The following is a 463,836-nucleotide window of genomic DNA, read 5'->3' as shown; positions in this document are numbered from 1 at the left end:
GAGATATAACCTCCACATAAACCAAAGCTCTTTGGGGTGACTGTCAAAATTTTTAAGAGGAAGTCCAGAGATTAAAAAGTTTGAGAATGGCTGCAACATACAAAGAAATTTCAAGAAGCAGAAGGTGCTTATAAAGAGGAAGGAGGAACAGGATAGGAGGAGGCCATTTGAAGGAAGGTGGTCATTGACCTGAAGTGGAAAGGTTCTTAAGTAGTAAGTGACAGAAGCAGATTTCAAACCCAGGTCCTCTTTTCTGCAAATTCAATTTTTTCTCATTATTTCTTTTACCCCTCATTTTCAGGGTTATAGCTTTAGAAACTCGGAAAACTGAGGCAAACAGATAATATAACTTGCTTAAGATTGCACAGTGTAAGATGTGTAACCCTACTTCTGACACCAATTAATGTCAACTAGACTGAATCACCTCTAACTTGTGGATTGCCAGAGGGAAACACAGCAAACTAGAAACAGGAAACAGGCATAGGACTGAGCATGGCCCTTCCTGTTTACCGGTTTTCAGTAACTTTCAATAGTGGGACCATACATCTATAGTTGAAAGGAACCTCGGAGATCAAATTACTCCTTAGGTCAACTATCCAGCTGTCAGTTTTTTTTTCATTTTATTTATTAATTTTTAGTTTTCAAACATTCATTTCCATCACATTTTGAGTTTCAAATTTTCTCCCCATCTCTCCCCTCCCCCACCACAAAGCACTGTACATTCTGATTACCCCTTCTCCCAATCTACCCTCCCTTCTGTCACACCTCACCCTTCCCTTATCCCCATCTTCTCTCTTTTTTTGTAGGGAAAGATAGATTTCAATACCCCATTACCTGTATTTCTTATTTTCCAGTTACGTGCAAAAACAGTTCTCAATATTTGTTCCTAAAACTTTGCATTCCAACTCCCCTTCCTCTCTCCGTGCCTCCCCACTCATTCCCACTGAGAAGGCAAGCAATTCAATATAGGGTATATATGTGTAGTTTTACTAAAGACTTCCATAATAATCATGTTGTGAGAGACTAACTATATTTCCCTTCATCTTATCCTGGCCCCCTTTATTCTATTCTCTCTTTTGATCTTATCTTCTAATTACTTATAATTACCCCCCTCCTCTCATTTGCCCTCCCTTCTATCATCTTCCCCACACTCCACTTATCCCCTTCTCCCCTACTTTCCCGTCGTGTCAGATAGATTTTCACACCCAATTGATTGTGCATGTTATTCCCTCCTTAAGCCAAATGTGATGAGTAAGCTTCACTTTTTCACTCTCACCTTCTCCTTTTCCCCTCCATTGAAAAAGCTTTTTCTTGCCTTTTTTTATGAGAGATTATTTGCCCCATCCCATTTCTCCCTTTCTCCTCCCATTATATCTCTCTCTCACCCCTTAATTTTATTTTTTTAGGTATCATCCTTTCCTATGAAACTCATTCTATGCCCTCTGTCAATGTGTGTGTGTGTGTGTGTGTGTGTGTGTGTGTGTGTAATCCCACCAACTACCCAGATACTGAAAAAAGTTTCAAGAGTTACAAATATTGTTTTTCCATGTAGGAATGTAAACTGTTCAACTTTAGCAAGTACCTTATGATTTCTCTTTTCTGTTTACCTTTTCATCCTTCTCTTGAGTTTTATGTTTGAAAGTCAAATTTTCTATTCAGTTCTGGTCTTTTCATCAAGAATGCTTGAGAGTCCTTCTATTTCAATAAATGACCAGTTTTTCCCTTGAAGTATTATACTCAGTTTTGCTGGGCAGGTGATTCTTGGTTTTAACCTTAGTTCCTTTGACTTCTGGAATATCCTATTCCACATCCTAGGATCCCTTAATGTAAAAGCTGCCAGATTCTGTGTTATCCTGATTGTGCTTCCATAATACTTTAATTGTTTCTTTCTGGCTGCTTGAAATATTTTCTCCTTGACCTGGAACTCTGGAATTTGGCTACTACATTCCCAGGAGTTTTTCTTTTTAGATCTCTTTCAGGAGGTGATCAGTGAATTCTTTCAATATTTATTTTAACCTCTGGTTCTAGCATATCAGGGCAGTTTTCCTTGATAATTTCATGAAAGATGATGTCTAGGCTCTTTTTTTGATCATGGCTTCCAGGTAGCCACACAATTTTTAAATTGTCTCTCCTGGATGTATTTTCCAGGTCAGTTGTTTTTTGAATGGGATTTTTCAAATTGTCTTCTATTTTTTCATTCTTTTGGTTTTGTTTTGTAATTTATTGGTTTCTCATAAAGTCATTACCTTCCATCTGCTCCATTCTAATTTTTAAAGAACTATTTTCTTCAGTGAACTTTTGAACCTCTTTTTCCACTTGACTAATTATTCTTTTTAAAACATTCTTCTTATTGGTTTTTTGGTCCTCTTTTGCCAGTTGGGTTAGTCTACTTTTAAAGGTGTTAATTTCTTCACCATTTTTTGGATCTCCTTTAGGAAGCTGTTGAATCACTTTTCATGATTTTCTTGCATCACTCATTTCTCTTCCCAATTTTTCCTCCACCTGTATTACTTGATTTTCAAGATCCTTTTTGAGCCCTTCCATGGCCTGAGATCGTTGCATATTTATTTTGAGGTTTTTAGATGCAGAAAACTTGACTTTTAGGTCTTCCTCTAATGGTATGCATTGTTCTTCCTCATCTGAAAGGATGAAAGAAAATACCTGCTTACGAAAAAGGTAACCTTCTATTGTCTTATTCTTTTTTCCTTTTTTATGCATTCTCCCAGTCAGTTACTTGACTTTTGAGTTCTTTGTCAAGAGGAGGGTATACTCTGGAGACCTGTAAGTTCTCAGTTCCTTCAAGATAGCACAATCAAGGGAGAGGAGTTTACTCTTTACTTCTTGACTCTTCTTTTATTTAATGAGGCAGAGAATCAGACAAGGAGTGAAGGTTAACTAGGATGGAGATGGAGGAATGGATCTTGAGAAGCTCATAATCTGAAGTTTATTTGCCCCATTTTAGTGGTAGTGTCTTTCAGCTGCCAGAGAACCTCACCAGTCATCCCCGCATCCTTGTGGGACCAGATACTGGGATCACCTCCTTCTGGAGTTTCTGGCAACAGGGACAGAGAGAAGAAAGGTAAAGTTTCCAAGACCAGTGGCAGTTGCCAATTGTTTGGGCACTCTACTGAGTACAAAAGGTATTCTTCACAGCAGCCCTGTTAGGGGAGAGGAAGGATGAGGATCACCATCTTATAGAGGAGGCAGTTGAGGCCCAGAGAGGTGAAGTGATTTGCCCATGGAAGCATAGCTTCTGAGAGACAGAACCAGGACCAGAACCTGCATTTCCTGATCCTAAAACCGGCACTTTAATTGCTGTGTGACACTTCCTCTCTGCCTCTTTCCACTATACCATTTTCCCAGGAGCCCCTGAGAGAAAAAACATAGTTAGGTTATCCCCATCAACCAGGATAGCAGCAATCACTAACTATGTAATTGTCGTCTTCAGGACATTGGATCAGGACTACATGGAGATAAACACTCTTGAATCTAATTATGCCCAAAGGATTTATATTAGCTGTGCCATTGAGCTTCTATCTCCTCCTGTACCTCTTTCAGAATTGGTACTCCTGACCCTGCTCATTCCCAGCCCCCACCCATACACACCACCACCTCCTTCTCTAGCTCCTATACCCCTAAGAACAATGACCTTAGGCTAGAGTCAAAGGAGCTGAACTCAAATCCTACTTCTGCTATGTAATATCTGTGTGACTTTGGGCAAGTCACTGAACTTCTATGTGCCTCAGTTTCCTTGCTTGTAGAATGAAGGAATGGGATTAGATGGTCTTTAAAGTGCCTTGTCTGTGACTAGAATGCCTCTAAGACCTTTCCAGCTCTGAGGGAGAGAGAGAGAGAGAGAGAGAGAGAGAGAGAGAGAGAGAGAGACAGACAGACAGACAGACAGAGACAGAGACAGAGAAGAGACAGAGAGAGAAGAGAAAAAGATAAAGAGACAGGGACAGAGAGTAGGGAGGGAAGGAGAGATAGAGACAGAAAGAAGAGAGAAAGAGAGACAGAAAAAGAGTAAGAGATATAGACGGAGAGGAGGGAGAGAGGGAAGATAGAGAGACAGAGGCAGAAAGAGACAGAGACAGAGAAGAGAGAGGGAGAGACAGAGAGAGCAAAGAGAGAGAGATAGAGAAAGAGAGTAGGGAGACAAACAGAGACAGAAAGACATAGAGATATAGAGGAGGGATGGAGAGAGACCAAAAGAGACAAAGATAGAGAAGATGGAGGGAGAGAGACAGAGAGAGAAAGAAGAGAGACAGAAACAGAGAGGAGAGAGGGAGGGAGAGACATAGACAGAAAGAGACAGAGAGAGGAGAGAGAGAGAAAGATAGAGACAGAAAAGGAGACAGAGACAGAGAGGAGGGAGAAAGAGAGACAGACAGAGAGAAAGAGACAGAGAGAGAGGAGGGAGAGAGACAGAGAGAGAGAAAGAGAGAAAACAGAGAGATAGACAGAGAAAAAGAGAGCAGGGAGAGAAGCAGAGACAGAGAGAAAGACACAGAGACAGAGAGGAGGAGTTGAGGGAGACAAAAAGAGAGAAAAATAGAGAAGAGGGAGGGAGACAGACAAAGAGAGAAGAGAGACAGAGGCAGAGAGGAGGGAGGGAGAGAGACAGAGACAGACAGAGAGAGAAGAGCCAGAAAGAGACAGAGAGGAGACAGAGAGAAAAAGAGAAACAGGCAGATAGAGCCAGAGAGAGACAGAGAAAAACAGACAGAGAGAGGAGGGAGGGAGGGAGAGAGAGAGACAGAGACAGAGACAGAGAAGAGAGAGACAGAGAGAGAAGATAAATAGAGAGGGAGAGAGAGAGAGAGAGAGAGAGAGAGAGAGAGAGAGAGAGAGAGAGAGAGAGAGAGAGAGAGAGAGAGGAGGGAGAGAGGGAGAGAGAGTATAAAACTGGATTTCAACATTGCAAACCTTCTCAGACTCCCTCTCCCTCTGTCAAACCTGTATTATTTCACTGTACCCAACCCTCTAGACCTCAGACAGTCTTTCTTAGGGCGCTCTTGTGCCTGCCTTGGTAGCTGCAGCCTGTTTCCTTTCCTAGGTATCAAGACTGCCATGCTGACATCCCAACATAGACCACCTGTGTCAATAGGAGATGAAGGAAATGACACAGAAGGAGGTTCTCTGGGATGTTTACACAGCCTACTCCTGCCAGCCTGGCCAGTCCAAAGTAAGCAGGGTTTTTACATCAATGTCCAATCACAGGGATTGCTCTTATATTGCAAGACATGAACAATGGAAGAAATAGTGTCACTGGGACCAGAAAAACTACTTCTGAGACTCTGGGAAACCCATTTCATGTCCCTGAGCCTCTGTTTTCCAGTCTCTAAAATGAAAGGTGGAACTAGATGGCTTGTACAATCTCTTCCCACTCTAGATATCTGAGCAACACTCTTACCCAATCCCTACCTTCTCAAGCTCCACCTCTATTAGACAGGCTTTCATAGCCTGGCATGAAACTGACCCCAAAGTTACAGCCATCCATGTGTCCATGAACAAAGGAGCACTGGCCACTAACCCAAGGGGTCTTCACCATTTTTGTGTGTCCTGAACCCCCAAGAGACTGACCTCTCCTCAGAATCATATTTTTAAGTAAATCAAATGAAATACATTGGATATAAAGGAAGTTAATCACATTGAAATATAGTCATTAAAACTTTTTTAAAAGCCAAGTTCACAGAGCCCAGATTCAGAACTCCTGTCCTGGAGAGCTGGGTAAAGGAAAAACAGGAGGAAATTCTTCCAATCTTCCCCTCTAAGGAAGTTTGGTCAGGAGACACAGTTCAAGTCCTGACTTCAACACTGATTTGGTGGGTAAAGTTGGGCAAGTCACCTCCACTTTCCTTTGGAATCCTGACTTTCCTTCTTGATAAAATGGGGCATGGTCATTCATGCCTTATCAGCCCCCCAGGAAAGCTCTTTGAAAATGGTGATCTAATCAGGTGTGGTCAGGAGAACCAGTATACAACTGGAGGATTGGGTTCAAGTAAATATGAAAGCATAATAGCAGATTAAAGACTTGTCTCAGAATTGTTTCCACATGAATTCCATTGAAAAAGGTGCACTGATACTTTGTTCACAATAACCCTATGAGGGAGGTAGTGTGTGTCTCTATTTATGAATGAGGAAAGGAACTCAAAAAGATTAACGTAACATTCAGTCCCAAGGTTGGAAAGTAACATAGTCAGGACTCAAATGTGACCTTTCTGTATGAATTTAGCACCCTTTCCACTGTCTCAGACCACAAAGTGAAACCTCTCTATAATACACAGTGGAAATACAGGGCATCCCAAAAACCTTCAGGTAGGTTTACATTTTTTATTGTTGGTGTTCATTGTTTCAGTCATGTCTGTGTCTTCATGAATGTGTCAACAAATTTAGGGCTTTTCTTGGCAAAGACACTAAAGGGGTTTGCCATTTCCTTTTCCTGCTGATTTCATAGATAAGGAAACAGAAGTAAAACAGGTGAAGTGACTTCCTGGTAAGTATCTGAGGCTAGATTTGAACACTTGAGAATCAGTCTTCCTAATTCCAAGTCTAAAGCCCTATCCAATGTGCCAGCTAGTTCTCCCAACCTTATGAAAGCTTAAACTTTCATTTATTAGAGCTGAAGTTGTAACAAGTTTAAGTTGTGATAAATTTAAGTTGGAATAAACTTGAAACTACAAGAATACTTTTGCAATACACTGTATATAAAAAGAGTAAAAACTCAGTCCTTACCCGTAGAGAGTTTCACATAAAGTCCATGGTTGGCACCAAGTGCTTCTGTAGCATGTTTGGAGATGTGGGGGCCACACTAGGGAAACAGACTTCAGCTGAAAGATTGTCTAGAAGAGCAACGTCTAATTCAAATGGGATCTCTCCTGGAAGCAAACCATTCTTTACAAATTACTATGTTCAGGATACCCTGAGGCAGTGATTGGCAGCTGAGGTGATCTGGGTACTACATGAGGAAGAGAGGTGCTAGTATGTCTGTGGAGATGTGAGGATGGCCCGGAATGTGGCCCAAACCCTGAAGGATCTCTTTGCCACCAGACTGAAGATGAAGGAAGAGCAGACTGAGAACTATTTCTTCCAACTCAAGAGAGAGTTCATGCCAAGAATGCTGGGGCAAATGATGCCATTTCCAGGAATCTGGGTAAAAAGAGTTCTGAATAAGGGCTTAGATTAGCTGTTACTAGATTACTTTATGACCTGCAAAGAAGCACTTTTACTTTCTCAGCTATAAAATTGGAAGAGAAATTTCTCTCCTCCTTTATTTCAGAGAAAAAGTAAAATGTTTTGAGGGTTCCCTCAAAGAGAACTGCTACAGAAACACAAGGGATCATAGACTCCAAACTGGAAGGAACCTTAGAGACCATTTCATTTACCTCATCCTTGTCCTGGGAGAGGCCCAAAGTCATAGAACTAGTAAAGAGCAGAGGCTGGATCTGAACCAAGGTCTTCTGACTCCCACCTAGCTCCCTTGCCATGATAAACCTTGCACTTTCTCCTTCTGCGGGTCCTTGTTCTGTGAACTTAAATTTGTTGTGTCAAAAGGCCCTCATCACTGGTGCTTATGATCTTCTTTCTGTCCCTACCAACACTGCCCACTACCCCCATTCATGCAGCTGACCTATGGAATTCATTTACTCTTGGTCTCTTGCTCTTTAAGAGTCAGATGCGATACCGTGAGGACATCTTTGAGTCTGTCTTTCCCTACGAGGTGAAAACTGACCCAGCAGCATCAAAACATGAGGAGTCCAAGATCAGTGAGGCAGGACTCAGCTAGAGCTGCTTCAGAAGGATGCAGCCTCTTCAGTATCTGAGGTCACAGAGCAAAGCAGAAGCTGTGACATCCTCTACTCCTTTCCCACACCCCTGACTTCTGCCCCCCTGACCTCTGTCTGCTGCCAGAGGAACAAAGTGAGTTTGGCTCCATCTCCATCGCCTCTTCCTGCCCCACTTTCCACCTGTGGTTGCTGCTAACCTGCCAGTGAAGGTGGGCAATGGAGGTGGGCAAAAGGACTGTGCTGTGAACTCACAACACTGCCCCCCAACCAGGTCCAATGCTCACCCCTCCCCCAATCCCAGATAATGGAGAGTTGACTGTGTTCATCCCACAAGGACCCAACTCTACCTTTGGGCAAAGACTGGGCAGGCACATTTGGATCCTTTTAGATTAAATGGTCACACAGGTCAGAAGATAAAAAATGGAGGCAAACTTTTTCTGTAATCATGGCTAGGGCCAACACATGGTTATTCTGTTTACAATGGGTGTGTCATATTGTAATTCTCAGACTTGCCAATAGCCATGCTGTTGCAAGGGATTGAGGGCAGGCTGATTATTATGTGCAATTACTTATATTGTCTTTTTTTAAAACACTCTGACCCCATCTGGGAGAAACTCTGTTCTCAAGTGACCCTAGGGCTTATCCAGAATTTTCCCTAGAGATGATTTTTGCAACGAGTTTTGGATACACAGACAAGTCCCATCTCTGACTCATGTGGGCTGTGTGATACTGGACAGGTAACTTAATCTCTCATTGCTCTGGGCAAGTCTCTCAGACAGAGCTGTAGAGAAGGTGTTGGCCTACTTTGGTGCATGGTGTTGACTCATCAAAAGCTCTCTCTATCAATGAAATCCTAGATCCCTGTCCATTAGACATATACAGGGAAACAAGGGAGATAGAGGGTACTTGGAAGTTGTAAGACCTGGGTTCAAATCCTGTCTCTGACAATTCATCGCTGTGTGACCTCAACTCACTCAACTTCGAGCCCCAGATAAATGTGCCCTGTGTGGATATTCAGACCCCTGAGACTGACAAACACATCTGGAGGCACTGAGTAGACTGAGGGATGCTGTTGGGTGGAGTCACAACCAGCACCAGATTCACTTGGGACAGAGATCTCATACTTGAAGCTTGTGTTCCTTGGCATTATGGGATCATGTATTTAGAGTGGGGAGGTGGCTTAAAGGTTATTGAGTGCAACTGCCTCATTTTAGAGAGGAAAATATTGAGACACAAGGCCCAAGATTATAGGGGCACAATGAGCCAATATATTCCTGACAATGAAGGGTCAGTATGTTCCTGACAGTGAAGAAGCAACTGCTACAAATGGGAGCAGAAGGGAGATGAAAGACCATGAATCTGGTAATGGGAAGATGAGCAGGGGGAAGGGAGAAGGGTGGAAAAGAGGTAGAGTAAGCTTTCCTTTGGGATATGGTTGGGATATGGGCCTCATCACTCAATGGACAGTCTCCTATTATTTTGTAAAAGTGTGGTTTCTCTTCTGTTATGATGCCAACACTAAAGATGGAGGCTGGAATGAAATCGACTGAGCTCTCAGCTTGCTTTCTTCAGGAGTCAGCTTGGCTTCCATTGGATTCTACCTTTACCAATAAATCACTTCACACTTAGGAAAAGAGGTCAGCATGGTGGTTTGTATAATTACTTGTTTGAAATGAATGGAAGTTAATGAAAGTTTGAAAAGCAGTTTGTGCATATTAATCTATCAGTGAGGCAGGCACTGTCCATCCATCTAACCATTGACAAGCATTTATTAAGCACTCAGTGAATACTAGGCAATGCTCTCCCCTGTCTACTTGAATGGGAACAACCCTCAATCAATCAACAGGCATTATTAAGCACCTAATACATACTTGGCATTGGCCTAGGCATTGATGAAAAAAAGAGAAATAAAGCTGTGCCTGTCCTCATAGAACTTCCATTCTACTTGAATGGCAGCAACACTCATTCTCAATAAACAAGCATTTATCAAACATCTACTGCATACCAAGTTCATGGCTAAGCCTTTGGGAAAAAATAAACATATGTCCCTGACCCACTTTCCTCTACATCAAAGGGTAGACTTTTTCTACAACTCCTTGCTGAGCATCCAGTGGGAAAGATACCAGAGCAGGGACCACATCCTTGGGATGCATGGATGTGAGCCTGGGAAGGTGAAGCATGGTGGGGAAAACAGGGGCAGATTAGGCCTGGGACACATGGGTGGAAGATGCTTCATTAGATCTGGACATGAATCAGACGGATGTTTCCAGCCACCTCCAGATCATTGATAGATGGCAGATTCTTCACTTGGTGGTTGTAACTGATCAGGTGCTGCCCATTAACAATCACCTTGAAGCAGTGTTCTTCACAGTGTTCTCCACACCTGGAAGACAAGGAGACAAGCTATTCAAGCCACGCTGAGCAGGGGTCAGAAAAAGGGAGATTGAAAAGGTGTGGTTTCACTTTTCTGATCTTCAGTCTCCTCATCTGTCAGTGGCATAATACTTTTGGAAAAGAGGAGTTGGGAAATGAACCTGTGATTTCACTGATGAAGGGAACCCCCTGTGAAAACTTGTACAAGTACAGTTCTGCTATAAACAGGCAGGGCAACTTGGCAGGGGCACCAATGTGAGACTGAATGATTTCCCCAAGGCTTCCCAGCAGTACTCAAATCCAGCTCTTCCTAGCTCTGAGGCTGGCTCAATATACATTGTGGACACACCTCCTCTCCAGATGATAATACCTAACATGTAAAGTGGGTGAAGTACCTACATACATTCTCCCCCTCCCCCTTCTCATGCGTTACCATGAAGGTCTGGCCTCTAAAGAAGGGCATGGTGCTAAGCAGACAATGCTCCTCGGGTCCCCATGAGCCAGTGATCTGACTGTTTCAGACTACAGATTCTCTTGAAATCTTGGGTTCAAGTGGAAGGCAATGTCATTCCCACTTCTCAGGTTAATTACACACCTGAAGAACAGAGACAGTAAGACATTGTCCTTCTACAAATGTAGACCAGCAACTTCTCTGCAACTTTCTGTCTTAGAGAGAGGGCTGGGAAACTGAGTGATGGAATGAATCCCTCAGGGTCACACAGCTAGTATGAAGCAGAAGAAAGGAATTGAACCCCTGTCTTCCCAATTTCATGGCTAGTGTTCTGTCTACTATGTCATGCTGACCCAGGTTTAGTTGGTATTTAATATTTTTTGAATTCATTTTGCTGAATATTTTAGAATGACTGGAGAATGTCTTCCTTTTGCTATGCCACTGGAAAACCAACCCTGAAGTTCCCTTTTGCCTAGGATTCATGAAGGGGGTGGGACCTTTATAACCCTGTGAACTCAGGACACTGACTCTCTCTGCCTGTGAGTTACCAGTCAGCAGAAGGCAGGACAGAGCCAAACACAGTCATGGATCTGCCTAGGCAGAGTCCCCCACAAATTGAGGCAAGGAAAGGTAAGGTCTGCAAGAAAACAAAAGATATCAAGTGTTAAACCATGTGAAGGAAATGCCTGCTGCCTGGAGAAGGAAGTGTGAAAATGTGCAACCCAGGCTATCAGCAGAGGTTGAGAAAGAGGTTAGAGTCTTTCAGCAAACGGTAACAAAAAGACAATGACCTGAACAAAAGAAGACCAGAAGGAAATGGCCACATGAGGGGCTCCAGGGAAGGTCTGCAGGGCCAGGAAAGTGGAAGCAGGACATTGTTGCTTCCCCGCTCCTCTCAACACCCACCCCAACCCGCGCCATGTGAATCCTCTGTATCATTTCCAAGTCTGAAGCTGTCCTTGACTTTCTGAGTTTTTACACTCCCAGGTCATCAGGGATTCCACTCTATACACATGCGTGTGTGTACACACACACGCACAGACACACACAAACACACACTTCCTTCCACCTAGAAATGACTTACATATTTCTGTTCTGAGAGTGAATCACATGGAAAAGCAGATGCCTGTTGAAGACAACAGAAAATGTGATATGAGTCAGCGAATTTAGATTCAGATCCCACCATTGACAATAGGTTAAGTGACCGTGGGCAAATTGCTTCTCTTCCCTAAGCATCAGGGTTTTCATCTGTAAAATGACTTGTCTAAGATGACACAGATAAATTTCTATAATATATAAATGCTTATATACATAAAATTTTATATATTATTTACAAATAATTTTAATATATTTAATTTCACCTATTTTTTCTCCCTCTCTTAGAATATATGCTTCCTGAATTCAGGGAATATCTTGATTTTGTACTTGTAAAAACGTTGGCACATAATAAATGTTTAATAAATACTTTCCCTTTTTATTTTCTTTTAGTCTTGCGTTACTTCTTAATATAAAATGTAAACACACATCTATGGTATATTTAATTGATATCTTTGTTTTTATATCACATTCATTTACCAACCTATCTTACTATCTCCTATTGAAAAATCAATTCCTTACAGTAAAAAGTAAAAAGGAAGAATAAAAATCCTACTAGTTTGTATTTTTAAAAATCTAACACCATACACAGTGTTGCACAACCAGAGTCTCCCACCTCTGCAAAGAAACAGAGTAGAGGAAAGAGAAAGTACCTCCTCACAGCTCTTCATTGAGGCCAAGTTCGGTCATTGTCATTTCCCAGCTTTCAGAATGGATTGTTTGGTTGTTAATCTTTCTATTTATACTGTTGTAGTCCTTCTATATATATGTTGCTTTCCTGGCTCTGTTTACCTCTTTCTGCGTCCTTTCATATAAGCCTTCTCATGCTTCTCTGCATTCATCATTCACATCATAAAATTCCATTATATTCAATCCCAACAATATCGCACTACAAACTTACACCACAATAATATTTGATTTTTTCATTTATTCACACATTTTTGTAAAAATTGGCAATAGACTTCTCTTACTAATTCGCTCTGCTTTGGGCTCAATTTAAAATGAGATTGTGTGCCTTTCATGTATAGCAGGTAACAGTGGGGAAACCAGGGGAAGGAAATTTAGCCTTAGACTCTGGATAAGGCACTTGACCTTTGTCTCGGTTTCCTCATCTGTTAAAAAATGGGGATAATAAGAGCGGCACCTACCTCCCAAGTTTTTAGTGAGGATCAAATGAGATCATTTTAAAGTGTGTAGCATAGTCCTGGCACATAGTACGCACTTAATAATTACTTCTTTCCTTTTCTCCTCTGAGAGAGATAGGTGATAGTGGGGATAGAGCACTGGTCCTAGAGTCAGAGAGACCTGAGTTCAAATTTGGTCTCAGATACTTACTACATGTACGATCCTGAGAAAGCCCCATAACTTCTGTCTTCCTTAATTTGCTCAAATGTCAAATGGGGAAAACAATAGCACCTCTAACCCAGGGTTATTATGAAAAGCAAAAGAGATACTATTTGTGGAGTGCTTAATGCAGAAAACATCCTAGTGGTAGGAGAAGAGGAAGAGGGGAAAAGAGGGAGCTCATGGTGAATGACTTCAATTTTTTTTTGTAAAATATGAGGCAGGTTTCTCATCTAAGAGGATTAGTGGAGGGAGAGTCAGGGCATGTTTGTGGAGGGATGAAAATGCTCAGAAGAACTTCTGGGAAGAATGGGAGAGTGAGTTGATAATAAGGGTAGAGTAGGATTGCCTAACAACAGTGAGGGCCCAGTTAAGATTGTGTAACATAAATTGACAGTGGATGCAGTCAAAAAGGGTGTGTGATTTTTCTCCACTTTCATTCAGCTACACATGTATAGGAGTGATCCAAGGCTGAAGCTTGATAGTTAATAATCAGTGAAATGATAAGGGGACTAGTGATTCAAGAGAGGAGGACAGTGTAGAGTTGAAATGGTTCACTAGGGGGTCAAGATAGAGAAAAGCAGAGAGTGAGGGCTCATGTTCTAGCACCACAGTAGGCACTTAATGTTTGCTCCCTTCCCCCTTTAGGAAGAGGAGATAGGAATATTTGAGGGTATCAGAGAGGTGGCAGATAATAGGAGTTAGAAGAGTGAATAGAAGGGAGTTGACAGTCAATCTGCTGGAAAAGATGGGAGAAGATGTGACCAAGGGCATATGATGTGGGAGTTGAACTTGGCAAGGGGAAGAGCCTTTTCATTATCACGAATGGAATGAAGAAAAGGAAGGTGACAGAAGGGTTTTGAGATGAAGAAAAGGAAAGAAGACAACATTCACATAGCAGATGAACTCAATTTCCTGGTGGAGGATGAGTTCAGGTCCTCAGCTAAGAGGAAGAAGACAGAGGAGGATGTGTGAAGCATGAGGAGAGAAGGGCTTCTATGGCAATAGGATGGCAAATCTACTGGAGAGGAGTAAAAGGACTGCATTGCTGCAAGGAGAATCCAGTTGAGGTTAGATAATATAAATGTGTAATAGGTATAGTGAGCACAGTTTCTAGACGTTGTCTCCCTTTTCCCCTATTTCATCATTTCTTCCAGCTTTGTTCAGCAGAACATGAGTAGGTGGAGAAGAAGGGGATGAGAAAATGATCTATAACTGAGGGAAAGGACAGGAGGATTAGGAATTCAAAAGTAGAGGACTGCCTAACTACTATTTGGAAGAGAGAAGAGACATCAGAGGAGGAGTCTGAGACAGCACCAAGACATGGGAGGATCTGAGGAACTGGAGGGCAAAGAAGAGGTTTAAGCATGAAGCACAGGAAGAGATGAAAACATAGGAGATTATGGTCAGGGAGTGGGAAGTCCGAGCTACTGAGCAGCAAAATGGAAGTCTTGTGAGTGCTGGTGACCTCTAAGGCATGACTGGCCAGGGTGTATTGGAGGTTGTGGTCTTTGAGGAGATTGAGGAAATGGAGAGAGAAGTTAAGAGAACTAAATGGAATATTACTGATATACCAATGTGAACTAAATGGAGAAGAGAGTTCTGAGGAACCATCACTTCCTTATTCTTAAAAGTTTTACCTCTTAAATACAGTCTAAGATTACATCCAGTTTCCTGGATTCCATATCACATTGTTGAGCTGACAAGTTAAACTTTTAGTCTACTAAGAGCCCCAGATCTTTTTCAGCAAACTGGTACCTAATCATGCCTTTCCCATCTTGTACTTCCAAAACTGATTTTTTTTTGGTGGAGAAGGATCTAGGTCCTTTGACTTGTAGGCCCAAGATCTTTCCTCACTACATTAGTCTATTATTTCTCCAAGGGAAATGTTTTGAAAGGTTGCTTTACTTACTTTGAAATCTGTTCTCTGGACCCGAAAATTAATTTCCAAAGGTGCCCCCTTCTGGAAAGGCATGAGCATCTTCCTTTCCTCATTGCGCCAGAAACCATTCTGCTTTGTGTTGCATACTATGTAGCCACCATCTTGAAACCGAGGGTTGAAATGAAAGGGAATGTCATTTCCACTGGTTCCACACCGAAAATCCACGTGGAACCTAGGCCAGGAGTCAAGAAAATAAGATCAACTGGTGGATGCTGAGGATACTCCTTAGCCTTAGACTCTTTCCTTTCCCTGTCACTCTTTGTTTTTGTTTTTTGTTTTGCTTTGTGACACTTTCTTCCTTTATATTTTCTTTGCTTTAAATGCCTACACTTGAAAGTGTTAGTCTTGTTCTCTCTAAGATATCCTAAACCATATTGAAACGTAAAGAGAGACAGAGACAGAGAGAGACACAGAGAAAAAGTGTCCTTCTCCTCAGTGATTTCTCCCCTCCATGACGGCTGTGGTGGCTGGGCTGGAATCAAGTGTGGTACTTTGGGATACTGCCATTCCCAAGGCTCTTGGATATAGAGTCTTGGGTTGTTTCTATCAGGGTCTGAGCGAAGATGGTGGTCAAGGTGGTAGTGGTAGTTTGACTCCCTATCTCTCCCTCATTTCTTAAATAAAAATTGGTGATCCAAAGAGGCAGTTAGGTGACCCAGTGGATGGAATGTTGAACATGGAATCAGGATCTGAGTTTAAATTTGGTGTCAGACACTTACTAGCTATGTGACTTGGCCAAGTAACTTAACCCTGTTTGCCTCAGGCTAACCTCTACTCTAATCTGCAGATGGGGGGGGGGGAGTAGGGAGGGAGAAATATGAGGAAGAGAAAATCAAAAGTGATTTAAAAAGATAATATTTTAAGGAAAGCCAGCTAGAAGACAATCACAAACAGTACTCATTCTCAGTGGAAGGAAGAACTGTCCCATTAACAGTGATCTGGAGTCCCTCCTGGAGTCCTCCTTGAATTGATTCAACAAAGGGCACAGTCTGTAGAGAGGAAGAGAGACACAGCTAAGTTCTAGAACACCAAGACAAAAAGCAATTCCAAATCCATCCCCCTCAGTCAGCAGCAAGGTAGACCGGGAGCAATGCCAAAAAGACAGAGGGGCTGTCCTGCATTTTATCATTTTCTACCAGCCTGACGCAATGTAATATGAAGGAGGAGGAGATTGTCTTCTAGATTCTTGGGTCTGCAGTTTTCTGCTTTGAATGATTAAGTACCTACCCCATACCAGGCATTGTGCTAAACACCGAGGATAAAAAAAGGCAAAACACAGCCCCTGCCTCAGGGGAGTTTACAATCTAATGTGGGAGACAACATATAAATATATACAGAGGAAACTATATACTGGATAAATAGGAAATAATTAAGAGAGCAGAGGCTCTAGAGTTAAGAGGAATTGGAGGGGCTTCCTGTAGAAGGTAGGATTTTAGCTGGAATGGAAGAATGCCAAGGACTTGAAGGAAGGATATTACAATTTCTCCTGGCAGTTAGATAACGTTACCCTTAAGGGGAGGGGGAGAATTTTTGCTACAAGTTCCCGTCCTTATTCTACCATTTTTACTTAGACACCTTAGTGCACATCATAACTCTTCAGATGTTCTATGTCTGTGTTTCTTTCCATCTATGCCACCTATCTATGACTAATGTCCTAAGTCTTAGCAGATAGATTCTGGGGAGTTGCATGAGTGAAGGGACTTGCTCTGAGTCACACAGTCAATGTGTGTCAGTGTTGGAACTTGAACCCAGATCTTTCAGATCCCAAGTCCAGCACCCTTATCAGTGTATACAGGCAGCATAATGAAATGGATGGAAGGATGGACATGGAGTCAGAGGATCAAGGTTCTCTCCTATGGCAGCTCTGTCCTTTATTGCCTGTGTGACTTTTGCAAGTTTCTTGAACTCTCTATATGTCAAGGCTATGATCCAAAGGCTAAAAAGATCCCTGTTGTTCCACCAAGAACTCTGGTGACAAGCAGCCACACTTTCAGTGATGGGGTCAGAATGTTCTAGGGCAAGCAAATATGGGAGTCAGTACCCATATCCTACCTGACTCACTGACTGTCCCTTCCTCCAAAGTGCAAATAAAACAAGGCATTCTCTCTTGGTTGTTGATTCTAATATTCCTAGATTCATGTCCTCAGAGCTGACTCCTCACAGGGTCATGGAAGTAGCCCTCCCTGGTCCCCCTCCACCATGGTGCCCACTCCATGTACACTCACAGGGTTCAGGTAGAGGATCTGGCCACCCCTGAAGTTCATGCTGCCGTTGATGCTGCTGCTGCTGCTGCTGGAGATTTTCAATCAGAGCAGCCTTAGCTGGGCAGAGGGAAGCTTCAACTGAGGGACAGAAACTGATCAAGACATAATGTGGCAGTGATCCAAAGGGAAGGAAGTGGGGGACCTGTCTGTGGGTGGGGCCAGGAGGTGGGGATAGGACCATGGGCCAGTGAGGGTGACAACACATTGCGTGGAAGCATGGGGTACCATGTGGACTTCGATGAATTTCAAAGTAAAAGTTTTGATCACAAATTTAGTGTGGGAAGAAACCCTAGAGATCAGTGAGTCTAACTCACTCATTTTACAGATAAGTAATTAACCATAAAAATTTGCTTGGGTTCACATAGCGAGCATAAGTCAGAGTAAGGACTTGAACCCAGCTCCTCCTGGCTCCAAATCCATATGGGGCTGTGTGGCTCAGGAGTAGCCATGGTGTTGGGCTTGAAATAAAGGAGATGTGGATTCAAGTCCCACCTTTTCAGATGTAGGCCTTCATTGGTAGAAAGTGTGCCCTAATTGAGGGCAAGAGGAGCAAAGAGGGAAGAGAGAAATATCTATAGCATGACTTCACCAATCATAGGTACAGTACTCATTCTATATCCCAGTGATTGTCAAAAGTATAGTCTAGGACACCAGGATCCCAGACATTTTCACTGGTTCTATAAGGTAAAAAATAACTATTTTCATAATAACATTAAGTTCTTAATTTCTAATATAGTAGATATTGAGAGATATACCTCCTACATAAACCAAATATCTTTGGGGTGGCCCTCAATAATCTTTAAGAGGGCATCCTGACATTAAAAAGTTTGAGAAGTGACTGCAACAGACAAAGAAATTTCAAGAAGCAGAAGTTGCTTATAATGGGGGTTGGGGAATCAGGACAGGAGGAGGCCCCAAATCTGGGCTTTGGAGGAAGAGGCCATTGATCTGAAGCAGAAAGGTCCTTAGGTAGTAAGTGATAGAAGCAGATTTAAAACTCAGGTCCTCTTAACATCAAATCCAGCACTCTAGCCACTGCGTCACATTGTCTTTATCTCCACACACAGAGCATTCACTTTCTGTTTGAGCACTTTTTACAAAATCTAACTGGTTGATCTGATTCTTCTATTTCTGAGTAGATTGTTAACCCCCTGAGGACAGGACCTGCATGTTATACATCCTTATATCTACACATGGTACCTAGAGAAGGCCGGAAACACAGGAAATGTCTCAGCAAAGCAGAGCTATAACAGTGGATTTTGGTGCCAGGGGCAAGAAGCACCCAAATGAGCCCTCAGAGCAACTTTTGAAGACCAGTCCTATAGTGGGGATTAGGGATGTTGTGGGGGACCTTGGAATGAAAGTTCCTATGGATAGGGGAGTTAGAAGACAACATTATAATGGGGAGACTCCTTGAGGTTGCCTCTAGAGAAACTATTGTCAGGAGAGGATGACTGGAGGTACTGGGGTGGAGCAATCTGACACCTTTCTATTCTAACTAGTTTTGGGAGCTATTATTGTTGTTCAGTTGTTTTGGTTGTGTCCAACTCGTCCTGACCTCATAGGGGTTTTTGTAGCAAAGGTCCTGAAGTGAACACTGACCATGTGGTAGGGCATAAATACCTCACAATCATTGCAGAAAGGCAGATATAGTCAATGCATCTTTCTCAGATCATAATGCAATAAAAATTATATGTATAAAAGGTCATGGAAACGTAAACTAAAATTTAATAGGAAACTAAATAATCTAATCTGAAGAGTGAGCAGGTTAAGCAACAAATCATAGAAACTATCAACAACTTCATTCAAGAGAATGACAATAATGAGACAACCTATGAAATCATATGGGATACTGCAAAAGCAGTTCTTAAGGGAAGTTTTATGTCTTTGAATACCTACATGAATAAAACAGAGAAAGAGGAGATCAATGAACTGGGCATGAAGCTGAAAAGGCTAGAAAAAGAACAAGTTGAAAATTCTCAAGTAAATACCAAATTAGAAATACTGAAAATGAAAGGACAGATTAACAAAATTGAAATTAAGAAAACTCCTGAGCTAATAAATAAAACTAAGAGTTTTATGAAACAAACAATCAAAGTGATAAGTCTTTGGTTAGTTTGATTAAAAAAAAAAAAGAAAGAAGAAAACCAAATTACCAATATAAAAAAATGAAAACAGTGAACTAACCTCCAAAAAGAAGGAAATTAAAATAATAATTACAAATTACTTTACCCAACTCTACGCCCATAAATTTGACAATCTAAATGAGATGGATGATTATTTTAAAAAACAAAAATTGCTCAGATTAACAGAAGAGGAATTTGAATACTTAAATAATCCCATCTCAGATAAAGAAATTGAACAAACCATCAATGAATTCCCTAGGAAAAAATCTCCAGGGCCAGATGGATTTACAAGTGAATTCTATCAAACATTTAAAGAACAATTAATTCTAAAACTATATAAACAATTGGGAAAATTGGGGAAGAAGGAGTCTTACCAAATTCTTTTTATGATACAAATATGGTTCTGATACTTGAAACAAGAAGGGCCAAAACAGAGCAAGAAAATTATAGACTAAGTTTTCTAATGAGGATAGATGCAAAAATTTTAAATAAAATATTCACAAGAAGAATACAGCAACTTATCACAAGAATAATACATTATGATCAGGTAGGATTTATACCAGGAATGCAGGGGTGGTTCAATGCTAGGAAAACTATTAGCATTATCGATCACATCAACAACAAAATTAGCAGAAACCACAAGATTATCTCAATAGATGCAGAAAAAGTTTTTGACAAAATACAATGCCCATTTCTATTGAAAACACTAGAGAGCATAGGAATAAATGGAACTTTCTATAAAATAATAAGCATTATCTACCTAAAACCATCAGTAAGCATTATATGCAATGCATAAGCTAGATGTGTTTCCAAAAAGATCAGCGGTGAAACAAGAATGTCCATTATCACCACTGTTATTCAATATGGTACTAGAAATGTTAGCTGTAACAATAAGAGAAAAAAAAGAAATTGAAGGAATTAAAATGTACAAAGAAGAAACTAAGTTATCATTTTACAGATGATATGATACTACATTTAGAAAATCCTAGAGAATCAAGTAAAAAACTAATTGAAATAGTCAACAACTTTGTCTAAGTTGCAGATTATAAAATAAAACCACATAAATCACAGGCATTCCTATATATTATTAACAAAGGCCAACAGCAAGAGGTAGAAAGAGAAATATCATTTAAAGCTAAGGTAGACACCATAAAATAGCTGGGAGTCTACCTGCCAAAACAAATCCAGGGACTATATGAACATAGTTACAAAACATTTTTCACACAAATGAAGTCAGATCTAAGTAAATAGAAAAACATCAGTTGTTTGTGGGTAGACCAAGTCAATATAATAAAAATGGCAATTTTACCTAAATTAATTTACTTGTTTAGTGCCATACCAATCAAACTATCAGATAATTATTTTCTAGAGCTGGAAAAAAATGATAACAAAATTCATCTGGAAGAACAAAAGGTCCAGAATATCAAGGGAACTAATGAAAAGAAATGCTAGGGAAGATGGCCTAGCTGTACCAGATCTCAAATTGTATTATAAAGCAGCAATTATCAAAAACTACTTTGTACTGACTAAGGAACAGAAGGGTAGGCCAGTGGAATATGCTAGGAACTCAAGACACAGTAGTCAATGAATTATAGCAATCTACTGTTTGATAAACCCAACGACCCCAGTTTCTATGATAAGAACTCACCGTTCGATAAAAATTGCTGGGAAAACTGGATAACAGTGTCATAGAAACTAGGCATAGACCAATGCCTGACACCGTACACAAGAACAAATTCCAAACAGGTACACGATTTAGGTATAAAAATTGATACTATAAACAAATTAGTGGAGCAAGGAATGGTGTCTATCAGATTTATGGAGAAGGGCAGAATTTTTGACTAAAGAAGAGATAGAAAGTATTATGAAGTGCAAAATGGATAATTTTGATTACATTAAACTGAAAAGTTTTTGCACAACCAAACCCAGTGCAACCAAGATTAGCAGAGAAGCAGAAAACTGGGAAAGAATTTTTGCAACTAGCGTCTGTAATAAAGGCCTCAGTTCTAAAATATATAGAGAACTGAGTCAAATGTACAAGAATACAGATCATTCTCCAATGGAAAAATGTTCAAAGAATATGAACAGGCAGTTTTCAGAAGAAGAAATTAAAGCTATCTATAGTCATATGAAAAAATGCTCTAAATCACTATTGATTAGAGAGATGCAAATCAAAACAACTCTGAGGTACCACATCACACCTATAAGATTGGCTAACATGACAAAACAGGAAGATGATAAATGTTGGAGAAGATGTGGGAGAGTTAGAACACTAATTCATTGTTGGTGAAGCTGTGAGCTGATCCAACTGTTCTGGAGAGCAATTTGGAACTATGCCCAAAGGGTTACAAAAATTTGTATACCCTTTGACCCAGCAATATCGTTTCTAGCACTGCATCTCCAAGAGATCATAGAAATGGGAAAGGGTCCCACATGTACAAATATATTTATAGCAGCACTCTTTGTAGTGGCAAAAAACTGGAAATCAAAGGGATGCCCATCAATTGGGAATGGCTGAACAAGTTGTGGTACATGAATGTAATGGGATACTATTGTACTATAAGAAATGATGAATAGGAAGACTTCAGAGAGGCCTGGAAAAACTTATGTGAATTGATGCTGAGCGAAAGGAGTAGAACCAGGAGAACTTTGTGCATAACAACAACCACAGTGTGAAAGGAATTTTTCTTATAGACTTATAGTCCTTCATAGTAATGGACCTAAAAAATTCCCAAAGGACTTTTGAGGCAAAACGCCTTCCACATGCAGAGAAAGAACTATGGAAATGGACTGCAGAATGAAGCAGACCATTTTCTTTTGTATTATGGTGTTTTGTTTTATTTTATGGTTTCTCGCATTCCCTTTAATTCTTCTATTCAATATGACTAAGGTGAAAATGTATTTAATAGGAACGTATGTGTAGAACATATATAAGATTGCATGCTGTCTTGGGGAGGAAGAGGGAAAAATCTCAGTTATATGGAAATGATTGTAGAACACTGAAAACAAAATAATTTTGAAAAAATTAAATGAATATCCAGCAATAAAGATGAAGTTGTAAGATCATTAAAAAAAAAAAGATCCTGACGTTATTAGTCATTTACTTTTCTAGCTGATTTTACAGATAAGGAAACTGAGGCAAACATAGTGAAGGGTCACATGGTTAGTAAGTGTCTGAGGCTAAATTTGAACTCATGAACATCAGTCTTCCAGATTCCAAGCCTAGTGCTGTATTCACTGTGCCGCCTAGTTGTTCCACACTTATTAAACATTAAACTTTCATTTATTAAAGCTTAAGATGTAATAAGCTTGGACCTGCACCAAGACTTTGGAATGCCCTGTATATAAAGAGAGTAAACACTCGGGCTTTACTCCTAGGGAGCTTACCATCAAGTCCATGGCTGGCACCATGTCCTTCTGTAGCACCTGTTTGGGGATGTGAGAGCCACAATAGGGAAACACACTCCAGCTTAAAGGGTGTCTATAAGAGCAAGGTCAAATTCAAGTGGGACCTCTCCTAGCAGCAAGCCATTCTCTCTAAATCACTATTATTCCTTCCCAAGTCTATATTCAGAGTATCCTGATGCAGTGATTGACAGATGAGGTGATCTGGGTACTACATGAGGACAAGAGGCACTTGTAGGTTTGTGGAGATTTTCACCTTAGTCATGTTGAGTAGAAGAATTAAAATGAATGGGAGAATGTGTGTATATAATGCCTGTAGTACCTACCTGAGTGGGTGGTGGTACGTCTCAAAGAAGACAATGTTTATGAAGCATGACACCAATCTGAAAGTGCCATATGAATGACACCGTCTGTCCATCAGAGACTAACACAAGAGGGGAGGCTGCAGGGGACAGAGTCCCATTCAAGGATTAGAAAGGCTGCCCAGGGAAGATTCTCTGTCCCAGGGACAGACCCACTCTGATCCCAATCTGACCAAAGCCAGAAACAGGAAATAAAATAATCCAAAAAGTTTCAGGGAATCTAAAACTTACAATGACAGTTGAGGCAGCGGTCAGGGAGACAGTTTCAGGAGGCTGAAGAAAAATGAAAAAAGGAACAGCGTCATTGCTGGAGCACCAACAAGGTCTGAACCCTGAAGCCTGGCTGGTAAGAAAGAAAAGACCTTGTGGGCTTCAAGGTACCACTCTGTCCCTCTCAAGCGTTCTTAACCTCAAGTGCATGATTGGGTGTGTGTGTTTTTTTTAAAGGTATTCTTTTTTTAATATATTCATTTTTTTATTTTTAATGCTCTAAAATCACTACCATAAAACTTAGATTTTTTTCCCCCTGCCTACTCCCCACCACCTCCCTCTCTCCCCAAGACAGCATACAATTCTATATAGGATCTACACATACGTTGCTATTGAATATATTTTCGTTATAGTCAAGCTGTGTAGAAGAACTAAAATAAATGGGAGAAATCATTTAACAAACCAAAACGTAATACACACTCACTCACACACACACACAACAATGATCTGCGTCGTTCTGGGATTGAATTCCATAGTTCTTTCTCTGAATGTGGAAGGTATTTTGCCTTAGAAGACCACTGGGGATTTTTTTTTTTTAATGTCCTTGCATTGCTATAAAGATCCAAGTCTACCAGAAAAAACTCTCACACACTGTGGTCATTGCTGTGCACAAAGTTTTCCTGGCTCTGCTCCTTTTGCTCAGCATCAGATCATATAAGTCTTTCCAGGCCTCTTTGAAGTCTTCTTGTTCATCATTTCTTATGATGCAATAGTATTCCATTACATTCATATACCATAATTTATTCAGCCATTCCCCAATTGATGGGCATCCCCTTAATTTCCAGTTTTGGGCCACTACAAAGAGTCTGCTATAAATATTTTTGTACATGTGGGACCCTTTCCCTTTTCTATGATCTCTTGGGGATACAGTCCTAGAAGTGATATTGCTGGGTCAAAGGGTATGCACATTTTTGTAGCCCTTTGGGCATAGTTCCAAACCACTCTCCAGAATGGTTGCATGAGCTCACAGCTCCATCAACAACGAATTCGTGTTCCAACTCTCCCACATCTTCTCCAACATTTATCATTTTCCAGTTCTGTCATATTTGTCAATCTAACTGGTGTGATGTGGTACCTCAGAGTTGTTTTGATTTGCATCTTTCTAATCAAAAATGATTTAGAGCATTTTTTCATATGATTATAGATATCTTTAATTTCTTCCTCTGAAAATTGCCTGTTCATATCCTTTGACCATTTATCGATTGGGAAATGACTTGTATTGCTGTACATTTGAGTCAGTTCTCTATATATTCTAGAAATGAGGCCTTTATCACTGAGATTAGCTAAAAGAACTTTTCCCCCAATATACCACATCCATCCTAATTTTGGTTGTGCAAAAACTTTTCAGTTTAATGTAATCAAAATTATCCATCTTGCACTTCATAATGCTTTCTATCTTTTCTTTAGTCAAAAATTCTTCCCTTCTGCATAAATCTGATAAATCCACTGTTCCTTGCTCCTGTAGTTTGTCCATGATACCAATCTTTATACCTAGATCGTGTACCATTTGGACATTATTTTTGTGTAGGGTGTCAGGTATGGGTCTATGCCTAGTTTCCACCACACTGTTTTCCAGTTTTCCCAGCAATTTTTATTGAACAGTGAATTCTTATCCCAGAAATTGGGGTCCTTGGGTTTATCAAAGAGGAGATTGCTATATTCATTGCCTACTGTGTATTGAGTACCTAGCCTATTCCACTTGTCTACGCTTCTGTCTCTTAGCTAGTTTCAAGTGGTTTTGATCATTGCTGCTTTATAACACAATTTGAGATCTGGGAGCGCTAGGCCACCTTCCCAAGCATTTCTTTTCATTCATCCCTTTGATATGCTGGAATCGTTTGTTCTTCCAGATGAATTTTGATATTATTTTTTCCAACCCTAGAAAATAATGATCTGATAGTTTAACTGGCATGGCACTAAATAAGTAAATGAATTTAGGGAGAATTGTCATTTTTATTGTATTGGTTAGGCCTACCCATGAGCAACTCATGTTTTTCCACTTACTTAGATCTGACTTTATTTGTTCAAAAAGTGTCTTGTAATGGTGTTCATATAGTCCCTGAGTTTGTTTTGACACATAAACTCCCAAATATTTTCTAGTGTCTACCCTAGTATTAAATGGGATTTCTCTTTCTATCTCTTGCTGTTGGACTTAGTTATTGACGTATAGGAATGCAGAAGATTTGTGCGGATTTATTTTGTAACCTACAACTTTGCCAAAGTTGTTTATTATTTCAAGTAGTTTTTTACTTGAATCTCTGGTATTCTCTAAGTATATCATCATATCATCTGCAAAGACTGATAACTTACTTCCTCCTTTGCCTGTTCTTATTCCTTCAATTTCTTTATCTTGTATAATTGCTACAGCTAACATTTCTAGTACCATATTGAATAATAGCGGTGATAATGGACATTGTTGTTTCACCCCTGATCTTATTGGAAATGCATCTAGCTTATCTCCATTGCATATAATGCTTGCTGAAGGTTTTAGGTAGATACTGCTTATTATTTTATGGAAAGTTCCCTTTATTCCTATGTTCTCCAGTGTTTTTAATAGGAATGGTGTTGTATTTTGTCGAAAGCTTTTTCTGGGGCAGAGCCAAGATGGCGGAGTAGAAAGACGCACATACACATAGCTCCAAACCCACAACCCATAGAATATCTGTAAATAGCAACTCATTGCGAATGCTGCAGGACCAGAGGCCACAGAACATTGGAGCGAAGGAGATTTCTGTTCCAGAGGGACCTGCAAACCTCTCGCAAAACGTCCTTTGTGCTGCGGACTGGGAGCCAAGTACAGCCCTGCTGCAGCCGTGGCACCAAGAGGAGCAGATCCGAGCAGGCTTCAGGGACAGAATCTCCAGAAGCCGCGTGGGTCCCTCCACCCACAGGTGACAAGGGTCGGTGAGAGGGTCTCTTTGGTGGGTCGAGAGGGGAGTGGGGTGCCCCCATAACTCAGGCCCCTTTGGGAGGCAGAAGCAGAGGTGGGAGCAGACAGGGGCTCCCAAAGCAGGCAGGAGCCTGGATCCATTGTTGAAGGTCTCTGCATAAACCCCCTGAGGGAACGGAGCCTGTGAGGTGGCCCTGCTCTGACCTGAGCACCTGAACTTAATCTCACACTGAATAGCAGCCCTGCCCCCTCCAAAAGCCCTGAGGCTGGAAGCAGCATTTGAATCTCAGACCCCAAGCACTGGCTGGGAGGATCAGGAGACGAGGTGGGTGTGAGAAGATTCAGAGGTCAAGTCACTGGCTGGGAAAATGCCCAGAAAAGGGAAAAGAAATAAGACTATAGAAGGTTACTTTCTTGGTGAACAGGCATTTCCTCCCTTCCTTTCTGATGAGGAAGAACAATGCTTACCATCAGGCAAAGACACAGAAATCAAGGCTTCTATATCCCAGCCCACTCAATGGGCTCAGGCCATGGAAGAGCTCAAAAAGGATTTTGAAAATCAAGCTAGAGAGGTGGAGGAAAAGCTGGCAGGAGAAATGAGAGACATGCAGTCAAAGCATGAACAGCAGGTCAGCACCCTGCTAAAGGAGACTCAAAAAAATGCTGAAGAAAATAACACCTTGAAAAATAGACTAACTCAATTGGCAAAAGAGGTTCAAAAAGCCAATGAGGAGAAGAATGCTTTCAAAAGCAGAATTAGCCAAATGGAAAAGGAGATTCAAAAGCTCACTGAAGAAAATAGTTCTTTCAAAATTAGAATGGAACAGATGCAGGCTAATGACTTTATGAGAAACCAAAAAATCACAAAACAAAACCAAAAGAATGAAAAAATGGAAGATCATGTGAAATATCTCATTGGAAAAACAACTGACCTGGAGAATAGATCCAGGAGAGATAATTTAAAAATTATGGGCCTACCTGAAAGCCATGATCAAAAAAAGAGCCTAGACATCATCTTTCATGAAATTATCAAGGAAAACTGCCCTGAGATTCTAGAACCAGAGGGCAAAATAAGTATTCAAGGAATCCACAGATCACTACCTAAAAGAGATCCAAAAAGAGAAACTCCTAGGAACATTGTGGCCAAGTTCCAGAGTTCCCAGGTCAAGGAGAAAATATTGCAAGCAGCTAGAAAGAAACAATTCAAGTATTGTGGAAATACAATCAGGATAACACAAGATCTAGCAGCTTCTACATTAAGGGATCGAAGGGCATGGAATAGGATATTCCAGAAGTCAAAGGAACTAGGACTAAAACTAAGAATCACCTACCCAGCAAAACTGAGTATAATACCTCAGGGGAAAAATTGGTCTTTCAATGAAATAGAGGACTTTCAAGCATTCTTGATGAAAAGACCAGAGCTGAATAGAAAATTTGACTTTCAAACACAAGAATGAAGAGAAGCATGAAAAAGTAAATAGCAAAGAGAAGTCATAAGGGACCTTACTAAAGTTGAACTGTTTACATTCCTACATGGAAAGGCAATATTAGTAACTCTTGAAACTATTCAGTATCTGGGTACCGGGTGGGATTAACATACACACACATGCACATGCACATGCACACACATAGAGACAGAGTGCACAGAGTGAATTGAAGAGGATGGGATCATATCTCAAAAAAAATGAAATCAAGCAGTGAGAGAGAAATATATTGGGAGAAGAAAGGGAGAAATGGAATGGGGCAAATTATCTCTCATAAAAGAGGCAAGCAAAAGACTTATTAGTGGAGGGATAAAGAGGGGAGGTGAGAGAACAACATTAAGTTTACTCTCATCACATTCCACTAAAGGAAGGAACAAAATGCACACTTATTTTGGTATGAAAACCTATCTTACAATACAGGAAAGTGGGGGATAAGGGGATAAACAGGGTGGGGGGATGATGGATGGGGGGATATGGGGAGGAGGGAGCAATTTGAGGTCGACACTCATGGGGAGGGACAGGATCAAAAGAGAATAGAAGTAATGGGGGACAGGACAGGATGGAGGGAAATATAGTTAGTCTTATACAACACAACTATTAGGGAAGTCATTTGCAAAACTACACAGGTTTGGCCTATACTGAATTGCTTGCCTTCCAAAGGGAAGGGGTGGAGAGGGAGGGAGGTAAAGAAGTTGGAACTCAAAGTGTTAGGATCAACTGTCGAGTATTGTTCTCGCCACTAGGAAATAAGAAATACAGGTAAAGGGGTATAGAAAGTTATCTGGCCCTACAAGACAAAAGAGAAGATGGAGACAAGGGCAGAGAGGGATGATAGAAGAGAGAGCAGATTGGTCATAGGGGCAATTAGAATGCTTGGTGTTTGGGGGGGGAGGGGACAAAAGGGGAGAAAATTTGGAACCCAAAATTTTGTTAAAATGAATGTTAAAAGTTAAATAAATAAATTAATTAAAAAAAGAAGAAGAGAGAAAAAAAGAAAAAAAAGCTTTTTCTGTATCTATTGAGATAATCATGTGGTTTTTGTTAGTTTTGTTGTTGATATGATCGATAATGTTAATAGTTTTCCTAATATTGAACCAGTCCTGCATTCCTGCTATGAATCTTACTTGATCACAATGTATTATTCTCGTGATAAGATGCTGTATTCGTTTTGCTAATATCTCACTTAAAATTTTTTGCGTCTATATTCATTAGAGAAATTGGTCTATAATTTTCTTTCTCTGTTTTGTCTCTTCCTGGTTTAGTTATCAAAACCATATTTGTATCATAAAAAGAATTTGGGAGGACACCTTCTTCTCCAATTTTCCCAAATAGTCTATATAGTATTGGAATTAACTGTTCTTTAAATGTTTGATAGAATTCACTTGTAAATCCATCTGGCCCTGGAGATTTTTTCCTAGGGAGTTCATTGATGGCTTGTTCAATTTCTTTTTCTGAGATGGGGTTGTTTAAGTATTCAACTTCTTCTGTTAATCTGGGCAATTTGTATTTTTTAAAATTCTCATTCATCTCATTTCGATTTTCGAATTTGTGGGCATAAAGTTGGGCAAAATAATTTCTAATTATTGCTTTAATTTCCTCCTCACTGGAGGTGAGTTCACCCCTTTCAATTTTGATAATAGTAATTTGATTTTCTTTTTTCTTTTTTTTAGTCAAATTGACCAAAGGCTTATCAATTTTATTAGCTTTTTCATAAAATGAACTATTGATTTTATTTATTAATTCAATAGTTTTCTTAATTTCAATTTTATTAATCGCTCCTTTGATTTTCAGTATTTCTAGTTTAGTATTTACTTGGGGATTTTCAATTTCAATTCTTTCTAACTTTTTTTAGCTGCATGCCCAGATCATTGATCTCCTCTTTCTCTATTTTATTTATGTTTGCATTCAAAGATATAAACCCCACCCCCCAAGAACTGATTTTGCAGTATCCCATAATATTTGGTAGGTTGTTTCATTATTGTCATTCTCTTGAATTAAGTTGTTGATTGTTTCTATGATTTCTTCTTTAACCCACTCCTTTTTTAAGATTAGATTATTTAGTTTCCAGTTGATTTTTGGTTTATATTTCCATGGCCTTTTATTATGTATAATTTTTATTGCATTATGATCTGAGAAGGATGCATTGATTATCTCTGCCTTTCTGTACTGGATTTTGAGGTTTTTATGTCCTAGTACATGGCCAAATATTGCATATGTTCCATGTACTGCTGAGGAAAAGGCATATTTTTTCTCCAGAGACCTATCATGTCTACCTTATCCAGAGTTTTATTCACCTCCTTAACCTCTTTCTTGTTTATTTTGAATTTAGATTTATCAAGTTCGGAGTGGGGGAGGTTGAGGTCTCCCACTAGTGTAATTTTGATGTCAATTTCTTCCTTCAACTCCCCCAACTTTTCCTCTAAGAATTTGGATGCTATACCACTTGGAATATATGTGTTTGGCAATGATATTGCTTCATTGCTTATGGTGCCTTTTAGCAGAATATAGTTTCTTTCCTTATCTCTTTTGATTAGATCTATTTCTGCTTTTGCTACTCCTGCTTTTTTTACCTCAGCTGCAGCATAATATATTCTGCTCCAACCTTTGACCTTTATCCTGTGTGTATCCACCCATTTCAAATGTGTTTCTTGTAAACAACATATTGTTGGATAATGGCGTTTAGTCCATTCTGCTATTCATCTCTGCTTTATGGGAGAGTTCATTCCATTCACAATCTCAGTTATGATTACAGTCTGTGTATTTCCCTCCATCCTCTTTCCCACCGTTTATGCTTTTAACTCTTCCATCTCCCTTCCCCTCCTCAATAGTTTTCCCTTTTCACCACCGCCTCCTGCAGCCTTCCCTTCCTTCTTTTAGCTCTTCTCCCTTTTACTCCCCTTTACCCTTACTGCTTCTTCCCTCCCTTTTAGCTTTTCCTCCCCTTTCTTCCCTCTTCCCCTCCTACTGCCTATAGAGCTAGTTAGGATTATCTACTTAAGTTTATTGTTCCCTCCTTGAACCAAATCAGATGAGAGTACCTCTCAAACAATGCTCATCTCTCTCCCCTCTTTCCCTCTACTATAATTTGTACTTCTTCCTGTGATGTAATTTACCATTTTCTGCCTCCTCCTTTTCACACCTCCTGTTATAATCCCTTCACGTGCTTATATCCTATTTTTAACATGACATTATTTACTTTACACACTTTCCCTCTATGTATATCCCTTTCATATTTCATAAAAGATGTACAATTCTCAAGATTAACAGGTATCATCTTCCCTTATAGGGAGGTAAACAGTTTGCCCAAATTGAGTAATAAGTTTTGTTTTCCTACCCCACCCCGTTTACCTTTTTATGCCTCTCTTGAGACCTGCATTTGAAGATCGAATTTTCTATTAAGTTCTGGCGTTTTTGTCAGGAAAGTGTGGAAATCCCTTACTTCATTGAATGACCATCTCCTTGTCTGAAATGTTATGCTGAACTTTGCTGAGTAGTTGATCCTTGGTTGTAGTACCATCTCCTTTGCCTTACAGAATATCAGATTGCAATTCCTTCAATCTTTTAATGTAGAAGCTGCAAGGTCCTGTGTGATCCTGACTGTAGCTCCTCGATATTTGAATGGCTTCTTTCTGGCTGCCTGTAGTATTTTCTCCTTCTCTTGATAGTTCTGGAATTTGGCAACAAAATTTCTTCAGGTTTTGAGTTTGGGATCCCTTTCGGGAGGGGAACAGTGAATTCTTTCAGTGACTATTTTACCCTCTGGATCTAGCACTTCCAGGCAGTTTTCCTTGATGATTTCCTGGAAGATATTGTCCAGACTCTTTTTTTCATCGTGGCTTTCTGGCAGGCCAATAATTCTTAAATTTTCTCTCCTGGATCTATTTTCCAGGTCAGTTGTTTTTCCAAGTAGATATTTTACATTTTCTTCTATCTTTTCATTCTTTAGATTTTATTTGACTGATTCTTGCTGTCTCATAGAGTCATTACTTTCTACTTGCCCAATTCTAATTTCTATCAAATTGTTTTTTTCAATTAACTTTTGCATCTCCTTTTCCATCTGTCCAATTTTTCCTTTAAAGGAGTTATTTTCTCCAGTTAATTTTTGTACTTCCTTTTCCATTTATTGAATTTTACTTTTTATAGAGATATTCTTTTCCTGGAATTCTTTTTTCATACTTTTAAAATCATTGGCCAGTTTCTCTTCTATTTCCTTCTTCAGCTATTCCAGGAGAGCTGCTTGTGCATGCAAGCAGTTCATGGTCCCTTTTAAAGTTTCAGATGGAAGTACAGTCTCACTATTGACCTCTTTGGTATTTGTGTTTTGGTCCTTGTCCCCATAGATTCTATGGATTTTTGGTGTTTGTTTTGCTTTTTCTTGTTCATGATGGAGATTGTGTGGTGTGGCTTCTGGTTCTTTCAGTTAAAAGCTGCAGAACGATGTTGAGCTAACTTGTGTGAAAAAGCTAAGAGCAAGTGTCTTTTTATCTTTTTGTTTTGTGTTTCCCTGATCTGTCCTGAGGTTAGCTTGTTAAGTGCGGGAGAGGGGTGGTCTGGTCACGGGAGACCTCCTCAGCTGAACTGAGGCAAAGGCAAAGGCAAGCTCACAGGATGGTGATCCCAGCTGCCCTATTGTCTTCCCATTTCCCCTGGAATGCTGAGGCGTGCCTAGATGCCATTGCGAGTTTCCACCCATCCTGGGGCTCCTCTCCTGGCGCTGAGGCTTGCCTTGGTCCTAGTATGAGTTTCTACCACCCTGAGGCTCCTGTCCTGCCGGTTTCCCTCCACAGTAAGCGGAATCCCCCTTAGTTATTTTCCTAGCCTCTGGTATTATGAGACTATTTGCCCCCTCTGCTGTTCCCGCTGATCCAGGATTTTTCTGGGAAAATATTTTATGGTTCTTTCAAGGTCATCGAGGGGTAAGAAGAGAGCATTTGCTGATCACTCCACCATCCTGGCTCCTGGAAGTTCAAGTAGGTGACTTACAGACATTTAATCTGTGGGTGATAAGTCTCAGGAGCTGCTGCGGCTGACATCTGGGGCTCAGTGATTGTCACTCATTCGGCTCTGCTGGTGTCTCACCCTAGGCTGCTGCTCTGCCCTTGGGTGTGTTTTTTAAAAAATATTTTGATAATCGCCTTTCACTATATTTGGTTTACTTAGAGATTGTGTTCATTTATTTTATGCATTCAAAAATATTCCTTTCAGAAGAAGTTCAAAGGCTTCCCCTGCCTGCCTCTGAAAATTTGATCTAGCTTATGGTTCTTGACCTAAGGATCTATGGACTCTAAGGATTCCTCAGAAAATTGCATCTTTATTTCAATATATTTGGTTTTCTTCATAGTCCTTATCATATGTTATGCATTTTAAAAAACTATTATTTTGGGGCGGAGCCAAGATGGTGGAGTGAAAGCAACGACTCACCTAAGCTCCTGGACAAACTCCTCTGGATATCTCTGAAAGGAGAATCTGACCAGACTTTGGAGGTGTAGAATCCAGTGGGTGAAAGACTTTGACAGATTCGGAGCCCAGGTTGGACTGGAAGGTCCACGGGAAGGATCTGTTCTGCGGGGGTAAGCCCCCAGCGCACAGCGCAGCGCAGTCAGCACAGCAGGGCTGAAGGGACCTGAGAAGCCCGAGAGTGGCAGGCGAAACAGGAGACAAGCCAAACTGAGCCGGTGAGAGCCGCTGAGCGCCAGATATCAGCGCAGCAGCCCTTGAAACCTTCAGCCTGAAGACTAAACTTCGGTAAGTCACCTACTTGAACTTCCGGGAGCCAGGATGGCGGAGTGATCAGTAAATGCTCTTTCCTCCCCCCTGATGACTGTGAAAGAACCATAAAATCCTTCCCCAGATAAATCCTGGATCAGCGGGAACAGCAGAAGGGGGCAAATAGTGTCATAACACCAGAGGCTAGAAAAATAGCAAATGGGGAATTCTTCCTACTGTGGCGGAGGCGATCTGGAAGGACAGACGACCCAGGGCAGACAAAATTTTCACTGAGATCCAGGCAAGCCTCAGCGCCAGGAGATGAGCCCCAGGAGGGGCGGGAACATGCATTAGCTTCTAGGCGTGCCCCAGCCCTCCAGGGGAAAAGGGAAGACAATAGGGAAGCTGGGATCACCATCCCCTGACCTTGCCTTTGCCTCAGGTCAGCTGAGGAGATCTCCTGAGAACAGACCACCCCTCCCACACACCTAACAAGCTAACCCCAGGGTTGATCTGGGAAACAAAAAACAAAAGCCTGCTTTTAGCCTAGACACACATCAGCTCAACTTAAAGATGTGTACCTTCTGACTGAAAGAACCAGAAGCTACAACACTCAGCCAACATCATGAATCACAAAAAGCAGACGAAAAGTGAAAAAACCATAGAATCTTTCTATGGGGATAAGGACCAAAACACAAACACCAAAGAGGTCAGAGCTGAGACTATGCTTCCATCTGAAACCTCAGAAGGGACTATAAATTTCTCGCAAGCTCAACTAGATTACCTGGAACAGCTGAAGAAGGAAATAAAAGAAAAACTGGCCAATGATTTTAAAATTATAAAAAAAGAATTCACTGATGAGAACATCACTCTGAAAAGGAAAATTGAACAAATGGAAAAGGAAGTTCAAAAATTAACTGGAGAGAATAATTCCCTAAAAGGAAGAGTTAATCAAACGGAAAAGGAAACCCAAAACCTAATTGGGAAAATTGATCAGATGGAAAAGGAAACACAAAACATAACTGGGAAAATTGGTCGAATGGAAAAAGAAGTACAAAAATTAAATGGAGAAAATAGCTCCTTAAAGGGAAAAATTGGTCAGATGGAAAAGGAGATGTAAAAGCTAACTGAAGAAAACAATATGATGAAGATTAGAATTGGGCAAGTAGAAAGTAATGACTCAATGAGGCAAAAAGAATCAGTCAAATAAAATCTAAAGAATGAAAAGATAGAAGAAAATGTAAAATATTTAATTGGAAAAACAACTGACCTGGAAAATAGATCCAGGAGAGAAAATTTAAGAATTATTGGCCTGCCAGAAACCCATGATGAAGAAAAGAGTCTGGACAATATCTTCCAGGAAATCATCAAGGAAAACTGCCTGGAAGTGCTAGATCCAGAGGGTAAAATAGTCACTGAAAGAATTCACTGTTCCCCTCCCGAAAGGGATCCCAAACTCAAAACCCAAGAAATTTCGTTGCCAAATTCCAGAGCTATCAAGTGAAGGAGAAAATACTACAAGCAGCCAGAAAGAAACAATTCAAATATCAAGGACACACAGTCAGGATCACACAGGACCTTGCAGCTTCTACATTAAAAGATCGAAAGAATTGGAACCCAATATTCCGTAAGGCAAAGGAGTTGGGACTTCAACCAAGGATCAACTACCCAGCAAAGTTCAGCATAACATTTCAGGCAAGGAGAAAGTCATTCAACGAAATAAGGGATTTCCAGAGCTTCCTGACCAAAACACCAGAACTCAATAGACAATTTGATCTTCAAATGCAGGTCTCCAGAGAATCATAAAAAGGTAAACAGAGGGGAAAAAACAAAAACAAAAACTTGCTACTCAATTAGGGCAAACTGTTTACCTCCCTATAAGGGAAGATGATACCTGTTAATCTTGAGAACTGTGCAGCTATTATGATAAAAGGGATATATGCAGGGGGAACGGGCATAAAGTAAATGATGTCATGTCAAAAATATGATTTAAGTATGAGAAGGGATTGTAATAGGAGGTGTGAAAAGGGGGAAGCAGAAAATGGCAAATTATATCACAGGAAGAAGTACAAAACTATAGTAGAGGGAAGGAGGGGAGGCAGATGAGCATTGTTTGAGAGGTACTCTCATCTGATTTGTTCAAAGGAGGGAACAATAATCTTAAGTAGATAATCCTAACTAGCTCTATAGGTAGTAGGAGGGGAAGGGGGAAGAAAGGGGAGGGTGGCTAAAAGGGAGGAAAGAAGCAATAAGAGTAAAGGGGAGTAAAAGGGAGGGGGGCTAAAATAAGGAGGGGAAGGCTGCAGGAGGAGGGGGAGAAAAGTGAATACTATTGAGGAGGGGAAGGGAGATGGGAGAGCTCAAAGCACAAATGGTGGGAAAGAGGTTGGAGGGAAATACACAGATTGTAATCATAACTGTGAATGTGAATGGAATGAACTCTCCCATAAAACGGAGACGGATAGCAGAATGGATTAGAAGCCATAATCCAACAATATGCTGCTTACAAGAAACACATTTGAAACGGGGGGATACACATAGGATAAAGGTCAAAGGATGGAGCAGAATATATTGTGCTTCAGCTCATGTAAGAAAGGCAGGAGTAGCAATCCTAATCTCAGACAAAGCGAAAGCAGAAATAGATCTAATCAAAAGGGATAAGGATGGAAACTATATCCTGCTAAAAGGCACTATAGACAATGAAGCAATATCATTACTAAACATGTGTGCTCCAAGTGGTATAGCATCCAATTTCTTAGAGGAGAGGTTGGGGGAGTTGAAGGAAGAAATTGATAGCAAAACTATACTAGTGGGGGACCTCAACCTCCCCCTCTCTGAACTCGATAAATCCAACCTCAAAATAAACAAGAAAGAGGTTAAGGAGGTAAATAAAACTCTGGGTAAGGTAGATATGATAGATCTTTGGAGAAAATTAAATGGGAATAGAAAGGAATATACCTTTTTCTCAGCGGTACATGGAACATTTACAAAAATTGACCATGTACTAGGACATAAAAATCTCACAGTCCAGTGCAGAAAGGTAGAGATAATCAATGCATCCTTTTCAGATCATAATGAATTAAAAATTACATGTAATAAAAGGCCATGGAAAGAGAAACCAAAAATCAATTGGAAACTAAATAATCTAATTCTAAAAAAGGGTTGGGTTAAAGAAGAAATCATAGAAACAATCAACAATTTCATTCAAGAGAATGACAATAGTGAGACAACATACCAAAACTTATGGGATACTGCAAAAGCAGTTATTAGGGGAAGTTTTATATCTTTGAATGCTTACATAAATAAAATAGAGAAAGAGGAGATCAATGACTTAGGCTTGCAGTTGAAAAAGCTAGAAAAAGAACAAATTGAAAATCCCCAAGTAAATACCAAATTAGAAATACTGAAAACCAAAGGAGAGATTAATAAAATTGAAATTAAGAAAACTATTGAATTAATAAATAAAACCAATAGTTGGTTTTATGAAAAAACTAATAAAATTGATAAACCTTTGGTCAATCTGATTAAAAAAAAGAAAGAAGAAAATCAAATTACTAATATTAAAAATGAAAGGGGTGAACTCACCTCCAATGAGGAGGAAATTAAAACAATAATTAGAAACTACTTTGCCCAACTTTATGCCCACAAATTCGATAATCTAAACGAGATGGATGAATATTTTAAAAAATACAAATTGCCCAGATTAACAGAAGAGGAAGTTGAATACTTAAACAACCCCATCTCAGAAAAAGAAATTGAACAAGCCATCAATGAACTCCCTAGGAAAAAATCTCCAGGGCCAGATGGATTCACAAGTGAATTCTATCAAACATTTAAAGAACAGTTAATTCCAATACTACATACACTATTTTTGAAAATTGGGGAAGAAGGAGTCCTCCCAAATTCTTTCTATGATACAAATATGGTTTTGATACCCAAACCAAGAAGAGACAAAACAGAGAAAGAAAATTACAGACCAATTTCCCTAATGAATATAGATGCAAAAATTTTAAATAAGATTTTAGCAAAACGAATACAGCATCTTATCATGAGAGTAATACATTATGATCAGGTAGAATTCATACCAGGATTACAGGGCTGGTTCAATATTAGGAAAACTATTAGCATTATCGATCACATCAACAACCAAGCTAACAAAAACCACATGATTATCTCAAGAGATGCAGAAAAAGCTTTTGACAAAATACAACACCCATTCCTACTAAAAACACTGGAGAACGTAGGAATAAAGGGAACTTTCCATAAAATAATGAGCAGTATCTATCTAAAACCTTCAGCAAGCATTATATGCAATGGAGATAAGCTAGATGCATTCCCAATAAGATCAGGGGTGAAACAAGGTTGTCCATTATCACCACTATTATTCAATATGGTACTAGAAATGTTAGCTGTAGCAATTAGACAAGATAAAGATATTCAAGGAATAAGAATAGCCAAAGAAGAAACTAAGTTATCACTCTTTTCAGATGATATGATGATTTACCTAGAGAATCCCAGAGATTCAAGTAAAAAATTACTTGAATTAATAAACAACTTTGGCAAAGTTGCAGGTTACAAAATAAACCCACACAAATCTTCTGCGTTCCTATATATTAGCAACAAAGTCCAACAGCAAGAGATAGAAAGAGAAATCCCATTTAAAGCTAGGGTAGACAGTATAAAATACTTAGGAGTCTACCTGCCAAAACAAACCCAGGGATTATATGAACACAATTACAAGATACTTTTTGCACAAATAAAGTCAGATTTAAGTAAGTGGAAAAACATTAGTTGCTCATGGGTAGGCCGTGCTAATATAATAAAAATGACAATTCTACCTAAATTAATATGCTTATTTAGTGCCATACCAATTAAACTATCAGACAATTACTTTCTAGAGCTGGATAAAATAATATCAAAATTCATTTGGAAAAACAAAAGGTCCAGAATATCAAAGGGACTAATGAAAAGAAATGCTTGGGAAGGTGGCCTAGTGCTACCAGACCTCAAACTGTACTATAAAGCAGCAATTATCAAAACCACTTGGTATTGGCTAAGAAGCAGAGAGGTAGACAAGTGGAATAGACTTGGCACTCAAGATGCAGTAGGCAAGGAATATAGCAACCTTCTGTTTGATAAACCCAAGGACCCCAGCTTCTGGGATAAGAACTCATTGTTTGACAAAAATTGCTGGGAAAACTGGATAACAGTGTGGCGGAAATTAGGCATAGACCCATACCTGACACCATACACAAGAATAAAGTCCAAATGGGTACATGATTTAGGTATAAAGATTGATACCATGAATAAACTGGAGAAGCAAGGAATTTTATTTATTTATTTATCAGATCTATGGAGAAGGGAAGAATTCTTTACTAAGGGAGAGATAGAAAGCATTATGAAATGCAAAATGGATAACTTTGATTACATTAAACTGACAAGTTTTTGCACAACCAAACCCAATGCAACCAAAATTCGGAGGGATGTAGTAAATTGAGAAAGAATTTTTACAGCTAAGCTCGGGGATAAAGGCCTCATTTCTAGAATATATAGAGAACTGACTCAAATGTATAATCATACAAGTCATTCCCCAATTGATAAATGGTCAAAGGATATGAACAGGCAATTTTCAGAGGAAGAAATTAAAGATATTTATAATCATATGGAAAAATGCTCTAAATCAGTATTGATTAGAGAGATGCAAATCAAAACAACTCTGAGGTACCTCATCACACCTATAAGATTGGCAAACATGACAGAACAAGAAAATGATAAATGCTGGAGAGGATGTGGGAGATTTGGAACACTAATTCATTGTTGGTGGAGCTGCGAGCGCATCCAACCATTCTGGAGAGCAATTTGGAACTATGCCCAAAGGGCTACAAAAATGTGCATACCCTTTGACCCAGCAATATCGCTACTAGGACTATATCCCCAAGAGATCATAAAAATGGGAAAGGGTCCCACATGTACAAAAATATTTATAGCAGCACTCTATGTAGTTGCTCAAAACTGGAAGTCAAGGGGATGTCCATCAATTGGGGAATGGCTGAATAAATTATGGTATATGAATGTAATGGAGTACTATTGTGCCATAAGAAATGATGAACAAGAAGACTTCAGAGAGGCCTGGAAGGACTTATATGACCTGATGCTGAGTGAAAGGAGCAGAACCAGGAGAACTTTGAGCACAGCAACGACCACAGTGTGCTAGAGTTTTTTCTGGTAGACTTGGAATTTTGTAATAACGCAAGAACTTCTTATAAAAAAAAAAAATCCTAAAGGTGGTTCTCAAGGCAAAATGCCTTCCACACTCAGAGAAAGAAATATGGAAGTCACTCACAAAATGTAGCAGATCATGTTTGTGTATGTGTATGTGTTTGTGTATCATGTTCTGATTTGTTATACGATTTCTTTCATTTATTTTAGTCTGACTACATAGCATGACTATAGTGAAAATATACTCAATAGGAAAGTATATGTAGAATCTATACAGAATTGTATGCAGTCGTGGGGAGGGAGGGGGGTAGTGGGGGGTAGGTGTGGGGGGTATAAAATCTCAATTGTATGGCAGTGATTGTTAAACATTAAAAAATAATTAAAAAAAACTATTATATTGATAAGGGATCCATAGGTTTCACCAGATTGCTCAAAGGGTCTAGGACACACACAAAAATATAACCACACCCTTGTCTAGGAAGGGTTGCAATATGGGCCTGCTCATCTCCTATTTGCCCAAAACTCACTTTTCTCAAGACTCTGTTTGTGGATTCCCACAATGTCAAAACCTATGCAGGATTTGGAGAGGCCTCTCCTCCCAGAGGATAATCTGGGATGCTACTCTAAGCAGTTAGAAGCCACAGTTCTGATTTTTGGTGCAGGTGTCTCTTCTCCCCTCCCATCTGGGAGAGTGGTAGGCAGAAGGGACCAAAGAGACCCATTCTCAAATTGTTTCTCATTCAAAGCAGTCTCTGTCTTCATTAAGAAGTAGAGAAGGGACTTTCTCTTAACGATGCCTCAAAGAAAGTGAAATGCTGCCTGACCCTGTCAGAGGGAGGTGGCCCTGGGGCACCTCTTCTGTTGGCAGCTGAACCTTGTCCTTCTAAAGTCCCAGGTGGGAGAAGGCTTCTGCCTTTGCCCATTTTGGCTTCCTAGTGTATTAAACAAACAGTTACTGAATAAAGTGATTGTGTTAACAGCCCTGAGAGACACTGACTGTTCTAACTGACCTTGCAGATATTAGCTGATATAATTGACCTGTTCAACTGTTCTGACTGTTGTGGATGATCAAACTGTCCAGATTGTCTGACTGTTCTGTTTGATTCCCTGTTTTAAGTGCTCTGAATGTCTCCTGATTGTGACTTACCTGAATAATTCCTTCTTCCCTATGACTCTATTGTCTAATTATTCCACATGTCTGCAGAGCTGGGCTGCCTATTTTCACTGTGCAAACAGCTTTTCCCACTGTTCTTATCACACTTTTCTAACTGACCTGACTCCTGTGCTACCTGATGTGCTCTATGTCCTAGATTATGTCCTAGACCAGGGGTGGGCATCCTGCACCTCGAGGCCACATGTGACCATCTAGGTCCTTGGGTGAGATCTTTTGACTGAGTCCAACTTTTACAGAACAAACCTTTTTATGAAGGGAATTTGTTCTGTGAAGTTGGGATTCAGTCAAAGGGTCCCACTTGAGGACCTAGAGGGTCACATGTGGCCTCAAGGCCCCCACCCTTGTTCCTAGACATAATGATTGATTCATTATTCTAAGTGAGGGGACAGTCATACTCCCTGTTCTAATTGACCTCAGTCCTGTCCACACTGAGCTGACTGACATTGAACCTAAGCACTCTTCCAGTGGGGTCAGCAGATGGTTCTGATGGCTGGCAGACAGCTGACCCAGACTAAACAGGGTGTAGCCTGAGTCTGCTCCTTCACTCATTCACTCACTTTGGGTTTGTCCCTCTTGGGCCTATGGAGAGGTTCTGCTGCCATTCTATGATGCAGGACGTAGCAAGGAGGCTGAATAGGAGCAGATCTGCTATTCTGTTAAAAAGAAAAAACAGTAGACTTTGGGTTAGTTAGCAGGGTTAGCAGGAGAACAGGAGAAAGGCAAGGCAGGGAGAAAGGTGGTGGTGGGGCAGGGAGCAAGGGAGAGCTGACTGAAGCTAAGAGAGGAGGGGCATCCCTGGAAAAATGAAGCTTGTACAAGCTCCTAGAGGAAGCAGGCAAAGAGGTGAGCAGGCAGGTTTGAGGGAGTAACAGCGCAGTTAGTTCAAATATAACCTCCCTTCCTGGAATAGGGGCTTCTCTGTGGTTGGGATGCCAAGCCTAGACTATGAGCTACTTCAGAAGACTCTTGTAATGGTACCTAAAAATTCCTTGTCTCCCTTTGTCCAGTTCCAAGACAGCTAATGACCCTCACACCTGAAATCATCTTTCTGGTCTATTTTTTTAATCCATTCATTCTCCATCCTGGTTGATGAAGAAAAAGGGCACCTTCCTGGGGTCCCCAATTATTACTGAGAATCTTTTCCTGTTGCTTGTGAAGAGAGATGATTGGATGAAACATTATGTACTCTCTGACCCCAACTGTTAAAAATCTGGTATGAGTGAAGGAGAGTAAAGCTATGTCCTTGTTTGAGGGTTTCAAGATGCTATTAGAAGACACCCTATTTTCCAGAGCTAAGGTCCAGCTCTGAAATGGGCATAACAACAGTCCTTTGCATCTCCTCTGAATGAGCTCACTCTCTAGCAAAATCACCAGGTGTTCTCTGAGACTGGGACAAGCACCAGACAAGCTTGAATAAATTCTGCTCATGAAGCCCTGCTACGAATCAAATTTTTTTCATTATTGCTTCTACCCCTCATTGTCAGGGCACAGCTTTGGAAACTTCGGAAACTGAAGCAGAGATAATATAACTTGCTTAAGACTGCACAGTGTAAGATGTGTAACCCTACTTCTAACATCAATTAATATCAACTGGACTGAACCACCTCTAACTTGTGGATTGCCAGAGCTGAACAGAGCAAGCTAGAGACAAGAGACAGGCATAGGATTGACCATGGCCCTCCCTTCCCACCAGCTGTCAGTAACTTGCTGTAATGGGACCATACATATACAGTTGAAAGGGACCTCAGAGGCCAAATTACTCCTCAGGTCAACTGTTCAACTGTCACATTTTACTGCTAAGGAAGCTCAGACCCATCCAGATTAAGTGACCCAAAATCATACAAGCAATAAATGACAGAGCCAAGATTTGAACTCACTTCAAAACTCTCAGGTCAGTGCTACAAGATCAGCACTCTTTATTATATAATTTCTCCCTTAAGGACCTCTTATCACCACTAGAATAAGAAACAAATTCCTCAAGCTGGCACTAAAGCCCTCCCCAGCCTTCCAATCTTTTTTCATATCAGTGTCCTTCCAAACTGGACTACTTGCTGCTCCTTAAACTTAGCATTGAATTTCCCACCTCCAGCTTTTTGCCTCCCTTCTCACTTTTGGCTCTTAAAATCCTAAGCTTCCCTCATGTTTGAATTCAGAAGTAACTTCCTATGGAAAACCTTCCCTGATTATCTTCAGTCATTAGTTCTCTCTCTCTCTCTCTCTCTCTCTCTCTCTCTCTCTCTCTCTCTCTCTCTCTCTCTCTCTCTCTCTCCTTTTTCCTCTCCTCCCTCCCTACTTTTTTTTCGTTTTTCTAGCATTTTTATAGGACAGGCTATAACCCCTGTCTGTTATAGAACTATGCCACTAACTCAAAGTTCTTCACTCTTCTCTTACTTTAATGAGACAGAGAACGAGACAAGTAGGGAAGACTAGTCAGGATGAGGCTGAGAAAATGGACCTTGATAAACCACATAATTTCAAGTTTATTCAACCCACTTTAGTGTCAGTGGCTTCCAGCTGTCAGAAAACCACAACCAACCCTGTATCCTAGATGGGCCAGGTTCCAGGATTGTCCCCTTCCGGAGTTTTGGGAAACAGTCACTGGTGGACAGACAGAAGAAAGGTAAAGGTCTGCAGAGCCTTTCCCTGGTGGCAGCTCGCATTTGTTTTGGCACTCTATGGAGTATAAAGGGCTTTCCTTACAGCAACCCTGTAGGGGAAGAGGAAGGGTGATGATCACCATGTTACAGAGGAGGCACTTGAGGCCCAGAGAATTGTGCTGATTTGCCTGTGGAAGCACAGCTTCTAAGAGTCAGAAGCAGGACCAGAACCCACATTCCCTGACCCAAAACCAGCACTCTAATGGCTGTGCCACACTTCCTTTCTGGTTCTTTTCAATATATCTTTTTCCCAGGAGTCCCAGAGAAAAGAAGCAGAATTAGATTATCCCTATCAACCAAAGTAACAACAATAGTTGACTATACTTCTGCCTGCTGTGTTCAGGGCATTAGATCAGCACTACATGGAGATAAACACTCTCAAATCTAATTACTCCCAGGGGATTTACATTGCCATGCCATTCTGCTCCCATCTCTTCCTGTCCCCTTTCCAGAATTGGTAATCCTGGTCCTGCTCAATCCCAGTCTCCCCTACCCCCACATCTTCACATACCACACTCCTAATAACAATGACTTTGGGCTAGAGTCAAAGGAGCTGGATTCAAATTCTACTTCTGCTATGTAATACTTGTGTAACCTTGGGCAAGTCACTGAACTTCTCTGTGCCTCAGTTTCCTCACTTGTAGCATGAAAGAATGGGATTAGATGGTCTTTATGATCCCTTATCTATGACTGGAATGCCTGTAAAACCCCCTCTAGCTCTGAGAGAGAGAGAGAGAGAGAGAGAGAGAGAGAGAGAGAGAGAGAGAGAGAGAGAGAGAGAAAGAGAGAGAGAGAGAGAGAGAGAGAGAAGAGGGTAAGAGAGACAAAGAGAAAGAGATGGAGAGAGAAAGGAGGGAGAGACAGAAAGGAGAGAGTGACAGATAGAAAGAGAGACAGAGACAGAGAGAGACAAAGACAGAGATGAGGAAGGGAGGAAGAGAGAGAGAGGAGAGAGACACAGAGAGAGATAGAGACAGAGACGAGGGGGAGACAGAGAGGAGAGAGAGAGAGAGAGAGAGAGAGAGAGAGAGAGAGAGAGAGAGAGACAGACAGACAGAGACAGAGAGACAGAGGGGGGGAGGGGGAGGGATAGAGGGAGAGAGAGAGAGACAGCATAAAATTGGATTTAAACATTGCAAATCTTCCCAGATTCCTTCGCACTCTCCCTCTGTCAAACCTATATTATTTCACTGTATCCAACGTGCTAGACCTCAGGCAGTCTTTCTTAGGGCACACCACCCTCTTGTGCCTGCCTTGGTAACTGCAGCCTGCTGCTTTTCCTAGGTATCAAGACTGGAAGGCTGATATCCCGATATGGACCACCTCTATGTAGTGGAGATGAAGGAGATGACCCAGAAGGATGTCAACACAGCCTACTCCCACGAGCCTGGCCAGCCCAAAGTAAGCTGGGTGTCCTGTCAATGTCCAATGCAAAGGTTGTCTTTATATTGCAGGGCATGAAACAATGCAAGAAATACTGTCACTGGGACCAGAGGAAATACTCCCATGACTCTGGAAAATCCATTTAATGCCCTGCGCCTCCGTTTCCCCCTCTTTAAAATGAAAGGTTGAACTAGATGGCCTCTAAGACCTCTTCCCACTCTAGATATCTGAGCAACACTCTCACCCCATCCCTACCTTCTCCAGCTCTGTCTCTATTAGATAGGCTTTCTTACCTTGGCATGAAACTGACCCCAAAGTTCCAGCCATCTATGTGTCCATGAACAAAGGTGCATTAGCCATTAGGCCAGGGGGTCTTCATCTATTGTGTATCCTGGACCCCCTAGAGGCTGAACTCTCTTCAGAATCATATTTTTAACTAGATCAGATAAAATATATTAGATAGAAAGAAGGTTCATCATATTGAAATACAGTCATTAAAATCTTTTGAAAAGCCAAGTTCACAGAGCCCAGGTTCAGAACCCCTGCCCTGGAGAGGTGGGTGAAGGAAAAACAGGAGGGAGTACTTCCAACCCTCCCCTCTAAGGAAGTGTGGTCAGGAGACACAACTCAAGTCCTGACATCAACACTGATTGGGTGGGTAAAGTTGGGCAAGTCACCTCCACTACCCTCTGGGACCCTGATTTTCTCTCTTGGTAAAATGGGCATGGTCATTCACACTTTATCAGACTCCCAAGAAAGCTCTTTGAAAATGATAATGTAACCAAGGGTGGTCAGGAGAACCAACATACATCTGGAGGACTGGTTTCAAATTAATATAAAAGCATAACAGCAGATTGAAGACTTGTCTCAGAATTGTTTCTATCTGAATTCCATTGAAAAACGTACATTGATACTTTGCTCACAATAACCCTATGGGGGAGGTAGTGTGTGTCCCCATTTGACAGATGAGGAAAGGGACTCAAAATGATTAACATGACTTATTCAGTCACAAGTCCGGGAAGTACCATAGTCAGGACTCAAATGTGACATTTCTGTATGAATTTCGTGTCCTTTTCACTGTCTCAGACCACAAACTGAATTCTACCTCTAATACACTCTGGAAATACAGGGCATCCCAACAATCTTTGGGTAAGTTTACATTTTTCCTTGTTGGTGCTCAGTTGTTTCAGTCATGTCTGTGTCTTCATGAATGTGTCAACAAATTTAAGGTTTTTCTTGGCAAAGATACTGAAGGAGTTTGTCATTTCCTTTTCCAGCTGATTTTACAGATAAGGAAACTTAAGGAAACCAGGTGAAATTTCTTGTTGGTAAGTGTCTGAAGCTGGATTTGAACTCATGAGGATCAGTCTTTCTCATTCCAGTCCTAGTGCTCTATCTGCTATGCCACCTAGTTGTCTCAAGCTTACGAAAGCTTACCCTTTCATTTATTAAAGCTTAAGTTGTAAGAAGTTTAAGTAGTGATAAATTTAAGTTATAATAAACTTGAATCTGGACCAAGAGTTTTGCAATACTTTGTATACAAGAAGAGAAAACACTCAGTTCTTACCCCTAGGGAGCTTAACATCAAGTCCATGGTTGGCACCATATCCTTCTGTAACACATGTTTGGAGATGTGGGGACCACACTAGGGAAACAGACTTCAGCTGAAAGAGTGTGCAGAGCAGCAAGGTCAAATCCAAGTGGGATCTCTCCTGGAAACAAACCATTCTCTGTAAATTACTATGTTCATGATAACCTGAGGCAGCTATTGCCAGCTGAGGTGATCTGGGTACTACATGAGGAAAAGAGACACTTGTATGTCTGTGGAGATGTGAGGATGGCCCAGAAAGTGGCCTAAACCCTGAAGGATCTCTTTGCCACCAGACTGAAGATGAAGGAAGAGTAGAAGGAGAAGTACATCTTCCAACTCAAGGTAGGGCTCATGCCAAGAATGCTGGGCAATTGATGCCATCCCCAGGAATGTGGGTAGAAAGAGATCTGAGTAAGGGCTTAGTTTAACTGTTACTAGCTCATTCTGAGACCTGCAAAGAAGCATTTTTACTTTCTCAGCTACAAAATAGGAAGGGAAATTTCTCTCTTCCCTCATTTCACAGAGGAAACAAAACATTTTGAGAATTCCCTGAAAAAGAACTGCTATAGAAATACAAGCAAAGGGAATGGATCATAGATTTCAAACTGGAAGGAACCTTGAGAGGCCATCGTATCCATCTCATCCTTGTCATTGGAGAAGCCCAAGACACAGAGCTAATACAGAACAGAAGCTGGATCTGAACCCCGGTCCTCTGACTCTCACCCAGCTCATTGGCTGTAACAAACCTTGCACTTTCTCCCTCTCACTGTCTTTGTTCTGTGAATTGAAATTTGTTGTGTCAAAAGACTCTCTCATCATTGGGGTTTGTGGTCCTCTTACTGTTCCCACCAACACTGCCCACCACCCCCATTCATGCAGTTAACCCATGGGTCTCATTTATTCCTGCTCTCTTGCTCTTTAAGAGCCAGAAGCGATATCATGGGGACATCTTTGGGTCTGTCTTTCCCTACGAGGTGAAAACTAACTCAGCAGCATCAAAACCTGAGGAGGACAAGATCACTGAGGCAAGTCTCAGCTAGAGTTGCTTCAGAAAGATACAGCCACTTCATTCTCTGAGATCACAAAGGGAAGGAGAAGCTGTGACCTTTTTGTCCCCTTTCCCACACCCCTGACTTCTGCCCCCAATGACCTCTGTCTGCTGCCAAGGAAACAAACTGAGGTTGACTCCTTCTCCTTCTCCTCTTCCTGTTCCACCTGCCACCTGTGGTTGCTGCTAACCTGCCAGGGAAAGTGGGCAATGGAAAGGACAAAGGACTGTGATTGGACCTCTTCATACTGCCCGCTGACCAGATCCACTGCTCACCCTCTCCCCAAGCCCTTTAATAATGGACAGTTGGCTGTGTTCATCCCACAAGGACCCAACTTTACCCTTGGGCAAAGACTGAGTAGGCATGTTTAGATCCTTTTAGACTAAATGACCACACATGTCAGAAGATGAAAAGGGGAGGCAAACTTTTTCTGTAATCATGGATAGGACCAACACATGGTAATTCTGCTTATCATGGGTGTGTCCTGCTTTAATTCTCAGGCTTGCCAATAGCCAGACTGTTGTATGAGACTGAGGGCAGCTATTAGTACACACAGCTATTTATATTGTCTTTATTTAAAACTCCCTGATCCCACCTGGGAGAAATTCTGCTCCCAATGTTCCTAGGAGTGTCTCTTTTTGGATCTCTTTCAGGAGGTGATTGGTGGATTCTTTCAATATTTGTTTTGCCCCCTGGTTCTAGAATCTCAGGGCAGTTATCCTTTATAATTTCATGAAAGATGATGTCTAGGCTCTTTTTTTGATCAAGGCTTTCAGGTAGTCCCATAATTTTTAAATTGTCTCTCCTGGATCTATTTTCCAGGTCAGTTGTTTTTCCAATGAGATATTTCACATTATCTTCCATTTTTCCATTCTTTTGGTTTTGTTTTGTGATTTCTTGGTTTCTCATAAAGTCATTAGCCTGCATCTGTTCCATTCTAATTTTGAAAGAACTATTTTCTTCAGTGAGCTTTTGAACCTCCTTTTCCATTTGGCTAATTCTGCTTTTGAAAGCATTCTTGTCCTCATTGGCTTTTTGAACCTCTTTTGCCAATTGAGTTAGTCTATTTTTCAAGGTGTTATTTTCTTCAGCATTTTTTTGGGTCTCCTTTAGCAGGGTGCTGACCTGCTGTTCATGCTTTGACTGCATGTCTCTCATTTCTCCTGCCAGCTTTTCCTCCACCTCTCTAACTTGATTTTCAAAATCCTTTTTGAGCTCTTCCATGGCCTGAGCCCATTGAGTGGGCTGGGATACAGAAGCCTTGACTTCTGTGTCTTTCCCTGATGGTAAGCATTGTTCTTCCTCATCAGAAAGGAAGGGAGGAAATACCTGTTCACCAAGAAAGTAACCTTCTATAGTCTTATTTCTTTTCCCTTTTCTGGGCATTTTTCCAGCCAGTGACTTGACTTCTGAATATTCTCTTCACACCCACTTCACCTCCGGATCCTCCCAGCCAGGACTTGGAGTCTGAGATTCAAATGCTGCTCCCCAGCCTCAGGGCTTTGGGCGGGGGCAGGGCTGCTAGTCAGTGTGAGATTAAGTTTAGGAGCTCAGGTGGGGGCAGGGACTCCTCATGGGCTCAGTTCCCTCAGGGGGTTTATGCAGAGACCTTAAACAATGGATCCAGGCTCCTGCCTGCTTGGGGAGCCCAGGTCTGCTGCGGCCTCCGCTGCTGCCTCCCGAGGGGGCCTGAGTTATGGGGGCACCCCACTCCCCTCTCGGCCCACCAAAGAGACCCTCTCACCGACCCCCGTCACCTGTGCGTGGAGGGACCCGTGTGGCTGCTGGAGATTCTGTCCCCGAAGCCTGCTCGGATCTGCTCCTCTCGGTGCTGTGCGGCAATGGCAGGGCTGGGCTGGGCTCTGCATCCGCAACGCGATGGACCTTTTGTGAGAGGTTTGCAGGGCTCTCTGGAACAGAAATCTCCTCTGCTCCACTGTTCTGTGGCCTCTGCTGCTCCAGAATTCGCCAGAAGTTCTTTTTTACAGATGTTCTATGGGCTGTGGGTTCAGAGCTATGTGTATGTGCGTCTTTCTACTCCACCATCTTGGCTCTGTCCCAGAAATTCTGCTCCCAAGTGACCCTTGGGCTTACCCAGATTGGTCCCTAGAGATAATTTTTAAAAATGAATTTTGGATACACAGACAAGTCCCATTTCTGACTCATGTGGACTATGTAGTGCTGCACAGGTAAATTAACCTCTCACTGCTCTGGGCATACTTAGACTGAGCTGTAGAGAAGGTGTTGGCTTGCTTTGGTGGATGGAGTTGACACATCAAAAGCTCTCTCTATAAATGAAATCCTAGGTTCATTCCTTATCCTGTCCATTAGACATATATAGACAAACAAGGGAGAGAGGGGGGACTTGGAAACTGTAAGACCTGGGTTCAAATCCCATCTCTGACAATTCCTATCTGTGTGACCTTAGGAAAAACAAGTCACTTAACTTTGAGACCCAGATAAATGTGATCTGTGTGGATATTCAGAGCCCTGAGACTGACAAACACATCTGGAGGGGCTGAGTGGACTGAGGGCTGATGTTGGGTGGAGTCACACCCAGCACCAGATTCACTTGGGACAGAGAATTCATTCTTGAAGGTCGTGTCCGTTGGCATCATAGGATCATCTATTTAGAGAGGGAAGGAGGCTTAAAGCTCATTTGGTGCAACTGCCTCATTTTAGAAAGAAGAATTTTGAGACTTAAGGGTCAAAGATCACAGGGGCACAATGAGCACTTGAAGTGAAGGCCAGTATATTCTTGACAACGAAAAAGCAACTGCTACAAATGGGAGCAGAAGTGAGATGAAAGACCATGAATCTGGGTAATGGGAATATGAGCAGGGGGGAGGGGGAAGGATGGGAAACAGGTAGAGTAAGCTATCCTTTGGGGTATGGTTGGACATGAGCTTCATTATTCAATGGACAGTGTCTCCTCTTATTTTGTAAAAGTGGGGTTTCTTTTCCATTGTGATGCCAACACTAAGGATGTAGGCTGGAATGAAATGGACTGAGCTCTCAGCTCTGCACTTTCTTCAGGAGTTGGCTTGGCTTCCATTGGATTCTACCTTTACCAATAAATGACTCTGTGCTTAGGAAAGGAGCCAAAGGTCTGTGTGGTGGTTTGTATTAACACTTGTTTGAAATGAATGGAAGTTAATGAAAGTTTGAAAAAGCCGTTTATACATACTAACCTACCAGTGAGGAAGGCACTGTCCAACCCTCTAACCACTGACAAACATTTTTTAATCACCTACTGAATACTAGGCAATGCCCTGTCTACTTGAATGGTAACAACCCTCGATCAGTCAACAAGCATTTATTAAGCACCTAATAGATACTCTGCATTGTGCTAGGCATTGGAGATACAAAGAGAAATGTCCTCATAGAACTATCATTCTACTTGAATGGAAGCAACCCTCACTCTCAATCAACAAGCATTTATCAAGCATCTACTACATACCAAGTCCCTTGCTAAGCCTTTGGGGAAAAGTAAACATATGTCCCTCATCCACTTTCCCCCACAACAAGGGGTAGACTTTTTCCAAAACTTCTTTCTGAGCATCCAGTGGGAAAGATGCCAGAGCAGGGACCACTGATCCTTGAAGTGCATGGGTATGAGCATGGGAAAGTGAAGCATGGTGGGGACAGCAGGGTCAGATTAGGCCAGAGACATGTGGGTGGAAGATGCTTTATTAGATCTGGACATGAATCAGATGGATGTCTCCTGCCACCTCAAGGTCATTAATAGATGACAGATTCTTCACTTGGTGGTTGTAACTGCACAGGTGCCACCCATTGACAATCACCTTGAAGCAGTGTTCTTCACAGGTGATCCACACCTGGAACACAAGGAGACAAGCCATTCAAACCACACTCTAGTCAGGGGTCAGAAAAAGAGAGATTGAAAGGGTGTGGTTTCTCTTTTCTGATCTTCAGTTCCCTCATCTGTCAGTGGGATAATACTTTTTGAAAAGAAGAGTTTCGGAAATGAACTTGTGGTTTCACTGACAAAGGGAACTCCCTGTGGAAAGTTGTACCAGTACAGTTCTGCTATAAACAGGCAGGATGACTTTCCAGGGGCACCAGTGTGAGGCTGAATGACTTCCCCAGGGCTTCCCAGAAAGACTGGAACCCAACTCTTCCTGGCTCTGAGGCTGGCTCAATATCCATTATGGACACACCTCCTCTCCAGATAATAATACCTAACATGTAAAGTGGGTGAAGTACCTACATACATTCTCTCATCTGAGATTCCTCAACTCCTTATGAGAGGGCTACACAGGCATTATTATCAGGTCATTTCTATAGAGAAGTCCCTGAAGGTTAGAGGTATCCCACAATTTACCTATGGTCCCAAAGCTAGTAAATGTCAGGGATGGGATCTGCACAAAGCTCTCCTTGGTTCTGATTACAGAGTTCATCCCCCTTGGCTACAATGGCTCTCTTTAGTAATGATTTCAAGAGCTGCCTCCCACAACAGTGAGTGGGGAAGCACATTCTTAACTTTAAAGCACTTTAGCACCAATTGGAGAACACTGATTATATGATCTGTGTTGCTGGAAAGGAGTCCAAGCTGATGAAATCCCTGATCACTGCAGTATTTAAGTCATGCTACAGTCATTCTAGATAAAAATTAGATCACTTCTCAGTATTTGCTCCACATACCAGGGCTAGAGGCTCCCCTGTGCCTGATCTTACCAATGAAATCATCACTTTCACAGAAGCCTGGCAAGGAATCTTCTTCATCCCTGAAAGGGTCTCTACAAGGAAGGACTTGAAATTGAAGCCCCCCTGCCTTATTGAATGGCTTTCCACTGTTCACTGTATTCTAGTGATACCACTGAAGTTCAAGGTTCATGTCCTCTCCTATCCCATGCATGTACCTTCCCCCTTCTCATGCCTTACCATGAAGGTCTGGCCTCTAATGAAGGGCATGGTGCTGAGCAGACAATGCTCCTCAGGTCCCCATGAGCCAGTGATCTGCCTGTTCTGGACTACGGCATTGTCTTGAAATCTTGGATTCAAGTGTAAAGCAATATCATTTCCACTTCTCAGGTTGATTACAAACCTGAAGAACAGAGGCAGTAAGACATTGTTCTTCTACAAATGGAGATCAGCAACTTCTCTGCAACTTTCTATCTGGGAAAGGGAGTGGTACAGTGACTCCCCCAAGGCCACCCAGCTAGTATGAAGCAGAAGTAGGAGCTGAACCCGGGTCTTTCTAATTCCATGGCCAGTGTTCTGTCTACTACATCATACTGACCAGTGCTTAGTTGGCATTTAATATTTGTTGGATTCATTTTGCTGAATACTGTAGAATGACTGAAGAATGTCTTCCCTTTGCTATGCCACTGGAAAACCAACCCTGTAGTTCCATTTTGCCTAGGATTCAGGAAGGGGGTGGGAACCCTGTGAACTCATGACAGTGATTCTCTCTGCCTGTCAGCAGAAGGCAGGACGGAGCCAAACACAGTCATGGATCTGCCCTGGTAGAATCCCCCACAAACCGAGGCACGGAAGGGTAAGGTCTGCAAGAAAAAAAAAGGCACCAAGTGTTAATCAATGAGAAGGAAATACCTGATGCCTGGAGAAGCAAGACTATAAGCAGGGGTTGAGAAAGAGGTCAGTGCCTTTCAAAAAAGGATGACAAAAAGACAAGCAAGCTGAAAAGAAGAAGATCAGAGGGAAATGGTGAAGTGGAAGACTCCAGGCAGGTCTTTAGGGCCAGGGAAGTGGAAGCAGGAGGTTATTGCTCCACTCCCTCGCATCCTCTACCCCAACCCCCACCGTGTGAATCCTCTGTAGCATTTCCAAGTCTGGACCTGTCCTTGACTTTTTGAGTTTTTATACTTCCAGATCATCAGGGATTTCACTCTATACACATGCATGTGCGCGCACACACACACACACACACACACACACACATACACACACAAAAACATACACTTCCTTCCACCTGGCAGTGACTTACATATTTCTGTTCTGAGAATGAATCACATGGAAAAGAAGGTGCCTGTTGAAGACAACAGAGAATGTGATATGAGTCAGAAAACCTGAGTTCAGACCCCACTGCTGACAATAGGTTTAGTGAACTTTGGCAAATTGCTTCTCCTCCCTAAGCATCGAGGTCTTCATCTGTAAAATGACTTGTCAAAGGTCACACAGGTAAACCCTAGAGGTGGGACACAACTCATGGACTAAGACCCCCTCTCTTCAGCTCAGTGACTTCCTTACTGTAACAGACCTATCTGGCTTATGGTTCTTTTTTTTAATTATTTATTTTTAACACAGTTTATAAAAGATAAAGCAATTCAAACTTTTGGTCCGGTGATGCTTCTTTTTAAAGCATTTACATTATGGACCACAAAAGAATTTGTTTTTAAACATTAACCAGCTGAGACACAAATAATATTTACGTTGCTAACTTCACAAGCTCTTAACCTAATTGTCTCCACATTATTACTAAGAATTAAAGGACCCTAACTTATTGTTCTTGGTCTAAAGTCCTATGCCTAATAGCTTAATTTTAGATAACCTCAGATGTTCCCCTACCCATAATCTATAATTGAATAGATCTGGAATTAAGCTTACAAATTTTTGACTATTGGAAATTGCCACTAATAGCAAGGACATTGCAGGGATTCAATATCTCCCCAACTTCAAGTCATTTCCAGGCAGGATTAGATTATCCACTTCTATTCAGTCAAGCTTAAAGTCTACCAGGTGTCAGTGGGGAAATTGAGTCAGGAGAATCCTACCTCAGCCCATGCTGAACAGCTGCTCTCCCACCCTTCCCTTGAGATCACCCATGCAGTTCATACCAGCACCTCATCAGCTTATTGGCATCATGGATTGGAGGCTCAGATCGCCTTTCTTGCTACCCATACCTGGAGTTAGACTCAGAAGAACAGTCACTTAATAGTCTCATAGCATCTCAAAATGGCAAGTTCCAATAACCAGGTTTCAAATATGATTATAGTTTCACTTTGGCTAAGGAACATCTTTTGAGGAAAGTCTCAAGTGGCTTACATTCCTTTCTATACATGTTCTAGTTCCTGATTAAATGACAATCATAAAATCAAATTTACAGTTAAAACCTTGACTTTTCCATCAATGCCAAATTTTACCCGAGGTTACCTTCTTCTAGGAAATTTAGACTGAAATTCTTTTCTCCAAACTAAAGATGTCATTGATTTATTCTTAGTAATTAATTCAGTCTATTGTTTTAATACTAATTGCTTTCACCTCACTTTGTAACATGTTCAATTTTTCTCCCCATCACTCCCCTCCCCCCACTTCTTAATACCTTGCATTCTGATTACTCCTTCCCTCAATGTACCCTCCCCTCCATCATACCCCACCTCTCTCCCATCCCCATCTTCTCTCTTTTTTTGCAGGGCAAGATACATTTCCATACCCCTATCCCTGTAGTTCTTATTTCCTGATTATATGCAATAAAAATTCTCAGCATTCTTTCTAATACTTTGAATTCGAACTTCTCTCCCTCCCCTCTTTTCCTCCCCAGCCCCACTGAGAAGGCAAGCAATTCAATACAGAGTAAATATGTGTTGTTTTGCAATAGACTTCCATAATAATAATGTTGCATAATACTAATTATATTGCGCTCTGACCTACCCTATCTCCCCTTACTTTTCCCCCCTACAATTGACCTTGTCCTTTCTTGAAAGTGTTTACTTCTAGTGACTCCCTTCTCCCATCTGCCCTCCCTTCTAACATTCCCCTCGCTCCACTTGTCTCCTCCTCTCCTACTTTCCTGTGGTGTGATATAAATTTTCATATCAAATTTAGTGAGCATGTTATTCCCTCCTTCAGCCACATGTGGGGAGAGTAGCTTTATTTGTCCCCCTCTCCCCTTCTCCCTTATCTCCTCCACTGAATAAGATTTTTTAAAACTCTTTTATGAGTTATAGCCTGCCCCATTCCATTACTCCCTTTCTCTCCCCAGAATTTTCCTCCTTCACCCCTTAATTTTTATTTTATTTTTTTTGTATGTGTGGATATCATCTCTTCTGATGTAACACACCCTGTACTCTCTATCTATCTATGTGTATGTGTGTGTATGTACAATCTCTCCAATTACCCAAATACTGAGAAAAAATTCAAGAGTTAAAAATATTTTCTTTCCATGTAGTAATGTAAACAGTTCAGCTTTAGAGAGTCTTCTATAATTTTTCTTTTCTGTTTACCTTTTCATGCTTCTCTTGATTCTTGTCTTAGGAAGTCAAATTTTTAAATATAGATCTGGTCTTTTCCTCAACATGAAATCTTGAAATTTGTCTATATCACTGAATGGCCATTTTTTCCCTTGAAGTATTATATTCAGATTTGGGGCGTAGGTGATTCTTGGTTTCAATCCCAGTTCCTTTGACTTCTGAAATATCCCACTCCAACCCCTTCAATCCCTTAATGTTGAAGCTGCCAGATCTTCTGTTATCCTGATTGTATTTCCACAGTACTCAAATTGTTTCTTTCTAGCTGCTTGCAATATTTTCTCCTTCATCTGGGAACTCTGAAATTTGGGCACAATATTCCTAGGAGTTTCTCTGTTCAGGTTTTTTTCAGGAGGTGATCGATGAATTCTTTCAATATCCATTTTGCCTCTGATTCTATAATATCAGGGCAGTTTTCCTTGATAATTTCATGGAAGATAATGTCTAGGCTCTTTTTTTGATCATGGCTTTCAGGTAGTCCAATAATTTTTAAATTATTTCTCCTGGATCTATTTTCCAGGTCAGTTGTTTTTCCAATGAGTTCACATTATCTTCTATTTTTTCAAATTTTTGATTTTGTTTATTAACTTCTTGGTTTAACTCATAGCCATTCGTTTCCCTGAACTCAGTTCTCTCTTTCAAGGAATTATTTTGTTCAGTGAGCTTTTGAACCTTCTCCTCCATTTGGGTAATTCTGCTTTTTAAAACCTCCTTCTCCTTTTTAGCTTTTTGGACCTCTTTTTCCAATTGAGTTAGCCTCTTTTTAAAGCTGTTATTTTCCTAAGCATTCTTTTGGTTCTCCTTTAGTAAGGTGCTAACTTGTTTTTGAAGGTCTTCTATTGCCTGTGCCCAGTTTAAGTTCCCTTTGGAGGCAAGGGTCTTGACTTCCTCTGACAGTATGCCTTGTTCTTCTTCATCTGAAAGGATGGGGGGGGAGACACCCGTTCCCCAAGAAAGTAACCTTCTATGGTCTTATTTTTTCCCCCTTTTTTGAGCCTTTTCCCAGCCAGTTATTTGACTTCTGAGCTTCCTCTCGACAACCTCCTGGCTTCCAGTTCCACCAAGCCAGTTCTTGGGGGCTGAGATTCAAATGAGCTGCTCCCTAGCCTCAGGGGCTTTCGACAGGGGCAAGGCTGCTATTCAGTGTGAGATGAAGCTCACTGCTCAGCTGGGGGCAGGGCCACCACACTAGGGTCAGTTCCCTCAGGGGGTTTACGAGGAGACCTTCAACAATGGATGTGGGCTACTGCCTGTTTTAGGAGCCCCATCTGCTGCTGCCTCTACTGTTGCCTCCTGAGGAGACCTGAGTTATGGGGACATCCTGTGCCTCTCTTGGCCAGCTGAAAAGACTCTCTCACTGACCTTTGGCTTCTGTGGGCTGAGGGACCTGTGCTGCCACTGGAGATTCTGTCCCTGAAGCCTGCTCGGATCTGCTCCTCTTGGTGCTGCATGGCCAAGCCAGGGCTGGGCTCTGCTCCACGTCCAGCATGCGACAGACCTTTCCTGTCAGTTTTTCAGGTCTCTCTGGAACAGAAATGTCCTCCACTCTGTTGTTCTGTGGCTTCTGCTGCTCTAGAATTTGTTGAGAGTTCCTCTTTACAGGTATTTTATGGGCTATGGGGTAAGAGCTAAGTGTATGTACTTCTTTCTACTCTGCCATTTTGGCTCCTCCCCTGACTTACAGTTCTTCTTGATCAAGTTGATATCGATAATGTTACTGTACCCTTAAACTGGAACAAAATCTAGGTTGTGCAGTGGATAAAGTGCCAGGCCTGGAGTCAGGAAGGGACATCTTCCTGAGTTCAAACCCAGCCTCAAACACTTACTAGTGGGGTGACCTGGGACAAGTCTCTTAGCCCTCTTTGCCTTGGTTTCCTCATCTGTAAAATGAGCTGGATGAGAAAATGGCAAACCACTCCAATATCCCTGCCAAGAAAATCCCTAATGGAACCATGAAGAGTCAGACACAACTAAATAACAACAGAATCTTGGCAGAAACAGTTTAACTATTATCCTTGGAGACTGCAACTACTATAGTTAACAAACTATAGCCTGTTAATGTGATTGGCGAAAGACTCTTTGAGAGAAGGGTCAAAGAGAGCTTGTCTTCTGAAATACTGAATTTAACTCATCCTTTGAAGAAGATTCTGGAAGAGAATAATTTAGAAACTTTGTCATCCTATGAGAGATGAATGGTGGGACTGTGCTTCCATAACTAGAAGTCAGCAGTTGCAATGAACAGTGAGAGACAACCTCCTGGTTTTGATCTTTCTCACTGTAATAAATTGTTGCAGTCATGAAATTTATATTTTATGTTACATTATTAATAAGTTGTATGGACAATAAAAATTATTTTTACATAAATAATAATATTCTACATAAATAATAATAGCCTTTAAGACTAGGGAGTTTAAAATTTGAGACTGAGGGAAAACATGTGGGAAAAATATTTATCCAGTTCATATAATTAACCAGAGTGGAAGTCCAAATTTAATTCACTGATGAAGAACTTCTATTCATTTAAGAGGAAATATCAAACTGTAAGACTTGGATTGCATTAGAAAGTAGAATGAAAATTGATAATGTAGTGAGTCAAATGGCAGACTAAGGGGAATGGATTCTGTGTCACACACCACACAGGGTATTGAGCCCCCACAGACTGCCCATGGGATAATCATTTCCAAAAACCTGTGGTTCTGGATATTGCTCTGATGGGTTCCCTAGTCTCCCACCTAACCCACATTTGGGGGCTAATTGATCAGTCTCCTACATCCAACTCATCCCCTTTCAAGGGCTTCCCATTCACATTCACCTGCCAAGAGAAGGAAGTTGCATTAACAAGAAATCCAATGGGAGCCACAGTGATGAGTCCTTGAGGTTGGATCTGCCTCCACCCTCATCACCACATTACCACTCATCATTTCTCCAGCCTCTAAGAAGAGCTCTGACTTGTAGGCTTATTAGTGAAAGGAGAAGTGTGATTGAGCCTCCATCATCCATGCTAATAGATAGCATTCACGACATGGATGAATCCAAATGGTGAGTAACCCAAAGATTGTCTCCATTCACATAGCAGATATTCTACACTCCTGCCATCTTCCTGATTGTCAACCTATTGCTGATGCTTACATTTTCATCTCTCTGCCATTCCAATTTCCATCTCCCTTCCAGCTCTGGAACCATAATCAAATCAGTGCTGCCACTGGAAAAGTAACTGTGTGTCTGATGCATCCTTTGATCATCCTTGGTTTAATTTCCAAACCAAATCCCTCCCTAGCCACCACCATTTATATATATAATGTATATAGATATGCATTTGTGTATGAATGTATGTACAATTTATATTTTATTCATACAAATTCCATGTAAAATAATATACAATATATAATAATATGATATAATAATATCATATAATGTATAATAATAGATAATATAAATCTGTAATATAAAATTTTCTATAATGCATAAATATTTATCTAAACACAAAATTTTATATTATTTATATTAAATGTTCATGTATTATATATAATTTCATATTTTTTTTCTCCCTTTCTTAGAATATATGCTTGTTGAGGTCAGGGAATGTCTTGTTTTTGTACATATAAAAAAGTTTACCACATAATAAGTGTTTAATAAATACTTTTCCTTTTTATTTTGTTTTTCTTGCCTTATTTCTTAATATATAATATAAGCATACACACATATGGTATATTTATTTGGTATCTTTTGCTTTTATATCACAATCATTTCCCAACCTTTCTTAATATCTCCTATTTAGAAAGCAGTCCCTTATAGCAAAAAGTAAAAAAGAAGGGAAAAAATCCAATTTGTTTATATATTTTAAAAATCTAACACTATACACAGTGTTGTACACTACTGGAAAAGACGGAAGGAGATGTGACCAAGGGCATGTGATGTGGGAGTTGACCTTGGCAAGGGGAAGACCCTTTTCATTATCAACAATGGAATGAAGAAGAGGCAGGTGATAGAAAGGGGTTTTGAGATGAAGGAAAGGGAAGAAGACAACATTCACATAGCAGATGAACTCAATTTCCTGATGGAAGATGAGTTCAGGTCCTCAGCTGAGAGGAAGAAGACAGGGGAGGATGTGTGAAGCATGAGGAGAAAAGAACTTCTATGGGCCAATCTACTGGAGAGGAGTAAAAGGACTGCATTGCTGCAAAGAGAATCCAGTTGAGCTTAGAGAATATAAATGTGTAATAGGCACAGGCAGTTTGTAGATGTCTCCCTTTTCTCCCATTTCACCATTTCTTCCAGCTTTGTTCAGCAGAACATGAGTAGGTGGAGAAAAAGGGAAGGAGACAATAATCTGTAATTGAGCAAAAGGACAAGAGGATTAGGAGTTCAAAAGTAGAGGACTGCCTAACTAGAAGGTTTGGATTTGGAAGAGAGAAGAGACATCAGAGTACGATTAATAGCCTGAGAGAGCACCAAGACATGGAGGGACTGGCGGAGCTGGAGGGCACAGAAGAAGTTTAAGAGTGAAGCACAGGGAGAGATAAAACGTAGAAGGCTGTGGTCAGGGAGTGGGATGTCAGAGCTACTGAGGAGCAAAATGGAAGTCTTGTGAGTGCTGGTGACCTCTAAGGCATGACTGGTCAGGGTGAATTGGAGTTTGTGGTCTTTGAGGCGATTGAGGAACTGGAGAGAGAAGTTAGGAGAATTTAAGAGGATGCTACTGATGTACCAATGTGAACTGTGTGGAGCAGAGAGTTCTGAGAAACCATTACTTCCTTATTCTTAAAAGTTTTACCTCTTTTAAATACAGTTGAAGATTATGTCCAATTTCCTGCCTTCCATGTCACATTGTTGAGCTTTCTAGTTAAATTTTCAGTCCACTAAAGAGCCCCAAATCTTTTTCAGGAAACTATCACCTAATCATGCCTTTCCCACTTCCAATACCGGGTTTTTTTGTTTTTTGTTTTTTGGCCCCAAGACCTTTTCTCATTACATTAGTGTATAATTTCCCTAAGGGAAACAGCTTTGAAAGGGTGCTTTACTTACTTTGAAGGCTGTACTCTGGACCCAAAAACGAATTTCAAAAGGTGCCCCCTTCTGGAAAGGCATCAGCTTCTTCCTCTCCTCTTTGCCCCAGGAACCATTCTGTTTTGTGTTGCACACTTTATAGCCCCCATCTTGGAACTGAGGGTTGAAATGGAAGGGAATTCTATTTCCGCTGGTTCCACAGGGAAAATCCACCCAGAACCTAGTCCAGGAATCAAGAAAGTAAAATCAATTAGTGGATGCTGAAGATCCTCCTTTGTCTTAGAGTCTGTCCATTCCCTGTCACTTTTTTCATACTTTCTTTCTTTCTTTGTGACACTTTCTTCCCTCCTATTTTCTTTGCTTTAAATACCTACACTTGGAAGTGTGACTCTTGTTCTCTCTAAGCTATGGTGTCCTAAACCATATCCAAACATAAAGGGAGACAGAAACAGAGAGAGACCCAGAGAAAGAGTTTTTTTCTCCTGAGTGATTTCTCCCTTAATGATGACTGTGGTGACTGGATTGGAAGCAAGTTTGGTATATGGGGCCACTGCTACTCCCAAGGCTCTTGGATATAGACCCTGGGGCTGCTTCTGTCAGGATCTGGGGGGAGGTGGTAGTGGTGGTTTGACTCTCTATCTCTCCCACATTTCTTAAATAATAATTGATGATCTAAGGAGACAGTGAGGTGGCCCAGTGGATGGAATGCTGAACATGGAATTAGGATCTGAGTTTAAATCTGGTCTCAGACACTTACTAGCTATGGGACTTGGGCAAGTCACTTAACCCTGTTTGCCTCAGGCTAACCTCTGCTCTGACCTGCAGAGAATAAGATGAATATTTCTGAATATGGCCAACAGTACAATTTGTTTGGCTTTGCTCTGTACAGTTTTTTAAACAAGAGCTTTGTTTTTCTTTTTCTTTTCCAGGGTGGGCACAGAGGGAAAAGTATGAGGAAGAGAAAATCAAGAGTGATTTTAAAAGATCATGTTTTAAGCAAGCCACCTAGAAGAGAAATACAAACAGTACTCATTCTCAGTGGAAGGAAGAACTGTCCCATTGACAATGATCTCGATTCCATCCTAGAGTCCTCCTTGAATTGATTCAACAAAGGGCACAGTCTGCAGAGAGGAAGAGAGATGCAGCTAAGTTCTAGAGCACCAAGACAAAAAACAATCCTAACTCCAGTCCCCTTAATCAGCAGCAAGGCAGACCTGGAGCAATGCCAAAAAGACAGAGGGGCTATCCTGCATTTTATCATTTTCTACCAGCCTTACCCAATGGAATATAAAGGAGGAGGAGATTCTCTTCTAGATTCTTGGGTCTGCAGTTTTCTGTGTTGAATGATTAAGTACCTACCCCATACCAGGCATTGTGCTAAACACCGAGGATGTAAAAAGCAAAAGACAGTCTCTGCCTCATGGGAGTTTACAATCTAATGTGGGAGGCAACATGTAAATATATACAGAGCAAACTATGTACTGGATAAATCAGAAATAATTAGGAGAGCAGAGGCCCTAAAATTAAGAGGTATTGGAAAGATTTTGTGTAGAAAGTAGGATTTTAGCTGGAAGGGAAGAAAACCAAGGACTTGAGGGAAGGATATTACAATTATTCCTGGCATCCAGATAGGGCACTCTTATGGGGAGGGGGAGACTTTTTGCTGCAAATCAGTTCCAGTTCTTATTCTACCATTTTTACTTAAACACCTTTTGGCACATCATAACTCTCCAGATCTTCGATTTCTGTGTTTGCAAACAAGTGATAAGACCTGTCTCAGCACCCTCACAGGACCTGAGCAGATCTATCCTAAGCTGGGCTGATATCTGCATTCTTCCCATATGTCAAGTCCACAAAGAGAGGAGTTACAAGGGAGGACGAGAGTAGAGAGATAATGTGGAGCAAAAGAAGCTTGACCTGGATTAAGGAAGATCTGGGGTTCAATAATGACTCCAACTGTTACTAGCCAGGTAACCCTGAACAAGTCACTGCTCCGGGCTTTGTTTTCCAGAAGTAAATGAGAGGGGTTTTCTAGATAACTTGAAATACTCCTTCCAACTCAGAAATGAGGATCCTGTGTTTTATTCTGGTTTTGTGGGTTTGATTTGGGGATACACTTATAGGGAAAATCCTTGAGAACTCTTTCTATCTATGCCATCCATCTTGACTTAGGTCCTAAGTCTTAGGAGATAGGCTCTGGGGAGCTACATGAGGGAAGGGACTTGCCCTGAGTCACACAGTCAGTGTGTGTCAGTGGTGGAACTTGAACCCAGATCTTTGGGATCATGAGTCCAGCACCCTAATCACTGAATACAGAAAACATAGTGCAATGGATGGAAGGATGGACATGGAGTCAGAGGGTCAGGGATCTCTCCCATGACAGCTTTGTCCTTTATTGCCTGTGTGACTTCGAGCAAGTTTCTTGAGCTCTCTGTATGTCAAGGCTATCACCTAAAGGCTCAAAATATCACTGTTGTCCCACCAAGAGCTTTCAGAGATGGGGTCAGAATCCAGACCAGGGCAAGCAAATATGGGAGTCAGTACCCATATCCTACCTGGCTCACTGACTGCCTCTTCCTCCTAAGTGCAAATAAAACAAGGCATTCTCTCTTGGTTGTTGATTGTAATATCCTTAGATCCAGGTACCCAGAGCCGACTCCTCACAGGGTCATGGAAGTAGCCCTCCCTGGCCCCCCCTCCACCATGATGTTCACTCCAGGTATACTCACAGGGTTTAGGTAGAGGAGCTGGCCACCCTTGAAGTTCATGCTGCTGTTGATGCTGCTGCTGGAGGGTTTCAATCAGAGCAGTCTGCCCTGTGTAGAGGGAAGGTTCAACTGAGGGACAGAAACTGATCAAGACACAACCTGACAGTGGTTTAAGGGGAAGGAAGTGTGGGGGACTTGTCTGTTCATGGGATCAGAAGGTGGGGAACATGAACCAGTGGAGGACACAACACATTACCTTATATTTGTGGAGGCATGAAGCACCATGTGGACATAAACCAATAAAATTAGAAGGTGTGATCACAAATTCTTGTTGGGAAAAACCCTAGAGATCAGTGAGTCCAACTAACTCATTTTAAAGATGAGGAATTAACCTTAAAGTGGTCAAAAGATTTGCTCCACACTGCTTCTCACGCCAGAAAGCTCGTTCTAAATCTGAGTAGCATTCAATGTCCATGAAGCAATTTGAGCCCACCAATCAAGAGAGTCTACAGAGAAACCCTCAAGCACTACTCTGACCATTTATTTCCCTTCCCCTGCCATGCCAGCAAAGAAATGAAATGGAATAACCATCTAGTCTTCCCTTTTGAGGCATCTAGATGTCAAAATGGATAGCACTCTGGACTGGGAGTCAGAAAAACCTGGGTTCCAATATGGTCTCACACACTTACCAGTTTGTGTGACCTTGGGCAATCCTGTATGCTCAGTTTTCTCATCTGCAAAATTAGCTGGAGAAAGAAATGACAAACCACTCCAGAATCTCTTCCAAGAAAACCCCAAATGGAATTATGAAGAGACAAACACAACTGAACTTCCCTCTACCTCCCACTGTCTCTCCTGCAGAGTTGCTGCTGAGTCATGCACCCAACCACTGAAGAGTGGAGGAGGAGAAGCAAGGTCAATGATAAATCCAATTTTCCCCATCTGGTTGTCTTAGTTATGCAGTGACCTGAGTAACTTAGTTACAGTTTGACCATTCAGTATAGAGTTTTTTCTCTGTCTGTTGCAGCCCTGAGGAAAGCTAGAGTACCAACTGGCTTTGTTTATGAAGCATCCCTCTTATCCGGATGTTCTGGTTATTCTGTGTCCTTCATCTGGGCATTATGGGAGGGAGGGAGGGAAGGAGGAAGACAGAGAGAGAGAAAGAGAGAGAGACAGAGACAGATACAGAGAGACAGAGAGAGAGAGAACTTGAAAACCAACCAGACTACTAACAAAGGAAAGTAACAAAGTAACAAAGTTACAGACTATTACTCAAATAAAGTGTTTATACAAAGGGACCCAGGGCAAGCAAGAAAATAGAGGCAAAAGACACATTGAAAAATTCTTCCAGCTCTTCTGGCAATATGGCTGAGGGTCATTGGGTAAGCTTTGCATTCCAGCAGAACTAAAGATGATTCTTGGGGCTAGCCCATTCCAGAGCAGCTCCCTTTGTTCCAATGGAGGAAAGGACTGAATAGTAACTGAAGATCAGCAGTGGCAGCCATGGAGATGCCCAGCAGAGAAAAGAGTGACAGGGAAGAGAGCAGGGAAAGGACTCCAGCTGCGCAGAGACATCATCTTCCTCAGTGATGTCACCAGAGGCATCAGTGGCTCTACAGTGTCAGAGAAATGAGTGCCCCTGGCCACACAAGTGCCTTGGGCATGTGTGTTCCTTATCTATGTGGCCTTCCATATACGGATTCCTTGTGCATGTATCTTCCCCTAATGGGGTAAGCTGTGAGAAAATGTACCCCTGGGTGTGTGGGTGTCTTCTTGCCACTACCTTGTTTTGTGGGTAAAATTATCCCCGGGAGAACAAATTGGAACCAGAATCATGTTTAGGAACCAATGATAGTGTATTGAGTTTGCCAGCCAGGGGCCCTCTCTCCCTCCACACAGGAAAGATTTATATAGATTTCAGTAAGGGGGAGGGTAAGTTGAGTACAGGGTGCTTCTTCATTGGACAGGGCTTGTTATTGAGGTGTGGGGACATGGAACCGTAAAGGAAATTGTTGGGTTTAGCTGTTTTTCTAACCCTATCCTAATAGACAGGACTGTTCTGGAAACTTGCTGCCTCAGAAGAAAGAAAGATTGCAGATGGAGGAAGGAGCTACAATACAAACACAATCAGAGGTAAGACAGAAGAACTACAGAGAAAACGAAACTGCTTCAGTTTAATCAGCTCCCCACACTATGCTACTTAAGGGTCCTTGACTTGGCTGGTAAAAGAAACACATTGATGGGGGCTTGCAGTATATTTTTTGGAGTCTATGCTGATTATAAGCACAATGTACCTTGAACCCAGGGTATCATTTGTAAAAACGTATATCTGGGGTTGGGCTGGGGAGTGAGGAGTAAAGAACAAAAGGGCAGAACAACAGAGACTATCTACAGATGCGATATTTAATAATAATTACATTCTTATAATAGCTAAGATTTCTAAAGACCTTTAGAGTGTGAGAGATGATCTCTCAGAAGTGGTCTCCTCAAAGAGTTAATTCTTTCTTGTACTGTTGAAACACACGCCCTTGAAAAACTACACCTGCAGCTAGCTGACGTTGCAGAGAAACAAGCTTTGTAATACATGCTGTACCGTGTCTGACCCCCTCTTTGTTCTGACCTTGTTTTTAAGCACATAGCAGAAAGAATAGGATATCCCCTACTCCCCCAACCTAAACTTCTTACCTTTGCAAAACTTTCCACCAAGTTTCTCTGTTTTTGTTGTTAGGGAAAATTTCCTCGAATAGATTGTACCCCCTGAAGCCCAGTCAATGGGATAAGAGGAAGGGAGTAAGAGAGGGGGAACTCAAGTTATAATAGACCTTGCTTCCTGTAATCACCTTTTACTCCCTGGCTGGTGCTATTAGTGCGATGAAGGGGAGGGGGTACCCTTTCTCATGAGAAAGCAAGAGGCTTCTTTCTGCTTTTAAGGTGTATGGGATGGCAAGATCCCCTACTCAAATTGACTACTCAGAGGCATCTCAAAGTGGTAACAGAAAGTTCCTTTATTCAGTTTTCGAGAAGCGGGGCAATCCCTTCACCAGATAGTCTGGAGCAGGGAAAGGAAAAGACAAAGGCAAAGCAGTGATATATATATAGACCTTAACGCAAAAACCCCCTCCCACCACTGACCATTATTCTCATTGGCTGAGAAATATGATCTTACATTCTAGGCGCGAAATCTAGCCAATCCCTTTGAAATCCAGTCTAGACTTCCCTCCCCCTTGTCCATTAAAAAGCCCGCAAAAATACATGTCAGCGTATGCAAATAAAGCAGTGAGAGTACATTTAAATGAGGTGCATGCAAATGAAGGCATTGAAAAGTTAGCAAATTTTATCCAATCCTTGAGCTCCTAATACACTACATAGTCTATATCCTTATATGGGAATTACTCCACTCTGCAGGCGTAGTAACCTGAGCCTCTTGGTCTCCTTTACCCGCTGGGAGAAGAATTCACAATCTGAGAAGGCTTCACTGAATCTATTCCACTCAAAGGTATCTAAGTCTTTGTTTTGATTTTGAGTAGTAGCCTCAGTCTCACACAAGAGTTTGCAAAATCCTTTGCAAATATCATCTTATTTGATCCTCATCACAACCAAGGGAAGTAGTTGCTATTATTATCCCCATGTTACAGATGAGGAAACTGAGGCAGACCAGTTAAATGGTTTGCCATGGGTTGCACAGCTAATAAGTTTCAGAGGTATCATTTGAACTCAGCTTTTGCCAACTCCAAGTTCATCACTCCATCCATCCTCTAACTTTCTAGTTTCACTCCTGATTCTGAAAACTCTGTTTCCCTTGCCCTACTGGGTGAGGTACAGAAGTGACACCTCTGCTCTGGGCCCTCACTTCTAAGAAGCCCTTGCCCAACATTGTGATAACCCTCACCCTTAACCTCAGCAAAGCTGAGCTGGCAAAAATAGGCATGAATAATATTTGTATATCTCAAGCTGATTTCACAAAAATGCTTCAGGGCACATTAAGACAAATTCAGTTCAGGGGTATACTTACAGAACTGAGGAGGAGAAGAGGTGAGGAGAGCTCACCTGGAGCACAACAGCCAAGGGAAGTAGCTTCTGATTTGAGCTCATTATTATAATCTCAGTTGTTTCTAGCTAAGTCATAAAGATTGTGAGGGTCATTATCTTGAGGAGCCCACGTCAAAGGCCCAGGTTTTAATTTACTTTCTGCAGGTAACTACTTTTTCTCAAGGTCTTTCCAGATTCCAGTCCATCCAAGAAGTTGTTATTTTATCACTCTGCCACCACTCTGGCATCAGGAGACTAATATAAAAGTCTCTGGTCTTTTCCAGCAGAGGTGTGAATTAGAGAGTTATGCCCAAAGTCAGGAAGTCCAGGGTTGAAATGCTCCCTCAAACATATACTAGCGATGTGCATTACAGCAAGTCATTTTACTTTGTGGAGCTTTTTTGTCCATCTGTAAAACGGGGTGAGGGCAATAGGACCTACCTCCCAGCACTGTTATGAGTCTCAAAGGAAAAAATAGATATAAAGCATTATACCTAAAGTACTAAACAAATACACCCCAATTCTTCCCCCACCTAACCCACCCCTATTTCATATACCAAGTCAAGAATCTCACCAGTTTCTGGCCCCCAAACACAAGTTTAATAAACCACAAGTATTCTGAGCTCAACACCGCATAAGAGACTTTTATGAAGCACCTGCTCGGCAGTGGAGAGACACAAAGTATAGGTAAAACATGGCACCTACCCTCAGGAAGTAGAATTGAAATAGCAAGCTCTGGAGTGTACAAAAAAACAAGGCCTTGTTTCACATTCTTTGAATACTCTGGTCTCACAGATCAGGTTGGGGTGGCATGAGTCTCCAGGAGAGAGGCTACAATACAACTGACTCCTGCTTATCAGAGAGTACTCCTTGGAGGAAGACATCTTCACTAGGAATAGGGAAAGCTCTGAGCAGGTAACAAGACACTGAAGAGGTCCAGGGTCTTTGAGGCACCAGGAATGGCAAAGGGGATATTGATGGGGCCATAGTAATGAAACAGAATGTCAGAGAAGTGGCTCCAGGTGAAAATAGGAGGGGGAGCTCAAATCTGAAAAGACATTGAGGCAAGGGCTCTATTCTAGACTGAAAGGAGGGGTGATCTCTGAAACCCTTGGTCTGCTTCAATACATCATAATGTCATACCAGAGGCAACAGCAAGCAGTTTGGAAGGTGAACTCAATTCGGTCATTGTTGAGAAGTAAACAACCCTGCCTCAGGAAGGTACCCATCCTACTGACTATGTATGAGAAACCCAGGGAGTAACAAAGATAGGTCCCTTCTCTACCTTTTCCCAGAGAGAACAACTTACTCCAAACCCGCCCTGACTGGGGTGGAGGGAAAACTTGATGCTTAGAGTCCCATCAGCTAGGGAGATGTGAGGATGGGAAGGAGAGAAAAAGATTCAGGCTGTAACATCTGGGTAAGAAGTCACTCATTACCAGCTGAATGTCCCCAGACACCTTCAGCTGGGACTTCTGGGTGGGAGGCCCTTCAACAGATCTGTACATGGGTCAACTGGATGTCTCCTGACACCTCCAGATGGTTGATAGAGCATAGGTTATTCATGCGGTGACTGTAGTCAAACTGGTGCTGCCCATTGACAGACACCTTGAGACAGTGAACTTCACACTTGATCTGCACCTGGAAGGCAAGAGGACAATCAACCAAGAAGCATTTATTAAGCACCCTCTATGTTCCTAGGACCGTATCAAGCACTCGGGATCCAAAGTCATAATCCAGTAATGACTCTCTCAGAACCCTGAGCACACTTAGGGGAAGCAACAAATACCTCCATATGAATGAACAACAAGATTGTAAAGGGATGGTGCCTCACATCTCCTTCACATGTATTTTGTATGGACCTAAAGAGATGTACAAAGTCTCCACTGCTAGACAGTAAACTCCCTGAAAGCAGGGCTTGTTTCATTTTTTTGACTGGGAAATTAATTTCCTAGTGTCTTGGATCATCAAACTTCTTCCCAGTTCACTGGACTCTGAAGCAACCTCTAGAGTTCAACCTTTACCTACTCCCCACCCATCAAACGCTCTCTCCCTTCCCATGCCTTACCATGAAGGACTGGCCTTGGGCAAAGGGCATAAATCTGGGCAGAGCTCGCTCCTCAGTTCCCCACTTGTAGTTAATCAGGCTGTTCCGGACCACAGCATTCTCCTTAAATCGTGGATTCAGATGGAAGGCAATGTCATTCCCACATTTCAGATTAATTGTGAACCTGAAGGAGAATGACCACAAGATACGTACACGTTATTTCCTTTGACAGAGTGCAAGTTCACATTTATCTTTGTACCCTGACCACCATGGACAGCGCCTGGTGCTTGTGTAGTGACTAATTCAGTCACCTCTTCCCTCTCTCCTCCACCACAGCTCTGTTTATTGAAATGCTCTTTTTCCTTTAAGACCCTCGTCAGATACCCCCTCTTCCAGGAAGCCTTCCGTGATACCCGTACCCAACCTCTCCTTCCTACTTCTCACTTTGCCTGCATCTCTCCTTTATGCTTACTGCTAGGTCCTGAGTAGTTCGAATAAGGAATCCTATGAAATGCTTATATTATTCAAATTCATCATACATATTTCTATCGGACTGAAATCCATGACCACAGTTTATATAATTGGAACTTCAAATTTGTACGTATGAACATATGCAACCACCATTTTTCACTTTCCTTTGTATCAGTATTGTGTGCACCCAAATCTTTCTCCCCATTAGAAGAGCCACTCCCCGAGAAAAGGTCATGTCTATCTTTGTTCCAGGCACTTTTTGCATATAGACAAATCAAAGCTTATCTAATCATTTCTGTTGGTGATTAAGCCATTTCTTCTTCCCTGACATCTAGCTGGAAAACCATTCTGTCATTTCCTTCTGTCCCCCTGCAAACAAAATTACTCTCTCCAAAGTTACAAATAATCTCTTTTAAAAATGCATAGCATTTCCCTTTTCTCCCATTACATGTTGAAACAATTATTTAACTTTTGGCATTTTTGAAGTTTTTAGTTCCAAATTCTATTCCTCCCCCATCCTGAGATGGTAAACAATTAGTTATAGGTTATACTTATGCAATCGTGTAAAAACCTAATGATCCCTTCAATGCCAAATCTATCCATCTTTACCCAACTTGATCCTTCTTGAGGTCTCTGCAGCCTTTGACACTGTCAGTTACCCTTTTCTCCTGGTTACTCTCTTCTCTCCAGGTTTTTGTAACACCACTATCCAAGAGGGAAGGTCCTCCTCCTGGAATGCCTTCTCTCCTCATCTGAACCTCCTGACTTTCTTGACTTCCCTAAAGTGCCAACTAAACTCCCACCTTGTACTGGAAACTGTTACAGATCCCCCTTAACATTAGAGACTTCTTTCTCTTGATTATTTAGAATTTATCCTATATACTGTTTATCTGTATACAGTTGTTTGCATGTTGTCTCCACTCTGAGACTGTGATCTCCTTGAAGGCAGGGACTATCTTTTGCCTTTCTCTGTATCCCCAGTGCTTAGCACAGGGCCTCACACACAGCAGGTGTTTAATAAATGCTTATCGATTGACTGTCCCATTATAAGGAAAGGCCCTTGCTGCTCAGAGAGGAGAGGAATGCCAAATAAAGGGAAGTACTTTCCCTGCGAACTCAGGAGTAAAGCTCACTTGTCAGCAGTAAGCAGGACAGTGCCAGATATAATGATGTTCCTTGATGGGTAGAGTCCTCCAAAGATGGATGTGTGAAAAGGTAAGGGCTGCAGTGAAATGAGAGACAAAGGGTTAAACAATGTGTTGAGCAATTTGTTTTTCAGGAAGGGTAAGTCTGAAAATGTGGAACTTGGACAATTGAAAGAGAGTTTGGGAAACAGTTTGGTGACTTTAAGAAAGACTAAGGATGGGGACTAAACCTGTGATTTCATTGATATAGGGAACTTCCAGGTGAGGACACTCCCTTGACCAATGCGGGTGACTATCTTTTCTGTAACTAAAGAGCCCAGAGGCATTGTGACTTGCCCAGGGTCACACAACCAGTATGTATCAGAGGAAAAACTTGAACCCAGGTCTTCCTGAGTCCAAGGTCAGCACTCTAATTCATCACAGCACACATGTTGCTTCTCATTTTAGAGAAAAGGATGACAAAGGTGACCTCCACAAAAAAGAAAAGTCAACAGAAGCTGGTTGCATGTACCACAAGAAGAATTGAGGCAGGGAATAAGATAGGGTTTGGGGACCATCCCAGGGGAACAAGAACATGGCCCCAGGGGAGGATTATTGCTCATTTCCAAGGGTGGGGCTGCCCTTGGCTTTCTGAGTTTTCTCAGCTCCCATTCCCCACAGAGGGCCTTCTCTTAGGTGACAGGGTCTAAGGCTCACACCATCTTCCCCACTGCCCTTCAGCATGAGTACAAGGTAACAACTTACATATAACTGATTGGTGAACACTGGGGGTGGGAAAATAGGTGCCTAGAAAAGAGAAGAAAGAATGGAAACACCCAGAGTCAGCAACACAGAGTCACAGGAAGACTTAGTGACACAGACAGTCACAGATCCATGCACACAGTCACACACAGACATAGTGACATAGTCACAGACGCACGCACACAGTCACACACAGACCTAGTGACGTAGTCACAAACGCATGCACACAGCCACTCACAGACATACACAGTTGCACACGCAGACATACACAGCTTCTCAGACACACCCACACATACAAACACTCTCTCTGTCTGTCTTTCTGTCTCTGTCTCTGTCTCTGTCTCTCTCTCTCTCTCTCTCTGTCTCTCTCCTTCTCCTCTTCTTCTTCCTCCTCCTCCTCCTCCTCCTCCTAAAAGCTGGAGAATATTAGTTCAGTTCTGAAACTTAAAACAGCAATTCTTCCAAACTCTATCTCTTTGCACGGTACTTCTCCATTGCCCAAGCTACATGACAGGTGCTGTGTTGTGGATAGATTTTTCTTTTTTTCCCATTTCTTTGGGCTGCTTTGTGAATACCCCTTATCCTCTCCTCACAAGTACTGTCCACCTCCTGAACATGCCCCCCCTACTTTCCCTACTTATACTGAGCCAGGAGAAAATACATCAGAACTAGGAGACTGTGTAGGGCACCCACTCCGTAGATGGAATACCTGCTTTCAAATGTCATCCCTTCTACTCATGTGGCCTTAAGTAAGTCACTTCTCTAGGCCTCAGTCTCCTCATCTGTAAAATCAGAGACTTGGACTCAGTGGTCATTCAAGCTACTTCCAGATCTATTCCTACGAGTCTAGGAATCCTAGGGATTCCCTGGGATCCTAGGACTTCTACATCCCGAGCACAAGGATTATGAGACACAGGCAGACACTCTTGCTGCTGCTTCTCCTGTACCCTTGAAAAGGAAGAAAAGGTCCTTATCCCCACCCCAACCTCTCAGGCACTTATCATTTTCCTTCCTGGTAAAGAGGAAAAATACTGGCTCTGGGATCAGGGAATGACCTCAGATCCCACCATTGACACTTACTGCTTTTATGATCTTAGCCTAGTCATTTCAACATAAGATCATATATTTGGAGCTGGAAGAAATCTTAGAGGTCAGAGAGTCCAATGCCCTTATTTCACAAAGGAAGAAACAAGCAGAGAGGGGTTAAGTGACTTACCTAAGGTCATACAGCTACTAAGAGTCTCAAGTTGGATTTCAACCCTAGATTTCCTGACTTTTGAAGTCACCTCTCCCTATGATTCGTCTCCATAGATTTAGAACTGGAAGAGACCTTAGAGATCAATAAGCCCAACCTTTCTGGACCTCACTTTCCTCTTCTGTAAAATCCTAGTACTTAGAACAGTGCCTACACATAGTTGGTGCTTCACAAAAGTTTACTGACTTAGAGGGTTAGATTCGAGAACCTTAGAGAACCCTTCCAATTCCAGAGCTATGATCTTGTGTCTAGCATTCCCAGGGCCATGGCCAAGAGGACCTCATCACAACACATGACTCAAAGAGCTCCATCTATTTCAACAGGTGAAGGGTGGAAGATGGATAGGTGGGGCCATAGAATGGTCAGCAATTTAAGTCTTACACTAGGCATTTGTGGAACAGAGTGGATTCCAGGGAAAACTGTTTGAGTCTGAAAGGAGAAACAAGAGAGAAAAAACTCATGCACCAATCATGAAAATCCACTGTAGACCACCCCCCCCCCCAAGGGTCCCAGCCTCATATGTTAATCTTGGATACTCTCTAGCTAGAAAGGACTGTTTCTATTTCCACTGGGTTTTTTACTTTGGTGGAGGGGTGCTAAGAAATCTACCATGCCATCTTCCCTGTCATCAGAGACATCTTTGGGAAAATCATGCTCAATTACCCAAATATACCAAGATTTTACCCAAATATACCAAGATTTTAAATTCCATCCCTCCCCTCATCTCGAAAAAAAAAAGTAAGAATCTTTAGCTTCTTCTTAAATCAGGAACTATGGCTGTGGAACATTGATGGTATATTTCCTTCGACTCAGATGACGTACTGTTTAGTTTACTGAACTAATTTTTTCTCTCTTTTTTCTTTGTTATATGAGATAGCACTCTTGGTAGGAGATGGAGGTAGAATAAATTTTAAAATGAAAATGATATAAAAACACATAAATTAATTTTCAGGCAAATACTAGGGCAGTTAGGTGGCACTGTGGATAGAGCCCTGAGCTTGGAATCAGAAAGATTTATCTTCTGGCCTCAGATACTTCCTAGCAGTGTGACTTTGGCCTAGTTACTTAACCATATTTGCTTCAGTTTCCTCATGTGTAAAATAAACTGGAGAAGAAAATGGTAAACCACTCCTGCATCTCTTCCAAGAACACCCCAAATGGAGTCACAGAGTTGGACACAACTAACAAATGACACAACAAAAGGACAGTACAAATACTGGAAGGAGGGTGGGGTGGAGAACTTCTGTCTTCTATGACTCCCAATGCAAATGGAGTAAGAGTTGAAGGGGGAGTCTTGACAAGCTTGGGGGTTTGGAATGGAGATAATAGTCAGCAAATCTTCTGCCTAAGAAGGAAGCTAGATGAAGAAAGAGCTCTGGATTTGGAGTTAAAAGAGACTTGGGTTCAAATCTCAGCTCTGTTATTTGCTGGCATTTAACCTTTCAAGCTCAGTTTCCTCATCTGTGAAATGGATATAAATAATGCCCGTAGTACCTGCCTCAGTGGGTTGTGGTGAGTCTCAAAGAAGACAATGTTTATGAAGCATGACACCAATCTGAAAGTGCCATATGAATGATACCATCTGTTCATCAGGTACTACAATAAGAGAGGAGACTGCAGAGGAAAGAGTCCCATTCAGGGATAAGAAAGGCTGCCCAGGGATGATTCCCTCTCAGGCAACGCCTGAATCAGCTCTCTGGGGACAGACCCACTCTGATTCTAACCTGCCCAAAAACAGAAACAGGAAATACAATAATCCAAAAAGAGTGGGGGGATCTATAACTTACTATGACAGTTGAGGGAGCAGTCGGCCAGACAGTTTGGGGAGGCTGGAAAAAAATGAAAGAAAAAACAGGGTCATTGCTGGAGCATCAACAAGATCTGAACCGTGAAGTCTGACTGGTAAGAAAGAAAAGACCTTGTGGCCTTGAAGGTACCACTCTTTCCCTCTCAAGCATTCTTAACCTCAGGTCTATGATTGGGTGTGTCTTTTAAAAAATATTTTGATAACCATCTTTCACTCTATTTGGATTGCTTAGTGATTCTGTTCATTTATTTTGTACATTCAAAAATATTCTTTTCATCTGCAACCTTGATCTAGGGACTGGCCTAGATTAGGTTTGTTAACCTAAGGGTCTATAGACTCTAAAGATTCCTCAGAAAATTGCATCTTTATTTCAATGTATTAGGTTTCCTTCATAGTCCTTATCTTATGTTATGTGTTTTAAAAAACTATTATTTTGGGAAGGGATCAACAAGTTTCACCAGACTGCTCAAGGGGTCTAGGACACACACAAAAATATTCGCAGACCCTACTCTAGAGAGGGTTGCAATATGGCCCTGCTCATTTCCCATTTGCCCAAAACCCATTTTTCCCAGAACGACCCTGTTTGTGGATTTCCCCCACAACACGACCTATGCAGGATTTGCAGATGCCTCTCCTCCCAGGAGATAATCTTGGATGCTTCTCTAAGCAGTCAGAAATCAAAGTTATGATTTTTGGTGCAGGTGTCCCTTCCCCCCTCCCACCTGGGAGAGTGGTAGTGAGGCAGAAGGGACCAAAGAGACCCATTCTCAAATTGTTCTCTTGTTCAAAGCAGTGTCTGTCTTCTTTAGGAAGTAGAGAAGGGGCTTTCTCTTAACAAGGCCTCAAAGAAAGTGAAATGCTGCCTGACCCTGTCAGAGGGAAGTGGCCCTGGGGCACCTCTTCTGGTGGCAGGTGAACCTTGTCCTTCCAAAGTCCCAGGTGGGAGCAGGCTTCTGCCTTTGCCCATTTTGGCTTTCTAGTGCATTAAACAAACAGTTGCTGAGTAAAGTAATTGTGTTCACAGCCCTGAGAGACACTGACTGTTCTAACTGACATTATAGACATTAACTGATGTACTTGACCTGTTTAGCTGTTTTGACTGTTGTTCTGGATGATCAAACTGTCCTAATTGTCTGACTGTTCTGTCTGACTCCCTGTTTTAAGTGATCTGAGTGTCTCCTGGTTGTGACTTACCTGAATAACTCCCTTTTCCCGATGACTCAATTGCCTAATTATTCCACGTGTCTGCAGAGCTGGACCGCCCGTTTTCACTGTGCAGATGGCCTTTCCCACTGTTCTCATCACACTGTTCTAATTGACCTGACTTCTGTGCTACCTAATGTGTTCTATGTGTTACACTATGTCCTAGACCAGGGGTGGGCAACCTGCACCTTGAGGCCACATGTGACCATCTAGGTCCTTGGGTGAGGTCTTTTGACTGAGTTCAGGTTTTACAGAACAAATTTTTTTTATGAAGGTGATTTGTTCTGTGAAGTTGGGATTCAGTCAAAGGGCCCCACTTAAGGACCTAGAGGGTCACATGTGGTCTCAAGGCCCAAGGTTCCCCACCCCTGCTGCTAGACAAAGTGATTGATTCTTATTCTAACTGAGGGGACAGTCTCACTCCCTGTTCTAATTGACCTCAGTCCTGCCCACACTGAGTTGACTGACATTGAATCTAAGCACTCTTCTTATGGGGTCAGCAGATAGTTCTGATGGCTGACAGACAGCTGACCCAGACTGAACAGGGTGAAGCCTAAGTGTGCTCACTCACTCATTGACTCACTTTGGGTTTGCCCCTCTTGGGCCTATGGGGAGGTTGTGCTGCCATTGTATGATGCAGGACGTAGCAAGGAGGCTGAATAGGAGCAGATCTGCTGTTCTGTTAAAAAGAAAAAACAGTAGCCTTTGGGTTAGTTAGCAGGGTTAGCAGGAGAACAGGAGAAAGGGAAGGCAGGGAGAAAGGTGGCGGTGGGGCAGGGAGCAAGGGAGAGCTGAAGGAAGCTAAGAGAGGAGGGGCATCCCTGGAAAAAAGAAGCTTGTACAAGCTCCTAGAGGAAGCAGGCAAAGAGGTGAGCAGGCAGGTTTGAGGGAGTAATAGCCCAGTTAGTTCAAGCAGAACCTTTCTCCCTTGAATGGGGGCTTCTCTTTGGCTGGGATGCCAAGCCTAACCTATGAGCTGCATCACAAGACTTTTGTAATGGTACCTAAAAATTCCCTGTCTCTATTTGCCCAAGCCTAAGACTCAGCTAATGACCCTCACACCTGAAATCATCTTTCTGGTCTATTTTTTTAATCCATTCATTCTCCATCCTGGTTGATGAAGGAAAAAGGGCACCTTCTTGGGGTCCCTGGTTATTACTGAGAATCTTTTCCTGATGCTTGTGACGAGAGATGATTGGATGAAACATTATGTACTCTCTAGCCTCTATTGTTAAAAACCTGATATGAGTGAAGGAGAGTAAGGCGATCTCCTTGCTTGAGAGTTTTAAGATACTATTAGGAGACACCTTATTTTCCAGAGCTAAGGTCCAGCAAGTAGAGTGTGCTCCTAAATTGGCATAACAATAATACTTTGCACCCCCTCTGGATGATCTCACCCTCTAGCAAAATCACATAATTATTGTAGTGCTTTGACCAGCACCAGATGTTCTCTGAGGTTGGGACAAGCACCAGACAAGCTTGGACAAATTCTGGTCATGAAGACTGCTACGAGTCAAATTTTTTTCATTATTGCTTCTACCCCTCATTGTCAGGGCACAGCTTTGGAAACTTGGGAAACTGAGGCAAACAGAGATCATATAACTTGTTAAGATTACACAGTGTAAGATGTGTAACCCTACTTTTGATACCAATTAATGTCAACTGGACTGATCCACCTCTAACTTGTGAATTGGCAGAGCTGAACAGAGCAAGCTAGAGACAGGAGACAGGCGTAGGACTGACCATGGCCCTCCCTTCCCATCAGCTGTCAGTAACTTGCTGTAATGGGACCATACATATATAGTTGAAAGAGACCTCAGAGGCCAAATTACTCCTCAGGTCAACTATCCAACTGTCACATTTTACTGCTAAGAAAACTCAGACCCATTCAGATTAAGTGACCCAAAGTCACACAAGGAATAAATGACAGAGCCAGGATTTGAACTCACCTCAAACTCTCAGGTTAGTACAAGATCAGCACTCAACACACATATAATTTCTCCCTTAAGGACCTCCTATCACCACTAGAATAAGATACAAATGCCTCAAGCTGGCACTAAAAGCCCTCCCCAGCCTTCAAACCTTTTTTCATATCAGTCTCCTTCCAAACTGAACTACTTGCTGCTCCTTAAACTCAGCATTGAATTTCCCACCTCCAGCTTTTTGCGCACCCCCCCCCCCCCGCCCCACCTCCTTTGTCTTTTAGAATCCTGAGCTTCCCTCATGTCTGAATTCAGAAGTAATTTCCTGTGGAAAGCCTTCCCTGATTGTCCCCAGTCATTAGTACTCTCTCTCACACTCTCTCTCTCTGTCTCTCTTTCTCTGTCTCACTCTCTCTCTTCCTCTCACCTTAAAGCATTTAGTATATATTTCTTTGTATCCTCCATTAGAGAATGTAAGTTTCTGGAGGTCAAGAATTACTCTGATATTTGGCCTCTTATGCCCAGTGCCTTGCACTTAGAAGTTGCTTAAGAAATGTTTTGTGAGTGAATTGAATCAGGAATAAACTAGATTAAATGAGGAAAGGATAGTCCTCACCATGACCTCCAGCTCTTTTAATAATTTCCTATGTTTGGGCAGGAAATGTTAATGAAAGAAGAAGGAAACAGAAAGAAGGGAAAAGGCAGGTGTAGGGAGAAGAGATGGATGAACAGAATAAAAACATGGACAGAGGAGTGGAGAGATAAAGGCAGGGGGATACAGAATCAAGAGAATTACTAACCAGGGCCACCAATATTAAGAGAGAGGAAAGAAGCTGGGTGGCAAATTAAGTTCAGAGCATTTAGAGCTAGGAATAACCTTAAAAGGCAGGCCTCTCAAGTCCCTCAGTTTACATCGAGAGAGGTGACAAGGACCTGAACTAAGGTCCTCAGACATTCAGTGGTGAGCAGGAGACTGTGAGGTCGGAGATATCACGTGATTTGCCTCAGATAACAGGGATAGCAGAGTTTTGAACTCAGGTCTTTTTACTCTATCACTTTGCCTTCCAATCAGATAGTAAAGGAGGAACAGAAAAAAACTTGGAGCAACAGAGACATGATGTGGAGGATAAGAATGGGGAGGAAGGAGTCCAGCAGGGGAGGAGGAAAGGAAAGGGCTTCCTTCTGGCCAGTCTCTAACCCTGAATATGTCTGCTGGTGCTCGGTGGGATCTCCTCCCCTTCTTTGGCATATGTGATAGAATGGTGGAGGAGACCTGTGCTGCCCATTCTGACCTGAAAGTTGATGTAAGACACCTTCACTATGCCCTCGATTGAGATGGTGTCCACTTGATGGAAAGGGACCCGGTGCTGGTACTCGACAAAGTAACTCCCGTTCACTGTCACCTGCCAAGAGGAAAAAGCTGCGTGAGCATGAAAGCCAGTGGAACCTTAGGAGTCACAAGCATGAGTCCTTGAGACTGGATCTTCTCCCACCTGACATCATGAGCACTCAGTCTCCAGTCACTGAGAATGGCCGACATCCAGCTCCCACCCAGTGCTCCTGGTTCTGACCTCTAATAGGATGAATCAAATCTTTCCTCAGCATGATAGAATTAAGGTATCAGTCATATCTCTCCTGAGCCTTCCTTTCTAAGGCTAAACACCCAGTTGCTTCATCTGCTTTTGGTATGGACCAAGATGCTTCACCATTCTGGTTGGCCTCCTATGGATGCTTTCCAGATCATCAGGGTCCTTTTTAAACTGTGATATCCAAGACCAAACACAGCACTCCAGATATAGTCAGAGCAGGGCAGAAACAATGAGATTATCATCTGCCTCTCACTGCAGCCCAAGGTTACATTTAACTACTTTTGTGACTATGTTACACTACTGATCCACACTGAGCATGTGGACCACTAAAACCCTCTGATCTTTTTCAACCAGACTGCTGTCACCAAACCATGGTTCCTCCATATTGTACGCCTGAAGTTGAATTTCTTAAACCCAGTCCCTCTGACTTGTGACCCACTGTGTTCCCTCAAAGGAAGGTGACTTAGGAGGGATACTGCTGTGCTTACTTTGAAGGCTGCACTGTGCACCTGAAAGCGAATTTCAAATGGTGCCCCCTTCTGGAAAGGCATCTGCATCTTCCTCTCCTCCTTCCCCCAGGAACCATTCTGCTTTGTGTTGCAGACTACTAAATTTCCATCTTCAAACCGAGGGTTGAAATGAAAGGCAATGTTTCTTCCGTCGAATCCATGCTGCAAATTCACAAAAAACCTATCCAGGGCCAAAAAAATAAGAGTAATGAGTGGATGCAGTGTGCTGCTGGTGATCAGGAAGACGATGGCTACTCCATAGCCTTAGAATCTTTCCTTTCCTGGTCACTCTTCTCTCTTTCCTTCTTCCTTTTAGTCTTTGTGACACTTTTCCCCTTGGCCTGTTATTTTAAATGCCTGCACTTAGAAATGTTAGTTTTGTTGTCTCGACTCCTCAGATGGTAAATGAGAGGGAGATTCTTAGCCCCCTCCTACTCATCAGTCAAGCCCCACTCCTCCATGCAGCCCCCTCTGTTTTCTCTAATCCACAAGGAAGTTCGATATACTAGATGGAGGAGGCTGCGAGGGGAGAGTGATGCACAATTTAGACCACATACAGTCCCTGCCCTCATGGCATGCCTCCTCCAGCAGCTGGTGGAAGTAGCAGAACTGAGATTTGAACCCAGGTTCCCTAACTCGTGATTCAGTGCTCTCTCAGACTTCCCCTGGCGCTAAAATTCTTAACCTTTTATGTATCCTGGATTCCTCTGGCCTTGTAGTGAAACCCAAGGACCTCCTTCTCAGAATCATATTTTTAAATACATTTTAAATGAATGAAGATCTATTTTTTGCCAACCAGTTTCACAGAACCCCCTCCCCCAAATACAAATTAAGAAGCCCTGATCTCATCCAATTCCCTCATTTTCCAGAGGAGAGAACTAAGGATCATTGAATAGAAATTACTTTCTTGGGGTCACCCAGGTAGCTGGTGGAACATGCTAGGATTTGAACCCAAGCCTTACAATTTCAAACCTTTTTGGAAGAAGCTATCTTTTTGCTTTGTACCCACAGTAACACCTTCAAAGTCCTTTTATTAAAGGAATTTATTCTGTGAAGTTTGGATTCAGTCAAAGGGCCACACCTGAGGACCTAGAAGGCCACATGCAGCCTTGAGACTGAAGCTTCCCCACCCCTGCTCTAATTCTACATGGACACTTCGTCAGTTTCAATAAATACTGCTTGCTTGATTTAATGATGTTTTATTTCTACTGGCAATGTTCTGGATTCTTATTCCTGCTTCAGCTTGGGTCAGTAATAGCTGAGTAGGTTAGGGGGAGCTCACAAGTTCAATTCATTAATATTTATTAAGGTGGATGCTAAGGAAGCTACAAAATTTAGATCACATATGATACCTACCCTCCTTGAATTTTACAGACTAGTAGATAAGTAATGAGGCTTAGGGGTAGCAGTGGATAGAGTAATGGGCCTGGGGTTGGGAAAACTCATCTTCCTGAGCTCAAATCTGGTCTCAAACACTTCCTATCTGTGTAACCTGGGGCAAACTGCTTAATTCTGTTTGTCTCAGTCACCTCATCTATCAAATGAGCTGGAAAAGGAAATGGCAAATGACTCCAGTACCTTTGCCAAGAAAATCCCAAATGGGGTCACAGAGAGGCACAGAAAGTTGAAAGAACTACTGAACAATGAGGCTAAAGAACCATTTTCCATTCCTATATGGTCAAGGGTCAAGGTTTACCAAAATAAAGTGCCATCCCCTGCTATTTGCCATTTCTGGGCATTCACTCCAAGATTGACCACTATGCCCAGAATGAGTGCTTGCCTTTTCATTTGTGTTCTTCAGATTTCTTGTCTTTTTACCTCAAGGTTCAGCAGAATGAGCTCCTCCCTCAGTTTAAGACCCCTTCCTCTTCCAGGATTAACTTTTCCCAAATTTCTCCTCTTCATTGCACCCGATGTTATGTTTACCCAGTTCTTTGTGCATGTAACTCCTATGCCCCTCTCCTATTATAATGTGAATTCCCTGAGGAGAGAGGCTCATTAGAAGGAAAAAAAAAACCTTGCTATCCCTAATTCCTTAGCATGGTGCCTTATGCCTAGTGGGCACTTCAGACAAATTGGTTAAATTGAGTTGAAAAACTGTTTCCTGAGTAGAGACCATACCCTCAATGCTAACTAGTCATCTTTCAGGTAAAGTCACGTCCAGAGGCTGGACCATGAGAGTGTTTGTAATGCATTCCTCTATTTAGATCAAGGCTGTAAACTCATGTCTTATAGAGGGCCAGTCAGGGTATCATTGTCATATAATTTTGTCATGGACATGGTTTTCTGACCCTTGGGCTTGTTTGGCCTCTGAAGTTTGGCCTCTGTCAGAGCAATTGCCAGGGACAATTCTGAAACTGGCCGCTGTGCCTCCAATTCTGATGGGTGCCCTGGTCTCCTCAGAGACAGTGCACGTAGGAGGAAAGCAGAAGAAACAAGTACCTAGTTCCACCAGAAGGAAGGACCGACCCGTTGACAATGACTTCATGTCCATCCTGGAGGCCACCATGGATAGGTCCAGAGAATGGAATGACCTGCAAAGAGAAGGAAGGATATAGTTGTTAATTCTAGGCCTCCAAGCAAAAAATCCAGGAAGATCCTGTCCTCCATAGTCGGGGCTTAGAGTCAAAGATGAGGCAGACCAAGGCCATGCCCTGACAAAGTGGTTCCCCAGGATTTTACTGCCTTCTATCACCACCAAATGGAGTGGGAGGGAGGGGGTCTCTCTCTGTCCCATCCTTGGGACCGTGGATTTCTCCTCTGAATTTTTTTTGTATAGCCATTTAAAAATTGTTTTTCTTCTTTATTATGAGCTTAGCAATCATTAGCAAAAGTGCATTTCAACACAGAACAAAAAACATTGAATTTGAAATCATGTATTTTCTTACTTACCATTTGATTTTCAAAAAGCCTATATTCACATAACATAGTAGGAACAAAATTGTCCAATTTCAGAGTTTCTTGCTTTCCTTCTGCCTTATCAATTTTATTTTTCACTCTTCCAATTTTATTGTTTTTTTTATGACTTTGTTAAATTACAGCAAATATGAATATTTCAATATACAAAGAAAAGCAGAAAGGGGGGATGATAGAAGAAACTCGTGTAATGGGGGTTGAGCTCAGGTGGACTATCTTAGAAAATTGATGGGGTCCACATGTGCATCAGATGCCCATCACACTCTGGATTTCTATGACTACTTTTTGTTTTTTAAAAGGGGTATTTTAAATTTCACCAGGTACTTCCAACACATCGCTGTTTCTCTGTGTCCTCTTGTGAGCTTCCTTTTACTCTCTTCTGTGCATTTTTGAATGTATAACGGCTTTAAATATTTAAATATTCTATTGCTTTTCTTTTTTTTGAATGCTATCACTACATTCCCCCAGCAATCCTCCCCCCAAAATAAAAGTCCTCAGTTGTTGTCCCATGACTTTCAACAGGCAACCCACCCCTGCCCACTCTTCCTTTCCATCACATCTTTGGTGAAAAAAATATTTACAGCTGTTTTTAGACCAGCATTCTTAAAATGTGGTTCAAGGAACCTCTAGGAGTCCCTTTCAGAGAGTATATAAGGACAAAATTATTTTTATAATAATACTAAGATATTCCAATTTTTATAATAATAATTTCTGATAATAAACATTGATTGACATAACCCACATGAACAAGAGCTCTTTCTCGGGGGGGGCAATACTTTTTAAGAGTGTAAAAGGATCCTAAGACCAAAAAGTTTGAGAATAAGCATTTCTTTGCTAGAGTGGCAGGAAATTCGACATGAGTCATGGACCTCTTCATAAGATTCTTATTAAACATAGATTTCCAACTGATAATCTGACTCTCCACATGCTCTGTACATTCTTCCTGTGTTCCCTGTTACCCTAATAACTGTACCTCATCAGCCATGTAATCATGTGACAAAAATGTTTCTAACTTCTGTGTTCTTAATAACACAGATGTCAGACTGCTTGAAAACCATGATCTCTGGGCATGCACCATTTCTAAGTCATCTTAACCCACCACAGACCATCACAAACATTCTACAGAAACAAATTTATTGCCTCTCATTGCAATATTAAGGCTCTTTTACAATTTAAACTTATCCTCTGTGCTGGTCGCAATTTTTCTCTCTGGTGGATTTTCAAATGAACTGATTGGTGACAATGTTATTTTTGTGAGAGAGTAGCTAGGGGTGGAAGAGAATGTCACCTTTGAAAGGATTTTTTCCTTAACAGGGTTAGTTTATAATAGGGGTGGGGAACCTACAGCCTTGAGGTCACATGGACCCTGACAAATTCAATGAAAGGGCCACACTTGAAGACCTAGAGGGCCACATGTGCCCTCCAGACAACAAGTCCCCACTGTAGGACTAAATATACATGTGTATACATATGTATAAATATACATATATTTGTATAAATATACATATGTATACATATATACATACATGTGTATAAATATACATATGTATACGCATGTATTGTATAAACTAATCTAGTTTGTTAAAAATGAAGCAATATATCCTACTGAACTTCAAGTACCTTTTTCCACTTAATATGGTGCTTGTCACTAGCCAGAAGAAAGGTAAATATTTCATATCATAACCAGCTCTTCTTTTTCATTAGGTTAAGTGACTAAAAATTTAAAAATGAGTTTCCATCTCTCAACAAGAGAATTTATAAAATTCTCTTACCATTTTCCACTGTATGTTTGTGTGAGTGAACAGTTTCATTTTATTTTTGTTTTAAATCAAAACAAAGAAATAAATTATGCAAAAAAGTTTTACTAAAGTCAGAAGAAATATCTATGTTCAGTTGTTTTCCAGTAGTCTGACAACCTGTGACCCCCTTTGGGGTTTTCTTGGCAAAGATGTTGGAGTGCTTTGCCATTTCCTTCTCCAGCTCACTTGACAGATGAGGAAACTGAGACAAACAGGGTGAAATGACTTGCCAGAGTCACACAGCTAGTAAATATCAGAGGCCAGATTTGAACCCAGGTCTTCCTGACTCCAGGCTTGCCACTCCTTCCTCATCCAGAGAAGATTTTTCTCAAATTCCTATATATTTGGGAAGGGAGTGCTTGCCTCACATTCTTCTACCCAGTCCCTATTCTACCACTTGGGGGCCACCTCCAGTTGTCCTAATCTATATCTTGCCACTGGACCCAGATTGCTCTGGAGAAGAAGGTGAGGCTGGTGACTTTCCAACAGCCCTTTCTCACTTAAATCCAATTCACTTGCCAGTCCTGGCAACGTCTTCTTGATGTCTTGGTCCCCTTCAAGAACAAAAGATAACAACATTCTATCCCTTACCATTCTGGCAAATCCTTGGGGCCTCAGTTTCCTTATTTTCTAAAATCGATGATAAACTCATCTCATCTACTTCTCAGGACTGTAAGCAGATGCAGCCTCTGCTAACTTGAGCTTGACCCCTATGGGGTGATAACAGGGATTCTGAAAAGACGCCCCCCCCTCCCATCCCTCCAAATATTTTCTCCACCTGTTTTCTGATGCCTGGGATTCTACTAACAGACAGGCAAGTCTTTCATTCTGCTGCTGGAGACCATGTTTAAACTATAAACACCCTTGAGAGAGGTTAGTTAGAGCTTAATTTGAACCAATACCAGCTTGTTTCTTGGGTGAAGGTAACATGGCAGTAACAAAAGTATCCTGTTTGTATCTTCTGAATTTCTTTCATGCCCATAGAGGGTGTGTCGGAGTAGGCAAAGAAATTCAAATACCTCAGAAGCCTCCAGCTCTTGAAATGGGAGGCATTTTAGAGATTACCTTGTATTATCTAGTATATTTTTTCATTTACTCATTCATACAGCGGCTCTTGGAGAGACTAGGTGGAGCCATCGTGCATAGAGCACTGGATCTGGATTCAGAAAGACCCATCTTCCTGAGTTCAAATTCAGCCTCAGACACTTACTGAGCATCCCTGACTCCATTTCAGAATTATGTTTTGACTCTAGCCTCTGTAGTCTGTCCTAATACACTTTGGGTTTTTTAATACCACATGACCCCTACCTCATTAGGGGCTGAAGCTGAAACTTCCTAGATCTGGTTAACCCATCTCCTTGAGAAAATCTGACCTTGTGGTCTTGTGTGGACTTGTTTGTTTGTGTCTGAAGCTTTCCAACTGTGACTATGACATCACAGCTAGAAGGCGAGTGGGTATCTCGGGAGGGACAGCTGGTTATTTTGTCTCTGTACAGATGCAGGACTCTGGCAGGCAACCCTAGAGGAGTTTTACATGAGAGGTAAGGAAATGGAATAATCCAAATTTTGCAGAGAAAATCCGAGTTTGGATTCAAAGGGCCATACTTGAGGACACAGAGGGCCATATGGGGCCTCAAGGCTACAGTGCTTGGACTAGAATGATGGAATACAAGACTTAGCTGTGGTTTGGGGTTGAAGGTCTGCATTTCCTTCCTCTCCCTGACTCTCTTCTCTCATTGTGTTCAGCTGCCCTGTCCACAGCTACTTGTGCCTTGGAGTGAATGGTGGTCAGCTCTCAGGCAGGAGGGATTGTAAGCGTGTAGGAATCTGGCCAGTGGCTTCAGCATTTGTGGTCTTCTGGTCAATCCCATATCCCTGTGTTGATTTCTCAGCTGCCTCACAAAACCCAGAAAGTCTGCCAGCTAACGAGCTAGACACCTATGGAGTTTCTATTATGGAAGCTACATCATGGGACCAAGAGAAGGCTAGACCTGGCTTCAGAGGACCTGAATTCCAATCCCACTTTGCCACTTGCTCCCTAGGAAAGCTTGAGGAATGCACTTAATTTCTCACAAAGAAAGGGAAGTTCTCTATTGTTCCACTGCTATTTTTCAGTTTCCATCAGCCCCAATATGAGCTGCCACAATCTTAGGGGTGGGGTGCAAGCACAGTCTACATAAAGAAAATTCAGGCATAATATCCAAATCCTTCATGGTTCAGTAAGTGCTTTTCAGCCTTTAGAACACCACTGACTGTGTAATACCAACATCCGTTCTCATTTTTTCTATGCTTATCTCCTAAATGTGAGAGGCTCTTACCAAATGGCCTGCTGGCACCCCAGCTGTACCAGGATGAGCAGAAAAGCAGTGTGTGTTTAGTATACAAAGCTAGGGCAGCATCTGGGGCCTTGGCAATTTGCCTATGTCTAGCCCTATAGGACTAGATTATCTCACATGAACTTGAGCTAGCATTTCCTGAAAGGACAAAGAGAATTTCTTTAACTGAGAATTAGTCCAGTACAAAGCAAGTCTGAAAGCAGAGTGAGACAGAGATGAGACCGACCTACCCCAGAGTGTGGGAGGACCTGAGATTCAGAGAATCACAGCGCTTGGAGCTGGAAGGGCCTTAACTTAGCATCTAGTCTAACCTCTGTACAGATGAGGAAACTGAGGTCCAGAGAAGGTTAATAACTTGGAGACTGTAAGGCAGAGAGGGAGAAAGGAGTAGAAGAGGGAAGGGGAAAGACAACTATATTTATTAAGCACAAGGAACTTTACAAATATTCCCTCAGTTGATCCTCACAGCAACCCTGGGAGGTATGTGCTATTATTATCCCTTTTATATATTATTTTTAGTATAAATATGTTTCATTATTAATATTTAATATATCTATATATTATCTTATTGTTGAGGAAACTGACGCTTAGAAAGGTTAAGGTCCAGGGTCACAAAGCTAGTAAGCACCTGAGGCAGAATTTGAACTCAGGTCTCCCTGACTTTATGCCCAGCACTCCCTTCATTGCACTACCTACCTGCCTGACTCCCCAGGTTTCCTGTCTAGCCAGTTTTTGTGTTTCCAAACCCTCTGGTGACAGATGCACATTGCCTCAAGGGTATGAATTTAGGGGTGGATCAAAAAGAGCACTAGTTTTCTAGTCAGAGAATCTGGGTCCAAATCGATGTGACCTGGAGTAAATTCTATAACCTTTCTGGTACCCAGTTTCTATATCTGTAAAATGAGAGAGTTTAGCCTAGGTCATAGATTTAGAACTAAGAGAAACCTTAGAATTTATCTAGTCAAATAGTTCTCAAAGCACGGTGTGAGGACCCTTGTGTGGGGAAAAATGGGAAGAGGATTCCTGAGATCCTTCCACAGGGTCTGTGAGATCAAAATTATTTTCATAGTAATACTAAGACATTATTACCTTATTAAAAAACTCCTCCCTTTCCTAACAAAAGCTGTGTGAGGTTGGATATTTTTCATGTACTTCAACCAAAACACTGTATCATAATAGGCTGAATGTAGAAGCAAATGCAAGAATCCAACTGTCTTCTATTAAGCCAAACATTAAGGAGACTTTCAAAAATATGTAAAAACAGTTTCACTTTTCATTTTTATTGTTTTGGAAAACACAGTTATTTTTCATTAAAAACATATTATGCTTGCAGAAATGGGTTTTTATTGCCTTTTAAAATGAATTACTAAATTAATTTGAATTAATGTTTTGAAATTTGCTCACTTTTAATTTCTAATACAGCAAATATCAAGCAGCTCTTTAGGATCCTCAATAATTTTTAGAGTGTAAAGTGTACATAGTGTAGAGTATAAAATAGTTCCAAGACCAAAAAGTTTGCAGACCACTGGCCTCATCCAACCCCATTACCATACATTCCTTAGGGTTCCACATTGTAAGGTCTGTTCCATGATTCCTCTAGATTTCTGGAATATTTCATGGGGAGATAGTCATACACATCAGAGACCAGGGGCTGGGAAGGCAGAAGGAAAGGAATCCAGAGACAGTTCTGGGATTGACAGAGAGGTAGAGATAGAGAGCTGGATCCTTCACATGCCCCCAACCATTTCCCTAGGATTTCTCACCCACCAGGGTGGAGCGTGTTTAGTCACCACTGTGTATCTCACAGTATGCCTGCTATCAAGCAGAGCTCTCTGGGCTGAATGGACCTTGAGACTGGATCATCTGAAGCTTCTGACCTTTTTACATTCTCTGTGGAGTAGGGTTCCTGCTCCCCTTCACCCCCCACCCCATCCCCAGTCATCCTTTCTAAAATAACCACTCTGCCCTGACTATTTCCTCTAATACCCCAGATGCATGTCCCCAGAACAGGCTCCTTAGAGATGCATGGAAGTAGTCTGCTCTGCTCCATCGCAGTCCACTTCCTCTATATGGTGCCTACCACAAGTAGACTCACCGGATTCAGGTAGGGAGGCTGGCTACCACCGAAAGACATGGTCTTTACTGCTGTTGCTGCTGCTGCTGCTGCTGCTGCTGCTGCTGCTGCTGCTGCTGCTGCTGCTGCTGCTCTACTGCTGCTGTTGCTTTTACTGCTGCTGTTGCTGCCGCCGCTGCTTTCATTAAATCAAAAGTTTGGAAAGGGGAGGGTTCTTTGGAGAAATAGAAACTGCTACAAAGCTCACTTGGCAGCCGTTCAAAAGGAGGGAGCAGCTAAGAAGGAAGCAATGAGGGTTGCAGGGGGAAGTGGGTGAAAACAGGTGACCGTGGAGGAGCACTATGCTGTTCATTCTACCCCCGAAGATAGCACCTACTTCTGTGTAACTGTGTACTCAAGTCCATAAATGCAAAATCATTTCCACAGGGAAAGAACTCAAACCTCAAGGGGTCATCTGAGTTATGCTTGAAGGAAGTTATTCATAGATGGAGACATGGAAGGGAGCTTCTTCTAAGTGTACTAACCAGACTTCCTCATCTGACAATAACTGGGACCCAGAAAGAATCGGTGCCAGAGTTTGGATTCAAATCCAAGCCCCCTTACTCCAAATCCAGTAGCTCTTCCCAATGGACTCGGCAGAGCTCTTAGAACATGGGGGAATCCTTATTACTCTCTTGAGTACTTGATATAAATTGTCTCCTACTCAGTTACAACTGGATGAAACCAGTTGGTTTGTAAGTTCCTGGAGGGCAGGGGCTTCATGTCAGAGGATTTTAGATGTAGAAGGGACCTCAGAAGTTGTCCAGTAACTCCTTCATTTTACAGATGAGGAAACTGAGTCCCTGGGAAATTAAAGCACTTGCCCAACACCATACCAATTCAAAAAATCATACTTTCTTCCATCACCCACCAAGGCTAGGGAGCAGTCGGTGTTAGAAGAGCACAGCTACAGCTAGCAGTTTGGGGGATGGGGCAAGCAGCACCCAAATGTGCCCTCAAATCAATTTTGAGGACAGATTCAACTATGGAAGTGGGGAGTAAAGGAAGGCTTTGGGACAACGGGCGCTGCGGGAACCATAGCACTAGGTGACTGTCTTGTGGTGGGGAGACAGAGACCCTAAGACACCAGTCTTCACGGGCAAAGACCCCAGAACTTACTGAGACTGTAAACAAGGAATCCGATATCTGGTTGGGGTGGGGATAGGTGTGGTGCAAACTTGTCATCTGGTACCTTTCCACTCTAATTGAGGGAGAGGTTAGCTAGGTGCTATTTCTATGATTTCTGTGTTGCTACAAATAGGGTCAGTCCCCTCTGAATCGCAGCACCCTGGGGCACAACTCTGGTTTCAGTGGGGGTGGGGAGGGGAAAGAGGCGTAGATGTCCACGTCAGAGAGCAATAAAGAACCATGTGAGACTTGTACCAGGCAGAAGGGGAGCCTGAGGGCAGGCAGGGAGAAGGGAGTGGTATTTGTGACAACATTGCTAATTTCTTTGGTTAGTCAACCAACAGGTTCATATAACTGAACACATGCTGCATGTTCAGGCCTCTTGCAAATGGAGAGGGAGAAGAAATACAAATTGTGCTCATTGTTCTCCAGAAATTTGCAATGCATACATGCATAAAACAATTTGGATATAAGGAAGTGTTTATATGTGTGTCTGTGTGTGGTGGGTTTATTTGTCATACATACATATATACACATATACATACATACATATATACACATACGCACACAATACATACATGCATACGTATATGTGCGTGTGTATATGTGTGTATATGTTGATAATATTTAATATAAATTTTAGACTTTAATAAGGGCCAAAATTTGAATTAAGAAGTACCTGGACCTAATAGTCTCCTTTGTTAAACTCAGAGAATACCTTTTGATGTCAAGCAAGCAAATGGGACTTCCTTACCAGACCCTTCTTCTGGCATCTTAGTGATAAGGCCTGGATTGTAACTTCAGCTTTGTCAACTCTGTTAAGATACCACAACTTCAAAGCCCTGTTTAGGACAGGGTATCTGTCATCACAGTGGTGAGACTTTCTCCTTAAGTCACAGAGACATGGTACAGAAAGAAGATTCCCACACTTGGGATCATAAAACCCAATTGACACTACTTTGTTAATTGTCTTACCAAATTTACAATGTGTTTATCTAAGAGAGCTCCTTTCTCATGGTAAAAGGTACTTAAGACAGTCAACTTCTGTACTGAGGAAGTCAGTTCTGATCCTGGCTCCATAGCGCTATGTGACCGTTTTCTTTATAGCGAATTGTTTAATTAATTAAATCATAAAATATATGCATTTAGCCTGTTGCCTTTTCTCTAACCTAGTTTTCAGGTCAACAATGTGTATGTATGCAAGTATGTATGTGTATATATATGTATATATACATATTGAACTCTCTTGTCCTTTCAGTGTGTGTGTGTTCGTCCTTCATTGCTGAAGAAGATCATGCCATCAGAGAAATGGTGATATGACTTGCACTTGACTTTGTTTTGAGGGAGGGAGGGCTGTGCCCTCCACCAGCCAAGGTCACCAGCCTTACTTCTCCTCCAGAGCCATCTGAATCCAGTGACCAGATATTCATCAGGATGACTGGAGATGACCCATGATGAGGCAATTGGGGTTAAGTGACTTGCCCAAGGTCACACAGCTAGTGAGTGTCAAGTGTCTGAGGGGAGATATGAACTCAGGTCCTCCTGACTCCTGCGCTGGTGCTCTGTCCACTGCACCACCTAGCTGCCCATTTTCAGTGTGTATACACACTGAAAGGACAAGAGAGTTGAATAAGAGAGAGATGAGTTAGAAAAGTCTAGATTTAGACCTGAAAGGACCCAGAAGCCATCAGGTCTAACCCTTTTATTTTACTACTGATGAAGAAGTGGTTCAGACAGCTTTGCTCAAGGTCCCCCAGGCAATAGAGCCAGGATCCTCTGACCCAGAGCCAGTACTTTGTCCACTGAATCTACAAGGAACTCCTGGAAGACTTCGTGGAAATGATGGGATTTGGCATTTTAAAATGTCAGTACCAGCATTTGGGAAAACAGAAAACCCCACATGGGGTCAAGAAGAGTCAGACAACTGAAAGGACTGAACAGTGATAAAAACAATCTCCAAGAGGAAACCACTAGCAACTGGGGAGCTGGAGAAAACCTTGGGCAACAGGAGGGATCAGAGCGGTCTTGAAGGATGCTGGGGAAAGCAAGGAGGAGGGAGAACCTTCCCAGCACAGAATTAGGAGTGTCATATGTGTGAATAGGAAGGGGAGGAGAGAGAAAAGGGGCTTTGGGAGAACATGCTAGCAATGAGCAAACAAAACTAGCCCCTGAATGGGGGGTCCTGTAGAAATGGGGAGAACTTGGAGATAGTCAGTACAGAACATCTTTGAGAAACTTCAACAGAGTTCATATTCTTAAAGATATTTCCCATCCAGATGAAGAAACTCCTACCAAGGCAGACTGATGCCTTTTCTGCAATTTATAATCTTAGAGAGATTCTTGAGGATATTGAAAGGTTAAGTGACCTATCCAGAGTCACAAAGTCAGGTTGTATGAGCCTTGAAGGGGCAGTTAGGTGGGACTGTGGATACAGAGCTCCAGGCTTGGAGTCAGGAAGACTTGAGTTCAAATTTGGTCTCAGACATTTATGACCCTGGGCAAATCACTTAAGCCTGTCTATGTATTTCCTCATCTGTAAAATGAACTGAAGAAGAAAATGGCACAAAATTATAAACAGCCTCCATTATTTTTGCCAAGAAAACCCCAAACGGGGTCATGAAGAATCAGACACAACTGAACAATAACAGTCTTGAACCCTGGTATTCTTGATTTACTAGCTGTGTGACCTTGGACAAGTCATTTAAACCTGTTTGCCTCAGTTTCCTCATCTGTAAAATGAGTTGGAAAAAGAAATGGCAAATCACTCCAGGATCTTTGCCAAGAAAATCCCATCATCTACAGAGAAATAAATATTTTTTTTGCTTGGGGACAGTGAAAAGACCTCTAAGTGAGGGGGTTCAGACTCTGGGAACCTCCTTGAACTCCCCTTCCCACTTCCCACTTAATCTGGCCTTTTGTACCCAAATCTGTTACCCTTAGCCTAACCTGGCCCACCCTTGATTACTTCCCACCCAAACCTCCATTGTCTGATACTTCCCAATTTCCTCCAGCTGTTTCCCACCCTTTATTACATCACTAGTTACTCTAGTCTCTTCAAGATCCTCCTTAGACCTTCCTCGCAGACTACTACACCACCCTCAGATCTTTCCCACAGTCTTTCTGTATATAAGTTCCCTCTTGCCTTCATGAAGGCGCTCAGATTCAATTCAGCTCAGACTCTGTGTAGCTGAGATTGTATTTGGCCCACTTGTTAGTACAACAGTTACAAATGCTTAGGCTCCTTAAGAGTCAACCCAATATGGCTAATCTTTAATAAACTTTGCTTTTCTTTGTCTTTAAGAAGACTTCTGTCGAGTTCATTCGAGCGGGACCCAACATGTCAGTACTTTGGGGTCCCCAGAACTCCGGACCTCAACATAAGGACAGGAGAGATTGAGAAGGAAGTGACAACTCAGCTGTTTCTTTCTCTTCCTTTCCAAACACCACTGTGCTCCTCCCAGCACTGTTATGCAATCTAGCTCCCAATAGTCAATAAGGTAAAGTAACCCTGCCTCCTCCCCATTTCAGTATTCAGACTGGTATACTGGGTCACTCCCCAGCCCTCCCTCACCCCCAAGGCCCGTTCTGCCTAGGTGGTAGTTAGCATGACCCTATTTTCAGAGAAGCAGGTCAAGAGTTATCATTTCCACGAGAGCTGCCAAGGCAACGTGGTGGGCGTATTTATAGTCACTATCCCACTGAGCTGACAGTATGGGAAAACAGGAAGTAAGTTTTATTTCCACACTTTGATGAGAGGGTGTGACCTAGTACAGTGAAGTGAAAGTCCAAAAGCTGCTTCGCATGCTCAATAAGTTATTTGAGGGAAAGCCTATCAGAGGAGAACATGAAGTCACATGGCTGGGGAAAATCCAAAGTTCAGAATTCTATAAGGGTCCTCCCTCATCCTGACCTGGTTGTAGACCTTTTGGTGGCCATGCTGGAAGCTACCAGGAACATGGGCCTTCCCTCCTCTGAACTCCATTTTTAATAAATTTTTCTTGAGACCTTTTTTGTGTGTCAAGTTCATGTCTAACAGAGTATCTGAGCAGAAGAGCCAAGGGGATTAGGTCAGGAGAGCAAAGATTTCCAAAAAAGTCATTTCCTTTGGTAGATGTAGATACAAGGTTAAAACTAGTTATAAGACTTTCTCTAAGTTTCTAACTCTAGTTTAACTCCTTTCAGATTTCTAACCCTTTATAATCGATATTGAACCTATAATACAGAATTAGATGAGACTCTCCAGTCAAAGGAAAGGCTACTATATATTATGTTTTGCATATATCCTCAGGGAAACTGGCCCCTCCCTTGCCTCTCTCCCTCCCTCATCTGTATACCAATGTGTTTCCTCTCAGTAACTATTGTTGGGGTGATTCTCTTTTTCAGTGAGAAATTTGAACTGTGGGGAGAAGGTGGTAATTTTTATTTGATATCTACTCTGTACAACGAACTGTGATACCACTCTAGGAATGCTGTTGATCAGTTCTTTCCAACATTTGTTGTGATCCCATATACCATACTGTCCATGGAGTTTTCTTGGCAAAGATACTGAAGTGGTTTGCCACATCCTTCTCCTGGGGATTAAGGCAAATAGAGTTTAAGTGACTTGTCCAAGGTTACACAGTTAGTAAATATCTGAATCTAGATTTTAACTCAGGTCTTCCTGACTCCAAGTCCAGCAAGCTATCCACTGAGCCACATAGATGTCTGTGGTGTGGGGAAGACAGGGTTTGCTACAGATGTGGAATGTTGCATATACTTTTAAAAGAGATATTGTTGTCCTTGTCCAGTCACTGGTTTACCATTTCTTTCTCCAGTGTGTTCCCATTTTACCCATGAAGAACTGAGACCAATAGCGACTTACCCAGGGTCACACAGTTAGTAAGTGTCTGAGGTCACATTTGAACTCAGAACTCCTTCCTGACTCAATGATGGGTACCTTATCCACTGCACCATCAAGCTTCTCCCTCTGGGAACACAAAGGCAAAAAATGAAAAGGTTTTCTTTGTAATCCTATGTATTTTATTTTGTACTTTTAAAATCATCCCGAAAAGGGGCTCATAGGTATCACCAGACTGAACATGGGGTCTATAACACAAACAAGGTAAAAAAAGAAACCCTGCACTTAAAAGCACCCCCTCACTATTTGCATAAAATCATAGATATGTATTATCATATCATTATCATATGAATCATAAGCACATATCTGTTTAAAACTAAAAGAAACCAATAAAATAAATGACTTTAAATTAAAGTGAAGAGATTTCTATTCTGACGGCTCAAATGTGAAGTTGGTGTCTGTCATTTCAATCTTTTAAATCTATTATATTCCTCAAACCAATTTCAATTTTTATTCCACTATGTTCTGTGCCTACTCAGTCTAAGGCACTGAGCTAAGTGTCAGGAACACCAAGGTAAATCGAACCTAATTCTTGTCCTCAAGATACTTATATTAAAGGCTCTGAACTCCTTTTTTTTTCCCCTTCTTTCTTTCTTTCTTTCTTTCTTTCCTTCCTTCCTTCTTTCTTCCTTTCCTCCCTTCCTTCTTTTCTTCTTTCTTCCTTTCTTTCTCTCTCTTACTTTCCTTCTTTCTTCCTTTCTCTCTCTCTCTCTCTCTCTCTCTCTCTCTCTCTCTCTCTCTCTCTTTCTTTCTTTCTATGTGCTGCCAAAGCAAGCACTTACTTTCTAAAAAAAAAACACACAAGAACATAGAACTAGTGGTGATCATCTGATTACATACTAAATTTGCATTGTGTATACTATTGGTAGAGGGAAATCTAGTTCCTCATCATATCTCTCATTTGCATTTCTCCATGGGTGAGGTCAGGATCTCTCTTCTTTCCTTGGGACCAAAGGATTTCTGTTTCTCCAGAAGCCATGAATCAATCACTCACAACAGATCCTCTACAGTGTTGCTTGCAGAGCATTGCTTGCAGCATCCTCTTCACTAATTAGGAATCATCTCCTTTAGCAATAGACAACCTTACTAAGGCTTGGTTAAAAACCTGATTCTGATGGGATACAGGCTCTGGGAACTCCTTTCAATTCTCCTTGAATCTTCCCACTTGATCTGGCATTCACCAGAGGCCATAAGCCTTTCGTTATCACCATGCCCAATTCTCCATTGCCCTCAATATAGCCTAGCCCTCCATTGTCTGTTATCTCTGGATTGCCTTCTGCTACTTCCCACCTTGGATCCTATCAAAACCCCATTCTCTCAGTTCCTGGTGTAAGACTTCTAATCACCCCAGTCTATTGGTCACTCCCATCAAGATCCTCCCTAGACTGCTCCTCTAGTCACCCCAGACTACTTGGCCACCCTTAGATCTCTCCCTCAGTCTTTCTGTATATAAGATCCATTTTGTCTCCATGAAGGTGTTCAGACTCATTCTGACCCACTTGCATTAGTGTCACAAATGTTCAGATTCCTTAAGAGTCTATCCAATGTGGCAGATCTTTAGAAAACTTTGTTTTTCTTTGACTGAAACAAAGCTTGAGTTGAATTCACAGCCAGGACCCACATGCTGCTATTTTGGTGTCCCAGCACCCCTAAACCTCAACATTTCCACAAGATCATCTTTAGTCTTCCTAAAGAAATCTGTGGAAATTTCATTATGCTTGTCCTTGGCACTTTTTTTTTTAGAAGTTTGGCTTATGTCAGGTACTGCATTCTCAATACAAAGTGGGGTCCTGTAAGGCAGGCATATCTCTGAATCTACTCAGACATAAGCAGCCCAAGTCAGACTACAGAGGCTGACTGTGACATTGACTACCTGGGTGATCTGGGGACAGTCATCTGGGTCCACAGAAAACCACCTTGTGGTGTTGTTCTTCTCCCACCTTTTTCTTCAGGCTCTCTCTCTGTCTCTCTGTCTCTCTCTCTTTCTCTCACAGACACCACTGTCTGGCTCCTCTCCAGCCTCTATTGGGAATCATTATCAAGGAAGAACTCCTCATGTCCTGAGGCAAGCCATCTACCTCTTCGTCTCCCTTTCCTCTCCTAAGGAGGGTAAATTTTGATTGCCAAAAGGTGCCTGTTTAGCTTGGGGTTTACTGACTGGATCTGTTTCTCAAACAATCTTAAATCCATTTCACTCTGGAATTCATAGATTGGACCACAATAAGTCCCTGCCCAAACATCACTTAATGGCTATTTTCTGGGCCCTCCTGGCTCAGAGTGAATGTCAATAATAATTGGTTCTCTTTTGACCAGTAACTCTGATGGTCTTCACCTCCCACCTTGTTTTTTTTCTTTTTTTCTAATTAAAGGGGCCATCCTTTGACTCACTTCTTAAAGATGCCTATTCACTGAATGGAAGTTACCTCACTCAAAGCGAGAACCTGAAAAGGCCTTAGCCTAAAAGGTCAGGGTCTCCCATTGCATCCTGGGCCATCTCTAGTCATTCTAATGAATATCAGGCCACTGGACGCAGATGGCTTTGGAGGAGAAAATGAGGCTGGTGACCTTACACAGACCTCCCTCTCTCAGATCAAAGTCTACTGCAAATCATATCTTAATCTTCCTGATGCCATGGTCCTCTTCTAGAACAAAGGACAAACAGAAGCTTGACCCCACCCTCCAGGTGATCACACATTGTTGGTTAAGGGAAATTACATTTCTGATCTGCAAAAAAGGTCATAAAGCATGAGTAGTTTCACAGAAAATGCTATGACTTGTAAATCAGTAATCACATGACTCCTAGATAGAGCTACCTGAGAGATCAACTATACACACAGCTTGTACACAGATAAGTAAATACAAGTTTATTTGAAGACGGAAAGAGCCCTGGCAACTAGAGTGATCAAGGTAGGATGCAAGGAAGAGGTGACATTAGATCTGAGCCCTAAAGAAAGCTAAGGATTCTAAGAAACAGAAATGAAGAGGAAATGCATTCCAGGCGAGGGAATGGCTTGCAGCTTCTGCCAGGCCTAGAGGCCTGTGGGCTACCCGAGTCTTCTTACCTCACCTCTCGAGGTCTTCGGCTGGCCAAGCCGGATGCTCGTATGAGAGAAAGGACGTTCCAGAGTTGAACAAGGGTTGAGCTTTATTTCAGGGTCTCAGTTACAAGTGCAGGGAATTCTTCCTTAGGAGGGAGAGAGAAAGATCTCCCAAGGAGGCAAAGATCTTACAATAAGAGATTGGAAGTAGAAGTGTAAGTGGGGACAGAGGGGGAGGGGAGAGAGGAGAGAGGAAATGCGGAGCCTTGTGTCCTCACACGTGGCCCCTCCGCCCAAGAGAGCTTTCAGGCTTTCCTGACCCTACTTAAGCTCTCCCGTCGCGTAGTTTACATGTCAATACCGAGCCTGTTAGGTAACAACAGGTGTGCCCCAATCCGGGACAGCCTCCAGAGCGGGGATGCTCCACCCATCACGTATCTCACGGGAAGAGGCGGAAATACACGAGATAGCTCGGTCTCCTCCTCGATTCCTGGTGATTTATGGGGGCCTCGTAAGAACTCTAAGATTTAGAAGTTCCCACCTTTACCCGCCCAAGACTGTCCACATGGAATTGAGCATCCAATCCCAGCAAGCTTCATTCATTCATTCAATAAATATTTATTAAGAGGGACCTCAACTGTCCCCTCTCAGACTCTTTAAATCCAACCAAAAAATAAACAAGAAAGAATCTAAGAAGGTAAATAGAATATTAGAAAAGTTAGACAGGACAGACCTTTGGCATGACTTAGACATAAAGGGTGACACCTTAAGCAAATCAGAAAAGCAAGATCTATGAGGCAGGGAAGAATTCATGACCAAGTAAGTGTAGAAAGCATTACAAAATGTGAAACAGATAATTTTGATTATATTAATCTAAAAAGGTTTTGTACAAACAAAACCAGTGCAACAAAAATAAGAAGGAAAGCAGAAAGATGGGAAACAAAGCTCTAAAGCTCTAAATCACTTTTGATTAGAGAAATACAAATGAAAACAACTCTGAAGTACCACCTCACACCTATCAGATTGGCTGATGTGACAGAAAATAAAATGACAAATGATGGAGAAGATGTGGGGAAATTGGGACACTAAGGTACTGTTGGTAGAGTTGTAAACTGATCCAATCATTCTGGAGAGCAATTTGGAACTTTGCCCAAAGGGCAACCAAACTGTGCATATCCTTTGATCCAGTAATGCCACTTCTAGGTCTGTATTCCCAGAGATCATAAAAAAGGGGAAAAGACATACAAGTTCAAAAATATTTATAGCAGCCCTTTTAGTGGTGGCAAAATATTGGAAACCAAGGGGATGCTTATCAATTGGGGAATGGCTGAACAAAGTGTGGCATTTGAATGTAATGGAATACTATTATGCAATAATAAATGATGAACAGGCAGATTTCAGAAAAACCTGGAGAAATCTGTACAAACTGATGCAAAGTGAAATGAACAGAACCAGGAAAACATTGTGCACAGTGCACATTGTGCACACAGCAACACTGTGTGACAATCAACTATGATTGACTCAGCTTTTCTCAGCAACACAGCGATCCAAGACAAGTACAAAAGACTGAAGGAAAAATGCTATCCATATCCAGATTAAGAACTGATAGACTCTGAATGCAGAGTGAAGCATACTTTTTTTTATACCAACTTTATTCTTTCTCATTTTTTTTTCGTTTTGATCTGTTTCTCTTTTCACAACTGTGACTGATATGGAAATATTTTTACATGATAGAACATGTATAAACTATTTCAAACTGCCTGCCATTTTCAGAAGAGGGAGAGGAGGGAGAAAAAAATTTGAAGCTCAGATTCTTGTAAAAATGAATGCCAAAGGGGCAGAGCCAAGATGGTAGAATAGAAAGACACCCATACTCTAGCTCTTCCCCCACAGCCCATAAAATACCTACATAGAAAGACCCTCAACAAATTCTAGAGCAGCAGAAGCCACAGGACAACAGAGTGGAGGAGATTTCCAACTCAGGGTGACTTGGAAGGCCAATGGGAAAGGTCTGTTGCACTGGACATGGAGCCTTGGCCATGCAGTCCTGGGAGGAGCAGGCCTCGGGAGCAGAATCCCCAGCAGCAGGGGAGGTTCGCAGATCCCTCAACCCACAGGCACCAAAGGCACCTTCAAAGGTCAGTGAAAGGGTTTTTTCACCTCCCTGACAAGGGAGCAGGGTCCTCCCCTAGCCCTAGTCCCAGGTGGTGCCTGGGGCAGCAGCAACAGTTAGCGGTTTCCATTGTTGAAGCCTCAGCTTAAAGCCCCTGGGGTAATTGAGCAGCTGGTCTGAACCTCAGCCCTGAGTGGTGGCCCTGCCCCTGCACTCCCGCTGCAACACCCCCCCCCCCACTCCCACCTAAAGCCTCTGGAGAAATTGAGCTGTTGATCTGAATCTCAGTAATGAGCCTGGCCATGGAGTAAACACCTCTCCATTGATTGCGCCACCTTGGAGGAACTGAGATCTTACAGGTCCCCCTACTCTTGCCAAAGGACCCAAAAGTCAGGTTTGGAAAAAGGGGACAAGGGGAAAAAAAAAGACTGTGGAAGGTTACTTTCTTCATGAATAGGTACTCTCTCTCATCCTTCCAGATGAGGAAGAACAATGTTTCCCATCAGGGGAAGACATAAAAGTCAAGGCTTCTGCATTCAAAACCTCCAAAATAAATATGCAGTGATCCCAGGCCAGGAAAGAACTCAAAAAGGATTTTGAAAATCAAGTAAGAGAGGTGGAGGAAAAATTGAGAAGAGAAATAAGAGCAATGCAAGAAAATCATGAAAAGTGAGTCAACAGTTTCCTAAAGGAGACCCAAAAAAATACTGAAGGAAGTAACACCTTTAAAAACAGGCTAACTCAATTGACAAAAGAGGTCCAAAAAGCCAATGAGGACAAGAATGCTTTCAAAAGCAGAATTAGCCAAGTGGAAAAGGAGGTTCAAAAGCTCACTGAAGAAAATAGCTCTTTAAAAATTAGAATGGAATAAAACATTAGAATGGAAGCTAATGACTTCATGAGAAACCAATAAATTACAAAAGAAAACCAAAAGAATGAAAAAATGGAAGATAATGTGAAATATCTCATTGGAAAAACAACTGACCTGGAAAACAGATCCAGGAGAGACAATTTAAAAATTATGGGACTACCTGAATGCCATAATCAAAAAAAGAGCCTAGAGATTATCTTCCATGAAATTATCAAGGAAAACTGCCCTGATATTCTAGAACCAGAGGGCAAAATAAATATTGAAAGAATCCACCAATCACCTCCTGAAAGATATCCAAAAAGAGAAAATCCTAGGAATGGGAGCTGTAGCCAAATTCCAGAGTTTCCAGGTCAAGGAGAAAATATTGCAAGCAGCTAGAAAGAAACAATTTGAATATTGTGGAAATACAATCAGGATAACACAAGATCTAGCAACAAAGGAACTAGGATTAAAACCAAGAATCACTTGCCCAGCAAAACTGAGTATAATACTTCAAGGGAAAAAAATGGTCATTCAATGAAACAGAGGACTTTCAAGCATTCTTGATGAAAAGACCAGAGCTGAAAAGAAAATTTGACTTTCAAGCACAAGAATCAAGGGAAGTATGAAAGGTAAACAGGAAAGAAAAATCACAAGGGACTTACTAAAGTTGAACTGTTTATGTTCCTATATGGAAAGATAATATTTGTAACTCTTGAAACTTTTTTCAGTATCTGGGGAGTTGGAGGGATTATATACACACATACACATACACACACACACACACACACACACACACAGAAAGAGAGAAAGGGAGAGAGACAGAGATCACAAGGTGAATTGAATAGGAAGGGATCATATTTAAAAAAATAAAATTAAGGAATGAGAGAGGAATATATTGGGGGGAGAAAGGGAGAAATGGAATGGGGCAAATTATCTCTTATAGAAGAGGCAAGAAAAAGCTTTTCCAATGGAGGGGGAAAGGGGGTAGGTGAGAGGGAAAAAGTGAAACTTACTCTCATCACATTTGGTTCAAGGAAGGAATAACATGCACACTCAATTTGGTATGAAAATCTATCTTACACTACAAGAAAGTAGGGGAGAAGGGGATAAGCTAGGGGAGGGTGATGATGGAAGGGAGGGCAAATGGGAGGAGGGAGCAATTAGAAGTGAACACTCTTGGGGAGGGACAAGGTCAAAAGAGAGAATAGAAGAAATGGGGGGCAGGACAGGATGGATGGAAATATAGTTAGTCTTACACAACATGACTTTTATGGAAAACTACACATATATAGCCTATATTGAATTGTTTGTTTTCTCAGTGGGGATGGGTGAAGAGAGAAGAAGGAAGAGAAGTTGGAACTCAAAGTTTTGGAAACAAATGTTGAGAATTGTTTTTGTGTATGACTGGAAAATAAAAAAAAACAACAACAGGTAACTGGGTATAGAAATTTATCTTGCCCTACAGGACAAGAGAGAAGATGGGGATAAGGGAACAGAGGGACATTAGAAGGGAGGGCACATTGGTGGAAGGGGTAATCAGAATGCATGGCATTTTGGGGGGGGAGGGGAGAGATGGGGAGAAAATTTGGAACTCAAAATTTTTTGGAAACAAATGCTGAAAACTTAAAATAAATTAATTAATAATAAAAAAATAAAATGAGTGCCAAAAATTTCTTGACATGTAACTGGGAGAAAATGAAATTTCATTTTAAAAATAAATATTTATTAATCACCTACTATGTGCAGGGCTACTGTGTGCTAAGTGCTGGGGAAACAAAATGAAGAAATGGACAAACCCTGCCCTCAAGGAGTAGCTGATGTATGAGGAAGATGAAGGTGGAGTATGGAGTTAGGAAGGAACTGCTAATAGCTCTGTCCCTTTGGTTGGAATATAGATTATGTCAAAGGGAGTAAATGACAACAACGTATGTGAAATGAAGGTGGCACTAGATTGGGGAGGGCTGTAGGGGGAGGAGCCAAGATGGCGGAGTAGAAAGATACACATATGCTAGCTCCCAACCCACAGCCCATAAAACACCAGTAAAGAAGAACTCCCAACAAATTCTGGAGCAGCAGAAGCCACAGAACAAAGGAGTGGAGGAGATTTCTGTTCCAGAGATACCTGAAAAACCAATGTGAAATGTCCGTCATGCACTGGACCTGGAGCAGGGCTCAGCCCTCCTTGGCCGCGTGGCACCGAGTGGAGCAGATCTGAGCAGGCTTCAGGGACAGAATCTCCAGTGGCCCCACAGGTCCCTCCACCCACAGGTGCAAAGGTCAGTGAGAGAGGCTTTTTGGCTCGCTGAGAGGGGAGCGGGGCGTCCCCATGACTCGGGCCCCCTTGGGAGGCAGCAGCAGACAGGGGCTCCCAAAGCAGACAGGAGCTCAGATCCATTGTTGAAGGTCTCTGCATAAACCCCCTGAGGGAACTGAGGTGTGGCGGCCTTGCCCCTACCTGAGCACCTGAACTTAATCTCACACTGAATAGCAGCCCTGCTCCATCAAAGCCCTAAGGCTGGGAAGCAGCATTTGAAACTCAGACCCCAAGCGCTGGCTGGGCAGATCTGGAGGCAAGGTGGGTGTGGAAAGGACACTCAGAAGTCAAGTCACTGGCTGGGAAAATGCCCAGAAAAGGGAAAAAAAATAAGACCATAGAAGGTTACTTTCTTAGTGAACAGATATGTTCTCCCTTCCTTTCTGATGAGGAAGAACAATGCTTACCATCAGGGAAAGATGTAGAAATCAAGGCTTCTGTATCCCAAACATCCAAAAGAAATATTCCATGGGCTCAGGCCATGGAAGAGCTCAAAAAGGATTTTGAAAATCAAGTTAGAGAGGTGGAGGAAAAACTGGGAAGAGAAATGAGAGAGATGCAAGAAAAGCATGAAAAGCAGGTCAACATCTTGCTAAAGGAGACCCAAAAAATGCTGAAGAAAATAACACCTTGAAAAATAGGCTAACTCAATTGGCAAAAGAGGTTCAAAAAGCCAGTGAGGAGAAGAATGCTTTAAAAAGCAGAATTAGCCAAATGGAAATTCAAAAGCTCACTGAAGAAAATAGTTCTTTCAAAATTAGAATGGAACAGATGGAGGCTAATGACTTCATGAGAAACCAAGAAATCACAAAACAAAACCAAAAGAATGAAAAAATGGAAGATAATGTGAAATATCTCATTGGAAAAACAACTGACCTGGAAAATAGATCCAGGAAGACTTATTAGTGGAGGGATAAAGAGGGGAGGTGAGAGAAAAACATGAAGTTTACTCTCATCACATTCCACTAAAGGAAGGAATAAAATGCACACTCATTTTGGTATGAAAACCTATCTTACAATACAGGAAAGTGGGGGAAAAGGGGATAAGCATTGGGGAGGATGATGGAAGGGAGGGCAATGGGCGGAGGGAGCAATTAGAAGTCAACACTCTTGAGGAGGGACAGGATCAAAAGAAAGAATAGAAGCAATGGGGGGCGGGATAGGATGGAAGGCAATATAGTCAGTCTTACACAACACAACTATCATGGAAGTCATTTGCAAAATTACACAGATATGGCCTATATTGAATTGCTTGCCTTCCCAAAGGGAATGGGTGGGGAGGGAGGGATGAAGAGAAGTTGGAACTCAAAGTTTTAGGAACAACTGTTGAGTACTGTTCTTGCTTCTAGGAAATAAGAAATACAGGTAATGGGGTATAGAAAGTTATCTGGCCCTACAGGAGAAAAGAGAAGATGGGGACAAGGGAAGGGGGGGATGATAGAAGAGAAGGCAGATTGGTGATAGGGGCAATTAGAATGCTCGGTGGTTTGGAGTGGGGGAAGAGGACAAATGGGGAGAAAATTAGGAACCCAAAATTTTGTGAAAATGAATGTTAAAAGTTAAATAAATAAATAAAAAGTAAAGGAAAAAAATAGATTGGGGAGGGCTGTATATGCCAAGATGAGGAGTTTACATTTTGCTGTAGAATCAACAGGAAGCTTTTGAAAGATCCATGACATTATCAGTGCTGAGCTTTAGGAGAAGGGAAACTAGAAACAACCACACCAGTTAGCAGGCTATTATCATAGGGCAGGTAGGAAGTTCTGAAAACCTGAACTAGGGTGACTTTACTTTTGGCAAACTGTGTACAAGAAAACTCAGGGATTAGTGACATTTTTGTGTAATCAAGATGATCTATCTTACCACATTTTTTGGAGGAGAAATTTGAAGCCCAAGAGCAGAGCCAGGATTCCAACCCAGATCCTCTGATTCTAGTTCCATGACTCTTTCCACCTCATGGTATTTCTATTAAGATAGGTCCTAAGGGAAGGATTGTTTCCATGAACCTGGTAACCAAGGTCAACAGAGATGACCCCATTTCCCATGGCATACAGTTCACCCTGTTTGGCATGTGTTTGCTTAGAGACAGCTAGGTGATTTAGCAAATAGAGTACTGGGCTTAGAGTCAGGAAGGCTTGAGTTCAAATCCTGCCTCATATACTTTCCTAGCTGTGTGACCATGAAGCAAGTTACTTAACTCTGCCTGCCTTAGCTTTCTCAACTATAAAATGATGATAATAATAGCACCTGCCTTGTTGTGAGGATCAAAGGAGATAATATTTCTAATGTGCTTAGCACAGTACCTGGCACATAGGAAATGTATGCTTCTTCCTTTCCCCTCCACATATGTATACCTAATTCTACAGAAATAGTCCTAGAGCAATGTCTGATGTAAAAATGCCATGTTGTTTTCAATCCCATGTGCACTTTAGAAATCTATCTTAGAAGGATGTCCCACAGTCTAGAAGAGTGGTCAGGGGTCAGCTAGTCCTATCCCAGGAAGCAAAGGTGGAACCTTTTTCTGGAACCCAGCTTGAATATGTCATTGGATCCTGGATTTAGAACTAGAAGAGACCTTAAAAGTCATTGAAACCAACCATGTCATTTTACAGATGAGCAAACTGAGACCAAGAGAGGTTAAGTGATGAAGAGGTTAAAACACTCAGGCCAAGTGATTTCTCAAACCCTATGCATTCAGTGTCAGAGGCAAGATTTGAAATCAGTAAATCCATGGTGCCATCTTGCTTCCATACTTCTCCAAGTACCCACCATCCATCCTTTCCTGAATAAAGGTATGAAAAAAAAGGCAGGTGGAACTTCTCCTATTATTAGCTGTGCAACTATAAAATTCCCTCAAGTTAAAGCCTTGGTATTCCCCAAAAAGGAGGACTCAGTGCTATTTCTTTTTTTTTTTTAAAGACTTTTATTATATCAACCTGCCAAGTTCCCGGGCTAATATGTTAAATTTGCTTTGTGAAAGTATCGCTGATCCCTGAGATTCTTGGACACATTTTACCCAAGGTAAAGTCACATTAGTTGAGTTTTTCATAACTTCCTACCTGCCCTATGATAATAGCCTGCTAACCAGTCTGGTTGCTTCTAGTTTCGTCTTTTCTAAAGCTCAGCACTGATGTCACCGATCCTTCAATAGTTTCCTGATGATGCCAGAACAAAATGTAAAGTCCTCATCTTGGCATATACAGCCCTCCCCAATCTAGTAGCACCCTTATTTCACACTCCTCCCTATTACTTACTACCCTTGACATGATCTATATTCCAAGTTAACTCCACACTCCACCTTCATCTTCCTCATTAGATCAAGTGCTCCTTGAGGGCAGAGATTGATTGCCCTTTGTTGCTTTTTGAATTCCCAGCACTTAGCACAGTACCAAGTATGTAGTAGTAGGTGCTTAAAAAATATTTATAGAATTAATGCATAAACATGCATTCGTGTAAGCCTTCCCCCAACCTGGAATGCATTCCCTCTTCATCTCTGCTTCTTAGAATCCTTGGTTCAGCATTAATGTCATCTTTTCCCCGAAGCCTCCCCTGATCACTCAAGTTGCCAGAGCTTTTTCCCTCTTCAAATGACTTTATATTTACTTATCTGTGTACATGCTGGATATAAGTGGACTGCAAACTCCTTTGAGGTCAGATCCTTTTTCATTATTGTCTTTGTATGGCTAGTGCCTTCCCCACAATAGAATCTTGATTTTGTTGTTGTAATATTCCATTACATTCATGAACCAAAGATTGCCTAGCCATTCTCCAGTCAATGGATACCTATTGTGTTTCCAGCTCTTTACTACCACAAAAAGTGCTGTGTGATCCTGAACAAGTTACTTAATCTCTCCGAATCTCAGTTTCTTCATCTGTAAAATGAGAATAGTAATGACATCTACCTCATAGCATTGTTGAGGATAACATAATGCTTTTAAGAGATATTATATTAGTAATTGTTGGTATTATTTTATTCTATAAGGGACTTTTGTTTTTCACCTCCTTGGGTGAAAGTATTGGGGTCCCTAGGTTCAGACACTTTTTTTTTCATAATTCCAAACTGATTTCTAAAATGGCTGGATCAATTTATAACTCCACCAACAGTGTATTATTGTGTATCTCTTTTTTGTAGCCCTCCAACATTGACTATTTCTGTCTTTTTTTTTTTATCTCAATTTTCTGGATGTGCTGAAACCTCAGAGTTGTTTTGATTTGCATTTTTCTTTATTTGTGTTTTGAAACAACCTTGCACATGGTGATTAATAGTTCATAAAATCTTCTGAGTTTTATATCCCTTGACCATTTATTCATTGGTGGATGGTTCTTGGTCTTATAGATCTGTGGTAATTACCTATATTTCTTGGATATCAGACACCTATCAGAGACATAAGATGCAAATATGCCAACTTTTATTCTCATTGAAAGTTTCCTTTCTTATCCTGGTTGCATTCATCTTGTTTTTGCAAAAGTTTTTCAGTTTCATGTAATCTAGATAATCTACTTTATCTTTTGTAATAACCTCTAACCCTTATTTGATGCAGAACTCACCATACATCTTTTCAAAAATGTAAGTTGATCAATGAGTTTCCATATGTCAGAATCAGCCTCATTAGAATTTTTCCCCTTGTCACTGGAATTGTTTCTCTTTGTCTTTTTAAAATTTTTTTCTTCAGTTTCCTGTTCATTGAGTTAGCCTCTCCCATAGATTTTTAGGCTATGGGATCCTAGTTTTTCTTTACCTGAACACCTTTAAATCTGTTCTCCAAAAATCTCTGTTATATTTGTAACTATTCTAAATTTTTTTCGTACTCTCTATTACAAATTCTTCATTGAAATGAACACTTCATTCCAAGGTTCCCAAAATTTCCATCTCACCAAATAGTTCTTTGTCAAAGAGAATTTTGTTCAGAAGAGAATTTTTACTTGTTGGTTTTTCTGCCTTTTTCTAAAGGTTGGAATTATAATTAAAGCAATTCAAGAAATTAAATCTCCAGAGAGACCTCCAGCAGATATCCAGATAACTGAAGTTGCCTATCTCTATCAACCAGTACCCATTTGTAAATGTCAATTATTTCTCAGCCACTGTCCTACATGGATATGAAGGTATTTTTAACAGTATTTACTAAGGGATACAGGGCAAAAAAAAATTGAAACAGTCCACTATGTCATGCTTCAGTGGCATGTTCCCTAAACTTTTTAATAATTTCTTTTTCTGTCCGGTGATCTGTAGTATACTCAGATGATGACGTTGCTTCTGTTTCTGTCTCCGTTAATTTTTACACTAAAGCTCTCTACCATGTTCCCTTTCCTCTCATCTACTTAATCATGAGTATAAAATTAATGATTAGGAACATATTTGTTTTATTTGGTTGTTGATACCTTGCTTTCTTTTTTCAGAACTTTCGGTTCCTTTTATTTGACCATTTATCTATTGGGGAATGGTTCTTATTATTATTCATTTGTATCAGTTTACTCTACTTTTCTGGGCAGCTAGGTGGAACCACAGCACACAAAGCACCAAGCCTGGAGTCAGACTTGTCTTCCCAAGTTTAAATCCAATCTGAGACACTTCTAGATGTGTGACCCTAACCAAGTCACTTAACCCTGTTTCTCTCAGTTTCCTCATCTGTTTCTTAATGACCTGGCAAAGGAAATGGAAAACCACTCCAGTATCTTTGCCAAGTAAACCCCAAATGCGGTCACAGAGAGTCAGACACAACTGAAACAAATAACATTATCTTTGCATTATCAGATCTTTATCAGAGAAATTTGTCATAGTTTTTGTTCCCACTTAACTTTTCCTCCTAAGTCTTGTTGCATTGCTGTTTGTGCAAAAACTTTTCAATTTTATGGAAAATTTTCCATTTTATCTTCTGCGATCTTCTCTAGTCCTTGTTAGGTCAAGAACTCTTCTCCTGGAACTTTGTACATAGCAACCACCACAGTGTGTGAAGAATTTTTCTGGTAGACTTAGCCCTTCATAGCAATGCAAGGACCTAAAAAATTCCCAATGGACTCTTGAGGCAAAATGCCTTCCACATCCAGAGAAAGAACTATTGAATTGGATCACAGAATGAAGCAGATCATTTTCTCTTGTGTTTTGTTTTGACGGTTTCTCCCTTTCATTTTAATTCTTCTCTGCAACATGACTAAGGTGAAAATGTATTTAATAAAAAATGTATGTGTGGAATCTATATAAGATTGCATGCTGTCTCGGGGAGGGAGTGAAGGGGGAGAGGGAGGGCTAAGGTGGAGGAGGGAGGGGGAAAAATCTAGGATATATGGAAGTGATTGTAGAAAACTGAAAACAAATAAATTAATTTTTAAAAAGGATAAAAAAAGAGCTCTTCTCCTGTACAGTAATGAGAGGCATCTTCTTCCCTTCTCTTTTAACTTATTTATGATATAACTTTTAAAATCTAGGTTATGAATTGATTTGGAACTTATTGTGGTATATGGTGTGAGATGCTGGCATGTTAATTTCTGCTAGATTGCTTTCCAGTTTTTCCATCAGTGTTTGTTGATTAGGGAGTCTTTATCTCAGTAGTGAGTATGATTGGTTTTATTGAACACGTTCTTATGTTTCTTATTCACTTTCTCATGAAGTTTAATTGCTTCAGGGTTTTGTGTACTTAACCTAGTCCACTGATCAACTTTTCTATTTTTCAACAAGTACCTAATAGATTTGGTGATAACATTTTGTAGCATAGTTTTTTCCCTTTGTGTCTCCTCTTGGCCCCAAAGTGTTCATGTGTTCAAGTGTTCATGACAGATAACTTATTTATATGCCTTCTCCCTTATTCTCTTATCCATGCTGTGAGAGTCACACTTTAGGCCATATAGTTGATATTAAACAGTCCTGGCTTCAACAAAGCAAAAACTGACACAGACTCAGGAAGGTCATGGTTCAATAGAGCACATCAATTTTATTCACTGAAGAACTCTCCAAATAATCAGAATTCCATTGGCACTGAGGGTACTCCTGCCAGTAACATATGACGAATATAACACACTTGTTAATAACACTAACCATTTTAATTAAATTAATAGCATCTGTGGAAGACAAACTCAGTTGATAGAAAATATAAAAATTTTTGCTGTACAAATTTTACATCACATTCAAAAAGAAAAAAAGTTCATTTTGTTAACCCTATGAGATTTTGTGTACACAAAGGTGTATAATCTCAGAGGATATAGCAGTATCATACCAGCCCACCTCCCTCTGCTACATCAGTTTCACATTTATGTGTCCATAAAAAGTAGCAAGAACCCAAAACAAAAATACAGGCCGACAGCGCTAAGCAGATCTTTAAATATCATCAGAAACATCAGAAATGCCAAAGAAGGACTCCACTGCCTCATGCATATTTAAGGAATGGCCATTGAGAAATCCAGTCTACTATTGCCATCCTTAATGGAAACTAGAACCTACTAGAATTCAAAACACCAAGCTGGACATTCATGCTGGCAAGTTGGAAGTACAAAAGAGAAAATGCCAGCCAGCCTCAGGAGAGATGGTGAAGGGACTGTCAGGAGACAGGACTTCCCTGGGACTGGGAGGCCTTGCCTAGAATTAGCAAGTGATTTCTAAGGCCTTAAGGTCTGTTCCTCATCTTAAGCAAAGTTTGGATTTGGGCTTTACTTAAAAAAAGTGGGTAAGGACCAGTTCCCAAACAGGGGTCAAATCAGGGGTCTTTTCAGCCCATGAAGGACTTGAGAATTTTCTCCTTGGACACTTGTCAATAATTCACATTATCCATTATCTTTCCAATCTATTTCTTAGACAAAACTAGGGGAAACAGACACATGCAAGCAATTCAGCTACTTTGCATTTCAGTCACCTCGAAAGATGAACAAAAAAGCCAACTGGAGGTCAAATATTTAAGGTGATTTCCTCACCTTTAAAAACAGAACCATCCTGTCCATTACTATGCCACCCTCCCACCCCCTCCAAAAAAAAAAACAAAAAAACAAACCACAGGCAGGGAAAGGAGAGGGTAGTTAAGCTCCTTCTTTTACCAAATAAAAAACAAATGAATTAGAAAAGGAGTTAACTCCTCTGACAAAGGAATGGAATCACTCAGTACCTAAGGGCTCTTGCCTGCCAAAGCAATACAGTTCTTACATTCATGCTGGGAGATCCATCTCACCCACTTGTGAGGTAATCCTGAGGGTGTCTGTTCTGTATCTTGAACCCAGTCACCAGACCCTGACCTTGACTTAGGCTCCTACGTTCCCCCCCTTTCCCCTCCTACACACACATTATGAAATGTGCACTTTGTCCCATTTTTTTTCTTTTAGATAGACTGAATTCATTGGCATGGGGAACTCCCAGTGTAGAAATTCCTCCTACCACACAGAATGATACCTGCTCTCAGAGAATTACCTGGGGGGTGGGGGGAAAGTGGTGGTGACTTACTCAGGGTCACATATGCAGTATGGGCTACAATATTGTTCTTAGTACCTCCCAGCACTTAGCCCATGGGTGCCTAATAAATGCTAGTTGACTATAATCCTTTAAAGAGGGACTTAAAACAAATGGTTAGGATTTGAACCCAGATCTGACTTCAGACCTTGTTCTCCAGAATATCATAGGGTCTCTAATCTGTCTTCTTTCAGTCTATTTTAAGTGCCTTTCTTTGCTCTATCTTGTCCACGGGAGGCAGCCTCTGGGGCAGAGGATACTTGAAGGGTAGAAAACCAAGGAGTGGCCTGTGAATGTAGTCAGGTTGGAGAAAGAAAATAGCACCCTAAGGGTCTGGGGGAAAACTCCTATTCCTTAAACAGGGAAAGTGGGGAGGGGCCTAGCCTGGATAATCTCAAAGGAATTGCACACACATGTACACACACATAAACACACAAGGACCCATCTATCTAAATGCAACAGAAATTTGCAGCTCTGCCTTCCACCTCTAGTGAGCACTGAACAGGGAGACCCACTTACAGGACCCATTAACTTATCAGTAATCCTTTCCCCTTCCTGTGCTTTGCCTTGACTCGATGGCTTCTGAGGTCTCTTTTTGACTCTGACATTGTAGGATGTAGATATAAAAATATGGAATAATGCAAAATGGTCAGAAAGAAACCTCCTTTTTGCCAAGGTGGGTGGAGACGGGGCAGAGGGGAGAGGACAGGATCAGCAAGACCTAAGAGTCTTGTGGTCTGTCCTCAAGAGAAATCCCCAGGCTCAGTGACCTGCAAGGTGGTGCTTACAAAGGAAGCATCTCCTCCCCCATTTCCAGAGCAGTTACCTCCTTTAGCAGATAAATGGGAGCTCTTAGAACCTTCACAGGTCCTGGAATAGTGTGAATCCCCTGCTTGGAAGGAGTGGTGATGGTTGATGGCATGCCACTAATGAAAACATTTATGAAGAATAGTTTCAAAGTGTTTGTACCTCCTTTAGAGTAGGGGTTGGGGTAGACCTTAGGACTTGACGAGGAAATTTAGATTAAAGACAGCGAGTACCTGGCCTTACAGGCAAGTGGTGAAGATGAATATGGGAGGAGGGATGGGCGTGAGGAGTTATCATCTCCCTCTCCCTAGTCCCCAAAAGTTTAACTGCTGTGGGAACTAGAATGAGGATGGGGAGCGTTTGACCTCTGCCTTACAAAGTTCCCAAGGCCCTTTCAGTAGCAATAAAAGAAGGCACTATTTGAGAAATTGGTCCTAGCTAAGCTCATTTGGGCTGGGCTGAAAGATTGGGCCAGGCCTTTTCTAGCCAAATCTTTCTTTTTTTATCTCTACTGGATCTGCCTTCCATTTTCTATTTGGGGAGTAATGGGGGCAAATTACAAGTGTTGGCTGCGTCTACACTATGAACCCAGTAATTGAGTCCAAACCCACATAAGTTCTGGGATTCAAAGCTCACCTCAAATACTACTTGAGTGACCTTGGGCAAGTCATTCACCTAAGAATGCCTCATCAGAATAGTGTGGGATTAGGTCAGGGGTTCCTGAATCCTTTAGGAGTTTGTGGGTAGATTTCAGAGGCCTCTCTTCCCCTCTCCTCTGAGATACTCTGAAACACCTCCTCTGTAGGGCAGCTTCAACTGCCTACACCAGGGGGCTTCTCACACCGAATGAAAGGACTCTCTCCCCTTAGCCATTCTCAGTGGAAAGACACCTGTGGTAATGACCAGTTTAGGACTGTGGGATTGACAGCTTTCATCTAAACTGGGCCTTTCCCAAGCAGGATACAGCTGAAATCTAAGCCACTTGAAGGTAGGGAGTTGTTTGGCTTTTTCTGTCTCCAGGGTTTTCTAACTCGATAGTGATAGTCACAAAGTAAGTGATTAATAAATGCTTGTTGAATAAGTAAAAAAGAGACCCTGCCCAGAGGTACCTGTCTCCCCATTAGAACATATACTCTCCATGAGTAGGGATTATTTCATTCTTTGTATTGTGCACGTATCCCTAGTGCCTGAAACATAGTAATGCTTAACAAATACTAGTAATTGATTAAAGAGGAGCATGGGACAACTTGGAAGGGCTAAAAGTGGTTACTGAGGCAGTATCAGTGAGCTGGGTTGGGGGACAAGAAGGGACACATGGGAATTTAGTGCTCTTGGTGTCTCTCTCTTGTCTCATCCCTCATCTCCACCATTTACCTCTGGCCTCATCTGGGCCCAGTGTCTCTGATGCTCACTCCAGTTCTCCCCCATCTCCCCTAGACCAGCTCCATTTCACTCTACGTCTTCTTAAAAGCTCCCAGGAAACCACTATGGACACCCACTGTGGAAGCAGCAGCAGCAGATGGTTCTGCAACCTGCTTCCTCACAGCTCTTGCACTTCAGGGTGGCGCTCCTGGAAAGCGTGTGGGAAAAACCCAGTTTGGGGCCACTCAGGTGGTTCCCTGACTGGGGAACTACTTCTTACATTTTAGCCAGTAGAACAAAGAATCACAGGGTTTGAGCTGGAAGGGACCTCATAGGGTTACAAAGAGTGAAACGTCCATATTTGACAGATGGGGAACCTGAGTCTGAGGGAGAGGAAACGGCCTGTCCACATTTCACATGGCTAGTATCAAAAACAGGATTCACACCACAGACCAGGATGTGGAAGGAACTCAGAGGTCATCTGATCATCTCATTTCATTGGTAAGGAAACTGAGGCTTAGAAAAAAATTATTTGCCCAAGGTCACACAGGAGACATTAGAGGCTGGATTCAAACCTAGGTTCTCTGGTATCAGATATCATATTTTCCATTGTATTATGCTGCCCCATGTGTCTCAAGGAAGGCAGTAAGTGGTAAGTTTTGGGGTCAGAGCAATAAAGGCCAAATTGGAATCCCAGAATGTCCAAGCCAGAAGGGAACCCAAGAGTCATCTAGTTCACCAAACCATAAAAAAGGGGTCCCCTCTATAACGTACCTGACAAATGATCATCCAGCAAACTGCGTGAAGACGTCCAAGGTGGAGGGAGCAGGGAAAGGGGTGGGAGGAAGAAGATATCCCCTCCCTCTCCTTCTAAGAAACCAATATTGGTTTGCTAGGTCCCACTCCTGACTACCTTCAAGAGAGAGCCCCTCCTGACCTCTATCCCAGCTTGGGGAGTCTGATGGATTTCTAGGATTCACTTTTCTAAGGAAAGGATCCTTTTATCCCAACACCACCATTCAGGCCAAGCAAACATCCATGCTGTAGACACTTGGGTCACCTTTATTATTAACTACTTAAAAAAACCAAAAACATGTTCATTCAACAGAGAAATTACATGTAAACTTTATGTCTGTCTGGATTTTATACATACACACACACATATATATATAGAATCCATATATATGCATGTATATAAGTATATACACACATGTTCACATTATGCATGTTATGTGTGTACATACATATATCTGTATGTGTGCATGTGTGTCTATACACACATACATACACACACACTATGTGCAGCTCTACATTCAGGAGACAAATGTATGTGTGTGCAAACAGCTGGTAGGTTGGCTGGGTGTGCTGGGATGATTCTAAGGTGGCTGACGTTTTACAGAGTTGAGTTCTTTTTTTGCGGGGAGAACACAGAGAATAAGGGAGGAGAACAATAAACCCACAAAACAAAAAGTGAAATAAAAATCAACAGCAGTGAAAAACATTGCACACCAGGCTAAATCTTTGGATTACTGGACTCCGGGATGCCCATACAAAACCTTTCAAACCGGGAGACAACTTTGCTACTGTTAATGCTGAAAAAGGAAAAGAAATACATGTTTTAGCCCCTTGTGGCTTTCCCCTGGAATCCCTAAGCCTTCTAAACAGGTGAGGGTTAGGGGGTGTCTCTGAGCCAGGCACTGACCAAAAGGATCCCACCAGTTACAAGGCCAGGGCACCCTTCTACCACTTTCCCTTGAAAGGTAAGAGAGGCAAACTACCATTTTGCTTTCATGGCCATTGGTCTTGAAGGACCAGAAAACATCTCAGGTTTGGGGGCAGGGTGAGAAGGAGGTAGAGTGAAGGACTGAGACTCATGAAAAAAGTAATCCTAAGGCAGGCTCCCCCTCTGAAAAGCAGGGGAAGCCCAGGAGTCAGGAAAACCTGAGTTCAAGTCCCAGCTTGGTGATTTACTGTGTGCAGCCCTGGGTGAGTCACTTAAACCTCTCTCAGCCTCAGGACCTTTAGTCATAGACCGAGGTGAGTAGTAGCCACAGATAAGATATCTGCATAGTGACTCGCAAATCTTAAAGGAGCCCTGACTGTTTGAATGGAGAGTCAGTAAAGTAGACTGAAAACAAGGGTCCATTTTGAAGTCATGAAATTAATGCTTGAGACCACCTTCATTTGTTGGAGAGGTGGGGGGGGGCAATGGACACAGAATGTCGTAGACACAGTCACTGTGAGCTGGCTTTGCTTAATCATCTGTTTTTCTGTTATAACAGAAGGCTGACTTTGCAAGGTAAAGAGGAAGTGAGGAAATAAGATTCAGATGTAAAAACAAAAGGCATCGAGACAACTTATGAGGGAAAAAAAATACTGGTTTGGTTTTTTTTAACTGAATCTCATGAGTAAGATGCCTGCCTCCCATCAGAGAATTCTGGTGGTCCTAATTCACAGGATAATCCTGAGCCTGTGCTAGAGTTACACACAATAAATTTGAGGTCAGAAGAGATCTCCAACTTCATTTCTCCTACATCTTTCATTTTTACAGATGAGGTAACCAAGGCTCAGAGAAGCAAGTGACTTCCTCAAGGTCACATAGGTAGTCAGGAATTGAAAAAGGAATAGAACACAGGACCTCGGACCAATATTCTTTGCCACTACAAAATACGCTCTCTAGTTTTACTGTATTAAAAAGGGGTTATTTTAGCTGTGGGTCCGACAGTACTGGGAAAAGCCCCTGGGGATGTGAGATGATTCCATGCTTGCAAGACAAATTTAAAGGTAGCCCTTGTGACATCAACCCATCCAACTTTGCTGTGATAGTAGGGAACAGAAGCAGCAGCTACAGGAAATTTTCTTCCATGGACATTCCAGGCTGGGGTCCTCCTGATGCTAGGACCATGGATTTAAGGCTGGAGTCTGTGAACTTGTTCTTTTAAAAATTCTGATTTCTGCATTTCAATAGCACTGATTTTCTTTGTAATCCTATGTATTTTATTTTAAGTACTTAAAAACATGACTCTGAGAAGAGGTCCACAGGCTTCACCAGAGCGTTGCCCAAGGGGTCCAAGACACAAAGGAGTTTAAGAGCCTCGGATTTAAGGAAACCTTAGAGGCCCAGATGGGTTATGTGCTTTGTGGCAATCGGTGGCAGAGATGGAATTTGAACTCTCTGATTAAATCATGCATTTTCCCCACTACATCACCTAGGTGGAAGGGCTCGACACCTTTTCTGGATTTCCTTATAGGCTCTTAATACAGCTTCAGGTTTATGGTACTGCTTGTAGGGTGACTCACTGGGATAGATGGCCTCACCCCTACTACATGGGCTCCAGCTCTCTGCCTTGATAAGATGAGAATGGGGGAAAGGACTGTCCCAAACACAGAGGTAACATCCAGGACAGAGTGTTCAAAGCTGATCAAAGAGTTCTGGCAAGGAATAAACAAAGGCAGCCATATCCAACAGTTAGTGAATTTCCCAAAAAGTCATGTGTTATACAAGCCAAAAAACCCAACAAAAACAACAACAAAAAACAGTAACAAAATGAGAAGGAATTTTTTTTATATAAAAAATACTTTCGGAGAAAGATTTCGGCGAGGCAGAGGTTACATCCCCCTGGTTAATGCAAAGAATCCGGGTTTGCATTTTAGTCAGTAGAGGCAACTGTTTGGAGTTGAGAAGTCGATTAGGAGAGAGGGAAAAAAGCCGAGGAGACATGCAAGGCAGCGCAGGTGCTACAACCTAGAAAAGGAAACAGACGGACAAAAACAGCAAATATACACAGACAGACAGACACACACACACCATTGGAGAGTTAGCTGTCGGTGAAAAACAGTGGAAGCGAGCGTTAGAGAAATGTTAGCTTGGGATCTGCCTGAGCCCCTGGGAAGGATGATTGGGGTGGTGGGGGAAGGACATGCCTGTGACCTGCCTACTGTATAGGTTCTTTTCCCCAAAGGAATGTTACCTCCTTGTGGCCAAGTTTGTTTTTGTCTCTGTATTCTTAGCACCTGGCATAGAGTAAGCATTTCATAAATGTTTGTTGAATTAAACTGAAAGCAGATAGTATTGTTTCTACACAATTGGAAGATAGCCAAAAAAAGAGAAAATCCAAATATTCTCTGAACAGAGAGTAAGGAAACTCAATCAAGCTAACCACCAGACCCTGAAACAAAACTTTTTAATGTTGACCCATAATTGAAGTAGATTTTAAAAATCATAGTCCACTTTGTGGGCAGTTTTTTCTTAACCAGATTTGGGGAGTAAACAGGCTAAATGATGCCCTTTAAGACCATGTCTGAACCCCATGATTAGCTTACAAGGCATGTTAGCCCTGATGCAGGAGGTCAAAGGATCCTGAGATCTAAGCTTTGAAAGGACTTCCAGGCACCAAGAGGAAATGGCTCCTTTAAATTCACCATGTGGGAGAGAGAGGCTTGGAAGCCCACATCTCTGACTCCAAATCCAGTGCTTTTTCCCACAACACTACTTAAAGCACTGACTTATGATTAAAAATTAAATTAAAAAAGCTAATTGGGTAATGGGTACAGTAGCAGAGCTGGCATCAGGATGTTAATTAGCTATGCAGCCCTGGGCTAGTCTCTCATCCTCTCTGAGCCCATTTTCTCATTTGTAAAGTGGGGAAATTAACAGCACTTTCCTCCCAGGACTGTGGGAAAGATCAAATGCATGTGAAGCAGTCTGGAAACCTTGAAATACTACAGGAGATTTTTGCTGCTGGCGTTACTTACTAGTTGTGGGGCTATCTAAGCCCCAGCTTCCTCATCTATACAGTGGGGAAGCCACCTGAGCTGCCTGCCTCAGGTATGCGGGATGTTGTAAACAAATGGATTTTGACAAGGAGAAACACAGGAGATATGGGAGCAATGGTCACTGGGACTTAGGCAGTGACAGATGGAGAGGAAGGACAGCTGCTCTGTTGACAGGGACCTGGCAAATGTCATGGGTTCATAGAGCCCTAAGTCTAGAGCTGGAATGGGTCATCTTGTGAGTTGACTCCCACATTTTATAGACAAGGAAACTGAGGAAGGAATGACTTGCCTAAGGTCAACGTCAGAGGCTGGATTTGATCCCACGACATCTGACTCCAAAGCCAAGGCTCATACCCTCAGTACCAAGCTATCAGAGGACAATACAACTGGGTGAAGACCAACTGGTTGGGCTTCCTCCCCCCACTGCCACCATCTGGCCCTGAATGGGGAGCCCTGCACCAGGCAAATGCTCATCCCTGTCTGCCTCCATGGCCACCTATGGATCCCTCCCCCGCCTGCCCCTGCCAGTGTTTGGCACACCTTTAACCACAAAAGCAAACTTACTCCAACACCCAGAATCCTGGAGGGATTCAACAGGTATAGGAGAATGCTAGATTGGAAGTTGGAGGCCTTGGCTTCAAATGCTGCCTCTGATGCCTACTACCTAGAATCACTGAAGCTCTCTTCATCACAATATGCTCATGTACAAAACAAGGGGAGGGCTGGACACAGTTGCTCTCTGAGGTCCCTACTGGCCCCACATCTTTGATATTCAATGGCCCTATGGACAATGGAGATGTCTAGTACATACAGAGTTGTCTGCACGTTGTTTCCCTCATTAGATAGTGAGCCCTTGAGGGCAGGGGCCCCAGGTGTTTCTCCAGAACTTGGCACTGTGCCTAGCATACCCGTAGGCACTTAATAAATACTTGTTGACTGTCTTTGAATAGCCAGTCCTATTCCCATGAAATTCTGACCTAGGTACTTGTATTTTAAAAAACCCAAAATTAAAAAAAACAATCCCACAACCCAGCCCATTTTAAACAAAACCAACAAATAACAACATATGTCTTTGTCTTTTCCCATGACAGGAGCATCACGGCAGGAGACGCAGGCCAGACTGGCTTGGTTCCTACTGTTTCTGGATGGGAAGAATTTTGTCTATGATAGTTAATCTCCCAAACAGAACATAAAGGCAGATGTTGGGAGTCAAAGAAAGAGAGGAGAAATGTTTTGGTAAATTGAGTCTTCCTTAAGGGAAATGACCTGAGGCAGTGTGGGGCAATGTATTTCTTGGAGAACCATCTGTTTAATGGTCTGCTAAAATCGGGGGTCTACAGAATGCTAAGGTCCCTTCCAATTTTAAGATTTTGGGACTCCTACACAGTATAGCGGTGAACTCCTTCGCTGGTTCATTTAGGCTTCCCAGGGTACGGTGGGAATGTGAATGTTAGGTCTGCCCCAGTTCAAGCTCAGACCCTTATCGTCTGGCTTAGGTGATGAGAAAGGATCAGAAATGCTGAATTCCCCAGTCTTATTTCCAAATTCATTATGCCACTGACATTAAAACTCAAAGCAAAGGCAGAGGTGTAACTAGGGCTTTGTAACCTGGGCTTTGTAACCTGCACTTTGTCCTAGGACACTAAAAAAAAGAGGGTGCTGATAGCGCTTATGCTTTCCTTGCACAGGTGAAACAGGAGAGCTTCGCATCTTCAGAGGGCTTCCTGTGTGGCCCTGCCCCACCTTGGTTTCTCCCTAGGAACAGCTTCATAGAGTTTCAGGGATTTTCTTCCTGTGGGACTTTGTGTGGCCCATGGTCACAGGTTTCTCTTTAAAGTTCTCCCCCACAACTGAATTTGTCTCAAAGAGCTGATTTGGAAGCCTCTTTTCTGTTGCTTGACCTGGGACGTGTTTTGGGGTGGTTGGCACCAAAGCAAAGGACCTGGCGGGTTGGCTATGGTAGCAACCTCCTTATTTTCCTACTTATTCAATGCACCGAGACTGGATGTAATTTATCATCTGGTCACATCTGCTGGAAGCCTTTCCCAATCATTCTTCATTTTAGTGCCTTTCCTTTCTTAACTAGTTCCTATTTACCCTGCATATAGCTTGTCTGAACACAGTTCTTTGTTGCATCTCTCATTAGATTATAAGTTCCCTGAGAACAAGTCTTTCATGTATCCCTAGAGTTAACATAGTACCTGGTACATAGAAGGCACTTAATAAGCGTTTATTGACTAATATCAAAAAAGTGAAAGGCATCTCAGTTCACTGATGTAGCTAGGTGGTGTAGTGGATAGAAGACCGGACTTTTGAGTCAAAAAGCCTTGAGTTCAAATCCTGCCTCCTATGCTTAGCAGCTCTGTGACCTTTGGCACGTCACTTTACCTTTATCAATCTCAGTTTACCCTTCTGTAAAAGGGGGATAATAATAGCACTGACCTACTAAGTTTGTTTGGAGGAGCAAATGAGAGAACCTATATGAGATGCTTCACAAATCTTAAAGTGCTAGAAAAATGCTAGCTATTAATCATGTAGTTGTATCCACAGTTAACCTGGGATCATAAATTTAGGGGAGGGACAGGGCACAGACAGGAAGGAGCCCACTTGGGTTACTCAACTAAACCATTTCACAAGTGCTACTGGCACCTTCTAAATTTTGGCACTCTGGGTCAGAACCCCAGGTGCTCCACTCTAGTTAAGGCTTCTGTACTTAGTGACATAAAATACATTAGGATAAAGTTGGGGATTTAGACAGAGTTTCTGGGTCAATCCTGGGACTGACTATGAAATGCTCTGGGATAATTACAGGTCAAATCCTGTTCAAAACAAAAGTATCATGATGGTAAAATTCTCTGTTATAGTCAAGATATCCAAGCCCCCTCCAGGCTGTGGCTCATATATTTCAAACAACAGTCTTTGAACTTGTATCTCCAATGTTTGGCATGTGCTTAGATTGTAAGATCCTTGAGGACAGAGACTATATTTTGGGTTTTATTTGTGTGTGTGTGTCTGGCGTACAACAGGTGTTTAATACATGCTTGTTCGTGCTGCTGTTGTTTTTTTAATACTTATTGATTGATTGAAAATGGAAGAACATGGCACCTGCACTTTTAGGATTTGTCCTTCATTTTTGGAGAAGGGATGTAACTAGGTAAGGTTTCCAAAATCCAAAAGAATCCGATTAAGCAATCACCCCAAAAGGAAATTTGTCATTGTCAATACCTTCCCTACCCCCAAAAAGCTTAATGGATGAGGTCAAAGTCAAGAGGAGAGACAAAGCCCAGTGTATTTAGATAGAGCAGGGGATTATTAGACAAAAGAATTCGGAGGTGAAAGGGAAACCAGTCCAGGTAGAGATGGTCTTCCATAGACAGAGAGGTGCAGTGCTCCCACAAAGGCAGAAAGAAAACCAGGGCCCAGAGAAAAGGACCATCTTTAAACCAGAGGGGAACTTTAAGGATGACGCAATAATGGAGATGCTTCCAACCACTGCCAAAGCTGAAGGGGAGAGGTGCTGAGGGTTAGGGGAGCCATTTTACATGTGAGGCACAAAAATCCAACCAGCACCCTTTCTGGGGTGTCTTGTGCCACACACAAGGGGGCTGTCTTTCAGTGGTCAGCTGTACCCTATAGGATGTCATGAAGTCTCGGGTCAGACTGGGCAAAGGGACCGCACCAACAAATCGTCCCAAGGGGACCTGAAAGTAGGGAACATTTTCTGTTACCTTTCCTTTGGTCTCCCTAAAGTCTTCTACTCAGAATGGAAAGATAGGAGAGAAAATTGGAAAGCAGAAATATTTCCTGCCCAGGCCTGTGATTTCATTGTCTTGGGGAATTCCCATTGTGGAAAATCCCTTTACCGATAGAAATCAGCAACTTCTCAGTAATTTAATATACCTGGAGTACTGAGAGTTTAAGTGACTTGCCCAGAGTCACAAAACCAAAATCACAACCATTTAGATACTATTTCCAGGTCTGCAGAGGACTTTACATATATTAACTCAATGTTCTCCCCAGTAAGTGTCAGATTCAGGACTTCTACCCAGGTCTTCCTGATTCTGAGGCTGGCCCTCTGTCAATTACTCTACAATGCCCTTAGTCAATGAAATGATAATTAATTTCTACATGTTGGGGAGGGAGGATATTCTAAGGATCTCCAACTTTGGGGGTCTCAGTCAATGGAAGACCAGCAGAATGTGGAAGTGGCTTAGGCCAACCTCTCACATAACTGCTTTTTTTATTTGAGGGACTAGATATTTCATCGAGACATTAAGAAAGCATCAATCCCCTAACTTGCCAGTTCAACTTAAAAAAAAACCAAGAACACTTTGTTGCATGGAGCTGAAAAGGAAAACATCAGTGAGGAACTAGAGGAGAAGGTGGGGAGAGGGAAGAAAGGGTACAAGATATATGATGGGCATGTCAGCACAGAGGGGAGATCTGATAGGACACACATTATTCCTCCAAGAGGGGGCGGAAGGTTCCCTTAAATTCTGGGTGGTAGTAGCGCCCTTTGGAGTAGCGATTCCGCCAGCGCCTGGGGCCGAGCCGTGCCGCCATATTGACGTTTGGAGAGGTGTGGAATGCCATCCAGGACAGTCAGAAGCCAGCAGGACGGAGGGTTGAGATGAGAACAAGGTGAAGGAAGACATGAGAGGAAATGGAGTGGTAGAGAAAAAGGAGATGTGGCAGGCCAGGTTTGAGGAGAAATACACCCCAGGACAGATACCAATGGAAAAGAGAAGAGAAAAATGAGAGTTAGAAGCTGGGAAAGCAGGAATCATGAATAGAAAGGTGCTGGTGTTCAACCAGAAACAGATATATTGGCATTGGGGTCCCCTTTCAGATCTCTTCTTTTGTTTTTTTTTTTTTAAATGACAATCATTTTAAGCTATTTTTATATGTTTCATTAATTATTTCCCAATTACATGTAAAAGAATTTTTACCAATCATTATTTTTTAAAAATTTGAGTTTCAGGTGTCTTTTTAATGGAACTGCATTGTTACAACCCAGAATACCAGAATATTAGAAGTGGAAGGAAGCTAAGGAGACATAGGAGATTAGATCTTGAGTTGGAAGGAACCTGGAGGCAACCTGGTGCAATCTCCTCATTTTACAGAAAAGGAAACTGAGGCCCAAGAGAACAAATCAGATGCTCAAGGTCTCAGAGCCATTTTAGTCTGCAAGACCCTTTTAACCCAACAGTATCTCAGTCAAGGGGTGTTGCCAATCTGTATTAGTGGAATTCCTTACACCAATAGAGGATGGATAATCTCTACTGTACTCTAACTGCTTCTACTTTCAAGGTGAAGAGTTAAAAATGCTTTTAAAAGTAGAGATCTTCTAGTTGTGATATTTTTAAATAAACCAGTCCCTTCTGACTCTCAATTAATCATCTGTTGAAAGATGATGAAATATTTTTTTCACTCGTTCCTTTCATTCAAGCCAGGCCTCAAGGAGATCAGACAGATTGTCTCCACCTTGATGGCACAAAGGGTTTACTTTTCATCTCTGTATCCTTGGCATCACCCAGATGTCTTCTATTGAGTAAGGTGCCTAATCTTTGTTGAATTGGAAAACAAAAGGTACTTAATAAAAAGAGTACTGAATTTGGAGTCAGAGTCAAATCTCAGTTTTGTCACTGACAAGCTGTGTGACTGTGGATAAGAAACCTTTCTAGTCCCACTGGTATCAACCTAAAAGAATTTACTCTCCTTGAGAGCAGGGTCCATTCACTTTGGTCCTTGTATCCTAAGGGATTAATGTAAGAGTCTGAAACGTAGGAATAAGGACTGGATCTGTGAGTGTACTGGTATAAGAAACTCCCAGATGAGCAAAAACTTTTCTGTAGCTTCAAGAGCTCTCTCTCCCTCTCTCTTTCTCTCTCTCCCCCCACCAGTACCAGTGATATCAAATCCAAATAAAAGTGAACCCTGCAGGATACATATTGACTTAGAAAATCACAAATTGATATTATCTATGCTGTATTTTAGTTTTTAGATATTTTGTTCAACCTTTCCCAAATGATGTCTCCGACCTACAGGTTAAGTGACTTGCCCACGGTCACACAGCCAGAAGATGTAAGGGGCAGGACTTGAGCATAGGTCTGGCTTAGCTATCCATTCTTACCATGTTGCCTTTCTCATCTATAATATGAAGGGGTTGGACTAGATGATCCCTTCCCCAACCAAGTTCCCTTCCACTTCTAAATCTAAAGTCTTACAATTAACACTTCATGAAGCCAGACTAAGCTTCGCTCCAGCTAGGTTCAAAGTTGGAGGTTTGACTCCCTCCTTTTCCAAGCTGAATGTGGATGGATCCCGTGGGAGCACTGCACAAATGCAGCTCAAGGTCTGGGTATGACCACACTTCACTGGGAGCCGCCATATTGTCCATGAGCGTTCTCATCCTAGGAATGCCAATATATCTTTGACAAATGGAAATCTGACAAGTCTACATTTGAACCAATCACACCAGATAGCTTTTTGAGATGGATGAATTTGGAAACAATATATTCTAAGCATGTGGGCTGAAATGGGGAATCATGAAATTGAGGGGGAAGTAAGTGCTTATGTTTTTGGTCAATTCATACGCGCCTAATCTAGGGAGTTTAGATATTTTGAGTGTGTGTGTGTGTGTGTGTGTGTGTGCGTATGTGTGCATGTGTGTGTACGTGTGTGTACATGTGTGTGTGCACATATATGTGACAGAATTCTTCACCTGTCAGACGGAAAGATCAGCACCTGCTCTATACCTCTCACAGGATCACCTTGAGGGGAAACTGGGAAAAATGTGACCCTGCTTTAAATGAACCCAGAGGCTCATGTGGGCCTTGACAAAGGCAGTTACTGTGCAGGCAAACTCATTTTTGAAAAATCCTATTTGTGTATAAAGATAACTTTTTGGGTAGGGGGAGTGGAGGAGGTATAAAGGATGCTTCCTCATTTCTCACTGACCTTTAAAATTCTCAAAAGCCAACATCTTTGTGGAAGGAATGGTTTCAGCCCCAGTAGCCATGCTGTGGGTCCCAACCTGACCCCCTCTGTCCCACCCCCCCTTTCCCTCCTGTAGGAGAAGATTGGAAGCTACCATGGGAGAGCACCATGCCCATTCTCCTTCCCCAAAGACCCCTGGCCACTGAAGAGATCCCCGCTTCCTCACTGGCCCTCCCTTCAGCAGGGGGTCAAGGGCAGCCTGCACAGGCTTGTTTGGGTCTTTGGAACTTGTGAGCAGAGAGTACAGGAGAAGGATGTGTGGGCATGGCAATGTGGGTAGAGGCCCTCAAGGCTTGCACACGGCTTCAGGGGATACTTACTCAGCTGATTTCCAGAAGTGACCTGGATGAGAGAGGCGCCGGTTCAGTTTGGGTAGTTTTTCCATCATTTCCATTAGGAGAGGAAAGCTGGGTCTCTCCTGCAGGTCAAAGGCCCAGCAAGCAGACAGGATCTCCTGCAGTGTGACAGGCCATTAGTTCATTCCCCAAGTGTTTGTCAGGTGCTTACTATGTGAGAACTCTTATGCTGGGCACAAGTGGGGGAAAGGGAAAGAAATTATCCCTATCCAAGCTGTCAAGGAGCTTAGGAGGAGGGATAAAGGGAGTCTCAGGCAGATAAAGAATACAGAGTAATTTAGGCAGTGAGGAAATGCTAACATCTGGAGGGATTGGGAAAGGCTTCCTGTAGGAGGGGGCATGGAGGAAGTGAAGGATTTTTAGTGGCAGTGTTGAGGAGGGACTGCATGGGGAATGGGCAAAGGTCCACAGGCTGGAGATGGACCATCATGTTTGCAGAACTATAAGTAGGCTAGTTTGGCAGGAAGGTAGAGATGGTAAAGGGGAAATATTCCTGGAGAGGGGGCCTTAATGGGCCTTTAAAGACCAAGGAGAGAAATGAAAATCCCTGTAGGTCACATATTATCTTAGAAAATTACATGTTAACATTAGCTATGAACCCCTTTCCAGAATCATGTTTTTTAAACGCATAAAATACATGATGAGAACTGCAAAGGAAACAAATTCTACTGAAATGTCATCGTCCATTAAAAAGTTCATGGACTACAGGTTCAGAACCCTGCTCAGCAGCCCCCGCCCTGCTCCTGCCCCGGCTCCTGCTTTCACCATCCCTGCAAGGTGATCATCGTAGGGACTGGCAGTCACTTACACTAACTTCCTTCCCCAAGTTGATGCTCGCCAGCACATGCTTGACGCCTTCCCCGCTTCCAATTTGCCAGATCAGGGCTTCTGCAGCTTGGGTCTGGAAAGGCCAATCTCTTGCTTGCAGTTCATACCAAACCGTCCTGGAAAGATCACCAAGACTGAATCAGATCAGTAGGGCAGAGCAGGAGAGAGGGAATGAGGCTGGATTCTGGGCTGGTCTGGATAACTGCTGGGCTCCTTCTTACTCTTGGTCTGTGATTCTAGGACCCCAGCCTTCCATGAGCCCTCTCCACCCCAACTAAGATCACCAGAGACTTTGAGGGCAGAGAAGTAACAGTCCAGAAAAGATGACAGAGGCCTAAGAATGCACTCCCAAATCTTGGCCTGTCCTATGAGAAGATGCTGGGATGAGAGAGTGGTTTAGGAATAAGGCAGTCTGTATAATCTGATTGTGGGAGGAGAGGTAGGGAGGGAAGGAGGGAGAAGAAAGGGAAGAAGGGAGAAAGAGAATGAGGAAAGAAAGAAAGAAGAAAGAAAGGAAGGGAAAAGGGAGCAAGGGAAGGAGGAAGGAGAGAAAGAAGGAGGGAGGAAGGACAGAGAAAGGAGAAAGGGTCATAGAATTAGAATCACACAATTTCAGAGTCAAAAGGGACCTCAGCAACCATCTAGTCCAACCCATCTTTCTCCTCCATCTCTCCTCACCAAAAGAACCTGACAAATGACCATTCAGGTCTCCAAGGAAAACAAATCTGAGGCAATCTCTTCCATTTCTAGACAGCTCCTCATGTTTGCAAGTCTTCCCTTAGGATCAAGCCTACTCTTGCCTCTTGGTAGTCTCTCTTGCCCCTCGTCCACCACCTCCCAAGGGGCTCCTGGCTCTGTTTCTGAATGAATTTCTTCTCTCTTGGCCAGGCTAATCATTTTGATACTTGAAGAGGGCCGTCAGGGCCCAGCTGAGTCTTCCCCTCTCCCGCCTTTTCTTTAGCTTTCTCAACTGCTCATAAAGGAGTTGGGTCAAGAGGCTATTTGAGGACCCCAAAGTGCACCACCCTTGGTACTGGACATTTAGGTTAATAGTAATGATAATCAGTATTTATATAGCACTATATAGGCTTGCAAAGGGCTCTACAATTATTTCATTTAATCCTCACAATAAGTAGTAGATACAGAGCTGGACTTAAGAGTCAGACAGACCTGGGTTCAAATCCTGCCTCTCCCACTTACCAGGCAAGGCAGGCAACAAGCATTTATTTACCATGCTTGGCCCTGTGCCAGACAGTAGGGATACAAGGAAAGGCAAAAACAAGCCATTTCCTTGAGTCTCAGTCTCCTGATCTATAAAACGGGGTTGATAATACTTGCCATTCTCCCATTCCACTACTTTGCAAAGAGATGCAAACAGTGCACAGAAATTCAGATTTTTGAAGTACTGATTGGTTAGTTTTCTCGACTTTTTTTCCTTCTTATTGCTGTTTTTCTTTTAAAATATTATTTGTCATATGTGATAGCAGTAAGGGAGGGCCAAGAGGAAAGAAATATTTCTGGTAGAAATCTAGGTGATGTAAAAACAAAAGATATCAATGAAAATGTATTTCAATAAGTAAGATCTGTCATAAGAGGTACAGGAGGCAGAGAGTGGAGTGGGGGGGGATGGTGCTAAAGTCAGGTTTAGGTTCAAGTCCTGATTTTGACAGACACTATCTATAAATCTGTCCTCAGACTCTTACTAGTTGTGTGACCCTGGCAAGTCACTTAACCCTGTTTGCCTCCATTTCTTCATCTGTAAAGTAATCTGGCGAAGGAAATGGCAAACCACTACAGTATCTTTGCCCAGAAAAACTCCAAATGATGTCACAAAAAATTGGATACAACTGGAAAACAACTGAACAATAAATAGCAACAATTATGTAGCACCTAGATGGTGCCAAGCCTGGAATCAATAAGACTCATCTATGTGAGCTGAAAGCTGTGTGACCCTGGGCAAATCATTTAACCTTGTTTGCCTCAGTTTCCTCATCTGTAAAATGAGCTGGAGAAGGAAATGACAAACCACTTCAGTATCTTTGCCTCAAAAAAACCCAAAAGGGGTCATGAAGAATCAGACATGAGTGAAAGCAACTAAACAGCACAAAGACAAAAACTCATTCAACCTCTTAGTGCCTCCAGACACTCTAAGGCTATAAGTTACAGATGAGTTGCCAACCTACATCAGTAAAGGGAATTTCCATACTGGAAGTTCTCTACACTGATGAAATCATAGGTCCAGTTCATCCCCTCTCCCCAAATATCTACAATACCTAAACCAACTCTCTCATAGGCTTGTTGTGACAGTCAAGTGAGATAGGATATGTATAAAATGCTTTGCAAAACTTCAAGTGCCATGTCAGCTACCATCATCATCCTCAGGAAAGGCTCCCAGGCTCCTGAGGTGCTTTATTGACTGACTTCTCTGCTATCAATCTTAACTCCAATTGCATATTGTTCTTTACCAAACTTTGTTTCACTCATTTTTTTAACCTGCTATCCTCTTCACAAAGAGGAAAGACTATACCCAGGACTTGAAGAGCCAAGGGGCTCTTCAGGGGTTGTATAATATGACTCAGGCAGCCCAGAGCTGGAGATGGCTGGTCTACACAGTCAGCAGATCCTCTACCTGGCCTCCCTGGCTTCCTTTGGGTCTCTGTCAAAGGTCTTACTTTCTGTAAGAAGCTGCCTTCAGTTTTTGTCTTCCGTGGATAAGATCTCATCCTGTCTCTATCTTGTAGGTGCTGGGCTGTTTGCATATCACTTCCTCCAAAAAGTGCCCACAGGGCAAGGACTGTTTATTTCTTGTCTTTCTTTTATCCACAGCACTTAACAACGTGCCTGGCAAACCATATGGGTTTAATAGATGCTTGCTGACTCACTGACTGCTAACATGGGGAGCATCTGGAGACTCGGGGGCCTTGCTTTGCCACCAACATGATGTACTCTTGGCCCAGCCTCCTTCAATCAGCCCCTCCTAGGAGAAAAGAGAAAAAGACCCCCAAAGCTCCAGCTCACCCAAAGGCATAGACATCAGCAGCTCTGGAAAAAGGCAGCTTATCTTCATCTTTCCCTGGGGTCATCTCCCGGACGATTTCAGGGGCCAGGTAGCACAGCCAATCGTGAGGCAGCTTCAGCTCATTCTCCCGTCTGAATTATAAAAAGGCAGAAAAAAAGGGGGAGAGTTTGGTATTTCCATGATTCCCCTCCATTTTCCTGAAGTAGATCAGCTGATTCCCACATTAGCTAAAAAGGCAACAAACAGGTTAGATTGTGGCTTCTGAACCCAGGGTCCATGAACTTGGTTTTTAAAAAAACTTTGATAACTATATTTCAATAGAATTGATTTTCTTTGTAATCCTATATATTTTATTTTATGCATTTAAAGGCATGATTCTGAGAAGGAGTCCACAGGCTTTGCCAGACTGTCTGACCAAAGTCTTCAGGACAAAGGCGATGCAAAAAACTCTTGGTCTAGATAAATATGTCACCACACAGTAAATTTAATCTATAAAACTGCAAATTGGTATTAGGCAAATAGATATTGTTGGTTTGTTTTAGGTATATCACAGCTATCACAGATGACAGGGTTTTTAATTTTTATAATTTTTTATTCCATTATATATTTTATTTCTTTTTCTTTCATTTTTTATATAAACATATTTATATAATATAAATATATATTATACATTTTTATATAACACATGTTATATAAATTTAAATATACATATATACACATATACATATATATTTCATAAATACTGGGATGGGAGTTGTCTACTGATTGACCAGAATTTATGTTTTCTTTTCTGTTAAATGAGGGAGCCAGACTCAGTGGAGACTCCCGGGCATCCATAGCTGCCTCACCTGCCCTCCTGCACCACACCGGAGATCCCAAACAGCCCAAAGTCTGTGATGACCACCTTGCCATTGTCGTAGAAGATGTTCTTGGATTTGAGGTCTTTGTGTACAATACCCTTGGCGTGCAGGTACCCCATGCCCTAGAAGAGAGTCCCACAAACAGGTCAGGTGGGGGTGGAGGGATGGCTTCCAGCCCTGAGTGCTGAAGGTGCCTGATTTACACATGGTTCCCTTGAGAATGGCTGTCAGAATGGGGAGAGGTGTGTGTGTGTGTGTGTGAGTGTGAGTGTGAGTGTGTGTGTGTGTGTGTGTGTGTGTGCATGAACACAGAACACACACATATTAGGGTAAGACAAAATGGTGTGGAAGGAAGAAAAAGTAACATGTGTGTGTTTAAACAACACTGGCATTAATTCCAAGTGATTCAGAAATGGGTTTGATTCAACCAAAGGCCAGTCTATACTAGCTATGTGACCCAGGGCAAGTCACTTAACCTGTTTGCCTAATTTCCTCATCCATAAAATGGAGATAATAGCAGCTGTAAGGTTGCTGTAAGGATCAAATAAAGCATGTAGCCCAGTGCCTGCCTTACACGTAGTAAACGCTATATAAATGTTTGCTATTTTTATCAATATTTGAGTATAGTAGGCATTTCATATTTGTTCACTTGAATGGAATTAAATAGTAATAATGTCTCACTGCCTATAGCAATTTAAGGTTTACAAGGTACTTTCCTTTCAATGACTCTGTGAGGTATAAGTTATGGAAGTGTTATTACCACCTCCATTTTACAGATGAGGAAACTGAGGCTTACAGTAGCTATGGGACTTACTTGCTCATAGTCATAGAGCTAGAGACTGTCTGAAGTCAAGTCAAATCAAGCATTTATTAAGTGTCTGCATGTGGGGTAGTGGAAAGGACCCACTGTTGGATATCAGGGGACCTGGGGTTGAATTCTAAGTTTGTTTCTTCCTATCTGTGTGACCAGGTTTGACCTCTAGGGGCCTCAGTTTCCTCAACTGTAAAAATGAGGGGGTTACAAAAAGGTCTCTTCCAGCTCTAGAGCTGTGATTTATTTGTTTAACACTAATGGAGTGTTCACTATCCACAAGATGCTGTGTTAGGAGCCAAGCCACAGAGACAAAGAGATAATGGGTCCTGTCCTTGAAGACCTTATATTCTAGTTCACCACAAAGTCCAGCCGGAGCAGCCTGCATAGAGTAAACTCTCCATTACTCAAGGAGACTGAGACCCATAGAAATCGAAACTGGACCTCTCTAAAACAAATGAGTAATTGCTGAGGAGGGTTAAGATAGGGCAAAATGCCAAGGGCCATGCCCTGGCATTCTCTCTACCAAGCTTTTTCTCAATGACATTAACTGTGTAGAAGGATATGAATTTTTCCATCATGTTTTCTCAGACCTGCCAAATCTCCTTTTTCCTATTTTCTTCATGCCAGCCTATTCAGTATCCATACCTGCCATGGGAGACCTGTGTCTGCAGAGTGCTTCAGTGTGCGGTTGATAAGAAAGACTGGGGCAGGCAGGATGCAAGAGAGCAATCCGTTTATTAATCTGAGGCCGAGGGCTTATATGGATTTTCTACAGGCAAGCAACCAAGGTTATTCCCATGAGAACATTTTTAGTTTACTTCTAAGAGTTCCTAATCTAGTTCCTCCAGCGAGACAATCTTGGGGTACACAGGCAGGGTCAGGATGTTCTCATCTTTGCATATGAAGAGTGGGATGTGAGCTAATTATCCTAGGAATGTTAGTATGAGTCTCAAGTAAAACCTGAACGGTACTTCATATTCTGGACTCCATCAGTACTGGCCTCCTACATCTCCCCCCTTTTTCTTTACAAGTAATTGCAATCCATGTAGGTTGAGGATAATCACAACCAAAAGGCATATGGTCATGGCTACAGGAATAAAGTGGAACAGAAGAGTTTCAATATTCTGCATGGGATTAAGCCTTTTTACAAAATTCACTATTGAATTAACAATTTCTTGCGGATCAGTTTCTTGAATATGACTATTAGCAATATCATCTGTAATAAACTCCAATTCTTCAATTTGCCATGTCATGTTATGATTATGTCAAGTCCCTCTAAGTTTTGCTCTGATCTGATCCCATGTTACATTGCAAGTCTGATTATTGCACAAGTATGGAGCTACACCTATTTTCTTATATCTATAATCACATTGCATAACTGTCCTTTTTTCTAAACTTTTTAAATGATCCCCTACAAATAACAATGACTGTTTAAACATATCTAGTTATAATTGAATTTCTTATTTAATGCTACTTATTCTATTAGTGCTTTAGATATATTTTGAGCAAGCTGATTTATATATGATGCTGTAACAGAGGTAGCAAAAGAAGCAATAAGGATAACAGCAGCTAATATGCCAAGAATCATCACAGCTACAATCTCTTTCTTCATCATCCCCTTGTTGGCTTTTGACTCCAGTTGGAAGCAGATCCAATGTCTGCTCCCCTTGAGTTTGATACCAAGTACGCTTTACCTTAACAGGGAATATAGCATGTGTGGGTTGTTGTACAATCATTACAAGTGGGTCTGATTGAGGATAGATACATCGAGATAAAGTACAATTTATAGTACATACCCCTCCTTCATATCCCATGGTGGTATGCCTACCCAATGTATTGTTTGGTTTTTGCAAAGAAGGAGTGGTAGCCTAATGAGCTGAGATTCTGATGGATAAGTGCAGTCAATCCCAGGTCAGGGGCTATTTTCTATTTGTTCTGTTATAATATAAGAGAATTAATATCTAGGGTAACATTCAAAAAATTGAGAGTATAGATGTGTCTAAGTCTAGGATACTACATATGATTGGTCAGTGAATAGTAAATGTCATTATGACCAAGTACACAGTTCAGTGCATAGCTAATGAGTTCTATAGGTACAACTGGCTATTATAGGAGGAAAGGAGATAATGGTTGTTGCTAGGGCAGGCTGTGTCCTTGAGGGAAAAACTGCCTGAGATAGTATTCTGAGGCTAGAGAGAAATGTGGTGATTTTAGAATTAGGGCCCAAGTATATGCACCCAAGCACCCCAATCATTAGTCAGTTTAGTTTATCTTGTGTATTCTGGTTTATACATGCTGTCTCTCAGTCCCTTGATGGCAGGGATTGTCTTTGCTTTTTCTGGGTTATCTCCAGCTTAGATCTGCGCATGGCACATAGTAAGCACTTTTTAGCTGATTGATTAATTATTGATTGTATGGGGTGAAGGGTGGGGAGGGGAGCTGCAAATGCAGAAGGAGAAAAAAAGAGTCACTTCTGGGAAACAAAAACCATGACCTAGTGTGAGACTAACCCTGTTGCATCATCTCAGGCTTTTTCTCCAGAGAGTCTCAGAAAAGCACTTAAAACAACGCCCTGTTTAGTCCCTCCTTTTAAAGAGAGGAACAGCTTTCCCCCCGCTCTCACTCTCAAAACCTTTCTCCCCTGACTGCCAAGTCTGGCGTCCCTTGAAAGTAAAGCAAGACATTTCCAGGAAAGCAGTGTTTCTTGTGTCCAGAATGAGCCCTGTCCAAGAGCAGCCGTTTCCAAGATCAGGAATGAGGCCAGGTTGGTTTTTCCCACCCTTCCTCATCCCCTTGACATTTCCTTTCTAGCTGCTTCCCCAAGGCAGAGACTCCTTCCATCCACTCCACGAGGCCCTTGGGGCAGGTCCTCTCTCCTCCAGGACCATAGAAGGTAACGGAGGAAAGGGCATGAAAGGGGAATTAGCCAGCAGCTGGAATGCTCTTCCTCCCTGGCTTCCTTCATCTTTTTCATGAGGGCCTTCCTGTTCCATCTGCACACACACACACACACACACACACACACACACACACGTACTCAACATAAAACTCCCAGAAGGCAAGACCTGTTTCAATGAACATGCCCAGAACACACTCAATGTTGACAAATGCTTGTTGATCGACCAACACACAGTAAGGAAAGAAGCAGGTCATGGGCGAGGCCTTCTGAGGGCTCTCATTCACCCCACAACATCATCACCCAGTTCCTTTACCTCCCATAGATTTAAGTCCTTGTTTATGGTTCTTATCCTAGGATTCAGGAACCTTATCGGTCAGGGAAGAAGGCAGAGGTCACCTGTTTCAGTGAAGATTTAAACTTTGTATAAATTTGGAAGCAGGGGTGTGCTATGGAGCCAAACTGACTCAGGTGATCATTTATACCTTGGGAATCAGCCAACACTAAAAATTAGGGCTTGATCTGTCGTTTTGTTGATTGCTTGGACTTTAGAAAGTGGTGGAGAAAACATTAAAAGTGCCTATTAAATTTTAAAATGTGTCCTGAATACAGGTTTTCACCCGCCAATCCATCTTGGAGAGATGGTTGTTAAGCATTTATGCACAGGGTCTTCAGTGGCAACAATCAGGTTTGTAGACTGAGCTCAAAGGGACTATAAGAGGTCATCTAGTTCAGTGCTTTCATTTTATAGAGAAGGAAACTAAGGCTCATGGAGGGATAGTGACTTATCCAAGGTCTCATAGGCTCACAGACTTAGAACTGACAGAAGCCTCAGAGGCCCTGATGAGGAAACTGAGGTCAGGAAGGGAAGTGACTTGCTCAGGATCACACATTAACAATTGGCAAAGCTAAAATGTGAGCCCAGGTCTTGTGATACCCAAACCAGCAGCTTTCCACTGTTCCAGGTTATTCCTTGATTTGTATATGGAAGGGCAAGGGGTGGGGGGCTGTCATGCAATAAAAAGAATGATGATTATCGACATTCACAGTTTAAGTCTGTAAAATATATGTGTATATGTATGTGTGTACATATATATACATATAAATATATATACACACATATATAATCATTATAACACATTACATTACATAACTACAAATTATATTATCATATTGTATTATTTGATATGTAACACATAATATAATGCAACAATATTATATATTATATATAATCATCTTAGGCAGCTGTCTGGTACAGTAGATAGAGAGCTGGGCCTGGATATAGGAAGACCTGAGTTCAAATCCTGCTCTGATATTTACTGGCTGTATTGTTTGCCTCAGCTTCCTCATCTGTAAAATGGGGATAATAATAACACCTACCTCCAAGGGTCATTGTAAGGATCAGATGAGATGATATTTGTAAAGTGCTTGGCATAAAGTAGGTGCTGTACAAATGTTAGCTATGATTATTTTACAAAGGAGGAAATTGAGGTGCAGATTGATGGAAGGTCTGCCCAACGTTACACAACTTGTAATATCAGAGACAGGATTTAAACCCAAACTTTCGGACTCCAAGTCCAGAGTTATCCACTCTATCATGGAAAGGGAGCAAAATGGAAATTTTAGGTATTTTCTTATTTTTTTTTATGCTTTAAAAAAAAGTTTTTTAAAGTTTTTTTTTTTTGTTTGTTTTTTTACTGGGCCATCAATGAAGTTTTTTTTCTTGACTGGGATACACCACACCCTTGCTCTGTCCTGTGACTAGAGTTAGCTTTTGTAAGATACAGACCAGTAGTGGGTCTTTATGAGTCTACAGGCACTCAGTTCAGAAACATCAAAACAGATTAGGCCTGAGCTGGCTTCTTCATCAAACAATTATGTCTGATACATTCAGAGAGAGGCAGCTTTGTCCTGCTCTGGGTAAAGACTAGCTCTGTGGCCACAGGCAAGTAGGACCTCTCAGTGCCCCCAGGAGATTCTCTGAAAATTCAAGGGACAGAAAGGTGGCGTCTATAGAGGGGATATCTGTATTGGGAGTATTTTTAACTGAAGAAATTCTAGAGCGAGTCTCTTCTCACCTTCCAAATTGTTTGTACAGACATAGAAAAGGCGGGAGGGGAAGGAAAAGAGAGAGAAGAAAAGAAAAAGAAACAGGGGGAGGCAAGAGAGGGAGAGAGGAAAGAGAGAGAAATGGAGGAGGGAGAGGAGGAAAGAGAGAGGTGGAGGAGGAGAGGAGAAAAGAGAAGGGGAAGAAGTGATAGGAAGAGGAAGAAAATGGAAAGAGATAGGGGACAGGGAAGAGGAGGGAGGAGAGAAGGGGAAAAGTGAAAGAGGAAAGGGGAGGGAAGATGGAGGGAGAGGAAGAGAGAGAAGGAAGAGGAGGGGAGAGGTGGGAGAAAGGAATGGGAAGAGGGGATATGGAAGAAGAGGGAGGTCCAAACTGCATCAGGAGACTTGGGAAATAATTCCTTCTTGGCTACTAACTCCCTATGTGAGTGTGAAAAACTCTCTATAAAAATGAGGGAATCAGGCTAGATCAAGAGTTTGGAGTCTGGAGTCTATGAACTTGTGTTTGTCAATATTTTGATAACTATATTTCCACAGAACTGGTTTTGTTTGGCCAAGTACAAATCTGGCTTCAGGCACTTTCTAGAGCTAGGTGATCCTGGAAAAGCACCTAACCTCTGCTTGGCTCAGTTTCCTCAACAGTAAAATGGGACTGATAAGAGCACCTACCCCCAAGATTGCTGTATTTAATGAGTTCATATTTGTAAAGCACTTAGCACAGTGTTTGGTTTATAACAGGCTCTTAATAAATTTTTGTTCTCTTCTGTTTCTCCCCCTATAGATTTTATTTTATTCATTGTTCTGAAAAAGGGTCCATAGGTGTCACCACAATGTGACCAATGAGGCCCAGGTCACAAACAATGATAAGGACCCCTAATTTTAATGAACACCATCATTTTTATAGATATATGTTATATATAGATATACATTTTTATAGATATAGGCAAAGAGGCTTAAGTGAATGACTTGAAAGACACATGGCAAGAAAGTCGTCCATTTCAATCAATCAGTTACATGCTGGGCACATTAGATACAAAGACAAAAATGAAACCAACATTCCCTGCCTGCCCTCAAGGAGCTTACAATCTATTTCACATCAAGGGGTGGGAGGGGGGCAAGAGCAGGAAAAGCCATCTTCCATAGGAAAGGTAGCCATCTGCTTACCTTGATGATCTCCTGGGCAATCTGCCTGGTTTTGTTGATGTCCAGGCTCGTCTTGGGATCCCTCACAAAGGAGTGAAGCGTCCGCCCTTTACAGAAACTGTAGGAGAGTGAAGGGGAGATGGGAGAGAAAGAGAAAGACCCTATGAGCTGCTATCCTCCTCTATACAATGAGAGGGCTCTCAAGTCTCTTCCAGTTCTAACATCTTCTGGGTGGTAGGCAGTCTGGTGCAAAAAGAACTGGTTTTGATGTGACAAGGCTTGGGTTCAAATACCATCTGATCCCTCCTCATTTACTAGTACTACCACCTTATTCAAGTCCCCTAACCTCCCCGTGACTCAGTTTCCTCAGGGGCAAATGAGGCACAGTGGGAAGACCATTAAGATTAAAAGTCAAAATTCCACCTTTGATGATTACTACCTGGGTGACCTTAGGTGGGGAACTGTACATTTTCAGGTCTCAGTTTTGTCATCTGTAAGAGTTGGTTGGACCAGATGGCCTTTGAGGTCTCTTCCAACTCTAGAGTGAGAGTCGTGTGGTCCTATATATGTGGTCCTACATAGCTCATATGTAGGCAGTGCTTTCAGGTCTGCAAAGCGTATGAAGCAGGAGTTATTATTATCCCTATTTTGCAAATGAGGAACCTGAGGGTAAGTGACTTGCTGAGGGTCACACAAATAGTTTCTGAGAGAGGGTTTAAAGTCAGAAAGTTTGAACTCAGATCTTCCTGATTCTAGGGGATTTGTTCTGTGAAGTCTGAATTCAGTCAAAGGGCCACATTGGAAGACCTAGAGGACCACATGGGCCTCAAGGATGAAGGTTCTCCATCCCTGTTCTAGGGTCTCTGACAGCTATCTACTTTCCCTCACCTTTAATGAAAGTTTCCTGTAAATTTAAAAAAAGTTGGTATTCTTTCACCAGCCACCAGGTGGGAAAACCTTCTTATATTTCACTGGGACAGCCTAAAAAAACCCAAGGCTCCCTTCTACCTTCACTAAGGGAAGACTGTAGATGTGGGCGATACATTTTTATTTTTAAAAGTAACCTTCTAAATAAAGAAGCTTACATTTTAAAAAAAGACTAACACACTGGGCAAGGGAGTTTTGAATTTAAAAAATATCAGTGCTTAAATTTCAGGAGTTTTGCTTGCAATATGAAACGGTAAAATAAAACACATTTGTTAACCCTGTGCTGAATACAGATCTCTGGACTAGTTGCTGGGTGAGAAACAAGGTTTTAATTAGTTGTGGTTCCTGCCTTCAAAGAGGGGACAGCATAGAAAAGGGATGAGATGACAGCACAGACATAATGTACAATATTCTATAATAAGTTTCCCAGAGTTTTAATAAATTAAAGCTTTAATAAGCACTAAAATAAGGAGGTCAGAGGGTCAAGGTTAATGTCAACCAGGGAAATTCATAAGTAAAGGAAGACTTTTAGTGGAGAACTCTGTCTCTAGCAAGAGACAGAGTTTTGCTTTTATTTTATTTTTTTAAAAACATCATTCAGAAAGATGTTGTTCTAGAAAATTTTCTGGGAATGAGATTCTTTTTGGAATCTTGCTACATGAAAGAAGGGGAAAGGAATACGCACTTATTAAATGTTCCAGGCACCGTGCTAAGGACTTTTCTAAATATTATCTCTTCTGGTCCTCCCAGGAACCCTGGGAGATGGGTGCTATTATTTCTATTTTACATTTGAGAGAACTAAGGCAGGCAGAAGTTAAGTGACTTGCCTAGAGTAACACTGTTAGTAAATGAGGTAAGATTTGAACTGAGGTCTTCCTGACTCCATGCCCAGTGCTCTATCCACCATACCACCTAGCTGCCTCTAAGACCTACAATCTCAAAATTTAGACACTGTGATACTGAGAAGAGACCTAGGGACTAAAGAAGAAATATGAGAATGTACTTTCTTCCTATCTTTGCAAAGGTAGAGGACAATGGGTATGGAACACAGAATATGCTATTTCAATTGGTTGACATGTTGGTTAATTTTACTAAACTGTTTCTTCTTTTTTTAAAAAAAATCCTTTGTTAATAAGAGATGACTGTAGATGAGGAGGGTGAGAAGGACATGTTGGAAAATGAAGAATTTCATGTACAGAAATTTTACATATTACATGTATTCATATTACAGAAGTCATAAAGATAAACAATAAACTAATAAAATTCATTTTTAAAAAGAAAGTGAGACTGCGGTTGCAGTCCCTCTGCCTACCTGGTGATGATGGCGAGGTGAGGGGGATTCATACAAGCCCCCATGAAGAGCACGACATTCTCATGACGCGTCTGCCTGTAATTCATCACCTCCTTCTTAAACAGCTTGAGGTGGTCCTGGTTGTTGCCGTCAATCTCCAGAAGGCGGATGGCCACCTCCCCGTGCCATCTGCCCCGGTAGACTTTCCCCCATCGTCCCTGCCCAATGGGCTCTCCCAGCTCCACCTGCTCGAAGGGAATGTCCCACTCCTGCAGGTAGACACTGGTCTTGCTGGCTTTTCGGGAGATCATCCCTTTCCATGGCTTCCGGGAGCTGGGGAGGTCATCGAGCTCATCCTCATCATCTTCCAACTCTGACTTACATGCTTCTTGCTCTTCTACCTAGGAGGGGGGAAAAAAAACAACAAAAAAAGAAGAAGCTATGAGCGGAGTAAGAGGCTGGGTGGTCCAGTGAGGGGAGCTGCTGGACCAGGACGTTATAGAAAACCAGGTTCAATCTCTGAGTGACCTTGTGTAAGTCCCATCCCCAATCTGGGTCTCAGCTGGGATGGCCCCAACATTCTGTGTTCCATGATCTGTCAGTGACTCATGAACGTTACTAGAGAATTACACAAGTTTTTGCTAGAGGCCACGGCAAAGAGGAAGACTGATCAGTTCAGAGTTTTTTAATTTATTCATTTTTAATTTATTTTAATTTGTTAATTTATAGTTTTATTAACTGCATCTGCCCTTTAGGCCATTAGTAAATCAAACTCTCTCCCTGTCACAAGCCATATCTTATATCCAGAAGCCAAGCTGTGGACTAATAATGATGATGATGGTGACAATAGCTAACATTTATATAATGCCTACCATGTGCTGGGCACTGTGCTAACTGCTTTACAGTTATTATCTCATTTGATCATCACCACAACTCTATGGAGTAGGTGCTACTATCTCTATTTTACCGATAAAGAGATTTGAACTTGGGTCTTTCTGACTCCATGCCTGGCACTTTATCCACTGAGCCACCTAGCTACCAATGCAGAGAACCTTGCTTTCAAATTGGTCTTAAGGAAGCAGCTAGGTGAGAAACAAAGGGATTATTGGACTTAAATGCAAGATGGCCTGCCTCAGACATTTATTAGCTGGGTGACCTTGGGCAAATCATTTTACCTCTTCCTCATCTGAAAAATGGCTCTAGGGTTGTTATGAAGATCAAATAAGACAACATACCTATAAACACTTCACAGACTTTACGCAGCTACATAAATATTAGCTATTGTAAGTATTAAGGATAAACACATAAAGGGAAGCAAAATTCATGAATTTTCTAATTGTTCTTCCAAATTAGAATCAATGAAGCTGCTTTCCTTAGGCTCTGCATATAAGCTCCATTTCTCAGCTTTCCCAAAGGGGAAGAAAACTATTACATCCATTACTCTGATAGTGGCATTAAGGCATGCATGGGGTAGGGGAGGGGAGCAATTGACCTTGGGACCCCTGCTGTGTTATCTCCAAGCTCACCTCTGTTTCGTGGTCCTCAGCTTTTGGTTGGTCGTTGACCCTAGAGAAAAAAGGAAGTTTGGATTTGTAGATCTCTGCCTGATGCCCTCCAAGCCAAAACCATAATTCCTAATGTCAGATGGCCAAGTTACTAAATGTTTCTGGGGAAAACACACTTTAAATTCACCTCCACTTTTCCCAGTTCACCTCTGAAAGATGTGGTGGTATTCAGGTCCATTTGGGGATATTTAGGGGATTGAAAAAAACCCACAGGATTAGAATGAGGAGAGCAGGGTTTTAGCTCTAGCCCTGCCACTACTAATTTTGTGTGTGACCTTGGAAAAGTCATTTCCCCAGCATGGGCTTATTTCTTCTTTCTTAAAAGGAGGGAGCTGATATGGAGAACAATTTATATAACACCAACATTGCAAAAGCAAGCAACTTCAGAAGATTTTAAAACTCTAATCAATGCAATGACCACTTATGATTCCAGATTCAAATGAAGCATACCACTCCATCTTCAGAGAGAGAAGCTGATCAACGCAAGATAGAGAATGTTTTGTTTGACTACAAATATTTGTTCCAAAGGTGGGAGTTTTTTCTTTCTATTAAATTGGGTATGGGATGTGAGGGAGAGAAAATAAATGCTTGTTCATTGAAAAGCAAAAAAAAAAAAGTGAGGTAGTTGACTTAGGCTTTCTCTCTCCCATATCACATGCACCATATACCACAAAGCCACAGAGAGAAACATCACCACCCCTCCCCAGTTGGCTGAAAGAAGATTAGGCCAATAACATTTTTGGCCACAAAAGTGGGTGACTCTCCAAATGTCCACACTGACAAGCTTGACTTTAATTCGTTGGTACCAACTCTACAAATATCCAGGTAGCAAAAGAAAGATTTAATCCATAAGTATGCTACTTTGAAGAAATTTGGGGTTTATTTTTTCTTAAGTTGGAAGAAGGAGAGGAGGAAGAGAAATGCTGAAAGAGATTAAGAAATTTCCTGTCAACTGGAAGGAGTGATATGAAGATGCTTACCGCGTCTCTTCAGCTGTATCAGGGACTTGGGGCGCTTGCGGTGGGGTGGAAATGTCTAGATAAAACAAAAACATAACAGTAAGAATGAGGAGCCATGTTTCCCATTCACTGAAGGTCAAGGGAACAGAGTGGGGCAGTGGGAGGGGGGTTGGGGTTTGTTTGAAAATATTTTCTTAAGTAAATTGGTTTCTTTCTACTAAATCATATACCCTGAAAGACTTTACAGACTTATTTTCAAGGCCCCCAAGCATTCCACTTCAATAAAAGTACATTTTTGGAGTTAACTGACCAATCAACAAACATTTATTAATCATCAAGTACCAGACTAAGAAGTAGTGGATTGAGGTAGGCCTTGAAGCCAGGAATACCCAGGTTCAAGTCCTTCTTCTGACACACACCAGCTGTGTAACCCTGGGCAGGCTGCTTAATGTCCCTAGGTCTCACTTTGCTCATCCTTAAAAGGAGAGGATTTGACTAGCAGGCCTTGAGGTAGGACCCAACCCCATTGCTCTCACTTTTGACAGTGAACCTCATCCTCATCCACCATGACCGTTGCCATAATAGCCCAACAGATCTTTCTGCCTCTATCTACTTTTTCCTTGCTCCAGTCTACCCTTCACATCCCTTCTAGATGAATTTTCTTTATGTAGAGAGTTGGTCATGCTGTTCTTTTGCTCAGGACAGAATTTTGCTTCTTCCCTCCTCACTCAGTAAGATTTAAGAAGTCACGCTATTGGGCATGATGGTTTGCCCTGTAATCTCATCTACCACAGGCTGAAGCTGGTAGATCTTCAGAGCTCAAGAGCTGAGCTATATTAGGTTATGTTGATTGGGTTTCTAGGAGTGGGAGGCCATCAGGTTGCCTAAGGAGGAGCAAATCAGCCCACTTTAAAGGTTAGAAACAGGGCAAGACAATCCTAGTCTCCCAGAGGCAGCTAGGCTGGCACCATAGTACATAGAGCACTGGGCCTGGAATTAGGAAGTAATGGGGTTGGGCCTATGAGTAGTCTAGGTATTTCCAGCTGGGACAGATGGAGAGTTCTCATCTTTAAAAAAAAAAAACAAAAACAACACATTTCTAACCCAGTCTAATTTTACCCAATTCAACAGCAGTATTTAGGTAAATTTTTGTGAACTATAATGGAGAAAGAATATCAAATTTATTCAATTCATGTTTAAAAAAAGCATATTCAACTGCTATCATATTACAGTAATTCCAAATGACACGACAAACAATTCAAAACTTACTACACACACGCGCGCACACACACACACACACACAGATACATAAAGTCTTTAAGATACAGAGAAGTATGCAGTATAGACAGAATATTATATAAGAACCAAGAAATCTGAATTTTATTCTTGGCTCTGTTACTAACTGGCTCTCTTGCTGGGTTGTATAGGATCATAGACATAATGTTGGAAGGGACCACTGATGTCTAGTTCAACTTTGCACTTTAAAGATGAGGAACGAATCTCAGAGAGAAGTGGTTTCCCTAAGATCATAAGGCAGAACCCAAGTCTCTGCTTCCAAATCCAGCACTCTTTCCTCTGTGCCAGTTGTCTACCTGAGTCTCTCCTCTATAAATAGGGAGGAAGAGGAGGGAGAGGAAGGCAGTATTGCCTGGTTAGACCAGGCTTCTTTACTAAAAAAAGGGAGATGGAGATAACTCAGAATGACTAACGAATCTCCATGAATGCAAGCTCTGACTTTGTGGGAACTTGGCCAATTCCTACCTGAAATTGAGCCTTATCTGGCCAACCAATAGAGTCACAGTTTCAGAGTTGGAATGGATCTCAAAGGTCACCCAGTCCAACTATGTCTCTCCCTACAGACCAAACAAATGGACATCCAGCCTTTGGACAGAAATAGCCAATGAGGATGTTTCCAACTAAACTCCCTTCCCAGACAGCCCAGCCCACTATTGGGTAGCTCTAATTGTCAGAAAGTTTCTTCCTAGGATTAAAGAGCTAGAGTTGGAATCATCTAATCCAATTCCCTCCTTCTTTAGATGAAGAAACAGAAGACCAGAGAGAGGAAAAGAATTCCTTATGGTCCTATAGGTAATACAGGTAGTAACAGGCAGAGTTGGGATTTGAATGCAATTTCTTAGATACCTAGTTCATTTGCACTGACCCTTGTCAATTGCACTGAGCCATGTCAGTTGCACTGTACCACACCAATTGCACTGTACCAAGTCAATTGCACTGTACCATGTCAATTGTACCATACCAAGTCAATTGCATTGTACTATGTCAACTGCACTGTATTATGTCAATTGCACTGTACCATGTCAATTGTATTATATATACCATGTCAATTGCACTGCATCATGTCAATTACACTATTGTAACTTCCATCCATTGCTCTTTGTTCTGCCCTCTGGGGACAAGAACAACAAGCCAAATTCTTCTTCCATAGGCTGGTTTTTCAATTGCTTATTCTTCCTTACCCCCAGCTGTCTCTTCTCCATGCTGAACAACCCCAACTCCTTCAGACAACCCTTGCCATCAATCTAAGGCCCTTTGTCACATTAATCACCCTCCTTCAGAGGCTCTCCAGCTTACCACTTTCCTTTCTAAAATCTGGATTGGTCAATGGGAATGATCTCAAAGTCCCTCTCTGCTTTGCCATACTGAGATCTAGGAGTCGGTAACATTCCACTTGATACCAGCAGGGGCTGAAAGAGTAAGTCTGTATATACACTGCTCCTTAGCACCACCCAGTGTCCAGCAGTCAAAGAATTTCCTGTTTAAAATTCTTTTCCCTGGATACTGTAGGATGATGAATCACAGACTAAATGGCAAGAATTTCTCTGTTACATTCCACAGTAGATATCCAATTAGCTGATGTGGTACAATGGGGAATGTATCAGACTTGGAGTCACAAGTCTGGAGTTCAAATGTCGGCTCTGCTACTTACTCCCTGGGTGACCATGAAAAAGTTCTTAACTTCTCTGAGACTCAGTGACAGCAGGGGTTGGGAATTGATGGCTCCTGAGGTTCCTTCCAGTTCTAAAGCTTTGATCCTATAATCAAAAACTGTGCTTAGCCTAATTTACTTGGTTCTACTCATATAATTATTCTGAAAGCCTTTCCTTTTTGTGATCTGGAGATATTCCTTAAAGTGGCCAGTAGGTGGCCCTGTGCAGTAAGTCTAGGCACGTCAATGGCTGTGTCTTAAAATATGGATTGAGTGGTGGATTTAAGGTGAGAGGCAGGGACTTAAGATTCCTCACCAGTAAAGTGGGGTAGCATCTGCCTGGCAACTACAGTTAGGGAAGATGAGTATAAAGGGGCTCAGAAAACCATCAGCACAGAAGGAGTAGTAGAAGAGGGGCACTGCTTACCTTACAAGCAGAGATTCCATCATGCCTCAGGAATGAGTGTTGGGGGGAGGATGTAAGTCAGTGGATATGACCACATCCTCATAAAAGTCACTTCAACTCCCTGGGACAGTTTCCTTTTCCATAAACTTGGCTTCTTCCTCAATGCCTACAAATGTACCCCTTGCCCCCACCATCCTTAAGTAGACTTCTATTTGGTTCCATCATCCTATCTCTCCTTCTTCTTTTCATAATTCAACTTCTGGAAGCAATGGTTTAGGATTGATGGAGTTCTTTCCTCATTAAACCTTCTCCTTGAAGCTCCTTGTAACCTGGTCCCCAACTCCACCATTCCACTGAAATTATGTTCACCACCTGTCTACTTGGTCTCTCCAGTGTGATACCATCCCCACTTTTCCTTGGTTTCCATGACACTGCTCTCTTCAGGTTCTCCTCTAACCTGTCACACAACTCCTCCTAAATGACCTTTGCTCACTATCATCTCTCTCGTTCCTTCCAAATCCAGAAATCCCTCAAGGCCCTATCCTGGGCCTTCTTTTCTTTCCCTATAGTCTCTAAGGTGATCCAATCAGCTTTCACAAGTTCAACAATTCCATCTAGGTAGATATGACCCAAATTTTTCGGCTCAGTCCTAGTCTCTCTCCTGAGTTCCAATCCTGCATATAGGATCATTCCACCTGGATATCCCATGGGCGACTTAAACTTAACATGTCCAAAATGGTAACTCATCTTCCCCTCTGACCCCTCCCCCCTCCTAATTTCTCTCATTTATGCTGAGGGTCCCACCACCCTTCAAAATGCCCAGGTTGGCAACCTTGAAGTCATCCCCAGCTCCTCCTTCCCCCTCCCTTCTGCCTGCTAGAAGCAGCCAGGTGGCACCATAGTGCATAGAGCACTGGGCCTGGAGTTAGGAGGACCTGAGTTCAAATGTGACTTGACACTTAGTGGCTGTGTGACCCTGGGCAAGTCACCTCACCCCTGTCTGCCTCACTTTTCCCTCATCTGTAAAATGGAAATAATAATAACAGTGCCTTCCTCTCAGAGTTGTTGTGAGCATCAAATGAGATGTTTTTGTAAAGTGCTGAACAGAGTCTAACACATAGTAGGCACTTAATAAACACTTCTTTCCTTTCTTCCTCCATCAGTTGCCAAGTGTTTGCAGTTCTGCCTCCCCCACATTTCTCATATTAATTCCCCCTCTATCTACATCACCTGATTCAAGCCTTCATTAACCCTTGCTGGATTATCATAACAATCTCCCGATGGGTTTTCTTATTTACTGTCATGGTCCATTCATCATCTATAACAGCTGTCAAAAGAATCTTCCTCAGCCAAGAGTCTGACCACATCTCTGCCTTGCTTCAGATGTATCGTTGGCTCCCACTGCATCCAAGTTCCTCAGCCTGGTATCTGCAGCCCTTCACTTTTTTGGCTCCAAACCTACTTCTTCAGTCTGTATATCCCACGAGGCTTCCTCTGCAAGTTCTGTATTCCAGTCTAACTAGACAACCAGCTGGTCTCAGAATTCTGGCTGCCATCTCTTTTGCTCAGGCTTAGAATTAACTCCTTCCTCACCCCTACCTCTCCGAATCCTCTTCTTTCAAGGCTCCTTTCTCTACTCATCCCACTAACTGATAGTAAGCTCTTCTTTTCTAAGTTATCTTCTATTTAGAATAATAATAATGGCTGGCATTGACACAGCACCTACTATGTGCCAGCCTGTATACTAAGTGTTTAACATGTATTATCTCATTCAATCCTCACAATAAACCTGAGAGATACTATCTTCATTTTACAGGTGAAGACAGACATGAAGTGACTTGCCCAGGGTTACACAGCAGGAAGTGTCTGAGGCTGGATTTGAAGTCAGCTTTTCCTGATGACAGTGGCAGCCTACCCTGTGCACCCTCCATCAGTCACAAGTCCTTATCTGTCATGAAAATTTATCAGTTCACTTACTGTATCCCCTGTCTTCCTGTAGAATTATGGGTAGGGACCATTTTCTTTTGATCTGTCTTTCTGTGGCAGAGTGCCTTAGATATGATAGATACTTAATAGATGTCTCCTAGATGGACTTTTTTGGAAAGGGTGTTCTGCCTCGTTTGAGGCCATCAAACACAAGCTTGTTGGTGATACTGCAGAAAAGAGTCCTGTCCAGGGATGAGTTGAACTAGGTGACCGACCCCCTTCCAACTGGGGAGCCCTGCCTCTAGGAGGCAGCCAACCTGGGGGTCTTGAAGAGTGGCAATACCATCAAAAGAAATAAGAAGAATTAGGACAAGGGCATGAGAGGTCAGAGGGGAAGATGAGTTTCATTGTGGATATGTTAAGTTTGAATGAGCAAGGAAGGTAGTCAGCACGCTTTGTCATGGCATCAGCCCAAAGACAATGGACTGTGGGTTCTATATTATTGTGAGAAGCAGTGTGTGGAAGAGGAGACTGAGAAAGATCTGGGTTCAAATACAGTCCCTGAAATATACTGGCCGTATGACCCTGGGCAAGTCATTTCATTTCCTAAGTGTCCCAGACAATTCTCTAAGACTATTAAGTTGAGAAGTAGATGTTGACCTGTACCGCTAAAGTTCCTTATACCAATGAAATAGGCCCAGTGAAACACAAAAAATGTTGTATTATCAGGAAGAGAAAAGAAGCAGCACTGGAAACCAGGTAGTCTAATCTTCCTGTTTTATGAGGGAGGGAGGTGATCTACTCAGAATGGAGCTAAGTCCAGTCCCTGGGTCACCTGACTCTTGGGCCAGGGCTGCATTGACTCTATCCTTCTGAGGTGGGAGGGAGGACTCTCTCATCTTCAGCTGCACTACCCCTCTTAACCCCCCTCCTTTACCTCCCATAATGGACCCACTGAGCTCAGGTACAGCCCTCACACTCTCCTCTGGTGCACTGGGAGGACAGGAAAGCAGAAGTAACTGAAGTGATGAGCGGTTAGTAGAATCCATCCCCATGACTCACCTGGGAAGATAAACTGCTGTCTATGATGGATGTAGTAGGCAGCTTGGAATAAAAGAGGAGAGCGAATCACACAAACAGCAAACACAGCCAGGAGAAAAGTATCAAGAGAGATGGTCAGCTACAGGCACATGCGTTAAATAACCCAGCCTCAGTGGTGGCTTGAGTCTCCTGGTTAATTCTTATCCTCTGCCCACTCCCCACAGGCCTCTCAGAGAAGCAGGCGAAGAGAGCAGGGGGTGGAAGGTCCAAGGTTAAAATAGAGCTGGCAGAGAAAGGGGGAGGAGTTGCTTGGAAATGGGGTCAGTCCCCAAAGCTCCCAGCACCAAAGGGTCCAGCATTATTGTCCATGTGGGAAGAGCTGTGGGTCTTCAATTGTGATCTCAAAATGTCTGCTTCCCTCCTCACCTCACCCAAATAAATGTAAGAGAGATATTGGAATAAAGGCCCACCTGATAAGCTCTGAATGTCAAACGTGACTCACTGGAAACAGGATCTGGGGCCCTGCCCATGTCCTCACAACATTACTCCCCATAATCCCTTTCTCAAAGTATGGCTCTCTTGGGTCATATGTTTCCTCATGTCTAAAAGAGGACTTATTTGTCCTTCTTCCCCCAAGTTATAGGTGAGTATAAACAGAGGCTGCACATGGGAAAAGCACCTTGGGAAAGTAAAACCTGCCTGGTAAACTGGGGCATGATCTTCAGTATCAATGATACTCTTAACCAAAAAATTGAGGCTCCTGTTTGCTGATATGTGTAAGAAACTAGTGCTGAAGGCTTATCAGGGAGTCTATGCAACTTGGGGGTGGGTGGTATAAATAAGTAAGTCTCATTTAGGACTTTGAGTTGGATCTCCCCTCACTGAGAGGACTGAAAACATCACCTGAGCTGGGCTACTTATTTATCCATTCGCACTTCAGTAAGGATGGAGAATGATTAAAGCTTATTTATGGATCAGAGCAGCACTTTGTACTGGGTCTATACAAAGAGGGGTACAGTAGACATTCAGGGAGCTGATTTCACACTAGAGTAAGGAATCAGAGATAAGAGCAAATTTGGGGTTGGGAAAACCTGTGCATCCAAGCACCCCACCCTTATGTGGGGAGCCACTAATGGTAGGCTGGGAGATGAGAAAGGTGAAAGGAGCAACATGGGGCCCCAGGAGAGAATGGAGAGGCAGCATCTGGGCCCCAGGAAGGTTGGGATACAGTGTCAGGGCCCCAGGAGGGGATGGAGAGACAGCAATGTGGTTCCAGGAGAGAAGGAGAGGCAGTATTGGAATTGTAGGAGAGGAGTGAGGGAATGTGTCAGAACCCCAGGAGAGGAGGAGTCTACACAAACCCAAACCCTCTGGACTAACTAATCCACAACAGCTTCAGCCCACCATAGGGAGTGGGGGTGTGAAAGGGTCATTAGAGAAAGGCTGCAGCTGCTCAGAAATGGATTTGAAGCAGCAGAAGAGAAAAGCAGGCATCCGTTCATGCTGAGATCATTCAATCTGACATGAGCTCACAGATTTACGTTTGCTCCCAATTTAAAGCACACAGATTTCATGCAGCATGCGCACAGCACTGAGAAATGAGTTCAGAGGGACACAGCACTCAGCTATTTCTAGACTTCTCCCTATTCTCATCCCTCTCCTTCCCTACCCACCCAATCCTCATATATCCAGCCCCCAAAACCCAGTTGGAGAGACTGAGGCTGTCATCCTTTGTGCTCCAGAGAAGGCAGCAGACTCATCCCCCTTGAAGATAAGCTGAGGCTTTATTGGCGTCGTGGTCAAGCAGTTTAGACCATGACTGGGGTCAAATTCATTCAGGGAAAAGCACACAAAGTCTCCTGTATGGGTTAGGTCACTCCCCTGCCTCACACTCCCTTCTACTGCTCCTCACTCATCAAATAAACATATGAGAGATTCTAGATCAGGCCATGAATAAAGGCTGATGAGCTCTGACTCATTCTAAACAGGTGACTGCCCCATCTCATTACTACTCACTCAATCTAACCCTAACCTCAAAATGCGGCTCTAGGAGTGCCTGACATGTATAAAGTCTTTTGAGATTGACAAAATACTTGGCAGACATGACCTTGCTGGAGTATCACAATAATCCAATGGAATGGGTGCTGTGGGTGGTGTTATCCCCATTTTACAGATAGTGAAACTGACGCTCAGAGAGGTTAAGTGAATTATCCATTATCCCACAGCTAGTAAGTGCCACAGCCAGGTCTCTTTTTTCCCCAAGGTCAATGTGCTTCCTATAAGATCACACTGTTTTCTATTATAAAAGCTGCTGTTTTTTTATCCTTTTCAGTTGTATCTGACTCTTCATGACCCCTTTGGGGTTTTCTTGGCAAAGTTCCTGGAGTGGTTTGACATTTCCTTCTCTAGCTCATCTGACAGATGGGGAAAATGAGGCAAATAGGGTTAAGTGACTTGCCCAGGGTCACACAGCTAATAAGTGTTTGTGGCTGGATTTAAACTCATCTTCTTTATTCCAGGACCAACGCTCTGTTTTACTATAAAGGTATAATCTTAAAATTAAAATGAATCACAATAAATTACATGTTAAGGATTTTTGAGGACTTTGCAATGCCCCTCACAGCAAACAGAGAAAAATTCTAGGGTGACACAAAACCAGGGCCAGTAATTCCTCTTCCAGTATATATGTTTATTGGACTGGATATTGGCCCAGGAGGGAATCCTTCTTTATTGATGTTGATCAACAATCACCCTGCAATTTCTAGTCTTGAGTTGTCTGGGGCCCTGAGAGGGGGTCAGAGGCTGGACTTGTACCCAGATCTTCCTGACTGAAATCCACCTTCAATACCACCTGCCACAACGCTCAAGAGCCCTGGGCATAAATAAGGCTGGGGTCAGTTGCTCTCCAAGCCTCCGCTAGTTTTCTTCTGCTCCATGAGCACCAACTCTGCTCCATTTTTAAGCCCGGTTGGCCAACTGGTCAATGCAGGGCACTCATCATAGGGGAAGAGCAGGGTGGTAGGATTTGGAGAGTTCAGGGAAACCTCACTCTCAATACTTTTGGAGACACAATTAAATCTTAATGGGGCAGAGTCACCCTCCTTGCATGAACCTGAGAACTGTTACTTCTCAAGAAGAAATATCTACCCAGTCTTCCATTCATTCTCCAAGTGATCTATGCCTGCTCTTGACTACTTATTCTGGGAGCCCAGAAAATGGTACAGAAATGGAATCTACCTCCCATGCATGGAGAGGGAGGTCTGCCTAGCTAAAGAAATATAGATAGAATTAAGGTCCAGCCAGTGGGGCCTACTAGAAATAGACCAGAAAATCCAATACTGCACAACCCACCTGTTAAAGAATAAAATCTTAAGTACAGACTAAGGCAGTTACCCTAAAGATCCAAGAAGACTAAACAGAGACAATTCACTGGAGACACAGGAAATCCAGATTCCACCACCCAAAGGAAATCTGCCAAGGCCCAACAGAGATCCTCAAGCACCACACCCAGAGCAGTCACCTGGGAAATTAAACCTGCTGTCCCGCTGAGCCATTGGGGAGGGGTTCGGGGGTGTCGTTGCGCTGGGGGGATTGGAAGACTGGAAAGGTGCTGGGGAAGATGGCGTAGAGGAGGTGGTGGAGGATGGGTTACTGCTGGAGTCAAGGTGGTTCACAGCTGGAGGGTGTTCCTATAAGATACAAGGGATTAGACAGCATCACCCCCACAACGCGAGAGATCCAACTGTGGCCTGCCTGGTCACCCAGTAGATCTGGAAGAGGCCCTCCTGTCCATAGTGCCACAAAGTTGCCCAGATCTCTACACTCTCACTACTTCTAGAACCTAGGAGTGACTGAAGACTGGATTGTAGGGTCTACATTTTCTGTGAGTTCAAATAAAGAGGTGGAATTATTCTAGATTTCTGAAGACAAATGGGATTTGGAAAAACAAGGAAAAGATGTCAGGTGTGTGTGTGTGTGTGTGCATGCGCGTGTGTGTGTGTGTTTGTGTAGAAGGATGGAAGGCTACATCATGAGCAAAGGTATGATGGTGGGAAAAACTGAGTGAGTAGGAGGACATAGAGGAGAAGGATTGGTTGGAACAAATGTTCATGTTGAGGAAATGGAAGAAAGGAGATAATAATAATATGAATCGTAGTGAGGGCAGCTAGGTGGCACAGTGGATAGAGCATCAAGTCTGGAGTCAAGAAGACCTAAGTTCAAATCCAGCCTCAGACACTTACTAGTTGTATGACGCTGGGCAAGTTACTTAACCCCAACTGCCTTCCCGCAAAAAACAGTAGCAGTAGTAGTAGTAGTAGTAGTAATGGCCAGAATTTGGGTAGCACTTTAAGATTTCAAATCCCTTTACATATGTGATTTCATTTGACCAATACCAGCAGTTTAGGGAACATTGGACTGTAGCAAGCCCTAAGTGACAGGCAAAGGAACTGGTGGGTCTGCAGGAAGTCATAGAAAATGACCCTGACCAGCCAGGTTCTTTGTTGCCAGTCTTTAAGTAGGGCAGTGATGGGATGAAAAATGCCCATGTACAGGATGGAGGGAGAAAGTGGAGTCAGGAAGCCACAGAAGAGGCTGCTCAGCTCTGATGTCTTAGGTATACCTGCCGTTTTCCACCCGCCATCTTTGGCCTTGCTTGGCTAACGGCCTCAGCATGCTGGGTTGGGGCAGGTTCTACATGTGGTCACTATGGCCTTTCCTGCTCCATCTGTATGCATGGACACACAAGTGCCACTGGGCAGTAATGAGGAGACACCTCCAGGCTTAATTAGCTGGAGAGCTAAGGGTATACAAAACCAGTGGTATTGGATGGCATTCTAGGATATTAAAAAAAAAAACACATCCACACCCAAGGTGCAGAGAAGAGCACCTCCAGGCAAGGGAGGTCACAGCATGCCTTCTGGTTCCTAGTATAAGGGTCATTTCTTGGACCATGCTAGAATCAAATCTATTTGAAGGACATTCTCCCTGTTAGTCAGCTTGCTAAAAACAGTGATACATAGCTCTGACTGACTGAATAACTTTGCTAATTTGGGTCAAGTGCAAAGGAGACAAGTCTGAATTAGCAGAAAAATGAACAGAATTATAAACTCATGATGTATGTTACAGGAGTTGAAAAATCATGGCCCACGGGCCAACTCTGGACCACTGTCTGTTTTTGTGAGTTAAGAAGATTTTTACAGTTTTCAAAACACTATCACTTTAAGATTTGCAAAGCAGTTCAGTGATACCTCAGGGCTGCTGGTTAATGCAGACAGAGCACTGGAGTCAGGTAGACCTGAGTTCAAATCCCACCTCAGGCTTTTCCTGGCTGTGTGTAGTTCTCAGCAAGTCACTTAATTTCTGTTTACCTCAGTTTCCTCTTCTGTAAAAGGGGGATAATAATAGTACCTACCTTCCAGGGTTGTTGTAAGGTTAAAATGAGCTAATATTTGTAAAGCTCCCTGCAAACGTTAAAGTGCTATATGAATGCTAGTTTTTATTGTCATTGTTATAATTATCATTTTAAATTATATAGCCTTATAACTATTATTTTCATCATTCTATCCTCTCTTTAAAGTAGGTGCAATTATCAGTCTTATTTTACAGATGAGGAAACTGAGGCTGAGGAGGGCTAAGTGACTTGTCCAGGGTCACAAAATAGCAACTAAGGTTGGATTTGAATTTAGGCCTTCCTAACTCCACAGCTAGGCTCTTTTCATCGTTCTACTAAACCCTCCTGTGTAGGTTGTCTCCTCTTCCCAGAATGGGAGTGCCTTTAGAGCAGGGACCAATTTAGAAATTCTTTGTTCCCTTGACACTTAGTAGCACAATGCTCCGCCCATGGCAAGATCTTAATAAATGCTTTTTCAATCATTTGTTCGTTTTGTTGAAGACAAGATGGGGGAATGTGGCTGGAAAGAGATAGCTTGAATTGAAGGCCTTTGAGGTCCCTTCCATCTCTGACACTTTGTATTTAGAGATCCTCTAATTAACTCTAAATAACTAACTCACATGTATTTATCACTTTTAGGGTTTCAAAATGCTTGAAAGATTCAAATGTACTTTTATGATAGTACGCTAAAATTAACCCCAATTCCTCATTGACCACTGGAAGCAACTGTGGCCTCTCTAAGGTTGTGCCCAAGGACAGAACATCTACAATGTTCTACCAAACTGGTAATTTTGATTGCTGTCATTCAGCTGTTTTCAGTCGTGTCCACCCTTCATGACCCCATCTGCGGTTTCCTTGGCAAAGATACTAGAGTGGTTTGCCATTTCCTTCTCCAGTTCATTTTTATAGATGAAGAAACTGAGGCAAACAGGGTGAAGTGACTTGTCCAGTCTTACAATTACTAAGTGTCTGAGGCTGAATTTGAACTCAGAAAGATGTCTTCCTGACTCCAGACCCAGCACTGTACTACCTAGCCACTTGCTGCTGCCCAGGGGCATATAAATGGTCAGTATGTCCATCATCTGCAGACTATCCTCTCTACGGGCTTTCGGTGGCCACAACACCTCTCAGGGTACAGTTACTAAGGCATGAAGGGGTTATGATCTGCCTTGGTGCAAAGCATATCCAAGCCCATAAAATTACAAATACTTGGAGTACTTAAGTCTAAGTGTACACAATAAAGGCAAATAAAGATTTGTTCATGAAGATTTTATTAGACCTGCTTTAATGCTCAAGTAAGAATCATTTGTAACTTGGGAATTTTATGAAACCATATTTTCACAAAGTTGTCTCAAAGTGGCCTGATCACCAGTATAAAGCTAAGCTGCTCTGGACCACTCCCACTGGGACCCAGAATTATAGTTTGTAAGGGAGGGGCATATGTCCATACAGGGTATCTGGGCTATAAGATGGCACTCTACCTGGGACCTTTTCATGCTCTATACAATCAAACCACTCTCTCATTTACCTTCTTCGTCAGTGCTTTTGGGAGTGTTCCAAAATGGGGCCCTGTCGGTCTCTCCACTGGGTTGTTGATGTCTGAAGGTACAGATTCTGTCCTCCGTAGTTTAGGTACTAGGGAAAAAAATCAGGGTGGGCCAGAGTCTCAATAAAGACTTAACACAGTTTGGAAAAGCGGATGAGATAAAAACCAAGAGACTCACATGGTAGGAATGATATTCTACAAACAGGAACTTCTTTTGTGCATTTGTTATGGCACTTTAATCTGTAGAAGAAAGGGAACCAAGAGTAGGTCAAGGGGCTCACCCGTTTTTGTTTTTAATTATTTTTCATTATGAACTTAAACAGCAAATAACACAAGCATTTCCTTATACACTGGAGAACAGGAAAAAAAAGGTTGTACATGACACTGAAGTCTCCATTACGTACAGCTTTTTTTTCTTTTTAAATAAAAGCTCATTTCAATATTTAACTTTCAAAGCTGTCCCAACTGTCCGTGATTCTTTCTGGGCTTCTCTGTTCTGCTTGGTGTATTGAAAAAATGCTTCAATAACCTCTTTTCCTTCTTTTGTCCCTCCTTCCCTTCCTTCCCTCTTCTTTCCTCCCTTTCTTTTTCTTTCCCTCCTTCCCTTCCTTCCTTTCTCCCTCTCTCTTCTTCTCTTCCAAATTGAAAATACAAAGAAGAAAAAAAATTCTAAAAGCTCTTTCAAAGCAACAGTCTTCATGAGACTCTCCTGAGGGTCACATGAGGATGTCTGAAATACTTAGAAGGGCTATAGGCAGTCCTGCCAATGAATCAGCTAGGACTGGAGCAAGGACTGGAGAACAGTTTCTTAGATTTTTCTCCCCCATGCATAGACCCCAAATTTCAATGTTCGCAGATGGCAAGGTTCTTGTTTTCCATTCCCTTATTCCTGTGCTTTCCTTAGAGGCCAGCCATCCCTTCCTTTCCCTTCCTCCTCTGCCCCACTCTCTTAGCATAGGTAGAGCCCACTTTGAGAACTAAATTAGAATGAACAAAACAGCTAAATTAGAGAATGAGTGTATTGCAAGGGGATCTGAGGGGGTCCTTTAAACTGGGATGGGAGGGGGCACTAAGGGGATAAATCAGAGACTAGCTGTACTGCAAGAGGAACCAGGAGGTAAATGGGCCTCGAGGGTACCCAAGGACCTGTGAAATATTTGAAAGAGAGCCTAGGTAAGGTGAGGAGGAAAAGCTGATGGAAAAAACATAAAGGGGAAGTAACTAGGAGCTACCAACAGTTAAGCACAAAGAATCTCTTAAAGTATAAAAGAAGACACAGAGAAAAAAGGATGGAGGGATCATAAATAGAGTTAAAGGGGACTTCTGAGTCCAAATCCCTCATTTTACAGAGAGAGAAACTGAGGCACGGAGAGATTAAATGACTTGTCCAGGGTCACACAGGGAATAAATAGCAGAGGCAGGATTCTAAACCAGGTATTCTTATTCCAATCCTATTAATAGACAATTTATCAGTGACACATCTTGTTCTTTATAATGACAGCTATCAACAATGGTAATTAATAATAGCTATTAATAATAATAGTTCTAATAATAAGACCTAACTTTTCTGCAACATTGTTATTATATTATATATAATATTGTTATTAAGGATGAAACCTATGATTTGATCACTAGTTTAGGGAACACCTGAGTAAGGAAATTCCTTCTACCAATGCAGGTCAGCGTCTTCTCTGCAAATGATAAGTCTTAGAGTAGCCTGGAGATCTATGTAAGTAAATGACTTGTCCAGGGTCATATATCCATATCAGCAGTATGGCTTGACCCCAGTCTTTTTGGCTTTTAGGCCAACTCTAGCTGCTATGTGGGGCAGATAGGTGGTGCCATAGTGCAGAGTGACGGGCCTGGAGTCGGGAAGATTCATCTTCATGGGTTCAAATCCAGCCTCAGGCACTTACTAGCTATGTGACCCAGGGCAAGTCACTGCACCGTGTTTGCCTCAGTTTCCTCAACTGTAAAATGACCTAAAGAAGAAAACGGCAAACCACTTTGCTAAGAAAATCACAAATGGGATCAAGCAGAGTCAGACAGGACTGAAACAACTGAATGATAACAATAATAAATCTGCTATGCCATGCTGCTTCTCATAATTACTTTTTATAATATTGATAAAATAGCTTTTCTTATTAAGAGAGAAGAGGAAGAGGAAGGAAAGGGAGAAGATCAGGAAAGAGAGGAGAATAATGGGATTAACATGGAGAAGTCTTCCCCTCTGGACCAAGAGACCCTACCCACCCAGTGGAGGATCACCTGCCCACATCACACACACCCTGGGGGCCCCTGGCTTGTCCTCACCTGCAGTGTTTACACTTCACTCCAAACATCATGCTCTTCTGGCACACATGACAAATTTGGGACAGCCAAGACTTCGTTGAGAACCTGAACAAAATGAAATAACACATAGCCCCCCACCATGTGATGAGAGTCACGGTGGGGAGCCCCTTCCTCTCTGGCTCTAGTAAGCCAAGCCAAAGCCCAGGAAGGGAGATGTAGGGTGGTCTGGGGATTGGGAAGATGGTGGAGAAAGACAATGAAAAATGACCCCAGGAGAGGAAGGTCCTCAGCTGTTTCCACAGAGGAAAAGCAAATCAGGGTGAAGCTGCAGTGGGGCCAGATTCCTGGATTATTATTTGGCCCATAGATTCAGGAGAGGGAATTAGAATCCTAGAGTCCTGCAGATGTCAGAGCTAAGGAAGGTCTCAGGAACCAGAGAATCCAATTCTCTTCTTATACTAAGGAGAAGACTGAGGGTCAGAGAGATGACATAGCTTGCTCAATAGAAAGGAGATTTCCTGACTTCCAGTTCAGTGTCCTCTCTACAACTTGCTATCGCTTTGTTTTTCCTGCCTGGTACCCAGGCTAGTAAACAAACAGACAAACAAACAAACAAAATTCTTGCTGGGTATCTTGTCTAGTCTAACCTAAACAAATGCTGGACAGGAGACTGAGGTAACAAGATTTTCCTCGTGGGGAGAGTCAATAAGTGCTTTGAGATCCTCCATGGAACTGCCCCCTCTCCCCTCTATATGTCCCACACCCTGAGGGAAGGAGAAAGCTCTCAGAACATTTTCTGCTGCAGCTGGGCTTACCTGTGGGTCACCGAGAGGCCGATGTCTCTTCGTACCATCTGTGGGGATCCATGGGGGATATCTGATGGCAAAGAATGGGGTTTGGGCAAGGTGAGGGGTGCCTTCTTCTCTCTGAGTGCATCACATGTCAGAAACCAACTTGAGACTAGGAGGGGAGGTGGAAGGAAGAAGAAAACCAACCAGCCTCTTTTTTCTTGGTGGGTCTCCAGTTAAGCTTCCAGATTTCTTTTTCTTGGTGAAATCCTATCTAACCTGCCTCCAACTTCCCCTCCCCTCCTTTTTTCTCTTTTATTGGAGCTGCCATGACCTCATGGTATCATGAGATACTGTGAATCTCAATCATCATTGAAGTTCCATAAATCTTAACATGCAAAGTCACCAAACCCAAAGGAATCACAGATTTCAAGTTGGGATTGTATGTACAACACATCCACATATTTAGGATCATAGATTTAGACCCGGAAGAGACCTCAGAAGACAACTCCCCCATTTTACAGATGAAGGAACTGAGATCCAGAGAGGTAAAGGGATCAGTTTCACACAGGTAGCAAATGACAGAGCTGGGACCTGAATCCCACGTTAAAGCTTCAAAGAAAGGTAGATTTAGAGCTAGGAGGGACCATAGAGACCCTCATTTTACAGATGAGAAAAAAGAGGATAGTGACCTGCCCAGGGTCAAACAGGTGACAAAGGTATGATATGAACCTAGGTGTTCTGAGTTCGAATCTACCTTAGGTGGGACAGGGCAGGTCACTCTAGCTAGCTGGCTCCAGACCACTTTTCCAGCCATCTACACTGGCCATCTTCTTGCCATCTGCCCCTACTACCTGCATGTTTACCCTTCATCTTTGCTTGGATGTTGTCATGAAGTCAATCTTATCATGGCTTCTGAAAAGAGCAAGGTGATTCCTGTTGGGATCCACTCCCCAATCCCATGACTTTCCAAAACGAGACAAATGCCTTTCCTTATATGTATTGTCTCCTATTAAAATGTAAACTCCCTGAGGTCAGGGAACATCTTGCTTTTGAATTTTTATCTTCTGTGTTTATGAGAGTATCTGGTTTATATAGGAAGCCCTTAATGATTTTCATTCATTCATGGTGATGAATAAATCACCATCACCCACCATCACAGATTTATAATAGGATGAGTCCTTGGTGACCAGAGGCCAACTTCCTCATTTTACAGATGGAGAAACTGAGATTCAGAGGTTAAGTGACTTGTCCAAGATCACACAGTGAGGAATTGTCTAAGGCAGGATTCAAACTCAGGTCTTCCTCACTCCAAGGCCAGCCCAATGCTACCTAGCTGTCTCTAACTCCAGATCTAAGGCCCCTTCCTCCATCCCAAGGTGCCTCCTTATGCAAATTTCCTTAGGAAATTTGAGCTTGATTAGCTCTGAGAAGGGGAGCTCTCTCACCAAGCCCCACAGACCAGCAAATGCCAGTCCTTGCTGTGGATCGGCTCTGCAAGATGAGACTGATGAAGCCCACAGATGATGCAGGCACAAACCCCCAAGGGCTGCAGTGAGAAACAGGCTCCTACAAAGGGATAGTTCATCAGGGTTCAGAGAGGCCATGAATGGCCAGATGGTGAAACAGTCAGCTAGGGTTTTCTCAGGGCTTACTACAACAGTAAGGGATTAATAAATGCTTACTGACAATCAGGGCTTGGAGATGCCAGACAAGGCCAGACAGTGAAAGAATCATCTAGGATTTGTTCATCCCACTCAAGGCTTAGCATAGTCCTTGGTACACAGTAAGTGCTTAATAAATATTTACCAACTGTATCTTCTAAAGCCTAGCTCAAAAGTTTCACTACAGAAATTCCCTGATACCCTCTCATCTCCTTTACTGAGGGGAAAAAAATGCACAGCAGAAGCTAGACCATGGGCCCTTTCTTGGGGGGAGTGGGGGAAGGTGAGGAGGGACAGTAGCAGATCTGTGATTACATGGGTATGAAGAATTCTAAATTAAGGAATCAGGCTAGATCAATACCAGCTTATAGCAGTTAGCACTCAGTCATCAAGAGTTCTAGAGACTTGCCCAGGGTCACATAGCCAAGGTGTGCCTCAGACGTAGGACTCAAACCCAAGTCTCTTCCTGACTCCAGACTCTGCCCCTTCTTAAATGCTTAAATTCCGGGAAATCATCCAAACCAAGCAGCATCCCTGAGTCCTCCTTAGCAGACAGAAAAATTATGTTCTATGCTCCTCCTTCCTTGCCTTATCTCCCAGACCCCAAACGTTAAAATCTGAGCATTCTGGAAATGGAAAAGAAGGAAGCAACAACTCAGTGCAGCAGGAAGTGGGCTAGATTTGGAGTCAGAAGGCCTGAGTGTGAATCCTGACTCTGTCCCCTTCTATCTGAGTGAACCTTGATCAAGTCACTCCCTTCTTCTGTTTGCCACATCAGTACAATGAAGAGTGTAGACCAGATAGCCTCAAAGGTCCCTTCTCCCTCTCACCTATGGTTTAGTCTACACAGGAACCAATGGAGTGAGAAGCAAGATCTTTGAAAGACCTGTGTACAATGGGACAGGCAACCCACACCTATAGCAAGTCACACAACCCCAGGGCATCTGCTTCCTCATTAGTAAAAGGCAGGGTTGACCTAGAGGCCCTCTGAGGGTCACTTCCAGGTCTAGATGAAGAGTCTTAGAATTCTCTACAATGAGGGGATTAGAGCAGATGAACCCTAAGGTCCTTCCCAGCACTAAGTCCTATAAACCTACCAATGCTCTGCCCAAGGCCCCACATGGCAGAGCCAAGACTGGAAAGTAAGTCTTCTCAATGTCAGTCCTAGATCCTCTAGGGTACAGGAAGCTAACTCAGTCCTCCCAGAGGCACAGACTGACCATCCTCTCTATAGGTAAAAGAAATGTGGAGAAGGAGGCTGGGACATGGAGATGTGCTACAGACCTGGTGACCCAAAGCAAGGAGCAACAGGACCCTTCCCAAGCCCAACCTAAAGTACAAATTAACACTGCTAATGGTCTCCATTTCCCATTGCACATCCCCCAATTAGGATGTGAGCTCCTTGAGGCCAGACTGTAGTGCCCAGCCAGTCTGAGAACCGTATCTGGTACACAGAAAGCACTCAATAAATGCTCATTCATTCTCTTGTCTCCCACCTTAATCCAGCACAATTAGACTCTAATCTCCCTGACAGAAAGGATTATTTTACCTTTTGTATCTGTATCCCTTGCCAGCCTTAGCACTAGGCCTAGAACATAGTAAGCACTTAATACATGCTTTTTCTTTCATTCATTCAGTTTCTCCATTCTCTTTCCCTGGCTCTGCCACCACCCCCTCCCTCACTAAAAGATAAGCTTCCTGAGATCAGAGACAGTCTCATTTTTACATCTGTATCCCTAGCCAAACTTAGTATTAAGCCTGATACACAGTAAGCACTTAATGCATGCTTTTTCATTTCCTCATTCTCTTGCTCCCTGTTCACACTCTCTCTCTCTCTCTCTCTCTCTCTCTTTCTCTCTCTCTCTCTTATTTTCTCCCAATCACATGGCCTGTAACAGGCTGACTAGTTCTCCCAATAGCATTACAAAGCATCCCCCATACTTCAGTCCCCCAAACAATAGGGAATTCAAAGCTGAGAGACCACTGAAAACACACAGACTCCTGGACCCCAGGGTCTAAAAGAAATGGAGCTGCTGGCCTAAGAAAAGGAAAGCAGGTTTGGTAAGTAAGAACTCTAGAACATCTGGATGTGGACCACAAGGCTGAAGTCCTTCTCTTGGCTTCCTGCACCCACAATCACTATGGCAATGGAGAGAATAGGATGGGCTGGGAGAGGGAGATTTCCAATCCCAGTCTAAGGCTGGCTTAAAGGGCTCTTAGATGCAGTTAATCATAAGACATAGAGCTGTAAGAGATGATCTAGTCTAGCCTTCTTGGATCCCAAGGGAAGGGAGTCAAACCCAGAGAGGACAGTGGCTTGCCTAGAGGCCACACAGCCACTAAAAAGGATGGCTAGGATTTGAACTCAGGTCTTTGGATTCCTAAACCAATGCTCCTTCTCAATACGCCATGTTCCTTGCCCCCCATGAGCAAGGGTTGTAAAGGGAAGAAAATAATACAGCTCTTTTCCATATTCCCTTTGAAGGACACTTGAGAAAGAGACGACTTGCAGACCATCTGACTGTAAGGTATGTGCAGGCATTTGGGGGTGAGTGTGAAGCCAAGCCTGGGTATTCTTTCCCTATAGACATCTCCTCCTCAGCTCATTCCCTGGAGGAAGGTCACATGGTCAAGCATGATAATTATAACAGGAATAGTAATGTTCTTGAGAGGGATAGGGAGCTGGCTTTGGAGTCAGGAAGACCTGGATCCTAGTTCTTATCTCTAACAACCAGTGGCTGCGTATACCTGGATAAGATGCTTGACCTCTCAGTGACCCCAGAAACTCTGGAAGATAAGGATTGCTAACCTGGAGTCCATAAACTTGTTTTTAAAAACATTTTGAAAACTATATGCCCATACAATTGGTTTCCTCTGTTATCCTACTTATTTTATTTTGTGCATTTAAAAACATTTTTCTGAGGAGTTGTAAGCTTTACCAGAATGGATCTGTGACAGAAATCTAAGAATCCCTGCTTGGAGACTCTGAGTTTTAAAGCAGGCACTGAGGTACCCTGGTAGAAGGAATCCCCTCTCTGAGAGTTTCTGAACCAGCAAAATCATAGGTCCCATCATCACCACCACCACCACCACAACCACCATCATCATCATCGTGTCTTAACCCACAACTGCCTCTAAATGAGGGATGGCTTGGAAAGGTCCAGCTGGGCATCCCTAGATGGCATTCCTCCCTCTGCAATTTCAAGGTCAATCATCAAGCCACCCATGTCTGCTTCCTGGGTACAGGATGCAATGGTTATTGAGATACATACACACTCCCAAACTTTTCTGTCTCCCCACTCAACTGATAAAACCTATAAACTTTAGGTTGTCCAGGAAAAGGCCATGGTGGCTGACGTCTTAGAAGGAAGGTTGTGGGTACCAGTAGTTTTTGATTACAAGTTATTAAGGCAAAAAGGGATGGCTGGACTACATTAATAATAATAATGCCATTTCTATGGCTGCTTTTAACATTTGCAAAGACTACATCCGAGGGCATGTTTCTGATGGTTACTTTCTGTGTGACCTTGAGCAAATCACTTCCCTATGCCTCAGTTTTCTCCTTTGCAAAATGAGAGGATTGAAATGGACAACTTCTGAGTTCCCTACTAGCTCCAGAACTAGGATCCCATGATCTACCTTTAGCTTTTTTAATCTTAAAATATCCTGCCAGCCTCCCCAAAATCCTGGGAAGGAAGTGCCACAGTATTATTATTCCTATTCTATAGATGTGGAAATGGAGGTCAAAAGGGGCTGAGTGACTTGCCCAAGGTAACATGACTAGGAAAGGGGTCTGGACTACGCGTATTTGCACTCAAAGCTGGGTCTTTTCTTACTCTGCATCCAGAACTCTTTCCATCACACCCTGCTTGAAGAAGCTGGTCTATTTCTGAATACTAACAGAGAAAATTGGGCTAAGCACATGGTACATGCTTGGTCAATGCCTCTGGATTGAACTGGCTTTTAGATGACTGAGGAAAGCATGGCTTTTGCACCTGTGAGAGGCTTCCCTTTCAGGAAAAGGAAGGAGGTCCGAGAAGCCAGCTCTGGAAGAAAGGCAAAAGTAACCTGGCAAGGAGGTGGCAGAGCAATTGAGAGTGCTGGAAGACCAGGGCTGATCTCCCCAGCAAGATGCCCTCATCTATCTGAACACAATCAGTAGCAGCCCAAATGTATCCAATGGCTCTGCAAGCTTCCAGCTGCCCCCCCCCCCAAAACCTAGCTGCTTTATGGCAAAGAAAGAAAGAATCCAAATTTCAGAGAAGACACATGTGGGTACTCAAGGGACCACAGTGAACATGGAGCACACATCACACCAGTTATGGGCTCCCTGGGGCCCCCAAGCCCTCTCTGGGACATCGCCGTAGCCAAATTCCACTTCAGGGCCCCCAGCTATTTCAAAACACATCTGGCCACATCATTGTTTCCAGGCTCCAAAGAAGGATGAAGGAAGGAGGGGCCCAGCAGGGCAGCCCCAGTGTGGGAGAGGACGATGCTGTCCTGCCCCGGAGGAAATATATGCACTCATCCTGGGGAAAGTGAACTCTCTTACCGAACCTAGAGGAGAAAAGAGAAAGAGAGAATGCGTCAGCATATTGGCTCAAGATCACAAGGGGAGGAAAGCTGCAGAACAGAGACAGCTGGTTTCTAGAAAGTTCCACCTCTAGAGACAAGGGGATGACAATGATCTCAGTTCTAGATTAGAGGTGGAACCTAGCTGGCCATGTCACTTTGGGCAAGATCTGCCCCAAGGAGAGGCTTGAAGCGGAAGGTCATCCATTATCACCTGTTCTTCTTTCAAGGTCTGGCTTAATTAAATGTCACTTGCTCTAGAAGCCCTCCTGGTCTATGCCAGCCCAGCAGGATGTCTTCCTCTTCTAAGCTACTAGATCATTGTACCCTTGTATCATTGTATCACACTCAAACACGGTGGCTGCTTATTGATGTATTTATTTGTATGCCTTTATCCTATATACACATTTCTAGGCACACGTGGTCTCCACCAGCATACACTCCATGAGGGCCTAACACGACACCCAGCACTTAATAGGCATCTGTTGATTGATTGATTTGTATCCCCAGGCCCCGGCAAATAGCAGGCACTAAAAATAAATATTTGTTGCTTTCTTGGTTAATTTGTTTCCCAGCACCTAGGACAGCACCTGGCACACAACAGATGTTTAATAGGACTTGTTGATTTACTGATTGATTGATGCATATGGACCTTGCCTTGGATCCCCAAGATCACTGATAACAGGGACGAAGGCCCTAACTTCTTTGTACCTCCCCCAAAAGCAGCTTGTATTCAACACTCAACATATATCTGTTGATTGACAAAGAGAAAGGATTTTAAAAGGTACCCACACTGTCCCAAAAGCTCGAAGCAGCACTAAGATTGTTGGGATATCCCATGAAGCTCACTTTGCACTAAGACTAATTGCATTTCTAAAGGCTTCAAAGTTCACAAGCTGTGCTAAGGCCTCTATCTGCCTCTTGGGATTTTCACAACAGCTTGATAAGGTGAGTACAACAAGCCTTATCCCCATTTTAAAGACAAGGAAACCGAAGAATTAAGTGACAGAATCTAAGTCACTGGGTCCAACATAGCTAGCCTGAGGTCCTCCCTACCAGGACATCTTGGTCTAACTCTTTCATTTTAAAGAAGAGAAATGTGGGTTCCAAGGAGCAGGAGGGACTTTGCCCATGGGCACAGGGGTAGGAAGCCCCCAAATAAATTTGAACCCAGGGCCTTTGACTCCAGGGCTGGAGCTCTTTCCACTCTCTATACCCTACTGGTCTGGTGCCCTGTAATAGTTCACAGGTTTTGATTCTCAGGATGCCTGGTGTCTATCTGATTCTTCATGACCCCATTTGAGGTTTTCTTGGCAGAGACACTAGTTTGTTATTTCCTTCTCCAGCTCATTTTACAGATGAGGAAACTGAGGCCAACAGGGTTAAGCGACTTGCCCAGGGTCAAATAGCTAGTAAGTGTCTGAGGGCTGATTTGGACTCACATCTTGAAGAGTTCACCCTGGGGTCTCACAAGTTAAATGACTTGACCAAGGTCACACAGACAGTATAGGTCAGATGAAGCTCTTGAACCTAGGACTTCTGGCAGCCATCTCTCTCTTTCTCTGCCTCTCGTCATATGCTAATCTAAGGTTTTAATTATTCTCTGGGACTTAAAACAGGGAGAATCATCACCATCCCTTCCTCAGTTCCAGGGATGGCAGAAGGACAAATAAATTGATTGATGAGAATTTTCTTTGACTGGGGATCCTTCCTGGGATCTCCGGAGTGCCTCCCTCCCCCGAGGGTGGCATGCAGCTCTGCCCCACTCCCCTTCAGGATGCAGCTTGGTCCCTGCCTCTAGGACAAAGGACACTGCAAGACCATGCCAACTGGGGCCATCACAGATCCAGCATATGTCTGTGCCAGCACAGTAAGAGCCCCTACTCCCAACTTAGCCACACCTTTAATAAGGAGCATTGTTATTGATTAATTTCTTCATTCACTGTATTTACTTAACTTTCTAACCTACCAAGCAACCACCAGTAATAGGCACTAAGTTGGGGTTCCCTCCCTAGCTTAGGTTGGCTCTTCTTCCCCCCAAACTGCTGAGCAGGAAGTCTTGTACTCCAGGGGACAAACCCCCTGCTCAGTGTAAGATAACACAGGCCCCTTCGGAGAACACAAGACCATTAGAGGCTAACTTTGTTCTCATGTTGAGCAGGGCACCGTCCCTTCATGACACCTCAGTTTCCCATGTATAGAATGACAGGATGTTGCTGAATGATCTGAGATTTCTTCTAGCTGTTCTCGGAGGTCACAGCCACCAATACCCTGAACCGCTGCTTCTCCTTGACCTTGGCTATGATTTTCTTCTATACCTCACTCACTGTAAGAAAATGGGTTTTAACCTTTGAGTCCCAGCCCCCTGCCAGCCTTGGATGTCAAAAGCAAAAGGACAGGGACATTGACACATCCCCTGTTCCCATGGTGGCAAAGCTGGCTCAAATGGACCCCTATCTCCTTTCTCTAGAGGATAGAGGAAGAAAAAGTATTTATGCTTCAAGTACTTTCATATCATTTTGTATTACTGTACATGTCAATATATGCTCCAAGTCTCTATAAATACCATGCAACTTCCTAGGACTTAATTGTTTAGTCAAAGAAAGGTGATGACTTGAACTGGGGGAGGGAGATCTCACACTGGGAGAACCTTGGGTGGCTGAAAACATAGGTCTCACAGTGTTCACTTGTGACCATCATCTACCACCATGGCTGACCCCTAGACTGTATCAAATGTAAGAGGGCAGGGGGGTCTCTAATCTCTACCTTCCAACACAGTGCTTTGCACATAGTAGGTATTTAACAAATGTTTGCTAAATTTTGTACTGAATTGAGAGGAGTAGAGAGAAAGTCAAAAAGGAATGGCCCTGGTGTGAAAGTCTTCCTCCAATCAAGATCCAGTAGGAAAGTACTCTTCCCAGGATTGGAGACCCTTGGTCTTGCCCACTAGAGTCCTCGTGTGAGAGGCTAGCCTTGGTGCCTCTGGGGAGGAGAAAGGCAGGGCATCAGAAGGAGGAGTGGGCTAATAGGATCTGATAAATCTCCTTTCTGGCCAGAGATTAGAGAGGCCTAGAAAGAACTATCATCCTTCAGGGATGAGGAGGAGAAAAGCCAGTACTTGCTGACTGGATAGGAATTTCCACCCCTCTTCTGGAGAGATGTTCAAAAATTATTTGACTTTGACATCCTAATAAGGTAACTTGGTGGCATAGTAGATAGAGCACTGAACTGGGACTCAGGAAGACCTCAGTTCAAATCCAGCCTTAGACACTTATGACCCTGGGCAAGTCTGCCTCCTGTCTGCCTCCATTTCCTCATCTATAAAATGGTGACAATAATGGCCTCTATCTCCTGAGGTTGTTGTGAGAATCATATGAGAGATTTGTAAGCCATTTTGACATACCTATATATAGATATATAGGTATATAGATACTATTAGTGGAAGGACTATTATCTAGATCTCTGCCAACAAAGAATCCAAGACCACAAACCAAAACGCTCCATCCACTTAGTGACCTAGGGAACAACCCCATTCTACAGATTGGGAAATTTAGATACAGAAAGGTTTGGACTTCTGATTTAGAAGTGACCTCTAAACCTTGGCCTCAAGGCCACACATAGTTCTCTAGATCCTCAAGGGCAGCCCTTTGGCTGAATCCAACTTTGATCTCTGATCTAAGACAACACACATCAATCCTCTTAACTAAACCCCTGAAAGTCTCAAGAAGACAAGGGGCAAATACATACACCAGTGTAATAACAGGGATAATAACAGGCTATAAGATGTGTACAAGGCACTTTATGACCCTCACATTACTTCATTCTCACCCCCCTGTAGCATGAGTAATGCATGTATTACTATTCCCATTTTCAAGATAAGAAAACAGCTCAGAGAGGGTAAGTCAATTTGCCCAGGGTCACATAGCTAGACCTCAAACCCCCATATACAGACTCCAAACTCTCCAGCAAACGCCCCAGCCTCCTCAAAGACACTTACTTGATGGAGGGCACCTCGTCGATTCTGTTTCCAAGCTGAGACTCATGGGATTTGCTCCTGGTAAGGGTTGGGAAGTTGGGAAGTAATTGGAAAACTTTGCGGCTGGGAGGGGGTGGCGTCCGGGGGGGCTTGAGCTTGTTCTGTCGTCGTAGCTGAGGCGTGGTTGGGGGGGTGATGAAGCTGTGTGGGGTCCGAGGAGTGAGCCTCCCACTGTGATGCAGGGAGATAGAACTGTTCGAGAGGCCCTCGCCGTAAGCAGAGAGGCCCTGGCCCTGGGGCAGAGCATCCGACGTGGGCAGGGCTGAGACGGAGACGGAACGGGCCTGCTGGCTGCTGCCTTTACTGAGTTGAGAGCCCCCGAGAGTCCAGGTCAGGCCAGCTGGGGAAAGGGTGTCGGTGGGAGGTCCTGAGCCACTCTCACGCCGGGCATCCAGCGGGCTCCATGTTGGGTCATCCTTTGGTTCCCCACCTGTTGGCCCATGGGGTCAGATCATAGACCCATAGAATGTCAGAGTTGGAAGGCATCTCAGCTACCATTTACTCCAACCCGCTCATTTGACCGAGGAAGAAGATGAGGCCCAGGGAAGGGTAGGAGCTCGCCCAGGCTCACATGGGAAATCCAAGGCAAACTGGAACCAGGACTAGAAACCAGGCCTCTCCCCACTCAATTTCTCTAATGAAACTACTGAGCAGGGTTTGGGAGGGGATGGAAGGGAGGAGGGGAAGCAAATCCCCCAGACAGATCTGTAAGAGGTTAGTAAAAGGAATCTAGGGGTGTATGGGGCATGGGGGACTCTTTGCTTTGAGAAAACCTAAGCTGCCAAAATACACCATTTAAGAGACTCAAATCTCAAAAGGCAGGCTTCCTTTGGTCACAGAGACTTGTAGAGTCCTATCCACAGCAACTCTCCTTGGTGTATTTTAATACATAAGATATACATACACTTTTCTAGGATTGAGGGAATAGCATAGCTCTGGAGAAAGCTCACTGGATTTGGAGACAGAACACCTGGCTTTGAATTCCAGCTTTACCACTTACTAGCGACATGACCTTGGATAAGTCACCTCTGCTCTCTGGGCCTCAATTTTACTTGCTGTAAAACAAGAGGGTTAAACCAAATGATCTCCGAGGTTCTTGCCAGGTCTAAAAATCCTGTACTTCTATCCTACAAATAGGTGTGTATCAGAAAAATCCAGGCTTCCAACCCAACCTTACAGAGTATGTCAGGACAGGATAGTTGAGAGCTGGCCACAATCTCTTCCATGATGGATCCCTGGTCACAGATGGAATCCTAAGCTGGAAAGACCAGGGTTTTCTAACACTCTTCAGTTCTAAGTGGGGCTACCTCCAGCCCACAGGCAGAGGATCACTCTCATCCTCAGCCAGGTGGGAATTTGGGCAAGATGTGGGTCTAAAAGGCACTGAACCAGAAGTAGGAGGTTTGGGTTCTAGTACTGGCTGGAACACATCATAAATGTAGAACTGGAGGGGGCTTTCGACATTATTTCATCCACCTCCCTCATTTTATAGAGGAGGAAACCCAGAGAGGGAGAAGGCCTTGCCCAGGATCACACAAGTTGTAGGTGACAAAGTCAGGATTCAAACTCAGGCCCTGTGACTCTAAATCCAGACCTCTTTCCATGGTAGCACCCTGTCTCCTCATGTGACCCTTGGGGTAAGGTAATTCACTTTGAACCTCAGCCTCCTTATCTGTAAAATGGGGTCATGAGTTCCCTGAGCACATAGCCGCTGGACCCGGGGGGGAAGTTCCTTGGTGTAGGTATTAAAAGGTCATCACAGATGATATCCAGAGGTGAAAAAAATCATAGTCTACAAAAGATTAGTTCAAGTTAAGTAAGTAAATAGATAGACAGCTAAACAAGAAGACAGTCAGACAGGAAGACAGACGGACAGACATGACATGGAGTCAGAGGACCTGGGTTCAAATCCTGGTTCTGCCACTTACTACCTGCTGTGAAGTTGACCAAGTCACTCCCCCTCCCTGGCCTCAGTTTCCTCATCTGTAAAATGGAGGAGTAGGACTAGCTGGCCTCCGAGGTCCCTTCCAGATGAGGTTACAATCCTATGATAAATCATAAGCTCAAGATTTCAAAGACAACAGAATCAACCCCAAGCTTCCCAGATAGAATGCTCTCTGAATTGTCACTTCTTCTTTCACCCCCCTCCGCCCACCCTACCCCACTCCTACCCCCTTCCCCCCCTGCCCCAGGAAAAAAAAAGTCCCTGGTGGTTTCCAATCCAAAGACAAATAAGACGCTGAGTCAGATCTCATCATCTTTGCTACCCTCACTGTTGGGCAGCAGGGAGTGGGCTCTGACCCTTTAAAAGAGCCCCCAAGTTTGCCCATCTCGGGACTGTCCACCTCCAGGAGCCCTAAGTTACAAAAGTGCAGGAAGGAGGGTAGGTGGCTGAGGAGAGCTTGAATTACAGGTCCACCTTGGAAAGGCAAAGGAATCCCTACCTAAGCCGGTCACTTTCCGGAGGCAGGAGAGGGCGTAATGTACGCGGCTGACCTCATCGGCACTGGCACCACAATGCCTCATGGTCTCCTTCACCTTCATCTCGTTCATCTCCAGCAAAGCATCCAGCGTGAGCTCCCCGGAGATTTTCTGTGAAATAGTTAAAAGACAGAAGAAAGAAAAGAAAGAGAGAGAGGGTCTGTGTGAATACACGTCTCCCGGGTAGCCTGTGAGCAAGGAGCAGATGCCCCTTCTGATTGCTAACCCCAGAGAATCACAACCCCACAAAAAAAAGAGTGACTGACCAGAGACCGAAGGATGAACTTCCCCCTCCCTCTGGCTGCCCAACGGCAGCTGAGTGGCAAGGGCAGCTGGTAGCTAAGTTGGCCTCTACCCAGAAGCAGCTGCCTGTCTGTGGAAGCAGACAGAGAACTCTGTACCACCCCCACCCCCTTCCACACCTACTTTCTCCAGAAAACAGCAGCTGAAACAGAAGGGTGAAGGCCCAACAAGGTTATGGGTGGGTGAAAAAAAAAAGATGGTTGGGGGTTTGAAGGAGAAGTTGTGGGATATTTCCCCCCATTTCCTGTGTCCATTTTTTCCCCTTGAAAAGTAAACTTTTAGAGCATGATTTTTTTTTTAATTTTAAGAATGACAAAATTATAAAACTAAGGTAAAAAACGGTAAAGATACTTTGTGCAGTCCATTTGATGCCATGGAGAGACCCCTGGATTGGCATCACAAGACACAGCAGCCCTATCTCCACCTCTTTCATACACACCCTTCCCTCCACTACAAACTCCACAACTGTGGCCGCCATCTTAGTTCAAGGGCCCATCACTCCTCACCTGAACTACTGTAAAGCCTCCTTATTAATCATCCTGTATCACCTTTGCAATCCATTCTCTTAATCAGATGCCAAAGTGATTTTCTTAAAGCACATATCTGACCACTGCACTGCCCTACTCAATAATCTCCAATGACTCCCAAGTATGTCTAGGATCAAATATAAACTTGTTCATGTTGCCATTTCAAACTCTTCATCCTCAGGCATTCAAAGCCTTCATAATCTCCTCTGCCTGCCACCTTCCCAATCCTCTTTCACCTTACATCCTCTATGGAGTCCAAGACTCAGTTACATGGACCCTTCCTTCTCCTTGACCAAGACACTCCCAACTCAGGGCATTTCCTCTGACTTCCCCCTATGCCTGGAATGCTCTCCTTTTTCACTTCTACCTGTTGAAATTCCAGTTTCCTTCAAAACTTACTTCAAATGCTACCTCCCCCCTGGAGGCCCTTTTACGTCCTCCCAGTTGCAAGAGGCTTCCCCTCTGAAGTTGTGGTTGTTGTTCAGTCGTTTGTAACCCCATTTGGAGTTTTCTTGGCAAAGATACCAGAGGGGTTTGCCATTTCCTTCTCCAGCTCATCTGACAGATGAGGAAACTGAGGCAGGGTTAAGTGACTTGCCCAAGGTCACCCAGCTAATAAGTGTCTGAGGCTGGATTTGAATCCAGGCCTGGCACTCAATCTACTGTACCACCTAGTTGGCACTAAAGTCTAAAATTACCTTGTATCTACTTTGTACTCACTTTGTAAGTATCTTGTGTTATTGATGGTATCTTCTGCATGAGGATGTAAGCTCTCTGAGAGAAGGAACTATTTATTCTTGCTTTTTCTCTGTATCCCCAGCATTTTGTGTTTGACAGAAAAAGTAGATGCTTATGAATGGTTTGTCATTACTTTTGTGGTCCTGGACAAATTCCCTTCTTTGCCTGAGTTTCCTCATCTATAAACTCACAAGGTTAGACTACAAGTGGGAAAAAATATTTGGTCTCTGGGGTCAAAGAACTTAATTTCTAATCCCATCACTGACACTATTGGACAGATCATTTAATAGCTATGGGCCTTCTCGTGTCATCATCTATAAAAGGAAGGGGCTGGACCCTTCAGAGATGGCATCTGAAGTTCCTTCCACCTCTGGATCAATCATGCTAGGACTAAAAAAAATGTCTTACTGATGCCTTCTGCCTTTACGTCGTAGTCATTTCCCATCCAATTAAGTAAAAACATCTGCTACTGAAACCATGTCTGACAATGTATCTAGCATTCTGTCCTAGTATCCCCCCACCTCTCTGCCCAGAGGAAGTATGCTTTTGGTTTTTTTTTTCCTCTGGCACCTTCATGGTTGACCAGTTCTAAATTTATGACCCTAGAACTCCCCTTGACCATCAATAACTTCTAAAATACTCTTTGTGTAAAACCCCAAAGCATCTGAATCTACACATGGTCTTTTCAGTGCCTGAAAATGGCCCAGAGATCAACTGCTTTAGAGAATCTTGCTAGATTTCCATTTACAAGGAGAGAAAACACAGAGACTTATTTTAATAAATAGGATGAACTGTCTCATGAGCCTATTCCCACTAAAGCAGAATCATTGGGAGCATGAAGGAACCAAGAAGTAGCCATTGGCATAGAAGGTCCCCATGACCTGATATCAAGACCAGTAGCCCACATCAGGTTGGCAAGGTAGGAATGGGGGCTTTCCAATAGTAACTAACATTCTACTGGGCACCAAGGAGACCATTTCAGGGTCTAGTCCAAGGCTGTAGCTGGGAATTCTGCCAGAGACAATCATTCTGCAATATGGTGGCCTGTAATCCCCATGGCCTCTGACTCAGCTTGTCTGTAGAACCCTCCAATCTCAATGCATACAGAAAGAAACTGCTCTTTCAAAGTCTTTCTTAAATCAAGAAACCAAGAAGACATAAGGGGGAGGGTGCCACAAGACTCAGAAGGGCCTAGGTATGTTGGTATCTGTAACATTTACTTCAAAATATTGTTATGAAGTTCAAATGACATAATATATGTAAAATGTTCCACAAATGTCAGTTGTTCTTAACATATGAAATGGGAGAAAAGCTGGCTGGTCATCCTGGCCAATTTGCAGGTTCCTAAAGTCTGAAAAGTTGCAGCAAATAAAGTTGCACATCATTACACCTCAGACAAGCTCAGTTTTCTCATCTGTAAAATGGAAGAGGGGATGGGGTAGCTGACCTCTCTGGCTATGGTCAAACAACAGGTAGCTGAAAGATCGCTGGAGTTGGAGTCAGAAGACATCAGTTCTTTTCACAGTGCCTGGCACATAGTAGTCTGTTAATAAATGTTTACTGATTGACTTTATTATTGACCTGCGACTAAATCCCAGGCAAGCCACTGCTTGCCTACCTGGATAGGTTTGGAAGCCTCATTTGTGGTCTATGAGTGTGCTAAGTGCAGGGGATACAAATAGAAAAGCAGAGATGGTCTTTCAAGGAACTCACATTCTGATGAGTAAGACTACACATATGGATGATTTCTGCTACAGGTCAGATGGAAAAGTCCTGTGGTCTTAGGTTTCAGCAGCAAAGCAGTTGGTAATATATCTTTTTAGTACTATTATAACTATTGATAAAAAAAAAATCATGACAACATCTCCCACTAGCAGACCTTTGTACATCCTATTGTACACTATTCCTAGCATGCCCACCTTCCTCACCTCCACTTCCTAGAATCTCTACCTTCCCCTTCAAGATTCAGCTCTGATACCATTTATCCTGGCAAATTGTTGGCACTTGCCCCCCTTCCTCAAATAAGTCTTTCTTTTGTATTTACTTATCTACATGGGAGGTATATCCTCCCCCTGTAGAACAAGGTAGGACAAGGTCTGTTTCATTTGTTTCTTAGCATTCCTAGAGAAATTCAGAGTGCCTGGCACAAAGCAGGTAGTTAATAAATGTTGATCTGAGTCAAACTGCTTAATTGAAATTTCTTTTCTTATTAAGTGCCTTTTAGGTAGGGGCTTGCCAGATTGTTCTTGTTCAATTGTTTTAGTCATGTCTGACACTTTGTGAAACCATTTGGGGTTTTCTTGGCAAAAATACTGGAGTGGTTTGCCATTTCTTTCTCCAGTTCACTTTATACATAATGAAACAAATAAATAAGGTTAAGTGACTTGCCCAAGGTCATATAGCTAGTAAATGTCTGAGGCCATATTTGAACTCAGGAAGGTGAGTCTCTCTGACTCCAGGTCTGGCACTCTCCCCATTGTACCACATACCTACCCCCATACCATGGTGGAAACTATGCCCAGAAAACAGAGCCATCTTCCCTTCCTGAACTACCATACCGATGGTTTTTCCACTCCCGTTTTACCTGCTTCTCTTAAAATCACAGAAAGTAAGAGATGCTCAGTGTATTCAATAAAATCTGTCTCCAGCAGTTACACTGACAACTCCCCCCGCCAAAATTAAAATATTCCAAAGTAAATTCAATTAGCATATTTGTCACCACCACCCAAACAAACTCTGCTTTGAAGTTAACTCCACTGAACACACAATGTCATTTAATGAGTCATTTACACTTTACAGAATCCAATTTCTGCCCCTGAGCTAACAAGGAACCAAACAGGAAAATTTTTTAATGCCATATTTATTTCAAAATTTTGCTAAAATGACCTTTTATTTTGTCCGTGAGGGGGAAGAACACAAACATGTTTTCTATGGCTTCAAAATTTCTGGAAATGTCCTGCATCAAAGCTAGGGATTCTTAACCTTTTTATTATCCTGAACTCCTTTTGCAGTCTGATGAAGCCTAGGAAACCTTTTCAAAAGAGTGTTTTTTAAATAATTAGTGGAAATTGTCAATTTCAGCTAGAGGTTAGTAAAAAGAAAAATGTCATTTTTTTCCCATCCAAATTCACAGACCCCTACCCTGAAATCTACCATACTCCAGGTTAAGAATTCCTAATCTAAGGAAAGATTTTTCTGCTTGGCCCCAGAGGATAGAATGAGAAACAGAGCTGCTGGAAGTTGGGTAGAGAGAGATACAGGCTTGATGCAAGGGAAGTTTTGCCAGCAGTAAGAGCTTGGCAAAAATGGAATGATGAGGCAGGGTTCCCCTTTGCAGGAGACCATCCAGCTAAGACTTGTTCAGTACATTGTTGAAGGGATTGTTTAGGTGGGATAGGAGTTGTCGCTGAGGTCCCTTTGACTGCAATTCCACAAGGCTGCAAAAGACACAATAACCTGGATTAAGAAGGTTCCACGAGCAGTTACCTCCTTGTATAGAATCAACTCTGGGGGCACCTCATTAAAGTGAGTTATTCACATCTGTTCCACCTTCCCAAGGGACAGGGGTGAGGAGGTATTGTGAGCAGATCAGGATTCAGGTTGCAAGAAATAAGTTTAGGGAGCCAAGTCTTGCTCTGAACAGTCCCACCAAGATGACAAAGTTTACAAGATTAATGATGGTCTTCTACCAAAAGGTAGGAAAAATTCAGGTAACTGTCTCCCTTCTCTCCAATATCCTTTCACCCCTCTCTAATCATCCTTCCTCCCACTCATGGTTCATGGGCACTGCGTAAGAAATCAAGAAATCAATTAAACAGCATTTACTTGGAATCTAACATTAGACATGGCACTCACTGTTCTAGGGGCTAAGATGGGAAAATGAGAAAATGTCCAGCGCCTACTCTCCATGAGCTTCTGTTCTCATGGGGGGAGGAAGAGGTAAGAAATGTACGCAGATAAGGTAGGGTGTGATGTGATACAAGGTAGGATATGATAAGGAGAAACAAGAAGCCCAGACAAAATGCAATGAGAAATAGGAGAAGGTAGAGATTGCTTTTGGTGAGAGGCTGAATCCAAGAAGGTTTCATGGAGGTGGCATCCAAGTTTTCTTCTTAAAGAAAAGGAGGGGGGTTTTTGTACTTAAATAATATCTTTTGTTTTTCCATCACCTCCATTTCCAAATATACTGGTTTCTGTTTCCCCTCTCTGGCAGCTAACCCTTGTGACTAAGAATTGTTTTAAAAAGGTAGTTAAGCAAAACTAAATAATACACCAACCAAGTCTGAGTGTATATGCAACATCCCATACAGAGTCCCCCATCCCTGCAAAGAGAGGGACATTTTACAGGACAATAGCTTTAGAGTTGGAAGGTACAATCAAGTTCAACCCTCTCATTTTACAGCTGAGGACACTGAGGCTCAGTCTAGTAGAGCCTAGGCCAGAGACACACAGCTAGTAAGTATCTAAAGCAGGATTTTAACTCAGCTGGAGGAAATGAAAAAACTTGCATTCCAAAAGTCCCTCTGGGTTTGCCCCCAAATTTCAAACAGTGGCATAACATTTCCATGATGATTGTTGTGTCACTTGGGGCAAGTCCCTCATCTGTTCTGAACCTTGCTTTGCTCATCTGCAGAATGAGTATAATAAAACGTATACTATGCACCTCACAGAGTCATCATAGAAAATAAGGAAAAAAATTCTCTGGAAAACTTACACTACATAAAGACGACTGATTCTTAAGTGGGTTTTACTACTTCTCTTTTTCCTTCCCTCCCTTCTCCCAATCAATTCACCCCCTAATACCCTTGAGGGCCAACTCTAACCTCCTCCATGAAGCCCTCTCCAATTGCCCCAGGCCACCATATTCCCTCCTTCCAACTCCTTTTATACTTAGAATCACAAAACCATAAACTAGAAACAACCCCTGGAACTCAAACATTTAGTTCAACTCTCTCAACTCTCAATAAAACTCTTGTTTTGCTGATTTAATTGTTAAAAACTTTCTCTATCACCTCCCCTTCCCCACTGGAAAAACAAAAACGAAAACAAAATTCCTTTTAATAAATTATGCATTGTCAAGTAAACAAAAAAATCTCACATTGACTGCATCCAAAAATGTCTGTCGTCTTCTGTACCCTGAATCCATACCTCTCAGTCTGGAGGAGAGTAACATATTCATCACTGGGTCTCACGAATCAAAGTCAGGCATTAAGTCATTAAGCACTGTTCTTAAGTCTTTCAAAGCTCTCTCTACAATGCCATTGTTACAGTAGAAATTGCCCTCCAGGTTCTGCTCAAGTCCCTCGGCATCGTTCCATACGAGTCTCCTTCACCAGGTTTGTAATTTCTGTTTTCACAAGATATTCTATCCTGTTTATCATTTCTTTAGCCATTCCCCAACACATGAGCCCCACTTCATCTTCTACAAAATAGCTGCTGCAACTGTTTGTGTACGCATGGGTTCTTGTCCTCTGCAGCTTCCTTATTGTATAGATAAGGAAAATAGTTCAGAGAGGAAATGTATCTTATTAAACATCACACAGGGTAAGAAGCTAGGTCTTGTGTCCAACAGTCGAGACTGTCCCTAGCATTCAATTTACAATAATGATAATGATAATAATGTTGTTTGTTCTTCTTTTTGACATCATGGGAGATGCATGAATTGGACTGAGGTGAGGCAGAGATGCACAGTCAGCAGCCTCGCTTTCTCTTCCTGAGTCATTGAAGTCCAGTGGCAGGGCAGAAGTCAAAATGACTTGGCAACAGCCCAGGACAGTGTCTTTGAAGTCTGACTGAGCCTTAACCCTCTACAGCACCTGCTGCAGCCACCTTTATGGTTAGTTATTGGAACAAATTATTCTCATCCATCCATTCTGCCAAGAAAAGTCTTCATGTGCTTGGAGTAGACATTCCCTATCTCACCAACAGGTTGGAGACATGTGGGTTACCCTCAACCTAGTGACAAGGGAACACCAAAAGTGCACGAGCAGCCCTGAGGTCCTAGTCTTCCCTGAACACTCCATATACCCCAAATGATAATACAAAGAATAGCTAGCCTTTATAGAGGGCTTTAAAGTTTGCAGAATACTATACAAGTATTAGAGGTAGCTACATGGTGTAGTGGATAGAGTGCTGGGCCTGGAGTCAGGAAGATGTAAGTTCAAAATCCAACCTCAAGTTCTTACTAGGTGTGTGACCCTGGGCAAGTCACTTAACCTCTGTTTGCCTCAATTCTCCAACTCTAAAATGGGGACATCCTGGAGAAGGAGATGGCAAATCACTCCAGTATCTTTGCCAAGAAAAAGTCCATGGGTCATGTAGAGTTGAACACAGTTGAACAACCGTAACAATACAAATATTATCAGATTTGATCCTCACGGCAGGTGCTATTATTATCCCCATTTTACAGATCAGGAAACTGAGGCAGACAGAGGTTAAATGACTTACCTAGGGTCACAGAGCTAGTAAGTGTCTGAGGCTGGATATGAACTCCAGGTCTAGTGATCTGTCCACAGCTCTGTCTGGGTTAGACTATGCAGCCTTGTATGCTAACTGCTTCTTCCACATACTTTCTTCTCCACAGCTATATCATACAAATGTTTAAATGTTTTTATACACTACACAGCTAGAGTCTAAACAAGTGTGCAGTCCATGAACACTTGGCATTGACTGATGAAACAACAATGACCTTTGACAAGCCCCTGCCTCTCTGGCCCTCAGTCTCTTCTCGGGTAGTCAGTTTTCTGTGTTTCCTTTCACCTCTACCTCTACAGCTCCAGGATCCTACAATTCCTTCTCCTTAGCCTGAGACCCCTTTAGGTGCTGCTTCACCTTCTTACCCTTTGGATTAAGTAGTTTCACAGATTTAGAAGGGAAAGGGACCCTCAGAGGTTCATCTAGACCTACTCCTCCCCCCCGTTTACAAATGAGAGGACTGAGGTCAGGGACATAAAGCAGTTTGTGAAAGGTCACACAAGTTACTACTTGGATTTAATTTGAACTCCATTTCCTCTGATTCCCAATCTCTGGTCCTTTCAACTGCACCATCTGACCCTTTCAGAATCAAGGAAGAGTGAATGGGAACGTTTGCTTCTCCCCCAAAGAGAAGGCTCAGTTGTCACTGAAAACTTGCCCCGTGTCTAGGGGTAATGAAATTGTGAATCACAGATTATCAGAACTGTAAGAGATATGAGAAATAATCATCCAACCCAACCCCCTCGCTGGAGAAATTTGTGAGTCAAAAGATATTTTCTTTCAACTTTTCTTGATAATACTGAAAATGGATAGAGATGAGTGAGCCAGTTTCATCACTTCTGGGAAGTGGAAATCTCAGGTAGGTACCTATCAACTTTGAAACTCTCTTGGTTTGACCAACCCTGAGCTGATCTAACAACCCTTCAGGCCTAAAGAACTTGACATATGCCACACGGCCAACCAAATGACATCTCTTCCGTGAACTCTTCCCCCTTCTTCTTAGTTGTGATAAGGATTCCTCTATCCCCACCCACCCTCCCTTTTACTTTCCCCTCAACAACTTTACAAAATACCAACTTTATGCAAAACCATTTTTTTTACTTTCATCTAACATACTTGTATTAACCTTAAAAGACTGAGGAACTCTGATCAACACATTGACTGGTCTTAATCCCACAGAATTCATGATAAAACATGTTACCCACTTCCTTTTACATATTTGCAACAGGTTTTGTTTTTCTTGTTTTTTCAATGGAGGGGAAAGGGGAGAAAAATGGAGGAAAAAGATAAGCATTTATACATTGCCAACTATGTGCCAGACACTCTGCTAAGTGCTTTACAAGTATTATCTCATTTGAATGTGAACCCGAAAATCAAATAAAATTGAAATTTTTTTTAAAAACCAAAAATATATTCTTGTATTATATTAGTTTTATATTCAATTTACTAAGTATTTATTGAATACCCACCACATGCCCAGAATTATTGTTAGGCTGAGGAAGATATTTTTAATGAGTCTGATTCTCCTACGAAATTCTTTTAAGGGAGCTTTCTTATCTAAACTTGTTATTGCCCCTAGCTCCCAGTAAAGTGTTTTAAATATAGTAGGTATTTAATAAATATTTACTGATTTAAATACAAATCAACAAATTGGCTTTAAAGCCAAGAATCTCAATCCCTATAAAGTTGGTTTTGGTACGCCTTATAGGACTCTCTTTGAGGAAGGGTCTATTGGGCATCTTGATTTCAGTAACCCCAATATTAAGGAATTACTCTCAAGGCACAAAGTTATGTAAGAGAGAATGGAAGTATCATAGATTTAGAACTAGAAGGGACCTTAGAGGTCATCTGGTCTAACTTTAAAGATGAAGAAATGAAAGACCATTGTTCTACTTAGGTAAAAGTGGGTGAAGAATAGATTTTTTTTTTGTCTAGATTGCCAAGGTACAGAAGGGGTGATCTGGGTAGAGATGAGTCTCTTTCATCCAAGAATGATATAATCAGAGGGATATGTGTGTGTGTGTCCCCAAACCTTCATTATAATATTCATTTTCTCATGGTTAATCAATCAGACATGACTCTGTCATTCGAGAACACCCAGTCTTCCAAGGGTACTTAAACATCCAACAGGCCCCGAAGGTTTCTCTTTGGCTTCTGAGAGTGCCACTGACATCATTTTGTTAATTATTTGCTAGACATAATTAATAAACTGATTATTAGTTACCCAGAAATTATGTCTTGCAGAATATTTTTTTCATTCATCATACAGGCAATGAAAAAATAAGATATTTCAATAAAAATTTATTTTCAAAAGGCAAAAAAATAAGAGTATTGATCAGTTGTCTTTTTCCCATCTTTTTTTCTTTTTTAAAAAAAAGTTTTTGTTATGATGGACAGGTCTATGGGAAAGGGGAAAGGAAGACTGCAGGGGAAAATGTAGGTGACATAAAAGCTACATATATTATATATATATATATATATATATATACACACACACACACACACACACACACACACACACACACACACACACACACACACACACACACACACACACGGATGCAATGATGTTGATCAATTAAAAAAAATTGACTGAGGTTGGACCAGATGTACTCTGGGATCCTTGTGAGCTCTAGTTCTAGAATCGGTTATGCCATATAATTTTTAGCCTCTCTCAAATTCCAAAGGCATTACCTAAGGTTTAGCAGAAGCCTAGGTGCCAAGGTAGGTAGGGACTGAGGAGGGATATTGGGTAAACAATTTTTTAACAGTACTTCCCACACATGTGCAGAACACGAGCTCTCCCAGCTGCCATTTGCTGGTCTAGTCAATGTCAGTATCTGTCAGAGCCATGAAGTAGCAATTTTGGCACCTGGGGTAGACAGTATCAAATCAGCCTTATCATGCATGATGTGAAAACAATACAGTAAATAATTAAGCCAATATCAATTGAAGTGGAAAAGCCTCTTAGTACTAGTTCCATGGTGAGGGTGAGGCTGGAACTGATTGAGAACCTGAGATTCCATGAGTCTGATGTTATTCCACTACCAGAGTGAAGGGAATTGAGGGAGAAAGTCGGGAAGAAGAAGGGTGATTAGAGAGGAGTTCACCTTGTGTCTGATGCCCTGGGGATAAGTAAAGAAAACAAGCCATCTAATCACCTTCATCCTTTAACTAAAGTCTTGCCAATTACTTTTTTTCTTTCTTTCTTTCCTTCCTTCCTTTCTTCCTTCCTTCCTTCCTTTCTAAGTTCCTCAGTATTTCAAGGTTAATACAAGTATGTTAGATGAAAGTAAAAAAATGGTTTTGGATAAAGTTGATGTTTTATAAAGTTGTTGAGGGGAAAGTAAAGGGGTGGGGTGGGGAGAGAGGAATGCTCATCACAACTAAGAAGAAGGGGGAAGAGTTCACGGAAGAGATGTCATTTGGTTGACCGTGTGGCATATGTCAAGTTCTTTAGGCCTGAAGGGTTGTTAGATGGGCTCAGGGTCGGTCAGACCAAGAGAGTTTCAAAGTTGGAAGGTACCTACCAGCTTCCCTGCCTGGGACTGTGTCTACTGTGTCCCTCTCATGACAGTCAAATTTCTCTGTCCTTCATCTGGAAAGGCTGCAAAGGGCCCTTAGCTCTCATGTGCCTTTCTCCTTAATAACACAAACTTTGGCCATCTGGGGCACCAATATAAATCGTGTCTGATGGAGACATTCCAGGTGTCAGACTCTCCAGTCTCCTCTTCCTTACTGAAATCCCCCCCCCCCCTTCACCCTCCCATATGTTCACAGGATCATAGACTTAGAGCTAGAAGGGAGGCTGGGGTCATCAAATCCAACCCCCTCATTTTATAAATCAGGAAACAGAGACTGAAAGAGGTTTAGCAACTTGCTTATGATCACACACTTGGTAAGCGTCAGAGGGAGGATATGAACCCAGGTCTTCCTGACTCCCAAGTCCAGTACTCTGTGCACTACTAGGCACAGAGTCAGAACAGTAGAGATGGAAAGGCCTTTAGAACTCAGGTCTTTCTGATTCTAGGGCCAGCACTCTATCCACTGTGACACTAGCTGCTACCTAGAGGAGAGAGAGGAGAGAAAGGAGGAGGGGAAGAGACAGACAGACAAACAGATAAAGGCAGACAGAAAGAGGGGGGAAGGAGGAGACAGAGAGAAAGAGAGACAGTGAGAAAGATGAGAGGCAAAGAGAAACAGACATAGAGGAGAGAGAAAAAGGAGGGAGGGAGGGAGAGAGAGAGAAACAAAGACAGAGAGAGACAGAGAGAGAGGAGAGACAGACAGAGACACAGGAAGAAGGAGAAGGAGGGAGGGAGAGACAGAGATAGACAAACAGAAAGATACAATGAGAGAAAGAGAGACAGAGAGGAGAGGGAGAGACAGACAGAGACAGAAAGACACAGTGAGAGAGCAAAAGAGAGAGGAGAGACAGATGGGAGGTGGGGGTGGGAAGGAGATAGAGAAAGACAGACAGAGACAGACAGAGACCCAGAATGAGAAAGACAAACAGGAACTGAGAAAGAACCAGAGCCAGAAAAAAAACAAAGCAGATAACCTAAAATTTCTTTTGTAAAACATTTAACTTGTTCTCTTGGAGATCATGAAAGGACCTGACGAAATCTACCCAGAAGCCCATCCAGTGGGGCAGGCAGAGAGTCTGGCTGTGGCATCACTGAGCTTCAGGGCACCAGAGCCCAGCAGTGGAAGATGGCAGCCTCGAAGCCCCTGCTGTTGGCATGAAGAAGGAAGCAGGCAGCCTCCGCTAATCAAACGAAGATCTCTGTAGCAGATAATGCCCTCAGATACCCATAGCAGATAGCAGCCTCGCTGAGCTGCCTTGTCTAAACCAGGCAGCACCGTACAAACCTCTCTCCTCCCCACACTTGCCCATCTACAGACATAAGGGCTGCCTTCTCCATCCTGAAGGCGAAGTCTCAGATACGAGGCCACATTCAGAACACAAAAGAGGCCAGGCATGAGAATACTGGGGCTCATTTCCTGAGGCCACCCCTGCGGATGGAGTCAGAAATGCCATTCCCTTGGAAGTTACTGTCCCCAGCAAGTACAACCCAGTTGTAGAGATCTCAGCACATGGGACAGTTAGGGTAGGTATCCCTTCAAGGATGCCTCCAAGGGAAAGGTGGGCCAGAGGAATTATCTTCTGAGCTCCCAGGAAGCTTAATATTCTTGCCTAAGGTCAAACAAGAAGGCAACACTATGAGATCTGAAGCTCAGGTCCCATGGTCAATCATTCCTGTCATCAACAAGCATTTATTAATCACTTACTGTATGTAGGGCATTGCACTTGGCAGTGGGGAATGGGGCTGGGGGTGGGGCAGAACTACACAAACAAAATGAAAACCAGCCAGACTTTAAGGAGCTTACATTTTTAGTGGAGCAATACAACCCAGAAACAAGGCAATAAATAAAAGGGGTGTCCTGGCACAGGTCAGGAAGATTTGGGTCCAAGTCTCCCCTTCTGATGCAAACTGCCCTAGTCAGCCCCCTAAGACTATATAAATTGTATAGCAGGTTGAGATTTTCATTGGCTGAGGGAGTTTCCACCATCCATAGAATCACACTTCAGTAAGTGGAAGGATAGTTATGTTACACAAACATTATGGACCTTGAAGTTACAAAGACATGGGTTCGAATCCCTGACCTGACACATCACAGCTAGATAACCTTGCGCAAGTCAATTCCCTCCCTTGGGCCTCAATTTCCTCGTGTGTAAAATAGGTCTTCTGGAGGTCCCATCTTAGCTCTACATCTCTGACCTTATGCTTTCCTGAAAAAATCCAATAGTATTGGTGAAGGGCACGCAGTGAGGGTCCATCTGTCTCAAACTGGGTGAAGCTAGAACCCTGGACAGATCCTCCCCAGGCTCCACGCCGGCCTTCTTCCAGAAGGTCTATCAAACCTGACCTGCTCCTTCCACCACTGCCACTCACCTTGCCCACAGGAAGCCCAGACAGAGAACAAAACCCACAAAAGTAAAAATCCGCCCCTTCTGTCTTTGCTAAAGCTCTTCATGCAATGCTCAGGTTCCTCACACTCCACCCCAGCTGGAGATGAAGGCTATTGAAGTGTGGTCCCTAAGAAAACAGAATTTACCCAGCAGATAAAGGATTGAGCACAAAGATGGTTTGGCTATTTGTTTTGCATAGGGATTTTCCCCCCTTTTGGCCCATTTCATTGGTGCATGGGACTCCAAGTGGGGAAATTCCCTTTACCACTGAAAAGAAACATGCAGCAGATTTGCCCAAAGCAAGGGTTTCTTCCAACAGCAAGAGACTTGGGTGAAATGGTAAAAAGAAAAACAAGTTAGGGGCCAGGTAGCATGGGGCAATGGATCAGGGTGCAAATTCTAGCCCAGGCACTTGTTAGCTGAGTGACCCTGGGCAAGTCCCTTAACCTCATAACATTCCTCATCTGTACAATCAGGGGGTTGAGACAGAAGGCTTTCTGAAGTCACCTCCACTTTATGCTAAGTTGGTTCCCCACTCTGAGCTTCAGTTTCCTCATCTGTAAAATAAGGGGGTTGTGCTAGAAGAGCTCTACACTCTCTTCCAGCTCTAAATCTATGTTCCTCTGTGACTTACACTCTCTGTGGGACTTAAGGCAATTCACACCCCCTTCTCTAAGCTTCTGCTTGCTCCTTTGTAAAAATCAGCTGGGAGGAAAAGGAATAACCATTTAATAAGTATCTACTATGTGCAAGAAACCACGCTACTAAGCATTTGACAAAAATTCTCTCCTTTGATCTTCACAACAACCTAAGAGGTAAGTGCTACTATTATCCCCATTTTACAGTTGAGAAATTGAGGCAGGCAGAAGTTAAGTGGACTTGCCCAGGGTCATATAACTATTAAGTATCTGAGGCCAAATTTGAACTCAGATCTGGTGCTGGGCCTGGAGTCAGGAAGATGTACATTCAAATATGTCCTCAGATACTTACTAGCTCTGTGACCCTGCACAATTCACTTCACTTTGTTTATGTCAGTTTCCTCATCACCCCAGTATCTCTGCCAAGCAAACCCCGAATGGGGTCAGAAGAGTAGGACATGGAATGAACAACAGCTTCCTGACTTGGGGCCTTATGTTGCCCTTGGAGAAAAAGTTGGACCAGATATTCTCCCAGCTTAGCCCCATTCATCTCTAGACTCTATGGTCCTGGCACAGATAACTGTATACAGCAGGCCCATAAAAAATGTTTGTTCCATATCCTCTCACCAGTCCACTCTCATATCCTCAGTAGCATCCCCTCAGAATGAGGATCTCAGTTGGGCATGAAGAGGAAATTAGGGGGATTAGACTGATTCTTGAATGAGAAACAATCCAGACCATCTGCCCTCTCTCTCTCTCTATCCTTGGCTCACAGGGGTGGGGGCAGGGGCCAGCACAGAGCACTGAGAATAATGACAGCTGACAATTTTATAGCTCTTTAAAGTTTACAAAGTATAAACTTTAGAGGTATAGTCATCTCATTGAATCCTTGCCACAACCCTGCAAGCCAAGTGCTGCAAAGTTTATAATTCCCATTTGATGGATGAGGAAACTGAGGTACAGTCTCCCCCCTGATTCCGGAGCCAAAGGTACCTAACCCAAAACTCAGTCAGTCTTCTACTGGCTGCCTATGTGGCCTTGGGCAGGTCAGTTTTCTTTTTGCCTCGTTCTTGGAAGTCTAAGCTTCCTTCCCGGTTCAGCTCAAGTCCTGCCTTCCCTGATCCCGTCAGTTGTTAGTACTCTCTTTCTCGTAAATTTACATTTTACATGTTTACATTTTAATGTACATTTACATGCTTATATATTATAAATATTACAACAGTCATGTTGAAATACTGGATCCTGGAGGAAAAAGTCAACTTGGGGAGAGAGGGATGTGTTTTGTTTTGATTATTTTTTCCTTTTGTCTTTATATCCTCAGCAGCTGGCACATCCATTGAAAGAATTTAATAAGTGCCTGCTGGACTGATTCAAATCAAACCTGCAAAATGGGGGTGTGGGGGTTGGGTAATCATAGGTAGGAATCAGATCATCATAGAAGTCCCAGTCAGTCCAGACCATTCTGGAAAGGAATCCCCACTGTCACATCCCTAATAAATGGTCATGCAGCCTCTAGTTGAAGAGGCGGCACATGGCAGAGAAACACAGCAGTTGGGTGGCACACTGGACTTGGAGCCAGGAAGCCCTGGGTTCAAATCCTACCTCTGACACCTACTAGCCACATGACCTTGGGCAAGTCAAATCACTTCAGTGTACCTCAGTTTCCTCATCCTTAAAATGAGAAAAATACTATCTCACCCACCCATGCCTAGGGTAGCTGTGAGGACCAAATGAGGTAACATGTAAAGCACTTGGTAAATCTTCAAGAGACATAACAGTTAGCTATTATCATTAAGCCATCACCTCCCAATGCAGCTCTCAAGGTTAGGAAGTTTCTCAGCAAGTTCCATTCACTGTTCCTAGGGGTCAAACAGAGCATCTCCGGCTCTTCTGTCATCACACCCCTCTCCTTCCCCCACCCCCACATATACAATCTTCTCCAGACTCAACATGCCCAGTTTTTCAACTGCCCATTATGTAACACAGATTCAAGGTTCTTCACTATCCCATGTGTCCTCCACTGAACTGGATACTCTCCCACTTATCAGCATTCTTAATCCATCTTTATCCATGTTTTCAAATGGTGTAACCCAGGACACGAGGCAATACTGCAGATGTAGTCTGACTAGGGCAGAATCGGATTATGTTCCTACTATGTTCCAGGCAGGACTATGCTAAAGGTTCTACAGTCTTTGATTTGATCCTCACAACAACCCTGCTGTTAGGCAAGTGCTGTTATTATCCTTATTTTAAAGGTGAAGAAACTGAGGTAAACAGATGCTAAGTGATTTGCACATGGCTAGGGAGTGCCTACAGCAGAATTTGAACTCAGGGTCTTCATGACTCCAAACTCAGGGCTCTATCCACTGTGCCCTCAGCTGCCTGTAGCTCTAAGGCCTGCAGACCTTCTTAAGGAAGTATCTACACTTTTAGAGGGAGAAGCCAATTAGCCCAAAAGATTCCCCAGATGAATGGAACTGAAGGCAGTGTCGAATAAGCGAGTTGGCCTGAGACTGTCTGGAATCTCCCTTAAGGCACTACTGCCTTTCATCGCTTCCTTCCTTCTTTGGCTTAATAGGCACGAGAAACTACCTCCCTACCTCCCATGCTCAGTGGTTCCACTGGTAACAGCAGTGACTCTACCAGGAAACTGGGGTGAGGGAGAAGGTATGCCAATACCAGAGCTGTCCACTTGAAGCATGGCCATGTTAAGGTGGGGGGAATTGCTCCCCTAACTCATGACTGTTTGGATATACTTCTTCACCTTATGGCTCCCCATTGCAGTGTTATCAAATAAATAGAATCTGGGGCCACTAATCTACACATAAGGATCCCTGCAGGCTGCACACTGACTTAGTTTTCCAAATGCAGCATTATCTATGATTTTTATTTTGTTCAGTATTTCCCAACTATACTTCCATCTGCCTATCTTGCCTCCTTCAAGACAGTACAGGAAAGGGTAAAGAAACTGAAAAATGGCCAGCTTCTTAGCTCATGTTGGTCTTTTATGCCTCGGATGGATTTGGTGATGGAAGAATAGGAAAGTTCCTCTGGATCCAGTGTTAAAATGACAGAAATAATGGTTTTGGCCATAGAGTCCCAGAGTTGAGCTGGAAGGGGACTTAGAGATCATCTAACTGATCTTAACTTTTGGGAGGCCCTTTAAGGTAGTCATCTGGTGAACATAGGTAGGGACCCTTCTCAGAATCATGCCCTTAAATGCGCAAAATAAAACACGCAGGATTACAAAGGAAATCAAACCATGCAGATCAGAATTTAGAAAATAAATGATATTTACGTAGTTCTTTAAAATTGACAGTTTGAAGTGTGGAAGGTCCTTTCTTTATACCCCCTAGCCCATAGCACAAGTCCCAGGCCCAGAGAAGAAGCTTGAGACATGTTTATTGACTGAGTACTTTCCATCCATTATCTCCTTAGAATTCTCCAATGACCTGCTCAGGATGGTGAGGCTTGTATTACTACTCCTAATTTACAAATGAGGAAATAATCTCAGAAGTTAAATGACTTGCCCAGGGTCACCTGGCTAAGTATTGGAAATAGATAATGATGATAATTTTAATATAATTATTATTACTAAATTAAATTTATTATTATTAAATTAAATTTATTATTAAATAAATTAAACATTTAATTAAATAAATATAATAATATTATTGACAACAAGAACACTTACTATGTGCCAAGCATTTTACACATATTATCTCATTTGATCCTCACAAAAACCTTGGGAGGTAGATTCTATTAGTATCCATATTTTACAGATGAGGAAACTGAGGCAAACAGAAGTTGTAACTTGCCCAGGGTCACACCTAGTAAGTGTACACCCCTTTTTCCTTTCGATTCCCTAAATGTTCCTTCTCTTTCTCCAACCCAGGAGGGAAAGGAGTGTGGCTGGGAGCCAGGAGCCCTGGGTCTGATCCCAGCTCTGTCAGGAACTGTCCTGGTAACCCTGGGCAAATAATTTCATTTCTCTTTAAAAGTCTAGTTTTCTAGACAACCTCTGTTGGACTAGATAGCCTCAAAAGTCCCTTTCAGTGCTGGCATCCTGACCTTATTAACCCTGGGTGTCTGATCCAGAGAGAAGTGAGCACATGGGTTCCTGACCTAGGTTTTCCTGACTCCAGTCCTGGTGCTCTAACCACTGGGCAACCACAATGTCCAAGTCAAATTCTTGATTTCCTGACTCCAAAATGAGGATAGATGAAGTGACCTGCTCAAGGTCACACTGGTATTAAGGAGCAAAGTCAGGACTGGAACCCAGGAACTCCAAATCTAGTACTCATCCCACTGAATAGGCTGAACTGATTGCAAGCAAGCGACCCTTGCAAAAGGGCAGTCCACTTTTTCCAAAATGCTTTCACTTGTACCTTGGGAGAAAAGCTTCCTCTACTTCTCCCCGTCCTACCAACAGCCAGAGCAGGAAATTGGCATGGCCGGTCTCTAACTGTGGGCTGTTTTCACTAGGCAATCACCCTGGGGAGGCCAAAAGGGATGGTGGTTCCTAAGAACTGGGCCATAAAATATTGAATCTGAGGGGGGAAAAAACTTCAGAGTTCTAGCTCTACCCCTCCTTTTACAGAAGAGGAAACTGAAGCTCACAAAAGTTGTGACTTAAATGCCAGAGGGAAGATTTGAACTCAGGTCCTTTGACTTCAAAACCATTGACTTTTTTTTCCATGAAACAAGAACCCTGTGTTCTTCAGGCTGAGAGAAGAGGCCTGAGGAGGTGAGGATGGAGGCCCCAGAGAGGCCCCCAGAGGAATATTCCCTTTGGAAGCTGAAGTTGCCACGGGAGCCTTTGGGCCACAGGCTGGCAGGAAGCCCCCTCCCAGATGCTCCCTCCTACTGGCTCAGGCAGTGACCTTAGGGAGAGGGAGGAGAGACTTGAGGACAAGAATAGTTGGCTATTCCGGGAGACAGAGGAGGGGCCTGAGCATTTAACTGCGTCAGCCTGGAGAGGGGGGTTTCTATGGAGATCAACAAGGAAATGAAGGGACCAGCCCATCTCTGGTAAGCTGAGTCGCCCTAGCAAGTTCCCCCCTCCTCCATACCAGCTCTCCTATCACTCTCTTCCTGATCCAACTTCTTCATGGGGCCCCCTTTCTCCTCTGGACACCCTAGATTCTCCTCCCTCTCCTTCCCAAGCCAGGTGGTGGAGAGAAAGGAGTGTGGGGCTGGGAGCCAGGAGCCCTGGGTCTGATCCCAGCTCTGCCAGGAACTCTCTTGGTAACCCTGGGCAAATTTACTTCTTTCTAAAAGTCTAGGAGACTGGTCTAGGAGGCCTCAAAAGTCCCTTTCAGCCCCTGTACCCTGACATTTCTGACCCTGGGTGTCCAACACAGAAAGAAGAGGGCACATGGGGTCAGGACTCAGAGTATGAAGGAAATCAGGCTCATCCAGAAAGAAGTCAGGCTGGAAAAAAAGAATTCATTTTAGTCTGTACCTGATGCAATCCCTTTGCACACAGTAGGTGCTTAGCTAATGTTTATGTAATTAAGTTGACAGGGCAGGGTGCATTCCGCATACACTATCCTCTTTTAAAGTAACAGCAGAAAGGTTCCATGACCTCACCCCAAACACAAGGCAACTAGGGCAGCCCTGGGGGGTGATTGTGCTTGCAAAGGAGTTGGAGCATCAGAACAGCTGGGTGCAATCATACCCAGGGCTCTCCCTTCCCTTCTCTCTCCCTGCCTCCCCACTTCTGTTGACAGGGAAAAAAGAGATGAGTCACAGTCTTCAGAACTGGACCGGACCTCCACAACAGATCATCTAATCCAGTCCTTCTCAAACTTTCTGGTCCTTCGACACCAAGTGTTAAACTCATAGCTCCACAGCCCACAAAACTCTCAGGTGCAATCTTAACCAAATTAAAGTGTAACTGGGAGATGTTAAAAAAACAAAAACAAAAAACAAACCAAAATTGTTGTTCAGTTGTTTCAGTCAACCCCACTTGGGGTTGGCCATTTCCTTCTCTAGCTCATTTGATGGGATGGGGAATTGAGGCAAATAGGGTGAAGTGACTTGCCCAGGGTCTATTAAGTGTTTCATGCCATACTTGAACTCAGGTCATCTTGACTTTAGGCCTGGTGCTCTATCCCCTATGCCACCTATCCGCCCAAAACCAATATGTACAAAATCATAGATTTAGATGCAGAAGGGTCCTCAGAAGCTATAGACCATCTTTCTCATTTTGCAACAGAGGGAACCGAAACCCAGAGAGAAAGAGACCTGCTTAGGATCACACAGGTAACATCAGTTCTGGGCTTTGAATTAAGATGCCCTAACTTCAAATCCAGTACTCTCTCACCAAAGCTAGGGGGAGCAGCATAGAGATGACTGAACCACAGGTTATCCCTGGCACCATAATGTTTATACTGCAGAGGGGCGAGGCAGAGGGATTTCAAGGCAGACCCTGTGGCCAACGGTTGGCCACAATTGAAGCCAATTAGCACTGTCTTCCCAGGGTTGTTGCAAGGATCAGATGAGATAATAATTGTGAAGCATTTAGCACAATGCCCAGTACATTGCAAATACTATATAAATGTGAGCTAGATTTATTATTAAATTCACTTGCTTGTGGAAAACTTACAAGACACAGTTATGAACAAAAAGCACATTTCCACAGTGGACAGATCACTTAATGATGTAAATGGAAGATGGACAATTTCTCTGGAATCTGCTCCAAAGCTGCACCCACACTCCTTTCTCACTCACCCAGGAAGGGGCTTGCTTGCTCATCATTATGATGCCAGGCAAGATGGCATCCAGTGTGTAGCTCATGCCCAGGGATTTCTGCCCTATCCGAGTAGTCCAATCAATTCAAAGTGTCTGAAAATCCCTGGTTTAAAACAACATCCTCTTTCTGATGCAGGCTGGCTGAGGGTCCCTGAACAAGTCAGCTTGCTTCTTGGTTAATTCTCTAAGATTATAAAATCACAAAGCAGGTGCCAATCTGCGTTAAAAGAGGGGATTTCATAGACTAGTGAAATTACAGGTCCAATTCTCTTTCCTTGAACACTGTCCCCCCTAGCCCCCCAAAAACAAAACAGTGCCTAGAACATAGTATGGCACAGTAGAAAGAGAATCAACTCTGCCATGAGATGACATGAGTTTAAATCCCATGTCTAATGTCTGAATGCCATAAACAAGGCTCTCTGAGCCTCAGTTTCCTCCTTTGTAAAATGAAGAGAAGGCAGTAGATGGCCTCTGAGGTTCCTTCTGGCCCTTATGGTCTTATAAGCCCACGAATATTTGTGGAAGTGAATTGAATCAGGACCCCTGCCTAGGAATCGAGGCAAGAAATACAGATCCTGGATAGAAAACTCAGTCATGCGAGGCAAGAGCTAACACAAGGATGGTGGAAGAGGGGACATAGAAGTTAGACCAACTCCTGCAAAACCAAGCCATGTGGCCCAGAACCACCCCAAAAGAGGGTGGTACCATTAGCATTTGGGCAAAGCCAGGAGCCAGGCTTGAATCAGCCTCATAAAGTGATCGGCTCATCACCTGCCTGAGCGTCTCTTTTAAACAAGCAGCTTGGCACGTCCTAAACTGGGTGGTGAGACAGTAGCATAGTCTGGAGGCTTCATTCCACAGGGTGAGTATGTCATATTGAGAAGGGAGATGGGAATGGGAAGGACCCACCCAGAGGGCACTCAGCAACAGTAAAATAGGGGAAGAAAGGTTATGGGGGGGGGGAACACAGAGGCCCCTAGAAAGTAACAGCCTGGCATCATGCCCTGAATGGATTTGCCTCCATCACACCCCAGAGACTGGAATATCAGAAAGCTGCTCCAGTAATAATCTCCCCACTGAGGCTACCCAGGGAGACAGAACCCTCCATTCCCTATCCCAATTCAGACTCCCAGAAGCCCAGCTCTCTACACCAAGCCTATAGATAACTTCCTTTCTGCTGAAAACCCACAATCTCCTTCCTACCCACGCTTCTCCTGGGAAATCCATAGCTCACAGACACTAGACTATTCTTGACCAGAGTCCAATTTCAGAGAGAGGAGTAGCCAGCTGCAGGCAGGTTTATAAGGGGATTAAATTCTCCTGGGGCTGGCACAACAGGCTCTGCAACCTTGGATCTGCCAGGCTTTCAGAGTCTGTTCCCTGGACCTAACATCAAGTTGTTTTAAAGTCCTAGGGGGAGGAGGGAAGGAGAAAAGTGGGAAGATTAAAAAAAAGATGAAGAAGAAAAATAAGCAGCTTTCTTCCAGTAGGCCCTCATGTGCCAGGCACATGTAGTGGCTTAATATAAAATTAGCTGGCCCAAGTCCCTGCAGATGGGGGTTGGGGAGATGGGGAAGGGATAGAACTCTGCCAGGACTCAGTTCAGCTCAATCCTTACTTGCCCATGCCCCCTCTGAGGCCATGCTTCACACTGGCCAGTGGCAATCAGCCTCCTCCCTTGTCCCCACACTTCTCATCTCCCCAAAGCCAGCTGCTTAAAGAACAAACCTGCCAGGACCTAATGATTCAGTAATATAGTGTGCTGCTTCAGAAACAACAGTGACTCTGCCAGAGATCAGAGTCCATAAGCCTCCCTGGTTAGAAAAGTCCCAGAGACTGGGGACTTTCTTCTGAAGTCATCTTTGCACATTCAATGCCTCAGGAGGGCTGTACACCATCAGCACCCCAGGACACAACCTAGGAAACACCAGACTTACAGGAAACAACACCCTAGGACAGAGAGCAGGAAGTGGTCTTAGGGGTCATGTGTCCAGCCCCCTCGTGATACAGAGGAGGCAAGTGAGGCCCATAGAAGAAAAGCAACTTGTCTAAGGTCACATGAGTAAAGTAAGAAACCAACCTAGAATTCAGAACCAGCTATCTGACTCCCAACCCAACAATATGACTCCTGGACAGAGAGAAAAAGACAGAGACAGAGTCAGAGACAAAGCTCTTTCCCAGCTGGCTCCCTGAGGCTCACTGACTGAGATGAAAATGAATTCTCTTTTAAGATTCCTTCACTGTTCCTTGGTATCCCAACTTCTCCCCCCTCTAACTTACTAATTTGCTTGGTCAAGAGATGCACCAAGAATTGCACAGTGCTGTCCTAGGTGCTGACAGATAAAAAGATAAATAAGGCTAGTCGCTGACCTCAATGAGCTTACAATCAAAGAATTTTCCTCTTTTCCAGACATAAAATTAAGAACTTATTTTCCAATCCTCTGTCTTCCTAGACATACTTCTTTAACACAATTAATTTAGGAGAATCTGTGAGTGGCCTCACAGATAGCAAACAGGATACAGTCTGGAAAGTCTTGAATTTGGATCTGGACCTCACCCCAGACGTGCTACGTATCTTTAATAAAATCATTTGAAATTACTTGCTGCTCAGTATCTACTTCCACAAAATGGGGAAAAATAAAGGCCACCACTCCCTACAGATTCATTTCTCCACCCTCAGGTCCTTCCATCTGCAATGTCCTGTCCAACTTTCCTTTTCTTCTTTATCAATTTAAAAAAAAAAAAGAAAATTACATCACCATCAGTCCCAGAACACAAGAGGGTCTGAGATCATTACTAAGTTTTAGCTGTTAATGTGACAGCTTCAACATTGGCCAGAAACACCCTTCCTGACCCATATTCTTTCATGAATCTAAAGTTTTCTGGCCAAAAAAAAAAAAAGGCAAACTGGTTCTCCTGTTCTCACTTATTATCACAACTGACTCAAAGGTCTAGAACCACAGCAAGTCCAAGCCATAACCTCAACAGATCTCGACCTTCTCAAGTGACCTTTCTACCAGTTGGGTTCAAAGAGTCCACACCTGGAAGAGCCAAGTATCCAGGCAGGTGGAGTGCAAACTAAAAACATTAAAAGAGGAAGTTACTGGAAGGCAGAAAGGAGATGGAGGACCACACAATCCTAATCTGAAATCTGGAAGGATCTCAGCATCATCTAATTCAGTCCCCTTGTTTTATAGATGGGGCCCCTGGAGGTAAAGGGATGTGAACAAAGAGCAGGATTTGAACCTATGCTCTCCAACTCTAGATGCCCTTTAGAAAAACATCCTAACTCTACTTCACAGAGAGCCTAAAGTAAAGTCCTTCCTTAGCCCCATACTTAAAAGCAAGGATTTAGGATTAGAAAGACATGTGCTTAGAACACAGGGAGAAGTCACTGACAAGCTGCAGGTTTTCAAAAAGATTTAAACCATCAGAGAAAAGGGGAGGTGAGAACCCTGAGCTGCTGATGAATCCAAACTTTTCTACACTTCCACTGGAGCCTCCTCCTCTCTTCCCTATAGTCAGTGACCCCAAAAGATGCTTGGAGACCCCAGAGGGAGGGACAACATACCTGGGAGCCCCCCATGTTCACAGAATCCAAGTTCCGGACTTCTTTCAGCTCTGCTGGTGAAGGGGGTCCTGGAGCCCCAGGAGTTTTTGTGGGTACCCAGCCCCACAGGCAGTGCATGACAGGTCTGATAACATTGACGCACAAGGGTTCAGGACTGGGGAGGCACTGAGCACCAGGGTGATCTCCAGCAACAAGGGGAGGGGAAGGGATATTGCTGGGGTTTTTTCTGACTCCACAAGGAACAAAAATAGGCCTGTGCCACTAGGGCTGGAAAAGTCAGCAAAACTTGGAGAGGGGTAGCAGGTGCTGTGTTTCAGAGGCTGGGCAGGCTGACTTGCACGCCCATGTTATGCTGTAGCAGGGGTTTATTTTTGGTGCCATTGGGGACTCCCTGCCCAAATCTCTAATGTGCAAATTGAGAATACTGGGTTTTACTCCATCACTCCCCTCACTCCTCGAGAATGAGGACTGAGTCATTTTTTTTAAATGTACCCTCCTCCTTGGTCCTCCCCAATTAATCACTGGGAAGTCCCTACCCCCAAGATGGGAAATTTAATCCCTCTCCCATATTCCTTCTCTGTCCTTCCCCCTCAAAAGGCCCATGGGTTGGAAGGTGGGCTAGATCTAAGGACTTAAAAAACTGCCTGCTCATCTTGTTTTAATGACCCACAGATACACACTCTCCCATCTGTAGCTTCCAAGTCTGCCTGACTTGTTATACTAAGTTTCCTCCAGTTTCCCAGCTCTACCTAAGGGCTCTCCCTAGTTTCCAGATGGAAAATCTGAAGTAGAGAGAAAAGCACTGGGTTCAATTGTGCAAGCATATTAAGAATCCCCTTTATAGTTTCTCTAGAAATATGAAGAAATCGCATTTCTTCTCTAAAGCCCTTTCCAGACTCCTGGATAGTTATTGTATGTCCTTCATTCTCAAAGAGGACCATGACATCAAGGAGATGATGCCATGACATGCAAGTGAACTGGATCTAAGTGAAGCAAGGCTGTGCAGGGTCACCAGCCTAGCTTTCACCTCCAGAGCCACCTGCGTCCAGTGGCCAGATATCGATCAGGACGACTGGAGATGGCCCTAATGCAGTGGGAGAGATTCTGGGGAGAAGCCCTTTGGACAGATCAGACAAAAGGGAAAAGGACTTTTCAATAATAGATGAAACTGAAGGCAACATTAAAGGCAATAGTCAGAAAATTAAGTCTCTCTTGTCAAGATAAGAACATTGCTTTTCCCCACTCCTGTACACAAGGACTGGGGCAACAGAATTACTTGCATGTTGCCTTTGCAGGCCCCCAACTAATAGCCAGGATATAAATCGATGCAAGGGAGACAGTCAGGTGGCTCAGTGGATTGAGCACTGGATCTGGAAGATCTGAGTTCAAATCTCTTCTCACTTACTAGATGTATGACTCTGAGCAAGTCACTTAACCTCTGTTTGCCTTAATCCACTGGAGAAGGAAATGGCAAACCAGGAAATGACCTGGCTCCAGGCCTGGCACTCTATCTGCTGCACCACTTAGCTGCCCCTAATGTATGCAAATGTATATCTCTCTACCTAGCCATATCCATTTGAATCTATAGATCTAGAAATGTATGCCTCTCACCTACTGAAAAGTCTTTCTCCCTTTTGTCTGATCTGTGTCACCCATCTTTCTAAGGGACTTCTCTCAGGAATCTGGAAAGGGTTTGAGAAAACAAATGTTATTTCTTCATAGAAACTAAAAGGGAGATTTTTAATATGCTTCCACAATTAAACCCTGTATTATGTATATAAATCTATCTATGTTTATATAACATACATATACCAGTATGCGTATATGTGTGTATGTGTGTGTAAAATATATATATATATATATATATATATATATATGAATTTCACTAAACCAAAGGTTAGTAAAAACACAGATAGATACACATATATATCCCTATTTTCACCAACTTTTCATTTTCTTCATAATCTGATGTAACATTTAAAAATCTTATCCTGAAAGGGAATCTATAGGCTTTACCAAATTTCCAAAAGAGTCCATGCCAAAAAAACAGATCTCAAAGTTTTCTTTCAACCCTTTTACCATCTCTAAGAGGAAGTGAGTTTGAATCTCCCTCCATACCCCCTCTGCCTTCTCCAGGCTTTGAGATTCCCTTAGGCTTTTTGGACTTCATTGCAGTTTGTAATAAGGTAGTTTAGTCTCATGGGAAGCACTTTGCATTAGAAGTTTTGCAAAGATCTCAGCTACAAGTCTAGCACCATACTTGATATGTGATCAGACTTTGGAATGGTTCTATGCCTCTATTTTTCCATCTGTGTAATGGAAGTCACTTGTAAAGATAAACCTAGGCACACAATGCAAGGTGTACTCAGATTCCCAGAAGAGATTCAATATATCAAGACAAGTAGAAAGAAAAGAGATTATTTAATGGAGACACAGATCAGGATTTTAAATCTATTGCCACATGAGATTCAACTTTGAAAGACCATGACAACCAAGTAGGATTTCAGAAAGCAGATGAACTATACCAGTGTCTAGATACCTAGCTCTCATTAGTTAGCAGAGGAATGCCTTTCAAGAGATCATGGAGAGGGAGGAGGGAGGAAGAGAAGAAATGTGAACCAAGAGTCCCAGAAACTCTCAGGCCATCCCTGAGGAGGGGGACAGGGAGCTCTGTCATTATATCTGCTGAAGCATTTTCACAGCTGGGCAGACAATATCCATCTCCTCACCCCAGAAACCTGAGTCTGATCAGGAGTAGAGAAACTGCCCCACTTCTCCATTCTCAACTCTCTTCCCATCTCTGCTTCCAGGATTACCTGCCCTTAACTCACCCATCACCAGAGAGAAGGTAAAGCTCACTTTCCCAGGTCCACATGGGGCAGCTTATCATCTAAGAAGGTAACTTGTTCTCTGTCTTCCTTGGCAAGAGTGACCATAGCTGCTGGGATAATCTTCCTCTGACACTGTTTTCATTAGACTTGTCAGGCCGGAAATATTGAAAGCCGAGGATAGAAGGGGATCAAAGTTCGTCAGAGCTCTGAAGGCAGAGAGGTTCAGCCCAGATGTCTCCATCAAGCCCCAGAATGCGAGAACAGACATACTCCCTCCTCCTAACCCCTTTCTCCAAGTTAATATCTAGATATTTTTTTCTTTTTACTGACATCTTATATTTACATCACCTAGGTTCTTCCCTTTTATCTCTTCTCCTACACCCTTTCCAGAGAACCATGCCTAATGAAAAAGTTTAAAAAAGAAACAAGCAGAAGAAAATATATATATCAAAACAGTTCAACACATCAAAAAAACTTCTGCCATTACATATATGTCACACATACACACACACTGTAAGAGATGCAGGTGAAGTAGAGTGGGGCATGTTGAGATCTTCTCTTATCTCTTCCTAGGAGATAATCCTGTTATTGCTGATTTTGCAATCTTCTACTCAACTATATTGGATGTGGTCACTCTTTCTACTGACATGGCTATAGCCATAATGCATAGTGTTTTCCTGGAACTGGGTACTTCACATTGCATGAGTTCCTGTAAGTCTTTCCATGCTTTTGTGGAATCATCAAATTCATTGTTTCTTATGTCACAGTAATATCCATGCCATCCAGGTACCACAATTTGTTCAGCCCTTCCCCAGTCAAAGTGTATCTAACTTTGATTTCCAGTTCTTTTGCTACGATGAAAAGTGCTGCTGGAGGCGGAGCCAGGACGGCAGAATAGAAAGATGGACCTAATAAACGCCATAAAAAACCTGCAAAAAAATGACTCTAAACAAAATCTAGAATAGCAAAAGCCAAAAATCACAGAGTGAAAGAGATTTCCAACCCAAGGCAGCCTAGAAGGCTTAACAGGAAAGGTCTGTCACACCAGGCAGAGGGCAGCCCACGAAGCTCAGCCCAACTTTGGAACATGACCAAAGCAGGCTTTGGGGATGGAATCCCTGGCAGCAGCTGCAGTTCCCAGATCTCTCAACCCACAAATGCCAAAGAAAGCTTCAAAGGTGAGTGAGAAAGCTTTTTCACTTGGGTGAGAAGGGAGAAGGGTCCTTTCCTAACTCCAAGCTGTGGCAGTAGCAGCAGCAACATCCATTTTTGGAGCCCTCCACCTCAAGCCCCTGAGAGAATTAAGCCACTGATCTGGATCTCAGCCCCAAATGGCAGCTCTGGGCTGAAGAAGAGTGCTGGCTGGAGTGATAGAGCAGATGGAAGCTTGGGAAATAGAATTCTACTTGTAGATTCTGGGTAGCTCCCAGACAAGAGCACAGGCCAGGAGAGGAGTGAACTCCTCTCCCTTGATTGTTCCACCTTGGAGGAACTGAGACCTTACAGGTCCCCAGAGTATACCCTCCTCTTGACAAAGGACTCAAAAATCAAGTAACTGGCTGGGAAAATGCCCCAAAAAGGGAGAAAAAATAAGACTACAGAAGGTTACGTTCTTGGTGAACAAGTATTTTCTTCCATCCTTTCAGGTGAGGAAGAACAATACTTACCATAAGAGGAAGACATAAAAGTCAAGGCTTCTACATGCAAAATCTCCAAAATAAATATGCAGTGGTCTCAGGTCATCAAAGAGCTCAAAAAGGATTTTGAAAATCAAGTAAGAGAGGAAAAGGAAAAACTGGGAAGAGAAATGAGAGATACAAGAAAATCATGAAAAGCGAGTCAACAGCTTGCTAAAGGAGACCCCAAAAAACGCAGAAGAAAATAGTACTTTTAAAAATAGACTAACTCAATTGGCAAAAGAGGTCTAAAAAGCCAATCAGGAGAAGAACGCTTTAAAAAGCAGAATTAGCCAAATGGAAAAGGAAGGTCAAAAGCAGAAATAGTTCTTTAAAAGAAAATAGTTCTTTAAAAATTTGAATGAAGCAGATGGAAGCTAATGACTTTATGACAAATCAAGAAATTACAAAATAAAACCAAAAGAATGAAAAAATAGAAGACAATGTGAAATATCTCATTGGAAAAACAACTGACTTGGATAATAGATACTGGAGAGGCAATTTAAAAATTATGGGGCTACCTGAAAGCCATGATCAAAAAAATAGCCTAGACATCATCTTTCATGAAATTAGAAAGAAATAATTCAATTACTGTGGAAATACAATCAGGATAACACAAGATCTAACAGCTTCCTCAATATGCCCTCTCTTTTATCACACACCTCCCTTCCCTTATCCCCATCTTCTCTCTTTTCTTGTAGGACAAGATAGATTTCTATACCCCATTACCTGTATTTCTTATTTCCCAGTTGCATGCAAAAACAATTTTCAACATTCATTCCTTAACCGTCTTTTCCTCCCTCTCTCCCTACCCATCCCCACTGAGAAGGCAAGCAATTCAATATGGGCTATATATATATACATGTGTGTGTGTGTGTGTGTGTGTGTGTGTGTGTGTGTGTGTGTGTGTAGTTTTCCTAAAGACTTGTTGTGAAAGACTAACTATATTTCCCTCCATTCTATCCTGTCCCCCTATTTATTCTATTCTCTCTTTAGACCTTGTCTCTCCCCTAATGTGATTACTTCTTATTACTCCCTCCTCCCATTTGACCTCCCTTCTATCATCCTTCCACTCCACTTATCCCCTTCTCCCCCACTTTCCTGTAGTGTAAGATAGATTTTCATACCAAATTGAGTGTGCATGTTATTCCTTTCTTAAGCCAAATGAGATGAGAGTAAGCTTCACTTTTTCCCTCTTACCTCCCCCTTTTCCCCTCCATTGTAAAAGTTTTTTCTTGCCTCTTTTATGGGAGATAATTTGCCCCATTCTATTTCTTCCTTTTTCCAATATATTCCTCTCTCACCCTTTAATTTTATTTTTTTAGATATCATTCCTTCCTATTCAACTCACCCTATGCCCTCTGTATGTGTATATATGTATAATCCCTCCAACCACCCAAATACTAAGAAAAGTCTCAAGAGTTACAAATATTATTTTTCTATGTAGGAATGTAAACAGTTTAATTTTAGAAAGTCCCTTATGATTTCTCTTTCCTGTTTACCTTTTCATGTTTTTCTTGATTCTCGTGTTTGAAAGTCAAATTTTCTATTCAGTTCTGGTCTCTTCATCAAGAATGCTTGAAAGTCTTCTATTTCATTGAATGACCAATTTTTCCCCTGAAGTATTATACTCAGTTTTGCTGGGTAGGTGATTCTTGGTTTTAATCCTAGTTCCTTTGATTTCTAGAATATCATATTCCAAGCCCTTTGATCCCTTAATGTAGAAGCTGCTAGATCTTGTGTTATCCTGATTGTATTTCCACAGTACTCAAATTGTTTCTTTCTGGCTGCTTGCAATATTTTCTCCTTGACCTGGGAATTCTGGAATTTGGTTACAATATTCCTAAGAGTCTCTCTTATTGAATCTCTTTCAAGAGGTGATCAGTGAATTCTTTCAATATTTATTTTAAAGCCCTTTGGTTCTAGAATATCAGGGCAGTTTTCCTTGATAATTTCATGAAAGATGATGTCTAGGTTCTTTCTTTGATCATGGCTTTCAGGTAGTCCCATAATTTTTAAATTGCCTCTCTAGTATCTATTTTCCAGGTCAGTTGTTTTTCCAATGAGATATTTCACATTGTCTTCTATTTTTTCTTTCTTTGGGTTTTGTTTTAAAATTTCTTGGTTTCTCATAAAGTCATTAGCTTCCATCTGCTCCATTCTAATTTTTAAAGAACTATTTTCTTCAGTGAGCTTTTGAACCTCCTTTTCATTCGGCTAATTCTGCTTTATAAAGAATTTTTCTCCTCATTGGCTTTTTGGACCTCTTTTGCCAATTGAGTTACTCTATTTTTAAAGGTGTTAGTTTCTTCTGCATTTTTTTGGGGGGTCTCCTTTAGCAAGCAGTTGACTCCCTTTTTATGATTTTCTCAAATCTCTCTCATTTCTCTTCTCAATTTTTCCTCCACTTTTCTTACTTGATTTTCAAAATCCTTTTTTGGACTCTTCAATGCCCTGAAACCATTGCATATTCATTTTGAAGGTTTTGCATGCAGAAGCCTTGTCTTCCTCTTATGGTAAGCATTGTTCTTCCTCTTCTGAAAGGATGGAAGAAAATACCTGCTCCCTAAGAAAGTAATCTTCTGTAGTCTAATTTTTCCCCCCTTTTTTAGGCATTTTCTTAGCCTTGATTTTTGAGTCTTTTGTCAAGAGGAAGGTATATTCTGGGGACCTGTAAGTTCTCAGTTTCTCCAAGGTGTAACAATCAAGGGAGAGGAGTTTACTCCTCTCCTGGTCTGCGCACTGATCTGGGAGCAACCAAAAACTTTTTTGCCCAGAATCTGTGAGTAAAATTCTCTCTCCACAGCAGCCTCTAGCTCTATCATGCCAGCACTCCTCCTCACCCCAGGGCTGCTCTCAGGACTGAGATTCAGATCAGCTGCTCAATTCCCCCAGGGGTTTGAGGTGGAAGGCTCCAAAAATTGACGCTGCTGCTGCAGTGGCTGCTGCCAGGAGTCCAGACCATGTTCCCTTCTCCTGGGTGTAGGAGCTTTCTCACTGGCCTTTGAAGCTGTCTTTGGCATTTGAGGGTTGAGAAATCTGGGAACCGCTGGTGTGAGTGGCACCCTGAAGCCTGTTCCGGTCCTGTCCCTGCTACGCCGCTGCGCTCTGCTCTGCACCCAGTGCAACAGACCTTTCCTGTCAGCCTTTCAGACTGTCTTGGGCTGGAAATATATTTTACCCTGTTGTTTTGTGGCTTCTGGTGCTCTAGAATTTGTTTAGAGTCATTTTTTATAGGTATTTCATGGGCTATATGGGGGAGCTTCTACAGATCCATCTTTCTACTCCATCATCTTGGTTCCACCCCCCAAAAAAAATGTTAAAAATTATTTTTATGTGTAATTAAAGAAAAAATAAAATAATTTTAATTTTAAAAAAGGAGTGTAGTAAGTATCTGATAAATTTTGATGTCCATAGGCAAAGCTCTAATCATCTCACCCTAATTACCTAGTTACTTACCTTGAGTCCAACAATTAGTTACACATACTTTCATTTTTTATGTAAGTAGGAATCCCTCTCCCTTGCATCTGAGTTAGACTCACTAAAACCTTAAGAAGCAACCAAGAACAGGTCTTATATAGAAGTAATACCCTCTTTCCTACCCCACATAAACAATCCCCTAATAAACAATAAGCAATTGAGGGTACTTCTGTTCCCAATTCCACTCCTGACTTTTAATACAATCTTGACCACCAAGTTCTTCTAGTATACAATCTTAAAGATAGGATAGCCTAATGGCCTAGATTCATGGAGGATGGTGGATAGAAGGAAGCCCTTTTAAATGTTGGAGAAGCTAAAGCAATAAAAACTACAATCCATGAAAAGTAGTTATTCTTCCCTCTCCCCCCCCCCACCCCCAGGAAACTCCTAGTTTTCATGTGGATATATGGCTATTGAGAAGGGCTGAAAAAATGAATCTCCCTCTCACATCTTTTCAGTCTATGGGGCAGACATATATTATGACATATACTGTCAGATGCAAATGATGACTGCTGGTGGGTTTTTGCTGAAATGACTTTTCTTTCTCTTTGGTTTTTAATCTTTGTTTCAAGGGTAACAAAGTTCACTAGGTGGGGTAAGAAGGAGGAACATAATCAGAAATAATGGAATGGCAGGAGAGGGAAGGCAAAGAATACTAAAAAGTCTTCTCTTTCTCCAATGGCCAAGGTTTTGAAGGGTAGTGTAATGATGGGGAAGAAGGGAAAGGAAATGATCTTTCAGAATTATTGGCAATTCATGTCAATGAATTTGTTACAATGTGTCAGTCAATTGGCATTTATTAATCACAATATGCCAGACCCTGTGCTGAGTGATGGGGATACAAAGAATGGCAAAAGACAATTCATGATTTCAAGGAGGTCACTGTCTAATGGGAAAAGAGAATATGCAAACAAGTATGCACGAACAAAAAATATATGGGATAAATTGGAGCTGACATCAGATAGAAGGAGCTAAGATTAAGGAGGATTGTCTTGCAAAGTCTTCTTGCAGAAAATGCTGACTTCAGATATGACTTGAACGAAGCCAGAAACACCAGGAGGCAGAGATGAGGAGGAAAAGCGTTCCAAGAATGGGGAACAGCTGGGAAAAATTCCAAGCCAGAGTCAGGAGATGGCGTGTCATCTACCAGGAAAAGCAAAGGAGGTCAGTGTCACTGGATCTCAGAGAATGTGCAGGGTAGGAAGGTAGAAGACAGAAAAGGTAAGAAGGGGCCAGGTCATGGAGGGTTTTAAGAGAAAAACAGAAAATTTTATATTTGATTCTGGAAGTAATAGGGAACCACTGGAGTTTATGGAATGGGAGTGGAGGGTAATGGGGTTAGATCTGAGTTTTAGAAAGATCAATTTGACCAATAAGTGGAAGACAGGCTGGAGAGAAGGGAAAGATCAACAAGAAGTCTCTTTCAATAATCTAAGCATCAAGTGATGAGGGGGTCTGCATCAGAGTAGTTGCTGTATCAGAGAAAAGGGAAAAGGAGGAGATATATGAGAGATGTTACAAAGCTACTAACAATAGAATTTGACCATTGACTGGATATGGGGGTGGTAAGAGAGAGGAATCAAAGATGAAACTTAGTTTGTGAGCCTGGATGACTGGGAGAAAGGTGGTGTCCTCAAAAGCAAAGTTTAAAGTTTAAAAGAGGGAAGCATTTGGGAGCAGAATAATGAGTTCAGTTTTGGACATGATGACTTTGTTCACCAGACATCAGTTCAAGATGGCGGTTGGAGATTTGAAACTGGAGGTCAGGAGAGAGGTTAGGGGTGGACCAAGAGACCTGAGGGTCATCTGCATCAAGATGATCGTTGAAATGACAGGAGCTGATGAGATCACCAAATGAAAATGGTATACATAGAGAAGAGAGACCAGGAATGAGCCTGAGGGGAGGGATGCCCAATGTTGACAGACTGAGAAACCAGCAAAGGAGACAAAAAGGGTTAGATAGGGAGGAAAGTTGTGAAAACCTAGAGAAAAGAGAATATCAAGAGAAGTGGAATCAATAATATCAAAGGCTTTTGAGAGGTCAAGATGGAGAAAAAGCCATGAAATGCAGCCATTAAGAGATTATTTGTAAGGGTAACTGGGTAAACACAGCCCCGAAATCAGGAGTTCATACCCAGCCTCAGACACGTACTAGCTGTATGACCCTGGGCAAGTCACTAAACCCATTACGAGAGAGAGAGAGAGACAGACAGACAGACAGACAGACAGACTTTGGAGAGAGTAATTTCAAATGAAGGATGAGATCAGAAGCTAGACTGCAGAGAATTAAGAAAAGAATTACAAGAAAGAAAACAGAGGCATAGATAATAGGTGGCCTTCTCAAGGTGTTTATGCAAAAAAGGGAGGAGAGGGATAGGAAGGAACTAAGTCCAGCAAGATGAAGGGGCTTGACTAAAGTCACAGAGTTAGTTCATGACAGAACTGGGCCATGAACACAAATCTCTGAGCACTGAGCCTAGAGTCAGGAAGATCCGAGTTCAAATCCCATCTTGGACACTTCCTAGTTGTAGGACCCTGTGCAAGTCACTTAACTCCTCTGTCTGGCTCATTTTCCTCCTCTATAAAATGGAAATAATAAACACCTACCTTCCAGGTAATGAGAAAAAAATGAGATATTTATAAATGGTCTACAAACCTTAAAATACTATAAAAATGCCACTTATTGTCGTCATCGTCGTCGTCGTCATCATCATCATCATCATCATCATCATCATCATCATCATCATCATCATCATCATCCCCTAATGGTTAGTCCAGTGTTCATTCTATGCCACTCATTCAATCATTCAATTTCATATTAAATTGGTCTTCCAAATGAATTAATTCCTCACTGTTCCTATTAGACCTAGCTCTATCAATCACCCCCTCCTTCCCTTTTAGCTTCACTTTTTTTCTCTCTAGTCTAGCAGCCTCTTTCCCTAAGTCAGAAGTGTCTAATTCCTCTCACCACTCCACCCCCAATTACAGGATCCATGATCAGAAATCTACTTGTGTGAGCCATATGAATATTTTACCCTCATAATTAACAATTAATACTCTCCTGCTCACAGGACACCTGGCAGCAGTCAATTAGACAATGGATTGGGCCAGCAGGTGGTTGGGTCCTACTGGCCAACTGGTTCAGGTGTTTTTTTTCCAATGATTATTATTGCAAAAACCTTCAGGCAAACCACACCATGAGATCAGGAAGGCTGGAACAGCCTACACATCACACGTTGGATGCCTGGGCCTAAGGCCTTAATAATAACAGCACACATTTACATGGCACTGTGAAGTTTACATGTTCAAGGCAACCCCACAAGGTAGGCAGTGTGTATATATATCATTCCCATTTCATGGATGAGAAAACTGAGGATCTGAGAGGTTATGATCACATATCAATTAAAGACAATTGGTATTCAAAATCCAGGTCTTGAGATTTTGCATTGTCTCTCTCACAAACATATTTAGGTCTCCTGTAATTCTAAAAGATGTGTCCCTATATCCTCCTCTCCTCTTCTTCCTCCTTTACTGATAAATTTCTTGGAAAAGTAGTCTGATGACACCACTTCCTGTGCAGTCAGGTACCTCAGAGTTCTTTTCCAACTGGCTGCTGCCCACTTTACTTTCACCAAGAGCAGTGACCTCCTCATCCCCAACACCAATAGACTTGCCTCATTCTTCATTTCCTCCATCCCTCTCAGTGGAATGTGGCATGGCCTTTCTTTGAATTTTTTCCTCCCTTAGTTTCCATGTGGATAGTCCACATGGGGTCAAGCCCCTCCTCTGTTTCTGATGGTCCCTCTTCCTCCATTCCCATACATATAAGCATGCCCCAAGGCCCCTTGGCTCTCTCCTTAATTCACTTCCACAAATATTTATTAGTCTTCTCCAGACCTCGTCAGGCTGATGTCCAGACAAGAGATGCCCAGTCCATCACAGCCCACATCTAAAGTCTTTCCAGCTTTGGGAACCAGCCAGAGCTGGTAGGCCGGCCACTGGCAAATGTTCTGAAAATCCAAGGTCACTTCCATTCCTTAAGGATGGATGCATCCAAGAAGGAGGCAGGAGAATGGGATGGTGGAGAGGGGACTGGAATGGGAATGAGGAAGGCCTGAGTTCAAATCTTGCCTTAGACAATGACTAATTGTATGACCTTAGACAAGTCACTTAGCCTTTGTATCACTTTCCTCAGAGATTGGTTGGACCACACGGTCCCTTTGGCTTTAAATAAACTTATGATCCCATAAAGTACTATAAAGAAGGAACTTTGCAAACCTAAAAGCATTATGCAAATGTTAGCTATTGTGATTTATGAGGTTCCATTCATGGAAGGATATTTTATACAGCACTTATCCCATTCTCCCCAGTCCAATTATGAGGTCATCTCTTCCAATTGCCTCATTTTATAGATAAGGAAACTGACACCCAAATAGGTTAAGTGATTTCCCCAAGGTCACACAGATAGGACCCTGGGTCTCCTACTCTACTCTCCACCACCCACCCCTCAGCCCTGCCTTTGAGGCTGGTATCTCAGGCCACCCTATGACAGCAGGCCCAGACAGTGGCAGATCCCTGCAGAGAAGCAGAAGTCAAACAGGCTGGTAGGGTAAGAGGAAAATCCACTAAATCTACAGTATGTGTTACTTAACTTGTTTGGGTCTTGTCATCTTTTCTATAAAGTGAGAGTTGGATTTACCCTTTAGAATGGAGTTCCTAGGGGGCAAGAGCCAGTTTTCTTGTGGTTTTTGACCTTTCTGTGTAATTCCAGAACTTATCAGAGCCCCTGGCACATAATAGGTACTTAAGAAATATTTGTTGACTGACTGACCTGAAACCATTGACAATATCGAAGACTCCTCCACCTCTCAGTTCCCTAAGAGGCACTGAGAGGTCATCAAAGGGGGACTAGACTCGATATTAGAACAAACTGAATTGATATCCAGCCCCTGATACCTGTATGACTATAAGCTGCTTTATTTCTCTGAGATGCAGTACGCTCTTCTACAAAATGGGTGTAATAATGTTCATCCTGTCCCGCTTCTAGGTAGCTCACCCAAGCCCAGGCTGCAGAATCCAACCCCTCATGATGTAAGGCCTCTTGGCCCTGAATGCCGCAGCAGCCACACTGGCCCTATGCCACCCCTGCCCAGTCAGGTCGCCCCAGATGGACAACTCACCTGCACCACGTCAGTCCTTATGTTCAGAGTGTACAGCCAGTCACTGAAGCGCGGGTAACTGTTCAGCTCCACCGTCCGCTCCCCGGGGGCCACACTGAGCTTGTACTGCCTCTGTTTGCTGATGTACCGAACCAGTTTGGCCTGTTGGGAATCCCAGAAAGCAAGAGATTTAATCAAGCATGACTTCACTCACCTCTCTGCTGAGCAGGCCCTAAAGTGGAGGAGAGTCGGGTAAACTCAGAACACTGAAGGGGCCTAGAATCCCAGCTGGCCTTTGTATAGCACTCTGGGCTCTGCAAGGTGCCTCATGGATTATCACAACAGCCCCAAAATGCTTTCATTTGACCAGTGAGGAAACCAGTGAGGCTGAAAGCCGTTCAGTGACTAGCCAAGGGCTATCACATGGCTGATCAGTTCCTGAGGGAGGATCTGAAATCAGATCCTCCAGAAAGCTTCTTGGGGTGGGGAACCTGAGTCCTCGAGGATCCCCACCCTTGTAACAAATTTAGAGATAGAAGGGATTTGTGAGAAAAACTAGTCCAACCCCCTCGATGTACAAATGAGAGAACTGAGCCCTTTTACAGACACAAAGGCATAAGTGCAAAAGTTGGGATTTGAACCTGGGTCCCACTTCATTCAGGTTCTATCATGACTTCAAAAAAAAAAAAAATGGAAGGGTTGGGGGAGATTAGAAGCATGGGGAAGAAAACTCTACACCCTCTGTGAAGGGACACCAAGGCCAGCTGACCTCAGCATTCAGGCTCACGGCTTAGAAGGACCAAGCTTGCTCCTCAAGAAGAGACAAGAAATATAGCTCCCTCCCTTCACTGAGGAGGTGGGGACCTATGGGTACGGAACACTGCATACACCATCTGATGTCTCAGTTTTGCTGAACTGCTTTCTGGTTTTTTCCATCTCTTTCTCGCTTATTTTTGCAGTTGATGCATTCTGCTTTGTTACTGGGAAAGTATTATACAACGATTTGGGGCAGCTCCTGGGTACGAACATACACCTTCTTCCTTATCCAAGTTATTTTCTTTTAAGCTAATATCTCATTCTTTTTAAAAATTTAGATTTATAATTTTTTTCCAATTAACAAGTTTTTTGGATTTGGTTTTTTTGCTGTTGTTTTTGGTTGGGGGGGTTGGTTTGTTTTTGGTCACAAGGGCTGGTTTTCTGGGTGAGGCAGTCAGGAGAGATACATTCAGAAATAAGGATGATATAAAAACTAAAGATATCAATAAAAACTTATTTTTTAAACTACCTGCCTATTCTCCACTCTCCTACTCTCCATTATCCAAGAAGTTGAAATAAATGTGAATAGCCAGAGAAAAAGAGATTTGGACTGGACAGAAGGAAAAACTGGTTAGTAAGTGACCAGAGATCACTGACTTGAGTTATACTACTACTACTACTGCTACTGCTACTGCTGCTGCTGCTGCTGCTGCTGCTGCTGCTGCTGCTGCTGCTGCTGCTGCTGCTGCTGCTACTGCTACTGCTACCACTATTACCACCACCACCACTACTACTACTACCACCACCACTACAAGTTTGTACATTGCTTTAAAGATTACAATGCTTGTTGCACAGCAGCTTATTTAGTTCCACAATTCCTCCATTACTTAGCAGAAACCCTCACATCTATGATGCTTGGAGGGTAATCTACTTTGGAGACAGGAGGCAGAACCAAATGAACTCAGGGAAGTCCAGGTTCTCCCAAGAACTCATGCAATTCATAGAACCAAAGGATGCCTGAACAGAAGAGGACCAGAGAGAATCTTCCCTTTGACCTCTGCCTGGTTAAGCTGTACCCTTTCAGAATCATAGCCGATGTCCCCTTATTGGGCCTTTCCTTTGACCTGTGGCAAAGGAGCAGCCTCACATTTGAATCCACGTTCCCCGCTTCAGAGATTCATTAAAAAGCTACTCAACTCAAGAGCGGTTTTCCTCTGGGATGTAGTTTGGAATTCATACTGTAGAAGTCACCCAGTCAGGTGGAGAATATAGATGAAGTCTCCCTAGTATATAACACAGAGCCAAGATTTTGCTAGTAGCTACAGGCAACGGCGATTATTTTATTATCCGCTAGCATTCTGCAGTCACTTGCCAACAACCTCATCTAAGAATTTTCATGGCTGGCATACAGTTCCAAGAGTCAGCTGTCACATCCTCGGTGGCTGGACAATCCCTGAGTTGGAAGAATCTTTCTTGGGTGATCCTAATAGATGAGACCTCATCTCTAGGAAGCCCAGCCTACACAGACAAAAGTTTCCTGGAACCCTCTAGGAATAAGGGAAAAGAAACCCTCAAACTTCTCCTGGTCACTGTTTTCTTCAACTATCTAAAACACTGGGTCTCTTTGTAGGATGCCCCGCTGGGCTGCAGCTTATGTCCAAAATCTTTTGTGGAAGGGAAGAATATTTTGTGTTTGTTTGTTTAATTTTGCAAACACTTTTGAGTCTGCTAACTCACCCTTATCTTTGGTGGTGAACAAGACCACGTGCCTGATTTCACTCCCCATCTCCCAAGAGGATGACTGGTTTACCTACCTAACTGCTTCCTATGTAGCCAGCGGTGGAATTGTGGCTGGCCACGACCCACAGACAGCTGTCTCAGCTGAATATAAACCAGAATATGGGGTCTGAGCACAGCTTTTCCTCTGCATCTCTGGGTGATCGCCAGCTTGGCTGGAACTGGGTATAAGCACCTATTCCCCCATGCCTCACATACAAAATCACAGTGTTGGAAGGTGAGAGGTCATTCTGTCCAGCTTTCCACCAGTTGTGGGATTTCTTCTACAATATTCCTACCTGATTTGTACTCTCATGCCTAGTATTTTTAAAATAAAGATCAAGATGACTATCTTTTTACTAATATATTTCTTCTCAAGAGCCATCAGGGAAAAAATCTCAACAAAACCAACCAGTACATGAACTAAGCACAATACTGTGTGTGATGATTCCCCAGGACCTAACACAGTGCCTGAACACAGAGAATGTGCTAATAAGTGTTTGTTGATTGACCAAAAATGTATTTAACATTCCACGTCCATAATGTCCCACCTTTTCACCTAGGCATTCTCAAATGTCTTCTTTGGGGCCAAAGTAGGTAATTACTATGATGCAGCATTCAGTTTCAATTTTATTCCTTTTTCAATCAATCATCAGCATTTATTAAATTTGTATTAAATTAAATTTACTAAATATTAATATTACAAATTATTAATTATAAGTCAGTCATGGTGCTGAGTGCTAAGGATACCAAGAAAATCCAAGACAGTTTCTGCCACTGAGAAGCTCACTTTCTCATGAGGGAGAAAAGGTGTGAACAATTACCAGCTTATAAGATGGAGAATAGATGGGTAATCCCAATGGGAAGGCACTAGCAGTTGGGGGGAAGGCACTAGCAGTTGAGGGGAACTAGTAAGGAGGGGAGGAAGTAAACTGAGAGGGAAAACAGGTTATTATTGGTTACTCTGCTAAGAGCTTTACAGATAAAATCTGCCTCTTGCAGATTGAAGCTGAATCTTGAAGGAAGCTCATCAATCAATCAGTAAATATTTATTAAGCACCTACCATGTGGTAGGTCCTTTCCTAAGCAACAGGGATACAAAAAAAGAGACAAAAGACAATCCCTTCCCTCGTAGAGCTTAAATCCAATGGGGAAGAGAACATGATGACAAATGAAGTAAATTCTATACAGGATAAATAGGAAATTATTAACAAAGGGAAGGCACTGGGATTAAGAAGGGTTAAAGAGGGAGGGCATTCCAGGCATGGGGCACAACTGGTACAAAGGCATGGAGTCAGGAGATCAGAGCATCATATGCCAAGAAGAACAAAAAGTCCATTGTCACTGGACTGTAATGTACACTCCATTTACAAAGCTGTTTACTCGTTTACCTGGTTCTGCTCACCTCACTTGGTACCAGTTCATCTAAGGCTTCCCATGCTGATCTGTCTCTCATGGCATAGTAATAATCCATTCTAGCTATGTACTACAACTTATTCAGTCATTCCCCAATCTATGGCATGTTTTGAATCCATTTCTTTGCTACTTAAAAAAAAAAAAGGGAGGGTGAAAAGAGAACTTCCAGTTTTATTTGGGCTTGCTTCTCCTTCAATCCTCTCAGATTGATTACATTGGGCGTCGTACCTCTTGGCATACTTCAGCAAATATTTACAAAGCATCTATTACATACCTCTGAGCAGCCCAGGCTTATAGGATAAAGCTGAAGGGGTCTATAATCTGGTTCAAGTCCCTCATTTTAGAGGAGTAAATTGGACCTAAAGAGCTAGACTGGCTAGCTCATGATCAAATGGCAAGCACATCACAGCATCAAAATTTGAACCCGGGGGGCAGAGCCAAGATGGCGGAGTAGAAAGACGCACATATGCTACCTCCGAACCCACTGCCCACAAAATATCTGTAAAAAAAGAACCACCGGCGAATTCTGGAGCAGCAGAAGCCACAGAACAACGGAGCGGAGGAGATTTCTGCTCCAGAGAGCCTGAAAACCTCTCGCAAAAGGTCCCTCGCGCCCCGGACCAGGAGCAGAGCCCAACCCTGCCTCGGCGGCGCGGTGCGGAAAGGAGCAGATCCGAGCAGGCTTCAGGGATGAGCAGGCTTCAGGGACGGAATCTCCAGCGGCCGCACAGGTCCCCCCACCCACAGGTGATGGGGGTCGGTGAGAGGGTCTCTTCGTCAGGTCGAGAGGGACGTGGGGTGCCCCCATAACTCAGGCCCCCTTGGGAGGCAGCAGCGGAGGCAGGAGCAGACCAGGGCTCCTCAAGCAGGCAGGAGCCCGGATCCATTGTTGAAGGTCTCTGCATAAACCCCCTGAGGGAACTTAGCCTAGGAGGCGGCCCTACACCCACCTGAGCACCTGAACTTGATCTCACACTGAATAGCAGCCCTGCCCCCACCCAAAGCCCTGAGGCTGGGAAGCAGCATTTGAATCTCAGACCCCAAGTGCTGGCTGGGAGGATCTGGAGGCGAGGTGGGGGAAGAGAGGACACTCAGAAGTCCAGTCACTGGCTGGGAAAATGCCTAGAAAAGGGAAAAAAATAAGACTATAGAAGGTTACTTTCTTGGTGAACAGGCATTTCCTCCCTTCCTTTCTGATGAGGAAGAACAATGCTTACCATCAGGCAAAGACACAGAAGTCAAGGCTTCTGTATCCCAGCCCACTTAATGGGCTTAGGCCATGGAAGAGCTCAAAAAGGATTTTGAAAATCAAGTTAGAGAGGTGAAGGAAAAACTGGGAAGAGAAATGAGTGACATGCAAGCAAAGCATGAACAGCAGGTCAGCACCCTGCTAAAGGAGACCCAAAAAAATGCTGAAGAAAATAACACCTTGAAAAATAGGCTAACTCAATTGGCAAAAGAGGTTCAAAAAGCCAATGAGGAGAAGAATGCTTTCAAAAGCAGAATTAGCCAAATGGAAAAGGAGATTCAAAAGCTCACTGAAGAAAATAGTTCTTTCAAAATTAGAATGGAACAGATGCAGGCTAATGACTTTATGAGAAACCAAGAAATCACAAAACAAAACCAAAAGAATGAAAAAATGGAAGATCATGTGAAATATCTCATTGGAAAAACAACTGACCTGGAGAATAGATCCAGGAGAGATAATTTAAAAATTATGGGCCTACCTGAAAGCCATGATCAAAAAAAGAGCCTAGACATCATCTTTCATGAAATTATCAAGGAAAACTGCCCTGAGATTCTAGAACCAGAGGGCAAAATAAGTATTCAAGGAATCCACAGATCACTACCTAAAAGAGATCCAAAAAGAGAAACTCCTAGGAACATTGTGGCCAAGTTCCAGAGTTCCCAGGTCAAGGAGAAAATATTGCAAGCAGCTAGAAAGAAACAATTCAAGTATTGTGGAAATACAATCAGGATAACACAAGATCTAGCAGCTTCTACATTAAGGGATCGAAGGGCGTGGAATAGGATATTCCAGAAGTCAAAGGAACTAGGACTAAAACTAAGAATCACCTATCCAGCAAAACTGAGTATAATACCTCAGGGGAAAAATTGGTCTTTCAATGAAATAGAGGACTTTCAAGCATTCTTGATGAAAAGACCAGAGCTGAATAGAAAATTTGACTTTCAAACACAAGAATGAAGAGAAGCATGAAAAAGTAAATAGCAAAGAGAAGTCATAAGGGACCTTACTAAAGTTGAACTGTTTACATTCCTACATGGAAAGACAATATTAGTAACTCTTGAAACTATTCAGTATCTGGGTACTGGGTGGGATTAACATACACACACATGCACATGCACACGCACACACATAGAGACAGAGTGCACAGAGTGAATTGAAGAGGATGGGATCATATCTCATAAAAATGAAATCAAGCAGTGAGAGAGAAATATATTGGGAGGAGAAAGGGAGAAATGGAATGGGGCAAATTATCTCTCATAAAAGAGGCAAGCAAAAGACTTATTAGTGGAGGGATAAAGAGGGGAGGTGAGAGAAAAACATGAAGTTTACTCTCATCACATTTCACTAAAGGAAGGAATAAAATGCACACTCATTTTGGTATGAAAACCTATCTTACAATACAGGAAAGTAGGGGATAAGGGGATAAGCAGGGTGGGGGGGGGATGATGGAAGGGAGGGCATAGGGAAGAGGGAGCAATTTGAGGTCAACACTCATGGGGAGGGACAGGATCAAAAGAGAGAACAGAAGTAATGGGGGACAGGATAGGATGGAGGGAAATATAATTAGTTCTTACACAACATGACTATTATGGAAGTCATTTGTAAAACTATACAGATTTGGCCTATATTGAATTGCTTGCCTTCCAAAGGGAAGGGGTGGGGAGGGAGGGAGAAAGAGAAGTTGGAACTCAAAGTTTTAGTAACAACTGTCGAGTACTGTTCTTGCCACTAGGAAGTAAGAAATACAGGTTAAGGGGTATAGGATGGAGACAAGGGCAGAGAGGGATGATAGAAGAGAGGGCAGATTGGCAGACAGGGGCAATTATAACGCTCGGTGTTTTGGGGTGGGGGGAGGGGACAAAAGGGGAGAAAATTTGGAACCCAAAATTTTGTGAAAATGAATGTTAAAAGTTAAATAAATAAATAAATTTTTAAAAAATGAACTTTAAAAAAAATAAATTAAAAAAAATTAAATTAAAAAAAAAAATTTGAACCCGGGACTTTTGCCTCCATATGCAGTGTTCTTTGTCCTATATCCTAGGCTACTGTGTTAGATGCAAAGGACCAAACCATGGGCCTTGACCAAACTAAATGGAAAAAGAGTAACAAAATAAGATATGGTCATTTATGGAGTTCACTGCTTAGGAGTTTTTGCTGCTCAGTCATTTCAGTCCTGTCCAACTCTTCATGATCCTATTTGGGGTTTTCTTGGTAGAGATTCTGGAAAGGTGTGCCATTTCCTTCTCCAGCTCATTTGACAGATAAGGAAACTGGGGCAAACTGAGGGTGAAGTGACTTGCTCAGGATCACACAGCTAGTAAGTCTAAAAGCAGAGAAGTACAACTTGTGCGCAACCATAGACAACTCTTCCTTTTTCTGGACCACAGTTTCTTCATCTTTAAAATAAAGGAGTCGGACTGGAAGATCCTTTCCAATTTTAAAGCCACAATCCCATGATGATTCTTTATCACAAGCAAGGGAGGCAGGGACACCTTGTTCCTTGCCCATCATCCTGGAACTACAGACTGGGCTCCAGGAAACCAAATTCTTCTCTTCTCCACCATTTATATCACCAGCTGTTCCCTCCCCATTTACTGCTTTCTCTTCTGTCACAACCACCAGCAGGAGGAAGAAGAAACAAAAACACCACCTGTGCTCCCAACTCCTTCAGCTTCCTAGCCAAAATTTCTTCAAACCCCCACTAGAGATTAGGCTCAGATTCCTTCTGAGAGTATCATTTATTCCCCCATAAATCGACAGAAGTGTGTGGGGGTGTCTGATGGGCTGAAGTCTTGGTAGGGTCACTGACAACCTGAATATATACACATACACACATACATACATACATACACACACGTATATACACACATACATATACATGCATATACACACATACAAACATACATATACACATACGTGTGTGTGTGTGTGTGTGTGTGTGTAGATGCTCTGAGGAGAAAAGCACTACTCCTTACTTGTCACATACCAAATTCTCCCCCAATTCTTCCTTTTGGAGAATGTGGGATCCAAATCATTCTAAGGTTGATCATTGAACAGACTAGCTCCCCAGCTGGTCTCCTAAAAGGTTGCTGGACCTTTCTGTCTAATATCAAGATTAACTAAACTAATTGGACTAGAACCAGAATCTAAATTTTTTGACATTATATAATGCAGAAAGATGGAGTCTTACTTACATATGCAAGGTAGATGAAGATGCCAAGATAGGGCAGGAGGTTAGCGCCAAGTCAGAATCTGGCGCTACTTTAAAATCTGATCAAGTCTAGCAAAGGGAAACTATTTAATTTGTTAAGAATTCATTATATATATTAAGAATTCAATTTCAAAGGGTAGACTGGGCTAAGTGCACAGAGCTGGCACAGGTATGTGATACGACACATGGCTAATACTGTAGAAACCACTTCTGGCTATATCAGCCATTGGCTATGATGGCCCCAAACCAAGAAGTTTCTGATAACCTGACAGCCATAAGCTCATGAAACTTACAAAACCATAAGAAGAAATGACTCACAGAACTGGGATATCTTCTGGTATTTAAAAAGGCAGGAAGTGTCTCATTCTCCAAGGATGAAACAAGCAAACAGTCTGTAGCATTCAGGAGAGATAAGGCTCACAAGTCCAAAATTTTTTCATGGTTTTTTTTTCTTTTAATTTTGTCATGCTTTTCCAAAAGTTGGCTGTGGTGGAGACATGGAGGGGCATGATGGTAAATCCAAAGTACCTTCCAGAAGGAACTGTAACACCCAGCAGCGTTTTCTCTCCACCATAGAACTATGAGTCTTTTTTTCTTGTAGAATAGAAAAATAAATAAATAAATAGAGATTCAGGAATCAGACAGACTTGAAAAATTATGGGACTCCCTCCTTCCCCGCTCCTGACCACAGTGGGTGTGTTCAAATTGCCAGGAAAGGAAGGAATATGTGTGACAATGAAATGAGCTCTGACTTTGGAGTTAGAGGGACTGGGTTCACATTCTACCTCTGACTTTCTTTAAACTGTGAGATCTTGGGGAAGTCACTTAACTGTCTCAGGCAGCAGTTTATTCATCTGTAAAATGAGGCAGTTGGACTAGTTGATGGCCTCTGAGGTCCCTCCTAGCTCTAGCTCTAAGATTCTAGTTTTCCGAGTCAGAAGTCACAGGTCCAGATCTTAGCCCTGCCCCTTAACACCTGTGAGACCTGGGGCAGATCACTTAATCTCTCTGGGCCTCAGTTTATTCCTTTAAAATGAGAGGCTTGGACCAGATCAGAGACTCTTGACATTTTTTGTGTGTCGTGGACACACACAGTGTATAGAAAAGCCTTTGGCCCTTTTCTCAACGTAATGTTTTTAAATGCATAAAATAAAAAGTAGGATTACAAAGGAAATCAGTTATATTAAAATATAAAATAAAATGATATTAAAATATAATATTAAATATTTGGGGGGAGGGGAAAGTCACATACTCTGTATTCAGAATTTCAAAACTAGATCATCTCTGGACTCCACAACCCTACCCTGTCCCAAAGGGTAACTCTCTTTTGGCTCCAAGCCCCAAACCAGAAAATCACATCTTCCTAGAGATCCAACCTTGTTACGTTGTGTTCTGGTTGTGAGAGGAAACCCAAAAGCAAAGATCTGGAAACAAAGCAGGTGACCGTCAACTGAGGAACAGTGAAACACATGGTGGTCCATAAATGGGATGGAATACCACTGTGTTGCAGGGAATGACAAACATAGTGATCGTAGAGAAGGATGAGAAGATTTACATGAACTGATGCAGAATGAGGGGAAGCAGAGTCAAGAAAGTAATAGACAAAATGACTGTGCAAATCTAAAGGGACTTCTAATTCATATATATAATACATATATCTATATCTATACATCTATGTACATATTATGTATAAAATTTCTATTCCTATAATATTGTTCCACAATATTCCTGTTATTACAAAGAAATCCAGGCACATATGAATTATCAAGAAGCATTTATGGAGTATCTCCTATGTCACTCTGTTTAGTTACGGTGATACAAAGGCAAAAGAAATACCCTGATCACAAGGGAATTACATTCTGCTGGGAGAAAACACATGTGTAGAGCATATAATCAAATTTTGCTGAAGAACACATTACCCTCCCTAATTTCATCCTCATACCCTGAAAGTTCAAATTCAGGTCTGGCCCCAGGGGTAGGGGAAATGGACACTGTTCTTTCTGACTTTCCCTTGTGATGCCACACAGAGCCAAGGAAGGAGCATAGGGTCATGGCTCCTGGGCAAGTCTCAGTTTGCAGCTACCTTCAATTTACAAAGGAGGAATGTGAGAGAAATTACTTCTACAAAGCCACACATATGGTGACAGATCCAAGACTGAAGCATAGATCCTCCACTACTAAGCCTATAACCCAAAGGGATCAGAGAATAAAGAAAAGGATGTTTATGCACACCAGAAGGAGCACTGTGAATAGAGCTCTGGATCCAAGGAAGATCCAAGTTCAAATCAAGGTTCAGGTGCTTACTGTATGACTTTAGTCAAGTCACTTACCCTCTGCTTGCCTCAGTTTCCTTAACTGTAAAATAGAGAAAATAATAATAATATCTGCCTCCCAGGGTTGTTGTTAGGATCAAACGAAGAGACTAATTGTAAAGCACTTACTGTTAGCAGCCAGGTGATGCCCTAGTGCACAGAGTGCCAGGTCTGGAGTGACCTCATGCAAGTCACTTAACCCTATTTGCCTCAGTTTCCTCATCTGTAGAATAAGCTGCAAATGGAAAATAACATCCTTTGCCAAGAAAACCCCAAATGGGGTCACTAAGAATTGGACATGACTGGAATGGTTAAACAACATTAATAATAATCAAGTATTTGCAGAAGAAGCTATTTCTGTCACGGTAAAGAAATGGATGCCTATCAAATGGAGAACAGTTGAAAAAGTTCTGTTCTATCACTATGATAGAATGCAGAAGATAGGTAAGATCAGAAACAATGAAGGAAGGCTTCAGAGAAGTCTGGGAAGATGTCTATGAACCCAGCCTTCTTTCCCCTTGGCACCTATAAGGACGTGACCAGAAATGATACCTCACCAACTCCGGAAATGCTGGTTGCCCAAACTTGCATACACGCCTCTAATCTGGCGTCAGGATCAATCTTAGCCCAAATCTACCAACTGGTTGTTCCAGCCAGGCCTAGAGGGATAGGCAGGAAGCTGATTCAAGCCAGAACACTCAAATCAGGAAGAGACCCTTCACCCTTTTGATAAGACTTTCTGCTTAGAATGTGAAGCCAAGAGAGGCAGACCTCAAATATCAGGAAATTGTGCTTACTCACCCCCCACAGCCTCTGAAGAACAACCATCAGCCAAATCTGCAAAGTGTGTGAGTGTGGGGAGGGGTCTGAGGAGGAAGAATTGAATTTTGGGGGGTGCTTTTTTTTAGGTAATTGAGGTTAAGTGACTTCCCCAGGGTCACACAGCCAGCTAGTATCTGAGGTTGGAATTTAACTTAGGTCCTCCTTACACCAGGTGCAGTGGTCTATTCACAGCACCACCTAGTTCTACCAAGAATTGGATTTGAAAGCCCAAGACCTGGGTTCAAATCAAAGGCTTGGTCACCAGCTTCCTAGGGGCCTCTGGGGGAGTCTCATTCCTTTCTAATCCTCCACATCTTTCTCTATTAAATAAAGGGGCTAGATCAGCACCTGCCATGTGCCAGGCTCTGTGGATACAAAGTCAAAAGGAGAAAAGTTTCTGTCCTCAAAAAGCTTCCATTTAAAAAAAAAAAAGATTTTCATTGATATCTTGTTTTTAACATCACAGACATTTCTATGTCAGTTCCTATAACTTCTTCTCAAAGAGCTGTGCCTTATAACAAAGATTTTTAAGTGGAGGGAGAAAGAGAGAGAGGGGCGGGGGAGGAAGGGGAAAAGGGAGACAGGGAGAAAGAGACAGAGTGAGAAAACGAGAGAGGAGGGAGAGAAAAAAGAGAAAAAGGGAGAGGGAAGGAGAGAGGGAGACAGAATTCAGCAAAACCAAAAATTTATCACCCTATCAAAAAAAAAATCGGATGTTCTATGCAATTTTCACATCCCTAGACCTCGACCTCTGTAATGGACCAGGGGGAGGAATCTTTTCATGTCTCCTCTTGAGAGCTCAGCTTGGTCTTTATCATTTCACAACATTCAGATGACTGCTGTAGACATCACATACAGTGTTTTCCTGGAAGAAGCTTACATTTTAATAGCAGAGACAACGTAAACACATATATAACGCAGACCAAGCAGATACCAGTAACCTTGGGGAAGGGAGGTCTGTGTGATCACGCAGCTCAGGGACCAGGAAACACCTCTGGCAGAAGATGGCTTTTAAGCTGACATTTGAAGAAAATCAGGGATTCCAAGAGACAAAAGTGAGGAGGGAGGGCCCTGTAGGCATAGGGGCCAGCCACTGCAAAAACTCAGCAGTAGGAAATGGAGGGCCATATGCCAGGAATGTTGTTCTCAACATTCTTGCCAGGATGGTAGGACTCATGAAGGGTAATAACGTATAACAAGGGCAGAAAACTGGAGTGGTGTCAAGTTATGAAGAGCTTTAGATGCCAAACACAGAACTTTATATTTGATCCTAAAGGTAATAGGGAACCACTGAAGATTACTGACCTGGAGAGAGACAGAACCAACCAAACCCTGCTCAATGCCCTACCTGCCTCAAGCAACATCAATGGAGGACATACATGTCCAAGACTGGAGCCCAGGCCTTAAGCAGGGAAATCAGAATCCAGCACACCACAACCCCTTGAAGCATACGGGTCATGGGACTTGGTTGGGACAACCCTAACTCCTGCACTCAGTCAGAGTGCACATTAGTCTGACCTTCTAGACTAATTCACGGGAAGGGAGAAAAAGAGAAGATGAACCATAGAAGAAGCCAGAATACTGCAGTCACTTTAAGAAGCCAGGCAGATATCTCAAGGGCTGCATTTGGTCAGGACCGATGCATGCATGATCCCTGTTCACTTCGCTTGCAAAACACCTTTTGGCAGCAGAAACAATCAACATCCTGAGTTGATCCAACTTAGACTCAGCTCAAACAGCATACGCTGCCGAGTCTGTTTATTTTCTAGAGTCCCCACCAGTCCTCTTGGATTCACTTCCCACCACTTCAATACTTATTCTACGCAAAACACTGGGGAAAGGGTTGTACATTGACACCTGAAAGGTCACTAGAGGGCATCTAGTCCAATGCCCCCATTTTACAGATGAAGAAACTGAGGCCCACCGAAGTGATGTGACTTATTCAGGGGTGAGGTGTGAATGGGGTAAGAAACACAACGACTATGTGCCAGGCACTGCTCTAGGCACTTCACAAATGCTATCTCATTTGATCCTCATAATAGCACTGTGAGGTAGGTACTATTAGTACCCCCATTTTATGGTTGAAGAAACTGAGGCAGAAAAAGGCTCAGTGACTTGTCCAAGATGACACAGAATGTGTTAGAGTTGAGACTGAAACCCGGCTCTGAGGCTGACTCTCTATCCACCATTCCATGCTCTCTCCTCTACGCCAAAGGACAAAGATAAAATGAAAAACAATCCCTGCCAAGTGTGTTCCTGGGGAAGAACTGAGAAAATGCACCTGTCCCTTCCATATTTCTAGAGGTAGGGGCCTATGGGGATGGAATATTGTATATGCTGTCAAATATAGCTGATGCTCTGATGGATCTGCTTTTTAACCCTTTTCTTTGGTGGAAGGAACATATCTGGACATGGAAGTGATGTAAAAATAAAAATATCGATAAAAAATATTTTAAGTCTCTGCCCTTGAATCTGTGGGAGTCAGTGGAATGACTTCAGAACTTACTGTCAGAGTCGAATGAATGGGGATAAATTCCAATCCACATCTGCTATTTTGGTCCTCTGGAAGGATGTAAGGTGGTTGCTCTGTGGGTCAGGCTCTGGGCTAGAGAAAGTTACTTTGACTAGGTACCCCACAAAGGTCATGGGATTTGGAGCTGGGAGGATCCTTTAGCATCATCTGGCCCTACTGCCATCTCCATCTGTAGCTGAAGAAACAGTCCCAAAGAGAACAGTCTGCCCCAAAGTTATACGAGTCACAGGTCAGAAGCAGAGTCCAAGATTCAGAAAAAGCCAGGATCCGGGAGGCGAGAGGTTTCTCCTGACTTCATTGTCCACCTGTGTGAATGGCCCTGAGGCCTGGAGAGATTACCAAGGAGACCATCTGGTAGGTCAAGGTAACTGGACAAAGGCTCCCTACCTTCAAAGTTAACCAGATAAACAAATTCCTAAGTGGAGATCAAAATTTTGCCAATGACAAAAATGAGGCATGGGCTCAAGGTGAAAACACAGATGTGGTGAGGGCTCAGTCCTCCATCCAAACCAAGGGGAACCAGAGCTAGGATGCCTCAAGAGATGCTGTGTAACATGACAGGGGTCGGGGGGGAGGGCGGATTTGGAGTCAGGGGCCCGACCTTCGAATGCTCTACAAGTACAGCTGTCCTTCAAATCTCTTCTCTTCCCACAGCAGAAATCTTGGTCCTGAGGCCTCCCTATCCCAGAAGGAACATTTTAGGAAGGAGTAGGTGCTCTCTCCCCTCCCTCTTCTCTTTCTCTATCTCTCTCTCTTTCTGTCTCTGTCTCTCTCTGTCTCTCCCTCCCTTCCCCCATAGCTCTGAGGCTTGAGGGACAGATTTGAAACCTGGAGAACTGGTTTAAGTGTCAGAGAATAAATCCCGGAGACTTTGAAAGTTTCCTGTAATTTGGGGTGGAGAAGGACAGGACCTCTTACAGTAAAGGCAGGCCCCTGAGGCTGGAAGCTCTCCATGAGGGCCCCTGCTGATCCAGGCACCCCAGGGATAGTGGTGAGCTGCAAGGTCTCACGGGGTAAACACACTCTTGCTGAGATGCGAACCTCTAAAAGAGGTCCCCCTACTCACCAATGAGGGTCCCTGGCTGACCTGTCTAATCCCCAAAACAGCTGACATTTGTATGGGGCTTGGAGGATGGTAAAGCACTTTAGGTCTGAGATTCAATCCAGTTCTACTGGGCAGGTACTATGGTGTCCCCATCCATTCAACTAGCTTTCTCTGCATGACCCCAGAGGGTACAACATGGTAGGAAGGGAGAGGAGGGAGTTACAAAGAGGCAGATTTAGGTTAATATAAGGAAAAATATTCTGATAATCAGAGCTATCCAGAAGTAGAACAGGCCAGCTTAGAAGGGAGTGAATTGCATCTTTAAGCCAAGTCAAAACCATTTGGTCAGGGACTCTTCATCAAGAACAGATGGTTCCTGAGATGCCTTCCAACTTGGACCTATGTCTTATTATGTTGTAGGAATCTATGATTTGACTATGGTGAATGGCAGCTCGGGAGTAAGAGGAACAGGGTTCAAATCCTGCCTCTAATGATTACTACCTGTATGATCAGTGAACAGAGACTGGGCCTGGAAATAGGAAGACTGATTTTTCTGGAGTTCAAATCCAGCCTCCATCACTTACTAGCTATGTGACCCTGGGCAAGTCACTTCACCCTGTTTGCCTCAGTTTCCTCATTTGTCAAATGAACTGGAGAAGGAAATGGCCAACCTGCCCAAGAAAATCCCAAATGAAATCACAAAGAGTCAAACACAACTGAAAACAACTGAACAACAATAGCTGTATGATGCTAAGTAGGTCACTTTACTGCCTTGGGCCTTAGTTTCCTAATCTGTAAAATGAGGGGATTAGAACTACTTGACCTCTCTCGCTAGATGTGTGGCCATAAGATACCATTTCCTTTTGCCTTTCTTCATTAAGGTTAGTTTCCCATAGTCCTCTACCTCAATTTCTCATTGTTCCCCCCAGTGCATTACTGGAAATTGCCAAAACTTAGAAGTCATTTGAGATTTCTTCACTAGATTTTCTCTAAACCTGCCCCTGAAAAATTCAGAGAGACAGAAGAGGCAGTTTCCAGTTCCCTCCCTCTCTTTTCAGAATGGACAGAACACTTTTCAGTTTATAAAGTGCCTTATGAGCATTACGTCCTTCATGCCCCCATAGCACCCCTGTGAGGTAGACACTCCAGGACTCATTATCCCCATTTTGCTGACGTTCAGTCAGTCATGTTTGATCCTTCATGACCCCATTTGGGGTTTTCTTGGTAGAGATATTGGAGTGGTTTGTCATTTCCTTCTCCAGCTCATTTGACAGAGAAGGAAATGGAGGCAAACAGGGTTAAGTGACTTGCTCATGGTCAAACAGTAAGTATCTGAGGCCAGATTTGAGCTCAGAAAGATGAGTCTTCTTGACTCCACTCTATCCACTGTGCCATCTAACTGCCCTATTTTACAGGTGACAACACAGAGATTCAGAGAGGCAGTGATTTATCCCACATCACACAGCTAATAAGTATCAGGCAACATCTGAAACCTAATTCTAAGACTATAATTTCCTCCACTAAACCACATTTTCATCCTTTACCCCTACTAAAAATGTTCAACTTACCCTTCCCTACCCTCAAGGCTGAAATTTAGTTTTATGAATTCCTGTCGCCAGATTCAACTTTTTTTTTTTAGTCAAGGCCAACTTGTTGCAAAACCTCTTTCTGAGAATCTTGGGAGACCTTCTGGGTTTTGTGACGCAATTGAGAAATCAATGGAGACGTGGGGTTGACCAGAAGACCACAAACACTGAGCCGGGAGAAGATGCTGGCTGGATTCCTGCATGCTTACAATCTCTCCTGCCTGAGAGCTGACCACCACTCCCTCCAAGGCACAGGCTGCTGTGGGCAGGGCAGCTGAATACATGGAGAGAAAGGAGGCAGGGATGGGAAGGAAACATGGACTTCCAACCCCAAACCACTGCTAAGCCTTGTACTCCATCATTCTAGTCCGTTTCCTTACCTCCCACTTAAAACTCCCCTAGGGATGCCTGCCAGAGTCCTGCATCTGTACAGAGACAAAATAACCAGCTGTCCCGCCCGAGACACTCGCTCGCCTTCTAGCTGTGACGTCAAAGTCACAGTTGGAAAGCTTCAGACACAAACAAACAAGTCCACACAAGACCACAAGGCCAGACTTTCTCATGGAGAAGATGGGATAACCACATCTGGGAAGGTTCAGCCTCAGTCTCTAATGAGGTAGGGGCCGTGTGGTATTGCAAAACCCAAAGATTTTACGACAGACTACTAGGGCCAAAACATGATTTTGAAGTGGAATCAGGGATTCTTGGGGACAGGAAAGTCCTCCAATGGTCACTGAGAAATAATTTCCCTTTCCTTCTAACTCCCAAATGCCCCCAAAGGGTGAGCAGCAATCAGTAGGCATTTTATTAAACGTTGACTGTGCTTGGCACTGAGCTGACAACACTACAGATATGTATGCAAATATATACCAAAGAAATGCAAAGTACAAGTCTTTTTTAAAAAGTGCATCAAGGGAATGGACCCCCAGCAGCTGGGTGCAGAGGGGAATTAATTAGGAAAGACACATTATGAGATGGCTCTTGAACTGAGCTTAAAAGAAAACCAGGGGTGGAAGAGATGGGAATTAGGAAGACCCATGATCTCAGGTACTTACTGGCTAGACAAGTCACTTAAATACCGCTGTAAAATAAGGAGGTTGGATCTGAGGTCAGCTTGGGTCCCTTCTACCCTGTAAAAGTCTGATTTTTTTTTATCCTTTCAGACAAGAGGGAGATATAGCTCAGGTACAGGGGTAATCTGTGCAATGGTCCAGATATGGGATGTGGGATTGGTGTGCATGAGCAGCAGTTGGGTTGGACCATGGAGTAGGAGAAGTCAGATGTATGTGTTGTATGTGACCCTAATAAACCTTGGCTAGTTGACCTCAGTGCTGACCACATGCCTTGGAGGAGGGACCCTATTTCTGTATCTTCCATAGTGGATCCATGCCCACATGAAATCTCCCAATGAAACATGTGGTTTAAGGTGCTACCTTTATGAGTTTTATGAAAAGTATCAGAAAGGCAGAATACTATTGTGCTCTAGAGAAATCAAGGCAAGCTTCTTGGAAAAGGTGGCAACTGAAAAGGACCAAAGAGGGAGTGCATTAGGGTAGGGGAAAAAAAACCCAACAATAGAGTATCTGTAGGGTTAAAGAACCTAGGTTTGGGTTTCTTCTTTGCTACTAATTCCTGGTGTGACCCTGTTTAGTCTTTCTCCTCTACTAGATTGGAAATTCATTCTCCAGAAACATGTCACTGAAGTGAGATGAAGACCAGTGCAGGGGAGTGGTTTGGGGTGAGAGGGTACAGGGTCAGATCTAATCTCTGCTGTTTACTATCTTTCGTAAATTTGACCTTGGGTGAGTTATTTAACCTCCCTCTGCATGCTTCTCTATGGTTGAAATGAGCTGTCAAAGCAGAATAAATTTCAAAAATCTTTTAAAAAGAAAAGAAAAACCTGGGGAATTCCTAGCCCCAAAGGTCTCTCAGTCATAGAAACCTCTACAAGCTGGTAACTAGAGAAGGAAGTTTGAGTCAAAAGATGATAAACCAGAAAGTCAGATGTAGAGAGGTGCCTTCTGTAGGCCTCTGTTTCCCATCTGTAGAAGGGAGAGAGCTGGGCTTGTGAGCCTTGGAAGTGACATCTATGATTGGAGATCATCTCCAAGACTCATGACAATCCCACAGGGCAGCATGGTACAAGTAGTTTTATCCCTATTGTATGGGTGAGGAAACTGGGAGGTCAAGCCCAGGTCTCCCTGATTCACAGGGGCCATCTCCAGCCAACCTGATCCATATCTGGCCACTACACCAAGAGGGCTCCAGAGGAGAGAGTGAAGCTGGTGGCTCTGCACAGCCCTCGCTCACTTAAATCCAGTTTACTTGAAAGTCATGGCATGACCTTCCTGATGTCATGGTCCTCTTTGAGAACAAAGGGCAAACAACAACAGCCCTGACTCACAGACCAGTGTCTTTTGTACTCCACCTCTCAACTGGCAATGGTGACTCTTAGGCCAGTGAGGCAGGAAGTCCTTCCTCATTCTTCTAAGCCAACTTTGCTCTCCAGGGTGAGATTTTCAATGTAAGGAGGGAGGAAGAGCAGAAGGGAATCTTACTAATCCAACAAATCTAATCAACCAACATTCGTTGAATCCCTACCCTGTGCAGGATTAATGGTGGGCACCAAAAAGTGACCAAGAATACAAAATATGGCACCTAGCCTCACAGAGTTTCTAGTCTAGCAAAGGAGACAGAACTAGCATTAAGTGATCATAAATAAGAAAAAAGGTAAGTGTTAAAATCAATGTCCCAGCATCTTCATTTAAAGTCACATGGATGAGACCTTAGAAACCAATGGGTTATCCAGCCCAAAGCCTTCATCCTACAGGAAGGTAAGTAAAGGCCAGAGGCAAAGTGGTTTGGTAAGGTCAAAGAGCTAGTTTACAGCAAAGCCAGGATTAGAGGTCTCCAAGCTCATAGTGAAATGAATGAATGAACGAGAAAAAAAGGAGAGACAGAAGCTTCAGGGTAGAAGATCTGAGTTCAAATCCTGCCTGTGTGTCATACTAACTCTGAGATGATACCTCTAGACATCAGTTTCCTCACTTGTAAAATGAGAGGACTACAGATTCAATGGCCTCTAACAACTTTTTCATCACTGATCCCTGTGATTTTTTCATTAAACCACAAATTTGCCTCTTTCTCTTTGGGTTATACTAGAAAGAACGTACAGGACTTAGAGTCAAGAAGATCTGGATTCTAATCTTGCCTCAGATACTAGCTGTGTGACATTGGGTAAGTCACTTAATCCCTCTGAGTCTCAGTTTCCTCATCTGTAAACTGAGGGGTGGGTTAGATGTCCCTCAAAGTCCCTTCCAACTCTACTGACATGGACATGATATGGAAAGAGTTTTCCACACCAGGAGTTCATTACCCAGATAAAATCACAGGAGACCAAAAAATCCCAACATGATCTCCATTAACAGAGTGAGTCAAACATTCCATAAACACAATAGAAGGGGGAAGTTACTTTGTTACAGACTCAAGTTCCCAAAGGAAGCTGCAGGAGCCTTGACCCTGAGCAGAATCAGGGACCTCGGCAAAGCCACAGTGTCTACACCAGACCCCACTGCCACTAAGCAGTGAGAATACAGGTTTCCCCTGCTTGTCTCCAGCCAGCCCATGAATGACTGCACTAGTTACTCTACTCAATGCCACATCTGCCCTAGACACACCTGGATTATCCATCTCTCCTCCCCTCTATTCCTTTGTCTCATTAAGACCCAGAGGCCTCTTCTCCCACTTGGTTCTCCCAACCTCTTTGGATTTCCAAATAAAAGCAGCCAAACTTCAGTCAGATACCACCTTGTCTATCTCAGAGACACTCACTGACAGATATTTTGGAAACTGCTTTTTAAAATAAAGATGGTCCATATTAATGACCTCATCATGGCTTCCCAAAGAAGAGGGAGGGGCTCTGCTCCACCAAACAACCAATTTTCTGAAATAACTTAAGACTTGTACTCAATGCCTTGGAGACACCTTCAGTGTGCTAGGAAGAACCCTGGACCCCAAGTCAGCCTGGTTCAAACTAGGCTCTCGGGGACAATCAGATAAGACCAATAACAGCTGACCTCAACAGACCTTTGAGCAGTGATTTCTCAAGGCTTCAGTGATTTCACATACATTATTAGCTCCACATGGTCATCCTGTGAAAGAGGGACGATGGGTATTATTATAATACCCCATTTTATAGATGAGGAAACTGAGGCTCAGGACGGAATTCACCCAGATGTTTAACTAGCGCTTATTAAATGTAGTCTATCAGCATTAGATCAAATTTCCAGAATTGCATCTTTGATGCACAATGTGAGTATTTTATAGATGGGAACCCAGATATTAACCAATGTGTAAGGCTTGGTGATAGGTATTTTATTGGACTTGGGAGAATGTGAACTTGGACAGGCTTTGAGAGATAGTAGAGGACCGAAGGGTCTGGCATGCTATGGTCCATAGGGTCATGAAGAGCTGGACACCACTAAACAACAACCACTCATTAGTTTAATTACATAGGTGTATAACTGAGGAATCTTTGCTTTATGATACGTTATTGTTCCCATCCATGATATATTTGCTGCTAAGTTCTTGCTCAAGGACAGCATGGTCAAATGACGGTGGTCAAAAACTTGGGTCCAGACCCCTTGGATACTTACAAAATGTATATCCATATAAATCTCTTAGCCTCAGTTTACTCAACTGCAAAATGGGGACAAATGCTTGATCTCGCAGGGTGGTTTTGGGTTCAAATGGAATCTCCTCTGTAAGATGCTTTGCAAGCATTAAACCACCATGTGATCAGTAAAAAAGGTCAGTCATAATTACTACTCCCCCTTCAATGTTGCAAGTGTGGTGATTTCATTGGAGTGGGGACATAACTGGACAATAAAGAAATCAACTCTTCTACACCTTAGCAGATGGTATTCCTAAGATGTTACATGCAAAGTAAAACTGGAAACTGGTGTCCAGCATGCCTCTCTCTCTAAAACTGCCTTTTCTTCAGTCATATCAGTTGTATCCAATTCTTTGTGACCCCACTTAGGGTTTTCTTGCCAAAGATCCTGGAGAAGTCACTTCACCCTGTTGGCCTCAGTTTCCTCATCTGTAAAATGGGCTGGAGAAGGAAATGACAAACAGTGGCAGTATCTTTGCCAGGAAAACCCCAAATGGGTTCACAAAGGGTCAGACAGGACTGAAACAACTCAAAAAGAATACCAGAAAATGTGCTAAAGAGATCCTGGGGAAAGCACTTCCCTATTCCCATTGAGAAAACAAAACTTGCTAAACCACATCTGTGTTAAGGGATGCTGAGAACATTTTTATTAGCATTTTAACTTTTATAGAGATCTTTTTTTCCTTTCTGGTCATCCAACGAAGGACACTCATACCACAAACTAGAATCTGGGAAGAAAAGGAGTGCTTAGAGTCAATTAACCTACCAGGGCCTTACCATCTGCCAGAAGGTGGTCAGCCCCTGAAAGGATGACATCGGTCCGAAGGCATCTCCCAGTTCTGACAATCTGAATCCTCTCCTAATGACCTGCTCTGATCAGATTAGCTGAAGTTAGAATCGAAACGCAAAAGACTCCCATTTCTATCCAGCAGCACAAGGGAAATGCTTTTACTGCTTCATTGTACAAGTAACTTCTTTAAAAACCAAGGCTCTCTTAAGATTCATTATTCATCACATCCTGAGGGTGGCCAGGGGGAGGGCAGGTGGGAAGGGACCAAGGGGGATTCAGCAATCAAAGCCACAGCAACCTCTGTCTTTCTCTTTAACTGATGTCTCAATCAAATGCTGCTGTACATGATCTTTACTGGGGTCTCAAAAAACCATGTGGGGAATTATTATCATTTGCAGCTAGCCACAAATCTAGTTATTATCTGTGGCAGGATTTGAATCAGATCTTCTGGATTCCAAGTTTGGTGTCCTGTTCACTAACTACCTTCCAGGCATTTGTTACTCCTGTCCTGACCCAGAGCTGGTGATAGGCAGTGGTAGGACCTGGTACTTACTTTCATATGGATACCCCCTTCTTTTTATTTTTTTTGCCCATCTAGATAACAGATTACAGCTTGTACCTTGCTTTGAATGTTTTATGAATTGATGTGAACTCCATCTAAGTATACACACACAAATACATGTGTGTATGTATGTATATATGCATGTATGTGTATGTAATATTTTCACCCAGCAGCCGATTTAGTGAAAAGTCTATCTGAATTAATGAAAACTTAGCAATATATGAAGCCATATACACACATTTTCTCTCTCCTTCTCTCCCTACCTTCCTCTCGCCTTCCTACCCTGCCCCGTTTCTCTGTCCTTTTTTCTCTGTCTCTGTCTGTCCATTTTACAGATGAGGAAATTGAGGCAAATAGAAGTTGTAACTCACCCAAGATCACACAACTAAGAAGCACCTGAGGTTGAATTTGAACTCAGGACCACCATCTTTGAATTGTGCAGCACAAAATCACTCCCTGGCCATTGCCCAGCCCTGGGCTGCCACCCTGGCAATCACTGATTATGATACTTTCCTGTAGCCTCTCATCCTACATCCTACCTTTACAACCCCCCCCGCCCCACACACACACACAATGCACACACATACAAACACTTGGTCTGGAATTTCTGAAAGACTCGATGCCCCCTCTTGGGATGCAATGGTTGGAATGTGCTCCTCACTGCATCCCTCTCCCTCCCAACCATGCTAGCTAAACTAAAAGAATCCTCTGCCTTTGAGAAGCCTGGAGTCATCTCCAATCAGGATTCAACTGACTCTCATGTTAAAAGTGAACCTGACATTGGTTCTAACTGGCCCATTTGGAGAGAATATCGAGTGACTGCGGAGACACTGATCCCACATCCCAGAAACAAGGCTGGGCGTTGTCCAGGACTGGAGAAAGGCTAAGGAGACTAAAGGACAGGCAGTTTTATGGGAACCGCTGGGCAGCTCGCCCCAAAAAACAGGGTAGCAGGAGAGCCGGCCAATCTGGAAATGGAAGGAAAGCCTGAGAGCCAAGACAACCAGACCACCCAGGGCTGGGCGTTTCTAAAAAGTGAGTTTCCACATTTGGTCAGGGAGCTGAGGAAGTCACATTTTTTTACTCCCTAAGAGACATCAAAAAACCATCCTCTCAAAGGAGGAAGAACAGCTAATAATTATAGGTTATGGAAAGTCAGAAAGAGGACAAACCCTAGACCCCAGACTGAAACCCCAACAGAATGAAGGCATAGTCAAGTCAGTTTTAGTACAGAAGGACATCAAGAGCAACTGTGTGACTTTGGTCAAGTCACTGGTCCCTCTCTGGGTCTCAGTTTCCTCCAATGTAAAACAAGAGTGGATGACTTGTAAGGTCATTTTTGAGTTCTAAAATTTCATAGGTCTAATTTGCAATGTTCCTTTTTCCCTAACCCCTGTCAGCATCCTTAATGAATTTTTTTTTAAAAAAGAACTCATTTTGTAGCATTTTAAGATTTAAAAAACACTTTTTTTTCACAATAGTCCTACAAGAAGTGTGTGTGTATGCAGACACACATACACAAACACACACACATACACACTCACATAGACATGTCCCAAGAATTATACCCATTTTATAGGTGAGGAGACTAAGGCTCCAAGGGTCTAGACCCCTAATCACTTTCCCTTAGTGTAAGTGAAAACTGAGACTAAAACTCAGCTCTTTTCTCTAAGTTAGAGAAACACTCCTCCCAATTACCTTCTGTTTATTTTACAGTTTTAGATACAGTGATTTTGTAATATCATTTATACAGCACTTTACATCTGATCTTCACATGAACCCTATGAGTTAGAATTGTTACTATCTCCTGTTTTAGAGATGAGTGAATGTAAGTGACTTGCCCAGGACTACACAGCTAACATGTCTGGGAAAGGATCTGAACCCACAATCTCCATGATCCAGCCAATACCAGCCATCTTGTGGATCCTCACACAAGACGCACCACCTCTCACCTCCAATAGTCTTTCCCTGGCCATTTCTCTAATACTGTTTCCCCCTCTCCCTCTCTTGTTTCTCTAACTTCCTTCCAGGCTTAAATCAAGCCCTAACTTGGACAAGAGACCTTCCCCACTCCCCCCGCCCTTCAGTTGCTAGTTAATACCTTCCCTGAGATGATCCACCATTTACATTCTATATTCTTACATTCTATAAGTACAGCGTGGCATGGTGAATAGAACACCAAGCCTGAAGTCAGGAAAGTTCATCCTCCCAAGTTCAAATCTGGCGTCCATCACTTATGAACTGTGTGACTCTGGGCAAGTCACTTCACCCTGTTTGCCTCAGTTTCCTCATCTGTCAAATAAGCTGGAGAAGGAAATGGCAAACCACTCCAGTATCTCTGCCAAGAAAACCCCAAAATGGGGTCATGGACAATCAGATAGGACTGAAACAAATGAACAGTGACTCCCCTGTTAGAATGTGAGGACAGGGACCACAATGTTGCCTCTTTGTATCCTCAGCACTTAACAAAGCTTAATAAATGTTTGTTAACTGACTCCAAGCGCAGAACTCCATCACTATCTATACACTTAATGAGTATGTGTTGTATGTGTTGTATTCCCCAATGGAACATAAGATCCATGGGGGAAGAAACCATTTCACTTGTGTCCTTGCATCATTGTGCTCCTAGCACAATGCTCGGCACACAGTAGGTATTTAATAAATGGTTGTTAATTGCCTGATGATTAGAAAAGGAACTTTTGTGAAGGTCACCTTTTGCCTCAATTCTTGCCTAGCCTTTACTCACGGGATGGGCATTGCCTCAGACAGACTGAGACTTGGGAAACCCCTTAACTTCAAAAGGCCAAGTCGGATGACTCTGGAGGAGAGAATGAGGCTGATGACTTTGTACAACCCTGCCTCACTTAAATCCAATGCACTTGCAAGTTAAGACATCAGTTCTTCAAGACCAAAGGACAGGAGAAGCAGCAGAAACAGCTACGGACCATGTTCAAAGCTGTAACTTAAAAAGATAAGTACCCCTCTTCCTCAGTGAGGTTTCCACATTGAGATTCACCATGTATAGATAGACAAATAAATAATAATTCAAAGACATGAATGAATGAATGATACACAACGTACCATGTGAGGTCCTGGAGATACAAAGCTAAAAAAAAGCTCACTGTTCCCTACCTTCAACACTACACATCACTTTGCTGAGAAAACAGAGCTTCTCCATTCTCCTAGTTTATCTCTCTGTCTCTCTCACACTCTTATACACACACATACACACAAATTCACACACACACACCCCTCTCTCCCATTCTTTCCCTTCCATCTCAGAGAATGAACAGGCCCTCCTCCTGAGCATGGCTAACTAAAGTTAGTGAGTTTAGCCAGAAGTTTTTCAATTCAACTTGATAAACATTTATTAAGCACCTACTATATACTAAGCACTGTACTAATCACTTGTGACCTTGATCCCAGACCTTGCTGGGATCATTTGCTGTTGTCCATCATTTTTCAGTCGTGTCTGACTCTTCCTGATCACATTTGGGGTTTTCTTAGCAAAGATACTGATGTAATTAGCCATTTCCTTCTCCAGTTTATTTTACAGATGAGAAAACTGAAGCAAGCTGGGTGAAGTGACTTGCCCAGGGTCACACAGCTAGTGAGGGTCTGAGGCTGGATTTGAACTCAGGTCTGCCTGACTCCAGGCCTGGTGTCACCTGGCAGCCCCTACCTGGGATCACGCCTTCTGACTTATTGCAATGTCAATTCCTTGCAAATACAGATTGTTTCCTTTTTTATTTTTAGATCTGTCACCCTAGTAGACACTTTAAAAATACTTGTTGGTTGTTGGAATTACAATGGGACAAAGCAACTGGAAACACACTGACCAGTGGGACATTCTGGAGTACAATATAACGCCAGAAATCTGAATTTATGTACTCTTAGACATGAGGGAAAATCACCCTTCAGGAATCCTATATGTTCTCTTGTTATTTTTGGTTTTTTTGGCTAACATGCACATACCCTAAGTACTTTTCATTCCAACTGTCTGTGCAGTAGGTGATGAACCTCTCTCTCCCTGAGAAAAAGTCCTTGAGATGGATATTTGAGACTCTGGTAATGCAGGGAATGTCTGCCAAATAATGGCACTTAAAAAAAATGCTATTGATAGATTGATCTTCCATTTCTCCCTTTATAATCAGTTGGTCAATAAACATTTTGTGCTAAGCACTAGGGGAACAAAATAAATTATAATAATCCAGTCCCTGCCCTCAGGGAGCTTTTGGTCTAATAAAGACAACATTTTTATAACTATGTACATGTAAAATAAAGAGTGGAAGAAGGCAATCTGAAAGGGGATGCACGAGCAGCCTGGGAAAGGTCTCCTGCTGAAGGGGGTGGGGAGGGGGGTCCTGAGCTGAGCCTAGAAGGAAGTCTTCTACTGACTCCTTATGGAACTATGACATTGAGCTCCCCTTGATGCTATCACCCCCTCAACCTGTCATCCTAAATATTCTTTTTCCTTTTCACAGCTAAATTTTTAGGGGGAAAAGAATCTCTTCTTGTTTCCTCCATTATCTCAAGCCCCTACAACCTTGCTTCTGTCTCAATGTTCCCACAGAAGCCTGTTCTCTCCTAAAGACACACCAATAACCTCATTAAAAGCCAGTCCCAATGCCCTTTTCTCCATCCCATTCTCCTTAACCCCTCTGTATCATGTGGACTATGGACCAGGCCACTCTTCTGGATTCTCTCTCCTCTGATGTTTCTGTGTCTCCACCTGGATTACCTGTCTGACAGCTCTTCTGTCCCCTAAGTGTGGATGTCCTCAAAGGCATTGTCCTCTCTCTCTCTCTCTCTCTCTCTCTCTCTCTCTCTCTCTCTCTCTCTCTCTCTCTCTCAACAATCTCTCACATGGCTTGGTTCACCTTCATACAGGTGACTCCAAAATCTTTATGCTCAACCTTCATTTCCCTACCTGTAGGGCATCACCAAGATGCCCTCCAATCAAAAACATCCAAAATGGCACTTGGCATCTGCCCCTGCTCTGAAAATGGTACCAGAATATGCCCAATCATCCAAGCCCAAAACCTTAGAATCATCTTTGATTTCTCCTTTGGTTCCCCCTCCCTCCATGTCTATTCTGTTACCCAGGTCCCTTACAGCTCTGGAATTATGAGATCCTCATCATGACTGCATCTATCACCACTCATGGACAAAAAGAGGGGAAGTAACTTAGTCAAAGTTGCAAAGTGGCCAAGCTTAGATGCAAACCCCAGGTCCTCTGACTCCCAGGTCCAGCACTCTTTCCAATGCACTCTAGAAATCGAAAATGGCACGACTATATCCTGAAGCCTACCACAGGAGCTGCCAGAGCCAAAGCAGGGGTGTGTCCTTCCCATGCAAGAAGCACAGTTCATTGGGCTATTTCACACCTTGAGAAGCTGAGCTCTGAAGCAGAAGGCACAAGAGATGGGCCACCCTCCGGCTCACTCTGCTGTGCAACTGACACTCCCTTGGAAGGATTCTGCTGGTGAGAGATGCCAGCTTTAAAACAGTCCCTCAAGAAAATAACCAATGTTTTCACATAGCCAGGGACATGTGGGTACTGTTGGGGAGCTGTGAATTGGCCCAGCCATTCTGGAAAACTGTTTGGAACTATGTCTCCAAAGTAACTAAATTGTGCATACCTTTGATCTGGCTGTATCACTACTTGTCCTAACACCAAAGACATCAAAACAAGAGGAAAAGGTCCCACTTGTGCAAAAATATTTATAGGAGCTCTTTTTGTGGTAGCAAAGACCTGGAAACTAAGGAAATGTCCACAGATTGGGGAATGGTTGAACGAAATCTGGTGAGTTCTCCAGATACAGATATAATGAAATACTACTGTGTCATTTTTTAAAATGAGGGAACAGATGATTTCAGAGGAAACTGGGAAGATATTTGTGAACTGGAGAAAAGTGAAGTGAGCAGAAGGAGGAGGACAAGGTAGGCAACAACATTATGGAGAAAAGTGATTTTGAAGGCCTTTAGAATTCTGAACAGTGCAACCATAAACCATGAGCCCAGTGGACTGAAGATGAAATACATGGGACATCCATTTATGCACATGGCCAATGTGAGAATTCATCTTGCTGGACAGTGCATATCTGTTATGAGGGAAAGATAATGTTTGCAATGATTAATCAACAATCAATAAATAATCATTAAATTGATAAGAATAATGATTAAGTTAAATCTTAGATTAATTATTAAATTAAGCTCTTAAGCTATATCATCCATAAGAAGCTTCCAGAATTTTTAAAGGAGAAAGTAACAGAACCCAATTAACCTTGGAAAGAAATGACCCAGATCTTTCTGAGAACCTATAACATGGAAAGAAAGCACTGTCAGGCCCCTTCATGGTGAAGCATCAGGATCAGCTTTCTCTCCTTCCAGCGCCTGCAGCTAACTAACTGGGCTCCCCAAACAATGCTGTCTGTATAGGAAAACACTGACTACAGCCTACCCAGCTGCTGGAGTGCTTAAGGATTAAGGGAGAAGAAAGACACCTACATGGAACCAGGGGCCCAGTTCAAAAAAGGCTGACCCTCTTTCTAGCCAGGCAAGAGGGAAGTGAGCCATCAATCACTCAAGGCAGAAAAGACCACAAAGAATCCCATGGAATAAGCCAACATCCACAGAACATCAGTCAGGTACATGCATTCTCCCTGTGTAGTTTCCTCTCCTAATTAGGAGCCTGTAAGTGACAATTCTATTCCTACTTTTCCTCAGGGGGTGGAGAAAGGAGAAGAAACAAAGGTCTCTGGTCTGGCCTATTTATAGTTCCCTGATCCTAGGAGCTGAGAGAACCCCTCTGTGTATTTAGCTGGCTGGTGCAGCAGTTTAGAGCAGAGAAATCTATATGTAGCCTCTTGAGTAATCTAGAATTTCCTTACACATAGACCACAAAAAGAAGTGAACTTTAGCACAACCACATCCTGGCAAACTCTGCATCTCCTAGAGCCATCTAGGAAAGGTGCACACATACATTACACACTTTTACACATTCACCAGCACATCTCCCATTCCCAGAGATTGAGGTTCTTCCCCATGCATACAAGTTTTTTTAAGAACCGTATGTTCTACTTAACCCTTCATAAAGGGGGAGTTCTACCAGAACAAAGAATGCCAAGAATGCCAACTGAAATGGTCCATAGATCCCTATACTCCGTAACACTCCTACAAAAAGACACATTTCCAAAAGGCTGATATAGGCAAGACAAAGTTGCATCCTGAGATAGAAACAGACATCATTGACTTGCTCCATACATACATACCAGGGAGTCTGGATAGCAGTAGAATAGAAGCTCCTTGAAGGCAGACTCTGTCTCTTTGATTCTCTAATACCTAGTACAACACCTTAGGTCTGTTGATTTGAAAGACTAGCGTGGTCATGATACCAAATCAAGGCTCGTCTGAGCTGGAGGGAAAGGGGAAGATGAGAGGTGGGAGGTGGGGGTGATTTCACTGGAGAATGGACTTGCTCTCTACCAAGATAGCTCACCTTTTTCATTGAAAGTTAAGGGCACTGAGAAGTTGAAACTTGCCTAAGGTAACAGGGATAAGATGGGTCAAAGCTGGGACTCAACCCAGGTGGTCCTAACTCAGAACCCATCTCTCTTTTCACTTTACCATGATGCCATTTAAAAATAATAATTATTATTTTATTATATATTATTATAATAGAAACTAGGAAACATATCTATATACTGCCAATTTTAGCGCCTACTGAGAAAATGCTCTCGTGTTTGTACATACCATCCTCACTGCCTGAGATATACATCTCCTCACTTCCTTCTATACTTTTCAGTCTCATCTCCTCCATGGAGTTACTTTCCTGATCCTTCCACTTTACATTTCCTAACATACCTTCTGGTCTACACTGGATCAGGCTAGAAATACCCCCTCATACTTACTAGCCTTCATTAACTCAGAGCACTGCTCCCCCCATCTCACAAACATGAAGCCCCAAAACATTCTTGCAGACCCAACACTGACTTGTTACCAGAGCACCGTCACAGACCAAACCTACTCTCCATAATCACTCACACATAACACTGAGCCATAAGAATTTAAAGACATTTTTAATAGATACCACTCAGCTACATGAAATGAAAAGCTTTCAAAAGCTAAAGATCAAGAGGAAAAACTCAAAACCAAGATGAGCTATCAATCATCCCTGCTGTCAATTCTCCTACAGGACTCGCCCCAAAAGTGCTTTCACTGAACGCACAGAAGACAAGTTTACGTCCCAATACTTTAGTCAATTACCAAAAAAAAAAAAAAGCCTTCATTTTCTCCATCTGTGCAAAATGACTTGTTCCATGATCGCTTCTATCTGAGCATCATCAAAAAAGAAGAAAGATATGATAAATGATAGAAATGATAAAACCACAATAAAGATAAAGATGGCTGATGCTGATATAGTATACTACTTTCCACAGGTTATTTCAATGAAGCCTGGGAAGAAAGCACCACAGATATCATCATTCCCATTATACAGATGAGGAATCAGAGATTCACTGACAAGCCCAGAAGGAGACAGGGTTTAAGTATCACAGGCAGTATTTCTGACTCCAAGTCTGGTACACTGCCTACCATACCCTCTATCACCAGGGCTGATGGAGTGTCTAGGGCTGGCCTTCCTAGTATCAGGCCAAGCCCTATTAGGGCACGATTTCTACTACTTTGAAGTCTCCTCGTTGGAGGCTGGAGAGTTTTTACTTTCTTCCTGAGAAAGGAAGTCATTTCTCAACAGGTTGCCCCATACACAGGCCTGAAAAGCAGAAGCCTGCCAACTGGGAGAGCAAGGAGGCACAAGGCTGGCAATGGGTTCTCTGTAATCTGCCAGTCCTAAGAAACATCATGAGGCTGGAGAAAAAGCAGGGTCAGATTTTCTCCCTCTTCCATTTCAGAGGGCTTGGGCAGAGACAAGAGAAAGAACCACTTTAATGACACAAAAGTTTGGTCTCCTTCAGAGCTGGTGTTTAGTCTCCCCTGAAGTGCTACAAAACCCAGGATTTGTAGCTTATCATGGTTGGATTAGGCCCCACCCACATTCTGGGTTACTTACTTTGCAAAGAATGAGAATAATCTTCCTGTTGCCTTCTGTATTTAGGTACAGGAAAACTGCTCTGGACAAGTGGGGGAGTCGGGAAAGCCATCAGAACACTTTCAGATGCAGACTATTTTTAGAGACTTGTATTTTTATTTTGAATCACCATCCATTCCAAGGTATTTAAGGTCTATACACACAAAAGTTAATTTTAAATTAAAAAAAAAAAAGACGCCTCTCACCACAGGCTTATATTACATGAAGGCAGGCAGATGTTCACTCCCTCTGAGATTATGTTGTATGTAATTTTAATTTATTTATTTAACTGTGTACACGTCATAGACTCTCCCCACTCCAATAGAATATAAGCTCCTTGAGGGAAGGAATTGTTTCTTTTTTCTTTTTTTATCTCCAGTACCTAGCAAAATGCCTGATGCACAGCTGGTGTTAAGGTTTGCTGAACAAATGAAGTTGTTTATTAAGTACTTAGGAACACAGGATCATAAATTTAGGGCTAAAGGGGACTTTATAAGTGACCGGGTGTAAGTGTTTCTCAACAAGTGGGTAAGACATGACTTCCTTCACTATTTTCAGTCCTATCTATGCATGCATTGAGAATCCAGTCTTAGCTCACTGTAGTCCTTCCTACCCCCACCCAAGTTAAGGGCTCCAGAAACTGCTCCTCCGCCTGGTCTGGGTCCATTAAAGGAACTCTATCTGTGATATCTTCATTCATTCCAACTTTGGAACCCCCAACCTGGGACTCAACTGCCTTGATTGGTGAATGAGTGTTAACTGAGTGCAGAGACCCACTCTACCCAGCCAGCCCTTCCCAGGCCTGATGCTGTCCATCCAGTCAATGTGTGATCTTCTGCCAGGCCTGCTTCCCTTTCGTTTTTGAGCTGGGTTTGGATGTCTAATCAGTTTGACCACTGCTTCTGGAAGGGGTTTCCGCTGACTGCCCTAATGTTCCACTCAACATCCCTGAGGCTCCCCAAACCAAAACTCCCTTCCTTAGCCACCACTGTCCTTCCTAGAATGTAAATATCTTGAAGGCAGGGGCTGTCCTGCTCCTGTGTTTGTTATCCCATTGCTTAGTACAGTACTCATCATATAGTAAGTGGCAGCATGGACAGAGAGTGATGGGTTTAGTCAGGAAGACCTGAACTCAGCTCCTGCCTCATACACTCACTGTGAGATACCCTGGGCAAGTCACTTAACCCTGGTTGCCTCAGTTTCCTCATCTATGAAATGAGCTGGAGAAGGAAATAGCAAACCTCTCCAGTATCTCTGCAAAGAAAACCCCAAATGGGGTCATGAAGAGTCAGACATGACGGAAGCAACTGAACAAGAGGAAATGAACGATAATAAAAACTACTGCAAATTCAGTTGTGCTAATCACAATGATGAAAACAATGACAGCTGGCATTTGCACAGTACCTACTCTGTGCCAGGCACATATTATCTCATTTGATCCTCACAACAACCCTGGGAGGTAGATGCCAATATTACCCCCATTTTACAGATGAGGAAACTGAGGTCTTGCAAGGTGAAGGAACTCTAGCTAGTAAGTGTTTTAGACCCAGGTCTTCCAGATTCCCAAGTCCAGATCTTCATCCCCTACCTCAAGCATCTACATCCTTCTATAGGAGAGGCCCCATGAGCCAGAGGGTAGAGTGCTGAGCTTGTAGTCAGGGAAACCTGGGTCCAAGTCCAGCCTCTGACATTGAACTAGCTGGGTTACTCTGAAGGAGACAACCTCTTTGTGCATCTCCTTAGCCAGAGACCAGCTGCAATTCAGGGAAACTCATTCATATAATACATAAGAGTCAAGAGATGTATTACATATTCAGTCTATCGATTTTTTTTTTTTACCTCTTGTCCACTTAACAGTCTGACTGCTTACTTATGGATCCTCAGATCCCTTATAAATCTCCCCAAAGTTCCACCATTTCAGAATCACTACTGTAATTTACAGAACATTTCTTCTAAAATACTACTTTAACTCTAAATCAATGTACCCTCTCCCAGGGTGGAAACAGCCCTTCACAAAGATCTGAGAGACAGACCTGAACGGATGTGGCTCACCCCAGGTCAAAGCAGGGACCCCAAGGGGCAGAGACGAATGGATCCAATCTCAATCCCAGCCACTGACCCCAGTCCAAGATCACAAGGGCTCCTCATCTTTCTGGAAAGCTTGGTAGAGGCAGCATGAGCAGGGGAGAATAGCCCTGGTTCCTACTTCCTACTTTGCCAAAGGCTAATCAAGTGACCTTGGGCAAGTCATTCATCCTCTCTGGGCTTGTTAAAATGAGAGAGCTAGACCCTGATTTCTTTTCCAATCCTAGCATTCTGTGATTTTTTAAAAAAGTTTTCAGAGTACTTCACTCGCAGAGTACTTCACTCGCTTTGATCTTCATAACTGCTGTGAGATGAGGCAATGTAATTATCCCCAATTTACAGATAAGGAAACTGAGGCTAAAAGAGGTTATGATTTGTCCAGGGTCATATCTAAGGAAGAATTTGAACTCAGGTCTTCCTGACTCCACCTTGCCATCTAGAGGCCTCCATTCAGATACAGCCTCTGACACTTTCCAGTTGTACCACACTGGGGAAGTCACAACCTCTGGGTGTCTCATGTCTTCATCCATAAAATGGAGATGGTAATTGGTATTATAATAGTATAATATCCATAATCACTTTACAAACTTTAAAACACTATAGAAATGGGAGTGCCTGGCATACAATTGGTGTTTAATAAATGCTTGTTTGTTTCTTCCTATTATATCAATAGTAGTAATATAACACAAAGAGTTAGGCATGACTGAAAACAACTGTACAACAACAGAAATGTGAGTGCCTGGCATACACTAGGTGCTTAATAAATGCTTGTCCCCTTCCTCCTGGTGTTATCATCATTATCAGCAACAGTATCAATGCAGAGTTTGCTTCTTTTAGCACCAGGGAGAAGCTGTCGCACCAAGGGAGGAGAGGACTTAGGTATCTGGGTCCCCACATTGCATCTACCAGTCAGGGTGGCCCCTTCTGGAGGGAAGGGTATTTGTGACTCTAGATGCCACGTGGGAATGACACATATGCAGATGTCAAATAATTTGGCTTCCTTGTTATTAAAACCACATCCTCTTTTCAGACTTACAAAGTAGCCCGTATCTTTATTTTTTAATTGCATCACCCTCCTGGCTCAATTCATACCATTATCATTGCCTTTTCTTTTTCTATTCAGTTCACTTTGGAATGCACGCCTCTCCTCTCCTACCCAGCAAGGCTCTTCTGATAACAAAGATATCTTTAAAGAAAAAAGGTCAGGGGAAGAGTTCAGCAAACCAACACGTCAGCTATAATATGCCAGTACTCATATTCCTCCACATCTGCAACGAAGGGAGGAAGGTAGTCCAACCACTTACAGCAAGTTCAGTCAATGTATCAATCAATTAGTATTTATTAAGCACTTACTATATATCAGGCATGGTGCTACAGGCTGAAGATACAAAGAAAGGTAAAAGATAGTCATCAAGAAGTCAGCCCCCATTCATCTCTCTCAGGAGGCTAAGAAGTCTCCAACTCATTTAGACCAATGGGAACCCCAATCCACTCTTCACACATCTGGGCAAGGCACAGGCTCTGGGAGCTAGATCCACTGTGCCACCAACACTGGGCCTTTAAAAAATTATGCTGATACTAACCCTAAGAAAACTGTTCTCTGTCACCAAGAAGTCACTTTCCTCAGTGTTTGCACTTGATAAAAAACAAATCTCCAAAAGTCTTAACCATACACAAGCCAGGGAAGAAAAAGACCCAGAGGATCTATGATCAAAGACTGGAAATCCAAAGGACCTGAGAGGTTATCTGGTCCAATGCCATTCGGGCTTTGTTTGCTTGTTTCAGTTGAGGAAATGAAAGCCCAGAAATGGAAGTGAGTTGTCCAAAGTCATACATCACCATGAGTAGGTAGGGAGGCACAGAATTCAAACACAGGTCCTCTTGTTCCAAACTCAGAGGCACTTTCTCAGCTGAATCTTAAAACACAAACCCACATCCTACTTAAACTAATTCAACCCCTTCAGTGAAAACTGTTTTTTGGATGGGAGATTCAGTTACCAGATTTTCCAGTCTGACATTTAGAGGATTGATTTTGGTGCAGATAGCATTTACAAGCCACATGCCGGCTGCCTCTCCAAATGGGCACCGGGCCTCGAGTCCCCCTCTTCTTTATTCATGGGAGAATCACGAGAGAACAGCATGAGTCCTTGGTGACAGAGTAAGAACTAAGAAAAGCTCGGATTTTAGAAAGTAAATAAATGCTAACTCGGGGAAGATTTAACTTGTAATTAAAGGCATCAGAGCATATTGAGTTTAGAGTCAAGTAGGTCTGGGTTCAGATTCTCCTTCTGACCCATCTCATAACCCTCAGTTTCCTCAACTGTAAAATGGGAATGATCTGGCACAGAGTCAGACACAACTGAAAAATGATTTAACAACAATAAAAGCTTCCCAGAGTTTTTGTGAGGCTAAAAGGAGATAAATATTTGTAAAGTGCTTTGCACACAGTAGTTATTTAATAAATGTTTGTTCCCTCCCCTTTATGTCTTCCCCTCTAAGATCACCTTCCAGCTACTCCATCTAGTTACTTACATGTTGTCTTCTCTGTTAGAATGCTCGCTCCCTGAATGCAGGAATCCATTATGCCTTTCTTTTGTATTCTCTAGTGCTTATTATTGTACCTGGCGCATAGTGGGCCCTTAAGGAATGCTTGCGGACTGACTGACTGAAGATTCCCTTTCCTCTACTTCTCCTTCCTGGCTGGGGCTTTGTAACATTACAAACTTTACATCTCAAGACCTTAAGGCGTGATGCTTTGTATATAACGATGGAACATATGTCCTATTTATCTACCTTCTCTGGAGTTATGGGGACCTCCAACAGAATTGTGAAGACTTTCATGTGGTCTAGGAATTTGAAGTCAGCAAGTTCCTCATTCAAATCTAGCTTTAGACACTTCCTAGCTGTGACCTTGGGCAAGTCACTTACCCCTCTAGAGGTCCAAAAGCAGCTCGGGAAGATGAAAAACAGGTAAGAGACACTAGTAAGAGGGTGAAAAAGGCAGTGAATAATATTTCCTGGGTCTCAGAAGCTCCCACCAAGCCCTATTCTTCCCCAAAGGGCCCATCGCTGAGGTCCAGATGAAGCCACCTGGCAACAAAGTGAACCCAAGAGGTTCACATCACAACTTCCTGGCTTGTAGAGGTTCCAACTGGTTTTATGAGAACATGGGAGGCTTAAGTCAAGCCTCCAAAATCCCATCAGGACCCTTGATCAGGACAACACGATTCGAATACACAATCAGCACTCACACCAAGAGGGGGGCCTTGGAAGAAGCAGGACTGAAGAGGGCCGTGGGGGTCTTCCCTGGCTCTTCCAGACAGTCTCAAGGGCTATAGCTGCTGCTGACCTACACTGGATTGTTCTCCTCTGGCCTTCCTCCCCAGCAATTCAAAATAGGCCTCTCTCTGCTTTGCTGTTTATTTATGGTTTCAATTAAAATCCAGAGTAAGATCTTTTGAAGAATTCTTCCAGGTACATGTGGCTGCAAACTGGATTAACCAACTACTCCCTGGAGGGTGAGAGGCTCCTGCCAGTTCTCCAAATTGGATGTGTATGTGTGGAAGAGAGAGAGAGAGAGAGAGAGAGAGAGAGAGACAGAAAGAGAGAGACAGAGAGAGAGAGAGAGAAACAGAAGAGAGAGACAGGAGAAAAAGAGGTAAAGAGAGAGAGACAGATCAAGAGACAAGGGACAGAGAGAAAGAAAAAAGGACAGAGAGACAGAGAGAAAGGCAGGAAAGGAAGAGACAGAGAAGATAGAAGGAAAGGGTGCCTGTTTCCCCTGACCACCCCTCCCAGCTCCGTTTTTATACATCTGTGAACATCTAACATTCATAGACCTGACCAGACAACCCCTTTCTGGTGACGAAAGAAGACCACACTCAGGAGACCTGGGTTCAAATTCCAATTTCAAATTCCTGGCTATATGATCATTTATTGATGAGTCTCAGTTTCCTCATCTATAAATATCCATATCATATTATAAATATTCATAATATATTCATATTATTCATATAAATATTCATGTTCCTAATAACCCAGTGAGGTAAGTAATATGAATATTATATAATATTGGTCATATAATAATAATTTGGTCATCTGGTTTCAGAGATTGTAGGATCATAGCTCTAGAGCTGGAAAGGAAGTCGTCTTATTGTTAAGCTGTTTTTCAGTTATGTCCAATTCCTTATGACCCCATTTACGGTTTTCCTGACAAAGATACTGGAATGGTTTGCCATTTTCTGCTCCAGCTTATTTTACAGATGAGGAAACTGAGGCAAACAAGGTTAAGTGAGTTGCCCAAGGTCACACAGTTAGTAAATATCTGAGGCCAGATTTGACCTCAGGTCTTCCTGACTACAGGCCCAGCTCTATCTGCTGAGACCAACTCATCCAATCCTGTCAATTTACAGATGGGGAAATGGAGACCCAAGGAGGTTAAATGATTTTTCCCAAGGATGCATAGGAAGTTAGCAGAGAAACCAGGACTTTAGCCCTGTTCCTCGGTCCACTATGCTATAAAATGGCACCAGCCCACAGTGGATTAAAATTAGAAAAAGAATTTAGAGAGAAACAAAAACAAATAAAACCAACAAAGGTATACTCTGCTATGGGAAAAAAGACGAAACCATAAAACCAGGCATAAGAAATAAAAGCTCAGCAGCTGGGGACCAGATAGTATGAAAAGAAGTTGTTCCATATCCCTCAACTGCCTGGCAATGACAACCCCCAACCTATCCCCAGGTCTTGAACCTGAGGATCTGGGTTCATACAGACCAAGTCTGATAGAAAAGGTTTCTCCCTAAGCCCACTTGTTCCGATAACACATTCCTTGACCAGGGTTTCCCAGGGAATATCGGAAATGGGCTTGTGCCTAGGGCTCTGGTCAGGTGCAATACACTCCAGCTACAAGGAAGGAAGATATAGCCTCCCCTTTAAGTACCATAGACAGCAGGGCAGAGCTTTGGTAAAGGAAGTCTCTCTTCCCTGACAAAATTGCAGGTTGCAATAATTCCCCCCACAAAAAAAATAAAAAAGACATGGATAGTAACGTACTAACAACTTCCTCAGGCTGTCATGGGGATGACAATTTGTAAATCTTACAATGCTATAGCAATAGGAAACATTAATATTTCCATCTTTAGAGAGGGATTTCCTACATACAAGATGAAGGAAAGGCATAGACGAATTCATCTATTTCCAAGAAAGAAAGACAACACACAAATTAAACCAGGCAGCAGCCTCAGCAGCAGACACACACAATGACTCTTCTATGTGTGGAAACTGGGTAGTTTAGGAGAAGGCATTTTTAAGGAGACAGAAACAGGCAAGAGATTTAAATATTCTAGAGTTTTCATGAAGAAAGTAGTTTCCACAGTGAAAATTCTCTACACTGATAAAGTCACAGGTTCCAACACCCTTTATCACCACTCCCCCAAAATAATCTTAGCAAGTTCTCAGTCATGTCTCCAGCATGGATATGTTTCACTGGACAATAAGCCCAGTAACCTAGAGCTGGAAGGAAACTTAAAAGGCCATGTAGGCCAATCCCCCATTTTATAGAGGAGGAAACAAGCCCAGGAAGAGTAGATGTATTTACAGTTTCACAGGACCACAGATTTAAGGCTGGAAGGGACCACAGAAGTCATGGAATCCATTTCTTTAGAGTAGGGGTTCGCAAACTTTTTGATCTCAGGATTCCTTTACAACTCTGAAAAACTGAAGACTCTCCCCCAAGAGGTTTTGTTTATGTGGATTTAATATACTGGAAATTAAAACAGATTCATTTTAAAAAATATTAATTCAATTAACATAAATGCTTATGAGAAGCAACTAATTTCCAAAAAAACCCAAAAAAACAAATGAGGAAGAATGACATTCGGTGTTGGGGACATATTTTTGTAAATCTCTAACATCTGGTTTAATAAAAGATATTACAAGATTCTCCTGTTTTTCTGTATTCAATCTGTGCAGTGATATTGTTTTGGGTGAAGTATATGAAGTAACTCTAGCACCACACAAATATACAGCTGGAGGAGGGAGAAATATTTTAATAGGCAAATATCATCTTAGTATCGTTATGAAAATTGTTCTGACTCTAAGAGTCCCTCCAAAAAGATATCAGGAACCTCCAGGGGTCTGTAGATCACACTTTGAGAGTTGAGTGAGGATTTTACAGAAAAGGAAATTGAACCCCAAAAGTCACAAGATCAGTGACCAAGAGCTAGAAGGGGACTCAAAGGTCTAGTTCAACCCTTTCATTCTACAGATGAGGAAACTGAGGTGTGATCAAGCCAATTTAGTTGTCCAAGAACATACAAGTAGTGACAGAAGGGTGATTCAAACTCAGATCTCTAATCAAGTTCAACGTTCTTTCTATTGACCCAGGAATACCCCTGCACCTTGATTCCTTCACCCTCTCTTTTCTGGAATACTTCTAAATGACTGCATTTGGTCCAAAACCACCCCAGTCCATTAGAAAAGGGCTTGCCTAGAGCTGGAGCACTCAGGGGTCTGTGCAGCATAAGGCAAGAAATCCTAAGAAAATACTTGTAAATAACTTCCAAGCCTCAACCTCAGGCCAGTTGTCTGCTGAATTGTCCCTTTAACACAAAAAAAGAAGGGGAAAAAAAAAAGATAGGTAAAAGAAAGCCCCATTGTCACCCCCTCTGTGTGTTTTGTAATGGAAAAACTCATGTAGACAAGAGACACACACAAGGGCCTGATTATCATTCCTGACCATGGCCTCCCAATTGGCAGATAAAGCTTCCCCACTGAGCTCATCTCAAGTCAAATGTCAGGAAGGACAGAAGAGGGCTGGCTTCAGAAAGTCTGTCCAGCCCAAATAGGGGCCAGAACAGATGTGCCTCGGCCATCAGGGACAGGTACTCAGCTGCCCAGCCTTGGGTGACTGGAAAAGACCCAGCACCCCTGAGAAAGCAAAGCCTTCCCAGGATCAGACCTCAATCCCCTTGGAATTTATGGCTGGGCGGACCTCTGGAGGAATGGCAGCCAGCCTGGGCCCACCCACACAGTATCCCTGCTATATTTTTATTCTCTTTCTAATGTTTGGGTAACTAAAAAAAAAGGTACTGAGGCAAAAAGCATACATTAAAATTCAGGATCATAGTTCTAGAGCCAGAAGGAACCTCAGAGGCCAATCTAGTCCAACCCCTCTCATTTTACAGATTAGGCAACCGAGACCTGGCCTGAGCTCAAGGACTTGTCCAAGGGCATACAGATTATAAGCCCCAGAAGAAAGACTTTTAAAGGGTTGGAAGGGGCCTAAGAGGTCATGAAGCATTATCTTCCAATTTTACATGTGGGGAAACTGAGTCCTGCTCCCTGGATTTCACCCATTATTAAATGTTGATGATTAAATGAAAGGATGCCATATTGTATGAGTGGGGTGAGCAGAGAGCAGTATTCTCAGCTCCACTGGCTTCCAGGGATGCCTGACTCCTCAGAGGCAGCGTGGTATGGAACAGAAACACTGGACTTGGGAGTTTAAATCCCACCTCTGGCACTTACTAGCTGTGTGACACTGGGCAAGTCACTTAAGCTCAGGCTCGGCTTCAGTTGCTATATATGTAAAATGAGGGGGTCTACACTCGATGGCCTCAGAATCTCTGTCTCATTCTAAATCTAAGACACCGTGACCCTCAGTATTGAGCACAGAGCTCTGCAGATTTTTAACAAATGACCACTGGATGAAGCAGAGGTCAGCAAGGACCACTGCATGTCAACCACACTATTAAGCCCAATCTCCAAACACAGATCATGAACTGACAGCACAGAAGGACCTTGAGAGTTCATGAAGTCCAATGCCTTCATTTTATCAATGGCTCTGAGGCCCCAGAGAGGTTAAGTGATGTCACACAGCTTCTAAGCAGGGAGATCTCAATTCCCAATCCTTCCTCACCATAAAATAAGGGCTCTTAATCTTTTTTTTTTTTTTGGTGACATGGATCCCTCTGACAGTCTAGCAAAACTCCAAACCTCCACTCAGAATAATATTTTAAATGCTAAAATACATAGGATTCCAAAGGAAACCAACTACAGTGACATATGGTTATCAAAGTCTAAAAAAAAAAGTTCACAGAACCCTGGGTTAAGGACTCCAGCCATAGAGTCGAGAAACTAGTAGGTCCTTTCCATTGCCCAAGGCCGCCTACAAACTGGGCATCCAAAGCTGATACCCCGCTCCCACCTCCTCTCGCCTTCATCTGCAGCCTCTAACTTGAGCTAAAAACAAGAAGAGCAGAGAGCAAACTCAGAGAGACCATGGCAAGATTCATTTGTTTCTATTAAAATCATAATATCACCCAGCTTTAGCCCTGGAGAAGAAGGAAGGAAATGCTCCATCCTTTCACTGAAGAAGGGGGACCTGTGGGAGTCAAAACCTACATAGGCAAATGGTCTTGCTTGGGATTTTGTCATTTCTTGTTATTTTGTTACAAGGGAAGACTCATTTGAGGCAGGCCGGGGTAATATCTGGAAATAATCGTGATATGAAAACAAAAGGCACCAGTAAGTAATATCATACTTTAATAATAGAGATCAGCAATGAACAAACCTTTATTAAGGACCTACTATGTGTCAGGCATTCCCTAAGAGGAAAAAGACAGTTCCCGTCCTCAAGAAACTCACAATCTAGTGGGAGGAACAAGACGCAAATAAAATCATTTCAAAGCAAGCTATATGAAGGATGGAAAGGGAATAATTATAGGGGGAAGACCCTGGGATTAACAGGAATTAGGTAAGGCTGCCTACAGGAGATAGGGTTTCAGCTGGGACTTAGAAGCCCAATAACCAGGGTTCCTAAAATATGATAATAACCATTGTGAAAGTGGAATGGAGTCTAGATGAAGTGGTTTCCAAGACATCTCATTTCACACACTTCACAAGCAGGGTGACTAAGGGTGAATTATTTACCTCCTGTGCTTCTGTCTCTTTTTTTGTGGGATAACAATGATCATTTTTGCATTAACGATGTCACAGGATTGTTGTAAGGGAAAGACCTTGGCAAACATTACAACATTACAGAAATATAGTCTTTTGGACTTATCTCCAGAAATTTAAAGGTCAGAGGCAGGATTCGAACCCACATCTTCCTGACTCCAAGTCTAATGCCCTCTAATTATGGGGAGACAGATTTGTTCACACAAAACAGAAACCAAACAAAATCTAGAGCTAAAATGAAAGATGAAATTAATAAATGCTTTGGAAGGAGAAGAGACCTCTGAAGACTAGGCTAGAATCTGAGTCAGAAGTGACTACAGGAGGAGGAAGGCCATGAAGTACAATGGACAAAACGGCAGGTGTGGAATCAGGTTTGGATCCCACCTCTGAAACGTACTAGACTAGTCAAGCCAAGTCATTGGACTTGGTAGCTCTGTGGATTGAGAGCCCTGGACTTGGAGTCGGAAAGATCTGAGTTCAAATCCAATCTCTGACACTAGCTATATGACTCCAGACAATTCACTTCATCTGTCTGCCTCAGTTTACTCAACTGTAAAATGGAGATTATAACTGCACCTACACCTCACAGAATTAGTGTGAGGACCAAATGAAATAAATTAGCACAGTCCTGACACGAGGTGTTTTATAAATGCTTGTTTCCTTCCTTCCTCAAATCCTTCATCAATATGAGTAAGTGCTGGCATTGTTGAAATCACACTCCCTTAGAATGAATGAAAGAAATGATCAAGAAAAATTTATTTTAAAAAAATGAGAAAAAAGCATTTATTAAGCACCTACTGTGTGCAAAACACTAGCTAAGTGCTAAGGACACAAACAGAAGAACCAGCTAAGGAAAGGGAGACACACCTACAGGGAGCTTCAGCTACAAGTCCTTAAGTGGCAATGTGTCTTCTTTACTGTCATTTCCACTGATAAAACCATTTCTGCTTCTGGCGTTGCACCCTGTGATAGTGCTGTGGTCTCCGGTGGGGAGAATCTGCTTCTATAGGTGTTCAGGAGCTCCAGCTGCTGAGGTGGCAGGGTCTGGTGTTGAGGGAGCTGCTGAGCTGTGTGGGCTGGGCTGTAGGAGATGTTGCCTCCGAGAGCCTACCCAATCATGGCCGTTAGTCAGCAATTGGCAGAATTTGAACCCTGGGACCTTGACCGAAGTCCAGCACTCTTTTCATTTTGTCAAGTTGCCCCCTCATTTATTAAGTACCTAAAATATGCAAGGCACTAACTAAGCTGTCAGTTGTGGAGGAAATAAAATCGGGGAGTAAAGTACCATTGCTTCTTCCCTAACTGAGCTCCCAGTTCAGGTCAGTGGAAGACAGGGAACTTGGTTAATCAGCACTGAGGGTGCTGGGCACCACCGTGCCCTCTCCACTGGGTAGGCTGAGCTGAACTTTCACTTGTTAAAAGTCACAGCAATTAGCTACAAACTCGGATTACCTAGGAGAAAGAGCCCTGAACCCAAAGGCCATACCCAAGACACCTACAAGTACCCAGAGCATCACAAAGCCCACCTGAACTCAGCTGAGAGGACAGCTGCTCTGGCCCTCTTTATTCTTAGTTTAGGCACAATTCTGGCAAGCTGGATTATCTTGTTTCCTGGTGCACGGTGAATTCAGAAATAGCTCAGTTGAGAGAAGAAGGGAGAGTGAATAGAGGGAGGTGGGTCGACAAATTTACCAACAGCACTGAGAAATAGGAGGGAAGAAATGAGAAGGAAGGGCAGAACCCTCCTAGGCAAATACAGGCATTGTATATGTATGTGTATAATACATGCATTATCTAAACATGTTATACACATATGCATAATATGTATTATATTCATCTAAACACATGTAAACATGCATTATGGAAGGTATGCATATATTACACACATGTATGCGTGTGTGTGGTGTGTATATGTGTATACACATATACACATATAAACATCTAGACATACAAGCATGTAGCAATGTAAGTAAAGCCATCTAAGACACTGAATGCAGAACCAAAAACTCCAACAATGTACGGTTTTGAATTCTGACATACAAAGCCTCAGGGATGTATAGCTTTCAGTCACTGAATACAAGTCTCTAAAAACTGAAGTCAATAATCACCCAAAGGGTAATGGATGAGAACATGGTGGGAGTTGGCCGTCACACATTGGAGATATGCTGGAGAATCAGCACAAAGGGTGTCCCACAGAAACAGAGAAAAGATGAGCCAGACAGGAGGTGAGAGCAAGGGACGGCCCCCCACAATCCAGCAGCCCCCAGGCCACGTCAAGAGGTCAGGAGAAAAGCCCAGAGCAAGCTAGGGTGCGTGGGGCTTATGAAAGGGTGTGGATGAGGCTCTCATGGGACAGGCAGGCAGCGGTCTGCATCTGCAAAAGGGTCACACATCATTCCAGGAGAGTGTGGCATAAGTTCTCCTCTCTGGCTGGTCCTTTCCCAAATGATCTTGGATTTAGTCATCTGTAAACATGCCATGCTCCTCAGACATGAAATTCAACTCCAGAGAATTAATATCATTGAGGGCAGGGGCCATTTCATGTCATTATCTTGGTACCCCATGCACCTAACGTAGGGTCTGGTACACAGAGAACACTTACAAAATGTTTATGGAATCGAATCTATGATTAAAAATTTACCTGACAAGGTCAGCTAACCTGGGCATTTGCCTAGGCCTCTCCTGCCTGGTGGATTGGTCCAAATTAGAGATCAGAAAGTGGTTCATTGGAGAGCAATGATTCAGACCATTAGAATCCGAATCATCCCTTTCTCCCAGAAGCAACGATGAAGATACACTAACAATATTCACTTTCTCCATTTCCTTTTTATTATTTGTAAAGTCACAGAATGTAGAGTTGGAAGAGACTTCAGTGGTCACCTACTCTAATCTGTACCCAAAGAAGCATCCCTGAAACACTGCACCCAGAAGTGATCATCTCACTTCTGGCTCCAAGAATTTGTGTGAGAGTGTGACAGCAGCCCAGCCCACTTTGGGATGGCTCTCATAGTTGGGGCGTTTTCCCCCTTACATCATGCTTAAATTTGCCTCCCTGAAAATCCACCCACTCTTCCATTATATTCTCATTCTCTCTCCCTCTCCCTCTCCCTCTCCCTCTCCCTCTCTCTCTCCCTCTCCCTCTCCTCCCTCCCTCTTCTCTCTCACTCCTCTGTCTCTCTTTTCTCTCAGTCTCCCCTCTTTCTCTCTCTGTCCACCCATGAGGCTGCTAGCACCTTGTCTCTGAGATTCCCTCTCATTCACATTATACACATCTTGTACACACATAGTTATTTGCCTGTTATTTTCCCCAAAGACTGTGAGGTCCTTGAGGGCAGGGACCTCTCTGGTGCCTGTCTTTGTAGCCTTGTGACTTTGTGCCGTGTCTCACTGCCTAGTCAGCATTTAATGAATGCACCATGTGGTATCCTATCTACCTCATTAGAATACAAACTCCAGGGGGTACCTTTGCCCTCTCCCCAGGGCTCAGAAAAGTGCCAGACACAGACTAAATGCTTAACATGGCTTGTCACTTCCCTTTTTGGTGATTATTGTTTATTTACCTTGATCTCCACTTCAGACACTAATCTGAGTGCACCAGCACACACATGCACACACACACATCCCAATATCCTACTTTCCTCCCAAATTCCAAGAATATAGGGGATTAAGAGATAAGGGAGCTGGGACAAATGACTGATCCAAGGATAAGTCTTTCATATCCAGAGGTAGCTTATTACTGATAAGCACAAGGATCCTGACAGAGAGGCTAACCATGTCTGAGTAGAGACCTCAGGTACCATCCAGCCTAGCCCCTAAATGGGGCTCCCCTGCTGCCCCCTCCCCATTTTCCACTGACAGGCTCTGATTCTGTTTCAGGGGATCGTATAACAACAGAAAGTCTAAGATCCAACTAAGTACCTGACTCCGCAAGGCCTTTTTGTGGGACATGTAAGCCCTTAATGTGTTTTTCTAACCCATTCAAAGCCCACCTTGCTGGCATGACCAGCTCCTGCTCTAAACACATGGTTTGTTTCCTGACAAATTCTCGAGTTGCAAAAGTGAGCAAATTTAGCAAAGCTACACCAGCGGCTAGTGCCTATGTGTCACTGACACCAAGTGAGGCAACTTCCTAGTGTGATAGACAAGGAAGCATGAGGTAGGGGTGGGATAGGTGGGGACAAAGAAGGCAAAGTGTTCTGCTCCAGAGGAGAAAAGAAAGGGGTAGAGAATTGAATGAGGCCTATATACTCCTAGTAAAAATTTATAATAATAATTATATATTACATAGCAATAAATGTGCATAGGATGGGGGGGAGGGGGTAAGTAGGGGAAAGGGGTAGGAAAATATCCAAAAAAGCCCATCAGAAATAGGGCAGGAAAATAGTCCAGGCAATGGGACTAAGTTATCCAGGGTTAAAATCGGGGAGACAGGATGGGAGACTCAACCACCTGGTCACTGTCGACTCTAGACACCTCACTTTGTGGTCCAACTTCACAGGCTCAGAAAGTGTTAGATTTGTGCATTTTTGGACATGGCCAATGTGAGAATGCATTTTGCCTGACTATGCATGTTTGTTACAAGGCTTTTCCTTTTGTTTTTTTAAATGGGGAGGGGGTAGGAGGGAGAGAAAGTAAATGCTTTTTAACTGAAAAAAAGTAATAAAGAAGTGGCAGGTTTGGCTTCAACTCTTTCAAAACAACAATTATTCAAGTACTTGAGAGATTGAGTGTTAGGTAAAATGGGGGAGGAAGACAAACCACTTTGTCTCTCAGTTACACCCATTAAAATTGCTTTTACTGGATCCTCCTTCCAGAGACCACCAAAAGTGGCTTTTAGAAATCTACTGAAGCTTCCCCCTCCCCCTAAGGTGCTGACTTTTAAAATTACCACAGTGGGCTCCTGCTGCTTCCCAGCATGCTTTGGGGCCACTTGCCCACCACCAATCAGTTGGTATTTGCAAGCTCAGCAAATGGAGGTCTCCATCCATCAAACCCCTCCATTAATCTGTTCTCCAAATTCTGACTGAGGCAAAACAGCTGACGGTAAGAATCTAAATTTGCCCAGAGTTGTTTAATACAGGGACAGGAATAGGGACTGAGCAGCCTGTGATTCCACTGGTCTAGGGAACTTGCCAGAAAAGAAAGCCCCGTCTACCAATGGGGTTCAACATCTCCTTTCCATCTTTTTTTTTTTGAGGAAATTGGGGTTACATGACTTACCCAGGGTCACATAGCTAGTAAGTGTCTGAGGTGAGATTTGAACTCAAGTCCTCCTGAGCCGCCTCTTAACAGTCTTAGAAAGTGGTATCACTGCTCAACTAAACCCTACACAAGAATTCCTGTTGGCTGCATTTTGACTTAGAAAATCACAAATTAACATTATATTCCACTATGTTTTTTATTTATTTTGTTAATTATTTCCTGGTTATATTTTAATCTGATTCCAGTCACACTGGGAATATCTGGGGCCTGTGTTCGACTGCTCTGGCAAAAGGGACATGAGAGTCAGCTCCCTCATTTTACAGAAGTGGACATTGAGTCTCCCAGAAAGGAAATGGCTGGTGCGAGGTGAAAGAGTCGGCCAACACTAAAATACAAGGCTTTTGACCTCCAGTCTTGTGCTCTTGATTTCATACTGACCTAGATATAGTCAAGAATATTAGCACCCACTTGGAACAAAGGATGGCATCTCTAGAGCCAGAAGGATTTTGAAGGCTACCTAACTCAAAGGGAATACAACAGAGGGGTCCCCCCACCTCAGGGCAACCTTCACCTGCAGGCAAGAGGCAGGGTCCATATCCCCCTCCCCATTTGTGGAGAGGAAAAAACAGCTGCCTTCTCTCCCCATAAAGTTTGCTTTCCCAACTCCCAGAAGGCAAGTGAGAACAGAGAACACTAGACCTCTCAGAGCTGGGGAGTTAGTTAGGGCCACCCAGTCAATGAAAACACCATGAAGTCCAAGAAGCCCGAGGAGGGAGTCTGAGGAAGGGGAAGTGAGCACCAGAAAACTCCCACAACTATTTGTCCCAGTCACAGCTCGCTTTCAAGCAGCTGCATTAGGAATTTAGGTGGCATTAAAAATAATTTACCAAGAAAAGAAGCCACCTGTGTGAGATCCTTCCTTGGAAAGGTAAGAGTATTGTCTCTGAAATCATATACCCTGGGTTCAAATCCCAACTCGTATGCTTATGGTGGCTACCATCCACCATTGTCTACTCATTTGTGTGTGTGTGTGTGTGTGTGTGTGTGTGTGTGTGTGTGTGTGTGCGTGTGTGTGTGTGTGTGTGTGTGTGTGTGTTTTGTTTCCCCAGATAAAAACTGGGATTATTTCAGGTTCTTACCTCCATATCCTCAGCACCTGGTAGGGCCTTAATAAATGTTTGCAATTTGATTAGTTGACTGAAATAAAATTTGTCTTTCCTCTGTCTTTTGTCTCTTTTCTCTATCCTCCCCTTTTCTCTGCCTCTCCTTTATCTACCTTTCACTGTGTGGCCACAGACAAGGTCACTCCAGCTCCTGGGGCCTTAGTTTCCTCATCTGTAAAGTGAGGGGGTTAGACTAAGACCCCTCCCTGCTCAAAACCTCTGATCCCATGATTCCAAGTCTTCTCACATTCTCTAGACTTTATTTCAAAAACATGAGGTTTAACTAAACAAATTCTCAAGTTCCTAAACAATCTCTGAACGACAGTACCTGCTTCCCCTCATCCACGGGGGACAGTCCCTAATTCAACAAACCACCACCACAAAAATAAAATAAAACTGGGGAGAAGAGAACAGAGGCGTTCAATAGCTAGCTCCCTCCTCATCAATCCTATGGGACAGGGGCCAAGGTAACAGGACTCTCCTCATAGCCCAACTGGACCATTCCTCCACCAGAACATATCTAGGAGAGTCAGAGGATTTTAGGCCAAGCCAAACTATAAGGACTTTGAGTTTTTTTAAGGTCATTTCTTACAGCGCTGGTCCTTAGAAAGCCAAAGCCTCCTATCTTCCATGTGACCTAGCCAGCCTCCCATTCTTTACCTTTCTGGTAACATTCACTGTTGAGAGGTGAGATTGTTAGAGAGAATCTTTCCAGCAAGGCAAGCTGGATTCCCTGATCTACTCTGCCCCTTTTGTTAGAAGTCCTAAGCAGCTGCTCTCACAAACAAACCCTGCTTTTTTCTTGCCCAAGAAACTTACTTCCACCTGCTCATAAAGTTGAAAGACCCAGACATCTGACAAGGGTGAGTGGCATCTGGTTGTTTATATGTGTCTGTGCATGCACACGTATGTGTGTGTGTGTATGTATATGTGTATGTGTGTATATAAATGTATATATAAGGGGTATGTTTGTGCATGCACACATGTGTATGTGTGTATATGTGTATGTGTACATATACATACACACACATATACACCCCTTATATATACATTTATATGAGGTATGGAAGTTTAATGGATCGAGAAAAGAAGACCCAGGTTCAAATCTTACCTCTGACACAATCTGGTTGTATGACCCTACCTTTACCTCTTGCCCCAGGATAACTCTCTAAATCATGAGCCGAGGAAGCAATGCCAGGCTGTGTTGGCAGAGGTCATATTTTATCACCTGAGGATCCCCTACAGCATACAATGAAATTGTTGGTTATCCAAGTGTGTGCTTTTCCCAGATTTGAGCACCAAGCATAGGCAGACTTTACACCCCCATCCCCAGGGTAGTCACAGGGTGACTATGGGAGGAATGCTGGATCTGGAAAAGCTTCTGAAGTCAAGTCCTGGCTCCCTCACTTGTTACCGTGTGATTTGGGGGACTTGTTATCTGTGCAATTCGGGGGCCTCAGTTTCCTCCTCAATATGGCAAGGTCAAAGTAGAAGACATTGGCATTCCCATCTGGCGCTAAGGTCCTGCCAAGCCTAGATATACATTGCCCCACACAGGTGGTGGTCACTTTTTCCCTAACCCTTGGACCCTAGAGTGTTGTTTACTTTGTTGGGGAGCTGGGCCCCTCCTCCTTGTCACTCACTAACTGCTGGTTTTCGCCCACTTTCCAACCTGGGGGCTCTAAGGGCCAGACTGTCACACACACACACACACACACACACACACACACACACACACACACACACACACACACACACACACACACACACACCTCTCCCTCTGAGTCAAGGCTTAAGGGTTTCCATAACACCTGCTGGAACACACCCTAGATGAAAATAGGTCCCTTGGGAGCCCTATCATTACTCCCCCAATAGAATGGAAAGAAACAAGGCAGCGGGGGCAGTCTCCACAAAGCAATAGGGAGAGAAGGCTTGACCTCTCCAGGCTCTGACTGCCAGAAGGTGGCCAAGCAGGGATGCTAGAATCTAGAAGGGGAAGGGGTTCAGGGTCATCTTACAGAGCTGAAGGTGGTTGACCTGGCCAAGGTGGGAAACGATGAACCACTGGGATGCCCTTCATCCAAGGTATGGACAGCTCACGAAGCATTAGCCCTCCAATCCAGTGAGGAGTAAACTGAGGACTCCAGTGAATATAGGGAGCCAGACCCTGCCTGAGTGATATTTAAAATGAAAGTCTAAGCCATCGTTTTACTGAGCAACAGAAGTGGGGGAAGGGAAGAGACAGTCCCAGGAAGCCAAGTTTGGGGGCACAAAGATTTTTATTGAACAGGCAATAGCATTAAAGAGATTACTATCAAGAGTGACTAAGGCTGATTCCCAATGCCAAACAGGAGACACAAGACTGATGACAATAGACTGTAAGGTCCTGGAAGGCGGGGACCGTCTTTCGGCTCTTTTTACATCCCCAACAGGTAGCCCAATGCCTGGCAATGCCTGGTGGGTGCTTAATAAATGTTCATAAATTGATACTGACGATGAGAGGTGACCAGACCTTCTTTCAGATCCACTTCAGCAAGCAATCTTATTTGGAATTAACCAAATCATTCGACTGGATACTGGTGAATGTGCTTAGTTTAGTGACAGGAGGGCTGGGAAGGACCCAGCAGATGGATGTTCCTGTCTGTCCTCCTCCCAGACATGTGAAATCCAAACTACCCACCCTGGGAATGAACTCTGTGCAGTCTACTCCCAGGGAGCCAGTGAGGCTTGAATGATTGATTTCCCCAGATCTCTGCAAAGGGCAGAGCCGAACTAATCACCCAACAAAGCAAAGCATTCCTCCTTGTGTGACCCCTTCCCCACAGTAACCCTGGTTTTAGCTGCCAACTTGGAGAGGTCTCCTGCTAAAAGAGACCCATATGGGTGGCCCACACCCAAAAAGGCTTCCCAAGAGAGGCCCTATCCTCCTTCCCTAACAGGTCAGGATATTTCCAGACTGGCACCTTGGCTGCACTGTGTCCTAAGACACAACCAAGCCCTAGACTTCACCACCAAAATCTACCAGGGAAGACAAAACGAATAATGGTTTAGGCAGATGGCTGTCGTTCTCCTCCCCACTTATCAACCCTGATCCCCTAACTCAGAACAAGCTTTGAGATAGTAATCTGCCCAGAGACACAGCTAAAATTCTGAAATTCAAGGGTAGCTACTGTCCACCATTTTCCCCACTTATATGCATCTGTGTTGTTTCCCCGGATAAAAACTGGGATTATTTCAGGTTCTTATCTACATTTCTCCAGAACCTACTAGGTACTTAATAAATGTTTGAAGTTTGATTAATTGACTGAAATAAAATTTGTCTCTCCTTTCTCTCTATCTCTCCTCCCTCCTTCCCTTTCCTTTCTCCATCTATTTCTCTCTTCTCTCTCTCTCTCTCTGTAACTGTCTCCTCCCTTCCCCCTCTCTCTCCTCTCTTACACAGGAGTCATTAAATCTAGAATAAATCTTAACATCCCCCTCTCTTTTTATGCCTTTCAGGGCTTCAACAAAAGTGAAAAGTTTCACAATTAGTGTATTTGGGGGAAATTTCACACACATTTGCGTAAAGACCCCTCTCTTTCAACTCTCACCAAGCAAGGCCTTTCCTAAAAGGGAACTGAAAAGATCTGCCCCCACCTTCTCTTTATCTGGCCTCAAGCCCTGGGCCCTTTCTCCTCTCTCAGATGCAAGTACAGAAGGGAAGAGTTTGGCAGGAGGGGCATCAAAAGGAAAGGGGGTCTCACCCTGTCCCCCACACATGGGGAAGAGGTCATCCGGATGTGTGACTGCCTCAGCATGTCCTCTACCAAAAACAAACATGGAAATCGGAAGGGACCTCTGAGGCTTTCTAATCCAATCTTCTCATTTTACAGATGGGTAAATTAAGGCCCATGGGCAGCTAGGGGGTACAGCAGATAGAGTGTCAGCCCTGAATTCAAATCCAGGCTTCAGACACTTACTACCCATGAGACCCCAGGCAAGTCACTTCACCCTGTTTGCCTTTGTTTCTTCATCTGTCAAATGAGCTGGAGAAAGAAATGGCAAAGCACTCCAGTGTCTTTGTCAAAAAAACTCAAAATGGGGTCACAAAGAGTCAGACACACCCCAGAAACAACCGAACAATGACAAAACTAAGGCTCAGGGAAAAGAAGTAATTCACCTCAGGTCACACAGGTAGGATTCAAACCCAGTGTCCCTGACTCGATTCCCTTTGCTGTGCTGAGTCTCTCCCATATACTACTACTAATGATAATGACAGACTATATATATATATAGATTTAGATGCTATTTATATATTTAAATAACTAACATATAGAGTGCTATATGATATATATTTTATATATACATATATATATTTTATAGATGAGGACATGGAAACAATTAAGGATTTAAGTGATTTGCTCAGGCTCACACAGCCCGTAAACATCTGAGCTCACCTCAGGGACCCAAACCCACAAGTTCAGTACTGATCTTCTAGTGGCAGGAGCTTGGGGGTTCAAGGCTAGGGACAACTGAGGCAAGTCGCCCCCATCCCCCATTCCCACATCACAAAGACAGACATAACCATTCAGATCTCCAAACCACCCCATGATTATCCCTGGCTAGGCAAGCTCAAGAATGTGCTGACACCCAGAATGTGCACCCTAAGATTATAAATGAGCCTCTTCCTTTGCAAAAGGCTCAGGACCAGGTAAGCTATCACCCGTACAATGGTTTCTTGTGAATTCACACACGTCCAGAGGCTAGACTCCATCTCTCTGCTCTGGCCTCCCACCAGCCTCTTCAGGGGACCTACCCTTTGTAAGAGATACGGGGTTAAAAAGAAAAAAAATGATTTGGAATGGGAAAGAAAGAATTCTTAGGAAGGTCACATCTAGAGAAGAAAACAGGCTGTCCCCATGGAGTGAAGTTCTGGCCAGGTGGGCATGTGGGTAAGGTCAGTCTGACTTGGCTAGTTCCCTGTGGGTGGCCAAGTCTGACTCTAGAGAATACCTATCAACAGCAATGGTGGTAAGGGTCTCCCAGAACATAAAATACCATAGCCCAGGGGAAGACAAAGCAGCACAGCTGGGGAAACCATATGTCTGCAGATAAAACCAGCATCAATCCTTGTGCAAAAGTCACGTTTGCAAAAATACGTATATAAAAGTTTAAAAGTACTCTTAAACTGGATCAGGAGGGCCTGAGTTCAAATTTGACCTCAGAAACGTACTAGCTATGTGACCCTGGGCAAGTCACTTAGCTCCAATTGCCTCCAAAAAAATTTTAAAAAAAACACTCTTCAAAGTAGTGTCTGAAATCCACCAGCCACTCTAAAAAAGGATGGATCTCATAGATATGAGCTAGAAGAAACTCAGAAGGCCAATCAGTCCAATTCCCTTATTCTTCAGCTGTGGAAACTGAGGCCAGGGAGTGTAGTAACATGCCCAAGGTCATATAAGCAGGAAACATCAGACTCCAGCCAGTGGTTTTCCCAAGGTACCATGCTGATAGATCTCAGTCTGGGAAAGAGACTTACCCGTCATTTTTTTCTCATTGCACCCCCAGTTTGGGGACATAACAAAAAGCCAGCTGAATGAATGATGTCAGTCTCAACCCCCAGGGATATCGGCAACAATGCTACAGGGCCATCTCACAGAACAAGGCAGGTCCTTCCTTACAGAGTGAAGGAAACCAAAAATCCCCCCAAAATCAAATAGTCCTGAGAGACAGTAAGTCATTGGCGGTGCCAAGTCAACTCAGCCCTGGAATTTCAATAGGCCCATTCTATATACACCACAACTTTCCCCCCACCCCTTCTCCCACAGAAGAAGAAAACCACTCATTTGCCTTCCAGAAATTTACCAGATCTGTTATGATTTAACATTTCCTGTTTATATCATCAGAGGGAAAAAATAAGATTTTAAAGGGCCTGAGCAGCTGTCACATACATAACTCTGGCAGCTCTGAAATGGGGGACAATTTTAACAACACAAAATGTTCAACCTGGAGGGACCTTGAAGGTCATCTCTAGATGGGAAGCCAAGTCTGTGCTGGGAAAAAGTCTTGGACAAGGTCAAGAAACTAGTAAGTATAGTGTCTATATTCGAACCCGGGACTCCAGGAACACAGTGCTTAATTAGCAAAATGAAGACAAATCGCAAGAAAATGAACTTTAAGGCTTAGGATTGTGAATTTAGGACCAGAAGGGTCTTAGAGACATCTTATAACTTACCTAAGATTTCTTTTTTTAAAATGCACAAATGTGGTGCTGTCCCCAAATCATTAAAGATTTAGCCCAAATTCCATCTATACCGTCACCTATTGGAGGGGAAAAGGGAAGGCATGGCCCCTGTGATTTCACTCCCATGGGAATGTCCTGGTGTGGAAACTCCTTCTACCAATTCAAATCAGGCATTCCTGTATCTCTCAAAGTTTTAGAGATGAGAGCTGAAAGTTTGGGGAGATCCCTGAGGTGACAGTCAGTGGGTGTGGGGGACAGAACAGATCAGAGATTAGAGGACACACCTGTAGAAAGAGGCAGTTTCCTCTAACCCCTTCATTTTATAGATAAGGGACTTGAAACCCAAGGAAGAAGAAATGCCAATGTCACAGAGGTAGTAAGTGGCACATCTGAGATTTAGATTTCAAATCCAGAACTCTTTCCACTATATTAATTAGATGAGCAGTGGGCACACATTTACTAACTGCATGACCCAGGACAAGTCACTTAACCCCTCTCTGCCTCAGTTTCCACATCTGTAAAATAGGGATAATAAATAAAAGCCCTTCTCTCCCAGAGTTGTTGTGAAGATCAAATGAGACAGTTATTGTAAAGTGCTTTGTACACCTTGCATGTTAGCCATTAACAGTAGTCATCATCCTCCTGTCCTCCCAGTCCAAGAGCCCAAGGCAGGCTCTGTGCTCCCTTTCTTCATCATCAACATGGGCCTGGAAGAAGTGATTTAGTTTTTATTTGGGGTCTGTTTGCTTTTTACAGTCTGGATCCCACTGATTATTTTATTGGTGATTTTATTGATTTCATTGGTGATTTCATTGATATAGGGAACACAACTCGTACCACCCCAGAAATTTCCTCAATGAATACAGATCTGCATCTGCAGTATCTAGACTTATGAAGTTGCTAAGGCCCTGGGTTCAAGTCCCATCACTTACACATACTGGCAGTATGAGCCTGGCCAAATCACTTCATCTCTCAGCGCCCTACTGCCAGCATGTGTCAGGGGTGAAACTTGAACTCAGGGCTTCCAGAGCTCTAGCAACTAAGCCAGGGCTCTGCTCCATAAACACCTTCTCCTTCCCATTTTAGAACGCTGAATAGAAATCCTGAGATAAGCTACCCCCCAAAACACAGAAGCTCTAGGGGAATTCCACCTAAAAAGTATTTTTAATGTTTTATTCCATTAAAGAGGAAAACATCAACTTGGTCCAAAGTCGACTTGAACCTGAACCTGAAAACACACAAGTACAGTATATATAATATTTTATATATGTATGTATGTATGTATGCATGTATATAATACATGTATATGTATATAATATATACACATAAATATAAATTACACTGTGGGGGGAGAGGGGCCCCTAGAGCAGGGTGCAAAGGGGTGGGAGGCTGACCAGAATCAGAGCTTTCAGCTTAATCATTAGCCACAGGGTTGCTATGGTGTTGTCAGGGTGGGCTCTACCCTGATCTCTTCTGTCTGCGGATTGCAGATGAAGTGCTCAGCCAAATGTCCTTGGCATCCTACTGACTGCCCTACGCCCTTCCCCCTGGACCCTCTCAGCTGAACAGGCCAGGAGTAGCCAAGGACAAATGGTTCCAGCAAAATTCAAGGCCTTTTTTAAAATATCACAAATGGAGGATTCACAGCTACTTGAGTCCATTCTCAAGTCAGTCAATAAGCATTTATGAAGCTCCTACTATGCACCACAGTCTGTGCTAAGCTCTGTGGATACAAAGAAAGGTAAAGGTCCCTGCCCTCAAGGAGCTCACAATATAAGGAATCCTTGCTTTCCCCACCCCACCGCCACTCCCTCTAGAGTTTTTTTTCTCTATATCAATATTCAGGGTTTTTTCCCCTTCTCTGAAAATTAGTATGAGAAATAGGCAAGACCAGTACTGTTTTCCTTTCCCTTTTGTGTTTGAATAAAATACTTTCCTGAAGAAGAAAGGGGGGGAGTGGGGGAAGAGAAGGTGAAGGAGAAGGAGACTTCTGGGATCCTAGATTTAAAGCTGGACCTGTTTAGAAAACTGCAGCCCAGCGAAGTATCCCACAGCTGGTGAGCCCCACAAACAGACTGGCACTCACGTCCTAGGACTTCAGCTGCAATTCTCTTCCTACCCTGAGGGTGTCTAAGCCAGAGACAGTTGGATTCATCATTGTGTCTGACTCTGTGACGCCTTGTACCACAGCATGCCAATACTGTCCATGGCATTTTCTGGGCAAAGATCCTGGCATGGCTGGCCTATCCTTCTCCAGCTCAAACACTACCTGTGTGACCTGAGGCAAATTACTTCATTTCCCTGGGTCTTAGTTTCATCATTATTGTCGTTCAGTCATTTCCGCAGTGTTTGACTCTCTGTGATCCCATCTGGGGTTTTCTTGGTAGAGATACTGGACTGCTTCACCATTTCCTTTTCCAGTTCATTTGACAGATGAGGAAACTGAGGCAAACAGGGTTAAGTGACTTACCCAAAATCACTCAGCTAATAAGTTTCTGGGGCCTGAATTTAAACTCAGGTTGTCCTGACTCCAGAACCAGCACTCTATCCACTGAGCCACCTAGCCACCTCTGTTCATCATTTTAACAAGCACTAAATAGCCCATTCTGGTAGCAGACAAGAAAAGAGACCACTTCTCCAAAGCAGACGCTAAGGAAAACCATTCGATTTAATTTGAACCACTGGGCCAACATCAGAAAACCTGAACTGCTCAAGAGCTGGCAACGTGTTCTCTCTGGTCCAGAATAAGGCTTTCTCTCACACACCCCAGGTTGCTAAAGGGCAAGTTTTCTCTGGGAGCCCATCCAAAGTAAAATCCACCAGCCAGGGCTCCATCTGTGTCCAGCCCTCACCACTAGCCCCTGACTATCCAGAGGCTGCATTCCCACACTTTCAGAGGAATTTACGGGGAACCTGGGAAACCAGTTACTTCTCCAAATTACTTACACACAGCCTAGCTATGGAGTCCACAATGAAACAAGCTGAACTGTCACTGGGTCCAGCCTCCCTCAGAGGGGCAAACAAGGATTCTGCTACTTGGCTTGACTCAACTATTGTCCTCTTTCTGAGGGATCCCTGGGCACAAAATGCTCTCTAAATGTACCTTCTTCCTTTGTTCACAGAGGTAGGAGTCTGTGGGTATGGAATCCTAAATATACTGCTGGACCTGGCTGATGTGTTAAGATTGATTTCTCACCATTTTTCTCCTTTTTTAAACTTACACTATAAGGTAGTTGGTCTCAAAGTATGGTCTGCAAATCCCTCCAGATCCCCAAATCTTTTTAGAGGGTCTACAAGGAAGGTCAAAAACATTTTCACAATAACACGAAGACATTATTTAGACATTATTTACCTATTAAAATACTCTTCCCTTCTCTGAACATCTGTGTGAGACTGGGATATCTTCATATTTCAACCAAAATAACATATTAGGATAGAATGAATGCAGAAGCAGATATGAGAATCCAGCCATCTCTAATTGTTTCAGGCATGTCCAACTCCTCATGAACCCACTGGGTTTTTCTTGGCAGAGATACTGGAGTGGTTGGCCATTTCCTTCTCCTGCTCATTTTAGACACTGAGGCCAACAGGGTTAAGTGACTTGCCCAGGGTCACACAGCTAGTAAGTGTTTGAGGCAAGATTTGAACTCAGGTCTTCCCTGACTCTAGGCCCAGCTCTCTATCCACTGCCCTACCTAGTTGCCCATCTCCTATTAAATTAGATATTAAAGAGATTTGCAAAAGTAGGTAACAATAATGCCATTCTTTTCACTAATTTTTTTTCTGCTTGGGAACATAATGTTATTTTTCATAAAAATGTTATTTCTATTAACATGTAATGAGTTTATTATTATTTTTAAATGAATTAATATTTTAAAATGTGATAAGTATTTATCTAACAGGTCAGATATCAACAGCTATAAACCACATAAACAAAAGGTCTCTGGGGTCTTCAATAATTTTTAAAAGTATAAAGCAGTCCTGAGACCAAAAAGTTTGAGATCCATTTTTACTAAGGGATGGTTGTCTGGATGTGGGAGGCAGGAGTATACTGGGAAATGAAGGTAAAATAAAAACATGAACAATTAAAAATTCAAAACTAACAAGTCCTCACAGGCCCAAATCCAAGCTCTTTCTGTGCCTTTCTAAGGGGCAAGACCTAGAACTTTGTTACTCAAAATATCAAATCCTGTCCCACCTACAAGAGAGAGTTGGTTCTTGTGATCTATTAAGGAGACAGAGGGAATATAATTTATCCATGTCCCAGGATATGCCTGGAAGACAACTAGACAGAGATATAATGTTATCCCTCCCTGGAAGATCAGATACTGACTCAAAAGCTTAAATCCTGTGGCCACATAATGAGAAGACAGGGCTTAATGGAAAAGACCCTGATATTGGGAAAGATTGAAAGAAAAAGGAAAAAGGGATGGCAGAGGCTGAGATGGATGGATAGTGTCATAGAAGTCATGAAAATGACCTTGGACAAACTCTGGGAGAAGGTGGACAGAAGGACATGGCGTGCTGTGGTCCACGGGGTCATGAAGACTCGGATGTGACCGAACAACTGAACAACAATATTTGAAACCTCTTCCCTCAGGACCTGGCTTTAAACATCCTAGATTTAGGGCTGTAAGGGACTTTAGAGGTCTTTGAAGGAGCTGACCCTCTCCCTATAGAAAAGAAACTGAGACCCAGAGAAAAATGTCTTGGCTCAAAGTCACACAGGTAGAAAGTACCAGAGGTGGGATTTAAATCATGGTCCCTCTAACCCAACCTGTGATCTCTCCACTGCCTCTTAGGTAAGGTATAGTACACACACACACACACACACACACACACACACACACACACACACACACACACACACACACACACACACACACACACACACACACACACACACACACACACACACACACACACACACACACACACACACACACACACACACACACACACACACACACCCCCCCCCCTAGTTGTTTGGTTAATGTAACACAAGTGGCCATGGAAACCCCACCTAGTATTAACCTGAGGAATAGATAAGAGGATTCTTCCCTAACCTCTTGTTGGCAAGGCTGGGGAAGATGGGCGTCTCCACCCTCAGATTTGGTAGTTGCTTTGATTACTTTTGCTAATCCGCCTTTTCCCCTCTTTTTTACACGTTCAGGGAATCTGGGTGGAAGAGGGGGAGAGACATATGGGAAAATTAAAGTGATATGAAAGCCAAAGGTACCAATGGAGGAAAAAAAAACCTAGCAACTGCCAGGGAGAGGGCAGGGTCCAACTATTTTACTACCCCCAAGGTTTCACTTAAGACTTGGTAGAAAAATTGGAGAATTTGAGCCCATAGAAATTTTGAAACTGAAAGGGATGTTTGAAGTGATCATTTACTACACGCACGCACGCACACACACACACACACACATATACATACACACACACACACACACACACACACACAAACACCCCTCATTTTACAGAGGAGGTTAAACTTCTTGGCTGAAGTCATACAGTGAGTTCAGGGGAGCCCCAGAACTACAGCCTACCCCCCTTCTAACTCCCCCTCTCTCAACAGTTACTGAAGTCCTAGAACCAACTGATTCCCTCGGGTGGGAGAGAATTTGACAACAGCAAATTTAAATTTCGCTAAATAAAGTAAAATCCTACTATTATTATCATTATGATGTATGCTGTTATTATTTCACTTAGGGTTGGTTTTCAAAGGTGTACTTTAGCTTTTCAGTGAGTTACCACCTTTAAAAAGAGATATTTCATTGACTTTGCAATAAAAATTGAACATACATATGTCTAACACCCACAGCAGCCGAACAAATACTTACAAACTCGCATACATGGTCAATGAGGTTTGGTCTTTTATGTCATACTCTGGATATGGCCAGCACTCCTGGTTCTCCCTTTTTCTTTCCTACAGACCCCCTCCCTTTTATGTATGGCCCCTTTCACAAGCTCCAGTGTGTTGAACTCTGCTCCTCAGCCACAGGGCCTTTAGATCATTTCTAATTTGTCATCATCATAAACAGTACACTCTACAACTCTCTGTATACAGAGATTTTTTTTAAAAAACTACTTCCTCGGGATGCAGTCCCTGTAGTGGAAGTCTTGGGTCAAAGCCAGCATATTTCTGGCATTTGCTGCCAGACCGCTTCCCAGAAAGCACCTGCTCACGATCACTGCCACCAATATAGACTGACCTACTACCCCACGGCCCTGCTGATAGCAGGTTTAGACATTTCTAACACTTCAATAACTCAGGTGTACCCCAAATGGGGTCTCTCTCAATGATGACTTTCTCCAGCAGCATCGTGAGAAACAGAGGAGACACCACACCCTGTTCAAGGTCTACCAGTTTTGGCCTGGCCAGCTCATTCCTCCCACCAGGAGCTCTTGGGTCAGTTTAAAAACTCAGGTCATTAGGACCCATCCCCCAGCCAAGACCACCAAAGAAACCCTACACAAGTGATTTTTTTCTGCACCACTGAAAAATAGCCATCTCTATGTCATGGAATCCTTCCACCAGGCAAGAGTTCAAGCAAATTCATCAGGTCCCCCCAAAATAGCTCTACAGCTAGACTGGTCCCAAAGATTACCTGGTACAGTGCCCACATTTTGCTGATGAGGCCCAGATGCTGCCCATGGTCACATGAGTAAAAATGGTATCTGAGATTGACAGCTGGAAGGCTCTCTAGTCTGATCCCTTCATTTCACAGATGGGGAAACTGAGGCCCAAGGAGGTGACTTGCTCAAGTACACAGTCAGTAAATATGAAAGATGAGATTTGAACCCAGACCCTCAGACTCCAAAGCCCCTAACCCTCCTCTTATTTGTGTTTTAAGACACATAGCTTTGCTATCTAGTTATGCTGACCCATTAGGTAAGTCAGTGGATTCCCAGGATCTGAAACACACATGGCCCTTACTTCTTATAAGGAAGGTCTCAAAAGGGAGATGAAGAGAGGGGCATCTCAGAGCTCGCCCCCTGTCCTGGCTTTGCTCTGGCTCCCCGGTCTAACCCCATCCCCACCCAGCCACGATCCCCTTCTGGTCCTCCATATCCCACCAGACAACAGAAAAGCACCCAAGTCTGAGGGCCTCGGAAGGGATCCTGCTCATCTGACAGAGGAGTCCCAGGCAAAATTACTCTAACTCCTTCCTTCTACCAAGACACTCGTTTAACCCTCCTGTGGCCCAGTCAGGAAGGAAAATCCACATCCAATCTCAACTTACAGGCCTTTCACTCTGAGAGAAGCCACTTTGCCAGAGAAAACCCCCCTCAGAAATCTAGCTGACCTAGCAGCTGCCTCTCCTGAGATGGAATATTACCCTAGCCCATTCCCCTCTCCAGACCCAGCCTCGCACCTAAGCCCAGGGAGTTAGGGAAACATTTCCTACCTGCCTTTCCATCCAACAGAGCCAGCAAGGAGCTTACCTGAGACACCTGTACCTGCACCTGGAAACCAGCCGACTGAGCCAAGCCTCCTGGCCCCACACCCTGCCCTCTGGGACCCAGAGAACCACCCAACAGACCTCACCTAGTAACTAGTCAGGAGTGGGGGAAGGCTGCTTCCTGGAATGCCTGGGGCAGTGGACTGAGTGAACAGGAGAATTCATTATCAAAACAGTTCAACTTGATAAGACCAACAGCTGTCAGGGCAAGAAGGAAGAGAGAGACATGGGCTTTTCCACAGCTTCCTCAGGAATAAAAGCCAGACAATCTAACCCAACACCCTCATTTTGTCTTGAGGCCCAGAGGAAGCGACTTATTCAAGGTCATACCAGCAATTAGTAAGTGGCAAGGCTGAAATCCAAACCCACACCCTTTCCCCCTACACTAGATGTCTTAGGAAGCCAGAACTGTCCTTGCTTCTTGGTGTTGTGCTCCTTAAAGAGCAAAATCACTGATGCCTTCTTCCACCTACCTCACAAGGCAGTCCACACTGCCGCTGCCGCCCAGAAATCCTGGTTCCTCGTATTAAATGGGCTCTGGCTCCTAGCTGTGTTTCAAGACACACAGCTTTGCTTTCTAGTTCTCCTGACCCATACCCAAATCTCGAGGAACATTTAAAAATACTTCCTTTTAAAAACAACCACCGCGGCCGCCGCCACCAAGAGACAAAGGCTTTTCTTTTCATTCTTACGTTTCAAATATCTGGCTGGTGACCTTTTCCAGATCCCTATGCCTTCCTTGGAAGCTTTTTTTCTTTTTTAAGGTTTCCATTATTGTCAAGGGCGGGGGTGTGTGTGTGTATGAAGGGGACGGCAACCTGGCACTCAGTCTCTAGCCTTATTCCTCGTTCCTAGTGACATACAAGCATTTCCGGGCCTCAATCCCAGACATCAAAGGCAGAATATTAAAAGCATCTGGATTCAGAGATGGTCTGAGGCTGAAATCAAAAGCTTCTCAAAATTCCTGAAATGCTCCCTGGTTATTTAGAAAGAGGCAGGGAGAGAAGAAGGATAAATCCAGCCATCAGCTAAAACGTCACTTAACAGGGAATGAAGGGGACAAAATGGGACAGCAGAAGCCAGGGGGACAGAAATGTTCATTTATTCTACATTAGCTACCTACTGAGTGCCAGGCATCTACTGTGCATTAGGTACCTACTGTGCATTACTCGCCCACTGTGTGCTAGGCACCTACTGTGCAGAAGTGCCAGGCACAAAACTACAAAGAAAAAATCCCTCCCCTGTAGGAGCATACACTCAATTGAAAAGTATAGCAAGAACCCAGGAAAATAAAACTTCTACAAACTAGAGAAGTCATTAGCAGGCAGAGGAAACACAACCCGACAGATCAGGATGGCCTTCCCATAGGAGGTGGTATGTGAGCCGAGCCTTGAAGGAAGCCAGGACTTACTGGAAGAAGGGAGAGGAGACAGGAAAAGCGCATTCCAAGGATAAGGACTAAAATCACTTTATTGGAGTCAGGCCAGAGGGCATGGCATGGATGAAGGACACCAGTAGAGACTACTGCTGACAAGAAGGGTCATCCTTTCCTTTGGTTAGCACAGTGCTTGGCATACAGTTCGTGCTTAATAACTACTTTTAAAATTCACTCATTAATCTGAAACTATGGCAAAGAAACAAAGTGCGCGTGGGGGGTAGGGAGACATTGAGGCAATGTGAGATTTAGAATCAGGGAGATGAAGCTCTGGAAGGATGGACTCATTTTTCTGTGGCAGAGGAAGCTTGGAGAAGGAAGAAAAGGTGTGGAACAGACACTTCAGGGAGAGAGATAGCAAGTCACCTGCAAAAAGTGAAAGGACCAGAGTTGAGATCACTTAATGTAAAATTGGTGTGAACTCTGGTGGGGCAGTTGGGGGAATTCCTCCACCCATGTCCAACAGCAAAGACAGGGGGTGGGAATCCTCCAGGGGTCAGTCCGAAAGGGGCCAAGGCACGAAGGACTGAAGCGTCATGGGGAATTGGAGCTGAACAGGTTAATCAGACAGCATCAAGGCCTTGGAGTAAGGAATGTGAGACAGGGGAGAAGTCATGGCCTGGGACACAGGAAGGGTTTGGAGAGAGATCAGAGGAGGGGCTGAGGAGAAAGGAAGGCCCAGGGAAAGATGGCAGGATGACAGAGAATGGGGTCAGATAGAGGGATTTCCACGTTCTGGATGGTGGCGGTGACCAAGCATTTCAGCCTCTCTAATGAGACTGAGGGCCATGCAGAGCTGAACTGACTGAGGTTTGGGTATTTCCTGACAAGTGGCAAAAATGTTAACTACCGTGAGGAAACAATGTAGTTCAAATACTTTTGATGACGAAAACATTTTCTAGATAATAACTAAGGATGTGACTTGGGATGCAGTCAACTGGATTGGGGAGGGCTTTGATAATAAGAGATCATTTTGGTCAGGGGGAGTCACACCTGGAAATTCCCAGCAGATGACAGGCAAGAGGTCCAGCCACAGGACAGAGGAGGAATGAACCCTCAGACAAAAGGGAGGCCTCGAAGAGAACTCTTGGGATATTGGTCAGTAAGAAGACCAGAGATGGAGGAAGCATGAACAACTCAGTTGTAAGCACCCAAGGACAAAATCCCAGGCACTTCACCCTAGCTACTGCTCTGTCAGAGAATACAGGGTGCTAGATTTGCAATCAGGAGAACAGGGTTCAAAATGTGGCCTTCCAACACTCAGGAGACCTTAAACAAGTCTTCAAACCTCTCTGTGCCTCAGTTTCCTTACTTGTAAAATGAGGGGTTGAATAAGATGACCTCTGAGATCCTTTGTGGCTCCAAATGAATGAGGAGTTAGTGTTGCTTGGGTGATGGTACTTTTTAAATTTAACTTGGTTGACACACGCAAAAGGAAAAGTGATTACATAGCAGAGGACTGGAGGGGGTGGGGGGTGGATCCGCAGCAAGTACAAATTAAGAGCATATTGTCCTGAGCTGTAGGTGATTTAAGGTCACATCAGTCAATGAGATGGAAACAGGACTATCTAACCCTGGCTCAAACTTTATATGACTTCAGACATTTCATAACTGTGAACCTGAGCAAGTCATTTACTCTCTGTTTACCTCTGTTTCCTCAACTGTAAAATAAGGATAATAAAAGCACCTATTTCCCAAATCTTTCTCAAATAAGATATTTGTAAAAAGTACTCAGCACAGTGCCTCACACATAGTAGGCACCCCCATCACCACAAAAGTACTCTGACGAGCCAAAATGAAGAGGTCAGCCCACGCCTCAGCTCTGGCTTAGAAAACAAAACCTGCCAGGCCACAGGATTAAACGTTGCCCCAGTTGTTACAGAATTATTATCTCCGACTCATACTCCTGCCTCATTCTGCCGACCGCAGTAAGGAAGTCAAGTGTCATGGAAAACACACAGGTCTGAAAGAGAGAGAGAGCAGAGGATTCAGGCCAGTTTCATCCCTGACTTGATGTGAGAATGTCTTTCAGTTTTCCCATTTATAAAAGAGCCACTCACCTCACTGCATAAATTAGGTAAAGACATGAGGCAGCATGGTCCAGTAGGAGCACGGAATTTAATTCAAATCAGAGGATGTGGGTTCAAATCTGGCCTTTGCTATTCACTACTTGTGTGATTATAAGCAAGTTACTTCTTCAATTCCTCATTTCTAAGATGAATGAATCAATGCAATGATCTCTCAGTTCCTTTCCATCTTTAAATTCCATAGTGCCCCTAAATACACAATCAAGCACCTATGAGCTGCTGCTGCTTACTATGTCTTACCCAGGGGTGAGGACTCTGACTAAATCTTCCCTGTTCTGTGAAGTTTGGATTCAGTCAAAGGGCCTCACTTGAAGGCCTAGAGGACCACACGCAGCCCTGAGGCCTAAGGTTCCCCACCTCTGGGCTAGCCTATCTGGAATCACAGATTTAAAGCTAAGGAAGCACCTTAGAGATCATTGAACCCAATCCCCTCCTACAGATGAGGAAAACTAAGACCCAGAAAACTCTTAACCACTTGGCCCCTATAATCAAAATCAGTCAAAAAAGCATTTATAAAGCACCTACAATATAACTAGAGTTACAGAGATACAAATGTACCAGTCATCTGAGGCACAAACAAATGCTTTATAAAGAGAATCAGGAAGAGGAATGTTGCACCTGGAGCAAGAACAGTTTGGAAAAGAAGGACAACAGGTACTGGGAACAGTTCCATTTCAGCTACAGTCACTTAAGGAGAGGAAGAAGTCTAGCGGACTCCATGTGACCCTGGAGTAGTTGGGTAGTTTGCTGGGCACCCAAAAAGGATTGAGTTGTGGAGCAAGACTACTGGTCTCTAAAAGGGAAGAAATCACCTCCCTTCAAGCCCAAGTCAGTATCCTGGGGAAAGCCCATTCTCCCCACTACTTATCTCTTTAGAGGGACAGGTACAAAAGAAAGTATGAACAAAGCAAAGATAGGAAGCTTTATCTTCCAGGAAGGGCATACACTCATTAAGCACCTGTCTGTAGCAGTTGAAGGGTTATAAATGGTCATTCTCCAGAGAAAGCTGCCCTGAAAGAAGAAATAAATAGTGAAGAAGAAATAAATAGTAATAGTCTTATTTTGGATGGAGGTTTTTGCTAATTAGTAGTTGAACTCATAGCTATTTTTTTCTCCTACACTGATCTAACGGGGGGGGGGGGGGGGGGGGGTCAGTAAATAATATTCAGATCATATGGATACAATCATACAGGTTGGATACAGTTCAATTCAGTTCAACAATCATTTACTTTGTGCCAGGCACCGTACTTAGACACTGGGGAAATGGTTCCTGCTGTCAAGGACCTTACATTCTACTGAACTGCAGAAAGGTCTGTACAAATCTTTGGTCAAATTCATTGTCACTCACTGGGTCCCTGACTTGGTCCGACCCAAGGAAATGAATCTATACTGGAATTACACTGGAATTCCCCCAGAAGGCAGGCAATAAAGACATGAGCTCCTAGCTTCTTCTATCTTATCAAGTTATGATCAATAGCTTGGCCAAGTGAGCAATCAGAAAGCCTCTTCAACTTTTCTGATGTATCCTGGACTTGAATGTATAACTCTCTGGCAAAGGTCAGGTTGAGGTGAGTTTTTTCAAGAAAATTTCTATAAACTCTACTGAAATCCTACTTTAATGTGTCAACACCATTAGAATATAAGCTCTTTGAAAGCAGGAATTGTCTCATTTTTGTTTTGAGCCACCTCGTGCAAGAAGCCTCTCCTGATTCCCCAGTTGTTAAGGTACTCTACTCTCCCTGCAAAAAAAAAAAATAATAATCATGCATATTTATTGTATACTTCCTCAGTTTAATTATCTGAGAAAATGTCATATTAATGCCCCCAACAGACAATGTAAACTCCTTGAGGGCAAGGACTATGTCACACTTTTGTACTTGTAACCTCAGGTTCTTGCAGAGTATCTGAGCATTTAGCAAGCACTCATTAAATGAGGCTTCATGGGTAGTGAAAAAGCCCTGAACTTGGAGTCAGAGACCCTGAGTTCCAATCTTGACCCTGCCATTTATTACATGTGTGATCTTGGGCAAGTCATTTAATCTCTTTAGCCTCAATTTCCTCATCTGTAAAGTAGAAAGGCTAGATTAAGGGAAGATTTTTAATTTGCCTTCCAACTCTGGATTATCTGGGCCTCAGTTTCCTAATCTGTAAAATAAGGAGGCTGTACTAGATTACCTCTGAAGTCTCTAGATCCCTAGATTCTTGCTCTAGATCCCATGATCCTTTGCTTGATGATTGATTCTAAAATGAAGGACTTCCAGGTTTTAGGTGTCACTGTTTATACAAGAAGAATATGGAGATAATCTCTTTCAAATTATATTCCTCTAGATCAGTGCTTCTTAAACTGTGGGTCACAAGCCCTGAAAAGATTTGGCAATAGTAAAAGGTTTCCGAAAGCACAAGGACCAAAAATTAATTAAAAATCAAATGTGTAATGAATCTGAGGTGTCTCTGGCAGCGCTTGCCCATGGTGCATCAGGCAGTTTCACTGTAGCCTTGGTTCTGAGCACAAAGCATGCGCACTTTGTATTGCACAAGCCCTCAGGTCACACAAAATAGAGGAAGGGGTCTCAAATGGAAAAAGTTCAAGAATCCCTGCTCTAGATTAGGAGCTCTTCACCTGGGATATAGAATAAATCTTAGGGAATCTGAGAATGTAGAAGGCAGGGGAGAGATGGCTTCTTTATTTCTCTCACTTCTGGCTGAAGTTAGCATTTCCTCTAATTATTTAAAAACATCATTCTAAGAAGGGGTACCTAGGCTTCACCAGATTGCTGCCCAAGGAGTCTGGGACACAAAAAAGATTAAGGGCCCCTGCTCTAAATGCTTCATTTTGGGGGTCCTCCTGCCACCCACCAATTGCCACCTATCACCTAACCCCCTCTCTGCCACAGCACTCCAGAATTCACCAAATGTTCTATTACTTTAATTTAGGGTGAGAAGGGTCTGTCCCCAGGCCAGGGTTTGTTGTTTGTTGTTGTATTTTGTTTTTAAATCAGATGATGGCCTTGATAAATAATTCTGTGACCCTGTGGCACTTATGAGCCCAGCAAAAGAGAAACAGCTCATTAAATTAGACATCCAAGGGGCTGGGTTAACAGTTAGTGCTTCCCCAACAGATGGCAAATAGACCTAGAACAGGCACAGCCGCCCCCAGAACAGGAGTAGGAGAAGAAGAAAATGGGGTGAGACAGAAACAGAGAAGACGTCAGCAGGCAGGCCAGAAAACGTAAGCTTTAATTTGATGGTGTCACAGTCCAAATGTTTGCCACTAATTCTTTCCCTGTGTAGGCTTACTGGATCAGAGTAAGAAAGATTACTTACACCGGATCAGAGACTCAGGGCTGGAGGGGACCCCCAAAGCTATATTGTCAAACATCTTTATTTTACAGGAAGCTAATGTCAGAGAAGTTAAGTAACTGGCCCAAGGTCACACAGGTGGCCTGTGGCAAAGCCAAGATTCTAACCCAGCTCATCAGACTCCGAACCTGAGCAGTCCACTTTACTTCTCAAGGCCCCAGCATCCTTGACTATGAAATAGAGGAGGAGGAGGGAGAGGAGGGGAAAGAGGGAGAGGAGGAGGAGGAGGAGGAGGAGAAGGAGAAGAAGGAAAGACCACTAAGATCTTTTCCCAGCTCTGAGATGCCCTGGATGGAGGAGACCAAGGGGCTATGGTGTGCCATCCTGGTCCAACCAGCCTACCCCAAACTAAATATATATTAAGCACTTATTACTATATATTTTATATCTAAGCCCTTATTACTATTATATATATGTATGTATGTATATGTATACACACACACATATTACTATTATCAGCTAAGGTGGTACAGTGGATATAGCACCAAAGTCCAGAAGATCTGAATTCAAATCCTACCTCAGACTTTGTAATCCTGAACAAGTCATTTAGCCTCTGCCTCAGTGTCTTCATCAGCAAAACAGGGATAATAATAGCACCTACCACCCCCCCCATCCCCACTCCAGGCTGTTGTGAGGATCAAACGAGATACTTAATGGTAAAATGGTTAGCCCGGTGTCTGGCACATAATAAGTTCTGTGTAAATTTAATTATTACTATCATCTTCATCATCATCGTCATCCCAAGGCTGTTGTGAGGATAAAATGAGATCGTATCTGTAAAGCACTTTGCAAACCTTACAGTACTATCTAAATGCCAGCTATTACTACTATATACAAAGCGCTGTCCTAGGCACTGGGGGATATAGAGACAAAACACAAAATGGACCCTGCCCTCTAGAAACTTACAGCTGAGATAAAACATCTAAACAGATAACTCTATACATGATGGGGGTCAGAGTGCTGGAAGACCCACAGAGTTTGAGTTAACTGCTCCCCCCCCAATCCCCTAATCCCCTACAGACTCAGGGCACTCTCAGTTACTTTACTTGAAGGGGGGTTAACCCAGCTGTGGGCCATCTGAGAAGCAATATATGAGGAGCATTCTATGGACTGAGCAGAAAGCTAGGAAAGTGAATGGTGAAGGAGTAAAAGCAGCCCATACTAAACAACCGGAATCTGAGATCTCATGAAGCCCCATTGTAGGAGTTTCCACCTGGAGGTCACTGAGGATATTTTTATTAAAAATAATTGCTTCTTTGGAACTCTGCTATAAACTGTGCATACCCTTTGACCCAGCAATACCACTACTAGGTCTGTATCCCAAAGAGATCATTAGAAACAGAAAAGGATCCACATGCACAAAAATATTCATAGCAGCTTTTTTTGTGGTGGTCAAAAATTGGAAATTGAGGGGATGCTCATGAATAGGGAAATGACTGAACAAGCTGTGGTACGTGAATGTAATGGAATACTATTGTGCTATAAGAAATAATGAACAGGCAGACTTCTGAAAAACCTGGAAAGACTTATATGAACTGATGCTGAGTGAAGAGAGCAGAACCAGGAGACCATTGTACACAGTAACAGCCACATTATGCAATGATTGACTTTAATAGAATTATCTCTTCCCAGCAGTGCAAGGATCTAAGACAATTCCAAAAGACTCATGATGAAAAATGCTATCCACATCCAGAGAAAGAACTATGGAATCTGAATGCAGATCAAAGCATACTATTTTCATTTGTTTTTTGTTTTTTTCTTTTTAGTGGTTTTTCCCTTTTGTTCTGATTCTTCTTTCACAATATGACTAATGTGAAAATATATTTAACATGATTGCACACATATAACCTATATCAGATTGCTTGCTACCTTGGGGAGGAAGGAGGGAAGTGAGAGAGGGAGGGAGAAAAATTTGGAACTCAAAGTCTTATAAAAATGAATGTTGAAAACTATTTTTACATGTAATTGGGGGAAAAATACTATTAAAAAAATTGCTTCTTTGAACCCTTAGGTTTTGAGTGAAGCATTTCACTGGCTCTGGGACACAAAATAACTTGAGGAGGAGAGGAAAGTGCACCTAGTCCAGGCTTTACTCACACTTACTCCCCAACTGCTGTACACCAGCCTGGTCCGACCTACCTAATCTAATCCAAATGTCAAGATAAAAGTGTACTTATACCCACAACTGTGTGGTTCAAGAAATGCTTCCCATAGCAGGTCACCCAGAACTTCAGCCTAAAAGGAATTCGAAGAGGTAGAGGTGAGAAGGGGAGGTGTTACAGGCCGGGAGGTATCAGCCTGGGCAAAGGCACGAGAGCAGGAGGTAGAATGCCAAATTCAGGGTATAAAGACAGTTGAATTAGAATATATGTTGTCAATACATATATGTATATGTCATATTATGCAGTAATCTACATAACAGATATGTTATAGTAGAATATAAAAACCTGATGAGGAGGAATAAAGGTAAACCTTATCTGGAGTGTTGTATTTGGTTCTGGTACCCCATTTCAGGAAGCAAGAATTATGACCAGAGCACCAGAGGCCTGAAGACCATGTCCCATAAGGATCAGTCCTAGAGAAGAAAACACTTTGAGGAAGCTTTTGAGCTGTCTCTAAGAATCCAAAAGGTTGCCAAGCCTAGCAGGGCTATGCTTGTTCTGCTGGGCCCTAAACGGTTGAACAGGAAGCAATGGGTGGAAATTGTGGAGGCAATTTTAGATATGACATAAGACAAAACTTCCTTGGGATGAGGGCTATCCATGAGCAGAATGGGGCTTCCTGGGGAAGTGATGGGTTCTCCCTCATCAGAGATTTTCAAAGGAATGGCTGGAGGACTAATTGTCAGGCAGGTGGAGGAGGGAAATTTTGTTCCAGAGTAGATGTCCTCTAGGGTTCCGTGATCCCCAATAGATGGGTGTCCATTTGACCCTGACTCAAAGGAATTCATAGAGGTCTTCTGCCCAAAAGACAGAGGGCAACCTACTCTTGCTGACTTTTAACCACAGTTAAAAAGGAAGGGAAGGATTTGGAACTGACATTCTAATTCACAAGGGGAAGAGGAGAGAGGAGGGAGAAAAGCCACACAAAAAAACCTGAAAAGGTCATTTCAATTAGCTATTTTTAAATAAACCCTCCAGCACAAAACTAATAAAAACCCATCTTACAACATTTAATGAGATGGTTGGTTAATGTTTTAAAAAGCCAAAAGCGTCAACCAATAAATCCTTAGAGGTGTCTGTACACACACACACACACACACACACACACACACACACACACACACACACACACACACACACACACACACACACACACACACACACCACGGGTCCAATGACAAATTCTTCTTTACAAATAGGTTCACTATGACTCTCCTACACTTGAAAAGCTGTATGCCCATCCCTGCCTTCTTCTAACAGACAAACTGCCCTTGCTAAAGAATTCTTAGGGTCAGAGTTCTAATGCTGGAAGGGACTTTAGGATACATCTTAGTACTACCCAATTATTTTTCAAAAATAAGGGGACTGAGACCCAAAGAGGAGGAGTGAATCCTCCCAGGTTATACGGAGAATAAGTGTCAGAACCTGGATCTAAAGCCAGGTCTGATGAGTTTTCCAGTTTAAGTCTCCAAATTCCACAGGCTTTACATTGGATCTCCCCAACACCTCGACTTATCTCCATCCACCAATGAAGGCCCATTACTATCATCAATGATATATCAAAGTATTGTATACTTAGAGCTGGAAAGGACCTCAGAGACAATTTGGTCAAACTCTCCCACCCACCCCCCATTTTACAGATGAAGAAAATGAGGCCCAAAGAGAAGTGAAGTGACTTGCCCAGAGTCATGCGGCTAATAAATAGCTAAACCAAGAATGCAGCTCAGCATTCTAACTCCAAATCCAGGACTCTTCCTGGTCTACACACCCCAGGAAGACTTGGCATTTTAGAAAATAGCTCAATCAATATCAATGGACTTAGAGACAAGAAGACTTGGGTTTGAATTCTACGTCTGACACTTTACTAGAGGTATAATCTTGGGCAAATAAATCACTTAAACCTCACTGATTTTCAGTTTCCTCATATGTAAAACAGAAATAGCAACACTGCACTCCCACAACCTCGCAGGGATAAGAGGAAGTCCAAGGAAGATAATGTATGTTAAGAACTTTAATATGGTCCATAAATGTTGGCTCTGGTCATTATCCCCAGACAAAAGACAAGGAAACTAGGAAGAAGAAGAAAACAATTAAAAGATTAATTTATGTGTAATTATAGTGACCAAACTTGTCCTCAAAGAAGGGAATACATACCTTCTGTTTCTTTGCAAAGGTGGAGGGGATTATGGTACAAAATATTACATATATTATCAGAATTAGTACATGTGTAAGTTAGTTTTGATGAGTAGCTAGGTCCCCAGGGAGGTGAGGAGAGAACAATATATTTGATAGTAAAAAGGATGCTAAGAATTACTTCTTAAACTATCTATAAAAAGAAGATCAGCCTAGCAGGAAATACAAAAAAAGATCCCTGGCTCTCAAAACCACTTGCTGCTTTTGAATTATTTTCACGTTTCTCAGCTAAGTTACAGCCACTGCAGAGCCCTTTGGGTCAGAGGTAACAGCGCAGGAGATCTACCAGGACCCAAGTCCCTTTAGTCCACACAGACATAAGGATGCAACACAGTGCAAGGGTGCCTTGAATTTGAAGTCAAAGAACCTCAGTTTCCTCTCTCTGCAAATTGTGGAGGTTGGAGTAGGTCTGCGATCCCTTCCATATCTAAGTCTTAGATAAACCAAAGGGCAAGGAGAACGTGAGGAAAACAAGGAATTTCTTTCCAGAATATGGTGTAGCCTGAGAACCTACAAAGCTTACTTCCCCTCCACGTATATAACCTAGAAAAGCAGAAGGAAAGGCTCAGACATCAGGCAAAGACAATGACAACATCAAAGAAAAGTCCCTTATCATCTTCTGGGAATAAGTTGCCAGCCCCATTATCATCAGCCTGCTTCTCAACATAAAGTGAAGAGACCCTGCAAAGGGAATCTATAGACTCCCCTAAGGGGAGTCCAGTGGAAAGAGAACCAGGCCACATGAGAAAACCTGGGTTCAAGTGTCAGCTCTGACACTGACTAGCTCTGTGATGCCAGACAAGGTCATGTGTTTTCTGTGCCTCTACTTCCCCATCTGTAAAACGTATATACTATCCCCCTGTCCTACATATTTATTCTAGAAGGTCTCCTTAAGGATCAAGGGCATCAAACACAAAGTCCTGTGTAGATATAAATTAATGTTCAGGTCACTGGATTTGGAGCTGGAAGGGGCCAGAGAGAACATCTAATCCAGTCTCCTTATTATAGAGAAGGGCATATGAGGCCCAGAGGGAAGCAGCTCGTCCAGTATCACACAGTCAAAACCCCAGACTCCAAAACCTTTTCTCATCACACTATGCCCACAATACCCTCTGAGTCTTTTTCCATCTCTGAGTCTACAGTCCCTGGTTTTCATTTATTCAGGGACTTACCCACCAGATCTATCTCAACTTTCTCAGTCCTCACTGTGTCCCCAATTTAAACAGCTGGAGCAAAGACAGCTGGGGCAAGAAGCCCAGAGATCCCAGGATGAGTCAGAAGTGTACTTAGAGTCGGAGTCCATTAACCCAGGGGACTGAATACATGCCCTCTGCTTGGTCACGCCATTCCTTCTGGGCTCATGGGAGACATGGAGGGTTCTTCGGGGCTCCTGACGCCATCCTGGGGCTCCAGGCCACTTTATTAGATCTCGGGGCCGCTCCCATGACCAAGCCCTGCATTCTGCTGGCATCTACCCTCTCCTGCTATGCTAAAGGGAACAGGGTAAACCTGACTGGGGAGCTATAAGCAAGCTAGGCGTTACCCCGCCTCGTTGTGTAGCCTCCGATACTTTAACAATAACATAAAAAAGTTTACCACTCCAGCCCTTTGTTAGCAAACAGGCACCTGTCTTTCCAGATCAGCAGGCCCAGAGAGGCCTTCAAGCAGTGGCCAATGAAGGCCCCACAGGGCCAGGATCTGTCTTGGCTCCAAAAAACAGCTTAGTTTATTTACTTCAGTGAATCCTTGAAAGGCTTTTTGTAGAACTAGAAAAGGTTAGAGCATGAACAGTGTCAACCATATAGATGTGCGTAGAGCGTCAGCCAAGAAACAAATCTTTATCAAGGGTCCTAGAGATGCAAAGGCAAAAAGAAATGGTCTCAGCCCACAAAGGGCTTAGCATGACCCCCTCATTTTACAGATGGGGAAACTGAGGCCCTGAGGAGATCAGTCTGATAATTTTTACTGTATGGTCTCAGTCCTGCAGAGCAAAAGCAGCAAGGCCCTTGTCACATATTCAGATACTTGGCAAGTACAATACACCAAGGAAAATAAACAATACAAGGAAAGAAACAAATATCAAGAAATAAATTCAAGACAAGCACGCTTATTTGATGAAGGCTGATGAACCTAAGCTCCACATCTCCCCTTAATCCACTATGACTTGAGATGGGAAGTAGCTTGGTTTAGTATAAGGAGCACATCATTAGAGTAGGGGAGGGACAGAAAAGGGAGATTAAGAGACCTGCATTCTAGTCCAGGCTCTGCAACTAACTAGCTCTGTCACCCTGGGCAAGTCACTTGTCCTCTCTAAGCTTCAGTTTTTTCGTCTGCAAAATGGGATGAGCTCTGAGGCCCCTTTCAGCTTTGATATCCTGTGACCTTTAAGAGTTTCAGGTACCAGCTAATATCCTGAGATTTCAACCTCCTGAACTCAGAAAAGGGAGAAGATAAGGGTCTTGCCTGAGGTCACATATATGTAGTAAACAGCAGAGCAAAAGTTTGAAGTAGGGGCAGTGTTCATGATCAACCCAAAAGTTCTTCACCCTAACATATTCAAATCAACCAACATTCATGAAGCACCAACTGCATGGAGAAAGTAGAGATGGCTCCCAGTTTGGGGGCTGGGGGAGAACAGAGGGGAAAGTTTCATGGAGTACACAACACCAAAATCATCACCAATTTCTTGGGTATCTACACTGTATCAGTCTCTACTACAACCAGAAGAAATTCTAGAAGACTAGAACCTTAAAGAATTGGATTCCCAATCTCCAGGAGACTTTAAGGGCAGCAACATTTTAGCTGAGCACATAGTAGGCCCTTAGCGATTATCTGTTGAATGAATGGACAAATGGGCACATTTGAGCACATCCAAACAAGTCCCCTCTTAGCTCTAAATCAATGAGCCAAAGGATTGGGGCCTTAAGAGATAATCCAAGTCAACTTCATTTTTCAGAACTGGAAACTAGTAAGAACTTAATTTAAAAAGTCACACAGCAGAGCTGTGATTTGAACCCAGCTCTTCCAACTCCAAATCTGAGAGTTTTCTTCTACTGTAACACACTATCCTTACATATGATTAGGTGCCTCCTAGAGTTCAAAGGTTTATTTGATTGTTCAACACCTCCCTCACTGCAAATAAATTCATTTGAGACATTTCACTTTGCCAGGCCTCAGTTTCCTCATCTATAGAATGGACCTAGATGGCCACTGTAGTCCCTTTTGGCTCCAGAGCCCCAATCCTGTGATCCATGACTTAGTCCTTTTTTTATATACTCAGAGAAAAATGCTATCCTCTGGGTTTTATTCATATTTTTAAAAAGAGGCCTTTGGGGGCAAACTAGGTGAGTTGGAGGCTTAGAGCTACTAATATGAAAAGCATTGACTTCATTCAAGGAAAGATGGGGGCCATGATTCTAGGGAAGACCTCGAGGTCTGATGCTTCAGCAAGGCTGCTTCCCACCACCCCCAGCCCTTTACCCCAGATCTAGTTTGGGTTTCAGTGGTTTTCCTTCATAGCAAAAGCTGGAAAGGGGCAAGAGGAGGGAGACAGGGTAAAGAGGAGTGAAGGAATGAAAAGCCGTGGGCTGGGCGGGGGTGGGGGGTGTGCTAGAAGGGGACACATCTGCAGCCTTAAATCCTGCCAAGGGGAGGCAAGTCCTTCTTTGTCCAGGAGCTGGGGGGCCAACCTCAGGGACTGAAAAGGAGGTCTCATGTTGAAGGAAGCCAAGCTCCTGGCTAACACAGTCCAAGGACTGGAAACCAGTATCGAAGGGCCCTGGAGCTTCACACATTCCTCCCCATGGCCTGCTGACCTCCACGTTTTCCATTTTAACCATTTCAACAGCTTGTGCTCAAGGAGGGTTTTGTCCAAAGCAGACAGCTCTGCCAGGCTGAGCAAAAGCACATGTAAGTATCCTAGGAAAGAGATGCTTTTTTTAATAGGCCCTTCTTTTTATATATTTATTGCTTTCTTGTTTGAGCCGAAGAAATTGAATTAGATATAATAGTCCCTTTTCCCTGGCTTTGCATGAGTTAGTTTAAAGAGGGCATTATTTCCAGTCCTAAGCGGCAGAGGAGAGAGACCTGTCAAGTTCATATTTTATCTCCATTCATTCTCAGATTTCTTGGCTCAATCTCACTCTTGATGTCATTGGAGAGAGAGAGACAGACAGGTGAGACAGACATAGAGAGAGAGAGAGTAAAACAGAGACAGGAAACAGAGACAGAGTAAAACAGAGATAGAGAGAAAGAATGAAAGAGAGGGAGGGAGAGAAAGAGGAAGAAAGATAGAGGAAAAGGGGAGTGGGGAGAGGGAGGGAAGAAGGAAAGGAAAGGGGAAGAAAGACACAGTGGGGAAGGGAGGGAGAAAGAGAGGAAGGGAGAGACTTATCAATTGGCTTTTTTTAAGTTGCATGCAAATTTAATTCTCCCAATACACACACACACGTACACATGCGCACACACACCACATGCACACACTTTTTTTAACCACACTGATCCTTAAAATATCTCTGTGCATGTGTCTTGCAAGTTTGCTGCTGAGGCAACGAGCTGCTAGGATTCTTTAAATATGTTTCCACTTTCTGACAACATAATGCCCATTAGTCTGGGGATGCCCGCCTGTTCTGTGTACCTAAAAGAGCCACCCAGGAACTCATCAGTCTCCCCCCCAAAGTGAGGACGGCCCTTCGCTTTTCTGCATGGACAGTTCAGACACATTTCAGCAATGCCTTTGTCGGCCTTCTCCACAAGGCTGACTTCTTGCACAATCCCAGGGTGGAATGTGGAACCCAAGGCCGTACTGTCCAGGGCTTTGCTTCCCTCTAACCCTCTTATCACCCGAAACTGCAAAGGTGAAATCTACAGAATAGAAAATGAGGTTTCTTTCAACTGCCAGAATTACCATTCTTTCCAAGTTTCCATTCAAACATGATTCTTTCAGCCAACTCTGAACCTTCTTAAGTTTAGGAGCTAAGCTGTTCTGGATTTTTCAAAGGTCCTTTGTACCTTATTCTGGAGCATTAGGCTGCATGATTTGGTTTAAAAAAAAAAAAAAAGAGCCAGAGACATGGAGACAGGAGTCTTGGGTTCAAGTTCAGGATTGGCCATTTTCTGGCAATATGACCATAGGCAAGTCACTATTTAGAAGGAGCATCAGAATTCAAATCCTACTGGCTGTGTGTCACAATGGGCAAGTCTTTGATTGCTTCTAAGACCCTATGATCTCCCCAACCTCAGTTTCCTCGTGTATAAAATGGGAATGAACAGTTATGACCAAGAGATTTTTAAACTTTAGAGTGCTAGAAAAAATGTAGCTTTTTTAGGTCCTCCCCTTCAAAAAAACAAACAAAACTTTCTATCTGTAAGGTGATTTATAGCAAAGGCATCAAACCCAAATAGAAATGGGTCCTTGTGGCCATATAGTGACTTAGAAAAACCATTATCTATGTTGTACTGTATTTTTACCTATTTGTGAAATATCTCTAATTACATTTTAATCAGGTGTCCTGAAAGCACTGATGCCACTGAGTTTGACATCTCTGCTTTCTTTACAGTCCCCTAGAAGGAAGTGAGAATCCCTCAAAGGAGTTTGGCCTGACTGACCATCCACACAAGAGCCCACAGATGAGGGATGTCTGTTGCTCAGATGCTAATATACATTTGGATGGACAGTCTAAGAGAGCAAGGATTCTTGACCTTCTACATGTGTCCCAGATCCCTTCAGCAGTCTAGGGAAACCTCATTTTCAGAATCGTGTTTTTAAAAGCATGAAATAAAATACAGATGATTACAAAAGAAGCCAAAGGTTAATGAAAATAAAGAGGTATTTCTTTCCCACTCAAGTTCAGATTCCCTGAATTCTATTCACAGACCCCTTAAGAGGCAGAGGGAGACCCCCAGATTAAGAGCTTCTGCCAAAGAATTTATCTCATAGTATAAGGATGTGGGACAGAGAGTGCAAAGAGACAAGACCTGGGCTCAGAGCTGAAGAAGAGGAGAGCAGGCTTTCAGGAAATGACAATGCTTCGTTACTGACCAGTGCTAACTTTGAGCCAGGGCTGCTATGTTGTAGAATCAGTATTGTACTGAGGGCAACAATGGTGAGGTATATGGTGGGTGTGAGCAGGGTACAACAGCCAGCCAACAAAGGCTTCCAGGGAAAAGTAGGGGTCAAAGGCATCACCAAGAATATCTTTCTGTAAGACAGGAGTAGAGGATGGGCCAGGGACAGTCAACTGGCTAGGGACATGGTAAGATCAAGAGACAACAGACTGGGAGCCACAATGGTTCCACTCGTGTCTTATTGTGATTCCAGAGAAAAATAAGGAAGCATCCAGCCCAATGGATAGACAAGCAAGGATAAGCTTTTGGGAGGATGTGATCCAGAGATATGCAAAGAAGAGCAGGTATGGATGGTTGGAATACATTCTTCATCATAGGAAGGACCTCTCAAATCAATGAGATAATCAGTACATTTAAGGAGAGGCAATGGATAGAACAGTGAACTTGGGAGTCATGAAGATACTTTTCTATCTCTGGGTGAGTCACTTCACTTCAGTTTCTTCAACTGCAAAATAAAGGGGATTGGATTCAGTGACCTCAAAGGTCCCTCTTAGCTCTAAATCTATGATCCTATTCATATTTACAATTTACAAAAAACATTTTAATAATAATAGCTAACAATTACATAGCACTTTAACGTTAACAAAGCGTTACATGCATTATTTCATTTGCTCTTCACAACAACCTCGGAGGTGGGTGCTATTATTATCCCCATTTTACAGATCAGGAAACTATTTGGTTTCCAGCTTGGTTTGGGGGCCAAATGGAACAAATACTGCTTTGATTTGGAGGATGGGGATGCAATGGAAGTCATAGTCACCACATGGTCCAGTTAAACTAGCGAGGGGATCCCATATTGCATCTGTAAGTAATAGCCCCACTGCCCCAAATATGCCAACAGTCACTTAAGGGACCAGGTCAGAGAGCAGCTTCACGGACCACAAACCCATTACTGGAAAAAAAAGACAATGCTGCTGTTGCACTGTCATAGCTCAATAGTCCTGCCTCCTTAGACCAGGAACTGAGATCCATGTTGTTGTTCAGTTGTGTCCAAATCTTCAAGACTTCACAGACTTGTCTATAAGGTTTTCTTTGCAAAGATACTAGAGTGTTTGCCATTTTCCTCTACCATATGTCCCCAATTTACAGATGAGGAACTGAGGCAAATAAGGGACTTGCCCAGGTTCACACAGCTAACAAATGTCTGAGATCCAATCTGAACTCAGATCTTCCTGACTCCAGTCTCAGTGCTCCACTGTACCACCTAGCCACCCCGAGATCCCTACTACCACACAGTAGAAATACTTATGGATAGATTCATATGTGTAAAGTGGCAAATTCTGGATGACTGAAACAAGGGTCACAGATTCACAGCCTCTGAATTGGAAGGGACTCCAGTGGTCATCTGGTCTACCTCCACACTAACAGCATCTCTACTCCAGGTAGCTGGGTCTTTAAGCCTCTGCTTAAAGACCTCAAGAGAAAGGGAGCCCACACCTTCCCAAGGTAGCTGTTTCCATTTGGGGAGAGTTTCACTTATTAGAAAGTTGTTCCCTGTGCACTTGTATATAATAGATATAAGGCCCTCCCCTTAGAGATTACTTTCTGTCTACCCTGAATATATCTTATGTAGACCTAGCTATTTACATAAATATTTACATATTTACATACATACATTATGGTCTCTATCATTAGACCCTAAGCTCCATGGGGACAGAAACTCTATTTTTCCATTCTGTGCTTCCTCAGAGCTTGGCCCTGTTCCCAGAACATAGGTGGTACTTAATAAATGCTTATTGACTTGCTGACTATGATGTTATGCCTAAATCCACCACCTTCACTCACTGTTGCTAGTTCTGCCTTCTGGAACCAAGCACAATAAACATAATCCCTCTTTTCCCTTCTAGATGTTCTTATCCCTAATGAGCATTTTTCAGATTCTCCCTAAATCTTTTCTAATTCAGGTTAAACATCCCTGAGTGTTTCAACTGGTTCTTGAATCATGAGGTAATGTGGGACAATGGAAAGTATACTGGTTCTGGAATCAAAGGAACTGGGTTCAAATTCTGCTTCCCACGTCTTGTTAAGCAAGTTATTTCATCTCCCCTGATTCCCGCTTCCTCATCTATAAAATGGGGAGTGAGGGTAGGGTGGACTAAATGGACAGATAGGTTCATTTCAGTTCTCAGTCGAGGATCTTATGATCCTGTTAAGGATACATATTCCAGCTTGTGCCTAAAACATGGCACCTACAATACAACACAACAATCCAGGTGAGATCTGACCTGGATGCACTATAGAAGAACCAACATGTCGCTTCTTCCAGACACTCTCTTAATCCAGCTCAGCATCACAGAGGGGTTTCCAGTTGCCCTATCATATGGTGAATTCGAATTTAGCTTGTGGTCCACTAAAACCCCCAGATATTTTTTGATTGGTTGATGAAGCCTCAATGTGCTTAAATTGTCCACATCTGTCCTTCCATGACAAAGGAATTCAAAGTACTAGACACCACAGACCAGGAGTAAACAACCTACCAGACCACATACCATCTGCCACCTGTTTCTGTATAGCCAGAAGCTGAGAATAGTTCTTTTTTTGTATGTTTTCATTAGAGCCTCAGGCTCTAAGTTTGCAGACCTGGAAGGGCTCTTATTTTAGACATGAGAAGACTAAGGTGCTAAATGACTCATCCAAGGTCTCTAGAACTCAGGTCCTCAGACCTCTCCTTCTAACACAAGATGACCAAGAGTCAGCAGAAAACACTGACTTCTACATGGGCAGAAGTGGCTTAGTTTAAAGCCTAGGCCTGAAGTGTCCAGTTAAGGAGAAGCATCCTTGGGTTTTAAACCAAACTAGAAGGTCTGAGAAACTTTGGCTGGGGCTCTTGTCCAATACCTCTGACGCAGGAAAACGGGTCCAACAAATGAGAGGTCAAGAGGTAGGAACGCCAGCAGAAGGAATAAAAGAAGAAGAAACTTGAGCAGCAGAAGGAAAGCAGGCTAGGCCGCAGCTCTATGTCAAGTCCCCATCAGAAAGAACAAAGAACAGCCTGGAAGAAGATCCATACCCTGTAATACTCAGGGAGAGTCCAGCAAAGACAGAGGGAGATAGTCAGATAGAGAGACAGTAAGACAGAGAGAGAGAAAAACAGAGAGTTCAAGTCAGAAAGAGATAGTCAGGCAGGCAGAGACAGAGGGACAATCAGAGAGAGAGAGACAGAGATACAGACAAGAGACAGAGACAGAGTCAGTCAGACAGGGAGAGACAGAAGGACAGTCAGACAGGAGACAGAGGGATAGTCAGACAGAGAGAGAGACAGAGAGACCAAGTCACAGAAAGAAAGGCAGGGAGACAGAGAGACAGAGGCAGAGACCAAGTCAGAGAGACAGGCAGGTAGAGAGAGGCACATTGAGACAGGGAGACACAGACAGAGACCAAGCCAGAGAGAGACTGAAGGTTTTATTTTTTTTTTTTTTAAGCAAGCTAGTGGGCTCTGATCCTTAGTACTGGAACTGGAACTGACCTGGCCAAAACCACTGCTTTCCAAAAGAAAGAAGAAACTAAATGGGTTAGATTTTGTTCCCACCCTTCACTTCCAGGTGCATTTTGATACATTTCTTTTTTCTGGACTTATTTGAGGATGACTATCTTTAAAAATGCTTTTTTGATTTTTGATCTCCATCTCCAGATTAGCATCCGTTTTCCACTAGTCTCCCCCTGCAGGCAGGGCCTCCTATGCCTGTCATGCCCCAAGCCAGAAGCACAGGCAGGCCCCCTGGAGTCAAACCCATGATGTCAGCCCTCTTCCCAGAGCACTGGCTTCTGCTGCTACAGTTCCGTCCCTGCCAGGGGAGGCTGCAGCCAGATTTTTCAGCAGAGCTGCCTGCCAGGGGAGGATGCAGGCCTCTGTTTGCAAGGACATTTGCAAAGGAGTTTCTGAAGTGCAAGCCTGGATTACAGAAAACCCATCTCGAGCTCCCCCACCCCCTCCTCACATCCCTCACTCCCCTTCTCCTTTTGCCAAGTGATTACTTCCACCCTTACTGTGGACACAGGTTGACACCCACCTTGTAAGTCAACAGAAGTTTGGCACTCCAGCTTGGCACTCTCATTCCTCCTCCAATAAAGAAGAGGGGATGAGGGCAAGCAGGAAAGTATAGCCAATATATCTTTTTAGAAGGGTTTCTCCCTAAGGAGGCACAAAGGCTGACCTGCCTCCCTGGGCACATCACCTAACCTCTCTCCCCCTCAATTTCCCCAGCTGTAAAATAAAGGACTTACGCTACACAGCCTCTTGGGTCCCTTTTCAGACCGAAATGCGAAGTCTTATGAGCCTGATTCTTTCATAGACTCATCAAAGTGACTTTGTCTGCCATCTTGCCCAATCCGTGCCCACTCAGCGGTGGTCTACTAAGCTGTGATGAAGTATTTCACACTTCTCAATGACAGTCCAATAGAATGGTCTACACAACCATCTGTGTCATGAGGACCCTCCACCCCAAGAAAAGCATGTACCTACGAAGAGAGTGAGGTGTGGTGGACTCAGGTGCCAGAAGACTCAGAAAAGTCAGAGGCTCTGACCCAGACTAGCTATGTGACATTGGGCAAAAGGCCCCAACACTCCTGGGTCTCAATTTCATCACCTGTAAAATAATCTAATAGAAATATTATCATACTGAAATAATATCATCTAAAATAAGTCTATTGGATGGCTCTTAACCTGCAATCCCATCTATTAAAACCTCTTTCCTCCCCAACAATATACTCCTTCTACCATCGGACTGTAAATTCTCAGAGGAGATACTGGGACTCCTTCCTTGGAAGAAAGCATAAACAAAAGCCCCTTCCCTCGCAAAGCCTCATCATGTAACACCCCCTTCCCATTACCAGACACACTGGCCTTCATGCTGTGCCTTGTACATGGCACCCCATCCCCTCCTCTATACTCTGGCACTGGCCATGCCCACTTGAGATACGCCCCTTCCATCCCTTCAGAGTCTTAGCACCCAAGCACCACTTCCCACGCAAAGCCTTTCCTGACCACTACCTGCTTAGTGCCCTCTCTCCCAAATGACCTTGTATTTATGATGCATGGACATCAACCCCCCCCCCCAAAAAAACCCTGCAAACTCCTTGAAAAAAGAGATTATCTCATTTTTAAAAAAAGTGTTTATACTCCTAGCATCTACTCCAGTGCCTGGCATATACTAAGCACTTAATAAAAGTTCATTGAAAGAACTTATGTAATCCTTACAAAGCTATGAAGAAGGTGGTATGATTTATCTCCATTTAAAAAGAAACTGAGCGGGAATAGTACTGGGGGTCTACTTTAAGCAACCTGCCCAGAGTAACACAGTTGTACGAGTGTCCAAGTCAGGATTCAAACCCAGGTCTTCTAGTCTTGAAGTCCAGCATTCTATCCACTCTACTGGCTGCCTGCAGAAGTGGGAGCTGGGCCACCACCAGGGAAGTGAGGAATCTGGCACTGCCACACATTGAAGGAGAACAATACTCAGCAAATATTTACTGAAGGCCTACCATGTGCAAGGCACTCTGGGTGGAAGAATGGGGTGAGGAAATGAGACAAAGAAGCCACTCCAGAAGCCTATAAGGTACCTGGGGAGATGAGCGGCCTACATATGAAATGATCATGACTAAATCCATTTTCAGTTCTAAAGAGCTTTATTAAAGAGTCAGAGATTTAGAATTAGAATTCAGAATATCCCACCATGTTGTGGTAGTGGTGGTTGCTGTAGCTGGTCCTTTATTTTCACAGAGGATCATGAGGACCACAGAAGTTAAGTGGCTTAACAGGGATCACACAGTTAGTGTCTGTGGCAGAAACTGAACCCAAGTTTTCCTAAGTCTACTGTTCTACTCACCCTCTTGGAGGGGGTCAAACACCAAAGCACTGATCCACAACTCCCAATGCAGCCCAACCGGATTAAACTATAACTGGGAAATACTTAACAAAAATAAATAAAATGCAGTAAAACATACATCACAACTAAAAACTGAGCCAATATGCAGCCTGCGGTGACTCAGGTTCTGTTTGAATGTGACATGCATTCACACACATCTTCCACAAAAACAAGACATTCCTTCCAGAATTTGGAGGTAGAATGTTGTCTTACATAAAGTTGGAATTTTTCTGATATGTTGCCTAATGCTTCCAAATTGGTTTTTCCCCTTTTTTATTCTGTCATAAAACATGGAACTTATTAAGAAGAACATCTTGGATTTTTGATCTATAAAATGCAGGGATTGGGCTAGATGCTTCTAAAAGTCCCTTTCAACTTTAAATCAGTGATTCTATGAAAGATATATAATAATGCATTGTGGGAGCTAACAACATCTCTCTACTTTGCATCTTTTGAGGGTACATGCAAGGCAAACAGTGCCAGTAAGAAAAGCCACCAGGTTCCCAGGATGCTGAGGGCCAAAGGTGGTGGTAGATGGGTACCAAGTACGAGGAACCAGGAAGAAAAAAACAGACATGTGAAATGAGTCAAAACGAGAGTAGACTTCCAAGAAATGGAGGTGACAAGAGAAGCCACAAACAGGCTGCAGCAGGTGGCATCTGGGGCTGAAAGATGAATAGCTACAGGTGCTTGAGGAGCAAGGGAGTAAGCCAGGAACCCCAAGAACCGTGGAGGAAGCCCATGCCTAATGGCACCTGCAGTAATCGCAGGCAGCAGAGATAAAGGCAGCTCCCCAGAACTCAGCCAAGAGGCCTGCAGACTGCTGAGACTTCCTCAGACTTGATCTATTAGTGTCATGAGTTTTAGGGGTCAGAGATGAAAGAAACTATTCTCACTAGAAGGTGACAGCTATGTTCTAACCACTTCCTCTTAAAAGGGATTGGGACAGCAGCACCTCCTAGGTCCATTCCTGTACTGAGTAAATAAATACCCACTAAAGTCGATGCTGATTGGATGCCTGAGGTTGTTTGCAAGAGCAGAACCTGCTGGTACCACTAGGGAAGAGCTAAACCAAGTCAGATTATCATTTTTCCAGGAGAATTTTTGGCAATATGCTACAGTCTACTAATGTTCTCAGTGTACTAACCCTAACCCTAAATACCCACAATTTGGATTCTTCAGAGATGGTGGCAGTCTATGCATCCCAACTATATAGAATTATCAGAAGGTCTTGCATTTGGTTTTTGGGTGACTCAGTCTTCCTATCTCTTCCAGGATACAAGGACTACAGCTGTTCACAGGCTAATAATCCCACTGCTAATTAGCACAGAAGTTTTGATCTCCTGTTTGCAACACTGGTTATATCCTCCTTGGGCACCCTGGTCCCCCACTCCCTGTTCCTAAGGGCTCATCATATTCATGCTGGACTTGGGCAAACACCTAATCAGCTTCAAAATTCCCAGTTTGGACAATCCACCAGCCCCTCCAATAGGAAGGGACTATAGTTGTGTGCTACTATATTCAGCAACGATAGTGTCCTCCTAATTCAATTCTGGGACCAGTTCACTATCTGTCTAGAAGGCCGAATGGCTCAAGTCAGAGGTCAAGGGTTCAAATCTCACCTCTAGTACTTTATTGACTAAATTTGGATAAACTTCTTCAACTCTCTGTGACTCAGTTTCACCATTTGTAAAATGAAAGGTCTGGATTCAACAGCCTCAGACACCTCTTCCAACTCTAGAGGTATTATTCTAGAATTCTGTAAATTCTGATGGATTAACTCAATAGTCTAACCATTCAGCTGTCTGATAATCAAGAGCATGGGGACCCCAACCAAGGGTACAGAGCATAAGGAAATAAAGCGAAAGGCACAAAGTTAGCACAATGAATGGAATGACCCCAAAGACAGAAGCCCAGTCTTTAGGAACTCATTCACATTGCCCAAACCTATCACACTGGAGAAGACAGTTCCTCTCTTTTCCATCCACCCCTCCCCTCTCCTTCCCCTGGCAGCTCAGTTCAAAGACTTTCCTGATTTTGAATGCATGAATAAACATTTCTTTCTGAAGCACGTGCCATGTGCCAGGCATTGTGTCAGGGGCTGGGTTTACAGATACCAGAAAGTACAATCTGAGTTTCAGTGAAAGGGAGAGGTTTTCACAGAAACTTGATTCTGGCTGGGGATGGGAATACAGGTCTTAAGTCTCACTACTGGGGAGGCTGAGGCTGATAGATCTCTTGAGCTCAGGAATTCTAAGGTGCTGTAGGACTAAAGCCACTTGGATGTCCCCACTAAGCCCAGCATCGATTTAGTGAGCTGCCAGGAGGCCTCCCAGCTGCCCAAAGAGGGCAGAACTGGCCCAGGTCTCAAACAGAATCCATCAAGGGCAACCAGTGCCAAACAGCAGTGACATTGGCCCATAGATGATTGCTGAACCCAAGGGAGAAGGAGGAGAGGGAAGGGGAAAGATGGAAGGGAGGAAAGGGAAAGGGAAGGGAGAGGCAGCAGGTGAAAGAAAGGAAAGAAAAAAGAAAGAAAAGAGGAGGGGAGGGGAAGGAAGGGAAGGGGAAAGAAAATTAAAAAGTGAAAGAAAAAAGAAAGAGAGAAAGGAAGGAAAAGAGAGAAAAAGGGGGAATGAAGACAGAAAGGAAGAGAAAGAGAGAGGAAAGGAAGGAAGATGTATTCTATTCTGTCCACAGATATGGGGTGACCCTTGGTTCTTGAAGACTATAACAATGAATCATCATATTTTAAAAGGAAAGTTTTTTATTCATGTCCAGCAGGGCCCTAAAATGTAACGCTGTGGCCGTGTGTGTGTGTGTGTGTGTGTGTGTGTGTGTGTGTGTGTGTGTGTGTTACAGGCATGGGGCGCACCCACACTGATTAAAATTCATCTCGGTAAAAAGGGCCAACTTTAAAGAGACCTTCACAGACCACTGAACCCACCTCTCTCATTTTACTGAAGGGGAAGCAATTTGAAAATTGTTCTCAATGGCACTTTTTCTCTTTGCCTTCTCAACACCAAAGCACGAGGCCTGGAACACAGTAGGGGCTCAGCAGCGGATTTGTTGATGGATTTCTGAGCTGGACTTTGGATTTCCTCAATGAGGCTGGCTCCCCAAAATACATTCCCTCTTCCAACACAGATCTCAAAGCTCACCTTCAACAAGAGGCCTTGTCCTAGTCCCTGCAGATGAAGACATCTTCCCTTCCATCCACCCTACATGCCTTCTACCTACCTAGTTATTTACGTGTCTCTCTTATTAGAATGGGAGCTCCAGGAGGGCAAGGCATGCTTTTTGCCTTTGTCTCTAAGGTGACTGGCACACAGTAAGCACTTAATAAATGCCTTTAGTCTTAAAAAGTTCCATGGGGACCCTGAGGGCCATGGCCAGGGTCACCTGGCTAATAAGGATGTCAGAGGCAGGATTTGAACCCAGGGCTGGCTCTCCTCTATCCACTATGTCACATTGCCTCTTGCCACATGTATTGTTATCCCCAATTTACAGATGGAAAAAGTGAGACTCAGGAAGATTACAGATACACACCCATGATAAAAGAAGGAAAAAAGCCCAAAACAAGTCACATAGCTAGTATATGTCTGAAGCAAGGTGAGAACTTATGTCACCCGGCTCTCAAACCATCAAACCACATTGCTTCTCACATCCCAGAGAAGATAAATTACTCACTTAAGGTCACACAGGTTGTAGAGTAGGTGGACCTTCCCCAGCTGGGGCTCTTAGCCTACCAACTCCTCTTCCAGGGGATAAGACTTTTCTAACACCCTAGTGCCAGGCAAAATACAAGAGCCTGGGCCTCCATCTTTAGAAATTTCTTCAAGCACTCATGGTACTCGAAAGAGCCTTGGGAAGGAGGCTACATGGACACCCATATTATATGTGTCTTCACAGTTACTGCAGAAGTAGGCCCCACTAGAGATGCCCGCAGGAGACCAACCGGAAATGAACGGCAGCAGATTTTTATCATGAAGGAGAGGATGTGCCCACAAAGATGATTCTTCATCAGATAGGTCACCCAGAGAAAGAGGTTCTCTGTCCAATGAATCAAAGAATCAGAGACTGATAGCTAGAAGGGTCCTAGATTTAGAGATGTTAGAAGTCATCTAGTTCAATGCTCTTATTCCACAGAGTAGAAAACTGAGGCCCCAGAGAGAGGAAGTGATTTGTCCAAGATTTGAACCCAGGACCTCTGACACCAAATCTAAAGCTTTTTCTACCATACTGTAACACTCCAACTTTAGAGATTACCTAGTCCATCCCTCTCATTCTCAAGACGAAAAAACTGAGGCTTATTTTCCAGCTCTAAATCTTTAGATAGACTGCTTTGTCAAATGAGAAGAGGGTGGGTAGAAGGATGACTCCACAAGCCCCAAGGCAAAATGACAAGCAACATATAAACTCAGACCCAGATAGCATCAACACCACCACTCACAGAGGCACATGGCACTGAGCTGATGAGCATCCTATATGACAGAGTGATTTTTTTTTTGTTTCTTTTTTTAACAATTTAAAAGTGTAAAGAAAACAAACACAGTCCACACTTAGGTCTCCACCAGACCAGGAAGCAGCTCAAACCAAACAGGGCCAGAGAGGAAGCTTAATTCAAGCTGTCTGAGGCAAAGAGCAGTCTGCTCAGTCCAAGGCTGACCATGTTATCAGAGCCTATTCTTTCCTCTCAGAAGAGGCTGCCTTCCCCTTGAGAGAGAAAAGGGGAGAGGGGCCTCCACCCCAAAAAGGGAGTTTATCGGGCCACCTGGCAAGCATTAGCCCTTTCTCCCCCCTTCATTTGTGTAACACCCTCTTCTGAGGAGTGAGTTCTTTTCTTGGACACCAGGAGAGAGAGTAAGCAGCCTTATGAGTCTGCCAGCAGAACTCAACCTTAACTACAAGGTTTAACCTCATCTCACAATCTACTATTTTGCCACAACCTGATCCCCTTCCCCTCCTCTACACCTCCCCCAAAAAAAGTTTTGCCTTCTTAAAATAACAAGTTTCCATGAACTAATGGATTCTTCCAAATGACAAAACACATCACCTCCCTTACACGTCACAGAGGATGGAAGTTCATCCCATCCACTCTCCCATCAGCTCCCCTGTTCTCTTTTCCCCAGATGGGGCGTGGGGACTTGAGTGAGCCCAAGTCAAGGCGACCACAGATGGTACCGTTAGCATGTGTCACCGGGCTGCCACCCCCACTTTCTGGTTCCAACGTTGGCCGTGTAAACCTAAAAATACACACCTGCCTTACCATTCTAAAGCCCACGGAGTCAGCACCCTGCCCCAAATGTCCCGCTAAGTCAAAAAGCCTTCTCAAAACAGAAACGAAAGTTCTTTTGATATCAAAACCACCACAGCTCCGAGGAACCAGATAAAGGCTTCTGCTCCAAATTCTGTCGTCTTGAAGCACCAGAGATGCCCTGAGATACCTTGTGACCACCTCTAAGTGTTAGCCCACTAATCTACTATCATGGAGTCACAGATTTAAACAATGGGCCTATCCATGCCAAATAACTCCCTCCTTTTTTAAAAATAATTTTTATTTGGTTAAATATTTTTCAATTATATGTAACAATTTTTTTTAACATTCTTTTTTTAAATTTTGAGTTCCAAATTCTCTCCCACCCTTCCACCCCTCCCCCCTAAGTAAGAAGGCAAGCAATTTGATATTGATTATACATGTGGCATCATGCAAAACATATTTCCATATTACCCACGCTGTAAAAGAACACACACACACACACACACACACACACACATACCTAAAACAACTAGCAAAAATAAAACAATTTTCAAAGTCTGTTTCAATTTCTACTAGCTTGCTCTCTGAAGATGGATGGAGTTTTTCATCATAGATCCTCTGGGCTTGTCCTAGATCATTGACTTGATCATCCTGTGTACAATGTAAGTAATTCCTTTCTGGAGTCACCCCCTTTCTCAGTCAGTCAGCAGACCTGTCTTTAATGTTTAGAGATAAACGGATAGAGGCTAATCCAAATGTCTTCCACCTCACTTGGACCACAATGCCAATGTCTACAAAGCCCAACCCAATTTAGAGGACTGCACTTGCTACTGCCTAAGATCTCCAAAAAAGCTACTTCTGGGACCCAGAAGATGTACTTGTCTATGACCCTGCCTACAAGGCCTGCAATCAAACCACTTCTTTGTTAATACAACATTTCAGAAGCATAAGCCCCAGGCCCCAGTATTCCATTCTGATCTGAGCACATCTGCTTGCTCACCCCTGTGGAAGAGGTGAATGAAATAGAATCCCTTAGGCCCAGGGGACCAAGGAGCATTCTCAGCTCCACTGTAGAGATAAGGCACCTGAGAAGCAAGAGATAAAAAGTTTAAAGGGCATGTGTTGTCATGGAAATAGGCCTGGACTGGGAGTCAGAGGCCTGGCTCAAGCTCTTCTAAGTTGTTCACCCAAGGAGAAAAGCATTTACCCTCTTCAAGACTCAGCTTCCCCATCTGTAAAGTGGGGACAATGATACTTGTACTTATAAGGCTACTGTGATAAAAAAAAAACAAAAACACTTTACAAACACTAAACCCTATTTAAATGTATTAAATATTGTAATCAAACTCAGAATTCGAGTTGGAAGGGACCTAAAAATCAAGTCCAACCAACAAATTTTACAGAGGAGGGGGAAAATGAAACCTAGAGAGAGGAAATGAATTGAGCAAGGTCACACAGATAATACATATCAGTATAGTGGGATCTGAATCCACTGGGTCATGCTACGTATCCCTGACTTTATAGAGGGATGGGGAAAATACAACTTAAAATGAAGGTAGCTCTTAACAGCACTAAAGCTAGCCCTAGGGTCCAAGATCTCCCAGGGCAATGTCCTCTTTCCACTAACGGTCTAGAACCTGTGGCCTCAAGGGATTTGTTCTATGAAGTTCAGATTCAATCAAAGGGCTGTACTTGAGAACCTAGAGGGCTACATGTGGCCTTGAGGAGGCAGGTTCCCCAATCCTGGTCTAGACCCTAACAGAAATAAAGCATCCTTTACAATATGAGTAGGAGGAAGGGTGCTCTAAAAAGTACTAGATATGAAAAAACACTTCCCCCTCCCTCTCCTTTACAGAGGTGAGGGGCTATGGGTGTGGATCACTGTATATAATGTCAGACTGTTCTGATATGTTCACAAATTGGGCTAAACTGTCTTTTTTTCCCACCTTTTCTATTCTTTGTTATGAGAAATGGCTGTCTGGGAAAAGGAAGGGAAAGAGATGCACTGGAAATAAAACAATGTTAATAAAAAAAATTTATTAAAAAAACTATTTAAAGGCCAGAGATATCATTATAGACAAATGTTACTTAAAGTCTTCTCTGAACTTCTTTCCCATGTAACAAGGTCAACAAATTAACAAAAAACAGAATTTACACAATGTTACCCATAGGTGGGTAGACAAGTGATTATCCTTGAATAACCTTCTAATACCAGGTCATGCTTCCTAAGCAGTGAGACAGGGCTGGTCAGTTAGGGGCTGGCTGGGCCCAGGAAGCAGTTGGACAAGTTTCTGAGTACCAGACAATGGCTTGACCATCAACAGGCCAGAAGGAGTCAGCAAGAAACTAATCAATCCACAGGTGAGAAATAAGTCGAAGCTCAGGAAGCCAGGAATACAACAGGAAAGGAAGATTTCGTTTCAGAAGCCAACGTGACCAGGAAGCCAACATCCATGAGGATGCTGGCTGGCAGATCTGCTATGATGGCCACACAAAGAATTCCAGACTACTGACTGATTCTAAGGTGGAGACACACGTTCTTTGGCCTCCACTGTCCTCCGGAGCTGGAAGTGGGTAGTTTTGGACCTGGAGGTGTAAGCAAAAGGAGAACTGACTCTGCAGAGATACAGAAGGGGTCAAGAGACCTTGGGTCACTCCCAGGAGTGTTCCCACAAATACATCTCAGAGATATTGTCACCTGACTTAATTCTAGGAAGCTCATTATTGGGATAATCTCATCATCCTGAAGGCACCTGGGTGGCAATGGATAGGGCATTAGAAAGACTCATCTTCCTGAGTTCAAATCCAGCCTCAGACACTTAATAGCTATGTGACCCTGGGCAAGTCACTTAACCCCATTTGCCTCAGTTTCCTCATCTGTAAAATGAGCTAGGAAAAGAAATAGCAAACCTCTCCAGTGCCTCTGCCAAGAAAACCCCAAATGGGGACACAACTGAAAATGACTGAACAACAAAACCTCCACCCCTCTGATTGGGGGTGGAGCCCTGAACTCCAAACCTCCATTTAAGGGGGGAGGTCGGCTCAGAACACCTCCTTATTTCTCATCTAACTTCTCACCTAACACTTTGTATCCCAAGTGCTTGACACACTACCTGGCATACGGTAGGCATTTAATAAATGTTTATTGGCTAAATAATGTTGCAAATCATAACATGCTTATTGACCTAACAGAAATGAACCTGTGCTTCATTCAACCTGAGGTTTTGCTGCTTAGTCCATATAGCCTCTACCTCTTGGATAGCATTCAAGGCTCTGCCCAAAGGCCGGTTCCTGATGCCCCAATTGTTAGCACACATGCCTCTACCTGGATGGCTATGCATTTATTTTACTTTTATCTTCTTTTTACTTTTCAAGTTAACTCACTTCTCTCAGGCTCTGTTGTCTCATCAGTAAAATGGGAATGATACTGGCAGCCTCTTTTAAGAACAAAGACCCAATAAGAATATGGAAAACCACCAAGTATCCTGTACACCTGGGCTCCAATCTGTCCATGTATTCCATGATAACTTCAGAAGATGACTGATTTTGATCAGCTGCGTGGCTAAAGGATATTAAGTAATGTCTTCACAGCACCATCTTGAAAAACATGAAAATGGCAGCCAGTGAGCCTTCAAATCAACAAGGCAAAGTAGGAAGAACACTAAATCTGAAGTCTGAGTTCAGATCTCACCTCTGCCACCAGCTGGGTGACTTTGGGCAAGTGTTTCAGCTTCCCTTGGGCCTCAGTTTCCTCATTTGTACAAATGAGAGTGCTGACCTAGATGACCTCCCAGGCCCCTTCCAACTCAAAATCTATGACACTGCAAATGTAAATGGGTGTTATTTTCTGACACTAGAAAGACACTTACAATTCACAGAATTTCCTAGGCCATTCAAAGTTGATACCAATATAATACCTGGCTATCCAAAAAGCAGATGGTTCTATGGAAAAAAGGTCTGTCTGTCTGTCTGTCTCTCCCTCTCTCCCTCTCTCCCTCTCTCCCTCTCTCTCTCTTTCTCTCTCTCTCTCTCTCTCTCTCTCTCTCTCTCCTTCTCTCCCTCTGTCTCTCTCTTATTTCCTCATAGGATTATAGATTTAGAACTGAAAGGGACCTTAGTAGTCTCATTCTACAGATGAGGAATGTGAGGCTCACATAAGTTAAATGATTTGCACACAGTCACACAGCTAGGGACTGAGAGAGGATTTGATTTTTAGGTCTTCTAGACTTCCACACCAACACTGTTCCCAACACACCACACTTGCCTTAGAATCAGCTAAGTAAGGAGTAAATGGAAAGCAGGGGATAATCACAGCTAAGAGGATTAAACAAGACAGCATTTGTCAAGTGCTTGGCACAGTCAGTGCCCAGCACACAGTAGGCACCTCATAAATGCTTGTTGCCTTCCTTCCTTTTTTACACCAAGTCAACAGTCTTCAAGTTCAGGGTTCAATATTGTTTTTCCTTAAAAACAACTTCTCCCTGAAAGGCAGAGCTACCCCAATCATAATCTCCCCCTCGCCCCATACCCCACAAGATTAAAGTTGGGGAGAAAGAGTTCAGAGTAAGGAAGAGGGGAATGCAGCAGAAAGGGGGTAGTTTTCCCCAGATACCATCTCCTGCTCACTTCCCCAAAGGAGGTGCCTGAATATACCAATGGGTGACATCAGCATACCTATTCAGATTGACATCTGCCTGGCTGGAGTCCTCCACCTCCCTGACCTCTAAGGCCCTTCTCAGCACCTCCTCCCAGTCCTATCTCCTCCTCAGTCTACAACATTTAGCTACCAAGGTTCTCAAGGATCATTCCTCTTTCAGGAATCGTGGCAAACTAGAGACAAGTCATGGGACTGGAGACAGGGTCTATTTTCAAAAAATGGAAGAAGATGAACACTTCAAACCATGAGCCCAGGGAGGCTGGCACAGAATCTGGGAAAAACTTCTAGAATGAATCTTAAAGGGACAGTTTGGGAAAGAATAGGAGGTCACCCAAAGCCAACAGGAGATCACTAAACAGCATCACAGGAAATGAAATTTAACAGACAGATGATAACTGTATTAATGTCTTACTGTATTAATGTCTGGAATCATTAATAATGGTTTCAGAAAATCAATTTCACAAGTACAAGATTGGGGGTGGGGTGGGTAGGAAGTATTGCCTCTGGAAAAGATCTAGCGGTTCAAGTGGACCACAAGCTCAGAGTGAGTCAACAATGGCAGATGAGAAAGCCAGGAAGATCTTGGGTGGAGAAGTAGTGCTTAACAGAGGTCATGACTCCACTCTCCTTTGCCACGGCCAGAACACATCTGGAAAACTCTGTTAGTAAGCTCTAGTCATCACACTTTAGAAAGGACACTGAGAAGGTGGATAGCCATCTAGGGAGGGAAACTTAAAACGGTGAGGGGTCTCAAATTCATACCACACAAGGATCAGATGGGATAATTAACTAGCGTTTATATATCACTTAAAGGTTAGCAAAGTAGTCAGCTCATTTGACCCTCCAACAGCCCTGGGAGGTAGGTACTATTATTATCCTTGTTTTATGTGTGAGTAAACTGAGGCAGCAGGAGGTAGCACACAGCTATCTAACAAGTGTCTGAGGCATGATTCAAATTCGGGTCTTTCTAACAATCTATCCAGAGCCACCTGTCTGCCTAATATACCACTGGTGCTTAATAAATACCTACTGAACTGAATTCAGTCCTTAGCGTGTACAAAGGAAATACCAATTTAAATTATTTTGGAACTGGAATTGGAAATACCAATTAAATTAATTTAAATTTTTAAAAAGTTAAATTTAAATTATTTTTAAATTTATACATATGGAATTATTAAATTTAATAATTTAAATAAAGTAAATAATTGGAACAAAAAAATTTGAAATAGTTAATATTTCTACTATGTGTTTACTATTCTGGCCCTGTGCTTACTATTCATTCAGTTCAGTTCCAGTACTACCACCAATTCACTGTGTCACCTAGGGCAAGTCACTGGCCCTTCCTGAGTAACACTCAATTTCTTCCTAGGAGCTGACTCCTGAAGAGCTCTGAGATCTCTTCTAGCTCTGATGTTCTGAGCCTCATTCCATGAATGGGGGGAAGGGGTCAAAGAAAAAGCAGAGGCAGGTTTGGCAGGGTGTAGTCATGGCCTTGAGGCAGAGGGGAGGAGGAACCAGAAGACCCAGAAAATTGCAGACTCCTCCAACATGAAGACCTAACAGGCAAAGACAGAAAGGGCACTGGCTTTGGCATCAGAGAACCAGGATGCCCACCTGGTCATTTACTACCTGGGCATCCTTGGGCATGTCACCTAACTTCTGTGGGCCTCTAAGGGGAACCTGGAATTCTAAGGGTTCAGCCTGGAGGACTTCCAAGGTCTCTTCCAACTCTTTACCTCCAATCTTATGAATGCAATACCCAAACCCCAAGTCAGGAAATGGAACTCCTTTATAAAACCAAGAAGAAAATGCCCTTTGCAAACATCTTTACAATGCAGGCATCCCATTCGTGATCCCTGGTCCTTGGTGGCACTTGCCCTGACTGTGGAGAGGAGGACCAGGAAGTCAAAGTTTGGGCAAATATTCTCTGCCAAGAGATTTTTCAGTTGAGAGGCAATTGTACACAACAGGAGAAAGGTGCAGATTTGCTGTTGTAGATTTCCCCCCAAATATGTGTGTGTATACACATGCACATATATGTACATACATATGTGTATATACACATACATATATGTGTAGGTATGTATATGTGTGTATATATACATACATGTTTGTGCATGCATATATGCCCTGTGTGTTGTGTGTACTATATCCATACATATGTATTCCCCTACCACCCTTATCTGCCAGCCCATTTGATTTATCTCACATAGAAATGCAGAGAAAAAGGAATCCCAGCTCTATTTTCAGCTAGAAGCCTGGCTAGCATGGCATGAAGCAGGGCAGAGGCCAGACCAGCTGCCCCATATCCCCACTGGCCTGGCCCCCTGACATGCCCCTGGAAATCAGTGGCTCACAAAAGAACCCTCCTTCTCTCATCCAAAGGCCACCACCAGAAACAGGAAGCTGCTTCCTTTCCTTTACATACAGAATATGCATTTCCTTTTTCTTTTTAAAAGGAATTCCCGGTCTCCAGCCCTTCCCTCCTCTCCCCTCCCCACTCCCCATGGCGGATTTCCCATCTGAGGGATCCGTCAGGATTTAGAGATCAGGATTTCCCAACTCAACCACAGTGGAGACTGGAGATCTAACTTCTCCCTCTCACAGATCAGCTCTCCAAGGCTCAGAGGGCAGGGTCTGAGGGGAAACAGAGGGAGTCCGGATTGTTAAGTTCATGAATTTTAAGAAGTAAAAACTTGGATAGAAAATGTTTTACAGATCCATTTTCCCACTGCTCTGGATATGAGCAGCCCCCCACGTACACAGTCCAAGCACACAGGTCATCAATAATAATAATAGTCATCTGGCACTCCTCAGAATCTGAAGGTAGACGATGGGATCACCATTATGTAGGAGACTGGACTCCCTCCCCCAGACTAAGGCTCGGGAGCCCTGTGGCTAAATCAAATGCTATTGGCTCAAGCCCCATTCTGGTATGCTCCTCACGCACAGTTAATAGGCAACACTTCCATTTAACCAATTAACATTAATTAGCTTTTACAAGAGAATACTGACCACCAACATATAACCAGAACTTTCACTCTAACACCGGACAGCCCACTCTCCTCTAAATGAAGTACAGGCTTAAACTTAGCTCATTTTAAATCTGTCTCATCATACCACAAGCCTTAGTGACCCCCTAGGGTTAGAATTATATCCATTTTACAGATGAATAAACTGAGACCTAAAGAGATAAGAAATTCCACAATCTGGCTCCAGCCTACCTTTCCAAACTCATTTCTCTCCATAAGGGCTTCAAAAATGCTTGTTGACAGTGTCAAGTTCCATCCAAAATGGTCCTCGAAAACTGATACTGGGTTTCCCACCTCTAGACCTTTCCTCAGGATCCTCATGTTTGGAACCCTCCTCTCCCCCTTTAGCTCTGCCTTCTGGAATCCCCAGCTCCCCTTCAAGGAGTAACACCTAGGTGCTTCCTCCAGTCCTTCCCCCTGAATAATCATCGCTCCTTAGCTCCTCTCCTCCTCCTCCCAATTATGTGGTACTCACTTACCACAGCTTACCAGTAGAAAGGTGCCCTAAGGGTAGGGCCTGCTTCACTGTTGTCTATCCCCAGAACCCAGCATAGTGTCTAGCATACAGCAGGTACTAAACAAATGATTACCAGATCAATGGACTAGAACTGCCTGGGTTCAAATGCTGGCTCTGAGCCTTCTTGTCTTAGAAACTGAGGCCCAGTCACTCCTATGAGGTCTCAGGTTTTTGATTTGTGAAATAAATTAATTCTAAAGCCACTTTCTTTGTCCCCATAAGCTGGCCACAGAGGACCTTCTCCTGCCCACCCCCTGCACCCCAACCTCAGAAGTTTATCATTTCTTTCTAATGAGCTCAGTGGTTTAGAATTCCTTCCTCATTTCTTTCTCCCAGGCAGATAAACGGCCTTAAGCTTCACCAGAAGGGTCTGCTCTCCAAGCAGGGGAGGGAGAGGGGAAAGGGAAGAAGGAGGGGGAGGGGGAGGGGGGAAGGGATGGGATGGGGAAGGGGAAGGAGGAGTCAGAGGGGGAAGGACACATCAGGAAATGCAGATGAAGTGAACACAAAACATACCAATTTCTAAAAAAAAAATTTTTTTCATAGAAAGGCAACAGGCCTTTGGAAAAGACTTCGAATTTGAAGTCTGGACAACCTGGATTCAAGCCCCAGTTCTGATATTATGGTTATGGCTACTGTTGTTATTTATTATTAATAATAAGAATAAATAATAGCTAACATGTATATAGTGTTTACATTGTGCCCGGCACTGTGCTTAGCACTTCACAATTATTATCTCACTTGATCACTTCACTATAGCAGACTATGATTCTGCTTAAACAACTTCACAAGGCAATCAATAAGTCTGAAATAAATGTGAGCTAGTACCAATACTGGGGAGGGGCAGCATGGTGCAACTGTAGGAGCAGTTAGCATCATCAATAGATGACTCCTTGTGATCCCATTTGGGATACAGATGGGGAAACTGAGGCAAACAGACATTAAGTGACTTGCCCAGGGTCACACAGCTAGTAAGTGTCTGAGACCACACTTGAACCTGACTCCAGGCCCAGCACTTCCTAGCTACCCTAGTAGAATCCAGGTTCAGATCCCACCTATCATCACTCACAATGTGACCTTGGTCAAATCACTTAACTCTGGGTTTCTCTGCCTCATCTGTAAAATGAGGGGCCATCTTTTGTCTCAACATTTATCTAGGCCTTAGTCACTGAATGGGTGTGGCCTCAGACAAACTGAGACCTGCCTGTCTGCATCCTGTCATCTTGACCTTTGTCTTGCCACTGGACGTCAAAGGCTCTGGAGCAGAGAACGAAGCTGCCTCACTTAAATCCAGTTCACTGGAAGGTCAAGATGTGGTGTCACCAATCTTCTTTAACACCAACAAAACAAGGGAGTCAGACCTGAGGACCTCTAAATATCTGAGCTTCTGCTAGAATTCTATCACTATAAATTGCTGTCCTGGGCAGCTGGTTTTTGGAGAGACTGTGGAGGAGGAGAGCCAAGGGGGGAGCTCAGAAGTGGAGAAGGAGGGCAGAAGCAGTGCTTTTAACAGGGGAGGGAGTATCAGGCAGGCTGCCCACAACACTGCCCAATGTAGCCCAAACCAGACCGAAACAGAATGAGGAAATACTTCACAAAATAAAGAAAAACACAATAAAACATAGGTCATGTGAATAATACGTGCTCTTCTAAAGTCAGCCTTACAGGGACCCTTAGTTTCTTGGCCCCCATCTCGACTAGATTTTGACAGGACTGTAGGTTTTAAGTTTCCTGTGGAGCAGAGAAGAAGGCATCTGGGTTACTGTGGGGCGGAGGATGTCAGCTAGAGATCCCAGCAGAGATGCTGTGCTCAAGGTTCTCAATACCTAACTCCAGGTGCTGGGCAGCCAGGTAACTGACTGCCTTCCCCACTGGAGTCCAGAGCACCTGAGGGTCTCATGTTCCTCTAGGAGGCAAGAAGGATGAAGCCGGACTCCCTGGGAATGTGGGTGGGCAATGCCTTTCACGACTTAACTGTTTATTTCTGTCCTGAATCAATGGCACACATTTCAAAAACTAAATCAACTTCAAAAATTAAAAAATTTTAATTAAAAAAATCAAAGCATTCCGTGAGCACTGAGGCTCACAGAAGGGACTGGTCCTCTGATACATACTAACAGAAAATGGGACTGCGCGGAGAGATCCCTTTTTATTAGGAGGGTATGTGTTTCTTATATCAGGAAGGACTTGTGCACGAACATCTAATAAAGCATCAAACCATAGGTGCCCAGAATACCAGGACTCTTCAAGCCGAACAGACCAAGCTAGGATGGGAAAGTTTCACATACCACATTTACAGTCATCCCAGACCAGGTTCCCTTCGCTGGAGGATCCAGAGGGGCCCTGCCTGCCCCAACAGATTCCATGCCACCCAAAAAAAAAGGATGCTCCTTCATCTGTTAGGCTGCATCATCCAAACATTAGCAGTTAAGACAGAAGGCTAATTCACAGTTGCCGTATTTCTGAGGGTGAAAGGAAAGGAGCAAGAGAAGGGAAATGCCTCCAAAAACAAGATTACTTCACCTCTTTTATTTCCAGAGGCAACTCATGCAGGGAAAAAACACCACCACCCACAGAGGCAGAGACAAGGATGACAGCAGGCACCAGGGGGATACTTACATCAACAGTCTGGGGGAGACTTTACCGTGCAGATGAAACTGCGTTGTGCTGGGGAGTGAGTGACAATGCATCTTTTCAGAGAAAAACGTGCCTGGGGAATTTGGGAGAGTCAAGACAATGGATTCCAATGAACTCAACCCACTGGGCAAAACGCACCAGAGAGAGGAGACTACAGGCTTAGAGATAGAAATACAGCTACACACATGATGGGGGTGTACACATGTGTACATGCATTATATGAATATGAATAGACACATCTGTCACTTGTACGCATGTCTATTTGTAAGAATTCATCTGCACATTTCTGATACATGTCTATTCACATGCATGTGAATATGAAGTATGTAACGGATCACAGTTTTAAATCGGAAGTCTTTTAGTGAATTCTCTTTGTTTTTTTACACATGAGGAGACTTTAGGAGACAGAGGAAATCAGAACTGGAGTTGGAGGAAAGGGAGCTCAAATTCCATGTCTTACGCTCACTACCTGGGTGACTCGCTCTACCTCCCTGATCCTCAGTTTCCTCATTTGTAACATCAACTTGAACTAGATATGGCCCTCTCATCCCCCAATGGAGGAGTGAAAGACTCACTCTGTCCTTAGCACCACTGCCACCACCAGCACCCCAGGCTACCTGACTGCCCTACGGGGTTAGATGAGGCACAAGTTAACAACTCTGTTCCTTGAAATAAAATGGAGGAGGCCTTGCTACAGGGCCCTGACACCTTCTAGTTCTCTGACACTGTGGTCTGACCTATTTGTGTAAGCTCAGGATGTCTGGGCCTTGCCATCTGCTCCCCCTCTGAATCCTCAGAAGTTCAGGGCCTTTCCTCTTGCCTCTGTTGAATCTGTCATCTCCCCCAATTAGAGCACAAGCTCCCCAGGAGAAATCACCATTTCCCTCTTGTACTTTCTAGATCCCAGGGGGGAGCACAGATCTTGGCATGTAGAAGCATCTAATAAATGCTCTATCTTTCATTCATTTACTCATTCTGAGGTTCCTTCCACTTCTTAATCTTGGATTCTATGATAAGCTTGAAGGGCTATCAAAGTATACACCCACACACATCCAGAGCCACACAGAGGGCCCAAACGGGAACCCCAGGAATGTTCTAGGCCAGGGATGGGGAACCTGTGGCCTCAAGGTCCCAGGCAGCCCTCTAGGGCCTCAAGTGCGGCCCTCTGACTGAATCCAAACTTCACAGAACAAATCCTCTTAATAAAAGGATTTGTTCTGTAAAACCTAGACTCAGCTGAAAGGCTGTACTTGAGGACCTAGAGGGCCACAAGTTTCCCACCCCTGTTTGAAGGCCCTTTGTGTTTTTCTGATGCTGGCACAGCACAGGTTTCAATCAAACTTATTTTCCCTTTTCTTAAAAGCTTCCTGATACTCCTCCCTGATTCTCTGCAGAGGCTGGCAAGGAATACTGCGTGGAAAGCCTGGCAAACCTGGCATGTCAGTTAGTTTTGCTGAATTGTTTTTTTCTTTCTTATTTTTCGTTATTCATTTTTATTAACAGCTCTGTGGGCGAGGAATGTGAAAATAAAAAAGAGCAACCTAAAAGTCCATGCTTCCTGAGTCTAGAACCGTAACATTCAATCACAGAACATCAGAGCCAGAAGAACTTCACAAAAACTGGCACACAGTAGGTGCTCTGTATATGTTTGCTGGCTGACTGACCCCTAAGACACCATCTTATCCAACCTTCTCCTGTTACAAAGGAGGAAACCTAGTTGAGAGATGGGCAATGACTTGCCCAAAGTCACACAAGTCTACTAGATTCTGTACCCCAAACAGAATCCAAGTCTCTGTACTCAACGCTCTTGACCACGGGTGGTTATAGCCTCTTCTCTATTAACTTGACTCATTTTCCTTAAGTGAACCTACCCTGGAGCCAGACACTGAGTAAGTTGACAATCAACACCTTTATGGGTGGTGATGAAAGGCAGGTTACAAGGAAATTAAACATCTTTCCCAATGCCAGCCCAAGCCTACCATCCGAATTACCTGATACGCAAGCCAGTCCTTCACCCATTGGCTCATCCTGCCTCTCCCAACAAAGGCAAATACCTGAACCTGAAGAAGACGAGATCTCACTTAGCTCAGAGGAGGAGTGGCCAAATACTGGGTCCTGACAATTTTTAAGACAAGATCAGATTCCCATCTCTGAGGATTAGACCCAGCCTGCTCTAAGATGTTAGAGTCTTAGACCTACACCCTCATTTTGCAGAGTCCCAGAGAAGGGAAAGAGAGTGGCCCACACTTAGAGACAGGATTCAATCCCATGACAAATCTAGAGGTCTGCCTACTTCAATTCAATTTAATAACCATATGTTAAGGACCTACTATGTGCTGGGAACTATGCTAAGTGCTGAGGGAACAAACAAAAAAAAGTGAAAAACAGTACCTACCTTCAAGGAGTTTACGATCTAAAGAGGGAGAAAACATGCAAATAAAATATACGAGTTGTCTTTATTGTTCACTCGTTTTCAATCATGTCTGACTTTTCATGACCCCATTTGAGGTTTTCTTGGCAGAGATACTGGAGGGGTTTGCTATTTCCTTCTCCAGATCACTTTACAGATGAGGAAATGGAGGCAGAGTGAAGTGACTTGCCCAGGGTCACACAGCTAGTAAGTGTCTGGGGTCAGATTTGAACTCAGAAAGATGAGTCTTCCTGACTCCAGGTCTGGTGCTCTATCCACTGCACTACCTAGGCTGCCCCAATATGTACCAAGTGAAGACATGAATAGGACCAACAGGAAATCATTAACAGACAGGAAACACTGGGATTAAGAGGGATTAGGGAAGGCTTCCTGTTGAAGACAGGATTTTAGCTGGAATTTAAAGGAAGCCAGGGAGGTCAGTAGTTGGAATAGAGGAGGGAGAGCATTCCAGGTGTCTTGTTCTTGGAACAGCCATGAGGCCAAGTGTCACTGGACTGAAGTATGTGGTAGGAAGTAAGTCTGTAGTTGTAGCTTGTCCTTCATTGTCAAAGAGGACCGTGACATCAGAGAGGCGATGCAGAGACATGCAAGTGAATTAGACTGAAGTGAGGCAGGCCTGTGCAAAGTCACCAGCCTCACTTTCTCCTCTGGAGCCATCTGGGACCAGAGACCAGATATAGATCAGGATGACTGGAGATGGCCCAGGATGCAGTGGGAGATAGAGGAGTAAGGTATAAGAAGACTGGAAAGGTAGGAGACAGTTGAGTTATAAAGGGCACTGAATGTCAAGTAGAGCATTTTGTAGCCACTCTTAGAGGCTATCTATAACAGAGACTCACTGGATTTTATTGAGTAAGGGAATGACATGGTCAGATCTGAGATTTAGGGAAACCACTTGAATGGCTGAATGGATAGACTGGAGTGGGGAGAGACATGAGACAAGTCAACCCACTAGCAGCTACTGCAATAATCCAGGTGTGGGGTGATGAGAGCCTGCACCACGTCGGGATATGACAGCATCAGAGGAGAGAAGGGGGTGCATTTAAAAGATGTTGCAAAAATAAAATCAACAGGCCTGGGGAACAGATTGGATATGGGGTGGGGAGGGGGAGAGAGACATCAAGAAATCCAGGGTAACTCCTAGGTCATGAGCCTGAGGGACTGGGAGCAAGGTCTTGCCCTCTACAGTAATGGGGAAGGTAGAAGGGAGAGAGGGTTTAGAGGAAAAGATGAGTTCTGTTTGAGTATACTGAATCTAAAATATCTACTGGACATTCAGTTGGAAATGTTTGAAAGGCAGTTGGAGACGTGAGAATGAAGGTCAGTGGAGAGACTGGGACAGGAAAGGTAGATCTGAGAGTCATCAGCACAGAGATGGTAATTAAATCCACAGGAGCTGATGAGATCACCAAATGAAGTAGTGTAAGGGAGAAGCAAAGAGGGCCCAGGACAGAACCCATGGTTTGAGGGCATGATCTGCAAGAGGATCCATCGAGCAAAGGAGACTGAGCACAAGTGGCCAAATAGGAGAATTGGGGAAGAAAGAAGGGTATCCCAAAAAGAGATAGAGAAGATTAAGAAAAGGAGAATCAATGTGTCCAGGGCTAGGTCAAGGAGAATAAGGATTGAGGAAAGGCCATAGGATTTGGTAACTAAAAGAACGTAATTCTGGAGAGAGCAGTTTTGGTGGAATGATAAGGTTGAAAACCAGGGTGAAGGACAGGAAGGAAAATGAAGGCTTCTGCTATAGGTGGCCTTTTCCAGGCATTGAGCAACAAAGGGCAGAAGAGAAACAGGGCGATAGTGGGGATGGATGGGTCAGATGAGGGGTTTTTTAAGGTTGCAGGAGACATGGGTATGTTTGTAAGGCACTAGGAAATATATATACAATATATAATCATCAAAATGATCTGGCACTGGTCAAGAAATAGGATGGTGAGTCAAGAAACAGAGTGGTAAATCAGTGGAACAGATTACATACACAATACGCAGCAGTAAAAGATCCATAGTAATCTAGTTTGAAACACCCAAAGATCCAATGTTTGGAGGTAAGAATTCACCAATTGACAAAAACTGTTGAGAAAATCAGATCTATGGATAAGAGAAGAGTTTATGCCAAAACAAGAGACAGCGAGGAAGTAAAATGGATTATTTCAATTACATGAAATTAAAAAGCTTTTGCACAAACAAAACTAAAGCAGCCAAAATTAGAAGGAAAACAGGAAAGGGGATTTTATAGCAAGTTTCTCTGATAAAGGTAGGTATAAACCTGGGAGGGGCATCTTATTTCTGGGAGCTGAAATCAGTCAGGGCAGCAGATGCAAAGTGGAGTGAGTCTAGTCCTTCTTCCACATGGCAGCCCTTCAAATACTTGAAGACAGAAATTATCTTCCTGAGTCTTCTCCAAGATAAACATGATCATTTCTATCAATGATCCTTAAATGACATGCACTGGAGATTTTCCATCATCCTGGTTGCCCTCCTCTGGACAATGTTCAGCTTATCAAGGTCCTGCTTAAACCTTAGTACCAGGTACTAAGTACTTAATACACAGTACTCCAGATAAGGTCTGATGAGAGCAGAATATAAGAGGACTATGGTTTCCCTATTCCTGGAAGCTGTTTTTCTTTTTTTTTTTAATTTTATTTTAGACTCAAGGGTCAGAACACAAATGCAGAACAGAGAAAAGAAACAAAAACATATTGTAAACTTAAATATTGTAACTTAAATACAAAGTAACAAAAAAAATGCATATTGTGTGCATTGCAGAACATAAGAGAGGATTCAAAATATTTAATAATAAATTTTCATTTCAAGAAAGCCTATATGACAAATAACACACATTGTGTTGAGAATTGCCAAAAAAAAAAAAAAAACAAAGGCAGGTACAGGGTAAGGAGTAAGGCCACCTCATCTTATAAGAGGGGTGAAGGATTGATAGGAGATGAGGATGAGGGGAGAAGAGGGAGTTGTCTATAAAAAGCCCTTTCAGACCAAGGTATCTTCCATACAAAGTGGTTACTTCCACTCTAAAGGTCTTATCTTCCATTTAGGGACTAGCCAAAGAGAGGTTTAACAGAAGCATTTGGAATTCCAGAAAGGAGATTCCAGAATTCCTGTCTTGATACACTGTGAAAACACTGGTATTTAATTAAAAAAAAAAAAACTACAGAGCCTCAGGTATGGGATGCAAGTGCTAGTTACTTCTTCTGGCTCTCACCTCTTGACCAGGACGTGATGGACTCAAGATGCATGAGGAGACATAGATTCTATGGACATGACAAATGCAGGCATTCATTATGCTTGAGTAAGCATGTTTGTGACATGAGTTTTGCTTTTCTTATCTCTTTTTTGTTCCAATGGCCTCATTTTACAGATAAAGAAACTGAGGCTTCTGTGGTTAAGTGACTTGCCCAAGGTCTTTCAGTTAGGACCTGGGAGGGGCAGGATTTGAGCATCCTTCCTCCAACCCCAAAGTTCTTTTCTCACTGTACTATTCTTGAGATGCTGCGATCTCTAACAACCCTAATATTCTAGGACACTGATTCCTTTGAATACAACAGTCTGGGGGGTAGAGAACAACATCCCTGGAGTTACAGAATTCTAGAATAAATAAAACCAGGCTGCCTGCCATCTGAAACCACCCACTCCAATCCACAACTATCTCAGGCTCCTCCCACAAAAGAACAACGAATTCCTTGGGTCTGGTTCATTGTATTCCCTAAGTGAGGACCCAGAGCCCCAGCACAGGCCAGAATTGGGCTCTTCTCATCACCTCAACCCATCCCACCCCAGCCCAAGCAGTCTGCAATCCATGAAGTTCCCAGTTTGTCCCTTATATGTGCACTCTAGGAGGGAAAAAAAAACCAGAATGGCTGTTGCAGCTATGAATAAACAGCCTTATCTCGGTGGCTTTTAGGAGAGATGCAAGGATATGTGGGGTTGTCCCTTAAAAAAAAAGGCAGGGGTATCAGCTGAAGAGGAAACCCTTGGCTGTGCCAGGCTTTTAATCAGAGCCCATAAGCCATACACAGGTCAGAAATATATCTGGTTCATAGGCTGTAGTGGTGAATCCATCCACAGAGAACTAGGACAAATCACCCAGGCCTGGAGATTTGGGAAAGCCAGTTACTTTGACTAGAGAAAGACCACCGAAGAACATGGCGTGTGAATGAATTGGAGAATATATGTTTATGGAGACAGGCAATGGAGTCATCTCCAGAGAGATGATAGTTAAATTAATGGGACTTGATGAGATCACCAAGTGAGAATATGTTCAAGATGTCCCAAGAGTGTGGTTTTACAGAGCTCTGGAAAGAGGAGAGGCTAAGGATTTAACAAAAGAAAAATAAAGAACACACAAATGCCTCTCACAGGGGCTATCATAGATCTGAACTCAAGTCCTTCTGACTCCAGGCCAGTGCTCTACCCACTGGGCCACCTAGCTGCCCCCTCCTTTCATTTTACAAATGAAGAGATTAAGATCTAGGGAAGCAGGGGTTCATCCTAGGTTATCCAGTTAAAGGTAGCACAGCCAGAATTTGAATCCATATCCAAAGTTCTTCCCATTCCAGCACCAGGCCACCTCTTCTAAGATAGAGAAAGCTATCCTCCTTGGCTCACTGCCTTTCTACTTTCTCACCTCCCACTCACTTCTCAGTCCTTTGCATTCTGGCTTCCATCCCCATCCTTCAACTGGTACTGCTCTCTCCCTACTCACCAATGATCTCTCCACTGCAAGATCCAGTGGTCTTTTTTTTTAACCCTATCTCACTATTTGTCCCAACTGCCTGCCCCCTTCCTTCTAGATACTTTCTCCTCGTTGGGTTCAGAGATGTGGATCCTTCCTGGTCCTCCTCCTCCAAGGAATGTGACTGCTCTCTCTCAATCTGCTAAGCATGATTATTCACCCTGATTCCCCAGAGCTCTGACTTCGGTCAGCTTCTCTCCATTTGCGGTGTCCCAAAAGCCTTTATGTGTTTTCAAGCTTTAATAACCTAAAAAATAACCACTAAGATAAAAATAATAAAAACAGCTTTAATAGGGTCAAACAGAACTAAGCTTTTGGGGACACCCTGAATGCCTGGCGATATCAACAATTCTCATGAATTAAACTCTCACTTTCTTGGAGATGACTCCATGGTCTGTCTCCATATAAAGTAAGTCTGGTCTCTCTTCTAAGCACTAATCCCATGGACATTTCCAGACATCTTAGCCTTCGTGACTCAACCGTCCTCCTAGGTCAATGCCACAGTGGGACTCAAGCTATCCTGCTTGTTAAATAAGTACCTCACTATAGCTAGGCAGCCCCAGACTTCATCGGAAGCTTTAACCATCACCTTCTGGACACCCCCTTTCACCCCTTGCCTCAAACCCACCAAAGTGTTTCCTGATTCCCCCAAGGGCACCACCTCTCCCTAAACTGCTCTGTACCGACCTTGTTTTTATTGATCTGTGCACATAGTTTAAAATGTAAGATCCTTGAGGGAGGGGACCATGGTCCATAACACTTAGCACAGTACCAGGCACAGAGCAGGACCAGGGATTACAGCTGGAAAGGACATGAGGCCCGACCCTGGCATTTTATACAAGAGGAAACTGAGGCCCAGAGAGGATAGCTGATTATTATCTAGCTAAGAGGTGCAACCAGAACTCGGGTCTTTCCTGACTCTGAGTGAGAAAGTCTATTATTGGAGAATAAAAAGAGTTTACCTATTGACTGGTTAATGGGTCAGCCATCACCCCACCCCCATCCCATCAATCAGCAAGACAAAGAATTATCACTCTCTCATACTTCTTAGGATACAGGTCTGCCTCTTCAGGCAGAGGACTATTTGTGCCCAGTTTCTCCTTTACCAAAATGTTCAGGAGGCTGGAAGGCCCTTAAACAAATTCATGTAACATGAATTACCCTGGACTTTCTGCCTCCTCAAATATTTCTCTCTCTCTCTCTCTCTCTCTCTCTCTCTCTCTCTCTCTCTCTCTCTCTCTCTCTCTCTCTCTCTTTCTCTTTCTCTCTTTCTCCTTCCCTCTCTCATTATCAGGTGAGAGAGGGCATCTAGCCCTGCCCATAATAGTAACTATTTCTTAGTAATAGGGACAGAAAGCAATTTGCCCGGCTAGAAGGCAAGATTGTAGCAGAGTGACCTGAATGCATGTGGCATAAGAGACTCCTAAAGTATGGCTCTGGAGGAATGAGTGCCAGCCTTAGAATCCAGAGGTGGTTGACACTGGTCTCTTACCTGGAGCCTTTGCTGATCCATGGCCCCCTCACAATAATGTCTCCCCACTTCCCCCAAAAGGAATGAGTATTTCCTGCACATTCACTTACATATTCAAGAATCAGCCTGGCAGAGTGGATAGAACCAGGAAGGTTTGAATTCAGGTCCAGCCTCTGATACATCCCAGCTGTGTGACCCTGGGTAAGTCCCTTAACCTTCCAGTGCTCCAGGGAAGTCTCTAAGTCAGAAGCTCATGTTTTTAAATATGTAAATAGATTTTACTTCATATTATTAATTCTTTAATAGTAATGTTGCAATTAATTAATGATAATATATTTTATTAATATTAGTTTATAAATATTAATATATTTGATTTAAAATATATACTTAGGAACAAAGGAAGCCAATTATACAGAAAGTAAGTTATCAAAATATTTCTTTAAAAAAACAAGTTCGCAGACTCTGGGTTAAGAACCCCCACTCTAGATGGGACACAGCAGAAAGGTACCAACCTGCACTGGCAGGGGGAATTTCCTCTAGTGAAATCATAGATCCTGGTTGCATGCTATACCACTCACACACATACATACTGTTTCTCTGGCACAATAGAAATTTCTTGTTTTGAGCACACTAGCACCTAACACACAGTAAGTGATTGATAAATGCCAGAATGATCTAGATTCAGATCTTGACTCTACTTCTCACTGCCTGTTGCTTGGGAAAATCACTTCTTTTTTTCCCTCAGTTTCCCCTTCTAAATCCTAGGAAATCTACAAAACCCCTGGGTGCCCTCTACAGCTGTCAGGACCTGGAAATAGTCACAGATCAGAAGCATCCCATGTCCAGGGCAAGATTGCTCCAACTGCTGATTCTATAGGTAGATTTGAAGGCTCCCTCTGGAATGAACTAAATAAACAAGGACTCTCAAGTACTGAGATAAGCCAATGGCCACCATTTGGTACTGCACTGACTATACTGTATTGCCTAGGTCTCTTCCTACAAGTTTCTCCATACCTTGGAACTATCTAGCAAGTTCCTTGGCCAAGAAGTCAAAGAATGCCCCAGCTGGGCACACTTATGACAGTCTGATATGATCAGACAAACTGGCCTATAAAGGAGGCAAGAAGGAGGAGGTAGGGTAGTCAAAATTCCATAAACCCTCCAGGACTCAGGCAGTCTCATCTATGAAATGGGGAGAATAACACTTGCTCTGGTCAACTTCTGGGCTACTTAGACCAGAGAAATGAGAACAATATGATTTTTACGTGTATTGGCCCTTGGATCATAAGGTGTTTTTGTTGATTGGTGGCTATAATCAGGTCTAAAGGAGCTGTTCCAAGTTCGACACTCTCCAAAGTAGCTCCTCCTAGAGCTGAGAAAACTAGTTATTTAGGGAAAGAGAGATGAGGTCAACCTTGACCACTAGTCAGCACATTCCAAATTTACCCTCCCTAAGTACCAAGAGGATGATATAGTCAAATGAATGCTGAACTTGAAACAGGAAGACTAGGATCCAAAACCCCTCCAAAGGTCGCTAGGATACCCATACACACAAAATGGAGAACCCTTGACCTACACCCATACTGTCCTATCACTACAAAAAATTTGGGGAGGGGAATTCTCTCAACTCTCCTATATGGTCAACCTTCTTGCCCACATGGTAGTGAATTAGTGTAGGACTCGGTTTGAATCCTGACTCAGACATCAACTAGCTGGGCAAATCCCCAAACTTCTCTGAGCCCCACTTTCCTCAGATGTAAAATGGAGACAATAGCATATAGCTCAAACAAAATAATGTATATCTATAAAGTGCTTTACCAATGTTCAAGTGGCTTTATGAAAGTCAGCCTTTACTGTTACCTACCAATCAAGCTTCTGTTTGTCACCTCTGTATCCCCAGAGCCTAGTCCACTACCTGACACACAGTAGGTGTTTTAATGAATGTTTGCTGAATTGATACCTTATAGGAAAGCACTCTCTAAGCAGTAACAAAGGATTGGATTACCCTGGAGCAAGCCTCAATACCTGCTTCATCTAATCTGGGAATGCGAGATGGTGAGAAGGATGATATCAGATTTAATATATAGAACTTTATGAGATACAGGTCATGGAAAGGGACCTTAGGGACCATTTTGTCCAACCTCTCATTTTACAGAAGAGGAAACTGAGGCACATTGAGGTACGGTGACTTGCCCTGTCCCTTGTTCCTCTAACTCCCAATCCAGTGCACCACACTACTTCTGAGTTAATACTGGCATCATTAGTTGCTGCACTAATTCAATGACTTCTCTGAATCATTTTTCATTTTTTCTTAAAATCTTTGACCTGAAAGGGATGATAGGTGATTTTATCCTTTGTGACCCTTTCATTTTCCAGAGGAAAAAATGGAGACTCAGAGAGGGCAAAGAGCAAACAGTGTGCTAATAGTATAGATGATACTCAATAATTCAATCCAATAAATATTTATTAAGTACCTACTATGTACCAGGCACTGGAGATACAAAAAGAGGGAAAAAAACCCCACAACAAACAACCAATTCCTGCTTTCAAGGAGTTTACAATCTAATGGGGGAAACAACCTGCAAACAAATCTATACAAAGCAACCTCTATGCAGGATAAATGGGGAAATCAGCAGCAGAGGGAAGATACTGGAAATAAGAGGGGTTGGGGAAGGCTTCCTTTAGGAGGTGGGATTTTAGTGGGGACTTAAGGGAAGCCAGGGAGGTCAGCCATATGAACCAAGATCACAGAATCACCGGGTCATCATTCTCAACTTTGCAGGGACCATGGGGAAGGAGCTTGGGTTCTGGCACCAGAAAACCTAGTTGGCATTTCCTGCCCCACTGCTTATTGGTTTTGCAACATAGGGTGACTTCATCTCTCTGGGCTTTGGCACATGCCTCTGAAGAATTGGAATGCCATAGACAACTCTCCCTGTATAGTTGCCGGTTGTTAATTTCGCTCATTGTCAACTGGGACTAGACTGGTGATGTGACTGGTCTAGAAACCCCTTTCTACCACTACTGATGAGCACTTGCTCTCAGAAAGTCTTAGAAAGTTGCCTGGGACCTGGGGGTTGTAAGAGCGCATGCAGTCAGTATGGGTCAGAGGCTAGATATGAACCTATCTCTCTCTTACTCTACGCTATCTCTATAATTATTACAGCTTCTATAATTATTAGCGCATGCAGTCAGTATGGGTCAGAGGCTAGATATGAACCTATCTCTCTCTTACTCTACGCTATCTCTATAATTATTACAGCTTCTATAATTATTAGCAGCTTCTATGTATATATAAAACACCTTTACAAAGGATTTTCTGGGCATTTTAAAAATTCATCTGTCATCTGAGGCTAGCCCAGCTAAATGGGGAGAGGTTTGTCACCAGGAGGCTGACCACCAAGTATGGACTTTTTTCAGTCACAGAACCTCCTGATGCCTGAACAAGGGAAGCAGCACTAGTTGATCCGTGGAGCTGTGGATGGAACACCCACACGGATCAAATCCGCAGCCCTCAAAGGCTTTTTAGTTGAAAGAGGATAATCATAGTGGTGCTACCTACCTCAGGGAGCTGCCAAAGGGATCAGGAGAGAGAATGTACTTTGGAAAGTACTTTAGATGCAAATGAAAGCTGCTATTACTATTCTTCAAAATAACTGACTTAAAGGTTTGCAAAGGGCTTTCCCTGTGTATGTATAGACTTATTTGTGTTTTATATCTAAAGTATATATCTTGTTTTATATAATTTATATATTTGGTTTATGTATGTATATGCACATGCATACATGCATCTATCTCTATACATACATATATGTGTATGTGTGTGTGTGTGTGTGTATACACATATATCTCTAGATAGATAGATCACTTAACCTCTGTTTACTTGGAGACAGCTAGGTAGCTTAGTGGATAGAGCACTGTGTCAGGAGTCAGGAAGATGAGCTCTGAATCTGACCTCAGATATTTACGGGCTATATGACCGTGGGCAGTCACTTAACCTCTTATTTTCCTTAATCCACTAGAGAAGGAAATGGCAAATCACTCTACTATCTTTGCCAAGAAAATCCCATGGACAGTACAGGAGTGCTATGGTCCATAAGGTCAGGAAGAATCAGACATGGCTGAATGACAAATATATACACACGTGTGTGTATATACATGTATGTATATACTTATACATACATGTATATACACATACCTATACATACACACCCATAGAACACAGAGGAACTTCTAATAAATAACTACCAATAAACATACATGTACAAATACACACACACATAGACACATACATGTACATACATTTGTACATGCATCCATGCACGTGTACATCTATGTGTCTTGGTAATGGAAGTTCTTCACCAGAAGTTCTTCTATGTTCTTTTTCTATATATCTATGTATTGATAGAGGAAATTTCTAATTCAGGAGTGAAGAACTGATAATACAAAATGTACCAAAAACCTTACTTCAGGCTTTTAAAAGGACTTTTGGGATACCTGGCATTGTACTGCATTGCACTGTATTAATAACAGCTAACATTCATGTAGTACTTTCTATGTGTCAGGCACATCTTATCTGATCCTCATGATAACCCTGGGAGGTAGGTATTATTATTATATCCATTTGACAGATGAGGAAATCGAGACAAACAGATTAAATGACTAGTCCAGGATCACGTAGCTAGGCCATATGTAAGGACAGATTTGATGATTTTCTGATTCCTGGCCCAGTATTCTATTGTATCATATCATATCATAGAGTCTTGCATTGGGTGTCTATATATGTATGTATGTGTACACATATATAACCATACATATATAACCACACACAAATATACATACACACACACATATATATATACATACATACATACACATATTGACCAGACCTGTGTTTTCAACAAAATAGGGAACTGCAAATAAGAAAATTTCCTCCATCAATGTAGCTGGGAACTTGCTCTATTTACAATTTAGCATCGTAGAGCATTATTGGCTGGAGCACGTGTGTGTGTGTGTGTGTGTGTGTGTGTGTGTGTGTGTATGACACAGAGAGACAGAATGTGAGGGAGAAAGGAGAGGAGAGGAGAGAAACAGAGACAGACAGAGACAGAGAGCAGAGAGAGGGAAGTGGGACTTGGCCCCCAGGACTTCCAGATTCTAAAGCTGGCCCTCCATCTCCCTCATCACACCTATAACTCAACAGAGAAGATGATAGACTGATTGACAGGTTTAGAAATACACTTCTATGTACATATGAATTGGTGACCAACATAATAGCTAACATTTGAATAATGCCATTAAAATATGCAAAACACTTTACATATATTATCTCATTTGTTCCTGAAAACAGACCAGTTAAGTAGGTGTTATTATTACCTCCTCTTTACAGATGGGAAACCTAATGTCAGAAGTTCTGTGACTTGCCCAGGATCACACAGTTCATATACATCATGGGCAGGACATGAATTTAGGTCTTCCTGACCCCTAGACCCCAGGATACCAAAGCAGGAAGGGAGCTCACAGGCATCTAATCCAATCTCCCTTCTCCTCTCCTCTCCCCACATTCTCTCCCCTACCACAATATAAATATTTTAAGGACTCTGTGTTTCCCTTTTATTACACAAGATAAACCCTTTGACGAGACCTGGCTTTAAGAACCCCATCCCCAATAATGCAAGTTTATCTAGAGGGAACAGTTGCCTGGTATTCAGGAGAATTCTACAGATGTAGAAAAGAAAGCCCAGCTGGGCCATTTCTGAAATCACTGTGATGGCATTCTTGTTCTGCTCCTCTGAGAGAGTGACAGACAAAGACAGAGAGAGTGGATAGATTAGATAAATAGACAGACAGACAGACGGATGGATAAATGGATAGACAGACTAAAAGACCAATTTTAAAAAGCACCCTCTTTAAACTGTGGAAAATATGCGTGTGTGTGTGTGTGTTCTAAAGGGACAACTATTGCTCCTCACTCCTCATCTCAACCAAAAGGCCTTCTGGTGAGAGTCACAGCACGTGGGGTAAGGAGACAGTTGCATCGTCTTCTTTCTGACCTGAAAAGAAGCAGTCTTTTCTTTTAGGGACATGGGAAGGGGTCTGGATGCATCTCAGAGAGAGAGGACAAAGAACTGAGTATTTCCCCATCATTTCCATTGCAAATCCTTGGGGTGTTTCTAGCTGTTTTGGACAAATCCCTATCCAAAAGAAATACCCGAGAGCACCGAGGGGAGGTCACCAGACAATCCAGGGCACTGACCAAACAGCCGAATGGTTTAGGGCAATGGATGACCCACCCAAGGGCAAAGAAAGGGAGAAAAAAAATTGTTACCACTCATTTCTATAGACCCTGTAGGTGGACAAAGTGCTCACAAAAACTCAAGTAAGATGGAGATAAAAGAGATCACTTGTTAAGTAAAGGAGTTATTAACCCTTTTTTTACAGATAAAGCAGCTTGCCCAGCCAAAACGGCCTGCTTGGGTCCCTCACAAACGATTTCCCCCACCTTTGCACCAGCCCTGCCTCAAGGAAACAGAGGAGAAAGCATGATGCAGGACAAACAGCACTTCTGAGAATCAAAGAACCCGCTTCTTTCACTTATTTCACAGTGTGACCTTGGACAAGTCACTATACTTTCTACAGCTCAAGTCTCTCATCTATAAAATAGGGGAGCAGGAAAGAACTAAATGTCCTCTAAGGTCTGTTCCAGCTTGACATTAATGATCCTGGGTGTCCAGGAGTGAATTTGAACCCAGGTCCTCTGCCTCAGAATTAGGGTTCCAAACAGTGACCTTTACAGAAACAGATTTCCAGAGTAAGTGGAGAGAAGCCGGCACCCCTTGGCCACTTGGATGAGAACGTGGATTTTTTTCCAACCACAAAGTTTCAGAGATAGTCTTTTGGGTCCCTATCTCCAGCCTTCTGAATTTCCTTCTCATGGCCCAGTGCCACCTCTGAAGGACTGTTCAGTCACTAACTCCATTAACAACAGCCTAGGATCTAAGCAGCACAGAAGAGCCATCCGCTCAGGTACAGCCAAAGAACCGGCCAGAAAGCCCTTCCTTTCTGCCTGATGATACAGAAACCAAACTGCACAATCACGGGGACCTGCCCTCATGTTGTTATTAAAATAGAACACCGATCATCTTGTCAGTGAACTGCATCGGGCCAACTCACTCAAGCCTCTCTTTCAAGAAATCAGATTCTCTCCCCCACAAAAAGCACTGGAAAACAATACATAAAAAAAAACCAAGCAAAAGAGGGGGTAGTTATAGGGAGAAAAAAAATAACAAAAGTTTAAAAGGGAGGCCCCAGTCCACACTGCTCTAGAAACTGTGGCCTTTACAGAAATAGATTTCTGAGGGGAGAAGCCTGTACCCCTGGGTCACTGGGATGAGAATGTGGATTTTTCAGTGGTTGTTTCATATGGAGGAAGTGAAGACCCATCCTCTTCAAAATACCTAGGGCTGGTTCTCTATCTACTGACCAATAATTAAGTAACAACAGGAACCACAGTTTTGATGTGGTGCTTTGGGGAGGCTGAGGAAAGGGGAGCGGGGAAGCTTCCTGCCAAAGGAACTATTCTGAACCCTACCTTGAACAGATGACCCATGCCCGTACCTGGAGGTCATTCCCTACTAAGAACAGAACAGCTTAAACCTTAGAAAGTCACTGGATACAGACATCCTTTAAAATCTCTGGACAAAAGCACTGTTTGGAAAGGGGAACTGATCTTCACCCCTATTGTGTGTGAACCCCAGAGGTGGGGGAGGGGAGAAGAGGGGGAAGTGCGGGGTTGGACCCTCTGAACCTAACTACCTTCTTACATGGTTCTTCAAACCCCCGTGAAGCCTTCACTTCCCTTTGAGAGTTTGGAAGATGTCATGTAAAAAAAAAAACAAAAAACCAGCAGCTCTTTCCCCTCCCATCCCCCAACCATCAGTACTCCTTCAACGGCGATTATTTCCAACAGAAATGCTATATTCCTAAGTATAATCTGTTATAAGCCAAAGTCCATTTTTTGGAGGAAATCAGGGGAACAGAAGGTGGATAATTGTTTTGATTAGCTTAATACCATGGTAACCCCATGGCGAGGCAACAAATGACTGAAGGAGAGAAACGCCGATTCAGCAGAAAATATATATATATAAAAACATATACATATATTAAAAGTCTGATGCACAGCAAAGCAGCTGGCAGAGGGATGCTGCAGGGTCCATCGATGCGTGCCGGGCACACATCTTCTCTGAGCAGGAGAAGAGGCCAAGGTGGAAGGGAGACTTTTTGGAAAAAAGAGACTTCATTTATTTAGCACACACTGGCACGCAGGGCATGGGAGTGTCCTCCAGGGAACATGGGAGATTCGGAGCCCAGTGACAAAAGGAGAAACATGCCTTAGAACCTCAGGGGCCCCAAAATGGGAACAGAGTGGGTGCTGGGCGGGGGCACTAGTATGGGCAGGAGAGACATGGGGGGGGGGGAGTGCTGGACATCAAAACTTGTCATCAGACCTCTTCCCCCAAACTCCCTGAAAAGGGGAAGGACCTCGTGCCTCTCTCTCCCACCCGTCCCCACCCGAACTTCCAGCAGCACCCCTCTCCACCGGGGCTGTCCGCCTAGACGGGCTCCCCGCAGCCCAGAGACAGGCAGCTGCCAATCAGCCGCGTGTAAGGAAGGAACCGGGGGCGCACCGACCTAAGTAGACAGGCAGAGACAGAGAAAGGGAGAGCCAGGTCCTGGACTCCCAGAACTTCCCCCCCCCCCCCGGCGGGCCTCCCCCAACCCACCCCCAGGGGTTTCATTTTTGCTTCTGCAGAGTCTGGCACATAGTAGGCACACAGCGCATCAATGCCTGCTTGCTCGATCTGCAGCAGCAGCCAGGAAGGGGGTGCAACTTAATGCTGTGAAGTTCGGGGGATGGAGGAGAAGAGGTAGCTGGCCCCGGGTCCAGAGCCCGCCTGTCTCCCGCCCCTGGCCCGGCTTGCCGCGGAGAGGATGGGGCGGGGGCTGGGGCCGGCCAGAGAGAGCCCCGCCGCCCCCAGATCCCCGGCCCCTCGGCCCGACCTTGCCCGGCCGCATACCTCCAGGGTCCTGATCTCCTGCTGGGTGAGGTCGTTGGACACCGCACACTTGGTGCGCAGCCCCCGCAGGCTGCTGATGGAGATGTCGATCAGCTTCTGGAGCTGGCAGCACTGCTGCAGAGCCCGGCCGGCCGCAGCCCCGGCCCCGGCCCCGGCGGAGCCCGCAACCGCAGCACTGGCCGCGCCCCCTCCTCTCTCCTTCTTCTCTCCCATCGCCGCCGCTGCCGCTGCTCGGAGCGCCGCTCTATCCATGCCTCGGCATCGGGACCCGGGGGGCGAGGCGGGGAGGAGCCCCGAACCAGAGCCCGAGCCGGGCCACCCGGGCTGGCGGGGAGCCACAGACGGCCGGAGCGCGCTGCCGCCGCTGGGGCTCCCTGCAGCCGTCGTCTGCCGCCGCCGCTGCTGCTGGTGCTGGTGCTGGTGCTGGTGCTGCTGCTGGCGCTCCGCCTCCTGCTCCTGCAGCTGCTGCCGCTGCCGCTGCTGCCGCTCCGCCTCCTGCTGATGCTGCTGCTGCTCACGGCAGCTCCGCAGCCCGGGAGCCAGACGCCAAGCCAGCCGCGCCTCCGACGGCTGCCTCTCGGGCTCTGCTCTCAGGCTCTCCCGAGTGGCCGCCGAGGCCCGGCGGGGGCCCGCGGGGGACGCCGGGAGTTGTAGTCCCGGCCGCGCACCTGCGGCTCCAGCCGGCCGCGAGCCTCTGCTCGGCTCCCTGCACTGCCCCAGAGGCGCGCGCTCCGAGCTCCGGCGGCCCCCCGCTGCGGCCGGCTCACACCTCTGCCGGGCGCGGCCCACCCTATGGCAGCACCACCTCCCTACCCCCTCCTCCCACGAGGGCGGGGCCTACTCTTCTCAGGCTCCGCCCCCTAAGCCTGGCAGCTGATATCTGGGGAGAGGCGGGGCAGAAAAGAAGGGGGCGCGAGACTCACCTCTCCTGAGCTCTGTCCAGGCAGCAGGAACTGGACTCCAGGAACCAGGATTGCCGGGTGTCAATCAATAAGCATTTATTATTTACAGTGGGGCCACTGCTCTGAGCCCTGGGCATGCAAAAAAATGCAAAAGCCAGCCCCTGCCCTAGAGAAGCTCACCTGCAAACTACCTCTTGCGGATTGTAGAGACCAGATCAATGGGAGATAATCCCCAGCTGCCAGGCACTGCTGACCCCCTTGTGATCCATGTGACCTTGGGCAAGTCACGTAGCTTCTCTGGACCTCTGGGTCCTCTCCATTAAAAAATAAATTAGGCCAAAATTAGCACAGGCAGCAAATAATTGACCCATACTTTGTCAGCCTCTCAGCTTCAGAGGCTGCATTGAGTACACAATCATCTGCAAACAGAAAATCATGCACCAACACTCCCTCCACTTCGGTCTTGGCTTGTAACCTTTTCAAACTGAAGAACTTACCATCAGTACGGTAGATGACCTTGATGCCATGTTCATTCTCATTAAAAGCATTTGTCAACATGGCTGAAAACATCATACTAAAAAGTATGGGAGCAAGCACACAGTCTTGTTTCACTCCATTGGTGAGTGGGAAGGCATGAGAGCTATGTCCATTATCCAGAACCAGGGCAAACATGCCATCATGAAACTGACATACTATTTGGTGTAATTAACACCAAAAAAAACCCCAAAACACAGGTGCTCCATCAGCCACCACCACACCATCCATACGTGGAACCATTGGTTACAACAAATGGAGAAGTTTTGAATGCTGTGGATGAGTTCACTTACCTTGGTAGTGTACTTTCCAGGGACGTACACATTGACAATGAGGTGGATGCACACATTGCCAGAGCTAGCTCAGTATTTGGGAGAGAAGAGGTAGAAGAGACTACAAATTGAAGATCTACAGAGCTGTTGTACTGATCTCATTGTTATATACTTGTGAAACATGGACAGTCTACCAGCGCTATGCCAGGAAACTGAATCGCTTCCACTTGAACTGTCTTAGGCAGACTTTGAGGATCACCTTGCATGATAAGGTACCAGACACCGAAATCCTTGCTCGAGCTGAACTGCAGTATTCAAACTATGCTTCAGACTGCGCAACTCTGATGGGCTGGCCACCGTTGTTTGAATGCAAAATGTACGTTTGCCAAAAAGACTATTTAAATGAGAACTCGCTTGGGGCAGGCAATCACATGGTGGCCAGAAGAAACACAAGGACACTCTCAAGAACTTTGGATTTGACTGTGCAACATGGGAGACTGGCACAGGATTGCTCAGCATTGTGTGCCCACATAAGAAAAGGTGCTGTGCTCTTTGAGCAAAGCAGAATTGAGACAGCACAAAGTGAACACAAAGTAAACGCAGGATGAGCAAATTTGGGATATTCAAATGGACTATCTGTGCCCAACCTGTGGTAAAGTATTCCGAGCTTGTATTGGTTTGATCAGTCACAGTCGGACACACTGAAATTTCACTTTACAATGGTGATGTCATTTTGATCCTCTTCAAAGATGAAGGATAACAACCATTAAAAAAATAAATAAAAAGGACAAGGTGACCCCTCAACTCCCTTTCAATTCCAAGTTTATGCTCGGAGGCTTTGGAGACCAAAGACCGTTAAAACCTCTTTTAGCTCTTTAAGTGAGGTAGACATCCCGGTGGATAGAGTGCTGAGTTCACCAAAACCTACTAACTCAAATCCCTTAAACGCTCTTTGCCTCCATTTTCTCATCTGTGAAATGTGGACAATAATAGCACCTACCTCCCAGGGTTGTTGTGAGGCACAAATGAGATAGCGTTTGTATTAGCACAGTGTCTGGCATATAGTAGGTACTCTGTGAATGCTTATTCCCTTCCCTCCCTCACCCCCCCTTCTCAAGCCTCTGATTATCCAGAAGTCTTGACTCTACCAAGGATCTCTGCATTTGAGGTGTTGCTGCAACTGTTCCTCCCTTATAACTTCCCAGGTTCATTCTGATCATTTAAAATGACAGGCCCTAGGTGGGAGGAATATCCCACCAACCAGCTGGAGACTTCATTACCTCCTTCCCTCTCTCCCTTCATTCATTTCCCCTTCCCAATTCTGGCACTCCAAGACTCCGATCATCTCTCCCACCTTTTTCCTGAAAACCCTCTTCCCTTGAATGCCAAGCCAAAGTACATTTCTCATTCCCATTTTTTCACTTCAATTCAACTGTCCAGTCCCTAAAGGAGTTAAATTACTTACTTAGAAACCCAAAATTCAGGTTCTCAATTTTTGATCATATAAAAGCAAGGATTTAGAGCTGAGCAGGAGAGATTAAATATCATTAAATCCAACCCCCTTTTGAAGAGACAGACCCAAAGAGGTTGTCACCATCCCAGACCCACACTGCTATTATGTGAGTTTTAAGTTTTCCTGACTCCCAGCCCTTTTTTTTTAAACAAGAACTATGATTTCCTTGGTATTGGGAATTCTCAGTGAGGAAAATCCCTCTCCCCAATACAGATCTCACACTTAGCAATTTATACCCTTGGAGAGTTAACTGGGTCAGTGAAAGGTTAAGCCACTTGCCCAGAGTCATATCTGTGTGCCAGGGGAGAATTGAACCAGACCTTCTTAATTTCACATTTTCATCTCCTTTCCACTCCCCCACAATCTGAACTCCCTTATTGCGGAGCTTCCATCGGCATATGGTGATATTAGGGGTAGGAGAAACACTCTGTGTTCTATATACAGTCTTGTTACTCAAAGTGCCCTTGCAAAAATAACACTGGATCTCATTTTGCATATATTTATTCATTCAGGAAACCTGCCAAACTACTTGGATTGTAGATATTGTGAAGAGTAGGTCTTTGAATCCCCAGCACCTAGCTTTGAACCTGCTAGGAACTTTAATAAACATTTTTGTATTGAATTGAAATATGAGTTAGATACCTCCCACAGGCTAAGCAGGCTGGGTATCTCTCTCATATAGTCTGGGTAAAAGTCAGCTGGTCTTTGCTTCTATTCTGTGTCATTACTGAGCTTGCTCTCTCTCTCTGTTGATGACAAAAATTAAGCTTGTCCAGTCTAGAAAACCTCTTGCTCTGCATGGGAAGGTAACTTACTTCCACTCTAGCACTGGAAGGATATCTCCCCCCTGTCCCCCATAAAGAGGCTTGGGATAGCCCAGAGATTGAAGAGAGGCAGGGCTGGTTACAGCCTGATCTTATCCAAAGACTAAGGCAGCCTACTGTGTGAACAGCTGCAAATAGCAGCCAGTGGTAGTGAAAGGTTGAGGTTTTCACCCATGACCACAGAATTCTGCTGGGCCCCAAAAGGACCCAGGGTGGGAGGGGAGCCACAAGACCAAGGCATTTGTTTCCCGGATTTCTGCTTTTCTTAGATCAAGCAGGAAGTACCTAGAAGTCACCCCCATGGACTTAAAACACCAAAGGCCTGGGCTGTCTGGATAAACTCACTCAGAGCTGTGGTTTTTTCTTTTCTGCAGTCCTGGCCTCCTTCTGGTTGAGTGGCTCTCAGTTTGGAGAAGAGACTTCCCATATTTGAAAAACTGGATGTCCTCTCAGAAGGGTGGAGCCTAAGCTGTGTTACCAGGTCCCAGAAAGTAGTCAAGTGGGAACATGATCTGCAGGGCCCCACGGACTGAAGAAACTCGAGTTGTCCAATATTCCCCTAGGGAGACATTGCTATTTCTTCCAGTGCCTTTGCTCTCTGGGTATGGAGCCCTGGTGACCCAGGGAGAAGAACTTTTGGCTCCACATTCACAAAAAACCCTTTGTTCAGACTGTACTGGGTTTTAGTTTCCAGAAGGAATAACTCAATGCATGAAACTCATCTATTGATAACAAAACCAAAGCCTGAATTTCTAATGGAGAATTGTCAGTGAAAGAGAGAGATTTCATTTTCAAATGAGTTTCCAGGCTGGGGGAGATTCATTGCCTTTTTTGCTATTAGGGAGATTGTTTCCTGAGTCTTTCTGACCTTGATTCTGGGGAATTAAATCTTCCTACATGCTAAATGAAGGGAATTTCTTTTGAACATCCCTTCTGTATTTGTTGTTATTCGTTGTTTGTTCAGTTTTTCAATTGTGTCTGACTCTTCTTGATCCCATTTGAGATTTTCTTGGCAGAAATACTGGAGTGGTTTGCCATTTTCTTCTTCAGCTCATTTGACAGATAAGGCAACTGAGAAAAACAGAGTTACATGACTTGCCCAGGAAAACACAGCCAATAAGTGTCTGAGATCAGCATTTGAACTCATGAAGATGAATCTTCCTGACTCCAGGCTCTATACTCAAACCAGTACACCTCTGACTGACATTTTCTACAACACTATACAGTTTGGAAAGCTCTTTACACATGGTCTGGTGGTCTGTCTTGAGAGGCAGCATGGAGGCATAGTGGGTGCAGGGCTGGACTTGCAGTCAAGAAGACCCGAGTTCAAATCCTGCCAAATTTCTAGCCCACATGGTCCTAGAGAAGTCATTGTTAAATTTCTAAGACTTGGCTATCCCATCTATAAAATGAGAAGAAGAAGAATAGCATCTCTCTTACTGAGTAGGTCATAGGATCAAAGGTGGAGAGCTGGGCCTCAAAAACCATCAAGTCTAGCCTCTTCATTTTATTTTTTTAAAATATTTGTTTAGTAGGATTTATACCAGGAAGGCAGGGCTGGTTCAATATTAGGAAAACTATCAGCATTATTGATCATATCAATAACCAAACTGACAGAAACCATATGACTATCTCAATAGATGCAGAAAAAGCTTTTGACAAGATACAACACTCATTCCTATCGAAAATACTGGAGATCATAGGAATAAATGGAGTCTTCCATAAAATAATAAGCATATCTACCTAAAACCATCAACAAGAATGTTACAAAGAAGAATTAGAACCAATGGGAAGAAACATAAGAAAGAAGAAACAAAGAGAGAGAGAGAGAGAGAGAGAGAGAGAGAGAGAGAGAGAGAGAGAGAGAGAGAGAGCAAATAGATCTACATTGACTACATAGTTTTTTTCTGGATGTGGATGGCATTTTCCATCATGAGTCTTTTGGGTTGTCTTAGATCCTTATGTTGCTGAGAAGATAGCCTCCTCATTTTAAAGATGAGGAAATCAAGGCCCAGAGTCAAGTGACAATCTAAGGAGATAATCCTTGTGTCTGTCATGAAGGAGTGGGGAATCTGCGGCCTTAAGGCAACACATGGCTTTCTAGGTCCTTGGGTTCAGCCTTTCGACTTGAAGTCAAAACTTGAAGTCCAAGTTTTACTGAACAAATTCTTTTATTAAGGGAATGTAGTGAGTATACCCAGACCTCAGTTTTGCACAGTGAAGTTGCTGCATGTTTTCCTCAAGGTTTTAGGAGTAACCTGAGAAGATTGGAGGTTGTCTCTGCTCTAATGTCTTTGGCTCAAGCACCCATCACTTGGGCTCTTCCCATTGTAAGTCTCCAGTGACCAAAAGTCCCAATTCCATTTAGCCACTTAACATCAATGAGCTTTTATAAAGTCATATTTATTCAAAGATACAGAAAGGACAAAAGTACAGACGTTTCCCCCCAGTGCCTTGGGGTCATACTTTCCCCTTATCCCAGTCTTGCTCTGGGGAATCAGCTCAGACTCGGCTTGGTACTTTCAGAGAAGTGGTCCTACCAAGTTTAAGTCCAAATGCTATGTGACTGCTAAATGAGTCTTTGTCTCAGCTCCTGCTGGGTTGGGTGCCAAAGGTGATTCCCAAAGGTCATTGCTTTCTCCTCATTACATTGATACTAGGATGACTGCCAAACCCAGATGCCCAGGGGCTCCATCTTCTGGCCTTCAAAAACTCCCAAGGTTGTAGCCTCCAATGACTTTACCTAAAAATGGAAAAGAACAAATGCAGAAGCAAAAGACTCAGGCCTATTTCACAGGGTCACATGTCCTCAGAGGGAAGAAGGCCCCATGTTTGGGGGGATTGTGTCTCATATCAGTGGACTTGAACCAAGAGTGAGCCGAGGAAGAATACAACATTAAAGCCCTTTAAAGGCACCATGTATGCAGCCAAGCAGAGAAGCCTCTCCTAACAAAGCAGATCAGAACCAACAACACAATGTCTATGGATGCTCCAAAAGTCTCTTTAAGACACTTTACCTGTCATGACTACTCTCCTGGAAGCAATCTCTTACACGTCAAAAATTTGCATCAGTGATTTGCAACCACAAAGTGCAATATAAATGTCAACTCTGGCAATCACATTTGAACCTGACGACAACTGCAGGGAAGGTGTTGTACTGTCAACGCCCATTTTATAAATGAGGAAAACTGAGGCTCAGAATGTGCCTCACACAGCCAAAAAGGATGAGAGACAGGATTTGAGCCCAGAGTTCTCCTAGCCCACAACCCCCACACTGTTTCATACCCAGAGCAATCCCTTTCTACTTTGGAAAAGTCACTTCTCCCCTTTGTATCTCAGTTTTCTCACCTGTAAAATGACCTCTAAGTTCCCTTTCCTCATCAGGGATTCTATATAGATCCAGATGTTGTCAGAATCAAAGGAAAAAAGTATATGAAATGCTTAGAAGAGGATATAGAAATGCCACTTTTTACTACGGCACCTAGAATAGTCTCCTCCTCTTTCCCTAGGTTCCCACATCTGCTTGTTGTATCTTTCTACCCATCCTTCTGGCCTCAACTCAAATGCCAAGAAAACAGAGAGACATAATGGCAAGTGAGAGGCTGTGGGTTCAAATTCCCAGCTCTGCCATTTGCTAAGTGATCTTGAGTAAGTTACAATCTCCCACGTGCCTTGGTTTCCTCATTCAAAATATAAAGGGAAGGGATTAGACTATCTCTAAGATTCTACTATTTACCACCTGGCTCTGGTCCTAACTCCCCAGACTTGTCCACCTCCTCACCATCAGCCTACTTACCCTGGAGTTGCCTCCAATTCTGATGGAGTTCTTCCCCAGGACTGCCATTTCAGGAAGTGCCCAGACCATTCATGATCACTACTACCCTTGCTCCTCTCCTAACTCTTTCACCTTTACCCTCCCCATACTCCCCCACATCACCCTCCTTTCCCAGGTCCCTTTAATTTGTCATCCTTCTCTATAAGAATGTAAGTTCCTTGCGAGTAGGCACCATCTCCCTGGCTTCTCTGGTTCTGGTTCTCTCCCGTCTCTCTCTCTTTCTGTCCTTCTGTCTCTCTGTCTCTCCTCTCCTCTACCTCCCCTCTCTTTTTCCTCTTTCTTTCCTTCCCTCTCTCCCTCTGTCTCTCCTCTCTGTCTTTCTCCCTTCTTTTTGCTTGTATAGATAGAAAGATGGATTAAGTATTTAGTATGTACTCAGATGTTGGGGGCGGGGGTTGAGCTGTTGAGAGAATGCAAAGATCTTTTCTCCTATGTCAATGTGGGCACTGAACTCCCAGATTCTGTAGGGCAAAGGTATCAAATATACAGTTTCCAACACTGCTGAATGCAGCCTTAACAAAATTCAAATTCAATTGGGAAAATTTTAACAAAATAAAGCAAAATATAGTAAAAGAGTCTTTGACTTTCTCAAGGTCAGTGATGATAAGGAGGAGGAGAAGCTAGGCTTTCCTGATTTTCAAGTCCCTGGCTTTTCTCACTATACCCAGATCACTTTCACTTTTCTTCTAAGGCTGTTGCTGACTTGATAAGACAGATCGTGTCTTGTGTTTTTGCCATATGCATCTGCCTTTTCTAAAGAAGCTTAAAACGAATCTATTAACCCTTCCTTTGGGTCCCTTGCCAGGCATACTTTGTAGAAACCCCCCACAACAGGAATTGTGACCTTAGGCAAATGACTCTGCCTCCCAAGGCATCCATTTTCTTCTTTGTAAAATAAGGGAATTGGACTAGATGGTGCCAGCTCTAGGTGTGTGATCTTGTGATTAGGATGGATGAGACAGCAACATCCACATTTTAAACATCAGCATCTATCCAAGCAAGCTGGGATAACTCTACAGATTTATTTTGTGAGTCTGTTTGCACTCCATTCCCCTTGAGCTGAGATTTACTGCGCAGTCAGCATGCCCAGATGGTCTTTGCATTGTAAAAAGCACTTCAATAAAGATGTTTAGCATCCTGGCAGTGCCAACCCTACCAACAGGCAGAGGAGGCTACACCCACACAGGATGGTTTGGGGGTCCCAGCTCTTTGCCCAAGAACATCATAGACTTAGAACTAGAAGGAGCCATATCAAATCCAATCCCTCCACTTTAGAGAGGATGAAACTGAGGCCCAGGGAGCTTGACTGACTTATAGGATCATAGACAGAGCTGGAAGGGACCTCAGAGGCCAAATCCTCTCATTTTACAGAAGAGGAAACTGAGGTCCAGGGAAATTATATGAGTATGTGACAACCTCAGAAGTCATCAAGTCTACACCATTTTTTCAGAGACAGAAACTGAGGCTCAAGGGTAAGTGATTCCATTCCCCTTCTGTCTGTGCTTCTTGCTCTTCAAGCTTTACCCTCATGATCCAGTTGCCTTCTCATCCTGGAAACTCCCTCAGTGTCAGGAGTCTTCTCACCTTGGAACATACAGACTTTCTTCTTCTGCTGCTGAGTTCCTTCCAGGGCCGCCATTTTGGCTACACACTGCTTGATTACCCTCCCTGCTGGACTTTCCGCTCTATCCTCCTTGACATCCTTCCCCACCCCCAGCCCAAATGAATGTCTTCTCTTCCAATTATGTTGCTGCTTCCTTCTCAGAGGCAAGTTTCTCTACTGATGGAACATGACACACAAATCCACCTGCCCATTGGACAGGTACCTAACCTAGTAGTCGTCCAGTTGCACTAAGCTAGGGACAATCTGGCTCCACTTTCCGTCATCTGCAACCTTTATTCCTATCCAAATCATCCTCAGTCTCCTCCAGGCTCATTCTAACAATGTTCACCCATTCTTCTGGGACCTCTGGAATCCAGGCTCTATTCTCAGCAAATTCCTCTAAAGCCTCAAACTTTTCAGCCAACATTCCTATCACCTCCTTGTTCTGAGTGGAAACTTGGCTCTCTCTCCCCTGAGGACTCCATATGCCATGACCTTTTCCTTTGGAGACTGCTTCTTTTCCCATTCCTCCCTGGCTCAAGGAGGAGGAAGTCAGGTCTATTTCTTCTATCTCTATCCCTCAGGGACCTTTCACCTTTTGATAGTTCTTCATTCCATTAATCACTTTCTCTTATCCTTTTTCCCTATTTCCTACTGACCCCCTGGGATCATTTTCTGGTCTTATTGTCTACTATATAACCTGCCATCTTGCTTGACAGTTTCGGGAAGAGACTGGCTCAGGAGTACAAGGATATGGATTCAAATTCCACTTCTGATCCTTATGTATGACCTTGGGCAAGTTAGTCTACCTCTCTGATCCTCCGTTTCCTCCTTTGTAAAATGAGGAGTTTGACAAGATGGCCTCTGAAGTCCCTTCCACTTCTAAATCTAAAATCACATGTTTTCAGCTGCAAGGACCCAGCTGAGGTTAGGTACCATGAATTGGTAGGGAGAGTAATCAGGGTGATCTTTGGATTTTTCTCCAGGAATGCTCTTCATCCTTGGAACAGGAGTAGAGAAAGCGGATAGTGGGAGTTGTCCAAGGACAAACAACAGAAGTTTAGGGAGGTTGGGGCTTTCAGAGTGGTAGCCAGTAAAATGTTAAATCAGCAGACTGTGGGTCAAGTCTAGGTTTTAAATCAAGCAAAGCCAGAGTGAGGGAGACGGAATGGGAGAATAAGGGTGAAGTGAAGGACCAGGACTGTGAGAGGTGAAGGACTGATGTGGGAGATCGAGAGGGAGAGGTGGATAAACAGGAGCTGGTGATCAGAGAGGGGGATTCTAATTTTGAACTGGGCAATCAGTGCATTTTGAAAAGACAATGGCATCTATTGTAGGACTTTATTCATGTCTGGCTGAAGGGGGATGGAGAAGCCTAGGGGGATGGGTAGATTTAGCCAAATTGTGTGAGGTTGTAAGAGGGCTCACCATCCTGAATACTGAAGTACAGAAAGATCCCAGCATCCTGCAACCACAGCCAGGAAGAGATCCCAGACATCATCTCATCTCATCTACCTCTCTCATAGATCAAAGGTAGGAATTGAACCTAAGCCCTCTGACTCTAGACAGAGCTCCTTTTGTTTAAACTAAACAGCCTCTGCAGTGAGCTCCAGTTAGGGTAACTGACCACCCCTCCACTTTTAGGACAACTCTAAGGAAAATTTTCCTTACATCCATCCCTTAAGTTCTTAAAGACCATACCTTAAGGGATGCCATGATCTTTTTTCTCTCCCATATTTAGAGAAAATTCCAAGAATCATAGATCAGAGCTGGAAGAAGTCATTTGTCTAACACTTTAATTTTACAGATGAGGAAGCTGAAGCCCAAGGAGATTAAATGACTTTACTAAGGTCATGAAGATAAGAAGAATCAGAGATGAGATTTGAACCTAGGTCCTAGGCTCTTTTCATTGGACCCTATGGATGCTTCCCATTTCAATGAAAAGATTAAGGCCATCTGATAGGAAAGTCTCTCCTCTCCCCTCCTCTACTCATTGGAGCATGCTGAATTCATCATTACCCACTCAATCTTCTTTCCCACTTAATCAAAGAAGAGGTATCCCTGGTGGGGTAGTGGTTCTAATGGAAAGGACTTAGGTTTGAATTCCGTTTCTGGTACTTACTGTCTTAGGTGACCTCCGGCAAGTTTTTTAATCTCACTGGGTATTTGTTTCTTCATCTATAAAATGAGAGGACTGGGAGAGATGGTCTCAGAGGTCCCTTTCAACCGTAGATCTCTGATCCTATGATCCCTACTTTTCACACCTGGGTCCTGGGTCCCCTTCTCTCCCATCTCTTCCAGATTATTTCCCAGCAGTGATCCCTTCTCTCTCCTGCCTTTTCAGCCCTTCCTTCACAAATGTCTTGTTATCTCCTTATGAAACTGGTCAGGTGTCTCCATTCCTTTTTTAAAAAAAAAGCCACTTCTTGTTCCCTTCTGTTTTATGCAAGTGTTGTGCCATCTCTCTGCATCCCTTCACTACTGAACTTCTTGGGAAAATTGTCTGTGCCTCCACTTCCTCTCCACCCACTGGTTCTTCATTTCTTTCTATCTAGATTCCACCCCCTCGGTTCTACTGAAATTGTTCTCTCAAAAGTCACCAGCAGCCTTCTTTGGCCAGGCCCTTGTGGCCCATATTTTCCCCCTATCTCTCTTGACCTCTGCAGTTCAGAATTCTGTTCACTCCTTTCCCTTCTTACTGTATATTTTTTTCTAAGGTAAATTTTGATGGCTGAAACCCACCTAGTTGCCTTGGGGTTTACTGACTAGATCTCTTTCTCAAAGACCATGCCTTAAACCCAATTCACTCTGGATCTCATTGATTGGACAACAGTAAGTCCTTGCCCAAGTACCACTTAGGGATTAATTTTTGAGTCCTCCTGGCTCTGAGTGAATGTAAATAGTGATTTTTTCTCTTTTGTCCAGCAACCCTGAGGATCTCCCCCTCCCAGTTTGATTTTTTTTAATTAAAGGGGCCATCCTTTGACTCACTTCTTAAAGAGGCCTATTCACTCAAAGTGAGAACTCAGAAAGACCTTAGCTTAAAAGCCTAATGTCTCCCACTGCATCCTGGGCCATCTCCAGTCATCCTGATGAATATCTGACCACTGGACCCAGACGACTCTGGAGGAGAAAGTGAGGCTGGTGATCTTGCACAGCCTTCCCTCATTCAAATCAAAGTCAATATAAGTCATGTCATCATCTCCCTGATGTCATAGTCCTCTTCGAGAAAGAACAAACTACAACCACATATACTCTTCTCTACCTTGACTTCAGGGACAACGTACTCTCCCGGTTCACTGCTCCTGCCTCTCTAACGATTTTCCCCAAACCTACTTTTTTCCAAACTTTCCTTTTTCTATCAAGAGCATCATAATTCTCAGTCACCCAGTTCCCAACCTCAAGGTCATCAATCACCAATCAGTTGTTTCTGCTCTCACAACATGTCTACACTCAGACAGCTCTAACTCAAGTCCTCATCACCTTTCACCTGGGCTACTGTCTCTTCCCCATGCCAACATACCTTCCATACATCTGCCAAACTGGTTTTTCCAAAGTGTAATCACCCTGCAGCTTAATAAACTGCAGTAGCTCCCTATTGCCACTAGGAACAAATATGAAATCTTTTACTTGGCATTTAAAATTCTTTAGTACCTGACTTTGGCCAGGTCTTATCACTTATGCCAGACTTATCACTGATTTCTTTCACTCACTCTATGGTCCAGCCAAATTGGCTGCCTACCTGTTCCTCAAACATGATGTTTCATCCTCCCTCCACATCCCTTTTCCCAGGCTGCCCCCATGCCTAGATGTGACTTTATCCTCATGAGTCTCTCCTCCATTTTTGCATTTTTTTCTCTTTTCTCCTTCTTTCTTAGAATCCTTCATTTTCTTCATGCCTCTTCCCAAGCACCATCATGAAGTCTTCTCATCCTCCAGTTGCTAATATCTTCCTGCAAATGAATTATATTTATTTAGTATTTATTTTATGTATGTGCATATTGTTTTTCCTGATACAATGTAAGCTTTTTGAGAGCAAGGACTGTGTGTTGGTCTTTGTAATATCAGCATCTCATGCATAGTAGACACTTAATGAATACTAGTTGAAAGAATGCTTGTTGACCATTAAGTAGGGAGAGTAAGTTAAGAAGAATCCAGGGGATAGGGGAATGAATGGTTCTAGAGAAAGCTGTTGATGATTGAACCCCTTCCAGCTTCAACTTGGGAATCATGCAATTGTTTTTGACTGTAGCACTGTCAGACCAGAGGGAAGCATTTGAGCAAAGACCAGCAAGACAATTTGCAAGATCCCATCCCATCATTCCATTGAAAATGGTGAAGCCACATTAAGAGTTCCAGGAATCTTTAGTTCTTTAGTAATGCCTATTACACCCAAGCTAGTGGTCCTGGAAAGTGTTAGGTGACAGGTATGATTATACCTTTCTCCTACAGTAAGAAGTTTATATCAAGCAAGAGAAAGTCTTAATGTCTCCTCTACAAATAAGGTCCATCCCAGTAGTGCAGTGAGTGGAGAGTGAAGAGCCACCCTGAGAGGTGGGATGTTTGAGTCACTTTCTGCTGATAGGATGGCTAATGTCAATAGTACCATGCTTTAAGTATTCAAACTGTTTTGCTTTGGATTACAACCTGAGGTTTAAGTGAATGTGAATGACTAGATCTGAAGTAGAAGAGGAGTTTGCTGTGGAGTGAGAGAGAAGCCACAAGTAATGGGGGAAGTAATAGGGGGTGAAGACAGTTCTAGGAAGCTGATGACTGTCTACTCAGACATTGAACCTGTTATGTAGGCTGTCTGTCATCTCTGATGGGGGGTCCCTGTCACACATACCAAATCAGATTATAGTTTCTGAGCTAGAAGTCATCCACACAGCACCCTCATTTTTTACATTAGAGGAAACTGAGGCCTAAAGGGGATAAAATGACAGTGGCTTACTCAAGGTTAGACAGCTATTTAGTGGCAAGGCTTAGACTCAAACCCAGCCCCTCTTGACTCCAAAGCATGGTGCTTTGCATGTAGTAAGCTCTCAATAAATGCTTTCTCACTCAATTCAGCAAACATTTATTGAACACCTACTATATACACTGTGCTAAGTGCCTCATTGGTAAAATCAAATTGAGATGAACAGTAAGAGACCCCTTTGGAAGAGTCCTGAAGGGAGTATGAGAGAAGGAAGGGGAACCTCATTCCTTGCTTAGGAGGGCTGTTGTCATTGTATGAAGCTGCCTGCCTCCCAGAGTTGGTTGGGGTCCAGTTACTCCTCAAAGTGAGCAACAGGGGTGCCCCTCATTGACTTAAAAGAGGGGTCTGCTCTGCTTGGAACTTAGCTACTTGGAGGATATAGCCAATGGTAGAAGTTGCTTTGTTTGATTGTGTACATTTGTTACAAGGGGTTTATTTTTCTTTTTTTTAAATTGGAGGGAGGAGAAGGAGGGTGAAATGCTTGATAATCAAAAAGAAAAAAGAAAAATTATTAAGGCCACCTCTCTGGTCTCCATTTCCTCACTTGGAATATGGTAATAATAATAATGGTAACATAGTGGAGCAAGGAATAGTGTATTCATCATATTTATGGAGAAGGGAAGAATTTTTGACTAAACAAGAGATAGAAAACATTATGAAGTGCAAAATGGATGATTTTGATTACATTGAATTGAAAAGTTTTTGCACAACCAAACCCAATGCAACCAAAATTAGGAGGGAAGCAGAAAACCTGGAGAGAATTTTTGCAACTAGTGTCCGTGATAAAGGCCTCATTTCTAAAATACAGAGAGAACTGAATCAAATGTACAAGAATACAAGTCATTCTCCAATTGATAAGTGGTCAAAGGATATGAAGAGGCAGTTTTCAGAGGAAGAAATTAAAGCTATCTATAGTCATATGAAAAAATGCTCTAACTCACTATTGATTAGAGAGATGCAAATCAAAACAACTCTGAGGTACCACATCACACCTATCAGACTGGCTAACATGACAAAACAGGAAGATGATAACTGTTGGAGAAGATGTGGGAGAGTTGTTGGTGGAGCTGTGAGCTGATCCAGCCATTCTAGAGAGCAATTTGGAACCACGCCCAAAGAGCTACAAAAAATGTGCATACCCTTTGACCCAGCAATACTGCTTCTAGGACTGTATCCTCAAGAGATCATAAAAATGGGAAAGGGTCCCACATGTATAAAAATATTTATAGCAACACTCTTTGTGGTGGCCAAAAACTGGAAATCAAGGAGATGCCCATCAACTGGGGAATGGCTGAATAAATTGTGGTATATGAATGTAATGGAATACTATTGTGCTAGAAGAAATGATGAACAGGAAGACTTCAGAGAGGCCTGGAAAGACTTATATGAACTGATGCTGAGTGAAGGGAGCAGAACCAGGAGAACTCTGTACACAGCAACAACCATAGTGTGTGAGGATTTTTTCTGGTAGCCTTAGCACTTCATTGCAATGCAAGGACTCAAAAAATTCCCAGTGGTCTCTTAAGGCAAAATGTCTTCCACATCCAGAGAAAGAACTATGGAATTCAATTGCAGAATGAAGGAGATCATTTTCTTTTGTATTATGTTTTGGTTTGTTTTATGATTTGTCCCATTCATTTTAATTCTTCTATGCAACATGACTAAGGTGAAAATGTATTTAATAGGAATGTATGTGTAGAACCTATATAAAATTGTATGCCATTTCAGGGAGGGAGTGGAGAGGTAGTAGAGAAGGAGGGGGAGGGAGGGGAAAAAATTTAAGATATATGGAAGTGAACACTGAAAACAAATAAAATAATTTAAAAATAATAATGGTAACGCACAGTATTGGACACATATAGCAAGTGCTTAAGAAATATCTATTCAACGTTCAATCAATAATTCACCTTATACGGGTCGAAAGACTTAAATGAGATCACAGCAGTGTTGTCTCTGGAATTAGAAGACCCAGGTTTAAATTTTGCCTCTGAGGCTCCCTCCCAGTGTAATCACAGGCAAGTCACCAGCTCTTTGTCATTTATAGAGTTGGATTAGATAGCTCTAAGCGTTCCTTGCATTCCCCTCCCTTTTCCTCTGTGTGTGGGTGTGTGCATGTACATGTTTGTGTGTGCACATGTCTGTGTACATGTGTATCGTTTGTGTGTGCACTTGTATCTGTGTACATGTGGCGGGGTGGGGTGTGTGTGTGTGGTAACTGTACTTTTCACAGGAAGGCTGTGTGGGAGGGAGGCAGAGAACAGGAGCCCAAGAATAGGGATCTTTTCTAGGAAACACCTAACCCACACTTTGGATTCCTCAAATCCCAGAGCCAGTGTCTTCAAACACGCTTCTGTTCTTTCACTATTAAACAGATCAAATTGAAGTAATTTCACTTAATCATCCTGTTTCAATGTTGTCATAACTGAACTGCAGGAGGAGCAGGGAAGGGGTAAGGAGTAGCTGTCTGAAAGGGAGATGGAACAACACTGGAGGAGGTTGGGAAAGGGGGAAGGGCAGGCAAGAAGAAGCCGGCTCCTTCCCTGCCCCCACCCTCTTTCCTTTCCCCACACTGCTTACTGCAGTCTTGATCTTGGATGAGAAGGGGATGAGGAAGCAAGGGGGGGTGGGGGGCACAAAGCCAGCCTCCCACCCCTCAAGTTTGCTGCGGTGTTCTTGCCAAGAGAGTTTAACTCTTGTCATTCTTGTCTGTTACAAATATTGAGGTGAGGGTATGGATTCAGTTAATGATTCCAAAATTGCTTTAGACCTGGTTCTTTTTTGAAATTCTATTGCTATGTGTAACTCCCACTTTAGGGCAGTTAGATGGGCGTTAGAGGGCCAGCCTTGCAATCAGAAAGACTCATCTTCCTGAGCTCAAATCTGGCCTCAGACACTTGCTAGCTGTGTGACCCTGAGCAAGTCACTTAACCTTGTCTGCCTCAGTTTCCTCATGTGTCAAATGAGCTGGAGAAGGAAATGGCAAACCACTACAAGATCTTTGCCAAGAAAGCCCCAAAAGGAATGAGTCAGACATGACCGAAACAACCGAACAACAATAAAGAGCAGGATTGAGTTTTGTTGCTCTGTTGCAGAAGGCAAAATTTGGGGTGATGGGTATAAGTCACAGGGAGGCAGGTTTGTTGAAAGTCAGTGTCTGTGATCCTGAGCCAGAAGCAGAGGTAAATGTGCCTAGTCCTGTGGAATTCATCTTTCAGGCTCTTTTTTTAACCCTGCTGGCCCAGGTTGGATTAACTGCCTTCAGGGTAAAATGTGAAGAACACTGGGAAGGTCACAATTCTGTATCAAAATAGCTTTAGTGAAATTCCACCATTAGACATTAATTCCTTTCGGTCAGCCATCCACTCTTTAATTAATGTACTTTCTTTTTTGCAGTTTTATGAATGTCTCTTGTTTTTTTATCCTACAGGCATTTCCCAAAATCCTCCCCCCACCCCCACTGAACTCTCCCTCATAACAAAAAAAAAGTTAGACAAAAATAGCCAATAAGATAACATCTCCATCTGACAGAATGTGGAATATTCCACTCCCATTGTCGTCCTGTACCCCACCCCCTCCAACCTACCAGAAGAGGGATGTGTGTTTCAACATCTGGGCTTGAGGCTTCACATAATTCTTTTGAGAAGAAGTTACTTCCAGGTCAATGCTTAGTCTACATTAGGTTAATTATCCGTTCAAAAAACATCTCTTGAAGCTTGTTTGACCCTGGGTACTGTTCTAGGCCTTGAGTATGATTCTCTAGAACATTTGTTTTGGGAAGTTTAGATTCAGTCAAAGGACTGCACTTGAGGACCTAGAGAGTCACATGTGGCCTTGAAGACTAAAGTTCCTCACCTCTGCTCTAGACTGAAAATTGTTCTTAATTAAGTAAGCATTTATTAAGTACCTACTATATACCAGACAAAAATTAAATAGTACCTGCCCTTAGAGTACTTATATTCTAGTGGGAAGGAAAGAAATAAGCATCTAAAAGCTTATCATGTGCTAGGCACTTTACAAATATTATCTCACTTGATCCTTAGAACAATTCTTTGAGGCAGGAGCTATTATTATTCCCATTTTATTGTTGGGGAAACTAAGGCAGCCAGAAGCTCAGTGACTTGCTCAGGATCACACATCTAGTAAGTGTCTGAGTCACATTTGAACTCAGGTCCTCCTGACTCCAGGTCTAGCGCCCTATCAACTAAGCTACCCATCTACCTGCTTCTACTAGAGTGAAACAAGCTGGACACAGATGGCTAAATGCATATTAAATCCAAAATAAATACGGTACAGTGTAATTCTCATCAGGATAGAATACTGATATCTAGAGGGATCAGGCAAGGTTTCTTGAAAGGGGCAGCACTTCAGCTAGGCCTTGAAGGGAGCTAAGGGATTCCAGGAGAAGATTTCAAAGGGAGAGGATTCTAGGCGTAGAGCCTGGTGAGAGGGTGGGACTTTGTTAATGAGGAATGACTGGTGGCCACACTTTTCCCATTCTAATTTATAGTGTGGTAGTTGTTTGTTGGTTTTCTTAATGGGTAAATTGTGTTTTATTTCTCACTCCTAGACTTCAAAAATGATCATCAAATGGATGAAGATAAACATGCTCTGAGCAGGTTAAACATTTCTACTCTGGAGAGAATAGTGTTCTTTGACTATCTTTGATAATTTACACAATCCCGTCATCCCATATGGTTCCTTCCTTCCCCTGTGAAGATGACAGCCCCTCCCTGTCTTCCCAGCCTGGGCAGCTCTTGCCTTTCCATGAGACCTCCTCAGAGGTCCCTCCTACAAGCTGGAGGCTTCTCTCTGCTTCTTTTAAAATCTAAATGGTACACACATCAAAATTAATATCTGGGAAAGAGCTCAGGATGGAGGCTTAAAGCAGCAGGGATAGAATTAGGAGTGAGGAATTAGAAAAGACTTTGGCAGCCAAACTATAACAGGAAGGAATTCCCAGCATAGCACATCAAATAAGGGGTCATCCAGCCTCAGCTCAAGGACTTCCCATGAAAGGGAGCCCACTGTCTCTTTCCTCCACTCTCTTCAGACTTCTCCTCTTCCTCATCTGCCCCATTGCCACCCTGGGGTTCTTCTTTCCTCATTTATGACTCCCACTGTAGGGCTGCCATTTTGAAAAGGTCCCTAGCCAAGTTTCATCTCCCTCTTGCCTTAACTATCTTGACTCCACCTCCTTCCCCTTACCTTTGGTGCTGATCCCCTCCCCACACTCTGCTTTGCAGTATTGTTTTCCCCCATTAGAATGCAAGTTCCTTGTGTGCAAGGACTGAGTTTTGCCTCTTTTTGCATCTCCAGCTCTTAGCACATAACATCTGCTTTATCACTTTGGGGACAACTCTAATTGTTAGGAAGGATTTCCTGACATCAAGCTTAAATTAACTGACCCTTTGTGACTTTGACCCTCTGGCCCCTGTTCTACCTTCTGGGGTAAAAGAGTCAGTCAACACCTCTTCCACGAGACAGTCCTTTTAACACTTGAAGAAAGACAGATATTATCGAGTCTACACCTTCTCTTTTCCAAAATGAACATCTCAAGTTCCTTTAGCTGATCTTTAGATTTCATCTTCCCAATTACCCTATGCTGCACACAGTAGGCACTTAGTAAATGCTTGCCCATCTGTTGATGGATTGGACGTTTTCTAGCTCATCATATTCCTAAAATGTGGCCCCAGAGATTCAGGTTAGCTTGAAAAAAGAGTTTCCTGATAGCCAGAGATATTTGGCACTAGAACAGATTATCTAGGGGAGATGACAGCCAGGTGGCACAGTGGATAGAAGTTGAGTCAGGAAGACCTGAGTTCAAATCCAATTTCAGACACTTACTAGCTGTGTGACCATGAGCAAGTGTCATTTAATCTGATTGCCTCAGTTTCCTCATTTGTAAAATGAGTTAGAGAAGGGAATGGCAAACCACTTCAATATTTCTGTCAAGAAAACCCAAATGGGGACACTAAGAATCAGACACAATTGAAAAATGACTGAACAATTGATTAGATGAAGTGAATATAGGGCTGGACAACTTTTTGAGGGCTGAATGAATCACTCAAAATGTATTTGTCAAGAGCGAATCATGTTCTAGTCACTGTGAATACACCCACAAAGTGAAACAGTTCCTCAGAGAGCTTATATTCTATCACGGACATGAAATATGTACAGAATAAACACAAGGTAATTTCAAAGATAGAGGTGGGCATTAGCTGTTGAACGAATCAAGAAAGGTCTCATGGAGAAGGTGGCCCTTGAGCTGAGATTTGAAGGAAGCCAGAAGGATTCAGAGATGTTGAGGTGAGGAGGAACTGCATTCTAGGTACAGGGGACAGCCAATGCAAAAGCCTGGAGACTGGAGATGAAGTCAAATGTAAATATGTACCATAATAGGCTTTAGACCCATAAGGCACCACAGAGGAGGGAGGACTGGCCAATGAGGGAACAATTCTGGGAGCATGTACAGCAGCCAAGCCTATTTCTGGAAGTTCCTAATGGTGATAAAATGAAGGGGGCCAGCTCTCTGGTTCAGAACATGCACAAGTATTCTGTGATTGGTTCGAATCTGCTTACAGTATGGTGAAGAGTAACCTTTTAATTGGCTGCTGTCCCAGACCTGAGTGTTCATTAAAAAAAAAAGGCATTCGTTGGCCAGATCACCTTCTTCCTGATTTCTTTCCAGTGAAGAGTATGAACTGCTAAGAGCCTCTAGGTGGAGCAAGGGTCACCAACCCTCTCTCACCTAGAGCCCATATGACTGGGCAACTAGTTAGTACAGTGGATAGAGCACCAGTGCAGGAGTCAGGAGGATCCAAGTTCAAATCTCACCTCAGACACTTGACACTCACTAGCTGTGTGACCTTGGACAAGTCACTTAACCCCAATTGTTTCATCCTGGGTCATCTCCAGTCATCCTGATGAATATCTGATTACTGGATTCAGATGGCTCTGGAGGAGAAGTGAGGCTGGTGACCTGCACAGCCCTCCCTCACTCAAAACAAAGTCAAGTGCAAGTCATGTCACCATTTCTCTGATGGCATGGTCTTTTTCAGCAACGAAGGACGAACACACACACAAGAGCCCATATGAAGGTGGTGAGTGGTTGACATCCCGGCTAAACTTGTGTCTTGTTTGGGTCTGCCTCTTATCCCTGTGAGATTTTGAAAGGTCTAAAAGATAAGTTGTCAGAAGTTCAGGAAATGGAGACTATACAAGAGTTCACTGGCAACTGAGTTTGGTGAGGCACCAGCTGAACCCAGCAGCAGATCAACATGGTAGCCTGAACCATGTCCTATAGTAAGGGCTATCAGAAAAGATTAGTGTTGTGGAAGCCAAAGGAGGAGAATTTGAAGAAATTACAGGACATGAAAGCAATTTGATTCTATGCTGTACACACCCCTTGACCCAGAAAATGAGACTTTATCCCAAAGACATTACAGAAAGAAGAACCCATATGTACAAAAATACTAATGGCAGCTTCTTTTGTATGTGATGGCAAAAATTGGAAACTGAGGAGAGTTTCTGTCAATTGGAGGAATAGCTGATGGTATGGTTTGGTATGAGATGGAATGCTATTGCACTGCAAGAGAAAGATGGAGGAGATGGTTTTAGAAAAATCTGTGAAGATTTGTATGAAGTGATGCAAAATGAAGTGAGCAAAACCAAGAGAACAATTTATATAATAACAACATTGTAAAGACAAACAACTTTGAAAGACTTTACAAACTTTGATCAATGATATGATTGACAATGATTCCAGAGGACTGATGCCCATCTCCTACCAGAGAAGTGATATACTAAATTTGCAAAATGTGATATGACCAAGTACAGTGCCAATGCAATATTCTCAGAGCCTACAGCAGCCATGCATATGCAGGCACAATTCTGAATTGTGAAATACAATAGACTCTACATGGAAGGCAGAACCAAAACATATATTCAGACACCAGAAAGCCAAATCTATAAACAATAACAACGCAAAGTACAACACCAGCCCCAAATTTTCCTCTGCTAGACTTCCCACAAACCAGCTCCCTTAAACAAAATCACAAACAAACTCTCTCACTCATGCTAGCCAGCTGCTTGTATCCTTCCTATCTCTTATTGCTCTCATGACTAACTTCCTCTCAGCTTTGCTCTAGCTCCACCTTTTCCTGTTCAATCCTTCCTTTTCTACTCTTTCAGCAAGCTCCTCCCACCACAGGCTCCATGCGACTCAGACCTCCATGTGATCCAGGCAGGTCACATGAGCCTATTAATGAATGGGAAAGATCTTCCCATTTTAATTACCATTATACCAAGGTGGGAATTTGTTTTGCTTGATCATGTATGTTTATTAAAAGAGATTTGTTTCTCTTATTTTTTTCTGGAGGTAAGGAGAAGGCAAGAGGGAGAAAAAAAATAAATGCTAGGGAAACTGAAAACAATTTCTTAATTACAAAAAAAAATTAACCTTAAGAAAAAAGAAGTTACTAAAGTAGTGCATCACTTAACATTTGGCCTGATATTGATGAAGGAACCTGATGGGACAAAGATGACTCCATGGTGTCGAGTCAGAGGAGAGGTAGGAAAATTATACAAGAGAGCTATTGGGTGAAAGGGGGATGGGAAAGGTTTTAAGTTTGGCTTGGAAGATATTAAGTCTGCCATAATGAAGCATTATCTGAGATTGGGTAGCATTATGGATGGAGAGTTGGTCGTGGAGTCAGAGAGACATGGGTTCAGGTCCCACATTGGGTGCATACTTTCTGTGTGACCCTGGACACATCACAACCTTCTGGTGACCAGTAAATTCTTTCAGTTGTAGAACAGTAGGTGATTGCATTAGTAAATACGATCTCCTTACCAGGAGTTCCCTACACCAATGAAATTATAGGTTTGAAGAAACAAAACAAAATAAAACATTTTAAACCGGGAAAATATTTCTGAATTCATGTTATCTTTTCCCTTTTAAATAAATCCTAGACATGATTTCTTATGGAATGCAGGATGGAAAATGATAGAAGGAGAAAAGAAGCTGATAGGTAGTCCAATCAGGCATCCATTTATGCTTCTTGTACTCTACCCAGGACAAGGACTTTACTAATAATGGCCAGGGAGTGGAGATAAAGGAGGAAGGATGAAAGAGATGAAAGAGGAAGAAGGAAGAGTAATCCTTGATGTGGGTGGGGCCAAGTCAGCAGAAGAACATTATTTAAAAAGCCAGGTCAGGTCAGTCACTGGAGCATCTGGATGGATGAGAGAAGGTAAACCAGTTGTTGATCAAAAATTTCTGAGCTGTGGGAACATGCTGGAGGCAGTGAAAGTATAGGGAGGGCTAGGGTAGTGGTGGTGTATTGTTTTATCTAACTTAACCTGCTTTTCTGAAACTTAGTGTTTGTTTTGTTTTGTTTTCATTTCAGAGCCCAGTAGGTACCAAAATCCTAACTGGACTCTCCAGCGGCCCCTCCCTGACTCAGTCACTCCCTGAGCAGCAGTTAACCACACCTTCCCTTTCCCCCATAATGTCTCCATAGGGGAGCGGGGAGGGAGGGTCAATGGAGCAGCTAGGAGCTTTGCTAGGAGGCCTCTGGCATTCCTGGAATTGCCGGCTTCCGTGTCCTCTGCTGGAGTCCACAGCTCTTTCAATCTACCAGATATTGTGAGAAATCTTACCTCAGCAAATTGTGCACAGCCTAAACAATATATCTATCCTCCTGCCCCACCTACCAACATTAGTGGTAGTCAGGAACTCAAAGAATTCAGTTACAAATTGAGGTAAACCATGTGTGGTAATGATCACTAGAACAAAGGGTGAGTTCCCTGTGAACGAAGTAATCTTAGCCAGAAAGGGCAGGGCAGCAGACAGACAGACCACCTGAGTGTCTAGGAACTTTGGCTGGCATCGAAGTTTTAGGAATAAGGTCAGGCCTATGCTTTTATACTGTTGGACTCATGAGGGGCAGGATGGCACTTGGTCTACTTTTTGTAATATGTTTTCTACACTCAAAGGTAGGGGTAAATGTTTAATAGCAATTTTTAACAACCAGCTCTCAGGATGGGGGTGGGGGTTGAGTACACAGGATAGACTTTAAGTTTAATCTGCATTATTTTCTCCACTTTCTTAAATCTTGACAATCAATAAAAAAATAAATCAAGATCTGATTTGTAATCTATGCTGATTTCCAAGATATAAATATTCATATTGAAAATTTAACAATCAACTCTCACAATTGACTCCAGTACACCCCTGCTCAAAGGACACACTTCAAGTCAGCCTGGTTAACCTCCAGTTTCCTCAGGGACTCACTGACTACTAGGACATGGAGTGAGAAGAGGCAAAAACTTTAAGTAGAAGTCATTGCTTCTATAGAAGGGCATGTTCTGGATAAAGGAATGAACCAAGTTATGATAACATTTTCACAGTGAGCCTTCTGGAAGCCCAATCATCCTGAGAGTGAGAGCACATGTAGCACCAGAAGAAGTGAACCATGTTCCTGTACTCTGCTTATTGGGCTAGGAGTTGACTTGCTGTGGACAGATTGCCTTTATATAAAAAGTAGTGAATAAAGCACCCCAAAAATGTGAGATGAACTAAGGGCCCCTACTGGAGGTGATATGAAAAGAACAAGGAGGCAGACTCTGCTGAAGTAGAAGAATATAGAGGAAGAGATGAGCCATCTTGGTCAAGGAGTCTACCATGACCAAAATGGCATCATGGATTGGAGGCATATCAGTGATGAAACCTAATGTTTCTACTACATAAGATTGGGCAGAGTTGACAAGAATTGTAACAAGACTGGTTGCTGACCCATTGGGTAAGACACTCTGCATAGCTTTTCACAACATATACTTCACATGACTAGCTCACCAGTTGACATAGTGACATGGTTTCCAGAAGTAAAATTTCCATTAAAGTCTTTAAAAGACCTCTGAGGCCCCACACTAGAATACTAAGGCAATTACAGAGTATCACTCATTGGACTTCAAGTGGAGGGATGTATAAGCACAGATCTCCTCATTAGAAGTTCCTCATGCCAATGAAATTGCCGATCCACCTGTCTGTCTGTGTTCATCCTTCATTTTCAAAGAAGACCATGACATCAGAGAAATGATGACATGACTTGCACTTGACTTTGTTTTGAGTGAGGGAGGGCTGTTCAGGGTTACCAGTCTCATTATCCCCTCCTGAGCCACCTGGATCCAGTGACCAGATATTCATCAGGGTGACTGGAAAAGGTCCAGGATGCAATGGGAGATGTTGGTCTATTCAGGTACTCACTTAGAGTGAGGTAAGGCCATTCAGTGAATAAGACTGTCTAAGAAGTAATGAAGCTGGGAGGGAAAGAGCAATAATTACTACTGATAATTACTCAGAAGCCAGGAGGGTCCAGAAAACAGTCATTAAGTGGAGTCTGGGCAGGGACTTATTGGTGTGCAATCTATGGACTTCAGAGTGCACTGGGTTTAAGGTTTTGGGAAAGATGAGGAAGAAAGAAAAAGAGAGAGAGAGAGAGAGAAAGAGAGAGAATGGAAGGAAGGAAGGAAGGAAGGAAGGAAGGAAGGAAGGAAGGAAGGAAGGAAGGAAGGAAGGAAGGAAGGAAGAGAGAGAGAAAGAAAGAAAGAAAGAAAGAAAGAAAGAAAGAAAGAAAGAAAGAAAGAAAGAAAGAAAGAAAGAAAGAAAGAAAGAAAAAGAAATCTAGGCAGTAAACCCCAAGTTAAGTGGGCATCCTCATTTCTCTGATGTCATGGTCTTCACTGAAAATGAAGGACGAACACAGACCTGTGAGCAGATCTACCTGGAACTTATTTGGATAAGGGCTTCATATAGGAATCGTACTGTTGGAGAAATAGCCCCCACTGTGGGAAAAGCAGGCACACAAATCTATTATTGGTGAAGCTGTGAATTGGTCTAGCCATTCTGGAAAGCATTTTGGAACTATGTCCCAAAATTAACTAAATCATTCATACCCTTTGACCCAGCAATATCACTTATGCCCCTGAAGAGATCAAGGAAAGAGGAAATTTTCTTTTGTGGTGGCAGAGAACAAGAAACTAAGTGGGGAATGATTAAACAGATTATCATATATGAATGTAATGGAATATTATTGGGCTAAAAGAAATGATTAAAGAGACAATTTCAGAGAAACTTCGGAAGACTTCTATGAACTGATTTAGGGTGAAATGAGCAAAACCAGGAAAACAATTTATACAGTAACAACATCATACAAACAATTTTGAAAGACTTAAGAATTCTGACCAATACAATGACCAACCATGATTCCAGAGGACTGAGGATGAAGCCTATTGCTGTCTACCCTCTGAGAGAGAGGGGTTGGACACTCACAGGGTACAGACTGAGATATACACATTACTTGGATATGACCAAAATAGGTAAGGTTTTTCTGGGTTATACTTATTTGTTGGGAAGTTTCTGTTTCTCTTTTTTCCTCTTTCTATTAGGACGAGGGGAGGTGATAGAGAAATAAAATAGATTTTTGTTGAAAAAAATGAAAAATATTCCAAATTGAAAAAATAAAATAAGAATTTTTCTAAAAGAAGAAAATATGCTCCTACTACCTTGCAAAGTTAATCATTTTTAAAAGGGTACACTGAAAATGCCTGCTTAGTCAAATGGCCAGATTTGGGTTTTCCCAACAGCACCTCAGTATGTTGCAACATCCTGGAATGTAGGCGAGAACAAAGGTGAACCTCCAGTAGAGTGAAGCCTAATGGATCTGGCTGAATGAGCTCCAGATCAGTCTACAAGTGCTTTCTTCCTTTCTTTACTTCCTTGCTTCTGTCCTTTCTCCCTTCCTTCCTTCTTTTGTTTCTTCCTGTCGGTCTTCCTTTCTTTTTCCATCCTCAGTCCTTCCTTTCTTTCTCCCTTTTTCTTCCTTCCTTTCTATCTTCCTCCTTCTTCCCTTAGAGATTAATCCTAGCCAGTAAGAACACCAGACAGACTACTTGAATTTCTAGGAAAATTTGACTGGCATGGAAGTTTTAGGAATATAGTCAGACTTATACTTTTATAAGTCGTAGACTCACTGGGAGCACAATGGCACTCACTGTATATATTGTTTTGGTCATTCAAAAAAGGAAGGAGTGTACTGCTTAATGTTTAACAACTAGCTTGGGGAGGGTGTACACGGCTCACATTTTAAAGTTTAGTCTGCTTTATTAACATTTTTTCCATCACTCTCTTAAGTCTAGACAAAAACACTCTGTCTTTCTCTTTCTCTGTCTCTATCTCTCTTTCTCTTTCTCTCACTCTTACTCTCTCTGTCTCTTTTCCTCTGTCTCAGTCTGTCTCTCCCTAAATACAGAATGCCTTGTATAAAATAATAAGGAATTAAACAAACAGAAACACACATTGGCCACAGCAATGGAAATGGGAAGAACAGTAGAAGAAAACTGAACTCTGGATAATTGACAAACCAATAATGACCCACCTCTTCTGTGCAGAGAAGTGCGAGATGCCTGTAACTAAATGCTGGATGTATTATTATTGTATCACTTCTTTTTGCTTAACTGTTTCTCTTTGTTCCAAGGGAAGATTTAATCTGTACAAGAGAAGTCGAGAGCATATTAAGAAATGATTGACTAAAAAAGGGGGCAAGGACTGCCCTGGCTTCTTCTGGCTTTTATGGATTGTACTGGGGAGCTCACCCTCTCCCTGTCTATGTGTGGCATTGACTTCCAGCAGCTCCTCCTCTCATATGGCCGAGTGCTTTTCTTGGATTCATTCTCTTTGGAGAGAAGCACACCCAGGACCGGAGTGTGAAGAGAGATGATATGATCTAAAAGGAACACCCTAACCCTCTCCCTGATCTTCTCCATCCCCCCTCCCCCCCCCCCCCCCAGCACCATTGAATAAGTCAGTTGCTTACCATAAGCTATTTCAGCAGATAAGGATACATTAAGATCGGAGCTGAGAACGGGTTCTTCAGGTTCCCCCAGTCACCCTGCACTTTGGAAAAGTTTCCTGGAAAGCCTTGGGGTAAGGCTGAAAACCCCTGAGAGGGAGGCACCTTCAAAGTGAAGATACTTTGGATGAAGCCTCTTTCACTAGCTCCCTGGGCCTTTTGTGGAGTTGAGGGGCCCCCTTGCCTTGCATCCTTACAGACTGCCTACTTTGTGCCTTGGGGGGCTCTTGGGATTATAGATTTAGAGCTGGGGAAGGGAGGCATCCTTCAAGACCATCGACCTCAGACACTTACAAGCTGTGTGACCACGGACTCACAGGTAAGGTGAGGGAGTGACCTCTGTGATTTCTAAGGGTCTTCCAGTTCTAAATCTATGCTCCTATGGGCCCAACCCCCTCATTTCACAGATGAGGAGACTGAGGCACAGAATGGCTAAGGAATTTGCCCAGGATCACATACCCAGGAAATGTCTAAGGCAGTATTTGAATTCAGGTCTTCCTTTGTGCAAGACCGATGCCTACCCACTCTACCACACTGCATCATAGATTTAGAACTAGAAGACACTTTGAAGGCCATCTAATCCCACCCTCAACATTTTGCAGATGAGATACTGAGGCTTAAAGAGATGAAGTGACCAGCCTGAGGTCACACAAAGCAGTCAGTAGCAGAGGAAGGATTAGAACACAGGCCCTGTCTTTAAATCGAATCTTCTTTCCAGTATACCACATTTCCACCTATAACTCTGTGTCTTCCTTCTCGACTAGGTGCTTCTCTGTTTCAGTAACTAGCCGATGCTATGAGAGAAGGCAGCCAAAGACAACCTGAAACATTTGAATGTACTTGATAGTATACCAGAAGTATTTGAAGCTATCCTCCAGGAAATTAGTAAGTAAACATTTAGGAAGCACTTTCTATGTGTCAGGCATGGTGCTAAGTGTTGGAATTACAAAGAAAGGCAAAAGACTCCCCTCTCCCCATCTCTAACCTCCCCCAGGTCTAGAAACCCCTGAAGTTACCAACCTCAGAAAAAGATCTGAGTCACTTAGCCAAACATCTCAGGGCCATGGGATTATCAGTATGGACCCAGACCCAGTCTAACCCCCTCATTTTACAGATAAGGAACTGAGACCCTGAGGGGTTGTGACTTGCCCACAGTCACATAGGTAGTAATAAATGTCAGAGCAGGAATCTGAACCCAGGTCCTTAGACTCCAAATCCTTAAATGTCTTCTTGGCATAAGACTGCACTAGGTCTAAAGGACTGTCTCCCACTATCATTCCTTCAGATATGGACCAGAGAAGGCCCTACAGAAGTATAGGGGTTTTTTAAATTTTTATTTATTTTATTTTTAATTTATGAACTAAAATAAGCAATTCCATAACAGTATAATTTTTTAAAAGTTGTTTGCACATGAAACTGCAAATCTATTCCTTTTTACAATATAATAGAGTTATCATGTATATTTCTTTTTTTTTTTCTTTTTTTAAGGAATTACCATCACTGCCAACTGGTCCAACAGACTGTATATCAAAGATAGGAGATGTTTGTCCTGGATGGGACAGTGGCCAGGGTCCCATAGTTTTTTCATAGCCTTCACACCTTACTTTTCTTTTTAATGTATACTTCTAGGACCCTGGAAGGGAAAATGAAAGGCCTAGTAAATTCATTCTTCAAGATCAAGCATTCTTCACCTGAAGGCCATGAACTATTTTATAAAACAATTTGATAGCTGTATTTTGGTAAAATTCATTTCCTCTGTAATTCACACCATTTTGTTTTACGCACTTAAAAACTAGTTTTTAGGGATCTACAAGTCTGACCAGACTGCCAGAGCTTCAAGACACAAAGAAAGTTAAGAACTCATTTTCTCAATCTTTCCCTTGCTGTTCTATAAGGCTAACCTTTCTGGCCTCATCCACAAGACAATCTGGGTCTGGGGCAGGGGTGGGGAACCTGAGGCCTCAAGGCCACATGCAGCTCTCTAGGTCCTTAAGCATGGCCCTTTGACTGAATCCAAACTTCCTAGAACAAATCCTTTTGTTAAGGGCCCAGACTTTGGGCTATCTGAGGACAGCTGCCTTGATGAATGTCCCTAGATAATACATGGTTTGGAGATGGAGTTCTATCTATCCCAGTATCATGGCTGGGCTGAGCAATGCACAGGCCAAGCTAAGAGCCGAAGGTGACTTCCTCTGGGGACTCATAATCTGGCCAGAGTTTGTCAATCCCAGTAATAGTGAGAGGAGAGTTCTGTTTAAGCTATACACCGCTTGCTATTTCCAATAGAATGGAAGTTCCTTGAAGGCAAGCTTTCATTTTTGTCTATCTCCAGCTGCCTGTCAAAGGCATTTGAATGAATAAATGAATGAAAAAGGATTTATTAAGCACCTACTGTATTAGGTGCCAAGTGCTATATTAGGCACCTGGGCATACAACTACAGAAGGCAGACTATCCCTGAATTCAAGCTTATACATTTGATAGAGATAGGCCCCCACACCCACACCCACACATACCCACACACACACCCACACACACCCACACACCCACATCCACACACCCATACCCCCCCCCCCCCACACACACACACAGTCTAGGTTTAACTCCAACCCCAAATTAGTTGAAGAAGATTTATGGACAGAGAGAGGTCTTGAACCTGGGGACTCTTCCTTGTTGTAGGTTGCCTTGGAAAACCTTTGACCCGCCATTCCTCCAAATGTCTCCCCACATATGTATAAACTCATGAAGATCTGGATAATGAGTGGAGCCATAAGGCTACAGATGACTTCGTGTTAGTCTGATTACCATCCTCAGGTCAAGAGGTGAAAAGTGGGGGGGTGGGGGTGGGATTGTGGGGGGAATGGGCTTAGTAAAGACATCAGCATTGTACAAAGGGATAATTTGGGGTCCCCTGGGGTCCCCTAGCCATCATGGGCTTGATCCCAGAGGGGGAATTCCAAATCCGTCACTGCCCTGCTAAGTGGACCCAATCCTCCAAAAACATTTATTCCCCTCATTATGGGAAAGAAAAGGAAAGACTTTCTCCAAATAGGTAATACTGTTTTCCCAAGAAAACACCTGATAAGTGGCTGTACAAAGCTGTAAGCCCTGGGGAGGAAAGGGAGAGCAGTCAAACAGAGCTTACAGTTTTTAAGGAACAGGGGATGAATTAAGGGACAGAAGGATAAACAAGGCCCGATTTGGGAGCACTGTTCCCAACCACCCACCAGCCTCCTGTGTGACTGTGAAACAAATGCTTTAACCTCTCTGGGCCTCGATTTCTTCCATCTGCAGTAGAGCTAAGTGGAAAACAGAAAGGCTCCATCATAGATCACTCTGCCAGCTGGGAGCTGTTGTGAAATGAAAACATTTCTATAAGAATAGATGGAGAGATGAAGAGCAGAATTAAGTGAACGATTTATTGTTTCTTAAATTATTTTTTTAAATTATCGAGCATTCATTTTTTCTCTCTTCTCTCCTGGGTAAAAGAAAACAAAACCAATAATAATCCTTAGTAACAAATAAATACAGTCAAGCAAAGCTAAGTCCCACGTTGCTCATGCCCCCAAAGACACATCTCCTTCTGCACCCTGGGTCCAGCCCCTCTCTGGCAGGAGGTGGAGAACAAGCTTCATCCTGGGGCCTGTGATCAGAGTTCTTAAGTCTTTCAAAGTTTGTTTTTACAGTGCTGATGTCATAGTATAAATTGTTCCAGGAAAACAATTTAAGCAGTAACAAGAACATGGGAAAGACAAACCAGATTATTTTTTGTTGAATGAAAAAGAAATTTAAAAGAAGTCTCTAGGTCTAGGTCAAAGGGGGAAGTGGGAAAAAAGAAGTAACCATAGAGATGGAAGTGGGAGAAAGCTGGGACCAGGCAAGGGTTATATGGCAGTAGTAAACAGAGTGCTGGACTTATGGACAGGAAGACTTGGGTTTGAATTCTCCCTTTGTTACTTGCCTTTTGGGTGGGATCTGAATTTGTGCCTGATCTGGGGCAGAGTCTTCTAAGCTCATATTGGTCTGATCAGCCACAGTCAACACACTGTAACTTGATTCCAACATAGTGATGTCATTTTGGTCCTCTGCAAGAACATAGGACAACAATCAACCAACCACCAAGGAAGGAGGTTGGACTAGGTGACCTCAGGGTCTCTTCCAGGGTGTCAACAAGCAGCTCCATATTTAAGATCCTATGACCATAGCTTATATGAGCCTCAATTTTCTCATCCATAAAATGGGGGTGATAATATACGTAGAGCCTGTCTCACAAGAATGTTATGAGGCTAAAATGGGATAAATGCACATATGATGCTTTGGAAACCTTAAAATGTTGCTTTTTTTTTAACCAGACTTATGATTTCTTTGTTAGAAGGGAGCTCCCAGGCAGGGAATTCCCTTTCCCAATGTGGATGGGAACCAGCTGTGCAATTTAACATTTCAGAGAGCTGCCTTTGGCCCAGAGATGAAGGAGCTTGTCCACACAGCTAACATATTTCAGAAATGATGCTGGACTCCAAGGTTTCCTGACTCTGAGGCCAGTTCTCCCTGTGGTGTCTAAAAGTATTACTTGAAAGGGGTGTTAAATTTGATTAAATTCAATTTTTAAAAAAACCAAGCACCTACTATGTGTAAGATTGCTTGGCCTAGCAGTGGATAGATTGCTGAATTTGCAGACAGGAAGATCAGGATTGAAGTCTTACCTTTAATGCTTTCTGGCTGTGTGACCATAGGCAAGAGACTTCACCTCTTTGTGACACAGTAACTCTTCAGGTTCTAAGTCAGAAATGGGTCACTATCTGCCTTGGTGGAGGGTGTTTTCCACACTGAGATTTCCCTAAGCTGACAAAATCACAAATCTTTTGTGTATTCACGTATGTGCAAGGCACTGGGGAAAACAAAGATGATCCTGAGATCATAGAAGAAAGGCTCTGCCAGGCTACCTAATCCAGGCCCTTCATTTGACAGATGAGAAAACTGAGATCCACATAGGTTAAGTGACTCACGTGGGTACTAAATTAGCAACAGAGCTGGGATTTGAACTCAGGTCCTCTGATATCAGGGCTCTTTCTACTGTACCAGGAGATTCAGCTACTAGTTCATTATATGACCATCTCCACTTGGAGCCATTTCCCTTTCCTCTTCTATAAGATGAGATGATTGGGTTGGAGAAACTGTTGTTTATTCTGGTCAGATCATTCTTTGGTGCCCAGATCTCCACAGGACTTTCCCAGCTTGCTACACACCACACTGGCTATTATCCTCATCCTGTCACCCCAGGCGCTATGTCTGGGTCCCTCAGCTCTGACAGATGAGGTTTGACCCTTTCTTATGCCCAGGCCCCTGATGCAACCATGAACTCAAATTCCACACCATTCCTCTACCGCCTTCCAGGACCTCTCTATGTGCTGTTTCCCACCCTTAGAATATAATCTCCTTGAGAGCAAGACTATCCTGCTAGCTTGTATTTGCATCTTCAGTTCTTAGCACAGTCCCTGGCCCACAGTAGGTGCTTAATTAGTGTTCTATCTATCCATCCACCCATCCATATCTGCTTAACTATCCATCAATATCTATCTATCCATCTGTCTATGCCATGGCTAGTCCTAAAACACTGTAGTCAAATACTCACTTAGTGAGTACCTGATTTTCTCAGCAGCTGGTGTCCAAACTCGTTTTTTGTTTTCAAAGGAGCTTGCCAGGGGAGCCCACCTCATTCCAGACAGATCTGTCAGAGTACTTGTTTCTTCCATGCCTCTGGGCATCAGATACTGCCCCTCCACCTCTCCCTCCTCAGCAGCCTCTCAACTATGCTGTCCTCAGGATTGCCAGGAATGTGGAATTCCAAGCTCTGCACAATGGCCAGAGCATTTCTGGTGGTCAGTGAAGGTTCAAAATGTGGACTGATGGGCAGGCCTGGAATCATAATTAAAGGCCAAGGGCTGGATTTAGTGTTAAGAAAATGCTCTCTAATAAAGCAGTTCAGCAACTTCTCTAAAACTTATAGTGTTAGAGAGTTGCCTAGGACAGAAATGTAAACCTCATGGCCAAAAATACAATAAAACAGAGATGATGCAAATTTGTGTTTTTCTAAGTTAACATATAGCCAATAGAAATGTATTTCTATTTGACTTGGACACCATTGGGCTAAAGCACTTTGGTGGCTAAGTAATTTGCCCAGGGTCACCTAGCCAGTCATGACTTGAACCCAAGTCTTCCTGGCACTGAGGCCAGGTCTGTCCACTACTGTTCTAGTTGTTGTTGAATTGTTTAAGTTGTGTCTAACTCTTCGTGACCCTTCTTGGCAAATATATAGGAGTGGTTTTCCCTTTCCTTCTCCAGATCATTTTACAGATGAGGAAACTGAGGCAGAGTTCAATGACTTGCTCAAGGTCAGGTAGTAAGTGTCCGAAGCTGGATTTGAACTCCTGAAGAGGAGCCTTCCTGACTCCAGGTCTGGCACTCCATCCATTGCGCCACCTAGCTGTCCACTATTATTACTGCTATTAAGGATATATATATAACACTTAAAGTGTGCCAAGTTCCAAAGGACTGAGAATGAAAAATGCTGTCTACCTCCAGAGAAAGACCTGACAGAATCTGAAAACAGATCAAAGCATACCATTTTTGACTTTCATTTTTTTCATGTTTTTCTTTTTTTGGTCTGTGTTTTCTTTCACAACATGACTAATATGGAAATATGTTTTGCATGACTCCACATGTATAACCTATATAAAATTGCTTGCTATCTCGGGGATGGGGGAAGGGAGACACAGAGGGAGAGAATATGGAACTCAAAATTTAAAAAAAATAAATATTAAAAATTGTTTTTACATGTAACAGGAAAAAACAAAAATATAAAAAATAAAACGTGCAAAATGTCCCACATAGTAATATCAGCTCATCTGACCCTCACAGCAACCTTGGTGAGGTAGGTGTTCTTCTTATCCGAATTTGAAAGATGAAGGCACTGAAGTTCAGAGAGGTAAGACGATTGCCCAGAGATCCACAGAGCTAGTAAGAGCTGAAGCAGAATTTGCATTTGGGTCTTCCTGCCAGAGGTTTGCTACATGCCTCCGGAAAATCTCAATATCAGCCTCTCTTCCTCCTGGGAGCCGTACTCCATTGGTCCAAGGCGTTCTCTAATATATAACTTCTGACCAGAAAGATGTGCCTAGTCCAGGGGTGGAGAACCCGAGGCCTTGAGGCAGCAGGGTGGATTCAGTCAAAGAGCTGTTCTTGAGGACCTAGAGGGCCACATGTGACCTCGAGGCGGCAGGTTTCCCACCTCTGATCTAGTAAGTGTCTGAGGAATTTAGAGAGATGAATCTTCCTGACTTCAGGTTCTATCCACTATACCACCCAGCTGCCCCAATTCCTTAATACTCCTATATTCTCTCTAGTGTAGTTCAAACTGCAGTACTTTCCATCCAAACCTAAATATATCGTTTCACCCCCTGTTTCTGGTGCATCCACACCAACTCATTCTCTCACTTGGGCACTGATTCCTTGGCACAAAAATAACTAGAGGTAGAAAAAACTATGAAAAATCATCGAATCCAACCAAGATGCAGGAAAGTTGAAATCTGCCCAAGGCCACACAAACAGTGAGTAGCAGAGTTAGACAAACGTGGTTCTTTTGACTCCAAATCAAGAGTGCTATCCAAATCAGGGCTATCACAGCCAGTGCACAGGATTTGCATGCCTTGGGTTCTATAGCTTGAAGACTTTTCCTAGGTACACACACTATCCCAAGCCTTCAGGTCCTTTGGGTCTCCTAATCCACATCTTCCAGTAGTGGAATGTGGACAATTGGAAGAGAGTTATGTCTTTGTCTTATCCCTCTGGTCAGACTGTACGATCCTGAGACACAAGCCGTGGAGAATTTGTTCTACATGTTCTTAAACTGATAGATCTATAGTTGGAAGGAAACTCAGAGGCCATCTGGTTCAGCTTTCTCATTTTATAGATGAAGAAACTAAGGTCCAAGGAAGTGAAGTGAATGATAGGATTAAAGCTTTAGAGCCAGAAGGGATCTCAGAAACCCTCTAATTCAATCCTCTTATTTTACAGATGAGAAAACTGAGACCCAGGGAGTTTTAAGTGACTTGCCTAAGGCCATCCAGGCAATATTAGAGATATTTGAACCCTTGTCTTCAGACCACAAAGCCAGGGTTCTCTCCACTGTTCTACACTGCCTCCTAAATCTCCTTTGGTCGTTTATTAAAAAGTAGTAACTAGCTGATCTCTTCTGCAGCAAAACTCAGTTGGGACAAAAGGCAGAGACATAAAAGTCAGGAAGTTAGAATGACTAGAGCAGGAAATTGAGACAGTTTTGAGTGTAGGTTACTATGACCTCGAAGCTTCTGTCAGTTGCATTTCCTTGTGCCTCCCACCATGGACTCCTCTCTTTCTTCCTTCTGGATACACACACATTTTTTGTTTGAACTTGGAACCTCTAACTTTTTATTCTTCAAAATTCAGGGAAACTCACCTGACTGTTAAGGCTACTGTATTCCCCTTTAGCTAGTTAATATTCCTCTTTAGGTAGCCAGTGTGCATATTCAACTGACCAATGTACATATTCAAGTGACCAATGAGTATCTTCAGCTGGCCAATGCACATCTTCAACTGGCCAATGTGCATTTTCAGCTGGCTAATGTGTATCTTCATGTGGCTAATGTACATGAACAATCAGTAACTGAGTACATGGAACCTTTCATGTTACAACCTGGAGGCAGCATGGGCTAGCGGGAAAAGCACTGGAATCTGGGAAACTTGAGTTCAATTCCTCTTTTTTATACTTACTGCACGGACCTGGGTAAGTTTCTTAAGCCTTCATTTCTTCATCTGTATAAAAGAGGTAATACCTACTGTAACTGCGTTAGAAGTCTCCAATGGGATAATGTATGTAAAGCATTTTGCACAGCCTAAAGGCTACACTGATGTCAATTAAGATGACTATCTGTGCTCATTCATTCATGTGTTTGCTCATTTAGCTGTCCCTATTAGAAATTCTTAGCAAATTAAAAACTGTGCTAAAGAAATATCCAAGTATATTTAAACACTTTCCAACAATAAGCCTTAGGAACCAAGAAGCAAACAATGCTGATTTATCAAGCTGTCAGATTCAACAAATGAGGTTTTGATTAGCTAAGAGTCCCCAGTGATCATAGTGAAATAAACTACCCAAGTGAGACTATGAAGATGCCAGTCCAGGTACCCAGAGTGTATTCACTAAGTAGGGCAGACATTAGCCACTCTCAGACAGTGGAGCCCAATGTGAGCACAGGCTTCTAGCACCGAGCACAGTCATTTCTCCATGAGCCATCCTGGGATGGGAGAGGGAGGGATTGTGATGGCACAGCTTATCCAGAAGGCAGTTCCATTTGGCTCCAAAGCCTATCATATGACTCTGAGGCACCAGATTTATCTTCCTAATTATGTTTACATCAGGCTAACAGTCCTGTAAAAGTTCCTGTTCCATGAGCAAACACTAAATTATGATGGGGGAAGGGAACCACCCTGAAATTATAATTTGCTGCAAAGAGAGGTAATAATCCACCGAGAGATAATTCACATGCCATATGATAAAGAATTATCTGTTTCAAAATATCTAAAGCAGGAGTTCTTAAGCTGGGATCCATGGAAAGATTTTAGGAGGTATATAAACTTGGATGCAGGGGGTGGGGGGAGGATAAGAAAATCTCCTTTATTTTTATTTTATGCATTTAAAAACATTCGAGAAGGGACCCATAGATTTCACCAGACTGTGCCAAGGGGGTCCAGGACACAAAAAAAATTAAGAACTCCTGGGCTAGAAGCTTATGTAAGCTTGGTGCTGAGAGGTTGTCCAGTCATGTCTTCTGACCTATTCTTCTCTGTAGAATAAATATTAAGGTAAAGAATTCAGCAGAGCTGGGTCAGAATGAGAGTTATGATCACATGCCTTCAATTTCAGAGTTAGAAAGCACCTCAATCTAACCTGTGCCTGGAACAATAACTCCCTCTACCAGAAGCTCAGCAAGTGGCCATCTAGCTTCTGCTTAATTACCTCCAGAGAGGAAAAACTCTGTTCCTCTTATAGCAACTTAGACGTCTTTTGAAGAGCTCCGATTATTAGGAAGGCTTTTTCCTGATTTAAAGTCTTAGTTTCTTAGCAGCTTCCCTTGCTGTTTCCAATTCTAGCCTCTGGGCTGGAACAGACTAAGTGTGCTACATCTTCCACACAACATCCCTTCAAATATCTGAGGTCAGTCACCTAAGCCTTCCCCTAAGCAAGAGTTCATGAGTTTCTGAAAACTTTTCCAAGTTCCTTAAAGCATCCCCACATCAAGTTCATTTAGCACGTTTTTCGACGTTAAGTTGACTTGAGTTTGTGTTGTTATTTTTCTTAATTACAGAGCAGACTGTGTTAGGAAAAGAAAGATTCTGGTTGGTAATTAAGCCTTTGGGGCTTGTCTTTAAGGAGGAAGCCACAACAAAAAAAATAAGGGCTCAGGGGGCCCCCCATATTACCAGCTGGGAGAAAAGAACACAGCGTGCCCAAGCACTGAGGCTTGTTCTAAACTTAGCCAGCCCAGGACTTGGGCTGGTTCTCAAGTTGGCCAAGTGGGCCCCCACTACCCTGATAATCCTTCTCTGACTCACTCAGTCAGCTAGCAGCCCACGTCCGGTTCAGGCTGCCGATAAATATCTGGTGGGGGAAAACAGGGGGGTTTTCTCAGCAGCAGAGGAGATTCTGGCTTTCTCCATCAAGTTAGGAGAAGACCAACATCTTCTAAGAGAAGAACACTTTCCTGGCCTGGGTTGAAATGGCTCTTGGGGGACAATGGAAGAAGGTCTGGATCATAGATTTATAATTGGAAAGGGCCTTTGAGAGCATCTAGTTCATCCCTAAATTTAGAAAGGCCAAGGTCATCCACCATATCCCCGGCCATCGCTAGTTGTCTTAACTTTTGTCTTGCCATTGGTCAGTTGATGGTTCTGGAGGAGACAATGAAGCTGACACTTTTTGAGGCTCTGTCTCACTTAAATCCAGTTAATGAGCATGTCAGGACACCACCCTTTCAATCATCAAAAATAATGACCAACAACAAGGAGTCTGAGGATATCGCTCGTATGATCAAGAATGATAACAAGATGACCCCCTTTTCTTCTTATACGCAAAGAAACTGAGGCCCAGAGAGGTTAGATTTCTTACCCAAGGTCACAAAGCTAATAAATGGAAAAACCAGGATTAGAAACTGAGTCTTATTCCAAACGTGGCACTCTTAAGTACCACACGGCTTCCCAGGATTTGGAGTCAGAGGACTTGGTTTCAAACCTTACCTCTAATTCTTACTACCTGTGTGACCAGAAGAAGAATCTCTCTCTGGGCCTCACCTTCCTTGTTGATGAAATGAGGAGGGTTAGAGTTGATGATCTTTGAGATTCCTTTGAGTTCTAAATTTATACTCCTGTGAACTCAGAGCATGTTAGAATGGAAGAGTCCTGGAAGCTCTCTAATTTAGGGCCCCTTATTCTGAGGTTTGTCAAATTTATTTTAAAAAACATTTTGATAATGATATTTTAATATATTGATAACTATATTTGATAGTGATATTTTAACATTTTGATTACTATACATTTTAATATTTGATAGTGGTATTTTACTCTTTTGATAACTATATTTAATATTTGGTAATTATATTTTAATAACTATATATTTTAATGTTTGATAACTCTACTTCAAAATAAATTCGTTCCCTTCTATTTCCCTACATATTTTATTTTAGAACATTAAAAACATTCTTCTGAGAAAGAGTCCTTAGGTTTCACCAGACTGGCAAAAGGGGTCCATGATACAAAAGAGGTTACTAACCCCCTGACTCTCATCCCTTTTTTCTAGAAGGGAAAATTGAGGCCTGGAGAGAGGCAGTGACCTGACCAAAGTCATATTATGATTCCCAGTTCAACATTGTCTTTCACTATACCACCATGAGTTATAATCCTACTTTGCCACTAGTCCATTGTGCAACACTGGTCAAGTTACTTCTTCCTAGGTGATAGATTTTTCCTCTATATGAGTAGGTTGGTTTGGATGAACTCTGAAGTACCTTCCTAACTCTGTATGACCCTATTCACAAGAGTCCAACTTGGTAGGGAGAGGGCAGGGATTATTATTTTTCTCTGGAAAGAAAAGGAGGAGTTGAGGAGGTGGAGATAAATTAAACATCTTGCCTAAGGTAACATAGAAAATCAAGTTCCATTATTTTTCCAGATACAAAGCTTTCACAGTCCATTTTCCATCAATGTGGAGAGGGTGATAGGGGAACATGGAAGAGTCCCACCTTCCCACTCTGAGATTCAGTGTTTCCATGATTCTAGGATCTCTGAGACTCAGAGATCATAATCTCAATAAAGTTCTTTGCAGAGTACAATCTGTTATTACTGCCCAGGAGCTGGGAAGATCAACAAATTAACCAACTAATTGCTTGTCAAGTATCCAGACAGAATTAGATAAAACGTGTTGGGCAATGAGCCCTAGCACCACCCAATAAGAAAGAAAGACAAAGCCCATTTGGCTCCCTCCAGTGGAGTTCCTTAAAGAACCAAAGGTTAAGCCATAAGGATGGTGACCCAGGCACCAAAGTTCAGCTGTGGAGAGGAAGTCTGAAGCTAGCAGGTTCTAGTCTTCTCTACACTATTATTTCTCCATGCAAACATGGGTAACACTCTTAGTGCTAGAAGGACTTTCTCACCGCTAACTAGGGAGACCTCAAAATTATAGATGTTACCCAATGTTGAAATAGGCATCCTCATCAATCTGCCATCATCATCCAAGATCACTAATTTTTCTTGCTTGCCTAAGATTCTTGGGCACTGCCTGGAGAGGAATAAAGGTGTTATCTGTTACTTTCAATTCCAGAGTCATGTGGTTGGTGTCTCTGGTTATTATAATTGGTTGAGGAAGAAATAGAAGAAAGGGAAAGGGAAACTCACAGACACCATCACAAATTTATGTTATGTAATCTCAAGTGGGCCCTCACTGCAGCAAGGCAATCCTTCTGTACCTCCCTTATCAGTTCACTATCCCGCTCACCACATAGCTCTTCCAAGTCTTTTCATGCCTCCTCAAATATTCCATGGATCTCCCCCCACCTTCAACCCATTTAGTGAAGAATATCCTATTTAATGAAAAATTTCAGGCTATTCATTGAGAGCTTTCTTCTCCCCTCCTCCTCCTCATTTCATTATCCATCCAGATACCACTATTTCCTCTTTCACCTTTGTATCACATGATGGGGTAGCTCTTCTCCTTGCTAAGACAATCCCTCTACAAGCACAAGTGATCTTATTCCCTTCTGTTTTCTCCATCAGATTGCCTTCTTGATCATCCCTTGTCATTAATATTCAATCTCTCTCTGTCTACTGGATGGTTTCCTGATGCATTCAATCCTAAGTCTCTCCTCCATCCTTAAAAATGATCCATCTATCCTCACTAGCCATCATCATAGATTTCTCCCTCCTGTCTCCTTCTTTCTTGTGAAGGCCCTCTCAGATCGATGTCTACACTTCTTTTCTTCTCATTTGCTACTTAACTCTGCAGTATAGCTTCCATCATCATCATTCCATCAAAACTGCTCTCTCCAAAGCTACTAGTTATTTCTTAATTGTCAAATCCAATTACCTTTTTTGAATCCTCAGCTTTCTTGACTTCTCTATGGCCTTTGACCCTTGTCAGTCACTCTTCTCTTTAGATTTTTGTTACACTCTTCTCTCCCAGGTTCTCTTCTTGTGACTTCTCAGTCTCCTTTGCTTGATTTTCATCCTGGTCACACTTGTTAAATGGGGGTATCCTCCAAGGTTCTGTCCTGTCATTATCTTCTTCTATACTGTTTTATTTGGGGATTTCATTACCAAGATGGATTCAATGATCATCACAATATAGATGATTCTTACATCTATCCTACCCTACCCTGTCTCTTGTTGGAGTCTTGCATCTCCAAAAGTCTATTGGACATTTTGAACTAGATATTCTGTAGTCATTTTAAACTCAACACATCCAAGCCAGAACTCATTTTTTCCCCTAAAACTTCCCCTCTTACTAACTTCCTAGGTATCATCTTCAACTTCTCACTCTCATCCCTACTCCCCAGTCCCCATATCCCATCAGTTGCCATATCCTGTTGATTGTATCATTGAAATGTCTCTCATATAGTCCTTCTTCTCTCCTCTGATATTGCTACCTTATGGTGGTATGCAACAGCATTCTGGTTGGCCTCCCTAGGGAAGGTAGGTGTTGAAGAGGATAGAGTGTGCCTGGCCTGGATTCAGAAAGATGAGTTTTCCTGAGTTCAAATCTGACTTCAGACACTTACTAGCTGTGTGACCCTGAGCAAGTCACTTAACCCTGTTGGCCTCAGTTTCCTCATCTGTCAAATGAGTTGAAGAAGGAAATGGCAAACCACTTCAGTATCTTTGCCAAGAAAATCCCAAATGAAGTCACAAAGAGTCAGACACAACTGAACAACAACATGGTTTCCCTACACTCTTCCATCTTCCACTCAGCTATCAAAGTGACCTTCCTTAAGCAAAGAGACCTTCCTAAAGTACAAGTCTAACCATGTCAACCCCTAAGTCAGACTAGTCAGTCTGTTTCAATTTCCTCTTCTATAAAATGGGGATAATAATAACACCTACCTCCCAAGGTTATTGTGAAGATCAAATGAGATAACATATACAAAGCACTTCGCAAACTGTAAGTATTATATAAATGCTAGCTATTATTAGTGTTTTCTTCAATTAGGAGTTAAAAAAACAACAAATCCTGCTACTGAGAAGTTAGTCTATAGGTTTTAGCTGCATGTACAAAGTTAAGAACCCCTGCTCCAAAGTGTACTATCTATATAAAGGAGGTGCAGCAAATAGGGGAATATTCATCCAGATTCTTGTTTCTCATCCTGCTGATTCTACCTCCTCCAACGTCCCTCCTGTCTCCTTTTTTATATGGCCAGCCACCATCTTGGTCCACTTTCTCATAACCTCTTGCCTGAACTATTACAAAAGCCTCCAAATTGGTCTCCCTGCCTCTTTTCTCTGGAACCTAATACATCTGACACACAAGTGCTAAAGTGATGTTTTCTAAAGCACAGATCCTTCTCCTTCTTCCCTCCCAATCTCCGCCCCCTGGTCCTCCACCAATGATCTTCAGTGGCTTCCTATTACCACTAGGATCAAGCATAAACTCCTATTTGGAATTTAGCTGAATACTTCCAGATGCTGTTGTTTCTGCTTTACAGATGAAGAAACTGAGGTTAACAGAGTGACTCCCCCATTGTCACAAGGTAAAAGTCAAAGAGAAGATTGGGATTCAGGGTTCATCCAACTCCTAGCCCAGCAATCTTTCCATTAGACCCCATCAAAGGCTTAGACACCATCTTTCTTTCCATCCTTATTGCTCATGGTCCCTTTCCCAAAATCTGCAATTCAACCAAACTTAGCTTTATTGCTCTTCCTTCCTATATAATATTTCATCTCCTAACTCTAAGCCTTTTCTCAAGCTGTGCCCTGCTCCTGGAATGCTCTCCCTCCATATCTCCAACTCTTAGAAGCCCTAATTTCTCTCAAAGTCAGCTCAAATGCCTCCTTCTACATGAAGTCTTTGCTAAGGTCAGTCAACATTCACTTATTAAGGAACTACTACTATATGCTAAGGATACAAAGAAAAGCAAAAACAGTCCTTATCCTCAGGGATCTTCCCATCTAATGGTAGGAGACAACAGGCAAACAACTGAGCACAAACAAGATATAGACGGGATAAATAATTGGGGAAAATCAACAAGGAAGTTGGTAACTGCCTGGAGTGCTGCCCCCATAAATTGCCTTGTATTGATTGTATGCTTGAATGTGATTATGTGTCTCCCCTTACAGCATGTAAGTTCCATGAAGGCAGAAACTATTTCACTTCTGTCTTGGTACCCCAGGTGTCTCCACAGTACCTGGTACCAAGGACATTCTTAAGAAGTGCTGGCCAATTGGCTGAGTCTGTTCAATACTTCAAATATTAGGTTACTAAATTAAAAAAAAAAACTTTTTAAAATTTTAAATTAATTTTTAATTTTTAAATTATTTTAAATTTATTTTATTTTTTAAAAATTACTTTAATTCAACTTAATTTTTAATTAAAAGTTTAGCCCTGTTTTACCTTTAAAACCTGCCACTATCTGATTCCTTCCTACCTTTCTGGTCCTCCTTTGCTTTATTTCCAGCATTACTGGCTGTTCACGGAAAACCACACTCTCTGATTTCTCTGGCTGACTATCCCCCATGCTCATGGAGTGCTCTCCCTCTTCTGCTTTCCAGCTTCTTTCAAGGCCCACTGCAAATTGTACCCTCCTTCTTCTCTGATCTGCAACATGCCTCCCCACACCACTCCCTATCCTCATCCCCTTACCAATAGGGCCTTCCCCCTGAGATTACCTCCAGTTTACTCTATATACATCTCCTGTGTACATTGTTGTCTGTACAATGTCTCCACAGTTAGACTGCAAAGTCCTTGAAGTCAGGGATGGTGTTTTTTGCCTTACTTTGTGGCCCTAAAATTTAGCATAATACCTGTCAACAGTAGGTAATTAATAAATGCTTGTTAACGATGATGATATTTTGCTTCTTCGAGATAGATTGGTAGAGGGCTGGAATAGGTCTCTAAGTATCACCTGCAAAAATATGAGACTGGAGATGAAATGCCCATTTCTGGGAACAGCTGGGTTGGCTAGAAGGATTTAGCACAAAAGCAGAGTCTGGGAAGATAAGGGTGCTTGCCATCTCATGTTCAACCTCCTCCCCCACAGTGGGAAGCAGACTACAATGCCAGCCTGGGGAGCTTGTCTTTGATACTAAAGGCAATCGTAAGTCTCTGAAAATGTCTGAGGAGAAGAGTGACATGTTCGGGCCTGTGCCTTAGCAAGATTATTTTGGCAGCCCAACAGAGGATGGAGAGGGAAGAGCTGGGAAGCCAACTGGAAGACTATTCCTACAGAGCAGGTGAGACATGAGGAGGGAGGGCCTGAACCAAGGTAGTGGTTGTGTGGGTGGAGAAAAGGGGATCTGTGCCAGAGAGGTCAGGATGAGATCTGAAAGCATTGGCAACCAGTGAGACATGGGAGTGTGGATGACAGAAATGGTAAAACTAGGCAACCGGAAACATGGTAGTCCCCTTGATAAGATGAAGGGAAACATGGAGAAAGGGTAGGTTTAATTTGGCAGGGGCTGCTGTGGACGTGTTAATTTTGCAATGCAATCAAAGAGCATTGATAAAGCTCCTATAATGTGTCAGGCACTGTGTGAAAGGCCTGAGGAAGATGGCACAGCCAGGTGAAATGAACAACAGGTGGTTAAACCCGTATGTAGATCTGGGGGTTATCTGCATCAAGAGAGGATGTTTGAGTCCACTGGAATTGATGAGATCACCAAGCACTAGACACATTATCTAGTCGTAGAATCATAGGTTAGAGCTAGAAGGAGGTCATTACACCTAATTCTCTTAAATGTTGGGGGAGAAAATAGGTCCAGGGAAGGTGGCATGTCCAAGGTCATAGGGTTTTAGAGTTGGAAGGAATAATAAAGATCTAGCCCAACAACCTCATATTACAGAAGAAGAAACTTCAAACTTACTTTGTATCTATCTGTCTAGGCATCATTCATCTCCCCCATCAGATTGTGAGTTTCCTGAGGCAGGCACTGTCTTTTGCCTCTTTTTATATTCTCAGAGTTTAGCACAGTGCCTGGTATGTAGTAGGTGCTTAATAAATGTTTATTGATTGATTGAGATCCAGAGATGTGAGGTGACTTGCTCAAGGTCACACAAGTAGTAAGTAGCAATATTTGGGTTTGTAGCCAGTTCCTCTAACTCAGACCTAGTGTTACAGGCAAGGAGCCATCTCCAGTAATCCTATATCTCACCACTGGACCCATCGGATGCTCAAGAGGAGAGAGTGAAACTGGTGACTTTGCATAGCCCTCCCTCACTTAAATCCAATTCACTTGCAAGTCATGGCATCATCTTCCTGATGCCATGGTCCTCTGAGAATGAAGGACAAACTACAACAAGGTGCTACAGGAAATTGTCCAGGTCTTCTAGACCCTGGGTTCAAATCCCAACTCAAGATGCTTAAAAGCTGTGTGTTTAGGCAAGACATTCCATCTCCCTGACTTGAAATTTCTTCTTCTGCAGAATGAAGGGAGTGAATAGGATGACCTTGGAGGTCCCTTCTAAGACCCTCTAGACCTTGGATCTAGGATAGATGCATGTTTCACTACCCTATGCAGGCCAGCTAATAGAAGTTTTATGGGAATGGGTGTGGTGTTGATAAGGTGATGTCAAGCTGTTGAGGTTTAGCATACTGGGACCCTGAAATAGCCCCGTGGGTCCTCCCCAAATGACCCAAACCTTCTTTCAACCAAGGACAAACACAGATTATTAAAAATCCACCCTACTGGCCAGACTCTTAAGGAATCTGAGCGCTTCCATGAAAACAATATGGAGCTTACATACAGAAAGACTGTGGGAGGGATCTAAGAGTGCCCAAGTAGTCTGGGGTGACCGGAGGAGGGGTCTAGGAAAGGTCTTGATGGGAGTAGAACAGAGAAGAGCCAGGAACTCCAGAGACCTGGACTACTTGGCCAAGGGAGACTGGGGTCTAGATAGGATCAAGGAGTGGAGGTCTAAGGTGGGGCCAGGGGCAGGCAATGAAAGACCAGTTGATTGGATTACTGGAATGCCTCCAGGGAACATCAGATCTAGTGGGAAGATTCTAGGAGAGTTCTAGGGCATTTCCAGAGCTTGTACCTGGTCAAGTCCAGTGACTTTCTGGTTATTGTTCCTCTACCCTCCCCCCTCACTCCATCTATCCCTCCCCACAAGGTACAGATTCTGCAGTTTCCTCACTACCCACTTGAACTTCCCTCTTAGGTACATGCCCAGCTGAGCAGTGGGAGAACCCCTGCCCCTAACCTTCCTCCCTCCCCCACAGATGTCCTCTCTTCATAGGTTCCATTACTGGGTCAGAGGGCGCTGCTGGGGTGAAGAAATGCAGAACTCTCCAGGGCAGGGGCCTTCCCAGCTCAACCAATATGCAAATGATAGAATGAAGAGAAAGACTCTTAAGTAATCACAGATAGTCCTTCCCCCCCATTACCCCAGGTCAGGGAGTCTCCTGGGGGTGGGTGTAAACTTTAAGGCCCACCACAGAATTGAATAGGGAGGGGAATCCTATGGCGAATGCACTCTCTCCTATTGTCTAACCCCACCTACCCTACCCTGGCCCAAGCAGGTTTCCTCTTGGGGGTCAGCAGATATTTTACAAGAACCTTCCTCTTAGAGGAGGGGAATTCATCATACTAAGATTTCCCAGCAACTTCCTGTCTGAACTGCTCTAAAAACTGACAGGAGATTCAGCCCAGGTCTATAAAAGCAAAAGCCAACGCCTGGAGATCCTTCTTGACATTTAGGAGAAAGTAAAGAAAGACCTGGGGGTGGGGAGGGTGTTCCCTGGGGGGAAGGGCAGTAGGGCCACCCTCTGGTCACCTGTAGAGGAAGCTGGCTTCCTGTACTTCTCCAGTCAGCTAGCCAGACCTTTGTCTTTCTCTGCAATCAGCCTCACTGAGCACCCCATTGCATTGTGACTATAGGCAAAGATCAGTCAACAATCTCTCATAGGGTGTTTTTATAAGAACCTACCTACTATGTGCTCATCTCTGGTACTGGAGGTACAAGGATTCATGCTAACTAATTATGTAGCTTTGGATAAGTAGTTTAACATGTCGGAGGCCCCGAAGGTAACACTAACTTCCTATGGTTATAAATTATAAAAATGAAACTACCCCACAGAGCTGGCTTTTACTGGGCCGCTATTCACTATGCCCTGTGCTATATGCCCAGGTTGATGGGGGTGGGGGTGGGAAGATGGTATAGAGATAAAAACAAAATAATTCCTGCCCTCAAAGAACTTATCAGAGAAAAATATATGTATGGGGTTTTTGAAAGAACAGGAGTTAATGTGTTTAATAAAAATGTATGTGTAGAACCCATATAAGATTGCATGCCTTCTTGGGGAGGGAGAGGGAAGGGGGGGCGGAGAAAATTTAAAATTTATGGAAGTGATTGTTGAAAATAAAACAAATAAGTTAATTTATAAAAAAGAAAGAAAGAACAGGAGATAAAAGAAATAGGAATAACACCATTCCAGAGAACCATACATGATGTCATCTGAGCCATCAGCATCCTTGTGAGGGGAATACCTTGGGATGCTGTTATTTCCAGTTTACAGATGAGGAAACTGAGACTAAGAGAATGACTCACCCAAGGTCATGTAGTAAAAGTCAGAGGGAGAATTGGGAACTGGAGCTTATCCAACTCCAAGCCTAGTGATCTTTCCATTAGACCCCATCAAGGGGTCTGGTCCCCATGTGCCACTATCAACCTATAAGACCTTTGCTAAGTTGTTGATGTTCAGTTATTTTATTGGTAATGTCTGACTCTGGTTTTCTTGGTAGAGATGCAGGAATACTTTGTCAATTCTGTCTCCAGCTCATTTGACAGATAAGGAAACTGAAACAAACAGGGTCGAGTGACTTGCCCAGGGACACACAGCTGGTAAGTTTCTAAGGTCAGATTTGAACTCAGGAAGATGAGTCATCTTGACTCCAGGCCCAGGGTTCTATCCTGTGCCACCTTAGCTAAATTATTTTTCCTTTAGGGACCTCATTTTCCAATTCTGTCAAATGTGATCACTGGCTAGATGAGTTCAGCGTTGTCTCTTCCAACTCTGATGTTATGTGATTCTAAATGAAACAGAAATTTTAAAAAAGAAGAAAAATAAATACTGATACTATTATCTTTTTATTTTGTGAGCTATTAAGGAACTTATTCTGAAATAACTGTAAACAATACTATTTTGAGTCCGGTAAACTACATAACAATAAATTTATTCTTTGCCTTTCCTAAATAATTAATACCAGGCAATGGGAGGCACTCAACAAATTTTGATTTGTTGACTCAAAAAAGAAAAGAAAAGAAATAGAATGTAGTCTAGTGCAAACTCTACTCTCAAGTATAGAGGGTTCACAAACTTGCTGAAGCTAATCAGGGGGTGGGGATGGACTAGTTAATCAGAGAAGGCATCAGGGAGGAGATAATGGGATATAATGTCAAGAGCAAAGGAGTGAGAAGACCTGTAATTCAAATCCTACCTTTGACTAGTATTTTTGTGATCTCATGCAAAACCCTTAAACCCCTTGGGTCTCAGTTTCCTTATATGAAATAAAGGAAAGAATTGGACTAGATGGTCCCTGCAGTACCTTCTGGTTTGAAATCCAGAATCCTAGGATCTGAAGCTAGAAGCAGAGTCCTGCCTCCCCGGGAAACTGGGCAATCTAGAAATTTGCCCATTTTGCAAAAAGAATGACCCTGTTTGCAAGAGAAGTTGATTATAGTGGAGAATCAAGTTTGGAATCATAAGATGAGGGTTTAAATCCTGGTTTTTTCACTTACTACCTATGTGACCTGGGCAATCAATTGATCTCCACGAGTTTCAGTTTCCTCATCTGTAAAATGAAGAGATTAGACGGCCTTTTTCTGTGATCATATGATCTCAGCCCGCTCTCTAGGGAGCCGTGGGTAGTTTAGTCTGAGAATGAATGAAGTTTCTGCTTTAAAAAAGCAAGCTGTGGTTTTGGAGAAAATGCAATGTCTTTGCTCCTCATTGGTCCCTATCTAGAAGGAAATGGTAGGCGCTTACTGCAGATCTGGGGGACCTGGAGGAAGGTGGAATTTCCAAACCACTTTAGCATGGCTTTCTAAGTATTCCAAGCCGCCAAAGTAGGTCAATGGTTATTTCCATGAGGTCCTGGAAGAATTGCATGGTAATGACAAGCTAAAAGGTCAGGAAGTATTGGGGAAAGAGTGGACAGGAAAAAGAGAAGGCCCTGGATTTGTCTATTGGGCCTCTTGGGATGTGTGGAATCCTAGACCCTGAGAATGCCGGAGCCGGAAGAGACACCAATGATCATCTAGTCACAGAGAGATGGCAGGAAGGGTCCAACTCTTTAATTTCATTAAGGAAGAAATCTGAGGAACCCCAAGGGAACTCAAGATCACACAGCTAGGAAAAGGTAGGGTTTGGTACTGGGACCCAGACTTCTTGTCCTCTTATCCACAGACAGACTCCGATGGATAAGTAGGCAAAGTGACCTCATGGCCAGGCTTGCCTCTTAACATGGATGATCTCCAGGCAAAAGTTCTTCTCTGACTGCCAAGACAGAGTCTCTCCACTATTCAATCAACTTCAATGGCTCCATATGGCCTCCAGGATCAAATCCTCTGTTTGGTTTGAATGAAAGAGGCTTCCCATTGCAGCTCATGTTCTGGGCTGGCTCTCCCTAACAGGCTGAATCCCTAGAGGGCAGCTGGCCCCTTCTTAATTAAGGTTTGATTCTAATTAATAAGATATTTCTCTATTTTCCCCACTTGGTCCAGACTTGAGGTTTCATCAGTGTGGTGATCACAAACACAGATACATAATTGGACTAGGATAGAAATTCCAGCCTTAGGCAGTTGCCTGCGACACTGAGGGATAAAGTAACTTAGCAAGGGTCACATAGCTAGTATATGTCAGAGCAGGTCCTCCAAACGCTAGGTTCAGCTCTGCGGATTCTCCACCATGCTGCCCCTCATCTGCACCATGCTGTGTACAAATGGAGCGGGAGAGATGGGCATCGTCAGTTTTCTAGAGGGAAATCACAAATCTTAAATGATGCCCTGTCAGCCTATCTTGCCTTTTCTCCCATTCTCACTCAGTCCTCTGCCTCTGCCCCAGGAGTATTCAGAGCCGTGGCTCATCACTTCCTTCCTCTTGAAAGACAGAGGCTTAACAGTCAGCTATCTGGTGTCGAAGATGCCCAGAGCATGAGGACACTTCCTTTATCTGGGTCAGTCCTGTGAAGTGAGAGAAAAATATTGTCTCCACCCTTCCAGCCTCACTCCTGTTTACTCCAGCCCTACGGAGGAACACCCCAGGTCTGATTTTTAATGGCCCAAGCACAAGGCAAACTAGCCTCCCTTGTGATATGCTGGAGATGAGCCAGGTGAAGATGGTTTCACTGTTAAGTGGAGAAGCAGGAACTAGAGAGGGCCAAGTCTCATCAGGAAAGCCTGACATATCCCTGGGTGACCGGGCCACTGAATGGTGCTCTGTAGTAGGCCACCAAAGTACCTCTCCTGTCTCAGAAAAATGCAAACGATACAGGTTTTATCACCAACCCCTTGGGCAAAGGCACCATAATCCTCTGGAGGAAGGCCTAGGGCAGGCCTGCACAACATAAGGTCAAAGAATTTGGGGCAGCCACAAAAACTGTAGGATTATCACTGCACAGGCTCCTGTTTGCCACATGACCTATAGCTACCAACCATTGTCAGTCTGTCTCTAGTCTGACCTGTCTGTGGTCCCAAGAAATTTAACCTTTTTTAATTTTAGCCCCTACCTACTGCCAAGTTGTGCAGGTCTGGCCTGTGAGGAGTCCCTGACCTAGGGCACAGAGAGAGGACAAGAGAGCCAGAACACGGATTGAATGGTGATTCTGGAGGAGACTGGATAAGAGATCTTGGTCAGTGGCTCCCAATGTCAAGCATTTATGTTCATGTATACTGAAATACGTACACAGACACATAGACACATACACACACATACACATACACATATGCACACACACACACATGCAATACAACGTAAGCTCCTTGAAGGCCCCCAGTCTATAGTAGTGCTTGGCACTATATAATAAGCATTTAACAATGCTTATTCATTTATGAAGGCCTATATACACATTATTTTTCAGTCATGTTTGACTCTTTGACCTCATTCGGCAAAGATACTGGAGTGGTTTGCTATTTCCTTCTCCAGCTCATTTGACAGATGAGGAAACTGAGGGCAAACTGGGTTAAATGACTTTCTCAGAGTCACACAGCTAGCAAGTGTCTGAGGCTGGATTAGAACTCAGGTCTTCATAGTTCCAATCCTGGTGCTCTATCCACTACACCCCGTAAATGCCTATATATACATATATGCATGTAGTGTTTAATAAATAAATTAATAAAAATAAATCATATTTCATTTTTTCCCAATTTCACTTAAAGATAATTTCAACATTCATTTTTCATAAGATTCTGAGCCCTGAATTTTTTTCTCCCTCCCTCCTTTCTCTCCCCCTCCTCAAGATGGCAAGCAATCTGATATAGATTACATATGTACAATCCTATAGAACACAATGTGTATGTAGTTGCATACATATTCTCCACTCCAAAATCAGGACATTTCTCACCACTCCAGTAACATTATTCTTTTTTAGTGTTAGTAATAATAATAGAACTGTATTATGTGTATATAACTGTACATACAATTAAATTGCATTATTATCATTATAATGAATGGCCTCTCCTAAGTGGCAGCAAACACCCTGATTTTATTGATCTTTCTAGGGGGCTAGACCTGTTTCTGGCCTAAACCAGGATAAAAGCCAGTTATGACCATCAGCCATCGTCAGCATCTTCCCCCCACCAGAATCCTGCCCTCTGCCCTCTGCCCTGTGACTCTCTCCATCTCAAGCTTTCTTGGATCTCACTGCTTTGTGTAGGAACGGCCTCTTTTTAAACTGCATGCATGTTTCTGCGTGCGTGTTTGCTCTTCCATTAGACTGTAAACTCTTTACAAGTAAGGATTATTTTATTCTTTATACCTGTATCCTCAGGGCCTAGCACGCAGTAGGCACTTAATAAAAACTTGCTGATGGTCTTCTTTTCTCCTACAGGACAAACATCCCTGAGAGCTTTCATTAGTCCTCAGATGACATATTCTTTTGTACCCTCACCTAATCAACCTCTTCAAAATTAGCCCCAATTCTTTGTGACCTCATTTGGAGTTTTCTTGGTAAAGATACTTGGAGGAGTCTGCCATTTCCTTCTCTAGCTCATTTGACAGATGAGGAAACTGAGGCAAACAGGGTTAAATGTCTTGCCCAGGGTCACAGAGTCAATAAGTGACTGAGGCCTATTTTGAACTCAGGAAGATGAGTCTTCTAGACTCCAGGCATGGCACTCCATCCACTGCACCAAATTATTTTGTGTCTTCCTCCTGACAGAATACAAACTGTAAGGGAAGGGACCATATTTTCGTCTTGTTTTTGTGCCACACATTTTTTAAAAATCAACACCAATGGGTTCTTTGGTATGAGGAAGTCCCTGTGTGGAAACTCCCTTCATTGATTCCGACCAACAACCTCTGTGCAACTTAAGAGTCTCAGAGACTTGTTTCATGGTCACACTAATTAGTATGAGATAGAGGTAGGGCTTGGTACTCTGGTCCTCTGGATTCCACAGTTTGTCTTTTATCCAACTATTTCTTATCCTATGAGGACACCACTCTACCAAAGCAGATGGGTGACTGTTCTCCAACTTAGAATCTTAGAGATGTATCCAGAGTTTTGAGAGCTTAGGAGATTGCTTCAAGATCTCACAGACAGGATATATCAGAGGCAGACCTCAAGCCTGGGTCTCCTTGGCTTCTGGACTCAGTCCACTACCACACTGCCTGGGCTATTATTTGCGCACATAATTAATATGTTCAAATGAATTAAAGGGAACTGAATGAAATGGCCCAGTTCAGAGAAGAGTATTATCACCTTGTTTTATGAGCACATATGTTTTCTTCTGTGCCCACGTCTGCCCTGGAACTGCCCAGTCAGAGAACCACCATCCTCCTTGTCTACACTGCAAACAGCTAAGTCTACAAGGCAGCAGATCAGCTCCTTCTGGAGATGCTATTGAATCTAGGGGGGCATCAGGTGGGCTCTGGCCTTCCTGGTTAATGGCTGATTTCTCCCCAAGGCACAATGGAATCTGAGTCTCTAGAGGAGGGTCCCAGAGGCTCCATGGAAGCTTGCGGATGTTTCACACAGAGCTTAGAAGACCAAGGCACAGAGTAGCTTCTCACCACCCCAAACGAGAGAGGAAATGCTTCACATCCAGCAGGAACGAAGGAACCCACCAGACAGGAAGCAGCTCAAGAAGGAAAAGAGATGATAAATAACCCCCTTGTGACTAACAGAAAACGTTGTATCTGGGTCTGGGAAGAGGCAGGCAGGATGCCTGGGTCTCCTCCAAGGCCATCTGAGGCTGTAATAAAATGAATTTGGGTGAGTTGAGGCAGAAGACCCTTCTAAAAACCTGCTGCTTTTCCCCTGTAGGTTTTTTCCCCCTTTTTGGGAACCAGTCTTGTAACTCCCTCTACCAATGCAGATTGACACCAACTCTTACAGTTCAGTCTTAGAGTTATCAGGAGCACTGAGATCCACTTAGGGTCACACAGCCAGGATATGTCAGAAATGGGACTGGAACCTAGATCTTTCTGACTCCCAGGCCCATTTGCTAACCATGTTGCCACACTGCCTTTTCCTTATGTTTTTCTCAAAGAAGCCGGAGAATATTGGGGGGAGATACCTGAATGGATAGGCCAGAGCTAGGTGTTCTCATTCCATTCAAATTTGCTGGTGTATCGCAGTACAGCCTGTTTCCTCATGTAAGGTGCAGTGATAGATGGAATCAGAAAGACCTGAGTCCAAATCCAGCCTCAGACACTTGATAGTTGTGTGACCCTGGGCAAGTCACTTCACCCTATTTACCTCAGTTTCCTCACCTGACAAATGAGCTGGAGAAGGAAATGGCAAACCACTCCAGTAGCTTTGCCAAGAAAACCCTAGATGGGGTCATGGAGAGTTGGACAGAACTGAAAACAACTGAACAAAAACGAAGAGATGACTGGCCCATGGAATTTGACAAGTCCCTGGTAGCCCTTCAAAAAGTGAAATATACTCTCTATGGGCAAGGAAGGGTTCATAGAACTGTGAACAATTTTTAAAAAATATTTTGATAACTGTATTTCAATATAATTGGTTTTCTTTGCAATACTATGCGTTCTTTTATGCATTTTAAAACATCATTTTGAGAAAGGGTCACTTGACTGTAAGAAGGAAAGGGAACAAGCACCTACTATGTGCCAAGTACTTTACAAATGTGGCCTCATTTGATCCTCACAATAATGATGGGAGATGGGTGTTGTTATTATCTCCATTTTACAGTTGAGGAAATTAAGGCAAACAGAGGTCAAGTGACTTGCCAAGGGTCATACAGCTAAGTGTCGAAGGTAGGATTTGAATTCAAGCCTTCCTGACTCCAAGCCCAGCACTGTTTACACTGTGCTACCTACCTATGCTGGGGAAGTGGCCAAGGAGGAGCTAGCTCCAAGGAGTGTGAGTTCAGCCACTACACAAGATATCCTGCCCTGGCTATTGGGAGTTAAGAAGAGGAGAGGGGTGGGTCTAAGGAGCCCAGAAGAGACACCTATCTAGTAGAGATGTTGGGCATGGAAGGAGTAATATGAGGACTCTAAGAAAAGGGAAAGGACATCAGGTCCTGCAGAGCTGGAACCATGAGTTGCTTGGGTCACATATGTTCCCTACCTCACTCTGTCTCTCTGTTAGTGGACTCTCTACATGTGCCCATTCTTTGCACTATTACTGTATGTAGTTGTGAAACACTGAGTCCCAGCTTTGGAGGTGGGGAGGGCAGGAGTACAGGAGGGAAGGAATATTTTCTAATCCATTATTCTTATGATGTCTTTGACTTGAGCTAATTGTGTCTACTGGCTGATTATTGAAGAAAAGCCCAATGGTGGGGGCTCGTGAGCTATAGTTTTAGGAATGTAAAACCACAGAGTACCTAGAATCTGGGGTAATCTCTCCCGCTGGGGATCTAGCCCAAAAGTGTGAACTGGTGGAGTAGCCCCAGAGGGAATACTACAATAGTAAATATTGACACCATCACAAGCTTCATGGGGATGTCCAGGTCCCTGGTATCCTGCCCCCACCCTCCTCATCCCAGTCTGGATGCTTACCAACCTAGCTATGCTTGGGTCTCTCAGTTGCTTTAGGACTAACTAACTACTTAAGCTAGCATGGAATCCAGTCCCCTAGTTAGACCTTTCCTCTTTCTACTTCACACCTCCACATTTGTGCAATACACAGGACTGATCACTCTTAGTTCATCATTTTAACCACCTACTAGTGGTGGTTTTAAAGGGATTTAAAGGGAGGAAAAAAAAATAATCCATGGAGACATGGGGAAATGCAGCCATCTCTGAGGGCTTTCTAAGTACATGATTTTCTAAAAGCATGTCCTAAGAATTCCTTTTCCCCATTACATATTCAACTTGTCTCTGGGGGCCTCCAAGAATCTTGAAATCATCAGATGAATTAATGAGGAGAATAGTATGTTATTAGCAGCAAGAGGGTTGAATGTGGGTCAGAAGAAACCTGCATTGGACTTCCATCTCTGACACTCAGTAATTCTGGGACTATGGCTGAGTCACTTAACTCCTCAGGGCCTCAATTTTCTCATCAGCAAAATGGGGCTAACAAAGTTTTATCACTAACCAGAAAACTGATTGTGAGAATGCAGTGAGCTAAGCCTCACATCATTCTGTAAACATCAGGGAGGCAGTGTAAACATGATGGATAGACCAGTGGCCTCACACTGTGGAAAACATTGGTTCAGGACCTGTCTCTGATACACACTGGCTGGACAAGCCATAACGTTGGAGAGCAAGGGCTGATCTGTACTGGCAAAAGGCATTTCCTCACCAGTTCAGGTTTGTTGAGGTTCAGTTCTGAGGTTTATTTGAATCCTGGCTCTGACACTAGCTGGGTGACTATGGGCAAGGTTTTTCTTCCCCCTGAGTCTCAGTTTCCTCAACTGTAAAGTGACAGGGGGAGACTAGATGGCTTCTGAGGTCTCCTCCAGCTCTACTTTAGCTTAGGCTTCAGACCTCAGTTTCTTTATCTGTAAAGTGTAAGGACTCTATAGCCTTCAAGGTCCCTTCTACACTGATAATTCTATCACATGATCCTATGGAGTTTTCATGGTAAGAGAGATGCCCAAAGTCTGTGTAGTGAAGGAGGGGAAGGGAGGGGAAATGGGACCATTTTGTAAGTGGGGTGCCAAGGTCATCCTTGACAGGACCCCCTGTTTCCACACAGTCAGCATTCTGAGTGATGAGGAAATGGCCTTGGCCATGCTCTGGTCCTGGAACCTGCCACTAAAATTGATCCTGAGGCACAGAAGGGATTAAGTGATTGATCAGTTAGTTGGCAGCTGGAGCAATGCTGGGTAACATCCACAATTTGTTTTCAGTGACTCACAACTTGACCTGGTGGAAAATAACTAAGGTCTTCAGAGATGGCCTTTTGTGAATGAACCACAAGAAAGAATACTGACCCTCTATTACCTCCAAGAAGGAAAGTGGCTGTGTGGTACTGTGAATATAGCGCTAAACTTGGAGTCAGGAAGAGCTGACTTCAAATCCAACCTCAAACACTTGCTGGCTATGTGACCCTGGGGAAATCATTTAACCCTGTCTGCCTCAGTTTCCTCATCTGTCAAATGAGCTAGAGAAGGAAATGACAGATCATTCCAGTATCTTTGCCAAGAAAGCCTCAAATGGGGTCATGAGGAGTCAGACATGACCAAACAACAACAAAATCAGGGAGTTGGAATCAGTGATCTCCAAGATTCCCGGAAGCTCTTAAATCCATGATTCCATAATAGAATACACTGGCTTTGGAGTCAGAAGACCTGGAATTGAATCCTGGCTCTTATTTATCAGTTGTATGACCTTGGCCAAGTGACCACCCCTGATCCTCAGCTGCCTTTTCAGTAGCACAGTGTTAATAATAATTGACCAAACTTACAAGTCTCTTAACGGTCTCTATTTATACATTAGTTATCTCCTGTCTGGTTTTCAAAATACTGCAAATTGTGTATTATATGCTAGATTATTTTTAGGGGCAATGGGGTTAAGCGACTTGCCTAGGGTCACACAGCTGGTACATGTCTGCCACTGGATTTCAACTAAGGTCTTCCTGACTCCAGGGCTGATGCTCTATCTACCTAGCTTCCCCCTTACACTAGATTATTTTTAACCATTAAGTACAATAATAGTAATTGCCTTACCTACCTCATTGCATCACATATTTGGAGCTTATAGAGAGATCAGATGTCATTTTACAGATACAAAAACCAAGGTCTAGCAGTGGTGGAATTTGAACCCAGATTCTTCAGGCCTTAAAGTCTTTGCTCACAGGATTATTATTGTGAGCGTCCTATGCGAGAGTGGATTTGACTGGGAGGCATTATCCTGAGTTATCGCCTCGGCTGATCCTCCCCTTGGCCCTGCCGGATCTCATTGGCTGGTCCTAGGGGCAAAGATGCCCTGCTCCGCCTTCAGGTCCTTTTTCCTTGACCGTTCTTGCTTCAATGCAGTGGGTGCCCCAAGCTGGGAAGATGGGTATTGGCAGGAATCCAGGGTCAAAGAAGAAATTCTTTTTAGAGACAACCCCCGCTCCGAACCGGAGCCGGGTCCCTCCCACCTTCTTCAGCAATGCCTTCTCTCTCCCCCACCCCTTTCCTCCTTCCCTCCCTCCGTTCCTTTCCTCTGCCTTCTGTCTCCACCCCCTTCTTTGTTTCTTTGCAGAAAAGTTTCCACTTGGATGGAATGAAAATGAAAAACTCCCCCTCATTCATCTTCTATTATTACTTTTAATGTGCTTTTAGGCAGAGAGGGACCTCTCACTCAGATCAGAAATCCTTCCCTTCTCTGGCCTGGCCCGGGAATCAAAATGGTCAATAGGCACTGATTGAGCAAATGCCTCCGCTCGCTGGGCGCTGGGCTAGGCGTGGGGGAGTCCTTGCTTCCAGCGGCACCCGCCTCCCTTGTTTAGTATCTGAAATGCGCCCATGCTGTTTATTAGACGGCACACACTTCACTAGTGGGGCTGAGGGGAGCACGGCAAGGACTAACAGCTTTGTATTGTATAGGAAAGAGCTGTACAATGGGAGACAGATGGTCTGGGGCTCCATACTGGCTTCACTAACTTTCTACCGGTCTCCCCATGCATCCTGGGTCATATCCAGTCATCCTGATGAATATCTGGTCACTGGATTCAGATGGCATGGAGGAAGTGAAGCTGATGACCTGCACAGCCCTCCCTCACTCAAAGCAAAGTCAAGTGCAAGTCATGTCATCATTTCTCTGATGGCATGGTCTTCTTTGGCAACAAAGGACAACACAAACAAACTTTCTACATATGTGATTATGGTAAAGTCACTCTCTCAATGGACCTCAGTTTCCTTATCTATAAAATGGAAGGTTGAGGCTTAAAGATTTGGAAGGTCCCTGGCAACCGTCAGTCCTGTGATTCTCTCTTCCATTTTCTTGCTCGTGAAGCATGGATCTAGGCATCACAGGAAACAGACTTAGACCTGGAATTCAAGCCCCTCATTTTACAGAGGAGGACACTGAGGCACAGAGAGGTGTCCATTGCCATACAGCTAGTAAAGTGTCCAGGACAGGGTTTGAACTCTGGTCTTCCTGACTCTGTCTGACATTCTGCCCACTAAACAGAGCAGTGAAATCACTTGGTAGAATCAGAATTTAAACATGGGTCCTGATTCCAAATCTGTACCTATCTGCTGTACCAAGCAGCCTCCTATATTGGGGATCATTTAAAAATCTTTGATTTGCTCTCTCTGGGTTTCTTTCTCTCATCTTACCTTACTCTCATCTAGATCACATGCAGTGCGTTGAAGGGGTCTCTTTCAAGCAGGTTTAAGCTAGCCATTCTCCAGAACCTCTGACACCTTGATCAGAGTGGCCAATGTCTCTGAGATTCTGGGATCGTCCTTAGAAAATGCTATCAGGGTGGTGTCCCACCCTCATCCCCTGTCCCCCAGCGCCAATCATATTTACTCTTAGGGCAATGCCCTCGTGCCCTGGCTGGAGCTCACTAATTCATTCATTCAATATTTGTTGAGTACTCACCATGTGTCAAGTCTCATATTGGCATACTTCTTATAGCAAGTATATGGAGATCACCTTAAGGTGGAGGAATTCTGGAGGAGGGGACCAAGGACGCAGCTCTGGATAGACTCTCTACCCCTACCTGAGGGACCTGGAGCAAATCGACCAGACTTGGAGACAGAAGATCTGTGTTTTGGTCTGGGCTCTGGCAAGTACTAGCTGAGCAACTATGGATGGCTAAGCTATTGTGTTCTTCTGGACCTCATGTGTAAAATGAGGGAAGAGGCAGATTAAATGATCTCTAAGTCCTTTATAATTTCTCTGACCCTATGAAACAACTTCACCTTTCTCAGGGCATCAGTCTATTTTTATTTTTTTGTTTTGTGTTGTTTTTAGCTGTAAAATGAAGGCATTGGACTGGATTAGCTTTTCCCAAATTAATTTGGTCATAGACTCTTTTGAGGTTTGAATTATTCTAATAGAAGCCATAAATTGGAATGGACTTGGGATAATGGAATGTCCCAGGGACTTGGAGGAATTTGGAAGCAAAATAGATTAAATTAAACCGATTTTCACATATAAAGTATTTTGATAATTGCATAATCTCATGTTTAATATTTGAGGTGGAAAATTATTAATAATATAGACATTTTCTCATCTGTTCCTTATTAACATTTTGTCAAACAAAGTGTGGAAATTTGGGGACTAGCTTTGATACACTTAGAGTCAGAAAGAATTCCAGAGGTCCAGCCTTCCTCCCAATGTATCATCTCCCAGGATTTTTCCAGGTCTAAAGTTCTGATTATTTGGGCAGCAAGGTGGCACAATAGTGGATGAAGTTCTGGGCTTAGAGTCAGGAAGACTTATCTTTCTGAGGGCAAATATAGCCCCAGACACTTTCTAGCTGTGTGACCCTTAGGCAAGTCACTTGACCCCCTTTGCCTCAGTTTCCTCATCTGTCAAATGAGCTGGAGAAGAAAATGGCAAATCACTCCAGTATCTTTGCCAAGAAAACCCTAAACGGAATCATAAAGAATTGGATACAACTGAGAAAGATTATATAATAAAAACAAAAAAGTTCTAATTCTTTGAATCTCTAGTGAAATCTATTGTTTGGTTTTGGTACCCTCCCCCATTCTTCTTAGCATCAATTTGATCTTGGCACCAATCTCATCCACAAGTGCCTGGTACCCTCATTATATCCCTTAGTGATACCAAGGATCCTTCGTTATAATAGCCCAGGCTGTTTCAGATTGGTTGTCTCCTCCTCTGTCCAGACTCTACCTCTGGGTGACTGATTCTCCTAGGGTATCTTCTTGGAAAGAATCTGAGAAACCAGCAGTTACAGAGATGAGATTCTGTTTGTTCTGCTTAGTAAAACAAAGATTAACAGAAGCAGCTTTCTGTTCAGTATGAGTAGGAAATTGCTAACAATCAACTGCCCAGCAATGAAATAAACTGTCTTAGGAGGAAGTGAGTTCTCCATCTCTGGAAATATTCAAGCAATATCTGGATAACCACTTGTTGGTTATGCTGTTGAAAAGATTACTGCTTCAGGAATAGGTTAGACTGGTTTATCTCTGAGGTGTCCTTCTACTCTGAAATTCTATAGTTCAATCCAACCCACTTCAACAAGCATGTATAGAGTACCTACTGTATAGAAGGTACATAGCAGTGGGAAGTAGCAGATAAAAGTCTAGCCTTGGGGTCAAGTTCCGCTTCTGACCTGGGCTATCAAAATAACCTCCTAATTGGTCTTGTGTTAAGTGCCTCCAATCCTTCCTACATGAAGTTACCAAAGAGATTTTCCTAAAGCACAGGTTTCACCATCTTACAGGATCTTCTTCCTCAATAAACTCCACTTGCTCCCTAGTACCTCTAGAATCAAATATTGGTTGCTTTCTCCATAGACATATAAACTGTTTGGCTTTTAATCCAATATAAACTACTTTGAATGGAATTTCCAGCCCTCACTCCCTGATCCCTGACCTACTTACCTACTTCTTCAACTTGGCTATAGATTACTTTTCCAGTCATACTGGCTTCCTTGCTGTTCCTCACAAACAACACTCCATTTCTCACACCTTTGCATAGACCATCCCTCATGCCTGGAATGCACTCTCTCCTCCTTCTTCCTCTTAGAATCAGTGGTTTTCTTCAAAACCTCCTTCAAGCACTCTCTCTACATGTAGTCTTTGCTAATGCCCTCTACCCCAGATATCAATGTCTTCTCCACTAAAATTCCTTTGTATTTTCATTTTGGGGGGAGCTAGGTGGCTCAGTGAACCTGGTGTTAGGAGGACCTAAGTTCAAATCCAGCCTCAGACACTTACTAGCTGTGTGACCCTTGTTTAGTGACAAGTCACTAAACCCTCTATGTCTCAGTTTCCTCATATGTCAAATGAGCTAGAAAAGGAAATGGTAAACCACTCCAGTAACTGCCAAGAAATCCTCAAGTAGGGTCACAAAGAGTCAGACAATTGAAAAACAATTGAACAACAAAAATTTTTATTATGTATATATATGTATATATATGTATATATATATTCTTCATATGCTCATTTATGCATATACTACCTCCTCCAAAAGCTCCTTGAGGAGAGGGTTTGCTTGATCCTTGTCTTTGTAACTCCAGCATTCAGTAGGTGTTCAGTAAATACTTATAGGAGTGGAGTAGATTGAATCATAGGGTTTCTTGATTGAATGATCCATCCTGGCTGGGTGATCTCTCAGTGCCCCTAGGAAACATTCTATACTCAGAGGTTACAGAGCAGGTGCCAACCTACACTGGTAGAATTTCTTTCCCTGGGGTTCTCATATTTGACACAATAATAGATAGCTCAAGGTTTAAAAAGCTAAGTACAAATGTTATCTTGTCTGATCCTTACAACAACCCTGGGAGATAGGTGTTTTTATTATTCTAGTCTTACAGATAAGAAAACTGAGGCTGAGAGAGATTAAGGAATTTGCTCAGGCCCTTGAACTCCGGGTTTCCTAACTGCAGGTCCAACACTCTATCCACTCAGCTATCTAAATACCTCAAAATGAGATGCTTGGACTAAGATGACCTCTGTTCCCTTTCAGCTCTAAAAATCTATGATTCTAGGAATAAAAATACTCCTTTCTGTGTTTAATGAGCCATCAGTGTGGCCATCACCCATACCGTGGGTATACTCAAGACCTTGCAGCGGGAGGGATTTGAATTAGATGTTGAGAGATCATTGAGGAATCATATCCTCATCACCACCTCCTCTATGTATCACAGATGTGAAAGAGGAGGTTTGGAAAGGCTCAGGGTTTGGTCACCAGAAGGCCCATAGTGTGCACGGTCAGGGGCTGCCAGGTAGCAAGGCCAAACCCTGATGCTGGGGCCTAGGGAGCCAAGGTTTCCAACTGCTTCTGGCCATGACTGCAGGGATGAAGAGGGAAAAAGGGTGGGGGAGGGAGTGGTTGCTGGAACAAAGTTACAGGTCACATTTCTTTCCCATGGGAAAGTCCAGTGACGTCCAAACCAAAGAGCCAGACTCAGCCCGGCAGCCTGGGCCTTGGCTGCAGACACAATAAGTTGGGAGGTAGGCTATTATTCAGGCTGGGGGCCCAGCAGAGACAGGAGATACTGGAAGGGATCCCTTCAGCAAGGGCAAATCGGGATGACGCTTATTAACAATGGTAGCTCTCTGAGGCTGGTAAAGCACTTTACATACAAACTCTCCTGGGGTACAATAGAAAGGGCACTGGCTCTATAGGCAAAAGACCTGAGTTCAAATTCTGTCTCTGATCCTTTCTACTTGTGGGGCCTTAGGTCAGTGATTTATCCTCTGCAGGTCTGAGTTTCCCCATCTCTAAAATTAGAGGGTTAGACTAAAGGGTCTTTGAGGTCCCTTTCAGCTTTACAGTTATGATCCTATGTTAAACAACTCTGGGACTTGTTTAAGAAGAAAGTTTTTGATATTCCTGTGTTTCAGATGAGGAAACTAAGGCTCATAGCTAAGTATAGGAGGTAGGATTTTAACTTAGATCTATCCTGATGAGGGACAGTGCAGTACAGTGGAAAGAGTGATAGATGTCAGAGGACTCCAGATTCAAATCTCACTTCTGCCACTTCTCCAGGTCTCAGTTTCCTTGTCTGTAAAGGAAGAGAGTTGGACCAGATGATCTCTAATGGCCGAATTCAAATCTGGCCTCAGATACTAACTGTGTGACCCTGAACAAGTCACTGCAAGTTTGCCTGTTTCTCCATCTGTAAAATGAACCTGAGAAGCAGATGGCAAACCGTTTCAGTAACTTTGCCAAGAAAACTCCAAATGGAGTCATAGAGTGGGATACAACTGGAGAACAACTCAACAACAACAATTTGATAAGCACTGTCACCAGTAATATGAAGACAGATAAAACAAGCCTAGGTGGTGAAGGGCTTTAAATGACCTCCCTTTACACACTCACATATGCATACACATACATTGTTTGGGGATTAGGCAGCTGGAGCAATGTTTTGGATGTTGTTGGCACAGGAGCAGGTATAGATCAATCCACACAGAATGCAATGGAGGAGACAAAGCCAGTCTGCCTTTTGCTCATGATTGTCATTTATGAATTTTTTTTTGTCCTTTAAGGTCACCTTTGATACTTCTTTTAACTTGATTTTACCTGAATAAAAATGTTGGGGGTTGGGACCTTGATTCAAACTTTGACTCCTGCTACTACTCATATGTGTAAGCTTGATCAAGTCACTTAATCTTCCATCTGGACTCGCAGTGCTAGAAAAATATGATTCTGGTATTCATTTGGGGAAGGCCTGACCTGAGTTACCTTGATTTGTCCAGTGCCTCTGACTGTGAGAATGAGCTTGGCTCTCCTTGGAAAATCAAGGAGAGAAGGAGTGTGATGTCCCATCCTTGCAGCCCCAGCCCTGCTGGGATCCCAGCCTACAGAAAGGAGTTCAGGTTTCCTGCTGGGCTTTCAGGATGCCTATGACATCAGGGCCTGAGAGGTTCATAGGACCATCCTATCAATGGAGATTTTTGTCAGTTCCTCCACTTTCCCCTAGTCTGGGAGGCCAAACTCCAACTTCTTTGTTTAGCTAACTCTGAGAGGACCTGCCTCCTTCTTGAGTTTGGTAGGGAAAAACCAGCTTGGGGTTTTAAAACCACCCTCATGCTCCCCACATGTGGACAACTGATGGGAAACCCTGAGAGAAGACAACAACTCAGGCTGTGATGCCAATGGCGGGATCCGGAGACCCACGACATGACTGGGCACATGGCTCCCTAGGTTTCTCAGGGAGAGAAAGGTAGCACAAACAGCCCACGCCGTAGCTCATTTTAGGAAACCAGACATTTCTTGTGTTTTCTTGGCTTCTCTATCTTCCTTTTGGGCAGCAGCAAAATTGGAGGCTTGAGAACTGGGCAGAGAATCCAGCAGGAAAGGCTGGAATCTTGGCACCAGAAATGGCACTGTCTGCAGACAAGGGCCCTGCTTAGGCTGCAAAAGTCCCCAGCAACAGGGAAGGGGGCCTTACCCAGGGACTGTTATGAGCTTCCCAGGAGAGGCAGAAGTTACTGGGAGGGAGAAGCGCTTTCTCTCTTTCACTTCAGCTGTTATTTCTCTTTGGAGATCACAGGATGGGCACTTGGGAAGTCATCTAGACCTTGATCCTTTGTTTTATGCTGGAGGAAACTGAGGCCGGAAAAGAGGAAGTGGTTTGCCCAAGCTCAGAGTCAGAATTTGAAAGTAGGATCAAATAATAAAACTGTGAAAGTGTTGCCTCTTCACAGTATTTTCACCCTTACTATGATCTAATTTGAATTATACAGAATGTCTCAAAAGGTTTTATTGGTTTAAGACTGCCCTGAGACTTTTGGGACACCCTGTATTTATCCGCTTTATCAATCAATCAATTAGTATTTATTAAGTGCCTATTATGTACTGGGCACTGTGGTAAGAGGTAGGAATGCAAAAAGAGGCAAAAGATGGGTCTCAGCCCTCAAAGAACTCAGGCTGAACTGACCCACTGACTGTTCTCTGAAGTCTGAACTTAATTTCCTATCTGTAAGCCCACATCTGTACAGAACTCTGTCCTTACCTCCTGCCTAGCAAAGTCCTGCTTTGCTCAGGACTCAGCAAAGTCTCAGCTTCCTGGATGCCATGTCTGACCAGGGACCCTCCCAATACATTTATTGTTTTTTTCATGTTTAATGTTTTCATTGGTTCTCTGGGCCTCCAGGAACCCTTCTTTGATTCCCATCCCCCCTCTTCAGCCCCATTGTTTTGCCCTCTTCCTTCTCATGGCCCTTACCTATATCATCCTAATACTGATGATAATCCTTTGGGAGTATGGTCCCAAATTCTGAGAAATCGGCAGTCCCCCAAGTCAATGACTACCTAGGAAAATAATAATTATAGTAATAGCTAACATTTATATAGCACCTACTATGTGACAGATACCTTTACTGAAGTAGACAGATTAAGTGACTTGCCCAGAGTCACACAGGTAATAATTGTCTGAGGCTGGATTTGAACTGGGCTCTTTCTGACTCCAGGCCCAGAGGTCTGTCCATTCTACCATGGATGCCCAGGCTGACTTGCAGCTGTCAGTCCTTCCAAAGCTGTGATACCCTTAACTTCTAGACCACTGTCTTCTTATTCCTGGACTGTGTGCCTCTTAAAGCACCCCAAAATCTCTGTAGCTTTTTGGCTACTGTACCACACTGGTGACTCATCCAATCATTTAACAAGCACTTACTAGGTGCCTACTATGTAGCAGATACTGTGCTAGAATCTATGGATGCCAAAAAAAAAAAAGCAGTTTATGTCTTCACAAATTGTGCATTCTATTAAGAGAAAATAATATGAATATGAACATGAAAAAGTAATCAGAATAAATATAAACTCTATTGAAGGTAATTTCCAGGAAGGAAGGTGTTAGTAACTGGAGAAATCAGGATGGACTTCCTGTAGGAAGTGGCAGCTGGGTTATCTGTGAAGGAAGTTAGGGATTACACTGGGGGTTGGCAGGGGAGGGAGTACATACCAGGAATGGAGGAAAGCTTCTGTCTAAACACAGAGAAGGGATATTGATGGTCTGTGATTTGCACACATTCAGCATCAGCAGAGAATAGTGGTGTTGAAACAACTAAAGTTGTGACAAACAGCTTAAGAGCACAGAAAATACTGCGTTATATAAAAGAAGTTAGTAAGAGGGGAAGTTTGGGGTGGGGGAAGTTAATGAGCTCTGTTCTCATTGTGTTGAATTTAAGGTGACTAGGAGGCCTTGAATTGGAGACATCTACTAGGCAATTGATGATGACAAATTGAGTTCAGGAAAGACTTAAATTAACCATGAAATTCACTAAAACCTTCACTCAGATCCGTTTCAGACAAACTGTTATCTTCCTAATTATATCTCCCCCATCTCTTACTTGGGAAGTTGATTTTTTGAACCCAAGTGTGAGATTTTACATTTATCCCCCTGAATAGATTTGAACCAAAGCTCGGGCCTGTCAAGGTCTTTTTGGACCCTGAATAAGTAGCCACATGTTATTGAGGGGTTAAAAAAATTTTTTTTATTCATTCTGAACATAAATACAAAAGGACAAAAATATAAATAAACAAAAAACCCAACCACATTTCCATGTATACAGCACAGCATAAAAAGATCATTCAATATAAAACCATGAATTTCCATTTCACACTATTTACTTTTTTGGGAAAACTATGTAACAAATACTAAACATCATTTTTAAAGCCACCCTTCTTTTCTATACTTCCTACTAAGTTTTCTTTTGTTCTCTGCTGCGTACTTTTTATTTTTTTCTCCCCTTTCCCCATCCCACGCTAGACATGGCTACCATTAGACACAAATATATATGTATATATATGTATGTTTTACATATATATACATCTATATGTAAAATCACTTTGATTTTTTTTCTTTTTCCCTGATCACCTTGGGAAACAGACCTAATAGTAGTATTGCTGGGTCAAAGGCATACATAGTTTTGTAAGTCTTTGGGCATAATTCCAGATTGCTCTCCAAAATGGTTGGATCAGTTCACAGTTCCACCAACAGTGAATTAGTGTCCTAATTTTCCCACATCCCCACCAGTATTTGTCCCTTTCCCCTTCTATCATTTTAGCCAGTCTGATAGGTAGAAGATGCATATTTCTATTTATCAATTCTTTCTTTGGAGGTAGATAGTATCTTCCTTCGTAGGTCCTTTGTAGTTGATTTGAGTATTTATAATATTCAAGATGACTTAGTCATTCAAACTAGTTCTCAGACCAATATTGCTGTCACTGTGTATAATGTTCTCTTGTTTCTGTTTATTTCATTCTTCATTATATCATGCAAGTCTTTCCATGTTTTCCTAAAATCAATCAGCTCATCATTTCTAACAGCACAGTGGTACTCCATCACAATCATATATCACAATTTGTTTAATCATTCCCCAATTGAAGGGCATCCCCTCAATTTCCAGTTCTTTGCCACCACAAAGAGGGCTGCTATAAATATTTTAGAACATATATGTTCTTTTTCTTTTTCCCTGATCACCTTGGGAAACAGACCTAATAGTAATATTGCTGGGTCAAAGGCATACATAGTTTTGTAAGTCTTTGGGCATAATTCCAGATTGCTCTCCAAAATGGTTGGATCAGTTCACAGTTCCACCAACAGTGAATTAGTGTCCTAGTTTACTCACATCCCCACCAACATTTGTCCCTTTCCCCTTCTATCATTTTAGCCAAGGTAGGTAGAAGATGATATCTCAAGGTTGTCTTAATTTGCATTTCGCTAAACAGTAGTGATTTAGAGCATTTTTTCATATGACTATAAACTGTTTTGATTTCTTCATCCCAAAACTGCCTGTTCATATTCTTTGACCAGACCTCACACACTACTGGCCAAACTTGGAACAATTCCCTTCTATCTGCCTCAGTTCTCTCATCTGTAAAATGCAGGTAAAAATAGCACTTATCTGGAAGGGTTGTCATAAGGATCAAATGAGATAATAGCTGTAAAACATGTAGCATAATAAAGCAAGTGGCACATAGTAGGTATTACATAAATGTTAGGTATCTTTATCAATATTATCATCTTTCCTGACTTTCTTCCATTTGACAATCTGATGAGCTTGTCATCTCTCCCTTTATCCAAGTCATTGATGAACAATGTTAAAGAGCAGAGGACCAGACCCTGATTCCTACAGTACTTTAAGTGAGCTGCTAATAATGACTAGGATACATACATACATATATATATATGTAATAAAATATGTGTGAATACGTATGTATATAGTGTATATGTGTGTGTGTGTGTGTGTGTGTGTGTGTGTATCAGTATAAGGTTTACAAAAGGCTTTTTCATCCTCACAAGAACCTAGGAGGTAGAAGTTATAATAATAGCTATTTTACAGAGGAGGAAACAGGCAATCAGAGGTTAAATGACTTATACTGGGTCATACAGCTATAGTAAGCATCTGAGATGAGATTTGAACTCAGGTCTTCCTGACTCCAGGAGACCCTGCCTCACCCAGCTGCCTCTTGTTGATTTCCCACAATGTTGGTACAGAACCATTAATAGTTACTCTTTGAGAATCACCATTTAACCAGTGTTAAATACATCTAATTGTACTATTGTCTTATCCATATCTCTCCATCTTTTCCAAAAGAATGAGAAAATTTATCAAGCGCTTTGCTAGGGAAACAATATATTCTCACATTCTTCTGTTGTCTCAATTTAGTAACCCTGTCAAAAAAAAAAAAAAAAGAAATCAATTGATTTTGGCTTGAAGACTCACTCCAGGGGATGCCATGCTTGGCTTTGTCACTGTTCCTTTTCCAGATGGTCACCAATTATTACTTTAAGAAGCCACCTCAGAATCTCTAAACACCCTTTCTCTCCAAGAACACCTCCCCACAAATGAAAACTGGGGCTGCCTAGGGGAGGGGGATGGAGAAAGGTTTTCACATTGCTTTTGTGGACTCATCATGCCCATAATCCTTATTGTCCATTAGATACTAGACAGACCCACATGCCTCGGAGAATGCAGTATGGTCTACATTTTACTTATCTCTATGTCATCACTGGTAGTGGGCAGAGACTTGGCAATGACTTGTACAAGATTGAAGCAAACTCAAGGCTGAGCTAAGACCTGTGGGACATGAGGTGGATACGGAAGGGAAAGAATAGTTGTAGCTGATTATAGGTCATTAGAGTTTCCACCAGACAATGATGGAGGAGGGGATTTGCACCCTGTTCGTTTCTGGGAAAGTCTGATGGGAGAGAGATTGCAGGTAGAAATCCACACCCAGGATTGCCCAGGAATGTAGTTTGCACCAATTTGTATCCTGCTTGGGCTACTTAAGGTCATGATAGGATGGAGAATGTCTACCAAAGGATAACCAGAATAATGATGGTCTCTGAGTCTATGTCATATGACAATCAGCTGAAGTAAATTGAGTTTGGAGAAGATTGGTGAATGAAGTGGGGAACATGCTAGGTCTCTTCAAGTTTTGGAATTAGACTTAATTCATTTAGCCCTAGAAGGCAGAACCAGGAGCAGGTGGGTTGAAGTTACAGAGACAAATTTAGGTGTGCTGTCCAGGGAGAGACTTCTCAGAAATTAGCTTTATCTGTGAGGGGAATGGGAAGCCTCTGGAGATGATGGGTCCTACCTCAGTGATGGTCTTCAAGCAGAAACGGGATGAATACTTGCTCATATTGCTGTGGGGGTTCCTTTTCAGCTATATATAGTCCCTTTCATATTATGTGATTGTAGGAGATCCACCATTATTTTAAAAAAATTGAGAGTAGAAGGAAGCCTACAGGGACTTAGAGATAAACAGCACAACTTTGAAAGTTACATGTTGAATTTCTTACATACATAAAATGAAAAGCAAGCTCCGCATGATAGAGATGAGCCATTTTATGTACAGTTAAATGAGTTAACATGAATAAACTGCTTTGCCAACTTTGAAATGCTGTATAAATGTATCATTAAAATCTCCTGTGAAAGGTTATGTAGGCAGGAAATTAGGTGTACTGAGAGTAGAGAAGTGTGGCATAGAAGCAGGGGGAGGGACCATGGCTCCCCCTTCTCCTTGGGAATCACGGCAAGCCTTATAGGAGAGTGCTGGGAGCTTGGCTGAAGCAACTAGTTAATTTTGTAATTTCTTGGTTTCTCATAAAGTCATTAGCTTCTGTCTGTTCCATTTTATTTTTTAAAGAATTGTTTTCTTCAGTGAGCTTTTGAACCTCCTTTTCCATTTGACTAATTCTACTTTTTAAAACATTATTCTCCTCATTGACTTTTTGGACCTCTTTTGCCAATTGAGTTAGCCTATTTTTAAAGGTGTTATTTTCTTCAGCATTTTTTGGGGTCCCCTTTAGCAAGCTATTGACTCACTTTTCATGATTTTCTTGCCTTTCTCTCTTTTTGCTTCCCAATTTTTCCTCTACCTCTTTTACTTGATTTTCAAAATCCTTTTTGAGCTCTTCCACAGCCTGAGACCATTGTATATTTATTTAGAAGGTCTTGGATGCAGAAGGTTTGACTTTTATGTCTTCCCCTGATGATAAACATTGTTCTTCCTCATCCAAAAGAATGAGAGAGAATACCTGTTCACCAAGAAAGTAATCTTCTATAGTCTTATTTTTTTCCCCTTTGTTGGGCATTTTCCCAACCAGTTATTTGTCAAGAGTAGGGTATACTCTGGTGACCTGTAAGTTCTCAGTTTCTCCAAGGTGGCACAATCAAGGAAGAGGAGTTTACGCCTCGGGGACCTCCAGCTCTTCCATGCCCCAGGACCATGCTCAGGGCTGAGGTTCAGATCAGCTGCTCAATTTCCCCAGGGGCTTTAAACTGAGCCACTCCAACAATGGACCTTGCCTGCTGCCACCCACTGCTGTCTGAGGCCAGGGCTAGGGGAGGACCCTACTCCCTTCTCGCTCTGGTTGATAAAGCCCTCTCACTGACCTTAGATGCCTGTGGGTTAAGGGATCTGCGAACCACCACTCCTGCTGGGGATACTGTCCCCGAAGCCTGCTCCAGTCCTGCTCCTCCCAGTGCCATGCAGCCAAGGCTGGACTGGGCTCCACTCTGCGTCCAGTGCAACAGAACTTTCTCATTGGCCTTCCAGGTCACTCTGGGCTGGAAATCTCCTCCACTACATTGTTCTTTGGCTTCTGCTGCTCTAGAATTTGTTGAGAGCCTTTCTTAACAGGTATTTTATGGGCTGTGGGGGAAGAGCTAGAGTATGTGCATCTTTCTGCTCTGCCATCTTGACTTAGCCCCTCAAACTAACTCTGAAGCAACCAATTTGGAGACCAGAGTTTGAGACTAAGTCAGAGATTCCAGTCTATTGGTTGGAGGTGCCTGGTCTAATCTAACAAATAAATCAATGGAGCCCCACAAAAGTTAGGACATTTACCTAACCATATGGAGTGTCCAGGGGGTCAGAACATGGTTACTTCCACTCTTGGAGGGAAAGTCCTAATAGCTCAGATTCCATCTCCAAGGACCTCTATGGACTCAATCCATTTCCACACCCCTGACTCCACAATGTAATTATGGAGGACAAAACACAGACCAGGTAACTTTCAGAGTTGTAAGATCATAGGATTGAGAAATTGAAGAGACCTTAGCGATAACCTATTTCCACTCCCTCCTTTTACAGATGAGAAAACTGAGGCCCATTATGCTGCAGTGATTGTCCCAGGATCATAATCTGGTGTGAGAGGTAGCATGGAGTAATATGGTGAATGAAAGGCTAGGCTTGGAATTAGGAAAACTTGAATTCAAAGCCACTTGGTATATGCTAGTTGTTTGGCCATGGACAAGTAAGTACCTTTCTGAGCCTCAGTTTCCTCAGCTGTAAGATGGGGATAATAGCACCTGTATCTCAGATGAGATAATATGTGTAAAACACTTTGTAAAATCAGATGACTCCTGTCCCCAGATTCATTATTAACTTTCCACTGCACAATTCTGTTTCTTGGACTTGATTGAATTAACTTGAGGGGAACCATTTTGATTCAGCATAGAAGGTGGTTGTTTGTTGTTATTATTGTTATTGTAGATACGAGGCCCAGAAGAGCTTTAGGAGAAGCCAAATAGAAGATGGGAAAAATGATAGGGAGTTACTTGAGTTCACTGAGTAGGAGAATGAAGTCCGAGTTGTGTTGTAGGAAAAACACATGTGACAGTTCGCATTAATAGAGGGAGTTTTCTCTGCAGAAGTTCCCAATAGCAAAGAAATCACAAGTTTGGACCAAAAGAAAAGTTATTCTCCAGAGCAGAGTATGTCTTCTACCTCTTCCCCCAGTCCACCCCTTCTATTTCTATTTCCCTGACCCTCTTCCAAAATTCAAATGAAATGAGTCTTATTTTGTCCAGAACTAGCTCTGTGTCTCTTCGGTGAGCTCATCCTCCTGTGTCTTGTGAAATATCCCAGATGGACCAAATCTCCTGGCTTCCCTTAAACCTGGGTGGAGTCCTGGGGAGAAGGAGGGGAGAGGGGCCACTTGGTTGGTGACACTTTCATCTCCCCACCTGGAATTCTGGACTTTTGGAAGCACTGAGCAGAGTCTTCCTTCTCAGGCTGCAGGGGTGGGGGGAAGCAGAGGGTAATGGGGAGGTGGGTCTGGAAGTTGGTATGTGTGTTCCTTGGCTTTTGTCCCCAGGGCTTTTGTAACCTTGATGAAGAAAGTTCAGCTTGGATGCCAGGTGTGGAAGCCTGAAGGCTGGCTGGCTCGGGGCACACTGGGGTTGGTGCCCAAATCACTGGACTGTAGAACCCTGACCTCAATTCTTTCTGGCCCAGACAACAGTTTTGTGCTGTTTGGAAGTAACACACACACACACACACACACACACAGCTTAATGTTCACTTGTCCACAATCTCTACCACCAGGATTCAGATGAGTAAATACTTATTGATTGACTGATTGATTGGACTAAAGAGTCTAAGTTCTTGGGCACCTCACTCTCTCCCCAACCCCCATGGAAATGCCCACATGAGAAGTAGCTTGAAGTTAATCTTAGTGTTAGACTTGGAGCCAGAAAGACTTGGGTTCCAATCCCACGTCTGACTCTTACTATCTTGGGACCCTGGGTAAGTCTTTTCACCTTGCTGAGTCTCAGTTTTCTTACCTGTAAAATGAGGGAGTTGGACAGGACAGTTTCCTAAAGTGCTGCCCAGCTCTAAAGTTATGATCTTGTGACCCCACAGAGACACACAGGATATGATGACACCTCTCCTCCCCCCAGGCAGTCCAGACAACTGAATCCAAGTGTTCCTTCCAGTCAGTGAAAGGGTAAAAGGAATCTAAAGTCCACACCCCTCACACAGTAGAGACAGTGCGCCTGGCAGCCCTCCTGGTTACATCCTAAAACTGCCCTCAATTACAAGCCGGTCTCTTCCTCGAGGATTCCCACTGCTCTCAGTGCCTGCCCCTAAGACAACTAATGAATACCATGGGCTGCACATGAGTGAAAACTTTTGGGAGAACTGACCCAGAGGAACATTGATTGAACAAGAAAACTATGGGGAGGGCAGGGGCCCTGGACAGAACTGAAGAGCTGAGAGGGACCTAAGGGATCACTGAGGAAGGACAGCAGAGCAGTAGGACCCTGAGGACACCTAGGCAAAGCAGCTGCTAGAGAGCTGCTTTGGATGGAGTCCTTTTCCTTGACTCCTCCATTAGACTCTAAACTCCCTGAGGGCAGGGACTGTCTGTACTTTTCTTGTATCGCCAGCACACAGTAGATGCTTAATAAATGTGTTTTGACTGATAACTATTGAGGAAAACCTGAGTTCAAATCCTGCCCCATTCACTTACTAGCAGTATGACCCTGGGCACATCACTTAACCCTTCTCAGCTATGTGTTGTGAGAATCCAATGAGCGAAATTATGTAAATGACTTTCCAAACCTTAAAGCTCTGTATAAATGTGCACTAATTATGGAGTTCAACCCCCTCATTCCACAGGGAGAGGAAACTGAGTCACCAGTGCAGGGAAATGAATTGGTCCAAGTCACCCAGGTAACGTGTCTTGGGTAGGATTGGAACCCAGTCCTTGGACTCTAGTTTCAATGTACTCTCTCATTCCACAGTCTCTAGGATCAAAGACCCAGGGCTGGAAGGGACTTCAGAGGTGATCTTCTCCAGTCTCTTTATTTTATAAATAAAAGTAAGAAAACTGAGACCTTACTAGAGATCTCGAATTCCAGATCTGCTGCCCCACACCGCTTCCTGTTGCAGCTACATCAGCCCAGGACCACGAGCTACGCAATAGGCAGAAATATTAGAGCTATTTCCCCTGCATCCTCTTCCTCTTCCTCTCCCTTCTCCCTTGGGGGGAGATGGAATGAGGAGGACGGGCGGGACAGTGCACAATTCTTTCTTGGTTCCTGTTTCTGTTTTTTTTTTAAATTAATTTTTATTGATATGTTTTGTTATTTATATTATCTCCATTTACCAATCTCTCCCAATCTTTTCCCCTCTCCCTCTCCTCTCTTCTCCTCTCTTTCTCCTTTTCTTCCCTTTCCCTCCCCTCCTCTTTTCTCTTTTCCCCTTCTCCCCCTCCCCTACTTTTCCTGCTTTTTCCCCCTCCCCTCCTCTCCTCCCCTCTCCTCATTTTTCCTTTCTTCTCTTTTCACAGCAAAATCATCCACTCCTTAGGGCAGAAGTTCTTAAATTTGGCGTCATTTATATGTATATATATATATATATATATATATATATATATATATATATATATATATATATATATATATGTATGCACACACCCAGACACACACATACATACATCAAAAAGAAAACGCCAGTGGAGCAGTCAGTTTTGCTGGTGCCTTGGAATAGGTAAGAGCCACTGGGTAAACAACCCATACATACCCCTGCCAGCCCTTCCTAACAATACACCCCTTGCCCAGGATGGGAGGGAGCCAAGGCCTCTTCCTCGCCTCCCTCCCCTGCCCTTTATCTGTCCTCCAGCAAATGCTGAGCTCTGTCTTGGATAGTGTAAGGACTGAAACCTGGAAAGGGTAGGGGTTGATGGGGGTGCTGGAAGCATTCCATGGTCCTCTTGGGGGGGTGCATGTGCATATGAGTTTTTTTCTCCCCTCTCCTTTAGAAAAATCCATCTCCACAAACACAGCTACCCTATCAAACCTCTTTCCATGCTATTTCGCTTAAACATCTTGTAGCTCTGCTCCCCTTGCTTGTTTCTTATTTAAGACAATTGCTTACATAACTTATTTTTAAAAATTTCCTAGATTACACAAAAGTCTCCTGACATTGGGAATGAAAAATACCAGCATTCAAATACATGCAAAAGTTTAAAAAACACAAGACAATTATGCAGGGTTTTTTCACAACATAATTGTCCAGAGTATCAACATTTTGTAGCAAGCAAATGGGAGGCTTGTAGTAAAGAGTGCAGATTTGAGTCAGGGAAAGTGTAAGAATCTTATACTTTCAAATCAGTTTTCTAATTCGTCATATAAAATATTCCACGATGTAATTAATGAAGGTAGGCAAGAGGAGGAGTTAGTTATCATAATGGCTTTACACTTCTGAAAGAATGTGTTAAATAATTTTGGGGATGGGGTTGTGGAAGATATGGAGCTCTGATTTCATCAGAGGGAGAAATTCTTGTCTTAATTCCAGTGTCTTCCCTCTGTTAATTATTTCCTATCTATCCTGTATATAGCTCCCTTCGTACATATTTGTTTGTATGTTGTTTCCTCATTAGACTGCTAACTCCTTGGGAGCAAGACCATCCTCTGCCTCTTCCTGCATTCCCAGGGCACACCACAGTGCTTAGAAGATCATAGGCACCTGGTAATTATTTATTAATTGATTGAAAATCACCTTGGTTACATATAGGCAAGTCATTTGTGACATTATCCAAAGAAGTTTTTGAGTCGAAGAAAGATGTAGTGACTTAGCTATGGTCACACCCCCAGAAGAAGCACAACTTGGACCCAGATTTTCCTGACTCCAAGACCAGCCTTCTAACCACTGCACAGTGTCATTACTTGTCTAATTTTTGTCCCCTCAATGTGAATGTTCTGGGATTAGGTTCTGGATGGTCTGTTCTAATTGTGTCCCTGAGTGCCGTTAGCCTTATCATTCCATTGGATTCAAAAGGAGAAATTGTCCTTGCTTTCCCCATTTGATTATGCCTAATGTTCTAATTCATAATTTCCTGTGGAGTTGTGCCAGCATTTTCCTTGTCAGGTGTTACTGTTATTTTTAACATTTTCTGCTCCCCTTTGTTGCAGAAGCAGATCATCCCTCTGAATAAGAAAAGCCCTGCAGATTCTAAGAATTTTTAGAATATTCAGATGATTTTTTTAATTCCGTTTTGAATTCACACTGATCTTCATCCCTCCCAACCTCACATTCCAGGCCCACATTCTATATAGACACAGACTTGTGTGTTGGTATGTGCATGTGCATCTACATATACCTACACTTGTGCTTATTTGTTGAGAGACAGAGATAGAGACCCATATAGTATGTACTTCCATAAGTGAGTTCTGAATCTGGAGGTATGTGACCTTTTTCATTCCTAAGTCTTTGATCAACCTGAATATTCCTATTACTCTGAATAGCTTGTCATTCCCAGGTTGTCTTCTAATACGATTATTGTCACTGTGTACAGCATGAGAGAGATGATTCATTGAGGACCCCTACTGCAACTCTAATCAGTATGAGTCATTTTCTGGTGATTTTAGAAGGGGTATTGATTATTAGTCATTCTTTGAATCTAATCCTTTAGCAATCCATATCTAGTACTTCACCCAATAATAGGTATAAGTGAAAGCAATGTGTTAATCTATCCCTTGTCTAGGTCCCATAGGAATCTAGCTTGTCATGGGAGGAGTTAATCCATCTTGTGACCACCTAGTCTTGGCAGTTTTCCTTGCTTCACCCAACTGATAACCATGCTGACATCTCGTTTTTGCTTCTTTAAGCTTATGAATCATATGTCAGCTGATGGAATTCTATATTTTGTACAGTGCCCTGAGAATATCTAAGTCCATAATCTCCAGATTGACAGATCAACTGTCGAAACCTCCACCTATAAGGTTCTGGGAGGGTAGGGGGCATTCGGATCCTGAGGAATGTTTGAAGTTGACTTGCTTAGTGGGGACCCTGGACATTAAGCAATTGCCATTGATTCAGAGCTCTGCCTCCTTCTCTTGGATTGTAGGTTGGACAGTTTCCATACCCATCAACATTCTCTTGGCCTTTTTCCTTTCACTCTGCCTGCCTAGAGATTTTATTTCAATGAATAGCTTCCCCTGACCCTTTCTGAACTGCAAAGGTAAGTAAACTGAGGCCCTGGCTCTTTGTCTCCCAGAAAGCAATGAACATACCAGTTGTAAAGAATGCCTTTTAGGAAATGTCTAGACTTGGAACTGTGGATGGAAGATGGTAGTTTTACCTCTTCCTTACAGCAGGCTAGACCCTGGCATGATAACTGAGTTTTGAAAATTTGGCAAGCCAAAGGAAAGTGGTTGTGGATTCCTAGATGGAAGCAAGCAAGTCAGGGAGGGAGGGCAGCCAGGAAGAAGGGACTTCAGGTCTTGTTTTATGCCTAGTTTTTCTCTCCCTCTTGCCATTGCCAATCCTTCTCTGTTCTGTGTTCATTCATTCCATCATGAGTGTACTCCCAGGCAATCTCCTGGATATCTCTTCTCATCCCCATTGGTAGAATTGACCACAGAAACCAGATGTTTGATTTCATTGAATTTTTCTTCCTTTATATTTTTGACTCTTTCCCTTGGACCTTCCCACCCCCTTCCCAAGATTTTTAAATTGCTCCTTTCCTTTTCCCTCATCCCATCAGGAAGGGATGTAAGGAGGAAAGTAATTCTTTTTCTCCCTCCTCAAAATGCAAAGGTACACACACACACACACACACACACACACACACACACACACACACACACACACACACAGAAAGAGGCATGCAAAGGTTTTGTCCACTGAAATTATCCAGAGGTTATTCAGAGATTATCAGGCTTATTAAGGTTCATCTCCACTTCCTCCTTCATTCTTTGGAGCAGAGATCCCAGATTCCTTTGTGGCATTGAAGTCTTCCTTTTGTTTTCCTTCTTCCCCCTCTATCTTTTCTCTCTATTTCCCTCATCCCATCCTGGTTGGTATGCCTGCCTTCCTGACTGCCTGGCTGCCCTTCCCAGCCATCCAGAGTGGGAAAAGTTTTTGAAGCAGCATTAAAGCCCTTGGGGGTTTCCCTGAGGCTGGATATTGGGAAGGGGAGAAGACAAGTTATGTAATTGCAGATCTTCCAGGTGAGGGACCTTTCTTCTCTTTTCTTAACCTCTTGCCCTTTGGTACAAATAGGAAACATCATCAGCAGTTTAGACACCAAGGTGATCACACAAGTTGATACCTGGTTAAGTCACAACTGTTTCTTTGCTTCCCCCCTTGTTTTCCTCTCCCCCTCCAGGCCCACAAATTGAAGATGGGATATCTCTGCCTTGTGGACACGTTTGAGATCATATACCATGCATAGCCAAGCCCAGGATGGCCTAGAAACCCCATCCTGTTAATCCAGATTGATGCAGAACTTCTAGGATTCCAAGGTGTGCCCCATGCCATCCCCAGACATGAGAAAGCTAAAAGAATATGACAGAAAAAGGATGGAAGGCCAGAGAAGACAAGAATACATGCAAGAAAAAGGAGGAGGGGAGCAGGGCTATTTTTTTGAACTGTTATCATTGTTGAGGTCGGTTGAAAGAAAAGTTGGGGTTGAGTTATGTATGAGGAGGTGATTGTAAGAAACAAAAATGGTTAGGAAAAAGATAAAAGGGGAAGCTATCATGAAAAGAGGGCATGAAAGGAAGAACTAATACAGAAGAAGCAGGTGGGGGTTGAAGACTGCTCATATTGGAACCCAGCTCTCACCTGGGTTGAAAAAAAAACATGTATACATTTAAGGAAGTTGAGAAAACTTCTAAACTTGCACAGAGAGGAGAAAACTGGGTGATAGGGTGAGGGAGGGACTTTAGAAGTTTATCTAGATTAAGATGGGATTGGGTGTGAAGAGATGACGTGGGGAGTTCTTGAGGCTCTGCTGTAATGAGGAATAGTAGGGTAAGGGGAGAAGATAAGGTAAGCTGAGAAGGAAAATAGTAAAACTAAGTTGGAGGGCAATTCACAAATATTAATGATAACTTTGAATGTAAAGGAGAAAACCATAATAAAATTCCCTTGGAAAGAGAACAAGTCAAGCATATGAAAGGAAAGAATGAACACAAATGGAAGAGAAGGAGTTTGAGCCGTACCAGATCTTAAACTATAGAATAAGGCAGTAATTATCCAAACGATCTGGTCCTGGCTAAGAAATAGGTAGATCCATGGAATACAGAAGACATACAATTGACAACAGCCAGTCAACATCATAAGCTTTTATTTAACAAGTGTAAAGTTCTAAGATTTGAGGAAAAGAATTCATTATTTAGTTAAAAAAATTGTTGGGAAAACTGGAAAGTGGTATGGCAGCAACTGGGCAGGGACCACTATCTTAGACCCTGTACCAAGATAAGGTCCAAAAGGAAATATGGCCTAGATATACAGGGAGAATTTAGAAGAAAATTAGGCCACAGAAGTTATTTCCTCTCAGACTTCTGGGTAGGTGAAGAATTTAGGAAGAAAAAGGAAATAGAGACCAAAGTTACGTGTAAAGGAGAGAATTTTAATTGCAAGAAACGAAAAAGATTTTTTTGTGGCCAAGAAAAGGAGGAAAGCAGAAAATGGGAGAAAAATCTCATAGGCAGTTGATAAGATAAAGGTCTCTTACCTAAAATACGTACAGAACTTTGTGAAATCTCAAAGAATAGGAGGCTTTCCCCTATTGGCAAATGGCCAGCGGATATGAAGGGGCAGTTAAACGAGGAAGTAGTTTCTTTGAGGTAACATTTCTAAAGTGGAAATGTGTTTTGCCTGACCTCACAGGGATAATGGATATCCTTTTGTCCGCATTTTGAAAAGGGCAGAGGGAGGATGGCAAAAAGGCAAGCATTTGACCACCTCAATTTCCTTTTCCCTCCTCCTTTTTTCGTTTTTCCTCCACCACATGTACTATTTATTTCACATTTTATTTTAGCCCCTGTGTGAAAGAGAACTTTTGACAGTTACTTGTTTGAAGTTCAGTTTCATTCTCCTCGAATCAAACCTCCCTTTCTTCTCCCTGAAGACCATAGGTAGTTTGATGCAAGTTCCATGTGTAACCGAGAACCACCATAAGAAGTAGAAAGCAAAAATATAAGAAGTAAAAAAAAAAACAAAAAACAAAAAAAAACCAACGAAGAAACCTACGGGGGCGGGGAGGAGTAGAGAGAAAAAGATTGAAAAAATAATCTACTTTTTACTCCCCTAAAGTCTTTCTCTGGAGGAGCCTGGCGATCTGCCTCATTTCCCCATCGTTTCTTGACTTTTTCTTTCCTCGTTTGTGTTTAGTATTCAATTCTCTGCTTTCAGGCTCTTTCCTCTTCTACCTTCTGGCCCTTTTCCTTTGAGAATTTGGATGGTTTTGGTTACGACAGCTCTGCTTTTGACTGCAGCTGAAGCAGAAGAGAATCTGCTCCTCCATCGTAGGTGATCCCTCCCGCTTTCAGTGTCTCTTTCCGAACCAACACAGTCTTGCATTCTGCAGTCTGTTTTTTTTCGGGGCGAAGGTCTCTCATTCCCAGTAAGGATGGCTGTGCATTTCACTCGTAGCTATTGTCATATTCTCTCCTTCTCCCTTACTTTCTCTGTCTCCTTCTTGGTCTCTTCCTTTTCTCCTCTCTCCCCTTCTCCCTCTTGCAAAGTCAGTTGTGTTTATGACCATTGCCTGTCCTCAAGAGACCTTCCCACGTTCTCACAATTCCGCTGTCTCCTTGCTGCCTCGCCGCTTCCCTTTGTCCCCCCGCAGTGCACCACCTGGTCTCTGCATTCCTCTCTCCTTCATACACACTAGACGAGTTTCGAGAGTTTCCTGCCCTCCGCTGGCCCTCTTGTCCCCTCCACCGCTCAGTCACTTGGTATTCTCCGTCTTAGTCTCCCCATTGCTAACACTGGCGAGAGCACAGCCCTCCCCACCGACTATTTTTCATTCAAAAATCGCCCTTTTGGACCAAAAAGATACTGGCCTCCTCATCGAGCCGGAATGAGAATTTGCGTGACTTGGGGGTACTCCAGCTAGCAGGACCCCAGCAAGGTAGAGAAGACATCTTTTGAAACACTAGGGGGCAGGCAAGGATTGTCCCAAACAGCACCCACCCCCCACCCCAGTCCGAGAACGGGCAACTGGCTGGGATCCCCACAAGGCGGCGCCATCACTTGGATCAATTCCTTGAGTATATCATAGGTTGCAGGGGGAGCAGATGACAAAGAATCCTGTGGACATGGATACACCACCCCACCTCTTTCTTCAGACAGTCCTATCTGGGCTTCTTCCACTTCCACGCATCATTGCACACTGCTCCCACCCTCCCAATTCCCAGCGTTCTATCCTGACCTAGAACACGTCCTACTTTGACTAGAGCAAGTACATTCTTAGGCACCAGCTCCAGAATCCCTTCGTTCAAAGTCTCTCTCTGTCTGTCTCTATGTCTCTCTGCCTCTGTCCATCTCTCTCTGTCTCTGTCTCTGTCTCTCTCTGTGTCTCTGTGTTTGTCTGTATGTGTGTGAGAGTAAGTGGGTTTCCCTGTCTCTTGGTCTCTCCCTCCCCCCATTCTCACCCCCACCCCCACAGTCCTCTCTTCTTAAGTCTGTGTTACTTATGACCACTGTAGGTCCTCAATCACTTTCTATCTGCCAGCAGCTGAACAGAAGGACAGTGAATCCCCATTTCAAGCTCTAGGGGACAGACAAGGACTGCCCCAAGAAAGCCGCATCAGAGAAGGTAACCCTCTGGGAACCTCACAAGGCAGCATTGCTGGGTCACTTTGTACAAGTCTCTGCCACAGACTAAATGCGATGTTACACGTCTCCTAATAGAAGCCAAGGTCTTCATGTTCCCAGCACAGGTAACAGTCCATGCAGATTCCAAGAGTCTCCAATTCACACTAATCCAACATTTGTCCCTGAATGCTCATTGCTTTGGCTCCAGTAGAGCCTGTATCCTCTTGGGTTCCCATACCTCCACCTGATGCCTTGCATTCATTTCTTCAATATTTCATCACAGGTCAGTGGAGAGGATGACAAAGAACCTTTTGGTCATAGATACATGTTCCACATGACTACTTTCTTCAGACAGCCCTATCTGGGCATCTTCCAGTACTGGACATCACTGTTCGCTGTTCCCACCCTCCAACTTTCATAGCTTTCTTCTAGTCTAGAACACCTCATCCTATGATGAGAGCAAGCAAGTCCTTGGGTACCAACTCCAGTACCCATTCTTTCAAAGTCTCTCTCTCTCAGTCTCTACTGCTCTCTTTCTGTCTATCTCTATCTCTCTATCTCCCTTTCTCTCTTTCTGTGTGTGTTTGAGGTATTTTCCTTTCTATCTCTTCCTCTGTGTTTCCCCTCCCCCCACCATAGTCCTGTCTTTTAAAGTCTTTTTTCTCATGACTACTGCCTTTCCTCAAGAGCCTTTCACTTGGGAGCCAAGATGGTGTAGAAGCTTCTCTCCAAAGCCCATAAAATACCTGTAAAAATTATTCTAAACAAATTCCAGAGCAGCAGAAGCCACAAAATGATAGAGTGAATGAGATTTCCAGCCTAAGACAGCCTGGAAGACTGACAGGAAAGGTATATTGCACAGGGCACAGAGAAGAGCTCAGCCTGGCCTTGACCATGACATGGCAAGGACAGGACCAGAACAAGCTTCAGGGGGCAGAATCCCCAGAAGCAGCTGCGCTTCCCAGATTGCTTAACCCACAAATGCCAAAGACAGCTTCAAAGGTCAGTGAGAAAGCTCCTTCACCTGCATGAGAAGGGAACAGGTCTGGCCCCACCTGCAGCAGCAGTTGCTGCAGCAGCCTCCATTTTTGGAGCCCTTGGCCTAAAGATCCTGGGGGAATTGAGCCCCTGATCTGAATCTTAGCCCTGAATGGCTCTCCTGGGTTGAGGAAGAGTGCTGGTATGGTGGAGCTGGAGGTGGTTGTGGAAAGGGAATTATACTACCAGATCCTGGGCAGAACAGAGTAGTTGTGGTTGCTCACAGACAAGAGCACAGGGCAGGAGAGGAGTAAACTCCTCTCCCTTGATTGTGACACTTTGGAGGAACTGAGATCTCCAGAGTACACCCTACTCTTGACAAAGAACCTAAAAATCAAGTAACTGGTTGAGAAAATGCCCAAAAAGGGGGAAAAATGAGACTATAGAAAGTTACTTTCTTGGTGAACAGGTATCTTCTCCCATCCTCTCAGATGAGGAAGAACAAAACTTACCATCAGGGATAAAAGTCAAGGCTTCTGTATCCCAAACATCCAAAATAAATATTCAATGATCTCAGGCTGTGGAAGAGCTCAAAAAGAATTTTGAAAATCAAGTAAGAGAGGTGGAGGAAAAATTGGAAAGGGAAATGAGAGAGATGCAAGAAAATCATGAAAAGCGAGTCAACAACTTGCTAAAGGAGACTTAGAAAATGCTGAAGAAAATAACACCTTTAAAAATAGGCTAAGTCAATTGGCAAAAGAGGTTCAAAAAGCCAATGAGGAGAAGGATGCTTTAAAAAGCAGAATTAGCCAAATGGAAAAGGAGGTTCAAAAGCTCACTGAGGAAAATAATTCTTTAAAAGTTAGAATGGAGCAGATGGAAGCTGATGACTTCATGAGAAACAAAGAAATTACAAAACAAAACCAAAAGAATGAAAAAATAGAAGATAATGTGAAATATCTCACTGGAAAAACAACTGACCTGGAAAATAGATCCAGGAGAGACAATTTAAAAATTATAGGACTTCTTGAAAGCCATGATTAAAAAAAAAGATCCTAGAATCATCTTTCATGAAATTATCAAGGAAACTGCCCTGATATTCTAGAACCAGAGGGTAAAATAAGTATTGAAAGAATCCACTGATCATCTCCTGAAAGAGATTCTAAAAGAGAAACTCTTAGGAACATTGTAGCCAAATTCCAGAGTTCCTAGGTCAAGGAGAAAATATTGCAAGCAGCTAGAAAGAAACAATTCAAGTATTGTGGAAATACAATCAGGATAACACAAAATCTAGCAGCTTCTACATTAAGGGATTGAAAAGCATGGAACAGGATATTCTAGAAGTCAAAGGAACTAGGATTAAAACCAAGAATCACTTACCCAACAAAACTGAGTATAATACTTCAAGAGAAAAAATGGATATTCAATGAAATAGAGGACTTTCAAGCATTCTTGATGAAAAGACCAGAATTGAATAGAAAATCTGACTTTCAAACACAAGAATCAAGAGAAACATGAAAAAGTAAACAGAAAAGAGAAATCATAAGGGACTTACTAAAGTTCAACTGTTTGAATTCCTACTTGGAAAGATAATATTTGTAACTCTTGAAACTTTTCTCAGTATTTGGGTAGTTGGAGAGATTATACACACACACACACATAGACAGAGAGCACAGGGTGAGTTGAATAAGAAGGGATGATATCTAAAGAATTAAAATCAAGGGGTGAGAGAGGAATATATTCTGAGGAGAAAGGGAGAAATGGAATGGGGCAGGTTATCTCTCATGAAAGAGGCAAGAAAAAGCTTTTTCAATGCAGGGAAAAAGGGGGGAGGTAAGAGGGAAAAAGTGAAGCTTACTCATCACATTTGGCTTAAGAAGGGAATAACGTGCACACTCAATTTGGTATGAAAATCTACCTTACACTACAGGAAAGGAGGGGAGAAGGGAATAAGTGGGGTGGGGAGATGATAGAAAGGAGGTCAAAAGGGAGGAGGGAGTAATTAGAAGTAAACACTTTTGGGAAGGGACAGGGTCAAAAGGGAGAGTAGAATAAATGGGGGGCAGGTTAAGAGGGAGGGAAATATAGTTAGTCTTACACAGCATGACTATTATGGAAGTCTTTAGCAAAACTACACATATATAGCCTATATTGAATTGCTTGCTTGTCAGTAGGGATAGGTGGGGAGGGAGGAAGGGAGAGAAGTTGGAACTCAAAATTTTAGTAACGAAGGTTGAGAATTGTTTTTGAATGCAACCTGGAAATAAGAAATACAGGCAATGGGGTATAGAAATCCATCTTGCCCTACAAGAAAAGAGAGAAGATGGGTGTGATAGTGAGGGCAGACTGAGGGAAGGGGTAATCAGAACACATGACTTTTTGGGGTAGGGGGAAGGCAGAGATGGGGATAAAATTTGGAACTCATAATTTTGTGGAAATGAATGTTGAAAACTAAAAATAAATAAATAAACATAAAAAAAGAGTCCTTCACTCTCACCTTTCAACTGCCCCCAACTGAAGGGGAAAACACCAAGCGACCATTTCAAGTCCTAGGGGGCAGGCAAGGACTGGCCCAAGAAGTCCATTCCCCCCCACCCCCCCAAGAGATGGCATTCTGGTGGGAGCCCCACAAGGCGGCACCATCACTTGGATTCATTTCTCCAGTATTTCATTAGGTGAGAGGGGAGTAGAAGAATGGTCTGGACATGGATACACCAACCCAGTGCTTTCTTCACGCAGTCCTGGACTTCTGGACTTTTTCTCCTTCCTTGCATCACTGCTCACTGCTCCCACCCTCCCACTTCCCAGAGCTCTATCCTGACCTAGAGCACGTCGTGCTATGACTAGAGAAAGCAAATCCTTGGGCAAAAGCTCCAGGACCCCTTCTTTCAAAGTCTCTGTCTCTCTCTCAATCTCTCCTCTCTTTCAGTCTCTCTGTGTTACTCTCTGTCTGTCTCTGGCTCTTTATCTCTGTGTCTATCTCTGTCTCTCTCTGTCTCTGTGTATCTCTCTCTACTTTCACCCCCTACCCCATGTGTGTATGTGAGTTTCCCTCTGTCTCTTCATCTTTCCCCTAGACCTCCTATAGTTTTCTCTTCTTAAGTGTGTTTTCTTATGTCCACCTGTGGTCTTCAAGAGACCTTCTCACTTCCAATCACTTTCTGACTGAAAGCTGCTGAAATGGGAGGACAACGATCCACCATTTGAAGTGCTAAGGGGCAGCCAATGATTGTCCCAAGAAGGAGGCCTGAGAGGGGTTACCTGAGGGTAACCTTCTGGGTATCCCACAAGACAGTGTTACTGGGTCGCTTTTTGTAAGTCTCTCCTACAGATTAACTTCGATGTTACACATCTAACAGAAGTCAGGGTCTTCATGCTCCCAGACCGAGCCAGGTTGGTGTACTAGCCACACAAGGTCTAGAAGGTGTTTGTTCCTTTGTTCTCCTTGTGAACTGTGATGTCAGGGAGATGCAGACATGACTTACAATTGAATTAGATTTGAGCGATGGAGGATTGAGTAAGGTCATCAGACTCACTTTGTTCCCCAGAGGCACCTGGGTCCAGAGGACATGTATGTGTCAGAGGACTTGAGATAACCCACTATCCAGTGGGAGACCTGGAACTATTGGAATATACGGTCTTTCCAAGTTCTCTCTTGGATTGAGGCAATGCCCACCAAGTCAATAGCTCTCTTTGAGAAGTGAGTCCTGGAATGGTCCCTTTCATAAAAAAAAAAAAAAAAAAATCAAATAGGGAGGGAAAGACGCTCAAGCTAGCTGGCCCAAAGAGAAACAGTGACTATTTACATTAACTCTAAGTCAAGAGGGGTGATTTAAGGATTTTATAAAGCCAGGAAAGGTATATATCAAAAGACACCTGTCAGATATAGGAATAAGGAAAGTGTTGAACACCACACAAAAGAGAGGATAATGGGAGTCAAAAAGAGATCATTATGATTCCATGAAATTGAAGCAGTTTCCAACTTGGTATTTGCAACATAGTCCAAATGAGAAGAGAAGCAAGTAATGTTCTGTCTTTCTGGTTCTGGTCTCCCTCCTCCTCTCTCCCTTACCCCTTATAACAAGCCTAAAGTGAACTTCTGTTTAGCTCTGCTTACCCTGTGTACTGAGTATCTTATTTCTTTTCTACTTTCAAGGCTAACAAAGAAGGTAGGGGAGAATTTAGAGTTGAAAAGTGAAGTAGAAAGTACAAGTCACATTTTCTTTCCACCTTGGGGTTGGAGACTCACAAGGATTGCCCAAAGTACCCTGAGCAGCTGTCAGAGGACTGGGTTGTATCTGTTAGCCTTTATCTTTTCCTTTTCATGTTCCCAGCACAGGTAAATAGCCCATGCAGATTCCAAGAGCCTCCAATTCACCCTAATCCCACATTTGCCCCGGACTCTCATTGCTCTGACTCCAGTAGAGCCCATAACTTCTGGGGTCCCCCGGGCTCCACCCCATGCCTTGCATTCATTTCTTCAATTGCAGGTCAGGGGAGTGGATGACCAAGAATCTTTTGGGCATAGATACATGTACCCACTCCACTACTTTCTGTTCCACTTGTGGGCATCACTGTGCCCTGCTCCACCCCTCCAACTTCTGCAGCTATATTCTTGTCTAGAACACCTCATCCTATGACTAGAGTAAGCAAATCCTTTGGCACCACCTACAGTACCCATGATTTCAAAGTCTCTCTTTCTCAGTCTCTATCGCTCCCTTTCAGTCTGTTTGTCTGTCTCCCTTTGTGTCTTTTTGTCTGTGCATGTTTGTATTTCCCTCTCTATCTCTTCTTCCTCTGTCTCACCAACCCCCTCTCCTCCCCCACCGCAGTCTTGTCTTTTAGTCTTTTTTTGCTCATGACCACTGCCTTTTCTCAAGAGACCTTCACTCTCTCACTTTCCCACTGCCTGCAGTTGAAGGGAAAACACCGAAGGACGATTTAAAATGCTAGGGGGCAGGCAACGATTGCCCCAAGAAGCGCCCCTGAGGGAGGATATTCCTCTGGGAGCTCCACAAGGTGGCGCCTTCACTTCGATTCATTTCTTGAGTATTTCTTTGGGCGAGAGAGGAGCAGTGGACAAAGAATCACCGGGACATGGACTGACCACCTCACCTCTTTCTTCAGGCAGTCCCATCTGGACTTCTTCCACTTTCCGGCATTACTGCTCACTGCTCCCACCCTCTGTCTTCCCACAGCTCTATCCTGACCTAGAACACATCCTGTTATGACTAGAACAAGCATATACTTGGGTACTACTTCCAGGACCCCTTTTTCAAAGTCTCTGCCTCTCTGTCTCTCCTCTCTTTGCGTCTCTGTATTGTTCTCTGTCTCTCGCTGTCTCTCTGCTTATCTGTGTCTCTCTTTGCCTCTCAGTCTTTCTATCTCTGTCTCAACGTCTCTTTCTCTTGTCTCTGTGTCTCTGTCTTTGTATGTCTCTATCTCTGTCTCTTGTTCTCTGTCTCTGTTTCTGTCTCTCTTTGTCTCTGTCTCTGTCTATCCATGTCTCTCTGTCTCTCTGTCTCTTACTCTGTCTTTCTTTGTCTCTCTCTATCTCTGTATCTGTCTCTTTGTTTTTGTTTCTCTGTCACTCTCTCTCTGCCCATGTATCTCTGTCTCTCTCCATTTCTCTCTGTCTCTCTTTGTCTCTCTGTCTCTCAGTTTCCCTCTTTCTCTTCATGTCTTTACCCCACCCTTCCTGCAGTCTTTTCTTCTTAAGGGTACACCTGTGATCCTCAAGAGACCTTCTCACTTCCAGTCACTTTCAGACTACCAGCAGCTGAATGGGTGCAAAGTAAGCACCCATTTCAAGAGCTAGGGGGAAGATAAGGACTGCCCCAAGAAAGCCCCCTCAGAGATGGTAACTCACTGGGAGCCCCAGAAGGTGACTTTGCTTGGTAGCTTTTTACGAGTCTGAGCCACAGACTAAATGTGATGTTACACCCCCTCCTATCAGAAGCCAAAGTTTTCGTGTTGCCAGCACAGAAAATAACCATGAAGACTCCAAAGGCCCCCAATTCACTCTAATCCCACATTTTCACCTGGAGTCTCGTTGCTCTGGCTCCAGTACAGCCCATAACCTCTGCAGTCCATATATGTCCACCCCATTCCTTGCATTCATTTCTTCAATATTTAATTGCAGGTCGGGGGAGTGGATGACAAGGAAATTGTGGGTCATAGATATATGTATGTATGCCACTACTTTCTTCAGATAGTTCTATCTGGGTTTCTTCCACTTTTGGACATTCCTGCTCATGACTCCCACCTTCCCTCTTCCTACAGCTCTATCCAGAATTAGAACATGTCCTGTTATGACTTGAGCAAGCAAATCCTTGGGTACCACTTCCAGGACCCTTTTTTTCAAAGTCTCTGTCTTTCCGTTTCTCCTGTCTTTCAGTCTCTCTGTGTTTTTTCTCTCTTTGTCTCTTTTCTGTCTTTCTCTTGTCTCTGTGTGTGTCTCTCTCCTTTATATCGGTGTGTCTCTGTCTGTCTTTCATGTCTCTCAGTCTCTCTCTCTGTCTGTCTCTGATCGTCTGTCTCTGACTCTCTGCATATCTCCTTCTATCTCTCTCTCTGTCTTTCTCTGTCTCTGTCTCTGTTTCTGTCTCTGTCTCTCTCACTGTCTCTCCATGTGTGCTTTTGTTTCCCTCTTTCTCTTTGTGTCTTTCCCCCACCACTCCTGCAGTCTTCTCTTCTTTAGCGTGTTTTACTTCTTTGCATCTGTGGTCCTCAAGAGAACTTCTCACTTCCAATCACTTTCGGACTGCCAGCACCTGAACGAGAAGTAAAGCAAGCCTCTATTTCAAGAGCTAGGGGGAAGACAAGGATTGCCCCAAGAAAGCTCCCTGAGAGCTGGTAACCCTCTGGGAGTCCCACAAGGTGGCATTGCTGGGTCACTTTTTGTGAGTCTGGCACAGACTAAGTGAGATGTTACACCTCTCCAAACAGAAGCCAAGGTTCTCATGCTCCCAGCACAGGTAATAGCCCATGCAGATTCCAAGAGCCTCCAATTCACCCTAATCCCACGTTTGCCCCTGGACTGTCATTGCTCTGACTCTGGTAGAACCCATAACCTCTGGGGTTCCCCTAGCTGCACTACTTTCTGCCACTTGCGGGCATCACTGCGCCCTGCTCCCCCACTCCAACTTCCACAACTACATTGTGGTGTAGAACACCTCATCCTATGACAACAGCAAGCAAATCCTTTGGCACCACCTACCATACCCATGCTTTCAAAGTCTCTCTCTCAGTCTCTGTCACTCCTTTCAGTCCGTTTGTCTCTGTCTTTCTATCTCCCCTTGTGTCTTTTTGTCTGTGCATGCGTGTGTGTATTTCTCTCTCTGTCTCTTCGTCTGTCTCTCCAACACCCCCCCCCCCCCCAACCGCAGTCTTGTCTTTTAAAGTCTTTTTTGCTCATGACCACTACCTTTCCTCAAGCATCCTTCACTCTCTTACTTTCCAGCTGCCCGAAGCTGAAGGGGAGGAAACCAAACGACCCTTTCAAGCTCTAGGGGGCAGGCCAGGGCTTCCCCAAGAAGCCGGTGGAGAGAGGGCATTCCTCTGGGAGCCCCATAAGACGGCGCCATCACTTGGGTTCATTTCTTGAGTATTTCATTGGGTGACAGGGGGAGCAGATGACAAAGAATCCTCTGGTCATGGATATACCATCCCACCTCTTCCTTCAGGCAGTCCTATCTGGGCTTTTTCCACTTCCAGGCGTTACTGCTCACTGCTCGGCCCCCCTACTTCCCAGAGCTTTATCCTGACCTAGAACACATCTTGCTATGTGTAGACTATGGAAATCCTTGGGCATCAGCTCCAGGACACCTTCTTTCAAACTCTGTCTCTCTCTCTCTCTCTCTCTTTGTCCCACAAGGCTTCCTTACTGGGTCACTGTGTGTGAATCTCTTCCAGAGACTTAATTTTCTCCTCTCCTAACCAAAGCCAAGGTCTTCATGTTCCCTGGTACAGGTAACAGCCCATGAAGACTCCAAGACCCTCCAATTCACCCTAACCCAACATCCAGTGATGTGCCCCTGGATGCTCATTGCTCTGGCTCACTTGGTGCCCACATCCCTGCTACACCCAGAAAAGTCTCAGTTCCCCATAAACCCTTCCATTCCACTGTTTCATTTTTGATTATTGCATTCAGGGGGATTAGGATGGGCAGGTGCTGAGGACTGGCAAACAATCCTTTTGCATTTCATGCATGGCATTCCCCAGGCTGGAATCCCGGACCTCCTGACTCATGTAGAAAGGATGTCATATTAGCCACACAGTGTCTAGGTGAGGTTTATTCCTTTGCCCTCTTTGTGCACCATGACATTAGGGAGATGAGGACATGACTTACAATTGAATTGGATTTGAATGGGGAAGGGTTGAACAATGTCATCAGACTCATTTTATTCCCCAGAACCACCTGGGTTCACAGGCCATATATCTGTCAGGAGGATTTGAGATAGCCCAGGATTCAGTGGGAGGCCTTTTGGAAGCTAAGGTCTTATCAAGTTTTCCTTTGGAATCAGACAATGCCAAATCAATGAATAGCCCTCTTTAAGAAGTGAGTCCAAGGATGGACCCTTAAATAAAAAAAAAAAAATTCAAACCGGGAGGGAAAGACCCTCAGGGTAACTGGTCCAAAGAGAAACAGGTACTATTAACTGAGCAAGGAGGGGTGATGTAAGGACCCTCTAAGACCAGGAATTTAGCCAAAGCCACCTGCCAGATCTAGCTACAAGGACAGTGTTGACCACCAAACAAGACAAAGAGAGCATCACGAGAGAAATATCATTGGAATTCTAGGAAATGGAAGAGGTTTTGCACTTTGCTTTTGCAATGTAGTCCAAATAAGAAGAGACGCAATCTTTCTCATTCTGATCTCACTCCTCAGCCTCCCTCCCTCCCCGCCTCCCCTTCCTCCCCTCCCTCTGATAACAAGCCTAAAGTGGACTTCCGTTGATCTCCTCTTCCTCTGTACTGAGTATCTTAAATCAACAAATTTCTATTTCAGGAAATATATTCAGTAGTACACATTATATTCAAAGCTGTTCGACTTTTCTAACTTGTAGATTTCCCTTTCCCCCTGCTGTGTGCTTTGTACGTTATTTCTCCCCAGAAATGAACCGGGACGATGCCTAGCATTGAGCACGGACATATCCATCCCCAAGCACCCATAGGTAAGCGTAGATAATCTCTAAAGCTACCCATGGACAGTCTAATTGAGAGACTGCACAGGAAAGGTTTGGGTTGGGTTTGTTTTGTTTTGTTTTGTTTTGACCTCCAAGGCTCTTGCTGGTTTTCAGGGAAAGGTGGCCCTTGACCGTGGCCAGACCACTTCTTTTGTGACTCTTGCCCAAACTGTTATGTTCAAGCCCCCAACCCCAACTCGGTGGCATCTGGGCAGTAAGCTGATGGGGAATGGGGATTCAGGACAGTTGTGCCTCTGGGGCCGCACCTCTGCTTCTTTTATAATTGACCTCAATTTCCTGGCAATTTGGAAGAGTTTACTGAGAGCTGCTCTCTCCCTGGAAGGAAGGTGAACTGATCTCTGAAGAAGAAAAAAGAAGAGAACTGTGGCTTGAGGTCTGGGAGAAGTTCCCTGAGACTGGTTGCAGGACGTGGGGTGGGGGTAGCGCTTCGGCGACTCTGATTTTTCTTCTTCCAGCCTGGCCAACTATGTCTGGCGTCCTGAAGGAATCCTTTGTATTGGAGGTGGTGGACCCCCTCTCCACCAACAGCTGACAACCAAATTCCCACATCTTCCTCCGATTTTCCTGAGCCTCGTAGAGTTCTCTCTCCACTTCTGTGGACTTCTCAAGCTTCCACGCCCCGTTCCCCCACAGGAGACCTCTAAGCCTGGTTAGGTGTCAGGGTATTCTGAGAGGCAGAGGACTGTGGAGGTATAAGCCCTGCTAGCACTGGGCCGGGGCTGCACCCCGAGGAACAGGACCCCTGGAGCCCACTCCCTTCAGCCTTTAGGAGCCACGCCCAAAGAAGCTGACCCAGCCTTAGCAGCTCCAGGTCCTCAGCTCCAAAGTAGCCCAGCTAAGTGAGGTCAGACCATCTTAGCGCACTCTAACTGCTTCCTGGCGGTGGGTCTGTGGCGGGAGAGGAAGAAGTCCTCGGTTGCCCTGCTGTCCTGTAACACCTCACCCCCTGGGTTTCGGGCGCCGACACCCAGATTGGAACCATTTCATTGGGAGCTGCTCCATCACAAAGAATACCCCAAGAGGGCGGTCAGGTTTGCAGGTGCCTTGGAATAGGTAAGAGCCGCCATAGGCTCAGAACTCTGCTTTCTTCTGTAGTCAGGGACCGAAGTTTTTTGTTTTAAGAGGACAGATCATTTGGGCGGACAGAGGAGGCTAGGTTTCATCATCTCTCTTGCTCTAGCCGCTACCCTGATCCATTCTGAACTGCTAAAGTGCGTAAACTGAGGCCCTGCCTCCTTTTCTCCAGCAAACCAGTGCACATAGCAGTTGTAAAGGATGCCTTTTAGGAAACTGCCAGACTGAGAAATGTCAATCCATAATGGTTGTTTGCCCTCTTTCTTCGAGCAGGCTAAACTCTGGCATGGTAACTGAATTTTGGAGATTTGGCAAACCAAATGAAAGTGTTTGTGGATGCCTGAATATGGAAGGAGGCAGCATGCAGAGTGTGAAGGGAACTCAGGTCCTGTTTCATGCCTACTTTTTCTCTCCTTCTTACCATTCCCAACGCTCCTCTGTTTCGTGCTCATTCATTGCACCATGACAGTCCTCTCAGGTTATCTTCAGCCTTCTCTCAAACCCATTTAATCCTTGCTAGAGTCAACCAGTTAATCCAGAACATTTGGTTGCATTGAATTCTTCTGTTTATTTTTCTTCTTTCTCCATCTGGCTTCCCCTTTTCCACCAAAGGTTTTCAATTGCACCATTCCTTTTCTCTCATTCAATCAGGAAGGGATTAAAGACTGAATGGGCCTCTTCACCTCCCCTCTCCAAACACACAAAGGTGCACCTACAGAGACAAGGACACACACACACACACACACACACACACACACACACACACACACACACACACACACGGAGGCATGCAAGAGGTAAGACCTGAGTAACATTTCTGTTCCCTGAGACCACATGCAGTTGATACCAGGCTTTCAAAGGTTCATTTCCACCTCTTCCTACATTCTTTGAACCAAAGAACCCAAATTCCTTTAGGCATTGAGGTCTTCTCTTCATTTCCCTTCTCTCACCTGCCTCTCTTCTCCCTATTTTCCTCATTACATGCTGCATGGTCTCCCTGCCTCCATGACTGAATTTACAGGTGCCTTGTGAGCTACCCAAAATTAATTTCTCTTAAATTAATGTGAAAGTATAGGTACGAATAGATTGTTTTCTTAAAATGAAAAGAAGCATCTACTGTAAACTATCTGCAAGCATTATGTGGAATGGGGATGAGCTAGAAGCCTTCTATTTCCTTGAAAAAAAGTAACAAATCCTTAGGAATTTGGGACACCCAAATCTGACCTGGGAACTCTGCAATATTCCTAAGAGTTTCTCTTTTCGGGTCACATAATATCTGACCATTGGGTATATCCTATGTGTGCAATATACATATGTATACATATACAATATCCAATCGGAACTTCTTCAAGGAAACGGGCCATGAGGTTGAGGCAGAAAGAGCATGAAAGCAGAGAATTTGGTACTGAAGACAGGAGGAAACCATGAAAGAAAGGTTGGGGACATGTGGCCAGTCACCTCCAAACAAACAACTCAGGGGAGTCAAATGTAGAAGGAATCATACTATTTTTTTTCAATCTCTTCTCTTCTGCCCCACCCCATGAATTTCTTTGTTGTTGTCCTTAATTCTTATATTTTCACTTTCTGGCCTTTTCTTGGAGGAATCGGTTCAGTTACAAATACAAAAATGGCATCAAACTGCTTATAGTATTCAGGGAGAAAAAAGGGAGATTTGTTTCGAGGGAGGGAGAGAATCAAGCTGGGACTTCAAATAAATGACTGCTAAAAGTTCTCTTCTATGCAAGGGGTCAAAAAATGTCAAAGAAATAGTACACATGGTGGAGAAAAAATGAAAAGAGGAGGGAAAGGGGAACTTAGTTGCTCAAATACTCTCCTTTTTGCCATCTTCTCTCTCCCCTTTCCAGAATTCACAGAATCCATCCTTCCTGGTAGGTCAGGCAAGACACATTTCCACCTTAGAAAAGTTGCCTTCTCCTTTAACTATCCCTTCATATCTGTTGGCTATTTATCAATGGGGAAAGTGTCTTATTCTTAGTGATCTCACAACGTTCCTTTCCATATATACTTTAGATAAGAGACCTTTATCTGTTCAACTGCCTATGAAATTTTTTCTCCATTTTCTGCTTTCCTTCTTCTCTTGACTACAAAAAATCTTTTTCATTTCATGCAATGAAAATCATCCCCTTTACACCTCACTTTCTTTTTTCTCTCTTCTTTCTTCCTAAATTGTTCACCTATTATCACCTAGCACTTACATCTGACAGGTACGATCTTCCTAATTTTCTTCTAAATTCTCCCTGTATTTCTAGGCCATGCTTCCTTTTGGTCTTTATTTTGATAGACAGTCCAAGATAGTAGTCTCTGCCCAGTTGCTGCCATACCACTTTCCAGCTTTCCAGTTTTCCCAACAATTTCTTAAATGAAATAATAAATGCTTTTCCCCAAATCTTACGTCTTTAACATGTGTTGAAAAAAAAATTTTTATGATGTTGACTTGCTGCTGTCAATTATATGTCTTCTGTATTCCATTGATTTGCCTTTCTTTTTGTTAGCCAGGACCAGACTGTTTGGATAATTACTACCGTATTCTACAGTTGAAGATCTGGTACTGCTCAATCTCCTTCCTTTCCATTTGTGTCCATTGTTTCCTTTCATATGCTTGACTCTTTCTGTTTCCAGGGGAATTTTATTATGGTTTTCTCATTTATATTCAAAGTTTTAATTACTATTTGTGAATTACCATCTGTCTTATTTTTACTCACTCTTTTCCCTCTCAGCTTATCTTCTCAGCTTACCCTCTTATTCCTCATGTTAACAGAGCCCCCAGAAGTCTCACTTTATTTCTTCACCTACACCCCCTCTTAATCTAGATATCCTTCTGAAGTTCCTCTCTCACCCTATCATGCAGTTTTCTCCACTCTCTACAAGTTTTCTCAACATCCTTACATGTATACATGGTTTCCTTTTCCACCCAGGCGAGCATTGGCTTCCAAAATGAGCAGCCTTCCACCCCCACCTGCTTTCTGTGTATTCATTCTTCCTTTCATGCCCTCAGTTCACAAGATAATTTCCCTTTTATCTTTTTCCTAAGCCATTTTGTTTTTTAGAGTTGCCTCATCATACACACCTCAGGCCAAACCTTTCCTTCAAACGACCTCAGTAATGACAACAGTTTGAAAAATAGCTCTCCTCTCCTCCTTTTGCTTGTGTATATTCATGTCTTCTCTGCCCTTTGATTCTTTCTTTCTGTCACTTTGAGTTTTCCCATGTATGGGGATCGGATGGGGTACACCCTGGAATCCTTGAAGTTCAGCATCAATCTGGAGGAGCAGGATGAGCTTCTAGGCAATTCTGGGCTTGGTTCTAGATGGTCTATGATCTCAAGTGTGTCCAGTTGGTCATGACTTCACCACGTACTGACTTGAGTAACCTCCTTGATGTCTAGACTGCTCATCATTGTGCCCTTCTGACATCTCTACAAGGGGGGGGGGGTGTGTGAAGATGGAGGTCACCCAATTTGAAGATTTGTAGTTCTACAGCTTGCTTACATGACTTCCCCACTTCCAGCCTCAGGGAAACCCCCAAGGACTTTAATGCCTGTTCAAGCTAGACCCCCTTTCCACTATGACCTGTCCTCCCAAGGTCAATACAATTGCCTCCTGTATTGGGTCAGAATCCTGCTGATTGTTCTGATTTAGAAAAGTGACTCACTCAGGAAGCCATCCTTTCCTTCTAAGGTAGCCCCTTTCCAGTAAAGCTCCAGCTGAAAAAGGGAAATTCCTTTATTTTCTCTCCTCTCTTTTTAATCAATTGCTTCATTTCCGTAGCCCCCAAATTCCCTCTCTTGATCCTGCCCCTGGCCCTGCAGCCACTAAGACCACTGCCTTATGCAAAAGAATCTCAAAACAGATCTAAGTATGAAAGTCCCTTTCCTTCAGGGTCATGGGGCTGAGCTGGGATTGTGTCTAGAGGACAGGCTGCTGCCATCCACTCTGAAACATGCAACTCCTAGCCCCTCAGGATGTTTAGCCAGGGGAATAATATTGAGCGCCCTCCCCCCCAACCCAGCCAGCTTGCTGCTCCCTCTCCTGGGAGGCCTCAGGAAGACCTCCAAAGACAAACAAAGCCTAGGCCTTCATACCGCTATGTCTCTAGGTTCCATCACTCAACCAACTCTCTGGCCATCCCTTTCAAGTAGCTGGCCCTCTCTTCCCTCTCCCTGTAATTTAGCTCAACATTCCCAGGCCTAGCTAGGATTAATGAATAGTACTGACACACAAAGGAGAACAGAAAGTCAAAAAGCCCTGAAGGGGTATGAATGACTCAGTGGTCTCCTACCAAATCTGGCCCTCCTTCACTAGAAAGGCAAGGAGAGGAGAAAAGAAAAAGTAAAGGAGAAATAAAGGGATTCAAGAAGGAATGAGCATGAAGAAAAGGAAGGAAGGAAAAAAAAGCATTCTCACCCACCAGACATATTGATACACTCACAAATACACACAAACACACATATACACACACAGACCAGAAAGGTAGAGGGTAAGGGCAGGCAACAGAGAACTGCCTTGCTACTGAAGCTAGTATTTTTTGGCTGCTGACCTCTGGATGCAGATCAAGGAAGGAGCCCTGAAGACCAGGAATGGGCTTTGGGTGGGTAGACTGTTCCCATCTATGTTGGGATGCACCTTAGCATATGGAGTAAAGCAGCCACACACTCACTGAAATCTTTGCCAGGCCTGCCTGGAACCTTGCAAAAAGTGGTGTAGAAGACCTAGGGACAGAAAGGAAAGGAGATTGGTGAATTTCTGGAGGAGAGGCACAGGGCCAATCCAACTGCCGGAAGCGAAAGTTTTCCAACTCTGAGTGGCTAGCAAGGGCAGCTGAGTATTCAGTCAGGGAAATAGGCAGACCATCCAGTATGGCATGAGTGAAATATGGAGAAGGGAGGGGAGAGAAGGAAAATAAAGGGAAGAATTCAATACTACGAAGGAAGTAGTATTCCTACGAAAGAACCAGGAAGGAATCAGGCTTCCTGGTTCAAAGAATGAATGAGGAGGTAGAGATGAGCTTTGAAGAGCCTGATATCCTCTGGATGTTATCTCAGTGTAAAGAAATGTTACCCAGGCCTCACCTGAAGCATGCCTCCTCTGTGTGTGTATGTTTGTGTGTGTGTGTGTGTGTGTGTGTGTGTGTGTGTGTGTGTGTGTGTGTGTGTGTGTGGTGTGTGTCTGTGTCTGTGTCTGTGTGTTTGTGAGTGCACCTGTGTGTGTTTGGAGGAGGGAGATGAACAGGTTCCTTCAGCCTTAAGTATATTCATAATTGGTTCAGGGGAATGAAAAGCAGAAATTTTAAAATATTGGAGGAGAGGTGAAGAGGGTGGAAGGGGAAAAGAAAAGAAAAGTAAAAGGAAGAAGAATTCAATGAAACTAAATGGTCTGGGTTCTGTGGCCTATTTTAGCAATGGGGATGAGAGAATGGTTGCTGGATATAGCCTGAGAGGACAGTAATGATGGAAGGAATGAATATAGAACAGAGGAAGATTGGCAGTGTCAAGAGGGAGAGAAAAAGCAGTCATGAAACAGGACCTGAAGTCCCTTCATCCTGGCTACCCTGGTTACCTGCCTTCCTCCCTCCATCTAGGGATCCACAAACTCTTTCCTTTGGCAAGCCATTCCTTACAAAATCAGTTACCATGTCAGAATCTTGCCTACTCTAAAGAAGAGGACAAACAACCATCATGGATTGGCAGTTCTAAGTCTAGACATTTCCTAGAAGGTATCCTTCACAAGTGGTACATGCATTGATTTACTCACCTCTGCAGTTCAGAAAGTTTCGGGGGAGTGGTTGGATGAGACAGAGAGCAACAGAGGCAGACACAGAGACAGACAGAGACAGAGAATGACCAATAAAATAGAGCGAAGTAATCAACAATCACACCTGTGAGAAACACCCAGAAGAAACAAAAAACAGTTTGCAGAATACAAGAATATGATGGTTCCTAGAAACAAGTTGAAAGTGGGAGGGCTATTTGGAAGTTCTAACAACTTCATTCTTATTAGAATAGTTAAGAGGAGTATAAAAAGAGTGCAAAAATAGGAGTTGACTCTGATGGGATAATTTCAAAAAAAATTTAGGAGTGAGAGAGAGGGCTGCACTGGGAGAAGGGCAAAGTGAAAGTGGGATGGGGGTAAATTGTCTCATAGAAAAGGTATGAAAAGAAGATATTTCTTGGTGCAAAGAAAGCTGGGAGGGGTACAATGGGCAACACATTAGTCTCATTGGAATTGTCTCAGAGGAAATAACATATATGCACAAATGTGTATAGTAGTCTCATGCTCCTAGGAATTAGGAGGGTAGGGGGATATCAAAAAGGAGGAATCAAGAAGGGAGGGTGTGTTGGGGGAGGCAGTAGATAGAGCAAAACACTTGTGAGGAGGTAAAGAATGAAAGGAGATAGGAGTATAAACAGGAAAAATTGGATGAAGGGAAATATATAGTAATCATACCTGTGAATGTGAATTAGATGAGCTCCCCCTTAAAATGGATCGCAGACTGGATTAAAAACCAGAGTTCACCAAAATGTTTACAAGAAACGCACTTGAAGCAGAGAGGCACACAGAGTAAAGGTAAGAGGCTGGAGCAGAATCTACTATGCTCAGCTAAAGTATAAAAAAAAAAACCAGGGGTAGTATTTATTGTTTCAAAACAAAAGCAAAAATAGACCTAATTAAAAGTGACGAGGGAAACTACGTTTTTTTAAATGGTGCCATAGACAATGAAGTCATATCAAAACTAAACATATGCACCAAATAATATGGCATCCAAATACTTAAAAGGAAATTTAAATGACTTAGAAAGAAATAGGCAAGGAGATGAAAAAGCATTTTTGAAAAAGTTTGACATGATAGACTTCTGGAGAAAATTGAATGTGAATAGGAAGGAATACACCTTTTTCTCAGGTGTACATATCACCATCACAAATGATGACCATTTATTAGGGCCTGAAAATCTCACAATCAAATGAAGAAAGATAAAAGGCCTCTTTTCATTGGCCATGGAAACAGAATAAACTTTAATTGTGTAAATAATGTAATCCTAAAAAATGAGTGGGTCAAACAATGAATGATAGAAATGATTTCATTGAAGAGAATAACAACGAGACAACTTGCCAAAACTTGTGGGATTCAGCCAAGTCATAATTAGGGGAATATTCCTTTCTCTAAATATTTACACCAATAACATAGAAAAAGAGCACATCAGTAAATTGAGCATGCAAGTAAAAAAAAGGTAGAAAAGAACCCCCAATTTAGTAATCAAAAAATCAAAGGAGAAATTAATCAAATCAAAAGTAAGAAAACAATTTCAATAATAGCACTAAGAGTTGGTTTTATGGAAAAATGAATTAAATAAATAAACCATTTGGTTCACTTGTTTCAAAAAAGAAAAAATAATAATATAAAAAATGACAGGGGTGAATTCATCACCAAAGAAGAGAAAATTAAAGTAATTCTTCAGAGTTATTTTACTCAACTCTATGACAATAAATCTCACAATCTAAGTGAAATGGATGAACATTTGCAAAAATGTAAATTGCCCAGAGGAAAGAGAACAAGTAATCTTACCTGAGAAAAAGAAATTAAAGAAGCCATAAATGAGCTCCATAAGAAAAACTAACCAGGACCAGACCGACTACAGAGTGAAATGCACCAAATATTTAAAGGACAAGTGATTCCAAGACTATTGAAAATATTTGTTTAAATAAGTGAGAAAGGTGTCTTACCAAATGATATTTATGTCACAAATATGGTTCTGATATCCATACCCAGTGTTGCTGCCCAATGTATGCACAGTTGTAACCCTGGCTCTTTTGACCTTCTGGAATATCATCCTAAAATCTTAGATTCTTTACTGTGCATTCTGTTAAGACTTGGTAATCCTGACTGTGAATCCATGATGTTAATTTTTTTTTTTAATTTTTAGCTGCTGGTAAAATTTTGCTCCTTGATTTGAAGCTCTGGAATTTGGCTATAATCTTGGGCGTTTTCATTTTGGATTTTCAGGAGGTGATTGGGCGATGCTTTCCATTTCTATTCTACTCTATGATTCTAGGACAGCAGGGCAGTTTTCCTTGACAGTTTCTTGAAATATGATGTCTGGATTCTGTTAAAAGATTATTTTAATCTTAAATACTAAAACTTAGATACACCATTAGAAAAAAAGAAAAGAAATATTATAAATTTAAATATTAAACTTTCAATGTAAATCAGAAAAAAAAAAGGATTACCAACTGCACAGCAAACATAAGAGGGAATTAAAAATATAAAGCAATATATTTCTATTTTAAGGAAGTCCATATAATAAATTCCACTCCTGTGTTCTGAGGTATATATCTTTCATTTGCTTTCTTGTGAGTTTTCTTTTGTTTTCTGCTTTGTTCTTTTCCCCCCTTACCACTCTTTTCAAAGATGGCTACAATTAAACCCCCCACACCCACATACACAGAATCACATGGGTACATATATACAAAGATATGCATACATATATGTGTGTGTTCAGCCTTCGTTGCCAAAGAAGACCATGCCATCAGAGAAATAATGACAAGACTTGCACTTGACTTTGTTTTGAGTGAGGGAGGGCTGTGTAGGTCACCAGCCTCACTTCTCCTCCAGAACCATCTGAATCCAGTGACCAGATATTCATCAGAATGACTGGAGATGCCCCAGGATGAGGCAATTGGGGTTAAGTGACTTGCCCAAGGTCACACAGCTAGTGAGTGTCGTGTCTGAGGTGAGATGTGAATTCAGGTCTTCTTGATTCCTGCACTGGTGCTCTATCTACTGCACCACCTAGCTGCCCATATACATATATACATATATATATATATATGTATATCTATCTATCTATATATATATATATATACACATACACATATAAACATATACTTACGTATCTGTAATCATACTCACATATAGATATAAGCATTCACATGCATCTATATAAAACCCTACTATATTCGTTTGACCTCTGTTTCTCTGAAGATGAATAATATCTTCCTTAAGTCCAAGATTTTCCCCATTTTCTGAGTCCATTAACTCATCATTTCCTAAAACAGCCCCATTCCAACCTTAAACTGTCTAGTTCTTTTAAATAGCCCCAAATAATATTTATTGATATTTCTGAATATAGTGTAGTTTATGTATTTTTTCCTTTGATTAAATTTATTTTACCTTCAACTTTGAGATGATGATGATTACTACCTATGCTTTTTTCCCCAATAAGTTGTACTCCAGTTCTTTATTTTAAGTTTGTGTGTATCTCTTATTTCCTATCTGGGTCTACCCTTTTTAATCCTGGCTTTCAAGAAGTGAAGATCTGATAAAGATATATTTGTGGTGCCATGGAATACATAGTTCCATATATCCATTGTTTTTTTTTTCCCCTTCTGGAGATAGATAACATTTTCCTTTATAGATATTTTGTAGTTAATTCCTTAGTTATTCACATTTGTTCTGTCAATTACATTCTGCTCATTTCAGTCTTCATCATTTCATGCCAATCTTTCCATGTTTGCCTAAAATCAACCAGCTCATCATTTCTTACAGCACAGTAGTATTCCATCACAATCATATGCCAAAACTTGTTTAGCCATTCCCCAATTGATGAGCGTCTTCTCCATTTCTAGTTCTTTGCCACCACAAAGAGAGTTCCTATAAATATTTTGGAACATAGAAGTTATTTTCCTTTTCCCATAATCACCTTGGGATACAACTGCTAGTGTCATTGCTGAGTCCAGGGGAACACAGAGGTTTTCTTTTTTTTTTTTTTAAATTCTTTGGGCACAATTCCAGATTGCTCTCCAAAATGGTTGTATCAATTCCCAACTCCACCAACAGTGTATTAGTGTTCCAATTTCTACACATTCCTTCCAAAATTTGTCATTTTCCCCTTCTATCATTTTTAGTCAATCTGATAATGTGGGATGGTACCTCAAAGATGTTTTACTTTGCATTTCTCTAGTCAATTGATTTAGAGCATCTTTTTCATATCACTCTTTATAGCTTTGATTTTTTCTTCCAAAATCTACCTGTTCATAACTGTGACCACTAATCATTTGAAGAATGACTCATATTCTTATAAATGTGCATGCATTTTCTATAGAGTTGAGATATGTGGCCTTTATCTGAGAAATAGTCTATAAATTTCCTGCACCACAGTTTTTTGCTTTCTTCCTAATATTGGCTACATTGGCTTTATTTGTGCAAAACTTCTAAATATACTGTAGTCAAAACTACCCACTCCACATCCCACAATGCTCTTTATTATACATAAAATCTTCTCCTATCCCATAAATATGACATGAAATATGTTCCATACTCTTGTAAGTTATTGATATCATCTTTTCTGTCTAGGTCATGTATCCATTTTTACCTTATTTTGGTAAATGGTTTAAGATATTAGTTTATACCTAGTTTCTGCCAGACTGGTTTCCAGTTTTCCCAGACATTGTTCTCAATAATTCTTATCCACAAAACTTAGATCTTTATGTTCATCAAACAAAAAATTACTAAAATTTACCATCATGTATTATATACCTACTCTATTCCACCAATCCACCATTCTATTTCTTTATGAGTGCCCCATAGTTTTCATAATTACTACCTTATAATACAATTTAAGATCTACTAGATGTTGCACTGCTATAACTCCTTCATTTTCCTCTTTTTCATTCATTACTTTGATATTCTCAACATTTCTTTTTCTGCCTAATGACTTGTTACTTTAGTCTAGGTCAATAAAAAATGTTTTGGTAGTTTAATTGGGATGATGCTGAATAAATAGATTAGTTTGTGCACAGTTGTCATTTATATCCTCTTGCCTGGGCCCACCCACGAATAATGATTCTTTTCCGAACTGTTTAGGTTTGGCTTAATATGTAAAAAAAAAAAAACAAAAACAAAAAACAAAACAAAACAAAAAACCCCAAAAACAAACAAACAAACAAACAAAAAAAATGAAAACCCAATAGGTTTTATAATGATGTCCATATAATTCCTAGGTTTGTTTTGGCAGGTATTTCACACTGGTTAGTTTTAATGAAATAGCTGTCACTATCTCTTCTTGAAGAGCTTTCTTCGTGATAGTCAGAAATGCTGATAATTGATGTGAGATTATTTTATGTTCTGCTAGTCTACTAAAATGGTTTTAATTTTTTTTAGTTGAATCTCTAGTATTATCCAAGGATGCCATGATATCACTTGCAAAAGAGATAATTATCTCTTCCTTGATTCCTTGCATTTCTTCTCCTGTTTTTATTTCTACCATTTACATTACAGTATTCAGTAATGTTGGTGATAATGGGCATCACTCCTGCTCTTATTGAGAAAGTCTCTAGCGCATCCCCATGACTGATAATGCTTGGAGATAGTTTTCAGTTGATGCGTCTTTTCACATTTAGATAAAAATCCATTGATACCTTTACTTTCAAATAAATTAAATAGAAATGAGATTTGGGTGGCTGGCAAGAGCAGATGGGCATTCAGTCTGAGTAGCAGGGAGACTTTGATTCTAATTCTACATTTGAAGATTTTAATTCTAATTGTGTGTCCTAAGAATAATTGTAATTCTGGGTTCTAAGATCAGTTCTAATGCTTCTTTCTAAGACTTTAGTTGTAATTCTGTGTTCTAAAACTAATTCTAATTCTTTGTTCTAAGACTTTAATTCTAATTCTTTTTTCCACAATCTAATTCTGAGATCTAAGACTATGCCTACTTCTGTGTCCAAGACTTTAATTCTAATTCTGTTTTCAAAGACTTTTATCCTAATTCTGTGTTCTAAGATTTCAATTCTAAATCTGTGTTTTAAGGCTTTAATTCTAATTCTGTGTTTTAAGACTTTAAATCTAATTCCGTGTTTTAAGACTTTAATTCTCATTGTGTCTGGAAAACAGAATTAGAATTAGTCTTAGAATACACAATTAGGATTAAAGTTTTGGAACACAGAATTAGCATTAAAATCTTTTAACACAGAACTAGAATCAAAGTCTTAGAACACAGAATCAGAATTCATCCTGGAAAACATAATTAGATTTAGGCTTAGAACACAGATTTAAAAATAGTCTGAGAACACAGAATTACAAATGATAACACAAAATTACAAATAAAGTCAAAGAACACAGAATTAGAATTAGTCTTAGAACTCAGAATTATGATTAAAGTCTTAGAACACAGATTTAGAATTAAAGTCGTAAAATATGGAATTAGGGTTAAAAAATTAGAACACAGAATTAGAATTAAAGCCTTAAAACACAGAATTAGATTTAAAATCTTAGAACTCAGTATTCAAAATAGTCTAAAGAAGCAGAATTGCAATTAAAATCTTAGAGGAATTAAAACTGTTCAAAGAATACAGAATTAGAATTATTCTTAGAATATAGAGTCTTGGAACAGAGATTTTGAATTAGTCTTAAAACACAGAATTAGAATGAAAATCTTAGAACACAGAATTAAGATTAAAATCTTAGAACACAGAAATTGAATTAAAGTGTTGGAACACAGAATTAAAGTTAGTCGTAGAATACAGAATTAGAATTAATGTCTTTAAACACAGAATTAGGATTAAAGTCTTAGAACACAGAATTAGAATTAAAATCTTACAACACAGATTTAGAATTCAATTCTTAAAACACAGATTTAGCTTCAAAATCTTGGAACACAGGATTAGAATTAAAATCTTTGAAAACACAGTTTTTGTTCTGCTGTTCTTTCTAGATTTCACTCTAGATATCCCAAGGTCTCTTACTCAACCTGTTCTAGGTATCTTTCTAGATTTATTTTGGGATGTGTTTCTTGATTTTTTAAAAAATATTTCTACATTTATTTCTGGGTCTCTATCCACATCTCTTTCTAGACAATTTTATATCTCTCTAGATTTTTTCTAGGTCTCTTTATAGAAGTGATTCTAGATTTCTTTCTAGATCTCTCTCTAGGTCAATCTAGCTATCTTGTCCAAATCTTTCTAGATCTCTTTATATACTTATTTCACGATTTGTTGCCAGATATAATTTTTAATAATTCTACAAATCTTTCTCCATCTTTTCCCAGATCAATTTCTAGATATCTCTAGATCTCTTTCTAGATATTTTCCTAGATCTCATTATATACATGTTTCTAAATTTCTTTCTTGCTTTCTTTTAAGATCTCTCTCAAGATGTATCTAGGTCTCTTACTCAACCTTTTCTATATTTCTTTCTAGATTTATTACAGGATTGGTTTCTTGATTTTTAAAAATATTTATACATTTCTTTTCCATTTTCTTTCCACCTCAATTTCCAGGTATCTCTACAACTCATTCTAGAACACTTTCTTGATCTCTTTCCAGATGTGTTTCTCGACTTCTCTCTAGATCTCTCTCTCTCTAGGTCTCTATCCAGTTATTTTTCCAAATCTCTATATGGAGGTGTTTCTAGATTTCTTTCTGGTTCTCTTTCTAGACGTCTCTCTAGATCTCTCTATGTCTCTTATTCGACCCTTTCTAGGTCTCTTTCTAGATTCATTACAGATTTGTTCCTTGATTTTAAAAATATTTGTAGGGCAGAGCCAAAATGGAGAAGTAGAAAGACACACATATTCTAGCTCTTCCCTCACAGCCTATAAAATACCTGTAAAGAAAGACTTTCAACAAATTCTAGAACAGCAGAAGCCACAGAACAACATAGTGGATTAGATTTCCAGCCCAGGGTGACCTGGAAGACCAACGGGAAAAGTCTGTCACACCGGATGCAGAGCAAAGCCCAGCCCAGCCTTGGCTGTGGGCACTGGGAAGAACAGGACCAGAGCAGGCTTTGGGGACAGAAACTCCAGCAGCAACTCACATCTCTCAACCCACAGGGGCCAAAGGTCAGTGAGAGGGCTTTTTCAGCTGGTCAATAAGGGAGCAGGTCCTCCCATAGCTCAGGTCCCAGGTGGCAACGGCAGAGGCCTCAGAGGGTGGTTGAGGGTTCCCAGGGCAGGCAGCAGCCAGTGCCCATTGCCTCATCATAAAGCCCCTGGGGGAATTGAGCAGTTGATCTGAACCTCAGGCCTGAGTGGCAACCCTGCCCCCATCTAAAACACCTGGGGGAATTGAGCAGCTGATTTGAATCTCAGCCCCCAGTGCTGGCATGTGGGAACTGAACTCCACGTGGTTGCAGAGAGGAAATTCTACTACGTGCATCTGGGCACAAAAGTTTTCTGGTTTCCCCCAGACCAGTGTGTAGGCTTGATTGTACCATCTTGGAGGAATTGAGATCTTACAGGTCCCCAGAGTACACCCTACTCTTGACAAAGAACCTAAAAGTCAAGTAAGTGGTTGAGAAAATGCCCCCAAAATGGGGAAAAAATGAGACTATAGAATGTTACTTTCTTGGGGAACAGGTATCTTTTCCCATCCTCTCAGATGAGGAAGAACAAAACTTACCATCAAGGAAATACATAAAAGTCAAGGCCTCTGTATCCCAAACATCCAAAATAAATGTTCAGTGGTCTCAGGCCATGGAAAAGCTCAAAAAGGATTTTGAAAATCAAGTAAGAGAGGTAAAGGAAAAATTGGGAAGAGAAATGATAGAGATGTAAGAAAATAATGAAAAGTGAATCAACAACTTGCTAAATAAGACCCCAAAAAATGCTGAAGAAAATAACACATTTAAAAATAGGCTAAGTCAATTGGCAAAAGAGGTTCAAAAAGCCACTGAGGAGAAGAATGATTGAAAAAACAGAATTAACCAAATGGAAAAGGAGGTTCAAAAGCTCACTGAAGAAAATAGTTCTTTCAAAATTAGAATGGAACAAATAGAAGCTAATGACTTTATGAGAAACCAAGAAATCACAAAACAAAACCAAAAGAATGAAAAAATGGAAGATAATGTGAAATATCTCATTGGAAAAACAACTGACCTGGAAAAACAGATCCAGGAGAGAAAATTTACAAATTATGGGACTACCTGAAAGCCATGATCAAAAAAGAGCCTAGACATCATCTTTCATGAAATTATCAAGGAAAACTGCCCTGGAATTCTAGAACCAGAGGGTAAAATAAATTTTGAAAGAATCCACAGATCACCTCCTGAAAGAGATCCAAAAAGAGAAACTCCTAGTAACACTGTAGCCAAATTCTAGAGTTCCCAGGTCAAGGAGAAAATTTTGCAAGCAGCTAGAAAGAAACAATTCAAGTATTGTGAAAATACAATCAGGATAACACAAGATCTAGCAGCTTCTACATTAAAGGATTGAAGTGCTTGGAATAGGATATTCTAGAAGTCAAAAGAACTAGGACTAAAACTAAGAATCACCTACCCAGCAAAACTGAGTATAATACTTCAGGGGGAAAAATGGTCTTTCAGTGAAATACAGGACTTTCAAACATTCTTGATGAAAAGACCAGAGCTGAATAGAAAATTTGACTTTCAAACACAAGAATCAAGAGAAGCATGAAAAAGTAAACAGGAAAGAGAAATCATAAGGGACTTACTAAATTTGAACTGTTTACATTCCTACATGGAAGACAATATTTGTAACTCTTGAAACTTTTCTCAGTATCTGGGTAGTTGTTTGAATTGTACACATACACACACACACACACACACAGAGGAACAGAGAAAGAGACAGAGACAGAGAGCACAGGGTGAGTTGAATAGGAAGGGATCATATCTAAGAATATAAAATTAAGGTGTGAGAGAGGAATATATTGGGAGGAGAAAGGGAGAAATGGAATGGGACAAATTATCTCTTATAAAAAAGGCAAGAAAAAAACCTTTTTAATGGAGGGGAAAAGCAGGGAGGTGAGAGGGGAAAAGTGAAGCTTACTCTCATCTCATTTGGCTCAAGGAAGGAATAAAATGCACACTCATTTTGGTATGAAAACCTATTTTACAATACAGGGAAGTAGGGGAGAAGGGGATAAGCAAGGTCAGGGGATGATTGAAGGGAGGCAAATGGGAGGAAGAAGCAATTAGAAGTAAACACTCTTGGGGAGGGACAAAGTCAAAAGAGAGAATAAAAGAAATGGGGGGCAGGATAGGATGAAGGGAAATATAGTTAGTTTTATACAAAGTGACTATTATGGAAGTCATTTGCAAAAGTACATTTATGTAGTCTATATTGAATTACTTGCCTTCTCAGTGGGGATGGGTGGGGAGGAAGGAAGGGAGGGAAGTTGGAACTCAGAGTTTTAGGAACAAATGTTGAGCGTTGTTCTTGCATACAACTTGGAAATAAGAAATACAGGTAATTGAGTATAGAAATTTATCTTGCCCTACAGGTCAAAAGAGAAGATGGGGATAAGAGAAAGGAGGGATGTTAGAGGGGAGGGCAGATTGGTGGTAGGAGTAATCAGAATGCATGGTGTTTTGGGGTTGGGAGGAGGAGAGAAATGGGGAGAAAGTTTGGAACTCAAAATTTTGTGGGAATGAATGTTCAAAACTTAAAATAAATAAATAAATTTTTAAAAAATATTTATATATTTCCTTTTCTCTTTCCACCTCAATTTCCAGATACCTCTACATCTCATTCTAGAACACTTTCTTGATCTCTGTCCAGATGTGTTTCTGGTTTTCTTTTTATATCTCTCTCCAGGTCTCTTTCTAGATATTTTTCAATATCTCTATATACATTTGTTTCTAGATTTATTTCTGGTTCTCTTTCTGGATGTTTCTCGAGATATCTCTGCATCTCTGACTCAACCCTTTCTAGATTTCCAGATGCTTTTCATGATTTCTTCTAAAAAAATATTTCAACATTTCTTTCTTGATTTCTTTATACATCACTTTCAAGATATCTCTAAATTTCTTTCTAGAACACTTTCTTATTCTCTTTCTAGATAGATTTCTGGATTTCTTTCCAGATCTCTGTCTAGATCTCAGTGTGTGACTTTCTCAGCCTCTTTCTAGATCTCTGTCAAGCCTTCTTGCTCAATTTCTGCTTCTCTTTCTAGATCTTTTCTTGCCGCCTTTGTAGTTTTATTTCTGTATTTATTTTATAGATCTCTCTATATATCTCTTTGGGGATATGTTTTCTAGATGTCTACATAGACCTATTTCTAGATTTCTTTCTGCTGTTCTTTCTAGATTTCATTCTAGATCTCTTTCGGTCTCTAACTCGAAGCTTTCTAGGTATCTTTCTAGATTTATTTCAGGATATGTCTTTTGATTTCTTTTTAAAAAATATTTCTACATTTATTTCTGGATCTCTGTCTACATCTCTTTCTGGACATCTCTAAACCTCTCCAGATTTTTTCTAGATTTCTTTATAGATGCGGTTCTATATTTTTTTCTGGATTTCTTTCTAGAGCTCTCTCTAGGGCAATCTAGTTGTCTTACCCGAATCTCTCTAGATCTCTTTCTATATATATTTCATAATTTATTTCTTGATTTCTTTACTAATTCTGCAAATCTTTTTCCATCTCTTTCTAAATCAATTTCTAGATATCTCTAGATCTCTGTCTATATCTCTTTCTAGATATTTTTTCTAGATCTCTTTATATACATGTTTTTAAATTTCTTTCCTGATTTCTTTCAAGATCTCTCTCTAGATTATTTTTTGGATTTCTTTCAAAAATTGCCAAAATGCCTTTATTCAATCCCTCATTGACTTTATTGGGAGGGAACCTAAGATTGGGAAAACTTCTAGAGAAAACTCAAGAGATTCAAACTAATACTTTACTTTCAATGAAATCTTCCATATTGCCCAATGGACCAATAGAGAAAGATATGGTTGCAATTTTTTCCCAAGTTGCTTGGAATCCTTAGATTCTGTGCATTGCTATAGAGAGGGTTGCTGGAGGTTTCCCCTTCTGATATATCATTTCAGAGTTTTCTCTTTAAGTGAATTGCCAAAAAGTGTATATTTGATCCCCCACTGACTTCAAAGGGAGAAAACCTAAATATTTGAAAACTGCTAGGGAAAGCTCAAGAAATTCAAATTAATGACTTAGATGAAGAGAATACAGCTAGACAATGCTCTGTCTCTACTAGCTTCATCATCTTCAATGTAACTGTTGAATTACATTGAACAAAATCTTCTATATTGCCCAATAGACCTATAGAGAAAGATATGGTTGCAAATTTCTCCCAAGTTCCTTGGAATCAATGGATGCTGTGCATTGCTATAGATAGGGCCTCTGGAGGTATTCCCTTCTGATATGTCACTTCAGAGTTTTCTCTTTAGGTGAATTGCCAAAATGTGTTTATTTGTTCCCCCATTGACTTCAATGGGAGAGAACCTAAAAATTGGGAAAACTTCTAGGGTAAACCCAAGACCTTGCTTTTTGTACTCCCTGGCTGGCACTAATAGTGTGATGAGGGAGGGGGGCTATACCTTTCTCTTCCTAAGACAGTGTCTGATTATTTTGGGGGGTTTCAAGACCCATATCACACTTATAAAATGTGTAAAATACAAGTTCTCAAGAGATAGTGAAATCTCAAAAATGAAAATGAAACATATTGCAACAGTATTTATAGTAAACATGCCAACTAAAGATCTTAAATACACAATATAAAAACATCTGCAGAAGTCACTATTATACATATACACAACTGTAAAATGGAGATTTTTGCCTCCCAGGATTGTGTAAGGATCAAATAAGACAATATTTATAATGTACATAGAACATAATATATACTATAATATATACATATATAAATATAGACAATTAAAAGCAAAAGTCAAAGGATGTAAATATGGAATGTTCAAAGGAGAAAACTTTTACTAACAATGTAAAATATATTCCAATTCTTTAATATTCAGAGAAATAAAAATCACAACCAATCCTACTCAAAAAAGCAAAAGTAACCCCCCCAAAATGCTGTAATTCATTTTGTGGAAGTTGAAGGTAAATAGCTACAATATATTTTTGGTGGAACAATAGACTGATAAAAAAATTTGGAGAACATTTTTTTTTCAAATAGCAATAATCATGCTGTGGATAAAATTAGTTAGCTACTTTACCTTGAAAATGCAAAGAAAAGAGTCATCTTTTAATCCAGTAATTTCATAGCCAAAACTATATCTTTACACATATAGCAAGGAAAGAGAGGAAGTTTTGTTTGTTGGTTGGTCCAAGGAAATCCAAAGGAGATAAATGAGGAAATTCCCTCTACCAATACAGACAGACAAAAGTTTGACAAATGGTACTCTTACATCACTGACCCAGGCACTTACCTGTGGGACCTTGGACAAATCACTTAGCTAGCCTCCCTAGTCCTCAGTTTCCTCATTTACAAAATGAAGACCTTAGATCAGATGCCTTCTGAGTTTCCCTCTAGCTCTCTGATCCTATGATCCAGGTTAAGTGACTTGCTCAAGGTTATACAGAAATGTCTTTAACCTTGATCTTCCTGTCACCAAATTCTCTGTTCACTATGAAAAGCTCCTTGTCATGCAATTAGTTTATAGTAGAGTTTGACTTAAGCTTTTACTCCCTATTTTGTTTGTCTTTATAACTAGTACAAATCCAGAGGAAGGCAATTAAGATGAAGAGATCCAAATCCATGTTAAATAAGGATTACTTGAAGGAATTGGGAAAATTTATTAACCTGGAGTTAAAAAGACTGGGAGAGATAGACATCTTCAAATATCTAAAAGGTTTCCATATGGAAAAGAATTTTATTTATTTTGCTTGGCCCTGGGAAAAATAGGAAATATCTATGAAAAATACTTAAAGGGAAGTATGAGTTCCACATACAAGACCAGCTCCAATTAAAGTCATACCAAAATACAAATCTTCAAGCAGAAGCAGTTGAGCATTTTGGGGTAATGTTACAGAAATAATTCTTACTGTGGTACAGAATAGACTAGATCACCACCTTTTCCTTTCCAAATCAGAGATTTGATAGAATATCAAATAATCAGTTAAAAAATACAAAGGCCACAAAGAGTCCATGCTACCACAGATCAAAGGAATGAGAAATGAGCCAAAAAAAAAAAAAAACCCTATCAGAAGACATTACTAACTCTTATTAGCTTTTTAAAACATATATATATGTATATAGACAAAACAAGGAAACTGACACTTAAGGTAAATGATTTGCCCATGGTCACAGAACTAGTTTTTGTGGTAAGAGATTAGCTTCTGCTTTGTTATAAGTCAGACTTGTTTTCCCATAAAAGGTATTAAGACTATCTTTTAAGATGTGGTTGGTTGGCTCAATGTACTACAGGATGCACCTTCTGCCATTACTTTCATGGTTGCCTGCGTACAAAATCAGACACACTTTTATGCTTGGCTAATAAAAACTGATGGACAACTACTCAGTCAAGAAAGTTTCATTCAACTGAATCACCTCAAAGAGTCTTAAATACCTATCCTTGCAGATAATTTTCTCCTAGCTCAACTAAGTAAAACTGAATAGCATGAGAGTCACTTTTCCCCAGTATTAAATCTAAATTATCACAGTTCTGACCTATGGAAACTTCTAGGGCTCATCCAGAAAAAAATCAGAGGTGGGATTAGAAATTTTTTCCATCCTCTAAAACAGTTGTCAGTCTCTTCCTTGCTGGTGAAAATTAGAGAATATAAATTATCCATACAGGTGACTCCATTTTTGAAAGATGAAATTACCATTAAGGGAAATCAGGAACTATGAGCTAGGGAAATCAAATTTATCTCCAAAAATTTTACCTGCTCCCTCAAGTATATCCATTTGTTGATCGATAATAGTCCTTACAGAAGGCTCAGTTTTGCCCTTCAGGGTATGTTATGTACAATATGTTTAATATTCCTGATCTCATTCCATCCCAACACATGAAGGTTTACTGTGTGTACTTCCTACCACAGCTCAGTAGGATGCTAGTTTTATTTACTAGGAAGTGTTCTGGTCTTTATGAAGAGTATGAATTACTGATTACTGGAGGAGCAAAGAACCAGAACTGAATTGCCATACACAAAGATAAGTCTTGCCCTTAGTCCTTTTGCACTTTTTTTTTTTTACTGGAGGCCAAGAACTGCTATTAACAAAGTGCAAAAATTGACAGTTCATGCAACACCACATGTTGACAAATATGTGATACCTGGTTTTTTTGCTTTTGTTAGCTTTATTCTTTCCTGATCTCAAGTGAATAAATACGAGAATATTCAGAAACAGAGATGTCTCATTGGGAACTAGAACAATATCAACTGAGTCCAGTGAGAAGCCAGAACAAAGACCCTGGTGATTTCCATCATCCTTCCCATCAATGGATTAACCCATCAACCAGGGCACCCCTTGTCAAAATACCCTAAAATGAACTTAGTACAAAGGCAGGGGAAAGAAATGTACAGGCCAAGAGTTGTGATGTACCCTTCTAGACCCATATGTTCCCTACTTGTATGACTTGCCTTTATGCTCTACATTTGAGTTACTCTTTCCAGAGACCTTATGCAAGCATTGTAAAAGTTAATTTTGGGTAGCTGGGTGGTGTAGTGGATAGAGTGTAGGGCCTAGAATCATCTTCCTGAATTCAAATCTGGTGTCAGGAAGACTTAATACCTGTGTGACCCTGGACCTGCTTCAGCTTCCTCACCTGTAAAATGAGTTGGAGAAGGAAATGGCAAATCATTCCAGTATTTTTGCAAATAAAATGCCAAATAGGGTCAGGAAAAGTGAACCAACTGAACCACAAACAGTAACAAATAAAACCTTCCTGTATAAGGCAGGGTTTTAAATGGAGCTGTCCTTTTTCTTTTTCAAAGGACAACTAGGTGGGACTCACTGGATGGAGCACTGGGTTTTAAGAATCAGGAAATCTCATCTTGCTGAGTTCAAATCTGGTCACAGATACTTACCAGCTGTGTAACCTTAGGCAAGGATTTGCCCAGTTCCTCATGTGTAAAATGAGCTCCAGAAAGAAACCCCAAATGAAGTCACAAAGAAATCAGTCTTGACTGAAATGACTCAAGAAAAACAAGTCTATTTCAATATTAACACCTCACATGCACAAAACTTGTCCTGTCGGATACAAAAATTTGCCTAAGGCCTTAAAGCATTCCTTGAATCTCAACTTTCCCTGACTCCTTGGCAACACATAAATCATCCTCCTTCATCAGTCTATTTATGAATCCTCTAAATGTACCTTAATCTGTAACCTGACTTAGTTTTACCTATAGTTTGGTTTGTTTTCTTAGGGGATGGGTGAGATCATGACTCTCCAACTAATTTTGTTCAACTTTTAGGACATTAAAGGAACACTTTTACTTTTCTGTCACTGATTTAATTTTGTCTATAAAAAGCCTTTGTCACAATGCTCATGGTTGTTCAGGGTTTATTCTGAGAATTGAACTATGCTGAAGCATAATAATAAAACTCAGGTTTTCATCTCCATAGGGCTTAGCACTGTTTCTCCAACATGAAGCAGCTATTATGATTATTCCAGTTCGAGGGAGCTAGCAACTCACTGGATAGAGGACTGGACTTGAACTTAGGAAGATGATGAGTTCAAATTTAACTCAGGAGCAACGGAGGTGTGTATCCTTTCCCTACCAGGCTTCCACCAACATCCCCGAGAAGTGTGTGAATTGTAATCATGTGATGAAAGCTTCTTTCTAGAAACTCTCAAAACCTGCCAATCAATGTGAGAATAGGATGGGGTAAGCAAGCCATTCTAGAGAAAGAGACTAGGGGAAGAGGAGAGGTCTCACAGCACTCCTTAGGCTTCATCTAATGCGACCCTTATAAACTCCTTTGTATATTTCTTTTGATTTTTGAAAGCATCAGTTAATTGGTTAGTTCTGAAGTTTAAGTGAAAAAGAATTTGTTATGGGACCTACCGCCAAAAGAGACTGACAGAAATCTATTTTTATTGTGCCTTAAAGGAGGTAAACAGTTCAGGCATTCAGTCCAAATTGATGGACCATCTCCAAAATGAAGGAAATTTAAGTATCCAGAAAACTACCTAGAGAACAGAATGCTTAAGGCACTTTAAATCATATGCCTTCAGCACTTTTACTCTCTATAGCTAACAGCAAGATGAATTCATATATACTATCAGCAAACAAATCATCAAGAAGATTACAAATCAAGTCATATTTTTTCACCAAAAATTAGTGGCATACTTTAAACATGGAACGCTGAAGCAATAGGAGTAATATTAACAGTAAATTAGTATTTTTCAAATAAATGAACAAGGACTCCTTGCTAAGATGATTACTTAAATGGAGGAAGATAGCCTAGCTTGCATACACCTACTCCAGCAAAAAACAACAACAAAATAGTAGCAAGCTGAACAACAATTAATGAGAAAAATAAACAGTAAATTACTTCATCCATCCCAGAACCACGCAAAAAGACAGACAAGTTAACAGAAAACAGAAAAAATATTGTAAGAGAAAAACCAGTGCTTAAGTAGGCATACAATATGGAAATCTCCCAGAGTGACTTTTATTTGGGAGGGATAGGGGAAAAAAAGATGGAGAATTCAGATTCTTTCTTCCACCACTGGAAGGAAGGACCCTGAGAATCCTGCGGTTTGTTAGGGATATCAGACATATTGCTGTCCCCTTGAAGAGGAAAAAAGTAGTTGCAAGGCATAGCAGCTTAGTGTATTTGGGATAGGGACTTCAGGGAGGTAAGAGCAGAGAAATGATTCTAATGGTGAAGGATATGGGCCAGCATGAGCTCCTTGGCCAAGACCTTCTTCAGGAACTGGCCTAGTACCAATTACATAAAGAGGTGCAAGACCACACTAAACATCAACCTGGTTATACATCACCCCTCCACCACTGTGATCTTGAAGCGAGCTGACTTTTCAGAACAGGTCAAGTTTGTGACTCAGACTTATCTGGGTTTAAACAGTCAACATATAACAGAGCAGAATTTCAAACCAGGTGTCTTTCTGGCTCTGAGGTCAACTCTCTATCCTTTATTAACATACTAAATTTTCATCCTATGCATGGTCCTGAACTACTAATCCTTTCACCTCTTTTGCTCTCAGTTTCCTTATTTGTAATGGAGGATCTGTCTAGATGACCAACTGTTACTATACAAAAGCCTTCCAACAATATTGCAGTGACAAAATCTCAACAACTTGCATGTTAATTCATTTACATTTAAGTCCCTATTGAAGAGTCAAGTTTACAGCAGCCTCAGTCATCCAGATAAACTCCCATATCATCAGAAAGACTGAAAGGAAATGAAGTGTCTCTTTATAAAATTAAACGAAGTGATTTAACCAATCTGGTTGTCTCCTTTCTCCTTAGGTTTACCACAGATTAAAAGCAAAAAGTAGGGCACAGGCAAAAATAAATTATAAAGCACCAGGAACTATAACATCCATACCAAAGGTAAGAAAAGATAGTAAAGGCAACAGAATCTTCTCTTGGAGGTGATTTTTATAAGGAAAGTATTTTCGAACAAAGCAATGTACAAATGTGAGCTATGATTATTGAACACAGACTAGGCCAAGGATAAAAAGTATTCAAAAATACTGGAGACATTTAACGTAGGGGAAGGAAAAAATCCATGTCACTATTATCTCCTGTAACACTCATTCTACTAAAGCAGAGAGTCAGAAGTGATACAAAGAATGACACTGATGTAAGAAGTGAACTTCATGAACTTGGTTAAGGCGTATTGTCTTAAGGAAGCAAAAGGCAAGTTTTGGTCTTTAGTTGCATACTAATACATACTGTATTTTCATTGACAAGTCACTCTGTACTGGAAAGACTTACAGGAACTGATGCAAAGTAAAATGAACAAACCAGGAGAACATTGTACATAGTTACATAAATACTGTATGATGATAAATAGTAAACAACTTGGCTATTCTCAGGGATACAATGATTCAGGAAATTTCAAAGGATTCATGATGAAAAATGGTATCCACACCCAAAAAAGAACTGATGGAATCTGACTGCAGATTAAAGTATTTTTTCTACTTTTTTTTTTTTTTGCATGTTTCTTTCTTTTGGTCTGTTACTTTTTTCATAACCTACATCAAATTGTTCATCTCAGGGAGGGGTGAGGCAAAGGAACAAGGGAGAAAATGCATAACTCAAATTTTTTTCCAAAGGAGATTGTCCAAAATTGTCTTTACATGTAATTGGAGGAAAACAGTATTATTTGAAGTTTCTGGGGAAGAAAAAATTAAACGGGTCTATTGTTGCATAGGGCAAAGGGCAATAGACTTATAATAGAAAAAACTAGATTCAAGTCCTCCATTCATGACTCTCCAGCTGTGTGATTTGGGTCTAATCCCTTAACCTTTCTGAGCCTTCATCTGCAAATGGGGATGATCAATATTCCTATGTACTTTTGAAGGTTTTTATAAGTATTTTGCATAAAGCATTATATAAAACTGAGCTAATGTTACTCTTGGAACACAAAATAATTAGTTCCAGGATAGAAAAAAAGGCTTAATAAATCCTATTTTTATCTTTGGGCACATTGTTCTTCCTACAAGTTATGCAAAATATTGGACAAAAGCTTTAAAAAATTTCCTTAAGGCCACCAGTCTGTAAAAGCATATTTCCCTCAGGTATGATACAAATAGTGCAAGAGATTCCTAACATTTAAGCTCACCAAATCACTTTTAGAAATTTATAACATCTTCTATGCCTAATTCTAGTGGGTGTTACTTAACTCAGGAATAGGTATGAGTAGAAGGAAAAAGAAATCAATGCAAGAAAACACAAACAACAATAGTTTCTGGACTTTGGACAACAGATCTGACATGGTAAGAAAATTTTTTTTTTTGCTAGTACAGAGGGTTGACAACAGCTCAGTAGCAACCTCCCATTTGTCTCCCATCAAATTTCTATATAACGTATTAGAGAGTAAGACAGAAAAAGACAAGCTACCACAAACATTAAAATCATCAATTAGGTCAAAAATAAAAGGGAGAGATCCTCAATTATGCTTTTGTGCTGAATTTATCTGTTTTCCTATGTTAAGTATTAGAATTGTTTGCTTTTTGGCTACTTAACAGTCTCCCTATAATTTTAACAATCCCTTCCACATCTCCTAAATCTCCCAAATTATAACAAGGGGAGTCACAAAATTTATTCACAGTATGTCTCAACAGTGCTTGCTTGTTGTATCAAAACCGACTTGAAAATATGGTGTGTACATAAACACACATATGTAATCACATACCTAAGACTGAGTTTACCCATTAGGACCACCTTCACTTTTTTAATATGTGTTAAAAGTATCTTCCAGGAAATTTAGGAATGGAGTAGACATCATAAACTCTCATACTCATAATATTAAAAAAATGACTTTGTGCCTTCATAGAATTTCTTTCAAGAGTACCAGAGACTAACAAAAAAAACTTCAGATTTTTTTCTTTAATTTTAAATGTTTCAATCTATATCAGATTGCTTGCTGTCTTGGGGAAGGGGATGGAAGGAAGGCAATAAAATTTGGAATTCAAAATCTTATAAAAAATGTTGATAAGTATCTTTACACATAATTGAAAAAAATACTATTTATACAAAATGTCAAAAGAAATTTTAATGTTTCAGAGAGATCAAATCTTCAGAAACTCCTGCCAAGCATTGATCAGCATTAAACTTGCTATCTCAGATTTCTTTTATGTAGTAAAAGGGGTTAACTTCACTAAGGTCACACAGCAAAATACTAACAGAAATCTAACTAGAAATGCCAAGTCCAACTCTCATCTTGGGTTCAAGGCACAATACCACTCTGTCCCCATGAAATCTTGTTTTTGATGCTGTGGTTCATAGCCATTTTCTGAATCACAATTATCCTTGGAATGTAATGAAAGAATGTGAGCTCTCAAGAGATCTGAGTATTTCACTTTTGTCTTTATATCTCCAGCAACTTAGCACAGTGCCTGGCACTTTGCAGATGTTTTAATGAACTCTTGCTGATTGACTAAGCTCCTGTTAAATTTTCAAAACGCAAGATTTATATGAGTACAACTCATCATCAATGGAAATAAACCAAAATCATACTTTCTTTTCCATCTGTAATATACTGCTGCTTTCTTGAAAACTTAAAATTTTTCTCCCAAGAAAACCCATGAAAGTACCATTGAACAAGACTGAGCAAACAAAATATCATACATGAACCACAAAAATATTTTATATAATAAGGAAATATGAACATAGGCATAGGAAAGGTTTTGTAAACAAATGTTTGAGTCCGTAACTCAACACAAGTAATGAAAATTCAAGGAATCAAATATATAGTCCCTGTCCCTCAAGAAAATTGCAATCTAGGAGTGCACAGAAGTCAAACATAAATAAATGACCAGTAATATGATGCAAACAAATGAAAGAGATGAATGAGCAATTTTTTTAAAAAAGTTTTTCCATTAGTGTCCCTATTTTGTTTATGTCTAATATTCACAATAAATAGAAGTATAAATTGTATTTGGAATTTATCCTCTTGTTTCAGTAAGTAGCAAGTTCTGACATCTTGAAAGTTTTTAGCAAATAAGAAATTTTTAAGATACTAATGCGATTAAAAAGGAACAGCTAACATAACACCTTTTTCAAAATCACATAATTATGGCTACATCAAAACTTTTACTACTGCCAACCCAGTGTTTGTCCTTTTCTGTAAGAAGATATGATAATTTTATTTTTAAAAAGAGGTTTGTTGTTTAGAAAGAGCTTAAGAAAACAAAAATTATGGGAATGAATTACAATAATGCAGACATAAAAAGTTTTCTCAGTTAAAATGGTTATTTAAAAAAATCATCTCAAGTCTTCCTCATTAAAACAAACTCAATGCAAATAGAGATTTTTTTCATTTATACTGTAGTAGCCCCAGATACATTTATATGACACATAGTAGGTGCTTAATAAATGCCTATTAATTGATTGGTTTTATGTCAACCATACCAAAGTACCTTTACCTACTTACTTTTTTTCCATTTTATTTGATACCAGCAGGCTATGTTTCTGGAACAATTAAGGGCATATTATTTGAAAAGTCAAAGAAGGACAAGATGAAATCATCCTTAGACCAGGATTTAAGCCAATACATGATTAGAAATTTATCTCCTTTAATTCATTATTTTTTTAAAAGTCCTTCCATAACCTGAAAACTCTTAACAGAAAAAATTCCTACCCTGAATTCAAGCACCATCTAAAAATCAGTTATAAGGCATCCAGAATTGTATGTTCAAAGCTCTAACCAAATGCAAGATGATGCCTTAGGGCTTCCCACACCAAGCCTTATCCCAAATATCATATTTACCAACCCAAATCCCCAGATTGTGCTCTTAACAAACAATTTAAATTCTAGTTTCAAAAGCCTAGATTCTCCTGATATCAAGTGTAAGTACAAATAACTTGAAAATACTACCACAAAGGAATAATGACTGGGAATAGAACTGGAATTCTCCCTGGGCAATTCCATTGATATCAATCACACAAAAATGGGGAGAGAAATACGCAATGCACACACAAACTAAACAGGAAGAATGACTGGATGGACATTCTAAAATTCTGAAGTCTGTCCCAAGCTAAATCTGAAAGCACAAATAAGTAGCACCATGAAGCTATTTGCACCTGTTTAAAAATAAAAGAGCTATCTGGTTTTCATTCTTCTATGATTTTGACTTGACACTAGATGTCTTAGAGCTCTATTTAAAAAAAGAAGAAAAATTACTCAAAATTTCTCAGACAAATACTTCAAAAACAATGCTTCCCTTGCCAAAAAGTTACTTCTCGTATTGCCTTGAAGTTGTGTATCAAACTCCTTTCTGACCACAGAAGCAACAGAATCAATCATCAAAACTTTAACTCCACTGGAGATAATTTCTTCCTCCAAAGACTCCTTTAAAAGAATAAACCATTTGAAACATTTAACATTAAACATTTAACTGTATGATAGAAATGTGAACAGATCATTAAAAATGTTAAAAACTGAATTAAAAAATCTCATTTTGTCTTTCCCCATACTGCAGGTACTGAAAATGTACATTTTTTTCCCTAAGCATCTCAGGATTTTGCTTATTTTATGCCTCTCACTGAGCCAGACTGCTCAAGTTTCCAAGAAATTTTTTTCTTTGGCTTTCCTATATGCAAAGGAACCAGGTTGCTGACATAGTGTTCAGTTAAATCAAAGATGTTTCATTCACTTGGATTTTTGTTCAGTTTTCATGTAAATACTTTCATCATTAGAAAGAAAACAAGGTGTAGCAAATAGAGTAATGAGGAAACAAGGATCCTAAATTATATTGTCAAGACCATCCATCATTTTTTAATAAACATGGACTGAGTATTGATAAAAAGGTACACAGATGCAAGTCCTCTCATTTGTATATAGCTTATAGGCCTTATCTGGCAAGATCTGACCATGCTGTTAAAGCAAATGACCTTGAGACCCTTAATCAAAATCAATAATTTATTAAAAATGACTGGTGTATGTCAATGACAGTATACAGCTGAAAGTTTACAAACACTAAATTTCAGAAGAATTAATGTTGCAAACCACCCAAAACAGAAATGAAAAGAACTTGACAGGCAAGGATAAACAAATTACCATCCAAAAATTAAACATACAAGTAGCAAAGATCAGAGAGACAAATGACGCAAAAAAAGAGGTAAGAGCAAAACAATGGAAATTGTGGAAAGTTCTTTCCAACTGAAAATGAATATTGGCTAATTATAAAGAAAAGGCTTGACCCAGAACAAAAAGTAAGTGCACTTTTGCAGAAACAGAAGGTCCATAGGCATGAAACAGTGATATAATATCAGATTTTCTCAAATATTGATTGATTTCTCTTTTTTCACTTTTTTATTCTTTATCATAAATGGTAGTTCTCTAGGAAGGGGAGGAAGCAGGATATAGAAGGATTAGTAAACACCTAATTTTTTTAAACCCTGAAGTTTCATGTCACACTCAACAAAACTGGCAAAGATGCTAAAAGACGGAACAACTCAGTGTTGAAGGGGTTATCAAATGACAGGCATACTACGGTATTATTATAATTACAAATCAGACATAACAATCCTGGAAAACAATTTGTACTTATGCATCTAAAACATCTACACCCCTTTGACCCAAATATTCCAAAGCTGGACATGTACCCCAAGAATGCCACTGACAATAAGAATGGCTCTATATACATGGAAATGTTTAAAATAGCACTTTTTTATGGAGGTTTGTCTATTGCATAGCACAGTGGTAAAAAGCATTTACTAAATGAGTGTTGATTGACTGCCTGGAATAATTAAGACAAAAACACATCAGAATATATCTAAGGGCTAGGTGGTATGATATGAGTCGACCTTCATAGAGACAAGTTTGTTGGAGAAAAAAAAAGCACTTCCTTGTTAGAGAATTGACATAAATTATTTCAATGAAAAGCAGTACCCAGAAAGTATATACCAAATTACACAAAGAAAAGCATCTAGGATTTACAAAGTACTTTTTAAAATAAGTTTGCTAAGTGGTTTATTGTCTCATTTGATCTTCACAACAACTTGGGGAGAGGGGTGTCCAGTTATTACAGATGAGGAAACAGGCACTGGGAAGTTAAGTACTTTTTACTCAAGGTCATAAAGGTAATAAGTATCTGAAAGCTGAACTTGAATTAAGGTCTTCCTGATTCCATGTCCAGCTATCTATCCATTAAACCATCTATCTAGAACTGGAAACAAAGTAGACAAATTGACCATTAACTGGGGTACAAATAAACAAACTGTGGCCAGGTGAGTGGTACAATGTATAGAGTGCTGGGCCTCAACTCAGGGAGTTCAAATTCTGCCTCAGATACTTACTAGCCATGAGATCCTGTGCAAATCACTTACACTTGTTTTTTGCCTCAGTTTCCTCAATTGTAAGATAGGAATAATAGCACTTACCTTCTACAATTTTTATGAGACCAAATGAGAATATTTGAAAGTGCTTCATACATTGCACAGCACTTAACAGGCACTATAAAAATGCTAGTTATCGTATTATAAAGGCAAGATGAACAGTTAGCGGTTGGGGAAAATTCAATGAGTTTGGCAGTTGGGAAGAACTGATGGGAATTTAGGTTGGTAGAAGATTGAAAAGAAGGCGAGAGTGGTTATAGAGTTTTTAAGTGAGATTGCCAAATCATTAAGAGCTGATAGCTGCTAGAGAAATCTTTAACCACATACTTAAGACTCTTGAAAGACAAAGAATCTGAGGTGAGGGTGAGGATGGAGTGCATGTTAGTCATGGGGCATATAGAGGCAAGAAGATGTTGGGTGTGATCAAGAAGATTCAAAAACAATTGCAAACTTTTTAAGCCAGAGTAACTGAAGAATAGTTGATGCCATTAATAGAAATAGATGAGTTGGAAAGGAGGGCAAACTCAAGGGATATGGAATGAAACACTTCTTCCTTATAGAATTTGAAATTTTGACTGGAACCTGAAAGATGCCAAGGACACCAAGAAGCTGAGTTGAGGTGAGAGAACATTCCACCAGGTATGACTGACAGTAAAAGAAAATGCCTGGAACTAAAATATGTAGCGTCTTGTGTAAAGAACAGCAAAGCAAAAAGGTCAGTGTCATATGATCTCAGAGTATGTGGGAGTGTGTGAGGTAGAATTAGATGATGGAAAGATGGAGGGGAGAACTGGTAATACAGGGCTTTGAAACCAAACAGGATTTTCTAGTTTATCTAAGAGGTGATACAGACTGAATTGAGTTTTACTCTGTACTCTTTACACAGTCACATCAGCACTTCAGGAAAATCATTCAGATGTGGATGGACTGGAGTGGGGAGAGGGGTGGGGCAAGGAGACGAAGCAGTACATATGTCAATAATCTGAGCATGATGTCATGAAGACTCACACCAGGAGAGCTGAAGTGTTGAGAGAAGATGAGTATACATCAGAGATGATATTTGGCTGCTTACCTTTTTAGTACTCTGGTTCAAGTAAGTTCCTGATGCAAATGAATTTTACTGCTCGTTGAAAGTAATTTTTCTTCAGTGTTGAAGAAGCTGGGAAAACAGAATTCTGCTATCCTGATTAATTAGGAATAGCTAAAACCAAGTTGCTAAATTTATTGCATATGCCCAGATAGCCATCAGTACCAAAGGGTTAAAAACTAAAACAAAGTTTTATAGATATGCATATGGATAAGATTCACTGCTAAAAAAATTACCTAAGAGGTTCATGTTGCTCAAAACTCATCCCGCACACATTTTATAAAAACCAAACTACAAAATGGGAAAGCATATAAATGGGAAGAAGGGAAGATATTGAGGCATATTTGATGTACCCTAATCACAATGGCAGTGAAGGAAAAATAATTCCTGTAGTTTTTCATGGAAAAGAAAGCCTGCAGGAAAATGGGTAAGGAGGCAAAAGAAGGCACAGATACAAGTGGAAAAAAGGGGAGGGAATTCTCATTTCAAGGGAAGGAGATATCACTGATGAATACTGATATGGGGGGGGGGAAGAGAGAGAAAGAGAGATGCTCTATAAATGGAGACAGAGACTTTACAATGAGTATAATCTGGAGAGTTTGGGTAGAAACCTCTCATCTTGCCCTAGAAGGACAATCAGAGCTTCTGGAAATAACTGATACACAGAAGAGTGTGATGGAATGGACCTACAAAGGATACTACATGACAAATGTGTGGGGAGAAACAAAATAATGTGGAAGAGACTGATAATGAGAGATACAGGAGAATTCCTACCATGAGACAATATGCTCTCCTATCACCTGCAAACACTGCTATTTCTAAAAGTGAGGCAAGAGAATATGGGGGCCGGGAGACAAAACCTACAGGCCAATAACAGAAAATATTCAGAAAAACAAACTCAAAATAAGATACCTTTGAAGTATTCACTCTATTAGGAGTAGAGATATTAGACTGGAATTAATAAGTATATGGATCAAAAAACAAAAGTCTAAAATGGATAGAAAAGAGAAATAATGAATGAAGAGAATGGTGCAGAAAAAAAATTTTCAAAAGTAATGATCAAAACAAGTTTAAAAGTAAGAAAAGAAGGATCTTGTCTAACTATTTGACCAAAAAAAGGGGGGGAGGCAAATTAAATAACTAGAAAAAAGAAATAAAAAAGGAACTGATACATTAAGGAAAAGTAAGTAAAAGATAAAGTGGGAGAAAAAGGAAAAGACATGCATGCATGGGTTGCATGTGAAGGCAAGGGAGCAGATTGAGAAAAACATTGCCTTGAAGTAGATTAAGATAAAATAACTAAAGAGACAAAAGTACTACATTTATAGAAAAAGATCATAATTTGGGGGAGAAAAATACTAGTGACAAATAAACGAGAATATAAATCTAAGTCTCATAATTTTAAATGCAAGTAAATTCAATAATCCAAACAAAAAAGTGTGACAGATGGCATAAGAAAACAAAACTTAACAAGCTGTTTCTTACAAGAAACACAATCAAATAAACAAAGACATACATGCAGAATAAAAATGAAGGGTCAAAACACACACACAAGTGAATCTAAAAATCAGTAATTCAATCATGTTTATCAGACAATGCAAAAGCATACATTCACAATGTATGAAGAGATAAACAAGGAAACATTCTGCTGAAAGAAACCAGAGATGACAAACTAATACCAATATAAAAGTTACATGCTCCAAATATTTTAGCATGTAAATTCATAAAAGAAAAATTAACTGAACTACAAAAATACATTGATATAAATATCAGAGTGGCAGATTTCAATGTCCTTTTCTCAGTTTTGCATATCATAGAAAGATATGCCAAAGGACAGAAAAGAAAATTGCTGGAGAAATTTTAACTAAAAAGATTTATGGAGCCTTCTAAATTGGATTGCTAAAAATATGTATTTCTCAGCACCATGAGAACTTCTACTTTAAAAAAAAAATCATGTATTAGGCCACAAGGATATTGCAAACAAATATAAAAGGCAGAAATAGTAAACACACTCTTTACAGACCATAACTCAAAAGGAATAATCAGTTCAGGAAATAAAGAGAAAAGACACAAACCCAAATGGAGTTGTAATGAAATCATAAGTGAGTCAAAGAACACATCATACAAACAGTAATCATCATGACAAAAACATGCCAAAATTTCTGGAGTACAGCTGAAGCAGTTCTCAGATGAATAATCATATTCCCACAATTATACACCAATAAAATAGAAAAAGAAAAAGATGATTAAGAAACTGAATGTGTTTAAGAATTAGAAAGCCAACAATCAAGCAAACCTGAAACAAGCACAAAAGCTAAAATATTAAATAATTAAAATGCAAGTTGATCAATGGAAATTTAAAAATTTTCAATGATGAAATAAAAAGTTTAAGACAGAGAAGCCAACAGATAAAAGTGAGAATGAAGAGTAATCCAAGCATGAGGGACAGCCAATCACAAGAATCTGGACAAGGGCAGTTGTCACTGTATTGGAGAGGCAAGATGTAAGAATGCTGGAAAGATAGGAAAAGGCTGAATTTTAAAGGATTTCAAATATTTCATATGCAATATTTAATACTGGAAGTGGTAAGGAGTCAATAGAGTTAACTGAGTGGGTGTGAGGGGGGTGGGAGGTAAAGGTTTGTCATGATCATACCAGAAATTTTCCCCAATGAGGCAGCTGACTGCATGACTGAAGTGGGGAGACTTGAGAAAAACTATCAGAAGACTATTTAAATAGTCCAAGAATGTGATGAGAACCTATACCAGCATAGTGACTCTATAGGTGGAGAGAAGGGATGAGAGATGTAAAGGCAGATACAAAAAAAATTGGTATACTATTGCATAGGTGGGCTGAGTAAGTTAGGAAAAGAGGATGATATTGAAGTTGCAAGCCTATATGATTAAGGGTATGGCAGTGAAAGTAACAATAATAATGAAGTTTGTAAGAAGGAGGGTTGGGGAGAAAAGATGAGTTCTGATTTGGACTTGTTTGGTTTGAAATGCCTATGGGACATCTAGTTGGAAATGTCTAATTTCCTGATTGTAAATCAGGAAAGAAGCTAGGGAAGAATAAACAGATCTGGTGAAAACTTCTTTCAAGTCTGGCACTAAGATCATTAAGGAAGTAAAGTGTCCCAAGTGTAGTAGATAATGGTTACCAGGATCTTGGTGTTGCTGATAAATTTGGATTGAGTAGAATGGTCCAAGAAGGTAAAATTCCCGAGTGTTAGTAGCATGGAAACTATCTAGAAGGGTCAAAAATGAGCAAGAAGTATTCCATCTATCCTACCTCCTTAAATGGAGTTCTAGATGAGGAACAATAGGGAGTCAGTGCAGACATTACTCAAATAAAAAGGTAGAAAAGTGGTTGGCAAGGAGGAGTAAAAAATCAAATGAGTTGAAAATAAAATGAACACAGGAACAACTCCTACTCAGATGCTGGTCCAGAAGAAGAGAGCCCTATCTACCCATATTATCATTGATTTTACGCTATAACTAAATAAAACTCCTTTTACTAACTGGTTTGGAAGGAGCTACGAAGGTCTCGTTTTATTTTTTGAAACACCCAAACTAGCACAAGTGCCTGTCTGTGACAAGTCTAACTCAAAAGTATCCAATGGAAGATTTAAGAGAAGTGCTTAGGAGAAGCAAAGAAAATGAAAAATAAGATAGAAATGAGAGAAGTGATGAAAGCATAATATAGAAAAATAACTTCAGTGAAAAATTCTGAAATATATGTAAAAGTATAAATGTGATTAAAGCAAGCAAACCCTTAATAAAAAAAAAAGTTAAGGAGAAGTTGGTGATAATCTTTGGAAGAATGAGTTGGTGTGCATAAGATCCATAGGAACAGCCACGAACCTTCCCAACTCTTTGACAATGGCTATAGAATTTCAGGCTTATCCTGAATTTTATACAAACGTCTTAATAATGAAAAAATCTTCTAACTGATTCTTGGTTTCTTTTCCCATTAGACCCTTATGGAAGGAATGGTCATTAAGATAAGCACATCAACTGACTGTTCTCAACCAAAAGCTGAATTACATCAAATGGGTTATTCAGACACAAATAAGGCTCCCTCTCCCCCCGCAATTTTCCATTTATTTCCCTCATTTTTTTCAATTTTAGAAGGGAAATGAAGTCTGAAAAACAATATTGACCTCATATTGACCATGATTCTACACGATGACAATTTTAATCTCAGAGCTCTTTCTTGGTTAGGACAAATAATCAAAATGTAAACCTGTAGAAGCAAACAACATATGAAGACAATGACATCTACTGGACAACTTTTTTCTAAGGTTATTTCAGTAGAGGAATTTTAACTCTTAATTTTGGGTCTTTTTTCAATTGTGATATGACATGTCATTGGTATTTTCCAATGAGGAAACTTGTACTTAATCCTTCTGTTATACCTATTAACCCCAATACCAATGGACATGTGTTCTTCCATTTCCTTTCCTAAAAACATTTCCCTGGGTTACTGGGGAGCAAAATAATTTGCCATGTTACACAACTAATACATGTCATAGTTAGGACTTAAACCCAGTCTTCCCTGACTCTGAGGGTGACAGTTGATAGGTTTCCTCTTTTTTTAATCACCCCTTTACAAAAGTATTTTTTTTTTTAAAAAAAGGCTATCCAACAGAGCATAGTATTTTTCCGTTCTGTTTAAGATTTGTACTCCAGATAGGTAATAAATTTTGCTCATTGGTTCTCCGGAAATTAACTGAATATGTTACTTAAAAATCATTTCTAGCGATTTTGAGTCACACTACTGTCTTATCTCCTACCAAGAGGAGCATTAGACAGAAAAAAAAAACTGCAATAGATCCCATCCAAATATTAATGGTGCATCTTCATTTTTGAAGGAGCCAACTCTGGGCATTTGCTCCCTCTTCTCCCAACCCTATTTATGCTGAACCATGACTATTAGTCTATTTCTGGCCAGAAGAAAAAGAAATCCAAATGAATAAATTTTAGAGACATGAGCTCTTGCTGTGGCTGACTTAACAGAATTGTGATGGATGTTTCTTTTCTAATATATCAGATATAAAATTTTGTTTCAGTACTTCAGTATGGCATGATAAAAAACCACTGTATCTGAAGTAAGGGTACTTGTGTTCGAATTCCAGACCCTACAACTGAACTGACTACTTGTATAACTTTGTATGAGTTATTTAACCTTTCAAGGCTTTATTTCTCTCCTCTGTAAAATAGTAGATTTGAACTCTTTAAGATTTCTTCCAATTCTTTTTTTTTTTTTTTTTTTTTGCTTCCCTCAAATTTACGGTAGAGAAAGTCCCGGTCCATTGAAGGAAGGGTTGAGGAGCTGAGAATGCGTGAACACAATCTACACTGTGGGGGAAGGTGTAGCTTGAATTAGACTATGGGGGGAGGGGAATCAACATCACAATCACATGGGAGGGGGAGGAGTAAGCCAGACGTGTAGGCTTGTCCCAACTCTGCCTGCAAAAGAGTCGGAGGGCCACATGAAGGGCTCAGTTTTTGGCTTGGATGATGTCCAGGAATTCAGGTTTAAGGGAAGCTCCACCCACCAGGAAGCCATCCACATCAGGTTGGCATGCCAGATCCTTACAGTTGGACCCTGTCACAGAGCCTCCATAAATGATCCTGGTAGATTGTGATACAGGTTCTGACACATGAGTCTTAAGCCAGCATGGAAGCTTCTCATTTACCTCCTGGGCCTGCTGGGATGTAGCTGTCTTGCCAGTACCAATAGCACAGACTGGTTCATAGTCTAAGACGACTGCATCAGTCCTTCACGTTATCTGCAATGGCCTTTGTCTGGTTAAAAACAACATTCTCAGTGACTCCAGCTTTCCCTCTCATCCAACTTTTCACCAATACAGGCAATCACTCCTAGGCCTTCTGACAGGGCATGGGCTATCTTCTGCCCAATGAGCTCATCTGACTCCCCAAAGACATGTCTCCTTTCCAAGTGTCCCAAGATTACCCAGCTGGCCCCACATTCCTTAATCGTGGCAGGGCTGATCTCCCCAGAAAATGTACTCTTGGCCACTTTGTAGCAGTTCTGAGTAGTTACACTAAGTTTTGCATCCAATTTCTGGTGAGCAAAGTCGAGGTAGATAGCAGGGACTCCACATACCACTTCAGTGTTGGTGGATACCTTGACCCCATTGATCGAGGTGATAAGCTTCCCCAGACACTTCTTGTCCCCATTCATCTTCCAATCTTCCAATCCTGACAAAAAATTTCTGCATCACCATGGCTCGTCGGTAATGAACAGTGACTCTGGAGGAGACTGAAGGTCAGCAGTACAGCACAGATTTCTTTCACTTCTAACTCAACAATATCATTCAGCATATGTCTTAATTTTTATCCATGTAGGTACTTCTTGCAATGAGAACAGCAACCTATTCAAATTCTATCAGCCTGTGCAACTTTTATCCTGACCTATGTGCTAAACAGTCCAAATTGCTAGATCGGTCTCCCTCTAGGTCTTTTAAACAGTGCAACATTCACATGGTCCATCTGTCATACCCCACCACCACTATATCACCATTCGTTTTTCAATCACACATCATTAGGATAACACCTTTTATTTTTTATGTATTCTTTTTTCATTTTGGATTTAATTATCTACAATAATCACTGACATATCAAGACATCAGAAGAGTAAGGAACTTCACATTAGTATCTTAGAGGTTTAAATCTGTGAGAAAAAAAAGAATGAGGGACTAAACAAATAAGTGCTAAAAACTATGAAACAAAGAAGAAAAGCTTAGGTTAGACAGAAAAAAATAAAAGAATACTTTTTAGGGAAAAAAATGCAAAGAAAAGAAGTCAATGGAGAAGAGATAGAGAAGAGATTTTAGTTAAAATAACTGAAAGTTAAAAGGAAAGGAAAGGAAAGGAAAGGGGTGGGAAGCTGTGGGAAAGAATTACTATAAATAAATTTAAAAGGAATTAAGAATTCCAAACTAGAGAAAGGGATAATACACCAAAGGCAAATTAAGGAGAGGGGGAGACAACTTACAAGACCAGGGCTGCCACCTTAGGGTAAATTAATGAAAATTATAAAGTATTGTCTTAAAAATTTAACAGAAATTTAACTCAGAAAGAAAAAAAGCAATAAAAGAACAAAAGAAAAATAAAATCTAATTCTAACACTTTTAAATGTGAAAGGATGAAACAAAGAAAAATAAGAGTAATAGATGGATAATTAAAGCCATAAGAAGCAAACCTTAAAGAAAAGCCATATGTATGTAATAAAAATGAGTGGCTGGATCAAAATTTACTATGCATCAGGTGAATTCAACAATCATGCCATTGCACAAAGTACAAACATAATATCACAATTTAGAGATTAAGTGAAAAAAATCATATTGTGTTGAAAGGAAATATAGAAAATACATCAATATTAAATTTATATATGCCAAATGTCACTGCAAATTAAAAAGGGGGAAATTAATTGACATAAATAAGAACACTGTAACTTTGGAGACTTTAATGTCCCTCTCTCAGATTTGGA

At 42.4% G+C, this 463,836-nt stretch overlaps 3 protein-coding genes, 3 long non-coding RNA genes and 1 pseudogene across 16 annotated transcripts; 1 reads left to right on the top strand and 6 right to left on the bottom strand.

Moving 5' to 3' along the window:
* Nucleotides 1–9,532: 9,532 nt before the first annotated feature.
* On the bottom strand, nucleotides 9,533–17,364 carry LOC140524883 (galectin-9-like). The gene is made up of 6 exons (XM_072639745.1): nucleotides 17,218–17,364; nucleotides 15,890–15,981; nucleotides 14,963–15,164; nucleotides 11,696–11,737; nucleotides 11,160–11,248; nucleotides 9,533–10,170 (listed from the first exon to the last, which is right to left on the bottom strand). Exons 1-6 carry the CDS (start codon nucleotides 17,254–17,256, stop codon nucleotides 10,023–10,025), a joined length of 612 nt encoding a protein of 203 aa, XP_072495846.1. The 5' UTR covers nucleotides 17,257–17,364; the 3' UTR covers nucleotides 9,533–10,022.
* Nucleotides 17,365–51,246: 33,882 nt separating this feature from the next.
* LOC140524884 (uncharacterized) lies at nucleotides 51,247–64,573 on the bottom strand. 3 transcript variants are annotated; one of them, XR_011973870.1, is made up of 7 exons: nucleotides 64,208–64,403; nucleotides 63,540–63,626; nucleotides 61,840–61,931; nucleotides 60,829–61,030; nucleotides 53,544–53,585; nucleotides 52,478–53,100; nucleotides 51,247–51,411 (listed from the first exon to the last, which is right to left on the bottom strand). It is a non-coding gene; the product is annotated as an uncharacterized lncRNA (long non-coding RNA). The 3 variants fall into 3 exon arrangements; XR_011973871.1 differs by lacking the exon at nucleotides 52,478–53,100 and having other exon boundaries at nucleotides 64,208–64,398; XR_011973869.1 differs by lacking the exons at nucleotides 52,478–53,100; nucleotides 53,544–53,585 and having other exon boundaries at nucleotides 64,208–64,573.
* A 3,944-nt stretch (nucleotides 64,574–68,517) lies between these two features.
* LOC140524882 (galectin-9-like) lies at nucleotides 68,518–89,550 on the bottom strand. Of its 2 annotated transcripts, XM_072639744.1 has the most exons (11): nucleotides 89,383–89,550; nucleotides 82,679–82,770; nucleotides 80,216–80,417; nucleotides 79,431–79,541; nucleotides 76,800–76,895; nucleotides 74,994–75,035; nucleotides 73,588–73,635; nucleotides 71,955–71,996; nucleotides 71,199–71,287; nucleotides 69,616–69,778; nucleotides 68,901–69,188 (listed from the first exon to the last, which is right to left on the bottom strand). In XM_072639744.1, the coding sequence occupies exons 1-11, from the start codon at nucleotides 89,419–89,421 to the stop codon at nucleotides 69,039–69,041; spliced, it is 1,074 nt and encodes a 357-aa protein (XP_072495845.1). In that variant the 5' UTR covers nucleotides 89,422–89,550; the 3' UTR covers nucleotides 68,901–69,038. The 2 variants fall into 2 exon arrangements, with proteins under 2 accessions (XP_072495844.1, XP_072495845.1); XM_072639743.1 differs by lacking the exon at nucleotides 76,800–76,895 and having other exon boundaries at nucleotides 68,518–69,188; nucleotides 89,383–89,545.
* A 25,826-nt stretch (nucleotides 89,551–115,376) lies between these two features.
* Nucleotides 115,377–330,796, bottom strand: KSR1 (kinase suppressor of ras 1). Of its 7 annotated transcripts, XM_072639739.1 has the most exons (20): nucleotides 330,036–330,796; nucleotides 210,077–210,217; nucleotides 171,892–172,039; nucleotides 169,409–169,877; nucleotides 165,392–165,396; nucleotides 159,203–159,263; nucleotides 158,409–158,492; nucleotides 156,274–156,335; nucleotides 156,078–156,184; nucleotides 152,678–152,846; nucleotides 149,179–149,220; nucleotides 142,859–142,913; nucleotides 141,840–141,879; nucleotides 140,335–140,714; nucleotides 138,117–138,213; nucleotides 131,164–131,297; nucleotides 130,315–130,446; nucleotides 127,277–127,412; nucleotides 126,433–126,566; nucleotides 123,463–123,653 (listed from the first exon to the last, which is right to left on the bottom strand). In XM_072639739.1, the coding sequence occupies exons 1-20, from the start codon at nucleotides 330,285–330,287 to the stop codon at nucleotides 123,572–123,574; spliced, it is 2,730 nt and encodes a 909-aa protein (XP_072495840.1). In that variant the 5' UTR covers nucleotides 330,288–330,796; the 3' UTR covers nucleotides 123,463–123,571. The 7 variants fall into 7 exon arrangements, with proteins under 7 accessions (XP_072495836.1, XP_072495839.1, XP_072495837.1 ...); XM_072639735.1 differs by lacking the exons at nucleotides 123,463–123,653; nucleotides 165,392–165,396; nucleotides 169,409–169,877 and adding an exon at nucleotides 115,377–115,929 and having other exon boundaries at nucleotides 330,036–330,784; XM_072639738.1 differs by lacking the exons at nucleotides 123,463–123,653; nucleotides 165,392–165,396; nucleotides 169,409–169,877; nucleotides 330,036–330,796 and adding exons at nucleotides 115,377–115,929; nucleotides 272,960–273,044.
* Nucleotides 330,797–336,024: 5,228 nt separating this feature from the next.
* On the bottom strand, nucleotides 336,025–388,938 carry LOC140524879 (uncharacterized). The gene is made up of 3 exons (XR_011973868.1): nucleotides 388,506–388,938; nucleotides 343,261–343,471; nucleotides 336,025–336,823 (listed from the first exon to the last, which is right to left on the bottom strand). It is a non-coding gene; the product is annotated as an uncharacterized lncRNA (long non-coding RNA).
* Nucleotides 357,264–368,084, top strand: LOC140524878 (uncharacterized). 2 transcript variants are annotated; one of them, XR_011973867.1, is made up of 4 exons: nucleotides 357,264–358,725; nucleotides 359,171–359,291; nucleotides 361,084–361,226; nucleotides 364,747–368,084. It is a non-coding gene; the product is annotated as an uncharacterized lncRNA (long non-coding RNA). The 2 variants fall into 2 exon arrangements; XR_011973866.1 differs by having other exon boundaries at nucleotides 357,267–358,725; nucleotides 361,084–361,195.
* Nucleotides 388,939–461,719: 72,781 nt separating the features above from the next.
* Nucleotides 461,720–463,836, bottom strand: part of LOC140522606 (triosephosphate isomerase pseudogene) — a 6,025-nt pseudogene continuing 3,908 nt past the window's right edge.

The sequence above is a fragment of the Notamacropus eugenii genome, chromosome 2 (genome assembly GCF_028372415.1).
Source record: "Notamacropus eugenii isolate mMacEug1 chromosome 2, mMacEug1.pri_v2, whole genome shotgun sequence".
Lineage (NCBI taxonomy): Eukaryota > Metazoa > Chordata > Mammalia > Diprotodontia > Macropodidae > Notamacropus > Notamacropus eugenii.
The sequence above is the reverse complement of the archived record's forward strand: the minus strand, read 5'-3'. Positions and strand labels throughout refer to the sequence as shown.

What these genes read in the sequence shown, in the direction of transcription:
- LOC140524882 (XM_072639744.1), bottom strand. Translation starts at nt 89,421, where the DNA reads ATGTCTTTCGGTGGTAGCCAGCCTCCCTACCTGAATCCG. An exon ending in CCAAGAGGGGCAAACCCAAA is followed by an intron (nt 75,036 to 76,799) that starts GTGAGTCAATGA and finishes ATTTTTTTCCAG; the next exon opens with CCTCCCCAAACTGTCTGGCC. An exon ending in TGTTCACCAATCAGTTATAT is followed by an intron (nt 71,288 to 71,954) that starts GTAAGTTGTTAC and finishes ATTTCACTGCAG; the next exon opens with CCCTTACCTTTTCACACATC.
- LOC140524883 (XM_072639745.1), bottom strand. Translation starts at nt 17,256, where the DNA reads ATGAACTTCAGGGGTGGCCAGATCCTCTACCTGAACCCT. An exon ending in TCCAGAGAACAGATTTCAAA is followed by an intron (nt 11,738 to 14,962) that starts GTAAGTAAAGCA and finishes TGTCTTCAACAG; the next exon opens with GCATCTGCTTTTCCATGTGA. An exon ending in GTCCTGCCTTCTGCTGACTG is followed by an intron (nt 10,171 to 11,159) that starts GTAACTCACAGG and finishes CTTGTCTTCCAG; the next exon opens with GTGTGGAGAACACTGTGAAG.
- KSR1 (XM_072639739.1), bottom strand. Translation starts at nt 330,287, where the DNA reads ATGGATAGAGCGGCGCTCCGAGCAGCGGCAGCGGCGGCGATGGGAGAG. An exon ending in GTGAAGTGTAAACACTGCAG is followed by an intron (nt 156,336 to 158,408) that starts GTGAGGACAAGC and finishes TTTCTTCTACAG; the next exon opens with ATTAAAGTGCCATAACAAAT. An exon ending in TTGCCCAGGAGATCATCAAG is followed by an intron (nt 131,298 to 138,116) that starts GTAAGCAGATGG and finishes ACTCTCTTCTAG; the next exon opens with GGCATGGGGTACCTGCACGC.